At 42.9% G+C, this 576,716-nt stretch overlaps 2 protein-coding genes and 1 long non-coding RNA gene across 3 annotated transcripts; 2 read left to right on the forward strand and 1 right to left on the reverse strand.

Moving 5' to 3' along the window:
- Positions 1-66,035: 66,035 nt before the first annotated feature.
- On the reverse strand, positions 66,036-466,609 carry eefsec (eukaryotic elongation factor, selenocysteine-tRNA-specific). Its single transcript, XM_060835334.1, has 7 exons — positions 466,308-466,609; positions 354,881-355,088; positions 333,239-333,335; positions 328,313-328,477; positions 266,401-267,033; positions 205,291-205,447; positions 66,036-69,199 (listed from the first exon to the last, which is right to left on the reverse strand). Exons 1-7 carry the CDS (start codon positions 466,603-466,605, stop codon positions 69,021-69,023), a joined length of 1,737 nt encoding a protein of 578 aa, XP_060691317.1. The 5' UTR covers positions 466,606-466,609; the 3' UTR covers positions 66,036-69,020.
- On the forward strand, positions 305,404-338,902 carry LOC132822229 (uncharacterized). Its single transcript, XR_009645424.1, has 3 exons — positions 305,404-305,468; positions 327,416-327,561; positions 338,475-338,902. It is a non-coding gene; the product is annotated as an uncharacterized LOC132822229 (long non-coding RNA).
- Positions 466,610-474,257: 7,648 nt separating the features above from the next.
- ruvbl1 (RuvB-like AAA ATPase 1) lies at positions 474,258-547,922 on the forward strand. Its single transcript, XM_060835059.1, has 11 exons — positions 474,258-474,519; positions 480,813-480,899; positions 485,705-485,837; positions 502,463-502,614; positions 504,713-504,802; positions 506,390-506,539; positions 510,081-510,144; positions 514,700-514,898; positions 520,878-520,980; positions 539,159-539,250; positions 546,228-547,922. Exons 1-11 carry the CDS (start codon positions 474,379-474,381, stop codon positions 546,385-546,387), a joined length of 1,371 nt encoding a protein of 456 aa, XP_060691042.1. The 5' UTR covers positions 474,258-474,378; the 3' UTR covers positions 546,388-547,922.
- The last annotated feature ends 28,794 nt before the right edge of the window (positions 547,923-576,716 follow it).

The following is a 576,716-nucleotide window of genomic DNA, read 5'->3' on the forward strand; positions in this document are numbered from 1 at the left end:
GTGTAGTTAATGTCCTAGTCTGCTTCACTCTCTTCAGTGTAGTTAATGTCCCAGACTGCTTCGCACTCTTCAGTGCAGTTAATGTCTCAGTCAGCCTTACCATCTTCAGTGTAGATAAAGTCCCGCTCTCCTTAACTCTCTTCAGTGTAGTTAATGTCCCAGTCTGCCTTACCATCTTCAGTGTAGTTAATGTCCCAGTCTGCTTCACTCTCTTCAGTGTAGTTAATGTCCCAGTCTGCTTCACCCTCTTCAGTGTAGTTAATGTCCCAGTCTGCCTTACCATCTTCAGTGTAGTTAATGTCCCAGTCTGCTTCACTCTCTTCAGTGTAGTTAATGTCCCAGTCTGCTTCACTCTCTTCAGTGCAGTTAATGTCCCAGTCTGCTTCGCCCTTTTCTGTGTCTTTAATGTCCCAGTCTGCTTCGTCCTCTTCAGTTTAATTAATGTCCCAGTCTGCTTTCACCCTCTTCAGTGTAGTTCATCTCCAGTCTGCTTCGCACTCTTCAGTTCCATTAATGTCCCAGTCTGCCTTACCATCTTCAGTGTAGTTAAAGTCCCACTCTCCTTAACTCTCTTCAGTGTCGTTAATGTCCCAGTCTGCTTCGCGTCTTCAGTGTTGTTAATGTCCCAGTCTGCTTCAGCCTCTTCTGTGTATGTAATGTCCCAGTCTGTTTCACCGTCTTCAGTGTAGTTAAAGTCCCACTCTCCTTAACTCTCTTCAGTGTAGTTAATGTCCCAGTCTGCTTCACCCTCTTCAGTGTATTTAAAGTCCCAGTCTGCTTTACCCTCTTCAGTGTAGTTAATGTCCCAGTCTGCTTCACTCTCTTCAGTTTAGTTAATGTCCCAGTCAGCTTTACCCCTCTTCAATATAGTTTATGTCCCAGTCTGCTTCACTGTCTTCATTGTAGTTTATTTCGCAATCTGCTTCACCCTCATCAGTGCAGTTAATGTCCCAGTCTGCTTCACGTTCGTCAGTGTTGCTAATGTCCCAAGCTGCTTCACTCTCTTCAGTGTAGTTAATGTCCCAGTTTGCTTTACCCCTCTTCCGTGTAGTTAATATCCCAGTCTGCTTTACCCTCTTCAATACAGTTTATGTCCCAGTCTGCTTCACTGTCTTCATTGTTGTTCATGTCCGAGTCTGCTTCACTCTCTTCAGTGTAGTTCATGTCCCAGTATGCTTCGCCCTCCTTAGAGATACAGATTTCCACAGGTTCACCCCCTACTCCGACAGAAGACGTTCGTCCTCAGCTCCGTATTAAATAGGATCCCTTCTTCTGAGATTCCACATAACAATTGGCTGGGAGAGTATGCCCTCTGCTCCCAGGGGCTGCCATTGATTGTCAGTTGGCAGTAGTTAGATTCTGCTATTGGCATTTTTGTGGTGTGTGAGTTAATTGTCACTTTTCAGCCCAACTTGGGACATTGTCCAGGTCCTGCTGCATTGGGACTTGGACTACCCCAGTATCTAAGGAGCCACAGATGCGGTTGAATAGTGTGCTGTTATCGGTGAACCTCCTGTGTAGATTAAGTTGTATGTCTCGTTCTGTCTGAACCCCCTATGATCTGTGTACCTTTTATTGCTGTGATCTCCCTGTTATACTTGCAAAACATGTAACTATAATAAATCAAATCAAATCAAAATGTATTTGTGCATCCTCCTCCTCCAGTGAATTGTTTATTTGTCCATCACCATTCACAGCTGGGTGTGGCAGAACCGCTGAGCTGCAATCTGTTCTGTTGGCTGTGGGAGCCTTGGCTCTATCCATCACTTGCTGCTTATGCTGTTTCTTATGCAAGTAGAACAAAGTTAAAAAAAATCATACAACACCAGGTTATAGTCCAACAGGTTTATTTGGAAGCACTAGCTTTCGGAGCATTGCTCCTTCATCAGGTGGTTGTGGAGTACATGATTGTAAGACAGAATTTATAGGGTAAAAAATGAGGTCTGCAGATGCTGGAGATCACAGCTGAAAATGTGTTGCTGGTTAAAGCACAGCAGCTTGGATGCTACCTAACCTGCTGTGCTTTAACCAGCAACACATTTTCAGACAGAATTTATAGCAAAAGTTTACAGTGTGATGTAACTGAAATTATATATTGAAAAAGATCTGGATTATTTGTTAAGTCTCTCATCTTTTAGAACGACCATGTTGGTTTCGGTTCTTTCATATGTAAGTCACAATACTTTTTTTTAAAAGTTATATTCTCAAGTGAACTTTAACAATTGGTGTCATGTCGGCCCAGAGAAGGTATTGAAGGAGTTAGCTTCCTGTGTGAGGCTGTCTGTGCCACAATGGTCAGGCTGATTCTAATCTAAAAAACGGATTTACAGAAACTTATGTGCAGTTTTTGAGCAAAATAAAATGCAATTCTGCAAGTACTGATTCACCCCACAAACTTATACGTGTATCTGTGCGTGTGTGTGTCTGTGTGTCTGTCTGTCTGTGTATAGTGCAGTGGGGTCACCTGTAGTGTGACATGAACCCAAGGTCCCGGTTGAGGCCATTCCTATGGGTACCTAACCCGGCTATCAGCCTCTGCTCGGCCACTTTCTGTTGTTGCCTGTCCCGAAGTCCACTTGGAGGATGGTCACCTGAAGGTCCGTGATCAAATGTCCTGGACTGCTGAAGTGTTCTCCGACTGGGAGGGAACCCTCCTGTCTGTTGATTGCTGTGCGATGTCCATTCATGGTGGCTTCACCAGGCTGACACCCCATCTTCAGGTCTGCCTGGTGCTGCTCCTGACATGGCCTCCTGCACTCAGCTTCCACTGAACCACACTAAGGTCTAACCGTGATTTAAAGGCTTGCCTTTTCACTCTCTTTCTTTCTTCTAAGGAAATGTGAGCCTTCCTAATATCTTGTGTTACCTTCAAAGATTTCCACTGATTCTATTGCTTTTCCTACTCACAACCCACCAGAGACTGGAGCAGACTCTTCGTAGTCTTGTCCCGACATGAAATTCCAGCCATGTGCGCAAGCTATTACAAAGATCACCTGTTACCCCGCTGTAACGTCCTCCAACCCCATCGACACCAGTTCTTTTGCTGCTCAAACCCTGATCTATGTCTCTGTTTCCTCCAGACCCTGTCTATTCTAACATGCTGCTGGTTAGCCTCTCACCCTCTGTCAACATGTGGGTTATCCAAATGCTACAACATCCCATCAAGCCTCACCTGTCTCTCACCCATGTACTTGTGAGTCCTGGTCAAAATAACACCCTGCTTTTAAAATTTTAATCGCTGTTATCATACCTCTCTATGCCCTCAACACTCCCAATCTTGGTCTTTTTTCTATCTCCATAGTCCTGTGTGAGATCCATTTGGGGAGCTGGTGGCAAAGCTTTAATGTCACTGTCGAAAGTGTGGTGCTGGAAAAGCACAGCAGGTCAGGCAGCATCTGAGGAGCAGGAGAATCAATGTTTCGGGCATAAGCCTTTCGTCAGGCCTGAAACACCAATTCTCCTGCTCCTCGGATACTGCCTGACCTGCTGTGCTTTTCCAGACCACACTCTCGACTCTGATCTCCAGCATCTGCAGTACTCACTTTCTCCTTGTAATGTAGAGTGTCTGGAGTCAGATATTACGAGGGGGCATAGCTTTAAATTAAGGGGAGGTAGATATAGGACTGATGTTAGGGGTAGATTCTTTACTCAGCGAGTCGTGAGTTCATGGAATGCCCTGCCAGTAACAGTGGTGGACTCTCCCTCTTTATGGGCATTTAAACGGGCATTGGATAGGCATATGAAGGAAAGTGGGCTAGTGTAGGTTAGGTGGGCTTGGATTGGCGCAACATCGAGGGCTGAAGGGCCTGTACTGTGCTGTAATTTTCTATGTTCTATGTTCTATGTCACTGGGCTAGTCATTTCAGGGAGCAGGCTAAAGTGCCATGGTCTTTGGTTCAAAACCCTCAATGGCAATTGATGGATTTAAATTCAATTAATCAAATCTGAAATTAAAAGCGAGTCTCAGTAATAATGATGAAGGGCTTATGCCCGAAACGTCGAATTTCCTATTCCTTGGATGCTGCCTAACCTGCTGTGCTTTAACCAGCAACACATTTTCAACTCAGTAATAATGGCCATAAAACTGTCAGCTGTTCTATTAAAACCCATCAAATTTACTCATGCCCTTAAGGGGAGGAACTGTTGGTTTTGCCTGGTCTGCCCTATATCAGAGCCCAGGCCCAAAGCAATGTGGTTGACTCTAAAGGGGAGGTGATGGCCTATGGTAACACTACTCACTTATTAACCCAGAGACCCAAGTAAAGTTCCAGGGATCCTGGTTCAAATCCCACCATGGCAGATGCAAAATAATACTGGAACTAAGAGTCAAATGATGACCATGAAACCAATACTGCCTGTAGGTGAAAAACCCATCTGTGTCATTAATGTCTCTTCCTGAAGGGAAGGAAACTGCCTTCCTTACCTGGTCTGGCCGACAGGGGACTCCAGACCCACAGCAATGTGGATGACTCTTAACTGCCCTCTGGGACAATTAAGGATGGGCAATAAATGTTGGCCCTACCATCAACACCCACACAGAAAAACAAATTCTACCCCTTTGATGCAGCCCCAGTGTTGATCCCACCACCACTGACAATCACACCATCAGCTCCAGATGCCCCTCTCTTCTTCCAGAATTAGAGTTAGAATCCCTACAGTGTGGAAACAGGCCCTTCAGCCCAACAAGTTCACACTGACCCTCCGAAGAGTAACCCAATCCCCTACTGCTCTACATTTACCCCTGATTAATGCATCTAACCTACACATCCCTGAACACTATGGGCAATTTAGCATGGCCAATCCAACCTAACCTGCACAACTTCGGAAGGAAACTGGAGCATCCAGAGGAAACCCACACAGACACGGGGAGAACGTACAAACTCCACGCAGACAGTCACCCGAGGCTGGAATCGAACCCAGGTCCCTAGTGCTGCGAGGCAGCAGTGCTAACTACTGAGTCACCGTGCTGCCCCCTTAGGGAACTGAGGCTCCTTAAACCTTGAAACAGAAAATTCTGAAAATACATAGCAGGTCTGGCAGTGTCTGTGGAGAGAGAAAGAGAGTTTAACATTTGATGATCTTTTGTCAGAACTCATGGGTATAAAAGATTCCATATTTCAAAGACAGCCAGGCAAGTTCTGCCCAGTCTCCTGGCTACATAAGTAACCTTTAAATCATAATGAAAGAAAATCAGGCCAAAGTCATGGAAATATTGTGACATAGGGGTGAGAACATCACACTGTCCTTTGTCCTTTAGAGATCATGGGAACATTTAAATCCAATTGTTAACAAGGTGATGATGTGGAGGTGCCGGTGCTGGACTGGGGAAACATGGTGTTAACAAATTGGTTGAATATCTCAGTGCACAGCCTCCCACAGTGCAGCATTTGTAATTAAGCCTTAAAATCGTTCCACCTTAACTTTGTATTTCCAGTGTGAATTCCTGTTTGAGGGAATCATGCAAAGAACCAAAGACGTTTTTCCAAAGCAAGCTGCAATGAATCTAGATTGCACTGTCTGACCGTGGTTGGCAGGGGGAGAATCAATAGTCACTTCCAAATGGGACTTGGATAAATACCTGAAGGGGAACATTCGAGAAAATGCAAGCGGTGTGAGGTCTAGTTGGATAGCACAGACACAATCAGCTGAATGGCCTGTTTCTGAGCTGCCTTTCTCTGTGCAATCACTAAGCACAATTCTGTGGATTTAGCTGGAGCTGTTAAGTTCATGGTTTTACAACATTATTTATTTGAAGATCAATGTACGACACATAAAAGAGCAATACACCATTTTTGCTTTGATCTCAGCTTTTACAGACAAGAGTTCTCCAATGGAATTCCTTCTGTGTAGCTCCTCCACAGCTGGCTTCATGTCCTCCCAGATAATAGGGTCATCTTCTGGAAGGATACCATCAAGACAAAATAAATGTGTCACTTGGTGAAGCGATTCATCCATTTCCATCTGCTCCCCTTCCGCAGACACTGACCTCGCCTTTGTAATCCAAAAGAGCCTCACTAGGCTTCTCTCTCTCTCTCTCTCTTTCTCTCTCTTTCACTCTCTCTCTCTCACACACACACTCTCTCTCCCTTTCTCTCTCTTTCTCTATCTCTCTCTCTCTCTCACCCACTTTCTCTCTCTTTCTCTATCTCTTTCTCTCTCTCCCTTTCTCTCTCTCTCACTCTCTCCCCCTTTTTCTCTCTTTCTCTATCTCTCTCTCACCCACTTTCTCTCTCTCTCTCTCTCCCACTCTCTCTCTCTTTCTCTCTCTCTCTCTCTCCCCCACTTTCTCTCTCTCTCTCTATCTCTATCTCTCTCTCTCCCTTTCTCTAGCCTCGGGCAACTGTCTGTGTGGAGTTTGCACATTCTCCCTGTGTCTGCGTGGGTTTCCTCTGGGTGCTCCGGTTTCCTCCCACAATCCAAAAAAATGTGCAGCTTAGGTGAATTGGCCATGCTAAATTGCCCGTAGTGTTAGGTAAATGTAGGGGAATAGGTCTGGGTGGGTTGCTCTTCGGCGGGTCAGTGTGGACTTGTTGGGCCGAAGGGCCTGTTTCCACACTGTAGGGAATCTAATCTCTGTCTCTCACACTCTACCTCATGCCTGGCATTGGTGATGAGTTTTTGATTCCGTCTTTGTATAACCTTTCTCATCTTCCCCAGTTCCACTGTTCTTTGTGACATTCCTAAATGCATCAGCTTTTTGGAATTATCCTGTGTGCACCTCCACAAACAAAAATACAATTTGTTGTAGATTCATTTGAAAAATAAATATGGGGCTAGGATACGGTGGCACAGTGGTTAGCACTGCTGCCTCACAGCGCCAGAGACCTGGGTTCAATTCCCACCTCAGGTGACTGACTGTGGGGAGTTTGCACGTTCTCCCCGTGTCTGCGTGGGTTTCCTCCGGGTGCTCCGGTTTCCTCCCACAGTCCAAAGATGTGCGGGTCAGGTGAATTGGCCATGCTAAAATTGCCCGTAGTGTTAGGTAAGGGGTAGATGTAGGGGTATGGGTGGGTTGCGCTTCGGCGGGTCGGTGTGGACTTGTTGGGCCGAAGGGCCTGTTTCCACACTGTAAGTAATCTAATAATATGTGCTCCCACTTTGTAGAATACTGTGTTCAATTCTGGTCTCCCTGTGATAGGAGAGATGTTGTGAAACTTGAAAGGATTCAGGAAAGATTTACAAGGATTTTTAGATTAGACAAGTCCACACCGACCCGCCGAAGCGCAACCCACCCATACCCCTACATATACCCCTTACCTAACACTACGGGCAATTTAGCATGGCCAATTCACCTGACCCGCACATCTTTGGACTGTGGGAGGAAACCGGAGCACCCGGAGGAAACCCACGCAGACACGGGGAGAACGTGCAAACTCCACACAGTCAGTCGCCTGAGTCGGGAATTGAACCCGGGTCTACAGGCGCTGTTGCCACAGTTGGAGGATTTGAGCCTTATTTGAGGATTTGAAGTTGAATAGTCTAGGGCTGTTTTCTCTGGAGCATCGGAGGCTGAGGGGTGACCTTATAGAGGTTTATAAAATCATGAGGGGCATGGATAGGGTAAAGTTACAAAGATCACACTACACCAGGTTACAGTTCAACAGGTTTATTTGGAAATACCAGTGTTTGGAGCACTGTTTCCAAATAAACCTGTTGGAAAAGAACCTGGGGTTGTGTGATTTTTAACTTTGTCCACCTCCACATCATGGGTAAGTTAAATAGACATTATCCTTTCCCTGGGGTGCAGGAGTCCAACACAAGGGGGTGTACGTTTAGGGTGAGAGGGGAAAGATACAAAAGGGACTTAAGGGGTAACTTTTTCACGCAGAGGGTGGTGAGTGTGTGGAATGAGCTGCCAGAGGAAGTGGTGTATGCTGGTTTAATTACAGTATTTAAAAGGATTCTGGTTGGGTGTATGAATAAGAAGGGTTGAGAGGGATAAGGGTCAAGTGCTGGCAAATGAGACTAGACTAATTTAGGATATTTGGTTGGAATGGACAAGTTGGACTGAAGTTTCTGTGTGGTACATCTCTGTGACTGTATGACTCCCCTGGGCTGGAGTGGGACATTCGATATGAATCAAGAGCCTGTGTGACCTTGTGCAGGTAAACCGCCCCCACCACCCGACACTGAGCTGAATGTCCCGTTAATCGGCAGCGTGAGCGCTTACCAAGATCAGCAGCTCACCTCAGGGCTCACGGGGTCTGTCAAACGTCCAGGTGAGCCCAGTATTACCTGGTGCATGCTCCTGTTGGGACAGGTGAGTAGGCCAGCCTTTCTTTACTGTCAGGGACAAGGCATGGGGTCTGTGTCCACCAGGTGCATGGGGCAGGGGGCAGCTGCCCAGGGAGGGAATAGCCTCTACATGGTCTTTACAATGCACCCCCTGAACTCCATGAGACTGGTCTCTAACTCACTGTGGGACTGCAGATGTTGGAGATCAGATTGGAAGAGGGTGATGCTGGAAAAGCACAGCAGGTCAGGCAGCATCCGAGGAGCAGGAAAATCGACGTTTCGGGCATAAACCATTCATCAGGAATACAAATTCATGAGGAATTCTGCTCCTCGGATGTTGCCTGACCTGCTGTGCTTTTCCAGCACCACCCTCTTTGACTCTAACTGGTTGTGACTCACTCAGTAGTACCCTTCACCAATCTGGTGGGTAAGCACCTCCAAACATCCCAGTATTGCAGGAGCCTGACAGGGACACAGCAGGGAGAGCAGGCCTGGCGCACACAGGATGTCCAGTGGATCTCTGTGATGGGTTAAAGTCCTTTCACAACCTCAGGGCCTTCCCTATATACTTCACTCTTCCTAAGCCAGTTAGCGCCCTTCAACATGCAGTCACTGCAAGACATCAGGAAATGCAGGAGGTCAGCAAACTCCCACAGGGAGCAACGCAACATGGACTCGGTAATCGATTGATAGTGTTGGTAGGGTGATGTTGATTGGGGGATAGGACAAGGAAAGGTTGTGAACCCCTCCAATTTTCTTTAAAATATTGTCAAAGGACCTTTTATGTTCAGTAGAGGGAGCTGCCAGTTCACTGTCTCAGCTGAAAGATGGGTAATTCTGACAGTGCAGCACTCCCTCAGTACTGACTCTCCGACAGTGCGGCACTCCCTCAGCACTGACCCTCTGACAGTGCAACACTCCCTCAGCACTGACCCACCAACAGTGCAGCACTCCCTCAGCACTGACCCTCCAACAGTGCAGAACTCCCTCAGCACTGACCCTCCGACAGTGCCGCACTCCCTCAGCACTGACGCTCTGACTGTGCCCACTCCCTTAGTACTGACCCTCCGACAGTGCGGAACTCCCTCAGCACTGACTCTCCAACAGTGCGGCACTCCCTCAGCACTGACTCTCCAACAGTGCGGCACTCCCTCAGTACTGACCCTCCGACAGTGTGGCACCCCCTCAGTACTGACCTTCTAACAGTGCAGCACTCTCTCAGCACTGACTGACCCTCCCACAGTGTGGAACTCCCTCAGTACTGACCCTCCGGCAGCGCGGCACTGCCTCAGCACTGACCCTCTGACAGCGCGGCACTGCCTCAGTACTGACCCTCCGAAAGTGTGGCACTCCCTCAGTCCTGACCTTCCAGCAGTGCAGCTCTCCCTCAGCATTGATCTCTATAAGGATTGTACTCCCTCCGTAGTGCAATGGGAATGTCAACTTAGATTATGAGCCCAATGGTTAACTCTTTTACTACGTGGGGCATCGTGGATGAAATAAATCTTACCTTTGCAAAAGTGAGGACTGCATTTGCTGGAAATCAGAGTCTAAATTAGAGTGGTGCTGGAAAAGCACAGCATCCGAGGAGCAGGGAAATTGACGTTTCGGGCAAAAGCTCTTCATCAGGATTGGAGGCAGCGAGCGTCCAGGGTGGAGAGATAAATGGTGGGGGGGAGGGGTGGGACTGGGGAGAAGGTAGCAAAGAGTACAATAGGTGGATGGGGGTGGGCATGAAGGTGATAGGTCAGAGAGGAAGGTGAAGTGGATAGGTGGGAAGGAAGATAGGCAGGTAGAACAGGTCATGGGGACAGTGCTGAGCTGGAAGGTTGGAGCTGGGGTGAGGTGGGGGAAGGGGAGATGAGGAAACTGGTGGAATCCACATTGATGCCCTGGGGTTGAAGTGTTCGAATGAGGAAGATGAGGCGTTCTTCCTCCAGGCGTCTGGTGGTGAGGGAGTGGCAGTGGAGGAGGCCCAGGACCTCCATGTCCTTGGCCGAGTGGGAGGGGGAGTTGAAATGTTGGGCCACGGGGCGGTGTGGTTGATTGGTGCGGGTGTCCTGGAGATGTTCCCTAAAGCGCTCTGCTAGGAGGCGCCCCGTCTCCCCAATGTAGAGGAGACCGCATCAGGAGCAACGGATACAATAAATGATATTAGTGGATGTGCAGGTAAAACTTTGATGGATGTGGGAGGCTCCTTTGGGGCCTTGGATAGAGGTGAGGGAGGAGGTGTGGGCTCAGGTTTTACAGTTCCTGCGGTGGCAGAGGAAGGTGCCAGGATGGGAGGGTGGGTTGTAGAGGGGGCATGGACCTGACCAGGTAGTCACGGAGGGAACGGTCTTTGCGGAAAGTGGATAAGGGTGGGGAGGGAAATATATCTCCAGTGGTGGGGTCTGCTTGGAGGTGGCGGGAATGTCGGCAGATGATGCAGTTTATGCGAAGGTTGGTAGAGTGGAAGGTGAGGATCGGGGGTTCTGTCACACTCCACCCTCCCCTCTGACCTATCACCTTCATCCCCACCCCCATCCACCCATTGTACTCTTTGCTATCTTCTCCCCAAATCCAACCCCCTCCCAGGTGCAAGGGTACGTGATGTCGCTGATCGTGTTTTCCGGGTCCTTAAGGGGGAGGGGGAGCAGCTCCAGATCGTGGTCCACGTTGGCACCAACGATATAGGTAGGAAGAGGGGTGAGGATGTCAGGCAGGCTTTCAGGGAGCTAGGTTGGAAGCTCAGAGTTAGAACAAACAGAGTTGTAGTCTCTGGTTTGTTACCCGTGCCACGTGATAGAGAGTCGAGGAATAGGGAGAGAGAGCAGTTAAATGCGTGGCTACAGGGATGGTGCAGGAGGGAGGGATTCCGGTTTCTGGACAACTGGGGTCCTTTCTGGGGAAGGTGGGACCTCTATAAAAAGGATGGGCTACACCTGAACCTGAGGGGCACCAGTATCCTTGGGGGGAGGTTTGCTAGTGCTCTTTGGGAGGGTTTAAACTAACTCCGCGGGGGCATGGGAACCAGGACTGTAGCTTTAGGGTACAGGACCTTGAGTGTAGGGAGGTTAGGAATAATGCAGCGATCTCTAAGGAGGGTGCCTGTAACCAGAAGGGTGGATTGAAGTGTGTATACTTCAATGCCAGAAGTATAAGGAATAAGGTAGGTGAACTTGCAGCGTGGGTTGGTACCTGGGACTTCGATGTTGTGGCCATTACAGAGACGTGGGTAGAACAGGGACAAGAATGGCTGTTGCAGGTTCCAGGGTTCAAATGTTTTAGTAGGATCAGACATGGGGGTAAAAAAGGGGGAGGCGTGGCATTACTTGTCAAAGATAGTATCACAGCAGTGGAATGGACGATGGAAGAGGACTTGCCATCTGAGGTAGTTTGGGCTGAGGTTAGAAATAGGAAAGGTGAGGTCACCCTGTTAGGTGTTTTCTACAGGCCTCCTAATAGTCCTAGAGAAGTAGAGGATAATATTGCGAGGATGATTCAGGAAAAGAGTGAAGGTAGCAGGGTGGTTGTTATGGGGGACTTTAACTTCCCAGATATTGACTGGGAGAGCTATAGCTCGAGTTCATTAGATGGGTCGGTGTTTGTACAATGTGTGCAGGAGGGTTTCCTGACACAATATGTCGACAGGCCAACAAGAGGGGAGGCTATATTGGATTTGGTTCTAGGTAATGAACCAGGCCAGGTGTTAGACTTGGAGGTAGGTGAGCACTTCGGGGACAGTGACCACAACTCGGTGACTTTTACTTTAGTGATGGAGAGGGATAATCGTGCGCCGCAGGGCAACAGCTATAGCTGGGGGCAGGGAAATTATGATGCAGTGAGGCATGACTTAGGATGTGTGGATTGGAAAAACAGGCTTCAAGAGAAGAACACTAATGAGATGTGGGGATTGTTCAAGGAGCAGCTACTGCGTGTCCTCGATAGGTATGTACCAGTCAGGCATGGTGTAAAGGGCCTTGTGAGGCAGCCGTGGTTTAGTAAGGAATTGGAGTCCCTTGTGAAAGGGAAGAAGGCGGCATATGTAAAGATGAGGCGTGAAGGTTCAGTAGGGGCGATTGAGAGTTATAAGGTAGCCAGGAAGGAGCTAAAGAGGGAGCTAAGAGAAGCGAGAAGGGGACATGAAAAGTCTTTAGCTGGTAGGATTAGGGAAAACCCAAAGGCTTTCTATAGGTATGTCAAGAATAAAAGGATGACTAGGGTAGGTATCGGTCCAGTCAAGGATAGTAGTGGGAAGTTGTGTGTGGAGGCGGAGGAGATTGGAGAGACATTAAATCAGTACTTTTCATCAGTATTCACTCAGGAACAGGACACTGTTGCTGATGTGAATATGGAATCACAAATAATTAGAATGGATGCCCTGGAAATATGCAGGGAAGAGGTTTTGGGAATATTGGGAAGGATGAAAATAGATAAGTCTCCTGGGCCTGATGGCATTTACCCCAGGATCCTATGGGAAGCTAGGGAGGAGATAGCAGAGCCATTGGCCTGGATTTTTATGTCGTCATTGTCAACGGGAATAGTACCAGAGGACTGGAGGATAGCGAATGTGGTCCCATTGTTCAAGAAAGGGAGTAGGGATAGCCCTAGTAACTATAGGCCAGTGAGTCTGACTTCAGTGGTGGGCAAAGTCTTAGAGAGAATGGTAAGGGATAAGATTTATGAACATCTGGGTAGGAATAACGTGATCAGGGATAGCCAGCATGGTTTTGTGAAGGGCAGGTCGTGCTTCACAAACCTTATTGAGTTCTTTGAGAAGGTGACTAAGGAAGTGGACGAGGGTAAAGCAGTAGATGTTGTGTATATGGATTTTAGTAAGGCGTTCGATAAGGTTCCCCATGGTAGGCTAATGCTAAAACTTCAGAGGTATGGCATTGAGGATACATTAGAGGTTTGGATTAGGAATTGGCTGGCTGGAAGGAGACAGAGGGTAGTAGTTGATGGATTATGTTCATCTTGGAGCACAGTTACTAGCGGTGTACCACAAGGATCTGTTTTGGGACCATTGCTTTTTGTTATCTTTATAAATGATCTAGAGGAAGGACTTGAAAGCTGGGTAAGCAAGTTTGCGGATGACACGAAAGTCGGTGGAGTTGTGGATAGTGAGGAAGGAAGTGGTAGGTTACAGCGGGATATAGATAAGTTGCAGAGCTGGGCGGAAATGTGGCAAATGGAATTCAATGTAGCTAAGTGCGAAGTCGTTCACTTTGGTAGGAATAACAAGATGATGGATTACTGGGCTAATGGTAGGCTACTTGGTAGTGTGGATGAGCAGAGGGATCTTGGTGTCCATGTACACAGATCTCTGAAAGTTGCCACCCAGGTAAATAGTGCTGTGAGGAAGGCATATGGTGTACTGGGCTTTATTGGCAGAGGAATTGAGTTCCGGAGTCCTGAGGTCATGTTGCAGTTGTATAAGACTCTGGTGAGGCCTCATCTGGAGTATTGTGTGCAGTTTTGGTCGCCATACTATAGGAAGGATGTGGAAGCTTTAGAACGAGTGCAGAGGAGGTTTACCAGGATGTTGCCTGGAATGGTAGGAAAATCTTATGAGGAAAGGCTGAGGCACTTGGGGCTGTTCTCATTGGAGAAGAGAAGGTTTAGGGGAGATCTGATAGAAGTGTATAAGATGATTAGGGGTTTAGATAGGGTAGATACTAAGAACCTTTTACCGCTAATGGAGTCAGGTGTTACTAGGGGACATAGCTTTAAATTAAGGGGTGGTAGGTATAGGACAGATGTTAGGGGTAGATTCTTCACACAGCGGGTTGTGAGTTCATGGAATGCCCTGCCCGTATCAGTGGTGAACTCTCCTTCTTTATGGTCATTTAAGCGGGCATTGGATAGGCATTTGGAAGTTATTGGGCTAGTATAGGTTAGGTAGGATTCGGTCGGCGCAACATCGAGGGCCGAAGGGCCTGTACTGCGCTGTATCCTTCTATGTTCTATGTTCTATATTTATCTCTCCACCACAGAGGCTCCCTGCCTTCATTCCTGGTGAAGGGCTTTTGCCCGAAATGTTGATTTTCCTGCTCCTTGGACCTGCTGTGCTTTTCCAGCACCACTCTAATCTAGAACCCTAAATTTTACTTTTGATTGTTCAATAACACGTCACTTCCCAATACATCTTGGTCATCAGTTGGATTTGGGTTGTCAACAGGCATTTGGACAGACCGGCAATGAAGAGATAAGACCATGTGCAGGCACATGAGATTAAGTCAGAATGGCATCATGGTCAGCACAGATAAGGCAGGCCGAATGGCCTATTCCTGTGTTGTACTGTTTTCTGTTCTATTCATTTAAGACTGAGATGTAGAGTTTTTTTTGAATTACAGATGATTGTGAGGCTATAGAAAGATGTTAGTAGCACAGTCTTTCATCGTGTTTATGGCAGAGATTCTTGTTGAGCTGGGGGTGAAAGGTTATCGGTTGTGGCAGGAAAATGGAATATTCAGATCAACCGTTACCTCACCGAATGGCAGAGCAGGAGCCATGAGGGGCTGAGCAAACTCCTCCAATTCCTAATTGATATGTCCACCCATAACCTTTGTAATCAGAAAGAAAAACATTTTTTCTGCTGCAAACTGACTATTTACTGAGGCAGGACAGAGCAGGACCTTGACCGGGGCCAGTTGAGCATCATTTCCTGTACCGATGGACCATTCTGATATAACTCACACACACCAGTCTCTGAAAGTTCACAGATGACAAATAACTGGCGAGCAAATCTCTCTCTCTCCCATCAATCCAACAAATCTGTCACAGACTTGTCACAGGGAAGAGTGTGAAAACATAGGAGTTCATCTTTTATCGGACTGGCTAACTATTCCACAGATTAAACCTGATCCCTCTTAACACAAAGGCTATCTATTTATAGCTCTGAGATATTAATACATAGTTGCTTAATGCACAGATGAAATTATGTTGTCCATTATTTAATGCATAGAAAGTCATAGAGGTGTACACTTCAGAAATAGATCCTTTGGTCCAACTCATCCACACCGACCAGATATGCAAAAAAATCTAGTTCCATTTGCCAACATTTGGCACATATCCCTCTAAACCCTTCCTACTCATATACCCATCCAGATGCCTTTTAAATGTTGTAATTGTACTAGCCTCCACCACTTCCTCTGGCAGCTCATTCCATACATGTACCACCCTCTGCGTGAAAATGTTGCCCCTTAGGTCCCTTTTAAATCTTTCCCCGCTCGCCCTAAACCTATACCCTCTAGTTTTGGAATCCCACAGCCCAGGGAAAAAAAACCCTGTCTATTCCCCCTATCCATGCCCCTCATGATTTTATAAACCTCTATAAGGTCACCCCTCAGCCTCCGACGCTCCAGGGAAAATAGCCTCAGCCTATTCAGCCTCTCCCTGTAGCTCAAACCTCCAACCCTGGTAACATCCTTGTAAATCTTTACTGAACCCTTTCAAATTTCACAACATCCTTCCTATAGCAGGGAGACCCCAGAATCGTAAGCAGTTTTCCAAAAGTGGCCTAACCAATGCCCTGTATGGGCAAACATGACCTCCCAACTCCTGTACTCAATACTCTGACCAATAAAGGAAAGCATACCAAACACCTTCTTCACTATCCTATCAACCTGCGACTCCACTTTCAAGAAGCTATGAGCTTGAACTCCAAGGTTTCTGGTCAGCAACACTCCCTAGGACCTTACCATTAAGTGTATAAGACCTTGCCTGCCCAACTTGCAGCACCTCATATTTGTCTAAATTAAACTCCATCTGCCACTCCTTGGCCCATTGGCCCATCTGATCAAGATCCCGTTGTACTCTGAAGTAACCTTTTTCGCTGTCCAATACACCTCCAATTTTGGTGACATCTGCAAACTTATTAACTGTACGTCATCCATTCAGATCCAGATCATTTATACAAATGACAAAAAGTAGTGGACCCAGCACTGATCCATGTGGCACTCCACTTTTCCCCACCACCTTTCTTAAACAGTGGCACCAGGTTTGCCAACTTCCAGTCTTTTGGCACCTCACCTGTGATTATCGATGATACAAATATCTCAGCAAGAGGCCCAGCAATCATTTCCCTAGATTCCCACAGAGTCCTAGAGTGCACTTGATCAGGTCCTGGGGATTTATCCATCTTTGCGTGTTTTAAGACATCCAGCACCTCATTCTCTGTATTATGGACGTTTTTCAAGATATCACCATCTATTTCCCCACATTCTATATCTAGCAAGTCCTTTTCCACAGTAAATACTGATGCAAAATACTCGTTTAGTATCTCCCCCATCTCCTGCAGCTCCACACAAAGGCCGCCTTGCTGATCTTTGAGGACCCCTTTTCCTTCCCTAGTTACCCGTTTGTCCTTAACGTGTTTGTAAAAACCCTTTGGATTCTCCTTAATTCTATTTGCCAAAGCTATCTCATGTCCCCTTTTTGCCCTCCTGATTTCCCTCTTAAGTATACTCCTACTGCCTTTATATTCTTAACCAAACCCTCAATTTCTTTGGTCATCCAGCATTCCCTACACCCACCAGGCTTTCCGTTCACCCTGACAGGAATATACTTTCTCTGGATTCTCGTTAGCTCATTTCTGAAGGCTTCTCATTTTCCAGCCGTCCCTTTACCTGCAAACATCTGACCTCAATCAGCTTTTGAACGTTCTTGCCTAATACTATCAAAATTAGTCTTTCGCCAATTTAGAACTTCAACTTTGAGATCTGGTCTATCTTTTTCCCTCACTAATTTAAAACGAATAGAATTATGGTCGCTGGCCCCAAAATGCTCCCCAGTCACCTGCCCTGCCTTATTTCCCAAGAGTAGGTCAAGTTTTGCACCTTCTCTAGTAGTCGAAAAGTGTGGTGCTGGAAAAACACAGCATCCGAGGAGCAGGAGAGTTCATGGTTTGGGCATAAGCCCTTCATCAGCAATGTCAAAGGGCTTATGCCCGAAACATCAATTCTCCTGCTCCTCGGATGCTGCCTGACCTGCTGTGCTTTTTCAGTGCCACATTCTCGACTCTGATCTCCAGCATCTGCAGTCCTCCCTTTCTCCCACCTTATATGGTACGTACATCTATGTACCGAATTAGAAAATTTTCTTGTACACACTTAACAATTTCCTCTCCATCCAAGCCCTTAATGTCACTAAATTTTTGAGATTAAATAATTGCAATATTTATTACACTTAAAAGGACTTGAGAGGGGAGATGTGGAGAGGTTGCTTCCCCATGTGGGGGAGTCTAGGACCAGAGGGGATAATCTCAGAGTAAGTCATTGCACATTTAAGAGAGAGATGAGGAGGAATTTCTTCAGTCAGAGGGTAGTGAATCTGTGCGATTCTTTACCACAAAGGGCTATCGAGGCTGCGTTATTGAGAACATTTAAGTCTGAGAAAGATTTGCTAGTTTCTGCTACCTGCCCTAGCAGTGCGTTCCCAGCAAACACTGCTACAAAACTAGCCTCACACGTCTCCTTTAAACATCCCCCTCCTCACCTTAAACATATGCCCCTCGTATTTGACCTTTACATTCTGGGAAAAAAGACACTGACGGTCCATCCACCCCATCCAGGCTTTTTGTAATTTTCAGATACTTCTGTCAGGTTGCCCCTCAGCCACTGTCTCTCTCGTGAAAACAATCCCACTGTAAGAAATAGGAACAGGAGGAGGCCATTCAGCCCCTCGAGCCTGCTCTGCTACTCAATAGGCTAATGTGACATTCCTCATGCCCATTTTCCTCGTAATACTTGATTTCCTTGCTGATCAAGAATCTCTCTACTTCAGCCTTAAATACACACAAATATAGGCAATCTTCCACACATCCGCACACTTCAGGAGCTTAATCTTTTAATCAGGCCATTGCTGACTCGTTGGAGGCTGAGGGGTGACTTTACAGAGGTTTTATAAAATCACAAGGGGCATGGATAGGGGAAATTGGTCTTTTCCCTGGGGTGGGGTGGGTGAGTCCAGAACTAGAGGGCATAGGTTTAGGGTGAGAGGGGAAAGATTTAAAAGAGACCTAAGGGGCAACGTTTTCACACAGAGGGTGGTGTGTACATGGAATGAGCTGCCAGAGGAAGTGGTGGAGGCTGGTACAATTACAACATTTAAAAGGCATCTGGATGGGTTTATGAACAAAAAGGGTTTGGGAGATTTGGGCCAAATGATCGCAAATGGGACTAGATTAGGTTGGGATATCTGGTCAGCATGGACGGGTTGGACTGAAGGGTTCCGTGTTGTACAGCTGTATGACTCTATAACACTTGCTAATCACATTTGGATATGAGTTTAACCTCTCTGGCCTTTTGTTCATAAGACAACTTGCCTATTCCATATATTAGTTTAATAAACCCTCTCTGAATTGCTTCTGATGTGTTTACATCTTGCCTTAATTAAAGAGACCAATACTGCACAGACCAGTCCAGATGTACTCTCACCTAATGCCCTTTAGGGAGAGAAGCAGAAAGGTGTGTGCACGGTGGAGTCCACCACAGAAACCAACTTCCCATCTACACTTGTTGTTGCTGTGGAAGGGCTGCAAATATCATCAAAGATCCCTGCTACCCTGGTAATGCTCTCCTCCAACCTCTTCTGTCGGGCAGAAGGTACAGAAGCCTGAACACACGCACCAACAGGTTCAAGAACAGCTTCTTCTCTGCCTTTATTAGACTAATGAATGGACTGTCCAACTTCAAATAATGCTGATCTTGCTTTGTGCACCTTGTGTGCAGTATAACCCTCTGTATGTCTCACTCTGTCTAAGCGCCCTATGAGCTTTCTGTCCTTGCTTGATATGATCTGCCTGAACCGCTTGCAAAACAAAGCTTTTCACTGTACTCAGGTACGTGGGAAGACCAGTAAATCAAATCAAATCTGCCATCCTTACTGGTCTGGCCTGCATGTAACTCCAGACCCACAGTGATACGGTCAATGCTGAACTGCCCTCTGAAAGGAAGGCATTCAGTTCATGGGCAAGTATGGATGGGTAACCAATGGTGGCCCTGCCACTGATGCCCATGAATGGGTAAACAGTCTGGGGGGAGCTGGGCATGGGTTCTCTAGGTTTCAATATAGAGTGGGCAAGGTTATCGGAGGGCAGGCAGGACTGGGGTAGCAGGAGAAGTGTGTGAAAATCACAGCCTTCCACAAAGCAGCAAGGAAGGCAATGGGAATTTGAGCAAATCCCACCATCTGCCCTGAAGGAAGAGTGACGGGGAAAATAATTGAGTTGAACGCTTCAGCAAACATTGTTCCTTTTCTGTTTTCCTTTACTTTGGACCTTCTCCAAAAACCACAGAGCCGAACAGTTTATGCAAATAAGCACATGTCAGCCCCTGCTGTCTGCACACATCTCAGGGTCTGTCTTTGTGGCTGGCTGTCCACTCGCAGTGCTCCGTTTCTTCCCTTGAGCACATTGGGTTCTGCTTTTTTTTAACAGCTTCTGTCAGTCACAGTGCGGCTCTCCCTGAGTAAAAGGTGCCAGTCAAACCTTTGACTGCATCAGCCTGGTTTCAGCTACACTTTTTAAAACAATCTTCAGCTCGGGCTGTGCAGTCAGCCCGGGCTGGGGGGGGTGGGGGATGCTGGGGAGACTGGCCTCTCAGTTCAGGATGGTTGCAGGTTCAAGGCCCACTCTAGAGACCCGAGTGCAAGGTCTAGGTTTGACAGGTCTGGCTGAATGTCGAGGGAGGGCCTGACGACTGGAGGTGCTGGTTTTCTGACGGAGCAAACAGCTTCGAAGCAGCCACGCATCCCCTCAAGCCCCTTCCACCATTCGGTAAAATTGTGGCTGATCTGATTGTTCCCCTTTCACCTCCTCACTTATAGAGATCTGACTTCTGCCTTCAGAATCTTCAAGACTTGCTTCCACTGTTTTCTAAGGAAGAAAGATTCAGAGCCCTCTGGGAGAAACAGAGACAGACCAGGGCAGAACTTACACAGTTAAATGTAGGGCCATGGGGCATGTTGTTGAACAGAGACAGACTGAGAGGTCTAGATACTTAAATTCCCTACAGTGTGGAAACAGGCCCTTCAGCCCAACAAGTCCACACTGACCCTCCAAAGAGTAACCCACCCATTCACCTACCCTATTACTCTACATTTCCCCTGACTAAAATTGCGTGCAATTCTGGTCTCCTTCCTATCGGAAAGATGTTGTGAAACTTGAAAGGGTTCAGAAAACATTTACAAGGATGTTGCCAGGGTTGGAGGGTTTGAGCTACAGGGAGAGGTTGAATACGCTGGGGCTGTTTTCTCTGGAGTGTCGGAGGCTGAGGGGTGACCTTATAGAAGTTTATAAAATCATGAGGGGCATGGATAGGGTAAATAGACAAAGTCTTTTCCCTGGGTTGGGGGAGTCCAGAACTAGAGGGCATAGGTTTAGGGTGAGAGGGGAAAGATATAAAAGAGACCCAAGAGACAACTTTTTCATGCAGAGGGTGGTACGTGTGTGGAATGAGCTGCCAGAGGAAGTGGTGGAGGCTGGTACAATTATAGCATTTAAGAGGCATTTGGATGGGTATATGAATAGAAAGGGTTTGGAGGGATATGGGCCGGGTGCTGGCAGGTGGGACTAGATTGGGTTGGGATATCTGGTCGGCAGGACGGGTTGGACTGAAGGGTCTGTTTCCGTGCTGTACATCTTTACGATCCTAAACCTACACATCCCTGAACGCTATGGGCAATTTCCCATGGCCAATCCAGCCTAACCTGCACATCTTTGCACTGTGGGAGGAAACCAGAGCACCCAGAGGAAACTCACACAGATACAGGGAGAATGTGTAAACTCCACACAGTCACCTGAGGGTGAATTTGAACCCGGGTCCCTATCACTGTGAGGCAGCAGTGCTAACCACTGAGCCACTGTGCTGCCCTGTCACGCTTTGAAAGTGCTTCAAAGGTAGACAGGGTGGTGAAGAAGGTGTTTAGCACACCTGCCTTCATCGGTCAGAACACTGACTGGAAGAGTTGGAGCGACATGTTACAGCTGTACAGGACATTGGTAAGACCACATTTTGAGCAGTGCGTACAATTTTGGTCGACTTGCTACAGGAAAGATTGTTATTAAACTGAAAAGGATGCAAAAAGGATTTAAAGCATATTACTGAAATTGGTGAGTTTAAGTTGTAAGGAGAGGCTGGATAAACTGGGGCTATTTTCCTTGGAGTATCAGAGGCTGAAGGGTGACCTTATACAGGTTTATAAAATCATGAGGGACATGAATAGGATAAATAGACAGAGTCTTTTCCCTGGGGTGGGGGAGTTCAGAACTAGAGGGCATAGGTTTAGGGTGAGAGGGGAAAGCTATAAAAGAGACCTAAGGGGCAACATTTTCACTCAGAGGGTGGTACGTGTATGGAATGAGCTGCCAGAGGAAGTGGTGGAGGCTGGTACAATTACAGCATTTAAAAGATGTTTTGACAGGCGCGTGGACAGGAAAGGTTTAGAGGACATAGGCCAAATACAAGCAAATGGGACTAGTTCAGTTTAGGAAACTGAGTTGCATAGGTTAGATTAGATTACTTACAGTGTGGAAACAGGCCCTTCAGCCCAACAAGTCCACACCGACCCGCCGAAGCGCGACCCAACCATACCCCTGCATTTACCCCTTACCTAACACTACGGGCAATTTAGCATGGCCAATTCACCTGACCCGCACATTTTTGGACTGTGGGAGGAAACCGGAGCACCCGGAGGAAACCCACGCAGACACGGGGAGAACGTGCAAACTCCACACAGTCAGTTGCCTGAGTCGGGAATTGAACCCAGGTCTCCGGCGCTGTGAGGCAGCAGTGCTAACCACTATGCCACCGTGCTGCCCAAAGTTGGCTTGGACTAGTTGGGCTGAAGGGTCTGTTTCCATCTGCGTGATCTCTGACTCTAATTTCTCCTTCTATCTTTAAGGGGTGAGCCTTCGTCTGTATAGAATATTTAGAGAGAAACACTAAGGCCCAGTTTGCACTCTCAGGTGGCTGTGAATGATTCCACTCCCCCCGCCCCCCACCCCCAACACACACACACACACACACACACACACACACGATATTCCAGGCATTCCTGGGCCAACATTAATCCTTCAACCAGGAGCTCTAAAACAGATACAGAAACACAAGTTGCTAGAAATGTTCAGCAGATCCGGCAGCATCTGCAAAAAGAAATCAGAGTTAATGTTTCGGGTCTGATGACCCTGCGGAAGGGTCACTGGGCCCAAAACTCTGATTTCTTTTCGCAGATGCTGCCAGATCTGCTGAACTTTTCTAGCAACTTCTGTTTTTGTTTCTGATTGACGGCTCCCACAATTCTTTCAGTTTTTAGGCACAAAGAGAGATAACCTGGTTGCTGTTTGTGGGATCTTTCTGTGCCCAGTTTAGCCGCGGCATTTCCTCCGACTTTACAGCAGTGACTACTTGGATACCCTGCGGTGCTATAAGAATGCAGGCCAGTCTTTTGTTCAGAGATGGAAGCATCAATCATTGTCCAAGAGATGACCAAAAGTGGTTTTGGTGATTTGAGGGAGTGTGGGTCACCAGGAGGTGAAATCACAAACTTTGTGAGAAAGATATTTTCTGGATTCTGCTCACCTTTGAGAAATATCGCCATTATCAGTTGACACAGTGACGTGGCTCCTCCATAGCCTCCCCTAGTGTCCAACCTGCCTCCAAACTCCAGCTCCTTAATCCCCAAACCCCTCTGCCCCACCACCTCCCCCATTTCCCTCAAAGACAAGGTAGTAAAACTCCCAGAGGGCCCTTGAGCAATCAGGATAAAGGGGACGTTTCTCCCCTTCTCCCCCTCTCCCAATGCAGCCCATGATTTACTGTCGATGTCTGTACAATGTGAGGATACTGCTGCTCTGAAGAAGGGTGACTGAACTCAAAACTCTACTTCCTCTCCACAGATGCTGCCAGACCTGCTGAGATTTTCCAGCAATTTCTGATCTCCAATCTTTTGAGGAAACTGCCAATGGCCTGATTGGTAGAACCGATCGCTTTAGGTTAAATCTAGAAATCTCATCGAGCAACTTCAATGTAAAACTGCCTTTAACTCACCCACTGACAGCTCTCCGGATTCAATTCCTGTCTTCCTCAGGCCTTTTAATCTCTGCCCCCTCCCCCTCATTCTGTAAAGCTCTGAATCCTAGAGGCCAGAAGGAAGCCATTCAGCCCATTGAGCCTGTGCCAACCTTTAGAATGCATCATCTCTATTGTCCTTTTGCCATTTGACATACTGAGCTCTTTTGAGTTTTCGAAAGTTACTTGTGAATTCGCTTCCACTGGGCACTCAGAGAATGCATTCCACAGCATCACAGCTCACTGCATTAAAAAAGGAATATTTTGCAAATCATTTTAAATTTTATATAATATCCTCCAATTCACTCTTCCTGATTTTAAACACTTCTATCAAATGTCACCTTCTCTAATCTAACTAGAGCTAACTCAGCATCTTTCACTGAACTGAATCCCATATTATTGGAGCCAGGTTATGGAGTCATAGAGATGTACAGCACGGAAACAGACCCTTCGGTCCAACTCGTCCATGCCGACCAGACATACTATATTAATCTACCCCCATTTGCCAGATTTGGCCCACATCGATCTAACCCTTTCTATTCAATGCAGACCTCTTTTGGTGAGATTAGATTAGATTAGATTCCCTACAGTGTGGAGACAGGCCCTTCAGCCCAACCAGTGTTAAATTTGACGATGTTTCTGCCTCCATGATGGCTTTGAGATATCCCATGGTATGATTTATTGAAGAAGACCAAGGAAGTTATTCCCAATATACTGAGAATTATTTACATTTCCATTTTATTGTTAGCTTTCCTGACCTAAGGAAAGATATAATGGCATTAAGATACTCCAGAAAGGTCCTCTCGGTTGATATCAGGCAAGGAGTGTGATTGCTGGAAAAGCGCAGCAGGTCAGGCACCATCTGAAGAAGGGCTCATGCCCAAAACGTCGAATCTCCTGCTCCTTGGATGCTGCCTGACCTGCTGCGCTTTTCCAGCAACACATTTTCAGCTCAGATCTCCAGCATCTGCAGTCCTCACTTTCTCCTCCAAGGAGTGTGATTGGTTCTATTTCTTAGAACAATGTGGTGCAGTCCCTGAGCAAGAGTCTTAATCTCTGAAAGCGAGGGCAAAGTTGTAATATATACCCATGAGAATCCCCAATAAACCACACAGAAAAGGGTGTGATCAGGTGAATTTTAACACCTTGTTAAGTCTTAGTTACTGCCAACTCCTCCTCTCTAACCTAGAAAAGGTCATTCTATTGCCTTCAGAAATCAGTTCTTCAATTATTCTTCAAAATTTAAACCTTGATCACTTTTTCTTTCTCTCCCTCTTCATACCACCTTTTCTCCTCTCTCTCCCTCTATTTCACCTTCAGCACATCAGTCTACACTGAGTTTGAACGGTGTACCTTACACTTCCTGTGAGTCCCAATGAAGGCTCTTCAGTCTGATTGGTTCAAGAGTCGTGTTCTTGTCAATGCATCTTTGCAGATCCCCTGTTGAACAAGCTGTGCTGGGAAGGAACCCTGAATATTCCCGATCTTTTGCTCAAAAGCTTGTGGGAAGGCTGCAAGTGCAGAGGGAAAAAAAATCTTGTTTTGTTCTGTGAAATCTGGGACTTTTCAATCTAATTTGTTTTCCTCCAGAGAGCATGATATTGAACCAGACTGAGGAAAAACACTCCGAAATTATTACTGACAAGCGTGATACTGGGAAAATGAGCCTGGCCTGGTTATGTTTGTCTTCAGGATACCTGACAGGATCCCAGTGAGTGAAGGCAAGAAACAGGGTCTGCCTTTAGAGTAAGGGCAGTTCATTAATATGCAGCTTGCAACAGCTGCAGGATAAATGGGGTGCATTGAATGACACCCAATCGGACACAGACATCATGTGTGAACGAACCACCAATTAAACACCGGCCCCTGCACTGGGCTGGGGGGCAAGTCTGTTCAACAATAAAAGTGATTGACACAACGTGTTAGAGATGTTCACATTGTCTTAAAGGATCTAGTTAAGAGTGTAGTGCAGCCACTTTCTCCCTAAATGTACGCATCTCCCTTAATCAGGTACAGTCTGGGATCACACACACAATAAAACTCTTTTTACACTGTCCCCGATTATCTTTAGAGTATGGGAGATGGGGTGGGGGGGGAATCTTACAGGCATGGATAGGGTGAATGTACTCAGTCTGTTTCCCAGCGTTGGGGAATCAAGGACAGAGGGCATCAGTTTAAGGTTTGAGGGGAAAGAATACAAGGGAACCTGAGGGGTAACGTTTTTACACAGAAAGTGATATGCATATGGAATGAGCTGCCAGCGGGGAAGAGTTTGAGGCGGGTATATTAACAACATTTAAAAGACATTTGGATAAATACATGGTTAGGAAAGGATTAGAAGGATATGGGCCAAGTGCAGGGTAATGGGTTAGTGTGGGTGGTTGGCATGGACCAGTTTGCGCCCTAAGGCCTGTCTCTGTGCTGTAGGATTCTATGACTCTATCCAAACATTCTTTGAGGACAGGGACAGCATGGAGTTAGAGACAGAGTAAAGCTCCCTCTACACTGTCCCCTCATCAAACACTCCCAGGACAGGGACAGCACGGTGTTAGGTACAGAGTAAAGCTCCCTCTACACTGTCCTCTCATCAAACATTCACAGGACAGAGACAGCACAGTGTTAGGTACAGAGTAAAGCTCCCTCTACACTGTCCCCCTATCAAACACTCACAGGACAGAGACAGCACGGTGTTAGGTACAGAGTAAACTTCCTCTACACTGTCCCCTCATCAAATACTCCCAGGACAGAGACAGCACGGAGTTAGGTACAGAGTAAACTTCCTCTACACTGTCCCCCATCAAACACTCCCAGGACAGGGACAGCACAGTGTTAGGTACAGAGTAAAGCTCCCTCTACACTGTCTCCCCATCAAACACTCCCAGGACAGGCAGTCTGTCGAAGCTGCTGATCAAAGGAAGATACTGGGGATAAACAATTTTTTTTGGCTGGCTTTGTCTGCGCTCTCTCTCTCTCTCCTGTAAGAACCTGTGTTTGATTTTACCTTTTTTTTTGCCAAGAAGGTGCTGATGGGGAATGTTGCAAATATTTGGAACAGCAACATTAAGTTGCGATCGAGATGACTGGGTTTTTCGATAGGTTAAGGTATTCTATATCCTGTTCTCTTTTGTTTGTGTTTCATTCAGGAGTCTGTAAATAAATTCTGTTTTGTTTAAAACCGAGTGGTTGGGTCAGCTGCATCATTCCTGGAATATCCACTTTACACCTACTTAAAACAACGAGCAAAGTTAGGATCTAGGCTTCCTTCTTGAAATGTTTCAAGGAGGTTCTGGCCTGGTCAATAACTCTAGTGCCTTGGGGAGGCAATGGCATAGTGATATTATCGCTGGACTGTTATCAGCTCAGGCTTGGAGGGCCGAAGGGCAGTAAATTTTCTTTGTCCTTTGTTAATCCAGAGACCCAGGTAAAGTTCTGGGTTTGAAACCTGAATTTGAATTCAATAACAAAAAATCTTTCATTAAGTGGGTGGCACGGTAGCACAGTGGTTAGCACTGGGTTCAATTCCCGACTCAGGCGACTGACTGTGTGGAGTTTGCACGTTCTCCCCGTGTCTGCGTGGGTTTCCTCCGGGTGCTCCGGTTTCCTCCCACAGTCCAAAGGTGTGCAGGTCAGGTGAATTGGCCATGCTAAATTGTCCATAGTGTTAGGTAAGGGGTAAATGTAGGGGGATGGGTGGGTTGCGCTTCGGCGGGTCGGTGTGGACTTGTTGGGCCGAAGGGCCTGTTTCCACACTGTAAGTAATCTAATCTAATCTAAGTGTCTAATGACGATCATTAATCTATTATTGATTGTCAGGAAAAACCTATCTGGGTCACTAACATCCTTTAGGGAAGGAAATCTGCCATCCTCACCTGGTCTAGCCTACATGTGACTCCAGACCCACAGCAAGGTGGGTGACTATCTCTGCTAGGAGGCAGTGATCACTGCAGATGCTGGAGATCAGAGTCGAAGAGTGTGGTGCTGGAAAAGCACTGCCGTTCGGGCAGCATCGAGGAGCAGGAGAGTTGACATTTCAGGCATAAGAGTTTATGCCCAAAACATCAATGCTCCTGCTCCTCAGATGCTGCCTGACTGGCTGTGCTTTTCCAGCACCACACTCTTCGACTCTGACTCTCTCTGCGTTGGGTGAGAAGTGTCGGCCCAGCCAGTGACACCCTTATTCTGTGAGTGAATAAGACAAAGACACAGGGCCTTGGGAAAGATAGGAAGTCATGCCTTTCTATAGCGTCCCAAAATATCACAAGTGTTTTGCAGTTGATTGTGATTCTTTTGAAGAGAATTGACTGCTGTGACGCAGGAAAATAAATGATCCAGCAATATAGTGGGGAGGACTTCCTCTCTGTATGCCTGAGAGTGCAGGCAAGGCCTGGAGATCTTGCTGTCAGAAATCAGCCTCTTTCTCACCTTAAACAAGGGTCACGCATTGTCAAGGTACTGCACCGGTTTGGAACAGCACTGGGGCATCCTAAAATTGTGAAACATCGAAAATAGGAACAGGAGGAGTCCATTCAGCCCTTCGAGCCTGCTCCACCATCCAACTCAGTCCCTGTTCCCATTTTCTTTCCAGACCCATTGATCCCTTTAGCCCTAAGAACAATATCCAACTCCTTCTGGAAAACATTCAATATTTTGGCCTTAACCACTTTCTGTGGCAGAGAATTCCACAGGCTCCCCCACTCTCTGGGCGAAGGCATTTCTGGATGTAGGTTTGCTCACTGAGCTGGAAGGTTCGTTTTCAGACGTTTCGTCACCATATGTAGTAATGTGATCAGTGAGCCTCTGGCGAAGCATTTGTACAGTAACCTGCTTTATTTTTATGTGTTTCGGTTTTCTTGGGTTGATGATGTCATTTCCTATGGTAATGTCATTTCTTGTTCTTTTTCTCAGAGAGTGGTAAATGGGTGCAAATGAAGACATTTCTCCTCATCTCAGTTCCAATGGTCTATCCATTATCCTTGGAATGTGACCCCTGGTTGTAGACTCCTTGGTCATCAGGAACATCCTTTCTGTATTTACCCTGTTGGAATTTTACATGATTTGGAGGAACCGGTGTTGGGCTGGGGTGTACAAAGTTAAAAATCACATAACACCAGGTTTTAGTCCAAGGTTTATTTGGAGGCAATAGCTTTCTGAGCACTGCTCCTTCATCAGGTGGTTGCAGAGTATAGCACCATAAGACACGGAATTTATAGCGAAAGTTTACAGTGTGATGTAACTGAAATTATATATTGAAAAAGACCTGGATTGTTTGTCAAATGCACACGCACACTTGCACACTCTCACTGACTTATACACCTTTGCACTCACACTCACACACATATACATACATACTACATTATCCCATCTCGACCCCTCTGTTTTCATTCTGCTCTGTAATTTTATTTCATTTATTTTATTTCCCTTTTTAAATTTTTTTTTCACTGTTCTGTACCTCTTATTTCTTGGTTGTCTCTCTTTCCCTCGCTCCCCACTCTCTCATCACCTCTTTCCACTCCTCTTCCCCCTTTGCTCCTCTTCTCCCCTGTTTCCCATTTTGCCTCTGCTTCACCCCTCCCCCCATCCCCCACATATTATGTCACATAGCACTGGCTTCAGCCTTGGTCATTCACAGCTCCTAACCTCCCTATAATCTCTCTCTGCACTGTCATTATCACCTCTTTATTGCTACCTTTGTTTCTGGTGCCATGACTCACCTTCTCTCAGCCTCGTATAAATACCTGGATAAAAGCAAATTACTGCGAATGCTGGAATCGGAAACCAAAAAAGAGAAAATACTAGAAAATCTCAGCAAGTCTGGCAGTATCTGTCAGGAGAGAAAACAGCAGACGTTTTGAGTCTAACTGACCCTTTGTCAAAGCTGTAGTATAAATACCTCCCAATTTCCCCCTTTTTTTAGTTTTGACAAAGGGTCAGTTAGACTCGAAACGTCAGCTGTTTTCTCTCTTTACAGATGCTGTCAGACTTGCTGAGATTGTGCAGCATTTTCTCTCTTGGTTTCAGATTCCAGCATCTGCAGTAATTTGCATACATACACACATTCTCTCACAGACACTCATAACCACGCCCCCCCCACATGTACACAACCACATATACTTTTGTGGGGTGAATTTGTATTTGCAGAATTATATTTTATTTTGCTCAAGAACTGCATGAATCCATGTAAGATTGGGTGACACGGTGGCACAGTGGTTAGCACTGCTGCCTCACAGCGCCTGAGACCCGGGTTCAATTCCCGACTCAGGCGACTGACTGTGTGGAGTTTGCACGTTCTCCCCATGTCTGCGTGGGTTTCCTCCGGGTGCTCGGGTTTCCTCCCACAGTCCAAAGATGTGCGGGTCAGGTGAATTGGCCATGCTAAATTGCCCGTAGTGTTAGGTAAGGGGTAAATGTAGGGGGATGGGTGGGTTGCGCTTCGGCTGGTCGGTGTGGACTTGTTGGGCCGAAGGGCCTGTTTCCACACTGTAAGTAATCTAATCTAATTCTATAAATCCATTTTTTTAGATTAGAATCAGTCTGACCATTGGGGCACAGACAGCCACACACAGGAAGCTAACACCTTCAATACATTATCTGGGCCGACATGACACCTATTGTTAAAGTCACCTGAGAATGTAACTTTTTAAAAAAGTTCTGCGATTTACATATGAAAGAACTGAGACCAATATGGTCATTCTAAAAGTTGAGAGACTTAACAAACAATCCAGGTCTTTTTCAATATATAATTTCAGTTACATCACACATTTGCTATAAATTCTGTGTCCTATGATCCTACACTCCACAACCACCTGATGAAGGAGCAGTGCTCTGAAAGCTAGTGCTTCCAAATAAACCAGTTGGACTATAACCTGGTGTTGCGTGATTTTTACAGATTTCTATCAGATCCCCCTTATTCTTCTGAGCCCCACTGGATGTCATCCGAACTGATCTCATCTAATCCCTGCTCAAACATCAGTCCTGCTATCCCAGGAATCAGTCTGGAAGGATTTACAAAGATGTTGCCAGGGTTGGAGGATTTGAGCTATAGTTGAATAAGCTAGGGCTGTTTTCCCGAGAGCGTCGGAAGCTGAGGGGTGACCTTATACAGATTTATATAATCATGAGGGTCATGGACAAGGTCTTTTCCCTGGAATGGGGGAGTCTAGAACTCGTTGAGGCGATGGTCAAGAAGGCACAACAGCACCTCCCTCCTCAGGAGGCTCGGGAAATCCGGGGCATGTCCGTAAAGCCCCTTACCAACTTGGGCAGATGGACCTTAGAAAGAATTCTATCGGGATACAGCACAGTTTGTTACAGCGACTGCTCTGCCAAGGACCATCAGAAACTACAGAGAGTTATAGAGTCATAGAGATGTACAGCATGGAAACAGACCCTTCGGTCCAACCCGTCCATGCCGACCAGATATCCCAACCCAATCCAGTCCCACCTGCCAGCAAACTAAGCACAGCACCTTGGCACAGGGAGCTATTCAAGAGGTGGAAGGGAATAGGAAAGTAGTTAGACTATGGGGGCAGCCTCATTAGGGGGGTGGTTACTGTACACTGTAAATATATTTGGGATGGCCAAAGGCTGTGTTGCTTGCCCAGTGTCAAGGTTAAGGGTATCTTCTTCTGGCTGAACAGTAACATGGAGCTAGCGGGCAGAGATCAGGTTGTCTTTATCAATGTTGGTACCACATTAGATTGGAAGACTTTGAACAGCGAGGAGTTAAATTAAAAAGCAAACTCTCTGAGGTAGTAATCTCTGGATTACTAACTGAGTTATGGACAAACTGGCAGATACTCACCGGGTTAAGTGCCTCAAAGATTGGTTTGTGTGGAATATGGAACAGGCACCAGTACTGGGGCTGGGTGGGAGCTGTTCTGCTGGGGTAGGCTTCACTTGACCCATGCTGGGACCCGTGTCCTGGTGACTGGAATCACTCGGGCCTTAGAGAGGACTTTAAATAATCAGAGTGGGGAAATGTAGTCTACCCGGCAAAAAGATAAGGCAGCAATTTGCCCTCAGAGTGGGACACGATGGGACTGTGTGTATGAACATCGGAAAAACCAGCAGCAGGCAGGGTCAGAAGGAGAAAAACCATAAAAAGCCAAAATTATTGGCTCTTTACTTGAATGCAGATTGTATTCATAACAAAACAGGAAAATTAGACCATAAGATGTGTGAGCAAAGTTAGGCCATTCAGCCCATTGTCTGTTCTGACATTCACTGAGCTAACAGCTGATCTGATAATCCTCAACTTCACTGCCCTGCCTTTTCTCCATAACCCTCAATTCCTTTACTGATTAAAAATCTGTCTGTCTCAGCCTTGAAGATACTCAATGCCCCAGCCTCGACAGCCCTCCGTGGGAAAGAATTCCACAGATTCACTCCCCTCCAAGAGAAGAAACTCCTCTCCATCTCTGGCTTAAATGGGTGAGGAGAAAGTGAGGTCTGCAGTTGCTGGAGATCAGAGTTGAAGAGTGTGATGCTAGAAAAGCACAGCCGGTCAGGCAGCATCCGAAGAGCAGGCGAATCGATGTTTCAGGCAGAAGTCCTTCATCCTGATGAAGGGCTTATGCCTGAAACGTCGATTCTCCTGTTCCTCAGATGCTGTGCTTTTCCAGCACCACACTCTTCAACCTAAATTGGTGACCCCTTATTCTGAGATGATGTCCTCAAGTCTCCCACAAGGGGAAATAACATTTCCATATCCACCCTCTCTCAGAACCTGGGATGTTACACCTACGTTCGGGACACCACCCACGCACTCCACCTCCTCCAGACACCTACGTTCGGGACACCACCCACGCACTCCACCTCCTCCAGACACCTACGTTCGGGACACCACCCACGCACTCCACCTCCTCCAGACACCTACGTTCGGGACACCACCCACGCACTCCACCTCCTCCAGACACCTACGTTCGGGACACCACCCACGCACTCCACCTCCTCCAGACACCTACGTTCGGGACACCACCCACGCACTCCACCTCCTCCAGACACCTACGTTCGGGACACCACCCACGCACTCCACCTCCTCCAGACACCTACGTTCGGGACACCACCCACGCACTCCACCTCCTCCAGACCGCACCGCCCGTTTCTACCTCCTGCCCAAAATCCACAAACCTGCCTGCCCCGGCCGACCCATTGTCTCAGCCTGCTCCTGCCCCACCGAACTCATCTCCCAATACCTCGACACGGTCCTGTCCCCTTTAGTCCAAGAACTCCCCACCTACGTTCGGGACACCACCCACGCACTCCACCTCCTCCAGGATTTTCGCTTCCCCGGTCCCCAACGCCTTATTTTCACTATGGACATCCAGTCCCTGTACACCTCCATCCCCCATCACGAAGGACTCAAAGCCCTCCGCTTCTTCCTTTCCCGCCGCACTAACCAGTACCCTTCCACTGACACCCTCCTTCGACTGACTGAACTGGTCCTCACCCTGAATAACTTCTCTTTTCAATCCTCCCACTTCCTCCAAACTAAAGGAGTTGCCATGGGCACCCGCATGGGCCCCAGCTATGCCTGCCTCTTCGTAGGATACGTGGAACAGTCCATCTTCCGCAACTACACTGGCACCACCCCCCACCTTTTCCTCCGCTACATCGATGACTGTATCGGCGCTGCCTCGTGCTCCCACGAGGAGGTTGAACAGTTCATCAACTTTACTAACACCTTCCATCCCGACCTGAAATTCACCTGGACTGTCTCAGACTCCTCCCTCCCCTTCCTAGACCTTTCCATTTCTATCTCGGGCGACCGACTCAACACAGACATCTATTATAAACCGACTGACTCCCACAGCTACCTGGACTACACCTCCTCCCACCCTGCCCCTGTAAAAACGCCATCCCATATTCCCAATTCCTTCGTCTCCGCCGCATCTGCTCCCAGGAGGACCAATTCCAACACCGCACAACCCAGATGGCCTCCTTCTTCAAGGACCGCAGATTCCCCCCAGACGTGATCGACGATGCCCTCCACCGCATCTCCTCCACTTCCCGCTCCTCCGCCCTTGAGCCCCGCTCCTCCAACCGCCACCATGACAGAACACCACTGGTTCTCACCTACCACCCCACCAACCTGCGCATACAACGTATTATCCGCCGCCATTTCCGCCACCTCCAAACGGACCCCACCACCAAGGATATATTTCCCTCCCCTCCCCTATCAGCGTTCCGCAAGGACCACTCCCTTCGTGACTCCCTTGTCAGATCCACACCCCCCACCAACCCAACCTCCACCCCCGGCACCTTCCCCTGCAACCGCAGGAAATGTAAAACTTGCGCCCACACCTCCACACTCACTTCCCTCCAAGGCCCCAAGGGATCCTTCCATATCCGCCACAAGTTCACCTGTACCTCCACACACATCATCTATTGCATCCGCTGCACCCGATGTGGCCTCCTCTATATTGGTGAGACAGGCCGCTTACTTGCGGAACGCTTCAGAGAACACCTCTGGGCCGCCCGAACCAACCAACCCAATCACCCCGTGGCTCAACACTTTAACTCCCCCTCCCACTCCACCGAGGACATGCAGGTCCTCGGACTCCTCCACCGGCAGAACACAACTACACGACGGCTGGAGGAGGAGCGCCTCATCTTCCGCCTGGGAACCCTCCAACCACAAGGTATGAATTCAGATTTCTCCAGCTTCCTCATTTCCCCTCCCCCCACCTTGTCTCAGTCGGTTCCCTCAACTCAGCACCGCCCTCCTAACCTGCAATCCTCTTCCTGACCTCTCCGCCCCCACCCCACTCCGGCCTATCACCCTCACCTTGACCTCCTTCCACCTATCCCACCTCCATCGCCCCTCCCCCTAGTCCCTCCTCCCTACCTTTTATCTCAGCCTGCTTGGCTCTCTCTCTCTTATTCCTGATGAAGGGCTTATGCTCGAAACGTTGAATTCTCTATTCCTGAGATGCTGCCTGGCCTGCTGTGCTTTGACCAGCAACACATTTGCAGCTGTGATCTCCAGCATCTGCAGACCTCATTTTTTACTCTCATTCTTCTAAACTTGGTCAGTACAAACCGAACTTACTCAACACTTGCTCGTCAGACAGTGCCTCCATCCCCAGCTGAAAATGTGTTGCTGGAAAAGCGCAGCAGGTCAGGCAGCATCCAAGGAGCAGGAGAATCGAAGTTCCTGAAGGAGGGCTCATGCCCGAAACGTCGATTCTCCTGCTCCTTGGATGCTGCCTGACCTGCTGCGCTTTTCCAGCAACACATTTTCAGCTCTGATCTCCAGCATCTGCAGACCTCACTTTTCCCTCCATCCCCAGGGCCAGCTGAGTGAACCTTCTGTGGACTGGGCCCAGTGGTAGTCTACCTTTCCTTAGATATGGGGCCCAGAACCATCCACAGTCTTCCAGCTGTGGTCTGACAGAGCCTGGTAAAGTTTTAATAAAACCTCCCTAATTTTGTACTCCATTCTCTTTGAAATAAAGCCCAATGTACTATCTCCACTTTTACACCCTTGAACGTGGATGCTCGTTTGTTTTGTGATTCATATATGAAGATTCCCAAATCACTCTGTTCCAGAACTTTCTACGTTAAAATTATATTTGGTTCCTCTGTGCTTCCTGCCATAGTTCATGACCCCACATTTCCCTTTATTCAAATTAGATCACTGACTCCTGAACAGTGTTAGGTACCGTTTCTCCTTATTCATTCATGGGATGAGGGCATCGCGGTCTAGGGCAGCATTTATTACCCATCCCTAATTACCCCAGAGGGTAAGTTAAGAGTCGCCCACATTGCTGTGGGTCTGGAGTCACATGTAGGCCAGACTAGGTAAGGATGGCAGTTTCCTTCCCTGAAGGACAGGAGTGAGCCTGTGGCCATGGTGTGGTCCTGCAATCAGGCTTCGATGAGTTTCTCAGTCATTTTGGAGATGACAGGATCATAAAACCGTGAAGAGTGAAGAAATAACAGGAGCCAGGGGAGAAAGGATGAAATGGAGGGAGAGGGCATGGATTGGATATTTATTTTCAAACAGCCATCACAGCCAGGATAGGCTGAATGGCCTCTGTCTGCATTGTGTGATTCTATGACCTGATGAAGCAGATTTTTCCACTGATATTTCGGGCTAACAATTTCAAACTGACTTGGGAATCAGTGAAAGCTAAAACTGACCAGCCCTTTATTGTTGAAAGTTTGGATTGTTTTCAGAGCTGTGTGCTTTGTGAAATACTCTGCCTGAGTCCCAAGGGACTTTTGGGGGCAAGGGTGGGTGCCAAGTAATTCAGCAGCTTAAAAAGAATGTCCTTTCAACCTCAGAGACCTGGGTTCAAATCCAGTTCAGACAGAGTTTCTGAAGTGTCTCCTTCCTATGTCTCTCTTTCTAAAATGCCTGTTAGGTTAAAACAAGGGTCTCAATGCAATCCCCATGGACAGAAGCTTTTAGCACAGAGACCTTCCTAATTTGGTAACAATCAGGCAACTTTTACCTCGATAAGTAAGGACAGATGGTGTAGGGGGTGGAATGGTTGTAGGGATGACTCCTCCTAACAGCGATGATGCGACTTTGTCAGGCTTTTGTCCACACCCTCAGTGCATCTTCACCGAACAGGATTCAGTGGGCTGGAGATGAAAATGTTAAATCACAACAACACTGAGTAAAAGCTTCTATCTCTTCAAGTACAGGAGACAGAAGGGTGATTGGGCTGAGCTGTTAAAAATTGATTTTAAATGTTGCTCATGAGGAGAGATCCTGACTCCAATGAGGTCTGTGAGTCGACAGTGGGACACTTCATTAAACCTGACTACAGACAGCGGATAGGCGAAAGTGAGGACTGCAAATGCTGGAGATCAGAGTCAAGATCGGAGTGGTGCTGGAAAAGCACAGCAGCATCCGAGGTGCAGGAAAATCGACATTTCTGAAGAAAGATTAGATTAGATTACTTACAGTGTGGAAACAGGCCCTTCGGCCCAACAAGTCCACACCGACCCGCCGAAGCGCAACCCACCCATACCCCTACATTTACCCCTTACCTAACACTACGGGCAATTTAGCATGGCCAATTCACCTGACCCGCACATCTTTTGACTGTGGGAGGAAACCGGAGCACCCGGAGGAAACCCACGCAGACACGGGGAGAATGTGCAAACTCCACACAGTCAGTCACCTGAGTCGGGAACTGAACCCGGGTCTCAGGTGCTGTGAGGCAGCAGTGCTAACCACTGTGCCACCGTGCCGCCCACCTGCCACCGTGCCACCCACCACGGCCACAGGCTCACTCCTGTCCTTCAGGGAAGGAAACTGCCATCCTTACCTGGTCTGGCCTACATGTGACTCCAGACCCACAGCAATGTGGGCGACTCTTAACTTACCCTCTGGGGTAATGAGCCCTCATTCCTGACGAAGGGCTTTTGCCCAAATCGTCGATTTTCCTGCTCCTCGGATGCTGCCTGACTGCTGTGCTTTTCCAGCACCACTCTGATCTTGACTAAAGACAAGGTACAGTAGGGGAAGGACATCACCTGAAAGCCCACACACTCGAGTTCCATGTGACCTCCTTTTGCACATGCTCAGTGGATATTGCAAGAGAAACGTTATAATTAACCCCTTATGCTACTGCACAAAGGAACAATTTTCTGTGGCCAGGGCAGATCAAGGAGGGAGCAGAACATTCTGATTCAGGTCAGGCTGTCAGAAAACCCTCCCTCTCACAGAGATGGCACAACCTGTGACTCTCCCACCATCAAAAAAACCTGCAGTTCATTTGAAAGTTTCGAGCCTAAGTTGGATATGTTTTGGTCCAGTAAGGATTTGAGGGATGTGGGGCCTGAGCATATTAAACCACAGATCAGCTGTGGTCTGATTGATTGGTGGAACAGGCTTGAGGGGCTGAATGGCCTACTCTGATTTCTACTTTCGTAAACTTTACTGGCGTCAGGCTGTGGGGGCCCTGCAGTAATGGGTTGGTTCATTTTTTGATCCAAGCTCAATTCATCTACGTCTGTTTGATGCCATCTCAGTAACGTGATAGGACACACTGTCAATCGAGACAATTAGTCTCTGTCAGATTACACGGCGTTTAATAAAAGTCACATCCTTCATCCTGTCTTTCGAGTTCACTTTTGACAGTGAATGGAAACTGAGAAGCAATGATTGTGGTGTCCAACAGCTCATTAATGAAAAGTTATATCAACTTTTGACAAGCCTTTTCTGCAGCGTAACACAAACCATTAAAGGGATCCTTAAGAGCACACAGGAAAGTCTCTTTAAAGGGACAGTAGCGTATCCCCAGAGATCACACCCTGTCACACAGGCCTAGGAAGAGGCAATGGCATTATCACTAGATGATTAACCCTGAGGCTCTGAGTTCAAATCCTGCCACAGCAGGTGGTGGAATTTGAATTCAATTAAAAATCTGGAATTAAGAGTTTAGCAGTAAGCATGAATCGTTGTCAATTGTTTTTCAAAACAAATAATTTCTTCAATTATGCTCTTTATGGAAGGAAATGCCCATCTGATCTGGTCTGGCCTACGTGTAAGTCACATCGATGACTTGGAACTGTCCTCTGGCCCAGCCATTGACACTGATGTCTCTCTAATAACCAGTTCCACTGTAAGGTTCAACATCCCACCCTGTACAGATGGCACTGAATTCTGATGGGATTTCATCACTAGCACTTACTTTTCCCTTGGATGGGGGATTTCAAGACTAGGGGGAACATTTTTAAGGTGAGAGGAGAAAGATTTAAAAACAACATGAGAGGCAAATGTTTTACACCGAAGGTGGTGTGTGTGTGGAGTGAACTTCCTGAGGAAGTGGTGGATGTGGATACAATGTTTAGAAGACACTTGGATAGATACTTGAATGGAAAAATGATTTGGAGGGATATGGGCCAGGAGCAGGCAGGTGGGACTAGTTCAGTTTGGGATTACGTTCAGCATGGGCCGGTTGGTTGGATCGAAAGGTCTGTTTCCATGCTGTGTGACTCTATCACTCCATGACCAGCAGTTCCTCTTCTGTAGGAAGAGCAGAGGGGGGGTGTTCTCCTCAGTGTTCCCTGGGCCTAATATTTATCACAAAGTCAACATCACACCATACTTTCATTATGGTCTGTGGCATTGTGATAGTGCCTGTCTTTATCAAAGACCTTGCTGCCCAAGTGTTAACTTCTACGAGGGCACATTTTCTTCTTGCCAACCCTCTACCCACCCCCTGTGCTTGCTGACTGACCATAAGATGTAGGAACATAATTAGGCCATTCGACCCATCAAGTCTGCTCCACCAGTTAATCATGGCTGATATGTTTTTCAGCTGAGAGTGTGGTGCTGGAAAAGCTCAGCAGGTCAGGTAGGAGAATCGATGTTTTGGGCAGAAGCCCTTCATTAGGAATGAGGCTTGTGGGCCAGGGCAGGGGGTTTGAGCTAAGAGAAAAATGGGATGGGGCTGTGACTGGTGGGAAGGTAACTGAGAATGCAATAGGGAGATGAAGATGAGGGAGAAGGTGATAGGTCAGAGAGGAGAGTGGAGCGGATAGATGGGAAAGGTGATGGACAGGTCAGGAGGGTGTTGCCGAGTTGGAGGCTTGGGACAAATGGAAACATCTTCTGCACATCCACTCTGACCAGGCCTCTCCATATTCTGGAAGTTTCAATCAGATCCGCCCCTTCATCCTTTTAAACTCCATTGAGTACAGAGCCAGAGTCCACAAACATTCCCCCATATGACAAGCCTCCTCATATGTCATTAGCTCTCAGTTAAAGAATGTCTTGATTTTAAAATCCCTCTTGACCTCGCTGTACTCTAACTCTGCAATCTCCCGCTACCTCACAATGTCCAGGGTCTTAGTGCTCCTCTATGTCAGGCCTCTGGAGCCATCCATCATTGGTGACCTTGACTGGACTTTGGACTGCTCTCTCTCCCACACTCTACCTCACAATCCTCCTTCAAGACACCCAGAAAAAACCTACCAGGCTTTCACTGAGAAAGATCAGAGTCGAAAAGTGTGGCGTTGGAAAAGCACAGATGGCCAGGCAGCATCTGAGGAGCAGGAGAGCCGATGTTTTGGGCATAAGTCCTTCATCAGGAATGTGGTTGTGAGAGTGGGCAAGGGGTCTGAGAGATAATTGGAGGGTTTGGGGGGGTGGGGGGAAGGGAGCTGGGAAGGCGATAGGTGGGGGGTGATGGTGATAGGTCCGAAGGGAGAGTGGAACGGAGAGGTGGGAAGGAAGATAGACAGGTAGGATACTTAGACAGGTGCTGAGGAAGGAGAAGTAACTGTGGTATCGGGTTTACTTCAGGAGATGGCTGAAGGAGTGGGGGTTGTGCAGTGAGGGAAAGAGAGAGAGAGAGACTCACTGAGATCCTTGTAGAGAGAGGCGGAGAAGGACATCCTTGGAAGAGGTGTTGCAGTGAGGTTACAGTGACTAGGAGCCAGAATGCTGAGAGAGTGAAGCCAACCCAAATGATAATGGGATTTCTCTAATAGGGGGAGGGAGCAGACTGTGATCACTCAGCAGCCAATTACATGGCAGTGGTGTCACTCTAGTTAATGCTGTCTCTTGATGATGGTCCACTAATATATCCAACACCAGGATCTCTGTTAAAAATCATTAAGGCTGAGCCATAGATATTCCTCCAGGATTCCGTACATTGTGTTTAGAGTTGGCATGCCAATTGCGGCATCAGTGGGTAGGGCAAAGGGTCTGGTGGGTTAATCTTCGGAGGGTCGGTGTGGACTTGTTAGGCCGAAGGGCCTGTTTCCACATTGTAGAGATTCTATGATCAACTTGTGTTTCCAGAGGGTGCTGCCATACTCAGACCTCAGAGGGACACACACCCACGAAGGGGGACTTGATCCTGGGCATATAAGAGACCCAAGGTTGAGGTTTATTGTTCCTAGAAAGAATAACCTTAATCCTGATTGACGTCCTTCAGGCATGGAAATCTGCTGTCCTTACCCAGTCTGGCCTACATGTGACTCCAGACCCATAGCAATGTGGTTGATACTTATCTGCTCTCTGGGCAATTCGTGAAGGGCAATAAATGCTGGCTCTTCACACCCCACTACACATGAGCTGTCTTCTTGAACCGCTCCATGTACTGTAGGTAGACTGACAATGCCCTTAGGGAGGGAATTCTAGGTTTCTGACCCAGTGACACTGAAGGAACAGCAAGATATTTCCAAGTCAGGACGGTGAGTAGCTTGGAGGAGGTGGTGTTCCCATGTGTCTGCTGCCCTCGTCCGTCTAGATGGATGTGCTCATGGGTTTGGATGGTGCTGTCTGAGGTTTAGATTAGATTACTTACAGTGTGGAAACAGGCCCTTCGGCCCAACAAGTCCACACCGACCAGCCGAAGCGCAACCCACCCATACCCCTACATTAACCCCTTACCTAACACTACGGGCAATTTAGCATGGCCAATTCACCTGACCCGCACATCTTTGGACTGTGGGAGGGAACCGGAGCACCCGGAGGAAACCCACGCAGACATGGGGAGAACGTGCAAACTCCACACAGTCAGTCGCCTGAGTCGGGAATTGAACCCGGGTCTCAGGCGCTGTGAGGCAGCAGTGCTAACCACTGTGCCAACGTGCTGTCCACAGGATCTTTGGTAAATGTGTGCAGGACATCTTATAGATAGTACACACTGCTGCTACTGAGTGTCGGTGGTGGAGGGAGTGGATGTTGATGGTAGTGAATGGGTGGGAGCCTCCAGTGATATCTTTATCAAAAACTTCTCAAGGTCAAAGTCTACTATGTGTGTGGGCTCCGTTTTCTCAATTTTGTTGGTAACATTTTTTTAAAAATCCATCAAATTTGTCAATCACAATTTCCCACTCATACATCCATAATGACAGTGCCCAATCAGATCACTATCAACCAGATGTTAATTTAGCCTTTACAAGAAATTCTAGCATTTTCTCTACCACTGAGGTAAGGCTAACAAGTCAGCAGTACCTTATTTTCTCTCTTACTCTTTCCTTAAATAGTGCAGTGACATTTGCTATCTCCCATTCCATAGGGATCATTCTATCACCTATAGACTTTAGGAAGGAAATCACACGACATATCGATTAGCTCGGGAGTCATTTTCCAAGAGTACTCAATGTTCACATTTGCTTCTCCTGCTTTCCAATCTTTCTAAGGGGTATAGTCCCAGTGTGCGGGGGGGTATAGTCCCAGTGTGCAGGGGGTATAGTCCCAGTGCATAGCCCTTCGTCAGGTGAAGTGAGAGGGAAGCACACAGACACCGGAATTTACGGGCAGGGAGATCAAGGACAGAGAGATCAAAAGATCATACAGATGGTGGGAGTGGAGTGTCGGATAATAAATCTCTGTGGGTGATCAAGAGTGTCAGACGGTGTGAGTAAAGTGTTAATAGCTGAATAACAAGTGATGATCTATAATCTAATTAAATGAGACAGAGAGAGACGGATAACCTCACGATGCCACATTCCTCTGGCTTCCATCCAAAACATGTTAAAGAAGCCATCCCCTATGGATAATCCTTGTACATACACAGGATCTGCTCAAACGAGGAGGAATGTGATGGACACATCAGGATTTTGAAGGTCACTCCTCATAAGAATGGGATTCAATGCTCAACTCATCGATCACCAGCTCCGATGTGATACAGCGAGAAACCACAAGGATCTCCTCAGGAGACAGACACAAGATATGACCAATGGAATAGCATTCATTCTCCAGTACTTCTTGCAGTGAAGAGACTACACCATGTCCTTTGCAGCCTTCAACATGTCATTGATGATGTTGAGCATCTCACCAAGATCTTCCCTATACCTCCCCACTTCTCGCCTTCAAACAACCACCAAACCTTAAACAGACCTCTGTTCGCAGCAAACTATCCAGCCATCAGGACAACATCGACCACAACATCACGTGACTCGGCCAACGTCGTCTATCTCATACGCTGCAGGCAAAAGGCCCCGAGGCATGGCACATTGGCGAGAGCAAGCAGAAGCTACGACAACAGATGAATGGACACCGCACAACAATCGTCAGACAGGAATGTTGTCTCCCAGTGAGGGAACACTTCAGCAGTCAGACATTTTCAATCTCTGATCTTCGGGTAAGTGTTCCACAAGCCAGCCTTCAAGATACATGACACAGAGTCGCTGAGCAGAAACTGATAGCCAAGTTCCATAGCCATGAAGACAGCCTCAACCGTGACCTTGGCACTATGTCACGCTACATGTGGCCTCACAGTACTGTTCTGTAAAATCTTCCTCATTGTTGGATTTTGATACCATCACCATGATAAGTTATCATCTCTCTACCTTAATTAGTTTGTACAGTTTATGAATTATTTATTACTTTGGTTAGATCCTCAGCATACGACTGTTACACTTATGTTATTTCCAGTCATTTGGTTTGTCTCCCGCACCACCTTATTTTTAATTTTTTGTAATTATCTCTGCCTCCATTAATCGGATTATAGGTCATCCCTTCACTTGTTATTCAGCTGTTGACACTTTATTCACACTGTCTGACACTCTTGATCCCCGGCAGAGATTTATTATCCAACTCCACTCCCACCATCTGTATGAACTTTGATCTCTCCATGCTTGATCTCTCTGCTTATAAATTCTGTATCTGTGCGCTTCTCTCTCACCTCACCTGACAAAGGGTTTACAGTCCGAAAGCTTGTCATCCCCAACACACAAACACACAAACACATACACTGAGACAAACCCTCTTTCAAAATGCACTCAACATTAACACATAGACAATATGCACACTCAACACACACTGAAGGAGTGCTGTACTGTCGCATGGTCAGTGCTGCACTGTCGGAGGGTCAGTACTGAGGGAGTGCCGCACCGTTGGAGGGTCAGTGCTGACGGAGTGCTGCACTGTTGGAGGGTCAGTACTGAGGGAGTGCCGCACTGTTGGAGGGTCAGTACTGAGGGAGTGCCGCACTGTCTGAGGATCAGTGCTGAGGGAGTGCCGCACTGTCAGATGGTCAGTGCTGAGGGAGTGCTACACTGTCGGAGGGTCAGTACTGAGGGAGTGCCGCACTGTCTGAGGGTCAGTGCTGAGGGAGTGCCGCACTGTCAGATGGTCAGTGCTGAGGGAGTGCTACACTGTCGGAGGGTCAGTACTGAGGGAGTGCCGCACTGTCTGAGGGTCAGTGCTGAGGGAGTGCCGCACTGTCGGAGGGTCAGTGCTGCGGGAGCGCCGCACTGTCGGAGGGTCAGTACTGAGGGAGTGCCGCACTGTCTGAGGGTCAGTGCTGAGGGAGTGCCGCATTGTCGGAGGGTCAGTGCTGCGGGAGCGCCGCACTGTCGGAGGGTCAGTGCTGCGGGAGCGCCGCACTGTCGGAGGGTCAGTGCTGAGGGAGCGCCGCACTGTCGGAGGGTCAGTGCTGAGGGAGCGCCGCACTGTCGGAGGGTCAGTGCTGAGGGAGCGCCGCACTGTCAGAGGGTCAGTGCTGAGGGAGTGCCGCACTGTCAGAGGGTCAGTGCTGCAGGAGCGCCGCACTGTCGGAGGGTCAGTGCTGAGGGGGAATTGTGAGTACAAGTTAGTGCAGTACATGGTCTTTGACTTGCTGTAGGAGCTGGGGTTTGGATGTGGCTGGCAAGTTGTGTTTCTGGTCAATGGTGATGGGAGTGAAGGACCGAGAGAATGGAATTGGAGAAGCAGCAGCTGTTGAGAGTCTGTAACCCCGCCAGTGAGACACACCGAGTGAGCGAACTCCCCCCTCTTCGCCTCCGATTAAAAGACCCAGAAACATCTGGCGGAATGTCTTTAGTCTTGAGGATTGGTGGACAAAATGAGCTCAAATTCCAATGAAATACCTGACAGACTGCAGATAAAAAATACAGCCAAAAACAGGTTCATCCAACATAGATTCATCTGGAATGTTCTCCCTGAGATCGAGACTGATACGCGCTCCAGAAATGAGGACCTATCAAGCTAAGTAATCTCTTCAAATCAGAAAGGAAATGCAGGAAAATATAAATGAAGTTCAGTACTGGACCCAGTTATGGCCTTTCATTAATTTTCTGTCGACAGGATGCAGACGCGTTTTCATCTTAAACACTTGGCACGTCGGCTCGTGTCTTCAGTGATGTTTAACAAGTTGAGATAGTACACGAGATGAAAGAAAATGAAAATTTGAAATTAATTATTCCAAAAATAAAGATGGTGCGATACACCCCAAGGTCAGCTGTGCAATAATTCACACGACTCCCAGCAACAACCTAATTCCCAAACTCCATAAATACCCAAACTCCTCAAAGGCATACATCGAATTGCACACATGCACAGAACAACGTGCATCTATTTATTTATTTATTTTTAATTAATTAACTAGATGTGGATATCTCTCTAGCATTACTTGCCCGTCCCTAGTTGCCCCTTGAGAAGGTGGGCATGAGCTGACCTCTTGAACTCTGCAGTCCATGTGCTGTGGGTTAGAACATGGAACAATACAGCGCAGAACAGGCCCTTCGGCCCTCGATGTTGCGTCGACCTGTGAACTAATCTAAGCCCATCCCTGACACTATCCCATCATCATCCATGTGCTTATCCAAGGATTGTTTAAACCTCCTTAATGTGGCTGAGTTAACTACATTAGCAAGTAGGGCATTCCACGCCCTTACCACTCTCTGTGTAAAGAACCTGCCTCTGACATCTGTCTTAAATCTATCACCCCTCAAACTGTAGCTATGCCCCCTCGTACACGCTAATGTCATCATCCTCGGAAAAAGACTCTCACTGTCTACCCTATCTAATCCTTTGATCATCTTGTATGTCTCTATCAAAGCCCCCTTAGCCTTCTTCTTTCCAATGAGAACAGACTCAAGTCCCTCAGCCCTTCCTCATAAGATCTTCCCCCCAGACCAGGCAACATCCTGGTAAATCTCCTCTGCACCTTTTCCAATGCTTCCACATCCTTCCTGTAATGGGGTGACCAGATCTGTACATAATATTCCAAGTGTGGCCGCACCAGCGTTTTGTATAGTTGCAGCATGATATTGTGGTTCCGGAACTCAATCCCTCTACCAATGAAACCTAACACACCGTATGCATTCTTAACAACACTATCCACCTGGGTGGCAACTTTCAGGGATCTATGTACATAGGCTTCAAGATCCCTTTGCACATCCACACGACCAAGACTCTTTCCATTGATCCAGTACTCTGCCTTCCTGTTATTCTTCCCAAAGTGCATCACCTCACATTTAGCTGCATTGAACTCCATTTGCCACCTCTCAGCCCAATCCTGCAGTTTATCCAAGTCTCCCTGCAATCTGTAACATTCTTCCACACTGTCCACTACTCCACTGACTTTAGTGTCATCTTCAAACTTACTGACCCATCCAACTATGCCTGCGTCTAAGTCATTTATAAAAATGACAAACAGCATTTATGGGCGGCACGGTGGCACAGTGGTTAGCACTGCTGCCTCACAGCGCCTGTAGACCCGGGTTCAATTCCCGACTCAGGCGACTGACTGTGTGGAGTTTGCACGTTCTCCCCGTGTCTGCGTGGGTTTCCTCCGGGTGCTCCGGTTTCCTCCCACAGTCCAAAGATGTGCGGGTCAGGTGAATTGGCCATGCTAAATTGCCCGTAGTGTTAGGTAAGGGGTAAATGTAGGGGTATGAGTGGGTTGCACTTCGGCGGGTCGGTGTGGACTTGTTGGGCCGAAGGGCCTGTTTCCACACTGTAAGTGTAATCAAAAAAAAAAGCAGTGGTCCCAAAACAGATTCTTGTGACACAGCACTAGTAACGGGACTCTAGGCTGAATATTTTTCATCAACCACGGTGGCACAGTGGTTAGCATTGCTGTCTCACAGCACCAGAGACCTGGGTTCAATTCCTGCCTCAGGCGACTGACTGTGTGGAGTTTGCACATTCTCCCTGTGTCTGCGTGGATTGCCTCCGGGTGCTCTGGTTTCCTCCCACAATCCAAAGATGTGCAGGTCAGGGTGAATTGCTGTGCTAAATTGCCCATAGTATTAGGTAAGGGGTAAATGTAGGGGCGTGGGTGGGTTGCGCTTCGGCGGGTTGGTGTGGACTTGTAGGGCCGAAGGGCCTGTTTCCACACTGTAAGTTATCCATCTATTTATCACCACTCGCTGCCTTCTTCCAGAAAGCCAGTTTCTAATCCAAACTGCTAAATCACCCTCAGTTCCATGCCTCTGCATTTTCTCCAACAGCCTACCATGTGGAACCTTATCAAAGGCTTTACTGAAGTCCATGTATACCACGTCAACTGCCCTACCCTCATCTACATGCTTGGTCACCTTCTCAAAAAACTCATTGAGGTTTGTGATACATGATGAATCCTTGTTGACTGTCTGAAATCAAATTGCTGTTTGCTAGATGATTATAAATCCTATCTCTTGTAATCTTTTCCAAAACGTTTCCTACAACAGACGTAGGGCTCACTGGACTATAATTATCTGGGTCATTGCTACTGCAAGGGCACAACATTTGCAATTCTCCAGTCCTCTGGAACTAAACCTATAGACAATGATGATTCAAAGACCAAAGGTAAAAGCCTCAACACTTCAACCGTAGCTTCCCAGAGAATCCTCGGATAAATCCCATCCAGCCCAGGGGACTTGTCTACTTTCACTCCTTCTAGAATTGATAACACCTCTTCCTTACTAACCTCGATCCTTTCTAGTCTAATATCACGTATCTCATTCTTCTCCTCTACAATATTCTCCTTTTCCTGAGTTGAAAACAATAAAAATTTTTGGTTAGCACCTCTCCGATCTCCACAGGGTCCGCACACAACTTCCCACTTCTGTCTTTGACTGGCCCTATTCCTACCTTAGTCATCCTTTTATTCCTCACATACCTATAGAAAGCTTTAGGGTTCTCCTTTATTCCATTTGCTAAAGACGGCTCATGTCTTCTCTTTGCTCTTCTTAACTCTCTCTTTAAATCCTTCCCAGCTGATCTGTAACTCTCCATCGTCTCATCTGATCCATCTTATCTCATCGTCACATCAGCCTCCTTTTTCTGCTTAACAAGAGATGCAATTTCTGTAGTAAACCACGGTTCCCTTACCTTATCACTTCCTCCCTGCATGAAAGGGACATACCTATCAAGGACACAAAATATCTGTTCCTTAAACCAGCTCCACATTTCCATTGTCCCCATCCCCTGCATTTTGCTACCCCAATCTATGCATCCTAATTCTTGCCTAATCACATTATAATTGCCTTTCCCCGATCTATAACTCTTGCCCTGTGGCATGTACCTATCCCTTTCCATTGCTAAACTAAACCTAACTGAAATGATGGTCACTTGCTCCAAAGTGCTCACCTCCCATTAAATCAAACACCTGGCCTGGTTCATTATCAAGCACCAGATCCAGTGTGGCCTCCCCTCTTGTCAGCCCTTTGACATCCTGTGTCAGGAAACCCTCCTGTACACATTGGACACAAATTGATCCATCCGAGAGTTATGGCATTTCCAGTCAATTAACTTCCCACATGATGACTACCCTGTTCCTTTCACTCCTACCTGATTTGTTTTGCCGATCCTCTGCTCCACCTCCCTGGAACTCTGCGGAGGCCTATACAAAATTCCAAGCAGTGTGACCTCTCCTCTCCTTTTTAACCTCAGCCCCGACTACTTCAGTAGGTGAGTCCTCATCAAAATTTCTTTAAGCCACAGTTATATTATCCTTAACTAACAAGGCAACACCTCCCCCTCTTTTACTGCCTTCCCTGTTCTTAATGAAAGATCTAAACCGTGGAACATGCAACATCCATTCCTCACCCTGCTCTATCCATGTCTCCAAAATAGCCACAACATCGAAATGCCAGGTACCTATCCATGCTGCAAGCTCACCTACCTTATTTCAGATACTCCTGGCGTTGAAGTAGGCACACTTCAAAGCATGGTGGTAAAAACAATGACTACAGATGCTGGAAACCAGATTCTGGATTAGTGGTGCTGGAAGAGCACAGCAGTTCAGGCAGCATCCAAAGTGCAGCGAAATCGACGTTTCAGGCAAAAGCCCTTCATCAGGAATAAAGGCAGTGAGCCTGAAGGGTGGAGAGATAAGCTAGAGGAGGGTGGGGGTGGGGAGAAAGTAGCATAGAGTATAACTTCAAACCATCTTGCTGTCTGCCAGCACACTCCTGTGACCCTGAAATCCTGTCCATAACCTCCCTACTCTCATCCTCCTGTGCACTGGAACTACACCTCAGGATTCTATCCCCTTGCAGAGCTAGTTTAAACCACAATGTCCTGAGGGAAGGAATTCCAGATTTTAACCCAGTGACAGTGAAGGAACAGCGATATGTTTCCAAGTCAGGATGGTGAGTGGGTTGGACGGAAACTTGCAGGGGGTGGTTTTCCTATGTATCTGCTGCTGCCCTTATCCTTCTAGGTGGAAGTGGTAGTGGGTTTGGAAGGTACTGTCTAAGGATCTTTGTTGAATTTCTGCAGTGCACCCTGTAGACAGTACATACTGCTGCTACTGAGCGTCGGTGGGGGAGGGAGGGGGTGTTTGCGGATGTGGTGCCAATCAAGCGGCTGTTTTGCCCTGGATGGTGTCGAGCTTCTTGAGTGGTAGAGTCATAGAGCTGTACAGCACGGAAACAGACCCTTCAGTCCAACTTGTCCATGCCGACCAGATACCCTAACCTAATCTAGTCCCATTTGTTAGCAGTTGGCCCATATCCCTCTCAGCTGAAAATGTGTTGCTGAAAAAGCGCAGCAGGTCAGGCAGCATCCAAGGAGCAGGAGATTCGACGTTTCGGGCATAAGCCCTTCTTCAGGAATGAGGAAAGTGTGTCCAGCAGGCTAAGATAAAAGGTAGGGAGGAGGGACTTGGGGGAGGGGCGTTGGAAATGCGATAGGTAGAAGGAGGTCAAGGTGAGGGTGATAGGCCAGAGTGGGGTGGGGGTGGAGAGGTCAGGAAGAAGATTGCAGGTTAGGAAGGCAGTGCTGAGTTCGAGGGATTTGATTGAGAAAACTTGTTGAGAGTGTTGGATAACTGTCCCACTGAGACAGGCAAGGAACGGTAAGGTGACACGAGGGAAGATGGAAGCAAGGATCTGGCACAGCTTTACAGGATGACAGGGTAACGAGGAAAGAACTCAAAAATGGACTGAGGAGAGCGAGGAGGGGACATGAAAAAGCCTTGGCAGGAAAGATTAGGGAGATCCCAAAGGCATTCTACACTTACATAAGGAGCTGCACCCATTCAGACAAATGGGGAATGTTCCATCACACTCCTGACATGGGCCTTGTAGATGGTGGACAGGCTTTGAGGAGTCATGAGGGGAGTTACTTGCCGCAGTATTTCTAGTCTCTGACCAGCTCTTGTAGCCACTGGGTTTGTTGCAAATCCATTCACCAGTTTCCTCAATTCCCCTTCTGTCACCTCACCCCAGCTCCAAACTTCCAGCTCAGCACCGTCCCCATGACCTGTCCTACCTGCCTATCTTCCTTTCCACCTATCCATTCCACCCTCCTCTCTGACCTATCACCTTCATCCCCACCCCTATTCACCTATTGTACTCTTTGCTACTTTCTCCCCACCCCCACCCTCCCACCTCCCTCTCATTTATTTCTCCACTCTGCAGGCAACCTGCCTCTATTCCTGATGAAGGGCTTTTGCCCGAAACATTGCTTCTCCTGCTTCTTGGATGCTGCCTGACCTGCTGGGCTTTTTCAGCACCACTCTCACCTAGACTCCTGTTGCGAGCCCAGTTGAGTTTCCAGTCAATGGTAACTCCTAGGATATTGATAAGGTTTCAGTGATGGTAACGCCATTGAATGTGAAAAGGAAGTTGGTTGGACTGTCTCTTATGGAAGATGATCATAGCCTGGCATTTGTGTGGAGTAAATATAACTTGTCATCCCAAGCCTGGATATTATCCAGATCTTGCTGCATTTGGACACAGAATGCTTCAGTATCTGGGGAGATGTGAATGGTGCTGAACATTGTGCAATCATCTGTGACCATCCCCACTTCTGACCTTATGATGGAGGGAAGGTCATTGATGAAGCAGCTGAAGATGGTTTGGCTGAGGAAAATATCTAATGTCTATGTACAGATAATACCCAAACTGTACAGACAACACTCGCACTGTACAGGCAATGCTCCCACTGTACAGAATATACCCAAACTGTACAGACAACATTCACATTGTGTCAATAATGCATTATACGCAGATAATGCACACCTCCCACAGTCCAAAGGTGTGCAGCTCAGGTGAATTGGCCATGATAAATTGCCCCTAGTGTTAGGTGAAGGGGTAAATGTAGGGGAATGGGTCTGGGTGGGTTGCTCTTCAGTGGGTCGGTGTGGACTTGTTGGGCCAATAGGCCTGTTTCCACACTGTAAGTAATCTAATCTAATCTAATCTAATCTAAATCACACACTGGATTTACATAGACAGACAACTTTCCAAACAATACAGACACTGTAAATTTCATTTACACAGTGGGGAGAATTTCCTGCAGTTGGTGTGAGGGTGAAGGAATAGTGAGTCATACAAAGCAGTTTGGGAACTAAAAGGAATTACACACCAACACAGGGATACAGAAGGGTCATGGTAACTAGAGGATGGGGTGCAAATACTGGACAGTGGTTTCCTTTCCTCTTTAAAAGCATGCAGGGATCGCTGGCAAGGTCAAGATTTGTTGTCCATCCCTTACTACCCTCGAACTGAGTGGCTTGCTAGACCATTTCAGGGAGCAGTTAAGAGTCACCCTCATTGCTGTGGGTTTGGAGTCACGTATAGGTCGGACTGGGTAAGGACAGTAATGACCGTCCCTGAAGGGCATTAATGGACCAAATGGGACCTCAAATCCGGAGTGTCCAGATTTTACTGGGATTCTGGATTACTAATCCAGTGACATTATCCATGGCCTCACCCCCTCCCTCAGAGAGTCACATTGGGAGTGGAAATTATTGCAATTTTCTGGATAAAGGTGGCAATTGAAAAGATCTGGCAGAGCGGAGAGGTAATAGAGTTTGGAAAGGGGTAATGTCTAGGCCTACTCACAATCTCCAGAGCGACAGAATGTTTCAAACAGATCAGCTGGCAATGATGTCGCTGTACCCCTGATCTCTGCTAAACCAACAAATGCTTGCCCAGCATTCTGTAATGACAAACTGACGCTACAATTCTGGCTCAAGTGATGGGCATTCTAATTTACTGTGTGAAGGAACTCACAACAGACACAATGCTCACAAAAAAACCCAGACAATTTCACCAGAATACAGAGAAGCTATAGACCTTTTAGCCCCTGCAGCCTGCTGTACCACTGAATGAGGTCACGGCTAATTTGCTTTCCACTGAAATAACTCCCCAGAGGCTGGTATCCCAAGTCACCAAGTCTCCCCTTATTTACACGGGGAGATTCCCTGATACTGATCCAGCTCCCACAGAACCAGCTCTCAGAGTTAATGTTTCAAGCATAAGCTTTTCAACATTCCTGATGAAGGGCTTATGCCCGAAACGTCGACTCTCCTGCTCCTTGGATGCTGCCTGACCTGCTGTGCTATTCCAGGGACACACTTTTTGACTCTGACTGTCCGGCATCTGCAGTCCTCACTTTCTCAGTTCCTAGAGTGAGCACAACCTCTGACACTCCTGTTTATATCTGTCAGCCAGGGCTCTCTGATTGGACCAGGTTAACAGCCCCAATCAGGGAGCTCATATTCTCGGAGGTCCACCTGGCTGACCTCCTTACAATCACTGCATCTTTGAGCTCATTGTCAATCAAACTGGACCCTTGAACTGAACGGTGAAAATCTGGCAGTGAAGGCTATTGATAACCCGTCACTGCTGATTGTCACAAAACCCCATCTGGTCCCTTTAGGGAGGGGAATCTGCCGTCCTGACTCAGTTTGGCCTACACGTGACTCTAGACCTGCAGCAATGAGGGTGATCCTTAACTGCCCTTTGGACAATCAGGGACGGGCAATAAATGTTGGTGTAAACAGTGACAATCTCATTCCATGAACGAATGATCACAAGAAATCCATCTCAACTTCAGAAACATTTCCAATAATGTACCACAACTATGGTCATTTTTTTGCCCTTTAGGGACTGGAGTGAACCATTCATCTCGGTGAAGAATTTCATTGGCCCCCAATTCAACTGCAATGTGCTAAAGACCTAGGCCAAGGGACACAGTTCACAGCTGGGAGGAGCATGACAACAACAACTTGCATTTCTATAGCTCCTTAAACGGAGTAAAGAATCACCCCAAGGATCATCACAGGAATATCAACAAACACAATATCCCAAGGTGCCACATGAAGAGATTATCCCACAAGTGACCAAAGAAGAACATTTGAAGTTGGGAATGTAGAGGAGAGGAGAGAGAGTGGAGGAAGTGGAAGGGAGGAAGTCAGGGATGGTCAAGAAGCCCGACTGATGGTGGACCTTATGAAGCTTTCTGACCCGGAGGGGCAAGGGACGAGGTTGTCAAACGGCTTGGAGACTGAACCTCACTGAAAGCCAAGGGGCAGATTTGTAACCCATCCGCACAGTCAGAGCTCCACCTAGAGGCCTCCATCAGTACAGGTCATCCACACAACAAAGGGACAGAGTCATCAGAGAGAGAGAGAGAGGTTTAGATTAGACTCCCACAGTGTTGAAACAGGCCCTTCAGCTCAACAAGTCCACACTGATCTTCCAAAGAGTAACCCACACAGACCCATTTCCCTCTGACTAATGCATCTTACACTACGGGCAATTTAGCATGGCCAATTCACCTGGCCTGTACATCTTTGGACTGTGGGAGGAAACCGGAGCACCCGGAGGGAGCCCACGCAGACACGGGGAGAATGTGCTAACGTCTCAAATTACTCAAAATGTCTTGAGATTGTCAACTCGCAACCTGTTAAAGGATTATTTATTCCAGTTAATTGTTGCACCTCACGCAAATAAAATTGGCGCATTTCTGGAAGTCACAGCAACACTTCATTGGCTGAGAAACATTTTCCTGAGGTAATGAAAGGCACTACATTAATGTAAGTCTTTCTTTGGTTTTTTTTCCCCTTATTCAATCGTATCAAATGCACATACCAATGAAAACTGCCAATGACAGGCATGCCATATACAGAGCACTTACGGTACAGCTGCTTAACACTGTGCTCTTCATAACTGAAGATTGTAAAGTGGGGACATGGAGCAGATACAGACCATTTGGCCCTCTGTGCCTGGACTATCCACTGAGGAGAACTGGGGACAAGCAGACTCTTTATCAGGGGTAGAGTTATATTAGATACAACAAACTGCATTTATATGGCACATTTAACATAGTGAAACATCTCAAAGCACTAAACAAGAGCAAAATCAAGTGAAAGGAAGAGCCACCAAATGGGCAATTAGAAAGGTGACCAAGATTGATCAGATAAGGCAGGATTTAGGAGGGTCTTGGCTGGAAAATGATTACACTGCAGCTCATCATGCCTGTATGAGCTCTCTGCAAGAGCAGCTTCACCAGTTCCACTATTCCTGACCACAGATGGCTGTCATAGAAATCCCTACAGTATGGAAACAGGCCACTTGGCCCAACAGACCCACATTGACTCTCTGAAGAGCAACCCACCCAGGCTCACCCCTTCGACCCCGGCATTTCCCAGGGCCAATCTCCCTAACCTGCACGTTTTTGGAGGCATGTATATAAGGAAGTGGTAGATACATTTCTAGATTTCATAGGAGCCAAGAGGTTTAGGGAGGAAGTGGGAACATGGTATTCAGATACAGATTCAGCCATGATCATACTGGAAGGTGCAGTAAGCTTAAAGGGCCGAATGGCCTAATACTATTTTCTTTTACATCCCAGCCTTCAAATTACTTTCTCTTCGGCAGCTTAAGGCTGCGCTTTTGGAAAATTATGATTGAATCTGCCTCTCACACGTGTCTCAGACAGTGCATCCCTGTGCCTGACCAGTCACAGCATCCAGAAATGTTTCCTCACGTTGCATGTGCCATTCATTTTAAGCCAGTCCTCTTTGGTTTCTGATTTCCTTCACCAGAGTGACCAAGTTCTCTCTGTCCGCTCTGTCGAGACCCGTCATGAACACATCTATCAAAATTCCTCACAACTTTCTCAATGCCACGGAGGACAGATCCCAGTTTCTCTAAACCCATTATCGAGGGTAGAAAAGTAGTAAGGTTTTAGAGAGAATTCCAGAGCTTAGGGCAGAGCAAGTTAAACGCATTGCAACGAAGGTGGAGTGATTTTAAAATTGGGGATGCGCACATTGTAAGAATTGGAGGGGGTCAGTGATCTCAGGGAGCTGTGGGCTTCAATGAAGTTGCTTCACTGGGTCCCACAGTTCCTTAGCCTCGCACTTAGGAATCAGGACCATTCGATCCTTTTTTAGTGAATCAGGTATCGTGATTGACATTAGCCACAGGGAGAAGAGCTGGGGTATACGGGTTTCCTCTTGCTCATGGATTGTTCTTATGTCCTGCAGTGCCCGGTGGTTTTATGTGGAGTGAATCAAATCGACTGAAGAGTGGCATCTGAGGTGTTGAGAACCCGAAGAGGAGACTGAGATGGATCAACCATTTAGCATGGTCAGCTGAAGATTGCTGGAAAGGCCTCAGCCCTATGGCTTCAATGACGTGAACATTCTCACAGCATCACCTCCTCCTGTTAGTTGTTTAAATGTCCATCACCAATCAAAGTTCATTCACAGGATGAGGGTGTCGCTGGCTCTGCCAGCATTTGTTGCTCATCCTGGAGAGTTGACCACATTGTTGTGGGTCTGGAGTCACATGCAGGATAGCAGTGTCTTCCCTGAAGGACATGAGTGAACTGGATGGGCTGTTTCCAATAATCAACAACGGATTCATCATTAGATTCTTCATTTCAGATTTTAAAAAAAATGTATTGAAAAATAATTTTAAATATGCAACAAAAACAAAACAATACATTTCAAAACAATACAAAGGACACCAAAAAAAAGTAAAGAACCCAAACTGCCCTCATGTACAAACGTATAAATATATATGTTAAAAATGTATAAAATAAAAACCCCAACTACTTAACTAAATAAATAATAACTAACAACAAACTAATAACTAATAATACAGCTCAGCCAAACAAACCACTAACTCTCGATTATCGAGAGCATTAATTTCCACCTATTCATATGTTTGCAGATCCCCCCTCTGCATATTTGACTTGTAAAGCACAATCATTACAGCTATATAAAAGCCCTTATTAATGTGGCAGACAGATCTGTGTCCAGGTATTCCTGGAATTCTCTGCTAAAACCTTACTACTTTTCTACCCTCGATAATGGGTTTAGAGAAACTGGGATCTGTCCTCCGTGGCATTGAGAAAGTTGTGAGGAATTTTGATAGATGTGTTCATGATGGGTCTCGACAGAGCGGACAGAGAGAACTTGGTCACTCTGGTGAAGGAAATCAGGAACCAAAGAGGACTGGCTTAAAAGGGCCACCATGTTTTATAGAAATTCTCAGTTTTGTAGTGTACCATACTTGTAAGAAAATCCAAGGGAATATGCTTCATAACAATCTTCCGCCAACCCGACAGGCCCAGGGGATTTTCGGATACCCAACTGAATAAGATATTCTTTCTTGTGCAGAAAGTGAGGGTGTTGAAAAGTTTTTTTCTTATGTACATCTACAGGGAACACACTGGGCAGGCCAAGAAGATGAGAAATCAGGTCCTTCTCCACTCTTACACCCAAAATCCCCTCCATTGCACCTGCCACAGCACTCCAGTATGTTTGAAGCCCACCACAGGACCTTGGGTAAGAGTGCCCATACCAACTTTACACTTGGAGCATGTTGAAGACGCCCCTGGTTTCAATTTTGATAAACGGTCCAGAGCCAAGTGGACCCTGTGGAGAATCTTCAACTGTAAAGCATGGGTCCCGTTGCAAATTGATATCTTGCCCTTGTTTTCCCAAATATCTTCACACACCTCCGAGGAGACCTCAAACCCCTAGCTCTCTCTCCCACATCCTACAGAGTCTATTGAACTCATCTGAGGGGACGCCCCCCCCAATTGATGATATAAAGTGCTGACAGAATGTGTACTCTTAACACTGAGCACACTCCTCTCTATGTCGGATTTATAGGGATCAGTCAAAAGTGTCGTTTTTTTTAAATAAAATTCCTAACTTGAAGAAAACGAACAAGGTCCCTGTTAGATAGCTCGTATTTCTGCACTAACTGATCGAAGGGCATCATCGCGTCTCCCTCAAATAAATCGCCCATGCATGACACACCTCTAGCAGCCCAACATTTGGATCCTGAATCTATCATCCCCAGTTGAAAACTTGGCATATCCACTATAGGTTTAAGAGAAGATGTTTTGCCAATATTGCTATCCCTCTGTCAAATTGCCATCCATGCTTTAACAGTATTGATAACTATTGGGTTATGGCAATATTCCCCAACTGTCCTCATTTTGCCCAGAAACAGCAAGCTAGTAAGGGGACACCTTGCCTGGGAGGTTTCAATATCTAACCATATAGAAAGAGGGTCCCCACAGACTCAATCACTCACTCGGATACAAGCAAGCTTAGGTGGGTAGCTTTTAATGTCCGGAAGGTCCCCCAGGCTGTGAGGCAATTTGCAGCTTAGCTAATTTAATAAGGGGCCGCTTATGATGCCAAATAAAGGAGCTGACCAGCCATTCAGTCTCCTAAATGTTTGCTTATCAGGAGGAGCATCTGTACGGGGTATAATAAATGGGGGGATATTCATTTTAATAAGCGCTATCCAACCCAACCACGAGACCGGAAGTGCCTTCCATCTTTGAAGGTCTTGTTTGATTTTGTCAAATAATTGAACAAAATTGACTTTGAACAGCCGTTCCAGAACTGGAGTAATGAATATGCTCAAATACACAAAACCCCTCTCTGACCACTTAAATGGGAATCAATATTCGCCGTGAAGATCTAGCACCTTGGTACGACCACCCATAGTCATAGCCTCTGATTTTGCAGGATTAATCTTATACCCTGAAAAGGCGCCAAACGCACAGATTTGCATTGTACTAGGCAAGGACCGAAATTGCTGGATTTGACAAAAAAATGAGGACATTGTCCACGTACAACAAAACCTTATGTAATTTTGATTCCACTTCTGAAGCTGATATATATATCCTTACGAATGGCCTCCACCAATGTTTCAATCACCAATGTAAAAAGCAGTGGCGCAAGGGAACAGAAAAATGTAAAGATTGCTTGATCGTATCCCATTGGTGATGACCGCAGCGAGAGGGTCACTGTAGAGAACCTTTACCCATCTTATAAAGATTTTGCCCAAGCCAAACCACTCCAGAATATAGAAGAGGTATGGCAGCTCAACTCAGGTAAATGCATTCTCTTCATCTAGAGAAATCACCAATCCCTGTATTGACTGTTGTTGACATGTTTGAGTTAAATGAAACAGCCTCCTAACGTTATTGGAGGATCTGTGGCCCTTTATGAAGCCCGTCTGGTCCTCTTTAACAATAGAAGATAACAATCTCCAGCCTTAACGAGAGAGTCTTAGAGAGGATTTTAAAGTCCACATTTAAGAGTGAAATGGGCCTGTATGAAGCACAGTCCTCTGGGACCTTCCCTTTTTTTTCGAAAAAGCAAAATATCGGCCTGTCTTAGAAATGGCGAGAGACAATCATGACTATACGAGTTGTTGAACATGTTGAGCATCGGGTCTGACAATATGTTTATAAATTCCTCATGGAATTAGCTGGGAAGTCCATCAGGACTGGGCGCCTTTCCACTCTGAAGCTGCTTCACAGCCTCCTTCACCTCTTGCTCTGATAAGGGGGCATTGAGAAAGGACACTTTTTCGGGGGTTACGCCCAGGAGCTCCAGATCCTTGAAAAAAAGATTCCATTTTGGCCTGCCCCTCCTCACAACCCTCAGATTGGTATAATTCAGAGTAAAATCTCTGGAATGCCACATTAACCTTTTTGGAGTCACATGTTAGGTTCCCAGACCTTTCCCTAATTGACATAATGGCTTGAGGGGTGCTCCTTTTCCTGGCGAGATACGCTAAGTACTTGCCTGGTTTGTCACCATGCTGAAATAGCCTTCGTTTTGCGAAGGTAAGCTCCTTCTTTGCTGTCTGTGTGAACATGGAATTCAATGCAGACAGTAGCGCTGTAATCGCTGTAGCTTGACCAACGAGGGCCTGTCAACGCCAGCCTTCTCGGCTGCCTTCAACCGTGCTTCGAGTAAATGTTGCTGCTCACCCTTCTGCTACTTCCTACTGACAGAGTAAGAAATAATTAACCCCTGGCATAGGTTTCGGCAGTTTCCCAAAGGATGGACGGACTATTAACCGAGCCTGAGTTCATGTCTGGGAACGCCCAAGATTCCCTCAAGGAATACTCCACACACTTATTATCCTTGAGGGTAAAGGGATCCATTCACCAGTGCCTCGAACCCAATGTTAAGGTCCTTAATCTTAACCAACAGGTACACTGGAACGTGATCGGCGATGGTAATATTACCAATCATACAAGATGCCACCAAGTCCAGGGTTGCCACAGGGGTCCGAAAAAAATCAATCCTGGTGTGACATCTGTGCAGATTGGAAAAACAAATTAAAATCCCTGCCTGTAGGTTGGAGATGCCTTCAGATGTCCACCAACCTTAACTCTGCACATAGATCCACTAATTGTTTAGTTTGTACAGAGGGTATCGAAGGGCCTTTGGACGCACTGTCGGCTGTGGGATCCATGAGACAGGTAAAATCTCCACCTATAATGATATGCCAGGACTCGAGACTGGTCAATCTGGAGAATGCATCTACCAGAAATTTGAGGGTCTGGGCAAGTGGGCTATAAACATTTAAAACACCATATTCTTCCCCTTTATCGGGGCGTTGAGAGTTACGAACCTGTATGTGTCTTTAACACATTCTAGTAACTTAAATGGGAGATTCCTCCTAACCAATATAGCAACTCCCCTACTTCTGGTATTAAAAGCTGAAAAGTAAACCCGATCAAAGCCATTCTGCTGTAGTTTCAAATGCTCCCTGTCATCCAAGTGTGTCTCCTGTAACAAAGCAATATCCACCTTTTCTATTCTAAGACAGAAAAATCTTCCTCTTAATTGGTGAGTGACTCCCCTTGATGTTCCAGGTACACAATTTAATCAAGCCATTAGCCATAACCTTCTGGAGTAACATTTAGATTTCAGAGAGGAGGAATTCAAATCACAAATCGCTGAGCCTTAGTGTCGCAAGATCCATCAAACATAAAAACTACATAAACTAAAATCACTACAATTAACAAACCTACAAAGGTCTCAAAGATTATATACAACAAAAACCAAAAATAAACCAACATATAAAGCACCAGTGGCACTGCCACTGCCCAAAGGGGGCATCTACATATCCCAGGACCCAACTTCCCATCCCACTGCCAATACTGTAGTCTGGCCATTTAAATATCTGAACCAGGCATAAACTACCTGTAAGTGGGCATCCAACCATCCCAACCATTTTCCGTCCTCCTAGCTAGACCCCCATCGCAAACACAAGCAGAAAAGAAAGAAAATAGAGCATGAAATAACAAAGAAAGTTTGGAAAAAAGGGTAAGTAGCCCACCCGTCCTTTGGTATAAGTTAACTTAGAAATTGAAAGTACACATCCCACCTGCCCCTGAACAGGGTTTAAACCAGATTATTACCAATTTAAAAAAAGGAAAACAAAGCCCTGAGTGGACTTCCTCTTTTTTTTTGAGGAAAATCAGAGACATACCTAAACAACACTATTATTTGTTGTTCAGATTAGGTTAATTTGTTCACAAAGTCTCTTGCCTTCTCCAACATGTCAAAGAGATACATGGATCAAGCACCCCCCGGGTACCTCAGAGATTACTGGATCCCAAGCTCCCTCAGTCTTCTCTTGACACCGTCATAGGATTTTCTTTTCTGATCGCCACCGCTGAGAGGTCCTGGAAGAACATGATCTCAGAGCCCTCATAAACTAGGCCTTCGGATCCTTACCCTGGATTCTAGAAGCTTCCACGATTCTCTCCTTATCTCCGTAGTGATGAAACCACACCAGGAGAGGACCAGGACGTTGACCTAGACCTGACCTCCACGCCGTGACCTAGTGAGCCCTCTCAATCTTTGAGCTTCCCATTCAAGTCTCCAAGTTAAGGAATTCTGGCAATCAGTCCTCAATAAATTCCACCGGCCACTCACTTTCCTTATCCTCCGGCAGACCGATGATCCAAATATTTTTTCTCATGCCCGTGTTCTTGAGATCATCAACCTGGTCAAGCAAGTTACGGACCTGCATCTCCAGGGTTTGGATCCTATCCTTGGAGGAACCGATATCAGCTTCCACCACTGCGACTCTGTTCTAACTCATCTGTCATCTTTTCCAGGTCTCCCAGCTGCTGTTCGTGGTTCTGCAGCATGATAGAGATGGGGGCCAGCTTCTCCTCTATCTGCTTCCCCAACATCTCGCGAGATTTTGCGAGGTCCTTCACCAGGACCCAGTAAAAAATTGAGTCCAAGGGTCCTGCAGGCTGGGCCACGGGCCCGGCCTCAGACGTACCTCCTCCTTTCTTCAGCAAGCCTGGACGGCGAAAACCAAGGTAAGCTGCTCCCTGACCGTTTCCTGGGACTCCACAACCTTTCCAGAGTCCCAGGATATTGGATGCCCTGGGTAGGGCGGGCTAGGACTACATTCTGCTTGCGATGCGATGTGGAGCTCTGCAACACGATCTTCCTAGATCACTGCCATCTTGGATCCCCCCCCAATTTCAGATTTGTATTGAATTCAAGTTACACCATCTGCCATGACAGAACTCAAACCCAGATCTTAGAACATCACTTGGGTCTTTAGATTGACAGTCTGGCGACAATGCTTCCAGGATATTGCCTGCTTTCTGTTAGGACAGCGGAGTTTTGTTACAATCACTGTCCATCATTTGTTGCTTCTATTGTTGAGCATGGATGTCACCATATACTAAAGCCTCTCCAAGTTAGCACCTCTTTAAGTACAGCTGGTGCTCCTAACATTGGTTTCACAGGGTGGCACAACATTGGGGGCCAAAGGCCCTGTACTACACTGTTATGTTCTATGTCTTTCTGTTCTACTCATTGAGCCAGGGTTAAGCGTTGATTTCACAGTAATAGTAGAGTGACTGATACATGGGGCCATGAGGTTAGAGTGTGGCTGGAGGGTCAAGACAAACTCATGGATGCCCAGGTTTGAGCTGTCAGATTGGCATTGCATCTGTCCTGTTCAAACACAATGACAAATCCTCAGCACAGAATGACAGGCAAAATAAAGACACGCATTAGAATTCTTAGAGGCATGGCATTCTAACCAGAATTCCATCAATAAACACATCAACCTAGATCCTAACTACCTTCCCTTGAAAAAAAGAGCTGGAAATGACATCATCCACCTTAAGAAACTAAAATCTATAAAGAGAGAGGTGGGACATACCACCAGCACTTTACTGGAGATTCTCACTGAGGATGTCACCGAGTCATGATGACGAAATGTCTGAAAGCAGACCTTCCAGCTCAGCGAGCTAACTTACAGACATCATCAACTTGCGCTACAAATCTTCTCAAAATTGTGACTTCATGGCTACGAGGTCACTCCCGCCAATGCTGGCAGGGGCATCTGCAACTGGTAAACTGGTTATGACTCTACCGCCAGAGTTTTGAAGAATGAGAGGAAACTCTTACAGAAGTTTACAAAATTCTTACAGAGTGGAACAGAGTGGATGCTCCCTCAGCTGGTGACTCTAGAACCAGGGACATAACCTCAGGGTAAGGAGGGTGTTGTTTAAAGCTCAGATCAGGAGGCTCTCTTCACTCAGGACCAGTTTTGGGTGTTTTTTTTTACCTCAGAGGATTCGAATCTCAGCTATTAAGTAAATTCAAGTCAGAAACTGACAGAAGCAAAATATTGCAGATGCTGGAAATTTGAAACAAACACAAAGATTTCAAGAGAATCTCAACAGCTTTGGCAGCATCTGTGGAGGCAAAAAAATAACGGTTGAAGTCTGGGGGGTATGACTGGTTCTGGAAAGGATTTAGATCCAGCAACTTAAGACTGGGCATCCATGAGGCGCTGTGGGCCATCAACAGCAGCAGAACTGTACTCCAACACAATCTATCACCTCATGGTTCATCATATTCCCCACTCAACCATTACCATCAAGGCAGGGCATCAACCCTGGTTCAGTGGAGAGTGCAGGAGGGCATGCCAGGAGCTGCACCAGGCATACCTGAAGATGAGGTGCCAACCTGGGTGAAGCCACCAAACAATACTAGTGTACCAAACAGCATAAATAGCTAGTGATAGACAGAGCTAAGTGATCCCACAACCAATGGATCAGATCTAAACTCTGCAGTCCAACCACATCCAGTGGTGAACGGTGGTGGATAATTAGACAACTCACTGGAGGAGGAGGCTCCACAAATATACCCATCCTTAATGACGGAGGAGCCGAGCACATTAGTGCAATACAGATATAGAGCTGTGCAAACCAGCATTACTAGCTGGGCCAGCATGTGTTGCCCATCCCCAGTTACCTTTAAGAAGGTGGAGGTGAGCTGCCTCCTTGTTGGAGCTGCACCCATCCAGGCAAATGAGGAATATTCCATCACATTCCTGACTCGAGCCTTGCAGATGGTGGACAGACTTTGGGGAGTCAGGAGATGAGTTACTCACCGCAGTATTCCCAGCCTCTGACTTGCTCTCAGTCACGGTGTATTTGTGATGAGTCCAAGTGAGTTTCTGGTCAATGGTAATCCCTAGGATGTGGATAGTGGGGGACTCAGTGACGGTAACGGCATTGAATCTCCAGGGACAGTGATTAAAATGTCTTTTATTGGTGATGACAATAACCTGGCATTTGTACGGTGTAAAGGTAACTTGCCACTTGTCAGCCCAAGCCTGGATATTGTCCAGACCTTGCTGTATTTGGACATGAAGTGCTTTAGTATCTAAGGATGGCAAATTTCCTTGAAGAGCTATTAAGGAACAAAATACTTTTTTTGAAAAGTCAAACTGTCATTACCATTACTGAGGCTAGCAATATGTTTATATATTTATTCAATTTAATTTGCTGCTACAATGGGAGTTTGAACTAATTTTCCCCAGACTGTTAATGGAGACCTGCAGATTACAAACATAGTAATCTCCTACTGCACTCCCATTCCAATCAGTGCATTAAGAGGCTGTGGTCAGGGCAGACAAGTGTCTGGTGAGCAACTCTTGACTGGGATAGCAACAATTGGAGCTTGAGCCTGGAGATTATGATCCAAGCACCAAAAGGATCTTGGCCTGTGGACAAATGATTGAATTTCAGTTGCACAGGTGCCTGGGTCTGGCCCAGTGATGGAAATAAGGTTCACAGAAACTACAAACCAGGGGCAGGAGGAGACCATTCAGCCCTTCAAGCCTGCTCCGCCATTTAATATGATTACAGCTGACCATCCAACTCAGGCCCCTGTTCTCCCCAAAGTGAAGTTCAACAAGTAGGAAAATTACAACAGAAAAAATACTCAACCTTCTTAATAAGGGGCGACACGGTGACTCAGTGGTTAGCACTGCTGCCTCACAGCACCAGGGTTCACAGGTTCAATCCTGGCCTAGGACAACTATCTGTGTGGAGTTTGCACATTTTCCCCGTGTCTGCGTGGGTTTCCTCTGGGTGCTCCGGTTTCCCCCCACAGTCCAAAGATGTGCAGGTCAGGTGAATTGGCCATGCTAAATTGCCCAAAGTGCTAGGTGCATTAGTCAGAGGGAAATGGGTCTGGGTGGGTTACTCTGCGGAGGGTCAGTGTGGACTTGTTGGGCTGAAGGGCCTGTTGCCACACTGTAGGGAATCTAATCTAAAAGGGTATACTTTCCTTTAGTTGCGCAGAAGTTGCTGGTTCTTACTGCAAATCACAAGGAGAGGTGTGGGGTGTTTCCATTCACACGTATGACAGGAATTGCAGATATCAAACACATCACACTCGCCCCCATCAGAGTCGCTTCCTGATGGCCTGGTTTAAACAGAGCAGGACTGACCAACTGAAGGTTGGACGAGGTTCAGTGATTGTGAGGCTTGAACCACACCTGTGTGAAACCACAGCAATCAGTGCTTTGTGAACTCTGGCCTCAGTGAACTTTGGCAAAGCAGGTGATCAGTGAGAGGCCCTGAAGCCCCAGTGTTTGAGAAAACACATGAACCTCAACCTAGAAAGGAACATTTAATGACTTTATTTGTTATACAATTACAGTGGCAAAATACTGTGGCTCTAGGAGTCTCAGGCTGACATGATGTTTTCTTTGCATCTGGAGGATGTGGACATCGCTATCAGTTCTGGAGAGAACTCACAAAATCACCTTCCACTGTGGGCCCTGTATGTGGACTGAGCACTGGGGTAGAGGCCACTAAGGTCAAGGGAGGCAATAAACACCAGACGAGGGACCATTACTCAGATGGTGCAGTGGGTTTGGGGGTTGGGGGGAGTGTAGGAGGCAGTGAGTTTGGGGTTCGGGGGAGTATAGGGGGCAGTGAGTTTGGGGGTTCGGGGGAGTGCAGGGGGCAGTGAGTTTGGGGGTTCGGGGGAGTGTAGGGGGCAGTGGGTTTGGGGGTTCGGGGGAGTGCAGGGGGCAGTGGGTTTGGGGGTTCGGGGGAGTGCAGGGGGCAGTGGGTTAGGGGGTTCGGGGAATGCAGGAGGCAGTGGGTTAGGGGGTTCGGGGGAGTGCAGGAGGCAGTGGGTTAGGGGGTTCGGGGGAATGCAGGAGGCAGTGAGTTTGGGGGTTTGGGGAATGCAGGGGGCAGTGAGTTTGGGGGTTCGGGGGTGTGTAGGGGGCAGTGAGTTTGGGGGTTCGGGGGAGTGTAGGAGGCAGTGAGTTTGGGGGTTCGGGGGAGTGTAGGGGCAGTGAGTTTGGGGGTTCGGGGGAGTGCAGGAGGCAGTGGGTTAGGGGGTTCGGGGAATGCAGGAGGCAGTGAGTTTGGGGGTTCGGGGGAGTGTAGGAGGAAGTGAGTTTGTGGGTTCAGGGGAGTGTAGGAGGCAGTGAGTTTGTGGGTTTGGGGGAGTGTAAGAGGCAGTGAGTTTGGGGGTTCGGGGGAGCGTAGGGGGCAGTGAGTTTGGGGGTTCGGGGGAGGGCAGGGGACAGTGAGTTTGGGGGTTTGGGGGAATGTAGGAGGCAGTGAGTTTGGGGGTTCAGGGGAGTGTAGGGGGCAATGAGTTTGGGGGTTCGGGGGAGGGCAGGGGGCAGTGAGTTTGGGGGTTCGGGGGAGTGCAGGGGGCAGTGGGTTAGGGGGTTCGGGGGAGGGCAGGGGGCAGTGAGTTTGGGGGTTCGGGGGAGTGTAGGGGGCAGTGAGTTTGGGGGTTCGGGGGAGTGTAGGAGGCAGTGAGTTTGGGGGTTCGGGGGAGTGTAGGGGGCAGTGAGTTTGGGGGTTCGGGGGAGTGTAGGAGGCAGTGAGTTTGGGGGTTCGGGGGTGAGTAGGAGGCAGTGAGTTTGGGGGTTCGGGGGAGTGTAGGGGGCAGTGAGTTTGGGGGTTCGGGGGAGTGTAGGGGGCAGTGAGTTTGGGGGTTCGGTGGAGTGTAGGGGGCAGTGAGTTTGGGGGTTCGGGCGAGTGTAGGGGGCAGTGAGTTTGGGGGTTCGGGGGGGTGTAGGGGGCAGTGAGTTTGGGGGTTCGGGCGAGTGTAGGGGCAGTGAGTTTGGGGGTTCGTGGGAGTGTAGGGGGCAGTGAGTTTGGGGGTTCGGGGGAGTGTAGGGGGCAGTGTGTTTGGGGGTTCGGTGGAGTGTAGGGGGCAGTGAGTTTGGGGGTTCGGGGGAGTGTAGGAGGCAGTGAGTTTGGGGGTTCGGGGGAGTGTAGGGGGCAGTGAGTTTGGGGGTTCGGGGGAGTGTAGGAGGCAGTGTGTTTGGGGGTTCGGGGGTGTGTAGGGGCCAGTGAGTTTGGGGGTTCGGGGGTGTGTAGGGGGCAGTGGTTTTGGGGGTTCGGGGGAGTGTAGGAGGCAGTGAGTTTGGGGGTTCGGGGGTGTGTAGGGGGCAGTGGGTTTGGGGGTTCGGGGGTGTGTAGGGGGCAGTGGGTTTGGGGGTTCGGGGGAGTGTAGGAGGCAGTGGGTTTGGGGGATCGGGGGAGTGTAGGGGGCAGTGAGTTTGGGGATTCGGGGGTGTGTAGGAGGCAGTGGGTTTGGGGGTTCGGGGGAGTGTAGGAGGCAGTGGGTTTGGGGGTTCGGGGGAGTGTAGGAGGCAGTGGGTTTGGGGGTTCGGGGGTGTGTAGGAGGCAGTGGGTTTGGGGGTTCGGGGGAGTGTAGGGGGCAGTGAGTTTGGGGGTTCGGGGGCAGTGAGTTTGGGGGTTCGGGGGAGTGTAGGAGGCAGTGAGTTTGGGGGTTCGGGGAGTGTAGGAAGCAGTGAGTTTGGGGGTTCGGGGGAGTGTAGGAGGCAGTGAGTTTGGGGGTTCGGGGGAGTGCAGGGGGCAGTGAGTTTGGGGGTTCGGGGGAGTGCAGGGGGCAGTGAGTTTGGGTGTTCGGGGGAGTGTAGGAGGCAGTGAGTTTGGGGGTTCGGGGGAGTGTAGGGGGCAGTGAGTTTGGGGATGGGGGTGCAGAGACCGGATGGAGAGAGGCAGTGAACCCTGGAGTTGGGGGGAGACACTATACATTGGGCTTCGGGGGATGGGGCCAGACAGCTGGCCTGGTGGGTGCAGGCTTTGGGGATACACTGAGTTCAGGGGGGTGGTGTTTGGGGAGTACAGTGAGCTCAAGGGGGTGATGTTTGTGGGGTACAGTGATCTCAGGGGGTTGGTGTTTGGGGGGTACAGTGTGCTCAGGGTGGGTGGTGTTTGGGGCGTACAGTGAGCTCAGGGGGGTGGTGTTTGGGGGGTACAGTGAGCTCGGGGGCTGGTGTTTGGAGGTAACAGTTTGGAGGTAACAGTGAGTTTAGGGGGGTGTTGTTTGGGGGGTACAGTGAGCTCAGGGGGGTGGTGTTTGTGGGTACAGTGAACTCTGGGGCTTGTTTGGAGGTAACAGTGAGCTTAGGGGGTGTGTTGAGGGTGGGTACAGTGAGCTCAGGGGGCTGGTGCATGTGTATACAGTGAGGTCAGGGTGGTGCTTGTGGGTACAGTGAGTTGGGGGGCTGGAGTTGAGTAGCGATGAATCCAGAGATGGAACAGGAAACTAATAGAATGAATAGGCCTGCAGTGGATCCCAGGTGCGCTCATGCCCGAAACGTCGATTCTCCTGCTCCTTGGATGCTGCCTGACCTGCCGCACTTTTCCAGCAACACATTTTTCAACGCAGTGGGTTACCAGGATAGAGGATACAGGCATTACGAACAGAACAGCAGGTTAGGAGAAATGTTCATCAGGGTCAGCGACAGTGCTTCAGAAGGCCTTCTGTAGTGGAACATGAGCAAACAATAAAACACATGAACCCTCTGTCTGTGGTTCCAGTCCATTAGGCATAAATATCCATCAAGAAAATGAGAGAACTCCCTGCTGTGGCTGTGGGAATGTTGGTTTGTGTAAAACAAAGATAAGAAGAGAGGAAACAAGAGAGGAGAGGGCTTGTTTAGAAGTTAACATTACGTCACACCCAATGGCTGTCAGGGCAGTTCATGGCATGACGAGTATTGATAATATTGAACAATTTGTACATTCAATTCACAATTAAACTAAGAAATGATTTACATTCAATCAGCTGATGTCGTAATCTACATTTTGAACACAGTGCTGGTCAGATCTCAGTGCAGTTTCTGTAATGCTGTCACGGCTGGAGGAAGGTTGTGATGTTTTTGAAATAAGAATCAGATCCAGAACGGGGCTGGGTATGGGCTGGTTACATTTCTAGAACGGGGCTGGGTGTGGGCTGGTTACATTTCTAGAACGGGGCTAGGTGTGGGCTGGTTACACTTACAGTGAGCCCAAGACCCTTTGCACTAGCACTACAGCTGCAGGGCGAACCTAGTGCTGCGGACCCCAATTCTGAAGTGAGTGCAGTGAAACAGGCCTTGTCAGCAGGAGCAGGTGTCTATGCTGAAGGTCTGAAGGTCTCTGGACCAGAGATGTTAACTTTGCTTTCTCTCCACTGATGCTGCCTGACCTGCTGAATTTCTCAGCAGCTTCTGGTTTCCAGCATTCACAGTTCTTTGGGTTGTTTTGAGCAAAGTTGTTGCTGATCCCCCTTCCATCCTCTCTGCACCCACCTTTTGCTTTATCCCTCACCACCTCCTTTAGCCTTGCATCGTTCCTCTTCCATCATTTCATCTCCTATTGTACAGTTTTCAACTTGTTCCCCTACAGCTCCCCGAGCCTGCCTCCGTATGGGCTGAAATGCCTGTTGCATCTCCAAGCCAATTCCAGTTTTCGTAGAAGGTCACTGATCTGAGATGTTAACTTGGACTGCTCTCTCTCTCTCTCTCTGCACTTAAAGCACTCATGATCTTTATCCCACCCCTGACTCCTGATGATATGAAGTCATCTGGACACATGTTTGAGGCCAGGATGAAATTTCCCCTCCACCATGTGGTCAATCAGCTGACGGACAATCACACCTTGACATTTCGAACAGTTCCTCACTGACAGCAGCACTGCCTTGGGATGTGCTATCATCAGTTAGCTCCGTTAGGGGTAAGGGTGAGATAGACCCTTACATTCCAAAACTTTGAAACAGAATACATCTCGTAGCAATCAAAAGAATTCATTTTGGTTTTATTCCTTCAGAAATCACAGAAACCTGTCCCCAGAATAATGGATTTTAAGGCAAGGATTTTGTTTAACCCAGTCCTAGCCCTGAACACCTACGCTTCACAAACACTTTAGGACTGTATCATTTTCTTTTGGGGATCAAATATGTATCTTTTAAAGGCCAAAATGATCATTGTGGGTTGTACTTCAGTCTTCCCATCTTCCCCTTTCGTTGAGTCGCCCTTCCCTCCTTTCGATTTCTTCTTGCTGGATGTTGTGAGCTGTTGCTTGGTTTCAGGGTTTAATCCATCTATGGGCAGAGAGGAATATTAGAAAGAATGTTACAAGAAGAACTTGTAGCATCATTGACATTGCCCCAAGATTCTCCTCAGATGTGCTGGAAAACATAATTTAACAATGGTAACGTGATGTTCGGGGAGATGACTGATAACCTTTGACAAAAAAGGTCAATGTGAAAGGAGCTGCCTTGGAGAAAGAGAGAAATGGCAAGGTAAGACAGGCTGAAGGCACAACTCACAATGGCAGGGTGAGAAAAATCAGGGAATTAGCCAGAACTCAAGCACAGATATCTCACAGGGTTCCAGGGCTGCAGAACATTACAATCTCACAGGGTTATGGGGTTGGAGAGCTTACAATCTCACAGGGTTATGGGGTTGGAGGAGATTACAATCTCACAGGGTTATGGGGTTGGAGAGCTTACAATCTCACAGGGTTATGGGGTTGGAGGAGACTACAATCTCACAGGGTTATGGGGTTGGAGAGCTTACAATCTCACAGGGTTATGGGGTTGGAGGAGATTACAATCTCACAGGGTTACGGGGGTTGGAGGAGATTATAATCCCACAGGGTTACGGGGTTTGGAGAAGATTACAATCTCACAGGGTTATGGGGTTTGGAGAAGATTACAATCTCACAGGGTTATGGGGTTGGAGGAGATTACAATCCCACAGGGTTATGGGGTTGGAGGAGATTACAATCTCACAGGGCTATGGGGTTTGGAGAAGATTACAATCTCACAGGGTTACGGGGGTTGGAGAGATTACAATCTCACAGGGTTATGGGGTTGGAGAAGATTACAATCTCACAGGGTTATGGGGTTTGGAGGAGATTACAATCTCACAGGGTTATGGGGTTTGGAGGAGATTACAATCTCACAGGGTTATGGGGTTGGAGGAGATTACAATCTCACAGGGTTATGGGGTTTGGAGGAGATTACAATCTCACAGGGTTATGGGGTTTGGAGGAGATTACAATCTCACAGGGTTATGGGGTTTGGAGAAGATTACAATCTCACAGGGTTATGAGGTTTGGAGGAGATTACAATCTCACAGAATTATGGGGGTTGGAGGAGATTACAATCTCACAGGATTATGGGATTGGAGGAGATTACAATCTCACAGGGTTATGGGGTTTGGAGGAGATTACAATCTCACAGGGTTATGAGGTTTGGAGGAGATTACAATCTCACAGGGTTATGGGGTTTGGAGGAGATTACAATCTCACAGGGTTATGGGGTTGGAGGAGATTACAATCTCACAGGGTTATGGGGTTTGGAGGAGATTACAATCTCACAGGGCTATGGGGTTGGAGGAGATTACAATCTCACAGGGTTATGGGATTGGAGGAGATTACAATCTCACAGGGTTATGAGGTTGGAGGAAATTACAGAGAGACAGAAATGCCGAGGAGAAAATTGAAAGCACAGATGAGCAACTTAAAATCAAGCCATTCCTTGCCTATGAATTAGGCAAATGAGCACAGAGGTGATAAACTAATGGGAATAAGGAGACTTCATACACACACTGATTGTATCCTGCAATGGTTCCCACACCAGCCGCTTGAGCTCTGAGCTAAATAAACGCCATTGCAATTACAGAAACCCAGCAGGTCCAACAGCATCTGTGGAGGCAGGAACAATGTAACGTGCTGAGTCCAGTGAACGTTGTTCAGAACTCCACGATGATTGAAACTCTGCTGACTCCCACTGAACCTGTCAATCATCACCAGCTTCTCTCTTCTGAAAATGACCAGGATGCCACACGGTATGAGCGGTTGCTGTATCATGGAGAGAGTGTATATGCTGGAACTGCTTGGAGATGGGAAGGTAAAGGAAAGTTCCCTTTAATTAAACAATTGCCTTTTGAAAGTTATTTCCGAATCTGTTTCTACACTGCAGGGAGTGGATTCCAAATCCAAACAGCTTGCTGCTTTCTCATGCTGACCTGGCTTGGCCTCAGTTAGAGCACTGCGTCCAATTCCAGGCTGTACATTATAGGAAGGATGTGAAGGGCTTATGTGTAAGAGAATCATGAAAACCTGTGTCCATGATGTGGAGGTGCCGGTGTTGGACTGGGTGGACGAAGTAAAAAAAGATCACACAACACCAGGTTATCGCTAGTTACCTGATGAAGCAGCAGTGCTCTGAAAGTTTGTGCTTCCAAATAAACTAGTTGGACTATAACCTGGTTTTGGGAGATTTTTGACTCCAGACATAAAGTACATGGAAACAGGGAAGAAACTGAGACTGTTCTCGGAGTAGATTAAGGATTGTTAGAGACATTAAAAAAAATGATGCCTGATGTGGACAGAGGCAAACTTCCCATGAGGCCTGTCAGAAATAGGAACAGGATTCTCTCTGAGGAGAACAATCCCAACGTCTCCAATGTAGCTTTGTCACTGAAGTTATGAACTGATCACCTTAGCGAGCACTGCGGATACTAAAAATCTGAAATCAAATCAAAAGAAAATGCTGAAGATGTGAAGCATGCCAAGCAGTGTCTGTGGAGATAATCAGAGGTAATCTTTCAGGTTGGTGAACATTCATCCAAACAGGAACTCTGTTTCCTTCTACCAAGGCAGCCTGACTTGCTGAGTATTTCAAGTATTTGTTATTTTTATCAACACTATTTACTGGAATTCCCTCCCTCAGGGCATTGTGGGTCGAGGTACACTTCATGGATAGAAGGCAGTTCACCATCATCTTCTCTGGAACAACTGGGATGGGCAACAAATGCCAGCCCAGACAGTGACGCTCACACCCTCATCGAGGTCTACAGCATAGAAAAAGGCCCTTCAGCCCACTGCGCTCAGACAGTTCTAAAACAGGGAACCGTTCTAGCCCTTGAAAGAGGGAACTTCTTCAAGGCAGGCATCCTTGGAAGAGGGCTTCCTGGTAAAGGGCTTATGCTCGAAACATTGACTCTCCTGCTCCTCGGATGTTACCCGACTGGTTGTACTTTTCCAGCACCACACGTTTTGACAACTGTTCTAACCCCATTTTCCAGCACCTGGCGCACAGCCTTGTATGGTCTTGGCATTGCAAGTGCACATCTAAATCCTTCTTCAAAGCTGTGAAGGTTTCTGTCTCTCTCACCCTTGCACACAGTGAGTTCCAGATTCCACCCAAAGGGTGGTGACAAGATTTCCTTCACTCTCCTCTGAACCTCCTGCCCCTTCCCTTAAAACTATGCTCCCGTGGTCATCGACCTGTCCACCTCGGGGAAACATTTTTTGGCCCCTGTGAAAGATTACATGAAGAAATGTAAACTCTGTGATCTGCAGTAAAACAGACATGCTGAAGAACTCAGAGCCTGACCAACCATCACTCACGTCCTTCCTCCTAATGTGATTTCAAAATCCTGGGGCTGTAAATTTCTACTTGGCACCACTGTACCCAGAGTTTTAACCTGCTCCATCCCTGCATCGTGTCCCAGTCACAACAACTGCACTTGAAACATACTTTGATTAGATTACTTACAGTGTGGAAACAGGCCCTTCGGCCCAACAAGTTCACACTGACCCGCTGAAGAGCAACCCACCCAGACCCATTCCCCTACATTTAACCCTTCACCTAACACTACGGGCAATTTAGCATGGCCAATTCACCTAACCCGCACATCTTTGGACTGTGGGAGGGAACCGGAGCACCTGGAGGAAACCCACGCAGACACGGGGAGAATGTGCAAACTCCACACAGAGAGTCGCCTGAGATGGGAATTGAACCCAGGTCTCTGGCGCTGTGAGGCAGCAGTGCTAACCACTGTGCCACCGTGTCGCCCACTTTGCTGATTATTAAATGTGTCAGGATGGTGATGTACCCCAGACAGTCATCTCGAAGGGGATGGGCAACTTCAACTTTTCAATGTTTACTTTGGGGTCCTCTTGAGGGCGGGTGATAGGATCATCTGGACCTGGAGAGCCAGGTTCAAATCCCACCTGACAGCAGAAGTGTGTGATAATATCGGTGAACTCGCTGATTGAGAAAAATAGGTACAAGTGTCAGGCTGTTGCAAGGATGTCAAAGGTGACACAGGGTTCGATGCATTGGACATTCTCACCTCTCTGCAGGTTCAAGACTCACTCCAGATACCCAAGCTCACAGTGAAGTTTAACACTCCCAGAGCAGCGCTGAGGGAATGCCGCATACTTCGAGGTGTTACGTTTGCTCAGATGGACTTCCTACTTTCTAAGGTGGAGCAGATGTTCTTTGACACAATTTCAAAAGAGAGAAGGGGTACTTTATCTCGGTGTCCTGGCCAACATTCATCTATCAGCCAACATCAACAGGAAGGAGATGATTTGCCCACTACCTGCTTTCTCGGAGTTTGTGGTACCCCAATTGGTTCCTGCATTTTCTGTATTACAACAATGACTGCACTGAAAAATATCCAGGTCAGGAAAGGAAGGCTTTTTATTTCTAAAAGAAAAATCAAGGCGAGAAGGTAGTGAAGGGGTTAAAGGCCTACCGGGGATTCCAGTGTTGCTGAAACATAGCTGTGGTATTCGGCTCCGAGACACTGTGGCATCACTCACAGGCACTAGCACAGGCCGGAGACAATATGGCACAACCCAAACGTTTTCATTCAAGGAGGAGCTGACACACAACAGTGAGCACGTATGCAGACAGACAGACAAGGCCCTGTTCAGGTATTCTGAATATGTGGAGCCATGCTTTATCTCCAGCCGCCAAATCAGATAACTGCTTTTGCCCTCATGAGCAAAAAAAAAGAGATTGCAATAGACCGGGCTGGCATCATGGATCTGACCCAGAGGGAACTGAGTCCATCAAAGGCCCTGGTGCCAAGAGGTCTGCAGATTACAGTGACTTCATCATAGACTCCCATCCATGCACAAACCATGGCAGACTGCATTCTCCATGTAATCACAACTTCATCTATCTACCTCTGTGGATTTCTCTGGTTTCAGAAAACATATTCCCTTTCACTTCAGGAGAAATCAGCTTAAAATGTCCCTCGATCACATTAGACACGGCACATGAATTATGCAGGCACTAACTGGGGGACATTTCTGTGTATCTGTACTAATTTCCGTCACCAGTGATGAGCTATGGGATCTACATTTACTAATGATAAACATTATAGAACTGATTTAACCCTTTGTGGACTCAAGACTAGGCATTACCAGCCCCGTTTACTTAAGCAAAGTTTGGAGCATTTCTTAAGGAGTTTAAGAATTGATAAAGCAGGATTGATAAAGGAACATCATTTTCTCCATGTTCTCCCAAACTGGACATGTATTTGGTCATTTATACACAGTGGCTAAGTCAAAGTCCTTAAACCCCTCTCCGCTCAGCCCTGTGCTCAGGCTTCTGTCCCATGGACTGTTGTGGGGCAAGAGAAGGAACCCCGCCCCCTCCCCCACCTGCGAGAGGATTTTAAAAACCTCTGGAGTGGAATGTGCTTCAGTGATTCAAATTACCACCTCTGAGCTAGAAGGTTGTAGTATCCTGAACAAATAGCCTGAAGTAGGCTCTTCAAAACAGCACTGACAGAGGCCCGCCACATTGAAGAGGAGATCTGTAATTGAGGTAAACTGAAGTTCAGTTTGATATTAAAGATCCTTTGGCAAATTTTGAATGAGACCACCACTGACAAAATGACCAATGATTATTCATTGAATGGCAGTCTTGGGATCATTCTGTGTACTTGAGGGCTGCTATGTTTCCCTGTACAATATCATCTGAATCACTGACAGATGTGATGAGGATTGAATTGCTGCTTTCCATTAACTAGAAAGACAAGGGCAGCAGGTAACACCTGAAAGTTCGTTTCCAAGCCCCTCACCATCCTGACTTGGAAATATATTGCCGTTCCTTTAGTGTTGCTGGGTCAAAATCCTGGAATTCCCTCCCTCAGGGCATTGTGGGTACTACTCTGGCAAATGAACATCTCAGGGGATAAGTAGGGATGGGCAATAAATGCTGGTCCAGACAGTGACACCCACATCCCATGAGAGAACTAAAAGAAAATGCAACATCCAAAGGTTGGTGTTTTACTTTTAAAATGCAGATACTCATGGGTTTTCACATTTGCTTCTTCTAAACACCACTCCATAAATTTACACTCAACTGTTCCTGTCTTGTGATTATGTCCTGATGCATTAATCCTGTAAAGAACCTAGCCTGTAGTTACACAGCCTGTCCAAACTCAGTCTTCAGGCCTGTTTTGGGTCAAAGCCACCGAGTTGTCAATTAGTGAGGGCTTGTTGGCCTTCTGGTGTGCTGTACTACTGGAAGGCCAGGTTCAGGAACTGTTCCGAGATAATTGAAACATTTTATTTTTATCCTTTCCGCGCAATGCAGTTGAAATCCACTTGCTCTTGTTTTGACACGCTACTGACCAGCCAGCAGGTTATTTGGAATTCCTGCTGTTGTGTGGAGTCTGATTCCGCTCAGATACAAGGCGCCGTGTTAAGCTTTCTGCTCTTCACATTCCCACGGACTGAGATAAGGCGGCGGCGGCGGTGGCTGCGGCTGCAGAGTGACTAGTGGCACGGCCGCTGGCAATTGCTCAGCTCAGCTTGTAACAATGCAGCTCTCCCTCCACCACCACCCTCCTCACCTGAGCTGGTGACAGACCTGATGCATGTAGGCAAAATACCCGCAGCGGAAATCAAACAGGTCGAGCCTGTCTGGGGGTGCCTGCAGGTCCTTCCCTTTATACTCTGCCCTGCTATTGCGACATGACCTGTAGGTGCGTGTCAGCAAGAGCTCCTGACTGAATGCACAGGGCGCTGGTCAAACTCTCAAAACAAAACTGGTCTGAAACCAAGCCCACCTTCCATCTGCTACTACTCGGTTCTGAGCTATACTTGTACAGGTTGAGCATTAAGCATGCTCAGGCTTCAGAATGTTTTATTATACAGACTCTGCAACACAGGAACAGGCTAACCTGATCCATAGGAACACAGATAAACACAGAAGATAGCAGCAGGATTAGGCCATTCAGCTCCTCTATCATTCAACATGATCATGGTTGATCATCGAGTCGAAACCCCAATTGCCCCCACTTTCTGTGGGACTGAATTCCACAGGCTCATCACTCCCTGGGTGAAGAAATATCTCCTCATCTTGGTCCTTAAAGGTTAGCCAATCCTCAAACTATGATCACTGGTTCTGGTCTCCCCACCATTGGGAACATTCTTCCTGCATCTAGGAACACAATACTGTTATCTCTATTCCACATCACTCTCTGGCTGTATCAACATATCTAACTATTGTTTCTCACATTTATCTAACTTAGCCTTAAAGGTGTCTACACTATTTCTCTAACTAAGGCACACTGTAGCATTCTCACTACTCTCTGGGTAAAGATGTTGCTTGGAAACCCGTCATTACATTTCTACGTTATACCAGTGGTTGCTGGCTTTAGACAGAGTGGTTTGTTACTGGACAGAGTAATTCAGAGGTCCAGGCTAATATTTTGGAGACATGGCTTTGAATCCCATGATGGCAGATGGTGAAATTTGAATTTATCGATACCTGCAATTAAAAGCTGGTCTCATGGCAATCATGAGTTTTGTGTTAAAATTGTCATAAAACACCTGGTTCATGAATTCCATTTAAGAAAGGAAATTCCTTCCTTAAGCAGCCCAGTCTGGTTACTTATAAGTGATCTCAGATCCACAGAAATGTGGTTGACTCTTAACTGCCCTGTGAAATGGCCCGTCCAGCCATTCAGTTGCATCAAATTGCTGTGGGTGGCACGGTGGCTCAGTAGTTAGCACTGCTGTCTCACAGTGCCAGGGACCCTGGTTCAATTTCAGCTTTGGGTGACTGTCTGTGTGGAGTTGCACATTCTCCCGTGTCTGTGTGGATTTCCTCCGGGTGCTCCGGTTTCCTCCCACAGTCCAAAGATGTGCAGGTCAGAAGAATTGGCCATGATAAATTGCCCGTAGTGTTCAGGGATGTGTAGGTTAGGTGCCTTAGTCAGGGGTGAATGTAGAATAATAGGCTAGGAGAATGGGTCTGGGTGGGATACTCTCTGGAGGGTCAGTGTGGACTTGTTGGGCCAAATGGCCTATTCCCACAATGTAGGGATTCTAAAATGCTATGAAGTCTAAGCATTGAACCAAACATTGGAATCGAAAAGGGCAAATCCAGCTTTGCAAAGTGTTCCTTACCATCCTGTGGGAGCATGGGCCAAAAAGGGAGACCATCTTCTCACAGACCAGTCAAGGGTAGGCACACTGCCACTGCAGCACAAGACTTTGCTTAGATCTCAAGGGTGGAATCTGAACCCACAACCATTTTACTCAAAGGTGAAAGGACTGACACTGAGCAGCAGCTTAAAACGCTTTTGGTCTCCATACTTGAGAAGGGATGCACTGGAGCGGGTGCAGAGGAGGTTCACGAGGTGGATTCTGGAGTGGAGCGGGTTGGCTTATGCGGAGAGATTGAGTAGACTGGGACTATACCCATTGGAATTGAGAAGAATTCAAATGAGTATAAAATTATGAAGGGAATTTATAAGATAGAAGCAAGGAGGTTGTTTCCACTGGGGTTGGGGTGTGAAACTAGAAACAGGGGCATAGCCTCAAAATAAGGGGGAGCAGATTTCAGACTGAGCTGAGGAGGAACATCTTCACCCAGAGGGTTGTGAATCTGTGGAATTCCCTGCCCAGTGAAGCAGACAAAAGTGAGGACTGCAAATGCTGGAGATTAGAATCAAGATTAGAGTGGTGCTGGAAAATCACAGCAGGTCAGGCAGCATCCAAGGAGCAAAAGCCCTTCATCAAAGTTGAATGTTTTTAGGTAAAGTTGGATTTTTGAACAGTAAAGGAATTAAGGATTATGGTGAGATTGTGGGTAAGTGGAGCTGAGTCCATGAAAAGATCAGCCATGATCTTATTGAATGGCAGGGCAGGCTCGATGGGCCGAATGGCCTACTCCTGCTCCTGGTTCTGATGTTCTTCTATCCCTGCACAGAAAGTACTCACCCTTCAAAGTTATATGCTTTCTTCCAGTACGGCTTCTAAACCCTAACTAAGCTGGACAAGGTAACACCACAAATCAATCCACAACCGAACTCTCTGCGGAAATTATTTTGTTTCTTTCAAATCCCCCAAGGACAGTGTCTAGTCAAGAGTGTGGGGCTGGAAAAGCTCAGCAGGTCAGGCAGCATCCCAGAAGCAGGAGAGTCGATGTTTCAGGCATAAGCCCTTCATCAGGACAGGGTCCAGTCCAATAAACAGCCTGATTATTGAGCCTATCGACACAGGCTCATATTGGGACGTTGGGGGTGTGGGTGTGGGTGGGGGTGTGGGTGTGGGTGGGGGTGGGGGTGGTGGGGGTGGTGGGGGGTATGGATGTGGAGGGAGCGATACAATCTGCTGAGCTGGATCTGGGCAGGGCTTACATACTCATTGCTCAGGAAGTGCCAAGACCTGAGCCGGGATTCCATCTCCGAAGCTGAAGCAGATGCAGTGAGAATTCAAACGATCGGAGATGCAGCCCTTCGGGGAAGCTAATCTGCGATGAAGATGGGACAGCACGGTGGCTCAGTGGTTAGCACTGCTGCCTCACAGCACCAGGCACTCTGCCTCTATTCCTGATGAATTGCTTTTGCCTGAAACGTCGATTTTCCTGCTCCTCGGATGCTGCCTGACCTGCTGGGCTTTTCCAGCATCACTCTAATCTAGATTCACAGCACCAGGGTCCCAGGTTTGATTCCAGCCTCGGGGCGGCTGACTGTGTGGAGTTTGCACATTCTCCCCGTATCTGTGTGGGTTTTCTCCGGGTGCTCCGTTTCCTCCTACAGTCCAAAGATGTGCAGGTCAGGTGAATTGGCCATGCTAAATTGCCCGTAGTGTTAGGTGCATCAGCCAGAGGGAAATGGGTCTGGGTGGGTTATTCTTCGGGGAGTCAGTGTGGAATGGTTGGGCCAAAGGGCCTGATTCCACACTGTAGGGAATCTAATCTAACCTTTGCTATTGGCCAGTAACGTTCTAAAGGTGCTATTTCAGGTCAAGTGGCTGCCATGACAGCCCTTGAACAACAAACAGAACAAAAACTGACAGACATGAGCAAAAATAAAAGACAAAACTGGACAAAAACAGACAGAAGTGGGCAGACATTGCACTGCTATTTGTCACCCGGTGCCCTGTGACTAAATGGAGAAAGTGAGGTCTGCAGATGCTGGAGATCAGAGCTGAAAATGTGTTGCTGGAAAAGCGCAGCAGGTCAGGCAGCATCCAAGGAGCAGGAGATTCGACGTTTGATTCCTGATGAAGGGCTTTTGCCTGAAACTTCAAATTTCCTGTTCCTTGGATGCTGCCTGACCTGCTGTGCTTTTCCAGCAACACATTTTCAGCCCTGTGACTAAATGGCAGCCATGTTCACCCATGGCACAGTGACTGTGTATAAAACACCCCAGGGATGTCAACTTCATCAGCTGGTGTCTCACTGCTAACTTCTCAGGGTTAGTGAGGGATGGGCAATAAACGTCAGGCTAGACAGTGACACCCACATTCTGAGAATGAATAAATCAATCAATTTACCCAATGGGAAGTGGTTTGGGATACCTTTGGAAAGTCTACCTTGTGAATGGGAGCAGATACTGATTATTAGCCAATAATTTGCTGCTCATAACATTCTAAGTAAACTGTTTATTTTGGGCCAATACAGTTACACTTGCCCAGTGAGACAAACTGTCTTCAAATTAAGAGGCTGTTCCACAAATAATTCACACAATTGCCACCAGCAAAATGCTTTACGTTAACGGTAATTTCTAGGCTTCACAAATTCAATAATTCAGAATCCTTTTAAATTTAGACAGCAGTTGTTGTGTTTGGCTCAGAGAAAATACTTCATTTTGCATCTGATAAACATGACCTTGGGACTTTGGCACTTCAGCTCCTGAGATTCAGATCCAATTCCTTCTGGCTTGATGTTTACTTTCATTCACTACATTAACTTTATTAAAATTTACAAACTTGATTTTATCGTTTAGTACACTTATTTTCCTTTCTCACTTTCTTTCACTCCATTCTATTTCTCGAAGATTGCTTTTGTAGACAGCATCCAACTCGCATTGAACCTATCGAAAACAACAAGAGATCCCAGTGGCTCAAATCAGAGAGCAGACAGTGGGGAATGGGAAGGGGGAGTGAGAGAGCAGCCAGTGGGGAATAGGAAGGGGGAGTGAGAGAGCAGCCAGTGGGGAATGGGAAGGGGAGTGAGAGAGCAGCCAGTGGGGAATAGGAAGGGGAGTGAGAGAGCAGACAGTGGGGAATGGGAAGGGGAGTGAGAGGGCAGCCAGTGGGGAATGGGAAGGGGAGTGAGAGGGCAGCCAGTGGGGAATGGGAAGGGGAGTGAGAGGGCAGCCAGTGGGGAATGGGAAGGGGGAGTGAGAGAGCAGCCAGTGGGGAATGGGAAGGGGAGTGAGAGGGCAGCCAGTGGGGAATGGGAAGGGGGAGTGAGAGAGCAGCCAGTGGGGAATGGGAAGGGGGAGTGAGAGAGCAGCCAGTGGGGAATGGGAAGGGGAGTGAGAGGGCAGCCAGTGGGGAATAGGAAGGGGAGTGAGAGAGCAGCCAGTGGGGAATGGGAAGGGGGAGTGAGAGGGCAGCCAGTGGGGAATGGGAAGGGGGAGTGAGAGAGCAGCCAGTGGGGAATGGGAAGGGGGAGTGAGAGAGCAGCCAGTGGGGAATGGGAAGGGGGAGTGAGAGAGCAACCAGTGGGGAATAGGAAGGGGGAGTGAGAGAGCAACCAGTGGGGAATAGGAAGGGGGAGTGAGAGAGCAGCCAGTGGGGAATGGGAAGGGGGAGTGAGAGAGCAGCCAGTGGGGAATGGGAAGGGGGAGTGAGAGTGCAGCCAGTGGGGAATGAGAAGGGGGAGCGAGAGAGCAGCAAGTGGGGAATGGGAAGGGGGAGTGAGAGAGCAGCCAGTGGGGAATGGGAAGGGGGAGTGAGAGTGCAGCCAGTGGGGAATGAGAAGGGGGAGCGAGAGAGCAGCAAGTGGGGAATGGGAAGGGAAAATTACTTCAATCACTTTTGTTAAAGCGATAGACTGATGGCCCTGTCATTCCCTAAGGTTGTCAGATGCCATACTGCCGTCACCATGTCAAATCAGTTACAGCACAAGGATTTCCCAAGATTGGGGACGAGGCTGAATTGGAGGAGGGTGACAATCAAATCGTTGTGTCCTGCTAGTTACATTATTCCATGACCATTTCAGCAAGATCTGGGTCACTCGCGTATGATCCAGGGAAGTGTTTGCAAAATGCAATGTGAAAGTTAGTGCCAGGGGATTATTTCTTGAGAAGATTAAACTTGGTCTTAGTGGATATGAAAATTTTAAAACATACACAAAATGATACGCACTTTAATAGGTGAAAGGGGAAAATGAGAGAAAAAAAGGCACAAGTACTTTGTAGAGACGTGTCCTATGAGGCCAGGATCCATTAATGCAGCAATTACAGGCACTCCTAGCAGTTTGGGAACAGCTTCATTCCCACTGAAAAGCAGCAGACCCATTCATTGCTGGACAGAGGCAGTTGCAGAGTCTGGCCTTCCACATGAAAGTGACGCCAGCAATTGGAAGCAATTTGCTGAACTGTTTGAAGATTAAATTAATCATGGCACCAACAAACAGCACTTGGGAATGAGTTTTGTTTTCATGCATTCTTTCATGATTACCCAAAATGAAAGCCAAGATACAAAACGTGCTTTCGGTGCTGGAAGGTTGACAGCAACAAATGCTCCCATACTCACTGCTTTGTTTGCAATTATTTAATACTTGAAAAGACTGTGTAGGATTTTTTTTTTGCACTGTATACATGTAGTCTTTGTTCCTTTTTAAAGCACGTGTCACTTACTCACCTCTTCTGGTCAAAAGATGGAACTCTTCCTCACATTGTCTTCTGCTCGACTTTGAGAAAGTGAGGACTGCAGATGCTGGAGATCAGAGCTGAAAAATGTGTTGCTGGAAAAGCGCAGCAGGTCAGGCAGCATCCAAGGAGCAGGAGAATCGACGTTTCGGGCATAAGCCCTTCTTCAGGAAGAAGGGCTTATGCCTGAAACGTCAATTCTCCTGCTCCTTGGATGCTGCCTGACCTGCTGCGCTTTTCCAGCAACACATTTTTCAGTTCTGCTCAACTTTAAATGGTTTGTCATTAAAATTCCAAGTCAGCCAGGACTTCTGTCCCACTCCTTTGCTCCAAATCAGAGAGGGACTAGCCTAATTTTCACTCTGACCTGATGGGAGATGCCCTCTAATATGGAAGTTGGAGAAGCGAAAAGGAGCGAGTACCAAAGAGGTCCTCCCCTGGACTGAAAATGCTTGAAGGGCAATGAGGAGACAAACGCAGTTGTTCCACATGATGGTCTCACATACGTGAAATGCCAGTTTATAATGATGTAACGGAAGAAGAAACATGGACAAGGTCATTGATAAAACTCCCTCATTCCGAAATAATGGAATTTTTCATTTCCATCCAAGCTGGTGAAGAGATGTTTTGTACCTCACAGGTGGGTTGGCAGCTCTCAGAGTACAGGAGCTGTGGGGTGCTGGGTTTGTGTGCCCAGTGTGGATTATTGAAAGCAACTGACCACCTGGAACCGAATTAGGCACCAGAAATGACACACAGCAGCCCTGCAAATCCTCCTTCTGCCAAAATTGGGAGAGCAGTTTTAAAGGATAGCCAAACAACAACTTGACAAAGTCATTCAAAGAGAATCATATCTTACAGATGACGTCCCAGGCACTTGCATCACCATCCCTGTTTATGTCCTGTCTGAGCAGATCCACCACAGATGGCATACAGCTGGTATACAGTTAGGATGTAGTTGCCCTGAAACAGAGGACTCCATGATGTCTTGTGTGTGCAGGGCAAACATGGGCAGGAAATCCAGTTGTTGACTACCACCTATTACCCTGCTCAGAATGAATCACTCAACCTTCATGTTGAACACCACTTGGAAGAAGCACTGAGGGTCAAAGGTACAAAATGTACTCTATGTGTGGTCTTCAATGTCCACCATCAAGAGTGGCTGGATCCAAATTGATATAGCCGTAGATTGGGTTGATGGTGGGTGGTGAGACAGCCAGCAAGAGGGAAACTCCTTACCTTCACCAATCTGCCCTTGGCAGATGTATCTGTTTGTTCTGGGATGGAATGAAGTGATCTCTGCACAGTCTTTGTGGAAACAAAGTGACACGTTCATGTTGAGGGTACACCCCGAGTCATATGCCACTTTCACTCTGATAAATGTGAGACTTCAAACAGATGAGCAACTCAAGACTGGGCATTCATAAGGCACTGTGGACTATCAACAGCAGCAGAATTGTACTCAAACACAACCTACAAACTCATGGCACAGCATATCCACCACTCTACCATTAACACAAGGGATCAACCCTGGTTCAACGGAGAGTGCAGGAGTGCATGTTGGGAGCAGCACAGGGCATACTTGAAAATGAGGTGTCAACTTGATGAAACTATAACACTGGACCATTTGCCAATCAAACAATGGAAGTAGCCGTGTAATGGACCGGGCTTAGCAATTCCATAACCAACGGACCAGAACTAAGGGCTCTCCAGTCCTGTCACACAGTTGTTAGTGGAAGTGGACAATTAAACAATAAACAGGAAGTGGAGGCCCAACTGTAATACAATTACCTCATCCTCAAAGATTGGGTTCTGGCTATCAGATCATCTTTACTGGAAGACATTAGTCAAATAGCTGGCTGTTCCTAACAACAAATTCTTCTTTTGATATTTATTTCCTTGGACTATCGCACAAATTCTGGATCTGTTGGAAATAATTTCATTAAAAATAACCTCGGGAATGGTTTTGAATGAGAAACTGACCAGGCTTCTGCTCACAGTTTGGCTGCTGGGTGAATGGTCTCACCAGTGATGCCTTCTGCAAATCCCTTCCCAAAAGATTAAACACAACCAAAATGATGCTGCTTGTACATAAACTCACACTAGGTCCTGATTACCCCTCACCCCTGTGCATTCGCTCTCAGTCCTGAACTATGCCATTCTTACTTTCAGAGTTGTGATTGGCTTTGGTTCTCCCTCATCCTGTTATCTCTTACAGTCCAAAATAAACCCCTGAGATGTCAGGGCTCCTCCAATTCCGGCCTCCTGTACGTTCCTGATTGTAACTGCTCAATCACATACAATGGTCCCTTCAATTGCCTGGATACGAAGCACTGGAATTCCTTTCTTAAGCCCTCTGCCTCTCGGTCTGCCTTTACCAGAATGATCAAGAACTCAGTCATTTGTCCCAATATCTCTTAGTATGGTTTGGCGTTAAATTTTGTTCCTGTATAAACATTAGAATCTTCAAAAATATGTAACAGCGAATGAGACAATATTTGCAATAATTTTGGAAAATATACAATTTCAGACTTTCTGTGGATTCCTTGTCTACTATGAGATAATAAACAGATGAAGGCACCTGCATGACCTCCCTTGTCACTACAAAACAGGACATCGTCAATTGCCCTTAACACAGGTTGTGGTGAAACTGCAAATACACTCAGAGAAATTAACGTCATAGAAATTCTTTGGAATTCTCTTCCCCAGATAGCTGTGGCACCAAGTATGCTCAAGACAAAGATCGATTGATTGATTTCACATACTAATGGCATCAAGGGAAATGGATTGTGGTTCTGAGGTAGATTCCTGCTCCTATGCTTCCATGTTTCAATATTTAATTAGATCAGAGACCATCACAAGAGTTTGCATTTAGGGCAAACAGCATGGACAGAAGTCAGGAGGATGTGCACATGATGGAGAGGAGATGAGTTGGATGAAAATTTGGCAACTACTGGTCCCTTTAAAAATGAATCAGGGCATGTTCCAGAGATAATAGAGAGCAATTGATTGAGCAGAGGTGTGTCAAGGGCTCTTTTGGCACTGTGGTAGTGTCCCTAAATCTGGGTCAGGAGGCCCAGGTCCAAGTCCCACTGGCCACAGATATGTCATAATGCGTCTGAACAGGTTAACTGAAAAATACTAGAGGTTTATCATGTAGGGGCTTTTAGGGAACAGTGGTAGTGTCTTTATCTGTGAACCAGCAGGCCCAGGTAGAAGTCTCACTTGCTCCAGAAGGTGTGTAATAATATCTCTGAACAGCTTGATTAAAAAAATTAAAAAGGGATATTGATTAGGAAGGAGTCTGGAGTTGTACTGAATTTTGCTGTGCAGTGTGAAAGCTGGCCTGTTTGCTGTAGATTAGATTAGATTACTTACAGTGTGGAAACAGGCCCTTCGGCCCAACAAGTCCACACCGACCCGCCGAAGTGCAACCCACCCAGACTCATTCCCTCTCATTTACCCCTGCACCTAACACTACGGGCAATTTAGCATGGCCAATTCACCTAACCTGCACATTTTTGGACTGTGGGAGGAAACCGGAGCACCCGGAGGAAACCCACGCAGACACGGGGAGAACGTACCCGGGTCTCTGGTGCTGTGAGGCAGCAGTGCTAACCCCTGTGCCACCGTGCTGCCCACGATGTTTTTGGACATTTTCTGTTTACAGTAAATGGATAGTGGGGAAAATACCAGAGGAGGTCTGGCCTGAGTGGGTGGAGGGGGCAGAAACATTGAGTATAGGGGCTGTGTGTAGATTGTGCCTGCTTGTGTAAATATGCAATAATAATATGACTTTTAGAATTTATTTCTGGCTGCCATTAGGCATCTTTTGAAATTAACGTTCAATAAAAATATACCTATTTCTTCTTGCACAATTTGAGGACACAAGCGTTGGTAACCTCTCTAACAAGTGAAAATTTATCCAATCACTTTAGTTTCGAATATCTGTTCTGGATGCCAACCACCTGACCAACAATAGCTTAGCACTTGGCTTAGTTTTTATTTGAGTTTTGATCTTGTAATCTTCAACTTTGTTTTTCCAGTAAATTTGATAAGAAATTTTGTTTCCTTTTTAATTTATTGCCTAAATTGCAAACATTTCCAACTATTTTCCTGCTCGCTTCAGTCAACAAAAACAGGACTGACGTCAACTTACAACAAATACAACAGCTATATTATACTTGATGCAGCTTAAGAGGCAGAAAGGATTATTGTGCCTGGCATCAACTATCTGTTTAGTGGGTGATAAACATTTATGTAAAGGGAGATTATGGTCTTCTGTAAGAAGTTGGTGCCATCAGTTAACTATTTCAAGACTTCTGCAGAGGGAAATTGAGAGATGGAGATGTGCACGAGAGAGATTAAGTAGTGGAGTTAGACAGAGGTGTGCAGAAGAGCAAGAGAGCGCGGGAGGAGAAGCAGGAATGGGGTGTGTTGGAACGGGAGTGAGGCATGGGTTGGAGTGAGAATGAGGAATAGATTGGAGTAGGAGTGAGAGGTGGGTCAGAGTGGGAGTGAGAGGTGGATAGGAGTGGGAGTGAGGGGTGAATAGGAGTGGGAGTGAGGGGTGGTAGGAGTGGGAGTGAGGGGTGGGTCAGAGTGGGAGTGAGGGGTCATTAGGAGTGGGAGTGAGGGGTCATTAGGAGTGGGAGTGAGAGGTGGATAGGAGTGGGAATGAGAGGAGGCAGGAGTGAGAGTGAAAGGTGGGTCAGAGTGGGACTGAGGACTCGTTAGGAGTGGGAGTGAGGGGTGGGTTGGAGCGGGAGAGAGGGGAGTCAGAGCTGGAGTGAAGGGAGTCAGAGCGAAGTGAGGAGGGTCAGAGTGGGAGTGAGGGGCAGGTTGGAGCGAGAGTGAAGGGTTGGTTACATTAGGAATGAGGGGTGGATCGGAACAGGAGAGAAGGGTGGGTTGGAGCAGGCGTGAAGGGGGTTAGAGCGGGACGGGGGGGGGGTTCAGAGCGGGAGTGAGGGGTTGGTCACATTGGGAATGAGGGGTGGGTCAGAGCAGGAGAAAGGGATGGGTTAGAGTGGGAGTGAGGTGGGGTCAGATTGGGAGAGAGCAGTGGATCAGAGCAGGAGTGAGGGGTTGGTTAGAGTGGGAATGAGGGGTAGGTTGGAATGGGAATGAGGGATGTGCTGGGGTGGGAGTGAGAGGTGAGTTGGGGGGAGGAGTGGGATCCACAGAGACTAGGTGAATCGATGAAAGATGGAGATAAGGATGGAGAAGGGGAGAGTGGGAGAGTGAGAGAATGAATAAAGCAAGAGAGGAATGAAGAACAATGAGAGAGGATGGAAGACAGAAGAAAGGAAGAATATTTGTCAAAATGGAAAGACTGAAATTTAGTATTTCAAAAAATGCTTAAAAATATAACCTCCATCTGAACTGAAAGGAGCTGAAATGCACCAGCAAGGAAGCTTTGAAAAAGGCAGCACCCCCACTGTGTGAGGGAAACAGCCTTCATTCACCATCTCATTATATGGGTCTCAAACCCTCACCTTGCTCACTTCTCATCCTCACCTGTTTTTGTGAACCCATGAGTAACAGCTGAAGAGCTATGTTAACAAGGTTTGCAGAAAGTGCTTTGGGAAAGGTCTTGCAGTAATCGTGCCTCTGCATCCATTAATCTGTCAGTAGGGCAATAAAGCAAAATTCATAGCAGGACAGTACACCAAGTGAAGAATCCCTCTCCACCTCCTCCCCCATTAGGAATTGGACTGCTAGTTTACAGGAAAGAAATCTTCAAAGAAAAAATAATAAGAGAAATACAAGATGACTTGGAGCAGTGCCAATGAATGTCAAATTTCACCTCATTTCACTTTACCTGTGACTAATCCTGATTTCTTTTAATCCAAAGTGGTTATACTGGGCACCCTAATGCCCTGCCAATGCTGGCGATCCGGGGCAGAGTACGGCTCAGTTGTACAATTGTCTAAAATTGTTCAGTTCTGCAGACAGATGATTGATGAAGAGTCTCTGATATCCTGCGAACTCTCGATGCTTGAATAACTATATCAGGGGGCACATCTGGACTGGATGTTGAGAGATACGACTGCAGGATGATAGGCCAATCTCTGTGGCTGCCAAAACAGCCAGCAGCACAAACATGGAAAGGTAAGACTATCACATTGAACACTTGGAGGGCAACAAATAATGGAGAACATGCTGGCAGATTTACAACTCCAACTTGAAATGTGTGACCAATTACGGATCCCCTTTATAGCAATTTTTATAAACCTAATGTATCAGAGGAAGGATCAACAAAGATAAAGCAGAAACAGGAAATATGATAGGAAAGAAAAATTAGTTGTCAAGATTCAAAGGAAGATAAGTACCTTGTGTTGAAATATCACAATAATCACTTATGAGGAAGGAAAGTCTAGGGGTTTTTTTTTCAAACTATTCATGTTGTTTATTGCATAAAATTGCATCTAGTCTACAGCACTGAAACAGGCCATTTGGCCCAGCTAGTATATTCTGGCAATTATATTCTGCATGAGCCTCTGTCGATTCTCCTGCTCCTTGGATGCTGCCTGACCTGCTGCGCTTTTCCAGCAACACATGTTCAGCTCTGATACTCCAGCATCTGCAGACCTCACTTTCTCCTCGAAGATTTTAACCTACTGCGAATCCTCTTGCAAAGATGCCTTCTTTGAAGAAGCTCTCTTCCTCCCTCTACAAGGATTTCAGTGAGTCCCTCTCTCACTGCACCCCCCCAGGTCATCTCCAATGCCCCTCCCCCAAATCCCTCCTCCCTACCTTTTATCTTAGCCTGCTGGACACACTTTCCTCATTCCTGATGAAGGGCTTATGCCTGAAACGTCGATTCTCCTGCTCCTTGGATGCTGCCTGACCTGCTGCGCATTTCCAGCAACACATTTTCACCTCTGCTACTCTTAATGACCACGTGGTCATACATTCCTCAATTCCGGGCTCTTTCATCGACTGCATTAAATGTCTCTTTAAGAGCGGCAACACTCTGTGCCACATGCTCCTGTGTAGCAAAGTGCAACATTGCTCTATTGTCCCCGGAAAGACATTTGTCCTGAGTTAAGTATTTCACACATTAATGGTCACTTTTGCCATGTTTCTACTTCCTTGTCCAGGATTCACCCCCAAGGGGAAACAGTTTTCTCATATCGGCCCTAACAAATTCACCCCACTGTTCTGAAGATCACAATCGGATTGTCTCTTCATCTTCTCCCTTCCAGAGAAAAACACATACGGATTTACACAAGATTTATTTGGTAATTTTTGCAAAAGGCTAAGTTTGCGCCTCCTCCTGAAGTTTACAGTATAACAGATGTCAATCTTCAATCAAATCAATTCCCACCAGGTGATAGAGCAAACCTGCTCAAGGCACCGGATATAGCAGTAGCTATGGGCCCTAGCAAGGTGCCCAACAGTACAGAAGGGTAGAGACAAAACAACTCAGATTCTGGAAGCCAAAGGAGACAGGCAGGAGGTTGGACGAACACAGCAAGCCAGGCAGCATCAGGAGGTGGAGAAGGGTCCTGAAGAGGGGTCATATCCGACACGTTGATTTCTCCACCTCCTGAAGCTGCCTTGCTTGCTGTGTTCTTCCAGCCTCCTGCCTGTCTATAATAGTACAGAAGGCATGTGCCCAGTAACAGCTGGACCCTTAGCCAAGCTGTTCAACTGCAGCTATGACATTGGCATCTACTTGAAAATGTGCAAAATTGCTCAGGGGAAAGAGCAGGACAAATTCAACCCAGCTAATTATGGCAATCAACCAAAGAACTGCAGATGCTGGAAATCTGAAACAAAAACAGAAATTACTGGGAAAACTCAGTAGGCCTGGAAGCATCTGTGGAGGTAAAACAGAGTTAATGCTTCAGAACCCAGCTGCCACTTCTTCAGAACCCAGCTGCCACTTACTGCCCTACTGGCACTCACCAACAGCAGCAAAATGAGGCAAGATCCTGTCAAAAGAACAATCGGTTTGTGTTCCACCAGGCCACTCAACTCCTCACCAGAAATAGACAAAGGGGCTGAATTCCAGAGGTGAGGTGAGAGTGACAGGCCTTGTTATCAAAGCCACATTTAACCGAGTGTGGCATCAAGGAGCCCCAGCAAATCTAGAACCAATGGGAACCTGGGGCAAACTCTCCGCTGGTTCCAGTCATACCTGACACACAGGAAGATGCTTGCGGCTGTTGGAGGTCAATCATCTCAGCTCCAGGACATCTCTGCAGGAGTTCCTCAGGCTACTAACCTAGGCCCAATCCTCTTCAGCTGCTTCATCAATGACCTTCCCTCCACCATAAGCTCCGAAGCGGGGATGCTCACCGATGATTGCACCATGTTAAGCACCATTTATGACTCCTTGGATACGGCGGAAGTCTGAGTCCATAAGCAGCAAGACCCAAACAGCATCTAAGTTTGGGCTGACAAGTGGCAAGTAACATTCATGCCACACAAATGCCAGACACATTAATCATCTCCAACAACAAAGACTCTAGCCACTGCCCCTTGAGATTCAATGGCATCACTATCACTGAATCCCCACTATCAACCGCCTGGGGGCTTAATATTGACCAGAAACTAAACAGAGTAGCCACATAAATACTGTGCCTACAAACTCACCTGCTGTCTCCCAAATCCCATCCACCACCTACAAGGCACAAGTCAGGAGTGTGATGGAATATTTTTCATGGCTTGATGGATGCAGATCCAATAGTATTCAAGAAATTCGATACCATGCAGGGCAAAGCAGCTCACTTGATTGGCTCCTCATCCACCACCTTTTTAACATTCACTACCTTCATCACTGTCACACACTTGAAGCAGTCTGTACCATTTATAAGATGTAGAAATGCACCAAGACACCTCTGGCAACACCTTCCAAACCCACAACCTTTGCCACCTCAAAGGATAGAGGCAGCAGATAAATGGGAATACCAGCACCTGCTAGTTCCCTTTGAGCCTAGAAGTATATTGTTGTTCCTTCAGTTCTAGTTCAAAATCTGGCAATTGCCTTTCTTTTCTTTAATAAATATTTTTATTAAAACCTTTTTCAAATCTTTCACAAAGCAACTATATAAAAAAAAACAAAATATAAGATTATACAGGTAGTACAACAATGTCATATCACAAAACTATTATAGAACACAGAACAATACAGCACAGAACAGGCCCTTCGGCCCACGATGTTGTGCCGAACATTTGTCCTAGCTTAAGCACCCATCCATGTACCGATCCAATTGCCACTTAAAGGTCACCAATGATTCTGACTCTGACACTCCCACAGGCAGTGCATTCCATGCCCCTACCACCCTCTGGGTAAAGAACCTACCCCTGACATCCCCCTATACCTTCCACACTCCGTTGTACCCGGGGAAAAAGTCTCTGACTGTCTACTCTATCTATTCCCCTGATCATCTTATAAACCTCTATCAAGTCACCCCATATCCTTCGCCGTTCCAATGAGAAAAGGCCTAGCACTCTCAACCTATCCTCGTACGACCTATTCTCCATTCCAGGCAACATCCTAGTAAATCTTCTCTGCACCCTCTCCAAAGTTTCCACATCTTTCCTAAAGTGAGGCGACCAGAACTGCACACAGTACTCCAAATGTGGCCTCCAAAAGGTCCTGTACAGCTGCAACATCACCTCACGACTCTTGAATTCAATCCCTCTGCTAATGAATGCTAATACACCATAGGCCTTCTTGCAAGCTCGATCCACCTGACTGGCAGCTTTCAAAGACCCCAAGATCCCTCTGCTCCTCCACCTTACTAAGAACCCTACCGTTTACCCTGTATTCCGCATTCTTATTTGTCTTTCCAAAATGGACAACCTCACACTTGACAGGGTTAAACTCCATCTGCCACTCCTCAGCCCAGCTCTGTATCATATCTAAGTCCCTTTGCAGCCGACAACTGCCCTCCTCACTATCCACAACTCCACCAATCTTCGTATCATCTGCAAATTTACTGACCCACCCTTCGACTCCCTCTTCCAAGTCATTAATAAAAATTACCAACAGCAGAGGACCCAGAACTGATCCCTGCTGAACTCCACTTGTAACTGGGCTCCAGGCTGAATGTTTACCATCTACCACCACTCTCTGACTTCGACCGGTTAACCAGTTCTCTATCCAATTGGCCAAACTTCCCACTATCCCATGCCTACCGCATAAGCCTACCATGGGGAACCTTATCAAATGCCTTACTAAAATCCATGTACACTACATCCACTGCTCTACTCTCATCCACATGCTTGGTCACCTCCTCAAAGAATTCAATAAGACTTGTAAAGCAAGACCTACCCCTCACAAATCTGTGCTGGCTGTCCCTAATCAAGCAGTATCTTTCCAGATACCCATAAATCCTATCCCTCAGTACCTTTTCCATTACTTTGCCTACCACCGAAGTAAGACTAACTGGCCTGTAATTACCGGGGTTATCCCTATTCCCTTTTTTGAACAGGGGCACAACATTCGCCACTCTCCAGTCCCCTGGTACCACCCCCGTTGACAGTGAAGACGAAAAGATCATTGCCAACGGTACTGCAATTTCCTCTCTTGCTTCCCACATAATCCTAGGATATATCCCGTCAGGCCCGGGGGACTTGTCTATCCTCAAGTTTTTCAAAATGCCCAATACATCTTCCTTCCTAACAAGTATCTCCTCTAGCTTACCAGTCTGTTTCGTACTCTCCTCTTCAACAATACAGTCCCTCTCATTTGTAAATACTGAAGAAGAGTACTCATTCAAGACCTCTCCCATCTCTTCCGACTCAATACACAGTCTCCCACTACTATACTTGATCAGACCTACCCTCGTTCTCGTCATTCTCATGTTTCTCACATACGCATAAAAGGCCTTGGGGTTATCCTTGATCCTGCACGCCAAAGATTTTTCATGCCCTCTCTTAGCTCTCCTAATCCCTTTCTTCAGCTCCCTCCTGGCTATCCTGTATCCCTCCAACGCTCTGTCTGAACCTTGTTTCCTCAACCTTATGTAAGCTTCCTTCTTCCTCCTTACAAGACATTCAACCTCCCTCGTCAACTAAGGTTCCCTCACACGACCATCTCTTTCCTGCCTGACAGGTACATACATATCAAGGACACGTCGTATCTGTTCCTTGAAAAAGTTCCACATTTCAATGACATCCTTCCCTGACAGCCTATGCTCCCAATTTATGCTCCTCAGATCCTGTCTTGCAGCATCATATTTACCCTTCCCCCAATTGTAAAACCTTCCCGTTGCACGCACCTATCTCTCTCCATAACCAAGGTGAAAGTCACAGAATTGTGGTCACCATCACCAAAATGCTCACCCACTAACAAGCCCATCACTTGTCCCGGTTCGTTACCAAGTACCAAATCCAATATGGCCTCCCCTCTGGTCGGACAACCTACATTCTGAGTTATAAAAGCTTCCTAGACACACTGCACAAACACCGCCCCGTCCAATCTATTTGATCTCAAGAGCTTCCAATCAATATTTGGGAAGTTGAAATCGCCCATGACTACGACCCTGTGGCTTCTGCACCTTTCCAAAATCTGTTTCCCAGTCTGTTTCTCCACATCTCTGCTGCTATTGGGGGGTCTATAGTAAACACTCAACAAGGTGACTGTTTCTTTCCAGTTTCTGATTTCAGCCCATACTACCTCCAAAGGCAGATCCCCCTCGAACTGCCTTTCTGCAGCTGTTATACCATTTCTAATTAGCAACGCAACACCCCCCCTTCTTTTTTACCACCCTCCCTAATCTTACTGAAACATCTGTAACCAGGAACCTCCAACAAGCATTCCTGTCCTCTTTTATCCACGTTTCCGTGATGGCCTCAACATTGTAGTCCCAGGTACCGATCCACGCCTTAAGTTCACCCACCTTATTTCTGATACTCCTTGTGTTGAAGTATACACACTTGAGCCCATCTCTGTGTCTGCAAGTATTCCCTGTAAGTGCTACCTTCTCCACAGCCTCCCTACATTCTTGGACATCCTGAAAAACAGCTAATCTACTTGCTGGACTACAAGTCCGGATCCATCCCCCTCCAAATTAGTTTAAACTCCCCCGAAGAGTGCTACCCCCCAGGATATTGGTGCCCTTCTGGTTCAGGTGCAACCCGTTCTGCTTGTACTGGTCCCACCTTCCCCAGAACACAGTCCTATTGTCCAAATACCTGAAGCCCTCCCTCCTACACCATCCTTGCAGCCATGTGTTCAACTGCACTCTCTCCCTATTCCTTGCCTCACTGTCACGTGGCACCAGCAACAACCCAGAGATGACAACTCTGTCCGTCCTAGCTTTTAGCTTCCAGCCTAACTCCCTGAGCTCCTGACTGACCTCCTCATGCCTCTTCCTACCTATGTCATTGGTGCCAATGTGCACCACGACTTCTGGCTGTACACCCTCCCCCTTAAGGATTCTGAAGACACAGTCCGAGACGTCTCAGACCCTGGGACCCGGGAGGCAACAAACCATCCCTTTCCACAGAACCGCCTGTCTGTCCCTCTAACTATAGAGTCTCCTATAACTAGTGCTCACCTCCTCTCCCCCTTTCCCTTCTGGGCCTCAGAGCCGGACCTCGTGCCAGAGACCCGGTCACTGCAGCTTACCCCTGCTAGGCCGTCTCCCCCAACAGTATCCAAAGCGGTATACTTATTGTTGAGGGGAACGACCACAGGGGATCCCTGCACTGCCTGCTTCCTCCCCTTCCCACCTCTAACTGTTACCCAGCTATCTCTGTTCTCTGGCGTAACTACGTCCCTGTAGCTTCTATCTCTCAGCCTCTCGAATAATCCTCAGTTCATCCAACTCCAGCTCCAGTTCCCTAACGCGGTCTGTGAGGAGCTGGAGCTGGCTGCACTTCCTGCAGGTGAAGTCGGTAGGAGCATCGGTGGTCACCCCTACCTCAAACATCCTGCAGGAGGAACATCCCACTGCCTGCGCTGCCATAACTCTACACTTAGTCTCCAAAACAAGAACACTAAATATTAGTAATAAACTACTACTATTCTATCATAACAAATGTATCTACTTAAACTACAAATTGAATGAAAATTAAATTAAGCTGAATCCAAGTTAAATTATATCACATTACTTTGTTCCACTCATCATACCTCCACTGAAGATCCCACCCCTGGGAGCCTTGTTACCTGCATTTTCTTCCCCTAGCTTCCCTCTCCCAGGGTCCCACAGGCACCCAAACTGATCCCCGTGGTCATAACATGGCGCTAATTATATTGCCAATAAGTCTGCGTCAATATAATCTAGAAAGGGCTGCCATGTCTTATAAAACTGCTCTGTTCTGTGGTGCACCATATTTGTGAGGTAGTCTTGGGGGAGATGATCCATCACCAACTTACTCCACCCCATAAGACCTGGGGTTTTTTCCAATGACCAATTTATTAGAATGTTCTTCCTCGCACAGTGGGTAAGGTTGCTACAGTCTCTTCCCATGTTCCCCCAGAGAGGGCAAATTTGACAACCCCAGAAGAAGATATACCAGATCCACTTTGACTTCAATTCCCAGGATTTTCTTCAGCTCCCTTACTATGGTACTCCAGATACTAATTTTACATTTGGGACATCCTGGAGACGCTCCTCTCTTGAACTTAGCTAGCCTCTCTGATACTATATGAGCCCTGTGTAAAATCTTCAATTGCATGCTGGCGCTTTGTTACATATTGAGGTTTTCTTTACATTTTCCCATACATGTTCCCTTGTTTCCAATGAAGTATCCTCTCGGAGTTCCCAATTCCAAGTCCTAAAGAGTCTCTCCACATCCCCTAATGCATGTCTTCCTGTAAATGATACAAAGTACTAACTGAAAGAACACCCATGCACTCTTTTCTCCATGTCTGATTTGTAAGGGCTGAGGCAGGAGCATGGTCTTCCTCTGTATAGAATCCCTTAGTTGAAAGTACCGGGAAAGGTTCCTATTAGATAATCTATATTTGTGACTTAGTTGACTAAATGACACCAAGACCTTACCCTCAAATCAATCTCCCAAACAAGTGATTCCCTTATTATCCCATAACTTAAAGCCGGAGTCCATTGCCCCAGGTTTAAATCCTTGGGCTCCAACCAGCAGGATAAACGGTGAGATCTTAAGCCAATCGCTCTCATCTTACCTCAATATCCTCCAAGCTGTCACCGTACTTAAAATGATTGGGCTGTTACAGCAACTACCTTTCTAACTGCAGTGTAAATGGCCCGACATGCTAAGGATTGGAGTGGGTCAAAGAGGCAACTCAACACCACCTTCTCCAGGACAAAGAGGGATGGGCAATAAATGCCTAATTACAAGCGCAATCTGTACAACCTCTCCTCCTCTTCTAACACTTTTAATTCTGAATGCATTGTGGGATTGTGTGTGTGTGTGTGTGTGTGTGTGTGTGTCAGTAACAAGGGCTTTCCAACATGGTGTGTTGCTCACAATAGGTGAACTGGCCTTGGTGTAAACTGAAGCAGAGGCTGGAACAGGTTGAATCTCCAAAGGGAGGAGCAGTGAAGAGAGTATGTTGGAATCCAGGTTGGAGAAATCAGAGGCTTTACAGAGTGATTTTTAAGCAATGGAAGTCAGCAACCTTTGTGGTCGATTAGATGTAAACCTGAGACCACGTGGAATAACAAACCATTTGGGTGAACAAACTTGAATGGCATAATTAACCCTTAAGCCACCTCTGGCCAAGCAGTTTTTAATATGGCTACTTATGCAGAAACAGGGGAAGTCCCAGTGTACGGCTCTGGGATATTGTCTCTGAGCAAGAGATAAAATAACACTTTGAAATAAAAAGGCAGAACCAGTCGGAGACCCAAAAAGGTTAATTAAATTGAGGATGTTACCAGCTTGAGGGGCAGGAATCAATGGAGTCAGGATGTCTTGTAAAATAACTTGGACGGGTTAATCAATGGCAGATGAAGTTCAACACAGACAACTGGACAAAAAGCTGAAATTAAAAATAAGGGTACCATCCAATGAAGTGTGATAGAAATTGGAAAGTGAAAAGTTAAGAGAGATCTACATGCATCACTTCGCTTATTATTCACTATGTCAAAGGCAGAATGAAGTACCAAAAGAGAGAAATACGGAGGAAAGGAGGAGGACGGAGGGCGGAGAGAGAGAGGAGAGAGAGAGAGAGAGAGAGAGAGAGAGAGAGGGAGAGACAGAAAGAACTCATGAACAACTGAAAGAAACAAAGGTATTACCGAGGGGGACCAGTATCTACTGAGTCAGGGTGTCTTATAACGTAACAGCCTATCACACCTATCACAACCTCTGGACATCCTAAAGCATTTTACAGCCAAGTAACTCTGTAGGACAGTACATAAGATGCGAGGTTATATTGTCAGAATAATTGAATTAAAATCTCCAGAGGTCATGTTGACGTTATTGAAACTTCAACCAGGATCCAGGTACTATGTACAGACCTACCATCCAGATCCCATATGTGACTCAGGGGACTGCAGCTGAAATATTACAGGATGTGCCACAAATTCCAAGAATTTTCAGTCTCAATAAAAAGAAACTGCCTCACAGGGAATTTACAAAAGCCTCACTAAATATTTAACAGGAGGGAGAAAATGCAGACCAAGACAGCGCGAGTTCAGAATTATGAAGGGAAGTTTTCCTATACACAGAGGAGCAGCTGAGACTAGCTTCCAAGAGAACGAGAGTGGCAGAGGCTGGGGCACAGGAGAGAATTAAGAAGCAGTGAGAGGCTGCAGTGGGGAGGGGAGGGCTGATATGCAGGAGTGATGACAGCAAACTCGGAAGAGCCTTTGTCATCTGAACATTCCTCAAGAGGTTCTGTTCAATTGAAAGCAGTTACCACAACTTCTATTTAACATAACAGAATATACCAAGACGTGTTGCAAAAGGGTAATCAAACAAAATTTGATACAAGTCCCATAGAAAGATATCTGGATGATGGCCAAAGCTTTGTAGATTTTAAGAAACAACTGAAAAAAGAAAGAAGAGAGAAAAGAAATCCCAGAATTTAGGAGCAATACCAGAAATTTCCAGAAAAACATAGCAGATCTGGCAACATTTGTGGAGAAAAAGCAGAGTAAAAGCTTTTTCAGTGACTGCTCTTCAGAACGAGGGTCCCTGGACCTGAAACGTTAACTCTGCTTTTTCTCCACAGATGTTGCCAGACCTGCTGAGCTTCTCCAGCAATTTCTGATTTGTGTCTGATCTGCAGTTCTTTGGGTTTTAGTCCAGAATTAGTACCTCAGTAGGTGAAGGCACAGCTATTAATGATGGAGTGTTTAGAATTGGGCATATTCAACAGACTGGATTCGGAGCTGCAGAGATCTCAGAGGGTTATTGGATGAGAGGATGTTGCAGGAGAGAGAGAGGATCAAGGCCATTGAGGAATTTCAAATAAGGATGAAGAAAACTTAAAATCAAGACATTGCCTAAGTGAGAGCCAGTGTAGGTCAGCAAATACAAAAGGTAATGATGGGCGAATGGATATGGTGAAAGTTGAGAAATGGCAGCACATAGATAACATCTATTTTCTGGAGAACTGAAGATAGAACTCAGCCAGGAGAGTGTTGGGATAGTGAGTCTAGGGGTAAGAAAGGCATGTTGAAGGTATTGAAGTTAATGCAGCTGAGGGTGGAGCTTGCCAACGTTCTGTAAATGGCAGTAAACATCTCAGTAATGGTCATGATAAACATCACAAGACAACATCATTTTAATTTGTTTCCAAATGTACATTAACATATTTTCCAGTCACATTGTACTGTGTAAACCTTGTTTCCAGGAACTAACTTCAACATAATTTACCAAACATCAGAACCCTGACTCAAACCATGAAGTTGGCTGCTTCCACTCCATCAACCTCTGGATACATTGCATCGTCCTTCGCCATTTCCACTACCTACAATCAGGGGAATATTTCCCTCCCCACCCCTACCTGTGTGCTGGAGAGACCATTCCCTCATGTCTCTCTCCTTAAGTCCACACCCACCACCAACCCACCCTCCACACCCAGCACCTACCCTTGCCACTGCAAGGTTTAGCAAAATCTGCACCCACAGCTCTCCCCTCACCTCCATCCAAGGCACCAAAGGAGCCTTCCACATCTGACAGATTTATCTGCACTTCCACACACGTCATCTACTGTGTCTGTTGCTCTCGATGTGGTCTCCTCTACATTGGGGAGACAGGACGCCAACTTGTGGAACGTTTCAGAGAACATCTCTGGGACACTTGCACTAACCAACCCCACCAACTTATGGCCAAACACTTTAACTCCCCTACCACTCCACCAACAACGTGCAAGATCTGGGCCTCCTCCACCACCAAACCCTAACCATCCAACACCTAGAGAAACAATGCTTCATCTTCCGCCTTGGGACCCTCCAACCACATGGGATCAATGTGGATTTCACCAGTTATCTCATTTCCCCTCCCCCCACCTTATCTCAGATCCAACCTTCCAACTTGGCACTGCCCTAACTGTCCATCTTCCTTCCCACCTATCCGCTCCACCCACTTCTCCGACCTATCACTTTCTCCCCCACCTTCATCTACCTATCACATTCCCAGCTACTTTCCCCTCAACTCCACTCCACTCCCATTTATCTCTCAGCCCCCTTGGGCCACAAATCTCATTCCTAATGAAGAGCTTATGCTTGACTCTCCTGCTGCTCAGATGCTGCCTGTCCGGCTGTACTTTTCCAGCATCACACTCTTCAACTCTGCTTTGGGATAAGTAAACATCAGATAGATACAGGCTGGTATTGTCAATTATTACTAAAATGGCCACATTCTTAATTCGTAAAAAGAAACAGAGGAACAGACATCACTGACACTCATATTCACCTGGTAATGCATACAAACTTGAATCTTTCTGTTGTAAAATAGTCAGGCAAACATCAGAATGCAAGTGTTGTGTATGCTTTAATTCCTTGGTTACTGAACAGCTATAATTCCTTATTAAGTGAAGATGTATGTGGGCGGTACATTTAATAGCAATGTGTGTGAGATCTTTTCCACTACATTTTGTACATGTGCTAAAAGTGTGTCAGATAGTCACAGCCCTACCTAGTCAAGGGGTTCAACTGGACAGCACTGGGGAAGGAGAGGCAAATCAATACAGTTAAGACCAAGAAAAGACACTGGGATAATGCAAGAGGGAACTAAACTCTGGCGTCTGACTACATCAAAGTAGGGAGGCTAAATGTTAACATCAGAAGCCAGTAGCTGAGTGATGCTTCACGTTAAGCCCTGATGTTATGACCTCTTTTGATTTCTTTTAGTTAAATGACCTAGACTGAGGGCCAGAACACCACCAGAGTGAGCGATAGAGCTGGGGCTGGGAATGGAGACCTAGGTGCCCTCAAAGCTGCGCGGGCTGCAGGGGAGCTTTCCCAACATCCATCCTGTGTCAATGAATCACTTCAGCTTCGACTAGCTGCCGCTGTGCATGAACCTCAGAGGGCCACGCAGCTGTGAAGAAAATCCAGAGGGAACTTTGACATTGACCATGAAAACCACCACTGAATGTCACAAATACCCCAGCTGGTTCACTCAAGTCCATTGGGAAGGAAATCTGCCATCTTTGCCCAGTCTGGTCTGGTATCCACGTACCTTAGACCCAGATCCAGATCTAATGTGCTCAACTCTTAACAGTCTCAAGGGCATTTAAGGATGGAGCATAAATGCTCTGCCAGCCACATTCACAGCCCAGGAACAAACCAAAAATAAGACAAAGGTGACTAAGATGCCATGGTTATCTGGGTCTTGAAGCCCAGTGATTGTAGGTAAGAGAGAAGACAGACTGAGGTAAAGTGCTTCACAAGGACATAGGGCATCATGAGTTACAGGGAGAGACATTCTGATGCATCTTGATTTTAGGTCAGCACTAGTACAACAGGATAAACCTTGCACAGTAGTCATGTTAGTGAACTGGTAATCTATATGCCTGAACTCATGAACTGGAGACACATGTGATATCCCACAATGGCAGCTGCAGAACTCAAATTTAGCTAATGAAATAAATATGTTAAAAAAAATCACTATCAGCAATGGTGACCACAAAACTACCAAATTGTCACAGAAACCATCTAATTCACGAAGAACATTCAAGGAAAGAAATCTATTGCCCTTATCTAGTCTGTCCAACACATGGCTCTAGATACACAGCCATGTTTGATTGACCACTTTCTGAATTGGACCAGCTAACTCTCAGCTTGTTTATTCCTGAATAGGGGATGTAAGACACAGGGGCTGAATATCAGGATAAAGGATTGATCATAGAGGATTCCAATTGGAAGAAATCTCTTCACTCTGAGGGTTGTGAATGTTTGGAACTGTCTTCCTCAGAGAGTTGGGAATGCTCTGTCATTCAATTCATTGAAGACTGAGATAAATACAATTTTAATCTCTCAGGGAAGCCAGGAATATGAAGACAGGTAGGGAAATGATTGAGACTGAACGATAAGTCAGGGTGGTACACAGGTCAAGCAGTCTCAAAGGGTGGAAGTAGTCTACACCTGATCCTCTTCCAGTTTTATTCAAAATAGGAGCTCACTAGCACCTGCTCAAGGGAAAATAAAGATGAGCAATGAATGCTGACCTCGCGTACAATGTCCATATCCCAGAAATGAATAAAAATAAAATGTGTTGGCAGTTTCCAGTTGGAAAGGATGACAAACCTTCATGTCCTGTAACTTCACCCAGGCCTACAGAATCTTGGCATTCCTTCAATTGTGGCCTCTTGCAGAGCCCTGGCTGCAATCATCACAATGATGGTGGCTGTGCCAATAGATGGTTGGGTCCTGAGCTCTGCAATTCCCTCCCTGGATTTCACATTCTCTCCTCCTCCAAAATGCTCCTTAAAACCTACTTCTTTGACCGAGTTTTTTTTTGTCACCTACCCTGATACTTCCTTAAGCAGTTTGGTCAAATTTTGTTTGAACACCCCGCGAAGTCTTTAAATGCTGTATAAACACAACTTGTTATTGCTGTGAGTAAATGAACTCTCGTCCCAATGTAGCAATGAAAATGAAAATACCAGAGAAAACATTTCAGCGGGAAGCCACTTCAACACAGTCACGGATGATGATTTTTCCCTGACCGGGACAAATCAAATCGGAACCTTTGACTCATCCTCTAATTCATTTTTGTTTTCATATTATTAAATTTTGAACATTTAGACAATCATCTAACATCAAAATTTTTGACAAACGGTTTTGGATGTGACCTGCCTCTTTAAGAGGGCCAGGTCTTTCATGTGGTTTTCTCTGATCTTTCCCTGTGATTCTCTCCCTTAAACGGAAGTTGTGCTTCATTCAGTGAAACTGCTCAAAGTCTTTCAAAAGTCTGTCAAAGTGTCCACTCCCTTGTGTAATTGTAAGTTGTGCGAATGACAAAAAAAAGGAAATATACAACGCAAATATCCCAAAATAGTCCAGAACTGTTTGATCAAAACTATATTGCTTACAATGTTGTAAAAAGATCAAACAAAACCACATCAAAGAATTTGTCCTTAAAGGGACAGTTCTAATCAGAAAGGCTTACTCTGCTTGTTACGGTAGAAAGGATACACTTGAAAATGTCAAAATTACCACTTTTTCAGGCTGCAATTAGTGAAAATCTCTTGAATCATAGTATCACACATAATATCAACACATTGGCCTAATTCTTGCCATAATATTTTAATAGAGGCTTCTATCTGATTAATTTGTCAAAAGCAGGTTATGACTCAGTTAAAATGGCAGACAAAGGAATTCCTCACCAACACACTAAGCTGCTCCCTCAGTATAACTTTATCTTATTTGTGAGGATCCTTAAAAGGGTTTTGTGGGCCTGGAGAAGAGAAGGTGAAAAAGCAAAATAGCAGCACAGGTCTCAGTGACATTCAGTGACCCCCAACCTCCCCCCGATTTGTGAATATTGGGTGAGAACAAGGATGGGTGGGACTCTGTTTTGGAATAAGCTCCTAATGCTCGTTTTTCAGATTTATCTATGGGAGGACAGCTTTACTGGTCAGGCCTAACATTTAATGCCCAGCGGGCAGTTAAGAATCAACCACATTGCTGCAGGTCTGGAGTCACATGTAAACCAGACAGGGTAAGGATGGGTTTTCCTGACAATAGACATGGCTATCCTTAGACTAAAAATGCCAGACTTTTCTTATTGGATTCAAATCCCACCATCTGCCACGATGGGATTTGAATGCGGATCCCCAGAACATTATCTGGGTCTTTGAATTAACAGTCCAAGAATAATATCACTGGGCCATTGCCTTCCCTTAAAGGTGTCTACCTGGTTTCTACTGAAGGGTAAGAGAAAGTTGATTGACATTCTCTTTGGATTAATTGTCTGAAATATTATCATTCCAATGTATCAGGTTAGAAAAAGGATTTTCAGAACTTCCTTTTTATATATTGCTTCAGTCTAAGGTATGGTTGCCATTGACTGGGCCAACATTTATTGTCAATCACCAGCTCCCCTTGAGATTCTTGAATTGTTCCAAACTATGTGTTTGTTCACAGATAGGGATTCCTATGCAATGACATACAAATGACACTGTATACATCATCACAGGAAGTGACGCAATGTTACATGATCTTGCTCTCTCTCTCAGCCTTGTGGCGAGACAAAGTCATACAGAAACAAAACCAGAGAATGCCAGAGAAACTCACCAAGTCTTGCAGCATCTGTAGAGAGACAGAGTCATTGTTTCGAGTCCAGTGACCAATGAACAGATGAAGACATTGAGCATTACCATTTCATCACTTAATTTGATTCCTATCTGTCCTGACATTAAATCACAAGTGAATCATTGAATGCTAGAAAGACTGAAAGTGTCATTTCCACTTCAGGCCATAAACCTTTCGTTCTTGCTAGAGAAATTATAAAATCATGATGGGCATAGATAGGATAAGTAGACAATGTCTCTTCCCTGGAGTGGGGGAGTCCAGAATAGAGGGCATAGGTTTATGGTGAGAGGGGGAAGATCTAAGAGGGATCTAGGGGGTAACTTTTTCACACAGAGAATGGTACGTGTATGGAATGAGCTGCCAGAGGAAGTGGTGGAGGCTGGTACAACTGCAACATTTAAAAGGCATCTGGATGGGTGTATGAATAGGAAGGGTTTGGAGGGATATGGGCCAGGTACTGGCAGGCAGGACGAGATTGGGTTGGGATATCTGGTTGGCATGGACAAATTGGACTGAAGGGTCTGTGTCCGTGTTGTACATCTCTTTGACTCTATGACTTTATATGTTTTTGTAGCCATTTGGTTAGATTGAGCTAGACTGTAAGAATTCCTAAGTGTTCTGTTCCAGCCTAACCAAACACTAGGAACCAGAATCTTTCCATCAGAAACAAGTGTTTATTTCCAAATGCCTCGCTCCTCCTCATTCCAACTGTTCCTGAAATCCTGAAAGCTTTTGCTGATTTTAGATTCAATTTTTCTTACTGATGTCCTCACACAACCCATCTTTCCTAGACTTCAATTATGTTGATCGCTCCATCTCTCGTTAAACTAGTCAACCCCTGTTCTCCTCTTATTTTAAATATTTGAGAGTTAGGTCCCACAATCTCACTTCATCCCATCCCAGTAACCTTGTTCAGACTCAGGTCTGGTCCAACAACTTTTCTCGATCAAATTCTAACCTTGTGAGTGTTGCCTGGATCCTACCATTAATGGTCAACCTCCAACCACCTTAGATCGACAGAGTGCATTTCTTTGCTGAATTCATCAATATCTCGTCTTTGCAAACCTTCTCATAATCCATTTGTTTCATAAGGCCATCCCTTGTAGCTCTTGCATACCACTAACTAGGAGCCCATTCTGTTATTCCTTTCAAAACTGTTCAAACCACACTCCCTCTTGTGCTCACTGTGGAGTGACTTGCAATAAAGGTGATACATCAATGTAAGTTACTGCTGTTTCTCTTCCAGTTGCTGAGCAATTTTCTCATCTAATTGCACCGCTCCCACCTGAGCTCAGGATAAGACCATAAGAACTAGGAGCAGGCGTAGGCCATTCAGCCCCTCAAGCCTGCTCTGATAGTTAATATGGTCATGGCTGATCTCATCTTGGCCTTAACTCCACTTTCCTGCCTGTTGTCTATAACCCTTCAGTCTGTTATTAATTAAAAATCTCCTCCTTAAATTTACTCAATGTCCTGGCATCCACCACACTCTGGGAGAGTGATCCATGACCCTTTGAGAGGAGTAATTCCCGCTCAAGCCTATTTCAAAGCTGCCACCTCCTGTTCTAGATTCCCCACATGAGGAAACACCCTCTCTCTGTCTATTTTGTCAATCCCCTTTGGGTATTATAGACCTTAACTCGATCTTCTCTCATTCTTCTAAACTCCAGAGAGTATCGGCCTAAACTGCTCAATCTCTCTTTGAGAGAGAAACCTCTCACCTCTGGGATCAATCTGATGAGCCTCCTCTGAACTGCCTCCAAAGGAACCATACCCCTCAAGTCAGGGGACTAAAATCATCGAAGAGCGTGGCTCTGGAAAAGCACAGCTGGTCAGGCAGCATCCGAGGAGCTGGTGAGTTGCTGTTTCGAACATAATATCAACTCTCCTGCTCCTTGGATGCTGTCTGACCAGCTGTGCTTTTATAGCACCACACACTTTGACTCTGATCTCTAGCATCTACAGTCCTCATTTTCTCCCAGGGGACTAAACTAGTTTGCAATACCCCAGGTGTAGTTGCACTAATGCCTTGCACAACTGCAGCAACACTTCCTTGCTTCTATACTCCATTCTTTTAGCAATAAATGCCAATAATCCATTTGCTTTGCTGAGATATTGAACGAGAAATCCCAAGCTTTTTTTTCTTGAAAATAGTTAAATTTCTTACTTTCTCAAGCTGTGAGTAGGCTTTTTGAGAAGGTAAAGGAAGGAAGAAGCAAAGCAGTTTTCAGAAAGTGCAGCATTAAACCACACATTTGTAATTACATCGAGTCCACGTAAACCACAACCGTGGTCTGAATCATGGATTAACAAAGCAGCAGAGTATATGAAGCAGAGTCTGATGTGCTGTTTTTAATTAGCAGCCAAACTGATTATGAAGTACAGAAACAAAAGCACACTCACAACAAGAAAGAAATAGATAAATGCCTATTCACCCCCCGCTCCATTATGTTTGTCAAGCCTTCCCATTTTAGAATCTGCTATCAATTCTTTCCTTTTGCCTACAGCCCACCCATAAACCAAGATGACGAGATGCAATAATTCAATTGCAAAAGAGCAAGACCCTCAATGATGAGACAGAACAAAGCGCTTTCTCTTTCTGTTAGTCCCTTTGTGCCAGAATCAACAACATCATTTTCTGAGGTTCCTGAATGAAGAGGACAACAACCTCAGCCTTCTTGGATTAAATGCACATAAATAATAATTTTTTGATGCATTATTTTTGTTTGGAACAATTTTGCCCTTGACCCTGCCTCCCACCCACGTTATCCAATAAACTCTAAACCCTGATCGCCACTCCCCATACATCAATCAATTAACCTCCTGAGACCTTGTCCCGAACCCACAGAATCCCATCGCATGAGACAACAAAGTGTGGTGTAATATTTTATACAGTCTGCAGGACTCTGCAAATAATGGCATGCTTAATCATCCTCCTTTGTATCTCTGTAAGTTTCCCAAAGTGCCCAGTATAATGCTGTGAATCTCGCACAGGGGTCCCCCTGTGTATGAACAATACTCAGTTGGTGAATGTTGTGCTGTTACTGTACACTGCCTGCTCAAAAACAACTTTTATATGAAAAGAATATTTCTTTTTGAAAGAATGCATCTATTTTCAGAAAGACACATATCGAGCCACATCTGTCTACAAGTACTTTCAGCTGTTCTCCAACAATGGAGGGACCAGTCTCAGTCAGGTAATAAAAGTCAAGACCTCATGTTTCTCACAATTTAGAAGGTAGATCGATATTCATAAATAGAACTTTAGCCTCTGAAATTCTGATGGTCTTTCAATACAATAGCCTGACTCCTACTGGTATCCTGAACACAAAGCCCTGAATCCTTTTAAAAGTAAAATACTGCGGACGCTGGAAATCTGAAACAAACACAGGGAATGCTGGAGAAACGCGGCAGATCTGGCAGTATATGTGAGGAGAGAAATGGAGTTAATGTTTGAGTCCAGTATGAATCTACTTCATTCTGTCTCTCTGAAACTTGTAGGCCATGAACCTTTTGCTTTCTAAATCTGAAGCCAAAGGTCAGAGCTGGGCAACTGAATGAGAAACTGACCATAAAGACTTGTTTCATTAGCAGAGCTGTCACTTATTATCTATCTATAAATTCCATTTTCTTAATCAGGTGGTGTTCCTTCTTGAACAGCTATAGTGAATATACCTACAATGTTGTTAGGAAGGCAGGTCCTGAAGTTTAGTTCCTTTTTTGCAAATTCATTGATGGGATGTGAGCATCACCGGCTTGGCCAATATTTATTGTCCATTTCTAATTGCCCTTGAGAAGAGGGGGGGGGGGGGGGGGGGGGGTGAGCTGCCTTCTTGAACCGTTGCAGTACCCTGTAGTGTAAAGATTCCATAATGCCCTTTGAAAGGGAATTCCAGGATTTTGACCCAGTAATACTGAAGGAACAATGATATATTTCCAAGTCAGGATGATGAGTGGCTTGGAGGGGAACTTGCAGACATTAGTGCCCCATGTATCTGCCACCCTTGTCCTTCTAGATGGAAGTGGTTGTGCTGTCTAAGAAACCGTGGCGAATTTCTACAGTGTATCTTGTAGACAACCAACACTGCTGCTACTGAGCGTTGGTGGTGAAGGGAGTGGATATTTGTGAATGTGGTACCAATCAAGTGGGCTGCTTTGTCCTGGATGGTGTTGAGCTTCTTGACTGCCAATCAAATAATGATTAGTTTTTTTTAAGATTAGACTCCCTACACTGTGGAAACAGGCCCTTCGGCCCACCAAGTCCACACCGACTCTCCGAGATCCTCCAAAGAGTAACCCACCCAGACCCATTTCCCTCTGACTAATGCACCTAACACTATGGGCAATTTGCCATGCTCAATTCACCTGACCTGCACATCTTTGTACTGTGGGAGGAAACCCACGCAGGCATGGGAAGAACGTGCAAACTCCACACAGACAGTCGCCTGAGGCTGGAATTGAACCTGGGATCCTGGTGCTGTGAGGCAGCAGTGCTAACCAATGAGCCACCGTGTTGAACAGTCTAACAGTTCTCTTTCAAAAAGGTTTCAAAGAGTCCTGGGGACACAGTGTATTCAAAGACCCAAATATCCAGTTTATATTAGGAATAGCTCTAGTTGTTCCACTTCTGGATGTTAATATATACGATACTGGCCAATATGGGGCTGGTCCTAAATCAAAGGCTCTCTGAAAAGAATGACTGGCACCATTAGAAATCAAATAACTTGCATTTGTTCAGTCTCTTTCACAATATTTCACAGCACTTCATAACCAATGAAATATTTTTGAATGTTTCAATTGGTTGAAGCTCCCACAAACGTTGGCTTTGCAACATTGAGGGGTTGAGGATAATCTTTGACCAGGAAACCAGGAATAAGTTCCCTACCTTTCTGCTGAAGAGTAATGTTGTACCTTCCCCGACAGACAGCTGGTGGAGCCTGAATTTAACATATCATCTGAAACAGTGCACTTCAATGGAGCAGAACTCCCTCAGTTCTGAAATGGGAACACCTGCTTGGGGGCCTCTTGAGATGCATGGATAGTGTCCCTACCTCTGGACCCTGGGTTCAAGTGCCACCTGCTCCAGAGGCATGTGATAAAATTTCTGAACAGGTTGATCTAGATTTTAGGCTCCAGATCCAGAGTGAGACTTGATTCCCTATCTTCTGACATCCAGATGAGAGCGTCCCACCCATGAAGCCACGCTTGTATGTGAAAGAATATCTAAGGCAGTAGTGTTCTCTTTCTAATGTGGGGCAGTTTCATTTCTCACATGGTGGATGATCTCTGCACTTTAGTTTTTCCGACCTTTTGCAATGTTTTCCTTAAGCTTAACTCCTTGACAATATTTCGGTCTGCTATCTCCTCTTGATCAGCTGTACCACAGAGTTCTAACTGCACAGTGATGAACATCTGAGATAGAGGAACAAAATGTCCTGGAGAGACTGGACTCTGATAACAGCACAGACAGTCAGAGGGAGCGTGGACATTATATCATGTACTGTATACCCACACAGTGGATAATGAAGCAATTGCAAGGACTGCAGACATATCAAGCATTGCAAATGTCAAGCTCTGTACCAAAGCGAAAGAGATAAATACATGCCATCTAATCACTCCCTCCTATCCAGTATTACATGGGAAGTGAGTTCAATTATCACAATCATAAATGGTATAATGGGAGATATCTGTGCACTTATTAGATTCTTTGAGGTCATTCTTGTCACTGCTGATTTAAAGCTTTAGATCACTGCTGTCTGCGTTTGGTCCCCTACTGTGACTATTTCACACATTGCCAACCCTCCACTGACTGTGCAGGACAATTTTACATTGGGGAAACTCTACTGGGTTAAATCTAAACACCAGCATCAAGAACAGGCATTCCACATTAACCCTTCCTGACGGAAAAGTCAAATTTGCTCATCATTTCTGCCCTCACTGACCTACAATGGCTCCATCCAGCAAGACTTTAATTTAAAAAAATTCTAATCCCTGTGTTCCAATCTCTCCATAGTCCTAACTCCTTTGAATGTCCTTAAGATATTTCATAACAGGTGTTTTACAGCAAAGGTGCTATACAAATACAAATTGTTGCAATTTTAACATCTATTATTCATTACGTTACTTCAAACAGTACAATAGCCCGAGGCAGCTGATGGAGACCGAAGTGGATCATCAAATAAAGCGTAAGTAGGATGTTCTGAATGCTGAAAATGTGTTGCTGGAAAAACGCAGCAGGTCAGGCAGCATCCAAGGAACAGGAAATTCGACGTTTTGGGCATAAGCCCTTCATCAGGCTTATGCCCGAAACGTCGAATTTCCTGTTCCTTGGAAGCTGCCTGACCTGCTGCGCTTTTCCAGCAACCCATTTTCAGCTCTGATACTCCAACATCTGCAGACCTCACTTTCCCCTGTTCTAAAGTCACATATAAGCCAGACCAAGTAAGAATGGCAGATTTCCTCTTGTAAACGATAGACGCGACAACAATAAATCAATCAAATCAATAACTGACACTAGCTATTTATTCCCAATTTATTTCATTTATACCCCTCAGATGGCATGCTGGGACCTGAACTCATGTCTCAGGATCATTAGTCCAGGTCCTTCATTCACGAGCCCAGCAATACTATCACTGTGCTACCACCCTACCTTGTGACAGAACTATCTTTACCATATATCCATTCAGCTGACTGCACAAAATAGAGTCATAGAGATGTACAGCATGGAAACAGACCCTTCGATCCAACCCGTCCATGCCAACCAGATATCCTAACCCAATCTAGTCCCACCTGCCAGCACCCAGCCCATATCCCTCCAAACCCTTCCTATTCAAATACCCATCAAATGCCTCTTAAATGTTGCAATTGTACCAGCCTCCACCACTTCCTCTGGCAGCTCATTCCATACACGTACCAGCCTCTGTGTGAAAAAGTTGCCCCTTAGGTCTCTTTTATATCTTTCCCCTCTCACCCTAAACCTATGCCCTCTAGTTCAGGACTCACCCATCCCAAAGAAAAGACCTTGTCTATTTACCCTATTCATGCCCCTCATAATTTTGTAAACCTCTATAAGGTCACCCCTCAGCTTCTGATGCTCCAGGGAAAACAGCCCCAGCCTGTTCAGCCTCTCCCAGTAGCTCAGATCCTCCAATCCTGGCAACATCCTTGTAAATCTTTTCTGAACCCTTTCAAGTTTCACAACATCTTTCTGATAGGAAGGAGACCAGAATTGCACACAATATTCCAACAGTGGCCTAACCAATGTCCTGTACAGCCACAACATGACCTCCCAACTCCTGTACTCAATACTCTGACCAATAAAGGAAAGCATTCCAAACGCCTTCTTCTAAAAAAGCTATTCTCAAATACTTTGGGATGTTCCAAAGAATGTGATAAGGCATTCCAGGAGGTGTGACTCAGAGCTGTCATTCTCCACATCTGATTCAGAAGGTCCTGGACACTTCAGCGCAAAACAACACTCATCAACGTCTTAATGACCAGATTAATCTTGTTTCGTGGTGTAAATTGAGGGATTAATGCTGGCAAGGGCATCCAAGAGAACTTGCTTGTTCTGCTTTGAAAGACTACCATTGGTTCCTCTACATCATTTGGCAGCAGGTCGGGCTTAAAGATGGCTCCTCCAACAGTGCAGCCTCCTCAGTACTGCACTGAAAGAAGAGCCTCTGCTCAGGTCTCTGGAGTGGAACTTGAATCCAAAATCTTCTGATCCACAGTTGAGAGAGTCACCCACTGATCTATGACTGACTGTTGAATTAGTTCCCACTGTGGACATGAGGCAGTACATTTTAGATCATAACAACGCACCATGTAAGTGTCCTTCCAACTATCCACCCCTGAGCTGAATCCTGTTCTCTGCATAAACCAACCTTTTAATATGCAGAAGAGAATATAGCTACAAGCATCTACACTTGAATTGAGTTGGTCAAGGTTATCTGCTCCCTGAACAACCATAACCCCAACAAAACAAGCATCTGATTAACAGGGACTGAAGTTATCGATGCTGGAAAGGTCTTTAAGTGAATGAAACACTTTATAATAAAACCTGTACAATAAGACCCATTTCTAGCCAGGGTTCCCTGGAGTTTGAACTAATGAGGTTCTCCTGAGTAGTCTCACAAGAAATGCATTTGAGGCTACAATTATAAGTGATTTTAAAAATTACAAACTGTACCACTTACAGTAAAGGGAAACTCGTTATTTACCCTGAACTCAGGGGGAATCGGGGATTTGCAACAAATGGTCACAACATCATCAATAAAAGTTTACTCTAAACTCTCGTGCACAATTTCCTGAGCAACTCCATTCTTAGCGTAACTAAATCAGCCCAGACATTAGCCATTTTAGAATGTGAAATACTGCTTAAATTAGACCAAGTGCTGATCAACTTTAACAAACAAATAAAAACAATGAGTAAAACTGTGCAAGCACCTGGTCTTCGCAGTTACAATTCACCAGGAAGGAAAGAGGCCCTCTTCAAATTAAAGTGAAACAATAAATAATACTTGTTGGTATTCTATCCTGAGAGTTGGTGTCTATGGCTGGATCAGTATTTGTCGCTCCTCTACAACTGCCCGTGAGAAGGTGACTGTGGGCCTCTTTCTTGAATGGTTGCAGACCATGTGCAGTAATTATACCAACGGAGTTCTTCGGTGTGACTCCCAGGGTTTGAATCCAGTGGACAGTGCAGCAAAGGCTACAAAAGTGCAAGTCAGGATGGTGTTCTGGCTTGCAGGGAAGTTTGCAAGTGGGGGTATTCCCATTTTATCATAAAAATTACTTCCCTTGTCCTTCTAGATGGTAGAGATGGAGAATTTGGAAGGTATTGTCAAAGGAGCCTTGGTTAGTTGCTGCAAGGTTTCTTGCAATGTGATATGGTGTGGAGGTGCTGGTGTCAGACTAGGATAGACAAAGTTAAAAATCACACAACACCAGATTATAGTCCAACAGGTTTATTTGGAAGTACGAGCTTTCGGAGTGCTGCTCCTTCATCAGGTAGCTAACACGTGGCAGTCACTGTATGCGAATGGTGGAGGAAGTGAATGCTTAAGGTGATAAACGAGATGGCATCCAAGTGGACTGCTTTGTCCGGGAAGGTGTTGAGATTCTTGAGCGTTGTTGGAGCTCCTTCCACTCAGACAAATGGGGAGTATTCCAGCATACTTCTGGCTTGTAGAAGGTGGACAGGCTTTGCGGTAGCAGGGAGACAAAGTAAGGCCATGGATCACCCAAGATCTGAGCAGTGTGACCTGCAAGGCTTCCATTCTGCCCCCGAATTCCTTTGGTCAATCCCAAAAATGTGGCTACACAAGAAGCAGCCATTAATTAGCTGTTGATTGGACTGACATGTTGGGATGAGCAGGAATGCCACCTGGGAAATTGTATGGGGCTCTCACTCCCACTGCCTGCAAACTGCCACATACAGTGTACACACCTTACATAATCTGGAGATGCCGGTGTTGGACTGGGGTGTACAAAGTTAAAAATCACACATCACCAGGTTATATTTCAACAGGATTGATTGGAAGCACACTAGCTTAGTGGAAGAAGCACACACCTTACATATATTTTCTAATCACTTTGAGTCTTGTTCAGAGATGTTATTACACACCTCTGGGAGCAGGTGAAACTTGAACACAGAGGGCACAGATTTAGGGTGAGAGGGGAAAAATTTAAAAGGAATCTAAGGGGCAACATTTTCACACAGAGGATGCTGCGTGTATGGAATGAGCTGCCAGAGGAAGTGGTACAGTTACAGCATTTAAAAGGCACCTGGATGGTATATGAACAGGAAAGGTTTAAAGGGATATGGACCGGGGACCTGCAAGTTGGACTAGATTAGTTTAGGATATCTGGTTGGCATGGATGGTTTGGACCAAAGTGTCTGCTTCTGTGCTGTAGATTGCAATGACTCTATAACTCTTGGCTCAGGGTTAGAACATAGAACAATATAGCGCAGAACAGGCCCTTTGGCCCTTGATGTTGCGCTGACCTGTGAACTATTCTCAGCTTGTCCCCCTACACTATCCCAACATCATCCATGTACTTATCTAAGGATTGTTTAAATCTCCCTAGTTTAGTTAGTGACTTTACCACTGTGCCAAAAAACCTCTACCCACCTTGCATGTATATCTTCTATTAATGCAAATCACACGCCCTGCAATAAGTAGAACAAGACACAAATGCCATGAAAAGAGGAATGCAATTCTGAGACTTGGTTCCTGATCCACTTCATTCAGTGAAATTGCCTACTGCATTCCAAACACCAAAGCATAATAGCAGAATACCAAATTGTTTAAATAGTTTTATACGATAAATTCAAATCACTGTTGGGAACTGCCGTGTGGACTGGAATTTATAATCCTATTAAAGGAAATCTATGTAAATATTCAGATAAGTAAATCTAAATATCACTGCTGATTAAAACACATGATTAGATGACTGTGAATATTTTATACGTAAGTGGTGACAAACCAAAAACAAACATATATTGGAAAGAAATCACAAGGTCTTCATGTAACTTGCTTTTACATGGGTGCACAGATTCAGAGCAGCCTCCAGTGCCCGATAATTCTCATAGCAGAGAAATGGGGCACTTAGACTTGCCCCCCAGTCACTCAGTTTGAATTATTACAGCTTGGTTCTGGAATGTGTTTTCAGCTACGTAGTCTCCTATGCTGCGTCGGCAATCCATCTCTCTGCTTCCCTTTTCATCATTAAGACTCTCCTTAAACCAATCCCTCGACAGAGATTTTGATCCAAAATAGAAGTTGCTGGAAAAGCTCAGCGAGTCTGGCAGCATCTGTGGAGAGAAATCAGAGTTAACCTTTCAGGTCGAGTGACCCTTCCTCAGAAGCCTGATTAACTCTGGTTTCTCTGCACAGAGGCTAGCACGCCTGCTGAGCTTTTCCAGCAATTTCTATTTTTGTCTCTGATTTACATCAGCCACAATTCTTTCAGCTTTGGTTTAGAAATTTTCATCCTAATGTCTTCTTGGTATAAAATTTTGCTTGATAATCAGTCTTGTGATAGAGCTTAACATGTGCTATCAAATTAAATGTTGCAATAGAAACACACTGCGAACAGAGGTCCATTCTTCCTCAAATTTCAGGAGAATGGAGAAACGTTAACATCAGCTTCACAGTTCCGGCCAATGCAAAGAGGGGGCGCGGAGTTCACTTGCTGAAGCAACCATGAGCACACTAACTCTTTGCTGCTTCTGGCTGGTACAGAATGAGTGCCACATTTGGTTTGCATTTTGATAATGCCTTTGACAACTTTTTGTTTTGAAGTGTAATTAATATTGTACTGTAGGAAAGCGCAGCAGCCACTAATGGCAAAGTGACGGTGACCAGCTAAATGTGTCGTAGTGAGGAAGTGAAAGATGCAACATACACATACGAGTCCTTCTCTCATGGTGGGGTGTAGTGCACAGCATCAGAATGCCTGAAACCTTGCCTGAACGCTCCTTGCTCTGCCAACAGTACAAGATCTCATGCAATACTAATGTAGGTAAGTGGAAACCGGCAAAGGGGCTCCACAAAGTTTCTCTTCTTCCCAGCTTCCCTTCCCAACGGACTGAAGCGTGTTGTAGGAGGAGATCAAGGAAAACACTTAATGTTTTGTTGTATTTTTCTATCAATATTTTATTGACTATCAACTTACAAATTAAAGGCAGTGCTACTTCCTGTATTTTGAAGTGTATACATCTTCAATAAATGCCAGATGCCAATAAAACTTAATCGCACTTTCATATATCGTCCATAACGGTGCCATAAAACATAGGCTAACCTGAACTTCATACACACTGCGGACAAAGTCTCATTAAACTATTGTGGGAGTCTACAGAAAAACAGCATTGGCTCTTAGCCAGAAACAGTTTAAATCATCCCAAGCCAAATTTATCTCAGTTAGAAAGGTCTATAAATCCAAGATTAGACCAAATACAGAGAACTTCCTTGAAATGAAGCATTAACTGCTCTATACCGGTCTATCCTTTACTATTCTTTTCTAGTCTTTTGCCAAAGTGGTCTGTGCTTTCTCTTTGCTAACCTCCTCAATCCTGTTGGCACAGTTGATAGTTCCCATAAAGGGACAGATTATTTGGCACAGTTTCCTTCTTCAATTTGATCTGCAGTTTTCTTGAAGAAGAATTTCCTTTGGTTAGTCCATTCTTCTCAACATTGATGGCCAGCATCAAATTCTGTTACAGTGATGTTGGATCCTCCAGTCTCAGGTGGTTTATCCCAAGTTGTCCTCAAGGAGAAGGGGCTGACTTGTCAGGTCAGTTTCAGCATTTGTTTCCCATTCCTCATTGCCCTTGAAATGAATGTCTTCCTCAGCCATTTCACGAGTGGGTTGTTATGGGTTACCTTCCCTTCAGTGAATTAGGCAAGTTTTTACAATTATTGATGTTCAGTTTTTCAATGCCTGACTGACTGACTTATTTAATTGAAATTAAGTTGTTTATCTGCATCGGGATTTGAGTTTATGTGCCAGAACGTCTCGTCAGGGTATTAGACCAGTAACGTAACTACAATGCTACCATACTCATTTGGTGTTTCTTGGGCTATACCACAAACTGCTGTGTTTACCGAAACAACTGGACCTCACTTGAAAATTAATACGTCTTGGGAAGTGTATAGAATACAAGCATGTTCTTTCTACTCATCACCAAACCCAACGCAGATTTCACTCATGATACTAGTGTTCACATAGAGTGGTTCTGCACCATAAGTGTACTGTAACTCATTAATTCCTCACTGATTGTCATCCAACATTGAGAGAGCACGTTGAAATGTTACCACCAAAAGCTTACCGTTATATAGTGCATTGAATGTAATAAAATGCCTCAAGGTGCTTCACTGAAATATTATCAGGCAACATTTGACACCAAAGCATTTTTGGATAACTGACCAAAAGCTTGGTCAAAGAGCTACATTTTAGGGAATGTCTTATATGAGGAAAAAGAGGAGGACTGACTTATCAAGAGACTTTCAGAGCTCATGGCTTAGGCATTGAAAACCTAGATAATGTGTAACAAATGTCACTGGTCAAAATTATATACTGTTTTAAGGTAAACATTACACTCTGTACATCACAAAAACAGAAAAGCTACTTGAACACCCCATTACATCCAGGACAATAACCTCGTAGCAATGCTCACATGATAACGAATCAAATGGAACATTATTTCTAAGGACACAGAATGTGACACCTAAAATGTTCTTATTACCTTTAAGCAATTGTCACTGAGCGAAAAAAATCAATGCTTTTTTTTCAAACTGGGAAAGCTATGCATTGCAACACACTAGAGTTGACCTCTTGATGGCAGTCCTAATGGCTTGGCTGCACGATTCAGAGGCGCTATGCCCTGTCAGTATAGGCAAGACATGACACAGTCAAGATTAGTGTGGTGCTGGAAAAGCACAGCAGGTCAGGCAGCATCCAAGGAGCAGGAAAATCGGCGGTTCAGGCAAAAGCCCTTCATTAGGAATGAGGTTCATTCCTGATGAAGGGCTTTTGCCCAAAATGCCGATTTTTCTGCCCCTCGGATGCTGCCTGACCTGCTGTGATTTTCCAGCACCACACTAATCTTGACTCTGAACTCCAGCATCTGTGGTACTCACTTTCGCCTCAGATACTATGTAGTGTTGGCGCTCCTGATCTTCTGTAATGCTCTACTTCATACTCAGCATGATCACTCTATTGTTCCTGTTCACCTCAGTTCTGTTCTAGGGGTGTGTGGCTTTCCAACCTTTTTGTCTGTTCACTTAATGTGTCTGTTTGTGCTCTCTGTTCAGAAAGAATAAATAAATAGTGATCCTAGCAATAATGGAACAAATCAGATTCCAGAGTGAAACCTGGCTTGACAGTCCAAAGTTTTAGCATTGCAACTTAGTTACTGTCTGTCATTAAACATATTCATATGAAGCAATTAAAGTACTTTTACAAGAAAACATAAAATTCTATTATTCAAAAGAAACAAAGCCATGTAAAAGACAACTTGAAACAATTGTAAGTAGGAAAAAGGAAAATTCAACGTTTTTCCTAGCAATGCCCTTTACAGATACTCAACCCCAGTGAAGCATCACTCATTCATTACTTCAAATCTTCACTTTAACATTTTACATTGAACTGATGAAGTTGCAAGTGTTTCCTTTTGGCAAGTTTTGGCACGTTTATCAAATATGATTCAGTCTGTTACTCCCTCCTGCTGAGACTCAGTTATGCAAGCAAAATCTCTGACTTTTCTCCAAGAAATAAACTCAAGGTTTTAAATACATTTAACATACTAAACAACATACTGACTGATATGGATCTTAGTTCTGAACTGAATGTGTTTTGATCCTAACTTATCTCACTTTTGGTTTGGCCATTATCTCTCTCTCGGACATAAAAGATCAACTTAGTAAACATTATAAGAAATTATCTCACAGCACAGCTTGACTCGTTATTTAGCTTGCGTCACATGTTTCCTTGGGAATATTGGATTGAAATCTGTACAGGCAGCCCATGGCTTGTGAACAGGTTCCATTATTGAGTCCATTCACAAGTTGACTTGTACAGGAGTTAGAATACAATGCAAGACAATATAAAACAGCAGTTCGTAAGGACAGCAAACATTTGTATGTAGGATCTTTAAAATTACACACCTGTATGGGATTACATCTGAGAATTGGGAATGCCTGTGATCAAAATTGACTTTCTGATGTTTTACAGAACTAAAACCAAAATCCCATTTACCCCGATTCATAAACCAAGTTCCCAAATAATAAAAACATAATGAAGTTTCATCACAAAATCTTCTGGCCTCCTTCTTGACGGCTGAATGGAAAAACTCCAATAGGGAGCTGTGGAAGAGGTGCCGTGGAGTTGGGTGCCAACAAAGTGTTCACAGACATTGGAAGGATCAGGAGGCTGAAGATGGAACCACAGGTTATGAGGACAGAGGGAAAGATGGTTGGCCCTTTTAAGAAGGGAAGTTGATGCCAAGTTTAGATTTGAAAGCAACGGTGTGGGAGTGTAGGGGGCTCAGTGTGCGAAAGATGCTGAACAGGAATCAAAAGTAATTCGAAAGGAAAATGTACTTTTAATACCACTGAAGTGACCTATGCTTTGGGTCATTCTTGATGTTCATACCAGAATACTGAAGGTATAACAACGTGCTTGTGTGGTCATCTCTGTCTCCACCAAACCAGCAGGTGTATCAGTCAACCCTGTAACTCTTGCTTGCCAAGACAGGTCGGAGGTGGCTTCAGATTCTGAGATGTCAGAGTGACAGGAAAAAAAATATAGAGGTGGAAGGAGAGTGGTGGGGATCTGCAGCTGCTTCTGAGTTGGAGGTCTTTCTTGTGATTTACCTCTGGGTTTTCTAGAGCAGAAGCAGGACATTTTTCATTTAAAATTATTTTCTGAACTTTTATAGTCCAAAGAAAAACACGAGGAAGGAGATACTGGATTACATGGAGCTGTTCCGTGTGAAAATCAAGGTGTCAATGGCTCCAGACAGATTTGTTGTGATTGTACGGAATTCAGAAGATTGCCTTTTTCAACTTGTTTGTTGAAGATTCGATGTTAGTGGCTTAATTAACATCGGGATCGGGAACTGACATTCCTTTCCTCAGATCCAGAGATTTGAGAGCTAACTGATAGAGGATTTGAGGAGGAGGCTGTTTTCATTGGCTGACGGTTTCAGCTAAATGATGGATTGTTAAGATTTTGCATTTTTTTCTCTGTTGGATACTGAAAGTTAAAAACTGTGATTAAAAATTAAAATTGCATGCATGGTGCTATCACTGCACTAAATAAGACAGCCTTTAAACAGATCTAGCAACTCAAGACTAGGCAATTATGAGGCGCTGTGGGCCATCAACAGCAGCAGAACTATACTCCAGCACAATCTGTAACCTCATGGCCCAGCATATCCCCCACTCATCCATGACCATCAAGCCAGGGCATCAACCCTGGTTCAATGGAGAGTGCAGGATGGCATGCCAGGAGCAGAATTGGGTCTACCAGAAATGAGGTATCAACCTGGTGAAACTCCAAATAGGTCTACTTGCATGTCAAACAGCATAAGCAGCAAATGGTAGACATGGCTAAGGATCTCAGAAGTTCCAAATGTCCGATCCATATCAGCCTCCTCCAGTCTCCCTGACATTACAGAAACCTTTCTTCAGCCAATCAAATTCACTCCATATGAAGTCCGGAAATAATTGGAGGTACTGGATAGTGAAAAGCTAAGGGCCCTGACAACATTCCAGCAACAGTTCTGAAGACTTGTGCCCCAGAGCCTACTGGTCCCCTAGCCACACTGTTCCCCTACAGTTACAAAACTGGCATCTACCCAACAATGTGAAAAATTGCCCAGATATGTCCTGCACACAAAAAGCAGGACAAACCAAACTAGGCCAATTACCTCCCCATCAGTCTATTTTCGATCATCAGTAAAGTGATGGAAGCTATCAGGCAGCATCTGCTCAGCAATAACCTACTCAGTGACTTCATAATAGCCTTGGTTCAAACGTTGGCAAAGGAGCTGAATTCCAGAGGTGAGGTAAGAGTGACAGTCCTTACCCATATTCAACTAAGTATGGCATCAAGAAGCCCAGGCAAAATTGGAATTGATGGGTATCAGGGGTCAAACTCGCTGCTTGTGGGACTCATTCCTCGTACATAGGAAGATGGTAGTGATTGTTGGAGGTCAGTCATCTCAGCTCCAGGAATTTCTGCAGGAGTCCATCAGGGTAGTGTCCTAGGTCCAATCATCTTCAGCTGCTTCATCAATGACCTTCCCTCTATCATAAGGTCAGATGTAGGAATGTTTGCCGATGATTGCACAATGCTCAGCACCATTTGCAACTCCTTAGATACAGAAGCAGACCATGTTCAAATACAACAGGATCTGGACAACATCCAGGCTTGGGCTGACAAGTCACAGTAATAGTCACACCACATAAATGCCAGGCAATGACCATCTTCAATAAGAGACAACCTAACCATTACCCCATGACATTCAATGGTGTTACCATTGCTGAATCCCCCCCACTGTCAACATGCTGGGGGCTAACTTTGACCAGAAACTCAACTGGACTCACCAAATAAACACAGTGACTACAAGAGCAGGTCAGAGGTTAGGAATACTACAATGAATAATCACCTCCTGATTGCCCAAGGTCTGTCAGCCATCTCTGCATATCCAGAATGTGATGGAATACTCGCCACTTGCCTGAGTGGGTGCAGCTCCAAGATCATCCAGAAGAGTGACACCATCCAGGACAAAGCAGCCGCTTGATTGGCACCACATCCACAAACACCCACTCCCTCTTCCACTGACGCTCAGTAGCAGCAATGTGTACCATCTACAAGATGCACTGCAGAAATTCACCAAAGATCCTCCGGCAGTACCTTCCAAACCCATGACCACTTCCATCTAAAGAACAAGGGCAGCTGATACATGGGAACACCTCCACCTGCAAGCTCCCCTCTAAGTCACTCACTGCTGTTCCTGTCGCTAGGTCAAAATCCTGGAATTCCCTCAGGGCTTTGCGGGTCAAACGACAGCAAGTGGAATGCAGTGGTTCAAGAAGGCAGCTTAGCATGACCCTCTCAAGGGCAACTAGGGATGGGCAATAAATGCTAGCCCAGCCAGCGATACCCACGTCCCAAGAGTAATGAAAAAAATCTAGTTACTTAAGAAAAATTATATAGAGGGGCAAGGTCAGATAATCAACCATAATTCACAAAAGACCATACGTACCCTTTTCCAATAGAAGGTGGCAATTAATTACACATAACTTGCAGAGGCATCATACTGCAAGTGTGGGTAATTGGTGCGGATTGAAACTCTGTCACTGCTGTCTGGTTTGCAGTCAGATCGGTCGATTCCTGGGAAGAGGGGAATGTTCTATGAAGATGGAATGGAGCGGAGTGTTTTCATCTTGAGTTTAGAAAAACAAGATGTGACTCATTGATAAATCTGACATGGTTTGAATAGTTACCTATTGAGAGGCTATTTCCTCTCACTGGAGACTCTGGAATGAGGGGCCCTGGTCTTGGATCATGGATCCACTTATTTGGAGGATGTGAGAAATGTCTTTGCTCATAAGGATGTAAATCCAGGGGATTGTGCATACTCCATCATTGAGTGAAATCAATATTGAGTTCAATGGATTGTTATATACCAAGAGAACTGAGAGAGATGGGACTCGGGTGGGAACTGAAGTTCACAATTGTCAAAGATAAGCCATAATCGCACTGAAAAGTTTGAGTTTGAGTTTAATTTATTGTTGTCACATGTACTGAGATACAGTGAAAAGTATTGTTTTGTTTGCTATACAGGCAGCTCATACCATACAAAGGGATTTCCAGCTGGCGTTTCCTATGAACTAGCTGCTCCACCCGCACAGATGGCAGTGATTGTACTTCAAGCATATCTTGATGTGAGCTGCCTTGGGAAGTGCTAAGCATCAAGTGAGCTGTTTTATAAATGCAAAGATTGGTCTTTCTAGGGTTGCTGAACAGGGATCATGGTGGAACAATCCTGAATTGTTGCCTCGACTGAAGCCAATTTTGTGACAGTAACAACTGCGTTACAAGGCGCTGGGTGGAGGAGAGTGGGATAACCAGGGATGATTTACATGGTTTGATTTCCTATTGCACAGATGACCATTTTTATTACTGAGCTGGATTTTTGCTTTGTGCAGACATCACACAGGAAATGTAACCACACCAACACATCCCTTCTTAATTTGTTTGTTAATTTGCTGTTTTTTAAAGACGGACATCAGAAATTTCACATTTTGAAACAGACTGAAAGACACTCAGGTCAGGTTAAAACTTCTAATTGGCCGGCTAACAAGAAGCAGACAGTAAGAATAAATGGATCCATGTTAGGTGGGCAAGTTGTAATGAGTGGTGTGCCACAGGGGTCTGTGCTGTGACCCTGTTTACAATTTATGTAAGTTATTGGATAAAGGAATGGAATTTTGGTAGTTAAATATGCTGATAACTTGAAGATATGCCAAAAGTAAACCGTGAAGGGGACATGAAGAGGTTACAAAAATATACAGCGAATGGGCAAACAGAGTATAACGTGGGGAAATGTGAAATTGTCCATTTCAGCAGAAAGAATAAAAAAGTAGCATATTACTGCAATGGTGAGAGATTGCAGAACCCTGAGATCCAGAGGGATCTGGGTGTCCTTATGTATGCATCACAACATGTTTGTATGCAGGTACAGCAAACAACTCAGAAAGCTAATAAAATGTTATCATTTATTGCAAAGGATATTAACGGCGGCACGGTGGCACAGTGGTTAGCACTGCTGCCTCACAGCGCCAGGGACCCGGGTTCAATTCCCGCCTCAGGCGACTGACTATGTGGAGTTTGCACATTCTCCTCGTGTCTGCGTGGGTTTCCTCCGGGTGCTCCGGTTTCCTCCCACAGTCCAAAGATGCGCGGGTTAGGTGAATTGGCCATGCTAAATTGCCCGTAGTGTTAGGTAAGGGGCATATGTAGGGTTGGTGTGGACTTGTTGGGCCGAAGGGCCTGTTTCCACACTGTAAGTAATCTAATCTAATCTAATCTAAGTAATCTAATCTAATCTAATCTAAATCAAAAAGTAGGGCTATGTTCCATTAAAAATGCATTGGTGAGACTACACCTGGAGTACTGTGTATGGTATCGGTCTCCTTATGTAAGGAACAATATAACTGCATTAAGAAAAGTTCAGGTTGACCAGATTGTCTTATGAGGAAAGGTTAGGCAGGGCTGGCTTCTATCTGCTGGAATTTAGAAGAATTTGATGTAATCATTGAACAGGGAGAAAGTGAGGACTGCAGATGCAGGAGATCAGAGTTAAAGAGTGTGGTGTTGGAAAAGCACAGCAGGTCAGGCAGCTCATTCGTGGATGCTGCCTGACCGGATATTCTTTTCCAGCATCGCACTCTTAAACACTGAATATCCTTGGGGTCCTGTCAGGGTGGATATGAAGAGGATGATTCTTCCCATAGAAGAATCGTGAATTTGGAGCCACCATTTAAAAATCAGAGATCGTCCATTTAAAACAGAGATGAGGTGAATTCTTTTTTCTCTCACAGAGGGGCATGAGTCTTAAGAATTCTCTTTCTGAAAGGTAGTGAAGCAGAGTCCCTAAATATTCGTGCAGAGAGACAGATACTCATGAAAAAGTTGGGGTGGTGGTGGTGGTGGTGGATGGTGTGTGTAAAGTTTATCAGGGTTGGCTGGAATGTGAATGTTAGCTTATAGTCAGATCAGGAGAAAGTGAGGACTGCAGATGCTGGAGATCAGAACTCAGATTTCTCCAGTTTCCTCAGTTCCCCTCCCCCCCACCTTGTCTCAGTCCCAACCCTCGAACTCATCACCACCTTCCCAACCTGCAATCTTCTTCCTGACCTCTCTGCCTCCACCCCCACTCCGACCTATCACCCTCACCTTGACCTCCTTCCACCTATTGCATTTCCAACGCCCCTCCCCCAAGTCCTTCCTCCCTACCTTTTATCTTAGCCTGCTTGGCACACCCTTCTCATTCCTGAAGAAGGGCTCATGCCCGAAATGTCAATTCTCCTGCTTCTTGGATGCTGCCTGATCTGCTGCGCTTTTCCAGCAACACATTTTCAGCTCGGTTATAATTAAATCAGTCATCATCTTGTCAAATGGTGGAGGAGGCTTAATGGACTGCGTCATCCACTCTTGCTCCTTGTTCATTTGATTGTGTGATCACTGTTTTCTTCTACGTCTGCATTTTTTCTTCCTGGCATGTAGGAAGGTGGCTGTGGGGGGTTGTTGGAGGTCAGGCATCTCAGCCCCAGGACATCTCTGTAGGAGTTGCTCTAGTAGGCCCAATCAACTTCAGCTCCTTCATCAATGACCTTCTCTCCAAAACCACATCAGAAATGGGGATGCTTGCTGACGAATGCACATTAGTTTACACGTTGCTTCAATTTTGTTTTCTTAACCCTCCAGTGGCTATCATTTCAGGGAAAGGCAAAGCAAGTGCTTTGAAGACGCTCCCTGAAGCATGGCAGCATTAACTCTCATGACTGGGAAGAGTTTGCTACTAACCTTTCAAGATAGCAATAAAATGCAATGCATCTTGAGGGATAAATTAGGTTCAAGGGCCTTCGTGAAGTGGCAGAGCAGCAGCAGAGAAGGGAGAGTAAAGGATGTCAAACCTAGTCTCTGGCTCCTCCGTCTGCTTGCTGAAAATGTGTTGCTGGTTAAAGCACAGCAGGTCAGGCAGCATCCAAGGAATAGGAAATTCGACGTTTCGGGCATAAGCCCTTCATCAGGAATGAGGAGAGTTATTCCTCCGTTTGCTTCCAAAGATCTGCAGCTCCGAGTGATCTGTTCACTCACATGAAGGCCACAACAGAAACATGCAACCCTGAGCAGGCAACACCTGGCAACATAGCGACAACATTACTCTGTTTGGTCTTCTACAAACTCTTTGGAAACTCCCAACACTGTTAAAAGTGCTATAGAAATGTGTGTTTTCAGTTTAAACCTTCCTTTGTCAGAGTATACAGTTGAAGGGCTATCCACCTTCTTACAAGCCGTGCACAAAGGTTTCTGCATTTTAATTTCCGATTTGCAACACTTCCTTTTTAAATCAGCCTCCAACCCTCTTTCATGACATTCCAAGCCAGCTCGTCACTATGGAGTATCTTGAGGCTCTGTAAGGTCCTAATCCACGTTAGTACAAACTTCAGCATGGCAAACAAAATCACTGGGAGAAATTACAACGGTGTTATGTCACTGTACTTGAAGACTGGCACGGTTGAGAAAAGCTTTAAAAGATGGGATGCTGTTACTGCAGTGTTATAGCTGATGACAGCTTCCCTTCCCTTCAGTGTGTTACACTGACAGGCAAACAGCATGTACAGTAAGGAATGTAGTCAGTCAGTGGGGCTGCAGAGCTAGGCAGTAACCGGTGGGTGTGCACTTTTCGGCACTTGGCTGCTCTCTGGCATTTTCACGCTGGTGGTCCCACAGATGCACTCAATTTGGATCAGACTGGGTTCAAAAGTTCAGCCGGGGATTTTTAACCTGAGGGTGGGGCCCACGACTGGCTGTTCCACTCCTGTCACAGGCACAGCAAAGGGCTCCCCTGCACTGTATGTGGGAAAGGACTCTGCAGGTCTGCCAGTGCCCTACCCCCACAGACCTCCCTCCCCATGCGCACACCACCCCCCCCATCCCTCCTCTGACCACTACCTCCAAAACCTCGAAATGAAAGCGCAGCTTGTCCTCACTGGAGATCACTTAGACAATGCTGCTATAGTCTCACTGATTAAACCCAACCAAACTCATTTTAACTTGCATTTAAATGAGGAAATTACTTTTCTTCCAAGGGAGTTCCACAGTAAGTCTCCTCAAACAATCCACCTGTCACATTTTAGGCCACTTTCATCAGTCTGAGGCCAGCCAACTGTGGCCTCGATATAAACTTGAAATAATGTGAAAGAGAAAAGTGACTGTTATGAGAGGTCGTCTTTGAACTAGAGTGATGAGGCTGGAGGAGGGAATGTAAGTGAGACCAGCAAACAAGGAAAAGGAGGACGTCCCAGTGTTCTGGTAAAGAAACAAAAACAGAGTACTGGAGAAGCTCAGCACGTGTAGAGAGAAAAACAGAACTAACGTTTCGAGCGCAGTGACGTTTCTTCAAAACTGAAAGCAACTGGGAGAGGGTGGTATTTGTGCTGATGACAAGGTGGGACTGAGATTAGAATACATGGAGATGATGACAAGAAAGAGAGAGGAAAAAGGACAGGCAAACAAAGTGATTGCTGATGATAAGCTGAAATGGAGTTAATTATAGGTAGCTGCAAATGTGTTGCTGGTCAAAGCACAGCAGGCCAGGCAGCATCTCAGGAATAGAGAATTCGACGTTTCGAGCATAAGCCCTTCATGAAGGGCTTATGCTCGAAACGTCGAATTCTCTATTCCTGAGATGCTGCCTGGCCTGCTGTGCTTTGACCAGCAACACATTTGCAGCTGTGATCTCCAGCATCTGCAGACCTCATTTTTTACTTAATTATAGGTAGGATGATAACAGGAACTGTAAACGCGTGCAAATGAGTTGGCTGTGCTGGGAGCAAGCCATACAAAACAGCACCTAGGAGTCTGGGGTGGGTATCATCATGGGTAACAGTGTTCATGTGTTAAATTATTCAACTCAATGTTGCGCCCTGAAGGATCTAAGATACATAGATAAAAGCAGAGGTACTGTCTTTCCAGCTTGCACTGAGCTTTACTGTAACAGGCTAGAGACAGAAATGTTTGCCAGGGCACACAGTGCTGTGTTGGAGTGACAGACAACTAGATGCATGTGTGTTCTGCAAAGCTGTCACCCAATCTGCGTTTTATCTCCCCAATGTAGTGGAGACTACACTGTGAACAGTGAGTATAGGCGATCTGATTGAGTGAAGTGCTTCAGCTGAAAGGTGTGTTTGGGTCCTTGGATACTGAGGAGGGAGGATGTAAATGGGCAAGTGTTACACTTTTTGCAATTACATGGAAAGGTGCCATGGGAGCGCGAGATGGTGATTCTAGATTCAAAACGTTAACTCTGCTTTCTCTCTACAAATGTTGCCAGACCTGCTGAGTTTCTCCAACACTTTCTGTTTTTGTTTCAGATTTACAGCACGTGCAGTTATTTATAGAACATAGAACAATACAGATAAGAACAGGCCCTTCGGCCCACGATGTTGTGCCGAACATTTGTCCTAGCTTAAGCACCTATCCATGTACCTATCCAATTGCCACTTAAAGGTCACCAATGATTCTGCCTCTGCCACTCCCACAGGCAGTGCATTCCATGCCCCCACCACTCTCTGGGTAAAGAACCTATCCATGACATCCCCCCTATACCTTCCACCCTTCACCTTAAATTTATGTCCCTTTGTAACACTCTGTTGTACCTGGGGAAAAAGTCTCTGACTGTCTAATCTATCTATTCCCCTGATCATCTTATAAACCTCTATCAAGTCACCCCTCATCCTTCGCCGTTCCAATGAGAAAAGGCCTAGCACTCTCAACCTATCCTTGTACAACCTATTTTCCATTCCAGGCAACATCCTGGTAAATCTTCTCTGCACCCTCTCCAAAGCTTCCACATCTTTCCTAAAGTGAGGCGACCAGAACTGCACACAGTACTCCAAAGTACTGGTACTGGTCTTACCCTCCAGGGTCCTGTACAGCTGCAACATCACCTCACGACTCTTGACTTCAATCTCTCTGCTAATGAACGCTAATACACCATAGACCTTCTTGCAAGCTCTATCCACCTGAGTGGCAACTTTCAAAGAGCTATGAACATAGACCCCAAGATCCGTCTGCTCCTCCACCTTACTGAGAACCCTACCGCTAACCCTGTATTCCGCATTCTTATTTGTCCTTCCAAAATGGACAACCTCACACTTGACAGGGTTGAACTCCATCTGCCACTCCTCAGCCCAGCTCTGCATCATATCTAAGTCCCTTTGCAGCTGACAGCAGCCCTCCTCACTATCCACAACTCCACCAATCTTCGTCTCGTCTGCAAATTTACTGACCCACCCTTCGACTCCCTCTTCTAAGTCATTAATAAAAATCACAAACAACTGATCCCTGCGGAACTCCATTTGTAACTGGGCTCCAGGCTGAATATTTACCATCTACCACCACTCTCTGACTTCGACCGGTTAGCCAGTTCTCTATCCTACTGGCCAAACCTCCCACTATCTCATGCCTCCTGACTTTCCGCATAAGCCTACCATGGGGAACCTTATCAAATGCCTTACTAAAATCCATGTACACTACATCCACTGCTCTACCCTCATTGACATGCTTGGTCACCTCCTCAAAGAATTCAATAAGACTTGTAAGGCAAGACCTACCCCTCACAAATCTATGTTGGCTGTCCCTAATCAAGCAGTGTCTTTCCAGATATTCATAAATCCTATCCCTCAGTACCCTTTCTATTACTTTGCCTACCACCCAAGTAAGACTAACTGGCCTGTAATTCCCGGGGTTATCCCTATTCCCTTTTATGAACAGGGGCACGACATTCACCACTCTCCAGTCCCCTGGCACCACCCCTGTTGATAGTGAAGACAAAAAGATCATTGCCAACGGTTCTGCAATTTCCTCTCTTGCTTCCCACATAATCCTAGGATATATCCCGTCAGGCCCGGGGGACTTGTCTATCTTCAAGTTTTTCAAAATGCCCAACACATCTTCCTTCCTAACAAGTATCTCCTCTAGCTTACCAGTCTGTTTCATACTCTCCTCTTCAACAATACAGTCCCTCTCATTTGTAAATACTGAAGAAAAGTACTCATTCGAGACCTCTCCTATCTCTTCTGACTCAATACACAGTCTCCCACTACTGTCCTTGATCGGACCTACTCTCATTCTCGTCATTCTCATGTTTCTCACATATGCATAAAAGGCCTTGGGGTTATCCTTGATCCTACATTTGTTTTATTGTTCTGGTCAAGAAAGCCTTGCATTCATATTGCATGAAATCAAGATTTCTAAACATAACTTTACTTACAATTGAGTACTTAAAGGTGACAACTGCTTGTCAGAGATGGTGGTATAATGGTAAAGGTAAAATCACCATAATCTTATCAGAGCATAGGATCTCTCATTAGAGAGAGAGAGAGAGAGAGAGATGACTGATGATAGCTTAACCTGAAGGTCACCACACCTCAGGCAAGGCAAGTGGTTGAGAAGGAGGGTCCTTCATGGCAATCTCAGCTGGTGCTGGTCAACCCACACTGTTAGCATCACTCTACATTACAAACCAGCTGATCAGCCAACCAACTGTAGTGACAATTTCACTGGACTTGGGGGGTGGGGTTGGGGGGGGGGGGGGGGGGGGGGGGGGGGGGGGGGAGTGTAGGGAGGGAAGGCAGCTCAAGATTTCCAACAATCTAAGGGTCCAGTTAATGCAGAGGCCCAGGCTAATGCTCTGTGCGTTATGGCAGTTGGTGGAATTTAAATTCGATTAATACATCTGGAATTGAAGTGAAAACCATAAATTGATCACTGATTGTTATAAAAACCCACCTGATCCTTTCTGAAAGTAGATCGTCCATCTTTATCCAGTCTGGGATGACATGTGACGTGTGTTATCTACAACGGACTAACCAATGACTCAGTTCAAGGGCAAGAAAATCTGGGCATTGCTAGTACACCCATATTCCATGAAGGAATTTAAAAAAAAACTATAATGCAGGAAATACAGCACCCAAATTGTGCATAGCAAGTTCCCATCCACTGCAATGAGATAATAAAGATTATTTTAGTGACAGCACATGACAAACAATATTAGCTAGGGAACCAGGACCGAGCTCATAACTCATCTGAAAGTCAATATCTCAGATACTTTCAGTAGTGGAGAGGCAGCCTGGACCTGGGTGGAGTTGGGTTTGACCTCACAATCTTCTAACTTTGATAGTGGTGGTGATGGTTTATTGCCGGGGGTGGGGGCAGTGTGTGTCACTCACTGAACCACGGCTTCACCAAGGTCACCAAAATCAGCAGATTACAGGAAACATGCAAGTATCACTTTTGGATCATCATGTATGGAATCATAGGGAAATGGAAAAGAACTTATAAGGTTATTGCATTGCAATGAAAGAAGGTACGTTTATTCATTCTCAGGATATGGGAGTCATTGCCTGTTCCAGCATTTATTGTCCATCCCTAATTGTCCTTGATGAGGTGATGGTGAGCTGTTTTTGTGAACCACTGCACATGGATTAGTCCATTTGGTGTAGGAACACCAATAATGTCAAAGGGAAGAGAGATTCAGGATTTTGACCGAGGGAAGGAATGACAGTACATTGCCACATCAGCATGGTGAGTGCATGCATTCGTATAGCACCTTTTACAAATTCCGGCGGCACGGTGGCACAGTGGTTAGCACTTCTGCCTCACAGTGCCTGAGACCCGGGTTCAATTCCCAACTCAGGCGACTGACTGTGTGGAGTTTGCACGTTCTCCCCGTGTCTGCGTGGGTTTCCTCCGGGTGCTCCGGTTTCCTCCCACAGTCCAAAGATGTGCGGGTCAGGTGAATTGGCCATGCTAAATTGCCCGTAGTGTTAGGTAAGGGGTAAATGTAAGGGTATGGTTGGGTTTCGCTTCGGCGGGTCGGTGTGGACTTGTTGGGCCGAAGGGCCTGTTTCCACACTGTAAGTCTAATCTAAAAAAAACATTGACTTTACTTATAAGGTTATTGCATTGCAATGAAAGAAGGTACGTTTATTCATTCTCAGGATATGGGAGTCATTGCCTGTTCCAGCATTTATTGTCCATCCCTAATTGTCCTTGATGAGGTGATGGTGAGCTGCTTTTGTGAACCACTGCACATGGATTAGTCCATTTGGTGTAGGAACACCAATAATGTCAAAGGGAAGAGAGATTCAGGATTTTGACCGAGGGAAGGAATGACAGTACATTGCCACATCAGCATGGTGAGTGCATGCATTCGTATAGCACCTTTTACAAATTCCGGGTATACCAGAGCATTTTACAGCTAGTGGGGCAGTTCCTTGGGAGTGTAGTTCCTGCTGTACCATGGAAAATGATGACATTTGGACTTTTCAGATGTGATCGATGAAACTGACACTTGAGCTAAGTTCTTTGTAAATCATACCCAGGCCATTATGCCTGTGGTAACCCTTTCAGAGAGCCAGCAATCAGTCACATATTCCTGGCCTTTTCTCATTACACCGCAAACATTTCCTTTATCAGTATAGTCCAGAGTAACTAGCCCGAACACAGATAGCTGTCAAAACAGCCCACCGATGTCAGTGACTAATGAAAGGAAAGCCCAAGCAGGAACAAATCTGTGATCAATGTCACAACATCGTGTGTGTGTGTGACAATGTCTCACTGGTTACATGTGCTCAGGTGGTCCCACTGACGTCGAAGTTCCACATGTCCAGGGGAGCCATGGGCTGGGAATCTAGGAACAGGGGAATGCCTGGAGCAGGGGCGAATGCCAGGAATGGCAGCAAAGGCTGGGAATTGGGTCAAAGGCAAGTAAAACAGCACAGACCATTCAGCAATGCAGCCAGGAAACTCCTCACGATGACTGAGACACAACAGCTCCGGGCTGAATATAGACTTGGGATGATATCCTTCCTGCCTGGCACGCAGTATTTTCCTAAGAGCTTGCACAATTGAATCTCTATCTGTCTGGAAGGCTGACGTGTCCATCGCTTGCCAGTGACATACCACTGTTAGGTAAGGTTTCTATGCTGGGTGCGCCCTGCGTCAGTTAGAGGGAGCATTCCTATGGAACACTGTCTGATGAGTATTAAATAATATGGACAGACTGAGTGCACTGAGTGTCTGTTCTGGTGAAAAGGCAGCGATGGGAGAAGTGGGGGAAGGCAGCTCAGGATTTTCAATATTCTAAGGATCCACTTAAACCAAATCCTAATCAATTGTTTCACACAATCACGGACTCTGTAACCAGGGGGCACAGACTCGAGCTGAGACAAGGCAAGGTAAGGTGCACAGACAGTTCAAGTTGAACTGCTTCATGCTGAAGCTGGAGAATGCGTGGAACAGTCTGTGCAGGAAGGCAGTGGAGATAAATTGTAGCAGAAAATTTAAGGTGCAGCTATATTGATTTCTAACAAAATAAGGCATGGAGGCAAACGAAGTATTGAGTTTCAGGCACTTTGCTTTAGTCAGGACAAGGCTATGGAGAAGGTGCAGAAGAGATTTACTAAGATAACGCCAGGTTTTAATTCTGAAAAGACGACACCTCATGAATCTTCTCTCCATCATAAGGTCTGAAATAGGATGCTTTCTGCTAAGTGCATTATGTTCAGCATCATTCATGACTCCACAGATAATGAAGCAGTCCATGCCCAATGCAGCAAGATCTGGACAATATCCAAGAATATGAACGCCACATAAATGCCAGGCAATGACCAGCAACAGACAGTCCAACCATCATCCTTTGACATTCAGTGGCGCGATCATCATTAAAACCTCACCATCAACATCCTGGGAGTTGCCATAACCAGGAACTGAACTGGACTAGCCACATAAATACAGTGGTTACAAGAGCAGGTCAGAAGCAAGGTAACTTGCAGCAAAGTAACTCCCCTCCTGACTCTCCAAAGCCTCTACAAGGCACCATCTGCAAGGCACAAGTTGGATCTGTGATAGCATACTCCCCACTTGCCTGGAACGGGGTAGCTTCAACAATACTCAGGAAGCTTGACATCAGCCAGGACAAAGCAGCCCATTTGACTGGCACCACATCCACAAACACCCACTCCCTCCAGCACCAACGCTCAGTAACAGTAATGCGTACCATCTACAAGATGCACTGCGGAATTTCATCAAAGATCCTTAGACACATGGTTGCTCATGGGTTAGCACTGCTGCCTCATGGCACCAGGGATCTGGGTTCAATTCTACCCTCAGGTGACTTTCTGTGTGGAGTTTGCACACACTCCCATGTCTGCTTGGGTTTCCTCCAGGTGCTCTGGCTTCCTCCCACAGTCCAAAGATGTGCAAGTTAGGTGGATTGACCATGCTTAATTGCCCGTAGTGTCCAGGGATGTGTAGTCTAGGTGCATTAACAATGGGAAAATGCAGGGCTATAGGAATAGACTAGGGGAGAAAGGTCTAGGTGGATTGGTGTGGACTTGTGCTGAACAGTCTGTTTCCATACTGTAGGGATCCTAAGGAGATTCTAAGCACCTTCTAATCCAGACCACTTCCATCTAGAAGGCCAAAGGCAGCAGATACACCCCCTGCAAGTTCCCCCTCCAAGCCACTCACCATCCTAACTTGAAAATATATCAATGTTCCTTCAGTGTCACTAGGTCAGAATCCTTGGATTGCCTCCTTAAGGGCATTGTGGGTCAACCCACGGCATGTAGGCTGCAGTGGTTCAAGAAGGCAGCTCACCACTACCTTCTCAAGGGCAATAAATACTGGCCAACCACTGTGTTCCATCCCATAAATGAATGGAAAAGGTCATTTAGCAATAATTTCATGAAAACAAAGTTTGTTAGCAGGAACAGTGATAGAATTGTTCAAATTTCATGGGATTTGAGAAAGTAAATTGTTAGGAACTACTTTCATTGGTCAGTGAGTCAGTTACAAAAGGACTTAAGTTTAAGATTCCCAACACAAGAGTAGAGGCAAGGATTGTGATTTGGTTGTACACACAGAGGAATGTGAGAAACTGGAGTGACACCCTGATAAATAACTTGGAGTTGTAAGTTTTCAGCTTTTAAAAGAGTGGTGGCTAACTACTTTTATCCAATTTGAAATGTATGAGGGAAGGTTCAAAATGAGTAGCTGTTACAGAAAACTACCGCAGGGAGACAGGCCAAATGTTTTATTCCTCTTTGAAAAATTCCATGATTTTACACACAGGAACTCCAGTTCACTCCAGTTCTCATTCACAGCTCAAATCCATACAAAACTACTGTCTTTTCCCCCTGGCTGCTCAATGGAACTCAATTTATTTAACCTATTCAACAGAACGTATTAGTTGGACTTGGAAATTATTTCACTGGGGTATCAACTTTTGGAATAGTAGAGTACGTTTATTTGTCATTTTTACCATTTTGCAACTGGTCCAGTAAAAACTAGACAGCGTTCCTCCAGGACCGAGGCTGCTACATGAACAGCACAAACTACACACTCGTACACGGCAAAAAGTGCACAAGAAATGCAGAATACGCAAGTTACAGAGTAATAGAAGAATGATGGATAATAGACAGTTTTCTAGCAGCAGAACGAAAGAATTTCAGACGGAATAGAGTCTGCTCATACTGTGTTACGGAGCCTGATGGCTTGGGGAAAGAAACTGTTGCACAGTCTGGCCATGAGAGACCGAATGCTCCGGTACCTTCTACCAGCTGGCAGGAGAGAGAAGAGATTGAGTGAGGGGTGTGTGGGGTCTCCCACAATGCTCTTAAACCTTTCGTTTGCAGTCATATATCATCAGTGTAAATGTAAATGGATAGCAGAGTTTTAAAAGCTCGCTAATCTCAAATACTTGTTCAAAAATCATTTAAAACTCCATACAGGAGACAGACCATGTTTTCATGAGGCCAAAACAAGAATGTTGCTTTCAACAGATAACCTTAATGCATTTCAACTCATAACAGCATTAGCAACTGAAGTGTAAAAGTGCAGGCAATGTGATTCCTCCCCAAAGTGGAATGGCTTTCACACGTGCACCACTGGTCTCCCTCCTTCAGTAAGAGAAGGGAATAACAGAGATACTCATCTTCGTGACATAATATCATGACAAATGAGTTCCCAATGAGAAAAGGACACTTAACTTGCTATAAAGATTCAACATTCTAGAAGCGTTGCTGATCATGATATAGTTTCAATATCAGGGACAAATCAGAGAAGTGCCTCATTGTTGTCAGGATTCATTGTTTAGACTCTTTCTTGGTGAGCTACCTTTTCCTGTCAAAGGATAATGTGCCAAACGTCTACATGTATCCTATTCCTAAAGTGCTTACATCTCTGAAAACCTACTCAATAGTGAATTTAAAGGGAAAGTGCATTCCTTTAAACCATCGCACAGAAACACAAAATTGCTGGAGAAACTCAGCATGGCTGGCAGCATTTGTGCAGAGAAAGCACAGTTAACATTTTGAATCCAGTGACTCTTCTTCACAACTTTATTGAAATGTCGCATTGTCCAAAACCAAAGAGTTTAGAAACTTAAGCCACCAACTTAAAAAAATCAGAAAACATAGCCAGGGCTCCTTTGATGACTGTTCCAACTCCTTGAGAAAGCGGTGCAATTAGTTCCACTTCCCCGTTTTGACCCCATACTCTTGCAAGTGACTCCTTTCCATTGATATATCCAATTCTCTTTTGAAAGTGGCGACTGATATTGCTTCTAGTTTCCTTTCGCAGTTGCAATTCCAGATCACAACTCACTTTGTAAAAAGAAAAATTCTCATTTCCCCTCAGATTTACCACTTATAATCTTACAATCTGTGTACTCTGGCGACTGACCCTCCTTCCAGTAGACACTGCTCCACATAATGCAGTCTATCAAAATCCATCACCATTTACACATCGCTGTTAAATAATCTGTGATAAAATTAACAGTTATTTGGACAAACAGGGATGAAATAAGTAAACCCACCGTAGATATCTCCACATACTTGGACTTAAATACATGTAGTATACAAAACAAGGTGAATGAGTTTGTAGCATGGATAGAAATTAGCGGTTATGGTATTGTGGATATCACACAGCCATGGCTGCAAAGGGATCAGAGCTAACTAAATATCCAGGGATACACATCCTATTGAAATAACAGAGCTGAAAATGTGTTGCTGGAAAAGCGCAGCAGGTCAGGCAGCATCCAAGGAACAGGAGATTTGACGTTTCGGGCATAAGCCCTATCCTATTGAAATAACAGGTAAGTTTTGAGAAGATCTGTAGCTCAGGTTGAGGTTCTGGATGTAGGTTTGCTCGCTGAGCAGGAGAGTTCAGTTTTAGACATTTCGTCACCATACTAGGAGACTCACTGAAGATGTTACCTAGTATGGTGATGAAACGTCTAAAAATGAACCTTCCAGCTCAGCGAGCAAACCTACGTCCAAAATAACAAGCAGCTGGCAGAAGGGGCAGGCTGCCTTGATAGTAAACTATGAAATTAAATCAATAACAACAAGTGATTTAGAGTCAGAAGGTGTATAATCTCTGTGGGTAGAGCTGAGGAACTGCAAATAAATAAAGACCCTGATGGGAGTTATGTACAGGCCCCCTAGCAGCAGTCAGGATGTGGGGAAGAAAGTAAATCAGGAGATAGCAAAGGCATGCAAAAAAGGCATGATTACAATAATCATGAGGGACCTCAGTCAAAATATGGGCCAAATGTAGGCAAACTAGTTTGGGAAACTTGGTCGACGTGGATGTGTTAGACTGAGAGGTCTGTTTCAATGCTGCACGACTCTCTTAAGGTGAACATGCAAGTTCAGTTGTCAGTTAGGAAGGCAAATGCAAGGTTAGCATTTATTTCAAGAGGGCTAGAAATAAGAGCAAAGATGTACGGTAGAGCGTGTATGAGGTTGTGGTCAGACTGCATTTGGAATATTGTGAGCAGTTTTGGGCCCTGTGGCTAAGGGAGAATGTGCTGGGCTTGGAGGGAGCCAGAGGAGGTTTACAAGAATGTTCCTGGGGATGAAGGGCCTGTTATATGTTGTATCTGTTGTTGAAGGAGCTTAGAAGAATGAGGCGGAATCTCATTGAAACTTACAGGATACTGAGAGGCTGGATACAGTGGATGTAGAGAAGATGTTTCCACTGCTGGGGAGACTTGGACTCAAGGGCACACCCTCAGAGCGAAGGGACGACCCTTTACAACTGAGATGAGGAGAAATGGCTCCAGCCAGAGGGTGATGACCCATATCCCTCTAAACCTTTCCTATCATACACCAATCAAATGTCTTTTAAATATTGTAACTGCATGTACCATTTTTCCTCTGGCAGTTCATTCACAAAGAAACTATCCTCAGCGTGAAAAAGTTGCCCCTCAGGTCCCTTTTATATTTTTCTCCTCTCACCTAAGTTTTGAACTCCCTTGCCCTAAAGAAAAGATCTTTTCTATTCACCTTATCTATGCCCCTCATGTTCTTATAAACCTCTATAAGGTCATCCCCAAACTCTTATGCTCCAGTGAAAAATGTCCCAGCCTTTCCAGCCTCTTTTTATATCTCAAACCATCCAGTCCCAGTAATATCCTGGTAAATCTTCTCTGCACCTTCTCCAATTTAATAATATCCTTTCTATAGCAGGACGACCAGACTTGTATGGTATTCTACAAAACTGGCTTCAACAACATCCTGTACAACTGCAGCATGCTGTCCCAACTCCTATACTCAATAAGACAGCTCGCTACCACCTTCAAAAGGGCAATTCAGGATGGGCAATAAATGTTGGCCCAGTCAGTGATGCCCATATCCTGAAAATGAATGACAAAAAAAAATCTGCAGTCTCTCGGGTGCTGTGTGGGTCACTCCCTTTCTCGTATGGTCTTAACTAGGCCAAAGAGAAACTGGTCTGTGCCAGCATTAATGCTCCAAACATATCTCCAGCCAGCCCATTTTGTCTTATTTCAACAGCACACCCTTCTATTTGTTTCTCCCTGTTACAGGTACCTACTTTCTCCTTAAATGTAACTACACTATTTGTCTGATTTTTGCAAATATGAGAATATCTGTGCTCAGAAACCCAGTCAGTGAAGTGGTTGAGTTAAGGTGGGAATCGTATCAAGTATGAGATCGTTTTTGACTTTGTGCCCACTGAGAGATGGATTAAGGCTATCAAGCTAATTTCACTTGCATAGCCAGCAAGAGCAAGCTCTCATTCCATGTCTCTGGACCAGATTTAATTATAAGTCTCAGGAATGAAAACCTGCTGTTTTAACCCACTGGACCACCAAGCCCTCAACAGGTCCGTTAAACAGGTATCATTCAAAAACAGCAGCAGTGTAAGGACTGAAAAATGAGGCAGCAAATGCTTAAGGGTATAATCATACTGTCTTAGCTCCTGTAATAAAGCTTCAAGTGTATGGGTTAGGATTGGCATTACCACAGTACAAGTGCCAAGTATTTATGACCAAGTTAACAGAAAAAACATATCAGTGAGAACAAAAAACAAAAGCATATTTTCCTCCTCAATCACACTGTGGGTCAAAAGGTCAGAATTCAAGACCAAGATCAGGAATTGTGCCCATAATCTGGTTCAACTCCGTGGTGTAGCATGGTCGAGGTGCTGCAATGTTGAAGGTGCTGTACCTTTGGATGTGATGTTAAATGTGGATCCCATTCAACCCTTTAAGATCCAACTGCAGTATCTGGAGAAGCAGGGACCTCCCCTGGTCACTGGCCAAAACCCTTTCTTCAGTTACTACTGTCAGGAGAAGATGAACTAGTTTGTGTTTCATTTCTGTACATGCAACCCTGCGAGGGTGCAAATAATAATGCCTATGTACAGCACTCAAGAGTAAATGGGGATATGTTGGGAGAACTTGGAAATATGAGCTCTTCTCTCCTGTAGTTTCCCCACCGCTGCTTCACAAGTCACTGAGCTGTGTGATGGTAAAGATTTGATTAAGGATGTATTTTTACTGATGTGTTCAATGTGTTATGCTGAATATTAAGTGGGTCTTGAATGTCAACATTCTCGGTTCTATCATGGAGATTTCAGTAAGCCAATCCCAGGCAGTCGCACGGTGCCACATTTACCACGCATCATGGTAGAAAGCTTTTCAATTGTAAACTAATGGCTGCAATGTGAAATCGGGAACTTTGTATCATCAGGGAGTTTGACAGGTTCTCTTTGTGTACTCTACTCCAACGGCACTAGGGTCATTAACCAGAGGATGCAAACTTAAGGGAACAGGCAGAAGAGTCAGAGGAATGATGACGGGAAATTGATTTTTCTCAACAATCTTGAACCTGACAGGACTAGACAGGGTAAACACAGGAGGCATGTTCCTGATAACCGGGAGTCACATTCTAAGAACATGGAGTAAGTCATTTAGGACTGAAATGAGGAGAAATTCCTTTATCCAGAGAGCCTGTGGAATTCTCTGTCATAGAATGTGGTCAAGACTAAACTCTGATTGTTAGATACAGCTCTTATGGCTAAAGGAATCAAAGGGTATTGGAAAAATGGGTCCTGGGGATTGAGTTGAACCATCAGCCATGATCATACTGAATGGCAGAGCAGGCTTGAGAGGCTGAATGGCCTCCTCCTGCTCTTACTTCCGTTTCTATGAATGAACTGCCTAGTAAGCCTCTGGTGAACTCAATAAACTTAACGAAACTTCAGGGGATAGTGTTCCTGCACACAGCAGCTTCTCTATACCTTGTTGGTGTTGTACATAAACACACAAGAGAGGCATAACCTTGCAACACAATCTGACCCCTTGTTGGAGTGGGATATGGAGGAACATTTTCACTCAGAGGGTCGTGAATCTTTAGAATTCTGTACAACATAGGCTGGTGGATACCTCATCATTCTGTGATTTTCAGGTTCACCACAACAGATTTTAGGGCATTGAGAAAAGTAAGGGATATCAAGATGGAGTGTAAAGGTGGAGTTCAAGTAGATGATCAACCAACATTTTATTCAGCGTCAGCTTATTTTAGTCAACTTATTTACTTGCAGCTTTGGGATTGATTTATCTCTTCACATAATCATTAAAAAATAGGAGAAGTTGGCCATCTGGTTCCTCAAGATTATTTCAGCATTCCTTAGTGCTCTGAAGGGTGGCACAGTGGCTCAGTGGTTAGCACTGCTGCCTCACAGCGGCAGGGGGTGTGGAGTTTGCACATTCTCTCATGTCTCCCCCAAATTGTCCAAAGATGTGCAGGTGAGGTGGGTTAGCAGGGTTACAGGGGTGGAGGGTGGGTCACTCTTCAGAGGGTCAGTGTGAACTCATCGAATCCTTAAAGTGTGGTAGCAGGTCATTTGGTCCTTCGAGTCCCTACTAATCCACCTAACCTGCACATCTTCGTACTGTTGGACAAAACCCACACAGACACGGGGAGAATGTGCAAACTCCATACTGACAGTTGCTTGAGGCTGGAATTAAACCTAGAACCCTGGCACTCAGTGCTAGCCACTGAGGCACTGTGCCATCCCTACGGGTGAAATGGCCTGTTTCCATATTGTAGGGATTCTATGATTCTGAGTCCATTGATCTCTGCCTTGAAAATACTCAATGACTGAGTATTCACAACGTCTGGGATAGAAAAGTCCAAACACTGGCAACTCTCTAAATGAAGAAATTTCTCATGTCTTAGTCTAAAATAGCCAACCCCTTATCCTGAGGCTATGCCCCATATTTCTAGGACAGGACAACAGCATCTAATCTGTTCAACGCTCAGCATTTTATACACTTCAATAAGATCATCTCTTCTGGTGAACTGCAGAGGACTCTGTTCTCTTAAACACATGAGCAAGCTTTGCAATCACATCCTCTCTAAGGCAGGTATACAGACTAAAAAAAACTAAAGTAAACAGGAATCATTGGTCAAGACATTGACATTAATTCAGATAAAGTAAGTCACTATCCAATGAGGTTTTACAGTTCGGTGGTCTGCCAGAATTCCTGTTTGTAAAAGCTTGGATGTAGGCAGATAGCAGTTATAATTCTTGTAGGCTGGGAAATGAGTTCACTGTTCAGGCAGAATACAGGATTGATTCCACAAATCACACTTCTAAAACTAATGGGGACCAGAGGTAGGTGGTACTTGAGCCTGAATCTGCCTTATTGTGCTCTCTTCTAGTGCAAAAATAAGACTTAACTAAAGACGTCAAAGCTACATTATTTAAGCTGCCCAAAAATCAGAAAGTTCAGTCACATGATCGGGGCCCCAGCTGAAACACTCAGCCAATAAAGTGATTTTTATGTTCCCTTGTCAAAAATCATTGTGATTTCTAATTGATAATTGGGGAGTCATTGGAACCATTTCAGACATAATAACTTTCAGTATTTGTTCCTTTGAAATCACTCCAGTTGGAGTGGAGACATTGCCTGGACCTTCTTTGTGTTGGCTTGACTGGGATGTCTATACAATGCAAGAAGTGAGACATTTGAGGAGGATGACGTTGAAGTTTTTGTCCCATGGTTACTGGAGATCAGAGCATTCCAGAAATTGAGGACATGTGGGTAGTAGCATCCATATTGTCAGTCTAGCAAAACTTTCTTAAACAAGAGAATATAGTTAGAGAGAAAAAAAAAATAGGATCTCCCTATTCATACCTCTGGGTATGACACAGGACAAACCATAGATAGTTATACTTCCAGCTTCAGACGCTAATCTCCATGTTTTGGATGGATGGGCTATAATAGAGACAACAAAAACAGACATTGCTGGAAAAGCTCAGTAAGTCTAGCGGAATCTTTCCTTAAAGTCACCCTAAATAATACAATGTATTGCAAGGAATGGGGTGGGAGTTTTCAAACAACTGCAGAATCTTCTCCATGTTTGCGTTCCTTGCTATTCAAACTAATTTCTTCAACACCATGAAGTGACAACAACATGTAATACGTACCATTTGAACAGGTAAACCAAAGCAGGAATAGAAACTAGTTTCCACTGGTGGTATTTCTGCAACCAGAGGATAAAGGTTTTTTTTAAACTGGCAAAAGAACCAGAGTAGGGAGAACAATGAGAATTTATTTTAGGGCAGTGAGTTATGATGTTTCATGCAATATCTGAATGGCTAGTGGCTTGGGGCGGCAGAGTGGCTCAGTGGTAAGCACTGCTGCCTCACAGCGCCAGGACATGGGTTTGATTCCTGGCTCGGGCAACTGGTCTGTGTGAAGTTTGCACATTCTCCCTGTGTCTGTGTGGGTTTCCTCCCACAGTCCAAAAATCTGCAGGTTAGGTGAATTGGCCATGCTCAATTGCCCGTAGTGTTAGGTGCATTAGTCAAGGGTAAATATAGGGTAGGGGAATGGGTCTGGGTGGGTTACTCTTCAGAGGGCCTGTTTCCATACTGTAGGGAATCTAATCTAATCTAGCGCAAACAGAGTCAATACTAACTTCATCAAGGGACTGGGTAAATGCTGAAATATGTACAAAATTGCAGGGCTATGCTCAGGAGGAAGCATCAACGAACAATAAGCCAAAAACCTGTGTTCAGGCAGAACGTAAATGGACGGAAGGGGAGAGTGCAACTAAGTGGACAGCTCTTTAGAAGAGCCAGCACAAACATGATGGGCCAAATGGTTTTCTTGTGCACTGTAAGAGTTTAGCTGAAGTGAAGTGCAAATCTGAAGCCAGACAATGAGCAGAAAGTGTGTTTTCAACAGCAAAAGCTATGTGGGAAAAGAGCATTTTGCAGAAAATCATTTGTAACTCGACATAAAAGAGTTGCGCTTGTTCAATGCAAGAACAGCCTCAGCAATTGCAAATAGGCTTGAGTGCAGCAAACACAGAAGAAATTGTTTTGGGTAATAGGCTGCAGTTTTAATTCAAGTTGAAAAGCGTGTTAAGCGTTATGGCTTTTGCAGCTTTGAAGCTGCACTGACAATACCACCCGCAGGCAGGGAGAGAGGAACGAAAGTCGACACACTTCCAAAGAAATATTGATAGCAATTATGCACAGTTAACACAGAACTGTGCCAAACAGACAATAAAAAGCACTCAGTGTAACTGAGACAGTGGGATAATTCATTTAGCACACAGCTTAGTTGTGTTCTGCGTGTCAGATGAGATAAATAAGTACATTTTGTTTCTCTCTCATCAACCCCCTCCCAAGTGTAGCTAATATAAATTCACCTTAAGTGGTTGGTTTTATGTCTAGAGATATGCAAGTCAAATAAGAAAGAAGGGACATACAGCTACATAATGCATTTTCTTGAATTCTGATTGCCACCAAAGAAGCTGAGATTAATGCAACACATAACTGTAAAGTATATGTTTTCCCCTAAAGCCATCTTCCTGTGCTTCCTTTATATTGTCTATATTTAACCTTTTGCACTCAGCTCCCTTGCATATTACAAAACTGAAACAAAGAGTGACTTAGCTCTGATTCAAACTCTGGGAAATTTAGTTTTGAAGATTTCACTTAGGGGTATCTGTAAGGCAGGCTCCATGAAGCTGTGCTGCTGCGGCACTCGGGGTTAATTCAGAGACAGTGAAAGCCTTTGTCAGCACACTCAAAGAGTGATAGACCCAAGTGACCCAATCAAATTTTTCTTGACTGGTCCTTACTAGTGCTTGGGGCTAAAATAACTGGCTGGTGCCAGGAAGCTTTTTGGTTTCGGTGATGTTTGGGAGAGAGACAGTGGAGTTACTACATCCCATCTGAATCCATTCTGACACTAACTTTCCTGTTAGTGAGAGGGGGCAGCAGGGGGTGTAGGTGGAAGCTTATGGACATTATACAGTGTGTAATAAAATATTGTGAAAACACAAATAGAGGTTTTCTTAAGCTTATAATTGCCTTTTAAGAATGCGTAGGTCACTTTCAGCCAGAGTATGTTTTCGATACATAATACCGGTTATGATTTAGTTCATCATATTTCAGTTTTATTAGATATGACAAGCCAGTTGTAATGTTGATTTATGTTGACTCAAAATTGCTTTGGATGCACATCACTGAAAAATACATTGGGATACGAGTCAGAAATTATGTTGGTGATTTCAGTGGACACAGTGCTCAAGGCAGGGATTGTGTAGCCATATTTAGGAGGTATAATAGTGAGCCAAATAGGCACAAAGGATAGGAATAGGATGCAAAATGAAGTCTTTAAAAAAAATTAGCCAGGCTTTGGTAATATCTAAACTCAATTCTCACTGGTTTCATGTCATTTGGGACTCTTCCCAAAGCTGAAGACGCAATGAAGGCAGATTCTCACCCAATACAGTGACTTTCACAACCTCAATATGTCTCTAAGCATTTTGTGACCAATTCTGAAATGTCATCATAAATGAATTCCAGGAAATACAGCAGCCACCTTACGCACAGCAAAGCCTGACAAACAGCAATGTGAAGATGGCCAGATCATCCATATTTTTAAAATCTGCTCTTTCTGAAATAGTACCAGAGGATCTTTTCCATCCACCTGAGAAGACTGGTGGGTGTGAGGTTAACATCTCATCTAAAGGACAGCATGTCTGGGTGAAGTTCTCCTTCAGTACTGGAAGCAGGAGTTGGTCTCCTAGGCAGTAAATACCTGACAGGGTTAACTGACATCACGAGATATGCTCCGCCCATCAGGCTGAAGGACTGTTCCCAGGAGAAGCTCACCAGTACATTCTATAATTTCTCCACGTGTTCACCAGAATTGTAGAGAGTTTCCAAGTGATTGCTATTTGTGTTAATAGCATGTAGCTAAAGTGGTAATATGTATTTACTCTTAAGTTTCACAAGACACAATGATGTGTCAAAGTTGCAATGTAACTAACTACAAAGTAATACGCAATAAACATTTCCTGTTCAATCAGATCTGAGCTGTTCTTCTGTCTAAGGCATTGTGTGGGCATCCTTCCCCACAAGTTAATAGTGGCTCAATCAATCGATCTATTGTTGCTGGGTCAAAATCCTGGAATTCCCTCCCTAAATGGCATTGTGGCTCAAGCTACAGCATATGGACAGCAGTGGTACAGGAAGGCAGCTCATACCCACCTTCTCAAGGGCAATGAGGGGTAGGCAATAAATACTCAAAGAGTATGGTGCTGGAAAAGCACAGCAGGTCAGGCAGCATCCGAGGAGCAGGAGAATCGACATTTCAGGCATAAGCCCTTCATCAAGAATGAGCTGGTTGTCCTGTTCAGGTCCAAATTATGATGGTCTGAAGGTTGTCCGGAGTCCCTGTTGGATCAGTCGGTTCCATAGGCAGGCACCGAGGAAGGAGATATGGCTGTGCTAGGCCTCACTTTCTCCATGGGCAATTAATGCTGGCCAGCCAGCAATGCCCACGCCCCCCGAATGAATGAAAAAAGATTTTCTTTAATTACTGGATAATGAAGATAAGAATAAAGACTTAGTTACAACTTAAGAGCACAAAGGATTGGTGGCAGTGTATCTATGTAAGATGTCCCAGATAAGACTTGGTGGAAGCCGACATTGACAACATATTGGTGGTACTGGAATACAACAGTGCTGTATGGTAGCAGTGGTGGGATTGAAAGAATTTCATTCAGCTGTATTTTTACAACATAGTGAACAGTGGTGCAGATTTCAAACAGACAATCCTAAAATACATCCAGATCTACAAAAGGTTTCTAAGGAGAAGCAGGCAAAACACTCCAGCCAGAAAATTGTTAGTGCATTTTCAAATATTGAACAGCTTAAAGGCACACAGAATCTGTCAACATCTGTGTAAAACTGTGGTGAACAGTAAAGGGAGTCTACCTCTAGAAATTAAAATAAGCTTGAAAAAGTGAAAAATATTGAAAGAGTTAGCAAAGATCGAGCACAGTCTCACCAAAACTGTGAAAGGAAAAATATGAATTGGAATCCCAGATAAAGTGGCCAATATCAGACAACCAATGTTAGTTAAGTTATTTAGTGGAAGAAGAAAAACTCTTGTAGTTGAAAGGAAAATCTTATACTCAGAAACTAAATTAAGATTTAAAGTGTATTAAGCAAATGAGCATTGTTATCATTGTTTTCTAAAAAAAATCACAAAAAGCTGTTGGAAATATTTTTGTGAAAAAAGGGTACTTTAGGAAAATTAAAACTCACACTCCAGGTTATAGTCCAACAGGTTTAATTGGAAGCACTAGCTTTCGCTCCTTCATCAGGTGGTTGTGGAGTACACAGAATTTATAGCAAAAGTTTACAGTGTGATGTAACTGAAATTCTACATTGAAAAATACCTGGATTGTTTGTTAATTGGCAGACTAGCAGTATTAGAGGAGAAAGTGAGGACTGCAGATGCTGGAGTATCAGAGCTGAAAATGTGTTGCTGGAAAAGCGCAGCAGGTCAGGCAGCATCCAAGGAACAGGAAATTCGACGTTTCGAGCATAAGCCCTTCATTCCTGATGAAGGGCTTATGCCCGAAACATCGAATTTCCTGTTCCTTGGATGCTGCCTGACCTGCTGCGCTTTTCCAGCAACACATTTTCAGACTAGCAGTATTAACCAACTCATGAACACGGAAAAGGTTTGAAGATAGGAGAAGAGTTCAGTTAAAACTGTGCCTTGAAAGGGAAAAAAAATATTGCTTTCAGATGCAATATCAGTGTGGAACCTGTTATTTTTCCAGTGTGAAAGAGCGTGAAAAACTCGGAGAAGCAACAGGAAGGACATGAATCTTCCTGAAGTGCTAAAAGGGCAAGAAAATCATGGAGAAGGGGAAAACAATTTAAAGGAATGTTTTCCTTCAGTTTGCACAAAAACTTAAAATGCATCTTTTTCTTCAATTTAAAGCAGGTCAATGATTCTCAACATTAGAAAACAATTTTATACCAAAAATTGGAGGGTATTTTAAAATATTTATAAGTTTCTCAAACAAACTAGAAATTAAGGAGAATTTCTGAAATGGTAAATGAGAAGAGGGAACTTAAAAATGTTCACAAATATAACGAAGTTCTTATGAATAGAGACTTATTTACAATTTATCCTCATTATCCAGTAATCAGAGGGTGCAGAATATTCTCAAAGGTGAGAGGGACCAGCAGGAGGTCATTGTGTACATTAGAACTAACAATATAGGAAGAGATAAGGATGAGATGCTTAGGAGAGTTAGGCAAGAATTTAAAAATTTAAAAAGGAGGTCCTCAAAGATAGTTGTAGAATTACTCCTGGTGCCACAAGCTGTAAGGGTAGAAATTTGAGGAAAGAGCAGATGAATGCATGGCTGAAGAGCTGGTGCAGGGGTGAAGGATACACATTTTTGGATCATTGAAATCTCTTCTGGGGTAGAATTAACCTGCATAAGAAGGACAGATTGCCCTAAATTGGAAGGGGACTGATATACAGGGAGATGTGTGAGAGCTACTTGGGAGGATTTAAACAAATAGGGGAGAGGGGTGGGACCCAGGGAGATAGTGAGGAAAGAGAGCACTCTGAGACTGGTACAGTTGGGAAAAGGAGTAAGCCAAACAGTCAGGACAGGAAGGAATAAAGCACGGAATGAGGTAGAACTGATAAATTCAACTGCATTTATTTCAATGCAAGAGGCCTAACAGGGAAGGCAGATGAATTGGCAGAAAGGTTGGAACCATAGGACTGGGATATCATAGCAATTACAGAGATATGACACAGGGATGGCAGCTTAATGTTCCAGGGTAAAGATGCTATAGGAAGGATAGAAAGGGGGCATGAAAGGAGGGGGACGAGTGTTTTTGATAAGGGATAGCATCATTGCTGTACTGAGGGAGGACATTCCTGGGAATACAGCCAGAGAAGTTATCTGGGTGGAACTGAGAAATATGAAAGGGATGATCACCTAATTGGGATTGTATTATACACCCACCAATAGTAAGAGGGAAATTGAGAAACAAACTTGTAAGGAGATCTCAGTTATCTGTAAGAATAATAGGGTGGTTATGGAAGGGGATTTTAAGTTTCAAAACATAGACTGAGACTGCCATAGTGTTATAAGGGTTTAGATGGAGAGGAATTTGTTACGTGTGTACAAGAAAATTTTCTGATTCAGTATGTGGATGTACCTACTAGAGAAGGTGCAAAACTTGACCCACTCTTGGGAAATAAGGCAGGGCGGGTGACTGAGGTGTCAGTGGGGGGAGCACTTTGGGGCCAGCGACCATAATTCTAAGAGTTTTAAAATAGTGATGGAAAAGGCTAGATCTAGAAGTTAAAGTTATAAATTGGAGGAAGGCCAATTTTGGCAGTATTAGGCAGAACTTTCAAAAGTTGACTCAGGGCAGATGCTCGCAGGCAAAGGGATGACTGGAAAATGGGGAGCCATCAGAAATGAGACAGGATGTTCCTTTTTGGGTGAAGGGCAGAGCTGGTAGGTATAGGGAATGCTGGATGACTAGAGGAATTGAGGGTTTGGTCAAGAAAAAAGAAGGAAGCATATTTCAGATACAGGCAGAAGAGATCGAGTGAACCCTTCGAAGAGTATAAAGGCAGTAGAAGTATACTTAAGAGGGAAATCAGGAGGGCAAAACGGGGACATGAAATAATTTTGGCAAATAGGGTTAAGGAGAATCCAAAGGGTTTTTATAAATACTTTAAGAACAAAAGGGTAACTAGGGAGACAATAGGGCCCCTTAAAGATCAGCGAGTAAAAAGTGAGGTCTGCAGATGCTGGAGATCAGCGCTGAAAATGTGTTGCTGGTTAAAGCACAGCAGGTCTCTGGCCTGAAACGTCGAATTTCCTGTTCCTTGGATGCTGCCTGACCTGCTGTGCTTTAACCAGCAACACATTTTCACCCCTTAAAGATCAGCAAGACAATATGTGTGGAACTGCAGGAGCTGGGGGAAAATGCTAAATGGGTATTTTGCAACGGTTTACTGTGGAGAAGGACATGGAAGATATAGAACGTGGAGAAATAAATAGTGATATCTTCAGAAATGTCCATATTACAGAGAAGGTGGTACTCTACATCGTAAAACACATAAAGGTAGATAAATCCTGGGACCTGATCAGGTGTATCTTACATCTCTGTGGGAAGCTAGGGAAATAATTGCTGGGCCCATTGTTGAGATATCTGCACCATCCATAATCACAGGTGAGGTTCTGAAAGACAGGAGGTCGGCTAATGTGGTGCCATTATTTTAAAAACGTGGTAAGGAAAAGCCAGGAAACAACAGACCAGTGAGCCTGTCATCGGTGGTGGGCAAGTTGTTGGAGGAAATCCTGAGGGACAGGGTTTACACATTTTTGGAAAGGCAAGGACTTAGGGATAGTCAGCATGGCTTTGTGTGTGGGAAATCATGTCTCACTAACTTGATTGAGTCTTTTGAAGAAGTAACAAAGAGGACTACTGAGGGCAAAGGGATGGATGTGATCTATATGGACTTCAGTACGACATTCAACAAGGCTTCCCATGGGAGACGGGTTAGCAAGATTAGATCTCACGGAATACAGGGAGAACTAGCCATTTGGATACAGAACCGGCTCAAAGGTAGAAGACAGAGGGTAGTGGTGGAGGGTTGCTTTTCAGACTAGAGGCCTGTGCCCAGTGGTGTGCCACAAGGATCAGTGCTGGGTCCACTGATCTTCGTCATTTATATAAATGATTTGGATGTGAATATAGGATTGATGGTAAGTTTGCTGATGACGCCAAAATTGGAGGTGTCGCGGACAGCAAAGAAGGTTACCTCAGGGTACAATGGGATCTTGATCAGCTGGGTCAATGGGCTGAAGAGTGGCAGATGGAGTTTAATTTAGATAAATGTGAGGTGCTGCATTTTGGAAAGGCAAATCAGGGCAGGACTTATACACTTAATGGTAAGGTCCTGGGGAGTGCTGCTAAACAAAAGACCTTGGAGTGCAGGTTCATAGCTCCTTGAAAGTGGCATCACAAGTAGATAGGATAGTGAAGAAAGCATTGGCACTTGCCTTTATTGGTTAGTGCATGGAGTGTATGAGTTGGAAGGTCATACTGTGGCTGTACAGGACATTGGTTAGGCGACTTTTGGAGTATTGCGTGCAGTTCTGTTCTCCCTCCTATCAGAAGGATGTTGTGAAACTTGAAAGGATTCAGAAAAGATTTACGAGGATGTTGCCAGGATTGGAGGCTTTCAGCTATAGGGTGAGGCTGAACAGGCTGGGACTGTTTTCCCTGGAGTGTTGGAGGTTGAGGGGTGACCTTATAGAGGTTTATAAAATCATGAGGGGCATACATAAGGTGAATGGCAAAGGTCTGTTCCCTGGGGTAGGGGGAATCCATAACTAGAGGGCATAGGTTTAAGGTGAGAGCAGAAAGATTTAAAATGGACCAGAGGGGTAGCCTTTTCACACAAAGGGTGGTTCTAATGTTGAATGAACTGCCAGAGGAAGAGGTAGATTCACAGACAATTATAATATTTATAAAAACAAGTACATGGATAGGAAAGGTTTTGGGAGATATGGGCCAAAATACAGGCTAATTTAGTTTGGGAAACTTATGCAGCATGGATGAGTTGGACTGAATGGCTCTGTGCTTTATGACACTATTACTCAATAAAATGTAAGAGAGAAATACCTTTATTAAGCATTTCACAATTACTTTAAATCCATTCCAATTGTAGAATGGAAACTGCAAGATTTATGCAAAGATACAGTTATCTGGAGAACCCGAGGGGAACTTAATTATCGATTCTTACACCTTGCCAGAATTTTGTGATCATGGTGATTCAGAACTTCAACTAATTTGTGACAGGATTGTATTTGAAATTTCTGACGTCTCTGTTCAGGGTATGCTCCAATCAAAAGAGGACCTCACACTGCAAACAGCTATCCAGACAGTGACAGAAGCTGAAACCTGAAAACAGCACAAAAACACTGACAGGGGAAGAAAGCCACTTCGAGCAAGAAGCTCATCAGACTTTGGCAACTTTCTAAAACTTCAAAAATACCAAAACATCATGTGAGAGACTGATACAAAATGCCTTTAAAGCCTTTGTTGCTATGCTACTGTTCCAAATGTGGAGGTAAAAAAGACACACAAACAGCGGTGTCCAGCTTCATCACACTGATCTAACTATTGAAAGACAGTGGGACATTTCCAGACTGTGTGCAAGGGTGAAAAACAACTGCTGAAACAGAATTAATAACGCTAAAGTGCACAAAGAGGTTAACACCTTACAGAAAGCACCTTTGGAAGAGAAACCAGAAAACCAAGAGATGACTACAGTATAACACATCATACGGCAGATTCGTAGCGCAGGTTGATGATAAGTCTGTAAGTTAGTTCAGTGAGCTGGAAGGTTTGTTTTCAGACGTTTTGTCATCATGACTCGGTAACATCATTAGTGAGAGCCTACAGTGAAGTGCTGGAGGTATGTCGTGTCTCTCTATTTATAGGTCTTGGTTTATTAAGGTGGGTGATGTCATTTCTGGTTCTTTTTTTCATGGGGAGAGAGATAGGGTCTAAACCCATTTCACCAGAGATTTTCATTGACGTGTTACCTAGTATGGTGACGAAACGTCTGAAAACAAACGTTCAAGTTCAGCGAGCTAACTTACAGACATTATATGGCAACCTGCCACTTACAGAAGATACAGATGACCCTCTCAGGGGTATGACTCACCTGAACCAGAAGTGATGCTGATCAAACAGGTGATTCAACTACTTTCAAACTGAAAGCCAAGACAGATGTTACTATTTTATGTAAGAAAGCTGAAGAGAGTGAGACTACGTTTCGATAGAGACAGCACAATACTCAAGGTCCAAAGAAGGCTGAGAGTATACTTGAAACATAGGGACCAATCCCAAATGGGAACAGGTACAGGATATCAGAAACCAACACTTCTCACTTCTCAGCAAAACACAGCCAGTGGTCTTTAAATCTAACAACAATCCCAACCAGTGTAGGACCCAAATACCAACAAGCAGGAGACTTCACAAGTTTCACTGTGACATTTACTGAACCCAAGAGAAAATTTATACCACTTCAGATTAATCACATCTGTCCCATCTACTAAACGCACTACAGAAATTCACCAAGGCTCTTTGGACAGCACTTTCCAAACATGCCCATCCCCGGTTGAATTTTAAAACAAGCAACCTGCATTTTTATAACATCTGCATCAAGAGCTCCAAAAGCTTGTGATTTCAAATAAACTTGTTGGGCTATAACCTGGTGTTGTCTGACTTCTGACTTTGTCCACCCCAGTCCAACACCAGCACCTCCACATCATAATCACCTCCAGTGGCCTCAACTACAGGCCAGAGAGAATCACCAATTGAAACAAAACCAACAAAAGAATAAAGCCAGGAATCTTAAAATTTCCATTTATAATCCACAGCAGTTATGGGGCTAATCAGAAAGAAGCAAGATCCAATCTGCATTTAAATCATGCTTCTCGTGTATTACAAGGCCTCAAGGATCCTGTTTAAACATGGATAATGAGCTAAGAGGAAAATTCGTAAGTTAGTACAAACTGAGGGAATGAGGAAAGGGAAGGGTTTCCAGGTAAGTTATGAAATGGGGACTTCAAGGGAAATACATTACCAGGAATGTGCACCTCTGGGTGCAAAAGGTTTCTTCACTGTGATTTATTTGATTTTAACATATGGTATGAAGCGAAGTGAATGAGAGGTCTGTGGACAGCCACGGAGATTGATTCAGTCAGTGCTGTTGTGTTCCTACATTCCCATTCAGAGCCTGTTTACTTAGTACTTTACATATGTCTGCCCTTTGACATTGAATAACCATTCATCAATATAGTATAATACTCACTGAATTTGCAGTGTTTATAGATGGATGAGACAGCTGCAGTAAAATACAGATGAGGTAGGAACGAGAGTAGGCCATTTGGCCCTTCAAGCCTGCTCTATCATTTAATAAGATCATGGCTGATCAAACTGGAATCTGAACTCTACTTTCCTGCTTATTCCTGATAACATTTTACCCCTTTGCTTATCAAGAACCTAACCAACTCTCCTAAAAGAATATTCAAAGACTCTGCCTCCACCACCTTTAAGAAAGAGCGAGTTCCAAAGTCGCACAACTCTCGGTGAGGAAAGATTTCATCTCATTTTTGTTTTAAATGAATGGCCCCTTATTTTCAAACAGTGAGCCTTAGTTTTAGATTCTAGCCACAAAGGGAAAAAGAAGGACTTTCCACATCCACTCTGTCACTGACGATATTATGTATATCAACCAAGTCTCCTCTTACTCTTCCAAACTCCAGTGGATACAAATGCAGCCTGTCCTGTCTTTCCTTATCAGACACTCCCCTGCCCATTCCACTTTTACCTGGAGTGGTTCAAATGCCTATGAGCAGGGAAGGACTTTACTGGCGGATGCACTACCCTCTGAAGGTTTAACTCTGTCTTTGAAAACAATCAAAATAAAACGCTGTTGCAATTTAACAAAAGAAACAACAGTGAGGAAGGGTAATTTGTTATATTCACTGTGAAACATGAAGAGTCACATTGGTGTTCAATTTACCCAATTTGTCAGTTCAGTTGATGTTCTACAACTGAAGCATGAGCTCAGCTGTTCAGTTAATGTTGTGTGCAGTGTGCTGTGGGAACGCCTGATTCAATTGGCTGAATCTGTAAGAGGCACATTTGCTGTAGGTAGACATGTAATAAGATTGTATTATGAAGATTATATGATGGAGCATCTGAGGGATTAAGAAAAAGTCTGTGCCCTTTTGCTGGCTATAAATTCAACTCAGTTGTCAAACAGGTAAGACAACAATAAACTCTGTATGGTAACCGGAATAAGCCTCAAGGTTAAGACCATAAATTAGAGAGCTAACAGAACCTGTGAGACAGCAGTTTATAATAGAATAAAATTCACAAACGACCAGAAATAGGGGATATCCAGTTACACCAAACAGATGCTAAATAGGTCACTCACTGTAGCCATAACATCCCACTTGTGGCTTTCACATGGTCGTCATCACATACTTAACAGATTAACCATGAAAATACATGGTGTTAGTTAAATTCATGCATTTAACAGTGATTCAGCAAAACAAAGATTTTATAAAAAGTAAAATTAAGTTCAGTTATTGCGATACATTATATTAATTTAAGGCAGGCCCGCACTGTTTAAAATGAGCTTCAAGATAAAACAAAGTCCTGCAGATGCTGGAAATCCTAAATAAAAACAGAAAATGCTGGAAATACCCAGCTCATCAAGAAAGAAGATCAGAGTGAGCAGTTTTAGCTGTGCCCTTTTACCAGAAGGTGGAATATGGACTTATATAGCATGGAATTCTTGATGTTACACAAAAAGCTAATCAAGAGGCAGTGTCTGTTCACCAAGAGGTCTTCCTTCACACTCATAATCTCCCAACGTTTTTTTTCTGTTTTATGAATTTTAAGGACAGTAACATTGTTTTAAGGAAAGTCCAGCTCAGTCTACCAGATCAATTTTATAAAAGAAAGCTCATAGCCTACAGAGCTGCAGTGTTACCTACCTTTCTCCATGTATCACAGACACGGACCTTGCTGAGAAGTATCACCAGCAATGCCACTGCAAAATCTTGCAAATTCAATAACAGGATAGGAGCTCCAATATCAGTGTCATCTCTCAGACCAAAAGGCCAGGCATGGAGGGACTTGCTATGGTCAATTTGGATGGGCCACATTGCCTATGTACCTGACACAGGAGACCCAAAACAAGCTCTCTGCTCGGAGTTTCAGCACGGCAAGCTGTTACCAGGAGAGCAGGGAAACTGCTTCAAGTACGTCCTCTAGTTCTCACCGAGAAAAGTGCATCACGCGAGTCGGTATCCTGAGTCTGGAGAAGAAGCATCGATAAAGGTACAGACCATCCCGAGCACCACCAACAGGCCCAGAAAAAGGCCCAGTGCATTCAGAAAAAGAGTGTTCAAACATTTAACCACCCCTCCCATCCACCTTTTCCAACATCAGCTGCTCACCACCAGTCCTAACTCCCCCCCTCACCACACACCTCCTTTCGAATCCAGCACCGGATTGTTAAGGGTCCTCAGGACCCAGAATTCAAAAATTGTAGAGGGTCATCCCCAATCCTGAAGGGCTGCTGAAGACGAAGGGAATAGTTAGAAGAAAGTGCACTTTCCCTTAAGATGCTAACTTAGCGATTGCAATTATTTTCACGAATGACCAGTTCTTGCTCTCCTTGATATAACCGTGTACAAGTGACTTTCCAAACCTTTTAGCTAAATTGTATGCCAGACTTACGGGGGGGGGGGGGGGAGGGGGGAGGTATTGGCTGACTCGCATTAATATAGCACCTTATGTGCAGACTGTTTTCTAAAACAAAATCTGTATTATTGATTGTGCATTGAAACAAGAACGGAAGTGTTTTAAGATAAGGATTGTTGAAAGAATTCTGCAAATTTTGAAAGCAAGTAATCTAACACTCATTGTAAGCACTGTTTACACAGCTGCATGTGTGACCTGTAGTTGAAGTGCAGTTTGCAAATGAACTGGAGGCAAGGGCTGAAGAACAAATGGGAGACCCAGCTGGCAATGAGTAGCTGATTGGTCTGTGGACTAGTGACTTGTTATCAGTGCCGTCTCCTGCCAACAGCTATGTGATTGGCTCTCAGGCAGCTGAATAGTTTGGTGCTGTGAACTAGAATATGAGAACCCATCAGATCTCCACACATCTAGGAACGCTCTCTGTTCACTGCAGTAGAAACCACTTTAAGCCTGAAGAAATGCAGTTTGTTTTACTTCAACAGTTTCTGTAATCTATTCCTCTGAATCGATAAGTCAGAAACCTTGCGTAAGTCTGAGCTAACCACTCTGTGCTGCCTGCAAACATCCAGAGAAGAAAGATCGAGAAGCAATATTCTGATCAGCAAAAAGATCATCTTAGCAAACCTGGTGGACAAGGAAAATTGAACTGTTTCACCAGTTTTTTCCTTCAACTCATAACACCCATCTCTTTCCCCTGCCTGCATCTGTCTGTGTGTGTATTGACAGAGAGTCTGTCTGTGGGTGTACTGAGGTTGAGTTTATATGGGAAGGGTTAGTGTTTTAATTATCAGAGTTATTTGTCAAGGGTGCATAATGGATTATCTGTAGTTATGGAGGGGGGAGTATTGGCTGTTTATTTGCGGTAAATAGTCATTCTTGATAAGCACAGAACTTGGTCCATGCTGTGGGGGGTGGGGAACGGTTAAAGGTGAGAAGGAACAAGTTCAAAGAAGATGTGCAAGGCAAGAGGGTGATAAGTATCTGGAACATGCTGTAGGGGAGGTAGCAGAAATAGATATGTTGGCTGCATTTGAGACGCATTTGGATAGTTAGATGAACAAGCAGGGAACAGAGGGATATGTCCATGTGCAGGCAGATGGGATTAGTTTAGAATAGCATCATAGTCAGCACAGACATGGTGGGCCGAAGGGCCTGTTCCTGTGTTGTACTGTTCTTTATTCTATGCTTTCTGACAACTTGGGGCTGAAAGAAACTGGGGAATTCTGCATACTTTTAAAGATCTTTAACTTCTGTGACAACCCTGGAAATAGTGCGCTTGCTCTTCAGCCTTTTACCCTAATACGGCAAAACATTGTTCACAAAATATCCTCTGTAAGTACTGATGCTCTTCGAAGTACACACCCTTGGGGGAAAGGAAAGACTTGGATTCTTACAGAAGCAAACAGTACAACCTCAGGATGTTCCAAAATGCTTCAAGTACTTTTTAAATATAGTCACTGCGGCCAAACACTAAATCAATTCCTCATAGCAAGACCTCACAAACAGCAATGAGATGAGAGTTGGTCACACCACCAACACACTAATTACAAGACCTTGTCTCCAAATCTTGAGATATCTCAAAATCCTTCACAGCCAACACATTACTTTCTGAACTGCAACTAGTGTTGTAATGTAAAAAACTTGGCAGATAATCTGTGCACAGCAAACTCCCACAAGCAGCAATGAGACAATGATTAGTTAATTTGTTGGTTGAGATTAGATTAGATTAGTTACAGTGTGGAAACAGGCCCTTCGCCCAACAGGTCCACACCGACCCACCAATCCACCAGATCCATTCCCCTACATTTACCCTTTCACCTCACACTACGGGCAATTTCCCATGGCCAATTCACCTAACCTGCATATTTTTGGATGAGGAGAATGTGCAAACTCCAAACAGACAGTCGCCTGAGGCGGGAATTGAACCCGGGTCTCTGACGCTGTGAGGCAGCAGTGCTAACCACTGTGCCACCATGCCGCCCAAATAATGCCACAGAAAATTTTATATTCAACTTGGAGGACAAGAATGGCATCAGCTTAACTTCTCATCTGGAAGGTAGCACGTCTGGCAATGCAGTACTCCCACAGGACTGCACAGGATTGTGCACTGATGTCTCTGGAATGGGCCTTGAACCCACAACTTTCTGATTCAGAGGATACTGCTGTAAACATCGAGTCACAGCTAAAACCAAAGTTCAACTTTGAAGACAACAGTATTCTCTGTGGCTTTCAGTCAAGGTGAAGACTGAGAAGACACACACAGGTCCACTTAGGAAAGGTGAACCACAGGGTCTCCTTCTTACTGAGCTACTGCACACGAGAAAAAAACATTTCTTTGGGAAGGGTTTGTGCGATTTAGCATTTTGTGAATACCATACCACAATAGATACTTTTGTTTGTTTCTGAAAAGCACCTGACTATTTTGTCCTTGGCATTTTCTTAATCCTTCCTATTCCTTTCTCTTCCTGTATAGAAAATGGTTTAGCATACCTTTTTAAATGCATGCTAAGAGGACTCTCATTCACTACTACACAATGAACATCTCCTTCCACTATCTTTATTTTCTGTAATAATAAAGGCTAGAAGATTTTTTTTTTAGCTAACAGGGGAGACAATACAACTATTTACAAAAGAACAGGTAAAGCACACCGTTACTTAGCTCTGGGAGCTAACCTTACCCCACTAGCCTACTGAACCAGAGGATGTTACCAATCATATCATCTGGAAGGAAGACAACAAATACTATTTAGTTCAAGGAAAATTACAGGGCTCCTCCTAATGGTTCAGCTGGTTTATCCAGTGAGTATGAGAGAAAGTACTTGCACTTACATAGGATCCTACATGGCCTCAAGGTGTTCCATTGCAGTTTAGTGAAAATGAAGCACTTTTGATGTGCAGTCCGTCTTGTATGGTCTCTAATTTCAGTGATGTCAGCTGAGGGTTAAATGTTGGGCTCATGGGAACAGAGTGGAGTGATGCAGCAAGAAGGATAGGGAACAGCATTGGTGCAATGACACAGCCCTGCTTAACCTGGGTTTGCACACAGAAACATAGAAAATAAGAGTAGGCCATTCGGCCCTTCAATACGAACATGGCTGATCATCCGAATCAGAACCCTGTTCCCGCTTTCTCCCCAGATCCCGTGGCCCCTTTACTTCTAAGGGCTATATCTAACATTTTCTTGAAAACACTCAATGGTTTGACATCAACTGTTTTCTGTGGCAGAGAATGGCACAGGCTCCGCACTCTCTGGGTGAAGACACTTCTCAGTCCTAAACAGCTGACCCCACATAGAATCATAGGATCCCTACAGAAAACAGGCTATTCAGCCCATCAAGTTCACAATGAGCCTCAAAAGAGCATCCCACCCAGACCCACCCCTCTACCTAATACCCATTACCCTGCATTTCCCAGACTGTCAGTAGGTTAGACCGTGACCCCTGGTCATCCAGAATATCCTTCCTGCATTTGCCCTGTTAGAATTTTATAGGTTTCTATGAGAAAACCCCCCCCCCGCCCCCATTCTGCAAAATGTAATGGGTTTAGGAGGGACACAATCTGCACGTTTTGCAGCAAGCGGAGGGCGGTGATGAATTTCTGCTTGCAGCCAAATTTGAGGAGGATTTCCCTGCAGATGACAGACTCAAAGGTCTTTGAGAGGCCAAAAAGGCTATGAATGGAGGTTGCGACTGCTCTCTGCACTTTCGTTCAATTTATCTCTCTGCATCTTGATGGACAGAATCTGCATTGTAACAATGGAGGAGGATGTTCACAAACATCTTCCCCTGGTGGACTGCGGGGTGACCCGTTGGCAGGATAATCAAAATCAGTTCTATTTCTTTCTGAAAGATAGCCACAATTACGGGATCTCAGAGACATCCCAGCATGCTTTCCTCATTCCAGAAGGGCCAGGAGTCATTCTCTGTGTTTTGTATTTCAGCAAGAATCCAGCTGTGCCCAAAGTGCCATTGGTTCTGAGCTGACGGATAGCCTTTTCCAGCTTTGTACTGAGTTGGTGGTGGGATGTTGTTGGCAGAACTCAATGCAAGTAGAAAGCAGATTTCATATTTCACGCACAATTTGTTTTCCTTGCTCACAGAATCCAGTTGAGGAATAATGCACCCGAATGACTAACAGCGAGGCACTGGAGTTCAGGCAGATGTTTCGCAGGAGCAGGGTCATTCCAAAAATCTCAGATCCTTTTATTTGACAGATGGTATTTACTCCATGGGCCTGCAGCAGATTGCATTATATAAAGCTTCCTACTTTACAGCACAGGCTTGTTGAGGAAACAAAGGAGAATTGGGTGGAAGAAGTGATTGTAATGAGGTCAGCCAGGTGATCTCATAGAATATGAGTTCCTGATTGAGGCTGTTAATCTGGTCAGAATTAGAAAGGAACAGGACTGTCAGAGATTCTACTCACACTGAGAGCTGGCTCTGAGGGAGCTGGATCAGTGTCAAGGACTCTCCACGTGTAAGTAAATGGGGACGTGATGACAGGATACCGGTCTCTGGGGAGTTACTTCAGTTGGAAATGTTCTCATGCAATGAATTGGAACAAGCTCAAGGGGCTGAATGGCCTATTCCTGTGTGTATGTTCCTAATGAGGAAACCTTTACCATCTGGGAATTTCAATTAAAATGATCAAAGATTGTATGCTGTTGTTCCTTCCAAGCTCCGCACATGCCTCCCTTAACACTCAAACTGTCCTTACAATGAAACCAAGATCCACCACGTCATCCATTCTTATTCATTCATTCATTCCCAGACTACAAAGCTATTGTGCTCATGACCTTTCCCTGACAAGTAACAAGACTTTTGAAATGTGTACAACCTACCAATAAATCTCAATTTAATGATTTCCATTTTCTAAAATGCTATTCGTTTCAATGACAATTTTCTCCTGCCATTTACATCAGGTTTCTCAATAAATTGGGAAATACAGAGGAGAAAAATACCTCTGGCATTAAAAACAATGAAATGAAAATTACCAGCTTGGTCCAGTGCACCAGGAACTCGTAACGACTTTATGTTTGAAGCCTCCTTAAACATCATCATACAAAATTCCTTGTGCTGCTGATTTATACAGGTACTAGCCTGCTGAATGCAAATTCCTCTAGTAGGCCTGTTTTTGTGTTTGTAATTCAGTGTAAATCCATTTAAAGTGTAGGCTGAAGAGTGTTCAACGAAAGCTTTAAGTAATCATGCATTAACATTGCATGGTGTCATTTCAAGGTCCCCACCTTTGCTCATTAAAGCACTAGCATTTGTGTTATTGGTCTCTGGGATTCAAAGGAGTGCTCTGACCTGACAGTTTAGGAACTAAATTTTATAAAGACAACAGTTTGGATGAGAAGCCATTAATCAACTCAAACAGCTGCAAACACGGAGAGACCTGGTGCAGAGCCGTGCTCACAACACAGCAACAACCTACCAGCCTATGATGGATTTTATTGCAGGCAGTGCTGACATATCTCATTAAAGTACAAATCACCTCAGTATGAGATAAAGAACAGAGACAGAGAAAAGATTCGTGGAATTGAGCAGACTGTAACACAGTTGATTCTGTTGAAATGAATACTCTGTATTTGATAAGAGAGTAGGGCAGTCAAGAGAACAGAATCTGAAGGGGAAAAAAATACTCATCTGAATGAATGGGCACATTGGATGGAATGCAAACCTCCCTGAGGGTGCAATTCTGATTATCAAGTTTGTCTTCATTCAAAGCCCTCCTATGGAAACGGAATCACATTTCCGTGGTTTAGGAAGCTCAAGCTGGTTTATTTCAATCTTCGTTTGACCCTAATTGAATTAATAAAACCCAGGGTAACCTTTTACATGAATATTAAGAAAATACGTTTCTGCATGAACACACCTGTGGCTGAGTGCGCACGTAAGTGTGAGAAGGAGAGAGGATTGAAAGGCCCAAGTTAGAGAAATAGAGAATGGAAGAGAGAAGATAGAATGAGATGGCGTGACAGAGCACAAAGGAGTAAGACAAAGGGAGCGAGACTTACCAATGGAGGTGGCCAGAGAGAAAGGAAGGGAGTGAGAAAACAAGTTGTTTTGATTTAACTTCTCAGGGATATGCTTAGAATGTGTCACATTCTTCAAACTCAATGTATTACAGCATAGCCGTGGTTGTTGGACTGGGGTGGACCAGGCTTCCCCTCATGAAGGAGCAGTGCTTTGAAAGCTTGTGATTTCAATAAACCGATTGGACTATAACCTGGTGTTATGTGCCTTCTGACTTTACAGCATAGCAACAGGGGACAATGAAAAGGGAAATGTCAACAATGAGAAAGCTACAGAAAAGGAAAGACAGCAAGTGTGTTTAACTGGAACACTGTACACTGAACTGATGCCAATGTGATAGAATTTTGTTTCCCGGAAGCAAATTGCTAATCAGATGGCTTCAGATATTGGGATATGCAACTACAGCATACATATATAAATCTGGGTCAGGAACGGGTTGAATTCCTGTCTGTATTACAAGAAATACTACGATTCTGTTTAATGCCTTGATCGTGTTACTCATTTGAGACTTTAAGCTCGTTGACATTTTTTGTGAGGCACTTAACGTTGTACTTAATTTTATTTATACATAAAACCGCAAAATTGTTTAAATCTCCATTGAATAACATGTTCTTAACTGGTAGAGATGATGATTTATTTCAAACATTTGAGGGATAAATATTGGAAGGTCAAACAAACAGGGATTTACTGGCTGAATTGTTTCTAAAAATATTTATTCACTGTATCCATTACTTCTACTCTGAAGGGCTGAGGCTTCATGGACGCATGTAACATAAAACCATTGAGACCCGACCCTGTAATGGACCAGGCCCATGTTTTAGTTCTCGGTTACAAACTAGAGCAGAATTTACATCAAATCAGGAAGCATCTTGACATTGTTCAATCCTAATGTCCGTCCTTCTCTTTTCATGTCTGTGAAATTTGATCCCATCTAGATAACTGTGCTTCGTGATGGAGAATGGAATTTCTTTCTGTATCAGGCACCAAGTGCTCTCAGATCAGGTTGAGAATGGGGGGGGGGGGGAAGACCCCCTTCTCTACTCCATGAAACTACACCATCTCCAAGATCAACAAAGCACAAAATTTCTTATACCTGGACCCCTGAGTGATAATGCTAAATTAGAGACAGGTCTAAAGAATAGGGCTCCGATCATCACAGTCCATTCAGTTCCTGATACTGTCTCGAAAGGCAGGGCTTAGCTTTAGAAATTCACTCAATTTGTAGCAAATGTACCACTGTGTTAAGAAAGTCAGTTGTTGAGATAAAATTCCTAAATTTTTGAATAAAAGATGAAAGAAACAAATAAGTTCAATTGCTCCAGCAAGTTTCTTCCACAGTCTGAATGCCTAAAGTAGCATGGAGCCTATCTCCACACATTTCTGATTGGGCAGAAATTTGAGTTTCTCTCTGGAGACAAATCCAGCAAAGCTCCAGCAGGTCCATCTCATCTGACAGCTCGACACTGTACATTATAAACCAATCAATTACTTTTATCTATACATCACCATGTCCCTTTAGGTCATTAGATTCTTGTAGATTCAAACCTTAACTCCATTTCTTTCTCCACAGATGCTAGTGGACTAGCTGAGTTTCTCAAACACTGTCTGTTCATATGCCAATAATCAGTCTGGCAAACTCCCTCAGAAAGGGATAATGTTGATGAAAGGCTCCAGTGAAAATCTATCAGTTCCACTGATTGCGGAGTGAAAAAGTGATGAGTACCACATAATTAGTTTGTTCCGTCAATGGGAGCTGACGTTCAGTGATGTGCAGTTACAGCTTCAGGAGAAGACTGTCTGTCTAGTGAATATAGCATCTTGGAGCAAAAGGTCACTGTGGAATTATGGGTTCAAGGTTCCCCAGCTTGGGATGGGGTTCTTCACCTCAGCACTGAGTCCATTACTGATCACTAGGTGTAGTCAACAGTGCCATTAGCATTCTCTATTAATGTGGAAAGGTTATTTTATCGTACGGGAGAATCTAGAATTGGGGGTCGCAGAGTTCAAAGTTTGCGTAAAAATTTGTAGACCCTCAAACGGGGTTGAGGGTATGATCACCGAGCTGAGAAGTTGATTTGCAGACATTTCATCCCCTGTCAAGGTGACATCTTCAGTGCTTTGGAGCCTTATGTGAAGCTAGAGACACAGTCTGCAAATCAACTTCCCAGCTACGTGAACATACTCACAACCAGGGTTGAGAATATTTGGTCTTTCCTTCCTCAAAAGGCATTGGATGAATAATATTTAAATATTTTTAAGGCAAAGATCAATAGATACTTGATTATCAAGGGAATGAAAGATTGTTGCAGGAATGGAGGAATGTAGAGTGGAGATTAAAATCAGATCAGCCACGATCTTCCTGAATGGTGGACAAGTCTGAAGGGCCAAGTGGCCTACTCTTGTTCCCAGTTGGTACGTTTGAATCTTAGAACAAAGAACAAAGAAAATTTACAGCCCAGGAACATGCCCTTGGGCCCTCCAAGCCTGAGCCGATCCAAATGTACTGTCCAAACCTGTCGGTCAATTCCTAAGCATCTGTATCCCTCTGTTCCCCACCTACTCATGCATCTGTCCAGACGCATCTTAAATGAATCTACTGTGCCTGCCTCTACCACTTCTGCTGGCAATGCGTTCCAGACACCCCCCACCCTCTGTGTGAAGTACTTGCCACATGTATCCCCCTTAAACTTTCCACCTCTCACTTTGAAAGTGTGACCATTCGTTATTGAATCCTTCACCCTGGGAAAACGCTTGTCTCTATCCACCCTGTCTATACACTTCATGATTTTGTAAACCTCAATCAGGTCCCCCCTCAATCTCCTTTTTTCTAGTGAAAATAAACCTAACCTACTCAACCTCTCTTCATAGCTAGCACCTCCCATACCAGGCAACATCCTCGTAAACTTCTGCACCCTCTCCAAAGCGTCCACATCCTTGTGACTACCCTATCTTCCTAGTCAGTGAATATTATGTGGCACTGCTCATGAACATAAATTTTACAAATTTTAAACAAACAGGGTTCAAAGAAAATAGGCGACAGCAGGAACTCTATTGGAGTGGGTTATTGCCACCCCTTTTCACTCCCTGTTATATCAGAGGGAAAATAGGCGACAGAAGGAACTCTATTGGAGTGGGTTATTGCCACCCCTTTTCACTCCCTGTTATATCAGAGGGAAAGGAAAATTACACACAACTTGTTATGGTGAATCACCTTTTAAAACCAGCTGAAGTAATCCAGTTCACGTTGGGTGTGTCTTATACTCCACAGCCACCTGATGAAAGAGCAGCGCTCCGAAAGCTAGTACTTCCAAATAAACCTGTTGGACTCTAACCTGGTGTTGTGAGACTTTTAATAATGATTTGTGATTGGAGAATGAAGCAATGTCCTTGTATCAACAACCGTGGGCTAAAAGGAAAGATAATGAATAGAAGGGGAGGTGGGGGAACATGAGACCAGTCCCAGTGGGGAGAAAGATGCAGTTTCAGTTTTGGGAGGCAGTGGTGCAGTGGTAATGTCACTGGAAAGGTTATCCAGAATCTCAGACTATTGTTCTGGGTTCAAATCCCACCACAGCAAGTGGTGAAATCTGAATCCAATGAAATCTGGAATTAATTAGCCTCATGGTAACCATGACACCATTATCAATTTTTGTAAAAACTCATCTTGTTCACAAACCCTGCATGTAATTCCAGACCCAAAACAATGTTGGTGATGTTGTCCTTCAGAGGAAACACTAAATCTAAGTTCTGTTTGCCTGTTTGCTTGTTCAGGTGAATGGGGATTATCTCGTGGCACTATTTTGCAAAACCGCTAGGGAGTTACCCTTGGTTTAGTGATCAATATCTATCTCTCAATCAACAGCATCAAAAACATTTGATGAAATAAATCATTATCACATCAATATCCACATTCTTAAATCCCTGGAGGGATACAGATATTAGTCTGTGACATTGACACAGCCAAAGCAGAAGCAGAGCTGGATGTCTTCCCTAGTGTTCTGCCTAATGTTTATCCCTCAACCAACACAACCAAAAGGACTATCTGCTCTTTATCAGATTTCTGTTTGTGGGAGCTTGCTCTGGGTAAACTGGCCACTTCAGTTCCCCTCACTGTCACAGTAACTCCCGTTAATTGGCTGGAAAGCATATTGGGAAACCCTGAAGACACGAAAAGATGCAATGGAAATGCAAGTAGTTTCTATTTTTGTTTCTTACTTTAACATAAGAAGTAGGAGCAGGAGAAAAGGAGGCTAACTCTGTAATTTGACTGTATGCAGTGTGATTTGCACAAAGAATACATTTTTTGACTAGACTGGTGGAGCTGCAGTCATTTAGCAAACAATCTGTTGTAGAAATGGCAGGATTATAGGGCTGTTCTAAATGGATGAATCAACTTGGATCTAACAGGCCAATTCATTATATGCTTCGAGATAAAGATGTACATTAAAGCAGTCACAACTTTTGAGTGAAAGTAAATTACAGAGTCATAGAGATGTATAGCACAGAAACAGACCCTTCGGTCCAACCTGTCCATGCCAACCAAATATCCCAACCAATCTAGACCCACCTGCCAGCACCTGGCCCATATCCCTCTAAACCCTTCCTATTCATAAATGCATCCAGATGCCTTTTAAATGTTACAATTGTACCAGCCTCCACCACTTCCTCTGGCAGCTCATTCCACATATGCACCACCCTCTGCGTGAAAAAGTTGCCCCTCAGGTCTCTTTTATATCTTTCCCCTCTCACACTAAACCTATGCCCTCTAGTTCTGGATTCCCCCACCCCAGGGAAATACATTGTCTATGCTACTCCATGCTACTCATGATTTTACAAATCTCTATAAGGTCACCCCTCAGCCTCCAACACTCCAGGGAAAACAGCCCTAACGTATTCAACCTCTCCCTATAGCTCAAATCCTCCAACCCTGGCAACATCCTTGTAAATCTTTTCTGAACCCTTTCAAGTTTCACAACACCTTTCCGATAGGAAGGATACCAGAATTGCACGCAATATTCCAAAAGTGGCCTAACCAATCTCCTGTACAGCTGAAACAGGACCTCCCAATTCCTGTACTCAATACTCTGACCAATAAAGGAAAGCATACCAAATGCCTTCTTCACTATCCTATCTACCTGTGACTCTACATTCAAGGAGCTATGAACCTGCACTCCAAAGTCTCTTTGTTCAGCAACACTCCCTAGGACCTTACCATTAAGTGTATAAGTCCTGCTAAGATTTGCTTTCCCAAAATGCAGCACCTCACATTTATCTGAATTAAACTATATCGGCCACTCCTCAGCCCATTGGCCCATCTGATCAAGATCCCGTTGTAATCTGAGGTAACCTTCTTCGCTGTGCACTACACCTCCACTACACCTCTTATGCTCGCATCCAAATCATTTATATAAATGATGAAAAGTGATGCACCCAGCACCCAGTACCTTGTGGTACTCCGCTGGTCACAGGCCTCCAGTCTGAAAAACAACCCCACACCACGACCTTTTACCTTTGAGCCAGTTCTGTATCCAAACAAAACAAATCATTCTCCCTGTATTCCATGAGATCTAACCTTGCTAATCAGTCTCCGATGGGGAACCTTGTTGAACGCCTTACTGAAGTCCATATAGATCACATCTACCGCTCTGCCCTTATCAATCCTCTTTGTCACTTCTTCAAAAATACTCCATCAAGTTTGTGAGACATCATTTCCCATGCACAAAACCATGTTGATTATCCCCAATCAGTTCATGCCTTTCCAAATACATGTACAAAAATTCCCTCCAGCAACTTGCCCACCCCCGACATCAGGCTTACTAATCTATAGTTCCCTGGCTTGTCCTTACCACCTTTCTTAAACAGTGGCACCACGTTTGCCAACCTCAGTCTTCCAGTACCTCACCTGTGACTATCAATGATACAAACATCTCAGTAAGAGGCCCAGCATCACTTCTCTAGCTTCCCAAAGAGTCCTAGGGTACACCTAATCAGGTCCTGGGGATTTATCCACTTTTATGTGTTTCAATGCATTCAGCACTTCCTCCTTTGTAATATGGGCATTTTTCAAGACAAGATACACTTGGCTTCCATTAAACCATCAAATATCAGAGCATTCTAATGGTGGAATATCAGCCTGCTTCTTCCCAGTACTCATATCCCCATCATGGTGCCGAGATCTCACATCATGAAAAAATTATTTTCCAAATATTTCCACAACCCACCACCTGACTGAGTGGTACTGGCATTCAGGAGCACAACAAAGCAACACATTTCCAACTGCGTTTCTTTTAGGAAAGTACCCAGATTGCTACTCCAGGAGGAGAAGAGCTTTCTCACATCTGGAGATGGCCGTCATACGGTACTAACAGACGGAGAACAAAATCCTGGCTCTGAATTCTGGATGACATCTAGTGGAACAGTCTTGGCATGGGTAGTGGCCTATACAATGCTCCTGGACTAACCACGAAGGGAGCTTTCACATTGAGGCCAGTCAGACTGTCCAGCAGCCTGTGTAGCCTATCACCCCTTCACATTGCTATTCAGTAAAAGACCGAAACACAATTGGCTCCATTTCAGAATCACAGAGGTCATTTGGCCCGTTATGTTTGCACAATCTCCTGGTATTTATATTATTATAAGCAGAGTGATCCATCCTGACCTCTGTCTGAAATCCCCAACACAGGTGTGAGTCTTCAGCCAATTTAACTCACTCCATATGATTACAAGAAATGACAAAAGATTGTGCAAATGGCTACGGGCCTAGACAATATCTCAAGAATAGTATCGGAGTTCTAAGGACCACTGGACTCAAATTAATAACAGAATTTCCTCTTCACAGATGCTGCCAGACCTGCTGAGTTTCTCCTGCAATTTGTTTTTGTGGTGAATAGAATTGAAGGTATCCTCCATCTACGCCCCTAGCCAAGCTGTACCTATAAAACTGCAACACTGGCATCGACTTGACAGTGTGGAAAATTGCCCAGGTATATCCTGACGACAAAAAGGTGTCCTCAAATCCAATGCAGCCAATTACTATCCCACTCTGATCATCAGAAAAGTGTTGGAAGGTGTTGTCAACGTGGCTGTACTGTCTATCGCTTTCCAATATCTGCCCAACATCTCATAAAAGTACACATTAGGATTGTGATGGAAAACTCCCTTCTTGCCTGGATGACTACAGCTCCAACAACACTGAAGAACCTTGACGCAACCTAGAACAAAGGAACCTACCTGATCTGCACTCAATCCACTGCCTTTAAAATTCACTTCATGTACACTGATAAACTGGCAGCAGTATGCACTATCTACAAGGTGCATTACTACAGTTCACTCAGGCTTGTTGAACAGAACCTTCTAAATCCACCATCTCTCCCACTCAGATGGACAAGGACAGCAGGTGCATGTGAACAGCAGTCCCTGTAAGTTACACCTACATCATCATTCTTCCATTGTTGTAATTAACACGTAGGAATACCGTCTATAGCAGAACAAACCAGTTGTTACAGTCAAAGCCTCACTGCGTTTCAGACAGTGATGGCCCTTTCATTCGCCTCCAACACACTCCATCCACCTGGACACCCCGTAATGCCAAGCTGCCTTCTTCAATGGCTATGGTCTTGTGGTGAAGCTTTCGCATCAATCTTCAGCCAGAAGTGCTGAGTGGATGATTCATCTCGGCCTCTTCCAGTGGTTCCCAGCATCACAGATATCAGTTTTCAGCCAATGCGATTCACTCCATGTGGCATCAAGAGACAGTTGGAGACATTCGATACCGCAAAAGCTATGGACCCTGACAACACTTCAGCAATAGGACTGAAAACTTGTGCTTCAGAACTTGTTAGTCCCCCAGCCAATCTGTTCCAGTGCAGTTACAACACTGGCATCTGACTGACAAGGTGGAAAATTGACCAGAGGATAAAATGCAGAACAAATCCAACCTGGCTAATCACAGCTCTATCATTCTACTCTCGATCATCAGTAAAGTGATGGAAGGGGTCATCAACAGTACTATCAAGCAGCACCTGCTCAGCAATAACCTGCTCAGTGATGCCACATTTGGGTTCCCCCAGGGCCACTCAGCTCCTGACCGCATTACAGCCTTGGGTCAAACATGGACAAAAGAGCTGAATTCCAGAGGGGAGGGGAGAGGGACAGCTCTTCTCATCAAGGCTGCATTCGACTGAGTATAGTATCAAGGGGCCCTCGCAAAACAGGAATAAATGGGTATCGAGGTCAAACTCTCTGCTGGTTGGAATCATACCTGACACATCGGTAGATGGTTGTAGTTGTTTGAGATCAGTCATCTTAGCTCCAGGACATCTCTGCAGGAGTCCTAGGCCCAACCATCTTCAGCTGCTTCATCAATGACCTTCCCTCCATCATAAGGTCAGAAGTGGGGATGTTCGTCAATGATTGCACAATATTCAGCACCATTCACAACTCCTCACCCACTGAAGCAGTCTGTGTCCAAATGAAAATATATCTGGACAATATCCAGGCTTGGGCTGACAAGTGGTAAGTAACATTTACTCCACATGAATGCCAGACTATGATCATCACCAATAGCAGACAATCTAAGCATTACTCCTTGAAATTCGATGCTGTTACCATCACTGAATCCCCTTCTATCAATATCCTGGGGGCTATCATTGACCAGAACTCAACTGGGCTCACCACATAAACACAGTGACTAGAAGCACAGGTTAGAGGATAGGAATACTGCAGCGAGTAACTCACCTTCTGACTCCCTAATGCCTGTCCATCATCTACAAGGCAAAAGTCAGGAGTGTGATGGAATACATCCCACTTCTCTGGAACTCCGACAACACTCAGAATCCAGGTCAAAACAGCCCACTTGATTGGCACCACATCCACAAGCATCCACTCCCTCCACCACCGACACTCAGTAGCAGCAGTGTGTACAAGATGCACTGCAGAAATTCATCAAAGATCCTCAGACAGCACCTTCCATACCCACGACCACTTCCATCTAGAAGGACAAGGGCAGCAGATACATGGGAACACCTCCCTCCACATGTCCCCTCCAAGTCACTCACCATTCTGAGCTGGAAATATATTGCCTTTCCTTCACTGTTACTGGGTCAAAATTCTGGAATTTCCATCCTCAGAACATTGTTGGTCAGTATAGAGCATATGGACTGCAGTGGTTCTAGAAGGCAGCTCACCAACACCTTCTCAAGAGCAATAAATGCTGGCCAGCCAGCGGTGCCTACATCCCATAAAATGAATTTTAAAAACGTTCTACAGGAGAATTTCCTGATATTACTCTGAATTGGTGCTTAGGTGTTCAACCTTGTTTACAGAAAGAAAACAGAAACACTTGAGAATGTCTTTCTTGATCACTTATCAGTCCTGAATGAAGCCATGTGCCAATACAAGACGGGAACATGAACGGGCACGAGCTGTAGTTAGCTAGTTTGGCATACAGTGCCACATGAGGCTGAAATTCAGGAAAAATGTGAGAGAACAAAACTCTACCCTGTGAAGAATCACGCCCCTTCATGGAGGAAATGGAAAGAAAGTGACACCAAAAGTTCAGCAACAAAGTGGGTATCATTTACTCATGCTTCAAATGGAAGCCCTCTGACTGTTTGCAAATCAACATGTTGCAGTGAATGGGCGGTTAACTTAAGAAAATGACATAACTGTGAAATGTTCTAAGTTAATTAATACCTGCATTTAAAATATGAATTCTTTTCAATTGGAAAATGCAAACTGATGGAAATCTCTGTGTCTAATTCCAAATTATGACCTTTGGAAAAGGTTAACATGTGAATAGAAGGAGATGAGCATCCTCAGTAATGCTTCGTCACAGTGATAAGCTGGACAAGGGGATCGACCGGAGCAGGGAAATGTTATCTCTGTGGTTGCATGCATGTATTATCTGCATAATATATCTGACAAACACAGACTTCCATAAATGAAAAGGACAGACAGGAAGATGGTGGGGGTTGGGGAGTGTCGGGGAGGGGTGAGGGGGTAGTGGAGAAGAGAGAGGAAAACAGTGAGACTTCAGTGAAAAGACTGTAAAAACAAAAGCATGCCCTGGGTCTCAATCATTGCCACTTTACCCTTATTGTGCACTTTAGGGATACAGTTCTGATTCCTATCAAGGCATTTCAGTGAAATTCAATATTGTGGACTCGTCACAACTGCCAAAAGCTCCCGCTGGCAGCCTCCATCCCCCAGCTTGAATTAGCCATCTCGACTCCAGAAGCTGCTGAGTGGCACTGCCACAGATGAGCAAGAGTCCTCTGCGAGGAACTCGATGGCGAGTGATTTAAGACTGGGTGGAGGAAAGGAGTCAAAGAACTCCCTGGAGGGGTCGAGCAGACTAGCATAACCCCTTTCGAGATCCATCCAAATAAACAATTAAACATACCTTGCCCTCACCAAAGGCACAGCTGTTTACCTAACCCCTAGACCACTCAAGTCATCAATTCCGGCTTATTAAAGGCACATACATACAAGAGTCAGGGTTGGCTTAGTAATAGCTTCAGCTTATTTACAGTTTCTTTGAGATCCTCCCCATTACAGAGAATGTTTATGTAGACTAAGTCCTGTGCCTATTAAAAAAAAATGATATGGCCACAACCAGTGAAATATTCCCCTGCACTTCAGAGAGTTGATGTGATCCACTGCTAGATTAATAAGTAAAATAAAGACTTGTATTGATGCAGGATGTCCTAAGTCACTGCAATGAATGACTGTCTGAAATACAAATGTGTGCACTGCAAATTATCCACAGCCAGAAATATGACAATGACCAACTCGCATGTTATTGTGATATTGGATTAGGGTCAAATATTGGACAGGCCAATATTTCTAAACATTCAGGACATCATTTCAAAAGAGTGGCTTTGGAGCATATATGTTCATTTGGGTGACAGACAGACACAACTCAAGACAACTGAATACTGCAATAACTGCACAGTGGCTGGTATCCTGTCACCAAGTCATGCTTTATTTGCACGTGTACAGTACATGGGCTATGAGCAGCCAGCTCAGAGAGAGTCCCTCAACTGAGGAGACTCTGATACTCCTGTTTATGTCTATCAGCCAGGGCTCCCTGACTGGCCCAGGTTAACAGCCCCAACTAGGGGCGGCACGGTGGTTCAGTGATTAGCACTGTTGCCTCATAGCACAACACCTTGAACCAAGGCTGTACTGAGGTCAGGAGCTGAGTGGCCCTGGCAGAACCCAAACTGGGTGTCACTGAGCAGGTTATTGCTGAGCAAGTGCTGCGTGATAGTACGGTTGATGACCCCTTCCATCACTTTATTGATGATTGACAATAGACTCATGGGGCGGCAATTGGCCGGGGGGATTTGCCCTGCTTTTTGTGACCAGGACATTCCTGGGCAATTTCCCACATTGTTGGGTAGATGCCAGTGTTGTAACTGTACAGTAACAGCTTAGCTGGGGGAGCAGCAAGTTCTGGAGCAAATGTCTTCAGCGATGTTGCTGGAACGTTGTCAGGGCCCATAGCCTTTGCAGTATTCAGTGTCTCTAACCAGTTCTTGATATCATGCTTCAGCCTTATCTCTTTCACCATTGAGGACGGGATATTGTGAAGTTTCCTCCTCCAGTGAGTGGTTTCGTTGTCCACCACCATTCATGACTTGATGTGGCAGGACTGCAGAACTTAAATCTGATCCATTGGTTGTGGGATCCTTAGCTCTGTCTATACTTGCTGCTTATGCTGTTTGGTGGCTTCACCAGGTTGACACCACATCTTCAGGTATGCCTGGTGCTGCTCCTGGCATGCCCTCCTGCACTCTCCATTGAACCAGGGTTGATGTCCTGGCTTGATGGTAATGGTTGAGTGGGGGGATATGCCAGGGCAGTTCGATCAGTAGTATTGCTGCCGAGCCACTCTTGGTGGTGAACATTGAAATCTCTCCCCCTACCCAGAGTACATTCTGTGTTCTTGCCACCCTCAGTGCTTCACCTAAAGTTTGTTCAACTTGGGGGAGTACCAAGGTACTCAGCAGGATATTTCCTTGCTCAGATTTAACCAGAAGCCGTGAGACTTCATGGGGTCTGCAGTCCATGTTGAGGACTCCCAGGGGAACTCTCTCTCAACTGTATCCCACTGTGCTGCCCCATCGGCTGGGTCAGTTCTGTCAGTGGGACAGGACATATCCAGGGATGATGATGGTGGGGTCTCGGAGTCTAATGATGACAGTGAAACTATTACCAATTCACAGGAAAAATCCATTAATGCCCTTTAGGGAGGGAAATCTACTATCTTTACCTGATCTGGCCAATACGCAACTCCAGACCAACAGTAATGAGGTTAACTTTTAACTGCTTTCTGGGCACTAATGGAGGGCAATAAATAGGGATGGCCTTGCCATGACACCCAAATCCTGTGAATTAAAATTAATTTGTTCAAAGATTTTCAGTGGCTGTCAAATTCATTCGATAACTTGAACATGAAAAAACTGGGGACATTGTGCTTTCTCAAAAGTCTGATATAAATGAGGGTCATTGTTGTCTTAGATATCACAGAAAGAATACACCTTTTGAAAATTCAGAACCAGTAGATTACCTTCAAATTAGAAACACTGTGTTCAGAAAGCATTTCTTCATTCAAAGAGCTGTGGAAATCCAGAAATCATTCACTGAAAAGCTGCTGAGCTGAGTCGTCAATTGGAAAATTCAGAATTAATTTGATTAAAATTTGTTAGCTAAGTAGGTTACTGATTACAGAGCCAAAGATGGGTGCTTATGGTGCACAGCATATATGAGTGAGACATAATTCTTAAGAGTAAAGTAATCAAAAGGTATGGTGAGAAAGTAGGTACTAGGAACTGAGATGAATAAACAGCCATGATCATTTTGAATGGCAGTGCAGGCTTGAAGGGCTGAATGGCCTACTCCTGCTCCTATTTTCTATGTTTCTTTGTTCCAACTAATTGGAGGAAAAAGAAAGAGGGGTAAAATGCCACCCTCCTGTCTCTATGCTCTTTCTGATTTTGCTGGTTTCCCTCTAAAGAGATGAGAGTGCAGTTTTTTATCACAGAATCATAGAATCCCTACATTGGGGAAAACACGCCATTTGGCCTAACAAGTCCACACCAACCCTCTGAAGAGTAACCCACACAGGGACCCATCCCCCATCCTATTACTCTACATTTCCCCTTACTGATGCACTTAGACTACACATCCCTCAACACTAATGACACGGCCAATGCACCTAACCTACACGTCTTTGGACTGTGGGAGGAAACCGGAGCACCCAGAGGAAGCCCACACAGACACGGGGAGAATGTACAAATTCCACGTAGACAGTCACTCGCGGCTGGAATTGAACCCGGGTCCCTGGCGCTATGAGGTAGCAGTGTTAACCACTGAGGCACTTTGCTGACCCATAAAACAAGGACAGCAGTTGGGAGAAAACTCCAATATATTGACCCAGTGATAATGAAAAAGACATCAACACATCTCCAATCCACAACAGTACTGATGTCCTTGTTCTGCTGTTGACAGAGGTGGCATTGACAAGTATTTACTGTCAAGTTAGACCTTGCTGTTCTCAACAGTCTATATGTACATCCTGTAGCCACAATGGAGTCAAATCTCACCTTACACCCTGACACAAAATCGACGAGATCAGACAGGCCACATCCTGTCTGGTCTTAGCTCTTCACTGAAAGTAAACAAGACTAATAGTGGAATAAGGACAAGGCTGCCTTCCCTTGATGTTACAAGTTCTGCACCTTCACAACTGATTAAAACTCCCCTCTGTAGATGACAGGGTGCAAGCTGAGATTAGTCAAATGAGCTTCTCTGTTCTGGGTTCCTCCTTACATCCAGACACTGGGCTTTAAGCTATGAGTTCATTTAAATGTAAATGGGGATTGTGAAATGGGGCAAGCAACAGGATGAAAGCAACCTTGAGGTACATAAATTTTCTGTCAATTGACATCTTCAGATGCATTTCTTTTTGTTTTGACATCCCATAAATCAATACAGATTGGCCTGGCAGATTTAATGGTCTTTCCAATATCAGCTCTGATAACGGGGCTGAGTGAAGACTGGTATAGGCATGTGAAGTAATTAATGACATCAGCAGTTAAAGTTAGATAAATAATTGGATCCAAACGTTTCTGCTAAAATTCCTGAACTTGAGGATTATATTCAGCAGGAATTGGGAACAATTATGGGACATAAGCCAATTTCTGTTGTGACAAAAATGCCTTGGTTGCTATAACTTATTCTCCACATACAAACATCAATGGCAATATCATCCTAAATATTTTGTGATTATGTGGTATGGCTGTGTACAGTGTTCACATCATATCTTCTCAGCCGATACGTAACACCCAGCATTAGATTTTTACAGCCTTTCCTTTTGTGCCGGACAAGGATGACGTGTTGGTGCTGGACGTGTAAAAGCTTTGAGAAAGTGAGGACTGCAGATGCTGGAGATCAGAGTGGAAAAATGTGTTGCTGGAAAAGCGCAGCAGGTCAGGCAGCATTCGAGGAGCAGGAGAGTCGACGTTTCGGGCATTAGCCCTTCTTCAGGGTGGAAGCAGACCTTTTGGTCTAATCAGTCCTTGCTGAACATAATCCTAAACGAAACTAGTCCCATCTGCCCGCTCCTGGCTCATAGCCCGCCAAACCTTTTCTATTCACAAACTTATCCAAATACCTTATAAACACTGTAACTGTACCTGCCTCCACCACTTCCTCTGGCAGTTCATTCCACACAGGAACACTCTTTGTGTAAAAAGGTTGCCTTTCATGTCCTTTTTAAATTTTTCTCCTTTCACCTTAAACATATGCCCCCAAATTTTGAACTCCCCCGCCCTGGGGAAAAAATCCTTTTTATTTACCTTATCAATGCCCCTCATGACTTTATATACCACTAAAAGGTAACCCTCAGTCTCTTACACTCCAGTTAAAAAAGTCCAGCCTATCCAGTCTAATTTTGTAGCTCAAACCCTCCATTCCCAGCAACATCCTAGTAAATCCTATCTGAGTCCTCTCTAGTTTAATAATATCCTTTCTATAGCAGTGCAACCAGAACTGGACACAGCACTTCAGAGCAGGACTGACCAACACCCTGTACAACTTCAAAGTGGCAACACTTAAAACACGTACAAACTCTGGAAAGTTCATTTTTAAACATTTCGTCATCGGGTGACATCATCAGTGAGCCTCCGGTGAAGCACTGGTGTTAGTGCCCAAATTCTATTTATGTGCTTAGGTTTCCTTGGGTTGGTGATGTTGGCTCCTATGGTGATGTCATTTCCTGTTCTTTTTCTCAGAGGATGGTAAATTGAGTCCAAGTCAATGTGTTTGTTGATGGAGTGCCGGTTGGAATGTCATGCTTCTAGGAATTCTCGTGCATTTCACTGTTTGGCTTGCCCTAGGATGAATGCGTTGTCCCAGTAAAAGTGGCGTCCTTCCTCATCTGTATGCAAGGATACTAGCGAGGGATGGTCATGTCCATAAGACCATAAGATATAGTAGTGGAAGTAAGGCCATTCAGCCCATCAAGTCCACTCCGCCATTCTATCATAGCTGATGGGCATTTCAACTCCACTGACCCGCATTCTCCCTGTAGCCCTTAATTCCTTGTGACATCAAGAATTTATCAATCTCTACCTTGATTGATTTTGTAAATGACATTTTGTAAACTAATGTCATTTACAAAATACCTTGCAAGAACTGCAAGCAACACTACATTGGATGAACAGACAGAAAACCAGCCACCAGGATACATGCACATCAACTAGCCACAAAAAGACATGACCTTTTCTCACTAGCATCTTTACATACATATGAGGAAGGACACTACTTAGACTGGGACAACATATCCATCGTAGACAAGCCAAACAGAGACATGCATAAGAATTCCTAGAAGCACGGCATTCCAACTGGAACTCCATCAACAAACACGTCAACTTGGACCCCATTACCATCCACTGAGAAAAAGAACAGGAAATGACATCACCACAGGAACTGACATCACCAACCCAAGGAAACCTAAACTCATAAATAGAAAGCGGGCCATACTACCAGTGCTTCATCCGGAGGTTCACTGATGATGTCATCTAGTATAGTGATGAAACATCTGAAAATAAACCTTTCAGCTCAGCATGCAAACTTACGTCCAGAACCTCAACCTCAGCTACAAGTCTTCTCAAAACTCGCTAACACATACAAACTGTATTCATATTGCACCTTTAATAAAGTAAATATTTCAAGGCATTTCACAATAAATTGAGAAATTTTGACACTAAGCCACACATGGAGGGATTTGGACAAGTGACCAAAAGGTTGGCCAGAGATAGATTTTTGAGAAGCAATTTAAAAGAGAGAAAGATTGAGTGGCAGAATGCTTTAGAGAGAGAAGCAACAAGGAGGAAATATATTTCACTGTCCCCAGTTCAGGTAGTGAAGGGGTGATGTATATGGAGGATGGGTCCCTGAGACAGGATGCAATGACAGCATGTCATCATAGAATCCCCAAAGTGTAGAAGCAAGCTGTTTGACCCACGGAGTCCACTGAATCCCCCCAAAGAGCAGACCCACACCCACACTCCCACCCCATTCCTGTAAACTTGCATTTCCCATGACTAATCCACCTAGCCTGCACATCCCTGGTCACAATGGCAATTTAGCATGACCCAACCTGAACATCTTTTGACTGTGGGAGGAAACCCACGCAGACATGGGGAGAACATTCCATACAGAAAGTCAACCGAGGCTGGAACTGAACCCAGGTCCCTGGCGCTGTGAAGCAGCAGTGCTTAACCATTGAGCCAGCATGTTGCGTGTGGTGGAGGCTGGTACAATTACAACATTTAACAGGCATCTAGATGGGTAGATGAATAGGAAGGGTTTAGAGGGATATGGGCCAAGTGCTGACAAATGGGACTAGACTAATTTAGGATATCTGGTTGGCATGAATGAGTTGGACTGAAGTGCTGTACATATCTATTAGTCTACATGAAGTTTTTTAATAACAAGATAGTAAATAAAATTCTACTGATACCATTGAAAGGGCACAATATAAGACATACATAGCTTTGCATTAAATATGCTGCAAAATATTGCTGCACGGTTGCTGAATGGATTTCTTTGAAGCAGTTAATGCTGCCATTCAGATGGCTGATAATGGACTTTCATAAGAATATGTTAAGCAGTTATATATAAACTCAAACAACACAGTCCCATCAAGCTTTTCAGCCATGTCTCTGCGGGGAAGATTCCTGTCTCTTTCCAGAGATTTGAACACATGGCTTACACTCCAACTTAGCGCTGGAGAAAGGTAGCACTGTCAAAGGAGCTATCGTTTACAGAAGATATTCAACAGAAGCACCGGCTGCTCTCTCAGGTGGACTCTCAAGTGCCATAAGAACTTGTAAGTACATCAGGGAAAATCATTTCAGTGTCCTGCCTGATATTATCTTCCATCCGACTTCGCTAAAAACAGATTATCTGGTTGTCATCAGATTGCTAACTGTGGGATCTTGCTATGAGCAATTTTGGCTGACCTGCTTTCCACATTACAACACTTGAACACACTTTGAAAAGCACTTCATTGGCTGCAGGGGGCTTTGGGTCATCTGGAGATTGTGAAAAGTGTGGCAGAAGCAAGGTTTCTTTTTCTTTCATCGGGAGCCCCAGAGCCTTTTCCAGGCCCCATACTTGTACAGCTGGATAACTTGTTCACACTCTTGAGGTCAAACAGGTAGGTTGCCTCTCGCATGGTATTAAAGGGACGTAACACTCCCAAGTGCAGTTCTGTTCTGAGATGGCAGTATTCCGCTGTGTGCACAGCCTGCAAGTAATAAGGCCATAGTTTATGGTTCTGCCTCACAAGCTATTAAGGCTTTGCTGGTGAAAGCTGATAAGAATATTAACAGTGTCAACTCAAGCCGCCGAGTCCAATGGATAGCTGTGTATTTACAGCCTGCAAGGAGCTGCCGCAGACAGAAACAATTAGTAAGGGTTGTGTAAATGATCAGTGATTTCTGTAGTATGAGGAAGCATTAAAAACAATAAAGAACTAACTTCACCATTTGATCTGAGGTACTGTATAGGAATGATATGGCCCTTCTTTGAAAGGCTGTGGCTTTGGAACTGGAAAAGGATTGCATACTCTGGTGTTTCCTGTGGACGTGTTAAATTGTAGCTCTGCCTAAAACTCAACATGTGAATTATTCAACATTGTTATTCTAGCCGTTCCATATTGGATGCATGCTTTTATCATTTTCTAAAGAATATGCACTTTGGAATTCAATTTTAACTTCAAATATAGATGCAGCAATTTGAGCAGAAGTGTATTTAATGAGTGATTTAGTACACTACAGAATATAAAGAAGTTACATGCAAAACCCTGCGCTCTCCAGCTTAGACTAATTAAAGCAAAACAAGTTCAAGTTTCTCGTAAGCCAGCAGGTTTTTTAACCACAGTGAGAATTGGCATTTATGGATCCACGTTCCTTTGTTTCCCATCCCTTTTAGCAAGTTCAATTAATTAACAGCAACAAACAGAAAAATTGCAATAAATGCAGGCGAGGCTTTTCAGAGAGAAAGGGCAATGGAGGTCACAGCGAGTTGCGATGCTCACAGCGGGATGAAAAGAAAATGAAGGGAATTGCATAACTCAATCCCCAAAGTGGCAGTGTAAATCCCAGAATCCCACCTAATGAAAATGGAACTTAGTTTATACAGTGACCATAAACTAGTCACGCTGGAGGTGGTGTAACACAGCGGGGGGAGTCTTTATCAGGATGTTTTCAATGAAAAATCAATACATGAAAGATTAGCCTGCGATTTTCCATTCTCCAGTGCTGATGTGGTGCTTTTTTCAAGCTCTTGCTTTTTTTCAGCTTATGTGCAATCAGTTTGCAATTCAGGTACACTTGAATGTTAACTCCAAATTGCTTTTTTTTTTGGGGGGGGGAGGCGATGGTGGTGTAGTGGTATTGTGAGTGGACCAGTAATCCAGCAGACCCAGCTAATGCTCTGGGAACATGAGTTCAAATCCCACCACAGCAGTCAGTGGACTTTGAGTTTAATGGACAAGTAAACTACTCTCAGTAATGGTGATCATGGATCTATTATTGTCATAAAAAATCAATCAAATTCACTTAATATCACCTAGGGAAGGAAATCTGCTGTCATTACTTGGTCAGGTTTGTATGTGACCCCAGAATCACAGCAAAACGCCTGACTCTTAACTAGCCTCTGAAATGGGTCTTCCTGATCACCTTATACACGTGTATTACCATTTTCAGGGATCTGTGAACCTGTATACCCAGATCCCACTGTATGTGAATGTTCCTCAGGGTTCTGCCATTTACTATATAATTCACACCTGAATTTGACCTTCCAAAATGCATCATCTTGTATTTGTTCAGATTAAAGTCCATCTGCCATTTCTCTGCCCAAATCTGCAATCCATCGATATCCCTCTGTCTCCTCTGACAATCCCCCTCACTGTCTGCAACTTCACCAATTTTGGTGTCATCTGCAAACTTCTGCAGATTTGCAATCAGTTTCATATCTTACAAACAACAACAGTCCCAGCGCTGATCCCTGCGGAATACCAATGGTTATTGAATAAAAACCAAAAGAACAAGGATGCTATAAATCAGGAACAAAAAGCGGGAATAGCTGGAAAAGCTCAGCAGGTCTGGCAGCATCTGTGACCCTTCATCAGTTCTGAGGAAGAGTCATCCAACCTGAAGCGTTAACTCTGAGTTCTCTTCATAAATACTGCCAGACCTGTTGAGCTTTTCCAGCAACTTCTGTTTTTGTTACTGTTACTGATCTCCATTCTGAAAAGCACCTTTCCATTGCTACTGCCTGGCACTATGACCAGGCCAGTTCTGTATCCATCTAGCCAGCTTACCCAATCACATTTCAGTCCTGGGTCTGCCGCAATGTTCTAATGAAACACAACTCAAACTGCAGTCTCAAGGCCTCAATGCTGAAGTTCACAACTTCAGAGCCTGACCACATTATATCTGTCCTACATTTACCTCACATTCTCCCCCAACACAACACCATTCCCCATGGCTGTGTCTTGTTTACTTTACACTTACAGAAAGGAGCCATGTTCTCACTTTCACACCTTAATTTACATCCATTTTACACCTCTGTTTCTCTTGCTCTAAAATGAGTAACTATTTTATCTTTTGCACTGAACTTCAATACCATCTGCTCCCCTTGCTTTTCCTCCTTTTCTGTCAAAAGAATCAAAACACCTGGATGTAGGTTCACTCGCTGAGCTGGAAGGTTCGTTTTCTGAAAACAAACCTGCCAGACCATAGCAACACGACAGCTGGAGGAAGAGTGCCTCATCTTCCGCCTAGGAACCCTCCAACCACAAGGGATGAACTCAGATTTCTCCAGTTTCCTCATTTCCATTCTCTTGTCTCAGTCAAATCCCTCGAACTCAACACCGCCTTCCTAACCTGTAATCTTCTTCCTGACCTCTTTCTCTCCCACTCCCCACCCCGGCCTATCACCCTCACCTTGACCTCCTTCCACCTATCGCATTTCCAATGCCCCTCCCCCAAGTCCCTCCTCCCTATCTTTTATCTTAGCCTGCTGGACACACTTTCCTCATTCCTGAAGAAGAGCTTATGCCTGAAACGTCGACTCTCCTGCTCCTTGGATGCTGCCTGACCTGCTGCACTTTTCCAGCAACACATTTTCAGCACTTCCAGCTCAGTGAGCAAACCTACATCCAGAACCTCAACTTGAGCTACAAATCTTCCCAAAACTCACTAATCAAAACACCATTTTCCAACCGCTTTTTGTTCTGAAGAAGTCAAAGCAGATTTGAAACTTTAACTCTGTTTCTCTCTCCAGTGATGCTGTCAAACTTGCTGAGTTTCTCTAGCACTTTCTGTGTTTGTTTCCCATTTTGTACCTGCCCTGGGAGTGTCTTGTCGGATAGTATAGAGGGGAATTTACTCTGTATCTAACTCCACTCTGTATCTGTCCTAGGAGTGTTTGATGGGCACAGTAGAAGGATTCCTGATGAAGGGCTAATGCCCGAAACGTCGAATTTCCTGTTCCTTGGAAGCTGCCTGACCTGCTGCGCTTTTCCAGCAACACATTTTAAGCTCTGATCTCCAGCATCTGCAGACCTCACTTTCTCCACAGTGTAGAAGGAGCTTTATTCTGGATCTAACCCCATGCTGTAGCCTGCCCTGGGAGTGGTGATGGAGACAATGCAGAGGAGTTTAATTCTGTATCTAACCCCATGCCGTACCACGTTTGCAGAGTGGTTGGTAAGATCCTCAAGGTGTTTTAGACTGTCAGACATGGTAAGGAGCAGCATAGAAAAGCCTTACTTTATTGGACAAGGGAAAGAAAAAGTTAACATTTTCAAAGAAGAATAAAAAGGTTATCTTGCAGGGAACAATTTTGGCATTTGGTACATCCAATGGATATTCAAATCACATGCAAAATATGCAGGCTAGTTAAAAAACACATATCCATGGCCCTGTCACTGAAGTAAATGAATGTGCATGATCTACCCTGTGCCTCTCAAAAAGGAAATGCCAAAAAAGTTAGGAGCAATTCTTAAAAAAATTATAATTTATTAAATAATTGAAGACATCCTGTGTTATTCTGGGGACATATATTTTCCTGTGCAGAATGTGTGGCGTCACTGTACGGTCATATAGAGGAAGCTTTTCATGTTTTCCTGAAATTATGTCAATTATCAACATTAATTCATCAAAGGTCAGTCTCCAGTGACTCGTTTGAAGTTTGATCTGAAGTCGTTAGAGAAATTTGTTGATCTGAGAGTGCAACAATCATTTTCTCAGACTCTGCATAAACGTACAATAATGCTCAGACTGTCATTTGATAACTGGAGCCTGTTTAAAACAAAAATCTTGCAAAGCATGTCTCAGAGCTAATTGTGTAAGGCTTTTCTTTCATCTCAAATATTCTCATTTTAAAAAGTGTGTAAAAGGGAGAATGGTTTGAGTTTTTATGGGGGAAAGGTTAGATGCGCATGCACACTATTCTTCACAAGCCGAGATCCAGCTCTCTGATGTGGAGATGTGTGCAGCGATAGGTACCGTGAGTCAGCCTGAGCCCGTTCTCATGCACGCTCTGAGGATCTGTTCTAAAGCAGTAGTTTTATCAGAGGCAATTCTTTAGGTCAATGAACGCCTGCCTCTCCAAAATAATCAATCTTTACATGTCTTCCCTCATTTAAAAAACATGTTAAATAACTTTATTGCTTTCCCTTCTTATCCCCATCATGGAAACAGAATGGTTCTAGCACAGAGAAAGGCCACTTGGTCCAGCATGTCTCAGCTCGTTCTCTCCAAAAGCAACTCAACTCATTCCATTCCCTGACCCTTACTCCATCATCCTGTCTCACCTACAAGGTTGCTTTTCATGTCATTTTCCAACTCTCATTCGGAGGCCTCAGTTGAATCTGTCTCCAAAAGACCATTAAGCTGTGCATTTCAGATCCCAAACACGCTACGTACAAAAGGCTATCCTTTTCTTGTTGTTGCTATTTCTGTCAATCACCTTAAATCTTGCCCTCCATGTCCAATCTGTGCAGACCACTCATGAATTTGAACATCTCTATCAAACTACTCTCAACTTCCTCTTCTCTCAGGAGAACAGCCCCAGCTTCTCTAATCTCCCCATGTAACTGGCAACACTCATCCCTGGAACCATTCGTGGAAATCTGCTCTGCACCTTCTTTAAAGATTTTATATCCTCCCTTAAGAATGGGAATGCAGGCCCTATCCTTGCAATCCATGCCCAGAATCTGTCCCATCACTGGCCCAGTGCCTGACCTGCTGTGCTTTAACCAGCAACACATTTTCAGCTCTGATCTCCAGCATCTGCAGACCTCACTTTTTACTCGAAGATTTTAACCTACTGTGAATCCTCTTGCAAGGATGCCTTCCTTGAAGAAGCTCTCTCCTCTCTCTACAAGGATTTTATCTTAGCCTGCCTGGCACCCTCTCCTCATTCCTGATGAAGGGCTCTGGCCCGAAACATCGAATTTCCTGTTCCTTGGATGCTGCCTAACCTGCTGTGCTTTAACCAGCAACACATTTTCAGCCCAGGGACAGGATGCCCCATCACTGGCCCAGGGACAGGATGCCCCATCACTGGCCCAGGGACAGGATGCCCCATCACTGGCCCAGGGACAGGATGCCTCATCACTGGCCCAGGGACAGGATGCCTCATCACTGGCCCAGGGACAGGATGCCCCATCACTGGCCCAGGGACAGGATGCCCCATCACTGGCCCAGGGACAGGATGCCCCATCACTGGCCCAGGGACAGGATGCCTCATCACTAGCCCAGGGACAGGTGGCTCCATCACTGGCCCAGGGACAGGATGACTCATCACTGGCCCAGGGACAGGATGCCCCATCACTGGCCCAGGGACAGGATGCCTCATCACTGGCCCAGGGACAGGATGCCTCATCACTGGCCCAGGGACAGGATGCCTCATCACTGGCCCAGGGACAGGATGCCTCATCACTGGCCAAGGGACAGGATGCCCCATCACTGGCCCAGGGACAGGATGCCTCATCACTGGCCCAGGGACTGGATGCCCCATCACTGGCCCAGGGACAGGATGCCTCATCACTGGCCTGGAAGCAGTTTGTCCTAACAGCTCATTAGCAAAAGGGAAAAAAAAACACCGAGAATGCTGGGGAAACTCAGTGACTGTGGAGAGAGCATCAGTTAACGAGTCTGGTATGACTTTTTCTCTACAAGACCCAAGTTTTTCCAGCATCCTCGTTGTTTTCCAGCATCTGTAGGATTTTGCTTTTCTAATGGTTTAAGAGAAAAGTAGTTGATGAAAAATTATAAAATGGATAATTTTAATTTAATTCACCCTCAAGATGTAGGCATCGTCAGTATTGACTGTCCTCCCCAATGCCTTATACAATAACAGTTAAATAAAAAATGATCTGCTCAATGTATTTTTAAAAAAATTCATCAATAAAATTTGGAGCAGGTCAGTTCAGATTTAAATGTACAAGGAGGAGAATTGGTGCCTTTTAAAACAAAATAATTTTCTCCTACTTCCAAGCAAATCGCCTTCAGCTGCAAGGCTGGAGTTGATTAAAAACACACAGTGTGCTGACCTTGCAACAAACCCATCTGCACTACATTTTAGGTGACGTTTTCGACATTCTGACAACAGTTAGTTCAAGAAGTTATAATGCATTCTAAAATCAGGTAACCCCTTCATGTAATCAATCAGAGGTAGTAAGGAGGGTCACTGGACCTGAACATTAGCTTTGCTTTCTCTCCACAGATGCTGCAAGACCTGCTGAGTTTCTGCTGCAATTCATGTTTTTGATGCAATGGATTTCAAGCTTCCGAGGCCAATAACAACCATAATAGCTGCAAGAATAGAAGAAAAGCCCTTAAACACCATCATTCATAGGTAAACGCTCCATGTCCTTCAGTCCATTTTCTCTCCCAGTCATGCATTGAGTACAATTTATTTATGCCTGTGGTGAGCACCTTCATTGCTTCATCTCATCCAACTAACATATTTTTCTGCCTCTCTATGTGGGTTGGAAACAGGTCAGCTCTTCGGCAGAGAACCATGCGTGGGAGCGAAAACGGAAGGGAGAGCTCAAGTCAGGTCGTCATTGTGGTGGAACTGTGTAAGAGGACAGTAACGAGTCCAACATCCCAGAGCAAAAGATAAGGTTGAGCCCTTTGCAGCAAGAGATGCCGAGTGGATGATCCATTTCGGCCTCCTCCCAAAGTTACCAGTCTACAGCCAATTCGATGGGGATACTGGATATCGTAATGGCTACAGGCCCTGACAACATTCTGGCAATAGTACTGAAGACTTGCGCTCCAGAACTTGCCGCTCCCCTAGCCAAGCTGTTTCAGGACAGTTACAACACTGGCATCTACCCGACAATGTGGACAATTGTCCATGTATGTCCTGCACACAAAAAGCAGGACAAATCCAACCCGGACAATTACCACCCCATTAGTCTACTCTCGATCATCAATAAAGTGATAGAAGGTGTCACAAACAGTGCTACCAAGCAGCACCTGCTCAGCAATAACCTGCTCAGTGACACACAGTTTGGGTTTCCCCAGGGCCACTCAGCTCCTGTCCTTATTACAGCCTTGGTTTAAACACAGACAAAGGAGATGAATTCCAGAGGTGAGATGAGAGTGATAGAGTGGCTCGGTGGTTAGCACTGCTGCCTCACAATGCCAGGAACTCAGGTTAGATTCCAGCCTCAGGCAACTGTCTGTGTGGAGTTTGCACATTCTCCCTGTGTCTGTGTGGATTTCATCACACAGTCCAAAGATGTTCAGGTTAGGTGGTTCGGTTATGGGAAATGCAGGGTTTCAGGGATAAGATAGAGGGTCTGGGTCTGGGTGGGATGCTCTTCGGAAGGTCAGTGTGGACTCGGTGGGCCAAATAGCCTGCTTCCACACTGTACGGATTCTATGATTCCATGATCAAGGCTGCATTTGACTGAGTGTGACATTAAAGAGCCTTAGCAAAACTGGAATCAATGGGAATCAGTAGGCAAACTATCCATTGGTTGGAGTCATACCTGACACATAGGAAGGTGATTGTGGTTGTTGGAGTTTAGTCATCTCAGCTCCAGGTCATCTCTGCAGGAGTTCCTCAGGGTATTGTCCTAGGCCCAACCACCTTTCAATGCTTCATCAATGACCTTTCCTCTATCATCAGTCAGAAGTGGAGATGTTTGCTGTCGATTGCACAATGTTCAGCATCACTGAAGCAGTTCATATTCAAATGCAATAAGATCTTGACAATATGCAGGCTTGGACTGACACGTGGCAATTTATATGCGCACCACACAAATGCCAGGCATTGACTGTCACCAATAAGAGATGATCTAACCACCACCCCATGACATTCAATCATGTTACCATGACAAAATCCCCCACTATCAACATCATTGGCATTACCACTGACCAGAAACTCAACTGGACAAACCACATCAAACAGTGGCTACAAGAGCAGATGGGAGGCTAGGAATACTGCAGCAAGTAACACACGTCCTAAATTCCCAAAACCTGTGCATCACCTACAAACTACAAGTCAGGAATGTGTTGACAGACTCCCCATTTGCTTGGTTGAGTCCAATTCCAAAATTGGACGTGTGGGCGGCATGGTGGTACAGTGGTTAGCACTGCTGCCTCACAGCGCCTGAGACCTGGGTTCAATTCCCGACTCAGGCGACTGACTGTGTGGAGTTTGCACGTTCTCCCCGTGTCTGCGTGGGTTTCCTCCGGGTGCTCCGGTTTCCTCCCACAGTCCAAAGATGTGCGGGTCAGGTGAATTGGCCATGCTAAATTGCCCGTAGTGTTAGGTAAGGGGTAAATGTAGGGGTATGGGTGGGTTGCGCTTTGGCGGGTCGGTGTGGACTTGTTGAGCCGAAGGGCCTGTTTCCACACTGTAAGTAATCTAATCTAATCCAACACCATCCTGGACAAAGCAGCGTGCTTGTTTGGCATAGCATCCAGAAGCATCCACTCCCCCACCACCAAGTGCAGTAGCTCTACAGGGGCAGTGAGGAGCATATGGATCAGGCTGCCCAGCAAAAAGTGAAGAAATGACGTGAGAAAGTGGGATACTTTAATGTAAGAAGCAATTCACCAAAGATCCTTAGACGACAGCTTCCAAACTCACAACCACTTCCATCCAAGGACAAGGACAGCACATGGACTGCAGTGACACGATAAGGCATGAGTTTTGGGCAATAAATAGTGGCCGGCCAGCCAGTGGCACCCACATCCCATGAACAAATTTTTAAAAATTGATAATTAAAGTAATTTTAAAAAGCAAACTTGTAACTATCTCGCTTCTCCTTCACACCTATTGGGTCAAAATCCTGAAACTCCCTCCCCAACAGCATTGTGGGTATACTGATATATTGACTATAGCAGTTCAACAAAGCAGCTCTGGGGCAATCAGGAACGGGTAATAAATACCAACCATGCCAATGATGCCCGTATCCCACGAATGAATGAATGAAGAAAACTAATAATTTATATTTTAATAAACAGGAAGATTTTAAATATGCAGATTTTGATATAAATCTTAAAAAGCAAAAAAAAAATGAAAATGAGCACAATTCTATACAATGGTACCTAAGTTAAAAAGTGTTGGGAAAATAAATTTCACTATTTGCGTGTGATTAACTTGTTTTAAAAATAGCTGGGGAAAAGCAGGTATCAATAACCTCAGAAACAACACTTCTCTCCAAATAAATAAATCCACCTTTAGCAAGAATAGTGATTTTACTCCACACTTCAGTAATTCAGTAATCATTGACTCAATTCCCGAACATTACAACTCCCCGCCTCCCAAACCATTCCTAGCAATTCACGGTGGTGGTGGGGAGGGGGGGGGGGTAAGAGGAATATTTAAAAATACAATAAACTGTATGGGAGGATCGGGTTTCTTACATTTGAACCTTTCAAGGTTATCTGATGAACTGGTAATAAAGTCCAAAGTGAACCAAGCCGCAGAATCCCATGCAGGCAAGAAGCAGCCGTGCATTAACAGGATTCACACTGGAAAGAAGGCAACTCAGGGGAGACAGTGTCAAACCTTTCCAAGATCCAAGAGTTGGTGATACGTTGCAGGTGTTAACAAGAAACCCTTGCAACCAGTGAGGGTAGAGTTGGGCTCAAGGATGGGGAGAGCAGATGATTCACATGTATCGCCTTTTCACTGGGGCAGTGAGGAATATATGGATCAGGCTGTCCAGCAGCAAGTGAAGAAACGACGTGAGAAAGTGGGATATTTTAATGTAAGAAGCAAGTGAGATATATAGGAGATAACTTTTTTAACTTTTCTGATAGTGAGGATCTATGAAGGTCAGTTCTGGCCCTGCACACATTAGTATCATATTTAAAAACTGAACGCCTGCATGTATGATCTGTAATTTTCATCTGTTGTAAATTCCTGGATCTACACTCACAATGGAACCTGTAGAAGTGAATATCTCACACTGTACTTAGACTCTGGCCAACAATAGCACTGCAGCATTTCTGCTCTCTTCAAATACAATTACAGAAAAACATGTTGAGGCAGGAAACCTCCATTTAAATGAGAACAAAGAAACTTACAATCAACATAAATGAATTTAAGAACAGAACACGCAATTTTGGGGGACTGGATAATGCTCTCCCAAACCCACTTCACATGAAGACTACATTTGGCCTTCCCATGCATGTGATGGGAGATTGACCAGCATTCCCAACATATTCCTACAAGCCGCAAAGTCGCCTTAGCATTGTAAAGCCTTGCTTCAATCCCAACACTCCAGAGCAGCTCCAGCAATGTTTCTCTTCCCTTTCCTTCACAATTACTGTGAAGAGGACAGTGCAGAAGTTTAAAAGGATATTGACCCATTGTTGGATGCACAGATGGTGAGGTTTAATGCACAGAAGTGAGAGGAGAACATTGAAAGATACCATAAAATGAAAGATACCATTCTAATGTGTGTGCAGGAGCACAGAGACCTGGAACTAAGTGTACATAAGTCATTAAAGATGGCAGGACAGAGAGAGACAGCTTGGAATAAAGCATACAGTATTTTTGACTTAATAAAAGAAGGCAGAGAGTACAAGAACAGAGAGGTAGTGATGAATTTATATATGACATTGGTTGGATCTCAGCTGGAGTATTGTGCATAGTTCTGGATGTCATCTATAGCAAGGATGCAAATACACTGGAGAAAGTGCAGAAAAAAAGGCTTACAATAAGGGTTTCAGGGTGTCATATTCCAGTTATGAGGAAAGATTGGAGAAGCTGCGATAGTTTTCTTAGAAAGGGTGAGGGGTAATTTAATATAGAACAGAATATAGATAGGGAGAAGTGTTCCTGCTCAAACAGACCACGGATATTTGCAAGAGACACAAATGTGAGGTGAGTAATTGGTGCTTAGAAATGCACTGCTGAGAAATATGGGTGGAGGCAGGTTCAATTCAGGCATTTGAGAAGACCTGGGATGGTTACTGAAAGAGAAACAGTGCGTGAGGTTACAGGGAAAAGGAAGAAGAAGGAGCTGTAGAAATACAAGTTACTCTTGGTGTTTGGCAATTTGCGTTTTATACAAGCCACGCGCACTTCTGACTTGTAACCATAATCACCATTCCTTCACTGTCACTGATTCGATATTGTGGAACTGCCCTAACAGCATTGTAGATGTCCTTACAGCACATGGACTGCAATAGTTCATGATGGCAGCTCGTCATTACTTTCTCACAGACATGAAAGAGTGGGGAATAAATGCTATCCAAAACAGTGATGCCCCATTTCATTAATGAATAACAAAACTACGAATTTTACATTAAAAATGTTTTAAATTTTCATATTTTTATCTGCATTTTAAGAGGCAAAGTAGAAATGTGTATATTTCTGTACAAGGAAGCGGAAATTTATATATTTTGGTACAAGGAAATCGATTTCAAAAAGCATGGGGAAAGTAAAGAGATCAGGAAACACCGAACAGCTGGGACAGTTTATTGTGGAAAAGAGAAGCTGAAGGGAGCTGAGAGAGACTGTGATTATGAAAGAATAGACGAAAAGAAGATATTTCCGCTTGTAGGGGAAGCACTATACTCTAAGTAACTATAAACATAACTCATCATCAGAATCCTTCCTTTGATGTGCATGTAGCAAATCAATTAAACATACACAAGCTAAAAAATAAAGACAAGGTAGTCAATAATACATCAAATAGGGAATTTACAATACATATGTTCAGCCAGAGACTGGTTGGAATGACAAACACACAATTAGCTGAATGAATAGATGCATTTAAGGGAAAGCTTGATAATTCCATGAGTTAGAAAGGAATAGAAGGGTACATTTAACCGTTGAGATGAAGTGGAGTGGGAGGAGGCTTGTGTTGGGCCAATTGGCCTCTTCCTGCATTCTGCACTGCACAAAATATGCAAATGATTTCTGGAATGAATGCAGTTAGATTCTCTGCAACCACAATTACTCTTTAAATAATAACTGATGTGGACCTGAGGTTTGGATGACAGCAGCTGGGAAGGCATTGCCTAGAGGCTGGGCAATCAAGTTAAATCGAAGTTAGTCGTGACCGATAGGTGGGTCCCCCCCCCACCCCCTGCTGAGCTGACAAGGATAGTAACAATATGCTCAAAATATTCTATGTTGGCCTCTCTGTATCTGCCTGCTATACCATTCTCATGATGCCCAATGTTAGCTCCAGGAAGACCACCTCACCTCTCAATTAGACATTTCACAACCTTTTAGGCACAACAACACATTTAACAATCTTACCTCATTTTTTCACACCCTTCATTTATCATTTTCTACTTGCTACATCCACCAACTATATCTCTGTCCAATTATCCAACCCTTTTTCTTTACACTTTCATCTCTTTTGTTATTTAATCTCTGCTGTTTTCTACTTGATCACAGATCCTTCCTTTCATTCTTGGCACCTCTCTCTGATGCTTCTTTGTTCACTGAAAACATCTTGAATATTTTCTAATTCTAATGAAATGTCACCAACCTGAAACATTAACTCTGTTTTTCTCTCTCTAAATATACTCCCCACCAGGCTGAATATTTTCAGTGTTATTCACTTTTATTGTACAGTGCTCACCAACTTGCTCAGGAATAGGTCTGAGAAACTTGCTTGTCCAATGAAGTTCTATATCTTAGTGCTAACACAATGCTTGGTATTTTAGACAAAGTGTAGGACACCAACACAAAAACAGAAAAATTTTCAATGGGTGTGTGGCATAATGGCAATGTTGTTCAACCAGTAATCCAGATGCTCAAAATACAGAAAAATAAGATCAAATTCGGTTAATTAATAACTCTAGATTGAAATGATAACCTTATTAATAATTAACTGAATTATCATGAAAAAATCTATTTGGTTCGCTAATGACCTTCGGGGAGGAAATCTTCCATCCCTACCCAGTCTGACCTACATTTTACTCCAGGTCCAGGCGATATGGTTGACTTTTAAATGATCTAAGAAATGACCCAACATGTCACTCAGTTGTATCAAACTGCAATTGATGAAAGCAAATGCACAAAAACAAATTTACAATTTCTTTCAAATCCTCAGGACTTTCCAAAACCAATGTAGTTGAAGCTCAGGAAATGTGATCGCTGATTTCTGTGCATCAAAGTCCCAAAATCAGCAATGCCAAAATAACCTGATTTTGTGGCAATAAAGACAGCGAGGATGTCACTGTTTGCCAGCATTATCCTTTTTATGGTACTAACGTTTAATAACTGCTGTATGGGTTGCATGGCCCTGGATAATTAATTGGGCTTTTCTTGAAGGCCAAATTTCCCCATTATAAGGAATTCCACTTTTTGAAAAGTTTTCTTTCAGCATGTTGTACCTTCCTCATGTGTGTCCCTGTCATTAATTTCACCATGGATGAAAATTAATGGAGACTTCAGTGGTTTGTACTTCCCAAGTTTGCAGTCTGTGAGAATACTTCAATGTCAAATCCAGACAGTGGATGCTAGGCTAGCATGTGCATATAGAGGAAAGCTACTTCAGACAAAAATTTAGTCATCAAGCTGCAGATGTGATCTATTAGCTTTATCAGTCTCTGTAAAGTAAAAAAAAATTGAAATAATTAATGAATAAACTGTAGTTACAGGGAATCCACGGATTTAAAGAGGCACAGAAATTGAATAGTAGAAGACACTGTTTAAATTGAACAATAGCGCTCCGTTTTCATTTTTTTCTCAAAATGGTGTTGGGGAATGGAATACTTCTGTTCTGTGCTCTCATCAACCTGTGACTCTGTCTCCATTTCAGTTCAACTTCAGGCACATCAGTTAGCTACAGTACAGTCAAATTCAAAGATAACCTACTTTTATACAGCATCAATCTACAATCTACCATGGAATTAATCTCAGTGAGAAAACATTATTTTCTGATACACTCTAAAACTCCTTACGTCTATCTGACCAATACCAAGTAATCCTAAACCAGAAGAAAGTGAGGACTGCAGATGCTGGAGATCAGAGTCGAGAGTGTGGTGCTGGAAAAGCACAGCAGGTCAGGCAGCATCTGAGGTGCAGGAAAATCGATGTTTCAGGTAAAGGGCTTGTGCTCAAAACATCGACTCTCCTGCACCTCGGATGCTGCCTGACCTGCAGTGTTTTTCCAGCACCACACTCTCAATCCTAAACCAGAGGCAATTTTGCCAGTGCGAGGCTAACCAATCTTGATTCACATTTGACTAGCCCAGCTAGATCATCATCCTTTGGTGCATTTTGCATTTGAAATGTGTGTCCAGAGGTATTAGGACTGTATCTAACACACTCAAATCCTCCCACATTACCGATTTCAAAACCTTGTTAGCGTGAGCTTTCAATTTGAAGACTGCTGGTGGTTTAACCCAGTTGATAACAGCAATATGTCTTTCACCTCTTCCTGTATCTGTCCTGCCCTAATTCTACAAATCTCAGAGATCTCCGCCATTCTTCAATACTGGTCTCTTCAGCATCCTCAATTTCCTCTGTTCAGGACCATAAGATGTAGGGGCAGAGGTAGGCCATTCAGCCCATCGAGTCTGCTCTGCCATTCAGTGAGATCATGGCTGGTCTGACATTCCTCAACTCCACTTTCCTGCCTTTTCCCCCGAACACTCACAGAATCCCTACAGCGTGGAAACAGGCCATTTGGCCCAACAAGTCCACACTGACTCTGTGATGAGTATCTTATCCAGACCTTATTACTCTACATTTCCCCTGATTAATGTACCTAACATATAGGCCCCTGAAAACTACAGGCAATTTAGCATGGCCAACTCACCTGATGTGCACATTTTTGGACTGTGGGAGGAAGCCAGTGCACTCGGAGGAAACCCACGCAGACACAGGGGGAATATGCAAACTCCACTCAGACAGTCGCCCGAGGCTGGAATCAAACCTGGGTCCCTGGCGCTGTGAGATAGCAGTGCTAACCACTGAGCCATCATGCCACCCCAAAAGATGTAGGAACATAAGTAGCACAAGTAATGTTTCCCGGACTGATTAAAAATCTATCTATCTCAGCCTTGAAAGTACTAAAATACCCAACCTAAGGTAAACAGCCCTCCGCGAGACAAAATTTCTCCTCAAGCCACTTTTGGAATATTGCGTGCAATTCTGGTCTCCTTTCTATCAGAAAGATGTTGTGAAACTTGAAAGGGTTCAGAAAAGATTTACAAAGATGTTGCCAGGGTTGGAGGATTTGAACTGTAAGGAGAGGCTGGGGCTGTTTCCCTGGAGCGTCGGTTGCTGAGGGGTGACCTTATGGAGGTTTATAAAATCATGAGGGACATGGATAGGGTAAATAGACAAAGTCTCTTCCCTGGGGTAGGGGAGTCCAGAACTAGAGGGCATAGGTTTAGGGTGAGAGGGGAAAGATATAAAACAGACCTAAGAGACAATGTTTTCACACAGAGAATGGTACGTGTACGGAATGAGCTGCCAGAGGAAATGGTGATGGCTCGTACAATTACAATATTTAAGAGGCATCTGGATGGGTATATGAATAGGAAGGGTTTGGAGGGATATGGGCCGAGTGTTGGCAGGTGGGACTAGACTGGGTTGGAGTGTCTGGTCGACATAGATGGGTTGGACCGAAGGGTCTGTTTCCGTGCTGTACATCTCTTAAAAATGTGACCCCTTACTCTGAGATGATTCTGTCTTGTCCTAGACTCTCCCACGAGGGGAAACAACCTTTCTCCTCTGGTGGTGACCAAAACCTGAACTGCTAAGACCCAAAGCTCTGGAATTCTTTTCTAAAGACTTTACCTCTCTCAGCTTCTTTCAGTTGCACCTTAAAACTAACTAATCTCTCCTAATGTTTCTCAACATGATATGATGTCAATGTTTGTCTGATAAAAGTCCCATGAATATTATGGGACATGCAATTACTTTAAAGGCATTTAAAAATACAAACTGTTGCTATTACATCAGAGATTACCTTCTTAAATCTACCATGCATTTTGAATCTCTTTTGAGAAACTGCTTCTCTCGTATTTTCTAAATTAATGCCAAGATTCAGAAATAAGATTTTTCTGAAAGCTAATTCGATTGGCATAGGTATATCTAGAATTTAAAATCCAGAATCCCTACAGTGTGGAAATAGGCCCTTCAGCCCAACAAGTCCACCCTCTGATCAGTAACCCACCCAGACCCATTTCTCCTAACTAATGTACCTAACCTGCATATCCCCGAACACTATGGGCAATGTAGCACAGCAAAATCACCTAACCTGCACATCTTTGGACTGTGGGAGGAAACTGAGGAAACTCATGCAGACATGGGGAAAATGTGCAAACTCCACACAGACAGTCACCCAAGATTAGAATCGAACCTGGGTTCTGGCGCTGTGAGGCAGCACTGAGCTACCGTGCCACCCCACATAAGTTAGACCAAATTGGGATAGAAAATAAAGGAGTGGGGAAGAAATAGCCAACCAATGAGCGGAATCTTTTTAATTATTTTAGCATGAAAATAGTGGTTTAATTATCTGTTTTAACAGTTTATGGTTAATGTAGGAGTAAATCTATCAAAGGTCCTGGGCAGTGGGATTACAGCATTAAGTTATGATTCTAGATTTGTTTTCCGCACTGGACCCACCAGCACTCAAAGTGTTAAAGTGCTTTGGTATTTATGTTGTTGGGCCAGAGACACGTAAATCAGATACTTATTGTAAAAAGTTGGTCTGAAATGGTTTTAATTAGGAATACTTCCAGGAAACTAACATCCGGTGCCAGTTAACCACAAGGATTTTTACAATGACAGAAAAGCCTTTGAAGAGGAAGTTCAGTACATGGAGTCAGGGGTAACAAGCATGGCAACATGGAGTAAGGAAAAGAAACATAAAAAATGCCCCTTTTCCACAAAACAAGGCTGACGCGCCAACAGCCCCATGCAGGGATTTGAACTGTACTTGACACTTACATGTATCGTCATCATTTTTCTGAAATAAACCTCTGCCAGTAAGCATAAAGGATATCTCAGAAACACTTTACAGACACACGGAGTACTTTGGAAGTGATCTAACTACTGCCCAGCAGCCAGCCTGAGCACAGCAAGCTCCCACAAACAGCAATGATTCAATAATGGGATATAAGCATTATATAAGCAAGTTTGCCAGGACCTTGGAGCAAACTCTCTAGCTCATCAAAAGAGAAATGATGCAAAATAAAGAAAAAATGCTTCCAGAGGTAATAGGGAATCCAGAAGTCAAATGGATAGATGGAGTTACAATACGGATCAACTCCAGTTTAACTTGAGGAGCTGAATGGACTCCTCTTGCTCATTTATTGTGATTCTTCCACCTTTCCAACACCAGGAACTGGAGCATATTGTTGCTTTACTAGACCAGAGGTCCCTTAAGCATTTCTATTGAACAGGTTCCCAATTTGTCACACAGATTTTTAAGATTCCCAAAAATTGCATCAGGCAAGAGGAGTCACTGCTGTAGCATGCTTCAAGATCAATTGGTAACCTGATAAAAAGAAACCTGTCTGCTCAAAGTTTTTTTTACTTTACAACAATCACAGCTGTAAAAGTTATTCACCTCTGACCCAAGGATAAATGACAGCACGCAGATCTCACTTGTCATCACTTGCCTTGATCCCATAACGAGCTTGTGTGTTGTCAGATGATCCGAAGTCATTGATGCATCAAAATCTTCTCCAAGGAACATCATGAAGAATGCTTAGTCTACGTCACGCATTATGTTCCTTTACCACTGACTTCATCAGGATTTCATGGTCAGTTATCAATTGTCTTCAACAGTACAATCAAATCCCATGACTTCCATCACTTAAAATGTCAAAAGCAACAGGCACATGGACCTGCCACCACCTCAAAGCCATACACCATCCTGACTTCAAACTATGTCTTTATTCCTTCAGTGTAGTGGAGCGGAATTCTGGAATTCCCCCCTCCCTAACACAGCTGCATCCCGACACCACCTTCTCCAGTTCAGTTTGGGATGACATATAATTGTCAGTAATGTCCACACTATGCAAATGCATACATTTTATCTAAGTCTGATCAGTCAAAATCTTTAGAGTTTAGTTTAATCTTGAACTGAGTTTCAAATTCTATCCAACAATGAGGTCCCCAGTTTCTGCCACCTCATACCATTCAAATCTCCTCCATATGGGCTGCTTCTCATGAAGTAACGCACTTCATGACCCAAAAACTCCTCACTCCAGGACAGACTGTGCCTAGTCTCTCAGTGCTGTACCGGATTTTCTTTCTTTATCAGGTGTAGGAAGGAACGTAGAGTAATCAGATGACCTTACCAAATGGTGAAGCAGACTCGAGGAGCTGAACACCTATTCATACTCCTGATCTAGATGATTGTGTCCTTTCACGGGATGAGGGTATCTCATGCCTGCCCCTAACTGCCTTGCACTGAAAGTCTTGCTGCCAGTCAACCAGACTGCTGTGCTTCTCAGACCATATGTAGTCCAGACCAGATATCAACAGCAGATTTCCTTCCCTAAACAATGTTTATGAATCAGATCAGTTTTCGGACCAAATATGATAGTTTTGTGGTGATACATAGAACATAGAACAATATAGCAGATACAGGCCCTACAGTTCTCAATGCTGTGCTAGCCTTTTACCCTACTCTAACAGCAGACTAAACTACATGCCCTTCACTGTACTATCATCCATGTGCTTGTCCAAGAGTCGCTTAAATGTCCCTAATGTATCTGACTCTAATACCACTGTTGGCAATGCATCATCACTCTCTGTGTGAAGAACCTACCTCTCACATCTCCCCTATATCTTCCTCCAATCACCTTAAAATTATGCCTCCTCATGACAGCTATTCCTGCCTGGGGAAGAGCCTTTGGCTATCCATTCTATTTATGCCTTTCATGATTTTGGCTTGGAGATGCCAGTGTTGGACTGGGGTGGACAAAGTTAAAAATCACAAAGCACCAGGTTTATTTGGAAGCACTAACTTCCGGAGTGCTGCTCCTTCATCAGGTGGTTGTCTCATCATCTTGTATACCTCTATCAAGTTAACTCTCCTCCTTCTTCGCTCCATTCAGAAAAGACCTAGCTCCCTCAACCTTTCTTCATAAGACACATGCTGCAGCCTAGGCAGCATCCCAGTAAATCTCCTCTGCATCCTCTCTGAAACTTCCACCTCTTTCCTATGATGAGGCAACCAGGTCCGAACACAATATTCCAAGTGTGGTCTAACCAGGTCTTTAGAGAGCTGCGACATAACCTCGCAGCTTTTAAACTCAATCCCCCTGCTAATGAAAGCCAATACATCATGCACCTTCTTAACAACCCTATCAACTTGGGTAGCAACTTTGAGCGATCTATGGATATGAACCTCAAGATCCCTCTGTTGCTCCATACAGCGATGAACCCTGTGATCTGCATTCAAATTCAACCTTCCAAAGTGAATCACTTCACACTTATCCACGTTGAACATCAGCTGCTACTTATCAACCCAGTTCTGCATCCAGTCAATGTCCTGTTGCAACCTACAACAGCCTACCTACCACACTATCTACCACTCCACCAACCTTCGTGTCATCAGGAAACTTACTAACTCAACCTTCCACATCCTCATCTAAGCCATTCATAAAAATCACAAATCACTTTCTGAATGAGCCTTGTCAAACGCTTTGCCAAAATCCATGTACACCACATCCACTGCTCTACCTTCACCAATGTGTTTTGTCACATTCTCAAAAGATTTAGTAAAGTCGGTGAGGCATGACCTGCCCCTCACAAAGACATGCTGACTTTCTCTAATCACAGTATGGGTTTCCAAGTAATCATAAATCCTGCCTCTCAGAATCCTCTCTAATACTTTGCCCACTACAGACATAAGACCGACTGATCTGTAATTTTATTCCTTTTTTGAATAAGGGAATAATATTTGCCACCCTCTAATCATCTGGCACTACTCCAGTGCACAGTGAGGATGCAAAATCATCGTCAAAGGCACAGCAATCTCTTCCCTCGCTTCCTGTAGTAACCGAGGGTATATCCTATCTGACCCAGGGGATATATTTATCCTTATGTTTTTCAAAATTATCAGCCTGCCTTCCTTCTTAACATCACTTTGGTCGAGCATATCAGCCTGTTTTATGCTGTCCTAAGAGACGTCAAGGTCCCTCTCAGCAGTGAATACTGAAGCAAAGTTCTCATTAAGGAACTCCCGCACCTCTTCCAACTCCAGGTACAAGTTGCCTCCACTAACCTTGATCGGCCCTACCCTCACTCTGGCCATCCTCTTCTTCCCCACAGAAGTGTAATGGTTACTGAGACAAGTTTTCAACTCCAGAATGATCTGGTTCTGGTAGGATATGAATCTCTGTTCATTCAGAGCATCAGACTCAGCCTTCGGTTTACCAAGCCAATGACATGATCACTAACCAACTCTCACTTGTTTAAACAACAACCTCATTGACCAAGTTCCCCCCTCATATCCCCTTTGGCTCGATGTCTACTGATTTAGATTATGGGTTGTGAAGCTTCAAGGACTACTTGGCCTTCAGATTAAAGATAATGTACAAGACTCAAAATGTTGTTTGATGTTTGCAGTGGGGAAGTTAAATATTTCTGACTGCAAGCACACAGCTACAGTGGGAAGCCCCCATCCTCCCTCCCACCTTCCCGGGGTTAGTTAGAGGGTGGTTCAATCTCAGATAAAGCTTCCTTAACAGTATGCCAAAAATAGACAACAGCCCAATGATTCCTTCTCCACCTGTCTAACATTTCCAAATACCAGAACTATCCTTCAGACAGAGTTTGGCACTTGAACACCAACTCAGCATGGTTTGAGTACAGGAGATTAAGATAATTGAGGTACATAAGATACAGTTAGACAAAAGGCAGGAGTAGGCCCAGCTATCTACCTATGCTTTAAAAATATCCAAAGCCTGGATGTTTATCACCTTTTCAGGAAGAACTTTCCAAAGGTTTGTGTCTTTCTGTAAGAAAACAAGTTTACCTCATCTCTGTTTTAAATGGAAGACCTTTATTGTTAAACAGTCAACCTCTTATTCTTGATGCTTCCAGAAGAAGGACCATCCTCTCCATGTTCACTTTCTCAACAACCACCAGGATCTTCTTTCGGTCAAATGATATTCACTCCTCTGAATTCCAGCTGGATATAAGTCTAACCTATCCACTTCTCCTCATTAGACAACACACCCATTCCGGGTATTCATTTGGTAAATAAACACAGCATACTGTGGTTGCCGGAAAACTAATAAAAAACAGAAAATGCTGGAGAAACTCAGCAGGTCTGGCAGCATCCAGGAGAGAGAGAGACACGGAGTTAATGTTTTTAGTCTGATATGACTTTTCTTCAAAACTGTCTGAAGAAAGAGTTTGGAATCAAAGTCACATCAGGCTTGAGATGTAACTCTGTTTCTTGCTGTACCTGGAAATTAATCTTTTCCAACTGTCTAAAACGAGAGGGCATAGGTCAGAAGTCACACAACACCGGTTTTGGTCCAAGCTGCTCCAAAGCTTCAGATTTCAAGTAAACCTGCTGGACCATAACCTGGTGGCTTGTGACTTCTGACCCTGTCAATCCCAGTCCAACACCGGCACCTCCACATGGAAGGCATAGGTATAAGGTGAGAGGGGAGAGAAACAAAAGGGTCCAGTGGGGCAGTTTTTTCACACATAAATAAGGTAGTCAGTGTCTGGGAGGGCTGCCAGATGTAGCGGTTGGCACGAGTACAATTTTGTCATTTAAGAAACATTTGGACAGGGTACATGGATGGAGTAGGTATAGAGGGACATGGACCAAACACAGGTAAATGGAAGCAGATTCATTGTGAAAACTAGGCAGCATGGACAAGTTGGGCTGAAGGGCCTGTTTCAATGTTGAAAACCTCTATAACACTATGACTTTAATGTATGCACAAGAACACCCAGGTCTTTTTAATCTCAGATCTCTACAATCTCTCACCATTTAGACAATATCCTTTTTCAGTCTTCCTGCCAAACTGAGCACTTCCTTATTTTTGTGTCAAGGGTGTGTTGCTGGAAAAGCACAGCAGGTCAGGCAGCGTCCAAGGGGCAGCAGAATCGACATTTTGGGCAGACGCCCTGCATTCCTGTTGAATTTTCCCACATTGTACTCCATTTGCCAGCACCTGGCCACTCACCTAACCTTCCTACATTTTTTATAACCTCCTTAAATCCCCTTCACAACCAATGCTCTTTCTAAGCTGCATGGAGTTTCTGTGCCCACTCATTGGCGGGCTAATGGTTCTGGAAGCCATGGCCATGCATGGACCTCAGTGCAGCGGAAAATAAAACAAGGGGGAGCGTAGTTCACAACTTACTTTTCAACCTATTTTGTGTCATCAGCAATCTAACAAACATTCCAGCACTTCATCCAAGTCCTTTATATAAATTGTAAATAGTTGAGGCCCTAGCACTGACCTCTGTGGCACACCACTTATTACATCGTGCCAACATGAAAAAAGATTTCTTTCTGCCTCCTTTCTGGTTCCTGTTCGCCAGCCAGCTTTCTGTCTGTGCCAAGGTGTGAGCCTGACGCTGTGAGCTTTCCTTTTCCACAATAACCTCTGATGTGGCACTTTATTAAACGATTAAAGAAAGTGATAGCGTGGTTGTGGGAGAAACTACTTTATCTGATGGTGGTGGGATGCTAGTCCAGACAAGGGTCAGTGCCATAAAGTTAATAAATTGTCAAGTTAGGCTGTGCAGAGGTGACATTAGGAAGATTTTTACATAAAGAAGTATTAATACTCTCTTTACCCCCAAAAGAAGCTGTTAAGGCCAGGGAGTGGGGGGCATATGAAAATGAGAGCGATCAATTTTGTACAAAGTTCTTTCGTGTACAGGCCATTTGGCCCAATAGTCCACACTGGTGCTTACACTCCACACCAGTCTCTGCCCAGCCCCCTTCATTTTACACTATCAGCAGATTGTTCAATGTCCATCCCAGTATTAGGCTGATCTAGTTTCCCTTCCCATACATCTGTACAATGTTCTGGCATTTGGAGTAATTAATTCATCAACTTGCCAAAAGCTTTACTAGATTGCCTGGTCCCTTTTACTTGTAAGAACAAATGCGAGATTAGATATTAGCAAACTTTACACATTAGGGGAATGCAATTACTAAACAGAAGTCAGTATCAGCAGAAGGAATCTCACAGAAAAACAAACATTTATAAGATGAGGATGCAATGATAAAGTTAACACAAGCACAGCCAAGCAAGATTATTTTTAAAACAACAGCTATTTGCTGCCTGATGGCCCATATGTAACAGAACTGCTGGCTTCAATATGAAGTCTAGTAACTCTCCGAAAACCCAGTCTGATACTTGGCTATTGTACACTAGCTGTTCACAGTTGGTTGCAGTTGCAGACAGGGAATGGTCAATGGCTCCTACTAGTTACCCACCTGTGTCCTACAGCTGTGTTCGAGTCAGATACACCCAAAGTAGTGGGAACATGGTGGTCACCAATGCCTTTGCAAATTTTCTATGACACTTGGACACTGGAGTATATCATGGATGTTGAAAATAACATTTTTATTTTGCTTCACATTTTGTATTATTTCTGTGCACCTTTATTTTTTACATTACAACCAGGATTTCCAGTTTGGGTCATGAGATGAGTGGAAAAAGGTGACTGCAGAGCCTCATTGCTCACTGTGTAGGGCACATTATAACACATTTCCAGACTTATGGGTCTTTAACCCAGATATTCGGATCCAGAAGCAGGAAATCTATCACTGCCCAACAACATCTCTTAAATAAATTCTCAGTCCCTCGTGAAGAATCGAACCCAGTTGGCAGCAGTGAAAACACCAAATCCTAACCAACAGGAACACTTGGGAGGGCAAACAGTACTTACATTCACTTCTGGGTGGACACAGAACACAAATCTTTCACTTAACACTGTGCTGGGAGCAGCAACCAGAGATTAATTTTGGTGTTAGTAGAATTAATTAATTTAAATTTAGAATAGTGGGCAGGTTCCCAATGCTGAAGCAATAACTCAGTAGGAGACATAGCATCTGAGTCAGTAATGACTACAGGGAGTCAGAGTTGGAACAGAGAGAGAGAGAGAAAGATGCAGTAACAGTTACTGCTGCAGAGACAGACAGAAGAGTGGCTCAATTTTAAAGTAAGTGCCTCCCATTCGACTTGGAGCAGGAATTTCTCCTCTCAGAGGATCCTCAGTCTTCAGAGAGCAGTGGAGGCTGTTTCTTTGCATATATTCAAGGCTGAGTTAAGACAGATTTTTGGTTAACGAAGGAGGCACAGGTTATGGGGAATGGGCAGGAAAGTGGTGCTAAGGCCACAATTAGAAAGCCATAGTCTCATAGAACAGATGATAAGACTTGAGGGGTCATATTGGGTTTCTTCTTTTCCTATTCCTTATGATCCTTCACCAGCTATAAATGGATACTTAAGTATATGTTAATTTATTAACCAGCTATAACTAGGGTATTTGTCATTTTGAAAACACACAGCAAATAGTCTATTTATTCAGCAAAGGCAATCTACTGAAAGAGAATCTATGAACTACAGCAAATAGAACTCATGACTGGAACCACAGCATAGTCTCCTGATAGAAACTAGATTAGTTTTCCAGTAAAATGCAGTCAGTGGAGGATGTTATATAATCTAAATTATGTGCATAAAATCAATCCCTGGGGTTTGGGCAGCGTAGATAAGGAGAAAGATTTGTGAAGTGATCAAAAATAAAAGGGCACAGATTTGAAGTAACTGGCACAAGAAAAAGTGACATGGGAGGGAACTCATACAGCAATTGATTAAGGTCTGTAATGCACTGCCTGAGACTGCGGCAGAGGCAGGTTCAATTGAAACATTCATAAGGAAATTGCATGGTTATCTGAAAAGAAAGACTATGCATGGTCCCAGGAAGAATGCATGAAAATGGCATTGAGTGAATTGCTTATTCAGAGAGTCAGGGGTGACCAGATGGGCCAAACTTGTGCAAAATCATCAAAGCATTCAGACCTACAGAAAAATCAAAATGTCAATAATTCAAAATTCAAACATTCATACTTATAAATAAATGACATAATAGATATCCGACATCACAGAAGTCAGGAGTGATCTTGCCAGATTGGCACTTTTATAGGGTCGCAGTAGTGTGGAAAACATGCCTTTTAGTCCATTGAATCCACACCGACCCTCCGAAGAGCATCCTACCCAGACCCATGCCTGTACCCTATCACCCTGCATTTCCCATGGTTAATCCACTTAGCCTGCACATCCCTGCACACCATGGGCAATTTAGCATGGCCAATTCACCCTAACCTGCACACCCTCAGACTGTGGGCGGAAACCAAAGTACCTGGACACAGGGAGAATTAGCAGTCACTTGAAGGTGGAATCGAACCTGGGACCCTGGCACTGTGAGGCAGCAGTGCTAACCACTGAGCCACCGAGCTGCCTAGCATTATGCTAGGTGGTTGTCAAGCCTTGTTTGATATGACTGTAGCCTGCTGGGTATTGTTGCTGCAAGTAATGGATGTTGTCAACTATCCCACATATACCACACACAGCTGAAATCTTTTTTGCAAACATGATAATCCTTAAAAGATAAATATAAATTCTATATATGATGGGTAATGTTTCTGAAGCAATTGTGCACACGTTTGAATTGTAAGAGATTCTGCCATACATTTTTGTGCTGTATATACATGGCCCCCACACAAGCCTATTTTAAATGTAAAAGGTGTGGGTGTGTAATTGGTGGTTGGTCGGTGGTGAGTTAATGATCTCGGCTTTGTGAGCAGTGCTGAGTGAAAGACATGGACAGAACGTGGGAAACTGAAAAAACAGAAAACAAAATCACGGTTTGGGATGTTTTAGGCTTGTCACTTGAGCATCCTTTTCCTGGAAGTGACACCATGTAGAAAAGATGTTGCTGCTGTCACATCCAACCAGGGCTCACGTACAGAACTAGGTACACAACACATAACATTAAAATAATATTACATTGTCATTTATTCTGAATTATGGGCCGTACAGCTATGGGAAATGAACAGAGAAAAGGAATTTAAATTGGGTGGCCCTTTTGAAAGAGCCAACAAGGGGTTGAACGGCTTCCTTCTGAGATGGATCAATGTTTAAATTCCTTAGTAAAGTAGGCACCTACCTGGGATTCTGACTTTAAATTTCCCACTCTGCCCAAAGCCTCCTTCGATCACTCCAGCTTCTCCTGTGGACAATTTCACCTTCATCCCAACAAACAGCTGCATGTTAGTCTCCTTCTTGAACAGCGAGCGGCCGATGACATTATAATCATCTGAAACCTGAAGGGGGCAAAAGCAATAGCCTCAGCAAATAGTTAGCCTCATTGGGTGAAATGTGGTTGTGGTCACTTTGAGCTGGTGCTTAGGGGACATGGTCTCACAAGCTCTCTTCATTTATTCTTGCTGTGCTTAATTCACATACCCTTACCCCAGGCTCACAAGGCAATAAAAAAGCAACGCCAGCACTCCACACTATTTCGACAAGGACAGAAATGAAAAGGATAGAAGTTATTGCTAATTTCAAACACAGTTAAAGTGAAGGGTAACCCGTTGACAGATGTTAATCAATTAATCACACCACTGCCTGAAGTTCAATGTTTTGGGTATACACACTGTGGCTTGGTTTGCTAAAACACCTATCCATTAGCAACAGGATGGACTGAGACTGAATCACTGCGGTGCCTTGATCCTCACTTCACAGGGAAGAATTGGTTTACCGAGCAGTGAGATGCCACCAGCGTGGGTTCAATTCCCATCACCACTTTGAGGTTACCATGAAGGACTCTCCCTTTCAACCTCTTCCTTCGCCTGAGGTCTGGTGGCCCTCAGGTCAAATCACCCCCCAGTCACTTCTCTCTCTAATAAGACAGCAGCCCCATAATATTATGGCGACATCAAAACAACAACAACAGGGGAGAGTTCAAACCTCTCCTGCAACAGTGGGAATCTGGGCATTCATTAAGACAATGGATTAGAAATCCACAAGGATCCCCTGGTGCACCCTGAAATTCTTCGAGTAAAAAGTGAGGTCTGCAGATGCTGGAGATCAGAGCTGAAAATGTGTTGCTGGTTAAAGCACAGCAGGTTAGGCAGCATCCGAGGAACAGGAAATTCGACGTTTCGGGCCAGAGCCCTTCATCAGGATGAAGGGCTTATGCCCGAAACGTCGAATTTCCTATTCCTTGGATGCTGCCTAACCTGCTGTGCTTTAACCAGCAACACATTTTCACCCTGAAATTCTATCAGGTCTGCTCAACATTTCCGCGTTCACCAAAATGCTTGATGAAATAATTATGCCCTTTTAAGGGACAGTCGCCCAGTTAATTATTCATTTGTTTCAAAAGGGTATAGAAAGTGGACAGGTGGGACACTGAGTAGTAGATCTGAAAGACTGCATACAAGAAAATAAAATTGCTGTTGAGGAAAAGCTCCATGCCTTAGATGCTGACTCACCAACTGGCTAAGATTTATTTAACAGTAACCCTAAACTTGGTTAGATCACTCCTGGGTGACTGTGTACAATTCTGGTTGTCAAAAAGTGATCTCCTGGTACTGGAGAAGGTCCAAATTGGACTCACAATACCGATGGCACTAATGTGAGATTGTAGCTATCAGGAAAGGACAAACAGGCAAAGAGGTTTTTCTCTGGAAAAGAAAAAGCTTTGGGATGGCCTAAGAAAGGTGTTTAAAATCATGAAAGGTTTACTTAGCGAAAGAGCAACATCCTTTAGCAGAAGACTGCCAATGAGAGATCAAATGGGGAGGTTTAAAAGAAACATTTTTATCTAGATAGTGTGGAACTCATTACCACATGTTGGTGAAACAAGTGAACTTTTGGAAATTAGGGAAAACTGGATAAACTCATGACGATGGTAATAACAAGATTATGACAATAGAATTAGAAGATGAAGGATGAGCCACAGCAGCATAAATACCAAATGGGCATGATGGGCTGAATGGCCTAGTTCGATGCTGTATATTCTATGTAATTAAACAAACTGAATTTTAGAAGAGTCTTGACTGTAAAGGAGTGCTGCAACACTGTCCTGACTTTGTTCTTAATGAGCAGTTACCTCAACATATATTCCAACAGGAATAACAGGACTGGTCTGTGATTAGGATGATTATTCTTGATAAAAACATGCTGACTCTAATAGATTGCATTTTGACTTCCCATTACCCTGCCACCAGCAGGTATCATTAAGTGTATCCACCACACAGTCTTTGTAGAGACAAAGTTAAAAATCACATGAAGCCAAGTTCTAGTCCAACAGGTTTATTTGGAAGTACAAGCTGTCGGAGCACTGCTCCTTTGTCAGGTAGCGAGCTGATAAAGGAGCAGTGCTCTGAAAGCTTGTACAAGTACACGATCCTTTATCCGAAATCCAAAAAGTTCTGAAATCCAAATTTTTTTGTGGGAGTGCAGAGCATCATTTTGGCATGCAAACAGGTGACCCAACTCCACACCCACTCAACCCACGTCACTCAGATGTGACGTGGCAGTGGGGCCCAGCACTGGCAGGCACCAACTGTGTCTCAGTGCTCGCACTATTCACACATGCATCTGTTGTTAGGCAATTTGTTTTATTTCACTGTGAAAATGTCATTTATTCCAAAGTCCGGAAAATTTCAAATTCCGAGAAACAACTGAGCCCAAAGATTTCGTACCTGTACTTACAAATAAACCTGTTGGCCTATAACTTGGTGTTGTGTGATTTTTAACAACATCTAGACGGGTAAGAGCAGCAGATACACGGGAACACCACCAACTGAAAATTCCCCTCCAAGCTTATCCTGATGTTTGGAGAGGTGATGACCTTGTGGTGTTGTCACTAGTATATTAATCTAGAGACTCAGTAATCTTTTGGAGACTCTGGTTTGAATCCTGCCATGTCAGGCAATAGCAATTGAATTCAATTAAGAACCTAATGATGACCATGAAATTGTTGCCAATTTTGCAGCAGAGAGCGGCGAGAGCTGGGCGGAAGTGAAGTCGGAGCGCAGAGCCAGTTGGGAAGGTAAGTGATTGTTATTTGAGTGGGTGTGTTCTAGACCCCAGGGCCTACAAAGTAGGGCCTCCCTCCCACCCTCCTCCTCTAACCTAACTTCAAAGTCCACAGACTTGCCCCAAACAGAGAGCCAGGGAAGTTCCTGTTGAGAGAAGAGAGAGTCTTTAGCTCAGGAGTCTTCGACAAGGAGGTTGAAAGAAGTGATTACGCCACAGTTAAAGAGGGTGAAGACATGACTACCCAGCTGGTTCAGTGTGCTACGTGCATGATGTGGGAGGTCAATGTCTCTGGTGTATCTGGCTCATATATCTGTGGAAAGTGTGTGCACGTTCAGCTACTGACAGAGCATATCGCAACACTGAAGAAAGAACTTGAGGACCTTAGGCTCATCCAAGAGAACGAGATCTTTCTGGACATGACCTTCAGCGAGATCATTACACCGACCACACCAGAAGACAGCAGAGAGAGAAGACGATGAGAAAGGCAGCAAGGAGACAAGTGCAAGAGTCCGCGGGGGAAGTACCTGTCAGGAACAAGTTGAATCTTTTGGAAATAGTAGAGACAGAGCTGAGGAGTCAGTCATTGCACAGAGACGTGGTAATAGGGGACTCCATAGTGAGAGGAAGTGAAGGGGGTTTCTGTGGCAACAGACGGGATTTAAGAATGGAGTGTTGCCTTCCTGGTGCCAGGATTAAGGACATTGCAGACAGAGTGCAGGAAATCCTCAAGGACGAGGGTGAAGAGCCAGAGGTGGTGGTACATGTCGGCACAAATGACCTCGGGAAGAAGAGAAGGAACATACACAGCGGGACTTTGGAGAACTAGGAAGAAGGCTGAAAAGCAGAACGTCCAGGGTCGTTATCTCCGGTTTGCTTCCAGTTCCTTGGGCTGGATAGGCCAGGAACAGGGAGATAATGGACTTGAATGTGTGGCTGGGGAACTGGTGCAGGAAGCAAGGATTTAAATTCTTGGATCACTGGGGTAAGCATAAATTATACAAAAGAGACAGTTTGCACCTTAATATGTTGGAGACCAGCATTCTGGCAGGCAGGTTTGCTCCTGCAATACAGCCACGTTTAAACTAAGTAGGGGAGGGGACAAACTGGAAGTTTAAGAAGGAAATTGATGGGAAAGTTAGAACAAGGGAAGTCAAGAAAGACAATGGTATCAATGGAACAGAAAACTCAAAAAGGGATCATGCTGTAAGGTTGAGTGAAATAGGGGTTGATAGGAAGGGTGAGGGCAGTAACAAATTAAAAATACTATATATGAATGCACAAAGTATTAGAAATAAGATGGATGTGCTTGAGGCTCTTTTGGAAATTGGCAGCTACAATATTGTGGGGGTAACCGAGACGTAGCTTCAAGTGGACAGGGCCTGGGAAATGAATATTCAAAGCTATACGTGCTATCGTAAGGACAGACTGACGGGCAGAGGGGGTGGGGTGGCCCTGTTGGTAAGGGATGATATTCAGTCCCTTGCGCGGGGAGACCTAGGATCAGGGGATGTATGGATAGAGCTGAGAAATTGTAAGGGTAGAATGACCCTCTTGGGAGTTATCTACAGGCCCCCAAACAGTAGTATGGATGTAGGGTGTAAGTTGAATCAGGAGCTGAAATTGGCCTGTCGCAAAAATGTCACTGCAGTTGTTATGGAGGATTTCAACATGCAGGTAGACTGGGAGAATCAGGATGGTATTGAACCTCAAGAAAGAGACTTTGTGGAGTGCCTCCGAGATGGATTCTTAGAACAGCTGGTGCTGGAGCCGACCAGGGAGAAGGCAATTCTGGATCTGGTATTGTGCAACGAACCAGAATTGATCAGGGACCTCGAAGTGAAGGAGCCATTGGGAAGTAGTGACCATAATACAATAAGCTTCAATCTGCAATTTGAGAGGTAGAGGGTACAGTTGGTAGTGACAATATTTCAGTTGAATAAAGGCAACTATGGAGCTATGAGGGAGGAGCTGGCAAATATTTCTGGATATAATGCAGAAGATGCATAATCAGTTCATTCCAAAACGGTCCAAAACGGAAGAAAGATCCTAAGACGAGGCATGGGTGGCCTTGGCTGACGAGGGAAGATTAGGTTAGATTAGATTAGATTACTTACAGTGTGGAAACAGGCCCTTCGGCCCAACAAGTCCCCACCGACCCGCCGAAGCGCAACCCACCCATACCCCTACATTTACCCCTTGCCTAATACTACGGGCAATTTAGCATAGTCAATTCACCTGACCCGCACATCTTTGGACTGTGGGAGGAAACCGGAGCACCCGGAGGAAACCCACGCAGACACGGGGAGAACGTGCAAACTCCACACAGTCAGTCGCCTGAGTCGGGAATTGAACCCGGGTCTCAGGCGCTGTGAGGCAGCAGTGCTAACCACTGTGCCACCGTGCCGCCCACAAAAGTCCAGAGGAGTCCAGAAGTTAAGAAACATATAAAGTCAAAAGAGAAAAAGTATAACATAGCAAAGATGAGTGGGAAAACAGAGGACTGGGAAGCTTTCAGAGAACAACAGAGGATTACTAAGAAGGAAACACACAGAGAAAAAATGAGGTACGAAGGTAAACTGGCCAAAAATATAAAGGAGGATAGTAAAAGCTTTTTTAGGTATGTGAAAGGGAAAAAAAATGGTTAAGACTAAAATTGGGCCTTTGAAGACAGAAACAGGGGAATATATTATGTGGAAAAAAGAAATGGCAGAAGAGTTGCATTGGTACTTCAGATCTGTGTTCACTGGGGAAGACACAAGCAATCTCCCAGAGGTAACAGTGGCTGAAGGACCCGAACTGAAGGGAATTTATATTTGCCAGGAATTGGTGTTGGAGAGACTGTTAGGTCTGAAGGTTGATAAGTCCCCGGGGCCTGATGGTCTACATCCCAGGGTACTGAAGGAAGTGGCTCTAGAAATCGTGGATGCGTTGGTGATTATTTTCCAGAATTCGATAGATTCGGAATCAGTTCCTGCAGATTGGAGAGTGGCTAATATTATAGCACTTTTTAAGAAAGGTGGGAGAGAGAAATTAGGAAATTATAGACCAGTTAGTCTGACCTCAGTGGTGGGAAAGATGCTGGAGTCAATTATAAAGGATGAAATTACGACACATCCGGATAGCAGTAACAGGATAGGTCAGAGTCAGTATGGATTTATGAAGGGGAAAATCATGCTTGACTAATCTTCTGGAAGTTTTTGAGGATGTAACTCTGCAGATGGACAAGGGAGATCCAGTGAATGTAGTATACCTGGACTTTCAGAAAGCCTTTGATAAAGTCCCACATAGGGGGTTAGTGAGCAAAATTAGGGCACATGGTATTGGGGGCAAAGTACTGACTTGGATTGAAAATTGGTTGGCTGACAGGAAACAAAGAGTAGTGATAAACGGCTCCCTTTCGGAATGGCAGGCAGTGACCAGTGGGTACCGCAGGAATCAGACTGGGACCACAGCTTTTTACAATATATCTTAATAACAGGAACATTAGCAAATTTGCTGATGATATAAAGCTGGGTGGCAGGGTGAAATGTGAGAGGATGTGTTAGGAGATGACAGGGTGACCTGGACAGGTTAGTGAGTGGTCAGATGCATGGCAGATGCAGTTTAATGTGGATAAATGTATGATTATCCACTTTGGTGGCAAGAACAGGAAGGCAGATTACTACCTAAATGGAATCAATTTAGGTCAAGGGGCAGTACAAAGTGATCTGGGTGTTCTTGTACACCAGTCAATGAAGGTAAGCATGCAGGTACAGCAGGTAGTGAAGAAGGCTAATAGCATGCTGGCCTTGATAACAAGAGGGATTGAGTATAGAAACAAAGAGGTTCTTCTGCAGCTGTACAGGGCCCTAGTAAGACTGCACCTGGAATGTTGTGTGCAGTTCTGGCCTCCAAATTTGAGGAAAGACATTCTGGCTATTGAGGGAGTGCAGTGTAGGTTCACGAGGTCAATTCCTGGAATGGCGGGACTATCTTATGTTCAAAGATTGGAGTGACTGGGCTTGTATACCCTTGAATTTAGAAGACTGAGAGGGGATCTGATTGAGATGTATAAGATTATTAAAGGATTGGACACTCTGGAGGTAGGAGACATGCTTCCGCTGATAGGTGAGTCCCGAACCAGAGGACACAGCTTAAAAGTAAGGAGTAGGCCATTTAGATGAGATGAGGAGAAACTTCTTCACCCAGAGAGTGGTGGCTGTGTGGAATGCTCTGTCCCAGAAGGCAGTGGAGGCCCAGTCTCTGGATTCGTTTAAGAAAGAGTTGGATAGAGCTCTCAAGGAAAGTGGAATCAAGGGTTATAGAGATAAGGTAGGAACAGGATACTGTTTGAGGATGATCAGCCATGATCATAATGAATGGTGGTGTAGGCTCGAAGGGCAGAATGGCCTACTCCTGCACCTATTGTCTATTGTCTAATTGTTGGTAAAAACTCATCATGATCAGAGCTTGTCATGAACTTGATGGTCAATCTGTACTGGGTTTAAAGTTGCCTGCTGCGGACAGCCTTACCTTACCCAAGCTCATAGCTGTGGGGTGGAAATGTGGCAACAGGAGCAAGGGAACATTAACAAACATTTCATCCACCATAAGTACCATCGTCATAGCTGGATACACAGAATGGAATTTACTGAGTTCCCTGCTGCCTACCTACAGCTGAAGACAAGCACCTCAGATTGAGACAGCGGGCTTTAGGACGCAGGATGACCCAAAATTGTCCAACATTGCTGTTTCACATAGGCCTTGAATAATTCTTCTCAGACAGTGAAGCTGTCAACACTATCTGCCTTCAGCTTTCTTGCATTACAGGAGTGTCCACACTTCCAAAGTACTTTATTAGCAGTAAAACTCTTTGGCACATCTTAGAGAAAGACACTAATGTAATACAAATTCTCTTCCACTTTACCAACAGTTTGAGCCACATATGCATTCATTTCTGTGCAAAGCAGGTAATCAAGGCTGTCTGCTCAACTTTGCTCTCAAGCTTGAGTCTGTGCCCAGTATTCACAGAATTCCTGTCTACGCACCTCCCTGCCATACTTTCACAATCAGGACATATGTAAACCAATCTACAACTTCACAATGCTCACTCACTGTTACAATCCCAAACTGATAACATGTCAAAGATCAAGAAGTACTTCTGTCCTCGATGACCAAAGATAAAATACACCAGCTGCACCCACATAAAAGGGTGTGTTAGTGAGTTTTCTAATTTGCTTGTATGTATTATAGGGCTGTGTTGATGCTGCATGTCTGTTAGGCTACTGTTACACAATCCAGGCTCAGAACGATGCTGAAGAAAAGCTTCTCATGGACTCGATTATCAGAAAAGGAGATGGGGGGGGGGGGCTCTTGTTATTTTAAACTCAAAGGCAGCATGGCTTTCTTACCTTGGTTCAGCTGAAATTCATAGTTACCAGCTTCTGTCCTGATAATCTATTCAAAGTCATCAGCCATCCCACAGTAATCCTTTCTTTTCAGTTCCAACAAATGTCTGGTTAACTGATCCCAGCGCCCATTATGGGAACAGTCACTCAAGAGTTCTCCCTCTACTAATAAACCCAAACAGCTAATACGGCAGCGCAAAAACAAAAATAATGGGCACAGTATGAGCAATAAGTGGCGGGTGCAAAGGGCAGACCAATTTTATTAATGCCAGACAAACATCAAAACCTCCTTAATGCCAGACAGAGACAAGTTTGAAGTAGATTTGAGTACAATATAAACAAAGGATTAAATGGAGAAAAAGTTGAAGGCTCTCGCCTTTCTTGATCACACTGTCACGTGACCTGTAGAGCAAAGACAGAACCCAATTCCCGATTTAATCTTCTTCCAATCCACAGGAGCTTTTCAACATCCCTGACTGAACAGTGGACCTGAGTGAGGCCTTTAACATTCAAGAGCATTCAACCAGGCAAAAGGTCCCAAAAGTTTACATTTCATGTGAAACAAAAGCAGAGAGTGCTGGCAGTGCGTAGTGAGTTTATCTGACAGAGAAAAGACAGGTTAAGATTTTGGATGAGGATCTGTGGTCAAAGCACCTTTGGTCTTCACCTAAAATTTTAACTTGTTAAGTACTGACTGATCTGGAGTGTCCAACCAACAATTTCGAGCTGGGTGATGAAAATGTTACTTAAAACACAGGTAGACCACCTTGGCTACTATACTGCAATAAGTGACTGCACAGACAAAGTTCTTTGTGACATCCTGTGGCCATCTACAGCACTAAAGAATACAATGTTTTCTCCTTTGTCTCTTTATTTCTTTCTTCACCCCCTCCACATTCTCTCCTCCTTTATTGTTCCATCAACTCTGTCCTTTTCTCTCCCTTTTATTTGCTCCCGTTTTTCGTACACACGTTGAGAGCGAGATTGTTGAAATGCTGCAGCGATGTCACTTGGTATTTCACAAGCAATGGGGCACCAAGCCAAAACGTACCAAACCCAGAATAAAGAAGGACGTTGATTGGCTTAAAATGTCGAGTATGTAACAGCTTTTTCCAAAAATATGGAAAACAGTACTGCAATTCCGTGGGTCACAGTGGAGAAGGGTGGAAGAGTTAAAAGGGAAAACACGAAGGAGGGAAAAGAAACAAAAGAAAGAAAAAAATCACTAGAAGGAAGACAAAGCATGTGTTAGAGAATTGAAAACAAGATGAAAATTAGAGACATAAAAATAGAGAGATCAACAGAAAAATAACAAACCAACTAATGAAGGCTGTACATTAATCTCATCTTTGCAGGAAACATTTCACGTTCAGTTCTTCAGTCCTCTAATTGGCTTCATTTAGCAATAGTTAATTACCTCATAGACTTGTATAAACATCACTGGAAAAGCTGAGTCAAATAGCCAGTTCATAAATAAAATTCTTTTTTTCTTTTCAGGGAACTTAAACTGCAAACTTCTGACGTTGTTTTCAGTAAGATACATACAACTTCGGAACAGAAGTAGGCTAATTGGCCCTTCGAACCGGTTCCAATTGTGGCAGATCATCCAACTCAGTACCCTGCGCCCACTTTCTTTCCATACCTTCTGATCTCTCTAATCCTAAAAACTATATCTAATTCCTCTTGAAAAAGTGATTAACAGGAAGAAATGGTCGATCAGAAAGGATCATCAGAACATAGGAGCAAGAATAGGCCATTCAGCCCCTTGAGCTTGTTCTGAGGTTCAATGATATCATGGCTAATAGGCATCCAAACTCTATATACCTGCCTTTCGCCCATATCCCTTAACTAAACTCTAGTTACTTCAGATTTAAAATTTGCAACTGATCATCGTGTCAACCACTGTATTTGGAGGAAAAATCCAAACATTTACCTTCCTTTGTGTGTAGAAGTGCTTCCTAACATCTCGCCTGAATGGTCTGGACCTAATTTTCAGTCAATGCCCCCTCTTGTTTTAGAATCCCTGAGCAGGGGAAATTGTTTATCTTTACCTACTCTGTCTTTTCCTGATCATAGCTTGAAGATTGCGATCAGATTACCCATTAACCTGCTAAATTTTAGAGGAAACAAGTCTAATTTGTACAATCCCTCCTGATAACAGAAGTCCAGGTACCGTTCCTGTAAAGCTATGTTCGACTCCCTCCAGGGCCAATCTTTCCTTCCTAAGGTGTGATGCCCAGATCTGCTCACAGTGCTCGAAGTGGAGTTCAACCTGGGTTTACCTAATTGAGGGATATTTTCAGCCTCTTTTTACTCCAGTTCCCTAGATACAAAGGTAAACCTTCCAAAATGGGGGGAAAACTATCCTCTGAGAGAAGAAATTCCTCCTCATCTTTTCATTTGGCATCCCATTATTCTGAGTTTATGCCCCCTGGTCCTAGGCTCTGCTGTGAGGGGAAACATTCTCTCAGTATTGACCCTGCCAAACCCTCTGAGAACCTTAAAAGTTTCAATGAGAGCTCCCTTCATTGTTCTAAATGCCAGTAAGTAAAGTCCCAACCTGCTTAGTCTTTGTTCACAAGACAATCCCTCTATACCAGGATCATTCGGATTAAGCTTTTCTGAACTGCCTCCAATGAAATGAAATCTTTCCTCAAATAAGGGGACCAAAACTGCTCACAGTATTCCAAATGTGGTCTCCCCAGTCCCTTGTACAGTTGCAGTTAGGCTTCCCTACTCTTATACTCCAACCCCCTTGAAATAAGGGCTAACATACCATTAGTCTTCCTGATTACCTGTGGCACCAATGTGTTAGCTTTCTGTGCATTGTACACAAGTTCCCCTCCAGCCAACCCAAATCCCTTTGTATGCAGTTTTCAGCTGTTTTTCTCCATTTAAATAATACTGTTCTTTTGTCCTCCATTTTAAAATTAACAACATTCTCATTTTCCAACGTTTTGCCCACTTATTTAACCTATCAATATTTCTCTGGAAATTTTTAGTAGCCCTCTCACGACCTGCCTTTCCAGCTATTTTTGTAGCATGAGCCAATCTGGATACAGTACATTCACTTCCTTCCTCCAAGTCATTAATATATATTATAAACTGTTGTGGTCCCAACTAACTGACCCCTGTGGAACCATACAATGGTCACAGGTCACCAATCTGAAAAAGAACTCATTATTCCCACTCACTGCTTCCAGCCCATTAGCCAATTCTCTATCCACAACAATATACCACCTCCAACACTATGGGCTCTTATGACTTGACCTTTTGTGAGGTACCCTGTTGGATGCCTTCTGGAAGTTCAAATACAACACATCTACTGGCTCCCCACTATCCACACCAGTTGTTACTTCTTCAAAAAACTCTAATTAATTAGTTAAATGTGATTCTCCTTTCATTAAGCTGTGCTGACTCTGTTTAATTGGGTTATAGTTTTGCAAAAGTATTGCTATTATTTCCTTAACAATTGATTCCAATACTTTCCCACCAATCAATGTTAATCTAATTGGCCCATGGTTACCTGCTTTTTGCTTCACTCCCTTTTTGAATAGGGGTGTCACATGAACAGTTTTCCAATCATCTGACACTTCCCTAGAATCCAACGATTTTTGAAAAATTACAACCACTATCTCAGCAAGTCTGGCAGCATTGATGGAGAGAAATCAGAGTTAATGTTTCGGATCTGGCGACCCTTCGTCAGAACTGTTCTGGCAGTTCATTCCACATACAAACCACCCTCTGTGTGAAGAGGTGCCATTCAGGTCCTTTTAAATCTTTCTCCTTTTACCTTAAAACATGCCCCGAGTTTTGAAGTTCCCTACCTTGGGAAAAGTCCTTTGTTATTTATCTTATCTACACCACTCTATCAGTTCACTCCTCAACTTCCTAAGTTCTAGCATCTTACAGAATACCCTTGCCAACCTTTATAGGTGCGCCATCAAGAGCATTCTGTCTGGATGTATCACTACCTGGTATGGCAACTGTATCATTCAAGATCGGAGACGGTTACAGAGTGTGGTGAACTCAGACCGGACAATCACAAAGGCCAACCTCCCATCTATAGAATCCATCTATTCTCAAAGATCCAACCCACCCTGGCAATGTTTTTCTACAGCCTCTACCATGCACGAGCCAGTTTTGAAACAGTTTCTACCTGACTGTTGTTAGAATACTGAATGGACTCACAAACTCTTAACATTTGCCTGTACCTGTGTTTTTGTTTTTGCCGCTGTTTATCTATTATTTACTTATCTGTGCTACTTAACTCTGTGATCTGTCTGTATTGCTCGCAAGACAAAGCTTTTCACTGTGCCATGGTACATTTTTTTAGATTAGACTAGACTAGACTTACAGTGTGGAAACAGGCCCTTCGGCCCAACAAGTCCACACCGACCCGCCGAAGCGCAACCCACCCATACCCCTACACTTACCCCCTACCTAACACTACGGGCAATTTAGCTTGGCCAATTCACCTGACCCGCACATCTTTGTGACTGTGGGAGGAAACCGGAGCACCCGGAGGAAACCCACGCAGACACGGGGAGAACGTGCAAACTCCACACAGTCAGTCGCCTGAGTCGGGAATTGAACCCGGGTCTACAGGCGCTGTGAGGCAGCAGTGCTAACCACTGTGCCACCGTGCCGCCCCACATGTGACAATCAATTCAATTCAACCCAGTGTTGAATAACGGTCTCTTTTGAGGTTGGGGCTATGGAACAGCCTTTGGTACAAGAATCTTTTAAACTCTACTCTTTGGCCATTCTTTCCTTCTCCTAGATGCACTTTTCATGACCCACTTTGGGTTTCTGACGAAAACAGGGGAACAAGCATCAACATTCACTATTTCTTTAGTGTCACTGGGTCCAAGTCCTGGAGTTTTCCCCATAGTAGCATTGTAGATATACATCAAATGGACTGCAGCGGTTCAAGAAGGCGGCTCACCTCTACCTCCTCAAGGGCAACTAGGGATGGGCAATAAATGCTGGTGTAGCCAGCGGCACCCACATTCCATGAAGAAATAATGCAGCATCTATTTTGGAATTAATGAGGCTGTGTTTACCTTTGTGACCCAGCAAGGCAAATAGTGGGGTCTCAAGGTTTGTAACTGAGTTCTGAAACTTGGGTCTTTTGGGCTTGGGGAAAAGACTCTCAGCTTAGAGAGGGAGATTCCTAAGCTTTGGGGAGTCTTGTAAATTCCTTGAATGAACGTGGCCATATACACCATTGCGCCACTAATGATTAGTGTTTTTCCCAGACCAGAAGAGTTGGGATAAAACCCTGAAGAGGTTACTTAAAGCTAAGTATGTTTTAGCTCAGACAAGGCACAAAAATACGTATATACAGAAATTATTTGTACAGACCAACCATTTCATGCACTGCCTGCAATGTGCTCAGTGTGCAATGAAGATATCAGAATCTTGTTGGCACATTGCCCATGTGCAAAGATTTGCTTCCCATTCACTTAATTGGCATGCAATGACCTGAGCTACTCCTGAAACACTTAACTCTTCTGCTGACTCTGCAGAGCTTTCCTCACAGTTCTAAGTACAGCAGCCTGTGATGGATTTCAAGTGAGAGTATAGTCCTGATTAAACTAATGGGAACAAGGCCACTGAGGCAATGTGATTGTATCACTAGCTTACATTAAGTTTGTTCCAGCCGTGATATTAGCTGGACTTCTCATGTGACCCAAACAATCACTGTTTTGAGTAGCTTGGCTCTCAACCCAAAGCATTTTAAGAACAGAGCTGTAATTTGTCACGTCAAATTATGTGAACTACATGGTTTCAGGGAGTCAGTGAAATGATACATTTACATCAAGACAACAATAGGCATTTACATAATGACTTTAGCTTAATAAAACATCCTCTTGAACGACATGAAAAGTCATATGACACCAGATTATAGTCCAACAGGTTTATTTGAAATCACAAGCGTTCAGGGCATAGCCCCTTTGTCAGGCGAAATGGAGGGAAGTGCATAGACACAGAATCTATAGGCAGAGAGCTCATTACAAGACAATTCCATATATAAGTGTCAAAAGATAGTACAAATGGTGTGAGTGCAAGTTTCTGCAGGTGAGCAGAAGTGAGACAGTGTGAGTAAAGTGTCAACAGCTGAATAGCAAGTGAAGGGATGACATATAATGCAATTAGAGAGATAATTACAAAAAATCAAAACGAAGATGGTGCTGGAGACAAACTCTTAATTACCTGGAATTATCTTGCAATGATCTCTCCGCCTTTAAATTCTGTGCCTGTGCACTTCCTTCAATGAATGGGCAGTGCTCTGAAAGCTTGTGATTTCAAATAAACCTGTTGAACTAGAACCTAGTGTCATGTGACTTCTGACCTTGTCCACCTAAGTCCACCTCTACACCTTGAATGAGATACTCAGTTACCAGCCCTGCAATTTCCTAATTTAGCTCAAACTCAATTCTTGTCTGCTTCTTCTCCTCTGAAAAGGTGTGGGGTCAAAGCCAAAGGGGTTATTGTGATTACAGCTGATGTTATTACAGGGTATGTCATATCCCAGACTGTAACCTGGCTCCATAGATCAGGTATTGTGTTCTTGTTTTATTTTTGATGAAGTGGTGTCTTCCTGAAACTTACGTATGCAATAATGCAGGTTTTGTGTTGACAGTAAAACAATAGTTTATTAACAAAACGAATGAAGGGAAAATAGAATAAACCAATTGATGTACTCATAACATAAATTCTAAGATTTAAAAACACAATAAAGGTAGACTCTTAATAATCGCACAACACTTCCTTACAAATTGAAAAGAAAAACAATAACTTTTGTATCGTATCCAAAATACATCCGAGTCCAGTCTCCAAAAAACACATGTTATACCAAAATACATCACTCATACAGTACTCACACCAGAATCCCTGTTAGAATCATAGAATCCCGACCGTGTGGAAGCAGACCATTTGACACATTGAGTCACACCGACCCTCCAAAGAGCATCCCACCCTGACCCACCCCATCCATCCTATCACCATAACTCTGCATTTCCCATAGCTAATCCACCTAGCCTGCACATCTCTGCACAATATGGGGCAATTTACAATGGCCAATACACCTAAACTGCACATCTTTAATTATGGGAGGAAACAGGAGCAGCCAGAGGAATCCCACCCAGACATGGGGAGAATGTGCAAACTCCACACAGACAGTTGCCTCAGGCTGGAATTGAACCTGGGACCCTGGTGCTGTGAGGCAGCAGTGCTAACCACTGAGCCACCGTGCAGCCCTGTTAAAGTCATAAATGGCTTAAACGTTTTGAGGTATTGGCAATCGGGGTGGCATGGGACTGCTGCCTCACAGCGCCAGGGTCCCAGGTTCAATTCCAGCCTGAGGCGACTGACTGTGTGGAGTTTGCACATTCTCCCTGTGTCTGCGTGGGTTTCCTCCGGGTGCTCCGGTTTCCTCCCACAGTCCAAAAATATGCAGGCCAGATGAATTGGCCATGCTAAATTGCCCATAGTATTAGGTTCATTAGTCAGAGGGAAATGGGTCTGGGTGGGTTAGTCTTCGGAGGGTCAGTGTGGACTGATTAAGCCGAAGGGCCTGTTTCCGCACTGTAGGGAATCTATCAGGGGCGGCACGGTGGCACAGTGTTAGCACTGCTGCCTCACAGTGCCAGAGACCCGGGTTCAATTCCCACCTTGGACTGTGTGGAGTTTGCACATTCTCCCCGTGTCTGCGTGGATTTCCTCCGGGCGCGCCGGTTTCCTCCCACAGTCCAAAAATGTGCAGGTTAGGTGAATTGGCCATGATAAATTGCTCGTAGGGTTAGGTGTACTGTTAAATGTAGGGGAATGGGTCTGGATGGGTTGCGCTTCAGCGGGTCGGTGTGGACTTGTTGGACCGAAGGGCCTGTTTCCACACTAAGTTATCTAATCTAATCTAAACATATGAATTGGAACTGCAGATAGCTTTTTTCTGGAATTATTACACATCTGAGCTGAAACATATTTAGTTTTAAGTAACCTGTTCAAGGTTTTATCGCAACACTCTGGCCTGGGGAAGACACAAATTATTTACTTTAGGTAATCTAATTTCATTTCCCTTCTCAGGAGACTAATCTGGACAGCTATCTTCATTCAAGGACTTTATAGTACTGCCCAAAACTCAGAGCAGGCTTGAAGGCCAAATGGTCGACTGCTGCTATGTTTTCTGTAATTCTATGTCCAAGTCTCTGTACCACACTTTACAAAGAACAGTGTGGCTTTGGAGAGACAGCAGAGGAGATTTGCAAGTTGGTTCATGGGGTGAGGGGCGAAAGACTGGAGAAGCTCTGGGTTGCTTTTCTTAAAGCAGAGAAGGCCCAGAAGAGATTTGATAAAGACGGTGAATATCATGAAGAATTTAGATAGAGTACATGGACTGTGTCCAATAGCCGAATGGTCAATAATCACAGGAGATAGATTGGGAGGTGCCTGACAAAAAAAAACCTGAGACATCATGAAGTTAAGAGTTTTCAACACAATGAATGTGGATGCCTCCTGACAAGATGAGACATACAGGTTTAAGTACAGACTTCAAAAACAAATGGATAAATACCTGAGTGAGAAAAGATAGCAGTAGCAGGAAGAGTGGGAGAGTGGGATTAATGAAAATACACCTTGAAAAAATCAGCACAGACCTGATGGGCAAGTGACTGACTCCTCTGCTGGAACTGTTCTAAGATTCTGTGGTTAAAGCAAAATAATTCTTCCTTAAAGCCTGTTAACTTTCTTATTAAGAGCTCAAATTAGCCAACACAAATAATTTTATTTAAAGAAAAACAAATGGAATACATTTCTCAAATTAAGTTTTGACTATACTATTGATTAAGTGCCCTCTCATTCCGATCCATAATCAATGTATTTCTAGAACAGCAGTATTACAATTTGCACAGTGAATATCGCTGAAAGAAAGGGAGATAGTGAGGACTGCAGATGCTGGAGAGTCAGAGTTGATAAAGTGGTGCTGGCAAAAGCACATCAGGTCAGGTAGCATCTGAGGAGCAAGAGAGTCGACATTTCAGGCATAATAAAGTGCTATGCCTGAAATATCGAGTCTTGCTCCCGAGATGCTGCCTGACCTGCTATGCCTTTTTCAGCGCCACACTCGATTACTTGAAAGAAACACATTTTGTCAAAGCTTTTTGACTTGCACTCACCAGGACACTTCACAAGAAATACCCACGAAGGAGGAAATAATAACTCTGGCATTCTTGACGAGTGCAAGACAAGAAACTTCAATAAACTGCGATTTTGTTTTCAGCAATACTCAAGTTTTACATTAAAGGGAAGTCGTCATAGTCTTGTCAGGCCATAGGGCTGCTCTCCCAACAGAGGGAGATGACTGGTGATGGTTTAACTTGGTGATGGGTCACCACGCCTCAGTCAGGGGGGAGAGGTTATAAAGGATGGTTTTTCATGGTAACTTCAGGTGGTATGGGAATTGAACCCACACTGTTGGCATCACAAACCAGCTGTCCAGTTAACTAAGCTAACTGATCCCCTTTAACATTAATAAATAAAGAATGCAATCTTCTGCCACGTCTAATCACAGAAAAATTATGGGCTGAATAAAGCACATGGGCACCTCATCAATCGTATGCTGTATTAGACAGGGACAATCTATTTGCTTTAATAAGGCAGAGAAAGACTCATTTAAAAATATACATATATTTAGTGACTTTTCTTATTCAGCATGGAAAATGTTTTATTCTTAGAAAGACTTTTTGCAAAATTCATTATTTTTTAAATGGGAGAATAGAGGCCAATAAAAACCAAATTGTTAGTCCACCAGTTTTGTAAGTGGTCGAGATCAGTCAAATAGGAAAAACATCAAACTAAACTAACCCTTCATGATACGCTTCTTATACAGCTGTGCTGGGATTGAAAGTGCTCCCATTCATTGAGGTTATTCACGAGTCAGTTTAGCCAAAAGTAAAGTGACTTTTCAATTTGACAAGGCTGTCAAGGAAAACGAACAAGATCTTAAAGAGAGGAAAGAAAGGATTTTTCTCTCTCACTTTTTGTGAAATGTATTTGAAGATGTAGCAAACCTCACTGTGTTGAACAACCTAGATTTTGCGGTCAGTGGTTAAGTAACAATGCTTGCCAGTGACCTTGATAAAAGCTGCCCACAAAGGTCTAATGATCTCTGTGGTGTAAATTTCCCCTTTCTCAGCGGCAGCTTGAACCTGGTGCAAGTTAAGCTGATCTCCAGCCACCCAGCAGAAGTGGAATGTTATTTAGCAGGTTAAACAGCCAATTACATTCAAGTATTCCTACACAGAGCAAGGCAGGAAGTTGAAAGCATGGAGTATCCTTCCCTGTTCATTTAAATTTTGTGCTAGCAAAATTCATGCTTTCAATCAAAGGTTAAGATAGAAACTAAAATAATTATGAACAAACTGAAAAGGCTTTGGAAAAATTGAGGCTTTTTAAAAATCACAATAGAAAAATGTGATTTGGTGTAAATAGAAAATTTGGTATTCAAGACCTGGTGAGAGTATTGAGCAGTCATTATAAAGTCTATAATGATTAAAAGTCCTGCTACACGTCATTCAGCAAGCTATTCTTGAGAGTTTCCACAGTAAGGCAAAGTGCATAAGTATATTCACTGATAGCTTAGGGATTAATTTGGGCCTGTAACATTCTGTGGGGCACTTAGTTTGAATGGCACCCCATCTGCCACTTTAATCACTCATTTGCTCCACTACTGATGCACAGTGGCAGAGTGGGCACCATCCAGCAGCAACTCACTATGGAACCCGTGACAGCATCTCTGAAACATGGGGTCTCTACCATCTAGAAGGACAAGGGCACCAGCTCCAAGTTCACATCCAAGGGGTACAAAGTCCTAACTCGCAAATTATATTGCCATTCCTGATGAAGGGCTTTTGCCCAAAATGTCAATTTCCCTGCTCCTCAGATGCAGCCTGACCTGCTGTGCTTTTCTAGCACCACTCTAATCTTGACTCTAATCTCCAGTATCTGCAGCACCCACTTCTACTTATTCCTTCATCATTGCCCAGTCAAGGTACTGGAAGTCCATCCCTGACAGCATTGTGTGTGCACATACACCAAGTAGATGAGCAGTTCGAAAGGCAGCATGCCACCATTTTCTCTGAAGAAACTAGCAATGGGTAACAAATGCTGGCCTTGTTTGTGATACACACATCCTGTGAAAGAATAAAAACAGTGCAGAATCACTGACAACAATTCCTGGATTATTGTATTAGACTGTACATGTGTGAAGTCCCAAAGTGCTGTCAGTTTCTTTACTGTTGCTAAGCCTGGGCAACTATTCTAACTGCTACCAACATAACATTTCATGCCAGTTTTTCCAATGAACTGAATGCAAAGTGAAAGAATGAAATTATCTTAAAAATTTTAAGCCTAGTTTTAGAAATGAAAAGTCTCACTTTTTTTTCTCATGACTAAATAACTTCACTCACTGACCTGTATTGGCTCCCAGATGAGCAGCTCCTCAATTTTAAAATTTCCATCAATACTTTCAAATTTGCTCCTGACTGCAGCCATCACAATCTCTGTAATGTTCAGCAATATATCTCTCCAAGATCTCAGCTCTCTTCCAAATCTGACCTCTTCCTTATTTTAATCGCTCAACCATCAACTGTTGTGTTATCAGCTTGCCAAGGATTTTGAATTTCCTCCTTAAACCTTTCCATCTCACTGTAAAACACATCTAAAAGCTACATTTTTGGATGACACTTTTGCCCATTATCTTCTTATGCGCCTGTGCCAAGTTTTGTTTAAGAGCATTCTTTGTGAAGTGCCTAAGTATGTTTTACAGTGTAAAGGGTTGTTGGTTTTCTCAGTTGGCCCGACAGCTGGTTTGCGATGCAGTGACACCAACAGCCTGGGTTCAATTCCCACACCGGCTTAGATTCCCATGAAGGACCCTGTTTCTCAACCTCTCCCCTTACCTGGTGACCCCAGATTAAATACCTCTCTCTAATGAGAAAGCTGTCCTATGGTTTATCTTTTACTATGTTAAAGGTGCAATTATAAATGCAAGTTATTGTTATTGCTTAAAATATTGCAAAGTAATGCATTAAAACATTGCTATACCCTCAATAAGGCAGCAACAGGACTTTAGGCGATTGTATGGCTGAAACCCAGTCTGTTCTGATAATTAAACAAAGTCATTTTCTATCATTAGAAGAGTTGGACCATTTCTCTTGTTCCATGTTCCAACACTAAGAAAGGTATAATAAAGATAACATGGAAAGTGCCTGAGCATCTTGAAATCTGGAAAAGAAATTCAGTTGTTTAGTAGAAAGGATTTTAAACAGGCCCATTATTCTGTGGGGAAATTAAGCACAGTAATATTTCTTTCTTAGATTATAAATGAAAGGAGCATAAGCAGGCCATCGCCCATCAAGTCTGCTCTGCCATTAGATAAGGGCTGATTTGGTAATCCTCAACTCCACTGTCCTGCCTTTTCCCATCAAAGGGCGGCATGGTGGCTCAGTGGTTAGCACTGCTGCCTCACAGCACCAGGGTCCCAGGTTTGGTTCCAGCCTCCGGCGACTGTCTGTGTGGAGTTTGCATATTCTCCTCATGTTTGCATGTGTTTCCTCCGGATGCTCTGGTTTCTTCCCACAGTCACAAAGATGTGTAGGTCAGGTGAGTTGGCCATGCTAAATTGCCCATAGTGTTAGGTGCTTTAGTCAGAGGGAAATGGGTCTGGGTGGGTTAGTCTTCGGAGGGTCGGTGTGGACTGGTTCCACACTGTGGGAATCTAATCTAATCTGAATCCTGTGTGTTTCAATAAGGTTGTCTCATATTCTTCTAAACTCCAATGGGTACAGGCCCAATCTACTCAAGTTTTTCTTCAAAGAGAGTCACTCTAAACCCAGGATCACTTCAGTGAACTGTTTTTTGTGGACTGCTTCCTATGCCAGTATATCCTTCTTTAAATAAGGAACCCAGAATTGTTCACAGTATTCCAGCTATGGTCTGACTAGTGCCTTGTATAGTTTTAATAAGTCTTCCCTATTTTTATACATCTTTCCCTTTCAAATAAAGGCTAAAATTCCTCACCCCCCTGCTGATGTACAAAGACTTCCAAATCCCTCTGTGCTGTATATTTCTGCAGTCTTTCTCCATTGAAGTTATATTCAGGGCCTCAAGTCTCCTGCCAAATACATAACCTCACAATTTCCCATATGATATTCCAGCTGCCACGTTTGAGCCCACTTAGTCTGTCTGTCTATATCCCACTGTAGGATCTTGTGTGTCATCCTCACCACTTGCCTTCACACTGATTTTTCTGACGTCAACATTCACTTTCTTCATCCAAGCTATAAATCTATATTGCAAGTACGTGTGGCCCTAGCACTGATCCCTGTGGCATTCTACTAGCTACAGTTTGCCATTCTGAAAATGCTCCCCTTATTCCATCTCTGTCTTCTACCGGTTATCTAATTCTCAACCCATGCACTTCTCTTATCAAGTAGCCTAACATGTGGCACCTTATCAATATGGAAAGTTTTCTTCAGTTAAAAATCCTGAACATTTCTGTACTGAAATAGTTTAGTGCAGAAGCTACTTAGAAGAATGGTTCCAGGAATGAGAAATTTCAATAATGAGGACGGTTTGAAGAAGTTACAAGGATGTTGCCAGGGTTGGAGGATCTGAGCTACAGGGAGAGGCTGAACAGGCTGGGGCTGTTTTCCCTGGAGTGTCGTATGCTGAGGGGTGACCTTATAGAGGTTTACAAAATTATGAGGGGCATGGATAGGATAAATAGATAAAGTCTTTTCCCTGGGGTAGGGGAGTCCAGAACTAGAGGACATAGGTTTAGGGTGAGAGGGGAAAGATATAAAAGGGATAGCTTTTGCATGCAGAGGGTGGTACGTGTATGGAATGAGCTGCCAGAGGAAGTGGTAGAGGCTGGTACAATCACAACATTCAAAAGGCATCTGGATGGGTATATGAATAGGAAGGGTTTGGAGGGATATGGGCTGGGTGCTGGCAGGTGGGACTAGATTGGGTTGGGACATCTGGTCGGCATAGACGGGTTGGACCGAAGGGTCTGTTTCAGTGCTGTACATCTCTATGACTCTAAGTTGGGCCTGTTCTCCTTGGAGAGAAGAAGGCTGACAGGAGATCGATAGAGCCTTGCAAAGTCATGAGTGGGCTGGATTGCATAGATAGTGAGAAACTATTCCTGCTTGTAAAAGAAAAAAGAACTAGAAGACATAGATTTAAAGCGAAACATTAAAAAAGCAAGGCTGATGTGAGAATACTCGGGAGTAGTTAGGGTAGGGAATGCACTAGCTAAAAACAATGACTGCAGATGCTGGAAACCAGATTCTGGATCAGTGGTGCTGGAAGAGCACAGCAGTTCAGGCAGCATCCAACGAGCAGCGAAATCGACGTTTCGGGCAAAAGCCCTTCATCAAGAATAAGGGCAGAGAGCCTGAAGCGTGGAGAGATAAGCTTGGGGAGGGTAGGGGTGGGGAATGAGTAGCATAGAGTACAATGGGTGAGTGGGGGAGGGGATGAAGGTGATAGATCAGGGAGGAGAGGGTGGAGTGGACAGGTGGAAAAGGAGCTAGGCAGGTCGGACAAGTCATGGGGACAGTGCTGAGCTGGAAGTTTGGAACTGGGGTGAGGTGGGGGAAGGGGGAAATGAGGAAACTGTTGAAGTCCACATTGATGCCCTGGAGTTGAAGTGTTCCGAGGTGGAAGATGAGGCGTTCTTCCTCCAGGCGTCTGGTGGTGAGGGAGCGGCGGTGAAGGAGGCCCAGGACCTCCATGTCGTCGGCAGAGTGGGAGGGGGAGTTGAAATGTTGGGCCACGGGGCGGTGTGTTTGATTGGTGCGGGTGTCCCGGAGATGTTCCCTAAAGCGCTCTGCTAGGAGGCGCCCAGTCTCCCCAATGCAGAGGAGACTGCATCGGGAGCAACGGATACAATAAATGATATTAGTGGATTCCAGCAACAGTTCTCCTTCAGGATCCTCCGCTCCACGCTTGCAGCAATGCGCCGGCACCTAACCTCTCTACAGTCAACTGAGGGCCATGATGGGGCCGGAAGTGACAGCGTGGGGGTGGTAGCTGCATCAGCCACATGGCTAATGGCATCTGAGTCGTTTCCGAGGCCAGGGGAATCTTCTGGAATGTTTGAGGAGCGCTGGTTATGGAGGTGGGTGGATAAAAGTTTGTTGTACTTACAGTTTTTGATGTTTGAGATGGAATTGAAATACAGTTTGTTGAGAGAATGAATTCTCCTGAGGATGTAGTACAGAGTGGGTCCTTTGCAATTCTGAGAGAGTGTGGCCCTCAGCTGAGGCAGGGCTGACTGTAGAGAGGTTAGGTGCCGGCACTTTGTTCCAAGCGTGGAGCAGAGGATCCTGAAGGAGAACTGTTGCTGGAATCCACTAATATCATTTATTGTATCCGTTGCTCCCGATGCAGTCTCCTCTACATTGGGGAGGCTGGACGCCTCCTAGCAGAGCACGTTAGGGAACATCTCTGGGATACCCGCACCAATCAACCACACCGCCCCGTGGCCCAACATTTCAACTCCCCCTCCCCCTCTGCCGAGGACATGGAGGTCCTGGGCCTCCTTCACCGCCACTCCATCATCACCAGACGCCTGGAGGAAGAACGCCTCATCTTCCGCCTCAGAACACATCAACCCAGGCGCATCAATGTGGACTTCAACAGTTTCCTCATTTCCCCTTCCCCCACCTCACCCTAGTTCCAAACTTCCAGCTCAGCACTGTCCCCATGACTTGTCCGGACTTGTCCGACCTGCCTAACTCTTTTTCCACCCTCTCCTCCCTGACCTATCACCTTCATCCCCTCTCCCACTCACCCATTGTACTCTATGCTACTTTGTCCCCACCCCCACCCTCCTCTCGCTTATCTCTCCGCGCTTCAGGCTCTCTGCCTTTATTCCTGATGAAGAGCTTTTGCCCGAAACGTCGATTTCGCTGCACTTTGGATGCTGCCTGAACTGCTGTGCTCTTCCAACACCACTGATCCAGTATAGGGAATGCACTGCCTGGAAACGTACGTTCAATTAAAGCTTTCAAAACGCTTATCAGATCGAAATGGTGCTCAGCAATATGGGAAAAAGGAAGAAGATTGGGACAAGGTCATAGCACTGGTACAGGCTTGATGGGCTAAGTGGCCCCCTTCTGTATCATGACAATTCTGTGATTCTGTAATTCTGAATATTAGAATTCTATTTCTCCCTATCTTTATATTTAAACTTTTCTCAAATGTTTGCAGCAAAATGGAAAACAGAAAACTCCAGATTACAATATGCTGCTTATTCAAAGTGCTGTAATAACTGGTGAAGTGAAAACTACTTTAATTCTCCTTCATAATATTCAGCATTGGAGACTGACAGGAAATGATAAAGCAGATGCTGAAAGATAGGAGAGCCCTTGAATTGAAAGCACTGAAAAGAATTCAATGCTAAATGGGTTAGATTTTCTATACTTTCTTTCCCAACATGTTGAAATCTCAAACTAATATTAAATAGCATTCACAGCGAGGAAACCCGAGCAGAACAAAAAATATAACTCATTTTATCAGAACTATAATATCCGGGTTTGTATACTACATGTTTTTCAATGTTTCTGCAGAGCCATTGAGCAGATTTTAGTTGTTCATTAAACCTCACAAAGTGGAAGAAATCAAGTCCTCTACCAACCAAATAATCAGCTTTTTACAGTGACATTCAATCCTACTACTATATATATTCTTATAATACAAGACAATGTCACCTCATCAATATTTTCAAATTATTCACCAGCTTTGTTAAAAGTCAGAAATTGTCTTGCAAATTAAAATAGTTCCCACATTATATTCCAACCACCAAGTTTACATCCACTCACTTCACCTGTCCATATCCCTCCACAGACTCTGCGTGTCATCCTCACCACTTGCCTTCCCATTAATTGTGTCATTGGCAAATTTGGTTAAACATTTTCCTCATCCGAGCAGCTATGCAATAAGATGAATCACACACATCAGCGTATCCCTTTGGCTGTTCACAACAAGCAACTGCTCCTAATCAACCTGTACATGTATAACGCACAAAATCTCAATATTTGATGTAATTACAAGACTGAATAGTACAGTATTTGCTAAATAACTCTGATTGTGTGAAAAATTACACTGACAATCAATTTAGGATTGTGTATCAGACTTGCAATGTAGTTCACTTGTGTATACTGGAATTACATATATTATACACATGGCGCTGTTCTTTGTAGACAGAAACAACATGTATACACATGAGGGAGCAAATTCCTACAGAAGCTGGAAGCTGTCTTGAAAACAACAGCAGCTCAGACAGCATTCATGGACACGCAGCAAGCTCAAGTTTCGAAATGTTAGCTTGTTCTCTCTCCATGGATGCTGTCTGAGCTGCTGTGATTTGTTGTTTTCACGAACATACATGAGCTTGTTTCAGCCCAGCAAAACAGGATACAGCTAATCTCTGGTTCATTTCTCAGAATAATTCTTTTACCAATTGGTTTGTTTAAACTTAAAACAAAGTTTGGGAGTTAGATGTCAGTCATTAACTGATGCATTCTCCATGGCATCACCTCTATTCATCAAGGTCCACTTACCAATCAATTGTCACTCTCCTCTTACACAGTATAATTTGTTTTCCCTGAATTGTCCTGCGGTATGCAAGGTAACATGCTATGACAGAAAGTGTATTTTTTAGCAATACTCAAATTAAAATTATTAAACATCAGAATGGTTTCATCTCTCTTCTCCACACCAATAGTCCTCTATTTACCACTCCCAACTTTTCTAGAGTCCAATTTTATCTCATCCCTACAACACTTCATCTCAATGCCATCTGCTGATCCTGGGTATCAAGTGCCAGTCAACCAGATGCAGCAGCACAGACAATGTTGTCCTCACTTAATACCCCTGGCATATGCACTTTACAGAAAGGTGGGTGATGTGTACACTATACAGGAGCAGTAACCTCACCTTGTTTCTATCCTCCATTCTGTCCTGAAGTACCGAGACGAAGTGCAGATTGTGGCTGAGAGAAATGCCAAAATATGTGCACAACAGTATGATGTCAGCATCTTGCCATGTGCTGCAAATGTTCAAGTAGGACTCCAGCCACAAACCTTTCCAAGGGCAACACTCACATCCCGAGAGTTATACTTGAACAAAAGTGAACCAGTGGGAGCACTCATAGAATCCCTACAGTGTGGAAACAGGCTCTTCAGCCCAACAAGTCCACACCAACCCCTCTGAACAGTAACCCACCTGGCACATTCTCCTATCCTATCATTCTACATTTACCCCTGAATAATGCACTTAATCTACACACCCTTGAGCACTGTGGGCAATTTAGCATGGCCAATTTATCTGACCCGCACCTCTCAAGACTGTGGGAGGAAACCAGAGCACCTGGAGGAAACCCACACAGACACAGGGAGAATGTGCAAATTCCACACAGAGAGATGCCCAAGGCATTGAACTCGGGTTGCTTATGCTGTGAGGCAGCAGTGCTAACCAATGAGCCGCCATGTCACCCTGACCTCCTGAGCTTTTCCAGAATTTCTGTTATAGATTTAAAGTGATACACAACCTTGGCAACATCATTGTAAATCGTTTCTGAACACTTTCAAGTTTCACAACATCTTTCTAATAAGTGGGAGACCAAAATTGCACGCAATATGGATGTAAGTTTGTTCGCTGAGTAGGAAGGTAAGTTTTCAGATGTTTTGTCACCATACTAGGTAACATTATCAGTGAGCATCTGGTGAAGCGCTAGCGTTATGGCCCGCTTTCTGTTTATATGTTTAGGTTTCCTTGGATTGGTGATTCCATTTCCGGTTCTTTTTTGCAGAGGGTGGTAGATAGGGTCCAAATGAATATGTTTGTTGATATGATCCAGTTGGAGTGCCATGCTTCTAGGAATTTTTGCGCGTGTCTCTGGTTGGCTTGTCCTAGGTTGGATGTATTGTCCCAATCGAAGTGATGTCCTTCCTCGTCTTTATGTAAGTATGGCATTACTAGCTAGTAATGCTCTTATCCCATGATGTAGAATTGAAAATTGTTGACACAATGAGGCCATTTAACCATCATGTCGATGCCAGTTTCTACTCTGTGTCCTTCACCAAAGTGGGGTTGATATTTCAGCTCCCAGGTGGTATCCAATACCTTTTTGAAAGTTGCTATTCAGGCAGCTCATTCCAGATCTTACTAAATCACTGCTTAGATTTTATACTCTTTTGCCAAACATTTGAAATCTGCGTCCCTTGGGTACCAACCCTACTAAAAACATGATGAAGGGCTTTTGCCCGAAATGTTGATTTTCCTGCTCCTCAGATGCTGCCTGACCTGCTGTGCTTTTCCAGCACCCACTCTAATCTTGACTCTGATCTCCAGTATCTGCAGTACCCACTTTCAATGACAAAGAGCTGTGCAATCTCTCTCCATTTAAATCATATATCACTTTTCTATGCTACTGCCAAAATGGAGAATTTCACATTTTTCCACACTCCACCTGACAAATTTTTGCAAATTATTTTAACATATCTATTAATTCCCGTGGACTCTCCAATTCCTCTCGAAAAGATCTTGTCACTCTCGACACAATTTGCAAATTTGGCTACAATTTGTTGGGTCCTCATATCCAAGTCTTTGATAATAGATTGTAAATTATTGATGCCCCAGCACTAATCCTTGCAGCACCCCACTAGTTACTGCTTGCCAATTCACAGAAGACTCAGTTTGCTCCATTATTTGCTTTCCTTGAGCTAACCAATCCTCTAGTCATGCTAACATGTAACCCGCGACACCATGAAATCCTATGTGTTCAATTTCTCCCCCAACTCTGACTTTGATGTCCTTGTCCTAGAGGATTTAATCTGAAAATGTGTTGCTGGAAAAGCGCAGCAGGTCAGGCAGCATCCAAGGAGCAGGAGAATCAACGTTTCGGGCATGAGCCCTTCTTCAGGAATCCTGAATCCTGAAGAAGGGCTCATGCTCGAAACGTCGATTCTCCTGCTCCTTGGATGCTGCCTGACCTGCTGCGTTTTTCCAGCAACACATTTTCAGCTCTGATCTCCAGCATCTGCAGTCCTCACTTTCTCCTAGAGGATTCAATGCCTAAGAATCTACTTTTAGGCAATTAGACTTAGAAATTCAAGGACTGAAATCTCACTCCAGAAATGTGTGCACAAAATCTAAGCTGATACTCTGACTGCCATACTGAGGGAACCATCTTTCGGATTTGATGTTAAAGAAAGCTCTCTTGGATAGCTGTAAAAATTCTATGGCACTATTCAAAGACAAGAAAGCGAGTTCTCCCCAGTGTCCTGGACAAGATTTATCCCTCAATGAACTTTACTAAAACATATGTCTATTATTAACGTGTTGTACTTGGGGATGCATTACAAGTGACTAAACATGAAAAGTACTTTATTAGCTGCAAAGTGTGCTAGGACATACAGAGGTCATACAAGGTGTTAGGGAAATACAACAATTTTATTTCTTTTGATGCAGTTTTCCCATCAGTCAAACTTCATTAAGCTTGACAGATTATCTTGTCAGTCGATCACAACAATACGAAACTTGAGATAGTGTTACAGCCACTGAATGTAATCAGTAAGCCCAGGAGCCCAGCTATACCTGGACGTGTGAAGTCTTCCATGGCACTGCAAGAGACAACCTCACAGAATAACATGAATGGATTTGTCAATGGGGCACAGCGAAAGATCTCAGCAGTTCACTCTCTCAGATGTGATTAGTGAATCTTTGCCAATGTATTTGTTTTAAAATATTAAAAATGATGTGACGAATATAGTGCCATTGTAAACGCTTGGCTCATTATTGTGGAACAATAAGTCCTATTGCTAAGAGGCTAGAGTCACATTTTGCAATGCAGCACACTGGGAGGTAACAGACTTGCAGTGCATACATTCTTTTGGATGAATTATCGAGAAGCAGAGGACACAGGTTTCAGGCACTGGAACAAGAACTAGCAAGAAGAATTTTTTTTTAAATGCAGCAAGCTATTCTTGATCTGTAATGAACGGATTGAAAGGGAGGCAATTGCAGATTCATATGTAATTTTCAAAAGGGAATCAGATATAGAGTTGAATTTCGAGGGTTTTGGGATTGGAGTAAGTGATTGAGATAAATTGGATTGCTCTTTTAAAGGACCAGCATAAGTCAGATGAACCAAATGGCGTTCTTCTGTGTTATGTTAATCTATGTTCAATAATTGTTCATGACAGCACAGGAAGTAAGCTTTCAAGTGTAATACAATGTAAATGTGATAAATGAAATGCGGAAACAAGAATATTGTACAGAGTGTAGCCTGTGCTGCAAAATATTAATATCAAAACAATGAAAGTTTGAAATGATATTGATGCAAACAAGCTCTTGACTACAGATAAGAAGAAGGTACACAAAATTCAGAAGGAATTTAGGAAATCTTTAGCTCTCACAGGAAAGATATTGGGAAAGGCAATCCACTTAGGAACAGGAGCAATTTCAAAAGGGAACATCATCAGAAACTTTTTGGAACAGGAGATGGCTATTTTGTCCTGCATTTTCCATCGTGTGAGATCATAGTTGATCTGTAACCTAGCTCCTATTACCTGACCCACATCTCATAGCACCTTTGGTTAACAAAGATTTATCAAACCAATTTTTAAAATCAACAACTGACTGAACATCTACTTGTTTCTCTCGAAGAATTCCAAATTCAATTTCTTCATGTGGAGAAGATTAGTTCACTCCTGAAAAGTCTAACTCCAGTTTTTAGTCAATGTGTCTCTTTGAGATCCTCAACCAGTGGAAATTATACCTCTCTATCCACCTGGTCTGCTCCTCTTACTATCGTTAAAATCTGATCAAACAACTCACTAACCTTCTAAATTCTGGGAAACTGTAAAAGAGCCACTGAGTAATATAGAATTATTAATATCAGACCTTTAATTCCTACCTCTTCCTTAAGGAAAACTTTGGATTGCATGCTACAGGGTAGTGGGAGCAAGGTGTATGATCAAATACATCAGTAACAGACCGAACATCAGATAGCATTTTTCAGACAAGTTGTTTTTTGTTGTTCTGGATTTTCTTACATAATTCCTTGTGTCAGAAGAGAGATAGGAGGGCAACTCGGGAAAATTTAGACTCCAGCTTAAAAGGAGGGAAGCTGCTGCAAATGTGTTGCTGGTTAAAGCACAGCAGGTTAGGCAGCATCCAAGGAATAGGAAATTCGACGTTTCGGGCATAAGCCCTTCATCAGGAATCAGTTTCCTGATGAAGGGCTTATGCCCGAAACGTCAAATTTCCTGTTCCTTGGATGCTGCCTAACCTGCTGTGCTTTAACCAGCAACACATTTGCAGCTGTGATCTCCAGCATCTGCAGACCTCATTTTTTACCCTTAAAAGGAGGGAAGCATTCTGAGAAAATTCAAGCCAATTACGTGTTGGTAAGAGTGAAATTTAGACTGCTAAATGCAAGAAATATAAAGAATTCAACTTATTGAAGTGTTATTTCTTAAATCCTCCTTTTGTTGGACATTAAACTGAAGCTTTTATCGATTGTAAGTGGTTGCTGAAGGCCACACAGTAAAAGAAGGGAGTCCTGCAGGAACACTGGTCAATATTCCTCCCTGAAATAACACCAAGAATGCATGAGCTTGGGCTAACAGAACAAAAACAAGGTATTTTTAAATATATAATTCATTCTGGAGATGAGGACATCATGGCACGTCCAGCACTTAGCACCCATCCTTAACTGCCCTTTGTAAGATGCTGGTAAACAGTCATCCTAACTGCTGGGTGACTCAGTAGGAACTTCATTCCCTAAAGGCCATTTATTTTTATAGACAATCTGCTGATTTATTGGTCACCATTACCTTCTAGTTTTGTTAATGACATGGGTGTAGCTGGCCAGGCCAGCATTTATTGGACATCCTTAATCACTCAGAGCAGTTAAAAGTCTGGAGTCACATGTTCATCGGACCAGGTAAGGAAAACAGAGTTCTTTTCCTAAAGGACTTAATGAACAAGGTTGATTTTTACAACAACTGACAATGGTTAGATGGTCATCATTAGAGCCGCTTTTAATTCCAGGAGATGTTATATCGAATTCAAATTTCACCATTTGCTTTGGTGGGATTCAAAGATATGTCCCCACAACAATAGCCAAGAGCTCTGGATTACTTGTCCAGTGACTCTACCATGTCGCCACTATCTTCCTCTGATACTAGCTTTTAAATTCCAGATTGATTAATTCGGTGAATTTAAATTTGCGAGTTGCAGTGGTGGGATTTGAACTCATGGGCTGGATTTTATGTTCCTCTGCCTAAGAATTTGATGGTGGGGATGGCACATGATATCCAGCTGGTGACCTTCCTATCACCCATTCACACACACCCCTGATCTGTCAGAAACGAGCATGCTAGTATTTGACCAAAAGTGGTGGAAGGACTCAAAGTCCAACCAAGTCAATGGCTCTGAATGATTACATATCCTCACTAGCCCAGGATCATGACTTCACAACCTTCCCCAATTTGGCCCAACCAGTCCATGTGGGGCTTTAGGTTCCATAAAAATCTCCAATTAGCTCTCTGCATTATCAGCATATTCTTTGATTCCTGTCTCCCTTCAGTCATTCAATTGCTGCACTTGAGATGTCACTGGTGCAGACTAAGTGTTGCATGTTCCCATCTAACAACCACAATTGTAATGGGAAGGTGAACTCGTCATAATCCTACCTGGCCCTGGAATTGCTCTCTGATTAGAGAGAGGCAACTGGTGGTGGTTGAACCTGAGGGTCACCAAGCCTGAGACAAGGGGAGAGGTTGAGAAGAACAGTCCTTCACAATAACCTCAATCAGTGCAGGAATTGAACTCAATGTTGGTGACGTTCTGCATCGCACATCAACCAACCAACCCACAGAACCATCATTGTACATCTGCAGCAATTGCTTACATATGTATTTTCAGACACAAGGTACCAAACAAATACAAACATATTGGTGTTAAATCAGTCTCAATACCTTTGCACCATCTCCTGTATTGATCATCATACAAACTGCTCCTTCTAATCTACAGTGGAAGGATTTTTCTCACTGCATTCTTTCACTTTTGCTTTAAGCATTCTTTCTGCAGTCAAGTGAAACCAAACAACACATTTCCCAGACTTCAAACAAGTGAAATATTTAATTCGGCGTCAGTGCAAACCCGCAGTCCAGCAAGGTACATAATACAGAGAGATATCCACTCACGCTATGGACTCTGGATAACCCAAGACATGCCACCCACAGCTCCTTGTTACCAGAGCTTTTAAAGCCAGCACACTCACATGAACAGAAGCTCACAGGTTCAAAAGATGCAACTTTCTGTACTCCAGCCCATACATTGGGAAAGTTTAATGTACAATGGAGACCTTTAAGTAAGTGAGGTCAAATTCAAGTTTTCATTCACAAAACTGAACTGATCTTATCAAGTTTTGATTATGCCATTATTTTTAACTCTGCTCAACATAATCCTTTGAGCTGTGAATTTTCTTTGTGGCTTTTAACAAATGCTCTATTTCATTGAGTACAACCCTTTTTTCAAGTCTACATCACCTAAGCTCCACAGAACACTTTAAAATAACAACCTGCCTTTATATAGTGCCTTCAATGTAGAAAAACATCCCAAGGCCATTCAAAAAACATTAAATATAGCGATTGGCATTTTATCAAAAATAGAGGTATTCCATGTGGTGACTAAAATATGAGCTATGTGATTTCAAAATATGTGGTCTAACGATGAGTTAGGAGTAAATAACACACCTATTTGAATACTGGGATTCCAAGCTTCAGTTCATAGTTCATACAATATTCTGTTGGGGAGCAGTAATTAATTTTAGTGTCCTTACAGTAGAAAGGAAAAGTAACCACTCCTGATCCCTATCTGGTGAACTCTGCTAGAAGTGCCTGTGTAAAAGTATGAATGTTTCTGTACCTTTGGGCACATCCTCAAAGTGATTACTTAAGTAGGTGAGTTATGGTCTCTCTATCCCTCCGTGGATAACAAGCCTCTTGTGACTTTAATTTGGAACTGGAGATAGCTATTTACTGAAGCAATTCATGCACCCAAGCCTAAACATACTCAACTTTCGGTAAACTCTTCAGAGTCTTATCCCAACACCCCTGGTCTGGAACTAACTTTTCACTCTCAGGTTTATCATTCTCTTCTCAGGGGCACTGGTCTATTCAACTATCAAAGACTTTATAGGAATGCTTAAAATTCAAAATAAAACAAAAGAAATGATGTGGGGTCGACCATTTAAGACGAGGGGCAAGGATAGGGTGACGAGCCAAGGCCTTTTCCCCAGGGTTTGGGACTCCATAACTAGAGGGCATAGGTTTAAGGTGAGAGGCGAAAGATGTAAAATGGACCAAGGGGCGACATTTTCACTCAGAACCTGGTGCATGTATGGAATGAGCTGCCAGAGGTGGTAATGGAGTTTGTTATAGCTACAACATTTAAAAGGCATCTGGATGGGTATATGAATCAAAAGGGTTTAGAGGAATATGGGCCAAATGCTGGCAAATGAGACTAAATTAATTTAGGATACCTGGTTGGCATGGATGAGTTGGACCAAGATCTGTTTCCATGCTGTACGGCCCTATGATTCTAAACTCTAAATGGTCATCAGACAGAAAAAATATGGAATTCTCTGCCACAGTAAGTGTGTGAGGCCAAAATATTATATGTTTTCAAGAAGGTATAGTTCTTGGGGTGAAAGGGATCGAAGGGGATGAGGAGAAAGCAGGAACATGATCATATGGAATGGTGCAGTTGGCTGGAAGGGCTGAAGAGTCTACTCCTACTCGTGTTGATTATGTTTCTATCTAAAAGGAATCTCTCACTCTAAGCTTAAAAAAATTCTCACGATGTTCTAAATTAGAATTTGTTCATCTTGTTTAATCGCAAAAACCTACCAATGTACACAAAATCCCATTAATTGGAAAAACAGACCTCAAAAACTGCTTTAAAACAAATCATAGTGATCACAGAAATACTTACAAGATAGTTATTAACTTCAGACATACAGAAAAAGCCAAGTACCCAACTTACTCAGAATCTAAGAACACAAACTTACAATAAATTATATTCAAAATATATATATAACACAGTCTACATAAATTAAAGAAAAAGTGGTTAGAATTAAGAAATGATGGTAGTGGAAATTGTGTACAGACCTGTGCTAGCATTACTGAAGTGACAGAATTTATAAAGGCAGAGACTAAGCACATATTTCAGAAAAGCAGTGATTTGACAGGGAATTTTAATTTTCATATAGCTTGGGATAGGCAGACCAGCAAATGTCAGGAACGAAGGAAGTTTCTTGAGTGTGTTCAGGAGGGTTTTGTGCAATAGTATGACTTGGAATTAATAAGACAGGAATGTCTTATTTGGTTTAACAATGAGTAAAGCTCCATATTTAATTAACAAGTTGATGTAGACACATCTAATAGGAATCGCAACTTAACTATACTCCGAATAGTGCTTGAAAGGGAAAGATACGAAACAGCTACTAAGACCCTAGGTTTAGGTAAGACTGACTTCAATGTAATAAGACAGGCAGTTCACAGTAAATTAGACAAATCTGCCAAACCAGTTTACACCCCTAAGAACTAAAAGCCCTCCTTGCTAACAAAAGCATGATTGATTGAAGAGATAAAGGACAACAGAGAACTAAAAACATGTTTAAAAACCCCAGCATAGCCATCTGACAATGTGGAGAGATACAAAGAGCAAAATAAGGTGACAATCAGTCAGTGTGACTTCGCAGAAGGAAATCTCAAAATCAACATCAACACAAATTTGGGGAAAAAATAAGAGGTTGCTTAGGAGCAACATTGGCCCCTTAAGAACAGCAACATTGTAAATGAACACAAGGAAATGGCAGAGATGTTGAATAATAACTTTGTACTGGTATTGAGAGCAGAAGAGGAGGACAGTGTGCTAGACTTCCCAAGGAAACAAATACAGAATCAAGGGGAGCAGATCAAGGAAACAGATAGAGTAGATAGTGACAATTTCTGCTGGTTGGGGAGTCTAAGACTCGGGGGTATAATCTAAAAATTAGAGTCAGCAGTCAGGGATGAAGGTTGGGAATTTCTCAAAAAGAGTGCAAAAGGTTTCAAAGTTTCTTCAGCAAACAACAATTGATGCAAAGTCAGTTGTTAACTTTAACCTGAGATTGATACTTTATTGAGCGATACAAGGCAAGGTATGTGTATGGAGTCAAGTTGCAGATCAATGCTTTAATCGTTAGGTGAAACAGGCTGAAGGGGTTAAAGGAGCATCTGCTGTTCCTAACAGTATGAGTACACCAGAGTGTGCACATGTATGCTCATGGGTTTATGTACACATTTGCCTGTCAGTGAATATGTGTACATTAGGGCAAATGCGTGCAGTGCAAAAAAGAGAGATATTGGCTTAGACAGAGCCACACTTGGCTGGGAACAGTTGAACAGTTGTATTGGTGTTCACTTCTCACTTAGAGAAGTTCTGAAATAATGGTGGAATTACATGATCAGTGTGTTGAGTGACAGACAGAGGAAGACTGGGTGATGGAAAAGTAAGTGAAAGAATTCCCAAAGAGGGGATTCAAAAATGAAAGGCAAGGTACAATCACATCTCAGTCCACCTACAGAACATGAACTTGTGAACACATGGCGCTGTTAGCTTATCTACACAGTTACTGACACCAGTAAAGCAGCCCCACCTGGTAGTCAGGGTATCATCCTCCCTAAGATGTTGGTGGTATGTCTGCAGACTTCACTGGCTTTGGAGGCTGATTTTGATTTTCTGCTAAATAAACTTTGGCATCCATCCCAACCTCAAATCAAAATATTTAGCATTGTTTCTGTGAAGTACTGCTGTATATTTCAGGTATATTGTGGAAGCTTCAGTTAACTCTGTAACTGGACTTTTATCCAGTTCAGCAAATATGAAGACTAACTCTCATTTGGATGAATGCTAAAGGCTTCTGCCAATTAAACTCTGGGAAGACAGAAGCCGTTGTTTTTGATCTCTAACACAAATTCCTTTTCTTAGCCACTGAATGCATTCCTATTCCAAGCTGCTGTCCGAGGCTGAGCCAGACTGTTCACAAACTTGGTGCAATGTTGACTTTAAGCTGCCATTCAGACTCCATATCCTCACAATAACCTAAACCACTGACTTTCCACCTCGTTAGTAACCCCTGTTTTTGTTCCTGCTTCAGGTCAGCTGCTGCTGCAGCACAAGACCACGAAATGGGGGGAGGCAATGGCCTGGTGGTACTATCACCGAACTATTAATACAGAGAGGGAAACTGAGCACTGTAGATTCTGGAGATCAGAGTCGAAGAGGGTGGTGCTGAAAAAGCACAGCCGATCAGGCAGCATCCGAGGAGCAGGACAGTCACGTTTTGTGCATAAGCTCTTCATCAGGAATAAGGGGGTGGCAAGTTCCAGGGGCTTAAGAATTAAATAGAATTAAGAGTTTAATATGACCATGAAACAGTAGTTGATTGTCAGAAAAATCCATCTGGTTCAGTAATGTTCTTTAGGGAAGAAAACTGCCATCCTGGTCTGTCCTACATGTGACTCCAGACCCACAGCAATGTGGTTGACTCTTAAATTAAGGATGGGCAACAAATGCTGACCCAGCCAGCAAAGCTCACACACCCTACGGACTTCAAAGAAACCTCTCATCCATGATCTTTAGCTTCAGACTTGACTATTCCAATGTTCATCTGGCTAACCTGCTGAATTGTAAACTCTGTATACTTGACATCATCCAAAACTAGCCTCCAAGTTCCTGTTCAAGCTGCTCACTCTCCATTCCTTCAGTGTCACTGAGTAAAAGCCCTGGAACTCACTTGCTAACAACATTGTGGGTCTACCAACGGCAAATGGACTGCAGTGGTTCAAGGCAGCAACTTACCACCAACTTCTCAAGAAGTTGGTAATAAATGCTGGCCCAAACAATGACACTCACACCCCATGAATGAGTAACAGAAAACACTGTTCTGTTGCCTGCATTTTAAATTTGCAACATGTTCTATTCACCCATTCCCCTGTGCTTACTGACCAAATCAGTTTTCCAGTCTGGCAATGCCTCAATTTGCTGCCTTCAAAGCCCTCTTCACATCTCTTTAACCTCCCCAGCCCTATATTCTTCACAATCTCGACATTTCTCCAGCTTTGGTCTCTCTTCCTTACCCAATTTTAATCCCTCCATTACTGGTGATTAAGATTTTAGCTGCCTACACCCTAATATGTGGAGTTTTCTCTCCAAACCTTCATTGCCGCTTCTTTTTACTCTTTTAAGACTCTCTTAAAAGCTAGCTGTTATAATTTTTTTATGTCAAATCAACCTACAAGATATTCTAGAAATACAGGGCCACCCCTGTATCCATGGAATTGTTTTCCGTGATTTCAGTTACCCGTAGCCTGACATACTACAGGGAACCTTCCAGAAACAGGGGCTGGGAGCTGACGGGAAGGTAAATTTCCCATTTAACTGACTGGGTCTGCTCCTATCCACAGTTTCGGGTTTCCGCGGTAGGTCATGGAACGTATCTCCCCCTCCCCCTCCCCCAACCCCCCCCCCCCCCCCCCCCACCTCCATGAATATGGAGGGACTACTGTATGCAATAAAAGCAGAAAATACTGGGAACATGAAGGAGGACAGGCAGTGAAAGACAATCGGAATTAATGTCTTAGATTTATGTATTTAAATATTGTCAATTTGAAACTTTGGACCAGATTTTTGTGGAGTTGGGAAGACCCCATGGATCTTTGAAAATTCTCTGGAAAGGCAAATATGGCCTGTTTAACAGCCATGATCTGAAAATGTATGAATGTTGTAGTGGTTCTGTTCGCCGAGCTGGAAGTTTTAGTTGCAAACGTTTCGTCCCCTGGCTAGGAGACATCATCAGTGCTCTGGAGCCTCCTGTGAAGCGCTTCTTTGATGTTTCTTCCGGTATTTATAGTGGTCTGTCCTTGCCGCTTCCGGGTGTCAGTTTCAGCTGTCCGCTGTAGTGGTTGGTATATTGGGTCCAGGTCGATGTGTTTGTTGATGGAGTTTGTGGATGAATGCCATGCCTCTAGGAATTCCCTGGCTGTTCTCTGTCTGGCTTGCCCTATGATAGTAGTGTTTTCCCAGTCGAATTCATGTTGCTTGTTGTCTGAGTGTGTGGCTACTAGGGATACCGGAAGAAACATCAAAGAAGCGCTTCGCAGGAGGCTCCACAGCACTGATGATGTCTCCTAGCCAGGGGACGAAACGTTTGCAACTAAAACTTCCAGCTCGGCGAACAGAACCACTACAACAAGCACCCAAGCTATAAATCTTCGCACAAACTTTGAATGTATGAATGTATTGCCCTTTAAACTGTAGAACGAAAAGCAGACTGCAGCTATCAGCAATTGTTCAACAAAAAGTCTCTGCTAGAATGCTCACATTGACATGCCAACTGCTATGGCATCTACACCTACAGTTTTTGGTAACATTTCCTTCAAAGTTCTTATGAGATTTCCATGGCTGAGTTTCAAAATCTACCATCATATTAGCAGAGGGTCCTAATTTAACACAGTGATTCACAGAGTATTAAATGAACAGGAGTTTCCAAAGTTCTGAAGAAAAGTTTTAAAGAAGACCCACAAAACCTGAACATTAATACTATTTCTCCACAGATACTGTCAGATCTGCTGAGTTTTTCCAGCAATTTCTGTTTTTGTTTATAATTCATAAGAACATCAATCATTGGAGATTTAAAAGGTCTAAATGGGCTCCATACAAAGGAATACAAGTGCGGAGAGCGAAAGCCCTTTTTTTTCAGGGTCAATTTTGAAATTTATTTTATTTCATTTCTACTTGGCTGAGTTCTGCCTGTGGTGTACTGTTACATGGAAGATATGAGGGGCCATGGAGATTAGGTGGTAGGATGTGTATTGGATGGAGGATATCCGGGGAGTGGGGGTATGAGGGGCTTTAAGTAAGACGGCTATCTGCTTTCAGTAAAACTGGGAAAGAGTCCCAGAGAATGGAGGTGGCCTTCTAACTAGCCCACTACTGTACTCAGTTACCATTGTGGATGCACTCAACTCTATCGCATATCCACCGCTCCCTCTCTCATGTAGCAAAATAATGTGCGAGACCTGGCATGTTAAACAAAGGAGGGTCTGCCAAGTTGGCAAAAGTTCTCATCACAGGCTACATGCCTCAGTAGCGGATGTGCAGCCCCTTAATGTTGTTTCTCTCTCCAAAGATGAAAATGTGTTGCTGGTTAAAGCACAGCAGGTTAGGCAGCATCTCAGGAATAGGGAATTCGACGTTTCGAGCATAAGCCCTTCATCAGCCCGGACCAACCAACCCAACCACCCCATGGCTCAACACTTTAACTCTCCCTCCCACTCCACTGAGGATATGCAGGTCCTTGGACTCCTCCACCGGCAGAACATAACAACACGACGGCTGGAGGAGGAGCGCCTCATCTTCCGCCTGGGAACCCTCCAACCACAAGGTATAATTCCTGATGAAGGGCTTATGCTCGAAACATCGAATTCCCTATTCCTGAGATGCTGCCTAACCTGCTGTGCTTTAACCAGCAACACATTTTCAGCTGTGATCTCCAGCATCTGCAGACCTCATTTTTTACTCTCTCTCCAAAGATACTGTCTGACCTATCCAGCAATTTTAAGCAATTTCTGTTGTTCTTTCTAATTGCATGTGATTTCACTCCAAACTTCAAACACTGAATGATTTTATTGTCATGTGTATTTTACAGTGAAAAATACAGTGAAGAGTTTCTACTGTCACCATGATCCGGTACCACTTTGAATAATTTAAGATTAATTTTAAAGAAAGAAATAGTTTAAAGACAGTCTGTAACCCTTCCGCCACTGCTTCCAGCCAATGCTGGAATCAACCAACACTGATGTCGCCACTCGTCAGGCACCATCTTTCACCACTGGGCCTTATTCAGCCCTGGGCTCAGGGGACCAGACGTTGCCTACTCCCCCACCATCTTGATTACAGTGGAATGTATTTACTGCATTGAAGGTGTATGATGCAAGTTGTTGTTGCCTACTTGCAAGTGGAGGTTCCACTAATAATCCCAGCCTCTGAGGGGTGGGAGGCTAATACGTCAATGCAAAATCTAAGGCTGAAGTAGTTACAGCCATCTTCATCCAGAAGCACCAAGTGAATGATCTAATTTGGCCTCTCTTTGGAGCATCAGCAAAAAAAAGGACAGTTTTCAGCTCGCTCTACTTGATATTAAAAACTGCTGAAGGTACTGGGTACTGCAAATGTTGTGGGACCTGAAAACATTCCTACTGTAGTATTGAAGATTTGTGGGCCCTTGGCAAGTTCTTACAGTGCAGCTGCAATACTGGCATTTAGCAGACAATGTCTGTGCACAAAAAAATCAGGTCAAATCCAACCTGACCAATTACTGCCCATTATCAATAAAGTGATGGAAGGGGTTGTTGGCAGTGATGTTCATTGCCTCTTGGAAAGGAACAAGACCATAGGACAGAGAAGCAGGAGCAGGACATTTGGCCTACACAATGATATTGTGGCTAATCTGAAAATCCACCACCTTACGTTTCTGCTTTTCTCCCCAAACCCTTGAACCCCTTCCTGATTAAAATTCTGTCTTGTATTCGTTATCACGCAGCCACAACAGCTCTCTGAGGGAAGGGATTTCAAGATTCCCTACACCCAGAGAAGAAATTCTTCTTCATCCCTGGTTTCAATGGACTCCTTACATTGAGATTATGCTGTCGGTCCATAGACCCTCCCAAAAGAGGAAATAATTCCTCTATATCTATTCTCAATAAGGTCGCCTCTTATCCTTCTAAGTTCTAACGAGTACAGATCCAACCTACTCAGACCCTCCACACTTGGTATCAGACTGGTGAACCTTCTCTGAACTGCCTCCAACGCCAGTATATTTTTCCTTCGATAGGGGACCCACAACTGTTCACAGTAGTTCAGATATGATCTCTCTAGTGCCTTGTACAGGTTTAGCAAAATGTTCATATTTTTAGACTTCAGTCCCTGCGAAATAAAGACCAACATTCCATTGGCCTTCCCTATTACACACAGAATTTGAATGAAAGCTTCTTATGATTCATATATGTTGGCTCTCAAATCCCTTTGTTCTGTAGCTGACTGGAGTTTTTCTCCTTCTAAGTAATCTTCATCTTCTTTATTCCTGCTGATAAAGTGCCAGTCACTTTTCCAACCCATATTCATTCTGCCAAGTTTTTGCTCACTCCTTAACCAGTCTATATCCCTCTGTAGACTCATGTGTGTCACCCTCAACATTTGCTTTCCTACCTATTTTTGTAAGGAGATATCATTTACCTTGGCATTGGGCAGGCAACATAGATTTTGGCACTCATACTCATGATCTCAGATGATATCTATCCCCTACTTTTACTGTTCACTAATACAACCAGATCCCAACTGTTTTCCTGACTTGAAGGACATGGATAGAGTGAATTTTTCCTAGGGTGGGAGTCCAGAATGAGAGGGCAGAGGTTTAAGGTGAGAGGGGAAAGATTTAAAGAGGACCTGAGGGGTAACTTTTCATGCAGAGGGTGGTGCGTTTATGAAATGAGCAGCCAGAGGAAGTGGTGGAGGCTGGTACAGTTACAACATTTAAAAGGCATCTGGATGGGTATGTGAATAGGAAGGGTTTAGAGGGATATTGGCAAAGTGATGGCAAATGGGACTAAATTGGGTTGTCTGGTCGGCATGGATGAGTTGGACCGAAGGGTCTGTTGCTGTGCCTTAATACTCCATGACTTGAATGGCTTCCTGTACCATGGGGCCATGGGAGGTTCGCTCAGCTTTTCTGCAGTTCCCACTCTGCCCACTCAGCCTACTCAATGACATGCAGTTGGGTTCCACCTGAGCTACTCAGCTCCTGATCCCATTACAAACTATTTAATTTGGATCAAATATGGAAAATAGGCCTGCACTCCAGAAGCGGGTGACTGTCTTTGACATCAAGGCCACACTGAGCAAAGTATGGCATCAAGGAACTATAGCAAGATTGCAGTCGGTGGAAATCAGGCTGAAAATTCTACGCTGGTCAGAGTTGCACCCAGCACAAAGAAAGATGACTGTAATAGAACAATACATGGAACAATACAGCGCAGAATAGGCCCTTCGGCCCTCGATATTGTGCCAACCTGTAAACTAATCTAAGTCCATCCCCATACACTGTCCTATCATCAGTGGGGACCGCAGGGAAGCTGAGGCTGAGATGTTATCCCATGGTACAGGAAGCCATTCAAGTCGTACAGCCTTACAGCACAGAAACAGACCCTTCAGTTCAATGCTTCCATGCCAACCAAGTATCCCAATCTAGTCCCATTTGCCAGCATTTGGCCCATATCCCTTTAAACCCTTCCTATTCATATACCCATCCAGATGCCTTTTAATTGTTGGAGTTCTGTCACCTCAGCCCAGCACATCCCTACAAGTGTTTCTCAGGGTACTGTTCTAGGCCTAACCATCTTCAGTTGCTTCTTTAATTGCTTTCCCTACATCATACACTCACGTGCAGGGATGTTCACTCACAATTGCACAGTGTTCAGCATGATTTGGTCCTCCTCAGATACTGACCAAATCCTGGTCCTTGGCAGCAAGCTCTGGATACTATTCAGTTTGGGCTGAGGAATGGCAAGTAACATTCATGTTGCAAAACTACCAGGGAATGACCATCTCCACCAAGGGAGAATCTAACTATTGCCCCACAATGTTTAATACCATGACTATCACTGAACTCTCCCATTATCAACACAACTGACCAGAAACTGAACTGGGCCAGCTATATAAAGAAGTTACAAGAGCAGGTCAGAGGCTATAAATTCAGCAGCAAGTAGCTCACCTCAAGGTACAGGTCATGAGTGTGATGGCATACTCCTCAGTTATCTGGATGGGTGTAGCTCCAACAACACTCAAGAAGTTTGGCACCATCCAGGACAAAGCAGCCTACTTGACTGGCACCACATCCACAAACATCCACTAGCGACACTCTATAGCAGCAGTGGGTATCATCTCCAAGGGTGCAGTGCAGATATTCACCAAGGCTCCTTGGATAGCAGACTCCCCAAACCTTTATCCCCATCACCTAAAAGGACTAAGGCAGCAGATCCCCTCCAGGCCTCACACATTTCAAGATGGGTAATAAATGTTGGCCCAGCCAGAAATGCCCGCATCCCATAAACAAATAAAAAAAGTCTTTTGGCGATGTTGGGCTGAGGGATAAATACTAGCTAATGGTTTCAGAAGTTTATTTAAAAATAAAAAGTTTCATTTGCAATCCATGAAAGTTTCCAAGTTACAGCAAAGACAGCTCCACAAAAGCCACAAACCATCATTGGATCTCATTCCACAACTTTGAACAACATTCTGTCAGCAATTGTTACACATTGCTAGTTCAGTATTGCGGGTGTCATGTGGAATTCCAGTGCAGGGTTAAATCTGGGTCAACATATTCTTGAAAGGCTAATTTTATCTGACCAGGGTTAGCAGTGAAAATGTCCCCAGACAACATAAATGTTGGCTACAGTACAATTAAGAAAGACAATATGTGGTTAGGATTAGTTTTGACATTTTTTTCTTTAACCCTTTATGCACAAAGTTCGCTTTGTAGTTTTTTACAAGTTGTGCATATGTTTTTTATCAAGCAACAGCTGCAAAACCTGATCCTGAATATTTCAAGGAAAAAAATAAAAAAACAAGGAACAGATCTTCACTTCAAGGAAAAAAAACAAATTGAGAACGAGTTATAATGTTATTCCCGGTACGCAAGTGTTAGCACAATTCACAAATCTAAAAGTGGTTTCAGCTTACAGGCTGGAAGTTCTGAATGTTCAGAATGAAACAGACCCAATAACAGGATTTGCAAATTCTGTAGCATCAATGGTGTTCTTGCTTCCAGGTCTTTTAACATAATGACTTTGTTTTATTTTTCAGAACAAAACTTAAATATGGATTCCATATGTGACAACCGTCCGAGCACATGTGGTTATGTTGTACATTGTTCTTTTCTTCCTTTAGTAGACGTGTTGTATATACTCAAACTTAATTATACCTAAAACTCTGTCATAACTCTGCTCAATGATTCTGACATACAATTTTTGATTTTAGGATTTTAAAAAAGGTTACTTCATATGTAGGAAATAAAACATTTCAAAGCTTCACACTTCAGGATCAAGGAAACCACACAGGAGTCGAAGGAGATGCACAAAGGGCCATGCGATCAGATCGCCGTTCCCGTTGGGTTGCTCATCATTTCTGTGGGACTTGAAGCAGGTTATTAAGACACACATCCAAACTGTTGCACAATCCTGGCCTGTCCTCTTAAAGGGCGCAGAACCAGAGAAGGGAGGGACAGAACTGTGAGAATGCAAAACCAAGAGCCATAAGTAGTAGCAAGTCGCTAAAAATCTAAGAAGGAATTCATTGGATTGTCTTTGTCTCGATGGTTAAGAATGTGGAACTTCCTGCCACATGGATTGGTTGTGGTGAATAACAGAACCATTTATGAGGAATCACAAGAAACATCAAGAAGAAAGGAACAGAGGGTATGTTGACAGAATTTGTTGAAGTTGAAGTAAGATAGAAAGAAGTTCTTGTGGAACACCAGAACTGCCACAGTCCTGCCAGGCCTCGTGGTCTTTGTCTGACCTGTAATTTCCGTGTAATTCAAAATATTTCAAGGCAATTCTTGTAGAGTTGCCAGGGAAGAGATCTGGAAAGTTAACAGTCTCTAAATTTTGGTTAAATACACTGCTGTCTATCAACTGTAAATATTTTGCATATAAAGTCATTATTTTTGAATACTCTTTATGGACTAAAAAAGATGCCGTTTTAAACCAAGGAGACTCTGCACAGAGGCTGCTGCAGTTTACTGGAGGATATTGTCAGTTGTATATAATGTTGTATTTTTTCCCTCAGATAGTGACAGCAACAGACATAAGGAGCGGATAGGTTCAGAACTAAGGATCAACGGCTTGACAACAATGTTTTGATTGGCTCCTGGCAAGGTGATATTGGCTTGACCAGGGCCATGCAGCACAGAACCACCCAGCCTGCAAAGAGAGTGTGTTTTAAAAAAGTCTCTCTCTTTCTCCTGTGTAGCGGCATGAGAAAATATCCAGTTATAGCTAGCTGTCTTCCACTCACATTGTTCTGCAAACACCTGTCGAAGAGAGAATGAAACACCTTCAAAGACAGTGACAGGATGAATTCTCAACCGTGAATGTAACAGAACATTGATCATCTCCCAGACCATCCAGGACCTCATCACCTCAGGGGATCTCCCATCCACCGCCTCCAACCTCATAGTCCCACAACCCCGCACCGCCCGTTTCTACCTCCTGCCCAAAATCCACAAACCTGCCTGCCCCGGCCGACCCATTGTCTCAGCCTGCTCCTGCCCCACCGAACTCATCTCCCAATACCTCGACACGGTCCTGTCCCCTTTAGTCCAAGAACTCCCCACCTACGTTCGGGACACCACCCACGCCCTCCACCTCCTCCAGGATTTTCGCTTCCCCGGTCCCCAACGCCTTATTTTCACTATGGACATCCAGTCTCTGTACACCTCCATCCCCCATCACGAAGGACTCAAAGCCCTCCGCTTCTTCCTTTCCCGCCGCACTAACCAGTACCCTTCCACTGACACCCTCCTTCGACTGACTGAACTGGTCCTCACCCTGAATAACTTCTCTTTTCAATCCTCCCACTTCCTCCAAACTAAAGGAGTTGCCATGGGCACCCGCATGGGCCCCAGCTATGCCTGCCTCTTCGTAGGATATGTGGAACAGTCCATCTTCCGCAACTACACTGGCACCACCCCCCACCTTTTCCTCCGCTACATCGATGACTGTATCGGCGCTGCCTCGTGCTCCCACGAGGAGGTTGAACAGTTCATCAACTTTACTAACACCTTCCATCCCGACCTGAAATTCACCTGGACTGTCTCAGACTCCTCCCTCCCCTTCCTAGACCTTTCCATTTCTATCTCGGGCGACCGACTCAACACAGACATCTATTATAAACCGACTGACTCCCACAGCTACCTGGACTACACCTCCTCCCACCCTGCCCCCTGTAAAAACGCCATCCCATATTCCCAATTCCTTCGTCTCCGCCGCATCTGCTCCCAGGAGGACCAATTCCAACACCGCACAACCCAGATGGCCTCCTTCTTCAAGGACCGCAGATTCCCCCCAGACGTGATCGACGATGCCCTCCACCGCATCTCCTCCACTTCCCGCTCCTCCGCCCTTGAGCCCCGCTCCTCCAACCGCCACCAAGACAGAACCCCACTGGTTCTCACCTACCACCCCACCAACCTGCGCATACAACGTATTATCCGCCGCCATTTCCGCCACCTCCAAACGGACCCCACCACCAAGGATATATTTCCCTCCCCTCCCCTATCAGCGTTCCGCAAGGACCACTCCCTTCGTGACTCCCTTGTCAGATCCACACCCCCCACCAACCCAACCTCCACCCCCGGCACCTTCCCCTGCAACCGCAGGAAATGTAAAACTTGCGCCCACACCTCCACACTCACTTCCCTCCAAGGCCCCAAGGGATCCTTCCATATCCGCCACAAGTTCACCTGTACCTCCACACACATCATCTATTGCATCCGCTGCACCCGATGTGGCCTCCTCTATATTGGTGAGACAGGCCGCTTACTTGCGGAACGCTTCAGAGAACACCTCTGGGCCGCCCGAACCAACCAACCCAATCACCCCGTGGCTCAACACTTTAACTCCCCCTCCCACTCCACCGAGGACATGCAGGTCCTTGGACTCCTCCACCGGCAGAACACAACTACACGACGGCTGGAGGAGGAGCGCCTCATCTTCCGCCTGGGAACCCTCCAACCACAAGGTATGAATTCAGATTTCTCCAGCTTCCTCATTTCCCCTCCCCCCACCTTGTCTCAGTCGGTTCCCTCAACTCAGCACCGCCCTCCTAACCTGCAATCCTCTTCCTGACCTCTCCGCCCCCACCCCACTCCGGCCTATCACCCTCACCTTGACCTCCTTCCACCTATCCCACCTCCATCGCCCCTCCCCCTAGTCCCTCCTCCCTACCTTTTATCTCAGCCTGCTTGGCTCTCTCTCTCTTATTCCTGATGAAGGGCTTATGCTCGAAACGTCGAATTCTCTATTCCTGAGATGCTGCCCAACCTGCTGTGCTTTGACCAGCAACACATTTGCAGCTGTGATCTCCAGCATCTGCAGACCTCATTTTTTACTTACAGAACATTGATGTACAAACAATTTTGTGTCAACAGCAAAGAACTAAAGGGACTGAAGAAACAGAAAGAAAATAACTCATCACCTCATATGGTCCAAACCTGGTGCTATTGAACTGTGTTTCCCTGATTTTGTTCCTTTTCCATCCTTAATATCTATGTCTTGCTTGTCTTTATATGTCTTCCTGTTTAAGTTACAGTGAGACATATTTTAGCAATTCATATTTTTGATACAGTGAATTGTGGCATGTGTGACTGTAAGAAAATGATGAACTCAAGAGAATCATTCTTGACTGGGTACGTCATGTCATAGAGTCATAGAGATGTACAGCATGGAAACAAACTCTTCGGTCGCTGGGATAAAATCTAGATTGCTTTGTGGGGACTGCAAGCGATCATAACAAAGGTGGTCAGTTCAGTCTGTTGGTGTAATGAGTAGTCACAGAATCTGGTCCATAAGGATTAGTGAACCTAGATGAAAAACAAAACCCCAAGTGCAATACATTCAATTACAATCCTAATCTGATAATGGGGCACCTTATCCAGATCACTGTTAAAGCAAGTTTCTCTTAACAAGACGCCTTGCCAACATATTCCACCAATAAATCTGTACAAATTGAACACAGTTCAATAGCACCAGTTTGGACCATATGAGGTGATGAGTTATTTTCTTTCTGTTTCTTCAGTCCCTTTAGTTCTTTGCTGTTGACACAAAATTGTTTGTACATCAATGCTCTGTTACATTTACTGGCTGAGAATTCATCTGTACAACTGGCAGATTTTTACAGAAAAAAGTGCATGATGCAGAAAAAAAACTAATTTTAGTAGAACTAAGTAAAAAATCATTTTTTGTATAAGTTCACATATTCATGCTTGTTTATTCTCTATTCATGAGGTGTGGGTGCCATAGACTAGCCCTCTTTGTTGTAATTTTGAAATATTTATTAGTAGCGAATAAAAGGATTTCTGTAAGTTGCAAGCTATCATTTAACCCGTAACCCAGCATCATTATAAACAGTTTGTTTTATTATTCATTCAGGGGATGTGCATCATAGCTAAAGCAGCAATAACTCCTCTCCCTAACTGCCTTGGAGAATGTGATGTACAGCTGCCTTCCTGAACTGCTTGAGTCCTTGGGGGTTTAGGGAGAGTGCTTTTAGAAACAGAGTTCCAAGATTTTGCATCATAACACTGAAAGAACTGCAATATATTTCCAAGTCAGGAAGGTGAGCGACTCGGAGGGGAACTTGTAAGAGATGGTATTCCCATGTACCTGCTACCCTTGACCTTCCTGATGGCAGAGGCCACAGAGTTTGAAGTTGTTGTCGAAGGAGCTTTGGTGAATTGCTGCAATGCATTTTGCCTCTGGTACACATTTCAGTCATTGTACCATGGTGAATAAAGTAAGTGCTCAAGCCAGTGGAGATGGAGTGACAATCAAGCAGCTACTTGGTCTTGAGCTACTTGAGAACAGTGAGTGCTACACCCATCAGGCAATTGGGGCGTGTTCCATCACAATTTGACTTGTGCCTTGTAGATGGTGGACAGGCTTTGGGGAGTCAGGACATGAATTACTGGCTGCAGTATTCCTAGTCTCTGACCTGCTCTTATTGCCACAATATTTATGTGGTTCAATCCAGTTTAGTTTCCCTTAAATATCTATTATGTACACTGCCTGAATATTTTGCCAAATAAATACAACAGATTTATTAAAATTTACATATGGTGCTTTCTCATAGAGTTCGACAGGACAGAGACAGGTCCTTCGGCCCAAACTGGTCCATGCTGACCAAAATAACTACCTCTGCTAACACCATTTCCCTGCAATTGGCCCATATCCTTCTAAATCTTTCTTATCCATGTATTTGTCCAAATGCCTTTTAAACTTTATTAATGTACCCACCTCAACCACCTCCGCTGGCAGCTCATTCCATATGTGTACCACCCTCTATGTAAAAAAAGGTTGCCCCTTGGCTTCCCTGGTTTTTCTCCCCTCTAACCATATACTATTCCCCCCTGGTCCTGGATTCCTCAGCCCTGGGAAAAAGACAGTGCATCCACCCTAACCATGCCACTCATGATCTTATAAAATTCATCCCCCCCCCCCCCCGCCCCTTAGTCTACTATGCTCTGAAGAAGAAAGTCCTAGCTCGTCCAACCTCTCCCTATAACTCAGACCCTTGAGTCCTGGCAACATCCTTATAAGTTTCTTGTGCACTCTTTCCAGTTTAATAACATCCTTCCTATAGCAAGGTGACCAAAACTGAACATAATACTTCAAGTGCGGACTCACCAATGTCCTGAACAACTGCAACATAACTTCCCAACTTCTATACTAATGCCCTGACTGATGAAGGCCAGTGTGCCAAAAGCCTTCTTCACTGCCCTGTCTACCTGGGACTCCACTTTCAGACAATCGTGCATCTGAACTCCAAGGTCCCTCTGTTCCACTACATTCCTTATGGCCCTACCATTCACCATTCATGATGGCAGCTTGAACAATCAGAGTCCACTTGTTAACCAAAGAGCATTACTTTCCCATACAGTATAAAGTTATTCTTCTCCTTTATACTGCTATCCTTGAGAGTGTCCTGATCAGAGCTAGATGCAAAGCTACAACAAAGTTTGTCTCTTTTCTGCAATACTCAAGTTCCATACCAACAAAAGATTTATTTAAATTGATGTAAGTTGGGATGGGAAAATTTTGTGCTCATTAAAGTTCAAGACACAAGAGCTGAGGATTGGAATCTATCCACTTTTTAAATGTCGAAGCTTTTGAAGATTAAGCATGAAAATCATTGCATACAAAGTGAACTCCCTTTATGCTGTCAAACTGCACAATTATTAATTTTTGATTACTTAACACACTCACATTGTGTCTATTATTTTAACAGCAGTTTTAACCCAATATTACAGACCATAATTACAAGGTTAAAATGCCTTAACCCAGGGGGTGGTACAAATTATTGCCCATGAGACAAGCCTCGACTTTGAAGCCTGGCAATTACCCCTAAGGCTGGGTCTTATGTTTCTGTTTATCCTAGTTTAAGAGAGATTTTCTGGCACAGTGGGCAGTGTCCCAGCCTTTGAAACAAATGCTCCAGATTTCACTCCCACCTTACAATCTGATGGTCAAGGAATAGTTAAATAGATTAATATCAACCTGCAAGGCCTTCTAAAGCTCATAGCCAAGTTCAGTACCCACGTGGATGGCCTCAACCGAGATCTTGGGTTCATGTCACGCTACAGGTGACCCCACTACCATACACATACACACACGTGCAGATCCTCTCATCTCACACACACACAAACACCTCCCACACTCTCACCCACCCACACACCCTCTCACAGGTTTATACTCTATCACATGTACACACACTTTTCTAAGCTTTAACACAACTCATACACACTCACATGCATACACTCATTCTCTCTCTCATGCGCACACACACATATAAGTTTATGGGGTGAATTTGTATTTGCAGAATTATATTTTCAGGTGCATTCAATTTGCTCTAAAAATGCACACTCTGGCAGTCGATACATGTAATATTTTGTAAATTTCTACTTTGGAAATAGAACCAGTCTGACTCAAGATTGGGATACAGACAGACTCTGACCTTACATCTTTAATGCATTGTCTGAGCTGAGTTGTCACATTTTGTTATAAAACTTTAAGTTATCTTAAGAAGGTGACTTAAAAGAAGTTCTGGGATCTACATATTAATGAACCAAAACCTGCAACCAATCTAAAAGGTGAAAGACTTTACAATCTAGGTTTGTTCAGTATATTATTTCAGTTGCATGATACTATAATCTTTTGCTATAAATTCTGTGTTTTACAATCTTATATTCCACAAATACCTGATGAAGGAGCCGTGCTCCGAAAGCTAGTGTTTCCAAATAAACCTGTTGGACTATAACCTGGTGTTGTGTGATTTTTAGCTTTATACCAATGACAGGCAGGGCAGGAGAGATTCCCGTGAAAGAATTAAAGTTAGAGTTGTTAAGATCATGCTTTTGTGCTTTTTTTTAACAAGTATGTACTGGAATAAAAAAGGATGGCTACAAATTTTGAAAGCAAGGAATTTGATAACTACGTGTTCACAAACTTCTGTATGTGTGTCTGTGCAGCAACATGCAGATGAACTGGAACTAGTTTGTTTATATGTGAAGCTAATTAGTTTATGGACAAGGGTGCAGTTATTTATGCCAAGGTCATCTTCAATGTTATTAAGCAACACTTGCTTAGTAACAACCTGTTCCTGACACTCAGTTTGAGTTCCGCAAGGGCCATTCAGCTTCTGACCTCATTACAACTTTGGTTCAAACTTGGACAAAAGAGCTGAATTCCAGCAGGGAAATGAGAATACAGGTCTTGACATCAGGATTGTTTGTGACTCAATGAGAATCGGGGGTAACTCTCTACTGCTGAAATCATACCTAGCATGACAGAAGATGGTTTTGATTGTGGCAGGTAAGTCACCTCAGTTCCAGCATATCTTTTCTGGTCTAAGGGCAGATATTTGCTAAACAACACATTTAGATATGTTATAAGACACTTCTGGAGCAGGTGCGACTTGAAACTGCAACGTCTGCCTCAGAGATGAAGACACTACCACTGCACCATAAGTGTTAGTGTTCTAGGTCCGACCATCTTCACCTGTTTCATAGCTGGCCTGCCCTTCAGCACAAAGTCAGTAAGGGGGATGTTTACTGATAATTGCACCATGTTCAATACCAATCACACCTCCTCAGATACTAAAGCAGTCATGTCCAAGTGCAGCAAGGTCTAGACAATATCCACACTTGGGCTGACAAGCAGCAAGTAACCCACACACCAAATGCCAGGTAATGACCATCTCCAACATGACAGAATCCAACCATTTCCTGAGACATTCATTGAATCCCCCAGAATTGTCAGTTTGGGTGCTACCACTGATGAGAAACAGACCTACATTAGCAGGTCAGAGGTTAGGTAGCCTGCAGCAAGTAACACATTTCTTGACTCCACAAAGCCTGTCCATTATTGACAAGGCAAAAGTCAGCATTGCGGTGGAACACTCCCATTTGCCTGGATGGGTACGGCTTCAACAACACTCAAGAAACTTGACACCATTCAGGACAAAGCAGCACATTTGCCAAGCCACCGCCTTCTTATATCATGGGGAATCATCAGCAGGCACCAGTAAAAATGCTCTGTACCAAAAGCAATGAATTTGACCTTTTTTTAAAATTTCAATAGTGGTTAAAGGTATTCTTATAGAATCGATTCATTGAATAAAACACACCACATTGATTTAAGATGAAGTAATGGTGTGATTTTCTTCCCATATTTAAAAATAGCAACCACCTACATCAACATTCATAGAATCGTAGAATCCCTACAGCCTTTCGGCCCATCGAGCCCACACCGAATCTCCGTACAGGAGTCACCCCCTACCCTATCCATGTAACCCTGCAATTCCCATGACCAATCCACCTAACCTGCACATTTTTGGACTGTGGGAGGAAACTGGAGCTCCCGGAGGAAACCCACGCAGACACTGGGAGAATGTGCAAATTCTACACTGGGAGTCACCCAAGGGTAGAATCAAACCCAGGAGCCCTGGCTGTGAGGCAGCAGTCTAACCACCAAGCCACTTGCCGCCCTGACTCCACTGCTTGCATTCTTAGTGTGCAAGTTATCCCCAGTTTTTAAAAATATTTGTCGAGGTTTCAGAGTTAGAATTATATACTGTGATCTACAATTGTGGACTGGAATAACCTTCCTTATCCCAGTCCCTGAGGTGGCTCCACAAAATTGAAGAGAACAGATTTGGCAAAGCATGGGTGACATGAAGAAGAAAAAAAATTGAGGTTGTGAAGGCTTTATGGTGTGAGCTGTAAAGCAGGAGTGTTCCACATCCTTTATCCAGGAAGACAAAGCTGGTTGTGTTTTGCTGAGTGCTGAAATGCGATAGCACATTTTTTTTTAAGTGCATGACAATCAGGATGTGCAAGCATTACAGAGAATGGAACTTTTGAGATTTTCAGTATTTTCAGCTCTTTGTTGAGTAAAACAAAGGGTGTATTACATCCTGCATTTCTGAATCTGAAATAGCTACTGTAACATGTTGAACAATACAGTCTATTTTACACACCACAGATTGGGTACCACTTAGCTGCTCACTCTTGAAATCTTATCCATAGCATTGAGTAAACCAAATGAATGATCAGAATGGACAGTGAATGCAGCAAAATTAGCTTCTCACGTATAAAATAAGCACTTATGGTAAAGCAAACAGGCTTTGTAACATCAGAAAAAAAAGAGTACCATTACACAAGGGCAAGGCAGTATTACTCAAATTCACCAAATACAAACTTCACAAATCAATCAGTGAAACCCTGTTCTAAATGCTCAAAGTATGAAGGATTGAGAACATGCTGTGTTTTAATTACTGATGTCTCACTCACTTCCACTGGGTGTGTCCATAAAGAGCCTCTTGCAATTTAATCACTGCAGGTGACATGACTAAATAGTACATTACCTTCCAAATCAGGCACAAGGTCTAACAGATATTATAAACTGCATTCCCCCCCCCCCCCCCCCTCCCCCATGTCATCTATGTCTTAAACTAAATAGATCATAGCCCTCTTGCAAACTGGTTGGATTACAATTGCAAATATCTCCCTCCCAGGCTGAGGACAGCACAAGTCGCAGATAAACCTCTCTCAGAATGCATGGCATATTCCTGTGATTTTCCCAATGTCAGAATTTCATGTGTCACAACAAACTGAATTGGTTTCTCAGACCACACCTGAGAGTTGTAATGGTGTATCTACAAATTGCTTTTGGGTGTCTTCTATGGATAGCAATTTTTTTGAAAGCGTTAAAAAGGAGCTTTGAAAAATGGTGAGGACATGTAGCTTTCTGCTGTAAATTATTGTTGAATACGTAACTTAAAAATAAAACTAAGAATTAGATAGTTGCTTGAAAATGTAGGTTGTCTGAAGGGCCAGTGAGAGTGAAATATAGGACTAGATTTGGAGGCTTCTTTGAATAAAAACACTAGAAAATATTTACACTGTAATGTTTATTTGAAATTTCCTACCGACTGTAATGTCAACACTTTAATGCTGTCCTATTTTTAACTTATTTTCAAACTCTGTTGTAATGCAACTATTTTTATTCCTCTGCTGTATCTGAGAGTTGTACCGAGGTACATGTATCTATGACATCACAATAAGAAGGCAGACATTATAAAAGCATTTCACAATGGAGTACAGTGACAATGAAGATATTGTATATTGTTAATGGTGCAATGGTCTCTTCTTAAATTCCTCTGCCCTATTTTCTCTCCCATCACCTTCAACAAGAAGGAGCAAGAATCTATGGACTTCTTTGCTACTAAGACCGATATTAACTGTTCATCAGCCTCTGCTATTTCATTCTCTTCTATTTGCCTACTGTTTCAAAATTCCTTTAGCTCCAAGGTTTTCAAACTGTGGTTGGTGACCCCCCCCATGGGGTAACGGGTCGAGCAACTAGAATCATGAACTCCCCCTTCACCACATTATAACAACATATGCGAACTGGAGACTCAGCAAGGCTCTGAGATCGGTTTAGAGGACCCATGACAGGCTGGGACCCAATCTTTGTCTGGTGTAAGAGGCTGAATTAAATCAGTGTTGGGGGCCTGATGGCTGCCTCCAAAGGAGATTGCGTAACAGAGCATGAAATATGTCTGTTAATGGGAAAATGTTAGAGCCCATCAAAAAGGATGTAATAGCAGAGCATTTAGAAACATATAAAATGAACAAGCATGGCTTCACGAAGAGGAAATCAGACCTGACAAATTTACTAGAATTCCTTGGGGAGGTAACAAGCAGGATAGATAATTGATGGAATATATTTGTATTTTCAGATGGCATTTGATAAGGTATCACACATTTGGCTACTTAATAAGACGAGCCCACGGTTGGAGGTAAGATGTTAGCATGGGTAGTGGGATATATACAGGTTTAAGGGAGAGGGCAAACAATTCGGCAGATGGAATGTGGGAAATTGTGAGGTTATGCACTTTGGCAGGAAGAATAGAGGAGCTGAATATAATTTAAAAGGAGAAAGACTCTAAAAAGCTACTGATCAAAGGGATTTGGGGGTTGTCATGCAATAATCACAAAAAGCTCGCATCCAAGGCACAGCAGGTAATAGGAAAGGCAACCGTATGTTGGTCTTTAGTTCAAAGGGAATGCAATATAAAACTAGGCAAGGTTTGCTAAAGCTGTACAAGGCAGTGGTCAGATCCTGGATGGAAATACTGTCAACTGTTTTGGGCCATTAACCTAAAGGAAAATATATTAGCATTGGAGGCAGTCCAGAAAAGGTTCACTAGACTGACCCTGAATAAGGAGGGCCTGTTTTATGAGGAGAAGTTGAATAGGTTGGACCTGTACCCATTGGAATTTAGAAGGATGAGAGGCAAAGCTGGTTACCTTTGTGGAACAGTCTAGGACTAGAGGACTTAATCTCAGAATAAGGGGGCCACATATTTAAGGCAGTAATGAAGAGCAATTTCTTTTCTCAAAGTGTTGTAATCTGTAGAATTCTTTACCACAGAGGCTGGGTCAGTAATGATATTCAAGGCTCAGCATTTTAGTCGATAAGGGAATCATGAAGTATGCAGGAAAGTCAGGAAGGTGAAGTTGAAGTATCAGATCAGCTGTGATCTCATTGAACAGCAGAGCAGAAATTATGGGCTGAATGGCCTACCTCTGCTCGTCTATTTTATGGTCAGTGTTGCCTGTTCTCCAACCATACAAACCCTGCCCTCAGAGCACCAACATTCTCTCTGCACTAAACCATTCAATCCCTGCTCTGTCTCTAATGAATGAAGGTTGCATGTCTGATCTTGTCTGGGTGGCATGGTATGCTCAGTGGTTAATATTGCTGCCTCACAGCACTAGGGACTCGGGTTAAATTCCATCCTCAGACAACATATCTGCATTGAGTTTGCTCATTCTCCCCATGTCTGCATTAGTTTTCTCCAGGTGCTCTGGTTTCCTCCCACAGTCCAAAGCTGTGCAAGTCCGGTGGATTGGCCATGCTAAATTGCCCCATAGGGTCCAGGGATGTGCATGCTAAATGGATTAGCCTTGGGAAAATGCTGGGTTACAGGGATGGGATAGAGTGGTGGATCCAGATGGGATGCTGTTCAGAGGGTTGGTGTGGGCTCAATGGGCTGAATAGCCTGCTTCAACACTCTAGGGATTCTAAGATCTATCTATGATTTACTGGATGATGTAGGTCAGCAAGCTGATGCAACAAAATATGGTATCTAGCATGGGACTATGAGTAAGTTTAACAGTATTAAATGCATCTTTACTCCAACAGTATTTGCAATAATTTGCGAAACCAGAAAAACAGAATCGTTAACACTGCTCAAAACATAGCTGGTTGCTGAAATAGGAGTTAGAGGACCACAGTAAAATTTTCAACAGGAGAATTAGAGTATTTAAGAGATGAGTTTAAAATGGATCTAATTGTCATCACTCTCCACTTCCTAAAATGGGAAAGTAGAATAAAAATAACAAACACGGAGCCTTTACAAAGAAGCTGGGTGAGTGCACAAAGAAGAAAGGAATAAAAGGATACGCAGGCAAGGCTGGACAAAAAGGATGGGAGTGGGGAGGTTGCATGGAGCAGGCATCGATGAGTTGAACCGAGTGCGTTCAATAAAATTATTGCTGCAACTTAACGGAACTATAACGGGCACAATTTCTAAATATGCACTTTTGAAGATTAAATAGCTAAGTAATACCAGGTTATGATTGATGGCTTATGAAAATGGACTTGTAAATAGATTCATAGAGTCATACAGCACGGAAACAGACCCTTCTGTCCAATTCGTTCAAACCAATCAAGTTTCACAAACTAAACTAGTCCCACTAGCCTGCGTTTGGCCCATCTCCCTCTAAACTGTTCCTAGTCATGTATCTGTCCAAATGTCTTTTAATTATTTTAACTGTACCTTTATCTACCACATCCTCTGGTAGTCATCCCATACCTCCTACACTCCAGTGAAAAAGTCCCAGCCTATCCTTACAGCTCAACCCCTCATGTCCAGGCAACTCAGATAATGTGCTTTCTGAACCCTCTCCAATTTATTAATATCCTTCTTATCGCAGGGCAACCAGAACTGTACACAGTACTCCAAAAGTGGCCTCACCAATGGCCTGTACAACCTGCAAAGTGACGTCCCAACTCTGACACTGAATGGACTCAGCAATGAAAGCAATCACACTAAACGCCTTCTTAACCACCTCTCTGTCTGTGATGCAATGTTCAAAGAACTATGTATCTAGAGTCATAGAGATGTACAGCATGGAAGCAGACCTTTCGGTCCAACCCGTCCATGCCGACCAGATATTCCAACTCAATCTAGTCCCACCTGCCAGCACCCGGCCCCCATATCCCTCCAAACCCTTCCTATTCATATACCCATCCAAATGCCTCTTAAATGTTGCAATTGTACCAGCCTCCACAACATCCTTTGGCAGCTCATTCCATACGCCCACCACCCTAATAGTGAAAAGATTGCCCCTTAGGTCTCTTTTATACCTTTCCCCTCTCACCCTAAATCTACGCCCTCTAACTTTGGACTCCCCACCTCAGGGAAAAGACTTTGTCTATTTATCCTATCCATGCCTCTCATAATTTTGTAAACCTCTGTAAGGTCACCCCTCAGCCTCCGACGCTCCAGGGAAAACAGCCCCAGCCAGTTCAGCCTCTCCTTATAGCTCATTGTAAATCTTTTCTGAACCCTTTCAAGTTTCACAACATCTTTCCGATATGAAGGAGACCAGAATTGTACACAATATTCCAACAGTGGCCTAACCAATGTCCTGTACAGCTGCAACATGACTTCCCAACTCCTGTACTCAATACTCTGACCAATAAAGAAAAGCATACCAAATGCCTTCTTCACTATCCTATCTACCTGCGACATCACTTTCAAGAAGAACAAAGAAAATCTACAGCCCAGGAACAGGCCCTTCAGCCCTCCAAGCCTGAGCCGATCCAAATGTACTGTCTAAACCTGTCGGTCAATTCCTAAGCATTTGTATCCCTCTGCTCCCCACCAACTCATACATCTGTCCAGACGCATCTTAAATGAATCTCCCATGCATGCCTCTGCCACCTCTGCTGGCAACACGTTCCAAATGCCCACCATCTCTTGTGAAGTACTTGCCGTGTGTTTCCCCCTTAAACTTTCCACCTCTCACCTTGAAAGCATGACTTGCATGACCTCTCAAAGAGATATGAACTTGCACTTCAAGATCGCTTCGTTCAGCAACACTCCCTAGAAACTTAACATTACTGGTATACGTCCTGATAAGATTTGCTTTTCCAAAATGCAACACCTCACATTTATCGGAATTAAACTCCATCTGCTACCTCTCAGCCCACTGGCCCATTTGATCAAGATCCTATTGTAATCTGAGGTAGCCTTCTTCGCTGTCCACTACACCTCCAAGTTTGGTGTCATCTTACTAACTATACCTCTTATGCTCACTTCCAAATCATTTATATAAGTGATGAAAAGTAGAGGACCCAGCACCGATCCTTGTAGCACTCCACTGCTCACAGGCCTCCAGTCTGAAAAACAACCCTCCATCACTACCCTCTGTCTTCTACCTTTGAGCCAGTTCTCTATCCAAATGGCTAGTTCTCCCTATATTCCCTGAGATCTAACCTTGTTCATCAGTCTCCCAGGGGAACCTTGTTGGACGCTTTACTGAAGTCCATATAGATCACACCTACTGCTCTGACCTCATCAATCCTCTTTGTTGTTTCTTCAAAAAACTCAATCAAGTTTGTGAGACAAGATTTCCCATACACATAGCCTAGCTGGCTATCCCTAATCAGTCCTTGCCTTTCCAAATACACGTACATCCTGTCTCTCAGGATTCCCTCCAACAACTTGTCCACCACTGACGTCAGGCTCACTGGTCTATAGTTCCCTGGCTTGTCTTTACTGCCCTTCTTAAACAGTGGCACCACATTAGCCAACCTCCAGTCGTCCGGCACCACACCCGTGACTATCAATGATACAAACAGCTCAGCAAGAGGCTCAGCATTCACTTCCCTAGCTTCCACAGAATTCTAAGGTACACCTGATCAGATCCTGGGGATTTATCCACTTTTATGCATTTCAAAATATCCAGCACTTCCTCCTCTGTAATATGGACATTTTTCAAGATGTCACCATCTATTTCCCTAGAGTCTATATCTTCCATGTCCTTTTCCACATTAAATACTGATGCAAAATATTCATTTAGTATTCCCCCCGCCCCATTTTCTGCAGCTCCACACAAAGGCCACCTTGCTCATCTTTGAGGGGCCCTGTTCTCTCCCTAGTTACCATTTTGTCCTTAATGTAGTTGTAAAAACCCTTTGGATTCTCCTTAATTCTATTTGCCAAAGCTATCTCATGTCCCCGTTTTGCCCTCCTGATTTCCCTCTTAAATATACTCCTACTGCCTTTATACTCTTCTAACGATTCACTCGATCTATCCTGTCGATACCGGACATATGCTTCCTTCTTTTTCTGAACCAAACTCTCTATTTCTTTAGCCATCCAGCATTCCCTATACCTACCAGGCTTTCCATTCACCCTGACAGGAATATACTTTCTCTGGATTCTCGTTGTCTCATTTCTGAAGGCTTCCCATTTTTCAGTCGTCCCTTTACCTGCAAACATCTGCCCTCAGTCAGCTTGTGAAAGTTCTTGCTTAATACTGTCAAAATTGGCCTTCCTCCAACTTAGAACTTCAACTTTTAGATCTGGTCTATCCCTTTCCATCACTATTTTAAATCTAATAGAATTATGGTCGCTGGCCCCAAAGTGCTCCCCCACTGACACATCAGTCACCTGCCCTGCCTTATTTCCCAAGAGTAAGTCAAGTTTTGCACCTTCTCTAGTAGGTACATCCACATACTGAATCATAAAATTGTCTTGTACACACTTAACAAATTCCTCTCCATCTAAACCCTTAACACTGTGGCAGTCCCAGTCTATGTTTGGAAAGTTAAAATCCCCTTCCATAACCACCCTCTTATTCTTACAGATAGCTGATATCTCCTTACAAGTTTGTTCTCAATTTTCTTCTGACTATGAGGGGGTCTATAATACAATCCCAATAAGGTGATCATCCCTTTCTTATTTCTCAGTTCCACCCAAGTAGCTTCCCTCGATGCATTTATGGGAATATCCTCCCTCAGCACAGCTGTAATGCTATCCCTTATCAAAAATGCCACTCCCCCTCGTCTCTTGCCTCCCTTTCTATCCTTCCTGTAGCACTTGTAATGAACCCCTACGTCTCTCTGTTTGACAACACTGTCTCATTGGAACATTTCCTTTTAACTATTCCAACATCACCAGGTAAATTTCAAAAGGAGGTGCCCGTTATCAAGCCTATCAGATTTGCTCACCCTTTCCACTTGCCCCTCTTTGTGTTTCAGCTTGTAGACTTTGAGCTTGGGCAGGGAGACTTCCGCATAGTTTTTTTCCTCAAAACCTTCCAGCAAGACTCCATGAAAAGCAAGCCGACAGGTATTGGCATGGATATCAGTGTCGAGCTTGGAGCCAATAACCAGGCTCAGTCTGGGGCACGTCACTGGTTTCTCAAATTCCAACAAGGCCCACTGCTGCCTGGGCACCTTGCTTCCATCTGCTTGGCTTTTATTAACACCAGCATCCTTGGCCTGTGATAGGTATTCTTCCTGATAGAGGTATTCTCTGTCAAAGTCAAAACGATCCATCACAGGCTCACTGTCAAAATCCTCAATGGCAGGACTGAAGAAGGTCACCTTTCCCATGACCGTTTCATGGCCAACAGTGATGTGGAACTTTGCTTTGGTGTGGACTGATCCTTTGTAATAAGGTATTTTCTTCACAGACATTATGGCAGCATACAAGGTACACAGAGAGTCTGGGGCACAGACCAGGCCTCGCTCAAGCTGTTTGGGGTCAAACTGAGTGACGCAGATCCCTACGCGGTCACCTTGGATGGCAGTGTTCACTGGCTGACGGAACATTTGCATGGACTTGACCTTCCGGCTGACCTATGAAGACAAAAAAATCAAGAAAAAAAATTGAGTGAAAGAATATTGGGAAAAAAAAGGCAGAAACTCAGAGAAGTTAAATTCCTGAAGGAAATATTATCGCAAAAACCTTAGGCGGCTGGGGCATATAAATTATGCATGCTTATCCTCTGTGCGCTGAAATACAAAAGCCATTTACTTGCTCGACTATGATTAATATTGCACAAACGTTGGATCCTTGGCTTCTAATAAAAAGATGACCATTTTTAGAACTTGCATGTTATTACTCCAGACTTTGAAATCAAATGCCACATCTCGCCTGCCTGTCCTATTATAATACAGGATATGACAGGACAGGAGATCTATATTCGTAAACACGTGGAAGCAAGAGCCAGACAGAGGCAAGACTCTCTGAATTTATTGAAAAAGATTCCACGAGATGAAGAACTGATTTAAAAACCAGCAGCATAAAAAAAACACTGCAAAAAAGCCTTTCTTTATAGCATTCATTCATGGAATGTGGGTACCACCCCTAGTTGCCCTTTAGTAGGTGGCTTGAACAGTTGCAGTCTGTGTGGGAAACTAAAAAAAGCCAAAAATTAGGAGCATATAAGCAAGAAAGGCATATCAATGTTTCAAGCTTAATCTCCCCCTGTTTCTTCAGAAGGCTGGGATATAGATTTGCCAGCATCCAAAATCCTCCTCTACCCCCTCAAATTTGTGTCCAGGCCAAGGTACTGAGGGATAATAGGGCCAATATTGCTCAACATACCACTCTCACCTCAAATTAAAGTGCTGGAAATACGTAGCAGATCTGGCAATTGCTGCGTAGAGGGAAACTTTACATTTCCAGTCAAATACTTAGGGCTGGCACGATGGCTCAGCAGTTAGCACTGTCGCCTCACAGCACCAGGGTCCCGGGTTCGATTCCACCACAGGTGACTGACTGTGTGGAGTTTGCACATTCTCCTCATATCTGTGTGGGTTTCCTCCGAAACCTCTGGTTTCCTCCCACAGTCCAAAGATATGCAGGTCAGGTGAATTGGCCATGTTAAATTGCCCATAGTCTTAGGTACATAAGTCAGAGGGAATTGGGTCTGGGTGGGTTAGTCTTCGGAGGGTCGGTGTGGACTTGTTGGCCCGAAGGGCCTGTTTCCACACTGTAGGGAATGTAAACTCTTCTAACTGAGCAGAACATTCGTCCCTACCTTTTCTGACTCAGTTCAAAATTGAAACACCATCCATTGCTCTGGTATTATTAGCTATCTCAACATTGACTGAAAAAGCAATTGTTCAAATCTGCATTGTTTAGCTGAACAGATGCATTCCAACCGAGTTACAAGAGGAGCTGCACAGAATACAGATAAATCCTTCTATTTACAAAGGTTGTTGCAAAATTCTCTTTTGCAACCAACCAGATCATTAGGAACATGTTAAGAATTTGATTGTCACCTTCAACATGGACTCCCTTCACACCCTTGCCCTCGTAACAGTGCAAACCATCTACAAGATGCACAGCAATAAATCACCAAGACTCCTTTGAGAGCACCTTCAAAACTTGTGACTTTTGCCAATTAAAAGGACAAAGACAGCAGATGCATGAGAACACAACACCTTGCAAGTACCTCACCAACACACATCATTCCTCACTTGGAACTATAGTGCCAGTGTTATGGACTAGGCCAGACAATTCAAAACATTCTTAAGCAGGCATCTCAGACCATAACTTTGCAATTTGTTTTGGTTAGTGTACAGTGAAAATTACCCAGTGTAAGCTAGCTAGGTTGGCTACTAGGTTTTAAAACAGACATTAACTTATTCACAAAATTACACAATGAAACACAAAGAACAGAATAAAGAACCCCTACAGAACTCAGTCTGTCCAAACTAGACTTAAATATGCTGTTCCAAATATAGACAACAGTCCGAATAAGTAAACTCCCTTAAAAAACTGTAAAAAATAAAACAAATGCTTACAGGTTGAAGTTAGAAGGGCAGAAAGAGAGAGAATTTGTTTGCACACAGCTCACTGTTGAACTCCTAACTAGTTCTGGACTGAACTGAACAGCTCAGCTGGAGAGCTGACCACTCCCCTTTCATTATACTGGTCACTTCTAAAACATGAACACTTTCGCCTGAAGTCTCATCTGTTTACATGTAAACAAAAAGTCCTCTCAATACCGTTTAATCTCTATACCAAGTCTAATCAGCACTGGGTGTGTTTATGACCACTCTGAAAAAAAAACCAAGGACATGGTATCCTTGAGAAAATGACCAGCTTTTAAAAAAAGGGACCAGCTTTGTGACACCAGTCTTTCACTGTCTCTGGGTCAAGATTGTGGAAGTCATGTCCTAATAGCAGCATGGATACATTTAAACCATCCTTCCATCAAAAGATCAGAAGTGGGGATGTTTGCTGATGAGTGCACAATGTACAGCACCATTCATGATTTCTCAGATACTGCCATGTTCAAATGCAACAAGATCTGGACAATATCCAGGCTTGGACTGAAGAGTGTTAAGTAACATTCGTGTCACACAAATGTCAGGCAATGATCATTTGCAGCAATAAACAAACTCCTGTAATTCAATGCTGGCATCATTACTAAATGCCACACCATCAACATCCTGGACATGACCTTTGTCCAGAAACCCAACTGGACTCGCCATACAAATACAGTGGCTACAAGAGCAGAGCAGAGCAGAGGCTGGGAATCCTGCAGTAAGTAACCCACCTCTTGACTCCCCAAAGCCTGTCCAACATTCAAAAGGCACAAGTCAGGAGTGTGATGGAATACTCCTCACTTGCCTAGATGGGTGCATCTCTAACAACACTCAAGAAGCTTGACACCATCCAGGACAAAGCAGCCACTTGATTGGCATCACATCCACAAGCGTTGATTCCCTCTACCATTGACACTCAGTAGCAGCAGTGTGTACTATCTGCAAGTTGCACGGCAAAAATTCACCAAAGATCCTCAGACAGCACCTTCCAAACCCACAACCACTTCTACTGGAAAAGACAAGGGCAGCAGATACATGGGAACACCACCACCTGCAGGTTCCGCTCCAAGCCATTCACCATCCTGATTTGGAAATATATCGCTGGGTCAAAGCCCTGGGAATTCTCTCCCTAATGGCCTTGTAGGTCAACCAACAGCACACAGACTACAGCGGTTCAAGAAGGCAGATCACCATCACCTTTTCAAAGCCAACTAGGGATGGGCAATAAATGCCCACATCCTACAAATAAATAAAAACAAAACATATTGGACTAGATGTACACAAGAAAGCAATTAATCAACACATTCTTCATGGGAATGAAGGATGGGCTTTAAATGCTAGCATAGACAGTAATGCTCACATACTCCGAATTAATGACAAGTATCAATTTAGGTTGGATATGGTATAGAGCTGAAAATGTGTTGCTGGTTAAAGCACAGCAGGTCAGGCAGCATCCAAGTAACAGGGAATTCGATGTTTTGGGACAGAGCCCTTCATCAGGAATCATCAGGATATGGTATACATTGGTGAAACAATGGTTGTCTTACATTATTCTAAGTACAGTATTGTTGTAATGGCTGTAAAATATCGATACCAATTTTTAACTTTCATCATCCGACTTTAATGCCTGGGGCCTAACAAAGGCTAAAATAATTTTTAAGAAAGCAGAAGACTATCATAGTTACCTAACCAGTTTCAGTCAGACTCATGAAACTGATAACAGATAAACAAAGACGGTCTGAGCAGAAATTAACATTTTACTGAAATTCAGTCAGGCATAAAGATCCACTTAAAATCCACTTAAGATCCCTAGCCAGGGAACGAAACGTTTGCAGCAAAAACTTCCAGCTCGGCGAGCAGAACCACAATAAAGATCCACTATTCTCTTATTTTTGCTTTACATAACTTCTAGAGTTTTCACATATTGGGATGAAAATGGGCTGCAGATGATTCATGTTGAAAAGACAATGGATGAAGCATGGGAATTCACAAAGGAACTGTATTTCAGGGAACAGCTTTTGCGTAGAACACAGTAGAAAATAAGATGGATTTGTAAAGAATTTGAAAACTTGTGCTCGCCCAGTTTTCTTTTCAACACCTCAAAAACTCGCTCCTGTGATAAGACAAATTCACCAACTGAGAACTCAAGGATTCTTCAAAATTCTCTACCACATGAGACACAAGACATCAACTAAACAGCTGTGGTCTTGATTCAACTATAACAACTCAGGGATTTGAAGAACTTTTAAAATTTTATATTCTTTATCTTCCTTTGCACTAGATACTCTCTTTTCTGAAACTATCCATATGTGTTTGCGCATGTTTGATGTTACATTTTGCTTTTTTCTTGAGATTAGTAAGTAATAAAATTCCTCTTTCTTTCACTCATGAAAACCTTGTAACTGGCTCCTTAATTTTGACTAATATCATGTTCTAACTGATGTATGACATAGCTACGTCCTAAAAATAAATTAAAAATATTTGGTGCGACCAAACCAGTTGGGGCTTAAAAATAGAAGAACTGATCCACACTTGCTCATCTGGCCCTAACAGTCAAGAAGAAATACAGAGATCCCTGATTAGAGTCATAGAGTTATACAGGTGTACAGCACAGAAACAGACCTTTCAGTTTAACTTGGCTGTGCCAACCAGATATCCTAAACTAATCTAGTCCCATTTGCCAGCATTTGGCACATATCCCTCTAAACCCTTCCTATTCACATTTTCTGCTCCTCAGATGCTGCCTGACCTGCTGTGCTTTTCCAGTAACACACACTCAACTCTGATCTCCAGCATATGCAGACCTCATTGTCTCCTTCCTATTCATATACCCATTCAATTGCTTTTTAAATGCTGTAATTGTACCAGCTTCCACCACTTCCTCTGGCAGCTCATTCCATACTCACACCACCCTCTGCGTGAAAAACTTGCCCCTTCGGTCCCTTCTAAATTGTTCCCTTTTCACCTTAAACCTATGCTCTCCAGTTTTGGATCCTGCACCCCAGGGAAAAGACTTTGTCTATTTACCCTATCCATGTCCCTCATGATTTTATAAACCTCTATATAAGGTCATTCCTCATACTCCAGGGAAAGTAGCCCTAGCCCATTCAGACTCTCCCTGTAGCTCAAATCCTCCAACCCTGGCAACATCTTTGTAAATCTTTTCTGAACCCTTTCAAGTTTCCCAACATCTTTCCTATAGTAGGGAGACCAGAATTGCATACAACATTTCAAAAGTGGCCTAACCAATGTCCTGTACATCTACAACATGACCTCCTAACCCCTGTATTCAATGCACTGACTGATAAAGGAAAGCATACCAAACGCCTTCTTCACTATCCTATCTACCTATGACTCCTCTTTCAAGGAACTATGAACATGCACTCCAAGGTCTCTTTGTTCAGCAACACTCACCAGGATCTTACCATTAAGTGTATGAGTCTTGCCCTGGCTTGCCTTTCCAAAACGGGTTGGTGGCGATTCGCCACGGCAAATTCACCGCTGATGATTAACCACTGCCAGTTCTCCACCAGCATTTCTCCACTGGGGCCGTTTGACCTCTGGAGACTATTTGCCACCGCAAATATATACATGTACTGATTGTTTTCCCTTCCGCCTGTACTTTCAGACTTCTCAGTCCCCTTTATTTATACAACTACATACTACATATTGATAAAAAAAAGAGGTAAAATAAATAGCATTTTATTTTACTTTAACCAGAAAAAGGAAATATATTTTAAAAATCTTTATAATGGCAATAAAATCTCACATTAATATTAAACAATGAAATTTTAGTTCATTTGATAGTTATGCACTATTCCTCTAATGTATTCCAAACAATCTCTTTCACCGCTTTCAAGAAAAATTATTTTTATTCTATCGTCTGCATCTCTTTTTTTAAGCTTTATTTGTGGTCGATTCTACTAAATGATGTATCCAAGATTCCCTACCAAATATGATTATACGATTACTTCCAGGCCAACTATCTGCCAAAATAAAGTTTTCTTCTGCTCCGTTATCCGGCTTATATACTAATGGTTATTAAAACAAGTAACAAAAATAAATGGTTATTAAAACAAGTAAACGCTATCACCAATATTCAAAATATACAACTTATTTGCGGTGGCAAATCGTCTTCAGTAGCCAATGGGCAGTGGCTAAGCGTCCTCAGTGGTCAAAGGGCAGTGGCTAATCGTCGGTGATGAATCTGCTGTGGCAAATGGTCCCACCCCGTCCAAAACGCAGCACCTCACATTTATCTAAATTAAACTTTACCCGCCACCCCTCGACCCAGTGGCCCATCTGATCAAGATCTACTACACAACCAATTTTGGTGTCATCTACAAACTTACTAACCACACCTCCTTTGTTCACATTCAAATCATTTCATATAAATGATGAAAAGCAGTGGATCCAGTACCGATCCTTGTGGCACACCACCGGTCTGAAAAGCAACCCTCCACCATCACCCTCTGTCTTCTACCTTTGAGCCAATTCTGTATCCAAATGGCTAGTTACCTCTCCATTCCATGTGATCTAACATTGCTAACCAGTTTACCACAAGGAACCTTGTTGAATGCCTTACAGAAAGTTCATCTGGATCACATCTACCGCTCTGCCCTCATCAATCCTCTTTGTTGCTTCTTTGTAGACTAAAAGGATCTTGACACTTTTGGAAAGTATAGACATTCTCCTGTTTCAATTTTACCCAGAGATCATACTACAAGCATTTAGGAGTGTTGGAATCTCACTTGGAATTTATTTTCAACAAGTGTTGAATAAAAATGATTAACCTACTTTTATAACACAAGCAGGGATGCTAGTATTTACACATAATGAGGTTGTCAGGTATTGCTTTCATTATTATCACTCAAATACTTGCTGATGTCTAGAGTAAACCACTGCATTACTTACAAATTACAAGGGAGTAAAAATCCAAGTAATTGAATTACATTTTATGGAAATCTGTACAGTAAAGTTCTGTATAAAAATCTGTGTAAATGTATGAAAGGGAACACTAAAAAAACCTAAAATGGCTTCCCTACTTCCTAAAACATAGAGCAAGCAGGATACAAGAATTCATGACATTAAACAGGAAATACAAATGTTAGAAACACATCAATTTCTGCAAGGAAATACAGGCACAAGAGAAAAGGAACAGAAAATGATATGTGGAAAACAGACAAGGAAAAAGCGGTCAGAAGAATGGCATGGTAGGATAAAGGAGGAAATGATAAAAAGGAAAGCAGGAAGGCAGACAAAGGAGGAAGAGAAGGAAGGAGTGAGAGAGGCAGAAAGCGAATAGGCTAAATAAACAAGAAAGAGAGAAACAAAGAGGGAGGACAGAAAGGTCAAGGTAAACAATGGAAGAAACAGCTGACGAAAAGAACAAGAGGGAGAGAGACAGAAAGGAAAGAAATGAGGAACAAAGCAGAGGGAAGGAAATGAAAGAAAGAAAAAAGTAATAAATACAGAAAGCAATAGCAAGAAATAGCAGGACAGTTTAGACAAGATGTTACGTTGCACCTCACCAAATAATTATTATCAAATATCTTTGTATATGTGTTTGTATGTATAATAACTCAGCCTTTCACTGGACTTGGAGGTGCCGGTGTTGGACTGGGTAGACAAAGTTAAAAATTACACAACACCAGATTATACTCCAACAGGTTTATTTGGAAGCACTAGCTTTCAGAGCGCTGCTCCTTAATCAGGTGGTTGTGGAGGTTAAGATCATGCTCACAGAATTTATAGCCAAAGGAGTCCAGCGTCATGGAGATGTGATACAGTAAACAATCTTAGATTAAAACTTACATCTTGGATGAAAGACTTGCATGTGTGAGCATGATCGTAACCTCCACAATCAACTGAAGGAGCAGCGCTCCAAAAACTAGTGCTTCCAAATAAACCTGTTGGACTATAACCTGGTGTTGTGTGATTTTTAACTTTCACTGAGGAATTAGTTTTGGAATGTATGCAGGAAAACAAATCACACAATCCCTACAGTGTGGGAACAGGCCATTTGGCTCAACAAGTTTACACCAACCCTTCAAAGAGTATCCCACCCAGACCCATTCCCCTACCCCTATTACTCTACATTTCCCCTGAATAATGCACCCAGCCTACACATCCCTGGACACTTTGGGCAATTTAGCATGTCCAGTTCACCTAACCTACATATCTTTGGACTGTAGGACGAACTGGAATGTTCAATATCTTTTTAATATCTACTGTAAAATAGAATATGAAATCTTCAAATGATTATTTTAATATCAAAATACAATTATTCCAACATTAAGTTAGATTAGATTCCCTACACTATGAAAATAGGCCCTTTGACCCAACAAGTCCACACTGACCCTCCAAAGAGTAACCCATCCAGACCCATTCTCCGATTACATTTACCCCTGACTAATGCACCTAACACTATGGGCAATTTAGTATGGCCAATTCACCTGACCTGCACATCTTTGGGGACTGTAGGAGGAAACCGGAGCACCCGGAGAAAACCCATGCAGACACGGGGAGAATGTGCAAACTCCACACAGACAGTTGCCCCGAGGCTGGAGTCGAACCCAGGTCCCTGGTGCTGTGAGCCACTGTGCCACCCGTGTTAATGAAACCCTGCAATAACACAGAATCCAAAGAGTCTTAGAACTCAAACTACCTTCTAAGCATTGGAACACAAATATTTACTTCAGAGGATTCACGGTAATCTGTTAGGTGCAATTTTATACAGTGAAATACTAACTGTCTGAAGTATTTCAAGGATTCACAAATTAAAAATTGAATAGAGTGCTAGTTACCCAGGTGAGGGCTTAAAGGATTTGTCTACTTTTTCCTGACTTTGTAAGTACAAGAAAGGTCATGTCACAACCTGCCAGTTTTTTAGGGTCACAGCATTGAGTCATTCAGAAAAAAACAAAAATCAATTTGCAGATTAAATGTAGATAGGTAAATGCACTCAATCTTTTCCACATGTAGGAATGATAATCAATGGAGCTAAGCAGTTATGTGGTTATATTTCTTTTCAATTTAAGGGAAGTTTGAACAGTGGATAATCAGTCATTTCAAAATTACACCCTGATACACTCCACGTTTCACTGTGAGGAGATAATTACTTACTTGTTCTGTGTATGAAGCACACACTTGCAAGGAGACTACAACGGTGTTCAAACTTCCTCTGCTACAGAGGAAGCACAAATTCACCAACAACAATTTGCACTTACATTGCTTTCCTTAAGCAGCATTTGCCAAGGTGTTTCACAGAAGCAAGTATGAAAAGAAATTGGAAACCAATGTAAAAGAGATGAAGACAGATGAATAACAGCTTGGTAAAAGAGGTAGATTTTCAGAAACAAAAACAGAAATTCCTGGAAAATCTCAGCAGGTCTGGCAGCATCTGTGGAGATAAATCAGAGTTAACATTTCTGGTTCAGTGACCCATCCTCAGAACTGATGCTAGCTAGAAGCGTCTTCACAGATGCTGCCAGACCTGTTGAGATTTTCCAGGAATTTCTGTTTTTGTTTCTGAAAATCTACCTCTTTTACCAAGCTGTTATTCATCTGTCTTCATCTCTTTTACATTGGTTTCCAATTTCTTTCCATACTTGTTTCTGTGAAACACCTTGGCAAATGCTGCTTAAGGAAAGCAAAGGTGCTTCACAGAAGCAAGTATGGAAAGAAATTGGAAACCAATGTAAAAGAGATGAAGACAGATGAATGACGGCTTGGCGAAAGAGGTAGATTTTCAGAAACAAAAACAGAAAATCCTGGAAAATCTCAGCAGGTCTGGCAGCATCTGTGGAGATAAATCAGACTTAACGTTTCTGGTTTAGTGATCCTTCCTCAGAATTGATGCTAGCTAGAAGGGTTTTCACAGATGCTGCCAGACCTGTTGAGATTTTTCAACAATTTCTGCTTTTGTTTCTGATTTCCAACAATCTGCAGTCCTTTTGCCTTTTTAGATTTTCAGAAGCATCTTGAAGGAGAATATAGATGCAAACAGGTGGGAAGGTTTCTCGCAGGAATTCCAAAGATCAGAGCCCCGATAGAGAGGGTATGGCCACTAATGATAGAGTGGTTAACATGTGGGATTTGCAAGAGTCCAGATTTAGAGAAATTCCTCTTGAGAAGGTGGTGGTGAGCTGCCCTTTTGAACTATTACAGCCTATTTAGTGCAGGTACACCTACAAGGTGGGAAGGATGGGAGGAGAGAAAGAGAGACAGACAGACAGAGAGGGAGCTCCAGGATTTTAACAGTGATAAAATTCCAAGTTAAGATGGTCAGCAACTTGGAGGGTATCTTACATGTGGTGGTGATTCTGTGCATCTGCTGCCCTTGATCCTCTAGATGGTGGATATTATGGTTTCGGCAGATGCTGTCAAAGGAGCTTTAGTGAGTTATTACAATGCATTTGGAGTTGGCATACACTGCTGCTGCTGCCACAGGTTGGTGGTGGAGGACACAAATTTTTATGATGATGGATGGGGCACCAGTCAAGTGGATATCGCCAAGCTTCTTGAATGCTGTTGGAGCTGCCCTCATCTTGGCAAGTGGGGAGTATTCCATCACACTCCTGACTTGTGGAAAGACTTTGGGGAGTCGGTGGGTGAGTTACATGAGGCAAAATTCCCAGCCCCTCATCTGCTCTTTTATGGTTAGCTCGGTTCAGATTTTGGTCAATGGTAATCCTTAGATGGATGTTGGGAGAAAGGAGGGGAAGAGAAGTCACAGGATTACTCCTGCAATTGTCCAGGATAACTGCCAATAGAGGTTTGGTCAGCAAAGGTTTGAAAGGTTACATAAAACAGGCAAAACAGATCTTAAATACAGATCAGGCGTAATCTAATTGTTGCTGGAACAGGCTCAAAAGGATGAATGGCCTTTTGATTTCAAATGGCAAACAGGAACATTGCAATCAGAAAGATGGCTACTGGAAGATGGGAAAATAAAACACTGTAGAACAGATAGTTTCCAAAAGGGAAAGACAATGCAGGATTACTCAGTGCTTGTAACCTGATCTGTGCTTGTAAGGTCACCAGGGAAACCTACACTCACTAGGAGGCCTGTTTCAATCAAATAATTATTTAAAAAGCTTGTCCTGGTTAATACCTTAATTTGTAAAATGGAAACCAGACAAAGTAGTATAAATCCTCCCCTGGTGATAACCTGTCACCTCCTAAGTGATGGTTTGTGCTGTACTGACTGACTCTGTTCAGCATGGCCTGGTGTGGTTCAGAAGCCCAGCTCCGACATGCTGGTCTCTGCTGCACCTGCTACAGACGAAGACCAGGGGCTGAGGAAGAGCTCGGTTTTCCCGAGGTGTATCTCATCAGCCAACTGAGCTTTTTCACTTCTGCATTTCTTCCAATTCCCTTGCAATGAGTTAGCCAGCCACAGGCCCTAGCCTCCCACTCATCAGTATCATGTACATATCTTGACACCTCGTTTGCACATGTCCTTATTGAGGAGGTATGGACAATCAGGACCTAATGATCATTCAGAAGGAATTTGAGTTCGTGGCAGTCATCAACCCAATGAATGCAGCCAAATATATTGGAGGGTATCTTACATAGGGTGGCGATTCTGTGCATCTGCTGTCCTTGACCCTCTAGATGGTAGGCATTATGGTTTTGGCAGGTACTGTCGAAGGAGCTTTGGTAAGTTACTGCAATGTAATTTGGAATTGTTATACACTGCTGCTGCTGCTGCAAGTCATTGGTGGAGGGCATGAATTTTTAGGATGATGGATGGGGCGCCAGTCAAGTGGATATCATCAAGCTTCTTGAGGTTTGCAACTGGGGAGTATTCCATCACATTTCTGACATGTGCCTTGTAGATGGTGGACAGGCTTTTTGGAGTCAGGATAACTTAGCAATCAGTGAACATTGAGAGCGTCAGTATGCTCCCAGACTGCCGAGTTGATAACTCTGTCCTGCCAAGAGATGCTGAGGATATATCTGAGACAGGGAAGGTGGAAACACCTCAGGCTTAACCCCTGCCTATCTTATGGTGTCGAGATCTCGTACAATCCTCCAGCAAATAAATATTGGTGTAGGAAATTTCATACTGAAGTTCTTGCTGTCACCCTTTTCAATTTTATATTTTTAGGTCAAAGTAGCATTTCAGGAGTAAAATAAACTATTACCTTAAAGCTGAGCAGATTGTCAATGAAAACAATCAGCAAAACAAAGGTTGCCAAAGGCAATGGATGAAGAGGAAACAGGCTACAAATTGACTCCAATGCTGTATCATAAATGCATCAGGTTATGAATAAAGTTTTAATTTGATAGTAACAGTGGTCACCTTTTTTTAAAAAAAAATCAAAATTTTTCAAATTACACCATCGCAGTGATATCTAGACATTAAAATGCTTTCAAGGCTGAAGTTTCTTCTATGTAATTACTAATAAGATTCAGACTTCTAAAGTATCATTGATGCTTTCAAGAGCCCATACATCAATTCTCTTCAGAAGAAGTTTTATTATTTTAGATATTCAGCACCTGCAGTATTTTGTTTTTGTACTCCTGACTAATTGCACTCATTATCCAAGTCAACTCAATTAACTCAAACAAGATTAGACAAAGTCATTTAAAGAGATGCTCGGGCAGATGTCAGAACATGGGAATCAGGAGCAGGATTAGGCCATTCGGTCCCTTGAGCCTCCCCCACCATCTGACATGTCATGGCTATTCTCATCTCGGTCTCAACTCCGCTTTCCTGCCTGCTTTCCATTAACCCTTTAACCAATTACTAATTAAAAAGCTGTCTATCACCTTAAATATTCTACATGGTCAAAGCTGGGTCACAGAGATATTTGAAGGAGAGTCACAATGGAGGAAAAAAAAGATGGAGAAATGGAAGGATTTAAAGAGGGAATTCCAGAGTTTTGAGCAAAGGTAGTTGAACAGTCGTCAATGAGGAGCAATTAACATTTGAGAAGCTAAAAATGCACAAGTTAGGTGGATTGGCCAAGTTAAGTTGCCCGTAGTGTTCAGCGATGTATAGGTTATCTGCGTTGGCCATGAGAAATGTAGGGCTGCAGAGATAGGATAGGGGGATGGGTCTGGATGGGATGCTCTTCAGAGGGTCAGTGTGGACTTTTTGGGCCAAACCGCCTGTTTCCGTACTGTAGGGATTCTATGATTCCATGAAAAGAGATCTACCAGTAAATAGAAATGATGAAATAATCAGAAATTGCAGGAAGATACCATCTGGTTTCTTGAGCCTACTCTGATAATCATGGCCAATTCTCTCCCCCAATTCTACTTTCCTGCCCACTCCCAACAACCTTTCTTTATTTGAGAGATAAAATTATGTCCAAGTGAGTTTTCAACATACCCAGCAATAAATTATAAACAACCCTCTGGAGTAGAGAATTCCAAAGATTCACAACTCTCTATGAAATAAGTTCTCCTCAACTTAGAGCCATAGAGTCATAGAGATGTACAGCACGGAAACAGACCCTTTGGTACAATCTGTCCATGCCGACCAGATATCCCTAAACAATCTAGTCCCATCTGCCAGCACCTGGTCCATATCCCTCCAAACCCTTCCTATTCATATACCCATCCAAATGCCTCTTAAATGTTGCAATTGTATCAGCCTCCACCACATCCTCTGGCAGCTCTTTCCATACACGTACCACCCTCTGCATGAAAAAGTTACCCCTTTAGTCTCTTTTATATCTTTCCCCTCTCACCCTAAACCTATGCCCTCTAGTTCTGGGCTCCCCAACCCCAGGGAAAAGACTTTGCCTATTTATCCTATCCACGTTCCTCAAAATTTTGTAAACCTCGATAAGGTCACCCCTCAGCCTCCGACGCTCCAGGGAAAACAGCCCCAGCCAGTTCAGCCTCTCCTTATAGCTCAAATCCTCCAACCCTGGCAACATCCTTATAAATCTTTTCTGAACCCTTTCAAGTTTCACAACATCTTTCCGATAGGAAGGAGACCAGAATTGCACGCAATATTCCAACAGTGGCCTAACCAATGTCCTGTACAGCCGCAACATGACCTCCCAACTCCTGTACTCAATACTGTGACCAATAAAGGAAAGCACGCTAAATGCCTTCTTCACTATCCTATCTACCTGCAACTCCACTTTCAAGGAGCTATGAACCTGCACTCCAAGGTCTCTTTGTTCAGCAACACTCCCTAGGACCTTATCATTAAGTGTATAAATTCTGTTAAGATTTGCTTTCCCAAAATACAGCACCTTGCATTTATCTGAATTAAATTCCACCTGCCACTTCTCAGCCCATTGGCCCATCTGGTCCAGATCCTGTTGTAATCTGAAGTAACCCTCTTCACTGTTGACCTGAATAGCTGACCCCTCACCCTAAGACCTAGTGTCCATGTTTTAGGCTCTCCAGCCAGACAAAACACTCTCCCGGGGTCTAACTTGAAAGCCCCTTCATCATGTTTTGTGTTTCAGTAATCTCACATCTCATTCTACAGACAGCATGGGCCAAATTTTTTCAGTCTCTCATCATAAGTCACATCTATAATGCAAATATATCCTCCCTTAAGTAGGAAGGCTGTCAGAAGTGTGACTGTTGCACTATTGTTTTGGAGTTCTGATTTGGAGATGCCAGTGTTGGACTGGGGTTGGCAAAGTTAAAAATCACACAACACCAGGTTATAGTCCAACAGGTTTATTTGGAAGTGCAGTGGTTCAGTGGTTAGCACTGCTGCCTCACAGTGCGAGAGACCTGGGTTCAATTCCCACCTTGGGCGACTGTCTGTGTGGAATTTGCACATTCTCACCGTGTCTGCTTGGGTTTCCTCCCACAGTCACAAAGATGTGCAGGTCAGGTGAGTTGGCCATGCTAAATTGCCCATAGTGATAGGTACATTAGTCAGCGGTAAATGTAAGGGATTAGGTCTGGGTGGGTTGCTCTTTGGAGGGCCGGTCTGGATTTGTTGGGCTGAAGGGCCTGTTTCCATACTGTAGGAAATCTAATCTAAGTTAAAAATCACACAACAGCAGGTTATAGTCTAACAGGTTTCATTAGAAGCACTAGCTTTCGGAGCGTCAATGGTTATGGAGGACTCCCCAGTCCAACACCAGCATCTCCACATCATAATCTAATCTAGTTGGTATATCAGTAACTAGAGGTCACAATTTCAACATTGTCAACAAGACAGCAAGGTGTAACTTCTCTACTCAGAGAGTTGTTAGGATTTAGAATGCACTGCCTGGGGGAGTGGTAGAGGCAGATTCCATCGGAGATATCAAAAGAGAGCTGGATATATATTTGAAAATGATTAATTTAGAGGGCTACGGAGGTAGGACTGGAGAGTGGGACTATTTGAGTAGTTCTTTCAGGAGCCAGTATGGGTCAAGTGGCCTCCTTCTGTAGTGTAAAATTCTATGACTTACTCACTCGTGGAGTGAAGGATCTAGAGAGGTGCAGTGCCCTCCAGCAACCTCAGCCCATGATAATGATCTAGGAACAGTAAAAGAGGCTTTCAGCAGAAGAGGCAGCCATCAACATTATGGAGGTAGAATTGGACCTGTTTAAGTGATAGTGGTCAGAAGTTCATCTTAAGGTCATATTCCGTACTATTGTGCAGAGTCAGGTTTAATCACAGACAGTTAGCTTCCAGGGAGAAACATAACAGTCATTGACTAGGGAAGAGAGTTTGGAGTAGGACCCTAAGGCGATGTTTTCTACCTTTCAAAATATTTAATTTGAGGTAATTTCTGTTCATTCAATACAGGAGTCTGAGAAGCAGTCAGATGAGTTGGCAACAGTGGGGGATTGGAGGCATCATCACCATACATTTTCAAACTGCTCCTATACTTTCAGAGGATGCCTCAAAAGGGAAAACCATAATTGTATAGATGCCAGCTCTGTTAAATGGGACTTGGGGCAAACTGGGGGATCGCTTCTCCTATCGCTTATTTCGGGCGGCACGGTGGCACAGTGGTTAGCACTGCTGCCTCACAGCGCCAGAGACCCGGGTTCAATTCCCGACTCAGGCGACTGACTGTGTGGAGTTTGCACATCCTCCCCGTGTCTGCGTGGGTTTCCTCCGGGTGCTCCGGTTTCCTCCCACACTCCAAAAATGTGCGGGTCAGGTGAATTGGCCATGCTAAATTGCCCGTAGTGTTAGGTAAGGGGCAAATGTAGGGGTATGGGTGGGTTTCGCTTCGGCGGGTCGGTGTGGACTTGTTGGGCCGAAGGGCCTGTTTCTACACTGTAAGTAATCTAATCACAACACACCTGAATTCACCAAGAAACATTTTCTGAGAAGGGACAGTGCTGTCATGCTGGTATCTAAATTGAAATATTGCCTTTTTACTTTCTTCTGTCACTGCATAAGCATTACAGATGTTTAAAATACATTTACATGTTATGCTGTTTACTCGCATCAACCTACCAAGCCAGTGAAAGACAAAACCATGGAAACGATAAGGTTATCTAGGTGATCATGACTGTGCTGACATATGCTCTGCATGGGCAAAGAGAAGACTGAGGAACAACCAAGTGGAGGAGCTCGAGAGAAGAGGTGCTTCCACTGAGGGGAAACCAGAATTAGGGGCCAAAAACAGAGAGTCACCGATAAGTCCAATAGGGATCTTAGAAAGATGCTTCTTTACTCATTGAGTGGTGGGAACAAAAAAACTCATGAAAATATTGAGTCAAATGAAATAGAAATATTTAAAGGAAAAGCTAAAAACCACATTAGAGAGAAATGACTGAAAAATATATTGATGGGATTGGATGAAGTCGTGTTGGAGGGGGCTTGCATGGACCATAAACACCAGTGTTGTCCTACCGGGCCAACTGGGCTGTTTCCGAGCTGAGGTACTTGTAACTGTTTTTAGTTTGTAACTGCATGCCTCCTTGCTACTGTAACTGATAAGCTCTGAAAACCTTTCCTAGTTTTAATACTGCTATTACTCCTCCTAGAACGTTTGCCACTGCAAAGAATGGAGCCCCAGTTTTCCAAATCTCAAATTGCATATTAGCTAGGTGCCAGATCTTCAAGTGGAATTCTAGATTTTGAACGTCACTGAGTTATTTAATCATGAAGGAACATCACAGTAGATCCTTGTGGTCAACCACTGTTCACACCTGTACACATTCCAGTGGGAGAAATTGGGCAACGACGAGAAGTGGATTAGATTGGCTGATTTTCCACACACTTCATGGAAAAGGAAATTCCATATACTCTTAATTATGTACAATCTGTACATCGATAGGGAAAGGGCAGGAAGGGGTGGAAGTAGTGGAGAGTTCTTTAGCAGAACCAGAATAGGGACCACAGGTGAAGGGGGAACACAGCTGTGATTATAGACTTGAGGTTGACTGCTTTCACAGGATGAGACCAGCACCAAACACAAACTAAATTGCTATTTCTCCACCCTTATTCTATGTTGAAACTAATGCAATACTGTAACATTGTCAAGAACTATATATCACAAATTAATGAAGTTTAGATTAGATTAGATTAGATTCCCTACAGTGTGGAAACAGGCCCTTCGGCCCAACAAGTTCATACTGACCCTCCGCAGAGTAACCCACCCAGACCCATTTCTCTCTAACTAACGCACCTAACCTATGGGCAATTTAGTATGGCCAATTCACCCTGACCTGCACATCATGTGGGAGGAAACCGGAGCACCCAGAGGAAACCCAGGCAGACATGGGGAGATGTGTAAACTCCACACAGAGAGTCGCCTGGGGCTGGAATCCTCGGCAGGGACCCTGGTGCTGTGAGGCAGCAGTGCTAACCACTGAGCCACCGTGCTGCAAAATTGGCATAATTCACATCAGTAATAAGTAACACTATATTTTACAAAGTAATGTTTAGGCTAATCATTAAGAAGGACAAACAGCAACCTAACATAATAATACAACATTTTAGAAATGCGAAGTTCAGTGGGCTAGGAACCAATCAGTGCCAGAATTTACAGTTAAGACAGCAAATTCTGGAAACACAGGTCATGCAGCACCTCAGCAGGGATAGAGTTATGTTGGTGATATTTCTTTGACAGATATTGCTTTGTTAACTGGAAGATTGAATAACTGAAAGATTGGTGAGCAAAACTGTAATGGAAGAACGAGTTGTATTTAAAGGGAAGGTGGTACAATTGCTTGTTACAGTACATTTCCAGCAAGTGGAAAGGTAGGACAAACAAAGCCAGAGCTCACTGTCTACCTTACATCATCCAGGCAGACAAAAAGGAAGACAAATATTTGCTATGAATAGAGGAGGCAGAAGCAGGAGTAGGCCATTCGACCCCCTGATCCTGCCTCATAGCTGATCACTGAGCGCAATACACTAATCCTGTCCTCCCCCCATTTCCCTTGATCCTTTATCACAAGAGCTAGATCCAATTTCTTCTTGAAAACACAATGTTTTTGCTCAATCACTATCTGTGGTAGATGTCAGGTTGTTAATACTGGGCACAGTATGCAACCCTTAGGTGACGCAACAGCAGTGTGTTTACCTCTGGACCAGGAACCCCCGCTGCCCCGGGTTCAAGCAGTGCCTGCTTCAGAGATGTGTCTGAACAGATTTATTTATAGTCTAAAACCTTCAGGGTGGAAGTGACAAAAGAAACTAGAGAGGTAAAGAGTTTGAGAAATGCCTGGCAGCTAGTATTAAAGGGAAGCCAAGGTCTTCCATGGGCGTTTAAATAATTAATTGGTAGAGATTAAGACTGGGGGGAGTTAGGAGCCAGAAAGGGGATTTAGACATGACAGCAGACTGCATGGCTGAAGTAAAAGATGAGGGCTTTACATGTATATTTACCAAGGAAGTCAATGTTTCCAAACTCATCATAAAAGGGTAGGTAGTTGAAACACTAGATGGGTTAAAATGGATATACAGGAGGTATTAAAAAGGTCCTTAGAATCCCTGCAGTGTGGAAGCAGGCCATTCTGCATATCCAGTCCACGCTGACCCTCTGCAGGGTAACCCATCCAGACCCATCCCTTAACCTACCCCTGTAACCCTGCAATTCCTATGACAAATCCAACTAGACTGCACATCCCTGGACACAATGGGCAATTTAGCATGGCCAGTCCACCTAACCTGCACAAATTTGAAAGTTAAAAATCACATAACACCGGTTTATTTGGAAGCACTAGCTTTCGGAACGCTGCTCCTTCATCAGGTGTTTGGGGAGTATAAGATCATAAGACACAGAATTTATAGCAAAAGTTTACAATGTGATGTAACTGAAATTATATATTCAAAAAGACCTGGATTGTTTGTTAATTTTCTCAGCTTTTAGAATGGGCATGTTGGTTTCAGTTCTTTCATATGTGAATCATAGAACGTTTTTTAAGTTAAATTCTGTAAAGTTACAGCTGAAGTTTAATGCAGAGAAGTGCAACTCGATATATTTTTGGATGAGGAATAAGGAAAGGCAATATAAAATGAATGACATTATCTAAAGGCAATAACGAAGCAGAATGAAACTTTGTAGATGGTAAGCTGAGGTGTGGTAAAAAGGAATAAAGGATTCTGAGCTTTACAAATAAATGCACAGAGTACAAAAGCAAAGCAATCATGTTGAACTTTTATAAACATTGGTTTGGCCTTGACTAAGATATTGTGTCTAATTCTAGGCAGCACATTTTAGAATAGTTGTGAAGGCTTCATTGTGACTGCAGGATAGATTTCCATGAACAGCTCCATGCTTCAGCTAAATGGATAAACTGGCGATGCTGGAATTTTCTCCTTTGAGAAGAGGAGGTTACGAGGAGATTTCATAGAGATGGCAAAATCATGAGTGGTCCAGACAGTGATCCAGAGAGTTGAAAACCTGACAACACTAATTTCATAGAACATGGAGCATAGAACATAGAACATGGAGCATAGAACATAGAACATGGAGCATAGAACATAGAACATAGAACAATACAGCGCAGAGTAGGCCCTTTGGCCCTCGATGTTGCACCAACTGCAAACTATTCTCAGCTTGTCCCCTTACATTATCCTATCATCATCCATGTGCTCATCCAAGGATTGTTTAAATTTCCCTAATGTGGCTGAGTTAACTACATTAGCAGGCATGGCATTCCACGCCCTTAACACTCTGAGTTAAAGAACCTGCCTCTGACATCTGTCTTAAATCTATCACCCCTCAATTTGTAGTTATGCCCCCTGGTACACGCTGACGTCATCATCCTAGGAAAAAGACTTTCACTGTCCACCCTATCTAATCCTCTGATCATCCTGTATGTCTCTATCAAATCCCCTCTTAGCCTTCTTCTTTCCAATGAGAATAGACCCAAGTCTCTCAGCCTTTCCTCCAGACCAGGCAACATCCTCATAAATCTCCTCTGCACCTTTTCCAATGCTTCCACATTCTTCCTGAAATATGGCGACAGAACTGTATACAATATTCCAAGTGTGGCCACACCAGCATTTTGTATAGTTGCAGCATGATATTACGGCTCCGGAACTCAATCCCTCTACAAATGAAACCTAACACACCGTATGCCTTCTTAACAGCACTATCCATCTAGGTGACAACTTTCAGGGATCTATGTATATGGACTCCAAGATCCCTCTGCACATCCACACTACCAAGAATCTTTCCATTGACCCAGTACTCTACCTTCCTGTTATCTTTCCCAAAGTGCATCACCTCACATTTAGCTGCATTGAACTCCATTTGCCACCTCTCAGCCCAATCCTGCAGTTTATCCAAGTCTCCCTGCAACCTGTAACATTCTTCCAAACTGCAAATGTGTTGCTGGTCAAAGCACAGCAGGTTAGGCAGCATCTCAGGAATAGAGAATTCGACGTTTCAAGCATAAGCCCTTCATCAGGAATAGGAGAGAGAGAGCCAAGCAGGCTAAGATAAAAGGTAGGGAGGAGGGACTAGGGGGAGGGGCGATGGAGGTGGGATAGGTGGAAGGAGGTCAAGGTGAGGGTGATAATCCAAACTGTCCACTACTTCATCGACTTTAGTGTCATCTGCAAATTTACTAATCCATCCAGCTATGCCTGCGTCTAACTCATTTACAAAAATGACAAACAGTAGTGGTCCCAAAACAGATCCTTGTGCCACACCACTAGTAACCGGACTCCAGACTGAATATTTTCCATCAACCACCGCTCACTGCTTTCATTCAGAAAGTCAGTTTTTAATCCAAACTGCTCAATCACCCTCAATCCCATGCTTGGTCACCTTCTCAAAAAACTTAATAAGGTTTCTGAAACATGACCTGTCCTTTACAAAACCATGTTGACTATCTGAAATCAAATTGTTGCTTGCTAAATGATTATAAATCTTATCTCTTATAATCCTTTCAAAACCTTTCCTATACCAGAAGTAAAGCTCACTGGTGGATCATCTCTACTGCCCTTCTTGAACAAGGGCTGCAAATGTGTTGCTGGTCAAAGCACAGCAGGCCAGGCAGCATCTCAGGAATAGAGAATTCGACGTTTCGAGCATAAGCCCTTCATCAGGAATAAGAGAGAGAGAGCCAAGCAGGCTAAGAAGGGCTTATGCTCGAAACGTCGAATTCTCTATTCCTGAGATGCTGCCTGGCCTGCTGTGCTTTGACCAGCAACACATTTGCAGCTGTCCAGCATCTGCAGACCTCATTTTTTACTCGAAGATTTTAACCTACTGCGAATCCTCTTACAAGGATGCCTTCCTTGAAGAAGCTCTCTTCCTCCCTCTACAAGGATTTCAGTGAGTCCCTCTCTCACTGCACCCCCCAGGTCATCTCCTCCGCCTTCCACCTATCCCACCTCCATCGCCCCTCCCCCTAGTCCCTCCTCCCTACCTTTTATCTTAGCCTGCTTGGCTCTCTCTCTCTTATTCCTGATGAGGGGCTTATGCTCGAAACGTCGAATTCTCTATTCCTGAGATGCTGCCTGGCCTGCTGTGCTTTGACCAGCAACACATTTGCAGCTGTGATCTCCAGCATCTGCAGACCTCATTTTTTACTTCTTGAACAAGGGCACAACATTTGCAATCCTCCAGTCCTCTGGTACTAAACCTGTAGACAATTATGATTAAAATATCAAAGCCAAAGGCTCTGCTAACTCCTCCCTAGCTTCCCAGAGAATCCTCGGATAGATCCCATCTGGCCCAGGGGACTTATCTACTTTCACTCCTTCTAGAATTGATAACAACTGTTCGTATTTAACCTCAATCCTCTCTAGTCTAAAATCTTGTACCTCATTCTTCTTCTCTACAATATTCTCCTTTTCCTGAGTGAAAACCGATGAGAAATGTTCATTTAGCACCTTTCTGATCTCTACAGGGCCCACACTCAACTTCCCACATAGGACAAACAGGAAGACAGCTAACGATCCGTATCCATGAACGCCAACTAGCCACGAAACAACACGACCAGCTCTCTCTAGTAGCCACACATATGAGTTCGACTGGGACAACACTACTATTATAGGACAAACCAAACAGAGAACAGCCAGGGAATTCCTAGAGGCATGGCACTCATCCACAGACTCTATCAACAAACACATCGACCTGGGCCCAATATACCAGCCACTGCAGTAGACAGCTGGAACTGACAACCGGAAACGGCAGAGACAAACCACTATAAACGCCGGAGGAACGTTCACAGAAGCGCTTCACAGGAGGCTCCCAAGCACTGAGGATGTCACCGAGACAGGGGACGAACCGTCTGCAACACAAATTCCCAGCTCGGCAAACAGAACCACAATAATTCACACTTCTGTCATTAAATGGCCCTATTCCTACCCTAGTCATCCTCTTATTCCTCACATAGCTATAGAAAGCTTTAGGGTTCTCCTTCATTCTATTTGCTAAAGACGGCTCATGTCCACTCTTTGCTCTTCTTAACTCTCTCTTTAAATCCTTCCTAGCTGATCTGTAACTCTCATCGTCTCATCTGAACCATCCTGCCTCATCAACACATAAGCCTCGTTCTTCTGCTTAACAAGAGATGCAATTTCTGTAGTAAACCACGGTTCCCTTACCTTTTCATCTCCTCCCTGCCGGACAGGGACATACCTATCAAGGCCATGCAATATCTGTTCCTTAAACCAGCTTCACAGTTCCATTGTCTGCATCCCTTGCATTTTGCTACCCCAATGCATCCTAATTCTTGCCTAACCGCATTATAATTGCCCTTGCCCCATCGGTAACTCTTGACCTGTGGCATGTACCTATCCCTTTCCATCGCTGAATTAAACATAACTGAATTATGGTCACTGTCTGCAAAGTGCTCACCTACAACTAAATCAAACACCTGGCCTGGTTCATTACCAAGCACCAGATCCAGTGTGGCCTCCCCTATTGTCAGCCCTTCGACATACTGTGTCAGGAAACCCTCCTGTACACAGTGGGCAAAAACTGATCCATCCGACATACTAGAGTTATAGCATTTCCAGTCAATGTTGGGGAAGTTAAAGTCCCTCATAATGCCCACGCTGTTCCTTTCACTCCTACCCAGAATAATTTTGCCAATCCTCTCTTCCACCTCCCTGGAACTCTGTGGAGGGCTATAAAAATCTCCAAGCAGTGTGACCTCCCCTCTCCTGTTTAACCTCAGCCCACACTACTTCAGTAGACGAGTCCTCATCAAAAGTTCTTTCAGCCACAGTTATACTATCCTTGACCAACAAGGCCACACCTCCCCCTCGTTTATCGCCTTGCCTGTTCTTAATGAAAGATCTATACCCTGGAACCTGCAACATCCATTCCTCACCCTGCTCTATCCATGTCTCCGAAATAGCCACAACATCGAAGTCCCAGGCACCTATCCTTGCTGCAAGCTCACCTGCCTTATTTCGGATACTTCTGGCGTTGAAGTAGACACACTTCAAATCAGCTTGCTGTCTGCCAGCACATTCCTCTGACTGTGAAATCCTGTCCCTGTCCTCCCTACTCTCATCCCCCTCTGTACTGCAACTACACCTCAGGTTCCCACCCCCTGCTGAGCTAATTTAAACCCACCCGAATAGCACCAGCAAATTTTCCACCCAGGATATTAGTGCTCCTCTGGTTCAAGTGAAGACTGTCCTGTTTGCAGAGGTCCCACCTTTCCCAGAATGAGCCCCAATTATCCAAGTACCTGAAACCCTCCCTCCTGCACCATCCTTGCAGTCATATGTTCAGCTATATCTCTCCCCATTCTTTGCTTCGCTATCACGTGGCACAGGTAACAAACCAGAGAAAACATCTCTGTTTGTTCTAGCTCTCAGCTTCCACCCCAACTCCCTAAAATCCTGCCTTACATCCCTATCCCTCTTTCTACCTATGTTATTGGTACCTACATGGACCACGACTTGAGGCTGGTCACCCTCTCTCTTCAAACCCCAAAGATACAATCACAGACCCTGGCACCTGGGAGGCAACACACCAACCGTGAGTCTCGTTCATTCCCAACAAACCTTCTATCTGACCCTCTAACAATTGAGTCCTCAATGACTAACACTCTCCTCCTTTCTTTTCTTCCCTTCTGTGCAACAGGGAACAGGCTCTGTGCTAGAGACCTGGGCTCCACTGCGTACCCCTGGTAAGTCGTCCCTGTCAACAGTATCCAAAACGGTATACATGTTTTTCAGGGGAACGACCACAGGGGATCCCTTCACTGACTGTTTTCTCCCCCTTCGAACAGTCACCCAGATTAAAGAATCCTCAATAATATGAGGGAAAACATTACCCAGACTGTATTTACTGACAGGATAGTGAATATTGATAAAATTGAGGCTTTTCAAAAAGGAATTGGAAAAATACCTGATGAGAGAAAGAATTGTAGAGGTAGAACAGAAGGGTATGAGAGTGCCAAATTACCATTGCAGAGAACCTGCTTAGACACAGCGGACTGAATACCCTCCTTCAATGATGTACCTTTCTCTGATCCCCTTTTAAGAATCTGAGCTTCTTCAAAATAATGACTGAGCCCTTATAATAGACAGATTGACATCTGGTACTTAAGCCATGAAAGGAGATATAAGCAGAAAGTTACAGCCCTTCAAAGTTAAAACAAGGAAATGCCTTGAGGATTGCTGTAAAAAGACACATTATGTTGAAACTTGGTGTCTTGTACACATCGAGGATAGTAATTCAAGAGGAAAACCAACATCCTGCATGATAGGAGAATGCTGAATGATAAGCAAATGGATTCTGATAGGTACAGCACTGCCATGGAGACTGCACCAATTAATAATGACTGACTGATGCTGCATAAATTTTAAACCAAACAGGTTGACTCAGATTGGAGGGCAATGCCCTCAGACATGCACCAATAATTGCTTTCACATAGTTTGTTGAGTTGAAACTGGTACAGTGCGTATACATGGTCTTGTGGTTGGCAAAATGGTAGCCCATGCATGATTAACATTATTGAATTATTTGAAGATGTAACATAATACTAATGTAATAGATGCAATATATACTTAAATTGATACAGGTCTTTGATAAAGGTATCAAGTATACGTACATACCTTTGATAAAGGTATGTATAACAACCTATCCAAGAAACAGGAACATGGTGACTTGGACAAGCAAAAGGTGGTATTTTACAACTATCCATGTTGGGAACCCTGCAACTCACAAAAAGAATTAGATGTTGGAAGCAAAACTGAGATTCAAAACTTGTGAACCACACTAAATTGAGAATGTGGTTAACACAGAGGTATAGCTAAGGCAGGGGAAGGCTGTGATAAAATACAGGAAGGTATTAAAGATTTTACAGAATGGTGCGTAATAGCATATGTGCTTCAATATAGAGAAAAGGGAGGTGATATCTTTGGGTGAAGAGAATAAGCAGGCCATATGCTCCTTGAAAATGTAAATCAAATTGAGAAAGAGAGACTGGAAGGTGCAGATACAGACATTACTACTCAAATCCGCAAAGTAAGAGAATCCAGTTGTAAAACAAATTAAACACTGGATTCAGTTTCTGATGGAAAATAATTGGCAAATAGAGAAATTTTGTTTACCCTTGGTAACATCACGTGAGAATGATGATACATTCTGGTTACCAGATTATTTTTTAAAATGGATCGAGAGTCACCAGAGAAGGTGCAAGCAGGTTTAAGTGGAATGGTACAAGTGCTGAAAGCTTATCATTATTGACAAAGATTGAGCAGGCTGAGGCATTTTTTCCTCTGGAGAAGTGAAGATTAAGGGATGACCTGATATGATGGAATAAACATAGATAAGATATCTCCACTTGGAGGGGGAGAGACCAAAATGAAAGGTCATAAATTGGAGACAATTATGAAGAAAAACTCAACAGGGAATTCAGGAAAACCTTCTTCATCAAAACAGGAGTTAAAATGAAGAACTTATGATCACAGACAGTAGGTAAAGAAATAAAAACAGATTTTGTTGTGGTTCTGTTCGCCGAGCTGGGAATTTGTGTTGGAGACATTTCGTCCCCTGTCTAGGTGACATCCTCAGTGCTTGGGAGCCTCCTGTGAAGCGCTTCTGTGATCTTTCCTCCGGCATTTGTAGTGGTTTGAATCTGCCGCTTCCGGTTGTCAGTTCCAGCTGTCCGCTGCAGTGGTCGGTATATTGGGTCCAGGTCGATGTGCTTATTGATTGAATCTGTGGATGAGTGCCATGCCTCTAGGAATTCCCTGGCTGTTCTCTGTTTGGCTTGTCCTATGATAGTAGTGTTGCCCCAGTCGAATTCATGTAGCTTGTCATCTGCGTGTGTGGCTACTAAGGATAGCTGGTCGTGTCGTTTCGTGGCTAGTTGGTGTTCATGGATGCAGATCGTTAGCTGTCTTCCTGTTTGTCCTATGTAGTGTTTTGTGCAGTCCTTGCATGGGATTTTGTACACTACGTTGGTTATGCTCATGCTGGGTATCGGGTCCTTCGTTCTGGTGAGTTGTTGTCTGAGAGTGGCTGTTGGTTTGTGTGCTGTTATGAGTCCTAGTGGTCGCAGTAGTCTGGCTGTCAGTTCGGAAATGCTCTTGATGTATGGTAGTGTGGCTAGTCCTTTGGGTTTGGCATGTACTCGTTCCGTTGTCTTTCCCTTAGGCATCTGTTGATGAAATTGCGCGGGTATCCGTTTTTGGCGAATACATTGTATAGGTGTTCTTCTTCCTCTTTTTGCAGTTCTGGTGTGCTGCAGTGTGTTGTGACCCTTTTGAACAGTGTCTTGATGCAACTTCTTTTGTGTGCGTTGGGGTGGTTGCTTTCGTAGTTCAGGACTTGGTCTGTGTGTGTGGCTTTCCTGTATGCCTTTGTGGTGAATTCTCCGTTCGGTGTTCTCTGTACCATCACGTCTAGGAATGGGAGCTGGTTGTCCTTTTCTTCCTCTCTAGTGAATCGGATTCCTGTGAGTGTGGTGTTGATGATCTGGTGTGTGTTCTCTATTTCTGTGTTTTTAATGATTACAAAGGTGTCATCCACATATCTGACCCAGAGTTTGGGTTGAATTTGCGGTAAGACTGTTTGTTCTAATCTTTGCATTACCGCTTCTGCTATGAGTCCAGAGATGGGTGAGCCCATAGGTGTGCCACCCCAACAACCACGCCAACACGCACAAAAGAAGTTGAATCAAGACACTATTCAAAAGGGTCACAACACACTGCAGCACACCAGAACTGCAAAAAGAGGAAGAAGAACACCTATATAATGTATTCGCCAAAAACGGATACCCACACAATTTCATCAACAGATGCCTAAGAGAAAGACAACGGAATGAGGACATGCCACAACCCAAAGGACTAGCCACACTAACGTACATCAAAAGCATTTCCGAACTGACAGCCAGATTTCTGCGACCACGAGGACTCATAACAGCACACAAACCAACAGCCACTCTCAGACAACAACTCACCAGGACGAAGGACCCGATACCCAGCATGAGCAAAACCAATGTAGTGTACAAAATCCCATGCAAGGACTGCACAAAACACTACATAGGACAAACAGGAAGTCAGCTAACGATCTGCATCCATGAACACCAACTAGCCACGAAACGACATGACCAGCTATCCTTAGTAGCCACACATGCAGATGACAAGCAACATGAATTCGATTGGGACAACACTACTATTATAGGACAAGCCAAACAGAGAACAGCCAGGGAATTCCTAAAGGCATGGCACTCATCCACAGATTCAATCAATAAGCACATCGATCTGGACCCAATATACCGACTACTGCAACGGACAGCTGGAACTGACAACCGGAAGCGGCAGATTCAAACCACTAAAATTCAGGAGGAAAGATCACAGAAGCGCTTCACAGGAGGCTCCCAAGCACTGAGGATGTCACCTAGACAGGGGACGAAACGTCTGCAACACAAATTCCCAGCTCGGCGAACAGAACCATAACAACGAGCATCCGAGCTACAAAGCTTTTCACAAACTTAAAAACAGATCTATTTAAAAGGAGATTCTCGAAGAAGACAAGGGACATAGCAAGGGAAATATGTTCATGGGGTTAAATGAAGAATATTTCTCTAAGGTTCCTGTGGTGCCAGCAAATATATGCTAGCCTGAATTGCTGACTGTTGTGCACAGGCCATATAGTGTAAACCCCCCAAAAAATCTGGGAATTCTCTAATCTCTTCAACACTTCTTTCTGACCATTGAAAATATTGCAGATAGGATTACAGTGTAGACTTGGCAGCTCACGTTGTTTAAATATTGAAAAATATAATGTTAGAGAGTTCATTTGTATAGCAGAATTCACGTTTTGCTCTGGCAGTGCCGTTTGGGTACTGCTTGTATGAAACACGAGGGTGGTATAAATGCAGGCCACGATCAATGAGACAATGTAATGTAATAATGTTATCCAAATACTGGATTAATTCTGTAGTTTTGATACTCCTCATTAATACAATATTAGCTGGTCTTGTGCAAATTGGCTGCTGTGTTTTCTACATTACAGCATTTTGAAATTTAGTTACTTTTGTAAAAAAAACTAATTAACTGCAAATCTGAAACACAGGATGTTTCCTCCAAACTTTACAGCTCAAACTTAAAATTTTAATGTTGGATATAAAATCAAAAAATAGTGTCAACATTAAAAGTATAACTATTAAAATATAAGTATAATAATTGTGGTTATCAAAGAAACAATTAAGAAGCAAATTATGCTAGTCCAAAAGATGTAATAAATCACTACATCCAGAAATTATTTAAGATGACTGAAGATTTTGAAAGTTATCTATTTTATTTATTTTTGCAAATTTGTGGAATTTGTGATAAGTACGCTCCGAACAATTATACAGTGCTCCACTCCAACAGTTTCAAGTGTTTGATTGAAGTGAGGTATATATTATGAGAATTAAAAATACATCGATGTATTTGCATATGACACTGGCTGGATATTTATTTAAATGCACCAATGCCAAAATATAAATAAAATTTCTCATTTTCATGTGGACAAAGACACTGCTAAGTTCCGCTGATTGCTTTACCTATCAAAATTACAAGTTCAAACAGAAATTGCTGGAGAAACTCTGCAAGTCTGGCAGCAGCATCTGGACTCAAAATGTTAACCCTTTTCTCTCCATTGATGCTGCCAGACCTATTGAGTTTCTCCAGCACTCTATATGCTTTTGTTTGGTTCAGATCTCCAGCAACCACAGTTCTTTGTTAAAAATAAACTACAAGCTTGTTGGTCCTGACCCTATAAAATGGCAGATACGATCATTAATCTGTATTGTGTCATTCTTTTAATTATAACACGGTCCTTGACGAGACAAGCTGAGAGGCTGCTACCTCTGATTGGGAAATATGGAATTAGGAGCATGGTCTTAAGATAAGGGGCTGAATATTTAGAACAAATGCTTTCACTCAAAAGGTTTACAAAGTTAAAAATCGCACAACACCAGGTTATAGTCCAACAGGTTTATTTGGAAGCACTAGCAGTTTTGGAGCGCTGCTCCTTCATCAGGTGGGTGTGGAGTATAAGATCACAAGACTTAGAATTTATAGCAAATGTTTACAGTGTGATGCAATTGAAATTATATATTGTTCTGTGTCTTACGATCTTGTTCTCCACAACCACCTGATGAAGGAGCAGCGCTCCGAAAGCAAGTGTTTGCAAATAAACCTGTTGGACTATAATCTGGTGTTGTGTAATTTTTAACTTTGTCCACCCCAGTCCAACACCAGCATCCCCAAATCACTCAAAGGGTTGATAGTCTTTGGAATATTCTATCCTACAGAGCTATACTAATTAGTAAGTGATAAAGGTTTAGACAGAAATCAATAATATTTTTCAATCTGAACTGAATGAACAGATATCAGGAAAAGGAGGAAGAGTGAGGTAAGGGAATAGATCAAGCGTGAATTATTGGGTCAGTAAGCAGGTTTGCAGAGCTCTAGAGTCTAAACCTGCTCTCTTTTCTTAAGCTCCCGAATGATTACATTCCTGCTACATTTAAGTCCAGTGTCTGCAATAGGTATTGAGCAAGAATATGATCGATTTGGCTCTTAGGTCCTTTGTGAACCAATCGCAAGCCAACACTCTACACACCCTGAGGTCCATATCTTTGCTTGTAAAACGTCTTGTTCTCCCCTCACCCTCTGTGCTCACTGATCTAAAGTGGCTTCTGGTCCAGCAATGCCTCAGTTTTAAAATGGTTAAAATCTCAGCCTTGTTTTCAAATTTTTCCATCATCTCTTCCCTGTATCTGTAACCTCCTCAAACACTATAACTCATTGTGATCCCTGCACTCCTCCAAGTCTGGCCTCTGGCACATCCCAGATTGTAGCTGTCCTAAGCATTCACCTGGTTGGTTCCTAAACTCTGGAATTCCACCTGTTGAGCTTCCTTATTTCCCTCTCTTTTTTAAGACGCCTTTTTTAAATATTTAACAAAGCTTTTGGCCACTTGTTCTAAGCTGTAACATGGCTTAACATCTTGAGACATTTCATGACATTTAAAGGAATTAGATAAATGCAACATTCACATACAAAGGCAATTTGGGTGAAATAAGTCATAGGTAATCAGCATTGACAGACCATTTAATTATTTAATGACAAGGGAGAAAAGGGTCTAAAAACCAAACTGAAAAATTCAGTTCCTGGTTACACTAATTTTTCCTTCAACTCAAACTAAAATCGGCTGAAAATCAATATTGACACAAAGCCTCTGGCTCCATCTACTGACAGATCAGTCGTAACTGTAAAAGTATCAGATGCTTGCAATTACACCTGCTAAGGAACTATTGATGAATGGAGATAAAGAAGCCTGTGCACGCAATGGATTGGGTTTTACCGCAGAAGGTCTTGTCTGATAAAAGGGGACAAAACAAATGCAAGGGGAAGCAGGCTCAAACCTGTACACAAGCAATATCAGGAAATTATTTAAAGGAATGACTGCTCTCAATGACTACTCAATGAAGAAGTGAAAACAAGGCTTAGCTTTTTTTAAGAAACAGCTGATGCGGTAATGAAGTCTCTGGGTTGAATAACTGAGATGAGCCAAATGGTCTTCCTAATTCAGAATCTGAGACTGCTCGATTTGATGAATTGTGAAACACTGTGTCTTGCCGATGGAATTCACAAGTGTACAGAAACCTTCATATACCAAGTTCTCCTCATTTGTCAGAAGGTTGCAGTTGCTAAGGCTAATTCCAGATTTAGTGCCAATCTAGTGCTGTAAAGTCGAGATGTTGGTCTTCAGTTCAATTATCCGCCTCGGCCTTCTGGCCATTAAAGTTCCATTCCAAATAAACCTAGAGTTCGCTAAGAGTCCTATATCTTAATACATGATTTTGTTCCTAAAATTTCAACTTATTAATACAATGATGAATATAACAAAATTTGTTGTAATGAAGGGGTCTGTGTAAAAGCAGAATACAAGAAATCAAGATTTATGATGGGGCTGACTGATTTACATGAACTCATTCTGCTCTATAATTGCAACAAGGAAATCATCATCCTCTTGAAATGATGTCATCACTTTGTTTGGGACATGTTACTCAAAGGTTCAGTGCTTGGGGAGTAACTCTTGGTGCCCACAGTTAGTAGAAGAAATCGCAAAATCTGTTGCTGGTTGTTGAGTCACTTGCTCTGAGACAGGACAATCTTAACAATGAGCCTGTTTACCTCATACCTGGCAATTTTTGCACCAGAGTGCCATCTAGTGAGGTGAACATTTAATCAAAGTGCTCAAATTAAACAACATAGAATTGCAACAGTGTTGGTAGAAATAATAAAATCTTGAGGATAAAGTGTATGAAAGTAAGATGGATGGGCTGCTTTGTTGATTCCTTGTTGCAACATTTGATCACCTCAATTACCCTTATATTATTTGAGAAAGTGATTATCGGAACAGGGCATCCTGTACTTTTGTTTTAATCATACGTTGGAGAAGCACTTACAGACCAATGTCAAGATTAACAATCCCTTCAGTGGCTTCAGCTGATACAGTGGGAATGATTGTTCTGGCGCCAGGAATAGGGCAGCAGTTCATTGAATGAATGATGATCCAACTTGACTATTTACAGTCACAAACTGAGCTGACCATCAGTTCCACTTGTGGATCGAGTGGCCACATCTTCCCTGGTCTGTCCTGGAACTCTTTGGGATTGTCCGGATTTTCCGTGGAAGATTGAAACCTGGTTCTTCACCACTGGGCTCAATTACCAGATTGCCATTGGTGAATTTTGCAATCAACCAGGCAGTATGCCATTGAGAGCTGGAGCTGTTGTCGGTCTGTAGGGTGTGAAGCGTGTTGCACTAATGACTGTGGAAGTTCAGATGAGTGAGTGTTTGTTGTGGTCCTGTGTTAATGGGAGAATTTTGTTAGCTGTCAGCCAGTGGTGCTGTTTGAACAGGATATTTTCCTTGCAGACATTGGGAACTCCTGCATGTACATTCACAGGAAGCCACTCAAGCTGAGTGAGTCCCAACATCCCAGAAATAATCCTTGCAGGTTCCAGCAGATGGACATCTACTGTATTTGTGTGGGTTTTCCTGAGCCAGGCTGAACAGAATTACTCTGCTGCTGGGTAGGCCAAGTGACATGAAGCAGTTTGTAATGTGCTGGCTCTGCTGTCCCAGGTGGTACCCACCAATCTCCGTATGAGATTCACTCCCGTCCTGACCTCAGCTCCAGTGTTCTGGAGGCATTGCCAGGAAATCAGCTTACAGTTAAGAGAGTTACCAAACTACTTTGTTGTGGGGTTAGGAGTGAGTGTCAGCCGGAGAGGTGGAGGTGACATTCTTTCCTGGCCTTTGAGTTGTTCAGAGATTCCTGAAGAAGGGCTTATGCCCGAAACGTCGATTCTCCTGTTCCTTTGATGCTGCCTGACCTGCTGCGCTTTTTCAGCAACACATTTTTAAGCTGAAATGACAGCCTTGGCACTGGTAGGTCAGTCCCAAACAGTGCAAGATGCACGTAAAAGATTTGCTCAAAAACAATCCACACAATGCATTTGTCACAACATCAGGGCAGCTTTGTTCAATAAAACACAAGGAAAATATTCAAGCTCAAGAGTTGGCTCAGGCAGGAGCTACAAGCCCGAATTTTAGTGTCACTGAGTCAAGAAAAAGACTGGAGAAGTAATGGCTGTTCAGGTTTTAGGCAACTTTAGAGAAGGACAATGGTATAAATATAAAGAAAGTAAGCAGTTATGCAAAATGAGGTCCAAGCTATGAATATAAATTGAACTGTAATAGAAAATGAAGAGAGTACAATTTTAAATGTTAAAATGCAAATGTGAAGCAAATGTACAAACTGCATCACACAAATATTGCTAGCTCTTTGGATGCATTTCTGGGAGAGAATAACTTGTTGTTGAATGGTACTTTTATCAGAATAAGAGGCAGGATTAGCAAGCAGAATCTGACAATAGGCCACATAAGAAGATGTCATGACGTGATTAAAACCTTTGTCAAAGATATTGATTTTAGAGAATGTCTCAATGAAGAGAGAGGTGGTAAGGTTTAGAGGGGAATTTCAGAGCTTAAGGTACAGCAGTTGGCAGCATAGTGGTGTGATGCAAATCGAGGATGGAGAAAAGTTAAACTGGACAAGCACAGAGGTCCTATAGGCTGGAGAATGTTCCAGAGGTGGAGATGGTAAGAGGCCCTGAAACCACAAACTAAACAATTGTATGCTGTGTCATATTTCTAAATTGATAAACAAAATCTGCTTGAGGGCTCACCTGCCCTAAACAGGAACTTCCTTTCATCCATTCACAGGACATAGTTATCACTGGCAAGGCCAGCATTTATTGCTCTTTAATTTGTCCAAAGGGCTGTTAACAGTCACAAATAGCCCAGACCAGATACGGAAGGCAGATTTCCTTCTATAAAAAGTATTAGTAACTGGATGTTATTTTATTGACAATTGACTGTGGTTACGTGGTTGTCATGAGACCAGATTTTTAATTCAGAATTTTACTGAATTCAAATTTCAGGATCTGTCATGATGTGATTCAAACCCATGCCTTAGAACATGACTTTGGGTTAGTGGATTACTAGTCCAAAAGTTTTCTTGCTTAAGGCGAAGGATTGCTTTCTCCTTGTGATTCTTTTATTTGAAGGGTGCATCTTTTTTTAACATGAATTCTTGGTAAGAAAAACACCGAAAGCCAGCTGACTGATCAGCCTCCGGGGGCCTCACCCAACATCGACACACAGACACACAAAGAAGCAGTCACTGCAGTGAAGTATACCAGCATTGTTACCACCCTGCCTTAGGTCAGCTAAACACAGCATGGATTAGAAGACTTTACCTCCGAGTTTTCAGAATGGTTACAATTAGAAAGATGCAGAAAGTAATTCAAAGCCATTATCACATTAAATCAGGGATCTGGGGAAAATGATTGACAAAAAAAATCCACTTCCGGTTTGCCGGAAGGGAATTGTAAAGTTTCAACTTTGCCAATAATGCAAAACATCACAATCTAGTCAAGTTGTTATGACCATCATTAATTACTAATTACCATTTATATAGAATGAAAAAGACACTCACGGCCCCAAACAAAGTTGTCACCTGCCGTTGGCAAATTAATTCTCACCGGTTTATAAACTGGGACCTGCAGATTGAACAAACTCAATGTGAGTGGCTGTCAGTTGTCAAACTCAATGTGAGTGGCTGTCAGTTGTCAAAGCCTGCTTTGCGTCTGCCCAAGTGGTAAATGGCGATAATTAGATCTTTCTTTTAAAATAGTACAAATCTGTTTTTTTCTAAATCAGATTCTGAGTTGAATAATATGCAGGTCAGTCACAAACAAAACTGTTTTGATGCCATTAGGCAGACATTAAAGTTAAGATCCTGCAGGCACCTAGTTACTACACAAAATCAACAATGCAGACTCAGTATTGTGAAGCAACTTGTACACGGGATTACAGGGTCATGTTGCTCATCCCTGTACAGACTTTGCACAGGAGACAATGATCTGAAGAGATGGGCATTTCTCCACAAAGATGAGAGACAAAAGATAAGTAGCGCTCCATACAAGATGCGATATTTTAAGAGCTGGGAACTAATACACACCTGAACACAAATGACACAGCAACAGAGAATTATGCCTTACTTTTCTTGAATGTTTTTCACTATCTCATTATGTTTCAAATAGTTTTACAGCAGTGAAGTATTTAGGAGCTGTAATCTCTGTTGTAATGCATCCATTGGTAAATACAGCTGGATACCACAAACAGCAATATGATAATCATCCAAAAATCTGTTTTTATAGTGATGATGATTGAACAATAAATATTAACCAAGAAATCAAGAATTCCCTGCTCTTCTTCCAAATGATGTCAACAGATCTTTCAAGATCCCTGAAAGAAAAGCTCCCAGGCTTTTGTTTCAAAATCTCATCTGAAAAAGTAGCTCATCCAGGGCAATACTGCCTCAAGCACAAGATTTGTTACACTAGCAGCCTGATGAAGGAGCGGCGCTCCGAAAGCTAGTGTGCTTCCAATTAAACCTGTTGGACTATATCCTGGTGTTGTGTGATTTTTAACTTTGTACACCCTAGTCCAACACCGGCATCTCCAAATCATGAACTACTAACGTAATCTGCTTTTCGTATAAAACAACAAACTAACCACCGTGACATTTATGCTTTAAAAATTGCCCAATGCGTTTATTGTGCTGAGATACTTTTGAAGTGATTTGTATATTATATTGTATCTACAACTGATCAGATATGAATAATCTGTGAATTCATTATTTACTGGTGTTGGTTGAGGGCAGAACATTGGGCCCAGCATCAGGAAGAACTTGCTGTCCTTCTGTGAATAGTGCCATGAGATCTTTGACATCCACTTGAACCACTGGAAGAGGAAGTTAATATCTTGGTTTAATATCCTATGTAAAGGTGGCGCCTGGAATGGCAGCACACTCTCTCAGTATTGCACTGAAACATTAGCGCAGTCTCACGGAATCTTAAAACAATACAGCATAGAAACCTTTCCATGCAAGGAAATCTTGCAATATATTCACTTTCTTATCTTCATCTTCAAAAATACTAGGTCAGACACTCCACAGCAAACAACCGATCCTAGTTCAGACCTGCTATGTAACTGGCTCAAACTGAGGTGTTCATTAAGTGATGTTACTTTGTTCTATGTCATTATTCTTGAGAACGAGTTGTAGAAGCAAAAAACATGAACTGCACAACTTATTTTACAATTAAAGTTCATCACTAGACTAAAAGCTGTAAAAACACAAAAAATGTAAAACCCGTCGAAAACCAACAATTTTTTTTTAAAAATGAAAAAAGGAAAATTCTGGAAATGCAAAGTTAATTCCCATTTGACTGACAGAGAAATAATAACAAGTTGGGACCCTTCACCACATCTTGATTGTTTCCCTTCCACCTGAACACCCCCACCCAAAAATTAATGAGGCTTCCCACTGAAAATTACACAGCCTATTATGTTTCTGGTTTCCATTTTTAGCCTAAAATTTGTTGTCAGGTCAAATGATGGAAACAACATGCTGGAAACATTCATTAGGTTGGGCACCGCCATCAGGCAAGAAGAAAAACACAAAGTTAATGTCTCGGGTTGTTAACGTTTTGTCACAATTGAGTCCTGAGCTTTGTTTAGTCCAGCATTTACAAGTTTTATTCCAGATTTACAGTTTTTTTTCAAATTTGGGCTTGGAACATTATTGCAACTCCACTGCTTGTAAATTTGCTTTGGAAAAAATTACAAACAAAGTGTGTTTCAACAAAATTGAATCCGAAATTATAGTTGAGAAAGACAACTATACAAAATCTTTTATTATGTTTGTAGTTATATCCAAGAGAAATATAATCCACAGTATCAGTGGAGTACTATCCAGTAATAATACCTGGAATCACTAAATTTGTTAACTAAAGTTAACTATTTAACTGTTAAATATTTGTCCAGATTTTCTCAATGAACTTGCCATTTAGTATGTTCTATAACAGTTTAACTTTTTTACAAATATTTATCGTTTAGCAACAATCTTAAACGTATGGCCTCTGGTCTCCAACTCACCAGTCAGTCTGAAGCTTCTCTCTAATTACCTTATCAAAACCCTCAAGGGTTAAATAAGATCTCATGGTAATCGGCTCTGTTCTAAGATGACAGTCATAGCTTCTCTAGTCTCCCTTCATTCCAGAGGTATCTTCTCCGTAAATCTTAAATGAATCCCTCCTGCACTGCCTCAATCAGCTCAACATTTTTCCTAAAATAAGACACCAAAAAATGGAGCAGAATACTTGCCACAGATTAGCTACTGATTTGTACAAATTTATCAACTGCTTTGGTTTTGTACTTTTTCATATCAAACTGCTTCTTGATTCAAGATCATTATGTCTCTGCACTTTAAACAATTGTGTATGTGAAATGCCAAGTTGTCTAATCCTCTGCTTTTCCTTGAAGTTGATTCTGTCATTAGTAAAAATAGCTTCCAAGCACTCAATAAAAATTGAACATGAATGAAAACCAGATTTTTAAAAAAGGGAAGTCAGAAATAGCTGAGTGGAGGAAGGTGTCAGTGCAAAGTGTAATGAATCATTTCACATCAAAACATAATGTTGAATGAGATCTAGTTAATCTTGTCAAATTACAGCAAAACTAAATACCCGTTAAACAGAAATGCAAAGCATAGCTTAAACAAAATAGAAGACAGCAATATTTATTTCATCCCTTTACTTATTCTCCACCCAACCACGACCACGATGTACAAAAAAGCAATTTGATTTAATATTATGCTCGTGCCATTTTTTTCATGGATGTTAACATCTGAAGTACTACATGGTATTTTCAGAATGTAAAATGAAGATAAATGCTACTTAAACAGAAGGTACTGCCTTTGAAATTGCAAAATGAAATTCTGAGAGTGCAATTTTCTTTTGAATTGGTGAATACTTTTTATTTTAAATCACTGAAGCTATTTGGAAAATATTAAGAGACGGCGTGACTATTCTGTCACAAGCTCTCTCTGCTATCGGTGCATCTTCCACACGCATAAGTCTGGAAATGATCATGCAACTCGGGGCAGATCTGAGAACACAAAGAATACTACAGTGACTCTTCATGTGAAAATTACCGAAATATGGTAGGACTTTTCTACTTTAAAAAAACCTCCCGACTTTTCACTTTGCATGCTCATAAAGTGTGATCACAAGAAAAATCTTTCTAAATGTTAGTGACTCTTTGGTTCAGCCGCTCTTGGAATTAAAAATGTTCTGCAATTATGCTGTATTATAGAATGAATAGACTTTCATAATTGGGCCACTGCTCATGAAAGAAGAATCAGAACATTGTTAAATGCAAACTGCTGAATCTCTGCATGCTCCTTAAACATAACACACATTAAATAATAGAGTACAGAAAGAAATAAAGACTGACATGTCTACCAGTGCACTAAGCACCATCTTTACATGAGTGAATTGTACGGTTGTATTCCATACATACAGTAAAAAGGAAAACCAAAGAACAAAAGGAGGAATTGCACAGTTGATCTGTAAAGGTTTAGCGAAATGTCAGAATAATAGTTCCCTTAAGAGACTCTTCCTCACACCCTTCTGGATCAAGTTAGATGAAAAGAACTGATCCCAAAATCCTCAATTTTATTTTACCAGGTGTCGATGGATTTTATTTTATCCTTCCAATGTTTAATTTCATTGTTCAAGAATTTAAGAGTTTTCTTTTCATTCAACATCATTTACAGAGAAAAATAGGATAAAAAATTAAAAATATTGGTTTTGTGGCTCATTGTTGCTTGTGGGATATTTCTGATATTGAATGGCTCTTGTGTTACTTCCATGACAATATTTACTGCACTGGAAAAGTAATTGTAATTCAATGTGTGAAGAGACTGTGATGCTGTGATAAGATGCAATTGATTTTATTGTGTTTTTCATTCAATAAATGTTCAATGATTAAGTATGATTCACCATTAGCACAATACTATCATATCATTGCTTCAGCTTCTGTCAGTGCTGTAAAATCCCCATACTCGGGGGAATAAGAAAATAAATTCCAACTCATCTCCCTCATCACTATGTTCCAGCTTTACAACTCAATATTAAAACAATTAGGAAAAGGCTCATTTATACAAGAACACATAAAAATGCCAGATATTAGGTGCTGTTTAGGAATTAATAAATGAAGTATTTTAATCCTTTATTGTGCACATGACAAATATAAAAAAAGCAAAAATGATATCAATAAGTTCATCAGAGTACGGCCTAGTTCCTGAACTCAATGGTGCAATGGATTCTGGAAAAGTCTGGACAAAATCCAGCAGTTCTGCCAATATTGGTAAGAAGAAAGAAAAAGGTTACATTCTAGATCCTACCCAGACCTGTTTTGAGGAAAGACTCACACCCAAAACATTAAAGTAGGCTGGCTGTCTGCTTTCAAATTTTTACTTTTGTTCTCTTTGCAATATATCGTATGTTACCCTACATTTCAAGGAGAGGGCACTTAACTGTAATAAGATGAAAGAGTCAGCTAAGGTGACCTATAATAAGTGACCTGTAATAATCTGTTCACTACAGATAATTATGGTTTATTATTTGTAGCACAACCCAAATACTCAATTGGGAAATTGTAGAATACAAATCAGAGACCACAGGTGAAGGTGACCTTGACATTTTATCAGTAATACAGTTGTAAATGCATTTATCATGTCTTTCTCAAATCATAAAATACATTTCAGTTATCCATATCCCCTCCATCTCCTGTCCTCACTGATTTTTTTTCATGCTCAGTAGGGAAGAGATGACAGGACTGTTTAAATTTTAATTGTGACACGCAGACGCTGGGGAATGTGCAGAACACAGTGTGACCAGAGAAACAGTGGCAGTGAATAACAACAACCCAGAAAGGTAGTGAGTAACCGAACGTCTCACCCCCACATTGTCTAGTAACTCATTCTCTTGTCAACCAATCTCTACTTCCAGTAACAAGGAGATGCTTCTTGAATGACCAAAGACACATGTAAACCCCAGAGGAAACTGAGTAAAGTTAACTCTTAAACCTTCATGCACACAATTCCTTATCCGTCTTTAAATTAGTAGGCGGAATCCCAGCTCAGGACAGTCATACAAATTTCTTTGTTCCATTTATCGGTTGCAGCTTTTATCTGGACAGAATTTTACACCGGTATTCTATACAGCATTGCAAAGCATCATTTTGAAGCCTTATGGTTTGCTCTAAAAATTTACAAATTAGGAAGCTGAAAGTTCATTTGAGGTCAATGTAAAAATATTGTGTGCTGTTTGCTTACGCCTGTCTGTGTTTGTTTTGCAAAGGAATGAACAGTTAATCATTCTGAAATGAGTTTGGGGTTTATGTACAAGTAAGCTTTGCCCATGTTTAGACAAAAAAATTGGCTGCCAACAGTGAAATCACATAATCTGCTTCCTGTTGTGAAATTGTAATGAATTTATCTAAATGTTTTAAAAGAATTTTATCGCAGGATATATCTTAAAATTAAAAGGGGAACTAACTTCATGACTGTCCCAATCCTTTAGTGTAGCTGCAAATTATGTCCATAAGCAGACAGTTCCTTCGTCCATGATGTGCACTGTGTCACGCACCAACACCATGGGCACAAAGTACACAAGAAACAAAAATGTTCATGATTCCGCAATATTTTAAAATCAAAATTGTAAGCACCATTTTCTATATATGGAACGCTATCAGCAGCAGAGTTTTCAATGTACTATCTTTTCAAAGATAGCTGACTTTGAACTAAATTGTGAACATTTTTCTGTTGAACCTTTCTGGTCTCGAAAGTTGTTGGGAGTCGTAGTTGGAGTGAATAATTGAATGATACAGGCAGAGGCTATTCAATCCACTGGAACAATGTAATGTCCTTAAAAGAGCAAACCGATAAGTCTCACTCGCCTGCTCTTTCCTTTTAAAGTTTAACTTGTTTTTCCTGGTTAGCCTTTCGTTATTACATTTTTAGTCAAGTTAGAGCCACTACAATGGTACTTTTCCCATGTAACTAAAGTGCAACAGTCTTTCATATTTCTCTAAATCCCTGCTCTTCTCACTCCAGCATCAAAGGAAAATAACTGCACTCTACATATTTCCTATTTTCAACAAACAAAGTTTGCAGTTAAAAAGCACCCTATCACATCTCTCAAAATTGCTCATGCACTACAGAGAGCTAACCACGTTAACATGCAAGAAATGGCAAATGCTGCCATTTATTATCCATCTCACAGACTGCAAATTCACACTGGCAGGAACGCAACGCACGGCTGTTTAATTTGTTGGTGGTGTCAGCTCAGTGGATAGTATTGAGAACGCCATTGCGAAAATTCTCTAACCTTCTCTAATTAGTGTCATGGGATCTTGACTGACAACTTAGCTCAATGGAACAAGAAAACACTACCACAGCTTAATATTTCATCAAAATGACAATGCAAAAAAAAGTAAATACTTTATTAATCTTTGAACTTACTATTAGCTCATTCAGTTCCAAAGTTGTAAACAAGAATTTAAAAAGCAAATAGCATAGAACTCAAGCGCTGCCTAACACAAGACATATTGAACATGTCTCCTCTTAAAACCTTCACAGCAGATAGTTCAAAGAGAAGCCGAAGCCACAGCATTCAAACACAAAATACGGTGTGACTTGTTCAGTGATGTACCTTACTGATGGCACCTTTTTTACTTCAATGACAGTTATTCAAATCTGGGAAGCCTGGGTTCTGAAGCCTACTTTCAGAAATAATTATTCATCCACACTGTACAAATTCAAGGACGAGATCTTTCAAAGAAATTTGGTCATGCAATTGCAATAGTTGTTAATAATTTGAGAGGTAAAAATGTATGAATTATATATAAAACATAAATTAACATAAGAGATCACAAATCTAAAACAAGGTAAAATTCAACTTGTTCCAAGCAGTAAACCAATTGTATACACGTTAAGAGAGTAAAGTCCTCAGTAACTATCCCCACTTCAGTTTTATTCTCGTCAATTCTTGGTTTCAGAGTTTTGACAGAGGTAAATTAATCAAGTAACACAAGTTAAAAACAAACTTTGAAGATAATTTTCCAGAAAGCACAATGACAAAAGCAGAACCCAATTTTACATTGAAATATTTCTTCCAGAAAGGCACTAAAATATGACTAAAATCAACAAGACTGAAAACTTAGTGCAAAGCTTTTCTTGATGGCTATAAGTAAAATTAAACTAAAATCTGAGGTCAAAACAAAATTGCAAAACACGGACTAACAAATCTGATTCTGATGAAGACAATCCAGCTCAAATCTTAATTTTATAGTTCAGAACACAATTTTAAAATTGGGATGTTTCCATATTTTGAGGCTGGCAGTGCAGGGAGGAACTCTAAAGCTAGAAGCTATAAATGTAGGGTTTTGTATATTCAAAAGAGAATTCGGGGGAATTTTCTTTATCCGGAGTTCTATTAGAATGCAGATATTTCTATTAAAATGGGTTGTTGTTGCAAATACTATTAATGCTCTGAAGCAGAAATTCGATAAACATATGGAGACAAAAGGATTGGAGGGCTGTGTTACTTTGGTGAGATGTAGTAGAGTAGGAGGAGGCTCATTTGAGGCACAGACCTGGTAGGTCCAATGTCTATTTCTGTGCTATGAATTCGATGCAATTTTGTTCTATCTTTTTAATTCCCACTGCGTAATAGAATTTAAGATTTTAAAAATAATAATCCACTGGAAGAAACTTTCACATAAAAACATACAACAAGATGGCAAAGCGTTTTCAGAACACTGTGGCCTGAAACTTGCCATTACCATACTTAAAGCAAAAGATAAGTTTCAGAAATATGGACCATAAGTTTGTTCAACCTAGTTTTCAATTTGCTCCAGCATCTTCCTTTTGCTTGATTCAAGTATAACACTTGGCACAGAATTTTATGCAAAAAGCTGGTGGCTAAAATTAGGGAAACTTTCTGGTCAAGACAAACTTGTGACTTCTAACCTGAAAATTTTCAAATTAAATCAACAATTAAACTAGCAGAACATAAGGACAAAAGAACTTGGAGCAGGAATAGGCCATTCTGCCCTTCAAGCCTGGTCCACCACTTGACACGATCGTGACCGAACTCACCTCAGCCTCATCTCACTTTCCTACCTGCTCCCCATAAGCCTTCAACCCGTTACTCATTCAAAATCTATCTTCTCCTTAAATTTATTAGATGTTCCAGCATCAACAGCACTGAGGTGGTGAATTCCAGATTCATAATGCTTGGACAGAAGAAATTCCTCCTCAACTATGTTTTAAATCTGCCTCCCCTTGTCTTAAAACAATGACCTGGGAGAAAGTGAGGGCGGCAGTTGCGAGAAATCAGAGTTGAAGAGTGTGCTACTGGAAAAGCACAGCCAGTCAGGCAGCATCCAATGCTGCCCGACTGCCTGTGCTTTTCCAGCACCACACTCTTTGACTTAAAACTATGACCTCTTATTCTAGATTGTCCCACGAGGAAACATCCTTCCCATATCTACTTTGTCAATATCATTTAGCATCTTAGGTACCTCAATTAGATCTCCTCGCATTCTTTTAAACTCCAGAGAGTATAAACCGTTCAATGTCTCTTCATTAGACAAAGCTCTCAACACTGGAATCAATCTGGTAAACCTCCTCTGAAAGGCCTTCAATGCAACTACATCCCTTAAGGAAGGGGATCGGATTTTCCGTAAGACGATACAGAAAATGTTTTACAAGTTACTTCACTTGGAATTTGACACAAGTAAGGGAGCAGGTTATTGAAAAATTGTAAGGCAGTGATAGATTTTTGATTATAAAGGGATTCAAAGGTTGTCAAGGTGAGGAGAAAAGTACAATTGAGGCCACAATCAGGTCAGCCATGTTTGTGTTGAATGGTGCAACAGACTTGAGGGACAGATGGCCTACTATTGCTCCTAATAAGCCCACCTCTGAGATCTAAACACGGTCAAAAACTAAAAGATATGCCCTCAAGGGAAGGAAAAGGCAAGGTTCTACCAGAATTTACAAAGGTTAGGGAGATACAGCATAACAAAGAGACTTTAACTCAATGAGAGATCAGTGAAGGTGAAATAGAAACTGAAAGATTGATCAGTTACTGTAGAATTAGGGGATTCATGCAATAAGATTAGTGAAAATCATAAGATGCACACAAGCAGCATTAATCCAGTTCTCAGATGGAAAATTGGTATTGGGGAATAAGGACAGAAAACAGGACAAGGGAAAGAAAATCAACAGCAGAGTTCATCCTTCATCCTGTTCAGATTCCTCACACCAACAAATGACAAGGACAAAAACTGGTAATAGCAGAGATCTACAAATTACAGCGCCTTGACATCTAGGCTTGTTGTAAAATAACTGGAAAACCTCAGGCTGGCAAAAATTGACTTCGCTCACGGGTCAAGTCTGATTTTTGAGCTGAACTTATTAAGAAAGGTTGAACAGTGTGAGGCCTTTTTCAGTTGAAAAAAGAAGGAAGTTGAAGGGTGACCTGATAGAGGTCTTAAGATTATGAAAGAACTAGATAGGTTAAGCACAAGGAGACCAGAACTATAGGCAACATGTACATGATAAATACAGTTAAATACAGCAAGGGATTCAGGAGAAGCATCTTTACCCACCCAGAGAGTGGTGAGAACGTGGAACTATCACATGGCAAAAAGTGAATAGTGTATGTAAGGGCAGGTGAGATAAGCACTTTTGGGAGAAAGGAATCAAAAGCATACATTGTTAGAATCAGCTAAAGAAAGGAGGGTGCATAAACACCAATGTGGACCAATTGAGCTGAACTGCTTGTTTCTGTGCTGTGGATAATATATCTGTGTGCAAGTTGGATTTTCAGACTGGACAGTCCCTCTAGCAGGACAGTGAGTAATCACAGTGATTTAAGGCAACTGGTATAATAATCAAGGATTAGGAGAAATTCTCATTGTCTGATATGCTCAGCCTGAAAGAGTGGTGGAAGCGGACTCAATCATAATATTTAAAAGGGAACTAGATATAAACTTAAAAACTTATAGTGGGAAATGATGGAGGAAGAGACCAATTGAATAGACTCAAGGAACCGGCACGCTGTGAGGTTCTGTATTAAGTCAGTTGATTTCAGCTACACCAGCAGCTGGCATCAGGAGAGACAGAGAATGAGCATGAATCAACGACTTTTGCTGGAAGACCCCAGGTTAATAGGATTATACTTGGATGCTGTGACCCTCCACAAGACACGTTCACAAACATGTAGGAAGAATGCCCACTTGTCAGATTTGCAAGGGTAAACATGGACCCTACCCAAGGGAAACGTAGAAAAGCGAAGGTAGGAGAAACACATTTCAAGGGGGCTGAATAGCCTGCCCCATTCCTGCATTCCTAAAAGTTGGAATCTGCCATGAACCAAGAATTTCTCGATCGTGACAAACAACAATAGCAGAGCTATTATTTTTAACAAAAAATAAACTAGGACGCATTATTCTTTTAAAGCTTGGACTGTAAGGAGTTTGATGCAGTAACCCAATCCCTGTTCTCAGTTCAGATCCCTCTGGGATTACGTGCACTGTATTGACCAGGTCGCTTGCCTGCCTTCAGGAGAGAAGTGAAAGCCACAACCTTCCTTCCCAGCTTATGGTTTGCATTAGAGCAGCTCTGCCTGGCTCTTTTCCCTTTGGCTCTTTTGGCTTCTGAATAATATACACCATTAAACTTATGACCTTCCTCCCAATACGAGTTATTAGTTAATGTTGCTCGTGCAGATAGGAACAAATTGCTGCACTTTAATTGCAACAGAAAGGGACACAGATGTCACATACACAAACTCCTGAGAACTCTTCTGATTATCGCTAAAAAAAATTAAATTATTTGAAAATAATTATTTTAAAAGTGCAAAAAGTTTTGAGAAAGTACATTAACTGAATCAGTCGTCTTCCTAAAAATTGCTGCAGGCTTCAAACTTTATGCTTAATGGTGTAAATCTGATAACATTTCTCCACCGTACAGTACAATCAAATACAACAATATATGCAAAACTATTTCTAAATAATGGAACATTAGAAATATACAGAGCATGTGAGGCAAACATAATGGGTTAAAATGCTGGTCATGGATCCTTTGTATGAACTAACCTAAAACATTGCACTTTTACACAATTACTGATGTGCATTTCTAACACTTTCTGTATTTTTTTTCACATTTCCGGTGTTTGTGCTGGGCAAAGGCGAGGGGTTGGGGGGTACAGGGAATTTGGAGAAGGGGGGTGGTTTAATCTTTGGAGGCTGTGGTCTACAGAGTTTGGAATTGATTATTATTGGTTTTCAAACCAATTCATTTCTCTTTTACTCCAAAGCGAAGTGCAAGCTCAATGGGTTGAGTGGCCTCCACAGGTTGGGGCATGAACAGCCACATGGACCAGTTGGGCTGGATTGTCTGTTTTGGATTAAAATATTTTTCCTAAGTATTTAAAACAGTTGTTGTGCTGCCTGGAAAGGAGATTTCTTTTTCTCTGAATGGCTTTTATGTATACCTTTTTCTCCTTTCACAAGTTGCAGGCATTGTTGGTTGTGTCAGCACTTAATGCCCAATGTTAACTGCTCTTGAACTACAACAATAGTAAAGAAAGTCACATCTCCCAAATCAATGGCAAGGGCTGAGCAACGCAGTTACTTCCAAAGCCCCTATTTGGCATCACTCCCACTGCATTCCCAACTCTAAGGAAAACTCTATTTCTCATCTTTCTTCCAGCTGTGTACAGTGAATGTAAGCTGGAAACAACATCACATCGGTGTTTCAAATTAACAACGCCCATCCTTGAAATAAGACATAGGAAAAGAAAATGTTTTATTGCCTAACTTTGAGTTAAGACCTGCAACAGTTTGATGTAGAGTATCCCAAAATATCCATTACACTCAAAGAACAGATTTCTCTCAATCTCCACTCTAAATGTGAAGCTGTAGTTGTTGAGTTGGCTCACGTTAGCTAAACAACTCACATGCGGGACAGAATGTCGTCAATAGGGCATGAGCTCAGTACCAGAGTTCATGCAGGTCCTCTTCCTCATGCTTATTGCGATACATCTCAAGCTTCATTTTGGTGGAAAAGGAATAGGGAGCCAATATAAAACTAAAGGTACAATTCTAAAGGGGGTGCAGGAGCAATGGGGCCTCGGTGTATCTGTAAATAAATCACTGAGGGAGGCAGAACTAGTTGAGAGATAGAACATACAGCTTTCCAGAATTTATTAATAGGAATGTAAATTGCAAAAGCCAAGAAGTTTTTTTTTACATTTATTCACAGGATGAAGGCATCGATGGCTAGGTCAGCATTTATTGCCCATCCCTAATTGCCTATCGAGCAGTTAAAGTCAACCACATTGCTGTGGGTCTGGAGTCTCATGTAGGCCAGACCAGGTGAGGATGGCAATTTCCTTCCCGAAAGGATATTAGTGAATCAGATGGGGTTTTCCAACAAACGACAACAGTTTTGCAGTCATCATTAGACCCCCAGTCCCAGATTTGTAGCTAATTCAAATTCCACCATCTGCTCTGGTGGGATTCGAACCCAGATCCCAAGAACATTACCTGGGTCTCTGGATTAACAGTCGAATAATAATACCCATGAGGCCACCGCCTCCCCTATGTTAAACAAAAAGAGAACACTGGGTTGGCCTCAACTAAAGTATCATGGTCACTTCTGGGTGTACACATTGGGAAAAAATGTGAGAGCATTAGGGGAGTATAGACTAGAGTCATGACAATGATCAGAATGGTGAGCAACTCCAATTACACAAATAGATTGGCAAAGTTGGAACTGTTTCTGTTAGAGAAAAGAAGGTTCTGAAGAGATTTGATGGGGATATCATGATAGTCGATAGGGAAGAACATTTCCATTGGTGGAAATATCAAGAGCAAAATAGCACAGATTTAAAGCACTTGGCAACGGAAACGTAAGGAAAATACATGTGGTAAACGTTTTAGCAGTATTTAGATGGTTACTTTAAGTATCATAGCAAATAAAGATATGGGCCAAGTACTGGAAAATGGGATTAGACTAGATAGGTGTTCAATGACCTGTGTGTACATGGTGGGTCTAAGGGCCTCTTTTCATGCTGTAAAACTCTATAACCCTAATGGCTAACTGCAAATCTAGAGAACCTCCTTCAAAATGTAGCCCCTAATCGAATTCGGAATGTGCATAAATATCGAGTTTAGCTTTCTCGGTGGTGAAGGCCATGATTTTGGCAAGTGCTTCTAAGTGAGCCTTGACAAGTTACTCAGCACATCTTGTAGATGATACACACTGCATGTGAGCGGTAGAGAAAGAAGACACTAAGGCTGAAGAAGGGTCACTAGACTCAAAACATTAAGTCTGCTTTCTCTGCACAGATGCTGCCAGATCTGCTGAGTTTTTCCTGGAATTTTTGTTTTTGGTTCAGACCTTCAGCATCTGTTTCATTGTTTTATTGTACATACTTAGGTTATGGCAAAAGATGACTCTCAAGCAGACAGCTTTCTCCTGGGTAGTGTCAATTGTCTTGTGCAGCTGCACCAACTGGGAAGAAAATAGAGAAAAATAAATCTTGAATTCTCTGGTCAACCAGTAGCATCCGTGTTGGTCAGTAATGCTTCCAATTTTCTTTAATCAAATTGTTCGGTGACAAGCTCCTGCAATGAACGGTTATTTTAAAGGGATAGGACCAGGCTAAACATATTTCTTTCACAGCAGCCATAAATAGTAACTGGACTTCAGGTCCCTACTAACTATGAGCATTGCATAGGAGATCAAATAATAGTGCATTTGCAAAAAATAATCAACATGTGCTGATTTCCTCCTGGCTCGCTGACTGGTTGCTTCTAGCCACATGATTTTAATTTGCTGAGTGATTTTCACTGCGTAATCTGATCACAAAAACAAATAGGAACCATGGGTGACCAACATCCATGTGCTATTCGTTTATCAAAGGAATCAAGACAACACATTTTAACCAGTATTTTCTTTCCCCCAATAGCTGCATCTGCACAACACTCAAGAAGCTCAACACCATCTAGACAAAAGCAGTCTGCTCAGTTCCCAAGCCCAAATATCCATTCTCTATACCACTGATGTAGTACACACTATCCACCGGGATGTACTGCAGCATCTCACTCCAGTAAATACCACACTTCAGCAACACCACAGGGGATCCACCACTGCTACAACAGCAAGTGTTTGCATTTTAGAGAGTCCTTCTGCTGCAGACATATATCAAGATGACTCTCATACAGTAGACATGCTTGGACTGTTAAAGACAAATATAAAGACAAATATTAAGCTCATGACATCTAAAATACCAAAGGCAACAGACGTGTAGAAATGTCATCATCTCTAAATTCTCCTTCAAGTTACACACCAGTCCAACTTTGGCCACTCCTTTATTGATGCAGGGTTAACAAATCAAAAATATATCAGAATATCAACAATCCAATACAACTATGTAAGCTATTTCACTACATAATCTATAGAGGTTCAAGCAGGAGGCCTATCACAACCAAGGAGTGAGTATTAACATGATGGTCTTGGCAGCAATTGCCTCCAGAAAAGCTATCAATGCCATAGAAACGGAGTTCCTCTGGTATGCGTACAAGTAGTAAATCCTTGAAGAGATATGCCACTGTGACAAAGTCCGCGTTTTCAGCATGCCCCTCTGCTGTCGATATGTCTGAGGATGACCACAGAAAGGAGATATGTAGATAGTACTTTAAAGACGAATGCTAAGGAAAGATTGGGACTTTGCTCTTGCAGTTTACAATAACCTGAGTGCATTCTGAAAATAATTCCCAGTCACCATTATGAGTTGTTGAAATGAGATGAATGACAAGACCTTATAAAATCAAAAGCCAGTCATTTAGTTCTCATAAACCTTAAGCTTTTATGTACAATTCCCAAAAAGATCAAACTTTCTTCACTAATCAGCTTTATTTTCTTAAGAAAGCTTACAGGGTTTATATATGGAGGCACTGGACAGAAAAGCAAAGAAGTGATGCAACACCTCTACAAATCATTGGTCAGAACACATTTGGAGTACTGTTTTCAGCTCTGGGCACCTTGTTTAAATATAGATGTTAAAGTCTTGGACAATATGCAAAGGAGATTTACTAGAATGACACCAGGAACAAGGGATTTTAGATACAAGGAAAGATTCAGGAAATTGGGCTTATTCTGATTGGAGTGGAGAAGATTAAGAGGTGACCTTATTGAGGTATCAAAATTATAAACCATTTGGACAGGGTAAAGAAGGATATTCTTTTTCCATTAGTTAAAATGTCAGTAATTAGGGGTCACAATTTAAAGATTGTCAGCAAGAGGCCTAAGAATGGAATACGGGTAAACCTCTTTACTCAGAGAGTTATAATGTTTTGGAATGCGCTACCTGGGAGAGTGGTGGAGGCAGGTTCCATATGAGGTTTCAAAAGAGCTGGAAACATATTTGAAAGGGATGAAGTTAGAGGGCAGATGGAGTTTAATTTGGATAAATGCAAGGTATTGCATTTTGGTAAAACAAGCAAGGACAGGACTTGGTAGGGAGCTGGGTAGTGTCGTAGAACAGAGACACCTAGGGGCTCAGGTACATAATTCTTTGAAATGTATGTTATAGGTAGACATGGTGGTTAAGAAGGCATTTAGCACCTTTGCATTTATTGCTCAGATCTTTGAATATAGGAGTTGGGATGCCATGTTTAGTTTGTACAGAACATCGGTGAGGCTTCTTCTGAAATACTGCAGGCAGTTTCTGGTTGCCCTGTTATAGAAAGGATCTATTCAACTGGACAATGTTCTGAAAAGATTTACCATGATGTCACCAGGAATGGAGGGTTTGGGATAAAAATAGACTGGAAAGACTGGGACTTTTTTTTCCCCTAGAGTGTCGGAGGCTGAGGAGTGACCTTACTGAGGTTTATAAAGTCATGAGGGTACAGATAGAGTGAATAACCAAGGTATTTTTCCAAGTGTAGGGGAGTTCAAAACTAGGGCACATATTTTTAAGGTGAGAGGAGAAATGGCATGAGTGGCAACATTTTTACACAGAGAGTAGTTTGTATGTGGAATAAACTGCCAGAGGAAGTGACGAATGCAAGTACAGTTAGAATCAGGTTGTAAGTTTGCCTGCTGAGCTGGGAGATTTGTTCTCAGACGTTTTGTCAACCATGCTAGTTATCATCAGTGAGCCTCTGATGAAGCATTGGTGTTCTGTTCAGCTTGCTATTTATCTGCTTTGGGCTGTTGTGGTGGGTGATATCACGTCCAGTTCTATCTGTGAGAGATTGGTAAATTGGGTCCAAATCGATATGTTTGTTAATGCAGTTCCGGTTTGAATGCCAGGCCTGTAGAAATTCCCACGCGTGTCTTTGTTTAACATGTCCCAGGATAGATGTATTGTCCAGTCGAACTGGTGTCCTTCTTCATCTGTGTGCATGGATACCAGTGGTAGTTGGTCATGTCTTTTGGTGGCTAGTTGGTGCTCATGTATCCTGGTGGCTAGTTTCCTGCCTGTCTGTCCAATGTAATGTTTGTTGCAGTCCTTGCAGGGTATTTTGTATATGACGTTTGTTCTGCTGGTTGATGAGGTGGGGTACTTTAAGTTCATCAGGAGCTGTTCCCATCCAATGCCTCTTGAAAACGGTTGCATGAAGATTAAACAGAAAAAAGTAACACCATATTCAGTCAAAATGATACTCTTGTGTACAGAATGTGGGCACTCTCGTAAATCTCAGCTTGGCTTTGTTGGTAGCCCTCACTTGACAGTCAAGTATTCGGATCAAATTCCATTCCCAGACCAAGCCTGCAATCAAGGGTGTCATCCCAGAGGAACAAAAAGGATTTTTTGTTTGTCAGAAATGCTGTTTATCAGAAGATACATTAAACCCGTCAAATTCTGTTGACTATCACTCCTATCAAATAGCTGTTGCAATGGGAAACATGAAGTCATAGAGTCATAGAGATGTACAGCATGGAAATAGACCCTTCGGTCCAACCCATCCATGCCAACCAGATATCCCAACCCAATCTAGTGCCACCTGCTAGCATCCGGCCCATATCCCTCCAAACCCTTCCTATTCATATACCCATCCAAATGCTTCTTAAATGTTGCAATTGTACCAGCCTCCACCACTTCCTCTGGCAGCTCATTCCAAACACGTACCACCCTCTGCGTGAAAACATTGCCCCTTAGGTCTCTTTTATATCTTTCCCCTCTCACCCTAAACCTATGCCCTCTAGTTCTGAACTCCCCGACCCCAGGGAAAAGACTTTGTCTATTTATCCTATCCATGCTCCTCATAATTTTCTAAACCTCTATACGGTCACCTCTCAGCCTCCGACGCTCCAGGGAAAATAGCCTCAGCCTGTTCAGCATCTCCCTATAACTCAAATCCTCCAACTCTGGCAACATCCTTGTAAATCTTTTCTGAACCCTTTCAAGTTTCACAACATCTTTCCAATAGGAAGGAGACCAGAACTGCACACAATATTCCAACAGTGGCCTAACCAATGTCCTGTACAACCACAACATGACCTCCCAACTCCTGTACTCAATACTCTGACCAATAAAGGAAAGCATACCAAGAACCAAATTTACTACATGACTTAAAATGAACAAACTATCAACAAAATCTCACTTTTTGTAACTTCTATTTAACACAAATCATAAGCAAAGACTAGACACCACAATTGCACTGTTCTCTATATTGGCCTCTGGTGCATAGGATCTCTCACTATCCGACTTAATGTTTCTGCCCTTGAGTCATGTTCACCAGCAGTCATGTTCCATCGCGGGTCCCTGGAGGCTTTCTTCACCTGAATGGCAAAAACCGGCAGAACCTTCTTAGCTAGGTATCTTCATGGCCCTCTCAATGGCAGAAGTTCCCTAGCAACTCCTTTGTTCGAGCATTTTTTAATAGACTCCATTAAATGATCTGGTCAGCTTTGACAAAGTGAAGCAGCAGGAATAAAATTAGTTCAAAGCACAATCCCTGATTTAACCCTGTTTTGGGTTTTCTGACCTCTGTAACCATATGATGAAACAGTTCCATATACACATACCTTGGCTATTCTTTTCTCTGCTGCAGCTCTCCTTTATGCCTGCTTGGGTGGTGTTACGTATCTCACCTTTCTGTTGGTACTGCTTTCAGGTCGAGAGTCCTCAGGTCACAAAGACCAGAATTTCTCATTATTCATGAAAATTACAATTTATCCCTTTACAATTAATACAAACGATATTTGAAAAGATTTGTAGCTCAGGTTGAGGTTCAGGTTGTAAGTTTGCTCGCAGAGCTGGAAGGTTTGTTTTCAGACGTTTCATCACCGTTCTAGGTAACATCATCAGTGAACCTCCAGTGAAGTGCTGGTGTTGTGTCTCGCTTTCTATTTGTGTGTCTTGGTTTCTTAAGGATCCCATCTACCATCCTCTGAGGAAAATAACCAGAAATGATATCACCCACCTTAAGAAAATCTGAAAACACTCCTTCCATCTCAGCGAGCAAACTTACAACCTGAATTAATACAAACTCTGAAAAGTCATTTTCAAGCATTCTTAAAACCAAATACAGATCCAACAGACATTTTACCAATTTCCCTTAATGTATTGCTTCCAGGTCAAAAGTTGTTCAGACCTTATGGTATTTCATTATATTAAGGAGCCTACATAAATGTGAGTTGTGACTGATGTTGTTTCATTGAGACAGGTATTATTGAGCCTATAACGTTATTCAAAGGTAAGGAAATTCTTCCAGTGCTATGGCCAACTTTGTTCCTTTAACCACCAGGGCCAAAACTGACTGACAGGTTATGAAGCTTATTGGATTGTTCATTCATAACATAAGATGAGAAGCAGAAGTAAGCCATTTAGCCTAATGAGTCTGCTCTGCCATTCAATGAGTCCATAAGACCATTCGGCCATTCGGGTCCACTCTGCCATTCAATCATGGCTGATGGGTATTTCAGAGCTGAAAATGTGTTGCTGGAAAAGCGCAGCAGGTCAGGCAGCATCCAAGGAACAGGAAATTCGATGTTTCGGGCATAAGCCCTTCATTCCTGATGAAGGGCTTATGCCCGAAACGTCGAATTTCCTGTTCCTTGGATGCTATGTGACCTGCTGTGCTTTTCCAGCAACACATTTTCAGCTATAAGATTACAAAGTCTTACTGCAATTGTACAAGTTGCTGGTGAGACTACATCTGGAGCACTGTGAGCAGTTTTGGTCCCCTTATTTAAGGAAATATATCATTTCATTGGAGGCAGTTTAGAGAAGGTTCACTAGGATGATCTCTGGTATGGAGGGATTGTCAAATCAGCAAAGACTAAACATGGCAATCATTTCCCATTTTCGGGCCAGTTTTAGTGTATTGCGCCCATGGGTGTTAGTGAGTTTTGAGAGGCATAAGCCCTTCATCAGAGACCTGCCCACAGGTCTTAGTATCCCTGCCTTTTGGAAACAATTTCCTATCGTCCATCCTTTCTACGCCATGAAATATCTTGTAAGTTTCTATTAGATCTCCCCTCGATCTTCTAAACTCTAATGAATACAATCCCAGGATCCTGATGAAGGGCTTATGCCCGAAATGTCGAATTTCCTGTTCCTTGGATGCTGCCTGACCTGCTGCGCTTTTCCAGCAACACATTTTCAGCTCTGATCTCCAGGATCTGCAGACCTCACTTTTTCCTGATGGATATTTCAACGCACTTACCCACACTCCTTGCGATTAAGAATTTATCAATCTTTGCCTTGAAGACATTTAACAATCCCGCATCCACTGCACTCTGTAGCACTGAATTCCACAGGCCCACCACTCTCTGGCTGAAGAAATGTCTCCTCATTTCCATTCTAAATTGACCTCCACTAATTCTAAGGCTGTGCCCACTGGTCTTAGTATCCCTTCCTTTTGGAAACAATTTCCCAGCGTCCATCCTTTCTACGCCATGAAATATCTTGTAAGTTTCTATTAGATCTCCCCTCAATCTTCTAAACTCTAATGAATACAATCCCAGGATCCTCAGCCATTCATCGTATGTTAGGCCAACCATTCCAGGGATCATCCATGTGACTCAACCTGCAAGTCAAATTGCAGTCATCATGGCTAATGTGATAATTCCTCAACTCCATTTTCCTACCTTTTCCCCAGAACTATTGATTTGTTGGAATACTGCATCCAATTCTGGTCTCCTTCCTATTGGAAAGATGTTGTGAAACCTGAAAGGGTTCAGAAAAGATTTACAAGGATGTTGCCAGGCTTGGAGGATCTGAGCTACAGGGAGAGGCTGAACAGGCTGAGGCTGTTTTCTCTGGAGCATCGGAGGCTGAGGAGTGACTTTATAGAGGTTTACAAAATTATGAGGGGTATGGATAGGATAAATAGACAAAACCTTTTCCCTGGGGTTGGGGAGTCCAGAACGAGAGGGCATAGGTTTAGGGTGAGAGGGAAAAGATATAAAAGAAACCTAAGCGGCAACTTTTTCACGCAGAGGGTAGTACGTGTATGGAATGAGCTGCCAGAGGATGTGGTGGAGGCTGGTACAATTGCAACATTTAAGAGGCATTTGGATGGGTATAAGAATAGGAAGGGTTTGGAGGGACATGGGCCGGGTGCTGGCAAGTGGGGCTAGATTGGGTTGGGATATCTGGTTGGCATGGATGGGTTGGACCGAAGGGTCTGTTTCCATGCTGTACATCTCTATGACTCTATAAAACAACCTATCTATCTCAGCCTTGAATGCACTGAATGATCCAGCTTCAACAAGCTTCTTTGGTAAAAATTTCCAGGTTCACAACCCTCTGAGTGTAGAAATTCCTTCTTATCACTGTCTTAAATGTGCAACCTCTTATTCTGAGATTAAGCTGTCTTGTTCTAGATTCTTCCCCAAGTGGAAACAACCTTTCTACATCTATCTTGTCAAGTCCGCTGCGAACTTTATATGTTTCAATAATGTTGCCTCTCATTTTTCTATATTCCAATAAGTACAGGCTCAATCTACTCAAACTCTCTTCATAAGACTGTCCCTCCAAAACTAGTATCAGCCGAGTAAACCTTCTCTTAGACTGTCTCCAATCACAGTGTATCTTTCCTTTAATCAGAAGCCCAAAACTATACATAGGATTCCAGCTGTGGTCTGGCTTGTGCCCTACATAGGTTTTGCAAAACCACCGCATTTTTTTACTCTATTCCATTTGAAATAAACTTTCTAATTCCTGCCCTATTACCCACTGGATGTGAATGATAGTTTTTTGTGCTTCATGGATGAGGAGTTTACTATTCCACTGTTCTGGAGTTTTCTGCAGTCTTTCTCTATTTAAATAGTATTGAGTTTCTCTATTCTTTCTACCAAAGTGTATAACCTCCATTTCCCCAAATTATACTCCATCTGCCAAGATTTTGCCACCTTGATTAATCTACCTGTATCATCTTGCTTCTTGCCTTCCCACCTACTTTGTACCATCTGCAATAGTACATGCACTTTCCTCATCCAAGTCATTACTATGTATTGTAAATAATTAATTGTGGCCCCAGCACTTATCCATGCAGCACATCACCAGTTATATTCTGAAAATGCCCCCTTATCTCAATTCTCTGTCTTCTATTAGCTAACAGTCCTCTCTCCAAGCGAATATACCCCCTTCAAAACCATGCGCTCTAATCTTATTAAGTAGCCTAATGTGTAGCACTTTATCAAGTTCTCCTGCTGAGAAAAAGGCTGCTTCACATGCACAACAGTTACTCCTCTTCAAAATAATTCAATGCATTTGAATTGCTTTGAGACGTGGTAAGGTGTGATTTAATTGTTAATCTACCTTTTATTTGGACTTTAGCCAATGACAGATTAGCAAACTAAAATTGGACAGTTTTTGATTTCCAATACACTTGCCAATTTTTAGTCAGTGCCTAAAATGAAAACTCCTATTTAATGTCTCAGTTCTATAACATAGCAAGGCTTGCCAAAGTACTTCACAAGACTGATAGCAAACAAACTTTGACATTAAGCCACTAAAGGAGATATTTGCCAACAGTGTAGTCAAAGAGGTAGGTTTCAGCAAGGTCTTAAAGGAGGATGATTATAATAAGTTATATGTCATTAGGATGTGGATATTTTTAGAGATATGAAGAAGGATAATACTGACAGAAGCTCACACAATAGCTTGTGCTTAACTCGATGGGCTTGCATTAACATTCAGATATAATAATTTAATGGCATATTGCATCAATACCATGCAAAGCTGACTTGAATCTATACATGAATGGAAATTATCAGCTACTCACTCTTCTCCTAAACCCCAGAAGCTCCATACATTCCCAAATCCCTGCATTTAAAAAGGTACTCCTTACTCTTACATATTTTCACATGCTAAAGACCGTAAACCCATTGTTACCAAATACTTCAAAAACAGACCAAACTTCTCAATGAAAGCATCAGAAATGTCTGCAAGTGGTCACATTAATAGCCTTTGGATGCAATGAGCTAAATATGCACAAGAACTTTCCGGTCCCAGTATTTTATGCATGGCTGCAGCTGGCTTCCCTAATACAGGATATGACTTTCAGGGGAAATTCTTGTCTTCAAGTTGCAATTATCACAATTGAAAATGATTGGATATTTCCTTGAGAAACAATGAGATCTGTCTGGAATTTCCTTCACCCATAGTAGTGTACCAAAATGCAGCATCTCACATTTATCTAAATTAAACTCCAAGTGCCATGCCTCTTACAGTTGAAAACCTTGTGATGCTATACATGGGAGTTTCTCCCTTTGTTCGAGCTATGGCCTGAATCACCAGCACCAAAATCAGGCTGAATGGTCATTTATTAATTTTCTATCTGTGGGAAGACTACCCAAAATGCTTGCCATATTTCATAACAATATTTAATGTATTTCAGAAAATACTGTAGATGAGGAACTTCAGTAAATAGAGATAGCAACTTGCATTTATATACTTTTTAGATTAGACTCCCTACAGTGTGGAAACAGGCCCTTCGGCCCAACAAGTCCACACAGACCCGCCGAAGCACAACCCACTCATACCCCTAAATATACCCCTTACCTAACACTACGGGCAATTTAGCATGGCCAATTCACCTGACCCGCACATCTTTGGACTGTGGGAAGAAACCGGAGCACCCGGAGGAAACCCACGCAGACACGGGGAGAACGTGCAAACTCCACACAGTCTGTCGCCTGAGTCGGGAACTGAACCCAGGTCTCAGGCGCTGTGAGGCAGCAGTGCTAACCACTGTGCCACCGTGCCACTTCTGGGCCAACATTACAAAACTTCCATTCAATGTTAAAATATAAACATTTCTCCTTAACAGATGTTGCCTGTAATAATTTAATAGCAGATATCTGACCACTGGTTTGTCATATCATTCTTTTTTTTTCATGCTGTAAGGTAAGCTCAATTATTGTTCTGAACAATTGCCCTTCTTGCTCTCATTTTCAAATGTAAAACTTATGTATGGCAATCAATTGCAATTATCTCCATGAACAACGTGAGGATTCAGTTGTCTTTCCAATATAGAACTCACAACTCAAATGTCTCTTTGTTTCTCTCCCAAAGGGAGTGCTGACATCTCTACGACTCTATGACTCTAAGTGCTTATAACTACCCCTTACCATAAAAAGATATAACAGCAATCCATATGTATGGATTTCTGGGAATCTCTTAATTTTCATAAATTGCGATCATGAACATTTGTGCTGAGCATAGATGGTTTTCTAAAAAAAGTATCTTCAGGAATGGTTATCATCCCAAGACAAACCACAGAGAAACAATCAGCTGAGCCAGAAAAAGAAAATACGGGAGGACAAACTGGAAGTTTGGCCAAAGGGTGAAGGGTGACAGAGAGGTGGAGGGATACATACATGGATTTTCAGACTGTAGCCAAAACCATTTGTGGTGGAGGGAAGGAAGCAGTGATGTACAACCAGGCCATTGGCACAGAAATACATAGTTATTTTGAGAAGGCCTTGCAAAACTGCAGGAGGTCACAGACAGAGGCCCTTGTGAAATTCAAAGGGATTTATATACAAGGATGATGTCTTTAAAGTGGAGACAATAGGGAAACCAGGAGCTAGTGCTGAAGCGATAGGCAAGACGCACCTGGTGCAGGATGAATACAGGCAGTAGTTTCTTGGATGAATTTAAATTTACAGAAAGTGGGGGTTGGGAGTTCAGCCAAGATAGCATTGAAATAGTCCAGCAGGTCAGTGAACCACAACTCTCAGTCTTTCTTGTCTGTGCAACACTACACATGCAATCAGACATCATCTCTGACCAATTGTACTGTAGCTATGAAGTATACTGGACAATTAACAAAAATGTTGGTGCTTAACTGTAAAGAGTTAAAACAAACATAACAGCTAAAGTAGATTTCACTGTACACGGGAAAAATTCAAATCAATTTACAGTTAATTTACTAAACAAGTGCAGAGTAAAGCAACAAAAATAAAACCCTCAGAAGGCCAAACAGAATCCCTCCAAATCTAAACTGTGATTACTTTAATGGCTTTTTTTTGCTACAATCACAGAATGTAATGATTTTTCTCTGTTAGCACAAGTAATCATTGCCAGATGGTAATTACAGTCAGCTAGGTGCACAGCAATATATCTCAACAGTCCAGGTTCACTGCCTCTGCCCACCATCCTCGCTTTACAATCAATGAACTCAGCAAAATCAAAACAAACTCTGTTTAAAGATGACTTTATACTTCATGGCGTGTTTCTGCCTAATAGCTGATTCCAATTAGCCATCCACACACCAAGACTCCTGCCAGATTCTGGGCACAATGCTGAGCTGGCTAATCTGCTAGGAACCTCACAATTTGACCTTTGATTGAGTATGGCATTTGGTCAGGGTCATGAGCTGCTACCCTGGGCCTTCATGCTACTGGACAGGCTGGTTCATGACCTGCATGTGGGCACATTTGGAAATGGTACTCTAAAAGTAGGCTGCTCCACTGTTTTGCTGGCAGGGTGGCTACATTCTGCAGTATCGCTATCTTTCCAGGCACAGAAAGTAAATATTTTACATTTTGCAATTTAGGATGTAAAGATATGGTGGATAATTTCACGAGTGACCATCATGCGAGTTACCAACTCCAAATTGATATCACTGCCCTCAATGAGATCTGCTTTCCCGTGGACAGACAGATGAAGGAGTAAGCAGTTGATACAACTTCTACAGGAAAGGTGAGAATGACAGCAACTCTTCTACCCATGAAGTTGGCTTTCTATTCAGAATATGACCTTGAATACATTGCCAGACCTGTGCATTTGTGCAAATGAGACTGATTGCATTTCATTTACAGTAGAGACATAATCAACATGCCACTGTGATGTATGCTTATGGCCAAACTCTGGACTCCAATGAAGACGTTAAGGGAAAGTTCTATTCTGACATTGGTGAAATCCTTACTACTACCCCCAAAAAAAGAAAAAATAAATCCTCCTTTTGGGGTGGGGGGGGCTTTAATAGCAGATCCTTGTTTTACAAATACAATAACCGAAAATAAATGCCATAAAAGGAGAATTTCCTTAATTTATTCACAATAAAACAGGGCATACATTATAAGGAGAAACCGTCCTTTTGAGTGTTATGGATGGGATGATGAGCTTTCCATATTGAAGGAAAAATAAGAGGATTGGTGAAGTATTTCCTCAAAATACCAGTAAAACGTCATGAATCCTGCATCCCAGAAATGGAATTTGACATTCAGTCACAGTGGCCCTTGGTTATAATGATGTATTAAAGCTACATAAACATTTGGAAATCAATTTAAAATAAAACAAATTTGAAATCATTACAAACTACCTCAGACCTACTCAGTCAAGACGTAACCTCCTCTTTGAAGAAAAACACTAGACTTGAATCTGAATGCAGCTCTTCATTCATGTGGACAGAGTACAGATGCCTTTTAATATTCTTTAAGTAAGCTGTTACCTTAAGGGATGGAATCTCCACACTGTCATTGACATTAACAGATCCAGAGAGGATGGTACCCGTCATCACCGTGCCCTGACCCCTGATTGAGAAACAGTGGTCGACAGCCATGAGGAATGATCCAGAGGGATCACGTTTTGGCATGTACGTCTGTGATATCAGGAGCTGCGACGGGGAGAGACAAAACAGGAGTCAGGAAGGCACAAAGAATGGAAAGAAACTGGATTTTTTTTTAAAGCAGACATCACATTTCAGACATATTACCCTGATTAAGTACAAGCTGAGATTTCATGATCTGTTTACAATCTTCATCTGTTTACTATACTCAACTGAATTTCATTGAATAAAATGGGGAGTACATTATTAAATGTGTGTGAAATTTGTGCACACATTCTTGAGCTATGAAAACACCTAGCAGTACATTTACAAATTCACTCTTCCCAACTTACATACGAATAGAAGAAGGTCCTTTAGTTCCTCAAGTCTATTTCACAATTCATGGCTGATCAGTATCAGTGCGTGGAACTATGCAGAGTATACTTGTCCTGATGTAGTCTAATCAAAGCTTGATATTGCAGCAAAGCTTCCTTTCCTTTATATTCTAACATGCTAGTTATAAAGACTAGCACTTCATTTGTTCCTGAAAAAATATTTTTTCTGCCTGACTTTATAGATCCAAGTGCAAAGAGACTTGGGAGTTCTAGTCCAGGATTCTTTCATGGTCAACTTGCAGGTTGAGTCAGTGGTTAGGAAGGCAATGAAAGGTTGGCATTTATTTTGACAGGAATTGAATATAAAAGCAGGGATGTACTTCTGAGACTCTATAAGGCTCTGGTCAGACCACATTTGGAGTAATGTACGCAGATTTGGCCTCATATCTCAGGAAGGATGTGCTGGTCCTGGAGCATGTTCAGAGGAGGTTCATTGGAATGGTCCCAGGAATGAAAAGCTTAACATATGAGGAACATTTGAGGACTCTGGGTCGACACTCAATGGAGTTTAGAAGGATGAGAGGGGGATCTGATTGAAACTTTCAGAATATAGCCAGAGACTTTTCCCCAGGGCAGGATTGACTGGTACGAGAAGTCATAGTTTGAAGATATTAGGAGGAAGATATAAAGGAGATGTCAAAGGTAGGTTCTTTACGCAGAGAGTTGTGAATGCATGGAATGCGTTGCCAGCTGAGGTGGTGGAAACGAAGTCATTGGGGACATTTATACGACTGCTGGACATGCACATGGGTAGCAGTGAGTTGAGGGGTGCATAGGTTTAGTTACTATATTTTACATTACAATCAGGTCTCAGCACAACATCGTGGGTCGAAGGGCCTGTTCTGTGCTGTACTCTTCTATGTTCTATGTCTATGTTCTAATATTGAATAGCCTGGACAGAGTGGATCTTGGAAAGATGTTTCCATTAGCAGGACAGACTAGGACCTGAGAGCATAGCCTTAGAGTAAAGGGAAGACTTTTTAAAATGGAGGTAAGGAGAAACTTAGCCAGAGAGTGGTGAATCTCTGGAATTCACTGATCAGCTATGACTGAATAGTGAAGCAGACACGATGGGCTGAATGGCCTAATTTCTATATCTTATTGTCTTATACACCCATAACTCTCTTTGTATCTCCACTGCTCTAACTTTTCATCCTATAAAAAACAGTTGTTTGATGTTTTAACGAAGCAGGTTCCTGGGCCAACTTGGTCGCATCCTCCTACAGTACCCATCCTAACCTCCTCCTCATTATAGAACAATGTTAAAATTCTTGAGCACAATTGTGAGATCTGGAAAACATGGGAGAAATGAATATTTACCTGAAGCATAACACTGTGATTAAACAGTACAAAGCAAGAATTTACACAAAATCTATATTTACAAAGTTTTGACTCTCAAAGTATGGTGCTAAAATAACATCAAGTTTGCATATATGTTTGCAATGATCAGTAAATTTCTGAACTGGAGGGGTTACAGTGTGCTATATTTTATTTCTGGGCCACACTTCATGATAGATGCTTTGGCCTTAGGTTGGGTGCAGTGTAGATTCACCAGAATTATATCAGAGCTAAAAGGGTTGAATTATGAGGAGAGATTGCATGGACTGGACTTATTTGTCCCTCAAGTATCAGATTCAGGGTGATCTGATTAAGGTTAAGGTTAACTAGATGAGCGAAGCAGGTGATATAAACCCACAGGTTTCCAGAACTACTTTGATTAGACTTGTTCATCTTCTGTTTTCTTTAATAACTCTGTTCCATTCTCCCAGTTTCTCAATATCCATCACATCTGTTCTGATTATGCTCATTTCCATACCAGCGACTCCAATATGTCCTTTTTTTCTCATTCGAGGATTTTCACCGATTGTGGTCAACAGGGCCTGACAACATGTCCAATCCGTTTTACTTACTTCTGCTGTCACACCTTTTCCAGAACCACCATAGGTTCCCTTCATCCTCACTGTGCACCCTCACAAGCTTCCATATGGATCATCCTCTGTCATTTCCACCAGCTCTAATGTGATTCAACTTACAAATGCATTTTCCTCTGGGTATCATTCCCTCCTCAATGCCTGAGACCAATCCTCAGTCAGCCCTAAAACCCCTTCTCTTACCCAGGGCATCTTTCCAAGCAAGCATAGGAGATGCTAGACCTCCCCTTGTACTTTCCCTTTTCTCACTGTCCAAGACCTCAAATACTCCTTAAACATGAAGTTTGTATCTCTGTCAATGTAATACACTGTATTCACTGAATATAATGTGGTCTCGTGGAAATGTGGAGAATAAATGCAGACTGTGGGCTTTGGAGAACATCTTCATTTCTATCCACAAGTATGACCCTGAACATCCAGTTATTTGTTATTTTAATTCTCCACATTGTTGCCATGTCTCCACACTGAGTTTGACAACTTTATACCATAAGGAGAAAGTGAGGACTGCAGATGCTGGAGATCAGAGCTGAAAATGTGTTACTGGAAAAGCGCAGCAGGTCAGGCAGCATCCAAGGAGCAGGAGAATCGACGTTTCGGGCATGAGCCCTTCTTCAGGAATTATCGACGTTTCGGGCATGAGCCCTTCTTCATGGCAACAGACCCTTCGGTCCAACTAGTCCACACCAACAATATTCCCAGAGTCTTGTTTCTTTATCCCTCCTTGTTGCGTTTAAATGATATTTTTTATGTGGCAGTTCATGCCTCATTTGGACACAAGTTTTGTTTCATCACTATATCCATCATCCCACGTTTTGGCTGGTGCTTCATGAAATCTTTTGGTATTTAATCTCTCCCCAGCCTCCACCTTATCAAAGTCCTCCTTTGTTCCACCTGCAACTCCCTTCCAGTGGCTTGAAAACTCTCAAATCTCTATTTTTCATCAGTTGCGATGAAAGACCATTGACCTGAAATGTTAACTCTGCTTCTCTTCATTGATGCCACCTGAGCAGCTGAGTTCTTCCAGCCTTTTTTCTGGTTTGATTTCAGAGTTCCAGTATCTGCATCACTGTGTTTTGGACTGGGTCAAGATGGAGTCACAATTTCCTCTGGTGGGTCACATGAAATTGGTCATGGAGGGCTGATGTCAAGAAGCATTTCTTCACACAGAGGGACAGCAGAAATTTGGAACTCTCCCAACCAGTCCTAAGATCAAACAGAAGAAGGCCACTCAGCCCATCATATCTGCTCCACTATTCAAAAGATTATGGCTGATCTGATAGCCCTCAACCCCACATGCCTGTCATTTCCCCATTACCCTTGGTACCCTTACTGATTAAAAAGCTGTCCACCTTGGTCTTAAAACTGTTTAATAACACCTCTCAATAGTAAAGTATTCCACAGATTCACCACCCCTCGAAAAACTTCCTCTTCATCTGTCTTAAATGGGGAACTCCTGACTCCATAAGGTGTAATAACCTCTCTGCAAGTCCTGTCAAGTCTCCTAAGAGTTTTATATATTTCATTAAGTTCTCCTCTCATTGTTTAAACTCCAATGAGTGCAAGTCAACCTACTCAACCTCTCCTTACAGGAAAATCCCTCCACACCCACGATCAACCTAGTGATCAAAAATGCTTTAAAATCAGAGGGGTAAATAAGAATGGAATGGTGGTCAATTGCACATTTCAAACTGAGATTAACTTACATTTTTCTTTGGTTATGGTCATTAAGGGATATAAAACCAAGGTGGAGACATGGAGTTGAGATTCAGATCAGACTTGTTCTACTTGAGTGATAGAATAGACTCTAGTACTGAATGCTTTCCTCATGTTTCTATGGTCCTAAGTTTCTCATTTGCTGCCAGCCTGAAAGTATGTTTATTGTTCTACTCCTTTGAAGAAAAACGCACCTAAAGCTTTAACTGTCCCTCTGATTTAACAGTCTTAATATACAATCAGTCCTCATCAATCCTCTCCAGAAAAAGTATTCAAAGCTATCCATGAGAACAATTTCAGAATGCAACGACCTCACATATTCACACAACTGTCAATGCTATGTTATCTGGTTGGGTTCTGATCCACTCGGCCATGCTCCTGGGAGTGTGGCAGAGAGAGACTGAAGAGCAAGAGAAGAAAGAAAAACAAAAGATGAGCCTCTTAAACTCAAGTACGACGCATTGCAGTTTTAGGTGCTGTACTCACACAGGATAGATTTCAAGTTGATTCCTGAATAAACTAAAGGTTACATTGATCTTTTGTTTTAGTATCACAAAAAGCAGTGATACAGAAGGAATCTTTTTATTATCGGACCTAAATACCAGTCTCTCCACGAATATTACACCACTTACTGTTCACTACCCTCAAGATTATCAAGATTAATGTCTTGATGGACGATGCCAATGCTCCCTTTGCTCATATTTGGCCACCTTTATATAACTACCATGATTGCTGAATTTGCCAGAAGCAGAAAGTCACTGTGGTAAATTGTTCCCATGGGAAGAACATACCTCGATAAGTTCTGAAATGCCCTGTGCAGTTTCTGTCTCTGGGGCATCAGGTCCTCCAGGCTTGGCAGCAACAGGAATGATGGGACACCCATTAAACCTACAAAACAAATAACTGAATAAAATAGCAACCTACTTACAGCAGTAAGACATTTGTGAATTCTTTGATTGGATACATCAATTGTTTCTTCCCTTCTGAAAATACATTCCCCCTTTCTAAACAATTTTAATTCTTTGGTGGGAAATGTATCAACATTTCAAAACGCAGCGCTAATGACCCATGCAGTCATACCATAGATTATTTGTACATAGGTACACTGTGGTGAGAAGTCAATCCAGGTATTCCCCAACCAGAAACCTTGGATGAATTGGGAAATCCATTGCCCATTGAAGGCCAGGCATGCAGTATTCAGGTCGGATGACCCAGACCTATACAGGAAATCCAGATCTGACCTCCGCAAAGCCATTAGAGATGCCAGCAGACAGTAGTGCACCAAGTTAGAGGCCCAAATCAGCCAAACGGACACCCGCCACCTGGGGGATAATGGCCTACAAAATGAAGCAAAGCAAGATAGTGGACCAAAACATATCCCTCGATGAGGTGCTTAATGCTTTCTATGCTCGGTTCGAGCAGAATGCCAGTGCCATTGTGGCGCAATTCCCAACAGCCCTGGACACACCTGCTCCCTCAGTCACCGCTGTAGATATCAGATCATCTTCCTGGGAATCAACCCAAAGAAAGGACAGAGTCCTTGGTCGTGCATTTAGATCCTGACAGGAGGTCATCACTGACATCTTTAACCTCTCCCTCCTACAAGCCAAAGTTCCCACCTGCCGCAAGAACCCCATCATCATCCCACGACCTAAGAAAGCACATGCAATGTGCCTTAATGAATACCGCCCAGTGGCTCTGACCTCCATAATCATTAAGTGCTTCAAAAGGCTGGTCATGGCCCACATCAACTCCAATCTTCTATTCTGCCTCGATCCCCTACAAATTGCCTATCCACGGCAGACACCATTTCCCTAGCCCTGCACTTAGCCCTGAAACATCTGGACAACAAGGACCCCTACCTCAGACTTCTACTCATCGACTGCAACTCTGCCTCCAACATCATTATCCACTTCAGACTGATCTCCAAACTCTAAGGTCTCAGCTTTGTCCTCTACAATTGGATCCTCAGCTTTCTGACCCACAGACTGCCATCAGTGAGGATAGGTAACTGTACCTCCCCCACGGTAATCTTTAACACTGCAGCACCACCACCCCCCTCCCCAAGGATGCCTTCCCAGCCCCCTACTGTACTCCTTGTACCACCCACCATTGTGTGGCCAAATTCCAGACCGAGGCCATTTACAGGTTTGCAGCAACATCACCGTGGTCAGATGGATATCAGACAACGATGGGTCTGAATCAGAGTCAGAAAGGAGACAGATGGTGCATGAGCATAACCTCTGTCTCAGCGTGGGCAAAACTAAAGAACTGATCACTGACTTCAGAAAGAAAGGAGAACACGTCCGCCCATCTACACCAATGGAGCAGACTTTGAGAATAGACTCTAGCACTGAATGCTTTCCTCATGTTTCTATGGCCCCAAGTTTCTCGTTTGCTGCTGGCCTGAAAGTATGTTTATTGTTCTACTCCTTTAAAGAAAAATGCACCTAAAGCTTTAACTGTCCCTCTGATTTAACAATCAGTCCTCATCAATCCTCTCCAAAAAAGTATTCAAAGCTATCCATGAGAACAATTTCAGAATGCGACTATCTCACAAATTCACACAACTGTCAATGCTATGCTATCTGGTTGGATTCTGATCCACTTGGCCAAGCTCCTGAGAGTGTGGCAGAGAGAGACTGAAGAGCAAGAGAAGAAAGAAGAACAAAAGGTGCGCCTCTTAAACTCAAGTACGATGCATTATAGTTTTAGGTGACCGTAAGAAACTATCGAAAGTTGTGTACATAGCCCAGACCATCACAGAAGCCAACCTCCCATCCATGGGCTCCATTTACACATCTTGTTGCCACAGAAAGGCTGCGAACATCATCAAAGATCCCTCCCAACCTGTTAATGCTTTCATACAACCACTTCTGTCAGGCAGAAGATTCAGAAGCTTGAAAACACTCACCAACAGGTTCAGGAACAACTTCTTCCCTGCTCTAATTAGACTGATGAATGGACCTCTCTCATTTCAAATAATGTTGATCTTGCTTTGTGCACCTCCTCTGCAGTGTAGCCTGTGCACCTCGCTCTATCTGAGCACCCTTTGACCTGTATGTCCTTGTTTGCTATGATCTGCCTATACCACTTGCAAACAAAGCTTTTCACTGTACTTAGGTACATGTGACTACCACAAATCAAATTCAAATGTGCTTTTCTGCTTACTAGATGTCCACACAGTGTTCATTGGTTGACAGTTGTGATTGTGAATTATGACTCATCTCCATCTCCTTATCTCAGGAAAGTGGTCCTACTGCTGGTCCAGGAAAGAACTTCACAGAGGTCACAAATTCAGCCCGAGATGTTCTGTGCTGGTTAAACTCATCACCAGTCTTCTCTGTCTTTCTTTCTCTCTAATGAGAACAGTCCTGTGGTCCTCTGAGACGATGGCAACTTTATCTTTTATGTTATTTTGTTCTGCATGATGCACTCTACTAGGACTAGATTCACAGATTCATACAGTGCATAAAAGGCCCTCCAGCCCATTGTGTCTGCACCACTAAAGGGCCGCTAATCCCAATTTCCTGCACTTATCCCATATCCTTGAATGTGATGAAACTTCAAATGCTCATCCAAATAGTTTTTAAAGGTAGCTGAAAATGTGTTGCTGGAAAAGCGCAGCAGGTCAGGCAGCATCCAAGATTCCTGAATTCCTGAATTCTTGATTCCTGAAGAAGGGCTTATGCCCGAAACGTCGAATCTCCTGCTCCTTGGATGCTGCCTGACCTGCTGCGCTTTTCCAGTAACACATTTTCAGCTCTGATCTCCAGCATCTGCAGACCTCACTTTCTCCTCGAAGTTTTTAAAGGTAGTAGGGTTTCCAGCCTCCACTACTTTCTCAGCCAGTGCATTCCACTATCCGAGGTCAAAAAGTATTTTCTCAAATCCACTCTGAATCTTGTGCACCTTACCCTAAAGCTATGCCGCCTTGTGACTGAGCCCTCAACCAAGGGCTCCTTACTCCCCCTACCCATATCCATACCCATACCATACCCTATCTGTACCCCAGGCAATGTCAGACTGACAAGTAATTGATTACAGTATGTTTGTAGTTTGCACAGTTTCACATCGCATTGGCCTACATTTCAAAATGCTAACAACTGAAACGCAAAGTTTAAAGGGAGTCACACCTACTCATCCTAGATTTCCTCTCTGAGAATCATTGTTTATGGAAGCTCAATATGAAAAAAGTAATTGGAAAACAGTCATTAATTGGCATTGAAAGGCGTGATTTAGCAGTCAAGTATTTTAAAAATTAATATTTTATTCAAAATTAAATCACAGAAGTTGAAATATTACAATTGCAAATCCATGCCAGGCAACAATACACATTAGGAAAATTAACTCAAAGTCTATGAGGAGGAGTAATAGTTTCCTCTGATTTCTTTTAAGATTTTGGTCAGTCCAATCTGATTGAGTGATTGCTTACTGAGGTCACTGTCTCTGAGCATCATTTGTTTTTTTTAACAAAATTATAAACATTTTCTAAAATAAAGGTCAAGCCCACAACAAAATCTGTGTCAGAAAAGAGGACAACAGGAACATTGGAAGGAAGACAATGTAAATGACAACACGATCAGAACAGGAGGCTTACACCATCTTACTCTCACACTATCAATCTGTCCTAGACATTCTCCAGTGTTCCATCAAAACCCAACAAAAGCTAAAGGAACACCACCTCATTTTATACTTCAGCATTTTACAGCCTTCAGGATTGAACGTTGAGTTCAACAACTTCAGACCATGATCTCTGGCCTTGCTTGCATGGATTTTCTCTCAGTAGACCTGACCTTTTTTCTGCTATTAACAGCAACAACTGATGCCTACTTTCATCTCTTTCTCTTCTTTACTATGGTTAGCACTTCCTTTAGGAGAAACTGAGGACTGCAGATGCCTGGAGATCAGAGCTGAAAAATGTGTTGCTGGAAAAGCGCAGCAGGTCAGGCAGCGTCCAAGGAGCAGGAGAATCTCCTGCTCCTTGGATGCTGCCTGACCTGCTGCGCTTTTCCAGCAACACATTTTCAGCTTAGCACTTCCTTTGCCTTTTTCTCTGGGGAACCTTTTGCAATTGTTTCAATTGCTTCTGCGGCCGCCCTTTCTCAACAGCTTAAAAATGACCATTTTTCTAGCCCACTTCAGTTCTGTATAAGAGTTATATTAGACTTGAAACATTAAGTTTCTTTGCCTCTCAAGAGATGCTGTCAGACCTGATTCTAACCTTATTCTCCAACATTTTTTAAATTTCTGAACAGGCGTGATTGTGAGTCCTATTTAATATTTTTGACATGGTGACTGATGAATGAAAGAGAGTTATGTCAAGAAAAAAGGAAAGAATAAGACAGCAGGCAAGCCCAAAGTAAATTTCGAGCATCCATGTACTAGACAGTGAAATGAATAAGAGTGTGAATTTACCTCTCCATGTATCGATTTTCCCCCAAAGTCCAATAAACACTTTCCATTTAAAAACATGACACACAATCTCCTTGTCACCAGCTGCAGTATAACACAACCCAGTTTCCTGGCGTCATTTTTACACGGGTTACTGCTAAACTAGCAGGTTTGTTTTCGGAAGGATTGCCTACAACAAGATTGCTGTACTTCTCAAGTCATTTAGTTGTTTAAGGGACTTGATTTTACTTGACATATTAAATGGTCACAGTGGGGAACCACTTTCAAGATCAGTACCAGTAAATCGACAACTCAGCCAGTCTCTGGTTGTGGTCAGGTCTTTAACATTCAGATAATTACACAGCAGTGAACCTTACCGCACAAGGTTTGTTGGTGGTTTACTGCCTTGTGGGAACAGTTTTGAGTGGCATAGGTCACAATACTCAGGACCTGGTCGTCTTTGCATAAGATTACTGCATTCTCTGAGTCCCACAGAGATTATAGAATGAAAACAATTAAATACACCATTGAAAGAACTGGACATTAATCAATGCTACTGTAAACTTTTAATTCTTTAAAATTACATCTAATATACATCAATGGTCAAAACTACCAACTTTCTTTTGATTGTAGGTGAGGATATACTGCCAAATGTGAAAACAAGAACAAAGGTGATGTAAATGAAGAAATAGTGAATACCTGCAGGAAAGTTTGGTGCCTCACACACTTGGTGGAGCAATGATTTGCTGCATTAAAAGATTAAAGATCTGTTACATCACAACGATACATGGAATCTCCTGACAGTTCACTGAAGGGGAAATGCAATCCAAAAGATGATGGCAACATATATGAATAGGCCAAAAAGACACAGAAACATAGAAAACAGGGGCATGTGTAGGCTACTGAAACCTCCCACCCCTGGGCTTGTTCTGCTATTCAATATGATCATGGCTGATCCTCCAACTCAGTCCCTTGTTCCTATTTTCTCTTCTTTGATACCATTAGCATAAAAAAAATCTAACTTGTCATTGACCACTATAGTCACTATGCCTAGGCCCAGTATGTAGAAACTTAACTGTTATGAGCCGTGTTGATGGTATTGCTGGCAAGTCAAATCTCAGAATGAAATCTGGTTTGACTAATCATGTGGATTTATTTGGTTCACTAATATAGTAGTTAATCACTGAGGTATATTCACATGAGGCTGCGACTTTCTTCAGCAACAAAACAGAAGTTTATTATGCAAAAAAAACCTAAATATATACCACAGTTAGAATAGTCTCCAAACACACAGCAAAGTTTCAACCTGTTTCCTGACACTATCTGTTACAAAGCTTTAGGTACTTGACTGAATCCTTCCAGGTTCTTTGCTGTGGACTGCAGAAACAATTCAGTGAGTCCTTTCTAAATTTGCTAACATGAACTTTTGTACAAATCCAAGACCTAAACATTCTCAGTTCTAATAACCTGCAGATTTCTAACTAAAAGCTCCTTTGCAAGTTTCACAAACTAAACTCCTCTGCTGACGTAATTGGTTCCCTTGAACGGCTTCCAAGTGAGAGACTAAACTGGCTTTGAAACTCAACAATGATGTCTTCTGAACTGAATAAAAGAAAATTTGCTCAAGTTCGATTCTTCCAAACTAAAAACTAAGCTAATAGTCTGTTTGCTCCACCAGGTATCATTACTGTGAAATTCAAACTCCAGAAATGATATTAACAAATGTAAATTATATATCTCTCACCACATAACATCCAATACTTCTTAAGTCTCTATCATGAAGTTATTTATTGGGTACTTTTCCTGCATTCTCCCCAGTACACTGATAGATTCAATGCACTCCCTCATTTGGCAGTTTTTAAAAATGTATTCAGGGACAAAGATGGCATTTAATGACTATCTCTAATTGCCAGGTTGATAGTGAGCTGCCTTCTTGAACCAATGCAGTCCTTGGGATGTATATGCTCTTAGTGCTGATAGGAGAGAGTTCCAGGCTTTTGACCTAATGACAGTGAAGGAACAGTGATGAAATTCCAAGTCAGGAAGGTGTGTTAGTTAGAGGGAAACCTGGCTGCTTTGATCCTTCTAGGTATTGAGGCCTAGGGTTTGGATGATGCCATTGAAGGAACCTTGATGAGTCACTGCAGTGTATCTTCTAGAGCAAACTTTCCACGAGTGACCTGTTGAGGATTCTTATCAGGTCTACAAACACTGTCCCAAATGCAGGACATACAGACGAACATTCTGAAAGGAGGTGCACTTCCTATTAGAGGCTGTTTCTTTCTCTACCTTTGCTCATTAGCAGGTGAATTGATGAAGGTGCAGTAGTTGTAAGTGGGGTGAAACACTGATCCTTTTCAAACTTCAGAAATTATGAATTCAGAGTCAGGTATTCAGCTAAGTCTGGAGCTGGTTATGATCTTTTCTGGCATTACAAGCAGACTGATGAACAAAAGCCAAAGAAGAAAAATTGATAATCCCAATTATCACTTCAATACTGAACCCTTTCCTTTGCCTGGGCATCCTTCTCATTATACATCTATCAGTAATTCCGGGCTGCCATAATTACTTTCTCAAGCGTAATGGCATCAGTCACAGCAGTAAACAGAAATCTCACAGTCATGGGAGTTGACTCTCACTGTGTTGTACCTTTTTGAACTACGGCACAACCAAGGAACATAATAATATCCCCTTGAGATCTGAACAGGATAATCATGTCTTTCATACTGTGAAGGTGCATCGAGGTTCATAAAAAATCATTCAGATATTTAATTTCACAATGAGTAAACGACTGTACAACAAAGATCAAGTGTTCCAAGCCCATTAATTTTGATAATCAAGTTGTTTGCACATTAGTAGACACAGAACTCCACCTTGTATCGGTGAATCATCTTATGTGAGTTAAACAAGATCATATTTGCACTCTAAACTTTTTAATTGCCTCTGCTATCTGCCTGCTATGCAATAGCAGTTCATAAAAGACTGAGCTGCCTGCACAGGTCTGTGTTTACACCGTTCACATCCTGAAACAGATTAAAGACTCTCCAACAGAAGGTGATTGAGTTGCTCTTCAATGACTGGGATAGACTAACAAGTGCTTATTCTATCCAAAAGTAGCATTACTAGTTGATTAAATGTTAACCAGCTGAACCATTTTTTTTTTAAAAATACTCATATTGATTCATGGTACATTTTTAAAAAAAGCTAGTGCTTCCAAATAAACCTGTTAGACTATAACCTGGTGTTGTGTGACTTTTAACTTTGTCCACCACAGTCCAACACTGGCACCTCCAAATCATAAAAAATAATAACTGTTTCAAAATTCTATGCAATTTGAGGAGGAAATTTCCACAAAATGATTACAACATCTTTCACATAGTTACTGTGATCAGAAGCACACACCATGTGGGCTCGGCCAACCTCTCTACAAACTGAGAAAATACTTCCATGATCGACGATCAAAAACTAATTGTGAAAGAACAAGCTGATTGAAACAGTGTTAAGCAAGTTGGGTGCTGAGCTGACCAGTTTCAGCCTTGTTCACACGACCACAGGGAAAGCACAGTGCTGTTCCCTGTCTGGGGAAGAATAATTTGCAGAGTGGTCTTACTTGCTTCCTGGCAGCCCATTCAGAGAGACACCCTTGTTAACACTGTGGGGTGCTGGGAGACTGGGTTATTTAAAGAAAAAGGGATTTGTGATGGAAAATAAATGGTACATTTTATTTATACAGACAGAAAGATCCATTTTCCTAAAACGATATAATTGCATATTCATTTCCGTAAGTAGGACCTTGAAATTACATTGTGTATAATATAAGCATATAATTGCTTGACATAGTGGTGTGAAATTCCTTTTGCCCTATTTCAGTGGACGTCGTCAAAGGGACTAAACTATCCTGCATATAGCATTCTCACAGCTTAACTTTCATTCATTTTTAAATGGAGATTGTGCTGAAAGTTAAAAATACAGGTATGTTCCCAGTTTCAAGACTGAATATTGAAATGTGATAGTTAAATGATTGTGTTCAGTAATTTGCTGGATGAGAACCAGCACCATCATATACCTAATAACACAAAAACTTCTTTCAAATTTGTAAAGATTGATTCAGGATAATCTTATATTTATGACCTTGAGTATTGGTCTCCCTTACAAGTAACAACATTTACCTTATCAAACCACTGACCAATTCATTCTATTGACTTAAAGAGCCCTGTTAGATCCAGAGTAAAGAGCCCCACCCCGTGTCTAAGTTAAGGTACTTAAGGGTCACATAGAGCAGTTAAAATGTAATATGAAATTACATATTAAATTCTTCTTGCTGCTACAGAGATTCCATATTGCTACAGAAGTGCATGTCCAAAATCCAGGTGCAATGCTTTTCATCCCAATTCCCACACCAGCATGCTATGGCCACACTTAGGCAGACTGGCAGTTTTGTGGTAAATCACATGGGATTGAAGATTGCACAAGTTCACCTAATGTCTGATTTACACCAATGTCCCAGAAGTAAAAGCCAGTGACTCAACCAAGGAACTACAAGTTTTAATCAAAAATGGCGTTTACGTAGCACCTTTCACAACCACAGGTTGGCTCAAAGCGCCCAACGTCAATGAAGTCATTTTGAAGTGCAGTCAAGTTATAAATGGTATGAAGCTTGTGGTCAAGCCATCATAAATAATAAGGAGAATAGGTGGACAGAAAAAGGTTTCCACTGCACTGCTGGACTTAAATAGGTTGTTTACAGAAACTAACTGACTCATTTAAAAATCCAGTCACTGCAGAAGAAAAAAATGAAGGAGTTAAACACATCAGTTTGGATCTATGTGAAAAGAGCTATTTTTGTGCTTCAGTCGGAGAAATCATTTACAGAAAGAACCACTTTATACTTAAAAGAGGCCAACTGGCTATTAATTCTTATTTTTTGTACCAATTGCAATCACTAGTTGGTCATACCACATAAACCTGTCACAATTTAACAAAACTACTAAAATATTAAACAGATTTGATCATTTTCCTCTTGTTCAAAAAGGGACAATTGTTGTGTTACATAAAACACAATGGGCTTGTTTTCCCTCCCAAAAAAACTCCTTATAAAGGGGACATTTGCTGTTTAAATAGATTAACTTGCAATTTAAACAAGATGTACTCTGCAAATAACATTATATCCCCTATTGCTAAATACATTTCCATTCCAAACCTATTCAAATGTAACAGGCTATTTGGAGTTCAACGCTTGCCCACAGGCAGGGTATACTAAAATGTAAATTAATAAATTAGATAACTACATCTGCACAGGCAAAGAAAAACTCAACTGAACCCTAAAGGGGCAATTATAACAACAAATTTTGAACTCTGCACATTTGGTCACGCAAATTCAGTAGGACCATGGCAATATTATAGAACAATATAACAATTCATCTTTTATATTCATACAGAAAGTATTTTCAGAACATCTTTAAATCTCCGCATGTACCTTCAGCAGCCTTCAAGCCCTGGAGGTGTTTCATGTTAATTTGTTTCAGAAATGGGAATGTAAGAGTCAAGGGTTTTTTCAAGAATCTAGACTTCACAGAGATGACAGTCTTATTTAGAGCTGGAATCCAGAGACATCTGAAGAAACACCACTCTGACAGTTGTTTATATGCTCTGCAAAATACAAACTTCATGCTCTGAAAGAACTCTTCTACTTTGCAAATCTTGAGAAGCTTGAAGTGAAGAACCAAAGCCCGCAACATGATCAAGATAAGAGCAAAAAAATGGATGCAATAAATCTAGTGGTTGATGTTTGATTTTAAAGCCTAGGGACTCTAGAGAAAGAAGAAATTGAGGGAATCAAGGGGATGAACAGCTCTAGAGTCTTAGGTAAGGATAAATTGAAGTAGCTGATGATATAACAAATTTGCAGAAACAGAGGTGAGTAGATAGGATGACATATGTGAGGGTTGCAAAGCATGAGGGACAGATTCAGGAGTACGAGGTAAAAACAATGACTGCAGATGCTGGAAACCAGATTCTGGATCAGTGGTGCGAAAAGAGCACAGCAGTTCAGGCAGCATCCAAGGAGCAGCAAAATCGACGTTTCGGGCAAAAGCCCTTCGAGTACTTTAAAATTAGTGGTATTTCATTAGCACAGAAAGAGGAAAGCTAGACAGCAAAGGAAACAAAGAAAAAGTTGAGGAAAAGAAAGAGGTAAGAGAGAATCATAAGATGTCAAAGTAGAAATAAACCATTCAACCCAGTGAGTCTACTCTGCCATTCAATGAGATCATGGTTGATCTCATCATCCTCAACTTCACTCTCCTGGCTGATCTCTACACCATTTATACATTGACTGTTTAGGAAATTGCTATCTCAGCCACGAACAGACTTAATGACTTTTCAACAGTTTTTTGTAATAAAGAATTCCATAGATTATAACAATCTGCAGAGAAAGATATCCATCTCTGTCTCAAATGGGCGACTCGTTACTCTGAAGTGAACTATGCTCTCTCCAAAAGAAACAACATTTCCACATCTACCATTCAAGTTCCCTGAGAATCTTCCATGTTTCAATAAGGTCTTCTCTCATTCTAACCTCCAATGCGTACAAACCCAAGCTACTCAACCTTTTCTCATAAAACAATCGATCCATAGCCAGGATAAACCTAATGGAATTTCTCTGGACTGCGTCCATTAACAGAATATTTTTCTTTAAATGTTCACAGCATTCCAATTATGGTTTGTCTAATGACTTGGACAACACGGCCAACATTCCATTTGCCTATCATATTGCGCTCTGAACTTGGATGCCAGCTTTATGTGATTCATGCAGTAGTCACTCTATGCTGTAACTTTCCGCAGTCCTTTGCCATTTCAATGTTGAGTTCGCCAATTTCAAATAACCTCCCTCCGTATGCCCAGACTCCCTTCCCAGCTCCTCCCCCTCCATTCCACTCCTCCCAGCCACCAACCAGATTCATTCCTCCCATTGGCCACCAGGTCGTACCATCTGCCTGTCTTCACCACCCTGCCCCTGCCACCTCCTTTATCTGCAGCTCCACCTACACCCACCCTCCTGAGGGATTACATCCAAAACGTCGACTTCTCCATCTCCTGATGCTGTCTGGCTTGCTGCGTTCTTCCAGCATCCTGCTTATCCCACTTACTTTTGTCATCCACAAATTTGATGATAGCACACTGATTTTCCTCATGTAAGTCTTTTTCTTTGCAAATAATTGTGGGCCTAGCATTTATCTTTGTGGACTGTCATTGTCCCCTACGTCCCAACCCTCTGACTTCTTTAATTAGATAGCTCATCTTCTATCCATGGGCTCTTATCTTATTAACTAGCCTTATGTACAGTACCTCATCAAATATCTTTTGGAAATTCAGGTATATTACATGTACTGGTTCCCTTTTATCTAGTCTGCTTGTAACCTTTCCAAATGGCTATAATAAATTTGTCAGGCATAATTTTCCCTCCATGAATCCTTGCTGACTCTGCTTGATTATGTTACGGGTTTCTAAATTATCAGCTCTTACATCTTTTATAATAAGACTCTAGCTTTTTCCCAACAATAGATGTTAAGCTAACTGGCCTAAAGTTACTTGTTTCTGACTCCAGTCTCTCTCCCTTTTAGAATAATGGTGCTACATTGGCTGCATCTGGAACTTAGCCAGGATCTAAGATTTCTTGGAAGATTAACACTAATGCATCCACTGTGTACGCACTTTAAAATCCTAGGATGCAACCCATCAGGTTCAGGGGATGTATCAGTCTTTCTCTCCAATAGTTTCTCCAGTACATTTTCTCTTGTGATAATTATTGTGTTTATTTCCTCTCCTTCTTTTAGCCTTTGATTATTCAGTACTTTGAGAATGCTATTACTATTCTATATTGCATGTCTGAGGCAAAAAGTTTATTCAACTCTGAGATTCTCCAGCTCTTTCAATTTTATTGCCGATCTCCAGCACTCACACTATTTTGATTTTGTTAAGGTTAATTGGTTGAGATTAAAGAAGGTCACGTATTACATAAAATGAGAATTTTTACATTCTTTCCAGGAGTGAAAAGTGCTATTTTCAGTAAAGGGTCTCCAATATTTCACATATATATTTTCATATATTTTTCCTACCTCAAATTAAAATGTCATCTTTGTACCAAACTAACGGGACTGCTTTCTTGTTTATATGCAAGTCAATTAAACTGAAACATTGTTCTTTTCTGATCTATTGACACCCATACTGTTGATATTTTTGATTTCTGCTTGTTCCTTTTTGACTTGGTTCTGGAGCTCCATATAGTGGCTTTCAAATTATTATTTATTTTATAGGTAGGGTTCACTGAAAGTAGCACAACAAAAGTAGAATGTGGCTACACTTACAGGAAGAACAGATGAGAGAAGGAAAGGTTTGAAAAAGAAAAGTGATGAGGAAAAACTACAGATGGGGAAATATAGCCAATTGTTTAATCTGATATTTTGGTGAAATTCAAGGCCATTTTTGTAGTTTAAAGTAGGATACGGAAACATTTGTTTTTACATAACACAAAGCTGTGCCCTGTGAAAGTTTGGGGACTTTGCGTAGCATCCTCATTTTCTCATCAGAAAGCAGAAATCCAGGCTTGGTCTGAAAAATGGCAAGTAACATTCATGCCACACAAATGCTAGGCAACTATCGTATTGAGTGAGAGACAATTTAACCACTGCCCCTTCACATTTAATGTCACCATCACTGAATCCCTCATTCGATGTTACCCTTGAACAAAAACTAAACTGGACTAACCATAGGACGGCATTGCGGTTAGCACTGCTGCCTTACAGCGCCAGGGACCAAGGTTTAATTCTACCTTTGGGCGACTGCCTGTGTGGAGTTTGCACATTCTCCTCGTATCTGTGTGGATTTCCTCCCACAGTCCAAAGATGTGCACGTTAGGTGGATTAGCCATGCAAACTGCAGGGTTACAGGGATAGGGTAGGGCAGTGGGCCGGGTGGGATGCTTTTTGGAGGATCAATGTGGACCCAACGGGCTGAATGACCTGCTTTCACACTATAGGGATTCTATATAAATAAAGTAGCTACAACAGCAGGTCAGCAGCTAGGAATACTGCAGTGAGTCACTCACCTCCTGACTCCCCAAAGTCTGTTCACTTTCTGAAAAAAAAAGGTCTGGGTGTGATGGAATACTCCCCACTTGCCAGGATGGCTGCTGTTCCAACAATCCTCAAGAAGCTTGACAGCATCCAGAACAAAGCAGCTCATTCACTGGCACATCCACAAGCATCTACTCTTTCTGTACCAATATACGTAAATGAATGATACACATACATGATCTGAAAGAGGGCATTGTTGGTCTGATCAGTAAGTTTGCAGATGACACGAAGATGGGTGGAGTAGCAGAAAGCGTAGGGGACTGTCAAAGAATACAGGAGAATATAGATATATTGGAGAGTTGAGCGGAGAAGTTGCAAATGGAATTCTATCCAAGCAAATGTGACGCCGTGCATTTTGAGAAGTCTAATTCTAGAGCGAACTATACTATAAACGGAAGAGCCTTGGGAAAAGTTGATGAGCAGAGAGATCTGGAAGTTCAGGTGCATTATACCCTGAAGGTGGCTGCCCAGGTGGATAGAGTGGTCAAGGCGGCATATGGTATGCTTGCCTTCAATGGACGGGGTATTGAGTATAAGAGCTGGCAAGTCATGTTAAGATTGTACAAGACATTGGTTCGGCCGCATTTAGAATACTGTTTCCAGTTCTGGTCGCCACATTACCGAAATGATGTGGACGCTTTGGAGAGAGTGCAGAGAAGGTTTACGAGGATGTTGCCTGGTATGGAAAGTGCTAGCTATGAAGAAAGGTTGAGTAGGTTAGGTTTATTTTCTTTAGAAAAAAGGAGGTTGAGGGGACCTGATTGAGGTCTACAAAATCATGAAGTGTATAGACAGCGTGGATAGAGACAAGCTTTTTCCCAGGGTGAAGGATTCCATAACAAGAGGTTATGCATTCAAGGTGAGAGGAAAAAGGTTTAAGGGGGATACACGCGGTCAGTACTTCACACAGAGGGTGGTGGGTGTCTGGAACGCGCTGCCAGCAGAGGTGGTAGAGACAGGCACGGTACATTCATTTAAGGTGCATCTGGACAGATGCATGAGTAGGTGGGGAGCAGAGGGATACAGATGCTTAGGAATTGGGCGACAGGTTTAGACAGTGGATTTGGATCAGCTCAGGCTTGGAGGGCTGAAGGGCCTGTTCCTGGGCTGTAAATTTTCTTTGTTACTTGTACCACTGACGCTGAGTTGCAGAAATGTGTACTGTCTATAGGATGCACTGCAGAAATATATAATGGCCCTTAGATAGCACTTTCCAACCCATCACTGCTTGCAGGAAGGACAAGGGAACACCATCACCTGTATGTTCCTCTCCAAATCACTCACAATCCTGACTTGGAAACAGATCATCGTTCCTTCAGTGGGTCAAAATCCTGATGTTCCCGACTTAATGGGATTGTAACCAGTACATCATATGAACTGCAGTGATGCAAAAAGGAAGCTCACCATCTCAAGGGGAACTAGAGACTGGGAATAAAGCTGGCCAGCGGCACCCATGCCTCTCGTGTGAATGAAAAACAAATCAGCATTGTTAAAAAATGTACCCCCATTGACGCAACTGCAGCAAAAACGAAGATGCACTTGTAGGAAAGTTAGATGAGTATGTGGGGCAGAACGTAACAAAAGGGCATGTTGACTGGGTGTGTCAGAGGAGAGTGAAGTAAAAATGTGGGGCATAAACCTGTCGGGCGTAATAGCTTGGTCGTGTGCTGTAAATGTGATGCAAGAAAAATCCTTCCTAAATCCTTCCTGGGTCTACACAGGTAAAACAGGAGAAACCTGCAAATGTAAAATCAAAGCAGAAATAGAGCTGTTATTCAGGGTGGGTTTCAGGATTTCTGTGTGACTGAGGGTGGACACCCAAGAAGTTAAAGCCATATAACTAGAAATTGCATGGTTCAATCCATGATCTAAAATGAATTAACTGATTTAGGCTGGAGCAGATCTTGGGTTAACAGAATTGGCCTTGATATGGATAGACTGCCACTTCTTATCAAGATCTTGCTAAAGAGATGAGTAGGGTAAAATTACAATGCAGGATGATGACCAGTCACCAGAAGTGCCACTTAAGCAGGCAAGGTGTTAGATTTGGAGGATGGTGAGCACTTTGGTGATAGTGACCACTATTTGGTTATGTTTACTTTAGCAATGGAAAGGGATAGGTACGTACTGCAGGGCAAGAGTTATAGCTGGGGGACAGGCAATTATGATGTGATTAGGCGTGATTTAGGATGCATAGGATGGGGAAGGAAACTGCAGGGGATGGGCGCAATTGAAATGTGGAGCTTGTTCAAGGACCAGCTACTGCATGTCCTTGATAGGTATGCACCTGTCAGGCAGGGAGGAAGTGGTCGAGCAAGGGAACCGTGGTTTACTAAAGAAGTTGAATCTCAAGAGAAAGAAGGCGGCTTATGTGAGGATGAGATGTAAAATCTCAGGGCACGTGAGAGCTATGAGTTAGCCAGGAAAGACCTAAAGAGAGAGTTAGAAAAAGCCAGGAGGGGACATGAGAAGTGTTTGGCTGGTAGGATCAATGAAAACCCTTTGGCTTTCTATAGGTATGTCAGGAATAAAAGGATGATGAGTGTAAGGTTAGGGCCAGTCAAGGACAGTAGTGGTAGGTTGTGTGTGGAGTCCAAAGACATAGGAGAGGCGCTAAATGAATATTTTTCATCAGTATTCACACTAGAAAAAGACAATGTGGTCAAGGAGAATACGGAGATACAGGCTACTAGATTAGATGGGATTGAGGTTCACAAGGAGGAGGAATTAGCAATTCTAGAAAGTGTGAAAATAGATAAGTCCCCTAGGCCAGAGGAATTTATCCTATGATTCTCTGGGAAGCCAGGAAGGATGTTGCAGAGCCTTTGGCTTTGACCTTTATGTCGTCATTGTTTACAGGAATAGTGCTAGATGACTGGAGGATAGCAAATGTTGTTCCTTTATTCAAGAAGGGGAGTAGAGACAACCCTGGTAATTATAGACCAGTGAACCTTACGTCTGTTGTGGGCAAGGTTTTGGAAAGGATTATAAGAGATAGGATTTATAATCATCGAGAAAGGAATAATTTGATTAGGGATAGTCAACACGGTTTTGTGAAGGATAGGTTGTGCCTCACAAACCTCATTGAGTTCTTAAAAAGGTGACCAAACAAGTGGATGAGGATAAGGTGGTTGATGTGGTGTATGTGGATTTCAGTAAGACATTTGATAAGTTTCTCCACGGTAGGCTATTGCAGAAAATACGGAAGCATGAGATTGAGGGTGACTTAGCAGTTTGGATCAGAAATTGGCTAGCTGTAAAAAGACAGAGGTGGTGGTTGATGGGAAATGTTCATCCTGGAGTTCAGTTACTAGTGATGTACCGCAAGCATCTGTTTTGGGTCCACTGCTGATTTGTCATTTTTATAAATAACCTGGATGAGGGCGTGGAAGGATGGGTTAGTAAATTTGTGGATGGCACTAAAGTCAGTGGAGTTGTGGACAGTGCAGAAGGATGTTACAGGTTACAAAGGGGCATAGATAAGCTATGGAGCTGGGCTGAGAGATGGCAAATGGAGTTTAATACGGAAAAGTTGAGGTGATTCACTTTGGAAGGAGTAACAGGAATACAGAGTACAGGGCTAATGGTACAATTCTTGGTAATGTGGATGAGCATAGAGATCTCGGTGTCCATGTGCATAGATCCCTGAAAGTTGCCACCCAAGTTGATAGGGTTGTTAAGGCGGCATACGGTGTGTTAGCTTTTATTGGTAAAGGGATTGAGTTTTGAAGCCATGAGGTCATGTTGCAGCTGTACAAAACTCTGGTGTAGCCGAACTTGGAGTATTATATACAGTTCTGGTCGCCACATCTCTCGGAAGGATGTGGAAGCTTTGGAAAGGGTTCAGAGGACATTTACCAGGATGTTGCCTGATATGGAGGGAAGGTCTTATGAGGAAAGGCTGAGGGACATGACACCGTTTCCATTAGAGAGAAGAAGGCTAAGAGGTGACTTAATAGAGGATTAGATAGGGAGGACAGTCAGAGCCTTTTTCCTCAGATGGTGACGACTAGCATGAGGGGACATAGCTTTGAATTGAGGAGTGATAAATACAGGACAGATGTCAGAGGTAGGTTCTTTACTCAGTGAGCAGTAAGGCATGCAGCAGCAGTGGACTCACCAACAGTAAGGGAATTTAAATAATCATTAGATTATATATATGGATGCTAATGGAATAGTGTAGGTTAGGTGGGCTTAGATTGGTTTCACAGGTCAGCGCAACAGACAGGGCCAAAGGGCCTGTACTGAGCTGTAATGTTCAATGTTCTAATCTTTAAATGATTCTCAGAGTATGGGTGTCACTTGTTGGCAAGGTTGGCATTTGTTGTCCATTTCTAGCTATCTTGAAATAGTGCAGTGATCAGTGGCTAAGAAATTATTTTCGAGTCAATCACAACAGCGTGAGCCTAGTCATTTATTGTCCTTATTGAACGTTCCTTCACCAGAGGATGTTGTGAATGACTTGGGAATTTTACAATAAACACAATGCTGTTGTGGTCATTTTGAATGATAGCAATTTTTACTTCCAAATTTCCATTTAGCAAATCAAGGTCAAATTCTCAAAATCGTCCATGATGGAGTTTGAATTTAGATTCTCAGAACTACAAGTCCACCAAAAAATGTTGCTCCTCAACTCTTTTATATATCTTTCTCCTGTCATTTTAAACCTATGCCCTCTGGTTTTGGACTCCGCTATTCTGGGGAAAAGACCGTGCCCATTAATCCTATCCGTACCTCTTATGATTTTATAAACCTCTATAAGATCACCTCCGGCACACTGACTGCAGCTCAAAGAAGTGACTCACCATCACCTTCTCCGACACTCCAGGGAAAATAGCCCCAGCCTATTCAGTCTCTCCCTATAGCTCAAACCCTCCAACCTCAGCAAAATCCTTGTAAACCTTTTCTGAACCCTTTCAAGTTCCACAATATTTTTCCTCAAGCAGGGAGACCAGAATTGAATGTGTGTTTCTGTGCTTTACATCTCCATGACTGTAAGCATATGTCGTTACCTCTGGAAGCTGCTGACAACAGTGGAACAATACTACAACATGAGCCAGTGTCTTTGGCAATGTGCACCATGACAAATCTTCAAACCGCTTTAAAAGCGCCTTCAAACCTACAATGTCATCCCCTCCATCCTCAGAAGGACAAGGGAAGCCAAAGAATGGGAATACCTCTCGAAAATGTTTCTCCAAGCCACATTCCATGCTGACTTGGAATCATATTGCTTTTCAATCAATGCCACTGAATCAAAATCCTGGAACTCCCAACCTAGAAGCAAACGTGCAATACCTTCTGCACACTGACTGCAGCTCAAGGAAGTGACTCACCATCACCTTTTCCGAATACATCCAACATACCAAATTGTTCTGGATACCTGGTGTTCAGCAAAGATTGCGGAAGAAAGGAAAGATGAATGGTAGAAATATTGGTTAAGGAGAATCTGCTGAAGACACAGAATTTGTTTGGTTAGGCTAGGCAAAAGTGAGGACTGCAGATGCTGGAAACCAAAGTTTAGATCAGAGTGGTGCTGGAAAAACACAGCAGGTCAGGCAGCATCTGAGGAGCAGGAAAATCAACATTTCAGGCAAAAGCCCTTCATCAGGAATAGAGGCAGGAAGCCTCCAGGATGGAGAGAAAAATGGAGGGATAAATTTATCTCTCCATCCTGGAGGTTTCCTGCCTCTATTCCTGATGAAAGGCTTTTGCCCGAAACATTGATTTTCCTGCTCCTCAGATGCTGCCTGACCTGCTGCGCTTTTCCAGGAACACTCTGATCTAAACTTTGCTTGGTTAGAGTTAAGAGAAAATAGAGGTATCATTACAGTTTACTGGGCTAATAGCTAGAATGAGCTGGTTGTTTTATGATTATAGGTTGTACAGGCTGGTTTTGTTTCCACTAGAGTTCAGAAGAGTGAAGAGTGATTTGATTGGAATGTATAAGATTCTGAATTGACTTGACAAGATTGATGTGGGAAGGATGTTTCATCCTGTGGGTCAGTCCAGAAGGTGGGGTGGGGTGGGGTTGGAGAGAGAGATGGTGGTTGGATACTGTGTTAAAGTTGGGCATCACCAATTCAGGGCAGGGATAAGGAGAAAATCTTTCTCTGAGAAAACTGTGCAACTTTGGAACTCCCTGCCTAATGGCAACCATGTAACTACTGTCAATTATCACAAAAATCCATCTGATTCACTCTCGTCCTTTAGGGATGGAAATCTTCTATCATTACCTGGTCTGGCCAAATGTGATGCCAGTTCCCAAAACAATGTGGTTGACTCTTATGACAAGGAAGATACTCAGTTTAAGGGCAACAAGGGATGGGTAACAAATTCTAACCCTGGCAGCGGTACCCACATCCCACGCAAGGAGAAGAGAACAAAACAGAATATTATGTAAGTGGAGAAAAACAGAAAAATAAGCTGCAACACAAACAGACTTGGGGGAGCTTGTGTATGAAATGTAGAAAGCTAGCACATAGGTGCAGCAGGTAATCAGGAAGGCTAATGGAATGTTAGCTCTTTTTTCAAAGGGTTGGAGTATAAGATTACAAAGGAGAAAGTGAGGTCTGCAGATGCTGGAGTATCAGAGCTGAAAATGTGTTGCTGGTAAAGCGCAACAGGTCAGGCAGCATCCAAGGAACAGGAAATTCGACATTTCGGGCATAAGCCCTTCATTCCTGATGAAGGGCTTATGCCCGAAACGTCGAATTTCCTGTTCCTTGGATGCTACCTGACCTACTGCGCTTTTCCAGCAACACATTTTCAGCTATAAGATTACAAAGTCTTACTGCAATTGTACAAGATGCTGGTGAGACTACATCTGGAGCACTGTGAGCAGTTTTGATCCCCTTATTTAAGGAAATATATCATTTCATTGGAGGCAGTTGAGAGAAGGTTCACTAGGGTGATCTCTGGTATGGAGGGATTGTCAAATCAGCAAAGACTAAACATGGCAATCATTTCCCATTTTCGGGCCAGTTTTAGTGTATTGCGCCCATGGGTGTTAGTGAGTTTTGAGAAGATTTGTAGCTTAGGTTGAGGTTCTGGATGTAGGTTTGCTCACTGAGCTGGAAGGTTCATTTTCTGACATTTCGTCACCCTACTAGGTAACATCTTCAGTGAGCCCCAGGACAAAGGCTTCATCCGGAGACTCACTGAAGATGTTACCTAGTATGGTGACGAAACGTCTGAAAATGAACCTTCCAGCTCAAGAGCAAACCTACACCCAAAGACTAAACAGATTGGGAGTCTACTCACTGGGGTTTAGAAGAATGACATGTAATTTCATTCAAACATATTGCATTCTTAAGGGCTTAAAGGGTAAATGCTGACAGGGTAAATGTTTCCCCTCATGGGACAAACTCGAACCAGAGGACATAGTCTCAAAATAAAGGGGCACCAATTTAAGACTGAGATGAGGAGGAATTTCTTCTCTCAGAGTGTTCTGAGTCTTTGGAACTCCATGCCACAGACAGCTGTGGGGTCAGAATTCTTGTGTATATTTAATGCTGAGATTGAGAGATTCTTCATCAGCAGGGAAATCAAGGGTTATGGGGAAAGCAAAGAAAGCTAGACGTGAGGAATATTGGATCAGCCTTGACCCTACTGAATGGCCAAGCTGGATCGAGGCGCCAAAAGGCCTATTCCCGTTCCTACTTCTTATGGTTTTATAACAAAAAAAAACTATATTTAAAATGAATTAAGACAATGCAAAAAACAAACTTCTGAAACATGTGCATCACTCTTAACGTATTGTCAGACTTTTTTAAAAATTTCCTTATTGGCTTAATTATTTGCTAGGAGTTTGTCCTTTCAAATCTGTATGCCATTCAAAGATCAGAGCAGATATTTAACTCCATCCACCAAACAGAGACACCCAGATTGTACTTGAGATGGGATTACCTTGTATTTTCCAGTGTCTTCTGCATTTTCTTTGTCATTTTGTCTATAGCCGCTTGCTTCTTTGCCTCTGGTAGAAGGTCAATTTTATTCAGGATGACCACCAACCGGGGACATGTAATTTCACCAATCACCAGACATTCCGCAGACTGCGTTTGCATTCCCTTTGTCACATCAATTACCAACATCATCAGGTCAATAATTTGAGAACCTGTAAGTCAACACAGTATTTCATTTTAGGCTTGGTGGAAGCAATTAACAACTTATCATCTGTACGTAAAAGAAAACAAGTTGCTGAGTAGAATTTACACTTCACACTCAAAGAATATATGGATTAATATGTAAATCCACAAGCACAATATAACCTGCATCATCCTGACAATAAATCATATATATTTGAAAATCTACTTCTTCGGAATATGCTTCTCGAAACAGAACAAAAGGATTTTATATTAATCCATTTTGTATGGATTTTGAAATGAAAACATCAGTCTGAAAGTTAGATTTCAATAAAAAAGGCAGACTTGCATTCTATACCTTCTTTCACCTCCTCAGGATGTCTCAAAGCTGTTAACAACAAAATACTTTCAAGTATTATGGCAGCATGGTGGCACTGTGGTTAGCATCGCTGCCTCCCAGCGCCAGAGACCCGGGTTCAGTTCCCGCCTCAGCAACTGGCTGTGTGGAGTTTACACATTCTCCCCGTGTCTGCATGGGTTTCCTCCGGGTGCTCCGGTTTCCTCCCACAGTCCAAAAATGTGCAGGTTAGGTGAAATGGTCATGCTAAATAGCTCGTAACCTTAGGTGAAAGGGTAAATTTAGTGGAATGGATCTGGGTGGGTGGCAGGTCGGTGTGGACTTGTTGGGCTGACAGGCCTGTTTCCACACTGTAAATAATCTAACCTAGTCACTGTTATGTATAGTCACAAGCTATGCTAGGATCATGCTTTACTATTCAGTGAGTCTTTGCATTTATCTGAACAAGGCAAGGAAAGGATCAGATTAGCTGGGCATTGAATGTAACAATTCAGATGCATGCATGTGCTATAGCCCTGTGCTTGAGGGTACCAAGCACCTGAAGCAACATCTTTGCAAGAACAGTTTGGGGGGGGTGGGGGGATTTGGGGACACTACATGGATGCCAGAAAAGGTAGATACATTGAGAGGGTGAAATGAAGTGGAATGGCAGAAGGCTTTTGTAGACCATAAGTCGAGCCAAACATTTCTTGATGAAAGGCTTTTGCCCAAAACATCGACTCTCGTGCTCCTCAGCCTACCGTGCTTTTCCAGCATCATATTCTCGACTCTAATCTGCAGCATCTGCAATCCTCACTTTCACCTAGTCGAGCCAAACGGTATATTTCTGTGCTATGAGTTCCATGTAACTCTAAAGGAAAAGAGCACTGAAAATTGAAGCAGTCCCACAGAGATTTGAGGTGCAGGTTCTTGCTCCTTACACTGCTGATCTAGAGCAGAAAATGTGAAAACTATACCAAATATGAAAGGTAAATTTACAAACAACCCATCAAAGAATATTTTCATAAAACACTGCCAAACAGAATAGAAGTACAATAAAAGTAGCCGCAATACTAAAAGAACTTTCAGAGAAAAACATGTCAAAAATTGATCCTACAGGACTAATTAAAACAAGTTGAGCTGTTTGGAAGAGTACCAGCTGTTTCCTGTTGTGTATCAAATCATTTTGATAAGTGTAGGAAGGGTTAAGTTTAACTGCACATAAATCATTGCTGTTTTTAGAAGCAGAACTGTTGGAACCACTTCACAACTGAATACACCCAGCAATATTTTTCCAAGTGCTTCCTTGCTGTTTTGCATTTGTAGTAAACTAGCTAAGGTGAAACTGACTCTAAGGTGATCTGATTGTCAGCCAACCCAATATGTACCATAACAAACCGATCCAAGATGCCCCCTAAAAGATTGTGATAACGATAACAGCCTACGTCAATACTTGCTGTCATTAAAAAAAACACATTTACTGTTGCAAAAGATTCTTTCTTAACTAAATGAACAACAGCTTGCATTTATGCACTCATTCACTGTAGTGAAATGTCCCAAGGTGTGTTGCATGAGTGATAAACAACAAATCTGACAATGAACCACACAAAGGCAAATGACCAAAGCTTGGTCAAAGACAGGCTTTAAGGAATTACTGAAAGCAGAAGAAAATGGTACACATGGAGAGGCAATGGCCTAATGTATTATCGCCAAACTGTTAATTCAGCTCATGTTCTGGAGAGCTGGGTTCAAATCCCGGCACAGCAGATGGTGGAATTTGAATTTAATAAATATCTGGAATTAAAAATCTAATGATTCACTGATGTCCTTTAGGGAAGGAAACAACCATCTTTACCCAGTCGGGCCAACATGTGACTCCAGACCCACAGCAGTGTGATTTACTCTTAATTGTACACTAGGAAATTAGGAATGGGTAATAAGTGCTGGCCTAGCTAGTGATGCCCTCATCCTGTGAAAGAACAAAAGAAATGTTGAGACGTGCAGAGAGAGGATTCTACTGCCTAGCTGAAAATACAGGTGGCGTTTAAAGCGATTAAACTCAGTATAGAAGTGCAAAGATCCTGGGTGTGAGTGTGTCAGAACTGTAGATAGTTCAGAGGTATAGACAGACAAGACCAGGAGGTCTCAAGGATGAGAACTTAAAATTTATCAAGGTACACACACACTTCAAATAGGGGCACATGCAAGTTAGTGTGCAAAGTAGTGAGGGTTTAACGGGACTTGGTGCAAATTAGAAATGCAACAATTAAAGAAAACTGGGAAATGTTTATGATGTTCTGAGCTATACAATGTATTATAGTTTCAGAAACATGACATACCATTTGGATCCCTTTATAAAAATTCAGTGAAGTCTCCTTGCTCATGTGCAACTGTGTGGGCTGGAGATTTCTCATCTGGGTTAATGCTTTAGTTTACCCCCCGAGGCATTATGCAAACTTAATTAAATTTTTAAAAGAAGATTATAACATATGTTGAACTGACCAATCCAGTATGGTAACCGGGAACCATAATCAGATTCAGTGCTGAAAGTGTTGGGAATATGCTTTTACTTTTATTCTTTCACAGGATGTGGAGAATCGCCAGCTAAACCAGCATTTCTTGCCTACGCTTCATTACCCTTGAGAAGGTGGTGGTGTACTGCTTTCTTAAATCACTGAGTTGATGTCCCCTATCTAAACTTCATGTGAAGAATGGGAAAGTCAATGGACAGCATAGGATAGTCGCTCACTTTTCAAATCTGCAACCTCTAACACCTGGAACAATATGGACAGCAGGTGCATTTTTTGATTATTCACTTGGACGACGTGGACATGGCTGGATGGCCGTGTTTTTACTGCCCGTCCCTAGTTGCCCCTTGAGAAGGTGGGGGTGAGCTGCCTTCTTGACCCGCTGCAGTCCATGTGCTATGGGTTGACCCACAATGCCCTCAGGAAGAGAATTCCAAGATTCTGCTCCAGCAACAATGAACTAATGGTGATAAACTTTTAAGTCAGAATGGTGAGTGGCTTGGAGGGAAACTTGAGGTGGTAGCGTTCCCATATATCTGCCTTGTCCTTCTAGATGAAAATGGTCAAGTTTGGCAGATGCTATCAAAGGATATTTGGTGAAATTCTCCAGTGCACCTTGTAGATAGTACACACTGTTGCTACTGAGTGTCAATAGTGGAGAGGGTGGATGTTTGTCAGTACGGTGCCAACCAAGTGGGCTGCTTTGTCTTGGATGGTATCGAGCTTCTTGTCAACCCAAACTTGGATATTAGGAGAAAGTAGTTGACCCATTGTCTCAGCCTGCTCCTGTCCCCTCATTCCTGATGAAGGGCTTATGTCTGAAACGTTGATTCTCCTGATCCTCGGATGCTGCCTGACCTGCTGTGCTTTTCCAGCACCACACTCTCGACTCCAAGCTTGCATATTGTTCAGATATTGTTGCATTTGCATGGATTGCTTCAGTATCTGAGGAGTTGTCAATGGTGCTGTACATTGTATAGGAACACCATCATAAATTCCCCTCCAAATCACACTATCCATCCCAAAATGGACATGCATTAATTGTTTCTTTATCACTACTGAGTTAAAATCCTGGAACTCCCAAACAGCATCGCGGGAGTGCATTCACCACAGGGACTATACAGTTCATGGTGGTGGCTCAGATTTTGAACAGCCATCAGGGATGGCCAATTAATGCTAGTCTTGCCAACAACACTTGGATCCTGAGAATGACTGACCAAAGTCAAGAACATTGAGGAGGCAAACATATGTATTAACATTCATTTTTAATACTAATAAGAGCGATTTATATAATTTTGACATGTGCTGGAGTAACTTGTGCATAAACCAGCTAGCATGGCAATTGAAGACAAAATTAGCATTACCTGCAATGCAAGTTTGTAGCAATAGCCACTGGATAAGAATCACTGTAACAACTTTGCTAATATTCTCCTCCCTAACTCTGGAACAGTGGAATTGATCTTCACTGAGAAAACAGGACAGGATGAGAGTAAGGCATTTCAGAAATGAGAGGTGTAACTGCTCATGATATCAAAGTACATTACTGCAGCAATATGGAAATGTTCAGTGTTTATAATAGTTTACTGTTCAGCTACAGAGGAGGGGATGAAATCTAATAGGTCTTGTTAGAAAATATTCTTCAAAACGTAAGAAAATTTGTCAGTTCACATTCTCTCTATTCCATGAGAATGTTGAGTTGTGCTAACAAACATTCCATAAGATGAAGCTAGAGAAGTGATTGCTGGGTCTCTCGCTGAGATATTTGTATCATCGATAGCCACAGGTGAGGTGCCGGAACTGAAGGTTGGCAAATGTGCTGCCACTGTTTAAGAAGGCGGTAAAGACAAGTCAGGGAATTATAGACTAGTGAGCTTGACGTTGGTGGTGGACAAGTTGTTGGAGGGAATTGTGAAGAACAGGATGTACATGTATTTGGAAAGGCAAGAACTGATTTGGGATAGTCAACATGGCTTTGTGCATGGGAAATCATGTCTCACAAACTTGATTGAGTTTTTTGAAGAAGTAACAAAGAAGATTGATGAGGGCAGAGCAGTAGATGTGATCTATATAGACTTCAGTAAGGCGTTTGACAAGGTTCCCTATGGGAGACTGATTAGCAAGGTTAGATCTCATGGAATACCGGGAGAACTAGCCATTTGGATACAGAACTGGCTCAAAGGTAGAAGACAGAGGGTGGTGGTGGAGGGTTGTTTTTCAGACTGGAGGCCTGTGACCACTGGAGTGCCACAAGGATCGGTGCTTGGTCCTCTTCATTTTGTCATTTATATAAATGATTTGGATATGAGCATAAGTGGTACAGTTAGTACGTTTGCAGATGACACCAAAATTAGAGGTGTAGTGGACAGCGAAGAGGGTTACCTCATATTACAACAGGATCTGGACCAGATAGGCCAATGTGCTGAGAAGTGGCAGATGAAGTTTAATTCAGATAAATGCGAGATACTGCATTTTGTGAAAGCAAATCTTAACAGGACTTATACACTTAATGATAAGGTCCTAGGGAGTGTTGCTGAACAAAGAGACGTTGGAATGCAGGTTCATAGCTCCTTGAAAGTGGAGTTGCAGGTTGATAGGATAATGAAGAAGGCATTTAGTATGCTTCCCTTTATTGGTCAGAGTATTGAGTACAGGAGATGGGAGGTCATGTTGCAGCTGGACAGGACATTGGTTAGGCCACTGTTGGAATATTGCGTGCAATTTTGGTCTCCTTCCTATCGGAAAGATGTTGTGAAACTTGAAAGGATTCAGAAAAGATTTACAAGGATGTTGCCAGGGTTGGAGGATTTGAGTTATAGGGAGAGGCTGAACAGGCTGGGGCTATTTTTCCTGGAGCGTCAGAGGCTGAGGAGTGACCTAATAGAGGTTTACAAAATTATGAGGGGCATGGATAGGATAAATAAACAAAGTCTTTTCCCTGGGGTCAGGGAGTCCAGAACTAGAGGGTATAGATTTAGGGTGAGAGGGGAAAGATATAGAACATAGAACATAGAACACAGAAAAATACAGTGCAGTACAGGCCCTTTGGCCCTCGATGTTGCGCCGATCCAAGCCCACCTAACCTACACTAGCCCACTATCCTCCATATGCCTATCCAATGCCCATTTAAATGCCCATAAAGAGAGAGAGTCCACCACTGCTACTGGCAGGGCATTCCATGAACTCACGACTCGCTGAGTAAAGAATCTACTCCTAACATCTGTCCTATACCTACCACCCCTTAATTTAAAGCTATGCCCCCTCGTAATAGCTGACTCCATACGTGGAAAAAGGTTCTCAATGTCAACCCTATTAAACCCCTAATCATCTTGTACACCTCTATCAAGTCACCCCTAAACCTTCTTTTCTCCAATGAAAACAGCCCCAAGTGCCTCAGCCTTTCCTCATACAATCTTCCTACCATACCAGGCAACATCCTGGTAAACCTCCTCTGCACCCGTTCCAGTGCCTCCACATCCTTCCTATAGTATGGCGACCAAAACTGCACACAATACTCCAGATGCGGCCGCACCAGAGTCTTATACAACTGCAACATGACCTCAGGACTCCGGAACTCAATTCCTCTACCAATAAAAGCCAGTACGCCATATGCCTTCTTCACAGCACTATTTACCTGGGTGGCAACTTTCAGAGATCTGTGTACATGGACACCAAGATCCCTCTGCTCATCCACACTACCAACTATCTGACCATTACCCCAGTACCCCATCTTCTTGTTACTCTTACCAAAGTGAATCACTTCACACTTAGCTACATTGAACTCCATTTGCCACCTTTCTGTCCAACTCTGCAGCTTATCTGTATTCCGCTGTAACCTGCCACATCCTTCCTCACTTTCAACAACGCCACCGACTTTTGTATCATCCGCAAACTTGCTCACTCAACCTTCTAGCCCCTCCTCCAGGTCATTTATAAAAATGACAATCAGCAATGGTCTCAAAACAGATCCTTGCTGAACACCGCTAGTAACTGCCCTCCAAGATGAACCTTTACCATCAACTACTACCCTCTGTCTTCTTCCAGCCAGCCAATTCCTAATCCAAACCTCCAAAGGACCCTCAATGCCATACCTCTGTATTTTTTGCAGTAGCCTACCCTGGGGAACCTTATCAAATACCTTACTAAAATCCATGTACACCACATCTACCGTTTTACCCTCGTCCACTTCCTTAGTCACCTTCTCAAAGAATTCAATAAGGTTTGTGAGGCACGACCTGCCTTTCACAAAACCATGCTGACTATCCTTGATCACATTATTCCTATCCAGATGTTCATAAATCCTATCCCTTACAATTCTCTCTAAGACTTTGCCCACAACAGAAGTGAGACTCACCGGCCTATAGTTACTAGGGTTATCCCTACTCCCCTTCTTGAACAAGGGAACCACATTTGCTATCCTCCAGTCTTCTGGCACTATTCCTGTAGACAATGAGGACATAAAAATCAAGGCCAATGGCTTTGCAATCTCCTGCCTTGCTTCCCAGAGAATCCTAGGATAAATGCCCAGGGGACTTATCTATATTCACCCTCTCCTTTATAGCCTTTATAGGAAAAACCTTCCCAGGTAAGCTTGCGCTACATCAGCTTCCGGGTCCGCTCCGCGCTTTTTTTTAAAAAAAACTTTTTAATTTAAACCGTTAAACAAACGTAACCGCGTCTACAAACCGATAAGAGACCTAAGGGGCAACTTTTTCACGCAGAGGGTGGTACATATATGGAATGAGCTGCCAGAGGGTGTGGTGGAGGCTGGTACAATTGCAACATTTAAGAGGCATTTGGATGGGTATATGAAAAGGAAGGGTTTGGAGGGATAGGGGTCAGGTGTTGGCAGATGGGACTAGATTGGGTTGGGATATCTAGTCGACATGGACAGGTTGGACCGAAGAGTCTGTTTCCGTGCTGTACATCTCTATGACTCTATGTCACATGTTCAGTAAAATATATTAAGACATCTTTTTATTTTTCTGTATTTTTGGTGAGGGAATTATTCCTGGTATGAAATTAGACTGGATCAATTTGCACTATATTTTAGACTGGAGATTAGAAGAATCAGGGGAATCTCATAGGAAACTATAGAACTCTAACAGGGCTAGACAGGGTAAACACAAGAAGGAGGTTCCTGCAAACCAATCAGGCCAGAACCATGGGAGATAGTTGAAGGTCACTTAGGACCGAAATAAGGAAAAAATTTTTCACTCACAGAGTGATGAGTCTGTGGAATTCTCTGTCACAGAGAGCAGTTGAGGTCAAAACACTGAATGTTTTTAAAAACAAGACAGATGTCATTCTTAAGGCTAAAAGGATCAAGGGGTATAGGGAAAAAGCAGAAACAGGGCACTGAATTGGATGGTCAGCCATGATTATATTGAATGGCAGAGAAGGCTCGAAAGGCCAAATAGCCAACTCCTGCTCCTGCTTTCTATGCTGTCACCATTGAGTCCAAGATTGGAATGTCATGTTGTGGCTCTATGGGACAGTGGTGAGGCCACCTTTCGGATACAGTGTAGACTTCTGGTTGCCCTATTATTGAAAGGATATTATTAAATTAGAGAGGGTGCAGAAAACGATGTTATTGGGACTGGAAGGTTTGTGTAAGGATAGGTTTGGACCTTTTTTAACTGGAGTGTAGGAAGTTGAGGGGGTGACCTTACAGAGTTTTGTTAAATCATGAAGGGCACAAATAAGGTGAATAGCAAAGGTCTTTTTTCTTAGGGTAGGGGAACCAAAAACTAAAGGCCCCTTTTTTAAAGTGAGAGGAGAAAGGCTTAAAAGGGACCTGAGGGTCAACATTTTCACACAGAGGGTGGTTTGTATGTACAACAACCTGCCAGAGAACGTGGTAAGATGCAGATACAGTTATAGCATTTAAAAGACATTTGGACAGATACAGGAATAGGAAAGGTTTATAGGGATATGGCCAAATGCAGATAAATGTGACATTTCATTTGAGTAACTTGGTTGGCATGGATCAGTTGGACTGAAGAGTCTGTTACCATGCTGTGTGATTGCATGACTCAATGAAACGGGAAAAGAACTATTTTAAAAACCAAGGATGGTAAAAGATGACTATCCATTTTTAAAAGCAAGTAACCAGATATTCACTGTAAATGCTATTTAAACATCTGCTTTGTTTAAGCAAGTATGGAGATCTAGTTACAAATGAGCTGGAAACGGAGATAAATGTACAAATTAAGTTTTGTCAGGCAGCAAGTAGCTGATTACCTGGTCACTAGAACATAGACTAAAGGCCTCCTGCTTGTCAACAACTTTGTAATTGGTTCCTAGTATGATGAACAGCTTGTGGAAGTGAATTTTGAGGATGAGCCATCAGACCTCCGAAAGGAAGGAGTAGTTTTTGCTCTGCAGTAAAAAGTTTCTCGAGATAACCAGTTTATTTCCCCGTTCCAGTAGCTGTAAACTGTGACGTTTAGTTAATTTCAGAGGTTTTGAGAGGGTGAACCATTCATTCTGTGCGTCCTGCAAACAAGTGAAGGTATCTGGAGAAGGAAGGTTGAGAAGGAGCATTTGAATCAGCAAAACCTGTGGACAACAACCAGTAAACTAGCTCCCCAGTCTTTCCTTTCTCCTATAACACTCATCTTTTTTGTTTGGCTGTGTTGTCTGTATGTGTGCATAGACAGGAACTCTGAGAATAACAGAATGTGATTTCCAAAGTGCTACTCCAGTGAGTCGTAATAGTACCCAGTCTCTATCTGTCGGTGCTCACTCAGCGGTGGTTCTGAGCAATGATCAGAAGTTGGAAACATTGTCTGATTTACTAACTCCTTTCTTCAGGCTGATGCCAACAGTAGTTGCAACATCGCTAAAGACAGTTTGGGCTGAGATCAGCCAACACAAGCATCAAACCTATTCCAAGGAATTGTATGAATGGGTGAACAAGAAAACTAGAAAATAAAGACTTGAAGCTTCAAATCCTAGCCTCTCGCTACTACTTGCAAGAATTAATGTTTAATTCTGCACTCCCCCTCAAAATATTTGACAAAACCTGCTGTATTGAAGTTTAAGAGAATTTACAATGCAAATCTCCTTAACCTCAGTGGCAATTTCCAAAAATAAAACTGGCAAGTACAAACTGAACAAACAGCAAAGAAACAAAAATCAATAAGCCAGCAGCTAAATTAAAATAAATTGATCATAATCACGTAAGATGCTGTTGGGAAATTCTCCAATGGGCCAATGTATATGCTTGTTTTACCACAGAGGTCTTTCTTACAGGCCAAACATGCCAATGTACGTGTTGTGTAATGTCAAATCTAAATGGGGCAAATAAGTTTTATAGAAAGAGGGGGAAGGAAAAATTAACCAGATGAGAATTCTGGAACAACTGGGACAACACATCTATCCTGGGACAGGCTAAGCAAAGACATGCCAGAGAATTCCTAGAGGCTTGGCACTCCAACCACAACGCCATAAACAAACACATAGATCTAGAGGCCATCTATTAACACCTCAGAAAATGAACAGGAAATGACATCACTACAAACCCTAGGAACCCCATCCAGGAGAAAGATATAAATAGAAAGCAGGAGATAACAGCTTCGTTTCACTTGGAGGTCACCACTGATGATGTTACCTAGCCAGGTAATGAAACGTCTGGGTATCAAACCTACAGCTCAGCGAGCAAACCTACACCCTAATTCTAGAACAGGCAAATTAAATTAGCTGGATACTGCTCTAAAAGCCAGGATCAAGGATCGACATTTGCAGCACAGACCTTTGTGTGTTTGAACATTTTTAATGAAATATTTATAGGAATGTGAACATATTCAAGATGAGATTTTTCCTCAATGGCATTCTGCTAAATAAATCCCATTTCATTAAATTACTTGAAAGCCCAGCTCATCAAGTCATATGTAACGGCAATAATTTGCTGACCATATTATATATATTCTGTAGAAACAGGAAGAAATCCTCTCTTTATGAAAAGCTAACAACAAATTGCTTTTGAACTTCAGTCACTATTTTTATTTACGCAGAAGTGGAAAATAGTCTGGACACAGCAAATGAGGATGACTAGTTGACCTCTATTTTTAACTGAAGCATAAATATTAGGAAGGAAATGTTTCAAATATATGAGAGGGACTTAATATCGATGTATAACATTATAAGAGGCACAGATAGACTGAATAAGAAAGTAATTTTTTCGTTAGGTGAGGAATCAATAACCAGGGAGCAAGGATTTAAGGTAGAAGATGGAAGGTTAAGAGGAGAGTTAAGGATAACGTATATCACTCTGAGGGTGAGGAGTCTCTGGAAATCACTGTCTGAAAGGGAGGTTGAGTCAGAAACTCTCATAATATGTAAACAGTATTTATCTATTCACTTACATTGCCATAACTCCAGAGCTTTGGGTCAAAAGTTGGAAAGTGGGATTAATGTAGTTACATCTTTGATGACCAGCACAGACATTGTGTGCCAAATGGCCTCCCCCATTGCTATAAGAATCCATGAGTATATCTTTGACATTCTCTCAATAAGGGAGTCAGGACCAATATTTAATGGGCTTTTTGAAAACAAAAAAATGCTGGAGATCATCACGAATCAGGCAGCACCTGTGAAGAGAATGGAAGTTAATGTTTCAAGTCTAGATGACTCTTCATCAGAGCTGACATGAAGTGTGCAGTTCTGAGGAAGAGTCATCTAGACTCAAACATGAGCTTGTTCTCTTGCCACAGATGCCTGAAGAAGGGTTACACACAAAACATTGACTTCTGCACCTCCTGATGCTGCCTGGCTTGCTGTGCTCTTCCAGCCTCCTGTCAGTACAGATTCAAAGCTACGTAACTCTGTGATCTGCCTGTATTACTCGCAAGACAAAGCTTTTCCACTGTGCCTTGGTACACGTGAAAATAAATTCAATTCAATTCAATTCAGTCAATTCAAACTGACATTTTGAATACGGTCAGGCATGAAAATTGACCCTTAACAATTACCGGAGTTATTGTGCAGAGCATGCAGAAACTCACATGTAGGAACCATGATGAAAATCCATGTCTCATCATACTGTTATAGTACAATAATCTGGTGGTCTATATCCAACACCACACAAGAATAACTACTTAATACTCATTTTCCTACACATTCCCCTGAAGCCGGCAATCCATCCCTGGATACACTTGCGGCACCTCATCTAAGTGCTTGCACTTCATGTGTGTGAGAGTGGTTGCAGCCTACTTCACCACAATCTTGCTGTCACCAGAGAGGTACCTGTGTTTTCTATAGTAAGAATCACTAATTAGCAAACAAGAACGGAAATCCTTTTTGAATGTTTCCTTCCGTAACCCAAAGCCTGGAAACCATTTGTGCTGTCACTGTTGCCGGTGCTGTCTAAATTGAGATTGATTCACGGAGGGTCTTGCAGGAGTTGAACTGGATTTCTTTTTGCTTTACATGGCCCATTCTTTCAGTACACCCCTCACTGTGTGCAACCTTACCATGCCTGCAAAACAACACTACCTGCAGAAGGAATTCTGTTAAATACAAGTCTTTAAAACTAATTTCACTCTCCTTTTGAATTATCTTGTCGTTTATTTAAGTTTGAGGATAAATGAAATTGCAATCAATTGAACAGTTCCACAATGCAGTCTTTGGTCAGTATCTCTCACACAGGAATCCAAAACATCACACTCCTGTGTTGTGGCTTGTCGATGGTGGACAGGGTTTGGAGAGTTGGCAGCCAAGTACCTGGCAATTGGTAATCCTTCAGAATATACCTGGAAGATGTGGCAATCATAATACGCTTGAACATAAAAAAGAAGAGATCAAGCTATCTCATTTGGTGGTGGTTATTGCTTAGTATTTTGTATAGTGCAAATGTACCGTGCCACTTATCAGTCCAAGCCTGAATATTGTCCAGATCTTGTTGTACGTGGCCGTGCTATGACAGCATCTGAGGAGTAACAAAAACTACTGCGTATTGCAATCATCAACCAACATCTCTACTCCATCATATGAAGGACGGACGTTCATCTATGAAGCAATTGAAGATAATCATGCATAAGATAGTACCCTAATGAATATCTGTATGAGGTTTTGGGACTGCAATGTCTTGCCTCCAAAAATGACAATAGTCTTCCTTTGTACTTGGCATCGAGTGAAGGGTGGCCCCCGATTCCCACTGACTTTAATTTTCTTAGCCTTCTTGTGTGGCCTTCGCAGAATTCAAACTAAACATCAGTGAGAAGGTCAATGTTGACTAAGTCACTTTCTTGATTTTAGGACATCTCAAAACTCTTTACAACTAATGAAGTACTTTTGAAATGTAGTCACTGTTGCATTCTAGGAAATGCAAAAACAATCTTTGTTAGATTAGATTCCCGACAGTGTGGAAACAGGCCTTCTGGCCCAATAAGTCCACACACTGACCCTCCAAAGAACAACTCACCCAGACCCATCTCCCTCTGACTAATGCACCTAACACTACGGGCAATTTAGCATGGCCAATTCACCTGACCTGCACATTTTTGGACTGTGGAAGGAAACCGGAGCACCCGGAGGAAACCCACGCAGACATGGGAAGAATGTGCAGCGGACGGTCAGCCGAGACTGGAATCGAACCTGGGTCCCTGGTGCTGTGAGGCTGCAGTGCTAACCACCGAGCCACCATGCCGCCATTTGCACAGCAAACTCCCGCAATCGATCAGATCATGGCCAAATAAGCTCACTCAGTGATTTTGGTTGAGGAATAATGATTCGCCAGAAGGTCAAAGAAAACTTTCTTGGCTCTTCTTTCAATAATGTCTTGAGATCTTTTCTTTCACTTAACAGTCAACTGGGTTATGGTTTAACATCTCATTACAAAGGTAGCAATTTCAACAGTGCAGCTCCTCCTCAGTATTGTACTGAAACGTCAGCATGAATTGTATGATGATAGGAGAAAGTGAGGACTGCAGATGCTGGAGATCAGAGCTGAAAAAGTGTTGCTGGAAAAGCGCAGCAGGTCAGGCAGCATCCAAGGAGCAGGAGAGTCGACGTTTCGGGCATGACCCCTTCTTCAGGAATGATGATAGCGGCAAGCATTGAACAATGACCATTATTGCAAGCAGTGAGACAACCAAAGAGATACCACTGCTGCTTCCTTCTCAAAGCAGACAAGTCTCACATTAATCAACCTGGAAAATAACAATCAAACTCATCTCACTCAACAATTCACACAGCTGGCAAGCCTTAAGTGTCAGCTACTATTTAGGCTGGAGATTCAGTTTGGTGCCTGATCTGATTAAATCTTTCATTCATAAATAATGTTGCAATCAGATCCGTATCATACACAAGGAGATTCAAAGCAAATAAATGGAGCAAATAGTTAGCATCACTTAATTATGGGGAAGCAAACTACAGTCAGTAACTTATCAGCAAAAAACGACTGCATGAGAACCCTACTCAATCTTATTTAGCATGTGTTAGCAATGTGTATCCAACACAGTAAGGAATTAGGGCCAAAGGAATCCAGTGACATATCACAATGGCTTTTTGCATAATGTAATTGGCTGTTCGATATCTCATCTGGGCAGAGTATAAACTTCTGTGTCAACAACCGCAGAATGATGCAACATAGGAGGAGGTCATGCAACCGCTGTATTGGTTCTTTAATTGATCTATTCAATTAGTCCTACACCTTCTACGCTCACCATCGGGAATTTACCCATAATTTTATCATTCTCAGTGTGGGTCTGCAGAAAATTAGGTCATTTCTTAGAGCACCTCTGCACAGAATAACAGAAAACGGCAAGGTTATGTCATTCCTATGCAAGCAAGACACCATCACCTTCAATTTGTTTTTCTATACAATGGAATGGAGCAAATCTGATTTTCTAAACAGGACGTATCTTTTCTATATTTTTACATGTATAATGCATGTTTAAAAGTAACATTTGTCGCAACAAATATGGGAAAATACAATGCCTCTTCTTTCAAACCTTGCCAAATTGAGGGAGAACACACCTTCTGTTATTTCTGTTGGGCCACTATTCAGTTGAGAGAAAATTACAAAATAAGCACTAGCAACGAAAACACTGAGTATGCTTCCACTTACTGGTTTAATGATGGTCACATGAAAAGTAAATTAAGGATTCCACAAATTAAAATGACCAGCATGGGGGAGATTCAAGATGGTGGCAATCCAGTAGATCTGAGTCTTCAGAGCTCTGACAAAGACTCAGGCAAAGTGAGGTGCCCACCCTCACTGCACCTGTTAAATTACACAAAATAGCTTTTGCCCAGCACTCTTGGCCATTTTGCATCAAACTTCAACAGTTTGGTGCTTTTTCTAAAATGACTAAGGGCAAATACTCTCACAGTTCGCAACAGACAGGGACCCCTCCTCCCCCCTCCCGCAGCAGCAGAGATGTCTGCGGCCGCCTCGGGGGACTTACCTACAGAGGCGAGCCTGATCTCGGAGCTCGTCAAACTCCGAGAGAAGATCGATGCGTCCATTGAGGAGACCCAGTCCAGGTGAGAGTCGATCTCAGTCATGCTTATGCAGCATAACCGAGAGATTGAGAAACTTGAGCAGCGTGTTGGAGGGGCGGAGCAACGGGCCGCGGCCTCGGAGACTGCTGCTGAGTCATCCGTGGGTCAGGTCCGAGCTCTGGAGCAGCGAGTCCAGACCCTAGAGGAGCTTATTGACGACCTCGAAAATCAAGGTCACTGGAAAAATATTTGTTTGCTGGGCATTCCCGCACAAGAGGAGGAAGGCCAGCTTGTGGATTTCCTGGAGCAATGGCTCCCACAACTACTGAAATTGGAGTCAGAGCTGAGCTAAGTGTGGGTTGAGCGGGCCCACTGTGTTGCTGTGCGCATGCCCAGGTTGGACCAACACCCCTGCCCCGTTCTAGTTTGACTTCAATGTTACAGCGAAAAACAAATCCTGCTGGAGGCCTCAGAATCTTGGAAAAGGATCCCCAGGCCATGATGTACAAGAGCTCCAAGATAATGTCGATTCAGGATGTTTCTCTGGTAATGGTCCACAAGAGAAGGGCATTCAACAAGGTGAAGAAGCATCTGAGAGACTTAAATATTCAATAATCCATGGGATATCCAGCAACGTCATGCTTCAGTCATGGAGGATCTGTATAGAACTTTGGATCACCTGAGAAAGTAAAAGAATTCCTGGATGCTCTCAAATAGACTGTGGGACTTGAACTGTATGGATAACGACTTTATTTTACCCCCACCAACACCCCCCCACCCCCTTTGTCTATCCTTCTTTCTTTCTCCATCTTTTTTTTGTCCATCTTTCCCTAGGGAAAGGAGGGGGGTGCCTGTTCTGCATTCCTTCTTTGGTCTCTTATCTATAGCTCGTGTGGCTTATTTGGTTATTGGGGGATGTTTCTGAGTGGGGCTTTCTTTCTTTTTTCCGATTTAGTTGCCTAATACTTGCTGGGATTGTAATTTCGTAATCTTACATATTTCTATCTTGCGTTGTTTTGTTAAGCGTAGCTAAGTGATAGTGTGGGGGTGGGTGGGTCACCCACTTTTAACTTCTGTTTTATAAGATACTGGAATTTATTAACTCTATTTTGTAATGGCTGGGCCGAGGGCAGGGCCCTAGCTGAGAGAGATTATGGTAGGGTTACAGGAAGGTAGCAGTGCCCCCTTTAAGCAAGGGGGAAAGTCTCCTTTTAAATATGCTTTATATTATTTTATTTAGGAGTAGTTCTTAATTGTTTTGATTTAACTGTTTTAAAGAGTTTTTTTATACATGAATTTTTTTTGGTCTTTATTCAATGTCTTTTGGGTTGGGTTCTTCCTCCTGGGGGGTCTCGGGCCTGCCTGGACGATCATGGCTAGTCATTCGTTTAGGTGGTGCACCTGGAACGTCAAGGGGAGCCATTCACCAATCAAAAGGAAAAAGATATTATCAAGTCTTAAAAAAGAAAGGGTTTACATAGCTCTTTTACAGGAGCCACATCTACTTGATAAGGAGCACTCGAAGCAGCAACAAGGTGGGTTTGGCCAGGTGTTCTTTTCACCTTTCACCTCAAAAAGTAGGGGAGTAGCCATTCTTATTCGGAAGAATCTTCCCTTCCAAATGCTAAGCCCGATAAAAGATGAGTCTGGACGGTATATATTGATTAAAGTCCTAATATGTGGAAAGGAAAATGGGATTTTGAATCCTTATTGCCCCCCCGGCACACACTTTTAAATTTATAACTGAAGCATTCTCTAAGTCGCAGGACTGAGAGGATAGAATTAGGAAGATGGAGTCTTTCTTTAAAAATCTGGCCCTCCCTGGGCCTAACCTTGGAGCAAGTGTCGTTCTTGAATGCCCCCCGACAACCTAGGAAGTACAGGAGGCGGTTAGGCAGCTTCAGAGTGGCGAAGAGCCTAGACCAGATGGATTCCAGGCTGAGTTCTATAAAGAATTTCTAAAGGAACTGGTGGGCAACTCATAAATACGTATAACTATTCACATAGTCAGGGCTGCCTCCCGCCTTCATTGAGAGAAGCAAATATTTCTCTCATTCTTAAGAAGGGAAAGGCCCCAGAAGACTTCTCTTCATATGACTAGATTCCCTCCAGTGTGGAAACATGCCCTTCGGTCCAACAAGTCCACACTGACCCTCTGAAGAGCAACCCACCCAGACTCTGTTCCCCTACATTTACCCCTGCCTAATGCATCGAACACTATGGACAATTAGGGATGGCCAATTCACCTAACCTGCACATCTTTGGACTGTGGGAGGAAATCAGAGCACCTGAAGGAAACCCAAGCAGACACAGGGAGAATGTGCAAACTTCACACAGACAGTTGCCAAGGTGGGAATTGAACTCAGGTTCCTGATGCTAACCACTGAGCCACCATACTGCACCATATAGACCCATATCATTGTTAAATGTGGATTTTAAAATTCTCTCAAAAATGTTAGCACTAAGGCTGGAGAGGGTGTTACCATTCATTACAAAAGAGGACCAGATGGGGTTTATAAAGGGTCACAGGTCAACTAATAACATTAGAAGAGTCGTTAGTATGGTACAAGCCTGCCAGCAGAGAGCAGTTGTCTCTCAAGATGCAGAGAAGGCATTTGATTGGGTAGAATGGCCACATGTCTTTTATACATTGGAATGGTTTGGTTTTGGAGAGGTCTTTACTAAATGGGTTACAGTATTATATAACGATTCCAAAGCAGCGGTGATCACCAACGGTTTAAGTTCGGATAGCTTTAGCGTTGGCAGAGGCTGTCACCAGGGATGCCCTCTCTCACCATTATTATTTACACTAGTGATTGAGCTGCTGGCGGAAGCCATACAAACTGACCCTAACATAACGACTCCGGAGGTTGGATCGGACAAGCACAAAATTACTCTCTATGCTGATGATGTCCTCCATTTCTTAAGCGATCCTTTGACATCTGTGCCCCGCTTAATTCAAGTGGTCAATCTATTTGGCATGTTCTCAGGTTATAAAATCAATTTTGTGAAATCAGAGGCCATGCCGTCGGGTGGCCTTGCCAATATATCCAATTTTCCGGACGGATCTTATTTTCCCTTTCAGTGGTCACTAGGAGGTTTTCTTTACTTAGGTAATTTTATTACTCCGGTATTTGGTCAGCTATATAAAACCAATTATACACACTTATTAGAGAAAATAAGGCAGGATCTCCAACGCTGGGAGGATCTCCCAATATCCTGGTTAGGCAGAGTAGCCTTAGTTAAGATGAATATCCTACCTCGTCTTCTATATCCTATGAGAATGTCCCCCTTGATGCTGCTGAGACAGGCGTTGTGTCAGCTTTACAGTTGGCTTGGCTCCTTTATTTGGAATCATAGATGGCCCCTTATCTAATTAGGAAGGCTGCAGCTTCCGCAAGTAAGGGGAGGGCTGGACTTTCCAGATTTCAGGAGGTACCAACTGAGCTCCCTATTATCTTATGTAGCTGATTGGGTCTCTTGTGACCCATAATCAATCTGGTTAAATATTGAGGCCTCCCAAGCAAAATGTCCCCTCATCAATCTACTATTTATGGACAAGATGAGAGCTATTACAGACCATTGTAAAAATCCTATCGTATTAAATACAATCAAAGCCTGGAGGATAATGCAACAAGATGAAGGTAACCTGCATAAAACCTCCCCTTAAGTCCCCACAGTGGGAACATTGGGATTTCAGCCAGGATTGGTTGATGCTACATTCAAAATTTGGGAGTCCAGAGGTACCTCCTTTTTGGGAGGGGGAGGTCATGATGTCCTTCAAGCAGCTGCGCCAAACGTTTGGACTGCCTAACAAGGATCTCTTTCGGTACTTTCAAATACGAGACTTTATCCCAAAGAAGATCACACTGATAGTCAATCCTTATAAATTGGATAGGGAAAGGAGAGTGCTTTGGCCGAATGGGGCCAGCCTCGGTCAGTACTCTCTACCACTTACTATGCAGTAAAGTATTGAAGGACTTGGAACGGTTATATAAAACCTGGAATCAAGAGTTAGGGTTGGAAACCTCTTTAGAAATGTGGAGGATATCTGGGAAAATGCCAAGAAGATCTCTATCTGCAACAGATATCAGGCTACTCAATTGAAGATACTTGACAGAGTTCACATGGCACCTGAATGACTTGCAAAGTTCAAAGCAGGGGCATTCCCAATGTGTCCAAAATGCAAAAACAAGATGGTACTCCCACCCACTGTCTGTGGACATGCCATAAGATCCGCAGGTATTGGGACAGAGTCGCGAATGCCTTGACAAAGATTTTGGGTACGGAAATTGAATTGGATCCAATTTCCCTACTTTTGGACTCCCCAAATTTTCCCTCTCTGGACATATACGGGAGGAAATTATTTACTATCCTTTCCTTTTGTGCAAGGAAAAATATTTTAGTGAATTGGATATCCGAAGGTTCCCCAGGGCTTTTAAATTGGCACAGGTTAGTCATGGAATATAACCCCCTTGACTTCCTTATGAATATGGTGTACCAACACATGGCAGAACATGGCAGCCCTTTTTAAACTACATTGACTAGAATAGATTAGATTACTTAGTGTGGAAACAGGCCCTTCGGCCCAATAAATCCCCAGCGACCCGCCACCCACCCAAACCCCTACATTTACCTCTTCACCTAACACTACGGGCAATTTAGCATGGCCAATTCACCTGACCCGCACATCTTTGGACTGTGGGAGGAAACGGGAGCACCCGGAGGAAACCCACGCAGACACGGGGAGAACGTGCAAACTCCACACAGTCAGTCGCCTGAGGCAGGAATTGAACCCGGGTCTCTGGTGCTATGAGGCAACAGTGCTAGCCACTAAAGGTTGTTTACAAACCACAACACTGCGATGACCAGGAATTGAACCCAGGCCAACTGCTTGGAAGGCAGCTCTGCTCACCACTATACCACCATCCCCATATTCTCCAAGGCTTTTGCTTCGATGTGGTGATGGTTCTGGCTGGTTCGGGGGCCCTCGGGAAGAGGAATCCCGTATAATTATGGGTCTTGTTTTGACTTGATATAAATTTATTTTGAGTATGTATCTATTGATTTATTTACTTTTTTGTTTATTGTTGCTAATGTATGGTATCGTATTTTATGTCTTGGCCGTTTGTAGAATAGATTAGTAGTTAGTTTTTTAAAATTTTATATTGATGTTGTTATTAAATTGTAAAGTGAAATACACTAGTTTGTATTACTTTTGTAAAAAAATGTTCTTTCTTAATAAAAATATCTATATAAAAAAAAGACCAGTGTGGAATTTTCATAATCAATGGAAAATAACCCTGCTTGGGTGGGTCCCACCACTAAGAATAGCATCAGTTGCAAACCTCATTTCCAAAGCAGGTATGATAACCCTTAGCACACGCTGCTGCTTTTAAAGATCAAAAGCATTTTCTATCATGATAGACCAGAAGTAGATGTTTCCACTCATGAGGAAATCCAAAATTAGAGCACTCAAATACAAGATAGCCATGAATCCAATAATCAATTTAAGAGAAATTTCTTTACCAAGAGAATTCAGAAAATGCATGATTTGCAACAGCCAAATCTCAGAGATGCATTTAAGGCAAAGCAAGATATGCACATCAGGAGGAAAGGAAGTACATCTCAGTGCTGTTAGGAGGAAATAGAATGGAAAGAGGTTTCCATGGACCATGAACACCATCATGAACCAGTTGACCTGAATCCTGTTGTGGATATATCATGTAGCCACACTTTATCACTTTCACGTTGTCATTATTAGACACCCTGATCACGAAAGAACAAATACAATCAAAGCAACAATTTTTTTTGATAGGTGCTAAAAGAGTAAAGACTGAAAGCTATTCACTTGCTGTCAACTTTGCATAAGAGAAGCAGGGTATGATCCTGCATAAAGACTCTTCACTTAAGTTTAAAAGAGCATAAGAAATAACAGGAATTAGTTATACAACTCAGAGAGTTCCAGCGTTCAATAGTATCATGACTGAGCTCCAATATCAACGTGACTGCACATCCATAGGCCCTCTGGGTAGAAAATTCCAATGACTGACTGCCCTCCAAGTGAAGATGCTTATGGCAACCCGTATCCTAGTCTCTGAGAGAACTGCAGAAGATACTGGAGAAGCTCAGAGAAAAAGAGTTGATGGGTCCAATTCAATATAACTTCTTCAGAAATGTAAGTGAGTGTCTAAGTGTTTACTTCAGATTTCCAGCATCTGCAAAATTTTGTTGTATTTGACTTTTTCCTTGACCACTTTCTCTCATTCAAGGATCCGCATCTAAAGAAAAACAGCCTTGGTTTCTATCTGGTTATATTCTCTCATATTCTTAACCAGATCATCTCTCATTTTTGTAAACCCCATGCAATATAGGCCCATTCTACTACTGTCTCTCTCTCTCTCACAGACAACTCTCAAGCTCAATCTCACAAACCTTTGCTGTATTCCCTCTGAGGCAAACATGTCCTGCTTCAGCTAAGATGACCCAAAGTGGGGTCTCACCAAATTGCTATATACTTGCAGCAAGATGATGTTACTCTTATACAACAAAAAACCTAAACATACTTAAAAGGTTAATCAACCTATTTTCTTTGCAGATGTTGACTATTTTCATTGTGCTCGCGTTTATTTCACATTTACAGCTTTTCATTTATAACCTCCAAAAGACTTTATACTGCTAAATACAGCATCTGGCTAAAGTCTGAAATAGATCGAACGAACTAAATATGTCAAAACAATAGTCGCAAATCAGAACCTAAATTCTTGAGATTGTTCTGAGCAAAGAGAAGGATTCTCAGGTCTCAGGATAAGCTTTTTAATACATTTCAAACAAACGGTTTAAGGCTGCCATTAAAATAGCAGTCGGGGGAATGTTCAACCAACACTTTAAACCTGCAACCACCATTATTGCCAACAGCTGCAACATTCAAAAGCTGTCTTTTACCCAACATCTCAGAAATTCACAAGGAAAAATGGTAATTAACAAATTCTTCCTTTTTTTAAAGAAAGGTTTCCTTTGGAAACTGTAATTTATCACAGATAGCATGGAGAAAACTCAATGAGAGCTATTGACTGAAATATTCTCAGGTAATAATGATATTGGAGGTTCTATCAATCTCATTCCAGGGAATTCCAGTAGAACTCCAGGGAAAACAAACTATTACACTAATATTGTACTTCTTGTAGACAACTTTTTCACACAGAGGGTGATACATGTATGGAATGAGCTGTCAGAGGAAGTGGTCGGGGCTGGTACAATTACAACATTCAAAAGTCATTTGGACGGGTATATGCATAGGAAGGATTTGGTGGGATATGGGCTGGGTGCTGGCAAGTCGAACTAGATTAGGTTGGGTTATCTGGTTGGCATGGACAGGTTGGACCGAAGAGTCTGTTTCCGTGCTGTACATCTCTGTGACTCCATGACTCTATTACTACTTCAAAGGAGAGGGTGGCACGTGGCTCAGTGGTTAGCACTGCTGCCTCACAGCACCGGGGTTCCAGGTTGGATTCCATTCTCAGGCAACTGTCTGTGTGGAGTTTGCACATTCTCCCCGTGTCTGCGTGGGTTTACTCCGGGTGCTCTGGTTTCCTCCCACAAATCAAAGACGTGCAGGTCAGGTGAATTGACCATGCTAAACTGCCCGTAGTGTTAGGTGCATTAGTCAGAGGGAAATGGGACTGGGTGGGTAACTCTTCGGAGGGTCAGTGTGGACTTGTTGGGCTGGAAGACATGTTTCCACACTGTAGGGAATCTAATCTAATCTAATCTAATCAAATGAGTTCCCCCAATGACGCAGTCAACACAAACAAGCTGTGTTTCATGCATTATAATAGACTATACTTCCAAAGAATTTCGCTGGCTGTTTCACATTTTGCTGGGGACTTGAAAGTTTTTTATAAATTAAAGTCTTTTTTTGGTTTGACAACTCATCAACTAATGGAACCCCAAATAACGATCTCTCCACCTTAATTAGTTTGTATAGTTTTGGATTACATGTTACTTCGGTTAGATCCTCAGCAGCAATTCTTACACCTATCATGTTATTCCAGCCACTTGGTTTGTCTCCAGCACCGTCTTATTTTTAATTTTTTGTAACTATCTCTCTGCCTCCGTTAATCGGATTATAGGTCATCCTTCACTTGCTGTTCAGCTGTTTACACTTGACTCACACTGTGTAACACTTTTGATCACCTGCAGAGCCTCATTATTCAACTTATCAACAGTCCACTCACACCATTTGTATGAACTTTTGATCTCTGCTATAAATCCTGTGCCTACATGCCTCTCGGCACTTCACCTAAGGAAGGGGCAGTGCTCCAAAAGCTTGTGATTTCAAATAAACCTGTTGAACTATATGAAAATAAGATGATGAAGATTAGAGTCGAGAATGTGGTGCTGGAAAAGCACAGCAGGTCAGGCAGCAACCAAGGAGCAGGAGAATCGACACTCATGAGGAATGAATCCTGTTGGACTATTACCTGGTGTCATGTGACTTCTGACCTTGTCCACTCCAGTCCAACAGTAGCGCCTCCACATCAAAGGTTATCATGCTAAAGGTGCTAAATAAATAATGCTTAAAGTTGCTTTGGGGAAGCATTAAAAGCAAACTCTGTTACCAATCTATACAAGAAGGTAGCAGCGCAAATGATGATATCTTGATCAAAGATGCAGGTTTTAAATAGGAATCTGGAGGATGAAAGAGAAGAGAGGTCAAAAGGTCAAGCCAAGTGAGCATTGTTTCATGAAGGTGAAATCATGTCTGACAAATTTACCAGAACTTTTAGAGGAGGTAACAAGCAGGATAGATAAAAGTAAAGCAGTGGATATATTTGGACTTTCAGAGGGTGTTGATAAAGTACCACATATTAAGCTACTTAATGAGTTAAAAGCCCTTGGTGTTGGAGGCCATATTAGCATGGATAGATAATTGGCTAACTAAGAGAAGACAGAGATAAGGGATTAGAGGAACATTTTCAGGATGACAACCTGGAAATAGTGTGTGCAACAGGGATCAGTGCTGGGCCATCATTATTTACAATGAAGTAAATGCAGTAACTGAAGCAAAAATAGGTCTTAGACAAAAAAAACTGCCCTTTGATATTAAATGGTTTTACTATCACTAAAACCACCCCTATCAACATCCTTGGAGTTACCGCTGACCTGAAACTCAACTGGACTCACAATATAAACACAGTGACCACAAGTAGATAGGATAGTGAAGGTGTTTGATATGTTTCCCTTTATTGGTCAGGGTATTGAGTACAGGAGTTGGGAGGTCCTGTTGCAGCTGTACAGGACATTGGTTAGACATTGACAAAGGATGACACGTTGAACACTTGGAAGAAGCACTGACTTTGGCAAGAGTGTCCAATGTACTCTGGTTGGAGGATTTCAATGTCCACCACCAGGAGTTGCTCGGCAGCAGTATTACTGACTGGGCTGATCGGGTCCTAAAGGACAAAGCTGCTCGACTGGGTCTGCGGCAGGTGTGAGGGAACCTGTAAAAGGGGAAAATCGTGACCTCATTCTTACCAATCTACCAGCTGCAGATGCATTTGTCTACGACAGTAAAGGTAAGACTGACCACCACACAGTCCTTGTGGAGACAAAATCCCACTTTTACATTGAGAATATTCCATTACCATGTTAAATGGGGCAGATTTTGAACAGAGACTGGGCATTCATGAGACGCTATAGACCATCAACAACAGTAGAATTGTGCCATCTGCAACGTCATGGCCGAGCATATCCCCCATTCAACCATTACAATCAAGCCAGGTGATCAACCCTAGTTCAATGGAGAGTTCAGGTGCACAAGTTCTGAAACTTGAAAGGGTTCAAAAAAGACTTACAAGGATGTAATCAAGATTGGAGAATTTGAGCTACAGGCAGAGGCTGAATAGGCCGGGGCTGTTTTACCTGGAGCATCGGAGGCTGAGGGGTGACTTTATGGAGGTTTATAAAATCATGAGGAGCATGGATAGGGTAAATAGGGAAAGTCTTTCCCTGGGGTGGGGGAGTCCAAAACTGGGTTTATGGTGAGAGGGGAAAGATCAAAAGGGACCCGACAGACAGTTTTTTCATGCAAATGGTGGTGTTTATATGGAATGTACTGCCAGAAGAGGAGGCGGAGGCTGGTAAAAGTACAACATTTAAAAGGCATCTGGATGGGTATATGAATAGGAAGGGTTTTTATACGGATATGGGCCAAATGCCGGCAAATGGGCCTAGATTAGGTTAGGAATCTGTTCGGCATGGACGAATTGGACCAAAGGGTCTGTTTCCATGCTGTACATCTCTATGACTCTATGACTTGACAAGCTGGAAGTGGAAAAGTTTATTTTTCCTATGTGTGAGCGTTTAGGTCCAGAGAACACAATCTCAGTGCAAGGGATCACCCATTTAAGACAGAGATAAGGAGGAATTTCTTCTCTCAGATGGCAGTGAATCTGTTGAATTCTTTCCTGCAAATGTTTACAGAGGCTGGACTATTAAATATGTTCAAAGCTGAGACAGACAGATTTTTTTAATCAGTAAGGGCATCAAGGGTTATTGGAAAAATCCAGGAAAGTGGATTTGATGATTATGTATCAGCCATGATTGCATCATATGGTGCAGCAGTCTCAATGGGTTGAATGGCCTATATCTGCTCTGACATAAGAAGTAGGAGGAGGAGTAGGTCATTCAGCCCCTTAAATCTGCCGTACCATTCAACGAGATAATGGCTAATCTCATCTCAGCCTCAGCTCCATTTTCTTGTCTGCTCTCTATAATCCTTCAACCCATTACTAATGAAAAATCTTTCCTTACAGTCATAGAGATGTACAGCATGGAAACAGACCCTTCGGTCCAACCTGTCCATGCCGACCAGATATCCCAACCCAATCTAGTCCCACCTGCCAGAACCCGGACCATATCCCTCCAAACCCTTCCTATTCATATACCCATCCAAATGCCTCTTAAATGTTGCAGTTGTACCAGCCTCCCCCACATCTTCTGGCAGCTCATTCCATACACGTACCACCCTCTGCGTGAAAAAGTTGCCCCTTAGGTCTCTTTTATATCTTTCCCCTCTCTCTAAACCTATGCCCTCTCGTTCTGGACTCCCCCACCCCAGGGAAAAGACTATCCATGCCCCTCATAATTTTGTAAACCTGTATAAGGTCATCACTCAGCCTCTGACACTCCAGAGAAAACAGCCCCAGCCTGTACAGCCTCTCCCTGTAGCTCAAACCCTCCAACCCTGGCAACATCCATTCAGTCAATGTCCCAGCATTCACCACACTCTGGTATGTAAATTCCACAGATTCATGACCTTTGAGAGAACTCATTTCATCTCATCTCTGTTTTAAATCTGCTATCCTTACCATAAAACTATGACCTCTTAATCCAGATTACTCTACATGTAGAAACATTCTTTCTACATTGTCAATCCCCTTTAGCACCTTATAAACCCCAGAGAGTATTGGCCTAAACTGCTCAATCACCTTTCATAAGAGAAACCCACACTTCTGGAATCAATCTAGTGAACCTTCTCTGAACTGCCTCCAATTCAACTACACCCATCCTCAAGCAAGTAGAAACAAAATCCTACTTTATATGACCTTATCTGGGGAAAGAAAATGGTAGCTTAGAATCAGGGCAAGCAACGCATCCAGAATTAGAGAAGCAGAGAAATCTAACAGTTATAGAGGGAAGTCAAGGGATTTGAAGTCAAGGATGACCATGTAAAAGAAGCTTGACCTCACCAGGAGCCAACATGTGTTAAGTGTAATAAATGAATACAACTTAAATAGCAGAGATTTGGTTGCCCTTAAGTTTACAAGCAACTTTCTGACTCAGGAAACTAGAGTGCAAGACTAAACTCATAGCTAGGGTGGCTTCATAGTGACCAGCTTAGGGTCTTATGTTGTACCATATATTTTTTGGAGTTAACCCGTATTAAAACAAAATGCCTTATAAAATGAACTACAAAAATCTATGGCGCATTCTAAATTATACTGACAATGCAGAACATAAAGGCAGCCACGTAGATGTCACCCCGTCCAGAACGGACAGCAGAAGCAGAGAAGCTGTTCACTCCAGCAGAGAAAGTGAATGCAAAATAAGCAGCTGGATTGCAATACACTACATCTGTACATAGTTTAGAAGACTTGGCAAAGGATTTTGTTCGTGAGTAAACTGCTGAAATATTAAAACAATAAATAGAGCAGTATTCCCCTTTAAGCATTTCACAAGCTATATCTGAACCTCTGGTTCAACAACATTAGATGAATCCCTTGGGTGATTCGCATATTCCTAATATTAACCTTCTGTTACAAGCACAATATTGCAGTCACTAAACTCTGACACTGTCTATTTTGGTGGCAAAGCAGAACACATTAAGTAACTTCTTTAAAACTCTTTTTGTATGGTAAACGATTCATTATCACTAAAAATGCAAAACATCAACTTTGTAGCTTGACCCAAGTTGCTGAAGAGACAGCTTGGTCATCCACCATTCAGCAAACAAGGCAGGACTTCTCTACAGCCCAACATAACTTAAGATGAACTTCCAGCTATCGGAAATTTGTAATTAACAAGCTGCGTGTAGTTAAGCCAGTTTTTAAAATATTTAATTATTATCATATGCTCAAACAATACAAGACTAACTAGAGTGGTCTGCAGAAAACATCTTTTGTAAAGAAATTAAATATAGTATTCTCAGTCACATGTTGTTGTTTTAGGAACTCTATCCCACCTCTTAACTCATTCACAACTAAAAAATGCTATTCCGCATTTTGTTCCTTGTAAGAATCCTAAACTCCACAAGTCCAACTCAAAGCCTCCATTCTCTGAGTAACATGTCTGGCCATATTTTCTAGACTAAAGCTGTATTTAATATCAAACCTCATTCTCTTCTAACGTCTGTATTTGCTGACCACAATGGCACATTGTCAGGGAAAACTTCTATTTTAAAATTATCATCCTTGTTTTCAGTCCCCCTCTGACTTCACTTCTCCCATCTTCGCAACCTTGCCCAGCCCTGTAAACCTCTTAGCTCTCTGCATTCTTCTAGTTTTTGCCTCTTGAACCTCCTGCACTTTTGTTGTTCTACTACTGGCAGCCATGACTTAAGTTGGTAGGTCGTAATCTCTGGAAGTCCCTCTTCTCCTATCTCCCTCTTTCAAGATGCTCAATAAAGCTTATTACTTGGACCAAGCCCTCTGTTGCTTGCAGAAATATTCTAATGTGTATCCCTCAACACCCTCCTGTCAAGCATCTTGGAATGTTTTGCCACACTGGCTGAGGTTCCTATGAAGGATTCTCTTTCTCAACTTCTTGCCTTGTCTTAAGCATAGTGACCCACCACCACTTGTCTCTCTCTCTCTCTCTCTCTCTGTTTCTCTCTAACAAAAGGTGCCCTGAGACTTTTTTTTAAGGAGATATTGGAAGGTTGCCAGAAAACCAGATTCTGGATCAGTGGTGCTGGAAGAGCACAGCAGTTCAGGCAGCATCCAAAGTGCAGCGAAATCAACGTTTTGGGCAAAAGCCCTTCCCGAAACGCTGATTTCGCTGCACTTTGGATGCTGCCTGAACTGCTGTGCTCTTCCAGCACCACTAATCCAGAATCTGGTTTCCAGCATCTGCAGTCATTATTTTTACCTGCCAGAAAACATGGTTTGGAAGCCCTTTGGTCTGTGGGCGGCACGGTGGCACAGTGGTTAGCACTGCTACCTCACAGCGCCTGAGACCGGGGTTCAATTCCCGACTCAGGCGACTGACTGTGTGGAGTTTGCACGTTCTCCCCGTGTCTGCGTGGGTTTCCTCCGGGTGCTCCGGTTTCCTCCCACAATCACAAAGATGTGCGGGTCAGGTGAATTGGCCATGCTAAATTGTCCGTAGTGTTAGGTAAGGGGTAAATGTAGGGGTATGGGTGGGTTGCGCTTTGGCGGGTCGGTGTGGACTTGTTGGACCAAAGGGCCTGTTTCCTGTAAGTAATCTAATCTAAGACTATGGTGACTTTACAATTACCTTATATAAATTCAAACTCCAATTGTTATAAATTCTGTTCCCACTAAGTTCTGAACAAAATGTCCCCTGCATTCTGCCATCCTCCTTGCAGTTTCAGGATTCAGCACACTGTTTCCCACTCAGAATATCACCTCTCATATCCTGCTTCACAACTACTTACCAGAAATTTCATCAACTTACACTGGCTTCCAATTGGCCCGGTACATTAAACTCTCATGACCAAATTTTGCAACCTTTTAGAAATACTCACTTCTTTGCACACCCTTCAGTTTCTGATGGATCTACTGAGACTGGTATATTGTTCATTCTCTCTCCTTTAGCTCCATTGCTTAAAAAAAGGGTCAAGTTGTCTCAGTCCTATTCTATGTAAATTCCTCACAAAAATATAATGGTCTGCTAATCTTCTCCCCCAGTTTAAGAGCTTTACAAACATGTTTTCCGGCAACCTTTCCAATATCTCCTCAGAAAAAGTCCCAGGGCACCTACGTTAAGTTGCGATCAAAACGTAAGTTACTGGTGTTGCTGCTGTACTTTTGATCCCAATAGCCTAAATACATCTTCTTCACTTTTGTGATATCCTTCCTGTTAAAATTACATTTCAATATAAAGTCCTTAACTCTCCCACACTTTTACTCTAATCTCCAAACAGAAAACTCAATTCCCTGAACTTTTCCCCCATCATTGTTTTAAAGTCCGATATCACTGAATCAATCTTTTTCTTTTATTCATTCTTACTCTCATGCTCTTCCTTTTGAGGTGCCATAATACATTTGAGGCCTCACCCTATAAAACTGACTTCTCAATCCACATTGAAAATGCTGTTGCTGTGTGAAAACTTTGCAATCCATCTGCCAGTGACTATTGAGAGTTAAATTTGTGTTGTTATTTAGTGAGATTGGAGGAGAAAGTGAGGTCTGCAGATGCTGGAGATCAGAGCTGAAAATGTGTTGCTGGAAAAGCGCAGCAGGTCAGGCAGCATCCAAGGAACAGGAAATTCGACGTTTCGGGCATAAGCCCTTCATCAGGGCTTATTTAGTGAGATTGGCAATTGAGTCTCAGTTAGAATCAGTTTAATGCCATGGTTCCACATTCACTGAACTGAGATTGTCCAACCTCACTTCATACATTGGAGACTTTACTTTCAACCATGTTACAGAACTGCAAGTCCAGGACCAAGCTGCTTGCCTGGCCATGGCAAAGCGGCCACTTCTGTTATATGAGTACACAATGTGATTAGACTTAGACTTACAGTGTGGAAACAGGCCCTTCGGCCCAACAAGTCCACACCGACCCGCCGAAGCGCAACCCACCCATACCCCTACATTTACCCCTTACCTAACACTACGGGCAATTTAACTTGGCCAATTCACCTGACCCGCACATCTTTGGACTGTGGGAGGAAACCGGAGCACCCGGAGGAAACCCACGCAGACACGGGGAGAACGTGCAAACTCCACACAGTCAGTCGCCTGAGTCGGGAATTGAACCCGGGTCTACAGGCGCTGTGAGGCAGCAGTGCTAACCACTGTGATGTTTTAGGTACCATTACATTACAACAGAGCAACAACTCTCCTGACATTGATACAGATCAGCCAAAAACAATGTTAGTCTAAGTAATGAAAACAATATTCACTGATATCAAGGGAAGTGCTGGAAATACTCAGTAGGACTGCCAGCATCTGTGAAGAGTACAGAGTTAATACTTGATGTCAAACATTACTTATTCAGAGCTGAAAAAATGTAATTGTTTCTTGTGCTGTGGGGGAGGGGGGAGATAAGCAAAAACAACAAACTTGAAAGTCTCAGACTGAGGAGAGAGAGATTAAATGACAAAGCCATTGTGAAACAAAAGGCAACTGGAGTGGTAATGGCTGCAACAGGGAAACAAGGCACTGGCCCAGAGTGAGCGTTTCTGACAGAATTACAAGCCTAGTTATACTGATGATATATCTTGGAGTACATTTTATTTTGTCCACATTTTGTTATAACCATGAAGTCTGCACTGATATTATGAGAAAACAACCGTGCGCTCCTGTTAAAACCATAAGAGAAGAGGTTAGTTTAACATCTCACCCCAATGACAGCACTTACAGCTGTATAGCCCTTCCTCGGTTAATCTAGGCTAACACTCTCATGCAGAATCAAAGCATTGATGGTGGTGCCATCTTTCTATCAATCATTAAACTTGGGTAACATCTGCCCTCTCAGGTGGATGTAAAATGATCCCTTGTCACTATCATACTTTGAAGAGGAGAGGCATAATCTCCTGTGCTGGCCAATATTTATCCCTTACTCAATTTAACAGATTTTCCTTTAAACAATATAATAATTACCAGATCATTACCACATTGCTGTTTGTGGGATCTTGCTTCGCACAAATTGGCTATTGAGTTTCCTATATTATAACAATGACTATACTTTTAACATTAATGAATTGGTTGTAAAGAGATTTTGATGTATTGTGGTCATGAACTGGATGAAGTGCTCAGGTCTCTGCAGTGGGACACAACTTTCTAACTAACAGGTAAGAGTGCAATCATTGAGTCATGCTGACACCAAGTGTCAACACAAAATAGTATGTTTTGACATTATCGTGTATTATCTTCGAGAGTACACACTTGTCAATGGTCATTAAAAACAATTCTGGCTCACTTGATACCCTTCAGAGAATGAAATCTACCAATGTCTGTGAGGATTCTTAACTACCTTCTGAAATAGTTAAGCAAACCACTCAGTTCAGGGGGCAATTAAGGATGGGCAACAAATACTGGCCATGCCAACAACAGCCATATTCTGTGCAAGAGAGAAGAAAAAAAATTCTCAAATGTTATTTTTAAGTAAGATGGACTGGCATTATCAAGATCTCCTTAAGATAACTTCTACAATATAGAAGTAGCAGACTTGACTTCAAATGGACAAAAGGAAGCACTTGTCAAATAAAAACCTTTTTTGATCATCCCTGACAATAAACTACAATGATTCAACATTTATTGCAAGCAAATTTACCAGTAATACAAATTGTAATCTGATTAACTGGCCACATTTGTCAAGCAAAACTTTCAATGGATTATAAACCATTAACATTCGTGAACTGACTGATTGCGCACAGTTTACATTTATCATCAGATTTTCTGGGTTTTAATCTTGTTGCTGAACTGTTCACATCCTGCATGCTCTATATTGGATCAGGCTGGCAGCCATTCATATCACTAAGAAAGTTATTGTGTTTTCCATTTAACTCAACTATAGCACAGGAAACACAAACAACTACTGCCTCACAAGATCTTACAGCACCAGTGTGGTGCAGTCTTGCTGGAGGGTAGGTTTTATTTCCATTCCACACACCCCCATTTTATTCATCTTAAGTCACATTGCTATGAGGAAGGAAGAGATCGCTGACAAATTAAGACTTTGTTATAATCATAACCCTTAGTTTCAGGCGACGAGAATACCAGTCAAGTTACTAAATTTTAAACTGGCCAAGCAGTTGTGCACCGATTTTATATTTGCTATTCAATTTAAATTCAAACGTAGTACATATTTCCTGTGTGGCAACTTGTGACACATAAATTCAGGTTCTATTTTAAAAAGTAAATTTTCTGAACAAGTAACCTGTCTTTGAGAGGGGAGGAGGCAGAAGTTAACTCCAACTCAATGCTTTGTGATAAATTTGTCGCTGATAAAGCCAGCATGTATTGCCCTTCTTTGGCCTTAACCTGAGCCATATCTCTTTCATTTTTCTGGTCAAAGACTCAATATCTCTTGTCATCCAGGGTTCCCTATTCCTGCCAACCTTGCCCTTCACCTTCACAGGAACGTAGAGACCTTGAACCCTACCTATCTCACTTTTAAAGGCCTCCCACTTGCTGGAGGTCTCTTTGCTTACAATCAACCCCTGCAAGCTCCTGTCAATTTTCCATCAAAATTCACCCTGCCCCAGTTTAGAACTTGAATTTGTGGACCAGGTTTATCCCTCTCCATAACGTTTCTAAAATAAATAGATTTTAGTTTTGCCACACTTTCCAACAGGCAGTGGGGAGATGGATCAATTGCCCAAACTTGGAAGGGCGACAGTCCATTGAAATAATTAGAGTAAAAATAAAATGTTGAAGATGCTGGAAATCTGAAACAAAGATACAATGCTGGAAAGATTTTGTGGGTTTGGCAGCATCAATGAGGAAGAAGGAAATGTGCGCACGAGAGAGAGAGAGAGACATACACAGTTAGCAGTGAGTCAAATGTGACTTATCAAGGGGTTCCCTTGTATCTGCTGTCTTTGTCTTTAAAGATGGAAGTGATTGTGGGTTTAGAAGGTGCTGTCTGAAGATTTTTGGTGAATTTTTGCAGCATAGTACGCTCTGCTGAAACTGAACATTGGTGGTGGAGAGAGTGAATACTTATGGATGTGGTGCCAACCAAGCAGATTGTTTTGTCCTGGATGGTGTCAAGCTTCTTGAAAGTTGTTGGAGCTTCACCCATCCAGGCAAGTGGGGAATATTCTACCCACACACCTGACTAGTGTCTTGTAGGTGGTGGACAGGTTTGGGGAGTTCAAGTGGTGAATTACTCACTGTAGTATTCCTAGCCTCTGACCTGCACTTGTAACCTGTGCTTACATGGAGAGTCCAGTTGCATTTCTGGTCAACAGTAGCCTCAAGGATGTTGACAGTTAGGGATTCATTGTTGGTACCACCCTTGAATGTCAAGGAGCAGTAGTTAGATTGTTTCTTATTGGAGATTATTGCCTGCCATTTGCCTATCAGATCTTGTTACATTTGATCATGGTCTGCTTCAGTATCTGAGGAGTCGCGAATGGTGCTGAACATTATGTAATCATTGGCGAACATCCCCACTTCTGACCTTATGATGGAGGGAAGGTCATTGATGAAGCAGCTTAAGATGGGTGGGCCTGGGACACTACCCTGAGGAACTCCTGCAGAGATGTCCTCGAGTTGAGATAACTGACTTCCAACAACCACAATCGTCTTGCTTGGTGCCAAGTATGACTCCAACCAGTGCAGAGTTTGCCCCCGATACCCACTGATTCCAGTTTTGTTGGAGCTCCTTGATGCCACATTCAGTCGAATGTGAACTTTATATCAAGGGCTGTCACTCTCACCTCACCTCACCTCTGGAAGTCAGTTCTTTTGTCCACGTTTGAACCAAAGTTTTATTGAAGTCAGGAGCTGAATGACCTTGGTGGAACCCAAACTGGACGTCACTGAGCATATCATTGCTGAATGATACACTGTTGATGACATTTTCCATCACTTCACCTGATTTAAAATACATTAGTCCCCTGTTCCAAGACCTACTCATAGCCACTAGGAGAGAACCCATTCATTTAAATGGAAACTTACCTTCCCGGCAGCCTCCTTGTCCCTGGTTCCAAAAGGTTCCCTATAATATGTTCGGGCTGTGGTAAACCGATGCGTAACTGAAACTGTGGAAAATGATTCAGCAGATACAGGGGTTGCCCTGTAAAACTTTTTGACTATAACCTGGTGTCACTTGACTTCTGACATTGTCCACTGGCACACCTGCATCCACTGGCTCCATCACTTTACTGATGATTGAGAATAGGCTGATGGCGTGGTAATTAGCTGTGTTGGATTTGTTCTGCTTTGTGTACAGGACATATACGGATAATTTTCCATATTATTGGATATTCGCCGTGCTGTAATTGTAAGGGAAGAGTTTGCCTAAGGGAGCAGCAAATTTTGGAGGACAAGTCGTCAGTATCACTGCCAAACTGTTGTCAGGGGCTTGTAGTATCCAGTACCTCCAACAGTTTCTTGGTATGACATGGAGTGAATAGATTTGGTGAAGACTGGTATCTGTGGTGCTGGGGTCCACGAGAGGAGTCCGAAGTGGATCATCCACTCAGCACTTCTGGCTGAAGATTGCTGCAAATTTTTCAGCCTTATCTTTTACATTGATGTGTTGGTCTCTTCCATCATTGAGGATGGAGATGTTTATGGAGTTTTCTCCAGTGACTTATTTTATATTGCTAACTGACCTCCCTAGAGAGCCACTTTGATTGAGGTAGACCCACAACTCTGTTCAGGAGGGATATTTAAGATTTTGACCCAGCGAAGGAACAGCAATATTCTTCCAAGTAGGATTGAGAGTTGCTTGGAGAGGAACTTGCAAGTGATGGCATTCCCATGTACTGTTGCCCTTACCCTTCAAGATGGAAGTGGTCATGGATTTAGTGGTCATGTTGTCTAATGAGCCTTGTGCTGCTACTGTGTGTCAGTGGTGGAGGTAATGGATTTTTGCAGTTATAATAAAACAAAACATGTTAAAGCTGGATTTTGAACATTAAATCATTCATTCTTAGAAATTCTAGACCTGTCCAGTTATAGCAAGGAAAAATCGAATTTAACATTTCACCTGAGCTCTCCATCAGAATGAACATTCAAAACTGTAACTGACTGACAGATCTACAATATATGTGCCATTTTCAGTTTCAATTCCAAATTTTCAGCATTAGAAGTTGTTCCTTTACTTGGATTTTGAGCAGCTTTTTGTGACATTAAAAGTAACCAGGCTTTACAGACCACTCGTCTCTGATAGATTGGTGCCACAATATTTTGCACATTAAATAGCAATTTATTTTATATTATGAGCCATTCCTTTTTTTGTGAAATGTAGGGTAAATAGCATGAAGATTAGTGCAAAGTAATTAAAGAGGTTTGCAGTGAATTTTCACTATAGGAATAGAAGTATACCATTTAGCCCTTCAAGCTTGGTCTGCTGGTCTATTTCACTTGGCTGCTGTGTACTTTAACACCATTTAACCACTTTTGCTCTGCGTCACTTTGCACTCTTACCTAACAAAAATCGGCTGCTGTCAGTCTGGAAAATTTCGGTTCACGCAAGATCAGAGTGTTTTGGAAGAATGAGATGGATTAAACAGTGGGACTGCATAATTTTCAGTGTGATCCGGGCAGGGATATTTGGGTTTAATATTTTGCTGTCTTATTAGCTGATAATAGCATAGGAGACGACCATTTGGTCCATCACCCTTCTGCAAACTCTTTGAAAGAGTTCACAAATTAGTCTAATTTCCCTGCTCTTTCACCAGTTTGCTCCACATCAAAAATTTACCCAATTTCTGCTTGAAAGTTACCAATGAATTTGCTTCCATAATCGTTTAGGCAACACACTGTACATCATCATAATTTGCCTCACTGAAAATAAATTTTTCTCCCCTGTGGTTCAGTGTCATTCACCTTGCCCCTGTGTCCTCTGATCACCAATTCCTTTTTCAATTGTATGGTTGAAATACCTCAATCAAATCTTTTTTTAATGACCACCACTGACTGCATGTTTTAATGTTATATCAAATCTTTAACAGAACAAAATGTCCCAAGTACTTGATAATAGTATTACAAAACAAAACCAGCCACTCAAGTTGATATTAGGTCGGGTAACTAAAGGTTTGACTAAACTTGAGTAAGTTTTTAGGACTGTCTTAAAGGTGGAAGTTGAGACAAAGAGGTTCAAACAACTGAAAGCACAGCTTCCAATAGCGTAGCAATTGTCTCACATACTAAATGTAATGTTTCCATGTTTGCAACTACACAAAGCTGGGTGGGGGAGAGAGCTGTGAGGAGGATGCAGAGATGCTTCAGTGTGATTTGCACAAGTTGAGTGATTGGACAAATGCATGGCAGATGAAGTATAATGTGAATCAACATTATCCACTAAACAGACAGTAAAAACAGGAAAGCATTTTATTGTCTAATAGCAATAGATTGGGAAAGGGGGAGGTGCAACAAGACCTGGGTGTTCTTGTATACCAGCCAGTGAAAGTAAGCAAGTGGGTGCAGCAGACAATGAAGAAGGCAAATGTTTTGTTGGCCTTCATAGCGAGAAGATTCAAGTACAAGAGCAAGAATATCTTGCTGCAATTTTTCAGGGCCTCAGTGGGATCACCCTGGAGTACTACATGCAGTTTTGGTCTTCTTAGCTGAGGAAAGATGTTCTAGCTATGGACAGAGTACAACAAAGGTTTGTCACACTGATTCCTGGAGTGGCAGGACTGAGGTATAGAGAAAGACTGCAGGATTCCTTGCTTCTAACCTGCTTAATTAGCCACTTAATGGCCTTAATCAGTAGCTTATTCATGGACCTTTTCACATAGAACTTAATTAGTGAAGTAGTAAGAAGAGGGTGAACTTCTCTCCAGGACAAACTCATGCAATGATTTCCTCTTCTCACCATCACGTTCACCACTTCAGGAGAGGAAAATCATGGTTTGCGTGTATTCACATGTAACACTCCATCTAGTATCTAAATACAAAGGATACAATATTTAAGGGAATAAAATCCAAATGCATTCTTCTCTTTTCTATCTGATTCAAAGATAATTGGTTGTTAAATGAATAACTGCTTTAAGCAAATCACAGAGTTGACACATTCTTTTAAGTGGTACAATTGCTTTCCTTAAGGTTTCTTTTTGAGGTAGTTGTTACTAGTCTATTCATAAACTCTATTTGTCTATCAGCAAAGTTGGCCCAGTTGAATAGTTCCTCAATGTCATCCCACCCCAACCTCCAGGTCAAAATATTGGGAGGGGTTCAAGACCCATTCCAAAGACTTGACCAAAATTAACTGCAGGCCGACACTCCAGGTAAGCAGTGAAGGAATGCTGCACTTCTCAAATGCAACATTGAACCATGTAGACTCTCTCAGCCAGGGATAAAATGATCACATAGCCCATGTTTAAACATGTGCAGGTGAGTTCTCCACAGCATCTCACCAATTATTTATCTTTCTATTGGCATCATTACAAACCAGGAGACCGTCACCGTGGTTGAGGAAAAGACGAGTTGCCAAGGAGGGCACTAAGAAAGCAATGAAGAGAGCATCACTGACAACAACAGGAGAAGTGAAGGGAAGAAAGTTATGCCATCTACATCTACAAAGGTGATAAAGTAGGTTCACCCCAATCTTAGCATCTCCACCAAGACTGTGAGCATCATGAACTCATTCACCAATAATATTTTTGACCGCATCATGGGGTTGGCTTCCTACCTGATTCTTTATGACAAGCGCAGCATCACCAGATCCCGAGAGATTCAGACCACCTGATGCTGCCCAGGGACCTGGCCAAGCATGCTGAGGGCATAAAGGTACACCAAATGAAACACCACATTGTACTGAAAAAGCAAATAAGGTGATCTGGTCATTGTCAAGCTTGCTATGTGCAGTCTGGCTGCCACAATTTTAATATAATAATGACAGCTACATTTTTAAAAAACTACATCTTTGTCCAGGCGTGAAAGTAACCATTAACCAATTCTGTGATATTTCTAAGTCTTTTTCCATGTCATTGCCCCAGAGTCCGATGGTAATGAATGCAACACAAGTTTATTATTTAGTCTCCTCATTGGTGTTCAAGCTCTGTACAAATTGCCAATGTCCTAGTGGCACAACAATCCTCTAACAAAAAAACGGTAGGCAAAATTGTCTGAGAGAAAAATGGAAAATCCACTTATTAAGAAGAAGGTACTTCCTTTTGCTGATAAGGTGAAAGCAATTGTGATGTTAAATTTCCAGTGTTGAATTGTTAGAACAGTTTACTGGATCCAAATTTTTAAAGAAAAAAAACAGAAATATTTGCACTGTAACATATATAAATAACATTACAATATATTATATTAATGCAGTTTTTTTCAGTTATTGACAACATATGTGTAACAGTTACAGCACTGTAATTATAATCCAATCTACATTGCAGTGTTAGCCTCTTGCCAAACTTGAGAAAAAAAAGTTAAAACAGGTATAAGAATAGAATGCTTAAGTGAATGAAATTACTTGATAAAGTCATTAAAAGCTTTCCTTTGTAGTCTCTTCTGAATTTTTTTAAGAAGAGTTGCATATTTTATAACCTTTAGTCAATTCTAGGCAGTGGCTCCAAAATTAGTCAACTTTCTAAAATTAAAATCAATTGATTTCCCACCAGTTGGTTGAATCTTGATCATTGCTGTACAAAACATCAGATAGGTTCTCCAGTCAATTTATATAGAGAAAAGAATCCAGGATCAACCATAGGTTAAGAAAATGTTACTCACTTCTACCCAAACTAAAATGATGTACAGATCAATTTTTTATTGTAACAAAAACTGAAAACCATTTGTCAAGCATCTTTAATCTGGAAAATTGGATGTGGCTCAAAACATTTGTTTTTATCAAGATAACCACAATGGAGAAAAGTTGAATAAAGCTCTCAGATTCTTTGAAGGAGGCTTAATAGTGAAAATGTTTTAATAACCATTGTAAGAAAAAGTGAGCTGATGCAATGTGTATGTTTGCATGTGTGCACATACTGCCTCTCTGTGGAAATGTCAATCCATTACATTAGCAAATCTCAACAATTCTGCAATACTGTTTGAGGTAGCTCATATTAAATGGCAGGTTTGTGGATTGCAATGACAGCAGGAAGGCAGATTCATTGTCATGGAGTCAGAGAGATGTATAGCACAGAAACAGACCCTTCTGACCGGATATCCGAAATTAATCTAGTCCCATTTACCAGCATTTATCCATACCCTTCTAAACCCCTTCTATTCATGTGAGCATCCAAATGCCATTTAAATGTTGCAATCGTACCTCAAGCTACTCATTTCATACATACACCACCTCTGTGTGAAAAAATTGCCCCTTAGGTTCCTTTTAAATCTTTCCCCTCTCACCCTAAACCTAGTTCTGGACTCCCTCACCCCAGGGAAGAGAGAGAGCAAACTTGCATCGCTTTAGTTTGGAGAAAACTGGATAGGTATGAACCAGTTGGACTGAAGGGTCGGTGTCTGTGCTGTATGACTCTATGATTAAACATTTCACATCTCTGCTGCAGATCTTGTAATGCTCTACTTCTGCTACAATCCCATCAAGAAACTTTCAGCAATATAAGAAACTGATTATCCCCAACATGCCCTTGTTATTTTCACAAAACAATTAGAGGGAAATATTAGGGTAGCTGAAGGGACACAATGAAGCAAATCATATTACTGAGGACAGGCAATAGTGTCATGGAGTATCATGTACAATTTTGGTCCCCTTGATAGAGAATGGGTGTAGATGCATTGCAAGCAGTTCAGAGGAGGTTCACTAGACTGATACCAGGGATGAGGAGTTTCACTTTCAAAAAGATTGAACAGTTTAGGCTGATACTCTCTGGAGTTTAGAAGAATGAGAAGAGATCTAATTGAGTAATGCAAGATGCTAAGGGGAATTAACAAAGACGACAGAGAAAGGGCATTTCCTCATGTGGGGCAATCTAGAATGCAAGGTCATAGTTTTAGGAGAAAAAAGGTGGATTTAAAACAGAAATAAGGAGAAATTACTTCTCTCAAAGGATTGTGCAACTGTGGAATTTACCATTCTACAGTGGGTGGAGACAGCGATATTGAGTAAATTTAAGCTGGAGATAAACAGATTTTTAATGAGTAACTGGTTGAATGATGGTGGGGAGTGGGCAGGAAAGTGCAGCTGAGGCCAAGATGAGATCGCCCACAGTAGGGATTATATGAAGTGAATCAAATGGCAAAGCAGGCTCAGTCCTTATGACAGTGAAATGGCAATCCAGAACCCCAGCTAATGTTGTGTGGACATAGATTTGAACCTCATCACAGCAGAAAATTAAACAAAATCTGGAATTTAAGAAGGTAGTCTAATGGTGACCATGTAACCACATTTGTGAAATCTCAGATAGTTCATTGATATTTGCCATCTTTATCCAGTCTGGCATTGACGTGACTCCAAAACACTCAGTAACATGGTTCATTCTTAAGTATCCTCTAAAATAGACTGAAGAGCCAGTCATTTTAAGAGCAAGCAAGGAACACATGCTGATCTTGCCATGGATGCCCATGGAAGACCATGGAAGAATAAAGGTGTCAGTCAGTGGTGTAACGATTCACATCATCATCCATCAATTAACCTGTAACCTCCTCCATCCCTACATCCCTTCAGTTCAGACCTCTTCCTCATCCCTTCTATTAATTGTTTCACCATTAGTTTTTTTTTTTAAATTTCAAAAATATACTTTATTTATAAATCTTTATGTACATACATAGTTAGTAACGCAGTTTCGTTCTGTACAGGAGCATATGAAAAAACAAACATTGGAGTTTGACTCTTTCCAGCAAACAAAACAAAGGCAATCCTTACTTGTGCAAGATTATATTGACATATATTAATGGACACACTTTCAGTTGCTAAGGTCCAAAAATCTGGAATTCTCTCCCTTAATGTTTCAAACGTCTCCCTCCATTCCCTCCTTTAAAATGCTCTGTAAATTCCTTTGGCCAAGCTATTGGCCATTTGTCCTAATATATCCTTTGACAACCTGATGTCAAATCTACTTTGCTAACACTTGAAACACTTTGGTTTGTTTTGTTACATCAAAGGTACTAGTAAATCAATAGAAATATTTGCTGAAACACATTCAAATCTATCTTGATTATCAAGTGGTCAGTTGGCCAGATGACTGGTTAGCGAGGCAAAGTTACGCCATCAGCATGGGTTCAACTCACCCACGAGCTGGGGTCACCATGAAGGTCCTATCTGCTCAACTTCGCCTCTTGCCTGAGGCATGGTGACCTAGTCATCTCTCTCAAAAGGAGAGAGAGTAGCTCTATGGCCCTCTGGGAGTGTACAGACTTTACCTGACCTTTGGAGAAAGTGAGGACCGCAGATGCTGGAGGTCAGAGTCGAAGAGTGTGGCACTGGAAAAGCACAGACAGGCAACATCCAAGGAGCAGGAGAATTGATGTTTCCATCGGAACTCCCGCCCACCCTCCGAGGACCCCTTCTCCTGCTTCCAACACACCCCATCCACTTGGACATCCTATGCTGGTCTGTTACCTGTCCTCAATCTCTTTATTTCCAATAGCTGTCATGACAATGATCATCTCAACCTGTCCACCCCCCTCACCCACTCTCACCCCTCCACTCCCTCAGCTCCAACCCCAACCTCAGCATCAAACCCACGGACATGGGGTGGCGCCAAGGTAGTTTGGTGCACCGACCTCTACACCGCTGAAGCCAGGCGCCAACTAGTGGACACCTCCTCCTACTGCTCCCTTGATCATGACATCACCTGCTATCACAAAACCATCATCTCTCAGACCATCCTCAACCTGATAACCTCAGAGGATCTCCCATCAACAGCCTCCAACTTCATACTATGGGAATCCCACACAGCCCAGTTCTACTTCCTACCCAAAATTCACAAACCTGACTGCCCCAGTCAACCCATTGTCTCAGCCTGCTCTTGCCCCACTAAACTTATCACCTCATACCTTGACACTGTCCTGTGCCCCTTGGTCCAGGAACTCCCCATTTACATTCAGAACACCACACACACCCTCCACCTCCTCCATAACTTTCGTCTCCCCAGCTCTCAACACCTCACCTTCACCATGGACATACAGTCCCCATACACCTTTATCTGCCATGATGAAGGCCTCCAAGCCCTCTATTTCTTCCTCTCCTGCCTACCCAACCATTACCCTTCCACTGACACACTCATTCAATTGGCTGAACTGGTCCTCACCCTCAACAATCTCTCCTTCAAATCATCCTAGTTCGTCCAGACCAAAGGGGTAGCTGTGAGGTGATACGTTCGGTGGGGCAAGAGCAGGCTGAGACAATGGGTTGACCAGAGCAGTCAGGTTTGTGAATGGGCCCCAGCCATGCCTACCTCTTCATCAGGTACATGGAACAGTCTATCTTCCCCAGCCACACCAGCACCACTCCCCACCTTTTCCTCCGCTCCATCCCCATTCCTGATGAAGAACTACTGTTCGAAATATCAATTCTCCTGCTCCTCGGATGATGCGTGACTGTCTGTGCTTTCCTAGCACCACACTCGTTATCTGGCCTTATCTTGTTTCAGTAGTATTTATTTTCTAAACTGCCATATAATATCAGAACACAGCAATTTTAAATGTCATCTGGCATGTTAATTATGCGTAATGTCAGGTGTATGATTTATACCAATTTTGAAATCATTTTTAATATTATTTATTTTGAGATTGGATTTTGAATTTGACTCAGTGGCATATGAGTTTTCCGTGCATCTAAGATTGACAGGATTATAAGTTTTACAGTGTATTTTAAAACATTTACATGTCAGCACTTTAATTTATTCTATCTTCCCTTTATTTCTTTTGCGCAATAAATGTCTGCTTTATTAACCCTAAATGTGCTGGATTATTTCCATTTCAATGGAAGACCGCCTCATTAAAACCAACAATAAAATATCATCTATTAAACCAGGTTTCAGTCTGGCATCAGATTTGACCAATAATAACATCAGTAGAGACAAAAAAGCTGCAGATGCTGGAATCCAAAGTAGACAAATAAGAGACTGGAAGACCACAGCAAGCCAGGCAGCAGCAGGAGGTGGAGAAGTCAATGTTTCAGGTATAATCCTTCTACAGGACTGAAAAATTGTAATAACATCAGCAAGAATCAAAACAGTATCTGCATTAATTTAACAAACTTTCTCTCCTAACTTTTGCAAACTTCAATGGTGTCATCTAGAAAGCTTTCCCCAAGGTAGAAGAATTGTTAGCACTGAATGTACCAACTCTTTGGAAACAGACAGTGATGCCAACAGCAGACATTATGGGGCAAATCATATGACAGAAGGCGCATGAATCAGACCTAATTTAATAGCAGCTTCAGTAAAATGTATGTGCCCTCTTTATCTGATCTCATAGATGATAAGGCACATAGCTAGTGAGAAATGTTTAAATATGGTCAATATGACAAAAATTCTATGAAGTACGACAGATTCCATAAACACCTAATGAGGTGCCTCTTGACAAATGAAATACCACATCAAAGATTCCTACTGACCATGCTACTCCTTTAATGTAGTTGTTCCTTTAATAACATTGCTACTCTCAACTTCTTCAAAAGTAACCTTCCCATTTTTCTGCCACCCTTCAACCTTGACTAGACTAGAATCTCTACAGTGTGAAAACAGGCCCTTCAGCCCAACAAGTCCACAGAATACCCTCCAAAGAGAAACCCACCCAGACTCATTTCCCTACATTTACCCCTGACTAACGCACCTAATACTATGGGCAATTTAGTATGGCCAATTCACCTAACCTGTATACCTTTGGACTGTGGGAGGAAACCGGAGCACCCAGAGGAAACCCACACAGACAAGGGGAGAATGTGCAACCTCCACACAGATAGTCACCTGAGGCTGGAATTGAACCCAGGTCCCTGATGCTGTGAGGCAGTAATGCTAACCACTGAGCCACCATGCCGCTCCTTAGATTAGGTTCCCTACAGTGTGGAAATAGGCCCTTCGGCCTATCAAGTCCACACTGACCCTCTAAAGAATAACCCAACCAGCTCCATTTCCCTCTCACTAATGCACCTAACACTATGGGCAAGTTAGCATGGCCAATTCACCTAACCTGCACATCTTTTGACTGTGGGAGGAAACCAGAGCACATGGAGAATGTGCAAACTCCACACAGACAGTCACCCAAGGCTGGAATTGAACCTGGGTTTCTGGTGTTGTAAGGCAACTGTGCTAACCACTAAGCCACCATGCTGTAATGGGTCTGGTTCAGCTTCTCAACTCAACCTCTAACTCATTCTTCAACTCCATCCCATCTGATCCTCATCAAAATTTTGATGTCCCAAAAATACATTCATGGAGGTCTATCGCGATTTGCATTTGCTCCATATTTATCCCATCCCAACCAGCATGTCTGGTCTATCTTTCCTCTCTTTTGGTTTCAACTGTTCTTTTCTTCAGTAATCCCGTGCTTTACAAATCCATCTAAATAAAAACTACAAAACAATTTCAGGGACCCTCCTATTCTCACAAAACTATACGCTCACTATCATGCATTTCATTCTTGCTTGTGGGATGTAGCAGACTTAGAGATAAGAATCTGAAGATACTAACTGAAAATAAGAGTTAGACCAACGAAGAACAAAAATCAGAAAGCACTTTCCACACAAATCCAGAATTTTCATTCAAAATGTTTGTGCATGCTGAAGTCAACTGGAATATTCAAGACAGGGATCGAAAGCAAATCTTAGCAGGACATTATACACTCAATAGTAAGGTCTAGGGAGTGTTGCTGAACAAGAAGACCTTAGAATGCAAGCTCATAGCTCCTTGAAAGTGGAGTGGCAGGTAGATAGGATAGTGAAGAAGGGGCTTGGTATGCTTTCCTTTGTTGGTCAGAGCATTGAGTACAGAAGTCGGGAGGTCATGTTGCAACTATACAGGACATTGGTTAGGCCACTGTTGGAATATTGCATGCAATTCTGGTCTCCTTCCTATCGGAAAGATGTTGTGAAACTTGAAAGGGTTCAGAAAAGATTTAAAAGGATGTTGCCAGGATTAGAGGATTTGAGCTACAGGGAGAGATTAAATAGGCTGGGGCTGTTTTCTCTGGAGTGTCAGAGGTTGAGGGGTGACCTTATAGAGGTTTATAAAATCATGAGGGGCATGGATAGGATAAATAGACAAGGTCTTTACCCTAAGGTGGGGGAGTCCAGAACTAGAGGGCATAGGTTTAGGGTGAGAGGGGAAAGATATAAAAGAGACCTAAGGGGCAACATTTTCACGCAGAGAGTGATGTGTGTGTGGAATGGATTGCCAGAGGAAGCGGTGGAGGCTGGTACAATTGCAACATTTAAGAGGCATCTGGATGAGTATATGAATAGGAAGGGTTTGGAGGGATGTGGTCCGGGCGCTGGCAGGTGGGACTAGATTGGGTTGGGATATCTGGCTAGCATGGATGAGTTGGACCAAAGGGTCTGTTTCCGTGCTGTACATCTCGATGACTCTATGACAGATGTTCTTGGAGTGAACAAAGTCTTCAAGATATTAACATGAAACGATAGGGTAGATAAAGATTTAGATTAGAGTGGTGCTGGAAATGCACAGTAGGTCAGGCTGCATCCGAGGAGCAGGAAATGCGACATTTCGGACAAAAGCCCTTCATCAGATTCCTGACCTGCTGTGCTTTTCCAGCAGCACCCTAATCTAGACTCTGGTTTCCAACACCTACATTCCTCACTTTTGCCTAGATAACGATTTATTTCCACTGGTTGGGGATTCTAGAACTAGGGGCAGAGTCTGAGAATTAGGGTCAGACCTTTCAGGACAGATGGAAGAACTTACATGCACAAAGGGTGACAGATATTTGGAACTCTCTTCCACAAATGGCAGTTGATCCTAGATCAGTTTTTAGTTTCAAATTTGAGAGATAATACCTTTGCTTCACAAAAAATTAACGGATATGGGCCAAAGGCAGGTATTTGGAGTTAGGCCACAGAACAGCCATAATTTCATTATGGAACAAACTTGAGGGATGAATGGCCTACTCCTATTCCTGTGTTTCTTTATTCCTATGTTCCATGTAGCTAACAGCAGTGTGTACTTACTGCTAATTGTAACCTGAGGGTCTCTCAAGGGACTCTTACATAATTCAGATAAAATATCACTAGCTAGAAGTATTAGGGGCAGCACAGTGACACAGTGTTTAGCACTGCTGCCTCACAGCGCCAGGGGCCTGGGTTTGATTCCTTTTTGGGCGACTGTCTGTGTGGAGTTTGCACATTCTCCACATGCCTGTGTGGGCTTGGTTTCCTCCTACAGTTCAAAGGTGTGCAGGTTAAGCAGGTTGGCGATGCTAAACTGACCCGTAGCATTAAGGGATCTGCAGGCTAGGTGCTTTAGTCATGGTAAATGCAGGATTATGTGATAAGGTAGTGGGGTGGGTCTGGGAGGGATGCTGTTACGAAGGTCGAAGCAGATGAAATGGGCCAAATAGCCTCTACCTGCACTGTCAGGATTCTATTATGTGATAAATCTACAATGTTCAACAAACCCAGTCGTCACTTCCACTGTAGACTGTGTGTGGGTATCCTTCCTCAATTGGTATCAGCAACTTTGACTAACACCATGGAGGAGGATTGGCGGCAGTGAAGCTACCCAAGGCATCCAGATGGTTCATATGGACACAATCGCAAAGTAGGAGCAAAGACAGGTAAACAAGTTGACTTGTAGATCAGCCAAGAAATAGTAACGGTGAGAAAGCTCATGAATGATAAACACAGAGAATGTTGGAGACACTCGACAAATCTGGAAGCATCTGTGGAGAGAGAAATAGAGTTAACATTTGAAATCCAGTACGAATCTTCTTCACAACTGAAATATGGAATTCTTTTTCTTTGCATTTGACAGAGTTGGAGGAGGAATGAAATGAAGGGTAAATATGGCACAGTGCTAAAGTCAAAGGGGTTGTTAACTGTGATGAAAGGAAAAGAAAGATGTAAAATAAGTGTAAATTAAGGCATGAAAGGGAGAAAATGGGTCCTCTCCATTGAGTGAAGTGAACAAGACAAAAACAAGTTTGCTGAGGGGTGGGGAGTGGAAGAATGGAAGAAAAATGGAGAACAGATATTATCCAGTGAGTTTCTGAAGTTATGGAATTCAATATTCCTGGAGAGTATTGCAAAATTCCTAAGCAAAAATTGAGGTGTTGCTCCTTGAACTTGCATTGTGCTTCATTGGAACATTGAAGGTGACCCAGGCCAGAAATGTTAACGTGGGAACAAAATGATTTATTGAAAGTCGAACCAACTGGAAGGCTAGGGTCATTCCTATGGACGGAGTGGATGTGCTGTATAAAGTGCTCACTCAACCTGTGCTGCAAATGTGTTGCTGGTCAAAGCACAGCAGGCCAGGCAGCATCTCAGGAATAGAGAATTCGACGTTTCGAGCATAAGCCCTGATGAAGGGCTTATGCTCGAAACGTCGAATTCTCTATTCCTGAGATGCTGCCTGGCCTGCTGTGCTTTGACCAGCAACACATTTGCAGCTGTGATCTCCAGCATCTGCAGACCTCATTTTTTACTCACCCAACCTGTGCTTGATCTCGCCAATATAATGGAGACTACTCTGCAAGCAGCAAATGCAGTAGACTACATTGAAAGAAGGACAGGTAAAATTTTGCTTCACCTACATGGTGTGTTAGGGTCCTTGGACAGTGAGGAGTGCAGAGCTGAATGGCCAAGTGTTATGGAGAGAAAGAAATTCTCATAACATTTAAGGAATATTTAGATGGATACTTGTGATGTTAAAGAATATGAGGCTAAGGGCCAAGGGCTGGGATTAGAATATTTGGTGAGTTGTTTTGACCAGAGAGCCATACAGAACAGAAACAAACCCTTTGGTCCAACTCACCTGTATCAAACAGACATCTTAATCTGATCCAGTCCCATTTGCCAGCATTTGGCCCGTATCCCTCCAAACGCTTCCTGTTCATATCCCCATCCAGATGCCTTTTAAATGTTGCAATGTGTACGCCTCCATCACCACCTCTGGCAACTCGTTCCATACACACACCACCCTCTGTGTGAAAACATTACCCCTCAGTTCTCTTACAAATCTTTCCCATCCCTCTTTAAACCTATGTCCTCTAGTTTTGGACTCCCCCATCCCAGGAAAAAGAACATGTCTATTCACCCTATCCATGCCCCTCATACCTTTATAAACCTCTGTAAAGTTACCCCTCTGCCTCCAATGCTCTAGGGGGAAAAAAAGGCCCCAGCCTATTCAGCCTCTTCCTTTAACTCAAATCCTCTAATGCTGGCTACATCATTGTAAATCCTTTCTGCATCCTCTCAAGTTTAACAACATCATCCCGATAGAAGGGCGTTCAGAATTGTACACAATATTTCAAAAATGGTATCACCTATGTCCTGTACAGCTGCAACATGACGGAATGCTCTGACCAATGAAGACATTTGTGCCAAACACATTCTTCACCACCTCGACTGCCTGCGATTCAGTTTTAAAGGAACTATGAACCTGCACCCCCAGCAACACTCAGCAACACTCCCCAGAGCCCTACCATTTTAGTGTATTAATCCAGCCCTGGCTTGTCTTACCAAAATGCATCACCTCACATTTATCTTTATTAAACTCCATCTGCCACTTCTTGGTCCATTGTCCATCTGACCAAGATCCTCTTGTTCTCTGAGGAAACTTACTTCACTGTCTACACCACCACCAATTTTGGTGTCATCTGCAAACTTACTAACCACAGCTCGTATATTCACATCAAAATTATTAGCATAAATGACAAAAAAACAGTGGATCCAGAATCAATCGGAGTGGCACCCCATTGGTCACAGGCCTCCAGTCTGAAACCCACCCTCCACCACGACCGTCTGTATCCGACCTTCAAGCCAATTTTGTATCCAATTGACTAGCTTCCCGTGGATCCCATGTAATCTAATCCAACTAACACAGTAGCACAGACACATAGAGTCATAGAGATAGAGTCATAGAGATGTACAGCATGGAAACAGACCAGTCGGTCCAACCTGTCCATGCCAACCAGATATCCCAACTCAATCTAGTCCCACCTACCAGCGCCTGGCCCATATCTCTCCAATCCCTTCCTATTCATATACACGTCAAAATGGTTTTTAAATGTTGCAATTGTATCAGCCTCCACCACATCCTCTGGCAGCTCATTCCATACATGTACCACCCTCTGCGTGAAAAAGTTGCCCCTTAGGTCTCTTTTTTATCTTTACCCTCTCACCCTAAACCTATATCCTCTAGTTCTCTACTCCCCCACCCCAGGGAAAAGACTTTGCCTATTTATCCTATCTATGCCCCTCATAACTTTGTAAACCTCTAAAGGTCACATCTCAGCCTCCGACGCTCCGAGGAAAACAGCCCCAGCCTGTTCAGCCTCTCCCTGTAGCTCAAATCCTCCAATCCTGGCAACATCCTTGTAAATCTTTTCTGAATCCTTTCAAGTTTCACAACATCTTTCTGATAGGAAGGAGACCAGAATTGCACGCAATATTCCAATAGTGGCCTAACCAATGTCCTGTACAGCCGCAATATGACCTCCCAATTCTTGTACCCAATACTCTGACTAATAAGGGAAAGCATACCAAACACCTTCTTCACTATCCTATCTACCTGCAACTCCACTTTCAAGGAGCCATGAACCTGCACTCCAAGGTCTCTTTGTTCAGCAACACTCCCTAGGACCTCACCATTAAGTGTATAAGTCCTGTTAAGATTTGCTTTCACAATATTTATCTGAATTAAACTCCACCTGCCATTTCTCAGCCCATTGGCCCATCTGATCAAGATCCTATTGTAATCTGAGGTAACCCTCTTCGCTGTCCACTACACCTCCAATTTTGGTGTCATCTGCAAACTTATTAACTGTACATCTTATGCTCGCAGCCAAATCATTTATATAAATGATGAAAAGTAGTTGACCCAGCACCAATCCTTGTGGCATTCCACTGGTCACAGGCCTTCAGTCTGAAAAACTACTCTCCATCACCACACTCTGCCTTCTACCTTTGAGCCAGTTCTTTATCCAAGTGGCTAGTTCTCCCTGTATTCCTGTGAGACCTAACCTCGCTAACCAGTCTCCCATGGGGAATCTTGTCAAACGCCTTACTGAAGTCCGTATAGACCACATCTACCACTCTGCCCTCATCAATCCTCTTTGTTACTTCTTCAAATAATTCAATCAAGTTTGTAAGACATGATTTCCCACGCACAAAGCCATGTTGACTATCCCTAATCAGTCCTTGCCTTTCTAAATACATGTACATCCTGCCCCTCAGGATTCCTTCCAACAACTTGCCCACCACTGACGTCAGGCTCACTGGTCTATAGTTCCCTGGCTTGTCCTTACCACCCTTATTAAACAGTGGCACCACGTTTGCCAACCTCCAGTCTTCCAGCACCTCACCTGTGACTATCAATGATACAAATATCTCGGCAAGAGGCCCAGCAATCATTTCCCTAGCTTCCCACAGAGTTCTAGGGTACACCTGATCAGGTCCTGGGGATTTATCTACCTTTGTCCATTTTAAGACATCCAGCACTTGCTCCTCTGTAATATGGATATTTTTCAAGATGTCACCATCTATTTCCCTACATTCTATACCTTCCATGCCCTTTTCCACAGTAAATACTGATGCAAAATACACGTTTAGTATCTCCCCATTTTCTGCAGCTCCACACAAAGGCCGGTCAATGGGCCAAAGGGTCTCTTTTTGTACTGCAGACTTCTCTGACTCTATGATCTTCAGTAATTATATAGAAAGGTGCCAGGGAGCACTGAGGAAGTGTTAGGAGTGATGGATGAGTGGGCCACAGTATCACAGACGGAATGGTCCCTGTGGAATGTCAACAGTAGTGTGGAGGGAAAGATGCATGTGATGATGGAATCATGCTGGAGTGGCAGATATTGAGGAGGATAATCCTTTGAATGCAGAGACTAGCGGTGTAGAAAGTAAGGGCTAGGAAATCCTATTGTTAATCTGGTAAGGATGGGAAGGGGCAAGTTCAGTAGTGTGCTGAAGGCCCTGTCAACCAGTGGGATTGGGGAGGCTGGATGGCCGTTCCTCAGTTAGGAACAAAGATCATGTTGGAGACAGTCATCAGAGTGAGGAAGGTGGCATCAGAATAGATCTAATGGAGATGGAGAAAATGGGAGAATTGAACAGAACCTTTGCAGGAAGCAGGATTTGAAGAAGTGGAGTCGAGCTAACTATAGACTAAATAGTTCTGCCCCTAGGTTCCCACCAAATTACTGTTATGTTTGCATTATTTATAGCCACAGTGCTCATGAAACCAAAAAGGAAATCGTTGTATGAAGCACATTGAGATGATGTGGCTACGCACATTCTAAAAGCAACTATTGAGATGCCACAACCAATAGGAAACTGTATCCACGATCAGTAAAAACATACAACTGATAAATTCCATGGAATTCCACATAGTCTTGCTTCTCCACACAGTCAATGGAAATCCACAAATGCAAAAGTTTTAAAATACAAAGACTGTATTAAATGAAACAAAATCTCAGCAATATTTTATTACATTTTAATTAATTCTGCATTGTCTCACATGAGCATTATTTAAACTAGTCATCTCTCTGTGAACTATCTTGGAACTTTTTTTATTAAATGAAAGTTGATTCTAAACTCAGGTTACTGTTCTATAATACTCTACACATTTTAATGCAGAACTTTTTTTAAAGTTGTAAAGGCACAAGAGAGGGTGCGGAAAAATTTCAAGGAATGTTTGGTTGTAAGGATGAGGAACTTCAGTGATGGGGATAGACTAGAGAAGCTGAGACTGTTCTTCCTCGGGGAAGAGTGTAGATTAGAGTGGTGCTGGAAAAGCACAGCATGTCAGGCAGCATCTGAGGAGCAGGAAAATCGACGTTTCGGGCAAAAGCCCTTCAACAGGAATAGAGGCAGGATGCCTGCAGTGGAGAGATAAAATCTAAAATCTCTCCACTGGAGGCTTCCTGCCTCTATTCCTGATGAAGGGCTTTTGCCCGAAACGTCGATTTTCCTGCTCCTTGGATGCTACCTGACCTGCTTTGCTTTTCCAGCACCACTCTAATCTAGACTCTGGTTTCCAGCATCTGCAGTCCTTGTTTTTACCTTCTCGGAGAAGAGGTGATTTAAAAGAGATGATCAAAGTCATGAAGGATCTGAATATAATCGATGAGGATAAATTACTCCCACTGGTGGAAAGGTTGAGAAGGAGAATACACCAATTTAAGATGATTAGAAAAAGATATAATGGTAATATCAAGAAAAATGTATTTCTCACACAGCATTTTGGAATGTATTGCCTGAGGGTCTTGTAGTAGCAGACACAATCATGGTTTTCAAAAGGAATTGTATCATTGTCTGAAGAGGAAATACGTTCAGGGCACTGGGCTTAAAGTAGAGGTGGTGGCACAAGGTGAATTCTCTTGCAGAGAGTTAGCATAGACAATGGGCCAAATAACCCCTTTCTATGCTATAATCATTCTACATCTCTAAGCAGAGTGGAATTGGAGTGCAAATAATTTACATTTGATGATGAGAACATGAGACGATACCATGACCGTGTAGTAAATAATACGTTTGATCTGATTTTGTGTTTGCACAGTTTCCTATTGTTTGCATAATACCCTATTGTTTTCTCTACGGTCTTTAAAAACAGGGGCTATAATCAGCAATGTTGGTTTTGAAACACCTCAGGCTATGAAGAATTTAAATTTAACGGTTTTATGTTTACGCTGGGCAACAAGGGAGAGTATAAAAGAATCTCCTGAACCTGTCACCTCACTTAGAAGAATTAAGAAAAATAAGTGTACACAAGGAGCTCACCATCCAATATGCACCGAGGGAACTGTCCCTGTTAATAGATTTCCAGACTAAGACAAAGAAATTCACATAATGTTCCCATGTAACCAGTGTTTAGAGAAAAATACTAGTGCACATCTGCAGTAAAGCAAATCAATTATCAGTAATTCCATCTATCTATCTATTCTTCTAACTAGGATTCAAAGAGAAATAAATACAAAGCAGTATTTTCACTCAGCTTTTCAGTTTGAAGGGAAGAGGTTTGGGTCCAAGACTTGTGTTTTAAATCCCAATAATGATAATTAGGGCATGATCGCAGAGCAATGTGAACTGGGTAACTACATTAAAAGGTAGGACAGAAGTGATGCAGTGGCAGACCTTTAAGGAAACATTTAATAACTCCCAAAGAGCTATCACAGTGAGAGGGAAAAAAAACTCTTCAAGAAGGTTGCATCACCCATGGCTAAATGAGGAAATTGAGGATTACAGAAAATTGAAAGAATTACTGCACAAATCTGCTAAGATTAGAGGCAAATCAGAGGATTAAATAGATCAAGAAGCAGCAAAGAATGATTTAAAAGATCATAGGAGGAAGAATGTAGAGTTTGAGAGAAAACTATCTAGTCTAAACGTATGTAGAAGCAACAAAGCAAGAGAAGTTGATATTGGTCCTTGAGACAAGGGAATTAATAATAGGAAATAAGAAAATCATGGAGTCAGTATTTTGTATCAGCCTTCGTTGCATAAGACTTGGAAAATCTCCTTCCCGAGTAACTTGAAAATTAGGAGGTGGCATAGAAGAAAGAACTTAAAATAACCACCAAAGCAAAGATGCAGAGAAATCTACTGGACCAGAAGGTAAACCAATCCCGGGAACCAGATGGCCTGCTTCCAAAGATCTGAATAAGTGGCTGGAGAGATAGTTGAGGCATCAGTCATAATTAAAACCTCCTTAGATTCTGGATTAACAAGCAAGATAGATATAAGGATACCTGCTGGTGTGGCGTAGTTGGGTTTCCAAAGGCCATCTGGTAAAGTGCCACATCAAATGTTTGAAAAAAGTACACATGGTTTACAGTATGTGGTAGCATATTTGCAAGCATTAGTTAACAGGAAGGAGAATAGGGAGTGGGGAATAAGATGTGGAGTATCACTCCACTCCTCAGTAGCAGCAGTGTGTACTATCTTCAAGATGTACTGCAGAAATTCACCAAAGATCCTTAGACAGCATCTTCCAAACCCAGGATCACTACCATCTAGAAGGATAAGGGCAGTAGATATATGGGAGCAATTAAGGATGAACAATAAGTGCTAGTTCAGGCAGCAATGCCCTCATTCCACAAGCAAATGAAATAAACTCTTTGCTTGTACAGCTAAAACTAGGAACATGTGACAAAAATGTTTTTGAAAGATGCACCATTTAGTCACTCCTTGCTACAGCAAATCCGACCCACCTGCATTTGCCATTACACTATTTCAAACACTTTACAAACAGCTTGCAAATTAGTCCCATTGCATGATAATAGAGATGCATCTGACAAGCATGCTGACAGTCAACAAGTATCATTGGCAGCAACCTCCCAAACTTATGGTAAAGGTTACATTGTAGCACAGTATAAAATGGGATTCTAAGGATTGTTATTGAGAGAGAGGAAAGGGGAAGGGAAGGGGTTAAACAAAGTGTCGCACTCAAGATTCTGAGTGAAAGCACAAAAAACGTAGATGGAATTCAGAAGGAGCTGCAGCAAAATGTTGTAAACGTTCAGTAATTTAAGAAGTGGAAGACATTTAAAAAATGGCCCAAGTCAGGAACCTAATCCACCATGACCAAATAATTGAGGGTCAAACCCCCAAGCACCTTCTGCTTTCACTATGTACATAACTGTACCAGCAACAATCTGAGCTTTTCTGGCAAAATAACATTGTGCAAGTTTCATACAGTAAATTTATCTCTCTAAATATGGATATAGACAAACTGCTCAAATACCTGTAAAAATGAAGCATTCTTTTCCTATTCCATTATCTTCATATATGTAGTTTGCTCATGCATATTTTTCAAAAAAAATTCACCAAGCACTTTGTTCCAATACAAAGAGCTTTTGTTTTTTTGCAACTTGCTGGAGGATATGTGGTATAATAATTAATTCCGTGTTGCACTCGCCAAGATTCAAGTTAGGTAAACCCAGAGCACAAAATTACATAAATCTAGTGCTCATTTATTTACAATTGCTTTGCAATATAGCATAATCTCATGAAGCTAATATGATTTTATGAACAGAGAATATTTTCACATCCATGTATGGTATATAGACTTACTACAATTTCAGGACATCTTTCTGGTGCCAGCTCCACATTGCAGCTATCTAGTCTAATCCAATTTCCCGGCGCCCTTTATTTTTTTTTCTTTAAATATTATTTCATTTCCTCTAAAATTGTTTGATTGACTTTACTTCAAGAGGCACTTGCGGCAAAGCAACTCACATCCAAACGATCTATTGCATGGAAAAAAATCTATTTCACCCTGGTCCTTATGCATTTTAAACCCCCTACTCAGCAGTAAAGATTTATTTTATTATCCTTTTCTCCTATATCCACAGTTGTCATTCCTATATGCACGCTAGTGACTTTAAATCTTTCTTCCCGCCCCCCACCCCCCCCCCCACGTATGGCACACTGTCCTTCTCAATGTCCACTGCTCTTCAAAAATTCCCAAGTAAAAAGAGCACCAAAAGTTAAAAAGAAATCTGAACCCTGAAAAGTTTTTTCTTTAAAAAGAGTGTATACAAGGTTTAATGCTAATGGGCATTTTGCAAATGAACACTGTAAACATAGAAAAATCAATTCTTTGTTATGCAGTACAGTCCTTTAAATCATCTACAGTATTTATTAAATTGAAAGAAATTTGAAAAGTAATGATTATGTTTCATCAAAAATTTCTGATGAAACATAGTCATTATTTTTGAAAAGTTGATACAAAAAAAATTAAGCTTATACTCAAAACTTTATAGCTGCTTAGTTGGTTAACACTGATTCTTCAAACCTACACCAACCAAAGTCAAATAATTGCCCGTTCACCTCATATCTGTTGGAGTTTGCTAAGTAAAGTATTAGCCTCATGCTTAACTGCATAAGTACTAATGCAGCTTTAAAGAAATTTAACATGGACTGCTTTGCAACACAAGCAGGTATTTTATAGACAAATGTCTGCCCCTTTTGCTGCTCTAACTACATCTTTAAATGCATCAATGTTGGCATACATGGGTATATTGATTATAATAGATTAATAATCTTTTCTGAGAATGTTATAATGAAGCCATTCATGTGTAATAACTGAATACATGTATGTATATATGCATACAAAAGAAATTTGTATTTTATTGCAAACTTTAATAAATAATCTCCTTAAAGTAATGTGTAAAGTGATAGACTAAGTAGTGAAAATGAACAGTGCTGAACTACAGTCTAAAGGAAGGAGTTACCAAGTCTTTCAAATTTCCAGTTAGCCTCCACTATGAAAAATACATGGAGCTTGCAACTGCGCTTGTGTAAACGGCTTTCAGGGCAGTCAGTTGTCTCTGAACAAAGATTTTCAAGAATTTTCATCATTGAATTCAAAAGCTTGAAAAGATCTAAAATAATTGAGTTTGAAATAAGCAGGTTGATCAATACAAATAACGAAGTATTTTTGTTTCAACACATATCACCTTAAGGAGATTAACTGTCGTGGCTGTTTTCTGGATCTTGCTGTGCGAGATATTTATTTTTGTGATTATCTACAAAAGAACCAGTTACAGTCAGTAGTTTTGAGACAAAATAAAGTTTTTAACAGATGTCAGTGTATTGCATTTACCTGATTTGGTTAGAATACATTCGGCTACATTTACACTGGCGCAACAAAATTTATCAAAACTTAGTTCAAATCTGGCATCAAAAATTAGGATAAAATTTACAATTATTCACTGTGTAAATTATTTTAAAAGAAAATTTGTACACTACAGTTTTAATGTAAAGAAAAGGACATGACAATAGGATGCACTGCTCTGTCCCCTGTGCACATATTGGTGGGAAAGCAATTTGAAAGTCACTCACAACTTGGTCAACCTGGACAAGCTAGGTCTGCTGTTGGTAACATAACAGACACTGTAGCTAAATTTAAATTATATAATATGTAATATACACAGACACACTGGTGATTATTTTAGAAGTTAAATTCCTTTACCCAGAGCTGAAATTGAAACATTTGTTGGGCTTCTGGTTTCACCAAAATGAATACGAAGTTCCGCTCATTAAACATTTAATATGAAGCCTGCAATATTGTTTGCAATGATTTTCAGGACCCACACCAGGTTCAACATTTTCTTTAGCTCCACTCATGGTTGCCAACTTTATCTTCTATGATCTTTTTTTTTAAAAAAAAACTTACAGTAATTAAAAGCAGAAAATAAAACTAGAGTTTCAAGCACTGCTTTAGTTCAGGATTGAAAAGAAACACTGAATATTGATTTGAAGTCTCATTAGTTATATTTAAAATTCTGTATCAAAAAAATAGTTTTCATCAGAGATACATACTGGACATATTTGTTTCAAGAAATATAAACATTTAATTGAGTTTACACTACATTGTTGAAACTTTGTTTAGGATCCTTTCAAAATTAGCACTGATTTGTCTCTCTTTATTTTACTTACTTTAATTCTTCACTTTAAGCTTTCACATTTATTTTACCCCTTTCCTACAAACTTATTATACATAACATATAAAACTACACATTATCTATATTTTCAGCTTCATTAAAATAAGACAGCCAGGGCCAGGTAAACTATATTAAAAATAAAACTGCCTTTTACAGGATGATACATAACATACAACACTAAATATAAAACTTTCCTCATTGCATTAAATAAAAATGTGGAGCAAAAACACAATTTATTTGCACAGAATTTTTCAGTACAGAAAGAGGCAATTTGGTCAAAACTGGTTCATGATAGTATTTCTCCTCCATACGGGATTCATACCACCTTACTTCATTTAAAAATTCAACTACATCTTTTTCATCCCTGTCTATGTGCTTGCCTAGCTCCATCGCTAATGCATCTATGCTATTCATTTCAAAGACTCCTTGTAGTAGCAAGCTCCACATTCACACCACTTTCTAGTTAAAGAAGTCGATATGAATGTCAAATTGGAATTATTAGCAATTCATATCGATCATCCCAGGCTTTCGTCTCCCCACAAATGGAAACACATGTCTATTTTATCAAATCCGTTGAATAATTTCAAAGATGTCTATCAGTCTCAGCTTCCTCTTGTCTAATTTGCTTACTTTTTCTTCTTGGTATAATCTCTGCAACAATTTTTGCCAATCATTTTAGCCCTTGCAACAGCGTTTCTGTATCCTTTTTATTAATATTATTAGAAGTCTCTCTTTCGTCATGCTTTGGTTGCTTTACGCCCCTTTTCAAAATGACAGTGAAATGGTGTTGCTTTAATTCTTTCAGGGAATCTCAGTGCCCTGGCAAGGACACCATTTCAAGAGATAATTGCCATTGAGAAGACAATGATTAATGAACTACCACAGTCCATGTATTGCAGGTATATACCCTGTGCGTTAAATCACTCAAACAGCAGTGAGGAAAGAGGACAGGTGAGACAAAAATAAAGCACAACTTCAAGGTCCTGTTTTGCAACAACTGCACAGCTTACATTGTGAGGGAAGTAATGTGAGTAAAAGGGGAGAGAGGTTGAAGGTGAATTTTGATTTTCAACATACCTTCTTACCAAAAACATAAAACAATGACTACCAAAAATTTGATGGCGAAAGGAACATACATAGAATCATAGATACCAGAGAGGGTGTTTATGGTAAAAAGGGAAAAAGTTGAAATTATCCAATGTTGGATTAATGCTAAAGCATTTAAAAGGAGAAGCAGGTCGAGAGGGTAATTCTTTAATAAAAAAGGTTATCCTATTTTATATAAGTATGTGTACAAACTAAGAGCAGGAGGAGGCCATTCAGCCTTTTGCACTTATTCCACTATTTATTAAGATATTGGCTGATCTGATTGTAGTCTTAACTCCACATTCCCACCCCCCTCCAATAGCCTTTGGCTCCCTTTTTTGTAAGAATCCATCTCTGCTTTAGAAATATTCAATAACTGCACCTTCTCTGCACTCTTGCTTTCATGAGTTGTTGCTAAAATATTGCCAAACCAGATTTTAATTCAACAAACTTTGCACCGGGAGGGGGGAGATCGAAGGGTGAACTTGAATGAAAATCACTTGCATCTCTTCCCATGCCAATTTCCTCCATTTCTAAGGATACCATATCAAAACAGCGAATAGGATTTTTTTTTATTCCTCTCAATCCCAATTATTACTATAATTTCAAAGTACATACAACTTTGGTTGGACCACAATTGGACTGCTGTATGCAGTTCTGGTCACCGCACTGTAGGAAGAATGTGTTTGCACTGAGGAAATGCACAGGAGATTCACCAGGATGTTGTCTGGGATGCAGCGCTTTAGCTATGAAGAGAGGCTGGATAAGCTCTGGCTATTTTCTTTGGAGGCTGAAGATGGACCTGACAGGAGATGTATGTCATTATGACGTACACATGCACAGGATGGATAGAAAGCAGCTGTTACCCTTAGCTGAAGGAACACCACCAAGGGGACAAGATGTTCCGAGTGGATTTGTGGAAATATATTTTCACCCAGAAAGTGGTAGGGGTCCGAATTATGTTGCCTGGGACAGTTAATGAGGCAGAAAGTCTCACAACCATTAAAATGTACTTGGATTGGAACTTGAAATGTCATAACATTCAAGGATTTCGGCCTAATGCTGAAAAATAAGACTCGTGTAGACTTGGCAGTAGACTTGATGGGCCAAATCGCCTCTTTTGTACTCTATGGTTCTTTGATTCTATTATTTTTTGCAAAAGAAAATTATCTACATTTCTCAGAACCTCAGTTTTTCTCTCGTACTTTACAGTCAAAGTCCTTTTGAAGTGTCATACTATTATCAGAAATATGGCAACCAATGTGAGCACAAATATTTCCACCAATGGCAAGGAAATCTATTTTTTAATTAATGGAACTAATTACATTATGACTAAAACCTTCCAAGATGTTTGCATTCCCCAATCCTGTCCTCTTGTGCATCCCTGAGTTTAATCATAGAGTCATACAGACCCTTCAGTTCAACTAGGCCATGCCTACCAAAATTCCCCCAAACTAAACTAGTCCTACTTGCCTGCGTTTGGCCCATATCCCTCTAAACCTTTCCTAATCATGGACCTACCAAACGTATTTTAAATATTATAACTGTACCTGCAGTTCATTCCACATACGAATCACCCTCTGTGTGAAAAAGTTGCCCCTCAGGTCCCTTTTAAATCTAATCACTCCACATTACACCACATTATTTCAGGAGTGTTGGACACAGATGTTGAAATTTCCTTCATAAACTTCTTTACCTCAGCTTCATTCAGATGTTCTTTAAAACCTACCTTATGATCAGTTGTACCAATATCTCCTTGTCCAGTTCAATGGCAAGCTGCCTGACCACCACTCTGAGACATTACTTGAGACATTTTAGTATATCACAGGTGTCATCTAAATGCAAATCTTTGGTGTAAATTGTCCCAAGACAATTCATAGAGTTGAAAATGGATCACGAGCAGCAATCAATACAGAATGGGAAAATAAAATATGTTCAGCAAATGTTTGCTCTAATTTCATACCATTTTCTTATTTTCTTGTTCCACAATTTCTGACCCCATCAGTTGGATACTGATCTATGAATTATAGTTCCACAAAACATTTTTAAAATTATTGTTCTCTCAAGGGGCAAAAGAGGGTGGGCAGGGAAGAGAGGAGGAACTTTCCAAGACAATGGAATTTAAATTAATCACAGCAGAAAATAAATAAATAATATTTCTCCATCTTAAAAAGCCTTAAGGCAGAAATATTTTATGAATGTTCAAACCACTGTGTCTAATCAAACATTATGAAATCAAACAATACGCAAAAACAAGTAGAAAAATGTATAGAAGTTTTTAGTTGTTCACTTGAAAAGAAATAAGGAGTGGTGGAGTTTAAATGAAGTGCTATAAAGGAACAGTGACTCCATAAGTAAATGTGAGTAATTAGGCCTGACTAAATCTATATTGCATCCATTGTATCCAGATTTAATTTTAAATTGTGAATTCTGCAGTAAAAGCTTCACAGGCAAGGGGAAAATGAGTAAAAACACAAAGTAAAAATAAACCAGCATCAAACTGTACAAAGCAGTCTGCAACAAAAACAAGCTCCAGTACAAGATTGCAACGGACTACATACACACCTGAGCCAAGATTACCAGCAACCTCAACCATCATCTAAATAAAAACAAAAGGTGGTGCAATGAGAGCCTTGACAACAACTGGGCTTAAATACAAGTTGAGACACCCAAGGCAAAAATGTGGCCTCAGAAGTAATGTCAAAAGATCAACACTAAGACAAGAGGTATTGTGGCAAGAATTAGGGCAGGGACAAAGCCAAGGTGAATGATAAGTCTATTCAGGAATGGTATTAGCAGGGGTGGTTGGAGACTATGACAGCAAGCCAAGGAATGTACACTCTGAATAAATTAGGAAGGCTTTAAAAAGAAACATTTCTCTTTAAAAATATTCAAAACACTTTAATTAGACATTAATTAGACACCTTGTTTGTTGAACATGTTATGCAGCAACAATTCAGAAGAAAAGTCAATTGAAACTTCAAAGATTTACATGACAAGTACTATACTGTGGGGTTAACTGATTTTTGGAGTCATTTTAATGGCTGATACTCCACATTCACAGAGTACTTTGATCATTGGGGGTATAAAAATCAAATTATCAGCACTAAAGAGGATGGTCAGGGAACATGGGCACTATTATTTTGGGGATGTCATGTTTAGTGGCTCAAACCTTCCCCAAACAACAAAAATGAAAGAGATTTTTCATCATAATGTCTTCTGAATCCCAAAGACACAAGATTTACTACTTTGAACTCATTTTTTTTAAGTTATCAAATGTAAATCTATTTTTAATGATTCTGCATTTTTTTTAAAAAAGGGAAAAAGTACATTAGGGGGAAAAATGATTGTGTCGGAAACATTTGGAAGTATTTTACTCGCCAACTTCCCTTTCACTAATGTTTTGGAATAACATCACACGTTTAACATATGCAATCCCCTGGCAGTACACCTCCTATCCCCTCCCCCAGCCCCCATATCCTTGTTGCTTTGCAGTCTATGAACAGCTGACAAAGAGAAAAGTCTCAAAGATTAAAGAGAGGCCATTGACTGCTGGCTCCCACAAAAAAGTCAGTTTTTTAATAACATTAAACATGACTGCACATGAATATGATCATTGTTCCTGTGGCTGGTTTACATACAGACAGGACAAATCAGTTACAAAGTTGACATGCATTAAGAATGAACTAAAAGAAATTGTGCAGACTGTTTCTTACTGAAGAAACAGTGTGAGAGAGAGAGCTAAGTAATGCTGCCAGGTATTAATCAACAAACAACAGTTTTTATTTCCGTTTCAAATATGCAAAGAAAAACAGAGAGGATGAAGATGATGTTCTCAGTCTCCCAGATTTTCTCCCCTGATGCAAACAGACATCTTTCCATGTTCAAATTGACACCAGTTATTTTACAAAAAACATAAATCAAGAACAGTGACAATGAGCCAGCTTTGAAAACCTTTTTAATCAAGTATGTCGCTTCTTGACAAATGGTTGACTAAACGCTGTAAGAGGAGGCTTCTAATACTTCTACATTTCCTAGTTATTGGATTGGTGTTAAAAGTGGGCAATTGTCAGGCACTGGTTAAACATTAATTCAGAGGACAGGTTGCATGGGATCATCTTGACCCTGCAATTATTAATTTATGCCAAATTACACCACAACTTTATTAATTCCTGAATTTTACTTAATTGACAAAAGTTTGATTCTGATACAATTTGAATGTTTAATTTTAACTGCTATTTAATATTTTCAAGTAAATACAATAATACTTCATTACTATAATGCACACCCTTCCCTTCAAGCTGTAACCGTAAGGTGCATGTAGGTGTCCTCAGGTTCCAAGCGAGGGCTGTTGACTTGCTACTTTGGCAAGGCATTAAAAACAGCTCATCGTGAACAGCTCTCCCGAGAGTTGAAGGAAAATTTGTCGTTCTCGTGGTGAGTGGTGGCAAGGGGGAGATGGGGTCAGTGTGACCGAATCCACAAGTTAAAACAATATCTCTGGCAGAACGGGTCCAGAATCTGGGCAACATAATTTTTGTGATGGCATGACCTGTCTATCAAGCGTCACACTATTACTACACAACAATATTGTTCACTTCAATCTGGTTAGAGGGAGCCAGAGGAAGAAGTTCAATATACTGAGTGAATAAACCAAATGTTTTTAAATTGAAAGGAAAAGTGGAATTCGTTCATTTACTGGGAAAAAAAAGTGGAAAGGTGAGGTGGTAAAAAGGAGCTGTCAGCCTGACATAACAACAAAGGTGCTGGTTTTAAAGTGCACGTTTTAACCCAGTGAAGAGGATCACTAAGTAACTGTTATTTCATGGTCACCAACTGCTGACTAATCTGCAGCAAATCCACGGTTTTCCATATTATTCCCGCTTGTTAGTTGTTTAGCGAATAAATAAACATTCCAAATATGGTTATCGAACCTGATTTTTTTTAAAATGAAAGCAAAATTCAAGACTATTCCTGGGACCAAGTTGATTTGAGAAAGTAATTTACAGGGAGAATGTCATGTCAAAAGTTTATTTTCAGAGCAGAAGGTTGTCTCTCGGTGGTGCTCATTTCACCTGAGCCCTGAGGACCCGCCACAATCACTGAAGCAGATCGAGCCCTGTTTGATCGCTCAAAGACAGAGATAAAGAGGGAGAATAATCCAAGGCTTTACGTAAAATTCGGAATCAGCTGCTTTTGTCATGTAATGATTTAATTGTAAATTTTGTGGTGAATAAAAACCAAGCATTTTCGGCATGAAAAGGTTATCCTCCACAGCATTAAAATGCTAAATGCACATCAATTGTTTGTCCAGTGTGCAGGGTGTACATCTTACGTTCAACTCTGGTTCGATGTATTCGGATCGCACAGCTTTGGCGGGAGAATAAATTTTTAAAAATCTTTCACAAGTCTCTAGTTTCTTAATCTGGAAGTGGAATGCTACAAGTGCTGTCGTTGTCACAGTATTTTTTGCTGCACACGCTCAGCACAGGGAAGCTGAACTGGGACCCAATTCCTAACATTCAATTAATCATTTCCAACCATCAATAAAACTATCAAATTACAAAATAAACGGTAGGGCAGAGCAATATTTCAAAACTTATCAGCCCGGGCGATATCTTTGCAATAAAGCACGGCAGCAGGGAATGTTAATCAGTCGATAAATGTGAAAGGGGGAGAAACAACTTCTGGGGAATCCGTTCACCACCGCATGCAAATCACAACCTCGATTCATTCAAGATAGGAAAGAAAATGTGAGATGAAAAGGCAAGGTTAAATTCTAATTGGTTTATAAAGCACAACTGGCCAACAGGGTAAAAGCTTTGGAGGTGACTGGAGCTGAAACGGATGAGATATTTTTCCAGTTGTCCATCAACACTCAATACTAGTGCAAAAGGGTAAACGAAACATCGAAAAACAACTTGTAAAACAAAATCCTCGAAGGATTAAGACAAAAAAGCACCGAAAGCAAAACTGGGGGGGGGGGGGGGGAGCCGAGATTATAAATGCAATATGGAAATAAAAGCCAAGGCTAGCATTATTTTTATATTTCAAAAAAGACAATGACTCGTAGTCCAAGATAAAGTCGAATTAAAGTAACTGGTTTAGGGTGTAGGTTTGCTCGCTGAGCTGTAGGTTTGATATCTTGACGTTTCATTACCTGGCTAGGTAACATCATCAGTGAAGAGAAGCTTGTAGGTCCCCACTGATGATGTTACCGAGCCAGGTAATGAAACGTCTGGGTATCAAACCTACAGCTCAGCCAGCAAACCTACACCCTAAACCTCAACCTGAGCTACAAACCTTGCAAAAACTAACTGGTGTTAAAGACACAGGTATATTTTTTATATAATTCTGTCAGAAAAGTGAGATTTCATTTCTGCTTTGATCTGGCTTTACATGGAATAAGTTCCAGAGAAACCATTCTCTACATTTCGATTTGAGACCATGTAACATGATGCTGTGATGTCAGATCTGACAGCAAACGTTCAGAAGGTCCTTGGGACCTAATGGAGACTTCAACAAGTTACATAAACTTGCTTTAAAATGCTTGGAGAGTGGGAGCTCTCTTACTGCACTCAAGGCATTCAGCCTTTTCTAACAGGTATCACGCCCCTACATGGACACAGAGTAAACACATATAGAGAATTCTCCACTGGACTGAGTCAATCAGAGCAAGGCAGTAAAATTTATTCTTTTAAGGGATGTGGGTGTCACTGACCAGGCCTGAATTTGTTGCCCACACCAAATTATCCTTGTACTGAGCTTGCTGGGCCATTTCAGAGGGCAATTCAGAATCATCTACATTCTGTGGATCTGGAAACAGATGTAGGCCAGACCAGGTAAGGATGGCAGATTTGTTACCCAGAAGGAAATTAGTGAAAGAGATGGGCATTTACAACAATTGACTATAGTTCCTTTGGCTCGTAAAAACTTTCATTTCCAGATTTGTTAATGAATTTAAATGCCATCAGCTGCCTGAGTAGGATTTGAACCAAACTCCCCAGAGCATTAATCTAAAACAAAGGACTGCAGATGCTGATCTCTCACTGTGCTCCATCTCCATTGTCTGCTCACTGCCTTCTCCCAATCCACATCATCAGCAATACATACCACCTTTTTCTAGCTACTATTAGTTCTGAAATAGGGTCAGTGAACTCAAACATTACCTCTACTTTCTGGCCCCATCTGCCACACCTGCTAAGTTTCTCCAACAATTTCTGTTTTTGTTCCCCAAAGCATTAACGTGGACCTCGAGGTTACTAATCCAGTGACATTACCAGCATGAACAAAACACTGTCAGATAAGAACTGATTCTGAAGCAATCAGGCTCACACCAGTAAATGTCGTATAAAACAAAGAGTTAAAATGTTAACTCTGCTTTCTCTCCACAGACACTGCCAGACCTGCTGAGTTTCTCCAAGCTATTTCAGTATTTGTTTCAGATCTCCAGCCATCCACGGTTGCTTTATTTTAGTTAATGGATAAACCCAGTCCAGGAATATGTTTATATTCCAAACGCACTTGCAGTGAGCTCAGTATATGGATTGTGATGGCACACTGAATTTACATTGTGATGACTGTGGTACATTCTTGGAGACACTGCAGTAACTGCATGTTCAACATTAGCATTCTTTGGTTTATGCTTCTGACCATCAAATACCCCAAATCAGCCAGAGTCTCATAATGGGAAAACTGCATCACTGACTTTAACCCTTGAATTCTTGACACCTACAACAATAACAACTTGCATTTAAATAGCATACTCAGCAAAGTAAAACAATTGAAACTGCTTCACGGAAGCATTATTTGATAAAGTTTAATGCAATTAATATAAAACATTATGAGGGCAGGTGTTTGAAAGTTTTGTCGAAGGAGGAGGTTTTGAGGAATAACTTAAAAGCAAGAGGAATTGCAGTCAGGTTTTGAGAAAGAATTCCAGGCCCTAGGTTTCTGAGGGTCTGGCTACCAGTGGTGGTACTGGTAAAATTAGGAATGTTCAACACGTTTGAGTTAGAGCAGGTGGGAGATCTCAGAAAGTTGTCAGTCCAGAGTACCTAATTATTGCTCCCACTGACATTGCAATAGCAATAACACAGCCTTGTTTTATTGCAGCATCGTCTCTACAACCCTCCAATATTGTGCTTGAAAGCCATATGGTTGTGAGGAGAATTGGTGGGATTTCTTTTTTGAAATGGATCCTGCTTCACTAATGTAGTCAGAAACAATGCATAAGGAACATCAACAAAGAGCCTGTGTTCACATTTTAAAGCACATTATGTGTGTTTCAGTAAATAATTTTTCTTGTTGTAAGCAAGGTGAGGGATGTTAGTGCAAGGAATAGAGTACTTAAATGCAGCACAGATTGGATACAGAAATGGAATGACATTCAGATTCCCAAAATGTACTTTTCAGAGCCACAAGGATATTCAGTTGCTGATGCATGATCAGTTACGTCTCATTGAACAAAGGTGTGACATTTTAAGTGGTTTTTAGAGTGAGGATAATATGTAAAAGTTGAAGATCACTTCAAAACGCAAACTTCCATGGTTTCGGTGTTGACTGCGTCTCAAAGACCGCAATAGCTCATGCTGTGGAGAAGCAAAGTATCTTCAACAGAATCTTCCAGATTTCCATCATTAACAGCACGTGGGAATACCAAAAGTTAATGTTAGATTCAAAGAGTAATGACAACTATCATTGGCATTTCACTGTTGTTGTTACAAAACAAGACCTGAACCAATATCATAAAACAAAGAACTGTGGATACTGGAATCCTAAATATAAACTAATTGCTGAAGAACCTTACCTGCTCTGGCAGCAACTGTGAAAAGAGAAACAATTAACATTTTGAGTCCAGTGACTCTCTAGTGAGACTCCAGTGGTTCTGAAGGATCACAGAACTCCGTTTGTGTTCCTGGACCAATATCTTTGAGTCCTGAAAAAATCCCATCATCCTGTCAATAACTCTTTCCTTTCCCCTTTTGGACTACAGTGAAATCATGATGAGACAAATTTGGATAATCCAAAACTCTAGTCATGGTGAAATCATCAACCATTCAAGCTAGCTGAACAGGAAATCTAGAAGAAGGATGCTGTGATAGGCTGATGTTTCCTAGCAGAACTCCAGACATGATTCTCTTGCACATGGTTATAATACCAGCACACAACCAATTGAAGTAAAATTAGACCACACTATAGCATGAACTCATGGGCAAGCATTCAGTTGACATTAAGATCTCTCTGCTACAGGACTTTCAAATTCTGGGAGCTTGATTAAACCTGATAGAAAAAGTGCTGTTGATTGGAGACAAAATTATGTGAAGAGGCTGGACCACAAAAAACTTCATCTGCAGTGACAGATGCCAGACTGATTCAAGAATAATGGCACAGCATTGTCTACCATGCTGGAAACAGGGAATGTGCAGTAAGTATGGCCAGGTGATTGGCTGCAAAATGATTTCACCCATGTTCTGAACAAGCATAAACCAACAGATATTTTTAACATGGATGAAACTGGACTGTTTTACTTTCTTTCACCATATCACCTTCGAATGCTTAATGATAAAACATGTAAGTCATAATCAACAACTGTTTCCATCAAGTTTGGTTCATTCGAGGTACAATCGTGCAAGGTGTGAAGAATGAGGAGCAGAGCGATGCCAATTAACCTGGTGTTCAGGCCCTTTTTCCCCACCAGCAGGAGGCTGGCATGGAAGCTCTAGCACAGACAACCATGGAAACCAAGGTAGACGACACTATACACTGCACAACAGAACTGACAGGTGAGGCAATCACAGATGCAGTACATTATTCGAACGAGGAGCCAAAGGAGGCCATTTCACAGGGTGATGAATGCCTAACTGTTCACCTGCAGGTTTCCTGCACTGAAGCCACAACATTGTAGAGATGCTCTTGGATTTCGCACTGCAGCACAAAAACATGTTTGATCACATTGATGGCATGGCAAACTACACAGCTTACTGTCTTCAGACAAATGCAATGTAGCAAAAGATTACAAATTTTCTAGTGCTAACTTTCACAATTTTTCAAAGCCTTTGGTTATACATGGTCAGGCCATTGCAAGATGCGAAGAAATTGAAAAATAAAGATATTTTCTGCATCCCTTTGTTATCATTGTTTTGGGGACATATGGCATGCTTGTTGGCAAACCCTGTTAGATAGGGGACTCCTCAGCTATCCTGAAGCACTGCTTAACACAAATATATGAATGAGCTCCTGCAATTCAACTTGTGATTTTACAATATTTCCAACCTTTGTATCCTACTCTTTCTTCGACCTTGTATCCACATATTCTTTGCACTCCTGTGAAATACTTTCTACATTAAAGATTCAATAGAAACTGAATTATTGCATAAACTTTTGGTCCCCTAGTTGAGAAATATGCAGTCGTATAGAACATAGAACAGCTCAACACAGCACGGGCCCTTCTGCCCTCGATGTTGTGCCAACCTTTTATCCTACTGTAAGATCAGACTAATTCTTCATTGTACTGTCTTCCCTGTGCCTATCAAAGAGTCGCTTAAATGCCCCTAATGTATCTGACTCTACTAGCATTGCTGACAGTGCATTCCACACACCCATCACTCTGTGCCCACCACAAATATGAGACTGACTGGATTATCTCTATTCCCTGTCTTGAAGAAGGGAATATATTTGCCACCCTCCAATCATCTAGCACTTCTCCAGTGGACAGTGAGGACACAAAGATCATTGCCAAAGGTGCAGCAATCTCTTACCTTGTTTCCTGTAGTAACCAAGGTAACATCCCACCTAGCCCAGGGGATTTATCAATCCTCATGATTTTCAAAATTTTGAGCACATCCACCTTCTTAATATCAACCTGTTTGAGCATATCAGCCTGTTTCATGCTGTCCTCAGAAACATCAAGGACCCTCTCAGTAGTGAATACTGAAGCAAAGTATTCATTCAGGATCTCCCCTATCTCCTCCGACTCAAAGCACAAATTGCCTCCACTATCCCTGACTGGCCCTACCCTCACTCTGGCCATCATCATGTTCCTCACATAAGTGCAGATTGCCTTAGGGTTTTCCAACATCATAGTTCCAAGTACTGATCCATGCTCTAAGTTCTTCACCCTTATTCCTGATACTTCTTGCATTAAAATAGACACACTTTAACCCATCACACTGACTGCACCTTTGCCCTACCAAGTCCCTATCCCTCCTCACAGACTCTCTGTATGCAGTATTTGGCTGTTCATTACATATTCCATCATCTGATCCATAGCTCCGGTTCCCACCATTCTGCCAATCTAGTTTAAACTCTCCCGAAGAGCTCTAGCAAAACTCCCACTCAAGATATTGGTGCCCCTCCAGTTCAGATGCAACTTGTCCTCCTTGTTCAGGTCCCACCTTCCCCAGAGGGTGCCCCAACCATAGGAAGCAGTTCAAAGGAGGTTCACTTGATTGAATCCAGAGATGATAGATTGAGGAGTTTCAAAGAATGAGAGGGGATCGAATTAAGGTATTTAAAATGTCAAAGAGGATTGACAAAATAAATGTCAAAAAGATGTTTCCCCTTGCGCAGGGATCATAGTTTTAGAATAAGGGGTAGCAGATTTAAAACAGAGATGAGGAGAAATTATTTATCTCACAGGGATCTGAATCTAGAAACTACCTCATAGTGCAGTCGATGCCGGAATACTGAATAAATATAACGAAGGAATAAGCAGATTTTTATTTAATAATGGATCAAAGGGATTTGGAGAGCGAGCAGGAAAGTAAAGTTGAGACCGAGATGAGATCAGCCATGATCATACTGAAGACGAAGCAGGTTCAAAGCTAAAATTACCTCCTTCTGCCACCAGTTCTTATGTTTTTATGAAAATAAAAGTTCCTCTAATTTTTGTCAAGGTGACTGATAGATAAAATGGTCTGCAGGACACATGTTCCCACTGGTTTCTTCTTCTCTCAGTCTTGCACTTTCCTCTTCATTCGCTCATCAGGGCCTCCCTTTTAAATTTCACGTTGTCTAACATTATTTCTCTCCCTCGCGGTCCACATCCCTCTAAAACTTCCTTTAATCAGTTCACATGTCTTCAAATATGCTCAATCCTTGTTGATTTTTCATGATAACACTGACCAATGACCTTTCCTCCTACATCATTCTGAGAATTACCTCATTATTCATGTTCACTCCAACTGAACTGCTCCACCCTTCTCTTTCTCGAAATTACCAGTTTCTAGTCTTTGGACGTCTGCTTTTAACAAGGTCAACATTTCAGTCTCAGTTAATGAGACATATCAAAGCACATTGTTAAGAAAACACTTTTCAAGAATGTGCCGACGGGACACAATAATGCAGTCTCACCAGTGTCACCTATGTGCCAAGTACTAATTAAAAATAGTTGTATCTTAACTTTCCTACCTCAGAGCATTAGCCACACTGTCGTGGAACATTACAACACTGATTTTTATTTCTGATTTCCCACAATGGACTACAATGAGATGGCCAATTCATATGAAATTAGAGGCAATTTTGTGGTTAGGGCGATGCCTACTAGAAAAGGATTGAGACAACTCATGCTCTTGTCATGTAGAGCAGCAACAAAGACACAGAAAACTTTTATCCACCAACTTAGGAAGGTGAAAGGCCAAGTGCCCAATCAATTCCATGACCCAGACCCTTAAATGAATTTCTTACAGAAACAACAGTTAATAGCTCTGAAACAATAGTATGAGTTATACACAGTGACAGGGATCAATACTGTTCTTACATTATCTCTACTCTGAAACATTTGAGGTGCTAATAGGAGGCGGCTTTGGACTGAACTGAAGGAAACACTTGACAGAAGTTTTATTAATGACATTTCAAAGTTGTAATCCAAAAGTTAATTAGTCCAAGAAAATGGCAGTTGTTTGAGCGCAGCTACAGAATTCTTTCTAAAAGTTTGCAGCAAACTCTGTCCTCTTCTGATTGTTCCGTTCTGCACATTTTTGTCTCACCATAGGATGCCATGCCATCAGCTACCTGGCTCGAAACTCTGAATTTTTTTTCCCAAAACCTTGTTGTCTCTCTCTCTAAGAAGCTCCTTAAAAATGCTTTGCCGTCATGGCTCAGTATTGAAATCGGGGAAATGCAATAAGTCAGAAATGGAAGATCTTCAATATCTCAGAAGGGTGTAGAATGCAAGGATGTTACAGAGATAGGGTGGGAGAGGATACAGAGGAATTTAAAAGCAAAGATACAAGAAAATAAAATAATGGTATTGGTAGTAGACCATTGACCAGTGAATACCGGGATAATGAACTTTATGAAAGTTACGTCACAAACAGCAGAGCTTTGCAATGAGACCACAAATGCACAGACTGAAGAATGGGGGCAACTGGTTCAAACATTCCATGGTCATTCATACTCAAAGCAGAGTGACTGAGTGAGGAAAATAAACCTTCAGTTCTCCATCCAAAGATAGGTCCAACCTACAGCACCATGTCCTCCACCCCAGCTTAGTCAGGGAGGAAGGTCCAGAATCCCTCCAAACAAAAACATTGATCAATCCAATCTGATCCACACTGGCCAGTCAACTGGCCCTCCAAGAAATCAGTCTTCACATTCATATATCATAGCCTGGAGCTATGGATAATGATGGTTGAGGCATTGATTTCTTTCCTGCTTTTACCGTCTACTATTGGTGTATGTTGGAACATGAGAAACAGATCTAACAGCAGGCCATTCCGCCACTGAAGCCTGCAAGCCAGAAGATTGTGGCTGATCTGTCCCAGGCCTCACCTTCCTTTTATGTTGGTTCCTCATAACACTCAACTCCCCAATATTCAAAAATCTATCTACTGCCTCTTCAAATATTTTCAGTGACCTAGCCTCAACAACTCACTGGAGTAGAGAATTCCAGTCATTTGCAACCCTCAGAAAAAATAAATTCCTTCACGTCACAACTTAAAGTGAGTATCCCCTTATTCTGTGTTGAGCAACTGAGTTGTATCGTGATAAAGAAGAGGTGCTAAAAAGGCTGGCAGCACTCCAGGTAGAGAAGTCACCAGGCCCAGACACGATGCTTCCCAGATTGCTAAAAGAGATAAGGGAGCAAATTGCTGAGTGGTGAACAGAAATTTTCTAGGCCTCTCTGAATATTCTGGGGAACTGGTGGATTGCAAATGTGATGCCATTGTTTAAGAAAGGTGCAAAGGATAACCCAGGAAACTACAGACCTGTCTGCTTGACATTAATAGCAGGAAAACTGATGGATGCCATAATATGGGAAACGACAAATATACACTCAGTGAAGAACAAGTTAACAACCGATAGTTAGCATAACATTTCAAGGGTACGTCATCTCTGACAAATTTAACTACATTCTTTGACAAGGTGACACAGACAGTGAGTGGATGAGGGTAGTGCTGTTAATGTTGTACAGTTGGACGATTCAGAAAGCATTTGACATGGCACCACATGGCAGGTTGGTTAGAAAATTAGAAATGTTTGGGATTGATGGGTCCTTGGCAGCATGGATTAGAAGTTGGTTAAAAGAAAGGAAGGGTGGACATTTCTCAGAGTGGAGAAGAGATGGAAGTGGTGCTTCCCAGGGATTAATGTTGGGACCTTTACTTTTTCTGATTTATAAAAACAATTTGGAGATGGGTACTGAAGAGACAAACTCCCTGAATTTGCAGATGATACTAGGCTAGGGTGAATAATGAATTGTGAGGATGACACTGAGTGACTTCAGAGGGATATTGACAAGTTACCTAAATGGGCAGACACCTGGCAGATGAATTTTAATGAGGAGAGATGTGCAGTAATGCAATGTGTTAAGAAAAAAAAGAGATAACGAGAGCGCACTCGAGGTGGGGGGTGGAGGGGGAAGAGAGAGAGAGAGAGACACCATACAGGCCCAATGGCACAACTTCTAAGGGAGTAGAGGATAGAGGTACCTTGGAGTTCACTCGTGTAATTCTCTGACGGTGACCAAGCAAATTGAAACAGTTATGAAGGCTTATGGGGTCTTTTGGTTTATAAATGGAAGCATAGGATATAAAAGCAAGGAAGTGATGTTCCACCTCTACAAATCATTGATCAGACCTGTATTGCATAGAGTTCTTGGTGCTTTATTTAAGGAAAAGTGTTAAAGCCCAACAGAGTGTGCAAAATAGGTTTATTAGAATGATAGTCAGGAATGAAGGAAAGAGTCAAGAAATTGAGCTTATTCTCCCTGGAGCACAGAAGATTAAGAGGTGACCTTACTGAGGCTTACAAAATTATGATGTGGTGGTGGACTGGAGTGGACAAAGTGATAAATCAAATGATGCCAGATTATTATCCAACAAGTTTATTTGAAATCACAAGCTTTTGGAGCGCTGCCCCTTCATCAGGTGAAGTGGACGGAAACATACAGAAGCAAAATTTACAGGCGAAGAAACATTGCAAGATAATTCTAGGTAATTAAGAGTGTCAAAAGGTAGTACATTTGGTGTGAGTGAAGCGTTGACTAGCTGAGTAACAAGTCTTTGCAGGTGATCAAAAGTGTGAGTAGTGTCAATAGCTGAATAACAAGTTGCAGATTCCCTGGCAATCAAATTGCTATTCAGCGATTGACACTTTACTCACACCATCTGACACTGTTGATGACTCGCAAAGACTTGTTATTCAGCCTGTTGACATTCCACTCACACCATTTGTACTACCTTTTGACACTCTTAATAACCGAGGATTATCTTGCAATGATTTCTTCGCCTATAAATTCTGAGTGTGCACTTCCCTCCATTTCACCTGATGAAGGGGCAGCGCTCCGAACACTTGTGATTTCAAATAAACCTGTTGGGCTATAACATGGTGCCATGTGTCTTCTAACTTCAAAATTATGAACATTTTTGACAGGGTAATGAAGGATATTCTGTTTCATCTGGCTGGTATTTCAGTAACTAGCAGTCTCAAATTCAAGACTTTGAGCAAGAGAACAAGGAGTGAGAGGAGGAGAAACTTCTTTACTCAGAGAGTTGTTAGGATTTGGCATGTTCTGCCTGGGATAGTGGTGGGGGCAGATTCCATAGAAGGTTTCAAAAGATAGCTGGATGCAGATTTGAAAGTGATAAATTTAGAGAGTTAGAGTTAAGGCTGGAGAATGGGACTAGCTGGGGATGTAGCTCTTTCGGGAGCTGGGTACAGACATGATAAGCCAAATGGCCTCTTTCTGCACTGTAAGATTATATAACATTAAACATTTCAAGCAGATCGCCCTTCTCTTCATCCCAGAATTCAGTCAAGTGAGTCTGTTTCAAATGATTAACACGTTGATATCCAACCTGCCTGTCTACATTCATAACCCATCTTCCCTGGCCATCAAGTCCTGAAGTGCAGCCTGAACCCTGAACCTCTGGCTTTGAGGCAGGAATGCGACCCTTGTGCCACACAACTCCCTTGACAAGAAATAATTGCAAAGGGCAAAAAATGTAAAACCACAACTCTTGGAAACAACTGCAATATTTTCCAATTGCTTTTTTTTGAAAGGCATAAATTTAAACTCAGAATAGTTAAAATCAGGTGTTTATACGCAATAGCGCCAAAAAAATTACAGATGGTCATGCCCAAAAAATGAACATTTCTGAACAAAATTAGCCACAGAGTTTAAAAAAAAGCTTCAAAGAAAATTAGAAACACAAGCGTTTCTTCGAATACAAAAAGACTGAGTGAGCTCATGTTTTCACAATTAAAGGTCCCTAAGCTATACACCCATCCTGCACAAATTAGCTTTCAACTTTACAATATGTACATTATCAGAATGTTCCTATTGTCCCTATTGCTTACCATCACAGCACTGAGGCTGTTTTGAGCCATAATCAAGCATATAATGGCACCAGTGGAACCTGAATATACTGTGGAACATACCAAATAGTTACAACTAAGCATTTAGCATCAATTAGAAGTTTTTTTTGATCTTGCATTAATATAAATCGTGCAAAGCTTTGCAGGTATGAAATCACTCAAGGAACAATTTCAACAGGAGATGGAACCCATTTCCAATAATCCACATCACACCTCTTTGGCTTCAGACCCACTTTAGTGTGATTGCAGCATCAGTGACGTGCCAGATTTTGAAGGGCTCCATGATTACACAGCATTCTCCTGACCACAATTACCAATACCAGAGTACTGAATCCATCTGTTAGCTCTAATATTAAACATTAAGAAGTACTTGAAAGTTGACGCACAGGTTTTGCATATTCTGATAAACAGGGAGTGACAGCAAGATGGCTTTTCTACTTTCTCCTCACCTCTCAACTACCCACAAGATGGGTGTTAATGGTAGCAATTGTTTGAATCTTTCAGTGTTGTGATTTTCAGTGACAACTGCGAAATAGGCTGGTGGGCAAGTTTAGATCATAGAATCCCTACAGCGTGAAAGCAGGTCATTTGATCTATCGAGTCCACACTGACCTTCCGAAGAGCATCAGGAGGAAAGATAATCTATATTCACTCAACAAAAAAAATGTAAATACAACAAAGTAAAATCACTCCCTGAAGCACATAAGGACAGACAAAGACGGATAATTAATAGTTTACAAGAAGCAAATCATTTTAACAGTCATTTAAAATGCACATGTTGTATGCCTGAATGAATTCTTTCGCGTACCGCTTTGCAGATGAATGGAAGTTGGAGATTTCAGGATTTCAGGCAAGAGTAGGACAGAGTTTCTGCAAAGCTAAATCTTTGAACGTGAAAACGAATTAGGTCCTCTCATGCTGCCTTGGTTATTCAGACAGGTATCTGCTCTTCCACCTGGAGTAATGCTTCTTCTTATCCTATTGGTTTCCAGATTGCAGAGTACCATAAGGCTCTTGATTGCACATTGCACTCAAAAATATCCTGTACCTTTATTCATCCTTCTATCCTGAATCCACAAGAGAAAGAACAAACCTGCATTTATACATGCTTGCCATTACCTCTGGATGTCCAAAAGAATTTTACAGGCAAATAAACATTTAGTTAAGTGCAGTTTCTGTATGCAAACACAGCAAGGCTTTCTGAAAATATCACCTTTTCTTCTAAGGATATAGTCTTGAGTCATAAATGTCAGTCAGAATATAAGAGATCTTTTGGTTTTCACATATTGCTGTGGGATCTTTCATTTGCACCCTAGAATGCAGTCAGGAGGAGACCGAAGAAACGGCTGCATCATCAATGGTGCCATCTTTTGAGTGAAATGAGTTGTCATCTGCAGGTTCCAGTGCATTAAGTGTGCATTCAATATCCCTGGCCTTTAAAGAACAAAGAGTCTAACTGGTATCTTTACCAATGTTCCTTCTTCTACCAATTAATGGGTCACTGTCTTCCAAGATGTTTGTTGGATTTTGCCATGTAAAAGTTTTTACTACATTTGTCTCTGAAATGACAACTGCATTTGTGTAATATAGTAATACAGCCCAGGCACTTCACAGCATTGTTTCTCTAAAACCTTTAACACAAAACCATATAAGGAGACAAATAATCCAAAACTTGACCAACAACATTGATAGTATAGGACATCTTAAAAAAGAGAGGGGGGGTTGGACAGATGTTTTAAAAATGTATTCATTCACAGGATGTAGGCAAATATTAAACCAGCATTTCTTGTCCCACCCCTAATGCCCTTGAAAAGATAGGATTGAGCTGTGTTCTCAAACCACTGCAGCCTTCCCAAGTACACCCACTGTGCTGTTAGGATGCAAGCTCCAGGAACTTGATCTTGCAGCAGTGAATGAACAGTGATACAGAAACAAGTCAAGATCAGGTGCGCCTTGGAGGGGAACTTGCAGATTAAGGACGGGAGTGAATTCCAAAATGTAGCAATCCAGCAGCTGAGGGAACAGCCGCCAATGGTGCAGCATCTAAAATGCTCATATGGTCAGAAATAGAGAAGCTCAGAGATCATACTGGATTACAGGAATGGATGAAGTTAGGGAAAGGCTGGGGGAAGTAACAGTGAATATAAGTTTGCTTGCTGAGTTGAAAATTCATTTTCAGATGTTTCGGCACCATCTTCTTCAAACTCACTAAATAACAGAAGAATTTGAAAATAATTTTAAGACTGAGATGTTCCTTAACTGGAAGCCAAGGTAGGTCAGCAAGCACTAAGTGATGGCTCGATGGTATCTTCATTTATCTCCGGACATGGGCAGCAGAATTTTGAACAATCTCAAAATATTGGAAAATAGAATATTGGAGGCTATCCAGAAGTACACTGGAACAATGAAATCTGGAGGCAAGGAAGAACATAAGAATTAGGAATGGGTGTAAACAATGTGGCCCTTGTGATCACTCCATTATCATGGTCGATCTTCTGCCTCAACTCCAACTTTACATCTTATCTTCAAATTCCTTGCCTCCTAAAGAGATAAACATTTTATCTATTCCAATCTTTGAAAGCACACGGCAGATCTCGAGGATATAGAATGCGGAAGATTCACAAACCTAAGTAAAGAAATTTCTTCTCAACTCAATATGAAGTGATCAAACCCTAATCTTGAGGTAGCTTTCATGGTCTAGATTTCCCAGGTGGGAAACAACCCCTTGGTGTCTATCTTGCTCTGAACTTTGAAGAAACCCAACAGCATCTGTGGAGAAAGAAACAATAAATATTTCAAGACCAAAATAACTCTTCTTCACAACTTGTTCAGCATTCTGTAGAACAGTCATTTTGGCCTTGAAAAGTATTTTTCTCTCCACAGATGCTGTCACACCTGCTGAGTTTCTCCAGCACTTTCTGTTCTTATTTCAGATTTCTAGCATCCATATATTTTGTTCTTATTTCTTAAAAATGTTGTTTGTTTCAATTCTGTCATCTCTCAGTTTTATAAGCCCCAACTTACTCAGCCTTTCAAAGAACTCTCTCATCCCAAGAATCAACTTAATGAACCTTAATTGTACCTGCCCCACAGGCAAGCTGCCCATTCCACAGATAGAGAGAGCAGAACTACGCACAGAAACCCTATGAGGTTTTCAGCAGCTGATGACAAAGGCAGGGGTGGACTTGCAGAATATTACTGAGGAGGAATTCAGTGATCTTAGTTACGATCACTATATGATCATAAAAATCAAATATGACAAAGTTGAAAATAGCCTGGTTCTGCCTCGGAGAGGGGTGGAGTCAGTGCTTAGGGAGCTGAGGACAATGGCTTCAACCTTCCCAGTATATGACCAGAATATTTCAATAGTAACTTGAATTCAAAGTGTGTTAAGGTACTGCAGAGATGTCATTGCGTCAGAAAGATGTTGATGTTATTTTCAAGTATTTTGTTAATTTTGTTGAAAATTGTCTCTCTTTCCCCCAACATTCTTTGCTTTCTCCTGGCAACGTGTTCCACAATAGTGTACTGCTCTTGGACAACATTCAATACAATACAATCCTTCCATTTCAGGACCAGTCTAAGGAAATGCACAAGGACTATCGTTTAAAGCTTAGAGGTTGTTTCATATCACAAGTGGTATCTAACTCTAATGCAAACAGCGCCAGTCATAAAATCTACATTTACTTCCAAGCAGTGTATGTTGCTGTAGCTATTTAAAAAAAGGGGGCGGCCCATTTCTCCATTAGTCGTGACTTTCCTACATATGTGCAGTCTACATTTCCGAGTAGCCTATATCTCAGGTTTATTCTGACTAGATTTAATCAATCAGATGGCACTGTCAATACAGATAACTTTGTAATGACAGCTGCACTATCCATTTGGAAATTGTAGTTAACAACATAAGAACCAGGAGCAGGAGTAGGCCATCCAGCCCCTCAAGCCTGCCCCGCCATTCAGTAAAATTATGGCTGTTCTTTTCGTGGCCTCAGCTCCATTTACCTGCCCTCTCACCACAACCCTTGCTTCTTTTAACGTTCAAATCTTAGCTTTAAAAACATTTCCTGAGGAATCCTCAACCACTTCCCTCGGCAGGGAATTCCATAAATTCACAACCCTCTGGTTGAAGAGGTTCCTTTTCCATGCAGTCATAAATCTGCTCCTCCTAATTTTGAGGCTATGCCCTCTTGTCCTAGTTTCATCCACCAGTGGAAACATTCTCTCTACTTCTATCTTAGCTATTCCCTTCATAACTTTATATGTTTCTACAAGATCCCCCTCAAATCTTCTAAATTCCAATGAATATAATCCCAGTCTCCCCTCATAAGCCAATCCCCTCAACCTCAGGATCAACTGAGTGAACTTCCTCTGCACTCCCTCCAGCATCAGTACATTCTTTTTCAAGAAAAGAGACCCAAACTGCATGCAGTACCCCAGGTGTGGCCTTACCAGTGCCCTATACAGCTGCAAAATAACCTCTCAACTTTTAAACTCATTCCCTTTAACAGTGAAGGACAAAATTCCATTTGCCCTCTTAATTATCTGTTAAACCTGCAGACCAATCTTCAATGATCTATGCACAAGGTCGCTCTGCACAGCGGTGTGCTCCAATTCAAGTAATAGTCCTTTTTACCGTTATTCCTACCGAAATGAATGACTTAACATTTGTCCATTCACTTAAACTATCTATGTCCCTTTGCAAAGTTTCACAGTCCTCGGCACACTCTGTTCTAGCTCTCATCTTAGTGTCATCCACAAACTTTGACACACTACACATGGTCCCCAACTTCAAATCATCCATATATATTGTGAATAATTGCGGTCCCAACACTGATCCCTGAGGCACACCACGAGTCCCTGATTGCCAACCAGAATAGCACCCATTTATTCCCACTCTTTGCTTCCTGTTAGTTAACCAATTCTCTATCTATATTAATACTTTACCCGAACGCTGTGCATCTTTATTTTATGCAGCAGCCTTTTGTGCTGCACCTTGTCAAATGCCTTTTGGTAATCTAAATACACCACATCCACCAGGTTCCCATTGTTCACAGTATTCGTAATGTCTTCATAGAATTCCAAAAGATTAGATAAGCATGAGCTGCCCTTCATGAACCTATGCTGTCTCCCCAACAGAACAATTTATATCTAGATGCCTCATTAATTATTTCTTGCCCTTTTCCCCACTACAGAAGTTAAGCTAACTGGTCTATAATTCCTCATCTTTTGCCTACCTCTCTTTATAAGCAGTAGCATCACACATTTGCTGTTTTCCAATCTGCTGGAACTGCCCCAGAGTCCAGTGAATTTTAGAAAATTACCACAAGTGCATTTGCTATTTCTCCCAAAATCATTTTTAGTACCCTGGAATGCATTCCATCAGGGCCAGGAGACTTGTCTATCCTTAGCTCCATTAGATTGCCCAATATTACCTCTTTCATGAGGATTGTTTCACCTACCTTTGTCTCTTTGTCAATTACTGGCATGTCATTCATGTCCTCCATTGACAGGAAATACCTATTCTTTTGCCATCTGTCTTTATATTCTGAGCTTTTTTTTTCTCAATCTATCTTACTTTTCTTCATGGCTCTTTTTGTAGTTTTCTGTTAATCTTTAAAGCTTTCCCAATATTCTAGTTTCCTACTGATCTTGGCCACTTTGTATGCCTTCTCTTTCAATTTGATAACCTCCCTTATTTCCTTGGACACCCATAGCAGATTACCCCTTTTCTTACAGTCCTTCCTTTTCTCTGGTATATACTTTGTTGAGCACTTTGAAAAATTGCTTTGAAAGTCCTCCACTGTTCATCAACTGTCCCACCGTAAAAGTTTTGCTACCAATCTATTTTAGCAACCTCCTCCTCACCTTATTGTAGTCTCCCGTATTTGAGCCCAGGATTCTGGTATTAGATTTTATCTTCACATTTTCCATCTGTATTCTAAATTCAACCATATTGTGATCGCTTCTTCCAAGAGGATCCCTAACTATGACATCATTAATTATTCCTGTCTCATTACACAGGACCAGATCTAGGATAGCTTCCCTTACATATGGTTCAAGAAAACTATCGCAGGTACATTAACTCCTCCTTAAGGCTACCCTGACCGATCGGATTGACAGCACATTCTTGCATTGTTTTCGTGTATATGTTCCAAATGTCATTTTCACTGCAACAAGAATTTTTTTTAAGTCAAAAAAAATGTTAAAACAGCTTCCTTATCTGTGTTAACTGATTTCAAATGAAGTTTATATGTTGAGTCCTACCTCTTTGCATAAGCAAAAAGAAACGATTCAGCTTCCTCAATGATGTTCAGCAATCCATGAGTAGTACTGAAAGTGTACATGCAGTCGGGGTAGGATTAGACTGAGATTGGACTGGGTCTCTTCCTTCCCACTGGCCCCATCACCAACTTACAAGTTAAGGCTTTGAAGAATGGCAGGTCACTGAGTAGTGGAAAGCAGCCAATGCCAGTGAAACAATACCCCCATCAAGGAATCAACACTAGGAAACAAAGGAAGAAAACAAGCAAATGCAAAAAGGTACAAGGGAACAAAAAGAAAAATGGAGGAGAAATTGAAGCAATGGGTCAAAGTCTGATAAGTTCAAATCAAGTTGAAGATCTTGGAGACGAATATCATCTGGAATCTCAGGTAAAAAAAATCAAAGTTTACTCAATGGTAGGCTTGAACCTCTGCAATCTGCAGATACAAATAAAAGTACTATTTTCAAGTCAGATTTCCAACAGTTAGAACCACAGCCAACATGTATAATAAGCATAGACGGATATGAGGCCATGCCAGTTTCCCCCATTTTCTTCTGTGATTAATGTCATGCACACTGGGATCCAAAAGATACAATAGGTTCTAGGTACCCAGCTGCCTTAACAGTATCACAGTCCTATAACAAAAGAATGACTTGGTGGTTCAAGTTTCCTACTTAGCCTTTTCAACTTTCACTTGATGAATGGCAGAAGAATATAAATCTGGTTCTGGTAACAAACCGCTGCAAGTGGGCGGTGAAAAACAAGTCACTTCTTAGTACTAAGCTTTTACAGTGAATCTGTGCGACTGAATTAGTCACAAATAAGATACAGATGGTTAAAGTGCGATAGCTTTACAGAGCTCTCGGGGACGTGGGTACTGTGTATTTGAGACAGAAATTAAATAAGGACTTGCATTTAAAGGACTTAAGGAACTCTTGAACTTTTATTCTCTATTTGTTGCCAACAATTTTGTACAAAGAGAAACGGAACTCATTGCAGAGATGCAGCATTTATTCCCATCGCTTTTGCAATCTTTAAAGAAATTGAAAGCATTCCACGGGTGCACTTTTCTGTTTTAAGCAGGCATTGTGAAGCTCCTGGGTGCAACACTGGGCAAACTCATTGACTGACATTCTGTTAAGACACCCAGAACAGGTTTGAACTCCAGTCATTTCTCAGTTAGCTGATATCAGCCATGGCTTGAATAATAAATACTGCTCAAACGACTGGGAAGAATGACTCTGGTCTTCAGTCTCCTTCAAAATACTGACCAGGGGATATTTCATACTTATCCAAATATCAGATATTTGGGGTAGTGAAGCTCAGTTTAACATGTTATTGAAGTCAGTACCTCCAACTGTGCAGGACTTTCTCAGTGCTCCACTTCGGGTGCCAAGCTGGAACAACTGTTCCAGTCTCTGGAATGGAACCTGAATTATTTGGCCTTGCAGACTAGGCTGCTACAAAGTTATCAGAGAAGGGAAAGGGAAGGTGGTGGGTTGAAAACAAATGGTGAACGAAAAAGAATTTTAGAAAAATTAACTGTGTATGTTGTAAATTTGCATGTAACAATGAAATGCTTTAATGGTCTGAGTTTGCAAGTATTTCCACAAACCTATCACCATCCAATAAAAGTTTTCAACATTTAATTCAGAATACAGGGTGAATAAAAGTGTACTGAGATCTTATTATTCAACTACTTGATGTAAGAAACAAAAAATATATATTCACAGTGCTCCACAATGTAATTCTATTTAATATACTACATTCTGACATAAGTCATTGTTTGCGACTCCCTCACATTTAAAGAAACTACTTAAAACATCCTCCATGTAACACATTTTTGTAACACTATCCCAAAGACAGTGTTATGTAGCAGGACAGAGGCACCACTGTAGCTTGCAAGCAGCCAATGATATTCAGAACTCCAAAGGTTTGCATAAGCAATTTACAAATTTATACGAGGGAGGCAACAGAACTTTACATGGCTGTATCTGAGCTGAACATAATTAATTGTTATTGGAAAGAATTAGAAAGTGATCTTATTTAATGGTTCTGTGGGTAAATGCATTACCTATTGCAACAAGTCACACAGAGTGACAGACACACAGAGGGCAGCAAGTGATTCCATTAGTCAGTCAAAGCAGGGAGATTACAAACTATAGGTGATTAGCCTCAACCACATCAGAGAGCCATGTTGGAGCAGGAGTGCATGCATTGCCAGAATTAGCCTTGGTTGTGTCCTCCTTAAGTGAGGAAGGAGGTAGTGTTTTAGCAAATATTGCTCCTCTCTATGCTGCAGCTTTATTTAAGTGGGGAGAGAAGCTCATTCTACATTAAATAACATTTCATTCGATTGACTCTCTCACTAACATCCATAAGTCAAAGCAGCCAAAACAGAATGAAACAGGTTACTTTGATTATTCATTAATAAATTAAGTAATAGCCACACTAATATGACAGAACCATTGGGAAGCACTGCAGAAGGTACAAAATGATTCAGCAGGATTACACCGGAGTGGAATGAACGATTAACAGTCAGAAAAGATTGAACAGGTTGCAGCTGTATTCTCTAGAAATGAAAAGGCTAAGTGGCAACTTGATCAAGGTCTTTAAAATTATGAAGGTGTTTAATAAGGTAGATTTTTTTTTTAAAAATTCTAGCTGTGAATAGTTAGAATTAGGAGATATAAGTAGAAGATGATTGATCATAAATTCAGTCGAGAATACCAGAGCAATTCCTTTATTCAGCAAGTGGTGAGAACGTGGAACTCAGCATCACATGGAACTGTTAAAGTGATTATCAAAATTCCACAGAAGAGGAAATCCAGTCAAACACAAAGAAGAAAGAAACCTGAGAATATATTGATAAGATGGGATAAAATGGGAGAAGGGTCATATGAAGCACAGACCAACTGGTTAAGTGGCCTGTTTCTCTGCTGGAAAGTAAGATATAAAATAAATGGCAGCAATGACTATTCAAAAACCTTTGTACAATGTACAATTGAGAATTTTCATGCAACTGCTGCAGGAGAGAAATTGAAAGAATCAAGTTGAGTTTATTTTTGGATTCACACTAATACTCGGGTATTAGCATACTTCGGAAATACTGCTCCAATACAAGCACCTGCTAACTTTTGTTTGGTGCCATTTGCGCAAGAAATAAAATTGAATTTGATCTGCCAACGTTGGTAAGATTAAGTGCTGCACTCTCGCTCGAGACAGCTTTAAAAACATGACAGTAAATCTCAGAACCCATCTGCCCTCTCAAGCACAATTCAAAGAAAAGCAAGGTACGCACAGCTTAGACCTGGGGTTCTGGCCAATATTTATCACTCAACCAGGGTGACTAAAAACAGATCATTTTCACATTATTGTTTACAGTGTAGAAATCGACAACCACATTTCCTACGGTCTGACAGTGACCAGCAAAGCACTTCCAGCCTCCAAGAGGTCACAGAATGAACTATAAAAATGCAGGTCTCCTTGTTAAAGCAACACAGAGTCAGTAGGCTAGTATTACTGTGCTATTGTCTGCATTGCCCTTTCCATAAGGTCTGAGTTCTGCACACGTGCGCAGTCTTCCCCTCAACAGCAATCTAATGCTCAGACCCAGCCAGCAGGAACATCAAAAACAACGTAAACTTTTCAAATTCGTCTGCACTCCAGATGAGGGTTAAACTGCAACAAATGCAGTCAAAACTCTATGCACTGCCGTGTCTTTTAGCTTTGCAACTTCCATCAAGAGAAAAGCCTTATCTGCATCAATATAAACTAGCATCAATAGACAATTAGCTTGGGCATATCTCAGAGCCCAAAACTTAGTTGAATGGGATTTCTGCCAGCTCTGGATCTCAGACATAAGGTCACTCCCACGGGTCAATTCATTACCCTTTCATCCATTAATCAGTTTTCAAACATAAAAAACATTTGGCAAAGAAAAATGCCTCTCATGAAAAACAAGAGCTTATTCATTCATAAAACATATAGTGTTTCTATAACTAGCTTCCTTCCTTCATTGTTGAACATTCGACTGAATATAATTCTTTGATCGCCCCTACATTCAAACAGAATGTTCCTTGGTTAACTTAAAGTGGGAAGGAGTGGGTGGAAGAGTTAAACCGTTTAACAATTAATCTATACATCAGTTTGAAGTTATTACTATTTCTGGTCTTTTGGTGGTAGCAATGTCTGCCTGGCAAATGAGAGACAAAATTCAATTATAATCAATGACCAGCTCCAGAGAGCATAGAGATCAGAAACTCTTGCCAGCATGACACACAAAAGCCCCAATGTCAAGGGCTAATTCAGGTGATCAGACTCCTTTCTTTTATCGGGAATGTAAGACTTCCGCAGAAGACTCTGATGTTGTGACTGAAAGACCTGAAGAGAGGAAACAATTACTGTCAATAGAATCATCACGACAGGCTCCTCCACCCCCTCATCCTACCACCCCCTCTTGTTCTCCCCCTCCCCCACCCCCAAAAGTACGAGATTTTAATCTCAAGCAGCAGACCCCGAATGGCCTGCAGGGGTCTTGTTTCAGACAAATTACACTGTGGGAAAACTGATGATAATATTAATCAGCAAGTGCGACTCTGAGAGCATTGTCTTCTGTCCGACAGGCAATGCCTGTACGACAATGAATCCTTCTTTGTTGTGTACCACAGTACTTTGGATAACTTCTTTAACCCCTCCTTCTTTTTAGGTATGTCGACTGACATCATCATTTGGCATAGCTGGGTTGAAAGCAGTGACTAAAATGAATTGCCCCCTTTTCTGCAATGAAAGAAAAGTTAGATCATGTTTTGGAAATTTGAAGGAAACAAATTAAGTAGATGGAAAATGCATTTGTCTGTTTGAATAAAAGTCTCCTGCTAGACTTTGAGATAATTCTTGTCAATAGATTTGCTGGTTTAGTGATATTGAACAAGAGAGGATTACATTCCTTGATTTAGTCTGTTTTTACCAAGAAATACCACAGTCTTGCTATGATGTACAAATATAGAAGAGGTTTTTACTTGCCCATAATCAGGCTGATAGTAAGCCACATTTGTTAAATGGATTCCTGGACTTTCCATCAGCGTTTTGCGAATGGGATTTTAAATTCCTTCTCTCCATGAAATGAAGGAACAGTGGCCACAAAAATATGAGTAAATTACAGGAAATGTTGGCTCATTTCAAAAGCTCAGGAGAACATGGAAAGGACAAATAAGAGAGTTCTGGAGAATGCTTCAGAATGGCATCATCTTCCTAAACTTGAAAAAGGCTGACCACTGTGGTCCTTTGTTTAATGAATCTGCAAATTTCCAAACAAGATAGTTCTATGAGTAGAATTTCAAAACACATTTGAAATTACACTGGTTATTTACAAGTAGTATCTAAATTCCTACTAAAACACTTCTGCAATATTACAAAGGCAAATCTTCCACAAATCAGCATATTCAGGCAATGAAGTAGAATGCAATTATTATTTTCTCGAATAAACTGTATTCTTTCATGTATTTAACAGTGCTAACTCGCTGCACTTAATACAGCTTAAGAGTGGTTTATCTGCAATTGAAAGAGGGGTTCAAATTCTTCACCTGGGAGTACGGTAGTCAGTTGTAAACGTTACTGAAAGTCAACAGACTATTAAACATTTCATTGGTATATGAAATAATTCCACAGCAGCAGGTATCCCATCAGCAAGCCATCCTTTAGCGTAGAGTCCTTGACACAGATCTAGCTCCCTCAGAACCAGTTCTGAGTGACCAGAATGTCTGACACACCTATTCTGATTCCTGATGAAGGGCTTTTGCCCAAAACGTCGATTTTCCTGCTCCTCGGATGCTGCCTGGCCTGCTATGCTTTTCCGGACTCTGATCTCCAGCATCTGCAGTCCTCACTTATGCCTGTTTTTATATGTCAGCCAGGGCTCTCAGATTGAGGCTATTAATCTGGTTCAATCAGAGAACTCATACTCCATGAGGGCCACCTGGCTGATCTCATTACAATCACTACATCCCTCCTCCTCTGAGTCTGAGGACATTGGCCCTTTTTCTCATTGCTCCTCCTGGGACGTTTTATCACCGGGTCAGGTTGTTCAAACTTTGCCTCTGATATGGGCAGCATTTAATGCACAGTAGCTCACCTCTTGTACTTGGAGCATCTCGGAGGAAATTCATTCTCTTCTTGAGTCAGCAAAGGCATCGAGGCAACAACATCTGCTGCGTCCATGTCAGATTCCAAAGTATCTTCAACTTTTGACAGAGAGGGAGAACTCACAGTTAGCACTGCAACCTCACAGCACCAGGGACCCGGGACCCGGGTTCGATTCCAGCCTCAGGGTGACTGTGTGTGGAGTTTGCACATTCTCCCTGTGTCTGTGAGGATTTCTTCTGGGTGCTCCGATTTCCTCCCACAGTCCAAAGATGTGCAGCTCAGGTAAATTGACCATGGGAAATTTCCCATAGTGTTAGGTGCATTAGTGAGAAGGAAGTGGGTCTGGGTGTGTTTCTCTTCGGAGGATCGGTGTGGACTTGTTGGGCCAAAGGGTCTGTTTCCACACTGTAAGGAATCTAATCTAATGTAATCATGGGTTCCGGAACTGTCAGAAAGGTTGTGAGGAGCTGGGCACGTTTTGCTCTTGCACCATTTGCAAGTTTGTACCTTTCATGTGGATGTGCTTTTGGTTAGGACCATCAGCCCACCCAAACTTTATACGTCACTGGACCTGACCTCATGTCAAACATGCCTTTTAACCAGCCAGGACCATTCCCATGGTCCCTACACCAAACGTCATCCCTTGAAGAAACCTTCTCTGGAGTCTTGTGGCCCGCATTGGTGTTCCTGATGCTGTTTAACCTCACCACACACACATCTGGGATGATCAGATTTAACCTGGTGCACAGTGTTCTCATCAGCAACTCTGTTGGAGCTATCCCTGTAGTCGCATGAGGGGTGGTCCTATAATCAAATACAAACTGGGATAATTTGGGATCTAATGAACCTCTGGACTGTTTCTTTAAGCCTGCCTTCAAAGTTTGGACTTTCCGCTAAGATTAGAGAGGTGCTGGAAAAGCACAGCAGATCAGGCAGCATCCGAGGAGCAGGGAAAAAAAAAAATCGACGTTTCGGTTTTCGACACTGATAAAGGGCTTTTGCCTGAAACATTGATTTTTCCTGCTCCTCGAATGCCGCCTGACCTGCTGTGCCTTTCTAGCACCACTCTAATCTTGATTCTGATCTCCAGCATTTGCTTCTGCCCTGTTCTTTCCACCAGACCATTGGATAATGGGTATGCAGCTGTTCTTATATGTCAAATGCCATTCAACTTTAGGAAATACACAAAATCCCTGCTGTTAGATGATGGCCCGTTTATCCCGTGATCAACACTTTTGGGAGTCTGTGTATTGCAAAAGGTGCACGCAGTTTCTCTATCGTCATCCCCGTGCTTGACGAATGAACTCAATGCACACCCAGCCACTTTGAGTAGGTAGATGCCTACAATGACTAAGAACAGTGAGCCCATAAAATGACCTGCATAGTCAATGTGTAACGAAGCCATGGGTTTACCCAGCCTTTCCAATGAATGTTGGGGAGCTGCTGGTGATAATTTTTGTCTTTGTTGGCACTTTGGGCACTGCCCCACTAACACAGCTACGTCTGCATCCAATCCTGGCCATCAAACATAACTTTTCACCAATATCTTCACTTTGGACACCCCTAGAGACCACAGTGGAGTTCAGCCAGTATCGGGTGGTAACCTTTGCTCGGACATTCACTTTTGCTCCTCATTATAATATGCCATCCTCGACTGTGATCTGATCTCTCTGGGTCCAAGGAGGTTTCAGTTCTAGTTGCAACAGCCCTTTGGTTTCCCCCATCACTACCAGCTGTTTCAGTTCTGACAGAACCAGATCTTTCTGCATCCAAAGTGTAATATTGTCAGGAGCAAGTTACTGTAGATCTGTACTGAAAACAGCAAATGCTGGAGATCACAGCAGTTCAGGCAGCATCCATGAAGAGAGAGAGCAAGCTAATATTTCAACCTAGATGACTGTTCATCAGAGCTGACATGAAGTCTGGAGGGGGTCAACATTTATGCTATAGTGGAGGGCCGTTGGAGTGTAGAGTACTGGGAGAGAACGTATCTTGATAGTTCAGATTAAGTGATATTGTCAGCTTAACTGTAAGTGTCTACAGAGAGTTGTGAACACAGCCCAGTCTATCATGCAAACTAGCCTCCCATCCAGTAACTTCATCTATACTTCCTGCTGCATGGGAAAAGCAACCAACATAATAAAAGAACCTCCAACACTAGTTGTACTCTCTTGCGCTCTCTTCCATCAGGCAGAAGATATAAAAGTGTGCAGACACAACACCAGCTTCTTCCCCACTGAATGACTTTTGAATGACCCTCTTTAATATTTATGTTGATCTCTCGCTGCACCTTCTTGGTAACTGTAACACCGTATCCTGCACTCTTCTGTTACTCCAATTCACTTCTATAATACGATCTGCCTATAAAGCACGGAAGACAACACTTCTCACTCTCTCTCGGTACATGTGATGGTAATAAATCAAATCAAACCTGCCCAGGAAATTTCAAAGTACTACAGACTCTTCCAGTGGCAGTACCACTGGTGGGATGTATCTGCCAGGGAAGAGTTCAATGCATCCAGACTTGCTACTTGGCCTACCAAATCATGTTCCAACTTATAATTGTATGTTCTTAGCATTAGAGCCTGCCACTGAATTGGGCCTAAAGCTATGAGCGGCTTGAGGCCTGTTATTATTACAACTTTGCATATGTCAAAGGGATTGATGGAACTTCCTGACTCCAAATAAGACTGCCAAATTTTTCTTCCCGATCTGGGCATATTTACGCTCTGCTTTAGCCAAAGTCCTAGATGCATACACTATTGGGTGATCCTCTCCATTAGGCCACTATGAGCTAATATTATTCCAATGCCTCACAGGGAGGTGTCGCATGTCAATACCAGATCTCGCTTTAGATCATAGTGTGCCACACCTTAGAAGATGATAGCTGTTTCTTCACTTCCCTGAAAGCTACGTCTTGGCTACGTGACCATTTCCAAATCTGACCCTTTTTCAAGACTCGATTTAAAAGATGTCAGAATGGAGGCCAGGTTATGTATGAACTTTCCATAATAATTCACCAGCCCAAGGGAAGACCTAACTCCGGTACAGACTTAGGAGCTGAGGCACTTTTGATAACTCTGGATTTATCTTCAAACGGGTTTAACCTGGTCTTGTTGACTCTGATTCCAAGTGGGTCACCTGGGATGCCCGGAACACACATTTTTCCCACGTGAGGCATATGCCGACCTGGGATAAATGTCTAAGGACCACGTCCAAGTTCTCTAAATGCTCCTTATTGGTCTTCCCTGTTATTAGCACATCATCTATATAAATGGCAACTGGGGTAGACCTAGTAAAAATATTCTCCATGATCTGCTGAAAAACTGCACAGGCTAATGATACCCCAAACGGCAGTCTCATATAATGGTACAAACCCTTATGGGTACTAATTGTAGTGTACCTCTGGGAATCCTCATCCAAACACAATTGGAAGTACCCATGGCTCATGTCCAGCTTCAGGAAGGACAGCCCCTGCCAGCTTTGCATATAAACCCATTAGGCGAGGGCTGGGTATTTATCCAGCTGCAAAAAGCAGTTTACCGTTTGTTTAAAATCCCAACAAAGGCAAACCAACCCATCGGGTTTCATAATCAGCACGACCAGTGCTGGCCATTCCACAAATTGCACTGGTTTGATGATTCCCTCACTTTCCAGCCTCCTGATTTCTTCCTCTACTTCTGCCCGAAGGCAAATGGCACTGAGCAGGAGTTGCAGAATCCTGGAATTGCTTTCTCGTCAACATGCCTTGGTTCTTTTAATAGTCCCTCGGCCTTCCTGAAAAATTTCCAGGTACTTAATTAAAATTTCACTCAGGTAGCCATTTTCTAATTTAAAAATGTTGAGCCAATCAAGGTGAATCTTTCTCAATCAATTTCACCCCATGAAGCTTGGGCCTGAGCCTTTTACTACGATCAGTGGGAACAGAACGAGCTGCTTCACATGAGACACTGGAACCAAAGTTGTATCCTTAAACTTTGACTTCCTGGTATAGGTTCTCAGTCTTACCGAGGTCTTGCGCAAACTTAAGGGTTGGATTCCGGAACAAGTTTTGTTAAAGTTTGGTTCTGTGATCACTGAAACGGTCATGCAGGTATCAACCACCATCAGAACCAGGTGACCATTTAACCAGACGTTTACTTTGATCATTCTGATGTGGATGCTGCTAAGCAATTTAACTATTCCAAACCAGTTGTAGGTGGACTTTCCAGGGTGGGCACTCTCCTGGATACCAGCCTATAAGTTATCTTACTCAATTCAGGCCTAGTAGAATTATTTTGCTCCACATACTGGCAACAACTACAATGGCTTGCTGTCCTGGATCCTGAAGAAAATTTTAACCATTTGGCTGAGGCTTGGCTTTGTTTTGAGGTGTGGCGATGGGCTGACCTAGAGTCCCCGCTGTTCAGGATATGTCCTGAGGGAGGCTATGCAATTGCCGTCACTAAGCGGTGTCCCCCAAACTCAGAAGGACTGCTCAGGGAGTCCACTTCCATTGGAATACGCTGCAACTTCCAACTGCAATGTTCCACTTGCTGCATTTTCCAATGACAAAGCCAGTTGCATGCCTGATTGAAGTTCAATTGAGCTTCATCCAGTGGGTCCTTTTACATGATTACATCATTAATCCTACATAGCAAACAGTCTCTCAGAATCTCATTAGGGTTAAACCAAAATCATATGCCTCTGCCAGTCACCGTAACTTCATCAAGTATCCCAAAATGGATTCCCCTTGTTCTTGAATTGCCGAGTAAAACCACTAGCATCTCAGAATTAGTGGCAGCTTGAGGTTGTAATATTCCTTAACTAAATCCCTCAACTCTTGAAAGGTTTTAGCATCCGGTGCCTCAGGGAAAATTAGGCTCCAAATAACCGAAAAAGCCACAGGTCCACAAGCTATCAGGTGAATTACTCGTTGTTTTTCATCTGTCCCAATGTCATTTGCCTGGAAAAATAAAGCATTCTTTCCACATACTGGGCCCAGTCTTAAACAGCAGTATTGAATGAGTCAAGCTTCCCAAATAATGGCATGACGCCAGAAATGTTTACCACAACTCAAAAGATGACTGTTGTGAGCTGATTTCTCCAGGTGTGTGCTTTTTTCTTGTCATCACTGAAATCACTCCACAGAGGCCAGTATCCTGTCACCAAGTCACCCTTTATTAATACATGTGGAGTGTTCTTGACACTGATCTAGATTTCTCAGAGCCAGCTCTCAGAGTAAACAGGATGTCTGACATTCCTGATCTTATCTGCCAGCCAGGACTCCCTGATTGGGACTGTTAATCTGGTCCAGTCAGGGAACTCATATTCTATGAGGTAAACCTATAATCACTTCAGTACACGTTAGCCTGTTTCTTTAGAAATTAAATACTTACTTTTATGAGAAATTGTTTAAAAGCACATTGACTAGCTCTTTACCTTCATTTAAAATTGTGTGGGATGAATCATCATTAGAAATTGCACTAAATATTACCTTGCAGGAGATTCTGTATTGCAATTTACCCAAAACATTGCGCTCATATGGCTCTGTTGTCAACCGAGTTAATGGTCAACTAACTCTAAGCTGCCAATGCTCATTTCAACCAAACACATGGAGACAACAACACATTCAGATTTGCTGTCATTCGCATTTTCTAGGATCCATCCTGCTAGCTTCCACTCAAATAAAAGCAAAATCCTGCAGAAACTGTAAAAATGAACCAAAAAAATCAGAAGTGCTGGAGCTAAACTGACAGCATCTGTGGAGAGAATACTTGATTTTTGTTCTTTGGTGTTCAACACCCCACCTTCCTTCACTGTTGATATCAATGGATGTTCCTTCTTATCCAAGTGCGGTTTGAAACATGTCGCTGCTGAAAAACAACTTTACTAAGTTCCCTACTTATTGTAAAAATAATTGAATGCAAGACACACACGTGCACACTTACAAATCAGTCATTGTTAAATACTTCATTTATTAGCACTGAGAAGTACATCTGTGAAACTTTACATATTTTTTGGACAAGTTGTTTATGACTGAAATGGAGTTCAATCTCTTGGTTACCATTCTGATAATGTACTACAACCAATTAGCATTGCAAAAGTTGCTAAATCATCATAAAAGTCCAAACAGTTTGTTGCCATCCTTAAAAGAACTTATCAAATTTTACCTGATTTCATTTACAAACAGCTCTAGTACATACAATAAGGTTGACCCTTACTGCCACTCAACAGTACAATCACAAGGAGCCATGAGGTGGAGGTGTCAGTTTTGGGCTGGAGTGGACAAGATCAGAAGTCACGCAACACCAGGTTATAGAGAAACAGGTTTATTTGAAATCACAAGCTTTCAGAAAGCTGCTCTTTTGTCAGATGAAGTCTTCAACTGACAAAGGAGTAGTGCTCTGAAACCTTGTGGTTTCAAATAAACCTGTTGGACTATAACCTGGTGTAGTGTGACCTTTAACCTCACACAAGGAGCTAAGGAATAAATGATATTATCAGTATCGCCCACCCCAAGAAAAAGTTGGAGAAGGAGTGTGTTGATCTTTTAAGCCAAGTCAGTTTGTAAAGTGCACCTCCAAGAAACGTGTGCTTGACTTCTTCAAAATAAAAAGGAAAAGAAAGAATCACTTTTCTATGCAAGGGTACCAAGGATTGCCAAACCAATGCATGTAGATGGAGTTAAGGTAGTGACTTATCATAAGCTGTCTGAATAGTGGCTCATTCAATGTTGCTGACAGTGACCAAGCACACATTTTCAAGGCTTCAGAAAATACGATAACAAATAGGATGGCCATATTATGTGCACAATACTGAAAATGCCTATTGTTCAGGTAATATTTCATGAAGTATTTTGTAAAACTTGGACTTACAATGCAGAAAATTCTTAAAGCAACTAAAAAAATCTCACAGAATGTCTAAATACACAGATGTTTCTGTCTCTTGAATGAAAAGCAATTCCATCATGATTTCAAGAGGAAAGTTCATTACTATTACAAAAAAATCTGTGCAGAATTAATTCTATTTCTGCAGGGCAGTGATGATTATGTAGACAAATAAAGCAGATATTCTGTGTTGGCAACGTGCTACACACAGCACCGAGACAGAGCAATCCATCTGCTTTTGGTGTGAAGTATGAAAGGGATTCTGGCCACATGTGGTTGCAAAACATCTTGCTCCTTTTTACTAGTGACATGCAATTTTTAACGTACACTCAACAAGGCGGAATCTTTCATTTTCAACTCTCCCACTGGATTAATACAATCCAATAACCCTTTAATTTTAATTCCAACAGTAACACACTCCACAAGACTACACACCATGAACTCTATTTCAATTTATGCACCAACTGGCAATACCTTCTGATTTTCATGGCATTCAGGTTTTTCTACATGCATCCCCAAGAGGGATTATTGATAGGATTAACTCAAAGCTTCTTCCACTAGGCTTTTTCAAGGAGTAGTTTTCATACAATCCCTACATATAATACCTACATTGTGAAGCAGCCATTCGACCACACCAATTCTCTGAAGAATATCCACCCAGATCCACCACACCAGCTCCACCACCCCCCCAACCCCCAACCCTATCCCCAGAAGCCTGAATCGCCCATGGCTAATATGCCTAACCTACACTCCCTGGACAGTATGGGCAATTTAGCACAGCCAATCCACCTCATCTTGGACTGTGGGAGGAAACTAGAGCACCTGGAGGAAACCTTTGCAGACACATGGAGAATGTCTATGAGGGGTTTGCACGGTCATTCGAGTGTACAGTCAAAACCAGGTCCTTGGCACTGTGAGTCAGCGGTGCTAACCACTGAGCCACTGTGTCACCCACAGTTTTGATGTTGAATAACGTAAGTCAATTACAGGAAGTAGCTGTGGGTTGATCTGGTCATGAGGAAACCCATGAGCCTGTCACATTTTTGCTATAAGAGGTGAAAGTGGAGGGAATGGGATGGAGTATAGGGGTTTAAGGAGGGAATGGAGTAAATGGATTAACCTCTACCCCAGGATGGCACTGAAACAGAGGGGAGGTTTAGCTAAAAGAGAAAAACGAAACAGTCTTTGACATGGCCCAGTCAGGTTTGGTGGTGGATGGTCAAACCAGTTTTGTTCACTGCAATACCACATTTGTTCAGTTGTGAGGTAACGATATCCACTGACATGGAGAAAACACAGGTAAATGGACTTGAGGTTCAGACTGGCCAGAATGCAACTGACGACCTAGTCATGCTCTAATTCAACAATGTTTAATTCTTTCATGTGACGCAAAGATCATTAGCAATGCCAGCATTTGGTGCCCATCTTGAGATGATGCTGGTGATGATAGTACCTTCCTGTCCCACTGCAGTCTATCTCCCTTCCTAACAGCTCTGTGGGCATACCTACACCACACGGACTGCAGCAATTTAAGGCAACGGCTCACCATCCTTTCAAGGGCAATTAGAGATGGGGAATAAATGCTGACAGAACCAGTGATGCCTGCATACTGCGAATGAATAAATACAAGAATAAAGCCACAGTGCTGTGCAGGAGTTCCACAATTTTGACTCAGTGAGAAGATATGATGAGAAGCTTACAAATCAAGTGAACAATACTTCAGGTTTCCCCTCCCTAGCACTGTCAGAATTCTGCAGGGACAGTTCCCTCTGTGACACATTCTCACTATTATACAATCATCCATTCACTTCTGTCCTCCTCAACATCCAAGGCCCCAAAATGCACTATCCAGGGAAGTAGCATTTTACCTGTATTTCTTTAAATTGAGTTTACTGTATTCGTTGCTCACATCTAGGGACAGGCAATAAATGCTGGCCACCTAGCGATGTCCACATCCTACAAGTGAATTAAAACAAAAGGTCTCCTTCACACTGGCAAGACTAACTACAGACTGGGTAACTGCTCTGCGAAACACCATGCTCTGACAGTAGGAACAACAATTGTAAGGACCTTCCAGTGCTTACAATTTTAATAAAGCACCTTGCTCTCATGCTAACGTTTCCTTTCTTGGCCTGCCAATATGCTAAAATGAAGCTCAATGCAAGCTTGAGGAACAAGATCACATTTTCTGCTCAGGCACCTCACAACCTCTTGGACTCAATATTGAATTTCACAAGTGTGGAGTATAATCTCTGCAATCTCCATTTTTCTTGCATTCCCCTACCCTCCCCCAGTCATGTCTTGTTTGTGGTTAGTTAGTTTTGCTCTCAGAATAATTTCTCCTTTTCACAGCTAACACTTACACCTATTTTACATACCTGAGCTTGAACACCACTATCATGGTCTTTGTCTACTCGTCTGAGCATCCTCAAAATCTGTTCCACTCATTCCTCTTCTTCTGTCTGTAGTTTAAAAACTGTCATTTGCTTGTCCTTTCTGCTCCAAATGAGAGCTATACTAGACTTGAAATGTTAATTCTGTTTCTCTCTTCACAAATGCTGCCAGACATGCTGAGTTTCTCCAGCATTTTCTGTTTTTATTTCAACAGATTTCGAAGGTAATCAGGATAATCTGGAGGATGGCCCAGTCAGATAAGTTTGTGTATTCCCTCCATACAAACCAGGAGAAGCTGTCAGTTCTCTGGATTGCATCCTTCAGCTGAGAGTGTTGAAAAGGGCAGGCTATCAATGGCAGATACTTCCCTTCATCACAACAGCTTTCACAAAGTCCATCTTTAGAGGTGAAACCTCCACATCATGGTCCAGCAAGCTATGGTAATAATGTTGTGCAAATGACAGTGGCTTGACTTTTAGTGGTGTATTAATTATTAACACACATTGCAGAATAACAAGAAATAATAAGAACCAATTCTCAAAATAATTCCTCTGAGTTGAACAACACTTTACAAGCAAAAACACTGCATGGTGAACAAGTCAAATTTGGGAAAACAGTTTTGCAAAATCCTGGTCTGTACTGAGTTAACAGATCTCTTTGGGTAGCTGATGGAAACATTAGAACAAAGTGCAATCCCTTTTGGCAAAAAAAAACAAATTGCAAATTAAACCCGAGGTCCATGATAGAAAAGAGTCATGTTACAGATTTTGAGTGAGAATGGGGTGTGGTTTAACTGAGATGTTAAATGGGTTTCATCGGTTGACTTTGACACTGAACAAGATCAAAGATCACTGACTAAACTATTGGTTGGTTGCCAACACCTGTACTGGCTCTATTCCAGCAAAGAGCATCTTAGAGAAACAGCAGGATATGGGAAAGAAAATGAACTTGTGACTTGTACAAACAATATCCCTGAAATGTAGTAGATGCAAGTGATTTTTACTTATAGCTCTATTTCTTTTCCTTTGTTTCCATTTTGTCACCCAGTTGTCATTTTATATTTGATTGCTGCCCTTGTTCACAAGTTTCCTGCTTCTACCTTTGTCCCTGCTCAGTTTCTTCTTGTGCTTTCCATGTCGGGTGGTTGAAAAGAAAGTCCTGCTTGTCTTAAAGCTGATTATTCTGAATGGCTGCCTGTCAAAATTCACCCACAAGACACAGTAGACCAAGGACACACCATCAGCCGCCAGTGATTTACTGCAGACTCAGACCTTTCTTGAACTTGTTCACTTGCATCCAATTTTTATCTGGGTTGCACAATAGCAACAAACATAAAATAATTAAAAAGGCAAGGCAAAAAAAAACCCAAGGAGAAAAAGTCAAGAGAAGGATGGGGGTGGGAGAGGAATTCTTTTAAATCCAACAAAAGGAGCAGACACATGAAGACCACTGTAAAAACAAAACATAAAATGCACATTCAGGGGAATTGTAAGACATAAAAAGGGAAATATTAAATAAATAGGAAACAACCAGAGGGAGAAAAAATCCAACAGGAAATAAGAGGAAGTGTGTCGGAAGATCCTACAGCCTGCTTTCATTAGAATCAGCTGTTCCTTTACAGGTTTAATTACAGTAGGCTCCCTTTATACTGTAAGGCTGTCTGATTTTTTTCTATAAAATATTGACATTTAAATTTAAAAGTAAACACTTCTGCAGCATTTATTCCCGTGTTTCCCAATAATAACTTTTAAAATGTTGCTCATACTTTAACAAACTCCAGCAACAATATATTTAAATGCACGACCCAATCAAACTTCAGACATCAGCCACTAAGCAGGTATCAGGGCTTTGCCAGGGCATTCCAGGCAATGAGAATCAGGCGCAGTGACATCCGGGACTCCTCTTAGAGGCTGGGTCCAGAATGACATTGAAGCAACTTTGGAAGGAGGCCACCCTCCTACCCATGGATGACGCACGAAAAGGAGGAGAGCTACTAGACTCCATCTTTAAAGTATTCAGCCCCAAGGAAAACTGTAGCCAGCTTCTGATGGCTTAGCAGATAAGTCGCTGGTATGGCACTAAGCCATGCAGATCTGGAATGTCCTGGAGTCAATTCACAGCCTGCACTCAGTTAGCTGATTTTGACAGGGCTGGCAGGTTAGACCATACAATTAAACTCAGCATTCCTCAGCGAGGAAGAGGGTTATACTCTGAGACTTTTACTCCTGTGCAATATTAACTCCTACATTGTATGCGTGCACAAGTTGCCATGCCTGTGGGCTACTACTTGAACTTTCTCCAGCCTTACAATTCTTTGAAATCTGTGCTTTCCTGCAACCTCTGCCTCTTACTGATCTGCCACTTCCTTCATCTGACCACTGAATGGACCTGAAGATCTAGAATTTCCTCCCAAAAAATGTTTATTGCATCCCTCTCCTCCTTAAAACACCTTTGACGAAGTCTGTAGTCATCTGCCTCCATCTTTAATGGGTGAATTATTTTTCTAAGTATGAATTCCTGTGAACTGCCTTTGGACATTTCTCTATGTTGGAAACACTATATAAATGCAAGTTGATGTTATTGAGACAGAGAGATTGTATGGTGAAGACAAATCGGGCAAAGCTATGATGCCTCCCCCACCCTCACATTGTTGTAAATCGTGCCAAATCAGTGGCTGGATTCATTGAGGAAGCACAGTCATGTCAGTAGATATTGGAGGTTTACAGGCATTAACAATAGAGAGGAAAATAAAGAAAAATTCAAGTCAGTGTATGCAAGACTTTAATTAATGATTAATTTGTGCAGTTCCCTAAATGATTTGAAGATTTTCATCTCTAAGGAGATGTTTTATTTCTAAGTTTCCTTTGTATAGATAATTGTCAAAAGGGAGTATCCTTTGTATTCATTAATCTAAGCACATTAGGGACTATCGCTGGATTATTTACCCCAGTCCTGCAAGTTTGTCTGTCCTTTAACAGCTACTGCCATCTGGTGTGCAATACAAGATAAGTGAGCTTGTTTAACAGATCCTGCTCAATTCTCAAGCCACACTGACTGCCCTGCACTGCACTGTTCATTTCTCCAAGTTTCAATACAAAATTGAGCAATGTCGGAATATTTAGATGAAAACAGAACTCTGCTGAATGCTTTGTGAAAATCCAAAGAGCTGACATTTATAAAGTCCTTCATGTCATCAGAGCATCTCACAATGCTCTGGAGTTAATGAAGTACATTTCAACTGTAACTACTTTATAATACAATCACATGCAGTAGCTGATTTGCAAACAGCAACATGCCAGAAATAGCAAAAAATCATAAGGGCAAGATAACCATGGAACCTACAGATTAGCGGGTAGGTGATGGCTCGGTGGTATTATCGCTGCACTATTCATCAAAGAGCCAGGTAATGTTCTGGGGACCAGTCATGGTGGATGGTAGAATATTATTGAATTCAGATTCCAAGAGTCTAATGATGACCATGAAACCATTGCTGATTGACAGGAAAAGCCCATCTGGTTCATTAGTGCCCTTCTAGAAAGAAAATCTGCTATCCTTAACTGGTCAGGCCTACATGTGACTTCAAACCCACAGCAACGTGGTTTACTCTTAACTGAGCTCTGGGCAAATTAGAGATGGACAAGAAGCGCTGGGTCAGCCAGTGGCACCTTTATCCCACAAATCAATTTTTTAAAAATTGCACCCTTACCCCCAGCTGATGAATCAGTACTCCATATTGAACATCAGCTGGAGGAATCATTGAGGATGGCAAGCCACGGAAGGTTTTCTGGATGAGGGATTTCAATGTCCTTCAACTGGAGTGGCTTGGTAGCACCATTTCTGATTGACCTGGTGAAGTACTAAAGGACATAGTTTGATTGGGTCTGCAGCAGATGGCGAAGGAACCAACAAAAGGGAAAAACATATTTGACCACATCCTCTTGCATCTGTACATGACAGTATCAGGAGGAGCAACCAGGTCCTCAGAGAACCGAAGCCCAATTTCACATTAAAGCTATTCTCCAACATGTTACGTGATAGCACTGTGCTAAATAGAAAAGACTCCAAACAGATCTAGCTGCTCAAGACAGGTCATCCACAACGCACTGTGAGCCCTCAGCGGCAGAATTGTACTTCAACATAATCCACAACCTCATGACCTGACACTCCCCCTCCCCCGCCATAACTTGCATGCTAAATAACATCAGCAGCAACTGACACAGAGGTGTAAGCAATTCAACAACCGCTTGACAAATATCGCCATTTTCTATGATACGGGAGTCAACACATCAGTGGAAAGGACAAGGCAGAAGCATTTACAATCTTCAGCCGGAAGTGCTGAGTGGATGATCCATCTTTGCCTCTTCCAGAAGTCCTCAGCATCACAAGTGCCAATCTTTAGTCAATACAATTCATTCCATGTAACATCAAGAAATAGCTGAAGGCATTTGACACTGCAAAAGCTGTGGGCGCTGACAACATTCTGGCAATAGCATTGAAGACTTGTGCTCCAAAACTTGCCACGTCAAGGCCAAGCTGTTCCAGTGTAGGTCAAGAACCAGAGGTCACACTCTTGAAGTGCTCTACAAAAGAAGCAAACATGAGGACAGAGAAGAATTGTGTCACTCAGCAAATGGTTTCGGTTTGGAATGCAATGCTAGAACATGTGGTGAAGATAGGTTTGATTTTCTTTAGGCATTAAAGAGGGCATTGGATGATTACTTAAATACAAAAAAGGCAGGAGATTAGTGCTAAGTTAAAATGCTCAGAGAGCCAGTACAGACACAACGGGATGAATGGCCTTCTTCTGCACCACCACAATACTGTGATTCTGTGACACTCACATGGATGTACTATTGGGATGACTACGCATTCCTCATCAGCTGGTATTTGAGGTGGTCTCCATTTCTTCATTAACATGGTGTCTTAACTGATAACTCAAGAACTGGTTCTGATTTTATTTCTCAGCAGACAGTTTGTGACAGCTGTCTCAATTCAAGATCTGTCTGCTGCATTGCTAGAATTTATTTTTAAAATCATTCATGGGATGCAGATGCCACTGTCTCAGTCAACATTTATTCTCAAGCTCTAATTGCCCTAAAGCAGTTAAGAATCACTCACTTTGCTGTGGGTCTGGAGTCACATGTAGGCCAGATCAAGTATGGACAGCAGTTTCCTTCCCTAAAAGGACATTAGTGAACCAGATGCAATTTTCCAACAACTGACAATGGTTTCATGGCCATAATTAGACTCTTGATTTCAGATTTTTGTTGAATTCAAATTTGATCATCACACTGTAGAATATTATTCAGGTTTCTGAATTAATAGTCTAGAGATAATTCCACTAGGTCATCATCTCCCATCTTTTCTATCAAAGAAGATGGGCTTGACCGACCAACCATTTTTTGTTTAACATTCATCCTTTCCCTTATTTCTTTAAAAATGTGGAGGTGTTGGTGTTGGACTGCAATGGACAAAGTTAAAAATCACACAACATCAGGTTATAGTTTCTCCAGGTAGTTCCTGACAAACTCACAGTGCTCTGAAAGTTTGTACTTTCAAATAGACCTGCTGGACTATAACCTGTTGTTGTGCGATGTTTAACTTTCAAAAATGACATCAGGTAACTGTATTTCAAAGTCATCTCTCTTTATTGTAGAACTAGTCAAGAAGAGGAGTCTATCAGCCAGAGATCAAGTCACAAAACAATTCAGGTAGTTCCAATACCTTAGGTGATATCAGTATTTTTAACATCCAGTTCATTCCCCAAGATAAAACCAATTCCTCCTAAAGGGGAATTGCAGCAGTACTCCATCTATAGCTTCTCCTTTCACTGAAACACACTTATGAAACCAATTTGTAACTTCCACATATGCGTCCAAATATTTAATTTTTCTTCATGATACATTTGCCTTGACAAAGGGCTAAAGAGTCAGCGTCAGCACCTGACTTGCTCCAGTGTCTATGAATCTTTTTAACACATTGATTAAAAGCAAATAGAAATTATTCTTCCTTTGAAATAAAATGTTCAGAACCTCTAATAGTCTGACTTTCTTTATCTATAATCATGGCAGAATTTGCTTCAATTATCCTGATCTTCCTTGACTTCTGCGTAGGTTCTGAGGAGCAGTTGGTGGTTGTACAATTGCTACAATTTTATTACACATTCCTTTTCCTGATGCACCTTTTTCTAAGCATTCTTTAAGGGCGTCAATGGCCGCAATAGGTCTCCCATTAGCTTTCAGCAATTGGTTTTAGTGTGAGAGAAAGTGGTGACTGTAGACGCTGGAGAATCAGAGTCAAAAAATGTGGCGCTGGAAAAGTACAGCAAGTCAGGCAGTAACCTGAAGAGCTTCAGGGCAGAGGAGATGACCTTGGGTAGGGTGGGTGGGGAGGTGGGGGGGGGGGGGGGGGGGGGGGGGCAGCTGGGAGAGAGACTCACTGAGATTCTTGTGGAGAGAGGAGGAGAACCTCTTCAGCGTGGGCATCCTTGGAAGTGGCTTTGCAGTTAGGCATGACAGAGAGAAAATGAGGACTGCAGATGCTGGAGAATCATAGTCGAAAAGTGTGGTGCTGGAAAAGTCCAACAGGTCAGGCAGCATTTGACTTTAGTACGTCCAATCTTATCACAATAATCGCGTTAGTTTCCTATAATGCTGATAGGTTCTAGCCTTTCTCCTTTATTCTTTTAGCATTGTTCAGTTTGTTCCTTATGATCCATGCCCACGTTTTCTATTCCTCTAATTTCTTTAATTCCCTCAATGACATTTCCTCAAGTGTAACTGAGTGATTTCATAGCTGTCTGTGAGAACTACTGATTCTCAAATTTCTGATACTTGATGCTGACCCAAAAGAACTCTCAAGGGTTGTCAGAGTACGATGTCAGAATTCTTCCACCATGATTGTCCTCACATTGTCAAACTTGTTCTCTAGCTTCAATGATTGCACTCAGTGATTTCATTACATTTCTTTCTTCTTTGTATATTCAGCTTTCTTCCATTTTTATTCTAAAGTTTAATTGACAAATTTTAGTGACAAGCTTATAAAGCATTGAGTATTGTTTTAATAACTGCATCTTCTACAAACTGCTGTTCAGACAAACTGGTGTAGTTATATCTATAGAGGCACTGTATGACATTAAAGTCCACTAACTCACACAATGTATCCTTGAGGATTTCTAATAACACACTGTTATATTTTCTACTCCCAGAAAGGTTTTAGCAACAGTCAAAACAATTGTGAAATTCCCATCTGTGTCACGAACTTGATAACAACATGTTTTCATGCCCAGGACCGATTTTCATAAAGATTCAAAAATCCTTCTTAAATTCAATACATTCGTATCCCGACAACAGCCCCCACTGTGTTCCAATCCTAACTCATGGTCACACTGGACAAGTCAGATTCCAGCATGTAACATGATTTGATACATCCCAAGTTGCATTTTTACAATTTGGTTGCCAATGGACATTTAGCAAAAGAACAAAAGTTTTTTTCACCAAAGAAAACAAGACTATTTTTATTCATAGAAAAACTACTTACAAAGAGTCTAAAAACAGTAAAAACAAAGATTCAACCCTGCTTCCCAGCAATATCCTTGACAGCTGCTCAACCCCAGTGAAGTATTACTCCTATCTTTGTTATAAAATTCCTTCCTGAATTGATGAGATGGCAGATGCTGAACAACACATCTGCTAGTGTGGCCCTTTTTCTATGTGCTTTTAGCTCTTGGCCTCCCCTTCATACATAATAAAAGCTCAATGTAGCGATAAACAGCAATTATCTTACAAGATAGTTTAAGTTAAAAATCACACAACATCAGGTTATAAACCAACAGGTTTATTTGGAATTACTAGCTTTTGGAGCACTGCTCCTTCGTCAGGTAGCTGTGGAACAGGACCAAATGATGAAGGGGCAGTGCCCCAAAAGCCAGTATTGCCAAATAAATCTATTGGACTATAACCTGGTGTTGTGTGATTTTTAACTTTGCCTACCCCAGTACAAGCTGAAAATGTGTTGCTGGAAAAGCACAGCAGGTCAGGCAGCATCTAAGGAACAGGAAATTCGACGTTTCGGGCATAAACCCTTCTTCATTCCTGAAGGGCTTATGCCCGAAACGTCGAATTTCCTGTTCCTTAGATGCTGCCTGACCTGCTGTGTTTTTCCAGCAACGCATTTTCAGCTCTGATCTCCAGCATCTGCAGACCTCACTTTCTCCTACCCCAGTCCAACACTGGCATCAAAGTAGTTTAAGTCATTTACCTTAAATCACATGATTTCTTGGGAAGGCTCATTACTCCTAAAGGAAGAAAAACATTTGCAGCCCATTGAAAACCAAAATACCTCTAGAGTCCAAATTTCCAATTAATAATGTGATGAACTTTCATCACATGATTCATATTTATAAAGTTTTTTTCACAACTACCATAGCTGTCAAAGCACTTCCAGCCAAAGACGTACTTTGGATTTGTTACATACAGAATAAAGAATCCACCTTGCACACAGCAAGCCCCACAAAGGGCAATGTGATAATAATCAAATGACCAGGTAATTCCTTTTGTTCAAAATTGATTGCGGGATAAGCACTGGTCTGGACAAGAGGGTCAGCCTTTCTTTAAAATGGTGTCATGAGATCATTTACCTAATTTATCCACAGGCAGAAAGCTGAGAGAGCAAACATGGTTTTTCTGTAACATCTCTTCTGAAAGATAGCACACTTGTTGTGCTGAAGTGGACTCTGCTGTGATATCTGTACTTATGTATGGCAGCTGAATTATATCAAACAAAGCACATTTTGCAGTGAGTGGGGGAAATCACGTGATGCAGTGGTAATATCTCTACCTTAGAGCCAGGAGGCCGGGGTTCAAGTTCCAGAGTGTAATAAAATCTCTGAACAGATTGGTTAGAAAATAGTTTTTGCATTGAATGTGGGGATATTATGGCAGAGTGGCATTGTTTACTTCTAAGCCAGAAGGCCTGGGTTCAAGTCCTACCTACTCCAAAGGTGTGTCATAACACAATGAACAGGTTGAGGAAGTGAATGCAGTGAATATCAGGAGGCCTGAGTTCACATACTCCAGAAATGTGTAAACTAAAATCTATGCTGAGTGGCTTGAGTAGAAAACATCTGAAGTGAGTGTTTAGATGCCATTTGGTACAAACAGCTTGCACCTGGAAGATACTTGCAGGCAATCAAACAGGAAGACAAGGGAAAAGGAATCACAGAAAATGACTGCCTCCATTTCTTGGCACTTTGATGCAGAATAAACAATCTGAAAATGTTTACAATCCACACACGTGGATATTTCAAACATGTCAAAATTCAGAAAGGTTGTCTTGGGGGTAGAATGCTAGAATTCTTCTTTATCTTATTGCCTTAACATGAAACTAGTCCATTCAACTGTGTGATTAAAGTATTATTAATAGCATTTATTACATATTACTTTGAATAAGGGCCAAACTTTGCCTTTGTGTAAGAGCAGGGCCAGAGTTCACTGAATGTTTACAGCACAGACACAAGCCATTCAGTCCAACTGATTCATGTCAATACTTGCACACCATGCCTCCTCTCACCTGATTTACATACCTTTCCATTCCTCTCTCATACCTGTGTTCTTCTCACTTGTTAGGTGCGCTTTGTCACAGAGAACATAACAAGAAAACATGCCATTTTGGTCAAACTACTGTCAGTATAGGAGATAGCATTTCCCCCAACTTGGATAAGTAGAATTAATTTTATACAAATGAGAAAAAAGACCCAGATGAGGTATGCACACAGACCAAATTAAAAGAGCATTCAGGAATTCCAAGAAGCTCCAAAAATACACCACACTCACAGGACACTGTCAAAGCAAAATAAAGTTACAAGACCAGAATTAACAGTTTAATTTCTAACTGTCAACATTTCTTACATTGCACCCATTATCAAAAGGAATTGGCATGGTTGACTCAGCCTTCCTCCTAAATTATGTTACTCTGTTTATCTACTGAATAATCAGCAGATAAACAAAGTGCTGGACTAACTCATACAGATCAGGAAGGTCCATGATTTAATCCTTGGCTTGTACTAACTTGAGTTACAGCAGTGACAAATTACAGAAAATACAGTAAAGGACCATGCTCCTCATCACCATGCTCCAAATAACTACTGGTGAAACGTTTAAGTGTATATTAGCTGGAAACAAGATCAATCGGGTCAGTAATATTCCCCACAGCAAAAACATCTACCGAGGTAGACAATAGTTTGGCCTCTACGACTGACTGCAGCAAAGAAAGGTAATGGTATTTAAAATTATTCTGGGAGTGTTGAGGGAAGACAGAAACAAAAGAGAAAAAAAGAAAAATCTGCCTGAATAAACATGTTTCACAACCTCAGCCAGTAAAGTGCAGACTCTGCTGTAATGCAAGAAACACGGAAACCCATTTAGACAGTGCAAGCTCTGACAATAGCAATGTCATAATACTCATAGGAACTGTTTGTAATGCTGCTGCTTGAAGGATATATATTTACTATTTCCATAACTAAGGACTCACAATTTGGGCTGATCAACTTAAAATCTGAAGTCCCTGGCAAACTAATTGAAAGAAAGATTTATTGCTATAATTACGTGTCAAAGCATTTCTGAGAAGGTAGATTAAAATAACTAAACCTTGATGAGGTCACCCCCAAAGGTTTGAATCCTGCTCACCTGCCTTTCTCAACATTTCTGGGTACTGTTATGGCTGAGTGGTAGTGCTCCTACTTCTGGGCCAGAAGGTCCACATTTGTGACCTATCTATGCCTGAGATGTATCAGAAGCTGAACGAGCAGGTTGACTAAAAATAGCATGGAGGAATGGAGAAGGAGATTTTTTTTTAAATAATCAGTTCAGGCATGTTATGACACATCTCTGGAGCAGATGTGACTTGAACCTGGACATTCTAACTCCCAGAGACTATCACTGTGTCACAGGAGGCCTCCTTGAGCATTAACTTGAGCATCTGAATTACACGCACAGTTACTATTCCACGATGGAGAAACATAAACTCTCTTCAGCCTGATTAGGTTCAAAACAACATGCAACTAATAACATAAAAGGAGGCAAACTAGATGATCCTTGGCCTTATTGTTGGCAAAGGTCATGTTTCTGTCCAGAGTTGCCAGAAAGAGTGAGGAAAACATTCCCTATGTGGGGGGGGTTGCTGGAGAATAAAATGCTTTGTCATAGAGAGAGGTTGAATCAAACAACTTGAAACTTTCAGTATTCAGCCTATTGTGCCAATCTTGGCTCTTTGAAAACAATATCCAAACTAAATTCCTAATCTCAAGTCCCATTGCAGCATCGTCAGAGTTGAATCAAAGGGTGGCACTCTCACTGCTGAGTCAAAAGGTTGTGTTTCAAGTATCTTGCAAGGCTTCTCACCCAACATGTAAGGTAGTTTCTCCTCTGCAGCAATGACAAGGTGAGGTACAGTCAAAGGTGTATATTGAGAAAAGGAATCAGACTTCAACTTTGTTACTCTCAACTGTTTTGCAAGTGAGGTTTCAAGGAGACATAAACAAAGCCCTCGGGCAAACTCTAAGGTGGACATCAAATCCAAAAGCCACTAAGTCAAGAAAAATAAGGGAGGTATTTCCAGTCTTCTGACCAAAACTTAGCCCTCACTCAACAACACAGAAACAGATCAAGTGATCATTATCTCATAGCTGTTTGAGGAATTCACTGTGCACAAATTAGCTCTCAATTTTCTGCAATAGAACATGAATCAGTCCATTTTGCTTTAGGCCTCAGCCCCTGCCTCTCCCATTGCTCTATGTGGTTTTGCACATAAATTGGAAAATTGGAAACATGGGTAATTAACTGATGATGGTTAATAGATGAAAAGTACCACAGATTTCGTAGTGGGAAAACCAGCTGGATTGTGAGAGATAACACTTCCACGTATACAAATAAAAGGAGAAAAAAAACAGGAATCAGACTCTTATGACACTGTGGTAGTGTCCCTCCCCGAGTCAGAAGACCCAGGTTCAAATCCCACCTGTTCCATAGGTTGTAATGATATATCAGAACAGATTAATTAGAAAATATCCAGAAAGGGGATCAGACTTCAAAAGTACTTTTTTTTGCTGTCAACTATGTTGCAACGATCAGAGGTCAAGAATAATTTTTTAAAAGAAGCAGAGGCAGACCAATCCAGTCTGCTCCCCGCCACTCCCCTTCCATATGACCATTGCTGATCTTCAATTCCATTTTTCACCCATGCCCTACATTCCTCATATCCTAGACACAAACTCTGTCTGTCCTAATCTTTACATTTCTTTCTTCAGTCATGGGCCATGGGCCAACATTTATTGCCTTTCCCTAGTTGTCCTTGAAAAGATGCTGGTGAGCTGCCATCTTGAACTGTTGCAGTTTGTAGGGCATGTAGACATCCAGATTGCTATTAGTAAGGTAGTTCCAAGATTTTGAGCCAGAAGCATTGAAGGAATGGTGAGATATATCCAAGTTAGGATGTGTAGTAGCTGGGATGGGAATTTGTAGGGAGTAGTGTTCCCATGTATCTGTTGCCCTTGTCCTTCTAAATGGTAAAGGATTTGGAAGGTGCTGTTTACTGAGCCTGGGTGAATTACTGCAGTGTATCTTGAGGACAGTACACAATACTGCTTGAGTTTTGGTGGTTGAGTGAGTGCACGTTGATGGTTGTGGATGGGGTGCCAAACGAGCAGGGCTGCCTTGTCCTAGATGCCATTGAGCTTCTTGAGTGCTCTTGGAGACAGACTAATCCAGGCAAGTGGAGAGTATTCCATCACAGGTCAGGCAGCATCCAAGGAGCAGGAGAATCGACGTTTCGGGCATGAGCCCTTCTTCAGGAATGCTTATGCCCGAAACGTCGATTCTCCTGTTCCTTGGATGCTGCCTGACCTGCTGCGCTTTTCCAGCAACACACTTTTCAGCTCTGATCTCCAGCATCTGCAGTCCTCACTTTCTCCTAGTGGAGTTTGCACGTTCTCCCCGTGTCTGCGTGGGGTTTCCTCCGGGTGCTCCGGTTTCCTCCCACAGTCCAAAGATGTGCGGGTCAGGTGAATTGGCCACGCTAAATTGCCCGTAGTGTTAGGTGAAGGGGTAAATGTAGGGGTATGGGTGGGTTGCGCTTCGGCGGGTCGGTGTGGACTTGTTGGGCCGAAGGGCCTGTTTCCACACTGTAAGTAATCTAATTCCATCACAGTCATGACTTTTGCCTTGTCGGTCAGATGGCGATCAGACTTTTGGGGTGGGGGAGACACAGGTGGAGCATCCACAACCTCCTGTGGCAGAGGATGTCGAAGGTGCACAGTGATATGTGCAAACATCAATGCATGAGGTTTTCAGGGGGGGTTTTTTTTGCAGATGACAGGTGCCAAGGGGGAACAGAGAGAGAGATGAAACACGGAATATTATTCATTCCCACACAAACGAAAGAAAAAGACGTACCTCCAATGATGGTCCTGATGAGGGAAGCGTGTCCAGGACAGTCCACCAGTGTCACCTGGAGCCTGGTGTAGTCTCCATGCGGCTTGAGGTGCTCCGGGACGGGCAGGCAGAAGGACGAGAAGCCCAGGTCCAGGGTGATGCCCCTCTCCCGGCTCTGGGGATTCTTATCGAACGCGGCGGTGGAGGCCGTGGTGCTCAGGGCCCGGGCCAGCGACGTCTTCCCGCTGTCGATGTGACCCAGCACCCCGACATTAAAATTCAGGATCTCTGAGGCTGCGGCCGCCGCCATGGTTACCATAAACCGGATGTTGCGGGGGAACCGCTGGAACTCGACGGACCTTCCGTTGTGCATCCGCTCTCCAGCTTCCCCCCAGCTCCTCCCGCCATCAGGGAGGAACCGAGGGTTCCGCTTCACAGCCCGCACTCTGCATGGACAATCTGACAACAATAAAATGAATGCTGGAAATCTGAAACAAAAACAGAAAATGCTGCAGAAACCGGGACAATCCGGCAACTTCTGTGGAGAGAGAATCAGTGTTAACGTTTCAGTCCATTGTGACTCTTCTTCATAATTTTACAGCCACAGTCAATTATATCCAGCAGCATTGAATGATGCCAGGTCTATACAGGGTTTAATGATTAGAGGTTGTTGTAAACCTGGCTTGCATTTATCTGCGTGGAGAAGATTGAAGAATGATCAGATCGAGGTGTTTAAATCCTGCTAGAAAATCAAGAACAAGAAAACATTACCCAAAATTTGAGCTGGGCCATTTACGACTGAAATCAGGAAGGCTTTTCAAAGCTTCCTCCAAGGACTGGGCATCCCGGACAGTCTTCTGAAACCCTCAAACCTAGTCTGCCATTTGAGGAGACCACGGACGATCTGTAATCTAATCCCATATCTTTGCTAAATAAAACGGCAGTTAAACCTCCAAGGATTTTCAACTTATCGAAAAGACAGGGAGGTCGGCAGAGAGGGGTGGCGTTGCCTTGTTAGTTAAGAACAAAATTAAATCTATGGCACTGAATGACATAGTGTCAAATGATGTGGAGTCTGTGTGGGTGGAATTGAGGAACCACAAAGGCAAAAAAACCCAAATTGGAGTTGTGTAGTGACCTCCTAACAGTGGTCAGGACCAGGGACGCAACATGTACCAGGAAATAGAGAAGGCATGTCAGAAAGGCAAGGTCACAGTGATCATGGGAGACTTCAATATGCAGGTGGACTGGGTAAATAATGTTGCTGGTGGATCCAAAGAAAGGGAATTCATGCAATGCTTACAGGATGGCTTTTTGGAACAGCTTGTCATGGAGCCCACAAGGGAGCAGGCTATTTGCAATGAACCAGACTCTATAAAAGATCTTAAAGTAAGGGAACCCTTAGGAAGTAGCGATCATAATATGGTAGAGTTCAGTCTGGAGTTTGAAAGACAGAAGGCAAAATCGGATGTAATGGTGTTACAGTTAAATAAAGGTAATTATGAGGGCATGAGAGAGGAACTGACAAAAATAGACTGGAAGCAGAGGCTACCGGGGAAGACAGTAGAGCAAAAATGGCAGGCGTTTGTGGGTATACTTGAGGACACTGTACAGAGGTTCATCCCCAAGAAAAGAAAGATTATCCAGGGAGGGATTAGACAACCATGGCTGACAAAGGAAGTCAGGAAATGTATTAAAGAAAAAGAGAGATCCTATAAAGTGGCCAAGAGCAGTGAGAAATCAGAAGATTGGGAAGACTACAAAAACAAACAGAGGATAACAAAGAGAGTAATAAGAAGGGAGAGGATCAAATATAAAGGTAGGCTAGCCAGTAATATTAGAAATGATAGTAAAAGTTTCTTTCAATACATAAGAAACAAACGACAGGCAAAAGTAGACATTGGGCCACTTCAAACTGATGCAGGAAGCCTAGTGATGGGAGATAAGGAAATAGCAAGAGAACTTAACAAGTACTTTGCGTCAGTTTTCACAGTGGAAGACATGAGTAATATCCCAACAATTAAAGGGAGTCGGGGGCTGAGTTGAGTATGGTTGCCATTACGAAAGAGATAGTGCTAGAAAAGTTAAAAAGTCTTAAAATTGATAAATCTCCTGGCCCCGATGGGATACATCCTAGAGTTCTGAGAGAGGTGGCTGAGGAAATAGCGGAGGCACTGATTGAGATCTTTCAAGAGTCACTGGAGTCAGGGAAAGTCCCGGATGATTGGAAGATCGCTGTTGTAACCCCCTTGTTCAAGAAAGAATCAAGACAAAAGATGGAAAATTATAGGCCAATTAGCCTAACCTCGGTTGTTGGTAAAATTCTAGAATCCATCATTAAGGATGAGTTTTCTAAATTCTTATAAGAGCAAAGTCTGATTAGAACAAGTCAACATGGATTTAGTAAGGGGAGGTCATGCCTGACAAACCTGTTGGAATTCTTTGAAGAGGTGACAAGTAGGTTAGACCAGGGAAACCCAGTGGATGTGGTCTATCTTGACTTTCAAAAGGCCTTTGATAAGGTGCCACACGGGAAGCTGCTGAGCAAGGTGAGGGCCCATGGTGTTCGAGGTGACCTACTGGGATGGATTGAAGATTGGCTGTCTGACAGAAGGCAGAGAGTTGGGATAAAAGGTTATTTTTCGGGATGGCAGCCGGTGACAAGCGGTGTCCCGCAGGGTTCAGTGTTGGGGCCGCATTATATATTAATGATCTGGATGAAGGGACTGGGGGCATTCTAGCGAAGTTTGCAGATGATACGAAGTTAGGTGGATAGTCAGGTAGTACTGAGGAAGTGGGGAGGCTACAGAAGGATCTAGACAGTTTGGGAGAGTGGTCCAGGTATTGGCTGATGGAATTCAACGTGAGCAAATGCGAGGTCTTGCACTTTGGCAAAAAGAATAAAAGCATAGACTACTTTCTAAACGGTGAGAAAATTCGTAAAGCCAAAGTACAAAGGGATCTGGGAGTGCTAGTCGAGGATTCTCCAAAGGTAAACATGCAGGTTGAGTCCGTGATTAAGAAAGCGAATGCAATGTTGTCACTTATCTCAAGAGAGTTGGAATATAAAAGCACCGTTGTGCTACTAAGACTTTATAAAGCTCTGGTTAGGCCCCATTTGGAGTACTGTGTCCAGTTTTGGTCCCCACACCTCAGGAAGGACATACTGGCACTGGAACGTGTCCAGCGGAGATTCACACGGATGATCCCTGGAATGATAGGTCTAACATATGAGGAACGGCTGAGGATCCTGGGATTGTATTCATTGGAGTTTAGAAGATTAAGGGGAGACTTAATAGAGACGTACAAGATAATACATGGCTTCGAAAGGGTGGATGCTAGGAAATTGTTTCCATTAGGCGAGGAGACTAGGACCCGTGGACACAGCCTTCGAATTAGAGGGGGTCAATTCAGAACAGAAATGCGGAGACATTTCTTCAGCCAGAGAGTGGTGGGCTTGTGGAATTCATTGCCACAGGGTGCAGTGGAGGCCAAGACACTAAATGTCTTCAAGGCAGAGATTGATAGATTCTTGTTGTCTCGAGGAATTAAGGGCTACGGGGAGAACGCTGGTAAGTGGAGTTGAAATGCCCATCAGCCATGATTGAATGGCGGAGTGGACTTGATGGGCCGAATAGCCTTACTTCCACTCCTATGTCTTATGGTCTTAAAACTTGATCAATGTCAGATTTAACATTAACAAGTAATCAATCATGAAATGTCATTTGTGGAAGAGTTCTAAACCTCTACCACCCTGAGTGTAGAAGTGCTTCCTAACATCTCCCTTGTGGCAGCACTGTGACTCAGTGGTTAGCACTGCTGCCTCACAGTCAGTAGTCAGACTACTGCGACCCTTAGGACTCATAACAGCACACAAGCCAACATCCACGCTCAGACAACAACTCACTAGAACAAAGGACCCAATACCCAGCATGAGCCAAACTAACGTAGTTTACAAAATACCATGCAAGGACTGCACAAAACACTATATAGGACAAACAGGAAGACAGCTAACAATCCGCATCCATGAACATCAGCTAGCCACAAAACGACACGACCAGCTATCTCTAGTAGCCATACACTCAGACAACCAGCAACATGAATTTGACTGGGAAAACACCACTATCATAGGACAAGCCAGACAGAGAACAGCCAGAGAATTCCTAGAAGCATGGCATTCGTCCCCAAACTCCATCAACAGACACATTGACCTGGACACCATATACAAACCACTACAGCTGAAACTGACACCCGGAAACGGCAAGAACATCCATCAACAGACACATCGACCTGGACCCCACATACAAATCACTGCAGCTGAAACTGACACCCGGAAGCGGCAAGAACAAACCAATATAAATACCGGAAGAAACATCAAAGCAGCGCTTCACACGAGGCTCCAACAGCACTGAGGATGTTCCCTAGCCAGGGAACGAAACGTTTGCAGCAAAAACTTCCAGCTCGGCGAGCAGAACCACAACAACAATAAGCTTCAATCTGCAATTTGAGAGGGAGAGGGTACAATCGAAAGTGACAATATTTCTGTTGAATAAAGGGAACTATGGAGTTTTGAGGGAGGAGCTGGCCAAAGTTCAATGGTGCAATACCTTAGCAGGGGTGACAGTGGAGGCATAATGGCAGATATTTCTGGGTAGAATGCAGAAGATGCAGGATCAGTTCATTCCAAAAAAGGAAGAAAGATCCTATGAGGAGGCATGGGTGGCCTTTGCAGACGAGGGAAGTTAAGAAACATATAAAGTCGAAAGAGAAAAAGGGTAACATAGCAAAGATGAGTGGGAAAACAGAGGACTGGGAAGCTTTTAAAGAACAACAGAGGATTACTAAGAAGGAAATACATAGAGGAAAAAATGAGGTACGAAGGTAAACTGGCCAAAAATATAAAGGAGGTTAGTAAAAACTTTTTTAGGTATGTGAAAGGGAAAAAAATGGTTAAGAGTAAAATTGGGCCCTTGAAGACAGAAACAGGGGAACATATTACATGGAAAAAAGAAATGACAGAAGAGTTGCATTGGTACTTCAGATCTGTGTTCACTGGGGAAGACACAAGCAATCTCCCAGAGGTAACAGTGGCTGAAGGACCTGAACTGAAGGGAATTTATATTTGCCAGGAATTGGTGTTGAAGAGGCTGTTAGGTCTGAAGGCTGATAAGTCCCCGGAGCCTGATGGTCTACATCCCAGGGTACTGAAGGAGGTGGCTCGGGAAATCATGGGTGCGTTGGTGATTATTTTCCAGAGTTCGATAGATTCGGGATCAGTTCCTGCGGATTAGAGGGTGCTAATGTTATACCACTTTTTAAGAAAGGTGGGAGAGAGAAAGCAGGAAATTATAGACCAGTTAGTCTGACCTCAGTGGTGGAAAAGATGCTGGACTCTATTATAAAGGATGAAATTATGACACATCTGGATAGTAGTAACAGGATAGGTCAGAGTCAGCATGGATTTATGAAGGGGAAATCATGCTTGACTAATCTTCTGGAATTTTTTTGAGGATGTAATTCTGAAGATGGACGAGGAAGATCCAGTAGAAGTGGTGTACCTGGACTTTCAGAAAGCTTTTGATAAAGTCCCACATAGGAGGTTAGTGAGCAAAGTTAGGGTGCATAGTATTGTGGGCTACTTGGATTGAAAGTTGGTTGGCTGATAGGAAACAAAGAGTGGTGATAAACGGCTCCATTTCGGAATGGCAGGCAGTGACCAGTGGGGTATCGCAGGGATCAGTATTAGGGCTGCAGCTTTTTACAATATATATTAATAATATAGAAGATGGTATTAGCAATAACATTAGCAAATTTGATGATGATACTAAGCTGGGTGGCAGGGTGAAATGTGATGAGGATGTTAGGAGATTACAGGGTGACCTGGACAAGTTAGGTAAGTGGTCAGATGCATGGCAGATACAGCTTAATGTGGACAAATGTATGGTTATTCATTTTGGTGGCATAACAGGAAGGTAGATTACTACCTAAATGGAATCAATTTAGGTAAAGGGGCAGTAAGAAAGATCTGGGTGTTCTTGTACACCAGTCAATGAAGGCAAGCATGCAGGTACAGCAGGTAGTGAAGAAGGCTAATAGCATGCTGGCCTTCATAACAAGAGGGATTGAGTATAGAAGCAAAGAGGTGCTTCTGCATCTGTATAGGGCCCTGGTGAGACCACACCTGGAGTACTGTGTGCAGTTCTGGTCTCCTAATTTGAGGAAAGACATTCTGGCTATTGAGGGAGTGCAGCGTAGGTTCACGAGGTCAATTCCTGGAATGGCGGGATTGCCTTACACTGCAAGACTGGAGTGATTGGGCTTGTGTACCCTTGAGTTTAGAAGACTGAGAGGGGATCTGATTGAGACATATAAGATCATCAAAGGATTGGACACTCTGGCGGCAGGAAACATGTTTCCGCTGCTGGGTGAGTGCCGAAACAGAGGACACAGCTTAAAAATACGGGGTAGACCATTTAGGACAGAGATGAGGAGAAGCTTCTTCACCCAGAGAGTGGTGGCTGTGTGGAATGCTCTGCCCCAGAGGGCAGTGGAGGCCCAGTCTCTGGATTCATTTAAGAAAAAGTTGGATAGAGCTCTCAAGGATAGTGGAATCAAGGGTTATGGAGATAATGCAGGAACAGGATACTGATTAAGGATGATCAGCCATGATCATATTGAATGGTCGTGCAGGCTTGAAGGGCAGAATGGCCTATTCCTGCACCTATTGTCATTTCCTGTTCTTTTTCTCAGTGAGTGGTAAATGGGATCCAAGTCAATGTGTTTGTTGATCGAGTTCCACTTGGAATGCCATGCTTCTAAGAATTCTTTGGCTTGTCCTACAATGGATGTGTTGTCCCAGTCGAAATGGTGTCCTTCCTCATCCGAATTTAAGGATAATAGTTAGAGAGTGAGTCATGTTATTTTGTGGCTAGTTGATATTCACGTATCCTGGTGGCTAGTTTTCTGTCTGTTTGGCCAAGATCCAATTACTACACCAGCGGTGCTTCATTCAGAGGCTCACTGAAGATGTTACCTAGTATGGTGACTAAACATCTTAAAACGAACCTTCCAGCTCAGCCAGCAAACCCATATCCAGAACCTCAACCTGAGCTACAAATCTTCTCAAGACTCGTTATTTACCCTGTCTTTTCCTGTTAATATCTTGAAGGCTTCAATCAGATCATCCCTTAACCTCCTAAATGTGTATAATCACGCTTCATAACTTAAACCTTTAGATACGGTTGGCAAAGCATTGTGACACTTCAAAGTTTCACTTTGCATAGATGTACCTTGAAGATCAGATGGATTGTATTTGACTAAAATTTCTATCTGTCCTTCAGTGAGCAATCAAACCCACTGTATCCCTGTAAAAATTAGTCGATTTCCTTTGTCTATCCAATTTTGTTTTGAAATCATTAACTGTGGCTTACTTTATCCTCAAGATCTGCATTGATAATGCATTAGAATCTAAGTGATATTTTAAATAGTTGTTTCTGCATCCCAAATTGTTTGTAGATGTTAAAATCTGTGTTTAAGGAGTGTTTAAATTTATTTAAAAGTATTATTTTAAATTATACTCAGGTGGAAAACCTTAAAATTAGAAACATGACTTTCAAAATATCAGGGCAAAAATAACATAAATGTTGTGATTTCTTTTTCAAATTTAATAAAGTTTGAATGTGAGGTGAACTAATGGTCACCTTTTCCTTATGCCTTTTGATTGTCAGCAATAACATCCAATGAGGATTGAGAATGCGCAGCGGACAGCCAATAGCACGACAGGAACCCCGTGCTTCTGCCAGCAGGGGTCCTCCCCTTAGCGACCGACCGGGTGGCCCTACCCACCGAGCTTGCTGGTTGGGTGTTGCTATGATAGACGGCCTACTAGCCAATAGAGGAGCGGGATACGATGATTGACGCGAAGCGTGTCCAATCGGCGAAGGAAAACGACGTTGCTCGACTGGTCGGCGAGAGTGGTGTCGCCTCTTGGTAACACGCGCCGCGGGCTCTGAGTGAGGAGGAGGTTGAGGCTTGGGCCTGTACCAGAACCAGAGCGGGGAGCGGGGAGCGGGCTGTACACTGACCGTTAACCATGAAGATTGAGGAGGTCAAGAGCACCACCAAGACCCAGCGGATCGCCAGCCACAGCCATGTGAAGGGGCTCGGCTTGGACGAGAATGGGCAGGCCAAGGTGGCGGCCGCCGGCCTGGTGGGCCAGGAGAACGCCAGGGAGGTGGGTGAGAACCGACCCCCAGCCCCCCAGCCCCCCAACCCCCCAGCCCCCAGCCCCCAACCTCCCAGCCCCCAACCTCTCAGCCCCCAGCCCCCCAACCCCCCAACCCCCCAGCCCCCCAACCCCCCAGCCCCCCAACCCCCCAGCCCCCCAACCCCCCAGCCCCCCAACCTCCCAGCCCCCCAACCTCCCAGCCCCCAGCTCCCAACCCCCCAGCTCCCAACCCCCCAGCTCCCAACCCCCCAGCTCCCAACCCCCCAGCCCCCAACCCCCCAGCCCCCAACCTCCCAGCTCCCAGCCCCAGCATGGGGCTTAGAGGAAGCAGGTGCTCTCCATTCCACAAGACCAGGACCTGATGGGCTGAATGGACTAATTGTGCTCCTCTAACTTATAAGAATACATTACAAAGTGAGGACTCCAGATGCTGGAGAGTCAGAGCCCAAAAGTTATGAGATGAGATTTGATTACATTACTTGCAGTGTGGAAACAGGCCCTTCGGCCCAACAAGTCCACACCGAAGTGTAACCCACCCAGACCCATTCCCCTACATTTATCCCTTCACCTAAAACTACGGGCAATTTAGCATGGCCAATTCACCTGACCTGCACATCTTTGGATTGTGGGAGGAAACCGGAACACCCGGAGGAAACCCAAGCAGACATGGGGAGAATGTAAAAAAACTCCACACAGAGAGTCGCCTGAGGCGGGAAGTGTGTTGCTGGAAAAACACAGCAGGTCAGGCAGCATCCGAGGAGCAGGAAAGTCGATGTTTAGGACACAAGCCCTTCATCAGGAATGTGGAAAGGGAACTGAGAGATGAATGGAGAGGGTGTGGGTGGAAGGTATCTGGGAAGGCGATGGAATATAGAACACTGCAGTGTCGTACAGGCCATTTGGCCCTTGATGTCGTGCCGACCTGTGAAACCACTCTGAAGCCCATCTAGCCTACAGTGTCACATTCTTGTCCGTATGCCTATCCACTGGCCATTTGAATGCCCTTAAAGTCGGTGAGAGTTTAAATTAGAGTGGTACTAGAAAAGCACAGCAGATCAGGTCAGGCAGCATCCAAGGAGCAGGAAAATCGATGTTTTGGGCAAAAGCCCTTCATTATGAGCGTCCAGAGTGGAGAGATGAAAATGTGTTGCTGGAAAAGCACAGCAGGTCAGGCAGCATCCGAGGAACAGGAAATTGCCCGAAACGTCAAATTTCCTGTGATGATCTCCAGCATCTGTAGACCTCACTTTCTCCTCCAGGGTGGAGAGGTAAGGACAGGGGCTGAGGAGAAGGCAGCAAAGAGTACAATAGGTGAATGAGTGTGGGGATGAGGGTAATAGATCAGAGGAGAGGGTGGAACAGATCGGTGGGAAGGGAGAGATTGGCAGGTAGGACAGTGCTGAGCTGAATGTTTGGAACTGGGGTAAAGTCGGGGGAGGGAAAATGAGGAAACTGGAGAAGTCCACGCTGATGCCCTGGGGTTGAAGTGTTGCGAGGCAGAAGATGAGACATTCTTCCTCCAGGCATCGAGTGGTGAGGGAGCGACGGTGGAGGAGGCCCAGGACCTGCATGTCCTCGGCAGAGTGGGAGGGGGAGTTGAAATGTTGGGCCATGGGGTGGTGTGGTTGATTGGTGCGGGTGTCCCGGAGATGTTCCCTGAAGCGCTCTGTGAGGAGGCATCCAGTCTCCCCAATGTAGAGGACACCGTATTGGGAGCAATGGATACAATAAATGACATTGGTGGATGTGCAGGTGAAACTTTGGATGTGGAAGGCTCCTTTGGGGCCTTGGATGGAGGTGAGAGAAGAGGTGTGGGTGCAGGTTTGGCAATTCTTGCAATGGCAGGGGAGGGTGCCAGGATGGGAGGGTGGTTTGTTGGGGGTGGACTTGACCATGGAGTCACGGAGGGAATGGTCTTTGCGGAAAGGGGTGGGGAGGGAAATATATTTCTGGTGGTGGGGTCCATTTGGAGGTGGCGGAAATGTCGGCGTATGATGCGGTTAATGTGAAAGTTGGTAGGGTGGGACGTGAGGACCGGGGGGGTTCTGAACTTATTACGGTTGGAGGGGTGGAGTTTGAGGGGTGGAGGTGTGCTGGAGGGTATCTTCAACTATGTGAGAATGGAAATTGCGACCTCTAAAGAAGGAGGCCATCTGGTGTATTCTGTGGAGAAATTGGTCCTCCTGGGAGCAGATACGGCAGAGGCGGAGTAATTAGGAATATGGGATGGCATTTTTTTCAGGAGGTAGGGTGGGGAGAAGTGTAATCCAGGTAGCTGTGGGAGTCGGTGGGTTTGTGAAAAAGTGTCAGTCTCAAGTCGGTTGTCATTAATGGAGATGCAGAGGTCCAGGAAGGGGAGGGAGGTTTCAGAGATGGTCGAGGTGAATTTAAGGTCGGGGTGGAATGTGTTGGTGAAGTTGATGAACTGCTCAACCTCCTCGCGGGAGCACAAGGTGGTGCCGATGCAGTCATCAGTGTAGCAGAGGAAGAGAGAAAATGGTCTGTTCTACGTAGCCAACAAAGAGACAGGCATAGCTGGGGCTCATGTTGGTGCCCATGGCTACCCCTTTGCTCTGGAGGAAGTGGGAGGATTTGAAGGAGAAATTGTTAGGGGTGAGGACCAGTTCACCCAAGCGAATGAGAATTGGTGAGTCTACTACTGTTGCTTATCAGTCTATAGGTGGGGAGTAATTGTGATAGTGTGGAATGGATAGATTAGATTAGATTAGATTACTTACAGTGTGGAAACAGGCCCTTCGACCCAACAAGTCCACACCGACCCGCCGAAGCGCAACCCACCCATTCCCCTACATTTACCCCTTAACCTAACACTATGGGCAATTTAGCATGGCCAATTCACCTGACCTGCACATCTTTGGACTGTAGGAGGAAACCGGAGCACCCGGAGGAAACCCACACAGACACGAGGAGAATGTGCAAACTCCACACAGTCAGTCGCCTGAGTCGGGAATTGAACCCAGGTCTCTGGCGCTGTGAGGCAGTAGTGCTAACCACTGTGCCACCGTGCCGCTCTTATGGACAGGTGGGACAGTTCAAAAGGGTGGTGCTGAGTTGGATCTGGGAAGAAGTGAGGGGAGGGCAGATTAGGAAACTAGTGAAGTCAAGTTGATGCCATGTGGTTGGAAGGTCCCAAGGTGAAACATGAAGCCCAGGACTTGCGTGTTCTTGATGGAGTGGAAGGATGAGTTGGGGAGACAGGGTGCCAACTTGTGGAATGTTTCAGGGAACATCTCTAGGACACCCGCATTAACCAACCCCACCTTGGGACCCTTCAACCACACGGCCTCTCCCCTTACCTCCCCTTCCCAAACCTTATTTCAGGTCTAATCCTTCAACTCGGCACTGCCCTCTTGAACTGTCCATCCTCCTTCCCACCTATCTGCACTCTTCTCTTTGACTTATCACCCCCAACTCCATCTACCTATTGCCTTCCCAGCTACCTTCCTGCCCCTCCCGAAACCCTTCTATTTATCTCTGTCCCCCACACCTCCCTGATAAAGGGCATGTGCCAAAAACATTGATTCTCCTGCTCCTCGGATGCTACCTGATCTGCTGTGCTTTTCCAGCACCACACGTTTTGACTCTGAATGGCCTACTTGAGCTACTATAACTTATAGGATTACAGTTCTATGAGTTCCACAGATTCACTGCCCTCTAGCTGAAGAAATTCCCTCAATCTCAGTTCAAAAGGGTTGCCCTTCGCTCTGAGGCTGGACCCTCAGGAACAAGTGTTTCCTACTGGTAGAAATATCTTCTCCACATCCACTTTATCCAGATCTCTTAGTTTTCTGCAAGTTTCAGACAGACCCCCCCCCTCCCCATCCTTCTAATTCCATTCACTACAGCCCCAGTGACCTCAACCACTCCTCATGTGACAAGCCCTTCATCCTTCTGATTATTTTTGTAAAATAAAAATCAGAAATTGCTGCAAAAACTCAGCAGGTTTGGCAGCATCTGATGTGGGAAAGTGGAATTAACATTTGGGTCCAGTGATCCTCCTTCAGATCTCTGAAGATATTAATTCTGCTTTCTCTCCACAGATGCTGCCAGGCCTGCTGAGTTTTTCCAGCAATTTCTGATTTCCAACATCTGCAGTTCTTTAGTTATCATTCTTATAAACTTCCACTGGACCTCCTCCAATCCCAGCATGTCCTTGTTTAGCTACGGGTCCCAAAACTGCTCACAATATTCCAAGTATGGTCTGTAGAGATGTACAGCGTGGAAACAGACCCTTCAATATATGCCGACCACATATCCTAAACTAATCTTGTCCCATTTACCAGCATTTGGTCCATATCCCTCTAAACCCTTGCTGTTCATATATACCCATCCAGATGCCTTTTAAATATTGTAACTTAACATCCCTGCTCTTGTATTCTAGCTTTCTTGAAATGAATGTTAAAATTTCATTTGCTTTCGTATCTGCCAACTGAACCTACATGTTAACCTGAAGAGAATCCTGAACTAGGACTCCCAAGTCCTTTGTGATTCAGATTTGCATAGCCTTTCCCCATTTAGAAAACATAGTTTCTTCCTGCCAAAGTGCATAACCTCACGCTTTTCCACATTGTATTCCACCTGCCATTCATTTGCCCATTCTCGTAGCCTGCCCAAGTCCTTCTGAAGCCTTGCCACTTTCTCAGCACTACCTCTCCTTCCACCTAGCTTTGTGTCATCTGGAAACTTAGCAACATTATTTTCAGTTCCTTCATCCTGATTCTTAATGGATAATGTGAATAGTTGTCCCCTTGTCCACTGTAGAACTTACTAGCCATCCTGAAAAAGACTCCTTCATCCCTACTCTCTGCTTTTTCCCTGTCAACCATTCCTCTATCCATGATCCTTACATCATGGTTCTTATCTGATTTAGCAGCCTTCTGTGCAGCACCTTATGAAAAACCTTCTGGAAATCCAAATAGATCATGTCCACTGGCTCATCTTTGTCTAACCCTTCCCCAGTTTGCACCCACCCTTCCCCACTCCCATATTTCCCCCTCCTCATTCCCACTCTTTGCCCCTCGTTAACTCCCTCAACTCCTCCCATGTCCTCACCCCAACTCGCCTCACCTTCCCACTTTTCCTCACCTCTCCACTCCTCGCCCTTCCTTCGGACTCGCCATCTCCACATTGTCTCCGTCCCCTACTTTTCTTCCCCTCCATCTGCTTCCCTTTTTTTTCCCCACTCCCCCACATTTCTCCCACCTTACCACATTTCCTTCCTCCTCAAAATGAAGGTCACGGTCTGGAATCCCAGGGCACAAAGTCAAGCATTTTTTGTTTTGGCAGGGGACATGGATGAAATTGGTGATTTTCAAATGCAGCCTTATATTTGCTGCTCAGCAGCTGGTATGTTTGTGACAACTTTAAACAGGGAAGAGAGATTGAAGCATAAAGGTGCTCGGGAAATCCAAAGACTGTATGCTGGTCCTCCTACTTTTCCTGACCTACAAGGAGCTTTTGACAGGAGTGTTTCCAAACTAAGACTCAAATTTGCCTCTTCTAGCCAATTGGCATCTCCCATTGTGGTCTGCTGTCAGGCTGCACATGGTGTCTCATCTGAAGTCCCAGATATGTGTAATTAATCGATGCCATTCAGGAGTAAATTTTATGCTTGTTTGGTAGTCTCTATAAAACAATCATATCATTGCTGCTTCGTTGGCTGAGTAAGCCTGCACACCATTTGACTTATGTGGATGAAGTTTCAGAATTTTCTACTTTGTTTGATTTAGTGATTCTACTCCTCTAATGTAAAGGAGGAGAAAGTGAGAACTGCAGATGCTGGAGATCAGAGACGAAAAGTGAGGCACTGGAAAAGCACAGCCGGTCAGTGCCTCACTTTTCAACTCCTCTAATGTAAAGGCCATGATGTGGAGGTGCTGGTGTTGGACTGGGGTGAACAAAGTTAAAATCATGCAACCAGCACTGCATTAGCCTTTTGGTGACTCTCTATGTCTTTGATGTTTTCATGTTCTATGTACTAAGACATGACATTTCCCATTTTATCTTCTTGAGAATGTCTTTAATTATTTAAATTTATTTATTAATAGTTTACCTTCGCCTTTCTTTAAAAGGTGACACGAATCACATCGAATCAGTTTTAACTAATGTGTGACTGAAGTCCGACAAACCCTCAAGTTTAGAATAGAGAATATACAAATCATTAATGTGAGGGGAAAATTGACATTGATTATAATTTCTTTTTAGCTTGGGAAGTGATGGGCATGGTATGGTCCTAATTTAAAGTATTGACTTTGTCCTTTCTCTCATGTTTTCTCTAGGCTTGTGGAATTATAGTGGAACTGATTAGAAGTAAGAAAATGGCTGGCAGGGCTATATTGTTGGCTGGACCCCCAGGAACTGGCAAGGTAAATTGCCAATTGGCTCAGTGATAACTATGTTTGAAATGCTAAAGGGGTTGGCCACCTCCCTCCTCTTCACTGCCTTTTAATTCTATAAATGAGAGACCTCTCCAAATTGGCATCCGTTTAGTTCCATGCGTTTGCTTCTTCTGGAGTTAATCCAGTTGAAAAATGTACAATTTTCATTTCTAAATTCAATTCATCTTGAATCAAGAATTAAGCTGGCTCGTGCCTGCTGCATAACTTGACGATTTTGCCCATAGTGAATTGAAATTGCTGCCAGTGACACACACATTTTACTCATTTATTAGATTTCTTTGAAGAAGCAACATGTGCTGCGGATAAAGGAGAACCCATGGATATACTATACTCGTGATTTATAGAAAACCTTTCATAATATACAACATCCAAAAGTATTGTGGAAAATAAAAGCTCATTGTGAGGAATTAACATATTGGCATGGAGAGAAGATTGGCTGGCTAACAGGAAACAGAGTAGGCATGAAAGGGTCGGTTTTGGTTGGCAGGATGTTACAAGCGAATCACAAATTATAACCTGTTCTTACCTTGCTGTTTAATCCCCAATTGTGCCTATGTTCTAACAATATTTTATAGAACTTCTAGCTGAGAAATGGCCTTCTTGGCCCAATTCATCTATGCCCATATTCATGCTGCACATGATTTTCCCCTCCCATCACACTTCATCTTGACCTGTCTGCATATCCTTCTATTCCTTCCTTGTTAATGTATTTACCTGGTTTCTCTGTAAAGGCGCCATATTTGTTCAAGTATTTTTATTCTACTTTGTAAACTGTAGTGTAGGTGGACTTTTTAGGCTGTGCTCCTTGATTGGGATTGTTAACCTGGGCCAATCAGGGAGCCTTGGCTGACAGGCATAAACAGGAGATTAGTACTTGGGGCAGCTGAGAGTTGGAGGGTCGATGACTGGCGTGGGGGAAAGTGGGCTGGGAAGGGTCAGTCAGTACGCAGGGTGGCCGGAGACCGGAAGGCCAACATTTAGCTTGTACGAAAGTGGCCTGGGATAGTCCGGTCAGTACGCAGGGCAACTGGGAGCTGAGTGGTTGATGACCAGCATGGAGGAAAGGAGGCCTGGGGAGGGTCGGTCAGTATGCAGGGTGGCCGGAGGAAGGCTAGCCAAGGACGGTCTGATCAGTATGTGGTGCGGATTGGTGTCAGGTATCTTTTTTACATCTATATTGGGTCTTTGTTCTGTGTACTGTTGCACTGTGGGGTTTGGGATTTGGCTTTGCTGCGCTTTCACCTGTATATAGTGTTTTTATTTGTGAACTGCTGCATTCTATTTATTGTGAACTGTATTTTGTACTGTTTAGTAAAATCTTTAAAAAGGAGATCAGTACACGGGCCAGTCAGGAACTGGAGGGTTGATGACTGGCCTGGGGGAAAGCTGGCTGGGGAGGGTCTGGGGAGAGGCTAGGGGCTAGGCAGCCAAAGCGTTTCTGTAGGAAAGCTGCTCAGGAGAGATGCAGCCAGTACACGGGCTGGCTGGGGACCAGAGGGTCGATGACTGGCCTGGAGGAAAGCAGGCCAGGAGGACCCTGACAGTATGTGGGGCAGGCAGGGCCAGGCAACTGATAGCGTCCTCGCAGAAAAGCTGGTATAGGGCAGGCCGGTCATTCCGCAGGGAACTGGACAGCCGATGGCCAGTCCGTAGGAACGCTGGCCAGGAGAAAGGATCAGTTAGTACGCGGGGCGGCCAAGTGCTGGAAGGCCAACAGCCCGACAGCTGGAAAGCAGGTCGGTGTGGTATGGTTAGTACACGGGGTGACCGGGGGCTAGTGCCGATGACCTTGCTGGAGGAAAGCAAGCCAGGGAAGGTCAGTCAGTACACAGGGTGGAGAGACTGGAAGGCCAACAACCAGCTCATAGGAAAGCGGCCCAGAGCAGTCCGGTCAGTACGAGAGGTGTCTAGGATCTGGGTGGTCAACGACTAGCCTGGAAGAAAGCAGGCCTGGGGAGGGTCGGTCAGTACGCAGGGTGGCCGGAGACTGGAAGGCTGACGACAGTCCTGCAGGAAGGCTAGCCAAGGACGGTCTGATCAGTATGTGGTGCGGACTGGTTTTTTTTAGCTATATTGTGTCTGTGTTCTATGTATTCTTTCTGATTTGATTGCACAGTCTTGTCCTTGTTTGTTACTTTGTGATAAATGGAAATGGGATTTGAGATTTGTCCTCATTTCGCTGAAAACTGGTTGAATGATTGCTTTGCTGCCCCTTCCACTGTATATGTGGTTTTTAATGAACTGCTGCTTTCTGTTTAATAAAATAAAAAAAGGAGATTGAGTCTCCTCATTTTCGGGACTGATTCTGAGTTGGCTGGCTACAGCCATGTACCGTGCTCATGTAAATAAAGACTGACTTGGTGAAGGGATAGCGGTCTCTGCAGTTATTTCACAAACTTAGGAAGTCAAGAATAATGATCATTGATCCATTTAAATCTCATCCCTTGAATTCCCTAATCCTGCTGTTAAATTTTCCCATAGTCCCCAGCTTCTGTTTCAATAATTAGTTACATTGTGAATAATGTTAATAATTCTGTGATTTCTTTCCTGTTTAATAGATTGTTGCAAATACTGTTGGATTAAAGATGGTCTTTATAATGGTAAATGTATTTGCAGTCACATGTCAGATATCATATTGTGTTGCAGATAGGCTTGCTGACTAGTCTGACCTTTACACTGGGCAATGCAAGCAGCCATGACAATTGGAGACAGTGGAGGGGATCAGGTGGCCAGAGAATGTTGGCACCACGAGGGCAGGGTGTATGTTATTGGCGAACAGGCAGTGATGTTTCTTTCATTTCGTGTTTTGCAATCTCTTGGAAGCAGCAATGAAATGCCAGAACTGAGAAAGTTCTGTTGAAGGGTCACTGGACCCAAAACATTAACACTGATTTCTCTGCACAGATGCTGCCACGTCTGCTCAGCTTTTCCTGCCATTTCTGTTTTTATTTCTGATTTCTAGCATCCACAGTTGTTTCAATTTTTATTATGTATTTAAATAGTATGCCATTTCTTTGTTGCTTATTCAAATTTCCCGTTTCTTAATGTAAGGGACCTATATTTGTCTATGCTGATCTTTTCCTCTTCACATTGTTGTATATCCGCTTGTATAATCAGTTTTTCTGTTCCCTGGGAACTTAGCTTTGTCCTGTATTCTCCCCTCTTAATCCCTTTTTAATTTTCTGTTAAAATCTTAACTGCTCCAATCCTTAGGTGTGCTGCTTTTTTTGTCCCAATTTGTACCATGCTTTCTTGGATGTGGTATTAACTCTAATTTTCCTTGTTAGCCATTATCAGACCACCTTTCCAGGCTTATTTTTGTGCCAGACAGGAGTGAATAATTGTTGTAGTTCATCTGCACTCTTCAAGTGTTGGCCATTGCCTGTCCACTATCATCCTTTTAAGTAATGCTTCACAATTATTGTCGCCAGCTCGTATCTCATACTATTATAGTTTACATTATTTAAATTCAGGGCCCTGGTCTCAGAATTAACAATGTCGTTTTATATTTTATTCATCATGTAATGATCATTTTTTCCAAGGTGCATTGTGTGGCTAGATTGCCAATTATTCCTTTCTCATTACATAATACTCAGTCTGTTTTCTAGTTCCTCAATGTACTGATCCAGAAAGCCATCCCATGTACATCATGTCTGCATATTTTTAAAGCAGCAATTGATCCTTCAGAAATAAGGGAGTAAAAAGTTATTAGAATTAGTGTTGCATGAACCCACATAAGTGCATTGAAAGTTTACACATTGCCACTTACGGCACCATTTTAGGTACAAAGATACCTGGGAGAAAGTGAGGACTGCAGATGCTGGAGATCAGAGCTGAAAATGTGTTGCTGGAAAAAGCACAGCAGGTCAGGCAGCATCCAAGGAGCAGGAGATTCGACGTTTTGGGCATAAGCCCTTCTTCAGGAATCTGAAGAAGGGCTTATGCCCAAAACGTCGAATCTCCTGCTCCTTGGATGCTGCCTGACCTGCTGCGCTTTTCCAGCAACACATTTTCAACAAAGATACCTAGTACAGATTCTTGGGTAAAAGGTTAAAAACTCAAACATTACAGTCTATCTTACTAAAACGTACGAAACAAAGACACACCGTTGAAAGTTCAGCACCACAGTCCATAAGTACCTAGCCATGCTGGGCTCAAACTCCCTGATTGCTGTCCCAGGCCACCTGCTCTCCTAGCCTTGCAGCCTGCTCCTGCCAACAGCTGCCCCAGGCTTCCTCCACTCTCTCTCACCAGCAGCTGCCTCAGTCTGCCTGCTCTTGCTGCTGCACAGCCTGTTCATGCTCCAGCCACTGCTTCAGGCTGCTTACTCCGGCTCTCTCTGCTGGCCACTCCAGGCTTCTTACTCCCAGTCTCATCATCAGACATCTTGGGATGTTCGTCTGCCTCATAATCACACGCTGACTTGATCTCCTCCATGATGATTTTCTCCACGCTGCAAAAAATTGCACCTCATAGACAGGACTGGTGTAATCAGATCCACCCTGACCTTATGAAGAGGCAGAAAAGGTTCAAGGGCATTACTCCTCCTAATTCATATTTTATAAACTTTTCTCATTAGGAAATCCAGCATTTGAGAGAATTACTGTTTGGACTGTCCCACCGAGACATTGGACTCTGTGTTCTTCAAAACGTTGGTTAAGATTTAATAACCTTTTTTTAGATAAAATTGTTTAATTTGCTCTCCTAGCCTCCTTCCTCTTTAATGCTGAATAAGAGTGTTCAGTGAATGTGCTTTATTTTCATTGCTGTAGACGGCCTTAGCTCTGGCCATTGCACAGGAGCTGGGAAACAAAGTCCCATTTTGTCCCATGGTGGGAAGTGAAGTTTATTCGACTGAAATCAAGAAAACTGAAGTATTAATGGAAAACTTCAGGCGAGCAATTGGTGAGTAGAATATTTTAAAGCATTTCTTTGTTTGCACCTTGTAACCGTCAAAAAGCTGTTAGTATAGCACTAAATTCTGGCAGTTTTTTTGTAGGAAGTTATATAATTTAGAATAGCTCTAATTTTAGGGCGCGTTCTAAAGAACAGTGGCTGAACTGTTAGGTTTAAAAATCTGTAATACTGTACTGCTTAGCACTATACTACTGCTATGAATCATTGTTCTTGGTCTGTTTCTGAGTCGCTTAGGTGCTCAGGAAATCCCTGGAGAGCGAAATTTGATCCTTTAATTCCATTTCATGTATTTAATCTTAAAGGCAAAAATGGCTCGTGGATGTTGCAACCAAGTGCATCTTTAGTTTGCCCTGCATCTGAAAACTGGTTGTTAAATATGTGTATGGTGTTTTGAATTGCTGAATGTTATGAATGATCTCAATGAGTTTTAAGTTGGTTATGTAGGTTTTAATTCCTTGCCAACTATTTGCCTACACTCTACTGACTGCTGATTATTTATCATTAACTCAGAAACAAACTCAAACGTGAGAAGAAAGTGAGTAATTCAGGCTTAATTACCTCACATGGAATGTGATAAATATATGAGCAGGGAGCCAGTGGGCCCAAATTCCAGAGTAAGATGGTTAAAAGTTTGCAGAAAAAGCAATTGACAATGTAATGTTAGAGGCACAGAAAATATTGTGACAATTCACTAGTTAACTAGCTATATAAGAGATGAGAGTTTGGATGGGACACATGGTTATTTGAATCATTCACACAGAGAGGTTTAAAAGCACCCCTTTCCCTCCAACAACTTTATTTGTAGCAGTTACCAGTTTCTTAGATTACTCCTAAGGTTCTACCTCCACTTCTTTAATTAAAGTTTATGTTACATTGCTCACCTCTTGAATGATATTTCTGATATGACGTAACTTTGAGATCACCTCTCTCTCTTCTGCTGTACAGTTCTATCAAGGAGGGATATGGACCAAGGGCAGGCAGAAGGGATTTGTTTAATTTGGCACCATGTTCAGTACAACATTATGGGCTGAAGGGTATGTTACTGTGCTGTTCTATGTTCTACCTCCTCTCCAGTCTGAAATGACCAGTTTTCTTCAGTTCTTTTTCTTGCTGAGGATTAGCGTCCTGTTACTTCTCTAGGTGGTCTTTTGAATGCTTTACTCATTTCTTGAGATGGATGCTGCATGTTTTGTTTAAGGTGTTATTTAATTAGAGCACTAAAGTATGATCATCACATCTCCTAATTTGTAGTCTTCAGTATGTTTCTTTTTTTGTGTTGATTGCTGCTTTACACTGGTTGAACTTGAGCATCAACTTTACTAAGGCCTCCAGATTTCTCTGTTTCTACATGAGCTGTTTAACAGCATACATCTATTATTGCTGTGGTTTGTTTATCTACCCAGGTATGGTTTTGTAATAAATTTATGTACTCTTGTTCTGCCTAATTATATATAGAATATCTTGTTCAACTTAGATTGTAATTTCTTTGCTGTTGTTTTCCTGACCCAACCGTTCCTCTAAGTTGATGACTTGAGAAGATTTAATCGTACTGAATTTCTACATTCAGGTGCTTTATATTAATAGCTACAATCTTGTGTCTTAGGTGGCAATGGTTTGTGCCTGTGGCCAACTGTTAGGCATCTCCTGCTGTGGCTCAGAAGCTTTGCTGTTATGATCCTAGATGATTGTAATTTGGGACAAGTCAGATCTCAGTATGAAACTTAGCTTGATTAAACCATAATTTGATAGCGATGGTAGGCAATGGGCATATTCACAATATGCTGCCAATGTAGTTTTTGAAAAGGAACATCAAGGTTGATTACACATGGTGAAAAACAAAATATTTTATACCAAATACAAACTAATCAAAACAGTCATATTTCAAATGACATAAAGATTCCATCTTTTTATTCACAGCAACCTTGTTGTCACTCAAGCAACATTGAAGGGTGACCCGTTTTCCCCTTTGAAGTTCCATATTCAGCATGCACAGCTGTACTTGGTTTCTTTCTAGAAAGTTTCTGTATTTACTCAGTGCTGTAATCGTTACTTAATGTCTCCTCTAAGATCTTTAAGTTACTTACTTCCAAACATGTGATTCTTAAACTCATGCATTCAACAGTTCCATAGGATGTCTATCACTCTGACATCCCAAGAATGAGAATACCGGTTTTATACCTGTGAAATTCAGAGGAGAAGTACCTAATGAGAGCAGTGGAGATGGCAAGGATTATTTAATTCTGATTATAAATCACCTTTTTTCTCAAAAATGCAATAGGATTTGGTCTTGATGATCAGGCAGTTAGGGCATGGCTAGTTTTTAAAAATACTGGAATGATTTTGAGACTGCTAAGCTGTTAGCACTGAGCTCCTTTTGGGCTCACCAAACACTCTTCTGGAATCTTATAAAGCTTTCTGTACCAAGGGCTTTTCTCTTATAACTTCTGAGCAACCTGAGACTTTCCATCTGCCCAAACCAGTCAGCACTGCTGATCTTAAATGTCTTTTGTCCCTGACCTGCTTCTCTCTCTGTTTCAAAGAAATCTGCAATTCAGCAAGATCTCCTTCCAAAGGAAACTTGTCTATGTCTGTCTCAAGCCAATCTTGTTGCTAGATATCAGCCCATTTTATTCTTCTTTTCTATGCTTGCTTTCCAAAACCCTGAGGGATTCCATTTCAAGGATTTTTAAATGCTTCATTTAAATACATTTAACCAAATGCCCAGACAACCTGATGGCGCATTAACAAGTAATCTAAAATGAAAGTGCAATTATTTAGACAAATGTAGAAATACAAATCAAACCTCAAGCTATATATAGTTCTGAACACTTTTAAACCTAGATTTCCAAATTATGAACTTTCAATCCACATTTGCTGTCGAGCATGACACTGGACTAAAGAACATAGAACATTACAGCGCAGTACAGGCCCTTCGGCCTTCGATGTTGCGCTGACCTGTCATACCAATCTGAAGCCCATCTAACCTACACTATTCCATGTAGGTCTATATGCCTGTCCAATGACGACTTAAATGTACTTAAAGTTGGCAAATCTACTACAGTTGCAGGCAAAGCATTCCGTACCCTTACTAATCTCTGAATAAAGAAACTACCTCTGACATCTGTCCTATCTCTATCACCCCTCAATTTAAAGCTATGCCCCCTCGTGCTCGCTGTCACCATACTTGGAAAAAAGCTCTCCCTGTCCACCCTATCTAACCCTCTGATTACCTTATATGTCTCTATTACGTCATCTCTCAACCTTCTTCTCTCCAACGAAAACAGTCTCAAGTCCCTCAGCCTTTCCTCGTAAGACCTTCCCTCCATACTACGCAACATTCTAGTAAATCTCCTCTGCACCGTTTCCAAAGCTTCCACATCCTTCTTATAATGCAGTGACCAGAATTGTACACAATACTCCAAGTGCGGCCGCACCAGAGTTTTGTACAGCTGCAGCATAACCTCATGGTTCCGGAACTTGATCCCTCTATTAATAAAAGCTAAAACACTGTATGCCTTTTTGCAAGGTTTGTGAAGGTTTGTAACTCGGGTTTAGGGTGTAGGTTTGCTTGCTGAGCTATAGGTTTGATATCCAGATGTTTCATTACCTGGCTAGGTAACATCATCAGTGGGGACCTCCAAGTGAAGCGAAGCTGTTGTCTCCTGCTTTCTATTTATATGTTTGTGTGCTACTAGGATTCCGAGGGGTCTTAGTGGTCTGGCTGTCATTTCTGAAACTTCTTTGAAGTATGGTACGGTGGTTAGGGTTTCTGGCTGTGTTTGGTCTGCTTGTCGTGGTTTGTTCCTTGAGGAATCTGCGGACTGTATTTTTTGAGTATCCGTTCTTCTTGAATACGTTGTATAGGTGGTTCTCCTCTGTTTTCCGAAGTTTGTCTGTGCTGCAGTGTGTGGTGGCTCATTGGAATAGTGTTCTGATACAGCTTTGTTCGTGTGTGTTGGCATGGTTGCTGGTGTAGTTAAGTGTTTGGACAATGTTTGTTGGTTTTCTGTATACACAGGTGTGTCATTCTCCCTTGTCCTTTCTTTCAACGGTGACGTCCAGGAATGCGAGTTTTTTGTCGGTTTCTTCCTCCTTGGTGAACTTTATGCCTGTGAGGGTGTTGTTGATGATGTTAAATGTCTCTTCTATCTTGTTTCGTTTTGTGATGACAAAGGTGTCATCTACGTAGCGGACCCAGATTTTTGGTTTGATGGTTGGTAGGCCTGTTTGTTCTAGTCTTTGCATCACCGCTTCTGCTATGAATCCTGATAGCGGAGAACCCATGGGTGTGCCGTTGGATTATTTGTAGATTATGTTGTTGAAGGTGAAGTGGGTGGTGAGGCACAGGTCCACTCGCTTCATGATGTTTTTGTGACAGCCAGCCTACTAAGACCCCTCAGAATCCTAGTAGCACACAAACCCACCAACACTCTCAAACAAAAACTAACAAATTTAAAAGACCCAGTACAACCCATAGACAAAACCAAGGTCATCTACAAAATTCCATGCAAGGATTGCCACATACACTACATAGGACGAACAGGAAGAAAGTTAGCCACCAGGATACACGAACACCAGCTAGCCACAAAAAGACACGACCCTCTCTCCCTCGTAGCTCTACACATGGATGAAAAAAGCCACCAATTCGACTGGGACAACACATCTATCCTGAGACAGGCTAAGCAAAGACATGCCAGAGAATTTCTAGAGGGCTGGCACTCCAACCACAATGCCATAAACAAACACATAGACCTAGATACCATCTATCAACCCCTCAGAAAACAAGCAGGAAATGACATCACCACAAACCCCAGGAACCCCATCCAGGACAAACATATAAATAGAAAGCAGGAGACAATAGCTTCACTTCACTTGGAAGTCGCCACTGATGATGTTACCTAGCCAGGTAATGAAACGTCTGGATATCAAACCTACAGCTCAGCGAGTAAACCTGCAGCCTTCTTAACAACCCTGTCAACCTGGGCTGCATCTTTCAAGGGTCTGTGTACATGGACACTGAGATCTCTCTGCTCATCTACACTACCAAGGATCTTACCATTTGCCCAGTACTTGCATTCCGGTTACTCCGACCAAAGTGAATCACCTCACACTTGTCCGCATTAAACTCCATTTTGCCACCTCTCAGCCCAGCTCTGTAGCTTATCTATGTCTCTCTGTAACCTACAACATCCTTCATCATTATCCACAACTCCACCGACCTTAGTATTGTCTGCAAATTTACTAACCCACCCTTCTACGCCCTTATCCAGGTCGTTTATAAAAATGACGAACAGCAGTGGATCCAACATTGACCCTTGCGGTACACCACTAGTAACTGGACTCCAGAATAAACATTTCCCATCAATCACCAAGCTCTGTCTTCTTTCAGCAAGCCAATTACTGATCCAAACTGCTACATCTCCCACAATTCCATTCCTCCGCAATTTGTACAATAGTCTGTGGGGAACCTTATCGAACGCTTTGCTGAAATCCATATACACCACATCGCCCGGTTTACTGTCATCTATTTGTTTGGTCACCTTCTCAAAGAACTCAAAGTTTGTGAGGCACGACCTACCCTTCACAAAACCGTGCTGACTATGCGTAATCAAATTATTCTTTTCTAGATGATTATAAATCCTATCTCTTATAACCTTTTCCAACACTTTACCAACAACTGAAGTAAGGCTAACTGGTCTATAATTACCAGGATTGTCTCTACTCCCCTTCTTGAACAGAGGAACCACATTTGCTATCCTCCAGTCTTCTGGCACTATTCCTATAGACAATGACGATTTCAAGATCAATGCCAAAGGCTCGGCTATCTCCTCCCCGGGCTTCCCAGAGAATCCTAGGATAAATCCCATCCGGCCCAGGGGATTTATCTATTTTCACCCTCTGCAGGATTTCTAATACCTCCTCCTTGTGAACCTCAATCCCACCTAGTCTAGTAGCCTGTATCTCAGTATTCTTCTCGACAACACTGTCGTTTTCTCGAGTGAATACTGTTGAAAAATATTCTTTAAGTGCTTCCCCTATCTCCTCTGACTCCACACACAACTTCCCACTACTATTCTTGATTGGCCCTAATCTTACTCTCGTCATTCTTTTATTCCTTAAATACCAATAGAAAGCCTTAGGGTTTACCCTGATCCTATCCGCCAACAACTTCTCATGTCTCCTCCTGGCTCTTCTGAGCTCTCTCTTTTGGCCTTTCCTGGCTACCTTGTAACCCTCAAGCCCTAACTGAGCCTTCACATCTCATCCTAACATAAGCCGCCTTCTTTCTCTTGATCAGAGATTCCACTTCCTTCATAAACCACAGCTCCCGCGCTCTACAGCTTCCTCCCTGCCTGACAGGTACATACTTATCTAGGACACACAGGAGTTTTTCCTTGAATAAGCTCCACATTTCTAATGTGCCCATCCCCTGCAGTTTCCTTCCCCATCCTATGCTTCCTAAATTTTGCCTAATTACATCGCAATTGCCTTTCCCCCAGCTGTAACTCTTGCCCAGTGGTATACACCTATCCCTTTCTATCACTAAAGTAAACATAACAGAATTGTGATTGCTTTCACCAAAGTGCTCACCTACTTTCAAGTCTAACACCTGGCCGGGCTCATTACCCAGTACCAAATCTAATGTGGCTTCGCCCCTTGTTGGCCTGTCTACATACTGTGTCAGGAAGCCCTCCTGTACACACTGGATAAAAACTGACCCATCTATAGTACTCGTACTATCATGTTCCCAGTCAAAATTTGGAAAATTGAAGTTCCCCATGACAACTACCCTGTCTCTCTTGCTCCTATCGAGAATCATCTTTGCTATCCTTTCCTCTATAGCTCTGGAATTATTCGGAGACCTATAGAAAACTCACAACAGGGTGACCTCTCCTTTCCTGTTTCTAACCTCAGCCCATACTACCTCAGTTGACGAGTCCCCAAACATCCTTTCTGCAACTGTAATATTGTCCTTGACCGACAATGCCACACCTCCCCCTCTTTTACCATCTTCTATGTTCTTACTGAAACATTTAATCCTGGAACCTGCAACAACCATTCCTGACCCTGCTCTATCCATGTCTCCAAAATGGCCACAACATCGAAGTCCCAGGTACCAACCCATGCTGCAAGTTCGCCCACCTTATCCCGGATGCTCCTGGCATTTAAGTAGATACACTTCAAGCCAACTTCTTGCTTGCCGGTACCATCTTGCGTCCCTGAAACTTGATTTCGGACCTCCCTACTCTCAACCTTTTCTATACTCGAACTACAATTTAGGTTCCCATCCCCCTGCTGGATTAGTTTAAACCCACCCCAATAGCCTTAGCGAATTTCCCCCCCCAGGATATTAGTACCCCTCTGGTTCAGATGATGACCATCCTCTTTGTAGAGGTCCCACCTACTACAGAAAGAGCCCCAATTATCTAAGAATCCGTCCTGCACCATCTCTGTAGCCAAGTGTTCAACTTCTCTCTCTCCCTATTCCTCACCTCCCTAGCACGTGGCATGGGCCACAAACCAGAGACAACAGCTTTGTTCGTCCTAGCTCTAAGCTTCCTTCCTAGCTCCCTGAATTTCTGCCTTAAATCCCCATCTCTCTTCCTACGTATGTCGTTGGTGCCTATGGGACCACGACTTGGGCTGCTCCCCCTCCCCCTTAAAGATCCCAAAAACATGATCAGAGACATCACTAACCCTGTCACCTGAGAGGCAACACACCAACCTTGAGTGTCTCTCATCCCCACAGAACCTCCTATCTGTTCCACCAACTATGAAGTCCCCAATGACTACTGCTCTGCTCCTCTTCCCCCTTCCCTTCCGAGCAGCAGGGACAGACTCTGTGCCAGAGCCCTGTGTCCCACTGCTTTCTCCTGGTAACTCGTTTCGCACCCCCCCCACCTCCCCCAACAGTATCCAAAATGGTATACTTATTCTTGAGGGGAATGGCCACAGGAGATCCCCGCACTTCCTGCCAGTTCCCTTTCCGTCCCCTGACTGTAACCCATCTGCCTTTTTCTTGTACCTGAAGAGTGACTACCTCCCTGTAACTCCTCTCAATAACCCCCTCTGCCTCCCGAAGAAAGTACAGATTTCCTTGTGGATTCTCCTCTTTGGCCAACTGAGCTTTTCATTTCCATTCAATTCTTCCAGTACCCTTTCAATCAGCTTCTAGATGACAAACCACCATCTCTCAGTTGTCAGTGGTGATGCCATCATCTTGATGAAGCACTTGTAAACACTTTGTAGTGGAGGTTTGGGACCCAGGAAGTCATGAGATAATGGCTTGTTCATCATAGAGATGTTTAGATGGCTGACAGCCAGATACCCATAGAGCATGGCTGAGCCAGTATAGCAACGCATATGTGTTGATGGAATAAGCATCCTCCATGACCTCTGCATTGATTGTGTTGTTTATGTTTATTGCCACACTAAGCTGAGGATCTAAAACAGTGAAGGTGGAATGTTAACCTCATTTCTTGATGAGCAGATATGTCCAAGTCTAACCACTGTTGTAGAGTGCACTGAAGACACAAGCTTGATGGACTTTCAGCTTGATGTTCTTAATGTTACAAATGTTATGGAGTTGAAGGCATGTGTTACACCCTTAAGAGAGAGTGAAAGTTGAAACACTGGCAGACCTGTCATGTGACTCATCGCAGGCACAGAGTATGCTGGATAATTTGAAGATGCAACGTTTGAAATGTAGCTCAGATACTGAGTTGTTGGTTGAATTTGAATTGTTGTACAATCAGTTTAAACTATTCCCCAAGATACTAAAACCCAATCGAATTTGAATTTTACTATTTTGACAGCATTAAACCAACGAGATGATCTGATGTTTTGGGGTATAAAAAGCAGGCATTTTGAACAGTTAGCCGGAAAGACTAAGAGCACTTACTGTCATAAAGACTGCCCACTGACCATCTCTCTAAAAGGTACCTTTTTCATATGAAACGTCCTTGCCGCAGAAGACTGAAGATGATCCAGGGGAAATCTACAGACAGAGGAAATTTGACACCCGACATCGGCAACTGGGTTTGAAAATTGATTTGCTACAAATTTTATAGGGCTTTACAGGATCAGTATATTGTTAGAGGGTGGGAGGCAGATAAATCAAGACAAAAGGATGCTTACTGAGTAGATAGTTGTTGTATAATGTTCTTTTTGGAGTTAAAGAATAAATGGTTAATTTTTTCTTTTAAATAGTGTAATTTAGATAGTCGTCTGTCACTCATACTTTAACAGCTTACGAGGCGAGGTGAGCTTTTCTGTGTGTTTGGTTTAAATTAGCAGAAGGGTTTACCCTATGTCATAACACAATATGAAGTGTTTAAGATTCAGATTATTTTACTGGGAAAGTTTAGGAGCAACGGTGGTGGCTATGGATTGGCTGTTGGTCTCCAAATCTCATATGCTGTTAGAAGTATTGAACGGTATAACTGGTTATGATTTATTTTAAATTGTCTTTTTATTTCTGACATTGGAGTTGAGGAGCTATAGTATAACTGAGTGGTAAGAAATTGATACGCCATAAGTTTGAGAGTTGGTGAGAGGAAGTATCAGCAGTGACCGAGAAGTCCTGGAAATAGAGGAACCTGCAATTGGGAGGGTCAGCAGTAACGGGAGTGTCCAGATGGGAGAGACCGCAATTAGAAAAGTCATGGGTTAGAAGCAGTCAGGAGGGTTAACAAAGTGGAGTGGGCCACTTCAATATCATTCTAGTTGGGTAACATACCTGTTTTAAAAAAAATCCCAACATGGAATAATTTTAGAACAAAACTCCTGATGCTAATCGCAAGTTTGCGCCCTGTTTCTGTGGCTTTGAGATTATTCCTGTAAATATTTAAACCGTAAACTCTTGTTTTATGATGCTTCCAGTTGGTAACTGAAAATTCAAATATCTTTTTAAAAGTTATCAGTCTCTGTCGAGATCATAAGGTTGCTGTTTTACACTTTTACCCAACTTGGATGTAACAACTGCAGTTTCTCTGATTGCACATGTTGATTTTGGGTGACAAGTTGCTGGCAATTGTGGAGTCTCACTATGTGAAGCTATCAATAGCCAGACTGCTCACGTTGCCAATACCTACAGATGCTGTCAAACCTCGGAATGTAATACTTGTCCTCTTCATACTAATGGTCAATCAATGTTTTTCCAGGAATCAAAACCTAATTCTTTGTTGCTGAATGGATTCCTTCCAGTAGAATGGTGTAAATCTGATTTGTGAAAAGGGTTCCATTATTACATCATCATGGCTGGCCTTTCCTGTCATGTTGTCGTGGAAAGAAGTGACTACACTGAGGTCTTTCAACAGACAATCAGGTTTTTTTTTCCAGCAGCTTTGATTATTCACCACTGTGAGCATGGTCAAATGTCTAGGCAATATTAGGAAATACAACATATCATAGTCTGCTTTGTTCATGATATTTGTCATACAGTTTCCAGACTGAGAAGATTCAGTTGAGGATATGTTTGTTCTGGAATCACACTGAGATTAAGAGTAGATGTGTTAATTCAGGATCTGCAGTCTGACAATGGCAACACAGGCAAAAACATATCTCTCAATGCTCAGCTGGGAAGTGTTTCCTGGCTCAATGGTTAGCACTGCTGCCTGACAACGCCAGCGACCTGGGTTCGATTCCAGCCTCTGGCGACTGTGTGGAGTTTGCACATTCTCCCAGTGTCTGCGTGGGTTTCCGCTGGGTGCTCCGGTTTCCTCTTGCAGTCCAAAGATGTGCAGGTTAGGTGAATTGGCCATGCTAAATTGTCCATAGTGTTAGGTGCATTAGTCAGAGGGAAATGGGTCTGGGTGGGTTACTCTTCGAAGGGTCGGTGTGGATTTGTTGAGCCGAAGGGCCTGTTTCCACACTAGGGAATCTAATCTAATCTAAAAAAAAATTAAATACAAGAATTCAAAATAGCACATATGAAGTAGTAGATCATTCAGCTCATCAAGCATTTTCTGACATTCGGTAAGATCATGGCTGATCTGTTTGTGTTTTGAGTTCAACATTCTCATTAAACTCTAACTCTTCACTTCCCTGCCTAACAAGAATCTAAACACTTTGTCTTAAAAAATATTCTATGAACCTGCCTCTATTGCCTTCTGAGGCAGATAGTTCCAAAGTCATACTGTTCCCTGAGAGAGAAAATCCTCCTCGGCTTTACCGTGTATCAGCAACCCCAAACGTTAAACTGCCCACCTAGTTTGGGACTGACCCACAAGGGGAAACATCTTTTCCATGCCCACCTTGCCAAGGCCATCTCATATTCTTCAAACAAATCACCTGTCACTCCAGTGGATACAAGCCCAGTAACTCCAGCCAATTCTCATAAGACAAACCACTTATTCCAAGTATAAAGGTCATAGCTTTTTATTTGCATCTTTTTTTAAAAAAAATGTCTCCTGAACTGAGAGAAGTTTGTGAGAAGATTTGTAGCTCGGGTGCTCGTTGTTGTGGTTCTGTTCGCCGAGCTGGGAATTTGTGTTGCAGATGTTTCGTCCCCTGTCTAGGTGACATCCTCAGTGCTTGGGAGGCTCCTGTGAAGCGCTTCTGTGATCTTTCCTCCAGCATTTGTAAATTCAAACCACTGCAAACGCGGGAGGAAAGATCACAGAAGCGCTTCACAGGAGGCTTCCAAGCACTGAGGATTGCACCTAGACAGGGGACAAAACGTCTGCAATACAAATTCCCAGCTCGGCGAGAAGAACTGTTGTAAAATTGGGGATCGCTGTAACTTGATATTCCATTGTGTTGGAATAGAGTCAAAGGGTTGTGTCCAAATGGAGCTATGATTGGCAACAAATCAGGGATTAGTTAGTGGATGAGTGACCAGTTACCAGTGACAAAGGCTTTCTGCCAGCTAGCAGTTATGTGATTAGTTCCCAGGTAGATGAATAGTTTAGGCTGTGAACAGGAGACAGAAAAGCATTTGGACCACCAGCAGTTTAGGAGTACACACTCTTTATTCTCTACAGTAAACTACTATAAGGCAGAAGAAAACCAGGTTATCTTTCCTTCAAAGAACAGGAGTAAATTTGTTAAACACAACTATTCTTTGACAAAACCATGTTAATGCGTTTTCAGTTATTTTGAATCCTCAGCTATAATCTCTTTAATGACCAATTCTAATCAACCTTGTTAGGTGTGAGTAACATATTGGATATTAATCCAGTGTTAAACTAGAACTTTGTTTTCCTACTTAGTTGTGTACTTTCATGGATTGTTACTATACAGATATTCCTCAACTTTTCTACAAAACAGATTTAGGAGTAAAAGGAGATAGGATTAAGGAGTCTGCTGTTGTCTTGATGTTAATTTTATGGATGTTATTAAATATATGTACCATATTTGTCTATTTCCAATTCCTTGATATTAGTCATTTTAAGTTTCATACTTTTGTAATAGAGTTAGGTAATTCTGATTCCTAGAGTGTCCTGAACCTTATCACACTTCCATCTATGTCTTGAAGAGTGTTACAGTATTTATTTTGACTGACTGCCGGAAATGACAGCTACACTACTCAGACCTCTTGGCACTATGGTAGCACACAAACCCACCAACATGCTAAAACAGCAGCTATTGAACTTGAAAGATACGATACAGACAACAAGCAAAACCAATGTCATTTACAAAATACCTGGCAAGAATTGTAACAAACACCTCTTGCCAAATGGACAAGAAGGGCTTGGCCACACACAGGCAAAAAACTAGCCACCAGAATACATGAACATCAGCTAGCCACAAAAAGACATGACCTACTATCATTAGTATCCTTATAAAGACATGAGGAAGGACACCACTTCCACTGGGACAACACATCCATTCTAGGACAAGCCAAACAGAGACGAGCACAAGAATTCCTAGAAGCATGGCATTCCAACCGGAATGCTATCAACAAACACATTGACATGGACCCCTTTTCCATCCTCTGAGAAAAAAGAACAGGAAATTACATCACCACAGGAAATGACACCACCAACCCACGGGAACCTAAACACATAAATAGAACGTGGGCACTAACACCAGTGCTTCACCGGAGTGTGCCTGATGATGTTGCCTAGTACGGTGATGAAACGTCTGAAAACAAACCTTCCAGCTCAGCGAGCGAACTTAAATTCATATCCACAATACTTATTTTACATTTTTGGGTCAGTTCAACTGAGATAATGGCATACTGATACAGTTATTGGATGAATAATGAATAATCCAGAAAACCAGGCTAATGCTCTGAGGCACTGCAACAAATTCCATCAGAGCAACTGGTGGGACTTAAGTTGAATTAGTAAACCTGGAATATGCAGCTAATAATACTAAGATGAAGAAGCATGCAGCCCTCTGAGTTTTCTCTACCATTTAATGAGATTATGGCTGATTTGATCCTCCTCAATAACATGTTCCCTGCCTTTCCCTGATAACCCTTGATTCCTTTACTGATTAAAAATCTGTTTATATCAGCCTACAATATACTGTTGCAGTGCTCTGAGAAAAGAAGATTCATTCTCAGCTCTGGCTTAAATAGATGATTCATTTGTTTGACATAGTGCCTCTAGTCGTGGGCACTATCACATGGATAGACCACTTCTCTGCATCTGCCCTGTCAAGCCCCTTGAAAATCTGCATTTCAACAAGGTCTCCTCTCTTCTAAACTCCAGTGAGTGCAAGCCCAACATATTTGATGATGGTAAACTTGCTGTCACACCTATTGATATCAGTTTCCAATGTGTAACATTTGAGTGTGTATTAGTAGGCCAGATTCTGCACAGGAGCTTGGCCATGGGTTTCCTAATACTTGGATACTCTGAGGCAGAATGTGGCCAAGCCCTTGCTCCATAGTGATGTCTGAATCACCCCAACAGAGTAACAGCAGTGTTGGCCCATTTTTTTTGAGAAAAATAAAGTTGTTGACTTTCCCTGCCCTTTATGTAGCTGTCAAATTAAAAACTCATGGAGAAATAAAAGGAGAGAAGTCCACAATGTTTCCTTGAAGTGATGATGTGCCCTGTCAGAGGTTTCAGTAATTCAAGCTCGCAGATGAAACTGTTGTCAGCATTGTTGTCAGGTTGAGAGATAAAAGGAGTGCAGTTAAATCGCTCATACAGCCAGCCTCATTGATGGGTTAGTGCATATTCTGAATGTCAGGATAGAGGAACTTTGCGAACAAATAACACACCTACTGAAAGATTGAGTGGTGTATCTTTCTGCCACTTTCAACCTCTGATCCACCTGGTTCGGACTAAATCCAGCTGTTAAGCCAATCTCCTAACTTTATCCGAAGATGCCTTAAATAAAATCAGTGTTTCATAAGAGGTTATAAAATGCGGTTGCCATAAAACTGGCTGCCCACAAAAGTCTTTGATAATTAAATCTGTAAGAAGCTTTTCATAGTTTTCTTCTACTCACCGCAGTTTCTTTGAAAGCATCTCGTCCAACATCGCAAGCAGGAGAAAGTTTACAAAATAAAAATCCCAGTCCTCACTACCATTCTAGGCAATGATGCTAGCTATTGGGAGTGTTAACTGGACACAATATCATCGATAGAATAAAAACCCAGCTTGGTCCAGCCTTTATATAAAATCTAAATGAAATACTGATTAGTAATTGATTTCTAGTTGGTCGTCATTTTGATTCAGCTCCTGAGTCTGAATGGTGAGGGACTGAGTTTCCTTAACTATTGGGTGAGACTATTGATATAACTGACCATAGTCCAGCAGATAGACCTAAAAAATCAGCAGGATTTGATTTATTGGGTTTTCTGTGAAATAGTGCCTTTACGCCATGCCCATGTATGACATGGGATTTATCTGCTCTTTAAAACTTCAGTGCCACAAGGAGCAATATAAAAATAGAGGCAGGTATGCCTGGTGCTAGACAATTCATTAATGATCCAAGCTTGAGAAACAGCAACATCCCAAAGTGAGGGTGGAATTTTGTTGAATTAGATCCTTTATCTCAGGAAAAGGGATGTATAGATCATCCCGCCATTCATGTCAGCAAAGTGATTTCTGGCTGCAGGGAATATGTTAAAAAGAGGATTATTCTGAAAGGAAATCATTTAGCATCCTTTTTTACTTTTTTAAATAAGGGGTATATTTGGTAGAATATAGAAAACAACAGTCCACATTATGGATGTCCAATCCACTGCCTTTAATTATTTGAGTTTACTGGAAATAATATCACCCACTACAACAGTCCACGACACATAAATAGAAGCGGGACAGAACATCAGTGCTTCACCTCAGGATCACTGATGATGTTACCTAACATAGTGACAAAATGTCTGAAAACAAATCTGCCAGCTCAGTGAGCAAACTTACAACTTGATCATTTATATTCCCCTCCACCAGTACATTGGCCACAGTATGCACTGTGTACAAGATGCCCTGCAGTAATTCACTAAGGCTCTTTTGACTGCATCTTCTAAACCAACACTGTTTGCCGAGAGCAAGAGCAACAGACGTAGGAAACGTGACCAGCTGTAAGTTCCCATATCCTGACATGGAACTATAACACAGTTCCTTCATTGTAGCTGAATCAAAATTCTGGAACTCCCTTTCTGGCAGCTTGGTGGCTCTACCATTACCAAGTGAACTGTGTCAGTTCAAGAAAGTAGCTCATCATCACCACTTCAAGAGCGATTGGAGATTGGTAACAAATGTTGTCAACAATATTTATGTCCCAAGAGGTAATAAAAGAGTATAGCTGCTGTTAATCTAGGATGAGGTAGCTCCACATGGGACCTCAGAGCACAGTTTCCAGGCCTTGATAACCAGTGCCTTTAACGATTGACCTTCTCGGCAGACCGTTTGCTGGCAAGGTTCTCAATATGGTGCTGTTTGATTTCATGGGCAGTTACATTTCTTGAGTGAAGTGAAATTGCTTTGATAGCATTTAGGACTGATGACATGTTTTTATTTTGGTATCTATAGAAGGTTGAAAGTACTGTGTACATCTCATGCAGCTCAATATAGTCTCACTGTCAACCATTTCCGATTCAATTTGATGGCAAATGTGTTAAAAATATTAATATTCATCAACAGCAAATTCTGGTTTATGTGGAGCACAAAGACCCTTGACTTCCAATGTTTAGCATCTCTTTCACAGCTTTTACTGGATGGAGAAAGTGAGGACTGCAGATGCTGGAGATCAGAGCTTAAAAATGTGTTGCTGGAAAAGCGCAGCAGGTCAGGCAGCATCAAAGGAGTAGGAGAATCGACGTTTCGGGCATAAGCTGATTTTAACCTACTGCGAATCCTCTTGCAAGGATGCCTTCCTTGAAGAAGCTCTCCTCCTCCCTCTACACTCATTCCTGAAGAAGGGCTTATGCCCGAAACGTCGATTCTCCTACTCCTTTGATGCTGCCTGACCTGCTGCGCTTTTCCAGCAACACATTTTTAAGCAGTTACTGGATGACCAACTTGATAATGACTCTTTTATTAGTGCTGGACTGCTTTCCAAGAATTGCAGAACTTTTGGAAGCAACAATTCTGTAGTTATGAGAAACGTTTGTGAAGCTAAGACGTTTTGTGGTTATTTTTGTTTTCTTCCCTTGCCCCAACATTTACGTGATTTATTGACTGCAATTAACATTTCAAATATTTTTACAGGCTTAAGGATAAAAGAAACAAAGGAGGTTTATGAAGGCGAGGTCACAGAGCTGACCCCTTGTGAGACGGAGAATCCCATGGGTGGTTATGGAAAGACAATTAGCCATGTTATCATTGGGCTAAAGACAGCAAAAGGCACCAAGCAGCTGAAGGTATGGAAAATTTTATGTATATATTCATCATGCTAAAACAAGAGAGCTGCTCTGTATTTTCGGCAGAAGATAATATTTGGGAAAGAGACCATATAATATTTTCTGATGTGTATATATATCAACTTTGAAACTGTCACCAACCTGTGATGCAATCCATAAAGTATATCACAGCACTGAAACTCCAAGCTACAGATGAGAGCACAGTATTATTGAGCGATGTTTCTAAACCAGTTAACAGGAATCTGAAATCCCACTGTGTGGTGTGGATTTGGTGTTGCTGAGCTTAACTATCATTATTAGTGTTTGTCTTTGTGTACTAGGGTTGTGTCAGGAGCAATGTTTTGAGCTGTATAAGTCTAAGGTGTAATATTGGTGGGTACAGATCTGATGACAGAAATTGAAAGATAGAATTAGGTGTGTAACACCAGAAGGTTATGGGCAAAGCTGTTGCCTTGTAATTTCATAGGAAGATGGATGAAGAAGATTTTCTTTAAATCCAAGAAAAATATTTAAAGCTAGACCAACAAAGCCAAATTTTATTTACATAGTCATTGTATTTTAATTGTACACAGGTTAAATTGTAGAATTTAATTGGCTTCAAATACTGCCTGATGTTACATATATTCAAAAAACAGAATTTGACTTATTTTTTTACCAAAAGTCAATTGTCCTACTTAGCCATATTCAAATGGGCTATTCGTTGAGTTCAAATATAATGAGTACCTTGTTCTTATTTAAACAGATTGACCATTAACTATCAGAAGCTGTCTGTCTGTGATATTGACTGAGAATTGAGCTTTCTTGGCCACTGCTTCCATTGATCAGTAGCTTAAGTGATGGATCACAGTCTTGTGTACAGAACACCACAAAAGTTGCAAAAATCAATTAGCTGCCATCAGTTGATGGCAAACTTGGGAACTTTAATATGAGTAACTTTAAATTCCTATGAATGGATCGATAGATATATTTTAGGTTAAGCTACTCGTACTTGGCTATGTTTTTTCTTTCCAAACCTCCTTCCTGCCTTTCGCTGCTTTCTGGAAAATGCTGACCCTGGCGAGGGTGCAGGAGTAGTCATTCTTTGTGTGTAAGTCTAGACACTGTTTCCAGATTATTTGACCACAGCACAACTCTGAGCACATAATTTTCAGAGAATGCCCAAGAATGATGACCAAAATGAATTTTGGCTTTTCTATACACGGCAATAAAATGCAACATGAACTGAGGTCAGGTACCTCAGAACAGAATGTTCGTTTACCACTGGGCAGTTCTGTTCTGAGTGGTTCAGCAATGTGTCTCTGCTTTAGTCTCTCTAATTAATACACCATATCCCTACCAGCATTTCTTATCCATGTTCTTGTCCAAACGTGTTTTAAACATTGTAACTGTACCTGCATCCACCACTTCCTCTGTAAGTTCAATTCCACACACTAAGCGCACTCGGTTTAAAAAACTTGCCCCTCACGTCTCTTTTAAACCTTTCTCCTTTCACCTTAAAAATATGTCTCCTAGCCTTGAAATCCCCATCCTAGGGAAAAGGTATTTGCCATTCACCGTATCTAAACACCTCATGATTTTATTTGTCTCTATAAAGTGTTCCCTCAACTTCCTATATTCCAGTGAAAAATGTCCCAGCATATACAGCCTCTCCTTATAACTTAAATCCTCCATTCCCTGCAATATTCTGGTAGATTTCTTTTGAGCCCTCTCCAGCTTAATGATAGATCAGAACTGGATACAGTACTCCAATCAGGCCTCACCAACGTCCTGTACATCCTCAACATAACATTCCAACTCCTATACTTAAAAGTCTGAGTAATGAAGGCAAATGTGCTAAACGCCTTCTTAACTATCCTGTCTATATGTAATGCATACTTCAAAGAATTTTGTACCTGAATTCCTAGATCTCTATTCTACAATAGTACCCAAGGCCCTACTTTTAATTGTATAAGTCCTGCCTTGTTTGTTTTTAGCAAAATGCAGTGCCTCCATAAGGATAAGTTTTATGTAAAATTAAGGATAACTGTTTTATTGCATTTTTTTTATTTTGAGCATATCTTTTCACTGTACTTCTCATGCGAATTACTGTGTTTTTCAGCTTGATCCGAGTATTTATGAGAGCCTGCAGAAGGAACGTGTTGAAGTCGGTGATGTGATTTACATTGAAGCAAACAGTGGGGCTGTGAAGGTAGAGTTTCTTAATGGTTTCCAATCTGTAACTGCGGCCACGTTATTGACAAGGGACTAAATCTGTTTAGTATTTACATGGTAGTTTCACCACAAGGTTAAGGGGGTATTTATCTGCCTTCAGATATTTTTGTTGATTGGAGGGAGAAAGTTGATGATCAAGCTCTGGTTTTTGCTTTGGAAAAGGTTAGGACATTTTTGTTTGTTTTTTTAGAGGCATGAAAATGGGCAATAGGTAACACTATTATATGCCTAACTAAAGAATAAATGTGTGTTGGACAGTTGATGAAGATTGTGTACTTGGTGATCTGCACTGACTCTAGTTTAAGGTATGAGCATTAACTTAGCTGGAGTGCAAGCAATAGGGCAAACCATAGATTTTTAGGACATTTAATTCCCCAGTTAATTCCAGAGAAAAATAATGAAAAAACCGACCTTTATCGAAGGATAGCAGAATAAGGGCCAAGTGGTTTGATGGGTTGTGGGAAAGAAAGAGTCTTTAAGTTCTTTACCAGCACAAATGAAAAATAAATTTCCTAATCGTTTTGTTCTGTTAATATCCAAATGTAATATTTTAAGTAGCGATCGTAGGGCTCAGGTGGTTAAACCTATTTTCCAGTCATCTTTCCTGAGCTGCAGAAAATTATTATAATACAGGGAGAGGCTGGGAATGAAAAGCGGAAGATTTTGATGCTCTATAACGTTCCTAGTTATAAAGTTGTTTTAAAAAAATTGTTTCCTTGATGGCACATGATAAAGGAATGAGTAACCCAAAGTCCCAAGTTCAATTTCTGGTCAGTACTGGTCTCAGGAAGGGAGTGTTTGAGGTGCTAAATTTAGCTTCAGTGCCTCTGGGAAAGAGACAGAGTTGAGGCCAGAATTATTGTCCTTGATTGCCATGCAATGATTCCTGTTGAAAAAATGCACATGTATGGATATTAGTTAAAGAGCAAATTAGCTTGACCATGATGCGCAACAATGAATATTCTTTTTATTTAGCATGTGAAAAATGCTTGAAGGGATAGGACTTATGGGGCCCATAATGTAGCAGGGATCAGTGCCTTTACGAGAGTGCAGGAAAGGAGAGAATTGGCAAAGAGAAAATTTAATAACCTAAACTTAATTGCCTACTCTTTATTTTCAACATTATTTTTAATCTATGCATGACTTAAATCATTTGTAAATGAATAAGAAAGTCTGCTGTATTCTTTATCAGGGCAAGTTATCACTTGCTGGGGCACCAGCTACAAAGACTTCATGTTCAGTGAACTACTGTTAACATTATCTGTTGCATCAGGTTCTTTAGTAAGAAGAGCAAACTTAGAGGTAGCATTATCTAAGGAGAAAAAGAAAGCTGACTTACTGGGGAGCTAACTTGTTTCAGCAAGGGTAAGGATGGGCAGGTGGGCTGGCTTTGCTTGCTAAATGAGAGCGAGAGAGTTGCAATGTGTTGACTAAAGCCTGACAATGCCATAATTGTGTGTTGGGTGCCCTCCCTGCTCCATTGCCTGTCTTTCAGTCTGAAGTCTGGCAGGTAAGCTGACAGCACACCTGTTTTATTCCTGCTCATCCTGGACTTTCTTCACAGAGGCAGGGCAGGTGTGATACGTATGCCACGGAATTTGACCTTGAAGCTGAAGAGTACGTTCCCTTGCCAAAGGGTGATGTCCACAAGAAGAAAGAGATCATACAGGATGTGACTCTGCATGATCTAGATGTAGCGAACGCAAGACCTCAGGTAATAAACAGAGCTTGTGACCCTTGGTCACTTAACATAAAAGCGAAAAGCAAACAAAAGTTTGAACATGAAATCTCGAAATGCTTGAATTAGCAAATGCATTATTGTTAAAATAATACTGAAGTTAAATGTTTTCACTTGCACCTGTACTTCTTATATCAAAATAACACAAGTGCTTTCATGCAATTAGCTTCTGTTAGGTTAGTACTTTTCTTTTTAAAAAAAATCTCTAATAGATCAGCCTTTCTGCTTAGCAAGTTTTCCGAATGCTGCTAATCCAGTGATTGGTCAGTGAGGAACGTGGGGCTTGGGAGTAGAAGAAAGCCATTTGGCCCTTTGATCCTAGTCCACTGTTCAGTGTGATCGTGTCTGATCTGATTGTGATCTGAACTTTACTTCCCTGTCCCATAGTCCTTCACTCCCTTATCTATCAAAAATCTGCCTTGAAAACCTTGAATGACCTCCACTGTTTTCTGAGGAACTGTGTTGCATGTTTTGGAAAAAAGGTGACTAAAACTGTACACTGTAGACCAGATGTGGTCTCACCAAAGCACTTTGCAGCTGTGACAAAATTTCCCTTATCCTGTTTCATGTGCAACAATAGGCGATATTCCATTTACCTTCCTAATCACTTGCTGTGCCTGCAAACGTTTGGTAATTCATGTACCAGTGCAACCAGATCATTAAGTACCCCCCAACTTTTTTGCAGTCTCTCTCCATTTAAGTAGTACACTGTTTCTGTTCTTCTTGCAAAGGTGGGCGTGTTCACTTTTCTGAGATCGTAAACTATTTGCCAAATTTTTTCCCATTTGCTTAACTTTTCTGTATTCGTTTATAGACTTTCTACCTGCTCCTGCCCATGTATACTCTTACCTAGCTTGGCATCACTGGCAGATTTAGCTACCATATATTGGTCCTCATCAACATCTGCATATAGATTGTGAAAAGATGATGCCCCAACACTGATCCTTGTGACATTCTCTGGCTACAGTTTGCCAACTCATTAAAAAGGCACATTTATACTTATTCCCTGCTTCTGATTCGCTAATCAACCTTTTGTACCTTTTCATCTTAACTGCCGTTGCTGTTTTCTGTTATCTCCTCAGTACCTTCTTGCCACAAACTGTTTACCTCCTTTCACTTTGATTTTACAACATCTCTTATACGAACCCTCATCCCACTATTTAATCTTACACATTCTCCAGCACTAGTGTTATGATTTACAAGAAAATTGGTTGCAGCATGGCTCAGATGAAGCCTGACCCAAAGATATAGTCACCACGTTTCCCCATTACCCTATGTTGGCTCAAAATCTTGGAAGCTCCTCTCCCTGGAGTCTTGGTTTTGGGATCTTTATCTGAGGAAGGATGTTTTGGCTTTAGAGGGAGTACAGCACAACTTTACGAGACTGATTTCTGAAAGGCAGAACTGATGTATGAAGAGAGATTTGATCAATGAAAACTATAGTCAGTGGAGTTAAGAAAAATGAAGAGGAATCTCATAGCTTTCTATAAAATTCTAATGGGACTAGACAAGGTAAATACAGGAAGAATGTTGATGATGGCTGGGGAGTCCAGACCAGAGGTCCCATTCTAAGTATATGGTGTAGGCCATTAGAACGTAGAACATAGAAAAATACAGCGCAGTACAGGCCCTTTGGCCCTCGATGTTGCGCCGATCCAAGCCCACCTAACCTACACGAGCCCACTTTCCTCCATATGCCTATCCAATGCCCTTTTAAATGCCCATAAAGAGGGAGAGTCTACCACTGTTACTGGCACTGTTATGGCAGAGATGAGAAATTTAATCATCCAGAGAGTGGTGAGCCTCTGGAATTCTTTACAGAAATTTACGCCAAAAATTTGAATTGGCTAAAGGATCAAAAGGTATGGGAAGAATGCGGAGACAAGATACTCAGCTGGGTGATCAGCCATGATCATGTTGAATGGCAGTGCAGACTCCCATTTTCTATGTTTCTAACAGCATTGTGGGTGTGCCTATACCAAATAGACTGCAGCAGTTCGAGAAGGTTCCATGCCACCATCTTCTCAAAGGCAAATAGGGATGGGCAACACCTGCTGGCCAAGCCAGTGACACCCATATCACATGGATAGAAGAATTTTTAAAAAATCAACGTTGAGCATATGGTGTTTCCAGCAAAACACCTGAGTTACTTTTGGGGCTAATACAGGAGGAACCACCAGAGTTTGAAACTGTAAAGGGAAAGGAAGGTAGTTTAGTACATTGACAGTATTGTGGCATTTAATTGACCAAAGATTAGACAGTTAAGATTATGAAAGTGTCTTAGAAGTAAGTTGGGTGATACCTTTCCGATGGCACATGTCGAAAGGATCAAGGTAGGTGGTACTAGTAAGGAGTGCAAATAAGTGGTCAAATTTAGGGTGTCCATGTTTATGTAGAGATTGAGGGGAGAGTGAAGGGCTGAAGAAAGGCTTATGCCTGAAACGTTGATTCCCCTGCTTCTTGGATGCTGCCTGACCTGCTGCGCTTTTCCAGCAACACATTTTTCAGCTCTGATCTCCAGCATCTGCAGTCCTCGCTTTCTCCTAGTTGAGGGGAGAGTGTTGAGGAGGGAGTACAGTAGGTTGAGGTGGAAAGAGAAACCACCTTGGATTAAGAGGGCTGTGCAAAACAATGTAGTGAGAAATCTAGGTGAGAAAATCCAGTTTGGACTTGGGAAACAGTAGAGAATGAAGAAATTAAATATAGTGGGGTGCTTGTGGGAGTCTTGAATAGGGAGAGGCCCTGTTTAAGAGAGCTAAAGAGTAGGGAAGTTATGCTAGCACTATATAAAAGTTGGCCACAACTAAAGTATTGTGTGCAGTTCTGGAATCCACCTTTTTGGAGGGATGTGATTGTACTGGAGTGGATGCAGAGGAGATTTACCAGGACGTTGCCTGGTCGAAAGAATTGTAGTTAGGGTAGACTGGGGTTTTTTGTTTTTAGAGCAGAGAAGAAAGATGGGGGCATTGAGATGTACAAAACTATATATGGATGTAGATAAAGTAGACAAGAAGGAGCATTTCCCTTCTGGAGCGATTAATGATCGGGGAACATAAGGAAGGGGCAGGAGATGTGAGGAAAAATGTTTTCACCCAGAGGGTGGTAGGAATCTGGACCTTGCTACTTATAAGGGTGGCAGAGGCAGAAACTGTCAACATTTAAAAATGCATGCCAACTGCTAGAAAATGAAATCTACATAGGTGCTTGTTTTTGACCAGCCCAGGCTCAATGAGCCGAAGGAACTTTTTCTCTATGACTCTAATCTGATAAGTGACGAAAGTAAAAAACATGGTTGGACTGTCTGTATATTAATCTTATGCAGGACATTTTCAAATCATTGTTTAGACAGCATTTATAAAGGTAATCTTGTAGCAACAATTTTTTAAAAATTTTCAGTTTGTGAATTTTACCGTTTTTAAATCTGATGTAAATATTCCACATTCAAGCCCACACTTGGGTGTGACATTGGGATACCTACACTAAACTGAGTTTCATTCTTTAATGTCTGTTGATGTAGGGAGGTCAAGACATCCTGTCCATGATGGGTCAGCTAATGAAACCAAAGAAGACTGAAATTACAGGTACATCTCTCAGCAAATGTTAAACACTGCGCTAAACTTAGGCTGCAGTTCTGAAGATCCACACAGCCCCTGACCATTTTTTTTTTGAAGGTTTCAAATAGACATGCAATCCACCATATGATATCTTGGAGATCCTGATTAAAGCTTAAAATCGGGAGTATTTTGATTGTGCTATTTATGTTTAAGGGATACTTGAAAAAAATTGCTAAATCTAAGTGCCCTTTATTCTGACAATAATCTATTGTGTGTTTTAACAGTACATAATACGCCCAGGTTTATCGTTTCTTCACTTTTTTTAAAATGGGAGTCATGCTGGAAAAGCACAGCAAGTCAGGCAGCATCCGAGGAGCAGGAAAATCGTCATTTTAGGAATAAGCCCTTCATCAGGAATGAGGCTTGTGTGCCAGGGGTGCTGAGAGATAAATGGGAGGGGGTGGGGTCTGGGATAAGGCAGCTGAGATTGTGAAAGGGAGATGAAGGCGGGGGAGAAGGTGATAGGTAAGAGTGAGGGTGGAGCGGATAGGTAGGAGAGGGGGGTGGAGCGGATAGGTAGGAGAAGGGGGTGGGACGGATATGTAGGAGAGGGGGATGGGGCGGGTAGGTAGGAGAGGGGGTGGGGCGGGTAGGTGGGGGGGTGGGGCGGGTAGGTAGGAGAGGGGGTGGGGCGGGTAGGTGGGGGGGTGGGGCGGATCTCCTGCATCTGCAGTAAATACCACACTCTCAACTTTGATCTCCAGCATTTGCAGTCCTCACTTTCTCCTCATTCTTAAAAAAAAACGTTCTAATGCAGAAATGTGGACTGTTGAGAAAGGATCAAGAAGTGAAGGAAATTTCTATGCTTGGCTAAGCCATGCTAGTGTGAAGTGATTTCTATTTTAATAGATTGTCACAAAATTAGGAGCACAATTTTCAGATTTGTATTTTTTTTCAACAGTAGAGGTGTGTACGTACCAATTGCTATGTCCATTAGTAGCTGGGGGCAGGCTGAAAGCTGTTTAGCCCATCAAAGATTGTCATCTAGCATTCTGAATGCCTCAAGTCTTTGACACTATTAGCTTACTGTGTAAGATTATTCAAAGCTTTAACTCTTAGTAAAGAATTATTAATATCAAATTTAAATGTACTTTGCACTGATATTAATTTACACTCTATTGTTCTGATTTGCTTTGAAGTAATATTAGAATTATGGAAGTTACAGCACAGGACATCACTCAACCCATTGTGTATGTGGCAAATGTTAGCATTTCAACTGAAGCAATCTTCTCTAATCCCTTTTCCTTGTACCGTTTTATTCTCTTCCTTTGCAAATATAGGGGAACCTCGCTTATCCGAAGGACATGGGCGGGAAGTATTTTGTTTGTTTAATCGAATGCTGGATAACATAGTTCCGCCAAGTGTCAGGAGCTTGCGATCTTCCCGGGGAATCTGATATTCAGACGATCAATGCCGGATAATCGCGGTTCCTCTGTACTTATCTATTACCCTTTATTAGATATGACATAGATTCTTCTTCAGTAACCACTTGTGGCAAAGTTTTTCATGATCTACTATTGTGCTTCTAACTTCTGTTTCTAATCATTTTATGCATTTTTTTAAATATCTGGATGAAGGACTCCATAACCACCACTTGGCTATAGAATCTCAGCTTCTCCAATCTGTCTTTACAAACTGTCCTTTTGCTTTTGGGATAAATGTAATTGGCCTTCAAAAATGGTGGCTAAGCACCGTTATCACAAGTCCTACTATTGACCACAGCAACTATTCTCAGTCCAGTCGTGGAGAGGGCTGAGGTGGGCTGCGTTTCACACATGGTGCACTTCCTAGAGCCAGATGCCCAAATAAATCATCAGCTGCCTCCAGCCATGTATGATTTTGATGTCACGGGAGTCTGAAACGTGATATACACAGATTAGACCTACTAGGAGCAGATGTAAGCTTTGTACACCCGTTTGGATGTCCACAGTCATCACTCTTTGTCTCTGGCTCTGAGCACCTTTATAATGTGTTCCACAAGCTCCTCCTCCCCCTCTGTCTACAGCCTAAATGATTCAAGTTTCCAACTTTTTTTTTCACCATCTGAAGAAGTCATATTGGAGTCAACATTAACTCTGGTCCTCTGTCCACAAGTGCTGCTACACCTGCTGAGTTTCTCACGCACTTTATTTTTGTTTCAGATTTCCAGCCCTTCCAATATCTTGTTTTTACATCAATATTGAAGTTGCGCCATGAATTTGAATAAATCGAAGTATATAGTTCAAGAGATGTAAATGTTATAAATTTTTAATGTTTTTTTTCCCAACATGAACTGTTTAATAGGCATTGAAAACTTCATTTAATCTCTACACGTGCAAAGGGTGGTGGTTTTGGGGAAGTATTTTGACATTAGTTGGTATTAGGTTGGCATGGAAGATATGACAGTTATAGGGTTGGGAGGGTTGTTTTTCAGACTGTAGGCCTGTGACCACTGGAGTGCCACAAGGATCAGTGCTGCATAATCTACTTTTTGTCATTTACATAAATGATTTGGATGCGAGCAGAAGAGGTACAGTTAGTAAGTTTGCCGATGACACCAAAATTGGAGGTGTAGTGGACAGTGAAGAGGGTTACCTCAGATTACAACAGGATCTGGATCAGATGGGCCAATGGGCTGAGAAGTGGCAGGTGGAGTTTAATTCAGATAACTGCGAGGTGCTGCATTTTGGGAAAGCAAATCTTAGCAGAACTTATACACTTAATGGTGTTGCTGAACAAAGAGACCTTGGAGTGCAGATTCATAGTTCCTTGAAGGTGGAGTCGCAGGTAGATAGGCTAGTGAAGAAAGCGTTTGGTATGCTTTCCTTTATTGGTCAGAGTATTGAGTACAGGAGTTGGGAGGTCATGTTGCTGCTGTACAGGACATTGGTTAGGCCACTGTTGGAATATTGTGTGCAATTCTGGTCTCCTTCCTATGGGAAAGATGTTGTGAATAATTGAAAGGGTTCAGAAAAGATTTACAAGGATGTTGCCAGGGTTGGAGGTTTTGAGTTATAGGGAGAGGCTGAACAGGCTGGGGCGGTTTTCCCTGGAGCGTCGGAGGCTGAGGGGTGACCTTATGAGAGATTTACAAAATTATGAGGGGCATGGATAGGATAAATAGGCAAAGTCTTTTCCCCCTGGGGTGGGGGAGTCCAGAACTAGAGGGTATAGATTTAGGGTGAGAGGGGAAAGCTATAAAAGAGACCTAAGGGGCAACTTTTTCTCACACACAGGGTGGTACAGGTATGGAATGAGCTGCCAGAGGAAGTGGTGGAGGCTGGTACAATTGCAACATTTAAGAGGCATTTGGATGGGTATATGAATAGGAAGGGTTTAGAGAAATATGGGCCTAGTGTTGGCAGGTGGGACTGGATTGGGTTGGACCAAACTGTGAACCTCCACTCCAAGGTCTCTGTTCAGCAACACTCTCCAGGACCTGACCATTATGTATATAGGTCCTGCTCTGATTTCCTTTTCCAAAATGCAGTTATCCCAGTTCCATGTTCTGCCTTGAATTCTCATGGTGTTTCCTTTTATTGAAAAACTTGACAGTTTTCAGTAGCTTTGAGTATCCAAATGCAGAGTGGTATAAGAAGTTCTGATATTCAGGGGAGTTTAAGCCTGACACATTTCAGTGTGTTTTAAATATTGTTTTCTGTCAGAGTAAAGCAGTGTACACAGATGGTAGGTGGGTGTTCTCTAAAGACATTTGATTGACTGTGTGAGCCACAAAGCTAATCCTCTGTTGTTTTCATACCTTGTCACTGAGCCTATGTAGGAATCCCTGATCTTGCTGTATATGGAGGCACAAGCTGGAACCTGAAGCCTTGAGCTTGGTGTACATCGTTTTCATTTCAGCATTTCTGTTTTCCTCTCTGTTTGACTTTTACAGTTTTTGTCCTTCTGAGTTTTAAGACCATTGTTTATTTTGCCTTATGTTGCCGTGTCACCTTCCTTGATGCGTTAACCTCGTTAACAAATTGCTCAACCTTTGAGGGAACTGCAGCCCTGCATTTCTGCTGAAACCCAATCTGTCCACCAGTTCACTATGACAGCGTTAAAAATCATCAGGTGAAGGAGCGGTGCTCCAAAAGCTAGTGCCTCCAATTAAACCAGTTGGAGTATAACTTGGTGTTGTGTGATTTTTAACTTTGTACATCCCAGTCCAACACCGGCATCTCCAAATTATGACTGTGACAGTGGTTATTGAATGTGAATCTGGAAGTTATGCTTTTTATTTATCGTCTGATTGTCCAAAGGAGTATTAACTAAATTATTGGAATATGAAAATCTTCAAGTGTCTATGTTTTAGTACCACATTCTATAGTTAATTTATCCATTTAAGTTGTGGTGGCAGTTACAGTATAACGTCCATCATGGGACCTGCAGAGATGACTTCGTGATGTGCGTGACTTTAACATATCTGGAGAGAGACATTGTTATGATCCTTTGTATGTTAGTATGATTCAATATTCTAAAGAAAACCTTTTCTAAATTATTTTTGACCTCCTAAAATAAAATAATAACTTCTGCCTTGCAGACAAATTACGAGGTGAGATTAACAAGGTTGTTAACAAATACATCGATCAAGGCATTGCTGAGCTGGTTCCAGGGGTTCTCTTCATCGATGAAGTTCCTATGCTGGACATAGAATGTTTCACTTACCTGCACCGAGCACTTGAGTCCAGCATTGCTCCCATTGTTATTTTTGCTACGAATCGAGGAAACTGCGTTGTTAGGTAAGACGATCTTGGAATTCAAAATGTATCTCTAATGATTCCCTCCTCATAAATAACTTTGTGAAATGGTCAAAATATGTTTCTATTCTTCATATATGCATGATCATATATGTAGCTATATATTATCTATTCATGGTAGGATTTAATTATTAACATATATAGTTGAGTCAATAGACTTAAGATTGTAGTTCGAGATTTTGATCCCATCCTACAAGGACATTTTGAGGAAAGCTGTTCAATATACTATTGCATCTGATTGGCCTTTAAGTACTCCAGGACCCTCCCTATCTAGCGGTATAGCTCATACATTGAATGCTTTGTGTGAATAACTTCTCAAAATCTGCACTTAAGTTGCTATTTCATTATTTGAACTATGCACCTTTGTCCCCGTGTCACTGTTTAGATTACAAAAACATAAACTACAGGAGCAGACCATTCAGCCCATTGAGCCTGCTCTGTCATTCAGTATGATTGTGGCTGACCATCCAACTCTGTATTCTGGTCTGGCATTCTCCCACTGACCTTTGATCCTTTTAGCCTTACCAATCACCTCTTTAAAACACATTGAAAATTTTGGCCTCAATTGCTTTGTGTAGCAGAAAATTCCACAGGATCTCCACTCTATGAATGACAGAATTTCTCCTCATCTCAGTCCTACATGATCGACCCATATCCTTAGATCGTGAGTCTTGGATCCCTGGTTCTGGACTCCTCAGGCATCGGCAACATCATTCCCACATTTACTCTGTCTATCCTGTTAGTATTTTATAGATCTCTATGAAATTCCACTGCCCCCACCATTCTTCTAAACTCCAGTGAATATAATCCTTACTAATAAAGTCTCTCTTCAAATGTCAGCCATGCCATCCTAGGAATCGGTTTCATAGCTGCAGTCTTTCTACAGCCAGAACATCTTTCTGCAGATAAGGAGACCAAAATTGCACCCTCTATGTGTGGTCTCACTAGGGCTCCATACTTTTACAGCAAGGCATCCCAGCTCCTGTACTGGAATCCCCTCACTAGGCTATGAACATTACACTTCTTTACTACCTGATACACCTGCGTGTTGACTTTCAGTGACTGGCATACAAGGATATCCAGGTCTCATTGCATTCCTCTCTTTCCTAATTGATTGGCATTCAGATAATATACTTCCCTATCTTTGCTACCAATATGAATAACCTTGCATTTGTCCTCATTATACTGCATCTTCCATGCATTTGCACCCTCACTCAACTTATCCCAATAAAATTGAAACATCTCTGCATCCTCCTGAACTCACCCCACCTACACAGGAGGAGGCGGTTAAAGAAGCAAAAATTAATGTTTTGAGTGTGATATATTTTTTGTTGTTGTTGTTGTTACGGGTGACTTCAACTTCACCAATATTGATTGGAGCCTCCTTAGTGCAGATGGTCTGGATGGAGCCAGTTTTGTCAGGTGTGTCCAGGAGGGATTCCTGACTCAATCTGTAGATAGGCAGACTAAGGACGAGGCTATATTGGATTTGGTGTCAGACTACCAGCCAATTATCAGATCCCTCGGTGGGAAAGCATTTCGGTGACAGTGACCCCCAACTGCCCCACCTTTACCATAGCCATGGAGAGAGAGAGGAGCAGACAGCATGGGAAGGTATTGGGGGAGGGGAAATTATACTGCTATTAGACAGGACCTGTGAAGTATAAATTGGGAACAATCATTTTACAGGAAAGGCACAACAAAATGTGGAGACTGTTTAAGGAGCACTTTATGCGAGTGTTGGATAACTTTGTCCCACTGAGACAGGCAAGGAATGGTAAGGCGAAGGACCCTTGAATGACAAAAGCTGAGGGACTTTGTCAAAAGGAAGAAGGAAGCTTACTTAAGGTTGAGGAAGCAAGAATCTTTAGAGGATTACAAGATAGCTAGGAAAGAACTCAAAAATGGACAGAGGAGAGCTAGGAGGGGGCACACAAAGCCTTGGCGGGAAGGATTTGGGAAAACCCAAAGGAGTTCTACACATACATGAGTTATAAGATAATGATCAGAGAGAGGGTAGGGCCGATCAGGGATAGTGAGGAAACTCGTGCCTGGAATCTGAAGAGGTAAGGGAGGCCCTAAATAAGTTTTTTGCTTCAGTTTTCACTGGACAGAGGGACGTTGTTGATAGTGAGAACACAGTGGACCAGGTTAATAGGCTTGAACAGATTGATATTAATGAAGTGGGTGTGCTGGAAATTCTGAGAAGCATCAAGATGGATAAGTCCCCAGGGCTGGACCAGATATATCCAAAGTTTCTACGGGAAGCAAGGAATGAGATTACTGCACCTTCAGCAATGACCTTTGCATTCTCACTCTCCACGGGAGAAGTATCGGATGATTGGAGGGTGGCAAATGTTGTTTCTCTGTTCAAAAAGGAGAATAGGGAAATTCCTGGGAATTAAATCTATGGTAAGCATGGTAATGGAAAGGATTCTGAGAGATAGGATTAATGACTATTTGGAAGAACCTAGTTTGATTAACGATAGTCAGCATGGCTTTGTGAGGGGCAGGTCATGCCTCATGAGCCTTATTGAGTTCTTTGAGGATGTGACCAGACACGTTGATGAAGGTTGAGCAGTGAATGTGGTGTAAATGGATTTCAGTAAAGCATTTGATAAGATTTCCCAAGGTAGGCTCATTCAGAAAATTAGGAAGTAAGAGATGCAGGGAAATTTGGCTGTCTGGATACAGAATTGGCTGGCCGAACGGAGACAGCAAGTGGTAGTGGATGGAAATTATTCTGGCTGGAGGTCGGTGACTAGTGGTGTCCCACAGGGAGCTGTTCTTGGGCCTCTGCCCTTTTCACACTGGAGAGAAGAAGAAAGAGAGGTGACTTGATAGAGGTGTTTAAGGTAATCAGAGGCATAGATATAGTAGATAGAGACTTTCCCCCCAGGGCAGAAATGGTTGTCACGAGGGGTCATAATTTTAAGGTGATTGGAGAAACGTACAGGGGAGATGTCAGAGGTAGGTTCTTTACACAGTGGTAGGTGCGTGGAATGCACTGCCAGCGGTGTTAGTACAGTCAGATATATTAACGACATTTAAGCGACTGCTGGACAAGCACATGGATGGCAGTAAATTGAGGGGTGTGTAGGTTAGGTTGATTTTAGATTAAGGTAAATGCTTGGTACAATATCGTAGGCCGAAGGCCCTTTTTGTGCTGTCCTGTTCTTTGTTCTGTATTTGAATCCAATATAATTCTTCTTCAGAACTATCATGTTAACATTGTTTCACAATGCCAGATCTGCTGGATTTCTCCAGAACTTTCTATTTTAATTACAGATCTCCACAATCACAATACTTATACTTTGTTTATTTGTGAATTAATCAATAATGTGGTTATGGGCTAGAAATTGTATATTCAGAGGGGAATTCGATCAGAATTGTGCAAATACTTAAATTAATGCTTTAAAACAGGACATGATCTGAAAAGCTTTTCACTTTGCAATAATCAAGACCAAATTGCAAAAATACCAAATCTCGTAGCGGACAGTTGTCTTATGTTACATGGCAGTTAACTGTTCCTCATGCATTCTTCATGACAGTGCCTTTACTAATCGGGGTGGCACGGTGGCTCAGTGGTTAGCACTGCATCCTCACAGCGTCAGGGATCCAGGTTCGATTCCAGCCTCCAGTGACTGTCTGTGTGGAATTTGCACATTCTCTGTGTCTGCGTGGTTTTCCTCCAGGTGCTCTGGTTTCCTTCCACAATCCAAAGATCTGCTGGTTAAGTGAATTGGCCTTGCTAAATTGCCCATAGTGCTCAAGGAAGTGTAGGTTAGGTACATTAGTCAGGGGAAAATTTAAGATAACAGGGTAGGGGAATGCGTCTGGGTGGGTTGCTCTTCGGAGGGTCAGTGTGGACTTGTTGGGCCAAAGAGCCTGATTCCACACTGTAGGGATTCTATTCTATGATTTTCGTCATAGTCCACTTACCATCAAAACGGCACCCTCTTCTTGTGCGTATAACCTGTGGTTATCTTTGAGATTTGTTCTTGCAATTCCGTCCTGATGAATATAAGGCAAAACATCTTTTTGATAGCATGTTTTTTTTAAAAAACAAAGTACTCAAGTTCCATACAATCAAGTATGATTCAAAAACCATTTAATTACACCAGGAAACCTGTGTGTGCATTATATATTTGGAGAGAATGGACAATTTACTTGATAATTGACAATTCTTCTTATGACATGCCTTTGAATCTTCAGACTGACTAGCCCAAGTCTCGTGACAATAAAAGTCATGTGCAAGGTTATTCTGGACAATACCATTCCATCTTCTGGTGGCAGGGATCTAGATCACTGAGATCACTTTGATTGTTAGGAAATGCAATCAGTCTTTGCACATGTTGGAAAAGAAATTATGACACGCTTTGGAAAATAGGTAATAGGTGACAATGCCTGAAAGTGGGTAAGAAAAAGCCAGGGAATTATAACCTGGTGAACCTTATGTCAGTGGTGCGTAAGTTGTTGGAGGATTCTGAGGGACAGGATAAAGTTGCATTTGGAAAGGCCAGGGCTGATTATGGATAGTCAACATAACTTTATGCATGGGAAATCATGTCTCATTAATTTGATTGAGTTTTTTTTGAAGAGTTAATAAAGAAGATTGATGAAGGCAGAATGGTATATGATATTTATATGGACTTCAGCAAAGTTTTGATAAGGTTCAGCATGATAGACTGCTTAGTAAGTTTCGATCACATGGGATCCAGCAGGAACTAGCCATTTGGATACAAAATTCACTTGAAGGTAGGAGACAGGGTGGTGGGAGATGGTTGCTTTTCGGACTGGAGTCCTGCGAACTGCAGTGTGTCACAAGGATCAGTACTGGGTCCATTGCTTTCCATCATTTATATGAAATGATTTGAATGTGAATATAGGAGGTATAGTTAGTAAGTTGCAAATGACACCAAAATAGGACAGTGCACAAGATTATCTCAGAATACAGCAGAACCTTGATTAGATGGGCCAATGGGCTGAAGAGTGGCAGATGGAGTTCAATTGGATAAATGTGAGGTGTTGTGTTTTAGTAAGGCAATCCAGGGCAGGGCTTATACACTTCATGGCAGGCCTTGGGGAGTGTTGTCAAACAGAAACCTAGGAGGCATGTTCGTAGCTCCTTGAAAGTGGAGTCGCAGGTAGGCAAAGTGATGAAGAAGGCTTTTGGCATGCTTGCCTTTGGTCAGGACAGATTATAGAAGTTGAGATATGATGTTGTGGCTGTACAGAACATTGTGAGGCTACTTCTAGAATACTGCAAACAATTCTGTTAAATGTGAGGGCATTCAGAAAAGATTTGACGTTACTTCAAGTGAACTGGGACCTCCCTGGACTGAGTAGCTCCGTACCATTTGCCACAGTGTGTGATTACAAAAGAACTCATTTAGATGGCGTAGAGACGCTCAGAGTTTCCAGTTACCTACAGTCTGTGAGACTGCATATTGTTGTACAGTCACTAGCACAAGGATGTATTTTGCCAATTATGCTATCATGTCTGCTAATTAAATTTTTGGAGGCTTTGTTGGTCAAGGGAATGGATGGAGGAGATAGGAGATTTTTGTGGCATGTTGACATAGCACCATCTAGTGGTTTAGTTCTGCTTTTAAAACATTGGTGTGCTACAAAAACAAAGATTTCTTTGAACTCTGGCAGTGTCAGTATTGAGATGGATTGAGTCTGCTTGAAATTTTAATCTATATGTAAATTTAATGTAATACAATTAACTAAATGGAATTACTGGGACTCGACAGCTTTTACATAAAATTTATAATTCAATTCATAATCTAAACGGGAAATAGTCTATTTAAATAGCTGTTCTATTACTTTTTTTTCAAGGATAAAAGCTTTTTTCCTGAAACCGATGTGGAATTTCGGGCAGGTTGCCAAATGATCTGTAGCCTTCATCCGGCTCTGGATTGTTCATTAAAATTAATCTTGTGTTTCTTTCTCCAGAGGGACAGAGGATATAGTGTCACCTCATGGAATTCCACTTGATCTTTTAGACCGAGTCATGATCATCAGGACAATGTTATACACTCCAGATGAGATGATGCAGGTAAGTGCTCCTTTCTGGATCTAAATCTTGAGCAGTAGAGGAAGAAATTTGCCATTCCCTTTCCTATTTCCTCCTCCAAAAGGATTGACCTATTAAGTGACATTTTTTCACATGTATGAGTGGTCCAGTCAGACCTTTACTCAAAGGCAAAATCCAGAAAACTTGAAATACAAAACAGAGTGTTGGAAATAATCAGGTGGTCGTAACCAAAAAGATTGATGAGGGCAGAGCAGTCGACGTTGTTTACGTAGACTTTAGAAATGCCTTTGAAAAGGTTCTGCTTGGTAGTCTAATTAGTAAACTTAAATCACATGGGATTCAGGGTGAGTTTGCCTATTGGATACAGAATTGGCTTGACTGTAGGAGATGGGTAGTGGTAGAAGGTTGTTTCTCAGACTGGAGGCTTGTGATCAGTGTTGTTCCACAGGGATCAGTGGATCTACTTTTGTTCTTCATTTATATAAACAGTTTGGATGAGAATATAGGAGACATGGCTAGTAAGCTTGCGGATGACACCCCCAAGTTGGTGGTATAGTGGATAATGAAGAAGGTTACCTAAGGTTACAGAGAGATCTTGATCAGTTGGGTCAATGGGCTGAGGAGTGGCAGATGGAATTTAATTTGGACAAATGCAAGGTATTGAATTTTGGTAAAACGAGCAAGGGCAGGACTAAATTAATGGTAGAACCTTGGATGGTGTTGTAGAACAGAGCGACCAGGGACTCTGGTATATGATTCTTTGAAATTTACGTCGCAGGTAGACAGGGTGGTTAAAAAGCTATTCAGCATCCTTGGGTTCATTGTTCAGTACTTTGAGTATACGTGTTGGGAAGTCATATTGAGATTATTTCGAACATTGGTGAGGCCTTTTCGGGGTGGCACGGTGGCTCAGTGATTAACACTGCTGCCTCACAGCACCAGGGACCTGGGTTTAATTCCATCCTGTGCAAACTGTGTATGTGGAGTTTGCACATTCTCCCCGTGTCTGCGTGGACTTCCTCCGAGTGCTCCGGTTTCCTCCCACAGTCCCAAGATGTGCAGCTTAGGTGAATTGGCCAAGCTAAATTACCCATAGTATTCAGGGATTTGTAAGATTAGGGTGCATTAGCCATGGTAAGTGTAGGGGAATGGGTCTGGGCGGGTTACTCTTTGGAGGGTCGGTGTAGACTTATTGGGCCGTCGGGCCTGTTTCCACGCTGTAGGGAATCTATTCTTCTACTGTGTGCAGTTCTGGTTGGCCTGCTGTAGGAAGGATGTTATTAAGCTGAAGAAGGTTCAGAAAAGATTGACTGAGATGATGCAGGGAATAAAGGGTTTGAATTATAGAAATAGGCTTGAAACTTTTTCACTGGGCATAGGAGGATGAATGGTGACCTTAAAGACACTCATGAAATCATATGGGAGAACATAGATAAGATAAATAGCAAGGGTCCTTTCCCTAGAGTGGGTGAGTTCAAAACCAGGGGGCATTTTTTTTACGGTCAGAGGAGAAAGATTTAAAAAGGACATAAGGGGCAACCTTTTTACACACAGAATGGTTTGTGTATGGAATGAACTGCTAGACAAAGTGGTCAATGCAGGTAGTTGCAGCATATAAAAGACATTTGGATAAGTCCATGAATAGGAAAGGTTTGGAAGGATATGGGCCAAACACAGGCAGGTGGGATTAATTTGGTTTGGAAACAAGATCGGCGTGGACTAGTTGGACCGAAGGGTCTATTTCTGTGCTGTATGACTCTGATTAGTGTCTCTAGGTATAGCTAACACTTCAGACTGATAACATTTCATCAGTCAGATCATTAATTTGAAATAAAGTTGTCTCCACAGAAACTGTTTAATGTGCTCAATATTTCCAGCGTTTTATGTTATTATTCATCTTTACACATTGTATATCTCAATTTTCTCAAAGGGCTTATTGGATAGGGTCAGCAACAAAAAGTAAAGAACTTGCATTTATATATCTCTTTCGTATCCAGAGGTAAAACAGTCAGTTAAGTGCTGTTAACATGGTCACTGTAGGAAATGTAGCAAGCTTTCACAGACATACAATAGTGACCATAGTCTTAGTTGAGGGATAAATGTTAGTCAGATCACTGTCAACTGCTTCTCAAAATGTTGCCCCAAGGAATGCATCTACCTGATGTACCATAAGTAAAATCAGTACAAGTTTTCCTTCCAACTCCAGTATCTGAATAGTATGTTTTTAGAAATATAACTGATTTCCCTCTCCTAACCCCGCTTCCATTCATACAGCAGTGCAGACCAGTCAAGAAGGTGTTAGTTGTAGTCCTTTGCACTAAAGAGTTGAAAGATTATGGGGAGAAAATGGGAAAAGGGTAATGAGTTGGATGATCAGCCATGATTGTGTTGAATGGTGGAGCAGGCGTGAAGAGCTGTGACCTATTCTTGCTCCTATTTTCAATGGTTCATGTCATGCTTTCTTTTTTCTCCCTCTCACGCTATGCCCTTGGATTAAAAGTGTTTTGTCACCATTTACTCAGGGCCTCCCTGCTAATCCATTTCCAATCTGTTACATCTTGTTTCAGTTTCTTTTTAATGTCTTGAGCTTTGAAAAGATAAGCAATTAAAAGCTTGATGTTGGAACGCAATCGCAAAAACTGGGAGAGAAATAGGACAGTATGGAGATGAAATAAAGGTAGGGTAAGAAAGAAGTTGCAGTGGAAGATGGCAGAAATTTGTAAGTGTTGCAGAGAGGACAAGATTTGAAAATAATAGGAAAGCTGGAGAGTGACCAAAGAATTCAGGACAGTAAAAGAAGAGAGCATTTGGGTGTTCCGACTTTCAACTAGACACGTTACAGCCTGCCAGTCTCAATATTGAATTCAGCAACTTCAGATGATTATCCCATCTCGACCCCTCTGTTTTCATTCTGCTCCGTAATTTTATTTCATTTATTTTATTTTTAAAACATTTTTTCACAGTTCTGTACCTCTTATTTCTTGATTGTCTGTCTGTCTGTCTGTCTGAGACTCTTTCTCTTGCTCCTCACTCTCTCATCACCTTTTTCTTCTACTCTTCCCCCTTTGCTACCCTTCTCCTCTGCTTTCCAATTTGCCTCTTTCACCCATCCCCCACATATTTTGTCACATAACACTGGCTTCAGTCTTGGTCATTCACAGCTCCTAACCTCCCTATAATCTCTCTCTGCACTGTCATTATCACCTCTTTATTGCTACCTTTGCTTCTGGTGCCATGACTCACCTTCTCTCAGCCTAGTATAAATACCTCCCTATTTCTCCCTTTTTTAGCTTTGACAAAGGGTCAGTTAGACTCAAAACGTCAGCTGTTTTCTCTCCTTACAGATGCTGTCAGACCTGCTGAGATTTTCCAGCATTTTCTCTTGGAAGAGAGCATTTGTTTGAGTTTTTCTTGAATACCTGCTACATTCCATCATTCATTCATACAGTACGCAGTGTTGCACATCTATCATAATGAAAGTTCTGGTTCTTTTTTGAGTTTGTGGTGATACCTACACAATGCATAAAATGACCCACCACTTTAGATTTTTTTTTCCGATTGTCTTTAATCGCACATCAATACTGATCTTTAATCCAAACACTATGGATTAGATGGTACTTTTCTTCAGAAGAACAATGTGTTCCACTTGCATTACTGGATGTTCTTTCACAATTCAGAGGTGGGAAGAATATTTTATATTCTTTTATTCATGATGGTACTATCTCCTATTCAATTTCTTCTGTCCTCTAGTATTTCAGCCAAAGAATTGGAACAATATGTCTCTTCCTTCACTGTCACTATGTCAAAATATTCCCAATAGCACTTTGGGAGTGCCTGTACCAGATAGGGTGTGTAGCAGTTCAAGAAAATAGCTCACCACCACCTTGAGGGCAATTTAAGAGTTTATAACAAGTGCTGGCCATGCCAGCAACTCCAGTATTCCATGAAAGAATTTTTAGGAAGGGACAAACATGAAATTATTGCCTTAATTCTTGTTTTAACTGGAATAGATGGACTGGCAATAGCCTAGTGGTATTATTGCTGGACTGTCAATCCAGAGATCCAGGTAATGTTTGTCTGGGGGACCTGGGTTTGAATCCCATCAGGGCATGTGGTACAGGTTAAATTTAATAAAAATCTGGAATTGAGAATCTAATGGTGGCCCATGAATCTATCGTCAATTGTCGTAAAACCCATTTGGCTCACTAATTCCCTCCTATAGGGAGGGAGACTGCCATCCTCCATAATTCCAGACACTCAGCAATGTGGTTGACTCTGAGTGCCCTCTGAGTAATCCGGGATGTGGAGTAAATGCTGCCTTAGCCAGCAACATCCTCATCCTGTGAATGGTTACGAGAAGTTATTCGAGATAATGGCAGGACAGATTTGAATTGTTGTGAGTTATTTCAAGGTTTCTATTTTCTTCTTGCATCTAAGAACGTTCAAACTGATCAGGCTTTGTCACAAGAACAAGGTGAAGTGAAATCTGAAAACAAATTGTGTCAGCGAGTTTTGAGAAGATTTGTAGCTCAGGTTGAGGTTCTGGATATAGGTTTGCTAGCTGAGCATTTCCAGATATTTTGTCACCATACTAGTAACATCTTCAGTGGGCCTCCAGGTGAAGCGCTGCTGCTGATTCCTGCTTTCTATTTATATGTTTGTGTTTCTTTGGGTTGGTGATGTCATTTCCTGTTCTTTTTCTCCGGGGGTAGTAGATGGGGTCTAACCCAATGTGTTTGTTGATAGAGTTCCGATTGGAATGCCACGCTTCTAGGGATTCTCGGCATGTCTCTGTTTGGCTTGTCCTAGGATGGATGTGTTGTCCCAGTCAACAAGCCAAACAGAGACGCGCACGAGAATTCCTAGAAGCATGGCATTCTGATCGGAACTCTATCAACAAACACATCGCGTTAGACCCCATCTACCACCCCCTGAGAAAAAGAACAGGAAATGACATCACCAACCCAAAGAAACCCAAACATAGAAAGCAGGAATCAGCAGCAGTGTTTCGCCTGGAGGCCCACTGAAAATGTTACCTAGTAGGGTGATGAAACATTTGGAAATGGACCTTCCAGCTCAGCGAACAAACCTCCATCCATAAATTGTGTCATATATTTGGTACAAAGGAATAATACTTGATTTATTGGCTTTAATGATTTGTAGAATAGGTCAGTGGGATAATAAATTGAGAAGGTTAGCAGGACTAGCTGTAGCTTATGCAAACAGTGCTTAGTATCATATCCTGATAAAATGTCATTCTCCACTGTCTACTGACTCCACTGTCTCTGGTCTCCAGCATCTGCAGTCCTCACTTTCTCCCTGTCTACTGACTTAGCCATGTTAAACCTGACAGTTCCAGCAATCAATTGTTGACAGCACTCAATTCATAGTTGGCTGTTATGGGAACTATTGCCAGAAAACATGTTTGGATTTGAGACATATTTTTCCAGCAGTGTAGTGGGAGCTTTATCCCATGTATGTCCCCGTGCTGTACCTACACTGAGTGTGTCTGATGGGGGCAGTGTAAAGAAAGCTTTTCCCGTATCCAACTCCATATTGTACCTAATTTTGAGAGTATCTGCTGGATTCCCAAACCTGGAAAATTTCTGTTATCCATCATCAGTCTTATTGTCTGGAAAAAAGGAATGCTACCAGTTATAGTGATTTTAGATTTGTTAATTAAAAGACAAGGAAGCTAGATTTGTCTTTGTCTCATTCTTGGGGCTAAAAATAATTCTGTGTGGCACTTTTCAATCGAAAACTTTATGTTCAAAGGTTTGAAAGTGAGTAGAATGCTGAGTATTAATAGCTGGCACAGAGCTGGTCTGAATCATTCAGTAACCCAACATCAGCAGCAGAAGTGATAAGGACTTCTTGGATAATGATGCTATGTGTAGCATCATAGAGATAAGTCCAGGAGTGAGAGTTTCATATAATGTCAGTTATTTTTCACTCTGGCACCATTGTAAACAAGGAAGTAGCAAAGCGATTACGATAAACTAAATCAATAAACAACGTTTAGTCGTTTAGAAAGGTGTAGTAGATTATATGGCCCTTTATATAGACATTTAACCGAACATTAGCTGCACAAAAAAAAGATAGTCAATACCAGATATGAGACTGCTTTATTTCATTGAAAGCCTAAGCTGACCCCTTCTTCAGTTTTATTGTATACTCATGCGTCTTTCTCCCCCACCTGTTTTTTTAAACTTAAGGGGAAAAATCTGGAATGGAAGGAAAGCTATGCCCTGTGCATGAGATTTTACTTCAATTATTTCCTCACTAAAAAGCTAGAAATCCATCTTTACTACAACTGGCTGTTACTTACATCCATCATTTTGTAAAGGAGGAATGGGGGAAGATAAATGTTTCAAGAGAGGATAGCAAGAGACTTGAATGCTGAGAGGAGGTGGATGTTGCTAGGAAACACAAGTCAGAATAAGAATGGAAGTCTGAGCAAAGAGGTAGAGATGAAACAGGAATCTGGGCGTATACTGAAAGTCAAAATGGAGATGTGGAGTGAACAGGACCCTAAGCAAACGGGAGCTCTACAGAAAAGGGCTTTGATGATGCCCCAAATAAGGACAAAGTTTAAAAACCACACAACACCAGCTTATAGTCCAACAGGTTTAATTGGAAGAGCACTAGTTTTCGGAGCGACGCTCCTTTATCCACCTGATGAAGAAGCGGTGCTCCGAAGGCAAATGTACTTCCAATTAAACCTGTTGGACTATAACTTGGTGTTTTGTGATTTTTAACTTTGTAAACCCCGAGATCCAAGATGGCGGGGACTCAGCAAGTCTGAGTTTACAGTGCTCTTCCCAAAACCTGGGTAAAGTGAGTTACTCACCCCCACCACACTTACCAAACCACCCAAAAAAATTTTCTAACCTTAATTAGCTGCTTACTATTATATTTAAGCAGTTTAATATTAAGTGGATAATGAGTAAACCAAAGGGACCCCGCAGCTCTCAGAAAACAAAGACCCCTCCCCCACCCTCCTCTCCTCCTCCGGCTGCAGCTGATGTAAAAACAGGCCTTGAAGAGATGATTGCCAGGCTGGAAACGACACTCGGCGATTTCATCGCAGAATCCAGACAGAGATGGAACTCATTCGAAGAAAAGTTACAAAAGTACAGCGAGGCTCTCGAGGAATTACAGGGCCGAGTGGAGGGGGCGGAGCTAAAGGCCACGACCTCCGAGGCTGCAGCACAAACAGCTGCAGAACAGGTGCCAGCTCTGGAGCAGAGAGTCCGGGCCTTTGAAATCTACATGGATGACCTGGATAATAGAAATCGGAGAAAGAATATCCGTCTTCTGGGCCTCCCTGAACAAGAAGAGAAGGGACAGTTAGCAGCATTTCTGGAGCGATGGTTGCCCCAGCTTTTAAACCTGGGGGCTGAAACTGACCGGGTAAGGGTGGAGTGGGCCTACCGGGTCGCTGTACGCGGATCTGGCCCAAACCAGCGCCCACGCCCGGTCCTGTTCCGGCTGCAGAGTTATAGGGAGAGGCAGATACTCCTGGATGCCTCCAGAAAGCTTGGAAAGGATCCTAAAGCTATGATTCATGAAGGATCCAAGATTATGTTATTTCAGGACTTCTCCCCGGCTTTGGCACGAAGGAGGAAGGCGTTTGATGAGGTGAAGAAATGTCTAAGGAACTTAAATATTCAATACACCTTACGCTACCCAGCGACGTTATGCTTTACCCACGAAGGATCCGAGTATAATTTTAGATCACCAGAAGAGGCTAAGGAACTTTTAGACTCGTTTAAATAAATCGTAAGAGACAATTTATGTTGGCTTGCCTCTTCCACACTCCGTGGGGAGAAATGGATACTTTACTCTACTTTACTTTTGCTTCTGGGAGCAGGGTTGTCTTCCCTTGCTATTTTATGTTATTATACTTAACTGTAATTTGTTGGAGTTGTAATTTTATAGTTATGTGTGTTTGTACGTGGCATTGATGCTATCAGATATACTCAGGTATGGGTGGGGAGGGGTGGGGGTGGGGCGCTCACTGTCAACTCTAGCTCGGTATTATATCTAAATCCTATTAAGGAGTGCCCGGGTCAAGGGTGGGACACTGTTTGGGAGAGGATATGGTGGACCTTTAGAAAGGAAGTAAGGCCCCCTGAGAACAAGGGGGAGGATCTCCATTCAAACATGTTTTTTTTTGTTCTTATTGTTTGGAAATAGTTTCCTTTTTATTATACTGTTATGAGTGTATTAGAGAACATTTTCTCTTGTTTGAAGGATGTAAGTGACTCAACTATACACTCTGGATAATTGTGGATTAGATTAGTAGTTAACTGAGTTTCATTGTTTTTCTTTCTTCTTTAGTATAATTCCTTTGAATTTTGATGATTATATATTTAAGATCTATTTTTATATTAATGTTTGTGCTTGAAAGTTCTGTTTATTTTTGTAAATCTGTCAAAATATTAAATTTCTAATAAAAATATCTTAAAAAAAAACTTTGTAAACCCCAGTCCAACACCGGCATCTCCAAATCATGCCAAATAAGGACAGTATTCCCATTGAATGTTTCCAGGACAATATGCTTGTGTGAACTGGAAGCTAAATGTATTAAGACATAGGGCCCTGATCTTTACAGTTAGGAAAAAAAACTTACACATACTATGTCTGTTTTAACTCAATAAAATAGGTGACATCCATTCACTGGTTCATTTCTCAGGGCAATATCTTGACCAGTCAGAGTCAACTTGCTTGGTTTAAAATTTAAACAAAATTTGGCAGTTAATTGTCAGTTGTCATTGACTGGTGGATTCTCCATTGTGCTGCCTGTAACAAACAGAGCCAACTTGCCAAAGAATCAGCAGTCTCCTCACGTATGGTATAAATATTTTCCCTTCACATTGGTATTTCTTGCAAATGTCCTGGTGAAAACAAAATGAAAAGTTTCAACAAGATGTCTTTTTTTTCATCAATATTCAAATTCTGTACAACTAAATGACAAGTTGAGTGTTATGCTATTGTATCATTCAGAGCAGAAAGTTGAACTTTTAATCTATATCTAAAATTAGCCAATTCCAGTCAGAATGTGACTGTCACTTAGATGATGTTTGTCATACTCCCAGCATGTTTCAAATTTCTTCACTGCTAATTAGTTACCTTTTCAAGTGTAGTCACTTGCTTTGTTCCCATAATCTTTTCTCCCCACTTGCATATTTCCAAGGTCTGAGCTTTGCATGCAGAAGTTAATGAATGCAATGTACATGAGTCAGCAAGAGCTGGACTTCCAAATGGCTGCACAGCTTAGAGGGATGTTGGTCAGTTTCTGGGTCAACATTTTTGTTTGCTAGTTTTTGCAAGAAAGATCTGGCAGTCAATAAATTAGAAAAGTTCTTCAATTTGCTGCTCTCTCCTCCTCAGTCAGCGCCGTGGGATCCTTTAAAGCAACCAAACTGCACTTGCCTTTATCTAGCATCTTTCATGGCCACAGGATGTTCCAAAGTGCTTTACATGTTTAATATATAATTGCTGCTCTAATATGGGAAACACAGTAGCTAAGTTCCTTGTAGCAAGTTTCCAATATCAACAATGTGAAACTAGACCTGCTGTTACTTGGTTTGAGGGGGAAAAATATTGGCCAGGACATAAAGGGCAGGTCATGCATTTGGAAGGCTCGGTCAAATTTGCATTGGTGAGGTGTTGCAACATGCCTTGTACACACTGCCACTGTGCAGCAGTGCCAATCAAATAGATTGCTTTATTGTGACTGGTGTTGAGTTGTTGGAGCTGTATTCATCCAGGCATGCAGTAAGAATTTGTTTTCCTGTTTGTACCTTGTAGATGGCGAACAGGAACTAGGGGACAGGAGGCAATTAATTCAATGCAGAATCATAGAATCCCTACAATGTGGAAGCCTAGAATTCCTAGCCTCTGCCCTGGCCTAGGACACTGCCCCAACAAACTCCTGCAACATTGTCCTATGACTGAAATGATTAACCCCTAATAATTATGAAAATTTTACTAGGTGTGTCATTTGCATTTACTTCAGTTTTGCCAGGTCTCCTTAATGTCCAGGGCAATCATTCACAACTTTCCTTTGTAATGAGGTCAGGAGTCTACAAGGCCTTGGTAGAACCCAAACAGAACACCACTAAGTATTTTCTGAATAGTCAATCTCAGTTTGACATCTGGTCTGATAGACAGGATCTCCAACATCGTAGCACTCCTTCAGTACTGCAGCAAAATGTCTCCTTAAGGTGGTCTTTATCTGAAAGATGTGATGTTAGACTGGGGTGGACAAAGTTTAAAAAATCACACAACACCAGATTATAGTCCAACAGGTTTATTTGGAAATACAAGCTTTCAGAGCAATGCTCCTTAATCAGGTAACTAGTGGGACAGGATCACAAGACACAGAATTTACAGTAAAAGATCTAAGTGTTGTGCAACTTATGGGATGTATTGAACAAACCTAGATTGCTGAGATAACTTAAGGTTTTATTAAAAACAAGGTGACGTCTCAGCTCAGAGCACATTAAAGGTGTGAGGTTAGAGTCTATCTGTATTACAACCTGAGTCAGACTGGTTCTGTTTCCAAAGTAGGAATTTATATGATGTCACGTGGACTGATTGCCTCCAGATTGTGTGATTTTTGAACAAAATAGAATATATCTGCAAATACAACTGCACCCCATAAACTTCAATATGTGTGTGAGGGAGATTGTGTGTGCACGTATGTCTGTGACGGAGTATATGCCCGTGAGATGGTGTGTGTGAGTGAGAGAGAAGTGTATCATATAGTGGGGTCACTCGGCAACTCTACGTTGTTGCGTATCCTGAAGTCTGCCTTGGAGGACGGTCACCCGAAGATCCAAGGCTGAATGTCATTAATTGCTGAAGTGTTCCCTGACTGGGAGGGAATGTTTCTGTCTGCAGTTGTTGTGCAGTGTCCATTCATCCGTTGTCATAGTATCTGCTGGGTCTCACCAATATACCATGCCTCAGGTGTCCTTGCCTGCAGTGATAGAGAATGTTGGCCAAGTCACATGAGTACCTGCTGTGTGTGTAGTGGGTGGTGTCTCCACATGTAATGGTAGTATCCATGTCGACAGTCTGACGTGTTGCAGTGGTTGCCAAGACAGGGTTGTATGGTGTTGTGGTCGATGTTGTCCTGAAGGCTGGGCAGTTTCCTGTGAACAATGGTCTGTTTGAGGTTCAGTGGTTGTTTAAAGGTGAGAAATGGGGGCATAAAGAAGATCTTGGCAGGGGGCTCATCCTCATTGATAATGTGTGGCAAGCTGCGAAGAACATGTCGCAGTTTCTCTGCTCCCAGGAAGTACTGGACAATGAAAGGTACCCAATCGGTCGTATCCCGTGTCTGTCTCCTGAGGAGGTCATTATGGTTTCTTGCTGTGGCACTTTAGCACTGGCGATCAATGAGTACCCTGTTCTTATGAGGCATCCTTCAGCACATTCAGGTTTCCATCATGTTCCCCCTCATCTGAACAGATCCTGTGTATGCTTAGGGATTCTCTGTAGGTGATGGCTGTTTTAACATAAGAACAAAGAAAACTTCCAGCCCAGGAACAGGCCCTTCGGTCGTCCAAGCCTATACCAATCCAAATCCACTGTCTGAATCTACCGCCAAGCTCCTAAGGATCTGTATCCCTCTGCATCCTACCTACTCCTGTATCTGTCCAGAAGCACCTTAAATGAATCTACCGTGCCTGCCTCAACTACCTCTGCTGGCAATACGTTCCAGGCACCTCCCACCCTCTGTGTAAAGTACTTTCCGCGTGTATTCCCCCTTAAGTTTTTCTTCTCTCACCTTGAACACATGGCCTCTCATTATTGAAATCCTCACCCTGGGAAAAAGCTTATCTCTATCCACCTGTTTATATCCTTCATGATTTTGAAGACCTCAATCAGGTCCCTCCTAAATCTCCTTTTTTCTAATGAAAACAATCCTATCCTACTCAATCTCTCTCCATAGCTAGCACCTTCTACACGTAAACCTTCTCTGCACTCCCTTCATACCATCCCCATCCTTTTGGTAATGTGGCGACCAGAACCGTACACCGTATTCTAAATGCGGCCGAACCAAAGTCTTATCCAATCTGAACATGACTTGCCAGCTCTGATACTCAATACGCTGTCTGATGAAGGCAAGCATACCATATGCTGCCTTGACCCCTTTATGCACCTGTGTAGCCACCTTCAGCATACAATGGACCAGCACTCCCAGATCTCTCTGCTCATCAACTTTTCCCAAGGCTCTTCTGTTTACAGTCTATTTCACTCTCGACTTAAACCTTCCAAAACGTATCACCTCACATTTCCCGGATTGAACTCCATCTGCCATTTCTCTGCCCAACTCTCCAGTCTATCTATATCCTCCTGTATTCTTTGTCAGTCCCCTATGTTTTCTGCTACTCCATCAATCTTCGTGTCATCTGTAAACTTACTGATCAGACCACCAATGCCCTCTTTCAGATCATATATGTATATCACAAACAACAGTGGCCCCAGCACTGATCCCTGTGGAACACCACTGGTCACCTTTCTCCTTTTTGCGAAACTCCCTTCAACTACTACTACTCCTGTCTCCTGTTGCTCAAACAGTTCTTTATCCATCTAGCTAGAACACCCTGCACACCATGTGACTTCACTTTCTCCATTAGTCTACCACTGAGATCCTTATCAAACGCCTTACTAAAGTCCATGTATATGACATCTACAGATCTTCCTTCATCTATCAACTTGGTCACTTCCTCAAAGAACTCTATTAAGTTGGTAAGGCACGATCTCCCCCGCACGAAACCACATTGCCTGTCACTGATGAGCCCATTCTTTTCCAAATATAAATAGATCTTATCCCTCAGTACCTTCTCCAGCAACTTTCCCACCACTGATGTCAGGCTCACTGGTCTGTAGTTTCCTGGAATATCCCTACTACCCTTCTTGAATGGGAAACAACATGAGCAGCTTTTCAGTCATCCGGCAGTTCACCTGAGTTTAAGAATGCTGCAAAGATATCTATCAGGGCCCCAGCTATTTACTCTCTCGCCTCCCCCAGCAACCTGGGATAGATCCCATCCGGTCCTGGGGATTTGTCCACATTAATATTCTTCAGCCTACCCAACACATCCTCCCTCCTTATGTCAACATGATCCAGAGTAAACAAACTTTTAACTCTAATCTCAACATTCATCATGTTCAAGAATGAGACTGATTCTCAAGAGTAGTCCATGGTAAGTCTGATGGTGGGATGAAACCTTCTAATAACACTGTGTAGTTGTTTCAGTGAGTCTTCACCATGGGTCAAGAGGAAGAAAATGTCAATATATCTGGTATATAGTGCTGGTTGGAAGTCTTGTGCAGCAAAGAAGTCTTGTTTGAACTTGTGCATGAAAATGTTGGCGCATTGGGGTGCACATTTGGTCCTCATAGCTGTTCCATGTAACTTGATGAAGAACTGGTTGTCAAAGATGAAGATGTTCTGTTTGAGGATGAAGCGGATGGTGCCTGGGGGTTAGCAGTTGCTGATATTGAATGCTGAGGCTATTGCAGCTAACTGCCATTTTGGGGAATGCTGGTAAAGAGTGCCAAAACAAGTGACATCTCAGCTCAGACAATGAATTAAAGGTGTGAGGTTAGAGTCTGTCTGGATTCCAACCTTGAGTCAGACTGGTTCTATTTCCAAAGTCGGAATTTATAAAATGTCACATGGACTGACTGACTACAGATTGTGTGCTTTTTGATCAAAATAGAACGTCTCTGCAAATACAAATTCACCCATAGACTGTGTGTGTGTGTGTGTGTGTGTGTGTGTTTTTTTTTTCTGGTCCATGCATGCTGAGTTTCTGTAAGAAATCTGTAGTGTCGTGACAGAATCTGGGGGTCCCTTGTACAATGGATTTCAAGATGCCCTCAACATAGCCAAAGAGGTTCTCATACAGGGTCCCATTGTCTGATGTGATGGAACATCTAGATGTGTTGGCTTTGTGTATCTTTGGAAGGCAGTAGAAGTCCCCGACGCGAGACATACATGGGATGAGAGTGGGTAGGGTACTCTGAAGGACTGGATCAGAAGTTTTCACCAGTCTACCAGACAGGGATGTTCTCTCCCAGTCGGGGAACACTTCAGCGGTCAAGGATATTTGGGCTTGCATCTTCAGGTGTCTATCCTCCAAGGTGGATTTTGGGATACGCAACAACAAAGAATCGCCAAGCACAGGCTAATAGTCAAGTTTCGTACCCATGAGGATAGCATCAACCAGGATCTTGGGTTTATGTTACACTACAGGTGACCCCACTATATACACACATACACACACACACACACACACACACACACACACACACACACACTCTATGGGTGAATTTGCATTTGCAGATACGTTCCATTTTGTTCAAAAAGTGCACAATCTGTAGGCACTCAGCCCACATAACATTTTATAAATTCCAACTTTGCTAACAGAACCGGTCTGACTCAAAGTTGGAAAACAGGCAGACTCTAACCTCACACCTTTAACGCATTGACAGAGCTGAGATGTCACTTTTATTTTATGATATAGAAGTGCTGATTTTGGAGTGGACAAAGTTAAAATCTTACAACACAAGGTTTATTTGGAAGTACAAGCTTTCAGAGCGTTTCTCCTACATCAGGTAGCTAGTGGGGCAGAATTTACTATAAATTCTGTGTTCTATGATCCGACCCCACTAGCTCTGTGATGTATGAGCAGTGTTCCGAAAGCTTGTATTTTCTAAATAAACCTTTTGGACTATAGCCTGGTGTTGTGTGATTTTTAACTTTACCAGAAAGGCAATTGAGCAACTCTTTTCTACTTCTAATCATTGTCCACTGAGTCCGTCTAGGAATCATGCTAGACCTGAGCTAAATTGGGTTTGGTTGTGGATCCCTAATGGAATCGGACACTCTATCCAAACAACACATTCAGGAGAGATGAGGCTAGCAAAACACCATAGAGAAGGAGTCTCATTAGATTAGATTAGACTTACAGTGTGGAAACAGGCCCTTCGGCCCAACAAGTCCACACCGACCCGCCGAAGCGCAACCCACCCATACCCCTACATTTACCCCATTACCTAACACTACGGGCAATTTAGCATGGCCAATTCACCTGACCCGCACATCTTTGGACTGTGGGAGGAAACCGGAGCACCCGGAGGAAACCCACGCAGACACGGGGAGAACGTGCAAACTCCACACGGTCTGTCGCCTGAGTCGGGAACTGAACCCAGGTCTCAGGCGCTGTGAGGCAGCAGTGCTAACCACTGCGCCACCGTGCCGCTCATCTGAAACATTAGTGAATCAACACTTTTTGAATGTTGGTGATGTAAATTTCTAGCATTCTCAAATTTTCTTCTTAAAGAATATATAGATTTTCCTGGTCATTTAATTCATTGTAGTCAACGTTATTGTACAATGATAAATGGAAAAGATTATATGGACCATCATGTCTCAGCAAAATAATTCTAGAGTGAGTGCATTGAGATGCCAGAGACCAAACTCAATGACTCTCAAATGTAAAGTAGGCACTGCAATCTGCAGGGCTACAGACTCAAAGCTGGACGATGAGATTAAACTGAACAACTCTTCTGTTTTTCACTGGTACAAACACAATGGCAGCCTCCTGCAGCTTTGTGTGTTTCTAACAGCCAGCTGTGTCCACATGTTTGTAGTATAAACACAGGGATCCTCATTGTGGAATTAAAGATAATTATTGCAAGGTATTCACTTCATCCAAGGATCTAGCAGTTCACAGATATAGTATCAATGTTATCCTGTAACTTGAGCTGAAAGTGTGTTGCTGGAAAAGCGCAGCAGGTTAGGCAGCATCCAAGGAACAGGAATTACGATGTTTCGGGCACAAGCCCTTCATCATAGTAGTCTGAAAAGTAGTCATTCCTGATGAAGAGCTTTTGCCTGAAAAGTCAATTTTGCTGCTGCACAGATGCTGCCTGTCCTGTGCTTTTCCAGCACTACTCTAATCTTGACTCACCAGCATCTTTCATCTAGTAGTCTCAAAGTCTGGATTCCTAATTCACCAGACCTGAGATTAGATTCCACTGTGATAGTTGATGCTTTTGCACCATCCAGTTGGGTAATGGATCTTTGTGATGTAGGAAGGCAGAATGGGACAAGTTGGAGATGTTGGTTGACAAATACCTCTAGCATGGAGTAAGTTATGGAATTATAGAAAATTTATGGGAAGGGATAACTCAGTGTTATTATCACAAGACTATTAATCCACACATCAGATACTGTACTTGGAAAAACCAAAAACAACTGTGGATACTGTGAATCAGAAATAAAAACAAATTGCTAGAAAAGCACAGCAGTCTGTGGAGAGATATCAGAGTTAACGTTTCGGGTCGAGTGACCCTTCTTCAGAACTGAAACATTAGTTCCGATTTCTCTCCAAAGATGCTGCCAGACCTGCTGAGCTTTTCTATCAATTTCTGTTAATGTTCTTGGAACCTGGGTTCAAACTCTGCCATAGCAGATAGTGGAATTTGAATTCAGTGAGATGAAGAAGAATTTCTTCAGCCACAGTGTAGTTAATCTGTGGAACTCACTGCTGCAGAAGGCTGTGGTGGCCAAGTCGTTGAGTGTATTTAAAACAGAAGCAAATGGGTTCTTGATTATCAAGGGTTACAAGGAGAAAGCAGGAGAATGAGGTTGAGAAACACATCTGATCTCCAGCATCTGCAGTCCTCACTCTCCTCGAAGATTTTAACCAACTGCGAATCCTCTTGCAAGGGTGCCTTCCTTGAAGAAGCTCTTTTCCTCCCTCTACAAAGATTTCAGTGAGTCCCTCTCTCTCTGCACCCCCCAGGTCATCTCTTCTGCACAGAAGCTCTTTAGCCACGTTCTCAAACAGACTCGTTACCACAGCCACATCTCCTTCCTCAGCACCTGCCTACGGAACCGACTGATCCCGCACAGACTCCGGACTACATTCCACATCCACTGCACCCGGTGTGGCCTCTATGTTGGGGAGACAGGCCACCTACTTGCGGAACGTTTCAGAGAACACCTCTGGGACACCCGGACCAACCAACCCAACCACCCCGTGGCTCAACACTTTAACTCCCCCTCCCACTCCACCAAGGACATGCAGGTCCTTGGACTCCTCCATCGCCAGACCATAACAACACGACGGTTGGAGGAAGAGCGCCTCATCTTCCACCTGGGAACCCTCCAACCACAAGGGATGAACTTGGATTTCTCCAGTTTCCTCATTTCCCCTCCCCCCACCTTGTCTCAGTCGAATCCCTCGAACTCAGCACCGCCTTCCTAACCTGCAATCTTCTTCCTGACCTCTCCGCCCCCACCCCACTCCGGCCTATCACCCTCACCTTGACCTCCTTCCACCTATCGCATCTCCATCACCCCTCCCCCAAGTCCCTCCTCCCTACCTCTTATCTTAGCCTGCTGGACACACTTTCCTCATTCCTGAAGAAGGGCTTATGTCCGAAACGTCGATTCTCCTGTTCCTTGGATGCTGCCTGACCTGCTGCGCTTTTCCAGCAACACATTTTCAGCTCTGATCTCCAGCATCTGCAATCCTCACTTTCTCCCCTGAGAAACACATCAGCCATGATTGAATGGCAGAGCAGTCTTATTTGCCAAATTCTGCCCCTATATCGCATGGTCTTATGGTCTAACTGAGGAGCAATGGTGAATGCACAAAGTGGAGGCCATTCAGCCCTCCTACCCAGGAGCTAAACAGCTTAGGATTTCCTGTCTGGAACTGAAACAATTGGGAGCTTCAGCTGTGTGCGCGGAACATACTATTTGATGCAGAGACAACACTGAGAGGATACACACACTGACACAATAAATAAATAACATTAGTCAGTTAGGTGATGTTTTAAATGACAGCCACATCCCGTAGAAATTCTTACCAGATCTATTTAACAATTTAAACAACCTAGTCTTATTTAAATGTACACTCCTGTCTGCCCCAATTCCATAGTTTTACCAAATATATTGTAAATTTAGACAAATGCTTTTTTTTTAGATTTCAATATGCCAGTTCCATTCTGTTCTGTGCTGACTTGAAGAAATCATTAGACTTTGGCCTGAATAATCGGCTTGTGTTGATCAGGGCATTCATTTGTGCTGACAGAGAATCGATTGCTCTGACAGTTATGGAATCTGTTGTTCTCATTTTCTTAATCCTCCGCTCGGCAGATAATCAAGATTCGAGCACAGACAGAAGGCATTAGCATCAGTGAGGATGCCTTGGTTCACCTAGGGGAAATCGGCACCAAGACAACCCTGCGGTGAGTACCCATTGCTGCTTTGTTGAGGAATTATGGCTCTTGTCCAGACCTTGATAATGTCATTTGCATTTTGTTTTCTTTTGACCCAAGTGAGCAGAAATGATTTGCTGCTTTCCCTGTGCTGATGCTTTCAGGAGCCCAAGACAAGGGTTTTAAATCATCTTCTTTACCTGCAGCCAAAAAAACTCTTCACTGGCAGTGTTTAATTTTAGCCAGTGCTGTAGAATAACAGATTCAGTAATAGCTATTGGTTTCAACTTGTCACAGGAAGATGAATGGTGCTGTAGGTAGAGGCCCATGGGATTTGACACTAAAGGTTTCTGTTTTTCAAAAAGAGAAAGCTGTTTAAATACAAAAGCAGTTAATGAAACCTTACAGCGCGATCACCAGTACAGATAGATATTAGCAGTCCAAAGTTCTTGTACATTAGGAAAGGTTTTTAAACAGATATTTTTTCACAAGTGCAGAGCACAAACTGAGAGTTTCAGTTGATATTTGTCATTGAGTTCAAAAATCAACATTTTCAACACTGTCCTCTCATTGCTGACTGAGGCACACTAAAAGTGGCAGGGAGCAGCAGTAAGCCTTTCTGCTGTTCGGGCTTGTTCTATCATTCACTGAGACAATAGCTGATCTTCTACCTCAGCTTTCCTCTTATATCCTTAGATTCCTTTAGTTTCCAGAAAATTGTTAACCTTCACCGAACGAGTTGGGGAACTGGAACTGGAGTTGGATGAACTGAGGATTATTCGAGAGGCTGAGAGGGTGATTGATAGAAGCTACAGGGACTTAGTTACGCCGGAGAACAGAGGTAGCTGGGTAACAGTTAGAGGTGGGAAGGGGAAGAAGCAGGCAGTGCAGGGTTCCCCTGTGGTCGATCCCCTAAACAATAAGTATACAGCTTTGGAAACTGTTGGGGGGGACAGCCTTGCAGGTGTAAGCTGCAGTGACGGGGTCTGTGGCGTGAAATCTGGCTCTGAGACTCAGAAGGGAAAGGGGGCGAGGAGGAGAGCGCTAGTTATAGGAGACTCTCTAGTTAGAGGGACGGACAGGCGGTTCTGTGGACATGGGCGAGACTCTCGGATGGTTTGTTGCCTCCCGGGTGCCAGGGTCCGTGACGTCTCGGACCGTGTCTTCAGAATCCTTAAGGGGGAGGGTGTGCAGCCAGAAGTCGTGGTACACATTGGCACCAACGACATAGGTAGGAAGAGGGGTGGGGAGGTCATTCAAGAGCTCAGGGAGTTAGGCTGGAAGCTAAAAGCTAGGACAGACAGAGTCGTCATCTCTGGGTTGTTGCCGGTGCCACGTGACAGTGAGGCAAGGAATAGGGAGAGAGTGCAGTTGAACATGTGGCTGCAAGGATGGTGTAGGAGGGAGGGCTTCAGGTATTTGGACAATTGGACTGCATTCTGGGGAAGGTGGGACCTGTACAAGCAGGACAGGTTGCACCTGAACCAGAAGGGCACCAATATCCTGGGGGGTAGGTTTGCTAGCACTCTTCGGGGGGGTTTAAACTAATTTGGCAGGGGGATGGGATCCGGACTTGTAGTCCAGCAAGTAAGCTAGCTGTTTGTCAGGATGTCCAAGAATGTAGGGAGGCTGTGGAGAAGGTAGCACTGACAGGGAATACTTGCAGACACAGAGATGGGCTCAAGTGCGTATACTTCAACGCAAGGAGTATCAGAAATAAGGTGGGTGAACTTAAGGCGTGGATCGGTATCTGGGACTACGATGTTGTGGCCATCACAGAAACGTGGATAGATGAGGGACAGGAATGGTTGTTGAAGGTTCCTGATTACAGATGTTTCAGTAAGATTAGGGAGGGTGATAAAAAAGGAGGGGGGCTGGCATTGCTAATTAGAAATGGTATAACAGCTGCAGAAAGGAAGTTTGAGGGGGATCTGCCTTTGGAGGTAGTATGGGCTGAAGTCAGAAATAGGAAAGGTGCAGTCACCTTGTTGGGTGTTTACTATAGGCCCCCCAATAGCAGCAGAGATGTGGAGAAACCGATTGGGAAACAGATTTTGGAAAGGTGCAGAAGCCACAGGGTAGTAGTCATGGGCGATTTCAACTTCCCAAATATTGATTGGAAGCTCTTTAGATCAAGTAGATTGGATGGGGCGGTGTTTGTGCAGTGTGTCCAGGAAGCTTTTCTAACTCAGAATGTAGATTGTCCAACCAGAGGGGAGGCCATATTGGATTTGGTACTCGGTAATGAACCGGGACAAGTGATGGGCTTGTTAGTGGGTGAACATTTTGGTGATGGTGACCACAATTCTGTGACTTTCACCTTGGTTATGGAGAGACATAGGTGCGCACAACAGGGTAGATTTTACAATTGGGGGAAGGGAAATTACGATGCTGTAAGACAGGATTTGAGGAGCATAAGTTGGGAGCATAGGCTGTCAGGGAAGGATGTGGTGGAAATGTGGAACTTTTTCAAGGAGCAGATACGACGTGTCCTTGATATGTATGTACCTATCAGGCAGGAAAGAGATGGTCGTGTGAGGGAGCCTTGGTTGACGAGGGAGGTTGAATGTCTAGTAAAGAGGAAGAAGGAGGCTTACATAAGGTTGAGGAAACAGGGTTCAGACAGAGCAGTGGAGGGATACAGGATAGCCAGAAGGGACCTGAAGAAAGGGATTAGGAGAGCTAAGAGAGGGCATGAAAAATCCTTGGCGGATAGGATCAAGGATAACCCCAAGGCATTTTGACGAGAACGAGGGTAGGTCCGATCAAGGACAGTAGTGGGAGATTGTGTATTGAGTCGGAGGAGATAGGAGAGGTCTTGAATGAGTACTTTTCTTCAGTATTTACGAACGAGAGGGACCGTATTGTTGAAGAGGAGAGTGTGAAATGGACTGGTAAGCTAGAAGAGATACTTGTTAGGAAGGAAGATGTGTTGGACATTTTGAACAACTTGAGGATAGACAAGTCCCCCGGGCCTGACGGGATATATCCTAGGATTATGTGGGAAGCAAGAGAGGAAATTGCAGTACCGTTGGCAATGATCTTTTCGTCTTCACTGTCAACGGGGGTGGTACCAGGGGACTGGAGAGTAGCGAATGTTGTGCCCCTGTTCAATAAAGGGAATAGGGATAACCCCAGGAATTACAGGCCAGTTAGTCTTACTTCTGTGGTAGGCAAAGTAATGGAAAGGGTACTGAGGGATAGGATTTATGAGTATCTGGAAAGACACTGCTTGATTAGGGACAGCCAGCACAGATTTGTGAAGGGTAGGTCTTGCCTTACAAGTCTTATTGAATTCTTTGAGGAGGTGACCAAGCATGTGGATGAGGGTAGAGCAGTAGATGTAGTGTACATGGATTTTAGTAAGGCATTTGAAAAGGTTCCCCATGGTAGGCTTATGCGGAAAGTCAGGAGGCATGGGATAGAGGGAAATTTGGCCAATTGGATAGAAAACTGGCTAACCGGTCGAAGTCAGAGAGTGGTGGTAGATGGTAAATATTCAGCCTGGAGCCCAGTTACAAGTGGAGTTCCGCAGGGATCAGTTCTGGGTCCTCTGCTGTTTGTAATTTTTATTAATGACTTGGATGAGGGAGTCAAAGGGTGGGTCAGTAAATTTGCAGATGATACGAAGATTGGTGGAGTTGTGGACAGTGAGGAGGGCTGTTGTCGGCTGCAAAGGGACTTCGATATGATGCAGAGCTGGGCTGAGGAGTGGCAGATGGAGTTCAACCCTGCCAAGTGTGAGGTTGTCCATTTTGGAAGAACAAATAAGAATGCGGAATACAGGGTTAACGGTAGGGTTCTTAGTCAGGTGGAGGAACAGAGGGATCTTGGGGTCTATGTACATAGATCTTTGAAAGTTGCCACTCAGGTGGATAGAGCTTGTAAGAAGGCCTATGGTGTATTAGCGTTCATTAGCAGAGGGATTGAATTCAAGAGTCGTGAGGTGATGTTGCAGCTGTACAGGACTTTGGTTAGGCCACATTTGGAGTACTGTGTGCAGTTCTGGTCGCCTCACTTTAGGAAAGATGTGGAAGCTTTGGAGAGGGTGCAGAGAAGATTTACCAGGATGTTGCCTGGAATGGAGAATAGGTCGTACGACGATAGGTTGAGAGTTCTCGGCCTTTTCTCGTTGGAACGGCGAAGGATATGGGGTGACTTGATAGAGGTTTATAAGATGATCAGAGGAATAGATAGAGTAGACAGTCAGAAACTTTTTCCCCGGGTACAACAGAGTGTAACAAGGGGACATAAATTTAAGTTAAAGGGTGGAAGGTATCGGGGAGATGTCAGGGGTGGGTTCTTTACCCAGAGAGTGGTGGGGGCATGGAATGCGCTGCCCGTGGGAGTGATAGAGTCAGAATCATTGGCGACCTTTAAGCGGCAATTGGATAGGTACATGGATGGGTGTTTAATCTAGGTTTGATGTTCGGCACAACATCGTGGGCCGAAGGGCCTGTTCTGTGCTGTATTGTTCTATGTTCTATGTTTCACCCTAAATACTTTGAAGAAGTGAGCATCCATTAGCCTCTGTGGGCAGACAATTCTGAAATTTCTCAACACTTTGAAGAAATTTCTACTTCTCTCAGCTCTAAATATCAAGATCCTTATGACCCCAGTTCTAGATTCCCTGACCGGGGCCAAGTGTCCTCCCAGCAACTACCTTGACAAACTTCTCAAATTTTATGTTTCAATTAGATTATACCTATTCTCCTAAACTTTGGAGAATATGGAACTAATCTAAATCTCTGCTTCTAGAATAATTCTCTTCTCTAATTTTAACAATTTAATACCTTAACTACCATTCCCACTAAACTAAGCAGTAGCTCTGGCCAACTGGAACCATTGTGATATTTTCCATGTGTGTTGGAAGGTGCTTTCTTCTCTCAGGCTCTGACTGCTGCAGCCTTGTGTGATGTGCTCCAGTGTTACTGTCCATCACACACAGATTTGGACATGTGGCATTAGGAAATCTGATGTTTGAGGCCTTGACTCTACCGAAGTGTTACAAGATAATTAGGGATAAAAAAAAAGACAATCCTTGATCGATCCACCCAACATGCTACAACCTGCCTGGTTCTCACTTATTGCACTGTCTGTTTGAACTTTAAATGATTTCAGGGTTTGCACCTCTGCTACCATATATCGCCTTCCTGTTGTTGCTGGCATTGTTCATGCTCATTATGAGGAGGGTTATGCTGACATTGACCATACTGGAAAGCACAATCTGATCATTACCATGCTGTTTTGATAATGCAGTGTGACCCTGTTTGGAACTCTGTGTTGGGCAGACATGTTGGAGAGTCAGTTCTTTTACAGTTTCTTTCCCTGGTGTTGCGTGTAATTTATATTTTGGCTCAATTTTATAATCTATCCCATACTCTTTCTTTTTCTGAGTTCCAAACCCATGAGATACATGGGAACATCACCAGCAAGTTCCCCTCCAAACCACTGACATCCTGTGGTTTCCGTCATTTCAATGTCACCAGGTCAAAATCCTGGAACTGCCTCTGTAACAGCACTGTGTGTTTCCCTACATTTAATGGATTTCAAGAAAGCAGCTCACCATCACCACTTCAAGGGTAATTGGGGCTGGGCAATAGACTTTGGCCCAGCCACCTGTCCCATAAATAAACTTAAGAAAGTTTCAAGTTTCCAATCCATGAAACATGGCCTCAACGTTCATTTCTCAAGAGAGGGCGCTTTCTAAAAAAAGGTTTCCTTCCATTTCAATCACAGACACATCTTCCTTCAATTGGGGACTGGTTAGGAATTGGCCAAAGAAACTGATGCGTGTTGATTTAACTGTGTTAACCTTATGTTAACTGGAATGGTTAGACCAGTTTGTTTAAATAAATTTGTTCATATTAAGTTGTAGACTTAATTTTGCCTCTTCAGAACTTAAGAGGGAGAGATATTTAAACTATTAGGGGGAGATGATGACCTAGTGGTATTATTGCTAGACTATTAATCCAGGGCTCAAATAATGTTCAAGGAAAGCCACGTTCAAATCCTGCCATGGCAAATAGTGAAATTTTAATTCAATAAAAATCTGGAATTAAGAGTCTAATGATGATCATGAAAGTATTGTCAATTGGTGTAAAAGCCCATTTGGTTCACTAATGTTTCTTGCAGAAGGAAATCTTTGTGTGACTCCAGACCCATGTCAATGTGGATGAGTAATAAATGTTAGCCTGGCCAGCGATTCCCAGGTCCCATGAATGAATGAAAGATAAAGTGGGAATTCAACCCATCATCTCCCTAATATCCTAACTCAGTCAGCCTAAAAGTCAAAAGTATTTTACTCCAGTGACCATCCTGGGTTGATAATCTGTGTGCAAATATGTTTTCTGATCTATCGAGATTGACAGTGTCTTAGTCTTATAATCTAGTGCAGCTAGAAGTAACATACTGGCATTCTTTTTGTAATGCAATTCATTTTCTTATGGATTTTCTGTGGTGTTACCAAGAGAACATTGACACAAAGCAAGTCTCCCTCAGAGCTTGGGGCTGTTATGTCACAGCTTTGGTCACTCTCCCTCTAGAGTAACTATATTCAGTTTTGGGAACCACACCTCAGGGAGAATTTATTTTGCTTGCAAGGGATAGAAGTATAATGATTGAATGAATGATTCAAGATGGTCCTTCAGAAGAGTTAGTGCAGATTTGGTTGGCCAGTGGCCTCCTATGCTGTTCAATTCTATTTGATTTTATGATTTGAGGGGGGGAAATGAATCTATTGCAACACCACTTAAAGGCACAACAATGCTCATTGAAAAATAAATGTGAAGTTTGTAACACACAACACATTTGGTTGCTTACAGTTTGCTTCTTAGCTGTCTTTGGGATCATTTTTGTTTCTGGATTCTGTATTAACTGTGGTGCTGCAGGCATGCATGCCATATTTTTAACCAATATTTGTGAAGCTGAATTGCTTCTCTCAGATGAAAGGATGCGATAAGCAGCAAAGTGGGATTCTGGTTAATGACTGTGTATTTGTGACACAGGTACTCTGTGCAGCTCCTGACCCCAGCTAGCCTGCTGGCAAAGATCAATGGGAAAGATAGCATCGAAAAGGAGCATGTGGAGGAAATCAGTGAACTGTTCTACGATGCCAAGTCATCTGCTAAGGTTCTTGCTGAACACCAAGAAAAGTACATGAAATGAGAGGTTTGTTACTGAGCCGATGGAAGTGAAATTGCAAATGCCGGGAATCTGAAATAGCAGACTGCTGTGGAAATGCACAGCAGGTACACCAGCATGGAAGGAGGTTACGTGGCAACGTTTGGGGACATGGTGTGTCTGTCAAAACTAGTTTTACAAGAAAAGATGTGTTAATGTGTTATGTATGTTAATTGAATAAATGTTTTTGAAAAAATCTGTCAGGAATTCATCATTTGTGCTCTCTCCTTTCAAGGGACTTCATTTGGGTGAGATATCCTAGAAAGAAGGACTGTGCAGTCAGCTCCTCAAATGTGTTCCATTATTTGAGGGCCCTGTTCCCTCCAAAAACGCTCCGGGGATATCTGTGATTATCTCATGGCCCCAGTTTCCAGAGAAAAGATAGCAAGGATTTCCGAAACTGAAATTTCTAGATTGCACATCCGAGCAGTTAAACGAGGAAGCTCAGGTGTTGCTGCCAGTGACTTTATACTTATCTATTGTATGTGCTAGAATGCCCCTTCAACTGTAGTTAATTGGAAATCCCTGAACTGTCAAGACCATCATTTTGACAGCGATAACCTTACTATAAAAACCATTGATAAAGCTGCGTCTTGCTGAAGGAGGTGTAATTAGGTTTTCAATGGCACATTAAATCCATAATCATAGCTGAACAATATCTCTGGTCCTGAAAGTCACTCATTATGATTGTGGAATGTTAGTTTCCCCCATTATAACTGTGTTTCTGTCTTAATTCCACATGTATTTCCCAATCTTTAGTTTGCTCTCTGATATTATGAAGTGAAGGATAACCACTGATTTAACTTGCTAAGTTATTGTCTTTGAGCCGTCTTCTTTATGATTGGCCTGCTTGGTTATATCATGGTTGATGGTTGTCTAGATCGCTCCTCAACTTGATGTCAGATTCCCATTTAAGGCTGGAAATATCAAATTGAAGCCACAGATTGCAGGATCTTTGTGGGCTGGTTCCTTTGACATAAATGGCAAGCCATGGTGTGGAGGTGCCAGAGTTGGGTAGACAAAGTTAAAAGCCACACACTGCCAGGTTATAGTACAACAGGTTTATTTGGAAGCACTTCCAGAGAAACCTGTTGAGCCAAACCCGGTGTTGTGATTTTTACAACTAAGTAGCAAGCACAGATGCTATATTCGCTGACTTGCAAGATCTGTGCCAGTATTTATGGTTGAAACAGGCCATTTGGCCCAGCTAGATCATATCTATGATTCATATGATCCTCTTCCCACATTTCTACATCTGACTCTGCCAGCATACAGTTCGATTCCATTCTTCATGAGTCACTCCTGAGAGTTCCACTTCCATTATAGTTGCCTCACTACCTTCTGTGGTGGTGAGGTATAAAGGTCAAATCTTGCTCGCTTCAAATAATGTTGATCATGCTTTGTATACCTCCTTTGCAGCTGTAACCCTGTATGCCTCGTTCTGTCTAAGCATTTTACGATCTGTATGTCCTTGTTTGCTATGATTTGTTTGTACTGCTCACAAAACAAAGCTTTTTGCTGTACTTAGGTACACGCAACTACAATAAATCAAATCTAACCAATCTGACGAAAGCCAATTTCTCCTGAATACCCTACTTGATTTATTAGTGACTAATTTAAACTTTAAGCCCTAAGTTTGGTCACCTGACAGTTAGTGACATCTCTCGGGTATCTGGACTTGTGTGGTGCAATGGGAGTATCCCTGCCTCTGGGTCAGGAGAACTGGATTTGTTTCCTACCTACTTCAGAGACGTGCAATAGCATCTCCCAACAGATTGATTAAGGAAAAATATCCAAGAATTAGGTGGCTGGATATCTTTTCAAAAGCTGACAGGGGCTTCAGCTACCCTCGGAATCTGGGTTTTTGTGGTACAGTGTTAGAGTCTCTATCTCTAAACCAGGAAGCCTGGGTTCAAGCCCCACCTGCTGCAGAGGTAAGTAGTAACATTTCTCAATAGGGTGATAAGAAAATATCTACCCTCTGAATCTCTTACCATAGAATCCCTACTGTGCAGAAAGAGGTAATTCAGCCCAAGTCTGCAACAACCCTCTGAAGAACATCCCACCAAACCCTATATTTACCATGGCCAATCCGCCTAACCTGCTCATCTTTGGACTGTGAGAGGAATCTAGATCACACAGCAGAAGTCAGTGCAGACACAGGGAAAACATGCAAGCTCCACACAGATAGTGACCCAAAGCTGGAATCAAACCAGGGTGTGTAGCAGTGTGAGGCAGTAGTGTGAACCACTGAACCAGCACGATACCCGACATCTTTTAAACACCTCTGTACCACCCCTCAGCTATCTACATCTGAGAGAAAACAGCCCTGGCTATTCAGCCTTTCTCAATAAGTATAACCACTCAGTCTGATATAATTCTTGTAAATAATCTTTGCACCTCTCCAGTGCCTCTCTATCTTCGTTGTACTACAAAGACCAGACCTGTTTACAGGACTCCGAAGGTTCAGTAGAAGATTGACACTTTCACCCCTATCCAGTTCTACTCCCCTAGAAATAAGCCTTTCTTTCTCAGTGGTCTTCTAACCTGCATCTATTTATAAAAAACAAAATACTGTGGATGCTGAGATTTTGAATCAAAAGCACAAAACCCTAGAAATACTCTCACAACACTTGCTATCCACAAATGCTGCTAGACTTGCGAATATTTTAAATGTTTTTAGTTTTTCTACAACATGATTTGAGACTCTTATCTTTTTATTCTAGTTATATTCCCAGACAATTTCCAATTGTTGAAAATGGTTGAGGAATGGGGTAAGGCTGCTGCTGGTGGTCATTATTTCCCACTGAAGCTTTAGACAAGAGCCTGTAATGGGGAAAGCACATTTTTAAAAGAGAAGAGGGATTTTTTTCCCCTTTGCTAATCAGCTGGCCATTGTCTGGGTTGAAGAGCAATCAGTCAATAAATCTCACCACTATAACAGAACGCCCTTATAAATATACAGCCACATACATCTCCCAACAGGAAGTTTTTACAACCTATTTCACAAGCCTGTGTTAGGGTGAGTCATTCATTAAAGCAGAACCACAGACAGAAGTGTTTGTTTAATCTTATCAGTGTGACAACACAATCTAAGAACAATTATTGGCTGTCCTTTGGTTTTGCCCTTTATTTGCAACTTTGCCTGCAAACTTACTCTCCATCTGGACTGACCTGGTTTAAACTGCAGTTTCAGGATTGCACACAGCTTCAGAACCTTTAGTCTCTATGATAATACAGCTAAGGTTAAGGCATGATTTTGTCTAATTTCGAACCATTTTCTTGTGTAATAAATTAATCAACCAGCAGTCTACACATCTTTAAAAAAATTTAGTAGAGAGCTGTTTATTCTGAATTTTGAAGTTACAGTGTAGAGGATTGCAGAACGTTCCCTAGTTAATAGAAGGTAATTCTCTCTGTAACCTATCCCATCAGGAAGTTCATGGATCAGGTCCAGTAGCATTCGAGGGAGGATCACTGATTTCTCTCTACTCCAGCTGGGCCTTTCCAACAATTTGTTTTTGATTCCGTTTTCCAGCATCCACAGTTCTTTTGGTTTTTACATCCAGAGGTAGGGATTCAATCCACCTGGATTGATGCAGCACCAAGAACATTTGAGAAGCTTGACACCATCCAGGACAAAGCAGCTTGCTTGATTGACACCACATCCACTCCCTCCACTACAAATGCACGGTCGCATCTGGGAGTGCTATCAACAAGATACAGAAATTCACCAAAGTTCCTTAAGACAGCTGGAAATGTGTTGCTGGAAAAGCGCAGCAGATCAGGCAGTATCCAAGGAGTAGGGGAGTCGACGTTTCGGGCATGAGCCCTTCTTCAAGAATGAGGAAAGTGTGTCCAGCAGGCTAAGAAAAAAGATAGGGAGGAGGGACTTAGGGGAGGGGTGTTGGAAATGCGATAGGTGGAAGGAGGTCAAGGTGAGGGTGATAGGCTGGAGTGGGGGTGGGGGCGGAGAGGTCAGGAAGAAGATTGCAGGTTACGTACAACAAATCCGAAAACTACGTTCAGACCAACAAAATTTGGACCCAACCAGGACAACCAGTACCTATAACAAATCCGAAAACGCCTTCCTAACCTGCAATCTTCTTCCTGACCTCTCCACCCCCACCCCCCTCTCTGGCCTATCATGCCCGAAACGCCGACTCTCCTGCTCCTTGGATGCTGCCTGACCTGCTGCGTTTTTCCAGCAGCACATTTTCAGCTCTGATCTCCAGCATCTGCAGTCCTCACTTTCTCCCAGTGGAGAGATGTTTGCAACTGTAGACAACAATGACAACCGGAAGCGGCAGAGACAAACCACTATAAATGCCGGAATAAAGATCACAGAAATGCTTCACAGGAGGCTCCCAAGCACTGAAGATGTCACCTAGACAGGGGACGAAACATCTGCAACACAAATTCCCAACTCGGCGAACAGAACAACAACAATAACAATGAGTCAGCAACTTCCAAAGAAAAGGGCATAATGAGTAGACGTTTTCTTTGAAAAAGTGATTTAATTTACTTTAAAGCTCTCTCCCGTTCTGTCACCTTTCATATTTCCCTGGTTGTTTGGTCTACAGTTCACTTCTGTCACCAGTGATATCCTCAGTATCGTGCCGTGACCACAAAGTTTGATCAAAGGAATCAAATGTCACTGACTGACTGAAATCTTTTCATTATTTAACTGCTCAGATCAACCCTTTTTATTACAAAACATTTTTGGAATCAGAGAATGTCCATGCAGACAGCAATCTTTTATTCAAACAATTTTCATTTTAAATCCCTTCCAATTTTTTTGTGTCTGTTGTTTTTTAACCAAAAGCATTGATTGTAAAAGTTCGTGTGTGAATCTTGCCTTGTTGCATTCAGAGTTTGCAAAATTCTAGAGTGTGAAGTTTTCAATAAACTAGGGTGGAGTGGCTCAGTGGTTAACACTGCTGCCTCACAACACCAGGGGCTCTAGTTCGATTCCAGCCTTGGGCGACTGTCTGTGCGGAGTTTGCACATTTTCCCCGTGTCTGCATGGGTTTCCTCCGGGTTCTGTGGTTTCCTCCCACAATCCAAAGCTGTGCAGGTTAGGGTGGATTGGTCATGCTAAATTGCCCGTAGTGTTCAGGGATTAGGTGCATTAGTCAGGGGCAACTGTAGAGTAGTAGAGGAATGGGGCTGGGTGGGATACTCTTCAGAGGGTTGGTGTGGACTTACTGGGCCGAAGGGCCTGTTTTCACACCTTCGTTCTGTGATGAACTAAGTACCAGCTCTGATGGTGTAATAATCAGGTCAATGGTTACAAACATAAGACCAGAAGATATAGGATCAGAATTAGACGATTCAGCCCATCAAGTCTGCTTCACCACTTGATCATGGCTATATTTCTCTTGCCTTCTCCCAAAATCCTTTTATCCCCTTATTCGCCTTCCTTCCTCAGACCTTTGAGTATAGGAGTTAGGATGTTGCAGTTATACAGGCCGTTGGTGAGGCCATTTTTGGAGCACTGTGTACAGTTCAGGTCGCCCTGCTACAGGAAGGATATTATTCAATTAGAAAGGGTATAAAGAAGATTTACAATGATGTTGCCAAGAGTGGAGGGTTTGAATTAAAAGGAGAGACTAGATAGGCTGGGACTTTTTTCAGTGAAGCATAGGAGGCCGAGGGATGACCTTATAGAGGTATATGAAGGACATAGATAAGGTGAATAGAAAAGGTCTTTCCCCTAAAGGGTTCAGAAGTGGGGGGCATCATTTTAAGACATGGCATCATACAGCATGGAACAGACCCTTTAGTCCAATGCGTCCACGCCGACCATATTCCCAAACTAATTTAGTCCCACCTACCTGCTTTTGGCCCATCTCCCTCCAAACCTTTCCTGTTCATCTACTTACCCAATGTCTTACAAACATTGTAACTGAACCCACCTCCACCACTTTCTCTGGCAGCTCATTCCACACTCGACCCACTCTCTGTGTAAACACATTGCCCTCATGTCTTTTTAAATCTTTCTCCTCTCTCCTTAAAAAATATGCCCCATAGTTTTGAACTCCCCCACCCAAGGGAAAAGACCCTTGTCACCTTATCTCTATCCCTCATGATTTTATAAATCTCTATAAAGTCACACCTCAACCTCCCATGCTCCAGTGAAAGAAGTTCCAGCATTTCAAGTCTATTTTTATATCACAAACCAGCAACATCCTGGTAAATCTTTTCTGAACCCTCTCCCATTTAATGATATCCTTACTATAACAGTATTGCCAGAACTGTACACAATACTCCAAAAGAGGTCAGAACATCCTGTACAACCTCAACATGCCATTCCAACTCCAAAACGCAAAGGTCTGTGCAATGAAAGCAAGCGTGCTAAATGCCTTCTTAACCATACTGTCTATATGTGATGCAAACTGCAAATAGTTATGTCACTGAACCCCAAAGTCTCTCTATGCTACAAAACTTCCGAGACCCCTACTATTAATTTCCTAACAAAACTGAAAATGTATTGCTGGAAAAGCGCAGCAGGTCAGGCAGCATCCAAGGAACAGGAAATTCGATGTTTCGGGCATAAGCCCTTCATCAGGAATTCCTCACTTTCTCCTCCTTTCCTAATAAAATGCAATACCTCACATGTATCCAAATTATCTAAAAGGGTTGGAGGATTTGCGCTACAGGGAGAGGCTGAATAGGCTGGGGCTGTTTTCCCTGGAACGTCAGAGGCTGAGGGGTGTCCTTATAAAATAATGACGGGCATGGATAGGGTAAATAGATTTGGTCTTTTCTGGGATGGAGGAGTCCAGAATTAGAGGGCATAGATTTAGAATGAGAGGGGAAAAATTTAAAAGACACCTAAGGGGCAGTTTTTTCATGCAGAGGGTGGTGCGTGTATGAAATGAGCTGCCAGAGGAAGTGGTGGAGGCTGGTACAATGACAACATTTAAAAGACACCTAGTTGGGTATATAGGAAGGGTTTGGAGGGATATGAGCCAAGTGCTTCCCTTGGAGAGGGTGCAGAGAAGATTTACCAGGATGTTGCCTGGAATGGAGAATAGGTCGTACGACGATAGGTTGAGAGTTCTCAGCCTTTTCTCGTTGGAACGGCGAAGGATGAGGGGTGACTTGATAGAGGTTTATAAGATGATCAGAGGAATATATAGAGTAGACAGTCAGAAACTTTTTCCCCGGGTACAACAGAGTGTTACAAGGAGACATAAATTTAAGGTGAAGGGTGGAAGGTATAGGGGAGATGTCAGGGGTGGGTTCTTTACCCAGAGAGTGGTGGGGGCATAGAATGCGCTGCCCGTGGGAGTGGTAGAGTCAGAATCATTGGCAACCTTTAAGCGGCAATTGGATAGGTACATGGATGGGTGCTTAATCTAGGTTAGATGTTCGGCACAACATCGTGGGCCGAAGGGCCTGTTCTGTGCTGTATTGTTCTATGTTCTATGTTCTATGCTGGCAAATGGGACTAGATTGGGTTGGGATATCTCGTCGGCATGGACAAGTTGGACTGAAGGGTCTGTTTCCATGCTGTACATCTCTATGGCTCTATATGTGCAGCACAGAGAAGGTTCATTCAGCTGATCCTGCGTACAGAGGGATTATCTTCCGAGGAGAGGTTGAGCAGATTGAGCCTGTACTCACTGGAGGTTAGAAGAATGAGAGACAACCTTATTTAAACTTACAAGATTCTTGGGGACTTGATAGTGTAAATATGGAGAGGTGGATTTCCTTTCATCAGACAATAATCTCAGAGTAAGAGATCACCCAAGTAATACAGAGATGTGGAGGAATTGCTTCTCTCAGAGGGAAGTGAGACTGTGGAAATCTTCAATAAAAAGGGCCGTAGAGGCTGGGTCATAAATATATGTAAAGATAGATGATTTGTAATCAGTAAGGTTGTGGGGAAGAGGCAGGAAAGTCGAGTTGAGGATTCATAGATCACCATGATCTCACTGAATGGCAGAGCAGATACAATGGATCAAATGGCTGATCTCTGCTCCTCCAGCTTACGGTCTTCCAAAACGTCATTGAAAAATATATCCATGTTGACACGTCCTCTGATGACTCACAGGTCTACCTCAACATTCTTCTCGACTCCTCCACTACTTCAACAATTGTCAGCTCACTTTTACAACAGCTGGGGTTGGAAAAGCAGAAACTTGCTCCAGTTAAATATTGGGAAGACAGACGTTATCACTTCTGGTCCCCAGCATAAACTATGTTTTCAAGCCACAGATCGTTCCTCGTCCTGACTCAAGTCAGAGACTTCAATACAACTTTTGTAAACTTGGCTCCAGTCGTACCCTCCGGGTGATTTCCCGACACATCTCTAAATCCAGTGTACTCTCTTCGCTGCTCACAATGTGGCTTCCTCTACACTGGGGGATGAAGCCCAAACTGCTTTGCAGAACACCTACGTTCTGATGGTAAATATAACCCTTGTTCAGTTGCTAGCCACTTCAACACACCCCGTTCCATCACAGTCTCAGGCTTCCTGCAGTGCTAATGCCAAGTGTAAGCACAAGTTTCCATTTGGGGACCCTGCAGCCTTCGGGACTCAATATCGAGTTCAATAATTCTAGGACCTTCACCCAGCCCCATGGCCCTGGCATCACATGGGCTACTCTTTATATTGCAGAAATATAGTTTCTTTATAAAAAAATGATCTTTCTACACATTCACAGGTACGAAAGCAGTTCCGTGCAGAATTTGTGTATCAAGAAAACAAAATGATTGGAATTTGATGTTCCTGCAGTTGTAAAATCCAAAGGCATTTCTCACACAACCAGGATGCTATTTATCTATGTAGAGGCAAGTAGAGGGTCTGATAACAGACTCTTGTTAAACTTTGGCAGAAAGACCAGATAATGTGGTGTTTCCCCACTGCACCTTGGGGGAGGCTGACCCTCAGCATTGAGTCCTGGACCTTGGAAGGTGCCAGTCTGCAACACTTGGTCAGAGTCAATTCCTTGCTCTGGAAGATAACCAAATTTCAGACAGACCAGAGAGTGTTTTTCACCAAGTTGATGGTCCTCCAGGCACAGTCGATGTTTGTCTCTGTGTACATCCCAGAAAACAGTTAGCTCAGTTGGTTGGACATCTGATTTGTGATGCCATTTGTAAGTGACACCAGTAGCCTGTGCTGACTTCCCACACTGGCAGAGGTTATCACGAAGACCTCATTCTCTCAACCTCTTCCCTTACCTGAGGTATGGTGACCATCAGATTAAACCCAGCCATAGAGTCATTGAGATATACAGCACGGAAACAGATCCTTTGGTCCAACTCATCTACACCGACCAGATATCCTAACCTAATCTAGTCCCATTTGCCAGCACTTGGCCCATATCTCTCTACACCCTTCCTATTCATATACCCATCCAGATGCCTTTTAAATGCTATAATTGTACCAATCTCCACCAGGTCCCTTTTATATCTTTCCCCCCTCACCCCAAACCTATGCCCTCTAGTTCTGGACTCCCTCACCCTAGGGAAAAGATCTTGCCTTTTTATCCAATCCATGCCCCTCATTATTTTATAAACCTCTATAAGGTCACCCCTCAGCCTCCGATGCTCCAGGAAAAACAACCCCAACATATTCAACCTCTCCATATAGCTCAAACCCTCCAACCCTTTTAGATAATTTCTCTCTCTTTCTCTCTAATGAGAGAGCAGCCTAAGGTTTGGTGTATCTGATGACTTTATCTTACTTATACTACTTGACTAGATATAAAGGCCAGTGTGGTTGTGTGTGTGTATGTATGTATGTGTATGTGTGTGTGTGGTGTGGTGTGTGTGGTGTGGTTGTGTGTGGTGTGTGTGTATGTGTGTGGTGTGTGTGGTGTGTGTGTGTGTGTGGTGTGGTGTGCTGTGTGTGTGTGTGTGTGGTGTGTGTGTTTATGGTGTGTGTGTGTGTTTTGTGTGTTTGTGTTTTGTGTGTGTGTGGTGTGTGTGCGGTGTGTGTGTGTGTGTGTGTGTGGTGTGTGTGTGTGTGTGTGTTTTGTGTGTATGTGTTGTGTGTGTTTTGTGTTTGTGTGTGTGTGTGTGTGTTTGTGTGTGTGTGGCATTTTAAAGATCTATGCACCTGAATCCCAAGTCTCTTTGGATATCCACTATATTTAACTTCATAGCAACTAGAAAGTTCCCTGATAGATTCCTGTTCAGTACAAAATGTGGGGATTAGAATAATTTGGTCAGAAGAATAAGAGGCCAGCAGATTTTAGGATTGTGGATGCAGTGATTGGATCAAGGTTGGTCAGGTGGATCTCACCGAGATCCTGATTGGCTCAGGTTAACAAACCCAATCAGAGAGCCTTAGCTGACAGAGATAAACAGACAGATTGGTGCACCTTGTGTCTTTCACTGTGTCTCACACCTGCGCACACACAACATGGGTGCTGGGGAAAAAAAATAAGCACTACCGCAATTAGGTGGTAGTGTGGGAGAAATTTTAAAAAATGAACAGGAGTGTCAGATATCTTGTAAAAAAAAATTCAAAAAACATTTTTAAGAATCAGGCATCTCAGAGGTTCTCCTCTCTCTAGGCACTGGCTCTGAGCAGGATTGTCAGAGCCTGCGTTCTGTGCACGTGTAAAGAAAGGATGATGGGATATTGGCCTCCCTGGAGTTATTTCCATGGGGGTGGGAGTGGGTGTGAGAGGGATCTGTTTGAAACCTACAGAATACTGAGAGGCCTGGGTAGAGTGGACATGGAGAAGATGTTTCCACCAGTAGGAGAGACTGGGACCCAAGGGCACAGCCTCCAAGTGAAAGCCGAACTCTGCTCCTATATCTGTGGCCTCATGGTCTAAAAGAAAGTGAGCAATTTCTCAGATAAAACTTCCAAACCTCCTTCCTTCCTGACTACTCTGTTGGAAACACAATATGTTTTCTCTTGCTTCCACCTCAGTGCCTCAGAGAGAAGGAGAGAGCTGTGAGTGTGCAGCAAGTTGGCAGGTTAAAACCGTGTCACTTTTACACCCCAGTTCTGTTGCACCAGGCAGCTTTGTGCCATGAATCACACGATGATTAATGTGCTTTTGTTTTGTAAAAGCCTCCCTGCTGCACTTTATCCCACTTGGGCAGGGTTTCTCATTACCGATGTATCTGTGCATCAGAAACAGCGAGGGAAAGAAGAATATCGGGGCTCTTTTTGTAATAATAATAGGTTGACAGGCGGATGAGGGCTATATTAATATTAGAGGTGGTGCCGGAGATACATACAGGAATGAATAGATGTGTCAGTACAGGCGCTGCAAACAACATCCAATGCTCTCGCCTTCACTTCTCCGCACTGGCCATGCGTGCCTGCCGTGCTCAGACCTCTTCCAGTCAATTTTTTCACTGGACAACTACAATTAATTTCCCTTGCCCTCCAGGAGCCCTTAGTTCCCGAACGAGCCCAGCTGGCTGGCTGCTGATAAGATGAACCTATTCGATTTGAGGCATTTGATTGCTTGAGCTGACAGGCTACAATGGCTGGGCAGTGAGAGACCTCATCGCTCTGATTGACAGATCTATTTATCCTCTGCCTTCTTCTGTCTCCCCCCTCCCCCTCTTCCCCACCTTGCTCTTGCCCATTAAGAGCCCAGTCTGAGTTTGCAAAGGGGCTGGGGAAGAAAAAAAAGAACTCTCTCTTTAATACCACAATGAATATGTCTGCCATTCCACTAATTCAGAAGAAGATAAAAAGCTGTCAGTTCAGTGTGTTTTTTCTCTCTAATTCTGGGCAGTTTGATTAATGAAGTAAAGTGCAACAAGATCACCAGCCCCAAATCCCTTATTCTCTTCCGTCTTTCCTTCTGTCAGCTATCACAGAGGGTCAGAAATCAAATAAAACCCAATGAGGAACCAGTTTCACATCAGATTAAGGTCAAGAAATTAAAATAAAACTCGCTGCTTCTGAAAGACTAAACTTGAAGTGCTGTGGAAATTTTTTTTTAACCTGCAGCTCAGAGTACAATAATGTGCAGTAATAACTTTTCATCTGTCAAAGGTGACTGTGGAGATGAAAGGAATTTTTAACCACACTGTTTGATAAAGTCTATAAGCGGGACACCCATGGATCCCTGAAAGAAAAATAATAAAAATAAAGCAGAACATTTAACAGGCATCAGTTCAGCTCTACCTCATGTCAGATGTTTCTAGTGAAAGAACGACTATTGGATCCATGGGTGTCCCACTTATAGACTTTATCAAACAGTGTGGATAAAAATTCCTTTCCTCTCCACAGTCACCTTTGATAGATGAAAATTTATTACTGCACATTGTTGTACTCTGAGCTAGAGGTAAAGTAAAATTTTACAGCACTTAAAGTTTGGTCTTTCAGAAGCAACAAGTTTTTATTTTAATTTCTTGGCCTTACTTTGATGCTAAAGTGGTTCCTCGTTGGGTTTTATTTGATTTCTGACCCTCATTTGTATCATCAATCGTCACAGGTGAGGTGCCAGAAGACTGGAGGTTGACTAACATGGTGCCACTGTTTAAGAAAGGTGGTAAGGACAAGCCGGGGAACTATAGGCCAGTGAGCCTGACCTCGGTGGTGGGCAGGTTGTTGGAGGGAATCCTGAGGGACAGGATATACAGGTATTTGGAAAGGCAAGGACTGATTAGGGATAGTCAACATGGCTTTGTGCGTGGGAAATCATGTCTCACAAACTTGATCAGGAAGAAGTAACAAAGAAGACTGATGAGGGCAGAAAGAGCTACCCAGCTAGTCCCACTCTCCGGCTCTATCTCTGTAGGCCTCTAATCCCATTCAAATATATATCCAGCTCTGTACTGAAACCTCCGATGGAATCTGCCTCCACCACTCTCTCAGGCAGCACCTTCTAAATCCTAAAACTCTCTGAGTAAAGAAACTTCCCCTCATCCCACTCCTAGGTGTCTTGCTGACAATCTTGAAACTGTGACAAAACAGAAATTGCTGGAAAAGATCAGGAAGTCTGGCATCATCTTTGAAGAGAAATCAGAGTTAACGTTTCAGCTCCAGTGACCCTTCCTTAGATCTGACGGTAACTAGAAAAAGACTGTTTTTTCTGCAGAAGATAGGGTGGGAATGGGGGTAAGGAATAAATGATAGGTGGGGACAGAGAGACAGGAACAGACAGGCAGACAAGGGGAGTGGATAACAATCAGCCTGGGGAAATGAATAGCTGCTAATGGGGACAGTTTGTGGCTAACCAAGGGTTGTGTTTAAGAGCAGACCATAACATAACCACGTCATTCCTGATGAAGGCCTTTGGCCTGAAACGTTGATTCTCCTGCTCCTCAGATGCTGCCTGACCTGCTGTGCTTTTCCAGCACCATCTCTTGACTCTGATCTCCAGAATCTGCAGTCCTCACTTTCGCCCTGTAATAACAGAGCCTAGGGTGTGGGGGGGTTGGGGAAGGAAATGGTAAAATTGTTGAACTTGATATTGAGACCAGAACGCTGCAGGGTCCCCCAGTGGAGAATGGGGTGCTGAGCTGTGCTGGGTTTCGCTGGAGCACTGCAGGAGGTCTGAAATGGTGATCCCTACTTACTGACATACCAACGGGGTGGAAACAGAAAATCCTGTTTTACTCTATTCATAATTATTCATCATTTTGAACATCTAAATAAGGTCACCTCTTAATCCTCTCTGTTCCAAGGAGAATAAGCCTAATTTCTCAAATCTTTCCTTGTGTTTAAATCCCTCACTCCCTGCGTCATCCAGGGCTTTAACATCCTCACTTTAATAAAGTGAAGCCATTCAGATGAACAACATTCCATCCTCTGCAAAAACCCACAGTCAGGTTAGCACTGCTGCCTCACAGCACCAGGGACCCTGGTTTGAGCCCAGCCTTGGGTGACTGTCTGTGTGGAGTTTGCACATTCTCCCTGTGTCTGCGTGGGTTTCCTCCGGGTGCTCCGGTTTCCTCCCACAGTCCAAAGGTGTGCAGGTCAGGTGAATTGGCCATGCTAAATTGCCCGTAGTGTGCAGGATTGTGTAGGTTATATGCATTAGTCAGGGGCAAACATTCAGTAATAAGGTAGGGGTCTGGGTGGGTTACACTTTGGAGGGTCAGTGTGGACTTGTTGGGCCAAATGGCCTGTTTCCACAGGGAAGGGATTCTATGAAAAAGCAACAACAACCAATCAGCTCCTGTGGCCAGGAGAACGCTCTCTGCAAATTAGAGCAAATGGAACCCTTCATACAAAGCAATAAATGAGCCTTCAGTCTTAAAGTTTAACACATCTCCAGGATGTGGGTAGTGTTGCCACTCTGGTACTTAATGCTTGACAGCAGTTGTCCCTTGGACCGATTGGGATGTTGTTTTGATTTATTCATGGAATGTGGGTGTGTCTGGCAGGGCCAGCATTTATACCAGAATGATTCACAGTAAATCCATATGCTGTACCCTATCATATAGATACCAGGACGATTCACAGTAATTCACGTGCTGTACCCTATCATATAGATACTACAACAATACACAGTAATCCACGTGCTGTACCCTATCATATAGGTACCAAATTGGTTCACAGTAATCCACGTGCTGTACCTTATCATATAGATACCAGAACGATTCTCAGTAATCCATGTGCTGTACCCTAACATATAGATACCACAAAGATTTGCAGTATTCCACATGCTGTACCCTATCATAAAGGTACCAGGACGATTCACAGCAATCCACGTGCTGTACCCTATCATATAGATACCAGGACGATTCACAGCAATCCACGTGCTATACCCTATCATATAGGTACCAGATTGGTTCACAGTAATCCACGAACTGTACCCTATCATATAGATTCCAGAACGATTCACAGTAATCCACGTGCTGTACCCTATCATATAGATACCAGGACGATTCACAGTAAATCCATATGCGGTACCCTATCATATAGATACCAGGACGATTCACAGTAATTCACGTGCTGTACCCTATCATATAAATACTACAACAATACACAGTAATCCACGTGCTGTACCATATCATATAGATACCAGAACGATTCAAAGTAATCCACGTGCTGTAACCTAACATATAGATACCAGAACGATTCTCAGTAATCCATTTGCTGTACTCTAACATATAGATACCACAAAGATTTGCAGTATTCCACATGCTGTACCCTATCATATAGGTACCAGGACGATTCACAGCAATCCACGTGCTGTACCCTATCATATAGATACCAGGACGATTCACAGCAATCCACGTGCTATACCCTATCATATAGGTACCAGATTGGTTCACAGTAATTCACGAACTGTACCCTATCATATAGGTTCCAGAACAATTCACATTAATCCACGTGCTGTACCCTATCATATAGATACCACAAATATTCTCAGTAATCCACGTGCTGTACCCTATCATATAGATACCAGGACGATTCACAGTAATTAACGTGCTGTACCCTATTAAATAGATACCAGAATGATTCACAGTAATCCATGTGCTGTACCCTATCATATAGATACCAGAACGATTCACAGTAATCCACGTGCTGTACCATATCATATAGATACCAGAACGATTCTCAGTAATCCACGTGCTGTACCTATCGTATAGATACGAGAACGATTCACAGTAATCCACGTGCTGTACCATATCATATAGACACCAGAATGATTCTCAGTAATCCACGTGCTGTACCCTATCATATAGATACGAGAACGATTCAAAGTAATCCACGTGCTGTACCCTAACATATAGATACCATAAAGAGTTTCAGCATTCCACATGCTGTACCCTATCATATAGATACCAGAATGATTCCCAGTAATCCATTTGCTGTACCCTATCATATAGATCCCAGGATGATCCACAGCAATCCACGTGCTGTACCCTCTCATATAGGTACCAGAACGATTCACAGTAATCCACGTGCTGTACCTTATCTTTTAGATACCAGGACGATTCACAGTAATCCATGTGCTGTACCCTACCATATAGATACCAGAATGATTCACAGTAATCCACGTGCTGTACCCTATTATATAGATACCAGAATGATTCACAGTAATCCACGTGCTGTACCCTATCATATAGATACCAGAACGATTCACAGTAATCCACGTGCTGTACCCTATCATATAGATACCACAAATATTCACAGTAATCCACGTGCTGTACCCTATCATATAGATACCAGGACGATTCACAGTAATTCATGTGCTGTACCCTATCATATAGGTACCAGAACGATTCACAGTAAATCCATATGCTGTACCCTATCATATAGATACCAGGACGATTCACAGTAATTCACGTGCTGTACCCTATCATATAGATACTACAACAATACACAGTAATCCACGTGCTGTACCCTATCATATAGGTACCAAATTGATTCACAGTAATCCACGTGCTGTACCTTATCATATAGATACCAGAACGATTCAAAGTAATCCACGTGCTGTACCATATCATATAGATACCACAAATATTCACAGTAATCCACGTGCTGTACCCTATCTAACATATAGATACCAGAACGATTCTCAGTAATCCATGTGCTGTACCCTAACATATAGATACCACAAAGATTTGCAGTATTCCACATGCTGTACCCTATCATATAGGTACCAGATTGGTTCACAGTAATTCACGAACTGTACCCTATCATATAGGTTCCAGAACGATTCACAGTAATCCACGTGCTGTACCCTATCATATAGATACCACAAATATTCTCAGTAATCCACGTGCTGTACCCTATCATGTAGATACCAGGACAATTCACAGTAATTAACGTGCTGTACCCTATTAAATAGAAACCAGAATGATTCACAGTAATCCACGTGCTGTACCCTATCATATAGATAAGAGAACGATTCACAGTAATCCACGTGCTGTACCATATCATATAGATACCAGAACGATTCTCAGTAATCCACGTGCTGTACCCTATCGTATAGATACGAGAACGATTCACAGTAATCCACGTGCTGTACCATATCATATAGACACCAGAACGATTCTCAGTAATCCACGTGCTGTACCCTATCATATAGGTACCTGAACGATTCACAGTAATCAACGTGCTGTAACCTATCATATAGATATGAGAACGATTCACAGTAATCCACGTGCTGTACCATATCATATAAATACCAGAACAATTCACAGCAATCCATGTGCTGTACCCTATCATATAGATACCAGAATGATTCACAGTAATCCACGTGCTGTACCATATCATATAAATACCAGAATGATTCACAGCAATCCATGTGCTGTACCCTATCATATAGATCTCAGGATGATTCACAGTAATCCACGTGCTGTACCATATCATATAGATACCAGAATGATTCACAGTAATCCACGTGCTGTACCATATCATATAGATACCAGAACGATTCACAGCAATCCACATGCTGTACCCTATCATATAGATTCCAGAACGATTCACAGTAATCCACCTGCTGTACCCTATCATATAGATACCAGAATGATTCACAGTAATCCACCTGCTGTACCCTATCATATAGATTCCAGAACGATTCACAGCAATCCACATGCTGTACCCTATCATATAGATTCCAGAACGATTCACAGTAATCCACCTGCTGTACCCTATCATATAGATACCAGAATGATTCACAGTAATCCACCTGCTGTACCCTATCATATAGGTTCCAGAACGATTCACAGTAATCCACATGCTGTACCCTATCATATAGATACCACAAATATTCTCAGTAATCCACGTGCTGTACCCTATCATGTAGATACCAGGACAATTCACAGTAATTAACGTGCTGTACCCTATTAAATAGAAACCAGAATGATTCACAGTAATCCACGTGCTGTACCCTATCATATAGATAAGAGAACGATTCACAGTAATCCACGTGCTGTACCCTATCATATAGATACCAGAACGATTCTCAGTAATCCACGTGCTGTACCCTATCGTATAGATACGAGAACGATTCACAGTAATCCACGTGCTGTACCCTATCATATAGATACCAGAACGATTCTCAGTAATCCACGTGCTGTACCCTATCATATAGGTACCTGAACGATTCACAGTAATCAACGTGCTGTACCCTATCATATAGATACCAGAACGATTCACAGTAATCCACGTGCTGTACCATATCATATAAATACCAGAACAATTCACAGCAATCCATGTGCTGTACCCTATCATATAGATACCAGAACGATTCACAGTAATCCACGTGCTGTACCATATCATATAGATACCAGAATGATTCACAGTAATCCACGTGCTGTACCCTATCATATAGATACCAGAATGATTCACAGTAATCCACCTGCTGTACCCTATCATATAGATACCAGAACGATTCACAGTAATCCACGTGCGGTACCCTATCATATAGATACCAGAACGATTCACAGTAATCCACCTGCTGTACCCTATCATATAGATACCAGAATGATTCACAGTAATCCACCTGCTGTACCCTATCATATAGATACCAGAACGATTCACAGTAATCCACGTGCTGTACCCTATCATATAGATACCAGAACGATTCACAGTAATCCACCTGCTGTACCCTATCATATAGATACCAGAACGATTCACAGTAATCCACCTGCTGTACCCTATCATATAGATACCAGAACGATTCACAGTAATCCACGTGCGGTTAGACCACATTTAACATAATCTTTCTCCTTTTCTGACTATTCCCTTAGAAATGAGCTGTTTTGTTTAATGGCCGTAGTTACACATATTATGACTGTTCTTCTCAAAGGTTCCATCTGCTCCTTCGCCACATTTAGACTCTCATTAGCAAGGTGTATCTGACTCCTTCCTTGCTTTTTATGAACCAGCTCATATTTATCAATATTCAAATTAATTCACAATCTTGCCTTTTTACAAACATTGTCCTGCAGTTGTCAGCAGTCCTGCTTTGTGTTAACGAGCCTCAGTTTGTGGTCTGCCAATTTTGCAATTGGATTTCCAATGTCCATTCCAAATCGAGAATGCCAATCTGACCCACATCCCTTCAAAGTTTGCCTTGTTCAGATTTTTGCCCTAACTTTAGAATGAACTTCATCATTTAAAAATGGAGTTCCCCCCTTCCAGGGAAGCGGGGTGCATTCCATCACACTCCTGACTTGTGTCTTGTTGATGGTGGATAGGTTTTGGGGTGTTGGGAAGTGAGTTACTGCAGGATTCCCAGCCTCTGACCTGATCTTGTAACCACTGTGTTTATGTCCAGTTCGGTTTCTATAGAACATAGAACATAAAAAAATACAGCGCAGTACAGGCCCTTTTGCCCTCGATGTTGCACCGATCCAAGTCCACCTAACCTACACTAGCCCACTTTCCTCCATATGTCTATCCAATGCCCGTTTAAATGCCCATAAAGTGGGAGAGTCCACCACTGTTACTGGCAGGGCATTCCATGAACTCACGACTCGCTGAGTAAAGAATCTACCCCTAACATCTGTCCTATACCTACCACCCCTTAATTTAAAGCTATGCCCCCTCGTAATATCTGACTCCATACGTGGAAAAAGGTTCTCATTGTCAACCCTATCTAAACCCCTAATCATCTTGTACACCTCTATCAAGTCACCCCTAAACCTTCTTTTCTCCAATGAGAACAGCCCCAAGTGCCTCAGCCTTTCCTCATACGATCTTCCTACCATACCAGGCAACATCCTGGTAAACCTCCTGGTAAACTCAATTCCTCTACCAATAAAAGCCAGTACGCCATATGCCTTCTTCACAGCACTATTTACCTGGGTGGCAACTTTCAGAGATCTGTGTACATGGACACCAAGATCCCTCTGCTCATCCACACTACCAAGTATCCAACCATTAGCCCAGTACTCCATTTTCTTGTTAGTCTTACCAAAGTGAATCACTTCGTACTTAGCGACATTGAACTCCATTTGCCACCTTTCTGCCCAGCTCTGCAGCTTATCTATATCCCGCTGTAACCTGCCACATCCTTCCTCACTGTCAACAACTCCACCGACTTTCGTATCATCTGCAAACTTGCTCACCCAACCTTCTAGCCCCTCCTCCAGGTCATTTATAAAAATGACAATCAGCAATGGTCCCAAAACAGATCCTTGCGGAACACCGCTAGTAACTGCACTCCAAGATGAACCTTTACCATCAACTACTACCCTCTGTCTTCTTCCAGCCAGTCAATTCCTAATCCAAACCTCCAACTCACCCTCAATGCCATACCTCCGTATTTTTTGCAGTAGCCTACCATGGGGAACCTTATCAAACGCCTTACTAAAATCCATATACACCACATCTACCGCTTTACCCTCGTCCACTTCCTTAGTCACCTTCTCAAAGAATTCAATAAGGTGTGTGAGGCACAACCTGCCCTTCACAAAACCATGCTGACTATCCTTGATCACATTATTCCTATCCAGACGTTCATAAATCCTATCCCTTACAATTCTCTCTAAGACTTTCCCCACAACAGAGGTAAGACTCACCGGCCTATAGTTACTCGGGCTATCCCTACTCCCCTCCTTGAACAAGGGGACCACATTCGCTATCCTCCAGTCTTCTGGCACTATTCCTGTAGACAACAGGACATAGAAATCAAGGCCAATGGCTCTGCAATCTCCTCCCTTGCTTCCCAGAGAGTCCTAGGATAAATGCCATCAGGCCCAGGGGACTTATCTACATTCACCCTTTCCAGAATTTCCAACACCTCTTCCCTACATATCTCAAAGCCATCCATTCTAATTAATTGTGACTCAATATTCACATCAGCAACAATGTCTTGTCTAGTCAATAGTAACCCCAGGATGTTGATAGTGGGGTGTTCAATGATGAGAACAGCACTGAATCACAGAGTCATAGAGTTATCAAGATGTACAGCACGGATACAGACCTTTCGGTTCAACTCGTCCATGCTGACCAGATATCCTAAATTACTCCAGTCCCATTTGCTGGCATTTGGCCCATATCCCTCTAACCCCTTCCTATTCATATCCCCATCCAGATGCCTTTTAAATGCTGTAATTGTACCAGCCTTCACCACTTCCTCTGGCAGCTCATTCCACACACGCACCACCCTCTGCATGAAAAAGTTGCCCCTTAGGTCTCTTTAATCTCTTTCCCCTCTCATCCTAAACCTAGGCCCCTCTAGTTCTTGACTCCCCCACCCAGGGAAAATACTTTTTATAAACCTCTTTAAGGTCATCCCTCAGCCTCCGACACTCCAGGGAAAACAGCCCCAGCCTGTTCAGCCTCTCCCTATAGCTCAAATCCTCCAACCCTGGCAACATCCTTGTGAATCTTTTGTAAACCCTTTCAAGTTTCACAACATCCTTTCCTTTATGAGGGAAACCAGAATTGAACAAGGTATTCCAAAAGTGGCCTATCCAATGTCCTGGACAACTGGAACATGACCTCCCAACTCCTGTAGTCAATACTCTGACAAATAAAGGCAAGTATATCAAACACCTTCTTCACTATCCTATCGACCTGCGACTCCACTTTCAAGGAGCTATGAACCTGCACTCCAAGGTCTCTTTGTTCAGAAACATTCCCCAGGACATTACCATTAAGTGTGTACATCCTGGCCTGACTTACCTTTCCAAAGTGCAGTTTATCTAAATTAAACTCCTTGGCCCACCTGATCAAGGGCACAGTGTTACAGGATAAGACTTTAAACTGAGGTCTTGTCTTGCCCTCTCAGAAAAGACTCAAGGCATTTTGGATATTTTGAAGAAGACAACATTTCAAGGGACAGTGGTTAGATTTTCTCTCGTTGGAGATGGTCATTGCTGAGCAGTTACAGTAATCTGTGTCAGTGGCCTGTACTCTATATAATGGTTTGCATCAACTCAGCTAGTATCTCAACATGTCTACAGTGAGGGAAGTTAACAGCTGCCTCACCAGTGATGTTTAAATCACATTTTTCACAAGGGGATCTGAGGGAGACAATTGGAGGGTCAGTGTGGACTTGTTGGGCCGAAGGGCCTGTTTCCACACTGTAGAGAATCTAAAAAAAAACATCAGTACAGAGTTCAGATATGATAGGCTGAATGGCCTGTATCCTACTGAATGTTGTGATCTCGTGTAAGTCACTGTGCAAGGAGATGTTCTCAGGTCAGTGTGAGACGGACAGGAAAGGATCGAATTACACTCACAATCGTTGCTTTCAAAGTGCTGTGCCTCCTAGCGCTTATATTCATGAAGGTAAAATTAGTGCCCACCTGTCCCACCAGCACCAATTTTACTGGTAAGGTTTAAGGGAAACAGTAACAAACCTGATCAGTAAATAAATGTCCAGGCTGAGAGCCTCCACTAGATGATTCATTGTCAGATAATGTCACAGTACATCTGTAATTAATTCACCTGTTCACAGACACTACAACACACCTCTGGGGCAGGTGGGACCTGAACCTAGGCCTCCTAGCTCAGATGAATGGACACTACCATTATACAACTAGATCCCTCTCACACTGCACTGTTACAGAGACAAGGTTAATTAACACTCATTCAAAGCATCAATGTACAAATAGTTAAAAAGAATGTGAGAAATTATCGTGCCCTTACTCTCTTGAGATTATTGGGAAAGGTGATGGACTGCACATTTTTTTTTATTTCAAAAATATACTTTATTCATAAAATAATTTGATGATCTGTACAGTTGATCATGCCATACATACGTAAACATTTACATACACAGATTGGGATTTATCATTGTTATATACAGGTCTGTCCATTTCTCACTCACATGCCCATATATTGAGCTGAGGTGTCAGCAGAGCCCAAACAACTGCATGGGCCCCCTGTTCTTCTTTAGACAGGCAGATGTTACACGGTGGTCTTTCCCCACCGCGCCTTGGCGGCAGCTGCCCCAAGCTTCAGCGCATCCCTCAACACGTAGTCCTGGACCTTGGAATGTGCCAGTCTGCAACACTCAGTCGGGGTCAACTCCTTCAGCTGGAAGATCAACAGGTTTCGGACCGTCCAGAGAGCGTCCTTCACCGAGTTGATGATCCTCCAGGCGCAGTTGATGTTCGTCTCGGTGTGCGTCCCGGGGAACAGGCCGTAGAGCACGGAGTCCCGTGTCACGGCGCTGCTCGGGACGAACCTCGACAAACACCACTGCATTCCTCTCCAGATTTCCTCTGCGGGAGGTGTGTGACAGTCTCATCCCCCCTGCAGCTGCTTCGAGGGCAGTGTGTGGTGCGGCTGAGAGTCCGGGCGTGCATAAAGGATCTCACAGGCAGAGCCCTTCTCACCACCAGCCAAGCCATGTCTTGATGCTTGGACTGCACACGGGTTTAAAATGCTGGAAATGCGAAAGACCCTTTTTATAAAACAGAAAGAGCCTGAGGTGGCCAGTAACCTCAGCCCAGGCTGCCATTTCACACAGACTGACAACAGCAAGATCACTCAGGCTGATATTGGCCACAATACAGATGAACTGTGACACGCCCCCTCCCCCCACCCCCACCCCCACCCCCCTCGATCACATGACCCCCTCGGCTGTCTGGCTTCGATCAATGCTGCGTGATTGACATGTGACACAAGAGCAGAGATTGGAAACCAATTGGGAATTAGCTTCACTTTCAACCCTGCTCCATTTTTCTCCTGCTTCTGATTCATGTAGCAGCAACAATTTGCATTTAGATAGCACCTTTGACATATCCTGAGGCACCTTGCAGGAATGTAAGGAGACTTTGGGTCACAAGACCAAGTGAATTTGGTTTGAAGGAGCATCTTAAAGCTGGAAAGAGGTGAAATTTAGGGAAGGAATTTCAGAGCCAAGGACTCAGGCAACTAACGAAACAACTCTGTACATGTTCCTGGCCTTCAAAAGTACCCACTCAGCGGTAAGTTGAGTTCCCCAATGGGTCATGTTCTGAATTCACGACTGCATCAAAACCCCTCTTTTTCTGATCGGATTTGAAGCCGGAGAAAATATGAGCCAGGTTTCATCCCTCCACTGCAGGTGAGGTAACCCTCACACCCACACTGCTCAAGCCCTGGTGAAATGAACTGACCTGGTCAGTCTCACAGCTAACCCAAGGTCACTCAGGTTAGAGCATACAACAGGCAGCTCCGGAACATGTTGCCAATTCAGCCTTCAACAGATAAAGCCCCGAATATTCAAAGAGAGTCCACACCCTACCCTGCCCCCGGTTCAGGCAGCTTTTTTTGGACATGAGGTAGATTTGGCAGATCAGATAAAAAAGAATCCAAAGAGATTCTACAAGTTTATTAAGGGTAAAAGAGTAACTAGGGATAGAATAGGGTCCCTTAAAGGTCAACGAGGCTGTCTATGTGTGGAACCACAGAAAAATGAGTGAGATCATAAATGAATATTTTTCATCAGTATTTTCCATGGAGAAGACCTGCTGAAATTTTCCAGCAATTTCTATTTTTGTTTCTGATTTTCAGCATCTGCAGTCCTTTCAAGAGAACTGGGATGTCCTGTTGTGGCCGTAGAAAACATTGGTGAGGCCACATTTCGGTTGAAAAAAATATGGTGCTGGAAAAACACAGCAGGCTAAGCAGCATCCGAGGAGCAGGAGAATCGACGTTTTGGCCATAAGCCCTTCTTCAGGAACATTTGGGGTACTGTACTGCAGACAATTCTGACTGTCCCACTACAGGAAGGATGTTACGAAACTTGAAAGGGTTCAGAAAAGATTTTCAAAGATGTTGCCATCTTTGGAGCTCCAGGGAGAGGCGGAATAGGCTGGGGCTGTTTTCCCTGGAGCATTGGAGACTGAGGGGGTGACCTCATAGAGGTTTATAAAATCATGAGGGACATAGATAGGGTGAACAGACAAGGTCTTTTCCCCAGGCTAGGGAAGTCCAAATCTGGGTTAATGGTGAGAGGGTAAGATTTAAAAGGGACCTAAGGGGCAACTTTATCACGTAGAGGGTGTTGCGTGTGTGGAAGGAGCTGCCAGAGGAAGTGGTAGAGGCTGGTATGATTGCAACATTTACAGGACATGGACAGATACATGGATGAGAAAGGTTTAGAGGGATATGGGACAAATGCAGGCAAAATGGGACTAATTCCGTTCAGGGAACCTGGTCAGCTTGGACGAGTTGAGCCCAAAAGGGTCTGTTTCTGTGTTGTAACACTCTATGACTCTTGTCTTCCAAGAATGAATCTTGTAAAGTGTCAGAGGATTGGAAAGCTGTCAATATAACACCTCTATCTGAAAAGGGAAGAAGTCAAAACAAACAGCTAACTGTAGGGCAGTTAGCGTTTCATCTGTTTTTGGGAAAATGCTAGAGTCTGTTATTATGGATACAGTAACAGAGCATTTAGAAATACATAATAATATCAGACAGGGTCAGCACGTTTTTATTAAGGGGTAATCGTGCCTGTCAATTTTAATGGAATTCTTTGAAGAGGCCACTATCAGATCAGATAAAGAGTAAGCGGAAGATGCAATACATTTGAATTTTCAGAAGGCATTTGATAAGGTACCGCACATGAGGCTACTTAATGAGGTAAGAGTCCATGGTGTTAGAGGCAGCATACTGGCATTGATCGAGGATTAGCTAACTAATAAAAGACAGAGTTAGGATAAAGGGGCGATTTTCAGGATGGCAGTCTGTAACTAGTGGACTCTCACAGGGATGGGTGCTGAGACCACAACTATCTGCAACATATTGATGACTTGAATGAGGAAAGAGACTGTACTAGTGCCTGGCTTGTGGATTGTACAGTAAATAGGTGGGAAGGCAGCTGGTGAGAATGACTCAAAGAACCTTACAGGGTAAAAATGCAGGTGAGGAGAATGAGCAAGAACTTGGCAGACGGAATATAATGTGGAAAATGTGAGGTTATGTACTTTGGCAGGAAGTACGGGAGGTGGATATTACTAAAACGGGAAAAGACTCCAAAAATGTGAAGCACAGAGGGATTTGGGAGTCTTCGTCATGAATCACTAATTATGCGTGTTCAAGTTCAGCAGGTAAGAGGTAAGGCAAATGGAATGTTGTCCTTTAATTCAAAGGAAATGGAATATAAAAATAGGAAGGTTTGGCTTAAACTGTACAAGGCACGAGTCAGACCACAGCTGGAAAACTGTCATCAGTCTTGGTCCCCTTATCTAAGGAAGATAAACTCTCATTGGATGCTGTTCAGAGATGGTTCACTTGGGATCTGGTTAATGGAGGAATTGTCTGAAGAGGAGATGTTGAGTAGGTTGGGCCTATATTCCCGGGAGTTTAGAAGCATGGGAGAGGATCTCATTGAACATGTATAAACTTTGGATGGGGCTGGACTGACTGGGAGCAGGGAGGATGCTCCCACCATCCCACCCCCTCACCCCACCCCCCCCCTCACCCCCGCCCACACTGCCTGGGTGGGTTGAGAACCAGGGGACACACACACTCAGGATTTGGGATTAGACCATTTCGGATTGAAATGAGGACAATGTTCACTCAGAAGGTAGTCAATCTGTGGAATTCACTCTCACAGAGGACCGGAGGTGAAGTTACTGAATATTTTTGAGCAAGAAATAGATAGGTATTGAGAGAATAAAAATATCAAGGGGTGTGGAAATTGAGATAGTGACCAGCCATGATCATGTCAAATGGTGGAATGGACTTGATGGGCCGAATGGACTATCCTACTTCTATGTTTCTACAATCAGTTTTACTGATGTGGCTGGGAGGAAGACCACTGGGAAGAGCAACCTTTTTCAAAATGATCGGAGGCCCTGGAATTATTTCACTCACCAGAAAGGGGTCTTTAATTCAATTTCTCTTCTGAAAACAACACCTCTGACAGTGCGTTTTTTTTTCCCCTCAGTGCTTCACTGGACTATCAGCTGGGAATCGTGATCAGATCCTGAACAGCGACCTGAACCTGAAACCCTGTGACGTGGAGGTGCTTTCCACTGAATTTATTGGAAGGGGTTGTGGGCTGGAGTCAGAGATTTATTCCCAGTGAGTTCCATTCTTCCCGGGGAGAGTTCACCACCCCATGAGCCTCACCGGGAGAATCAGAAATCGGGGGCATTAATTTGCTAGTCCCTAATTGCCCCTGGAGAAGGTGGGGGGTAGGCATCTTGAACCACTGCAGTCCATGTGCTATAGGTAGACCCGCAATATCATTAGGGAGGGAATTCCGGGATTTTGACAGTGAAGGAATAGCGAAATATTTCTAAGTCCGGACGGTGAGTGGCTTGGAGATGAACCTGCAACGGGTGGTGTTATAATGGTTGTGGGTTTGGAAGGTACTATTGAAGGAGCCTCAGTAAGTCAGTGCACTGCAGTGCATTTAACAGCCAGAGGTATTGGCAAGTCCCTGCTCTGGTGGGAAAAAGCCTGTTAAGCTCACTCCTTCAAAAAGTGGTCAGAGTGCTCCTCCTGCTGGTGTGCCTGAGTAGAGCACCTGCAGAATTTCAACTGGATAAACTTGTCAAGGGTGAGGCAAAGGCCAGCTGACAACCCCAGAAGAATGTGAGGGACAAGCAGTCATTGTTTGAACACCTGCAGGCCTGTCTGCAGATGGTAAGTGTTAATGACTCCCAGCTTCCACCAGAGAACAAACTTTGCTCCTTTGCCAGGAAGCAGGAAAAGACTGTCACAACAGCAGCCTTGGCAAGCAAGCACAGAACTGAGTGAGTTCAGCATGGAACGTTCGGAAAAAATCAGGGCATAAAAATTCCACATATAATTACTTTTGTGTTAGCACAAAAACCACTTTAAAGGAAGCTATAGGAAAGCCAGCACTACATTGTAAAATCAAAGGTCATGTTTGTCATAGTTTGTCTGCTGCCAAGTCACAAACATCTGAAGTTAAAAATCAACCAATTCAGTCACACGTTCTGTGGAAAATTATTAAATTTCTCTGCAATTTTCTCTCCTGAAAGGATTTCGGTGCTGGAACGTGATTCAGTCGGGTCTGTCTCTAACCCTGACACAAGCAGACAACGTTCTCTCTATCCAGGGTACACCCTGAACCTGAAGGAACTCAGTAACCTCCTAGCTCTCAGAGTCTTGCCCACAGACACAGACCAGGGCCAAGTCTGGGTCTGTTCAGATAATGACCACTCTGCATGGATTCATGTCGGCAAACCAGACTAAATTAGCCCCTTGGTCACTGAGGGCTCTGTAGAGTGCGCTTCTGGTAAACCAACATTGAGGGAAAAAAAACTAACAGATTAAAGGATTTATTTAAATTTCAACAGTTTTTTTTAACAGAAGAAGCCAGCTTAACTTGCACTAGTGAACAGATCCCTGGTCTAACTAGTTATTTAACTGAAACACTACATCAAATTCTGAACAATTAAGAACATGTCTCAAAAAGACCCTGACAAACAAATGTGAAACTGATTTTAAAGAAAGGGAAATCTAACTTTTTTTTTTTTATTCAGTCAGCAATGGACCAGAGTTGAAACCAGGATCTTAGAGTTCAATAATACATCATTATTCACCAGATTATAAAATATAATTACAGCAATTTTCACAGTAACTTTAACTGCCTTGTAAAGGTATTTCAGAAGGTTTGACAAGAATGGGCATTCAGTTGAATGAACACACTCACATTTGTAATAAATCTTACTGCAACCCTAGAATATCCCATGGATAGTTTTAAAGTGCAGGAAACTGGGGAACGAGGGGCGAGACTGAAGCAGCCCATGTCCATAAGCAGCAAGAACTAAACAAGAGAAAATCAAACAAAAATTGCTGCAAGTATTCAGCAATATCTGTGTGGAGACAGAAACAAAGTTAATGTTTCAGGTCAATGATTTTTCAACAATACGGTTTTGGCTGATAAATTGTAAGTAATATTCATGCCATTCGCGCCTGGCTCTAAGTTTAGTTCCCACACCCAACGTGACAATTATTTCTCTCTATCTGATGGTTATTAAACAACTGGCAAACATGGGTTTGGGATCCCAAAATTCACAGAAACTACTAACCTTGTGACAGCTGACCTGACCCACAAAACTGCCTGAACTCCAGCTACCTGCTATTGTATAGAATCAAAAAAATCTGCAGGTATTGGAATTCCAATACATCAAATAGATACATGTGAAACAAGCAGCAAAGGAAGCAGAGCCAGGACAGCTGGATGGAGCTAAGAATCTAATCTATTATGATCTAACAGACTTGATAGCACCAGGATAAATGTGATTCAGTCCTGAGCCTCTGGCTCTGGAATAATGACCTGCACTGTCTGCAGATCATTTTAATTCTTTAGGAGGTGGAGGTCCCTGGCTGTTGTATCACACCTTAACAAGGAGGAACATTTCATAACCAGGAACTGATATTGTATTCTGATGAAGAGTCATTGGACGCTGCCTTCTCTTCACTGACGCTGCCAGACCTGCTGAGTTTCTCTGGCAATTTCTGTTTTGTTTCAGATTTTCAGCATCCGCAGTTCTTTGTTACATTTTAAGATTCCTGGCTGCTTTGCAGGAGCATTTTTTAAAAATTGCCTCTAAGACACAAAAGCGGACATTAGGGAGCTTTAAAGAAGAAGTAGAAAGGGAGAGTGCTTTCGGGTGTCAATGTCAGGACCAAGAACCAGGACAACTACATGACTGAAGGTGGAGGAAGCCAAGTAGTGTACTTTAAGACAGAGTGAGTGCTGTTCTGCACTGAGTGCTTACAGGAGCAATTTGTATTGGGGAAATTGAAAATATGTAACATTTGGCTGTGAAATAGATAACTGAGTTGGTTGCTGTTTTGACAACAATTTGAATTTAACCAGTTTAAATTATACCCCAGGATACTAAAACCCAATCGAGTTTGAACTTATTGTTCAGTCAACATCCAACCAATGAGATGATTCAATGTTAGGGATATAAAAAGTCAAGCATTTTGAAAATCAGAGAGTAACTGCCATCAAGACAGACCCAAAAAATTAGGAAACACTCTCTATCAAAAGGTACCTTTTCATATGAAACATGCTCAGAGTAAAAAGAAAGAAGACAACCCAGGGAGACCTTCAGCCAGAGGAAGACAGACAGCAAAGATGACAGCTGGTGTGGCTTTGAAAGTAAGTTGCTGTAATTTTAATAGTTGTTTTTTTGGAACAGTATATTGTTATAGAGTTGAAGGCAGATGTAAGCAGTTAAGAGAAAAGGGGGCTTAGAGTTGTGAATAGTCATTGTTTAATGCTCACTTTTAGAGTTAACGAATAAATTGATATTATTTTCTTTAAAAGTGGAATTTGGGAGTTCTCGGTCACTCAGACTTTAAAGATGATGAGATGAGGTGAAGTTTTCTGGGTGTTTAATAGACAGAGTGTTTCACTGCCTTGTCATTACAGTAAGATGAATCGATTGCAGAGTGCCAGGGTTGGACGAGGTGGAGAGAGATGAGGCCACAAAACGCAAAGCAGGATGTGAATTTGAAAACCGAGCTGTTTGCAAGG

Source organism: Hemiscyllium ocellatum, chromosome 14 (genome assembly GCF_020745735.1).
Source record: "Hemiscyllium ocellatum isolate sHemOce1 chromosome 14, sHemOce1.pat.X.cur, whole genome shotgun sequence".
Taxonomy (NCBI): Eukaryota; Metazoa; Chordata; class Chondrichthyes; order Orectolobiformes; family Hemiscylliidae; genus Hemiscyllium; species Hemiscyllium ocellatum.

Excerpts from the sequence above, each read along its gene's own strand:
- eefsec (XM_060835334.1), bottom strand. The coding sequence starts at position 466,605 with ATGGTAACCATGGCGGCGGCCGCAGCCTCAGAGATCCTGAATTTTAAT. Across the intron at positions 205,448-266,400 it reads AAGAGGGGCAAGTGGAAAGG|GTTTCAGATGATTATAATGT; the intron begins GTGAGCAAATCT and ends TGCCCCCTTCAG. Across the intron at positions 69,200-205,290 it reads ATTTAAAGTCAGAATCCCAG|ATGGATTAAACCCTGAAACC; the intron begins GTAGGTGCCTAC and ends CTCTGCCCATAG.
- ruvbl1 (XM_060835059.1), top strand. The coding sequence starts at position 474,379 with ATGAAGATTGAGGAGGTCAAGAGCACCACCAAGACCCAGCGGATCGCC. Across the intron at positions 474,520-480,812 it reads GCCAGGAGAACGCCAGGGAG|GCTTGTGGAATTATAGTGGA; the intron begins GTGGGTGAGAAC and ends TGTTTTCTCTAG. Across the intron at positions 510,145-514,699 it reads AAAGAAGACTGAAATTACAG|ACAAATTACGAGGTGAGATT; the intron begins GTACATCTCTCA and ends TCTGCCTTGCAG.